The sequence below is a fragment of the Dysidea avara genome, chromosome 1 (assembly GCF_963678975.1).
Source record: "Dysidea avara chromosome 1, odDysAvar1.4, whole genome shotgun sequence".
In the NCBI taxonomy this organism is placed as follows: Eukaryota; Metazoa; Porifera; class Demospongiae; order Dictyoceratida; family Dysideidae; genus Dysidea; species Dysidea avara.
Genome location: NC_089272.1, coordinates 64,221,370 through 64,798,085, shown reverse-complemented (window position 1 = coordinate 64,798,085; position 576,716 = coordinate 64,221,370). Strand labels below are relative to the sequence as shown.

Here is a 576,716-nt window from a genome sequence, read left to right as displayed (position 1 = left end):
TATTTTCCTGTTACTAATACCGTGTATTCAAATTTCAATACCGCCGAGCTCTAGTAAGCAAGTAACATTTCACCAAATTAAACCCTGCCGATTACGTTAATCTTGTGTAGTTTGTGTCAGGCTATTTTCTGCACTTCGTGAAGGTCATATTTAAACAAACCAATCAAACAGGATCCTTAAACTAACCAATCAAAGTAGGTCACATTTAAGCTAAACAATCAAAGAGGGTCACATATAAACTAACCAATCAGGGAGGGTGGTTGTGGTGATCCATCGATGCTCTGTTGTGATGAACTAGCTGTGTGATCATGTGATGTCATATGATCACTATGAAGAGCATGGCTTACATTTAGGAGGTGTTGATGGGGATGAGAAATTGGCAGCTAAACCTGATGAACTGGATGAACTGGGTTTGGGAGGGAAAGTCCCTAACTTTGACATAGGCTGTGATATCATCCCTGAAGAAACAACATCAAATGTCAACTTATCATACATCTACAAATTCCCTAAGTACAGTGGACACCTCGCTATAATGGACATGTTTGGGAATGAGTATTAATTCTCCCACAATAAAGATGAGGTTGTCGACATCTTCTTTTAGAGGTAAAAATGCATGTAGCCTGAGTTGTTGGGACCAAACCATTCGTCCTTATTAGGGAGGTGTTTCTAATGTGCGTCCTTAATTTGGAGTTTGCTAAGATAATTGTAAGTAGTTCCACTATATTTGCTGTAAACACAGTTAAAAGGTTTTATAAAGGTCACAAAGTGAGGTATCACTAATTAGCACAAGTCAACTGCACAAAAACTCCTTAACTATGGCCCAAGCTGAGAGACTACTCTCACCTAGAGGATTTCCAGTAGAGTTTGATCTCCTGTGTCCACCTTTGAACTCCACTGAAGCCTTACTACTATCCATCAGATTTTCCATCATTCTCTCTTGGAATAAATTAATAGATAAATTGTCTGGTTTCTGTGCTGTCGACATTTTGAGAAAACCTAGACGATACACAGCGATGAAATCATATGAGTGACTAAGGGACGCTACTAAACAGTACTACTACCATACTGTTCGACCGGAATCTTAGCTCGGCAATAAAAGAATTGTTAGAATTTGTAATTTTCATGTTTTGGGTCCCCTCCTAAAATAAACATGTAGTGTCTGCCAAAATGCTGTTATTAAATTAAATATCGTCATAGAAATATCACTTTAACAGAATAGTCTTGGTGCATCTAACATCAATTAAAAACATGAAAACACTTACAGAAGATGGGATATCACTTTTTAAATTTAAAAACTCAAAACCTGATTTGTGGGCTGCCCACCTGACCACACTTGCAAGGCTGGAGGTTAAATGAAGCAGCACACAGCCATCACTTCACACCACAATAACAAACTCACTGGTGATTTTTTTTTTTGGTTCTGACGATTACCTACCTTCTGTGCTTTGTCTTTCCTTTCATCCTGACGTGTTCTTCATGCAAAGAATCCATACAGAGGTGTTAATTTTCCGTATTGACACTTTTCTTGGAGGAGCATATTTTGATGTTAGACAACCATGTCCCATAACCTACTGTGTAGCTCACTTGATCATGTCCCATAACCTACTGTGTAGCTCACTTGATCATGTCTCATAACCTACTGAGTAGCTCACTTGATCATGTCCCATAACCTACTGTGTAGCTCACTTGATCATGTCTCATAACCTACTGTATAGCTCACTTGATCATGTCCCATAACCTACTGTGTAGCTCACTTGATCATGTCCCATAACCTACTGTGTAGCTCACTTGACCATGTCTCATAACCTACTGTGTAGCTCACTTGATCATGTCCCATAACCTACTGTGTAGCTCACTTGATCATGTCCCATAACCTACTGTGTAGCTCACTTGACCATGTCCCATAACCTACTGTGTAGCTCACTTGATCATGTCCCATAACCTACTGTGTAGCTCACTTGATCATGTCCCATAACCTACTGTGTAGCTCACTTGATCAAATCCCATAACCTACCGTGTAGCTCACTTGATCAAATCCCATAACCTACCGTGTAGCTCACTTGATCATGTCTCATAACCTACGGTGTAGCTCACTTGATCATGTCCCATAACCTACTGTGTAGCTCACTTGATCATGTCCCATAACCTACTGTGTAGCTCACTTGATCATGTCCCATAACCTACTGTGTAGCTCACTTGATCATATCCCATAACCTACTGTGTAGCTCACTTGACCATGTCCCATAACCTACTGTGTAGCTCACTTGATCATGTCCCATAACCTACTGTGTAGCTCACTTGATCATATCCCATAACCTACTGTGTAGCTCACTTGATCATGTCCCATAACCTACTGTGTAGCTCACTTGATCATGTCCCATAACCTACTGTGTAGCTCACTTGATCATGTCCCATAACCTACTGTGTAGCTCACTTGATCATGTCCCATAACCTACTGTGTAGCTCACTTGATCATGTCCCATAACCTACTGTGTAGCTCACTTGACCATGTCCCATAACCTACTGTGTAGCTCACTTGACCATGTCCCACAACCTACTGTGTAGCTCACTTGACCATGTCCCATAACCTACTGTGTAGCTCACTTGATCATGTCCCATAACCTACTGTGTAGCTCACTTGATCAAATCCCATAACCTACCGTGTAGCTCACTTGATCAAATCCCATAACCTACCGTGTAGCTCACTTGATCATGTCTCATAACCTACGGTGTAGCTCACTTGATCATGTCCCATAACCTACTGTGTAGCTCACTTGATCATGTCCCATAACCTACTGTGTAGCTCACTTGATCATGTCCCATAACCTACTGTGTAGCTCACTTGATCATATCCCATAACCTACTGTGTAGCTCACTTGACCATGTCCCATAACCTACTGTGTAGCTCACTTGATCATGTCCCATAACCTACTGTGTAGCTCACTTGATCATATCCCATAACCTACTGTGTAGCTCACTTGATCATGTCCCATAACCTACTGTGTAGCTCACTTGATCATGTCCCATAACCTACTGTGTAGCTCACTTGATCATGTCCCATAACCTACTGTGTAGCTCACTTGATCATGTCCCATAACCTACTGTGTAGCTCACTTGATCATGTCCCATAACCTACTGTGTAGCTCACTTGACCATGTCCCATAACCTACTGTGTAGCTCACTTGACCATGTCCCACAACCTACTGTGTAGCTCACTTGACCATGTCCCATAACATACTGTGTAGCTCACTTGACCATGTCCCATAACCTACTGAGTAGCTCACTTGACACAAGCACAAGATTAAACTACTCTAATAAAGCAGTCACAACCAAAAAGTCCAACTAAAAACTATTAATTTATAATAGCTAATAGGGATGTTCTCACATACCGTAACTCCTTGGTTAAACGCCACACCTTCAATAATAATCACACTTGAGTGGTGTCACATTTTGAAAATAAGAAACATAGTTTATGATAGTCAAATTCAAATGGTTGCCACATCAATTTTATGAACCAAGGTAATAGACGTCATGGCATTTAACCAACTAAATGTGGTAGTTGTATTGTAATAGCTACCATCATTCATCATATTTTTTATTGCTACTATATATTTACATTAAATAACTCTTAATTGCAGAATAAAACATGTTGGGCATCAAAATAAATCTTGTGTTAACCAGTTGAGCATCGTGTGTTAACCTGTTGGGCATTGTGTGTTAACCTGTTGGGCATCGTGTGTTAACCAGTTGGGCATCGTGTGTTAACCAGTTGGGCATCGTGTGTTAACCAGTTGGGCATCGTGTGTTAACCAGTTGGGCATCGTGTGTTAACCAGTTGGGCATCGTGTGTTAACCAGTTGGGCATCGTGTGTTAACCAGTTGGGCATCGTGTGTTAACCAGTTGGGCATCGTGTGTTAACCAGTCGAGCATCGTGTGTTAACCTGTTGGGCATTGTGTGTTAACCTGTTGGGCATCGTGTATTAACCAGTTGAGCATCGTGTGTTAACCTGTTGGGCATTGTGTGTTAACCTGTTGGGCATCGTGCATTAACCAGTTTGGCATCGTGTGTTAACCTGTCGGGCATCGTGTATTAACCAGTTGGGCATCGTGTATTAACCAGTTGGGCATCGTGTGTTAACCTGTTGGGCATCGTGTGTTAACCTGTTGGACATTGTGTGCTAACCTTACAGTAGATGTAACTGACAGTGTAAACGTTTTTCTGCCTTCCCACCGAACCATTTATTTGAGATCAAAGTACTTTCTTTTATTTACTTATCTATTTATTAATGCTTTACAGCACAAGTGCTGAAGATCTGTAGGACACCTGGTCCTACAGCCTGTTAAAGTTGTTACATAAAGTGTGTTTCTTGTTCTGTATTCACTCAAGAGTGCTAGGTACAAGCATTAGTGTTAAGAGGTATTTTTACAATAATGCAATGTAGGTAGGATGAACTAGAGATGTAGATATTTATACAAGAAAAGTAAGCGTGAAAAAGACACCATTGTTCTGTTACTCTGATTAACAAAGCCATCTACTACCGTATAGTAAAAAACTTTGACGGTAAAAAAACTTTGGCGAATTTGGCGAATAAGGTTCGATTCGCCAAAGTTTTTACCGCCATTTTTTTTTTTTTTCAGTTATCACATGATCACAATTGAGTGGCCACGTTGACGGATTGTGATGAAGTCTATCCTTCAATATTTCAAACCGCTACCAAAAGAGAAGACAGAAGATATTGCTCTACCTGCTCCACATGGACCGTTAAGCAGCAAAGTTCCACCGGGAGCAATCGAAGCGGCCAATGAAAGGGTATCGTCTAAGCTACAACCTCCGCCGTCAACGAAATCCTCCAGTGATGCTGATTCCAGCAGGGGTAACTACATAAAAGTGAGTGATGCCCAAAGATTTGCTATCGCAAAGCGAGCGGCACAGTTTGGAACAACCGCTTCGATGAGATATTTTGCCAGCAAATACCCTGATCAATTTGCGTCTTTGAAAGAACCTACTGTTAGGAGGTGGAAGAATAAATATAAGGCAGACTTGGCAAATAATAAATCTGTTGGCACTGTGAATGACGATTCTGAACAGGAAGAATCACGAGAACTCTGTCTGAAAAAGACTGGACGACCACTCAAGCTGGGTGAAGAACTCGATAAACAGGTCAGGGAGTATGTTGGGGTTCTAAGAGCTAAGGGCCTTGTTATCAACACTGCTGTTGTTATAGCTAGTGCTGAGGGTATACTCATGCACAAAGATGCCAACTTATTACAACAAATCGCTTTGACAGAAGGATGGGCAAAGTATCTGTTACGGCGAATGGGGTTTGTGAGGAGGAAGGCTACAACAAAAGCTAAAATCTCTGTTGAGGACTTTGAAGAAATCAAGAGAGACTACGTTTTAGACATGGAGGTAGTGGTATCAATGGATGAAATTCCTAAGGAGCTTATAATTAATTTTGATCAAACTGGAATACATTATGTTCCAGTTTCAGATTGGACGATGGCTGAAGAAGGGGCAAAACGGGTTGAATTGGTAGGCAAAGACGACAAAAGACAGCTAACTGCTGTTTTTGCAGGTTCCATGAGTGGAGAGTTTTTGCCACCTCAATTAGTTTATCAAGGGAAAACAACACGTTGCCTTCCACATTATGACTTTCCGTCGGATTGGCACATAACATTTTCTGCTAATCATTGGTCAAATGAGGACACGATGAAAGAGTACATTACCTACGTTATTCTACCATACATCCATAAGAAGAGGGAAGAATTAAAGCTTGCTGGTGATTATCCAGCATTGCTTACCTTTGATAATTTCAAAGCCCAGTGTACTCATGCAATCCTCACTCTCCTCCATCAAAATAACATTAATGTTGTATTGGTTCCAGCAAACTGCACCGATAGGTTGCAACCACTAGATTTGAGTGTGAACAAATCAGTGAAATCTCACTTATGAAATGAGTTTCAGACCTGGTATGCCAAGAAAGTATGTACACAGTTGCAAGGAGAGTCGAAACACGAACCTGTTGATTTAAAACTTAGCACAGTCAAGCCATTGGGAGCTGGGTGGATGAAATCTTGCTATGACTACATTAAAAGCAAACCTGACATCATTATAAATGGCTTCAGGAAAGCTGGAATTCTACTTTAACTCAACCAGTATTTGATTTTAATGATAATTTTATTAATGCAATAAATTATTTAATGAATCATAACATACACTTATAGCAAAGCATGAGAAGTAGTGGGGTATATATCCACATTATTTAATTGCATGCCCTGAAAATGGAGTCATTTGTTTTGCAGCAAAACAGCGGACTAGGTGCATTCTCATTGCCGACTGTTTATACTTTTGCTTGCTTGGGTGTAATCCAAAAGCCAAGGCTGTAGCATTAGCAATAGAGAACAGCCCACAATCCATCCCTCCTTTCTGCTTTTGACAACGTCCCATTGTTATGGTGAGCTTTGGAAAATTTGCTGTAGCAAAGAGTTTGTGAATTATTCCAGTTGTTTCTTGATCACAGTGATTGAACAACGTATCAAAAACCTTCACTTCACCTAACTTGCAGTTTATAGTCGAAGCTGTAACCCAGTGATGCCTTGCTTGACAGTGAACAATTTGGATGCAGTTAGTGAGAAAACCATTTGGAAAAAGCTGATTTCTTTCTTGAAAAAGTGTAGACTGAAGTCCACTCACTTTTGGATATTGAGCTTTTAGCAACTCCTGTGAAAGATTGATCTCAAGATCAGAGAGTTCTTGGCCCATTATTATGTCTTCTTCACAAAAGTTTTTTGGCTTCTTTTTTGGTGGTGACTGATCAACCTGATCTTGAGTGCTGCATTGAGCAGTTAAATCCACCATTGATACAGACCCATCTATAGATTCCATAGCAACTGGCGGTGCAGTTGACTCAGCACTGGCATTAGCAAGAAAGTCCAAATTAACTAAATCATCCACACAATCTGCAGTTTTTATGCCCAACTTTACATTGATGGTTTCCTGTGTCTTTGCCCATTCCTTTTGGTCATCTATAATGTAGGTTAAAATACAAGGAATTTCTAATCCTTAACGTCGGTGCCCATTTACCCTACACTGAATCGTGCCACCACGCCTTATAAAGATTGAGCTCACTTTAGAAATCTTCCTAGGAACGTGTCCCACAGTCGAAAGTACTCCAGAAATATATTTCTTGATGGCAACGGCATGTGTATCGTGACTATTTCCAGGTTCTCGTTCGCATAAAAGTTCATCGTATGAGGTTGGATTCGGCCATATACTTTGGTACTCATGATAACCTCTGCTGCTAGAGTCCACTGAAAAACGAAACGACGATCTTGGCATCGCAGGAGACTACAGCAAACTACACGCTTTCACTAGCACGTGGTTCCGGTTTGACCAAACCAGTTTACGAGAGTCCACGTGCCTTGTCGTACGCCATTACGTAATTTCACAAAAGCCACCCAATCGTCAATGTTTTTTCCGTCAATTTTCAAACTGTGGGCATTCGCCAAACTTTTTTACCGTCAAAGTTTTTTACTATACGGTAGTTTGGTTGAGGCCCTTACAAAATGCAATACATTGTCTTATCCTGTTTATACTACTACAAGATCAGTCTGGATGAGTTGTAACCCAGATCGATTATTTAGTAGCATTTATGAAAGCCGGGCCCACTCCAATTAGCAAAAACTTAAACCCACAATTATAATTTTCATTGAAGTAGAGACTGTTGATGGAGTCAAAGGATTTCTGCTTTCTATTGTTGTCAGGCTAGTAGGCATAACAAAGTCTTAAGTGTTGTGATGACAACTTCTCTCAATTCCTTGGAGTTGGTTGACTAATTACTCATACGCTTACCCGTTTGCTCTTGAGCCATAATGTGTTGTTGAGGCCGTCCTTCAGTATCATTATTTACTGTTTCATCATTACAGTCACCGTTTTATCTGTAATTCTACGTATCTTTATTCCACTTACTAAAACCAGATCGAACTGCAGGGTTACTAGGGCTGAGCAATAGTATCGATAGTGTGATATATCGCGATAGTAAATCACTATCGTTATCGTGATAGTAGGGATATCAAATTTTTACTATTGCTCAGCACTAGTCGAAACTGTTAATACTGACAGCTGGAGCGAACTAGATCGAACTAGACTCGTATTCCTAGCAGGTCCATTTCACAGCAGTTTGACACAGTTCAGTTCAATACAGTACGCACTCACACCAAATTGGAAATTGAATTCTGTTTTTTTTTTTTTCTTTTCTGAGGGCCACTTTTTTGGTTGTCAGATGGTCTGACAAAAATAGACAAGCTTGGATAAAAATCTTTTGAGAACAGTAATAAGTACCAACAAATAAATGGATTACATTGTTAAAAGGCATAATTAATCGTAGTAATTTAACATAGTGAACATCCTACATTCTCTTTATGCTGTAATACATATCGATTTGACTTTGAAGTATCAGCTATGTATATGATATTGGTTCATTAGATAACTTGTACCAGAAATAGACAATAAACATCAGATATTGGTATCAGATGTGGCATCAGTACAGTCCTACTTATTTAGTTGCTTTGTTAAGAGGTTGTTTTAAGTTATGCCCACTCAATTGACTACTCTTGCAGTTAACACAACACTATATTAGGACAGAAACATGACCTAGCTGATAGCCACATGACCTACACTTCCCATCCTGATAGTAAGAGTTGGAACTGTTGATAGTAATCAGTCAGGTGCACTAATATGCATGACTTTGCTTCCTGTACTAATACTCTAGGGAAATGAACTTGACTTTGGAAACAGTCAGTACCCTTAATGCATAATACACATGTTATCAACGACAATCATATTAATCAGTTTGCTTTACAGGTCTTAACCGTTCTAACATGTCCTGACCACGTGACTGAGGGTGTATAGTGTACGAGACATGCCCCCATCACAGTGACACACGTGACCGAAACTAGAACCAACACGCAACCCTACAACTACAATAGGTTCTCCTTGTACCATCATGTTGGAATGGTCCGAGCGGCTAGCTGTCTTGTAACATGCGCCAAACATGCGCAGTATATTATAAACAGCGTTAACTCACTTGACTGTAATCTAGATGATGTGGCTACTGTAATGTGATGTATCTCTTATCCACCGCTATACCGCCAGCTGGTCGATTATTGCCTGGGTGACAGTGTAAACATATTTATAAATAAATAGGTGGAATTCTAATTAATACACGCCAAGGCTGTTCGAAATTATTAGCAGCATTCGGGGTGGTATGAACGCCGTTGCGTTGCTAGCTTTGTGCGTATTGTTTGTGTTACTAGTTTGTCTATACTTGGCGCTAGTAAAGCTCAATGCGTGGAGACACTCCGATGGGTCGAGGAGGGCGAAGATTGCGCGATGGTTGTTGCAGCGCGGGAACAACGCCTCACCACCGAGTGTGGAGAGGATCATAGGCCTTGTTAATAGACATCTTCATGGATGTCTGACCAGTAAGCGTTCCGTCTGCGAAGAACTGGTGAGTGCGTATGTGTTGTGTGTTTGTGTCGAGTTGTGCAGGTGTAGTTTATAAGTTGTTCACACACTTGAGGGCCTGATGTACTGTGATAGTTAAGCAAAGTATGTTATGTGGTATGAGGCTAGTAAACATGTGGCTGTTATTAACCTGGTTAATGTGTGCTTATATTTGAACAAGCTAAGCTGATCTTAATGCATTTATGCAGTGTACAGTACCAACTTGTGCAGGGACAGTGCCTCTCTTAACAAACTCTGTAGTAAGGACACAGTGTATAACACCTCCATAATAAGGACAAAATTTTGATCCAGCTCCATACATTTTACCTCTAGAAGAGGACAATCTCTATTGTAGTAGAAATACTTTTGTGTCCCATTATAGAGATGTGTCCACTGTTCATGGTGTATTATTCAGTTGTTAGCTATGAGGTAACCATGGTAACAATCAGGTTGGGTTGACATGTAATCGTATCTACAGTGTGGTGTAGTTTTGAGTGTTTTGTAAGAGTTGTCCATTGTAATATATGTGTAGTTCATGGTAAACTGTATGACTTATCCGTGTCTTATAGCCCATAATTTAAGCCACAAACACTACGACTTGTAATCAAAGGCTTACTGCAGACTGAGTAGTATGGTGGTGTCTCCATTAGATAAAATTTATTCCATTTCAACTTCAATCATATTCATAATAATCACACCTGTGTGTCATTATAACCACATTGATTTCTGCACAGTATGCTAAACGATAATAATAATATTCACAAATCCAGCCCACAGAATATATCAGGCCTATGAGCATGGTAACTTAGTCCCTATCAACAGGGTAATCCCCTTGCACCTAAAATTCTGTTGATGGTCAAGTAATTAAGAAATAAATTACTTTTATGTTGTACTGCCTTACAAACCAGTGCAAACCAGCCAGTACATGTGGTTGATGTTAGAGGCAATATGGAGAAGGGACTGTCACTTGTATTCTTGTAGCATATTATAAGATATCGTATGTCATGTTGAAAATTGTTGACATCATCAAGACTTCCAATGTTCAATGAATGTCGTAGAAGGAACACCATTCTAGGACTAGGCGTGTCTCCTGTGTAGTTTGTTATCTTCTACACTTGTTATCGGTTGTGTTTGAGGGTTTGTCTTAGTGACTTGTAGACATATTTGGTGTGCACATATTTCACTCTTACAATACATAGAAATACATTTTTAAGAGCCAGAATTGATAATGACCTGGACTGTAACTTGATGATGGTGTGGCCAGTTACAAGTAGTTCCATTAGTTGGTGTGGGATCCATCTGCTGGGGGTACATATCCTTTATAAATTCTTGGAACAGTTTACCAGATTACGTAGTTATGGCACAGTCTCTAAATGTATTTAAGAACCAGCTTGATGATTTCTTCTCAGATCAAATTACTCAAATTGATTTTTAATTTTATTGTACTAACTTTAGTCTCAAGTTAACCTTTTTGTAATGATAAGGTATCACAGGCTTTTGCCTTCTTTCCTTTTACACATAATAATAATAGTAATATCCTATAGTTTACTAGTATCAGTAAGATAATGATGATAGTAAATTTCTTGTTATGACAATCTATTACATTTTGTACTCCTATCATCCTATACAATATTGTGTTGTTGTTGAACATTCCTTCTCTTAAAACATGCTGTGAAGTCTTAGCATGTATCATGGTCGCTTGAGTCAAAAACTTCACTGCTCCAGTCGACCCAGTTGTGTTAATGGTGACCTGGTGTTAACTGGGGAAGAAAATACAGGCATGGTTCAGGTTGGTTTATATTCCTACATCTTCACTTGTGAGACCTTGTACAGTTCTCCTGTGGGTTACTATAATATAGTCTTGAGGATTTGCCAGCACTGACTATCACTGACTATCACTGGTCATAAAGTTATTGTATAATGATGAAGTTGTGGTAGGTGTGAAATGACTAGTTTGCAAACTAAACGATGTTTGTTGGTCAAATATGGTTTATTGTTTGAACCCTATCCTTAATGAAAGAAATTGGGAAATTCATTTTATCAGATGAATAATATCAGACATATAAACACTGGTACACCTCATAATATGCTTTTAATAGTCTCAAACATGTATGAAGTTTCTTGAATGACATTTCCATCATGGAGGTGTAGTGTGCAATATCTCTGTGTACAGCTTTCCACTGTTTGTTTGTTTGCTTACAAGCGATGCATCTTGGATGGCTTTGAGAATGCTTCTACCAGAATTATGGACCTGTGATGAAATTGCTCCATAATGAAGTGAGACTGTGACACTCGGCCAGCTAAAATATGTTATCTGCCAAGTAGACAGGTCATAAAATTTCTCTCCTGCTATAACAAGGATGACAGAACTAACCAATCATTTTACTGTTCAGTACTAGTTGATAATCCGGTGTCACATGACTCAGTAAACACCTCAATTAACAGACTGTCCTAACACATTAGAAACACCTCCATGATTGTTTCCAACACATCTGGTTTACTTCTTAAAGAGGACAATCTCTTTATTGTAATAAAATGAGCCATTGTTAGCTTGGTCCCAAGGTATCATGAGTTATTCAGTGTACATCAGTAGTGTAGTAATATAACATTATGGGGAGTCTGTCATGTAGTGAGGTGTCCATCCTCTCCTTCTCATTGTACATGTAGTGCCATTCACATCCTATTCCTAATTGTCCTACCAACACACTGTTGTTGTCCTACTAACACACTGTTGTTGTTGTCCTACCAACACACTGTTGTTGTTGTCCTACTAACACACTGTTGTTGTCCTACTAACACACTGTTGTTGTTGTCCTACCAACACACTGTTGTTGTCCTACAAACACACTGTTGTTGTCCTACAGGCCCTCACTACTATTAGCATTGAAGAAGTGAAGTGTCCACATGAACAACTTTATCATGTGTGTAGTATCAGTGATGAAGGAGAGCAGCTGGTTAGTGTGTTCTGTCTGCCAGTTGTGTTTGTGTGTGTGTGTGTGTGTGTGTGGTAGTAGTGTTGTGTGTATATGTGCATGTAGTAGTTAGTGGCGTGTGTGGTGTGTGTTAATCTAGTCATCCCCTGGAGGATTTCCCTGTGCTGGCTCAGTAGCACATGAGTAGCACACAGGTGTCCCAGTGCTGGTCCACTGGGTAGAGGTGATTATCCAAGTATTTGAAATAACTATTCAATTAATTGTGTGCTCTATTAGAGTAACTGAACAGAATGGCTCTGTGACTGTATGAGCTGTGAGAATCTAGTGTAGTGTTCATTTGGTCAAATTGCTATTCCGTGAGCACTTACTGACCCGCACACAAACCACAGTGTTGATCTTATACCATACAAACACTTCCCTCATAATCAAGATGTTGTAATATCCTGATTTGTATGGTTGCTAGGTAACAGAGATGGATGTGTCGTTATATGATGTAAACACTGAGTGGGGATTCACCTCATCCAAATATGGAGTTGTGTCTTGTAATGTTTTCTTCCACTGTTTTGACTCCCGGGTAAGGATCATGTGATTACTGTACATTAGGGAATTCCCCTGTGTGATGTATATCCTAGGTAACGATGGAGTATAAGTCACAAAGTGATAGAGTATTGTTTGGTGTTCATCAATTAGAACAACCAACTAATGTAGAATTATCTGTTACTGTGACTTCACCAGCAATGAAGGTGATAGGTGCTAATATGATGGTGTATCTTATATGCTGTTATATTAGGACTCTGACATAGTTGGTGATTTAATTGCCATGGTGATAAAGGAATACTTGTCTGGTATACAGTGGGTGGATGAGCCACTTGTTGCCAAGGCAACTCCTAGCCAATGGGAATCCTTCACTCCAGAGCTGGTTTCTAAGGAATCATTTTTTACTGATAATTTTACCGGTAGTCCGACACCTGTTACCATGGATACCAATGAGTGTAAAGAAGATGATGTTCCACATGACACTACTCTGGTTGCTATGGATAGGTTGTCAAGGAGCTCCAGCATTAAAGACAATACTCCATCATCAAGGAGTTCATATGTTAAGGATGACACACCCTCTGTTACTATTGACAACACCACCCCTGTATCTGACCAATCACAAGTAAGTTTGTATCACATAATTATTGTAGCCACACCCCTTCTTGTAGTCTGCAGGACAGTCCCTGCCATCTTTTGTGCTATCATCACCTGATCATTCAGCAAGTTAGTAATACCGTGTTTGTGTGTGTGTGTGTGTGTGTGTGTGTGTGTGTGTGTGTGTGTGTGTGTGTGTGTGTGTGTGTGTGTGTGTGTGTGTGTGTGTGTGTGTGTGTGTTACACCCAAAACAGTATATCTGTGTGTTATAGATATTTGCTAATACAGAATACTTCTTGAGTCCCTGAGCTGAGTACTTTGTTACACGCAGAGAGGGTAAGGGGCAAATAAACTGCCACGACAAGAGTGGAGGGGCAGTGCTACTTGCTTTTCCAACACCCAGTTGTTAAAATACTGCAACTATTATACCTAATTTTAGTCGTCAGCCAACTTACTTTACCTTGAACTAAAGGTTAGATGAATCAGTGCTGGGAGTGTCACCTGTCTACTCTAATAGAACATTCAGATGAAGCATATACAAGTTGGTTCTGCTTTACAATCCCACTCCATTAACTATTGTATCTACATAATCAAGTACACTAGTTTACCGTATGTGTGTAATTTTTTTGAGGTATGTAAACTAAGTGACCACACCTGCGAAAATTACATCCCTCAAAAACTTGTACGTATACAGTATTTGGAATGCCTTCATTAATTACTGATGTATCTACTTGTACAGTATTTTAATGCTAGTTGCTCCATAATATTATAAGAGTGGCATATCCTATTCCAGTACACATGTACCACTGAGATTAATCTCAAAGTATCACATGCTCCTAGTATCGAAGCATGCTTGTGCCTTGCACATTAAGTTATAATAATCTTTATGTTGAACTGATACTTCAAAATGTTTAATACAGCATGTTTTACTTGTTGTCGTACTGCTTTTTTACCATGACTACCACACAGATACAAAAATGTCGGCAGAACCAGACACATCAGCAGTTGATGGTTGCCATGACGATGATAACGACACTAGTAATAATCCAGAACATCCTAAGGATCTGAACTTGAGTGAGGTGTTGCTACCAGAGGATGTTGCCATGGATACTGATAATCACTTGGAACATACAAACTGTCATAGTTTACCAGTCACTCCAATGAAGCCACGTCAGTCATCGAGTGAGAGTAGTGACTACCCTAGGGACCACACCCCTCTGTTGCCTCGACGATCACAGTCATATGAGCACATCGAAGAATTAGGGGTTTCCCCAGTATTGCCTGGCAACCAGTCAATGAACTCTGGTAGCGGTGGGATAAATTATCGTAGCAATCATCTGCCGAGTGTTGGTAGTGCTCATGATGTGTTGGGTGAGTGTGCTTTATTTGGAATAATGTGAGATGTCATGATCTCATAATTCATCCTACACGTATTCAAAGTTGTATATGGGTACTACCTAGTGTTGATATTGGAATCACTTTGTGCCACATAATCAAGTAGTGTGGATAATGCTTCTTAGCCTTGTATTGTGTTGGAGAAGGTGCTGGGACAAATGTTCAACTCAGTGTTCTATTAGAGTAATGGTATGAATTAGGGTTTGAGGTTTGGTCACACTTGAAGCTCATTTCTATGGTCCATGTAGTTTACTAGTAGTGCAAAATGTGCTACAGTCTAATTATACATGTGAAAATTTACCTGCACATATTACTATTGTGATAGTGGGGATTTGAGGTTCTAAAATTACTTGTTAATGTTTTTTTTTTAACAGGAGATACATCAGAGACAGCAAGCTATGTCAGTGGAACATCAAACAGTTCAGGGCTAGGGTCATTGCTTGTCTTTGAGTTTCAAGAAAGTGGCATCACACGTCACATCGCCGTGGATACCACATTGGATAAGCCTCCCAAGTTCCGTAATGCTACTAAACTCCACATCTCCAATGACCATGTGTTTGTGGCTACCAGTATTAAAAAGTGTGTGCGTAGTGTGTGTGCGTAGTGTGTGTGCGTAGTGTGTGTGCGTAGTGTGTGTGCGTAGTGTGTGTGTGTGTGTGTGTGTGTGTGTGTGTGTGTGTGTGTGTGTGTGTGTGTGTGTGTGTGTGTGTGTGTGTGTGTGTGTGTGTGTGTGTGTGTGTGTGTGTGTGTGTGTGTGTGTGTGTGTGTGTGTGTGTGTGTGTGTGTGTGTGTGTGTGTGTGTGTGTGTGTGTGTGCTTGAATTACAATCTATCAGTCACGTGGGCTAGCTGGTTATGTATTGGATGGTCTTGTCTGGTTATCTTTGCCAGTTGTTGGTACTGCCAATCAAAACAGTTAGCACATACATACCACACAGCAAGGCCAACTTATCTTGATCACATGACTCTGATGTATATTATTGGTTGTTTTTATTTTATTGTAGTACTCTAATAGCTAGAGCACACATTTATTTTTCTGAGCAATTCTAATACAACACACACACAACATTTCCATTGATAGAGATCTATGAAATTATATTCTAGTAGAACTTCCCAAGGACAGCAGTGATGAAAGGGTTTGGGAGTATAGGTATGGAGGAGTTCCTTGATTTTGAACCCTGAGCAATTTTTTGACTACCTTGCACACATGACTGTTCCATTAGAGTATTTCAATCACACTACTGTATGTTTCACATAATATTTGGGTTTTGCTTTATATCTCCTTAGGTAATACTTTTAAATCACAAAAGGTCACATGTTACGATGATCAACAAAGTTGCATAACAAGTTTTAACTTGTTTCTGTCAATAGTTTACCCTAGTAACAGGTGTGACCAAATCACACTTGTAATTTTTGAAAATCGCTTGTATGCCATAACTCACACAAGCCTTAGTGGATTCTTTTCAAATTTGGAGAATAAATAGTGTGTTAATCTTACAGATTTTTAAATGTGGCAAAAAGGTATGGTGCAATAAGAAATAATGAAAGATGAAGAAAAGTACATGAACTTTGAAAGTGCGCATATCTCGTACAGATTTACCTCAAATTTGGTATGAAGACATGACACACTATCCTGTTATGTATACAAATTGTTAGGATAATAGTGCCTCGGTGATCAAGGTCACCTCACAGTGTGTATGTGTGTAGATATTGTTGAACTAATTGTACTACATTATTCAAACAGCACGGTGATTTGTGAGGTGTGCTCTAAAAAGATTCATCGTCTACTGGGAAAACGCAATGCATACATGTGTCGAGGTATGTTACTGATCCCCCTGGGGTGGGGAGAATTTGTCATTGAGCTATGCCACCTCAATAGATTGTAAAGTATGCTGTCACAAGAGTTGCCATGGAAACATCAGAGAAGTTTGTACCAGCTCCTCCTACCATCAAATGACAATGTGAGCATTGCTATGGTTACCATGTCATGTTATTAGTATCCTGTTTCCATAGCAACTATGCAGAAACTTTTATGAAGTAGTTTTAGTAATGTTGTATTCTAATGTTTTGTATAATATTTTTATACCGATATCAACTATTAATCATTGTGTAGTCATTGTAAGTGGACAATTTGTTGTATATTGTATTATGTAATAAATATCAGCTGGAGTCCTCATCATCAAGGAAAGATCGTCTACTGCGTTTCTGTTGCTTGGCAACTAAAAAAATAACAGATGGATTATACAATATATGGCTTCACAAATGGTGGACGTTACCTGAAGTAGTGTCCCTGCCATGTCTTTTTCTCCCTGACCGACTGGGTGTGGTCTACAGGTACCATAGCAACCAGTGAACAATATAATTAGACATTTTTAATGGACAAATGTTCTTCACTTCATATAACCCCCAGAATACATCATGAATATCACAAGTTTCCTGGTTATAAGAAGTCATGACAATGTAATAGAATTCATTAGCTGAATGTGTAGAGGAATCTTGTACTGTTACTAGCCTATACAAGTTTCCACAGGATAAGGTCACCAACTAATCTGATCTAATGTTAAGAGATCTCACTTCCTGTACGGCTTTAGTGAATAATGAATATATCAAGACAGAATCTAAGTGATCAAGATGATTATAACACTATCTAAAGTACATGAAGGATATTAACGCATGAGTGAAATAGGGATACTAGTATATTATCAGACCTCTCTTGTTTCACTACTTATCATTTCTCTTTCATCCCAATATCCCTAGTCCTTGTAGAATGGCTAGTCAGTTAGTACAAAGTGATACACTTGGCATCCTCCCCCAGGATAATAGCAAGTGTGGTAACCAATAAGAAACTGCTGTAAGAAACTGATTGTTCTATTAGAGCATGTCAATATTGCAATGTACTATAACTGAGTACGTGGAAGTGTGTTAGGCGCTACTTGTAAATATTACATTAATTGCATAGTTTAGTTTGAAATATCACGTGAACACCAGTAGTAGTAGTAGTAGCATCACATAATCAGTGAATGATGGGGATTGTTAGCTCTTGTGATTACACTGTGTGAGGATTAAGATGAAGTACTTCGTTTTATAAAAGCAGTTAGTTTTCAAAACTGATGAAACACCTTCACATGTCTACTAACAATTCTACAAGTGTGTATATTCTTAACATAACAATGATGTCAAACTTTGTTACATAATCCATACGTTTTAGACTACCACAAACTGTGGGTTTTGCATAATTCATTGTAACAGCACTTCCACCATCCTCTGATAGCATCACTGACACACCACAGCTGGGGTAGTGTCTCTGTGGTGTCTACCCTAGTCATGTTAACCATTACTATGTGATTACTAACACCATAGAAGTTGAGGGAAAATAACTTATTCCACATGTGTCTAGTAAACTGAAGCCATACATGGTCAAAGGTGTTGCCATTATTTCTGTAGTTCTATCATCAACAAGTTACCAGGTGGAGTATGTTTGTTTATAGCGTAGCGTGTAAGGTAACGAAGTGGTCATCAGCCCGAGTAAACTTTATTTGTGTAGCCATGTTTATTAAAGTAGAAATTTTACTATGATCATAGAAGCAAAAAAATAAAATGAAACAAGGTAGCCTCACCAGCCGGCTTGTATCTATCTTCTGTCATTTGGTCGGGAAAAACCAAATGACAAGAGGTTTAAAACAGGCTGGTAGGTGAGACTAGGACAACAAGGGAGGTCCTGGTCAGCTATACCTGTTAATAGTATAGCCATGACTGAGGTAGTAGATTAAATGTCCATCAGTATACAGGTAGCTGCATGACCTTCCATTACTTTTTATTTGAAATTCAAATTTTCCTTATACAGTACTTGTCTGCTGTGTACCATTTTTGTAACATTGATTGGTGAGCCTTTACATACAAAAACATCTACCCCAACTATCAATAACTGAAAGCCAATAATTGGCCATTCAATTTCATTTCAGCTGTGCTCCACCTACTGTAATACAAAGTGTCTCTGCAGTCAATCCAGACTATTTATCACCATGGTGATAATCAACACAAGGAAGTCACTACACCCTAATGGCATTAACACCCATGCAGTTGTGGAGAAAGAAATGGGACACAATGGAGGACAAACTTTCATAATGTATTGTATTTGCTAGAGTAGAGGCATGTCTCAGGACTGTGTGTGTTGTAGTTGCTGGAGTAGAGAGTAGAGGCATGTCTCAGGACTATGTGTTGTAGTTGCTGGAGTAGAGGCATGTCTCAGGACTGCGTGTGTTGTAGTTGCTGGAGTAGAGAGTAGAGGCATGTCTCAGGACTATGTGTTGTAGTTGCTGGAGTAGAGGCATGTCTCAGGACTATGTGTGTTGTAGTTGCTGGAGTAGAGGCATGTCTCAGGACTGTGTGTTGTAGTTGCTGGAGTAGAGGCATGTCTCAGGACTGCGTGTGTTGTAGTTGCTGGAGTAGAGAGTAGAGGCATGTCTCAGGACTATGTGTTGTAGTTGCTGGAGTAGAGGCATGTCTCAGGACTATGTGTGTTGTAGTTGCTGGAGTAGAGGCATGTCTCAGGACTGTGTGTTGTAGTTGCTGGAGTAGAGGCATGTCTCAGGACTGTGTGTGTTGTAGTTGCTGGAGTAGAGGCATGTCTCAGGACTGTGTGTGTTGTAGTTGCTGGAGTAGAGGCATGTCTCAGGACTGTGTGTGTTGTAGTTGCTGGAGTAGAGGCATGTCTCAGGACTATGTGTGTTGTAGTTGCTGGAGTAGAGGCATGTCTCAGGACTGCGTGTGTTGTAGTTGCTGGAGTAGAGAGTAGAGGCATGTCTCAGGACTATGTGTTGTAGTTGCTGGAGTAGAGGCATGTCTCAGGACTATGTGTGTTGTAGTTGCTGGAGTAGAGGCATGTCTCAGGACTGTGTGTGTTGTAGTTGCTGGAGTAGAGGCATGTCTCAGGACTGTGTGTGTTGTAGTTGCTGGAGTAGAGGCATGTCTCAGGACTGTGTGTGTTGTAGTTGCTGGAGTAGAGGCATGTCTCAGGACTATGTGTGTTGTAGTTGCTGGAGTAGAGGCATGTCTCAGGACTGCGTGTGTTGTAGTTGCTGGAGTAGAGAGTAGAGGCATGTCTCAGGACTATGTGTTGTAGTTGCTGGAGTAGAGGCATGTCTCAGGACTGCGTGTGTTGTAGTTGCTGGAGTAGAGAGTAGAGGCATGTCTCAGGACTATGTGTTGTAGTTGCTGGAGTAGAGGCATGTCTCAGGACTATGTGTGTTGTAGTTGCTGGAGTAGAGAGTAGAGGCATGTCTCAGGACTATGTGTTGTAGTTGCTGGAGTAGAGGCATGTCTCAGGACTATGTGTGTTGTAGTTGCTGGAGTAGAGGCATGTCTCAGGACTATGTGTGTTGTAGTTGCTGGAGTAGAGGCATGTCTCAGGACTGTGTGTGTTGTAGTTGCTGGAGTAGAGGCATGTCTCAGGACTATGTGTGTTGTAGTTGCTGGAGTAGAGGCATGTCTCAGGACTGTGTGTGTTGTAGTTGCTGGAGTAGAGGCATGTCTCAGGACTGCGTGTGTTGTAGTTGCTGGAGTAGAGAGTAGAGGCATGTCTCAGGACTATGTGTTGTAGTTGCTGGAGTAGAGGCATGTCTCAGGACTATGTGTGTTGTAGTTGCTGGAGTAGAGGCATGTCTCAGGACTGTGTGTGTTGTAGTTGCTGGAGTAGAGGCATGTCTCAGGACTGTGTGTGTTGTAGTTGCTGGAGTAGAGGCATGTCTCAGGACTGCGTGTGTTGTAGTTGCTGGAGTAGAGAGTAGAGGCATGTCTCAGGACTATGTGTTGTAGTTGCTGGAGTAGAGGCATGTCTCAGGACTATGTGTGTTGTAGTTGCTGGAGTAGAGGCATGTCTCAGGACTGTGTGTGTTGTAGTTGCTGGAGTAGAGGCATGTCTCAGGACTGTGTGTGTTGTAGTTGCTGGAGTAGAGGCATGTCTCAGGACTGTGTGTTGTAGTTGCTGGAGTAGAGGCATGTCTCAGGACTATGTGTGTTGTAGTTGCTGGAGTAGAGGCATGTCTCAGGACTGTGTGTTGTAGTTGCTGGAGTAGAGAGTAGAGGCATGTCTCAGGACTGTGTGTTGTAGTTGCTGGAGTAGAGAGTAGAGGCATGTCTCAGGACTATGTGTGTTGTAGTTGCTGGAGTAGAGGCATGTCTCAGGACTGTGTGTTGTAGTTGCTGGAGTAGAGGCATGTCTCAGGACTGTGTGTGTTGTAGTTGCTGGAGTAGAGAGTAGAGGCATGTCTCAGGACTATGTGTTGTAGTTGCTGGAGTAGAGGCATGTCTCAGGACTATGTGTGTTGTAGTTGCTGGAGTAGAGGCATGTCTCAGGACTATGTGTGTTGTAGTTGCTGGCATGTCTCAGGATTGTGTGTTGTAGTTGCTGGAGTAGAGGCATGTCTCAGGACTGTGTGTGTTGTAGTTGCTGGAGTAGAGGCATGTCTCAGGACTGCGTGTGTTGTAGTTGCTGGAGTAGAGAGTAGAGGCATGTCTCAGGACTATGTGTGTTGTAGTTGCTGGAGTAGAGGCATGTCTCAGGACTGTGTGTGTTGTAGTTGCTGGAGTAGAGGCATGTCTCAGGACTATGTGTGTTGTAGTTGCTGGAGTAGAGGCATGTCTCAGGACTGTGTGTGTTGTAGTTGCTGGAGTAGAGGCATGTCTCAGGACTGTGTGTGTTGTAGTTGCTGGAGTAGAGGCATGTCTCAGGACTGTGTGTTGTAGTTGCTGGAGTAGAGACATGTCTCAGGACTGTGTGTGTTGTAGTTGCTGGAGTAGAGGCATGTCTCAGGACTATGTGTGTTGTAGTTGCTGGAGTAGAGACATGTCTCAGGACTGTGTGTTGAATAGTAAAGAAATTCTTAACCACAGGTATGCATGGCTGAAGGAAACAATTAATAGATAGCAATTTTTAATAGAAATTTGTTGGAAGTATTTGGGGTCAGGTAGATTTAGTAGAATGAAGAGTGAGGCTAGTTGTGGATGATAGTTTTAGGGCAAGAAACCCCAAAAGTACAAGATCTCTTACTGTATGATACATAGCCACTACTGTATAGTAAAATACTTTGGCGGTAAAAAACTTTGGCGAATTTGGCGAATAGCGTTCAATTCGCCAAAGTTTTTTTTCGCCAATTATTTTAGATGATCACACGAGCACATTGAGTAACTAGAACTTGAGATGAAGATCAGCTCGTACCACCATGCAATAAAGATCGAGCTGACTTTGGAGATCTTCGAAATGTGTCCCACAGTTGTAAGCACTCCAGCCACTCCTTGGGATAGCATTTTCAACTGGCTTCCCGTTTGCACATCAGCTAGTTCATTGTCTTGCAATGGATTTGGCCAAATACTTTGATATACGTGATAACCTCTGCTACTGAAGATGTAAATACGGTCATTGCAGGAGATAGCGAAGCATGCCTTTGCTAGCGCATCATTAGCTAGATCAGTATAGCCACAAAAGTACTGCTACAAAAACAATGCTAGCTACCTATACACTTACTACGCTACATAACTGATGAGTTGACACCTTGTCGTTATCCTTATGTACCGTCGAGTAAAAACTTTGGTGAATATTATTTCAATTGCCAAAGTTTTTTCTGCCAATTTTTTCAACAGAGGGGTTTAGTCACACTTTTTTACCGCCAAAGTTTTTTACTATACGGTACTTCAACCATACTATACACATCTCACACAAACCACAGTAGTGCTAATGTTATATTGGGGCAACACAAGGGATCAGTACAATTACTATATTTGGTAAGGGAAGTCCCTAATAGTAGGAGCAGTCATGCACATTGCCTTATATGGTAGAACTAGAAAACAAGACATTTTGATGAGACCACCTCACCACCCTATAATGCAACTTTGGGGAATTCCCCACCCAACCATACAAAGTATTACAAACACAACAAATAGCTCACATGATCCTCCTCATATGGTTCCTCGTTATCACTGACATCATTAGACTGGTGTTGCCCCTGACGACCATAACGAGACTTCATCGCCTGTTTAATACTGGACAGGCTTTCCTCGTCCTCCTGGGGAGATCATGTGATCTCATGTGATGCTACAATAAACTAATGAGTCTTTACTAAAATGATGTCACACATAAACATGGCTACAATGGACATTTCCCTTACCGTAACAAACTCCAACAAATAAGGACAAAGGATCCCAACAAGTCTGGCCCATACATTTAACCTCTTAAAGAGGACATTTTTGGGCTTGGCTGTGTCACCAATGCTGCCAAGTTGGAAATTGAGGCTGGTTTTAAGGCAACATTTTTGGCTGGAAAAGCCCAGTTCTGCATGATCCCTAATATACAGTACTACTGTACTGTGTGATAGGGTGCCATTAAAATTACAAATCACATCCCACACAAAGAACCCAAGAAATAGAACTAATACAAAGCTTCCTAGAAATAGCTTTATAACTTGTCAAAAAAAATTCCAAAATGCCCTCAGGAAATGATTTTGATGTACGTGGCACCGCATCTCTATATTCCACAGAAAATTTGATGCTTTTATCACAAAGTGAACAATTTTTGCAAAATCTGTTGCTTAGCCGCTCTACAAATGTGATTAATTCAGTAACATACAGAAGGTCTCAATTTGCCATATTATTTGCATAATAAGTGACATAATTTTGGTAAGGACATTAATAAAGTAACTATCGATCACCTCTCCTGGTTCCAAGTAAGAAGCAGTAAAGCCAGATGAAGGACGAGTATTCTTCTCTCTCATTCTCTTCTGCATGCTCTCCCTCCGAACTGCAGCCCTTAACCGCTCCTCTTCTTTCTGTGGATGATATCATGATGGTGATGATGTCATTGTAACAACAAACCTTGATCATTTCAACTCGTTGAGACTCAGGGTCCTTGCCGACAGCTGGTAACACTCGTATTTTCTGTAAGAGGATCATGTGAGCACTAGTGAGAGATCATGTGATCATACCTGTGTCTTTGAGAAGCGATCAGCGATGGACAACGTCATCTTACGATGAGTAAGTGTGTCTGTGGAGTGTGGTCTGTGTGAGGTATGAGACAGCGTTTGTTAGTAGAGTAAATAATAATAGGATATAGGGGTGTTTATTTATTTTATGAGTGTGTTTGATAGAACAGGTGTCAGTCAGTCAGTCAGTCAGTCAGTCAGTCAGTCAGTCAGTCAGTCAGTCAGTCAGTCAGTCAGTCAGTCAGTCAGTCAGTCAGTCAGTCAGTCAGTCAGTCAGTCAGTCAGTCAGTCAGTCAGTCAGTCAAATAGGCTTGTGACCGAGCACATAGTAGGGACCACTAGTATACTATGCTATCTAATACACTTCACATACTCCATCACTAACCTAAAGGTCAGTTTAGTTTTAAACACAGCTTGTCCTTGTAGGCCGGTCCCTTGCCTGACAAACAAGTGACTTAGTTCTCCACCCTGACTCTGATGGTAGACATCAAATATCTCGTTGCCTAGATACAGTGACATGCTGCCGTCTGACCATCTAACCAATCGTGTGTTACTCTCTTGTTGAACCTCTTCTTCTTCGTCGTCATGGCAATAACGCCATCTGATGGTGTTTTCTACCTACAGGGGTGTGGCATTGTAATGTGATGTTACTACACCATACTCCACACTGTACTAATACCTACACATGTTTTGTACAGTTGAGTTATGCCAAGTTTGGAAGACAACAAACGAGATGGAGTTTACAAGTATTTCCCATGGGAAATGTAAACCAAATTTGAAGTACACACTTTATGTTAATAAGAGCATTGAAAACACATTTTTAAGAAAGTGAACCAAATTTCAATCTCTTGTGTTAATCCATTCATGAGTTACGGAGGTTTGCAGAATGTCTGCAACAAAATCATAAAGCATCAACCAAAAATGTGAACTTCGAAATGTGTTCAAATTACGTCACCACAACAGGTCACATTTCAGGTGACTTCCTGTATTTCAAAGATTCCACAATTCTCTGTATTAAACTGTCTTCTCAATGCATCACATGAGGTCACATGACACACCTTCAATTTCATTCTAGCATGTCCCTCCTCATCCTGCACATGATCCTCATCTGCCTCATCCTCATAGAGGGCAGGGTCAAAGGGACGTGTCTCAATACTCAGGAAGTTTGGTAACTTAACAAAGTACAGCTCTGACCTGTAGGGAATACCAAATGGTTAGGAATTAGTGAACAACAGAAAATTCTGTAGGTTCAAAAACAGAAAAATATTTGTCCCCTCCAAGTATCTAACCATATATGGTAGTAATAAGACACAAAAACCACATAAGTGTAGGCATGTGTGAAAAATTGCTGATAGTGAACTTGTTCAAGAAGTTTTGGGCCATATTTGCTATGATAAAGAGGTTTTCCTCTTTCAAATATGAAATGTATGAAGCCACACATGTTGGACTAATCCTTACTACAGAGGTTTTGTGTCCATAATTTGGAGTTTGTTAAGAGAGGTGTATTGTTTAATATCTCACTTTGCCAAGTTAGTGGAACATCTTGGGATTTGTACATTAATCTTGGATATCTCCGGGACAACAGGTGGTGGGGCTTCCCCCTCCTCATCACCATGGAGACTGTCATCATCTTGATCTACCGGTGACTGCTGTAGCTATGGCAACACAACTCAATGATGATTGGCTACAAATTTAACTAACTATATTACATACATTGTCATCATCATCATCATCGTCACCCATAGCAACAGCTGGTTCCCTGGCAACCTGATCATCATCACCATGATGACCAGTTCCCTCCTGTTCTCCCCTACAATAATATCACAAGATCTGCAGAACAGCTAGTGGGTGGGGCTTACTCTGATGATGACAATTCAGCATCATCTCCAAACAAGTCCTGCAGGGCCTGTGTGTCTAATAAGGAAGGAACTCTATAACTCTACACTCTAATAGAGCAGTCAATTACTAATCAGTCAAACAGCAAACAAGTCGTGCTTTAAGCCAAGTTTTAGATAAAGTATTTTATTCAATCACTTGAGAATCTCTATGGACCCACAGTGACACCATGAGCACAAGATGATTGTTATTTGGGGAACTAACTGTTTCGATTGATGATCATTCTGTGAAGGAGATATCGAGCAGGTACAGTTAGATAATACATTGAATGAACTATATCGCATGATGAATAATTTTTAAGATAACACATGTTTGCAATGATTTTTGTTACTTACTATATACCCAACTTGTTGGTTAGTGGTTAATATCTTGCTTCACACAACTGAAATATGATCGATCAAAATAACCTCTCTCTATAGGCTGCTATACACTAGTCCCCCGTGACCATGTTGTGCTCATGACGTCATTGTGGATAAAGTCCATAAACATACACCACATGTACAGGCTTGCTATTATATTGTGTTAAACTGTTAGAATACAGCACCTTGTTCTTGGCTCACATGATCCCTCTCCTCTTCCTCATCATCATCCCCAAACAAATCTGATAGGTTCGTTACTATGGTAACAACAAATGGCAACATAGCAACCACACAACTCTCAACTTACTCTTGTTAGTCTCAGCAACTGCAGGTGTTGTCATGGTGACATCATCACCATCATCATTAGCAACAGGCTACACATGAGGGATAGTGCAACACTGACGGTATAATAATGCAATTATTTGTCAGATATAGTCTCGTATTGTCAGACTACAACATGCCAGGTGGTCCTTATCAATATTAACAAGTATGGTGACATTACAACTCATTACTAGTTCTGAAGCACAGCATATGGTGCACAAGCATGGCACACATATTAACGGGTTTTACCTCAGTTTGGTGAACTGTTGCTAAGGGATAGTAACGGTGAATAATAATTAGAGATGTACCGATTCAATTTTTCTGAGCTTTACCGATACTGATCCGATCTAGGAAATTCAATACTAATCTACCGATATAGTACCGATCTGATAGTAGTTATCTAATATGACGATGACTGATCTTGTACAGGTAGCTCTTTAATAGCATTTTATAATTTCAGACTAATTAAGCTAATTGGTCAATTGTTAACTGAATGATTATCACACATTGTTACTGGAGTCAATACCGATGGGGGTGTGGCCATTACACCACCCAAGCAATCAGCAGTGACAGCACCCACAAATATTTAATGCATGCTCCTACCATGACTTGTAGCAGAGATTCTAATAGTTTAGTCTATTTGATATGGTGTAGCACTATTCATTGTTTTCTGCCAAGGACTTCTGGTAAGTTCAAGGGTAAGTTTCAGTATTTAAAACAACTAACTCGTGCATATTTATATGGCTTCTTGTAGTTTCAATGGAGAAATAGCACTATACTTTAGCTTGTTTCATAAATGGATCAGAGAAATGATAGAAGTCTAGTATGTTTGAAGAAATGTTGATTAGAAAGATCGGTATCATGAATCGGTGGCTTCAAAAGAAATTTTGCTCAAATTGTCGAGGTCGGAACCTATCCGATACTAGATCGGTACATCTCTAACAATAACCTATCACTTGTCAAGTGGGTATCTATGGATCTCAGAAAACAGTTACTATCACAACTATACTGAGCACATCCATTAGAACTGTATGGTAACAAGTCATAATGTTATGTGGGGTACAGGTGGTGTAGAGTGTTTCAGACATTGGAATATAACAGTACAGTAACATGTTGAAGGTATGACAGTAGTGTTGTTGTTCTGTAGTGCTAGTCCATTAGCTACCTTTAAGGTATTGGTAAGTTATCCCTCAGCTACCATGACATCATAAAGTGTCACCAAATCAGTTTGTAGTGAATACAGAAGGTAGTTAGTAAGGGGAATCACCAGGGGTATTTACCACATATTAAACAAGGAATAAACTTCACAAACGTCTCTTCATGAAAATTTACTCTGGATACAGTTCCTAGTCCCACCCAACACTTTGTGTGGCTTTCCTAGCTAAGAAAACAAGGTGTATCTGTGTACCCATAGATGTGTAGTGTGTTCTAGTATATCATGTTGACTAACATGTTAACTGGTCAAACAGTAAATTACAAAAGTGATATTATCAGCTATAAAGGACTAATACTGTTCTAAGGTGTTCACAAAGTGATTCATACCAAGGTCAATGTTTTCCATCAATTGGTACATGTATTGTGTACAGAAACACGTGGACACTGAGCCATCATGTCAACGAGGTTGAACTACCCCCAGCTACGTGTCTTAGAAAACCTCCATAATTACAGATGGTTGATAAACACAAAATAATAACTAGTCTTTGAAATGAGACATTTTTCACAATAATCCACAAAGGATCCAGGACCCTGCAGCTGTGGGCATCAGGTAAACTCACTGGATATTCATATCACCAAAGTAGGAGTTTATTAAACCACTACAACATGCAAATGTTATACAAGACTTAACACTGAAATCATGTCAGTGATCAAGAGACATCCTTGTTGATATGTAGTGAGCCATTTATAATCAAACACACGTGCAGAACTAGTGGGCCTCTTGTAAGTTACAATCCCCATACACTTGGGGGTGGGGTTGATACTAGGCATACACCTCAACTCTCATGCATTATGTGTGAGACATACACATCGGATTGTTATCTCAAGCATGGTTTTCCATCTCACACATTGCAATCCATGGAAAATTAAGCTTTCACGTATATTTAATTTCACTTCAGATTTCTCGGCAAAGCACTAAACAGTGCTCTAATGACTAATAATGGAGAAGGTATGACTGACAATAACAAAGAAAAGGAAGAACGGCTGTAGCCGATTGCTCGGAAGTTAAATATATAAATCAGAATGTGGCAATTTTCTAGTAAGAGGAGACTCACTCATAAGGCAAATCTCATTCATTTTAAACCTCATTCATTTTAAACCTCATTCATTTTAAACTCCAAGTGCATGTACTATTACAGGTTGAGTGACGTCTCTGACTAGTTAAGCTAAGTTACACATCCACACTACACTCACGTGTTCAACTTCATCATCACTACTACTAGATGACCCGCCACTACTGCTTGACTCACTGCTGGAATCGTCTGAACTGCTCATGGTCTAAATAACGAGCACTATTGTTCTAATTGTAGCGCACCCACGTGTTATGGCAAGTGGCGGTGGTAAATGGGAGAAGGTTGGTAAAGGCGGTAAGGCGGTGACCAACAAGTCTGGTGGGCACAAGACACACAAAAACGTCACCAAGGAAACTGACAAAGCGATCAATGGATCACACCTCGTGTTACAAGGTATGACAAATCATCTCTACACGTGAGCACGTATGTAATAGATTCTATGTATTATACACATACACAGTTGAGTCATATGTAGTCTTGTCCTCACAAACCCAATGACGATTATTGATTTAGAATAAGAAATAGTCCGGTGAAATGCCTAAATAACTTTTGTCTGAGAAATCATGCACCAACACTGGCTGTAGGACCAGGAGTCCTACAGACCTTCAGCACTTGTGCTGTAAAGTCTTTAAAAAAAACAACAACTATTAAGTGGTAATAAGATTTTTACAGCAAGTAACTAATTAAACAGTAAGTGTCATCATTATCACTGTGCAATACAGCAATGCTCACCTCAAATCACTGCTGGTGTAGTTCAATATCACTTGCCAGAGTTGGCAGTTTCTCAAAAAGAGGTATAGGCACTTTTCCAAACAGTTTCAAAGGGGGTGCTTATAATCTCTTAATTGATAAGCGCCACCCCGGAGAATAGATGGGTCTGCGAGATAGCACTGCTGCGAGGTAGGACAAGACTAGGTCATAAGTGATTTAGGACACAATTTTCAGCCTTTTCAAACCATATGCTAGGGGGGAGGGAGTAAAATTGCATTTATGCTTTGTAAAAATGCCTGGCAATGAAATGAAGCTTTATAAGTTGAAGGAAATACAAAGATGAAGCTCATTGAATCATGTTTCAAACTACAGGTAACTATCAGCATGGTAACACAACAGGCTTTATATAACAGCATTTTCTCTCTCTTTAGTCTAACAATTAACACTGATAAAGGATTACAATTGAATAGTTAGTGTATAGCTACACTGCTTATTGCTTTTGTTTTCTACCTGCAGAAGGTGTTGTTGTGGGTTTAGGAATATTAATACTATTGAGTATGGGAGGCTGGATTATGTGGGTACTAATTTGTTGACACTGTCTATAGAGAAAACCTGTCTCTGCAGAGTACCCACACCTCCTGACTCCAGTTCACCTCAAACTATGGTGAATGCCCAACAAACTAGTAGCTACTGCTGTTGCTATACTACCAGTGGTGGGATGGTTTTGTATGAACTCATTGAAGATAGCCAAGAACAAGTTGTTTCCTTGATCTATATATACACATTAGCAAATGTGCGTCAGGTTAATACTAATGCCCGGTGTGTGTAGGAATGTTTCCTTCAGGGTATCAGTTACAAAAGCATCAAAATGATAAGATGCCTAAAAGACAAAACAAACATGGATTTTACATTTTAAAAAGTATCCGTGTATTTGTTCTGTCAAATAATTATTGTGTATATACATAATCTATTCTGTGTATAACTAGGGGAGCACATTTGCAGTCCCTTTAAGTATACAACCAAGTACTAAGAATAATACGAAATGTGGTTAAAATTATGTCATTAATAATGAATAAATTAAATAATGTTTGAGAAAACTACAAGGCCTATGAACTTGACACTAACTGGGGTTTGACTTGCCAGTGAACAAAGGCACAAACGTATAATAATTACACCTGTTTGTGCTGATGAATTGAACGAACATGTAATTCTATATAATGTCCAGTACCACACCCATGATTCCAAAGGCCAGGAGAAGATTAGCGACCATCCGTGGGTCTACTACTAACTTGTCTGCTAATCATTTGTGCCCAGATCTTCGTTTTGTCAAGGGAATTATCAATGTTTCCCTGTTAAGAATGTACTGAACCTGTTGCACTTTATCCATCCTGATCTCCCATTGCCAAAGGCCATGATGCAACAAATGCTTGATACTGCAGCAAAGAAAAATATTTAACCACTCAGAAATACAGTGAGTGGTTTTCTCCAGATTTAAACTGTGTTTATTGTGTATGTATACATATTTTTATATTTCACACCTTGCCATACCCTCACCGGTGTTTATTTAACACTTCTCTGTGGTTGCATGTGACCAAGGACGCATTCATGCTTTATTGTATGTGTATATGTACATTCTGTCATTGTTTCAATGATGGTGTCAATCACCATTCAGTATCTGCACACCACTGATGTGCCATATCCACGAGTATTCCTTTGAAGGCACTGCCACCTTTCACAGCGATCTGCTACACATCTTATTTCATTTTGCAGTGTATCCAAGACACCATGTAACCATTTTTTGACATATCGGCCCATCTCATACTTAAGAATGTAACTCAGCGGATGAGTCAGATAACGGTTGTGTGTGACACATAGTGGAAATACTCGGCTTCTTTTGTCCCAGATATCACTGTGGTCTGCCCTTGGCAATTCCATCCTATCCATCACCCTGATCCATCCTCATTTAAACAACTGATATCACATGAGGAGGACACAAATTGTGTACAGATACATAAATTAATATTCTAGACTTAATTAAGCATTTGTTGGTCAGTATGAATCTGAGGGCCTGCTATGTATGTATACAATTATATTAGACTGTACGTGACTGTTGTCTTGATTACCCAATAAAGCTTAAACATCTGATTATACTATAATTGCATTTTTGTGTCAATCAGTTCTTCTAACAATGCTTGCAAATGCATCTTTTCCACACACACACACACACACACACACACACACGCACACACACGCACACGCATTGGGTTGAGACGAATAGTTCGAGGCTTCGTTCAGTTTCATAACATTTGGATGATGCTTTACCCCACCAAAGCTTTGTTACCATGGATACTAACAAGATAAACCAGTTTTACAAGTATTGTCACTCCTTGTGGAAGCTGCCATTTACATATTTTAATGTAGTTATAGTTTACACAATGGTTATACTGGAGCTATAGTAGGAGTTTGTACTACAGTGTACACCATAATAACCATCAATTGTGTTCATTAATTGTTGACATGACATTGGTAGCAAGGCTTTGAAGCTTCAGTTACATTTTTGAAAGAAGCTTCGTAGGATGCATTTGTACGTTCGTTCCAACCCTAACACACACACACACACACACACACACACACACACACACACACACACACACACACACACACACACACACACACACACACACACACACACACACACTGTAATGGTCATGCACTGCCTTATTGGTAGGTTGTCCCGTTGGTGATTGTACTTGGTTGTATGTGCTCCGGGCCTAGTAATAATAATAAATGTAATGATAGCACTTGTTATTGAATAAGTAATGATGTACAAGTTATTGTACTTTGCGTGGGAGGATCAAAGTTCCACCCATGCTGTATTTTTCATTTTGTACGAATTAGCTGCATAACTGTACTGTACGAGTCATACAGTACAGTTATGTGGATAATACAGTACAGTTATGTGGATAATTGGGTGAATACAGTACAGTTAGGCAGAACAGTTATGTAAGTATGTTATGAAAGCAGCCCCACTCAGACAGCATGATTGATCACATGCAAGACATAGTAATTCGCTAAAACTAGCCAGACTAATCCTACCAGTTTGTTCTATGACTAGAAATAGATCACATGAGCACTTACTGATAGTCTGACACGGAAAATTGGAGCAACAACCCTACACAGACAACACGATGGATCACGTGTGTGACACTGTCAAATGCTAAAACTAGCCGAACTAATCCTACCAAATCATCCTACGACTAGAAATAGATTATTTGGCAACTTACTGATAATCTGATCACCAAAAACTAAAATGATTTGCTCAAGAAAACCTCTCCAAGCATAACGACTAGAAAGTAGAATAAAATACTTAAAACATTGCCGATATATTGTATGTACGAAAAATACAACACTTGGGGGGCTGGGGGAGGGTGTCGAGGCAAATACTGCACTCAGCTTTGCCTCATGCTGTATTAGCCTCTCGCTCGACACGCCCCCTCGTGGTGTATTTTCCATACACATGTGCAGCAGTGCTTTAACTATAACTGTATTGTGGGACCAGCTGTGTGAGGTGGTCACTTATGAGCCACTAGTGTACACTATATGAGTTCAAACTATTTATGAACTCGTGCCATTAAATAGACCACTACAACTAGATGACAGTTAGCTGAACATACCTGTAATATGCAAGACACGACACTAAATGGTGTGGTGTGGCATACAAGACACTGAGTGGTGTGGTATACAAGACACTGAGTGGTGTGGTATACTAGACACTGAGTGGTGTGGTATACAAGACACTGAGTGGTGTGGTATACAAGACACTGAGTGGTGTGGGATACAAGACACTGAGTGGTGTGGTATACAAGACACTGAGTGGTGTGGTATACAAGACACTGAGTGGTGTGGTATACAAGACACTGAGTGGTGTGGTATACAAGACACTGAGTGGTGTGGTATACAAGACACTGAGTGGTGTGGTATACAAGACACTGAGTGGTGTGGTATACTAGACACTGAGTGGTGTGGGATACAAGACACTGAGTGGTGTGGTATACAAGACACTGAGTGGTGTGGTATACAAGACACTGAGTGGTGTGGTATACAAGACACTGAGTGGTGTGGTATACTAGACACTGAGTGGTGTGGTATACTAGACACTGAGTGGTGTGGTATACAAGACACTGAGTGGTGTGGTATACAAGACACTGAGTGGTGTGGTATACAGATCTAGAGTTATGGTCATGTGATTGATCAATTTTAGTGGTTGAAAAAGGTGTTTGATCTGACTATATTAGAGTCCACTAATTTTTTACCTTACACAGTTACAATGAGTATGTACATATGTGTGTTAGGGTTGGGCCGTATTGCAATAAATCGCCAATATCGCCTAAGCAAGTGCTCGCAATACCATTATCACATGTATTTTGCCTTCACAATATTATCGCAAATTGCACTTTGCTATAATGATCACATTTATCAATTATCTAGTTTGTGTTTCTTCTGGCCTCATATTTGATACAGTTTGTACATATTTTTGCTAACTATGTCAATTAGTTAACTTGTTAGCAAAGAAGTCATGTTTGTAAACTAATTCTCAGTGAAAACAAGCAGTCATGTGGACTATTCAAACTATGTGGTCGTGTTCCAATTTTCACATGCAATATTGCAATAATTGCATTAAATGACTCATGCAATAATCACATGTCACGAATTCAACATCGCTCAACCCTAATGTATGTATGTATGTATGTGTTCAGGAGCTGTGGTGCATCAGCTTAACCCTATCCCAGTACACAATCAATCAATCAGTTCAGTATGGATAGTAGTCCAGTTCAGTGAATGGATACATGTACATCCATCCTTGTTATGATGGTTTAATTGTTTTGTTTAGAGAGGTTTTAAGTCTCAATGGCCCCTGGGATGGTGCTTATTGCAGCACCTGCTGTTTGAGGAGAAGGCCAATAGCTAACTCGTTTGAGATGTCTTATAATTCTGTATTTTAAAACATTCACTTTACCACTTTAACATGCGGTTAGTAAGAAGTGAATGTGGTCCATGGGAACTAGTGATGTTGAAGGTCACATACTCTCATATTCTAACTCCGTATTGTCAACCCCTTCAACAGCTAAAGTCAATATATTGGACACAGACTTGTATATGAACCATTATACAGTAACTGTGTAGCTGTTAACGTTAGAAAGAATTAGCTAACACCATGTTACCATGCTAACAACCATGTTATATAAATTTCATATCCAAGCATTGCTTCATTTGAAGAAAACCTCCAAAGGCTACCTAATCCAAGTTTATGCCACACAATCATTTCTTCACAGAACTACAAAAGTGTTTTCCTTATAATACAAAGTTGCGTGTTCCTTCATGCTGGAAAATTAATTTGGTTATTGAAGGATTAATTGATTAAACTGCGGGAATAGTAACAATGACCTTGCTGCTGTTGCTGTACCTATCCCCTACAAGTTGTACCTGTCCCCTACAAGTTGTGCCTGTCCCCTACAAGTTGTACCTGTCCCCTACAAGCTGTATCTGTCCCCTAAAAGCTGTACCTGTCCCCTACAAGCTGTACCTGTCCCCTAAAAGCTGTACCTGTCCCCTACAAGCTGTACCTGTCCCCTACAAGCTGTACCTGTTCCCTACAAGCTGTACCTGTCCCCTACAAGCTGTACCTGTTCCCTGCAAGTTGTACCTGTCCCCTACAAGCTCTACCTGTCCCCTACAAGCTGTACCTGTCCCCTACAAGCTGTACCTGTTCCCTACAAGCTGTACCTGTCCCCTACAAGCTGTACCTGTTCCCTGCAAGTTGTACCTGTCCCCTACAAGCTGTACCTGTCCCCTATAAGCTGTACCTGTCCCCTATAAGCTGTACCTGTCCCCTAAAAGCTGTACCTGTCCCCTACAAGCTGTACCTGTCCCCTACAAGCTGTACCTGTCCCCTACAAGCTGTACCTGTCCTCTACAAGCTGTACCTGTCCCCTATAAGCTGTACCTGTCCCCTACAAGCTGTACCTGTTCCCTACAAGCTGTACCTGTCCCCTACAAGCTGTACCTGTTCCCTGCAAGTGTACCTGTCCCCTACAAGTTGTACCTGTCCCCTACAAGCTATACCTGTCCCCTACAGATGTAGTGAAGACAAGTCAGACAAAGTTCAGTGGCTTCAATGAAGACTCCTCCACTACAACAGCAGCAAAAGGAGCTCCACCCACTGCTACAGCTGCAAAGGGAGCCACACACCCTGCTAGCAGTGCAGGGAGTGGCCAGGGGAAAAAGCAACAATCAATACATCACAGGAAGAAGCCACAACAATGCAACAGGGATCCAACTATTAGTCTCAGGGATGCCCTGGATCAGGTGAGCAGATCATGTGATGCTGTTGTGAGGCCCCCTAAAGGTATAGATTAGAAACTAAATTTGGTTGATAATACCTTTTAGTTTCTAATAGCCTACATGACATGTTCTGTGTGTCTTCATTTGTATATCATATTTCCCTAATAACTATGTTAGCTGATAATATATCAGCCAGAGAGAAGTGTCATGCAAGATTCTTGCAAGACTTGTAGGACAAGGGATGTTTTAGCAATACTCACAAGAATCTTGCAAGGTGATCTGTAAGCCCAAGCATTTATACAGTGTACACAAACATTCCAAATTTAAGGCATATGACTGTATTATCCCAATAATTCCCACCACAGTTAGATCCAGATGACATCAGAGAACATATTCAGCTTATCAAAGAACAATATGCTGACGAGCCATTGGTTAGTTTTTTGTATGTTGTAAGAGCGATGCCTATTACTTGTAATACAACAGTCCTGGTTCAAGGATTTGATTGGCTATTTCAAACAACACTTGCCAGTACATGACGCTGGTACAAATGAGCCAATCAAATTGTCTCATGATGTGAGGGAGGTTGTTATTAGCTGTTGGCATGGGTTACCAGACAATACACTGGAACTATTCTTCATTCATTGTCTGAATGCCATCTCCACTGAGTCTCGTAAAGGTCTGTCTGTCTGTCCGTCTTATTATATAATATGTTGTCATTGTTGTTTGTGTAGGTGGGAACACGGTTGCTATGGTCCTTCTTGTTGAACTAATCAAATCATCTCACCCATCAGTTGTTGATAATTGTACTGAAGTGGTAGGTCAGGGTATTTGATAAGGCGATATGGCGTTCCATTGGCCCAATGTGAACACAAAATGACCCACACACCTCATGGCTTCTGCTCCAATTTTCTCAGCACTAGTTCAGCTTTGTGACTAATACACATCAAACATAAGCTGATTGGTCCAGTGGTATACTACTGGTGGAGCAGTAGATGTCTGGGTTGGGTCAGTTTGGCTCAGAGTCGATATACTTATCAAAAATCCTGTGGTATATGTTCTGTATAGGACGTTGCTTATGTATTTTAGTATTTTACAGGAGAATCATGCATGAGTGGCAAACAGGTTCACTTGGGCTTGGTATAGATTAGGGCTGGGACGAATATTGAAATTTACCTTCGAATATTCGCTAATAAAATGTTCGAACATTCGAAGCTTCGGTGTTAGCTTTCAAGTTACAGGTTTTTCTTACATTTACGCACATCCTTCTTAAGATATCTTTCTAAACCTATTTAATAAGTTTGTAAGCATTTGGAAAATGCATAGCAGCAGTACTGAATGACGCGATCGGTCGATTGCAAATGGGCGTGTCCGCTACACTGCAACCGTGCATAGGTAAACACCAAGTAATGGCTAAGACCACGTTTTCCATACATTCTCTATCACTTTATAAGGTGTTTTAAGGCTGCAACTATGGTAGCAAGCTGAACTTCGACGGTTTAAAAGTGGGCGTGGCACATGAAGATCGATCGCGAAGAGACGAACAATGATCACGCAAGAGGAATAAACAGCTGCAATAAAAATAACGACATTTATTTGTAATTCTTTCGTAGACTATGAGTGCATTACGAAGCTTCGAAGGATACTTTTATAATTCGAAGTTTACTTAACCTTCGAACCCACGAAGCATTCGAAGCTTCGTCCCAGCCCTAGTATAGATACTGCTTCATGCAATCTTCAAAGCTGATGTAAGCACCTTTGTCCCTATCAAATGCACAAAAATTTGACTGACAATATTGTTGTGGTCAGGCCTAGGGAATTGACCAACGACTGACTGTCATTTCCAACACTGAATGTACCAAACAGAAATATACAAGCAGAGTGTATAACATGTCTTACCTCCTCTGGTAGGCATCTATTGGAAGTGTTATACCTGATCTGTAGTGAATATTGTAGGAACTACTTGTATAAACATGGTAATAATTTTCTGTTTCAAATTACATAGAGCTCTGCTTTATATTAGGAACTTGGGACTATATGTAGTTACCGTGTAGTTACCCTGTAGTTACCCTGTAGTTACCCTGTAGTTACCTTGTAGTTACCTTGTAGTTACCCTGTAGTTACCTTGTAGTTACCTTGTAGTTACCCTGTAGTTACCCTGTAGTTACCTTGTAGTTACCCTGTAGTTACCTTGTAGTTACCCTTGTAGTAACCCTGTAGTCACCCTGTAGTTACCCTGTAGTTACCCTGTAGTTACCCTGTAGTTATAGCTAGTAAATAAAATGATGTTTAATAGTCACATGATAAATGAACAATTATCTGTGGCCCTTATTATCACTATGTATGTTGTCATGACAACAGGCTCAGGTGATGCTGCAGTCATGCATCAGTCGCCCTCGTGAGTCGCTCCCACTCCTTCGAGCAATCCTTTTGGATAATTCTCAGCAACGTGACATGCAGCACGGCATTAAAGGTGACTAATTAGTTTACGGTTTACGTATTTGTGGGTATGTCTGTTGTGCATGTATGGGTATAGTGACCTTGAACAAAAGTTATATAGTACTGTTTAGTATGATCAACATGCACCTATAACAATGCTGCTGTTTAAAACCATTATAAAAATATTATATGCAATGAAAAATATCTGCAAGGAAGAATCTTAACATCAAATCCAGTATTACAAAACTTGCAAAAATCTAAATATTGAATTTAAAATGAAAAAATTGCCAAACCGCAGTCGCAAATGAAGCAGCACATTGCCACCATTTCTTACAAAAAGTGCTTATGGTACTAAGAGATGGACCGATATCACTTTTTACTGATACTTCCAATACGAGTATTTGTAATGAAATATTCCAATACCGATACTATACATTGAAGCCTAGACAAGTTTATTATAGAAATTGTACTGTTGTGATACATAGCTAGCTATTAAAATATCACGGTAATTGTTCAGTTTGATTGATCTCAGTTCAAGTTTCAAAATATTCATTGTCTAAACATGATAAACACCATGGTGGATTACTAATTTCTTGAGTTTTCTTGTAAGTTTATTGATTAGGTAATTAATTGCATGGGCGGCTGATAATCCTACAATGTTTGTTACAGCCTTGCAACCAAACTTTTTCATGAAAAAGAGTCATAAACTTATTCATTGAGAAACAACTGCACTGTCATTTAATTACAAAGGATTCACGTGCTCTAATATATTAGAATAAACACGGAGCAATTTTGTAGCAATACTTAGAAAAGAGTAACAAAGGCTTTGTTTCGCTACTTTGTTAGCTAAACTAAGTTATTTGCTACTGGAAACTTAGCTAGAGATGGTTTAATAAAAGTGGTGAGTGTCTACTGGTGGTATCTGTACCTCGTATTACTGATACCGATCCGATACCACTGGTATTGGCATCGATACCAATACTGGTATCAGTCCACGTTTAATGGTACTGTAAGAAGGGAATAGATATGTGTAGCTTTGGTATAAAACTATCGTATTGTGACCACACCTCTTAAGTGATCAGGACTCACTGCCACACCCTTAATATCAGAGCATGGTGACCACGTCCCTTAATGATCTACAGTGAAAATTCTTCAAATTCATAGTGAGGACAAAGATTTTGCTCCAAACATTTTCACATGAGAAGGAGGAAAACCTCTTGTACTATATTACAGCTAATTACTATAGGCCTGGGTGGCTCCAAAGTAAAACGCACCCCTTAGTCTATTGTGTAGCTCATTCAAGACAAGATTAAGATATTCTAATAAAACAGTCACAGTCATACACAACATGCTGTATGTAACACATGTAAACTGTAATAATTATTGTACTATATACTATACTGTGTGTTTGTTGTTGTAACCTCTATATGTATGCTGTGCTATATTTGGAATAACAATTATTGCACATGCGTCGTTATCGCATACTGTAGTGCAACAAAAAGTAGTTAATTAATTTAAAAATTGAAGTAGGGTTCCAGCAATAAAACATAGTGAAATGTTATACAATTAATGGTAGCTATTGCAAAATGGGTACCGTATTAGTATAGAAGCCTGGACATTTCTTGTAATCCACTCATGAACCAGCTGAAACATCTCCTTGTTCCTTGTAGAAGCTGTTGTTACATCAATGTGATAAGTCGTAGTACCCTTGTTCTAGAAATTAAGACATTTTAATGTCATGCAAATCCTTACATTAAAGTAGTGGCCTTGAAATTTTAGAAGTGACAGTACTACAGTTACTACAGTATTACAGTTCTCAGATGCTCCACTCCAAATGTTTTGTCATTCAGTACCACAACTACATACTCATTCATTTCAATATTTGTAGTTCATGTTACCTCATTCCTACAGCTTGGAGTATCATGTTGTTGCCGTTGCTAAGGAGTCCTGATAATGTCCCACGTCAGCTGATTACATTTGCAGTCAACTACTCTCATGAGATGTTTGCAGAACAGCCACACCCCTTAGCCCTTCCCCTCACCACTGCAGAGTATGTATCTGTGCTGCAGACTGCCCCACCCCCTCAAATTGCTGCAGACAATGTAATGCTGGACAGATTCTCCCAATTAATGCTCAACATCAGTGTAAGTTGCTAAGAAGGCATATTAATACGTTGTTTAGTACATTGCAAACATGACAACATGGCCAACTCCAAAACTATGTTAATGTAGTGATGTATGAATTGGTAGATCTGGTCTTAATGTCTTATGCATATTTGGTTGTGTCCTCTGACTAGTATTAACTATGAAATAGTTAAAAAGAAAGACGTCGTCATGGAGAATGATGCTTGATTAGTAGTGTGGGCGTGGCGTGCACTTTTGACCCCGGAATTGAGGGATTCTTTTGTTCATTACTTTGGCTAGGGTTACATATAGTAATAGGCGCTGCTGATGCCACCTTCAGTTGCCTAATATACCGTATAACAGGAATTTTTTGAAAGGTCAAAATTTCAAAAAAAGGCAGCTTGATTGATTGTAAGTTCGAAAAATATTTTTGAAATGGTCCTCTTTACTGTGCTGCACCTTAGATAATTAACTAGAAGGGTTCATGAACTCTGCATTTGTAGGAAGCTAACAATGATTGCGTAGATAGCGTATGCTGCTTTAATTGTTTAGTCAAGCACTGATAAATGCCCATCTGGCTTTGGTAGAATCACATCTAGTTACCCCTTCCTACTTCCTACATGGAGCTAGCTAACTTGAACCATATTGTTTGGACATTATAATCCAAACAGCCTTGCAGATTGAGCCGCAACTAGTTGGCTTTCTTAGTCCTTCCAGCTGTTTTCACTCAGGCTAGGATTACTATTTTTCTCTTTGCTAGGTAGAAAGAAAGAGTGGTGTCACTCACGATCATGGAGTCGAATCGTGTTTGCCTTCCTGTGGCCATGTAGTGCGCTGACACTTGAGGACACGTACATCATCCATAAGAAGATGGAGGTGGTATTAACTGCTTAGTAATGGTTGGTTATTTACACTTCCGTGTCTCTAGCCACGCCTCCAATAAGGTGTAGTCTATGGGAGCTAATGACAATATCATAGGAGCTGTAGCCAATCAAACAAAAGACGTACCAGTAGCAGAAACCATATAAGTGAACACCCCAGTACGTAGTTCTTGGTCTTAATAACAGGTAGACATCTTGGGTACTAAAAATGTCAGGGCTTTGGGGGACACCTGCAAGTATTTGTTTAAAACATATTGACAGCCATATTAACAGGTAGCGGTTGCTATTGCAGTACTCGGTATAATGTTGTCAATAACTAACACTTAAGCAACTAATAGCTTTAATATGCCTGACTGAATCATGTACAACATAGCAAGACTTTATAAATACAGGATACAGGAAATTAACTAAATGATATCATATGATTACAAATGTGTTATTATATCAGCAGTGTGTGTGTGTGTGTGTGTGTGTGTGTGTGTGTGTGTGTGTGTGTGTGTGTGTGTGTGTGTGTGTGTGTGTGTGTGTGTGTGTGTGTGTGTGTGTGTGTGTGTGTGTGTGTGTGTGTGTGTGTGTGTGTGTGTGTGTGTGTGTGTGTGTGTGTGTGTGTGTGTGTGTGTGTGTGTGTGTGTGTGTGTGTGTGTGTGTGTGTGTGTGTGTGTGTGTGTGTGTGTGTGTGTGTGTGTGTGTGTGTGTGTGTGTGTGTGTGTGTGTGTGTGTGTGTGTGTGTGTGTGTGTGTGTGTGTGTGTGTGTGTGTGTGTGTGTGTGTACAAGTCAGTTCAAATGTTACACATTATTATGCTATGGTAATGTCTTGTTTAGAAATGTGTGCTGAAGCTGAAAGATAGGAAGCCTCAGAAGTGTTTGGAGGTGTTGCTATGGATACTGGAGAAGCACAATGAACCAGACCCACCCCAGGTAGTGCACCTGATGTGTTGTGTGTAGTGTTAGCTGTCTCTATTGTCATAGCAACTACTGCAGTCAGCCATTTTGTGTGTATCATATAGTACACAATGTGTAAAGGTGTGGAGAAATCACCATGGCAACCAAGCAAACAGGTATGTACATATTTCCTGTACCTGTGATAACGGACTGAATTTCAACAACATTTCATCTTTCTAACATGATTTAATCAAACTACAAGTGTTCATATCATGCTATAATAAAACAGATTAATTTCTCTTACAACAACAAACATGATGATTTTGTGGAACCTTCCTTTAATATTGCAATTCCTTGTAAATTTTTAGGATTGTTTCATTATGTTGAGTGTCACAGTTCCAGACATACTAGTTGAAGTAACATACAAAATGAACTTTTACTCTACATGTGTATCTCATGTGTATCTCGTGTGTATCTCATGTGTATCTCGTGTGTATCTCATGGCACAATGTGGTGGCTACAACCATTACAATATACAGTGGAATTTCAGTTATCCGAATCCCTTGGGACCAGGGATGGTCCATAAGTCTGAAAGTTCATGTCGTTGAAACTGTATAAATAACCTTAAAATAGCATAAAGAAAATAATCAACTACCCTAATAGAACAGTCAACACTAATAGAGCAGTTTCAGTTAACTATGAATTGGGGGTCCGGATAACTGAGGTTCCATTGTATTTGTTTATTTGGTCCCTGGCCTAATTCAATGTTTATGGTTACCTTCTGAATACATGTGCATGTGATCCCTAATCATGTGATGATCACATGATCCCCACAGGTTAATGGTGAAGTATATTAGTCTGCACTGGGATGAGACAAAAGATTTGGCCAATCAGAACGAGGTATATTTTGTCAACCAGCCACAATGATATTATCTGTTACATAGTGTCTAGATGAGTTATTAGTGACATTGAGGTCACCTAATATGGTTACTATGGTGAGTGGAGGTGTGGTCTAATGTTATATTATAGTTGTAATTATAGGAGGGAGCCCCTTGGAAGGAGCCAATCAAAACAGCTAATCAAGTTGTTGCATCATCTAGTTACATTGCTACAGCAATATTGATCGTGGGTGTGTTATTGGGTGTTGCAGTGTTGCTTGGTAACCAATACTGTCACCATGGTGACAAGAACAAAATCTTCTGTATTTATTTTAACAGCTTCACAGAGGGAATTAAATGGATCATTGCTCAGATCACAATCTGGTTTACATCACTAAACAAGTGAGTGTGTACACGAGTTTACAACTTTGTTACCATGGTAATGACAGGTGGTTGCTAGGAAGCATTCCATACTGGGGCACAGTCTCCAATTTCAGTCATCAGGTAATTATGGATCATGTGATCCTCTGTGTGTATCATGTGATTCTGACTTGTTAGGTTGTCATGGTGATTATCAATGTCTACACCACATCTTGGAAAATGCTATTGTCACTATGGCAACTGTTACTAAACTGTTGGGATCAGTTATATCCCTCAATAGTAGACATATACAGAAGTTGGATACATTGAGACCAACTATGAGATAACAGTGTGACGATCATGTGATTATCATCAAATAATACATTGATTTGCTGATCTTGCGTCATTATAAGATATAGTAGATAGGTCAGAGTCTGAATAATGTTCTTAACATATTTTCACTTAAAGTCCTGGCCAGAAGATAATTGAACTATTCATAACTGTCACTGAAACTCTTGATCAGTGTAATTTCAGGCCTGAAACAAAAAATACCTTTAGCTTCTCAGTGGGGGACACAGACTCCCTGTTCCAGGTACCCACTGCATACCCTCCAAACCCTGTATCAGCTGTTGCTACTATACCAAGAGAACATGAAGGTCTCATTGTACATACAGTATGGAGATTTTGTGCAGCTGGCTATGTAGTTTCTCTATTACTTGTTGAGTGGTATTATAAATAATTATTCAGTCCTGAGAAACACTCGCTATAATAATAACACTGCATGTATCCACATGTAATGTATTGATTGTACTAGTAGCTTTGTTTGTTGGCTGGTAAGTGTGTATATGTACATAAACTGGCCATTGATTCTGTGGCCTGGACAAAACATCAAGTCGGGCTAGCCTGAATGACTGGCCATTGTAGTGCTAGCAAAGAAAAGATCAGAGGAAGTAATGACCTCTTGCCTGATTGGTTTAATACATGCATGTGGCTATAGTGACCTCAACATCAAGGATTGTTAACTGGCCAGTTATGGACCAATAGTGACCGTCTTCTTGTGACATGTCAGAGTGACTATATAAGTATATGATATTTGATAATATGACTATTATAATGGTAGAACATTTTTTCCTTTCTTTGGTCCTTTTCTGTTTCACCTTATTGTTAGCTAAGTCAAGTAATCATTACAAAAGTCTCCAGTTCTTGTTAGGTTAGGATAATCCAAAGGCTTCAGCACATGTTGCTGTCAGACATTCAGTGCTGGTCACTGTAAAGTGTTAATAAGAGCAGGAGTATGCATGGTTGACACTGCTGGCTTCCGTTAAATAATTATGCTCTAGCTCCTGTGAAGGGCACATCAAACTAATCTTATTTTTACTATAGACAAATACGTAGACGTGATAATGATGTAATGAATTAGACACACATCATTATGGTATTACACACATCATTATGGTATTACGATTATACCACAACTAGCCAGGCTTGAACTTGATGGATCTTACTAATACCTCGTTTGCTACTAACAATATCAGTCATATTGTTGGTTTAAACTCCAGGTTTGTAAACACTAACCAAAGCAACAATGTTTGGGAGACCTGCACACGATGATCTCAGGAGCAGTCCATATCATTTGAACTGTCACTTCATTGGTGGACTTGATCAGTAACTATACGACACAGTTGCAATGAAAAGGTTATTTAGAATGGTTGATATATAGTAAAGATGTACTGTACAAGTGCAACAGGAAATTGTGATGGATGGAAAAGTTACAGATCCACAGCTTTGATAGAACTGAATGTTGACAAAAATTATCTAAGCACATAATATAGTTTAAAGGTGCTTGTATGGACTTTTGACAAATTTGTCTTTGTAATGTGACCAGTATACCCCTATAAGCCTGTACTCACTTATTACCTAATATGGTAAAATAATAAATGTGACCAGATTTGCAAAAGTTACCTTTTCACACACAAAATTTGACCCATTTTTGAACTTTAAAGCTTCTTATCATGGTATATAATTGCCTGAAATTATGAATGTAGCTACAGTATCTGGCTACGTTTTGATACTAAGAGCAAGTTAATCAGTATAAGGAGTCAAGTGTTACATCATTTTGTTTGCTGGTATGTCAAATGTGTGGAAAAGGTACCTTTTCGCAAATCCGGTCACAAATAGAATCAAACCTTGATTATAACTGCCCAACTTTCTTTTATCGAAAATTTCTGATTGTCATATGGTAAGTCATACGATTACAAGTTGTATAGCTACTCTCATGGCACAAATATTATATTATTATTGTTGCTATATCATGGTGCATTGTGGGAGTTTGTGTATAAGGAAGACTAGCTGTACTGATAAGGCTGTCATGACTATGGGATGGTATGCAAAGGACCATGTCATGTCATGCACAATTCATTTGCAGACATTCGAATGTGCCTGTGGGATGGTGCTGCAATCTGCAGATGACACTCAGCAAAGTTTACGTTTTGTGTTGTGTATTAAATTTTGTTTAATTGAACATGTCCCCCTTGGCTCTGCCACTGCATATGAGGAGTATAATTCACACAATGTCTCACATGTGTAGTAAACTCTATTATTATTGGCTGGCTGTGACACTGCTGAAGTGGAGTCTACCATGTCCACTGATGGTTCAAGGTCTATAGCCCCTTGATTACAGAAGACATGACTGGATATCAGCTTCTGCCAGCATGACTCAGCTTGGGCACTTTCCTACTAATCTTAAAGATTGCAAGTTGTCTGGGGTAAGGTTACCACCTGGCTTCAATTATGTATTCAACTTGTAGTTGAAGATTCTGTCACAGTTCCCCTAGTGGCCTCAGTGCCATTTTGGGATCAGTTAGGGTGACCACCAGTCATGATTCAGTAGTACCTATATCTGATCATTTGTATCATAGCTAGTATTATTAATATCAAAACAGTCAACATGGTTTTCTACTAAATATACAGTGACCAGAATAACTACTAGATAGATGAATAATACTCCACTGAGATCAGTATTAATTTACTATACACTCATATGTTTAGTAAAACAAGGAGGGGGGGGGGCAACTTACACATGTACAGTACAGTAGTGTTGAAGTCCCCAACATTTTGGTGTGCCTGACATACTTCAGCAAGTGTTTGGCTACCTCAGGCTGAGATGTTCATGTGACTGAGGTTGATGACTCATCTGTATGTCTTGCAAGATATTAGCAAAGGTCAACTGAAGATTTCTGTTAAGTTTCACAGAGATTTCCAGGGCTTTTTGGATGTATAAAAGACCATAGATACAAAAAAATTACAACACAATAATATTTCTGGGAATATCCAACAGATTCTGGAAAAATCTGGAATCAAAAATTCTAACCTATGAGATTGAACTTGTTACTTACCCCTCATGTTTAATGTTAAGTTCTGTTGCTGATGTGCTTGCTATGAGAAGAAACAAAGCATAGATGTATAGGGCTGCTGTTGAGGAGTGTTGTGCCTCTTTTTCACCATTGTAAATCATAAGATGCCGGCATAATTGATTGAAATATTTTTTCTAAGTGACTAAAGTCCGATAGAGTCGATTTAAGTTAGCTAATTGTCTCACAGTTAGTGATCAGTGCCTTGTTAGATTTGCTTGATTTGTCTGATATGAAATTTCTTTTGTCATAATATAGCTCAACTGAGTTGTTCAGGTCTACCTTTCATGATGCGGTACATGGCTTTGAGAGTGCCAGAGACTCAGGACTTACACCTAACGGACTATGAAGAATGGTAAGTGACCGTCTGCATGCCATCATGCGAAAAGAAAGAAACCGTAATTTGTCCAACCTATATAGGGTTGGAGACAAAAATAATTTTATAAAAGCTAGGACTGGACACGTGCCCCTAGAAAATTAAAATTATGGCATTTTCAAAAAGCAGATTAGACTCTAACTCAAGTGTGTAGCTATAATGACTAGCTATAGAGGTAGGATGAGACCATTAGCTATTGTTGAAGTATTGAGACACAGTAAAGCAACTACCGGTACATAACTCGGTCACATGTATATACGACCGCTAAAACAAAGTTACCATGTATGTGGCAAGGAAGTAGTGTTCAGGTTGAGGATCAGCTAGCTAAGCCTGCACAGTGTAGGAGGCAGGGCCGTAGCCAGACTTTTATCTGGGTAGGTTCTTTTAGAAGAAAAGTGGACCTTTTTTGAGGCCCTTTTTATATGGATTACATTGTGGTGTGCGAAACACACCCAGCATGTGAAGCACACCCAGCATGTGAAGCACACCCAGCATGTGAAGCACACCCAGCATGTGAAACACACCCAGCATGTGAAGCACACCCAGCATGTGAAGCACACCCAGCATGTGAAGCACACCCAGCATGTGAAGCACACCCAGCATGTGAAGCACACCCAGCATGTGAAGCACACCCAGCATGTGAAGCACACCCAGCATGTGAAGCACACCCAGCATGTGAAGCACACCCAGCATGTGAAGCACACCCAGCATGTGAAGCACACCCAGCATGTGAAGCACACCCAGCATGTGAAGCACACCCAGCATGTGAAGCACACCCAGCATGTGAAGCACACCCAGCATGTGAAGCACACCCAGCATGTGAAGCACACCCAGCATGTGAAGCACACCCAGCATGATTCGCATGCTGAAGCTAGGGGGTCAGGGGGCATGCCCCCCAGGAAATTTTTTGAAAATAGACACTAAAAGGTTGAATTTAGTGGCATTTCAGTCAATAAAAATAACAATTTTTAGGTATAAGATGACATCTGGATGACATAAAGATGACAGCTATTTAGATGACAGCTATTTAGATGACATCTGGAAAAATATCTCTACTGCTACTGTAATTATACCATCTGTACATGTGTCTATAATGTCACAGTAAATAAGAATGGGAAAGATTGAGCGCTCTGTTGGATCGTGCATTGAAGCATGGATGCTAGCTATTTATGGGCTCTGCATGGGAGGGGTTTGCCCACCAAAAATTTTATATTCTAGTTTAGACAAAAAATATGGTTTTGTAAATAAATTAAGTAGTTACATACAGATTTTTTTTTTAAATGTAATTGTGACTTCTATTAGAGTGATTGTTCTATTAGGGTGATTGACTGCTCTATTAGAGTATCTTGATCTTGCATTTCATTACAAGCACTGAATGAGCCAGCTACTCGGAGCACTTAATTTAGCTTCTTATTAGTGGTGTTTATTAAACTGGAACTAATGGACTTTTGCTACTGAAAATTTGGACTTGTATACTAAGATTGTGGACCTTTTTGCTAAAATTGTGGACCTTTTTACTGAAATTTTGGACCTTTTTCCCAAGAGGGCGGTTCTTCCGAACCCCCCTGGCTACGGGCCTGGGAAATCGCACCATCAACAGCATTATTGTTTGGCCTGTTGCCTATGCGACCGGCTACAGTTCCCATGCATGCCAACACTATTAATTTTCTGCAGGCGATCATAGCTGAGCCGGCCAACCCTTTCTTTAGCAAGCAAGAGAAAATATTTTAAAGAGATACACAAAACCTATAACCATAGATTATATATAATCTATGCTATAACAAATTAATTTTTTTTTTCCCGGGGTAACCAGCACCCCTTGCCACCACCCCTAGCACTATAACAAATAAAGCTACATAGATGAAGCGACCCTTTCTTTGGAGGGGTCGGGTGCTGCGAGCGGACTATATAGCTATATGCTGGCGGTTCCCGACCGGCCTTTACTGCGAGCGGACTAGTAGCAGGAGTCGCGCAGCTAAATAAAAAGTGTCATGGAGTATGATTAAATGATTCCAGTATAGTATATAATATTATATGATATCCACAGCTAGCTAGGTAAGACACAATGTAAAAAGTTTACAGTATATGACGTCACTAAAATGATAATGAAATAGGTTATTATATCCCTGAATTGTTTGGCCAATTGCTTAATATGCAGTCACAACGTCTCCCCACAATTAGATGTGGGATACAAGTGGCACCGAATAAATTAATCAAATTTGATCACGTGATAATAGTAGAGCTGCTTGCAAGTTGTACGGATGGCGGTAACACTGTTCTTCACACTAGCAGGACTGATACTGCTGAGTAGTGCGCAGGATCTCGAAGGGTAAGTCGTTATAAAGATATATTGTATTCTTAGCTATGTGTCGTGTGTGCACTAATGCAGGCCCGCCATTACTACTGATGATGATGGCAACTTGAAATTCATGACTGATGGGGACTTGGTGTTTGAGACCGGCCCGTCAGCTAATGTGAAGTTCATGAGCGCGGACGGGAGCACTATGAAACCTCCGGAAGGCCTGAAGGGAGAAAAGGTATGTGTTCTGAGTAGCTAGAGTTGCGGTCGATGGTCGGGAGGTAGCTATAACTATTAGTTGGCGTAAATTGCAGTACAAAGCGAGACTGGTTTATAGTGCCAATAAGATTAAACATCCTTTTGTTATAACCGGCTTATGCGACAAAGAATGTGGCCTATAGTTAGTGTTCCTCAGTTATAAGCTATAATACCAGCACTGAGCAGGCTAAACCAATTATTGCATGGTTTCATTAGTAACCACTTAAACACTTTGTGAATTTAATGAGTGTAGTTTGTGGATAGGTGTGTGGCTAGCAGCAGCTCCATGCTAGCTGTGTTACTGTATGCAGTGAAGACAGTGAACTGAAATAATGCAACCACTTTACTATATACAGTCCAGCTATAACTATCAATAATTTATTTTGTTCCAATATCATAGCTATAGAGGTGGTATTTAGATTGCATATATTTCTCCTATCACTTGTCATCAATGAATATTGTTACATGCCTCACCCAACATCTGCTACTTTGATTTCTGCTGATCTTGTTATATTAGTACATCACAGTCATGTGCTGGTACATGATAAATAACATATATCTGAAGTCTAATTCATTATCTATAATGGGAACATAGAATTTATTATAAACTGAACAAGATACTGAAAGCGTTTACTTCAATATCAGCTAACACTGTAACTATATATTGCAGTATAGAGTAGTGTAGTTTATATAGTATTAAATATGTGATCTTGGAAAGCTAACTGGACTTCTATTGTTTCAAAGTATTATTAGAAACAGTTTGAGCGTTAGTTGATTTAATATATTATACACTTCACACAAATAAGTTCAGGAGAGGATAAAGTACTATATAGTCACCTCGATCAGGACATATACTTTTGTTAATGAGGTCATGAAGTGTAGTAGCTCTGATTCTGTGAGACTTGACGTGCATGGCCACTATAGTAAGGTTGGGTCTTATTGATGAGGTGGTTAAGCAAAGTTTCATGAAAATAGTATTCACCATGTAGTAGAGCTAACAGTTTTCTGTTAGCAGCAATAGCCACCTGACAGCCACCTGACATCAACCGAGGGTTGTGATTTTCTGTTCTGGTTACACAGCATATATACCATCTGCTAATATGGTGACTGAGTCACAAGCCACACTTGTACAAGCCACCAAAATGTCAACCACACAGGATGTAATCACCTTTAATGTGTGTAGTGATCATCACTGTACATGTAATATTATTATTATGTAAGTGTCACCATAATGCATCACTAATGCTATGCCTTGATCAATCAGTCTAACTAAATTTTCTTATATTGTAGTGTACAACAATTATACAAATCAGTACATTGTGTGTAGTGTTTAGTGGGTATGATAAGTTCCTTTGTAATTTGTCCGCATAGCTACATCTCATAGGATGTGTTCAACAAATGTACAGGATCAAAGCTTATTATGACTTGTGCTCCAATACACATACACTTATCTACTGATGATATAATGTATTATTTTATTATAGGGAGATACAGGAGATGTAGGACCTGTAGGTAATAATTATTGTGGTGTGGTGTGTGGTTGACCAGTTTAATGTGAATATGATATCAGTGGCTTGTGGGTATAGTGCAGGCCACCTGTTCCTATGTGTGTATATTGTATATTGAGGATGTCTTCTTCTGCTGGTAGTTTGTTATGCCACATCATTATAGCATTTCAGCTGCAACACCACATAAAGTAATTGTGTGATGTAATTCTTTGTTTGTCAGTGACTTGTTCCATTTATTTATTGTAATGTGGTTAGTCACCTCATACCTGTTTCATGTCTAACACTTTGTGTATGTTTCAACACATTGTTACTGTAGAGAATTAATGATCTAATCCAAATGTAAAGGTGACTGTTCTAATAGACCTATTGTCAGCCTGTGCTCTCTTTGACCAACACCAGTAGCTAATGGTTACTATTTGTGGTGTACATGCTAATAATGTGTTGATTAAACACCAAACCACTGCGTGAACTAAAGTACTAATGAATATTGACTGTGGTCTTTGTGTAGACATTCTTGATATACACATACTTTATCAAGTAATTCTAAAACTCCAGTAGCTAGCTAAATACATGTATTGTGTTACAAGTGACACTGCTCTATATTATATCCCCAGTATACACTATAATATTCACTATTACAGGTCCCCCTGGTCCAATGGGAAATTTTGGCCCACCTGGCCCACCTGGAACAAATGGTAGTGATGGCAGCCCAGGAGTTAATGGTGCGCGTGGCCCAGCTGGATCACCTGGGCAACCAGGTGAACGGGGTCAAGGAGGTTCCCGTGGTCCTCCTGGTATTGTGACCTATGAGAATGGGACAGAGATAATAGTCAACGATAACTGGAACCAGTGTTACTGGGATGGCCTGAACTCTGACAAGGACTACGGATTAATTGCTGTAAGTGTATATGATGTAATACTGTAAACATGTGTCTATAGTAATGATCTTGTATTGCCTGAATTTAGAGTGTTGTAGTTTGCCAATGGTTGAAGCTATGTGTATCCCCTTACTTTCCACTGTACAAGTAGTCAACATTTTAAGTATCCTGCTATTTTTTAAACTCGAAATTGACTGTAACAGGCAAGCTCCAATAGAGGGGGTGGAGGGAGGGCAAGAAGTTGTTTACAAAATGAAAGAAGAACATGTAGGGATAATTATGGAGAGTACAGGTTTCAAAATTGGCTAAAATGAAACTATATCCCAGGGCCGTCCAGAGAAATTAAGGGGCCCAGGGCAAAGAGTTAAGTGGGGCCCCAGGGGCAAGGAGGGTTCCACTCTGAATCACAACTTCAGCCAAGCTGTAAGACCAAAAAAAAAAAAGGTCATTACATGCTGACAATGACAATAGTTGCAGCTACCCCTCACCAACTATATCTCCTTATTTATAACTACATACATAGCTTGCTACACTGCTCCTTTGAAGAATACTGTGACTGCTCTATTAGAGTATCTAGATCTTGACTGCTCTATTAGGGTATATCGATATTTTTAGCAGGTATTCAAGGGCCCTTGATGGAGCCCCCTGGGGCCCTGGGTAAAATGCCCCCAATCCCCCCATGGGTAACCCTGGCACATGCTGGCCACAGCTCCTTTAAGGCGCCAGATTGCTCATATGGCTCACCACTGTGCTTTGAAAAAGCAGCCAACCCATGTACTCAAGCCTGGCTGATTTTGGTTGTGAAATTTGTATATTCATGTAGCTGGTGAAAAGTCAAACCTGCTGTTGTGGGCGATAAGACCAATTTTTCCAGTCATGGACTTAAATTGAGACCTGTTCATGATAATTTCGTCTTTCTTTTACTGGTGATGCATTGCAGTTTTGAATCACAAATCAATACAAATACTTTAACGATGTTTCTTTGTGACATATAGTATGACCACTGGCAACCTGTAACAATGAACTGATATAAGTATGTAGAGGTGCACTGGTCTAGTTTTGACTAGACCACTATACATACTGAAGAAGACCAACGATTATCTAAAAGACAATAACGACACTGCACTTAGGGATACCATATTATACCAAAGTAGATGCATATTTTGTCAATTTGTGACAGTAACACTTGGCAGTGAAATAGTCTGTTCAAATATTGTCAATCAGTGTTTACGTGTGCACAATCAATACCATACAGTCATGCTGTGCCTCAGGGTTGCAGGGAATGTAGGGATGATGGCAATCCACCTATATAGTGGTCATGTGAGTGGCAGAAGTACCTACTGATGGTTTGATCATGCAAAAAGATTAGGAGCCCATCTTCATAATTATGTACTCTAATGTTATTAGATGTAAGAAATAACCTGGTGGTGATCCATTCCATCAACGTTGTGTAGTGACCTTTTTGTTGGGTTGCTACTCCTAACAGATTGTTGCAGGTTATCATGTTTATAAAATTTGTAGCTAGTTCTATCCTCTTGCTCTTTGCAGTCAACCCAGTCATGGGTGGTCAAGTCTTCTACACAACACATTTATTTTATTTGTGCACGCAAAAGTATAGAAATTGGTTGTGGGCTACAAATGTATATATTGCAAGAAACTAACTGTCACTGTCTTGCATTCATGCTTAAATTTTGAGGGGACTGTAGCTCCCAGTTCTGCAACTCTTGAGACTTTGTAGAGGCAAAAGACGTCACTGAGGGGTTGGTATGAGGTAAGATTCTACAAACCTCTTACAGCATCTTTAGGATAGTCATGGACATCTGGTAGAGTCATCTTTTGTATTAATCCTTAAGGGAATATACTCTACTCTGCATATCTTCTACCAGTACTTTATACCTATAATATTATGCAATCTGCCACTGTGTGAAGTGAGCTGTTATGCAGTTTGTACTACACTAACACACTCTAATGGTTACCTCACATTTTCACCATATGGTGTACTAGATATCAGTTGACAAGTAAGAATGTATTATAACATCAATGTCTTCTTTATGGCATGTAACTCGACCTAGTAATTCAGCAATGTTTCACAGCCTTTTGTATTATGTATCATACACAGGAGTGCAGCATAACGAAGCAGAGAGATGACACTTGGTTACGACTGACCTGGGATGGTAACATGCGTGTTGCTCGCTGTGCAGTATGTTGTATGAACTGGTACCTCACCGTGGATGGACACCAGTGTAGTAGTCCTGGACCTGTGGATGTGCTTGTATATCAAGCTGGAAACTACCTGATTGTAAGACACTCTCACTTTACTGGAATGTGTGAACAAGCTGGAGGAGAAAACATCACTGCTGGTCAGTATATAGCATCTAGTTGTGTTGTTATGGCAATAAGTGTTATATGCAGTGGTGGAACTAAGGATGTATTAAAAGAAGACTGATAATCTAATTGGGCTCTGGGGGGTGCATACCTCTAAGTTTGGTAGATTGTGTTTAAAGCCATTGGCATTTTTCTTGTCTTATACTGTAGTCTGTTTGCTGTATTAGAGTTCTTGACTGCTGGACTAGTTCAACTACACACATACTGCTGATATCATTTGCTATAGCAAATTGTCAGTACAGCAATAATGTACTAGCTATACCTGTACTGAGCTAACTCAAAAAGTTGTTTTAGCCACAACTACCGTAGATCTGCCAATGATGTGATATCTTTTGCACTGAATATTAAACAAGGATTAACTGCATAGTTCAGATAGTGTTCAAAGTTCTGAACGTGTGCTTTACAGGGGCGGCAGAACCAGGTAGGCAGGGTAGGCAAATGCCTACCCAATTTTTAGTGGTAGCTATTGAGCCATGTTCCAAGTCCATAGAAAGTAGTCTGGTTGCTCTGGTTTTCAGGATCACTTTTGGATGTTGTCACTCGAGATACTCAGTCAGCGATACCCAGTCAACGATACCCAAATAGAGCAGTCAATGACTATTCATTCCATTAGAGTATATTATAATAAGATGTGAACTTGTCTTCAGATTCAATCTCAGAAAACAATTTTTTGAAAATTTTCTAGGGTTAACCTAAGCATGCTGCAAATGCTGGTTGTGCTTGCACAACTATGATGCTGGTGGTGGTCATAGAGGTATGATCTCACAGTTGCCTACCAAACTTGTAGATGCTTCCTCTGCCCCTGCCTTAGCATTCCATGATCTTTAGTAGCACTTTGTTACTATCTTAGCTGATCATATAGTATGTACAAGTTGAGCTGGATCCTGAAAAACAGCTAAAAAAACTTTCTAAACATTTCAGCCAACCAGATGATTAATGGTGACACCGTGACAGCAAAGGAATCAACAACAGACACATACAGTTTGGCTCCATTACAAATTTGGGAAAGGACTGTAATGGACACTGCACTTTTATGGTTTCCCCATGAAAATTTTGATTGTTCATAAATATTATGTCAGACATTTGAACGAAAAGATTTTGAGATATTGTTAGCTGCTCAAGCAGTACTACAAGTGTGCCAAATTTCAAGATTGTGTGTAATTGCATCCATGAGTTATTAATAAATCTCTTTGGCCCCTAACGACACTTATGTGGCTTTGGTTCTTTAAAACGAAAGTTGTTTTACGAAAAATACGTGTTTTGACATACAAACTTGGGCTCCTGTTACTCCATGTAGGAACCACCTATTCCATTGTGGTTTGCATTAAGCGACTCACGAAGGATAGATCTACAACATCATATAACTTTTACTAACCTTCTTTTTTCCGTCTCTCCTTTGTGACAGGTAGTATTGTCGTAACTATCATATTAAAGACAGCCAAAAATTCTTTCAAACACAGATTTGCTTTACATCACGCTCGATCGTGCTACAATGCTCGGATAATATCCATTAACTGCAGAGTAGTGTGGTTCAAACCATTTATTTATAGGATATTTCGTTTACTAGATATTAATAACCCTTTGGCCCCTAAGTTAATAAAAAGTGTTCCGTTAAATGTGAACGCCACTAATTAGCTAACCCTTTGGCCCCTAAGTTAATAAAAAAAAGTGTTCCATTAAATGCGAATGCCACTATAGTGGCTCTTGTTACAAAATGTTTTTGAGGATCCAGCTCAACACGTACATACTATAGTAGGGTTGACTTATGCATATGTCTATCAAGTTTATCACGTGAATGCATTGTGTAGCAATGCATTCAGTAATTTTCATATCTTTATAATATGAAATGACATAGTTGTACCTAGCTAGCTAAAGTCACTGTAGCATTTATGCACCATATAGCTACTAACAAATTCACCAAACTTTTCCAAAATCCTATCGTGGCTAATTTGTTCCACCAAAGTTTCCTACTAAACTGTAGCAGATTTACATACTACAAGTGGAAATAATGTTGTTTTGTAGTACTGCTCATTGTGTTTATCATCACATTGATATTTTGTAGTTCACTATTTGGAACTGTTCCTAGTTGATCTAGTGTAGCTATCTGAACACTGTTGTTAGGCTAAATGGTTCAATGAATTAACTGAAGCCCATTGATATTCTATAGGTTGTGTTCAATACTCTAATAGAACACTCACTGTCACTGAAATACTCTAACTGAGCACTCAGTGTTCAGATAATTGAGGTGTTCAAATAACTGACATTAGGATATCCTTTAAATATATTTAGAATAAGGACATTTTGACAATCAATATGATGTACCCGTTCAACTGTTATATGTTCTGTATGATGCAGGTTTACGTCATATTCAGCTCTACCTCAAGGATTGTCCAGGATTTGATGGTTTTGTTTACGATGCTTACACTGGATGGAACACTCAATCACGAATAATTGTTGAGGAAGTGTCTCCAAGTAAGTGGGTTGGGTTTTTGTACGGTATGTTGCACTTGTCAGAAATTATATATACAATTTTGAAGACCTTACAAAGTTGTTACATGTTGTGTATGATGTTGTCTTGTTGACCCACCTAGAGGACCTGGGAGCTATGTACTGAAACTTTCTTTTTATTGGGCCTCTGTTGCCGAGGTGGTATGATACAGCTCAGTTGTAACTTTACATTTACTCATGTTTTTGCATGTTTGAGTAAAAAGCCTGCGAGTTAGAGTAACAGTTTGCAAGTTAAAGTAGAAAGCTTGCAACTTCGAGCATACAACTCATGAGTTTAGTAAATAGTTAACGAGTTTGAGTGAGCAGTTCACAAGTTTAAGTGAACAGCAGAAGCTTGTGAGTTCCCCCTGTGATCTGCTTACATATAATATCAATGATGTGCATAGCCCTGGATCACTCTCCCATGCTCTGGCAATTGCTCTCCCCTCCACTTGTGTTGATCAGTTTTCCTAATCAGATAAACAGTAGCTATGTGTATACATTATACTAAGTGTAGTCTAGTGACTAGCTATAAACTTACTGGCTGTGAGGTTAGTTACTCGCAAGTAATTTCAGTGTTTGCACTCAATAGTCATTTGCTCATTCTCACACTCGTGAATCTTACTCACACTTGTGAGTTGTCGTTTGCTTGTACTCACAAGTTTATTTCACCCAAGTGTAAGTTGTGTCTGAGCTATATTGTAGATCCTTTAACACTACTTAGTGCTTACAATCCATCCTTGTCAGTGTTATGATTACTATCTAGTTATTGTGTGGTGTGATCTGATAGGAAATGCTGAGGTTCCAGAAACTGCTGTACAACCTCCATCTTATGTATATGAGCCCAACCATTGTCAAGTGGCATATGCCAACTTGAGTAGAAACCGTGAGAGAAACCTTGGAGTACTCACAACCATCTTGTTTAACAAAACTGATGATCACACAGTGTTGAGGATCACATGGGAGGTTAGTGATGTAATGATGATGATGTAATATGGTGTCACACATTACAGGGTAACATGAGGAAACATCGTTGTACTAACTGCTGTGCTCGTTGGTTTGTGACTATTGATGGATCTGAATGCTCACTGCCTGCCAACATTGAGATGACCCTTTATGTCAATGTGGGATTTAATATCTTCTTCCCAACGACAATAACTGGTGTATGTTCTGAGTCAGGGAGAGCCCCCTTAGGTAACCAATAACATCACATTATTCATATAGGCAGTCTAAGCTTTTTTTGCATGGAATTTATTTCATTTTGGTAATCATAAATATACTGAATTTGTGTCAGAGAATACTGTATCCATGTAGGGGCAGGTATGCACTCAATCAGACTAGAAGTTAGTAATTGTGATGGCTCTCGGATTGCTGACCTTGCATCCGGGTTCTTCTCCACTTCACGATTCCTAATTGAGGAGCTACCAATGACTGGAGCAGAACCAAGTGACTCTGATAACTTCACTCCAGTATGGCATCACTGTGTTGTACCTGACCTCAATGATCCTCGTGACAATGGTACCATCAATGATACTGAGTGCTCATTCACCAAGAAGGGCAATGATACAGATATCATGGTGTCCTGGGATGGGAGTGTGAGAGTGCTACACTGCAAGTGAGTCAGAGTTGTAAGTGGGTCAGTACTGTTGACCTGATTAACCCACTTACCTGAATATTAAACTGGATGGGACCCAGATCTGACCCGGGTTTAGTTAGGCATGCATCAAAAGCTACATTTTAAAAAGACCACAAGTCCTAAGCTCCACTAGTTAACCTTAGGGTTAACCTAACCCTAACCCTCCAATAGTATGTATTATACATGTTGGAAGGATCATATGCAAAGAAATGAGTAGCTACTAAGGAACACATTATGGCTTCATGTAACTCCATAGACAGCTACTGCAACTCATAAGTAGGATTACCTGATGCCAGACTAGTTTCCTACAAGTAGCAACACTATCCTATTAACTCGGCGTGATACCATGCATACCCATAGAGAGAGAGAGAGAGTAGCACACAATCTCAAAAAGTGGGAGTGGCTCTGCATCTCACTATAGGCTACATAGTTCTACTACTTTTTTTTTGAGTATGTTCAACTGCATTTCCATCAATACAGTTGAAGTTGTAAATTTATGATCACACATAGATCAGACCTGATAAAGTGCCACTTGACCCAGACCTGATGTATCCAAATGACCAGATGGCCCAACCGAGAATTGTAGTGCAGTTCCTAAGACCCTAGCTCTAACTGACCTTATCATTCACTTTTTGATAAAACACACTTATTTTCTAATGGTGTGTTTTTATTGATTTTAGAAGCAGAGGTAGAAAGTATTTTCCCTAGTTTATTCCTCAAAATTAATTGGGAAAAAGCATTAATTTTTATCCCAAAGGAGCTTCCACTAAAATAGTCCATTTTCATCTAGTTGAAGATGTGTGAAACTAATACATAATTATCTGCTGCATGACAACACCGGCCACACAGTATACTATCTTGTGAATAACTTATTTTATTAGCAATTTATATAACTGTTATTTGATCCAGTCGTGTTGTCATCTTAGTGAATGTTGTGGTCGATGGTTCATCACATTTAATGGAGAAGAGTGTAGTAATCCTGCCCCAATTGATGGAGTTGTACACTCATTTAATGCTAGTATAGTTAACATTCATCGCTACTCTACTATCACTGGAGTGTGTAGAGGCACTCAGTCAGGATCATTTGTTAAGGGAATGAACTACTCTGTAGTGTTGAACCTTGAGAATTGTGGAAATGAAAACCTTAATGCATTCACAGGATTGGAGGGTGTTACTGTAATGTACATTGAAGAGTGGCCACAACGTTAGTAATCTACTATTACCTTATATAGCTGGAACGTTTGGTGGGAGGAAAGCTTTTGCCAAACTAAGATCCACCAAATGGTTTATACAAATCTGTATTAGCTACTAACAAATTCACCACCAAACCTTTTCTCACTAAAATCCTATCCCACCAAACTTTCCAGCTATACATTATTCAGTGTTAGTTGAGTAGTATGTGATTGGGTGTGAAATAACTAACCTGTTTGTGTAACAGTCAGCTATGAGTGACTCTGTAAGGATGTGTTATCAGGTACTATCCAACTTGGAAAATTCTAAGCTTATTGGTGATAAAAGAGATTTGAACCCACACATCTATGAGTGTAGAGACCATGAACACTCTCACTGCCAACAAACTCCAGAATTAACTTATAGGTACAATTTGAAGCATTTCAACTAAAACGCCAACTTTTTAGTCAAAAAGTATTTAAAATGGGTACTTGCAGTCAATAAAAAACTTATTTTGGCAAAGTTTTTACCGGTTGACTAAAGGGTTAGTGAACATACAGCATTTATAAGCAGTACAAAACAACCTTTAGACACATGCGATGGTAAGATAACTATCAAAGAAGGGGGTTGATTTCCACTGTAGCGGACGAAAAAAATTATTTTTGTTTTAGGCTATATTACGAACACGTTAAGTGCTTTGACTGCTTTATTAGGGTATTTTAGTGTTCTATTAAGAGTGACTGCTTTATTAGGGTATTTTAGTGTTCTATTAAGAGTATATCAATCTTTCACAATTTTTAATCCCACTCCAAGAAGGATAATTTTGAAGAGTTATTATTCTGAGGGGGTTTAGCCCCTTTCCACAGCCTATAGTTATTTATAATGCAATCAACAAGGTTTCTTATTTAGTGTATTCTATAACCCAACACTGTACTGCTTTATTTAATGAACTATCCAACAAACTGCCAACAATTTCCCTCTCCTAGCAGATCTAATTATAATCCGGTGAATTATTACTAAAATTGTTAGTATTAATTAATTTTTTAGTGTGGTTGATATGATGTGTAGCGTGTGTGCATGCGTGTGTGTGTGTGTGTGTTTGTTTGTCTCTATTTTGCATGCATGCAAGTGTATGTGCAGTGGGTGTACTTGTGTGGTGTAGCATATATGTGTGTATTGAGTAAGTGGGTGAGTATATCAATCATGTACTTTTGATGCTTGTGTACTTCATACACAGCAAGGAGCCCTCCACTATCCAGTTATTGGCCCAACTGGAAACAATGTGTTGAGAATAACATGAGCTCACTGACTACTGGTAATGCTACTGCTATACAAAGCTGTACCATCAACAAACAGAAGAGTGACACATGGTTGAAGGTGTCTTGGGATGGTAATATTGGATTAATGAATTGCTCCACTTGCTGTATGAGATGGTAACTACTAGATAACTCAATACCACAATTAATTGTATTGTTACAGGTACCTCACCATTGATGGAAATGAGTGTTCTTATCCTCTACCAATTGATGCTGCTATCAATCAAGATCTCACCACTGCATTTATTTCACGACAATTTGACATGAGGAGACCAGGCACTATATCAGGATTGTGTGGTGGTCCATCACCTGGGAGCACATTTTCTACTGGTGATCACATGGTTGAGTTGTATGTGGATCAGTGTGAAGGGTTTGATGATAGTTATCAAGTGATCACTGGTTACCAATCTGTGTCTCGGTTCATCCTAGAAGAGGTGGAGGCTCCAGATAGTTCCTGTACTGATATTTAGTAACTGACTGACTAATATGCACAACTTGTACAGACCACTACATCATGTAACACTGTAGCTAGATCATCTAATTGTGTACAATACTTAAGATGATCACTTGTGGACATTAACAAAACTTCAGTAGACTATCCCAGTAAGGTGAAGCCAAAGAAGTGTGTTTAATTGGCTTTGACGTTATGTAGTGTACACTAGTCCTAGAGTAGCTGTGTCCTCATGGTGCGCTTTGAATCAAATGCTAGAGCAATAATCAATTGTACTAATTCAGAACATGAACTGCAAACTCTTTTGATCATGGTTTGATTATCTGTGTTTATTACATGTTGGCTTTGTGACTGAAGGTAATGCTAAAATGTGTGCAGTTTGTACATTTGAAAGCTTAATGTCACCACAATTACAACTGTTGACAGTTGTATATTACTGGGGAGTAGACCTTGTAAAATTTGACCCATTTTTTAAACTTTTTTAATCTACATAGCTACTTGGCATATAATAATTATTTCATATATTTTAGTTGTCCTATGTAAGTCTGCCCCACAAGCCACTCTGGTGCCCAGTGACCTACGAGGAATCACAACAATTTGTACACAGTGAAATATAAAATCATGTCACAAAATTTTGTGCTGTGTCAACACATCAAACTGAGACCATAGTAGTGTGTGTATGTGTACAAAAAATATATTTATTTTTAGACTGACTACACCAACTACATATTAATCATTATTTACATGTTGTAAATATAGCTAGAGATTTAATTTGGCTCCAGGAAAATCCTACAAGGAGAAGCCTTATACTGAATGATGTTGTAGGTGAGTGTTTCTATTGGTTAAGTTAATCAGTGTAAAGTTTGTACAACAAGATAAAGTCACTTGGTCAGTGTTGGACAATAAGTGGTGTTGTCCCAGTTTAGTGGCAACTAACTTCAGCAGCAGAAAAATTAATAATAATAATCTAACTGCACTTTGCTGTAGAGTACCATCATTATTTTAAATCTGATCATTTATCACAGTACTAGTATATGTGACCCAGTCTGAGAAAACCGGTCTTATTGCCCGTGTCAGCAAATTCGATTTTTCACCCAGGACACACAGCTACATGAATAAACTATAGCTATCTAATTCCACATTCAAAATCAGCTAGACTTGAGTGGTCTGGTTTTGCTGGCTGCTTTTCCCATGCCCAGTAGTGATCCGTACGTGTGGTGTGGGGCCTTAATAAAGCTCTGGTCAGCCTGGGAATGACTGTATGTGGCTGTACAGCTCTGTGGTGTTGAATAAGTACCTCTGCTGTGAATTTCCTTTCATTTTAGCCAATTTTGAGACGGTAATAGCTCAAAACTTGGCCTAATTCATCCCTTGGCCTTCCTTTTCAATTTTTGAACACCACTCTTGCCTGCCTTCCAGGGCCCCCACCTCCCACCCAATTTGCAGCTCGCCTGATACAGTCAACCTTAGTTTAAAAACTATCTAAAATGGCGGAAAACTTAGTCGTTGGCTACTTGCACAGTGGATGCTCTGGAAGGTAAGAAATTGGTGTAAATTTGGTACACATAGCTTCAACCATTGGCGAGCTACAACACACTAAATACTTAAAACTAGCATTTCTCGATACTTTTAAATAGGCGATAAGCCCGGTTTTGTCAGACTGAATCACATATTTGTAGTGACTGCCACTACAATATCTCATCTAATTTCATTTGTTTGTGTAATGTTTTACCAGTACCATCCTTGGAGCAACTTATTCACTTGGTAGTATCCAGGCAAGTTTTTGTGCCTCCATTAGTATCAGTACAACCTGGCACAGTGTTTCTTCAGACATAACACGTCCTATTGGTGAAACACCTTCATGATACCGTTACCAGACGAGTTTTTGTAATGATTATTATATGTATAATTATTGTCTTGTTTGTAATTGTTGAACCTGTAGGCAGTTATTTTGCTGTCATGACAACGATGATACATTGTATTTACTGCTGTTATCTCCTACAGGGAAGAATAGCTACTAGTGTAGCTATACCTTTGCTGTTGACACTTTTGTAATATGTCAGCAATTATTAGTGTATGCACTAATAAGCCTCTGAGTATCTTGTGGGACATCATTTTTACTTGTTGTGTCAATGCGGTAATATGGTAATAACTATATGATCATATGCTAATATGGTAATAATTATACTATTTTTAAGATGGTGAATTATGCTGATCAATAATAGTGGCCTAATTACCATCATCTTGGACCCACAAGAAGGTACATATATAGCAATAGATTTATTACAACTATCCCTAGTCTGAGACCAAGGGGAGGAGTACACCTAGTGTTTGAAGTACGTTTTGTGCTGTATATTTACCATGATTGTCCAAACAGCTAAAGTAAAGAGAAGGTTTGTGTGACAAAATGCCACCAAAAAGGAAAACTGTAGGGATTTCTGACTAATCAGTGGGGTCCAAGGCATACTCCCCTGGGGAAATTTTGAATTCTAAGTGCACCAACATTGAAACCAAAAACAATATTAGAGATATCTGGAAGTAATTAGCAAAGCTGAAGGGACAAAATATATGCAAGCCTTGTTTATTGGATTGTAAGGCAATTTTCAATCAAAGAGTAGACCATGAAATGAAAGTTTTTTGAAAATGGCTATCTCAAGATTGCATCTTGAGGTAATTTTAGCCAAATCCCTGTAGTAAATTGCAAAATAGTTAAGATGTACAACAAGTAAGTTTATAATTGAGTTTATACTCTTTTGTGGTGCAGCTTGCTATTTTTGTCTGACTTTTACAACCAGCCAAAACACAATTTACAACTAGCTTTTTGGCCGCAACTAGCCCCTTTTTTAACCCCTGAATAGCAGGTAGTCAAACCTTGAGTCCGTTCTTGACATTGGATATTAGGCTTGAGCCAATTATGCTTTGAAAACAGCCTATTATGCTTTTGAGCAGTGTTCACCTATTTATGCTCAAAATTATGCTTTCAAAATCTAAGTTATGCTCAAGAGTATCACCATTTCCTGACTGCTCTATTAGAGTATTTCTATCTTATTTCCATTAAGTGTAAGTAATCAGCCAAGAAACAATAAAAATAATAACATTACTGATGTTGTAATATTATATTTTACTGTATTTTTGGTGGGCACATCACACATTTCGTTAAACATCTTGAAAATTGTCCTATTATGCTGGTATAATGCTTGATGCTGTTTTTCCTCACCTGTTATGCTAGAAATTATGCCGGAATGATTGGCGCAAGCCTATTGGATATACTTGCTATGTTGTATTCAAGAGATAAAAGATAAGCCTCAGAGGGTCTCAATGTCACTGATTACTATATGCACACGAATGACTTGCTCTCTGAAATATTTGTATGGTATTAACTTCTAGTGACAGTTAATGCAGTTGGATACGTAATGTAATTAATATGCTCATGGTTTTCTGGGCAAGTATTGCATTATACAGACTATATCCCTTCTTGTCACACCATAATTTACTGTTTTCATTGTAGAATAAGTTTGAATGTAAAAAATTGTACAAAGATTTCTTGCAGGAAAATTTTTGCAAAAGATCAAAGTACATACTGCATTAATAAAGCTGTCATTAACACAATTGTTTTACACAAAAATATTATCATGAAAAATTGGATGTCTCAAGGTACATACCCACCCATGTTGCCAAGTGCACATGTCTTTCAAATGTGTTACTGTAAATGCGTGATCAGCTTCACCTCCCAGGAACCATAGTAAGGGATTTGACTATTATACAATCAGATTCCCTATGGTACCCACATGGCATCATTCGACATTACATCCTCACTTACGTACTTTGGCTACTGTAGGGGCATTGTTTGAATACAGTAGAACACGATAATGATATACTTACTATGACCATAATACATATACTCAGAAGCCATGGCTAGCTACATTCACTTTCTATTATTCTTGTACGGGGAGAGGAGGGGAATAATATTGATAAGTACATTAATATACAGATATTCACTTCCTGTTACAGATAAGTGAATGATTGCATTAAACTTTAGCCCGTGTGAGACGCGTTCATAAAAAATGTCGTTAGGTATGTAACCATAAGCACCGATCTTGTTATAGCTACATAATGATCAAAATATTGATCATGCTTTTTTTTTTCATTTTCAAATAAAACTGCAGAGCAAGGGTGTGTAATATTTCTCAAGATCAGAGCATGTAAGTGAGACTCAGTACATCTTCAATATCAAATGACCAGAATGATTTTATGGCAAAAGATGGCACCATAGGACCTGTGATTTAAATCATGAATCCATGATCAGTCTTTGCATGGAGAGGCGAACTGTGAGCAATATAAATGATGAAGGCATATACTGTAGCATCAACCCTTTAAAGGGAATGCTGCAGTTTTGAAAGTGTTTTCTCAATCCTGATACTGATAATGACACAGTTGTTGCAAAGAAAGCCGCGGGTAATTAGGTTTTGCTACGGGGTTTAAAAACTGATGGCACCAGGGCAGGCTGAGATACGTATACTCTGAAAAACCAAACACCTGTACTATATCTCAGCATGCATTGATCTCAGAGATCCAATTAAGGTTTGTGAAACCACAATTTCTATGATTCAACTAATGCACAGTTCAAGTAATCAGGAGGATGTGAGATTAGGAGCTAACATCAGTAGCATGCTGCAGTGCAGAAGGCATATAATCAAAACTAACTGCTTTTACATAGCTCTTTAAGTAAAACAGAATGCATTGAGCTAGCAGTAGCTTCTTATCATTGAATGGGAGGCGGAGGCATAGACTGTCTAACTTACACATACATAGTATGTTAGCTTGCAGGATTACCTATGTATAATGTGCAGCTTTTCTTTGGTGCTGGTATAGTGAAAGAGAACTGTGCACAATGCTATCATTTTGAAAAACAGCTTTCCAATTGTCACTACACTAAGAAATCTTAGCTAATGCTTTCCATGTAACTTTGCAGAATAAAATCAACCATAAATTACAGTATGTCTTTTAGCATCTTATAGACAGGCACTAGGCCAGTTGTTTCCAAATGAAAAGGTGCAAGAAAGCTTGCAACTGATAGGTGACTACCTATATCTGGTGTAAATGCCAGCAGCAGAGTGTGGCATCCTATTGAGTAAAACTATTAGCTGGCCACACCATGTCCACATCAGTTTGCTAGTTAAAAGATCAGAATTTTCTTTAGCTGCTCTTTCACAGGAGCCAGACGCTTCAGTGTTATCCTTAGCCACCTATCCAGCTGCAGCAGCCACCCCATGGGCAGCACAGGAAGCAGAGGAGGAAATTATATGCAGACTGAGTAGTACTGCAGACAGAGACATCGAAATAGGCAGGATAGCCATGTTGATAATCAGGATCAAATATAACTCCTGCATTCTATAGGTAGCTACTGTAAAATTAGGTTTACACTAACATGTGGGATTCTTGCAGATTTGGTCACGATTTGTCAACACAATTACTACAAACAAGTCTCTGTTATTGAACTCAGTGTTTAGAGTAATAGCTTTTAAGAGGAGGTCATTTCATTCCACTATAGTTGTGGAATCTCTTGGGGTAAGGACACCTCTTGCACCATCAATTCTTAGACCCATTACTGATCGTAGTTCCATCCAAAGTGGCTAGGAGAAACTTACATCAACAACTTTCAGTGTGTTCATGCTGAACAAACAATGCCAGGATTATTTTTATGATATTGGGCTCACAAGGTTTGGATGATGACTTTTCCTTTTCCCCATAATTGTACTCTTGTTGTTATAGTCATATCATAGTTGTTATACATGTAACTATAGTTTATAGTCACAATTTGTAGTTTCATGTGTAATCGTGTAAAATAGCCGCGGCTTCCCCCTGATTTATAAATGCAATGCCATTGGGTGAAATATTTGGAATTTTCTGAGTGCTTCTTTCTCAATGAAGGAAGGTGCTAACGGCAAAACCCTTGATAGCATTGTGATCCCCAAAGCAATAGGAGTTTGTAAATCTTTGTTTCATGTCTGTACCCCCAAGGAGACAAAAAGTACAAGCATTAGTCTGCCTTGTGTTGGACAAGCGGATCACCATAGTTTTGTTCTCACATTGTCAATTTTGCCTGGTGATGGTTGTAGGAAGGGCCTGGAAGATAAAACGTACCCAGTAATGGATTCACCTTTTCATGGAAAATCTGATGATGCAAGTTGCACCTTGGTAGGGGACTGCAATCATAAGTTATGACCATTTAATTAAGTGCCTGTAGTTTATATTCTGTATTGTCACTGTACAAATTGTGTTGTTACCACTTTGTAGCACTGTCACTTCAACAGTGCTTGGCTTCTAGAGCTGAAACTTCAGTTTACCATCCCTTGGCTATCTAAAGAAAATGGAAATACAAAAAAATGAACTAGTACTAATATGTGGGGTTCTTGCAGATCCGGTCACAATTGTTAGCAGCTGCTTGTTCTTTGCACATACTGATTGAAAACACCTGGAAATTTTAAACTGACATAAAACAAATTCCCCAAGGGGATTTTTTGGGACTTTGGATATGTTGTTCTACGAGAAAAGAGTTTTAAAATGATACCAAACTTTCTTTTATACCATTTTTTTGTCCGGGTTACAAGTTTCATCTACCAGACTAATAGGACAGAGACTATCTGCCTATAGCAACATGATTCAACAAACTACAAGAGGTTAACCAAAGCTGCCATTACTCTGTGTGTACTCAAAACTATTACTGTACTGTTACCAGTATTGTAGTCTTAATAATTCAGTTGGTTGGTTGAAGCATTTTAGAGGCATGTAGCTAGTATGGTTGAATTTACCAGTTGGGAGTACTTAGATCTTCACCAGGGGACAATATAGAACAGTTCATACTACCTGGGTCATTAAACAGCCCCTAAGATGGACATCATTGAGGAATTTATTTTTTCCAGCATTTGTAAAGAGCTGAGTGTCTCCAATTACATGTTGTGCACATGATGACTTTGTGTAGTGTAGTATGTTGTGTTGTGTGTATTGAGTGAATGGGTAGGTCATGTTATTCTTAACACATAATTTCCAGTTGCTCTACTTGCTGCATGAGATGGTAACTACTAGATAACTCAATATCACAATTAATTTTATTTCAGGTACCTCACCATTGATGGGAATGAGTGTTCTTATCCCCTACCAATTGATGCTGCCATCAATCAAAAGTGCAAATATAGAGTTGATGATCACTATGATGTGATTCTACTTGGAACCTAATCAGATAGTGATGAGAATGTGCACACATGTTCTCACTCTAATGGCTTTGCTTCCAACTCTTTTGTTCTCATTGTTATAGCTAGAGCAATGAGTATGAAGTGTTCAAAAAAACAACAGTATTAACAACCTGAGACTTTACAACTACCATCCCTGCATATATAGTCGACCATTGCTGCCTGACCTCTACATGATGTGCACACTCACTGTATGATGGATGTAGTCATGTGATACATAAGGAGCTTGCATGACTCAAAATCTGCTGATGTTGATATCAGTCTCTATGAATGAATCAAAGGGAACTACATTCATGGCATTCTACCTATACTGACACTCAAGTGTGCTTAAAAACATATAACTATAGTTCTTTAAGACCTACAGAGAGATATTAGCTAAGGAACTAGTTGTGGTATTTTACCTACGTATATGCATGTTCTCATCAGGTGATCTACCCAACAAGGCAGTCAGTTCTGTGGACTCCATCTCTAGCCAGAAAACTTCACAAAATTTGGTTTACATACTCGGCTTTACCTCAATAAATATAAGCATAGTTCAGTACCAGCACTATATAAATCTGCAATACATCTGTTTACAAGCCACTGTGGTGCCCAGTGACCTACCAGGAGTCACAACAATTTGTACACAGTGAAATATAAAATCATGTCACAAAATTTTGTGCTGTGTCAACACATCAAACTGAGACCATAGTAGTGTGTGTATGTGTACAAAAAATATTTATTTTTAGACTGACTACGCCAACTATTAATTGTATTCATTTATTTACATTACATAATACATAGCTATGAAGACATTAGGCAAGTCTTGCAAACACCCAGGTATAAGCATAGAGTAACACTACATTACACTTATAGGTGTTTGGTTCCAGGTACGTAATTCTGCAACTGGTGAGAAGCCTTATACCTCATGATGCCATAGGTGATTGTTTCATTGTACAACAAGATTAAGTCATTTTGGTCTGTGTTGGACAATAAATGGTGCTGTCCCAGTTTGGTGGCAACTAACTTCAACAGCAGTGAAGGATATGATCATCTACTTCTGTTGTTAGTCATCACTGGATTACCACTCTAGCACCCTCTTAGATGCCAGTTTATAGTAGCAATGATGTAGAAACATGGCAAAGTACATAAGATATACAAAACCACAAGTAGGCACACTCGGGCCATCATAGAACTGGTTTCATAGTAAACAATTAATGCTTGTAGTGCAGTCAGCATAGTCATATAGTCTAACTTTGCACTTTGCTATACAGTAGCTATGTACCAACTATTTATGCCATTATATTAAATCCCTGAGATCATGATCTGTATTTGCAGTGACTGCCACCACAATATCCCATCCAATTTTTGTTCTGTTTGTGTAATGTTTCACCAGTACCATCATGCTAGATGCACGTATCTCCTTGGAGCAACCTATTCACTTTGTCAGTGCCCAAACTCATTATCATACAAGGGTTAAGCCATATTTTGTGCCTCCATATTAGTACAATCTTACTATCTCACAGCATTTCTGTAGACGCAAAACATCTCATTGATGGAACAGTGTACCAGCTTCCCTTCATAAATGGACCATGATACTAGATGCCATTTTAATAGTTTATTTTGTGTATATATTGTCTTGTTTGTAATGTAGTATTTTGCTGTCATGACGATGATGGTAATGTCATATTTACTACTGTCTGTTTTTGTAGTTATGTCGTATGCTTATGTATTGCAATTGTCTCCTACAAGGAAGAACAGCTTTTTTGAAGTAGTCTGTTCTTGACATACTGAGGATACTTAAATAATATTATGTTATATTCAAGAGATAAAGGATAGCTAAAACCTTGGAGTTCAAAATCACCACCATGTACATGAATGCTCTCTGAAACACTTGCATGGTAGCTATTAACTGTTAATGGTCTAATGACAGTTAATACATACAGTAATTATTCAATTAACATGCAATTACATAAAGATTTTTAATCTTTTTTTTGCACAAAAATGAAGCAAATTACAGTAGTTACTATCTATAAGTGGTTAATTACACTATTAGTATAACATTGTCATGACAACAGAATCATGAAGACCACTGATTAGGCAGCACTTCATCCTATGGTGAGTATAGTGTATACACCTGCCATGGATGATGTATTAGTCACTGGTTGACTATACCTATGTGTGCCCAGTATACAGCAACTGTAATTGGCTAATATCTTATCTAGAAACCTGATAGGTAGTGATAGGTAGCTAACTACATCCACATACACCTGAAGTACTGTTAGCTGCTTACGTCACACACCTTACTTGCAACATGATATGGGTGCACACAGACGTAATGGACAACACTTGGTGAAGATAAAGCAACAGTGATTTAATTTTCACTGTTTAATGTGATTTAATTTGTTAATAATATAATACCTTGCCAAGGCGACTCATTTTTCCATACCTAGAATCTACACTAGACTGCAGTTGATTTTTGAGGATACACATAGCTTTAGCTTGCAGTCATCAATATTAAGAAAACATCTATTGCACTACATTTAATAGGACAAAGGCTATCTGTATCTGCCTATAGCAACACGATACAACAAACTACAAGAGGTCAACCAAAGCTGCCATTACTGTGTGTGTGCTCAAAACTATTATTGTACTGTTACCAGTATTGTAGTCTTAATAATTCAGCCGGTTGGTTGAAGCATTTTAGAGGCATGTAGCTAGTATGATTGAATTTACCAGTTGGGGGTACTTAGATCTTCACCGGGGGACAATATAAAACAGTTCATACCACCTGGGTCCTTAAATAGCAGTACGATAACCCCTAAGACATGTAGTTGGTATCATTAATTCAGTAAGGAATATTTTTTTTCATTTGTAATGAGCTGGGTGTCCCCAGTTGCATAGTGTGTGTGTGTGTGTGTGTGTGTGTGTGTGCGTGTGTGCGTACGTGCATGTGTGCGTACGTGCATGTGTGCGTGCGTGCGTGTGTGTGTGTGTGTGTGTGTGTGTGTGTGTGTGTGTGTGTGTGTGTGTGTGTGTGTGTGTGTGTGTGTGTGTGTGTGTGTGTGTGTGTGTGTGTGTGTGTGTGTGTGTGTGTGTGTGTGTGTGTGTGTGTGTGTGTGTGTGTGTGTGTGTGTGTGTGTGTGACTTTGTGTGGTGTAGTACGTGGTTGAGTTGTATGTGGATCAGTGTGAAGGGGTTGATGATAGTTATCAAGTGATCACTGGCTACCAATCTGTGCCTCGGTTCATCCTAGAAGAGGTGGAGGTTCCAGTGTACTGATATTTAGTAACCTGACTGACTATATGTACACATGTTAATGCACAACTTGTCAGCACAGAGCACTGCACTATATGTAGCTGTATAATACTTAAAGATGATCACTTGTAGACATTGCAACCTATCCTATTGTTACCCAGTAGGATGAAGCCAAAGAAGTGTATTTAGTTGGCTTTAACTATAGATGGACCAGAGTGACTGTACACCCTACTTTGAATCAAATACTAGAGCAATTTTGTATTGAATTGAACAATCTGTCAAGGGGATTGCCAGCATGACTTGCAAATCTGCTGATGTTGTCACATTTCCAGGGCCGGAGGAGGGAAAATTGAGTTGGTCAGGCCATTGACTATAATGTTGAAATTGCTACTATATACGTACATGCCAATGAGAGAGGAGCTGTTGCACAGTGTGCAAAGCACACTCTGCGAAGTGCGAAGCACGAGCATTCTAGGGGGGTCTGGGGGCATGCCCCCACAGGAAATTTTTGAAAATTAGACACTCAGATATGCAATTTTAGTGATATTTCACTGCTAGCTAGCTATATAAATATGCTCAAGCCTATCTGTTGTTCTGCAGACTTTCTATACTATCTATAATTGTAGACCTGACATATAGGGGACACAGCATGAAACTTGCTGTATGGTTCATTTAATTATAACTAGCAATTAGAAGTTTAAGGGGGGTCTGGGGGTGCAACCCCCAGGAGCTGCAGAATTTTTGCAATTTAAAGGCTTGAAAATGCCTTAAAATTTAAAATTGATGCTAACCTTTAAAAGTACAACTAGCTAGCAATTTGCAACTTTCCCCCCAAATTTCACAGGGAACCCATGCAGCATGGCCCCCTTTAGCTAGGATATAAGTACTATACAGTGAATTCACACACAGCTACAATAAAAAGCTACACAGCTACAAAAATACATTATACTACTATACTGGTTTGTATGAAATGAACGGATCATCGCGTAAATATTATACTGGTGGACAGTCACGAGACCAATCAGTATTCGAAACTGATGGCGCGATGCGGGTGAGACTGAGAGTTTGCTCAGTATCTCGACAGGAGTAGGTAGTTGAAGAGGAGTGATTTCTACTCAACATCTCATCCAGATGGCCACCATGTAATGTATGGGTGTACAGCTTCTTTCCGCGGAATGAGTCATCTGGTTTGTCACTGCCAGCCCTTCGCCCAGTAAAAGAAGCCAAGAGAGACAAGCCAAGGAATGCTAATGATTACTTTATGAAGATTGAATTGTGATATAAGTGTGCTGGTTTAGAATCAAAGAAAACGCCTGCCTTACACGTGTAAATGCCAACTGTCAACACACGTGATACGTACTGTACGTATAACCCACAATCATTTCTGTACAAAACCATACGAATGCTATGCTCTACTGTAAAGTAATTGGAGGTACTATACATGTAGTTCTGTGCTTTAGTTAGGCTGAGAAACTAGGTAACTACTCGTGACATGCATTTTCAATAACATCTGTAAAATGTACGTAGCTACATGTGAAGTGATCGTCCAAAGATTGCATGAGAGTAATATAGTTCCAGCTAGTTGGTTCAACTCCAGATTATTGGTCCGGCTCAGGCTTGACCAACCGGACCGTCTCCTCCAGCCTTGGATAAATGTTTGGGTAAAATATGTTTTTAATGATCCTAATTTTTGCCTTGATTATTAAATGAATGGTTGCGTCGTGCCGCAATGCGTGTGTGTGGGTGTGCATGTGTGTGTCAGTCTAATCAACCGGTTGTAACAGTCAGTTTTGCTGACTGGTCCCTTGCTACAAAATTATAATTTCTTTACATGGCTTAGCTTCACTTTAAGTAACTACTTTCAGAGACAGTGTATAGTTCTTTGAAGTGCAGTTCTCCCAATTCTGCCCAACATCTACCAACTTCAGTGTTCAAGTTATTGTGGTGCCTACTGATTCACTGGAACTCACCACAACAAACTTGTATACACATCAGTAGTGAAGGAAGTGAGATAAATTTTGTGTTATCTCAACTTAAACCATCAATGAGGCCATAGAAGTGCATGTTTGTGTGTGTACCTCAAAATATATATTTTGGTGATTTTATTTTCAGACCTGCACACCAACTATGTAGCTACAAGTTAATTGTATTCATTTAGCTATTAACATTATGTGTTGTATTATAACTACGTGTGTAGGTATTAAGCATAATATTATTACAAGGTTGTTATCAATGAACTAGTGAAACCGCTTGGTGGGCTGTGAGAACATGTTAGTAGGAACAAAGTAACACAACATACTCAACTGTAGCTACGTAATTCATCTACATCAGCAGCTATCTATAACACTACAGCTATGATGGCCTGTTGGTGACCATGCATAATAGATGCATGATGAACTATTATTGTGTTGTTGTTTTGTAATTGATTTTGCTTTGGTTTCAGCAAATCCTACAAGTACAGCAATTGGTGAGAAGCCCTATAATGTTATATACCTGAGTCACAGCGCATGATGTGGTAGGTGATTGTTTCTATTGGTTAATTTAATCAGTGTAAAGTTTGTACAACAAGATAAAGTCACTTGGTCAGTGTTGGACAATAAATGGTGTTGTCCCAGTTTAGTGGCAACTAACTCAGCAGTGAAGAACATGTTGTTAGCTAACACCAGATTACCACTCTATTAGAAAACAGTTTCAGTGGCGGATCTAGAAATTTTCAGAGGGGGTTTCAGATTCCACTCAACTTCAGCCTAGCTGAAACTGCGGTTGAAGACCAAAAAAGAAAAGAAAAGAAAAGTTCACAACCTGCTACTGAACGCCATAATTGTGATTTCAAAGGCAAAAGCATGGAGTTTCGCCAGTAGAAAGTCCTTCTATAACACACAATGTATGACTCGTGGCAATTTTACCACCCACACGACGACTCGTCAATAAAGTTGGGGCGCGCGCTATTTTCAGAGGGGTTTCAGCTGAAACCACCTGTATCCGCCACTGAGTTTGTAGGGCAATGCTTTAACAAGAGCTGCTTGCATACCAGCCAGACAACTAGTCTCACGTGGCCAGACACTACTTTCCGCACAGCACTTAATATCGATCAGAGATTATAAGTGTCTACTGCAAGAGCTAGCTGCCATACTCTCCACACGGTGCTTATTGATTAGAGATTATAAGTGCCGTGCGGAGAGTAGGGTTTGGCCACCAACGCTACCAGACAACTGCCATCCAGCAGCTCATCACGTTTATACAAAATGAGAAATAAATACGTAAGACATACAAAGCCATAAACAATCACACCACCATGCATTATATATGATCTTTTATGGGTAATAAAGTTATGACAGAATTGATTGTGTAGTAAACAATTTAGTAGTAAAAGCCAGCATAGTCATTGGTGTATGCAAGGTCAAAGTTTAGTAGCTTTGTATCAGTATATTTGCACTTTGCTATAGAATAGCTTTACGCAAACAATTTATGTCATCGTAATTATACACTTTGTTTTTGCCACAGCAGTATAGTACTGATTTTCTTTCAGGTTCTCTAAAGAGCTTATAGCTACTACCATGAAACTGGTCACTGTTTGGGTCTGCTTTAGACAGATGGATATAATATAGCTTTCTCACTAGTGGAATGTGGAATTTGAGAGGTGGTCTTTCTATACAGGTGGACATTAAACAAGTACCACTGTAATTTTTGAAGTTGTTATTCACCAACTGTAGTGACTAATACACCAGGTGTGATGTTACTACAGGATGGGGTGTTGACCAATCAGTGGATATTAGAGGTCTTCACATGGCAACCTGTCTGTTGTCATGACAATGTTATGCAATTAGTGTAATTAGCCACTAATAACAATGAAGGGATATGGTATGTAATTGTGTTAGACTAAACCACTTGATTGGCCAGAAAACCATTAACAGGTTAATTGTAAGCTATAATTTATCAGAGATGCTTATGGCCACATGCACCGAAACTGTCATTAGACCACTAACAGTTGATACCATACAAGTGCAGTGTGCATAGTGACATTGAAACTCTCTGAGGTTATTAAATACAACATGGCAAGTATGTACAACTGTTTCAATGACACTAATGCAGAAGCTTATTAATATCATGACATATATACAGTGAAAAAGACAATACGAAATGTGTATTCATTAGACAGGGTAAACACCAGGTAGTTGTGCTACTGTATAGTAAGCCTCATAATGAGGTAGGCTTCTACACTGCATGTAAACTATTATCTCATCTAGAAACCTGATAGATATTCATAATCATGTTAGATACTATGAACTAGTTACCTGGCCACAAATTAAGGTTACAACTAGCTACAGTAAGTACTGGATACATGGTAAGGGGTGTACATGCACAGATGTAATGGATAACACTTGGTGAAGATATAGCAACAGTGATTTAATTGTCACTGTTTATAACTAATGTGATTTAATTAATGTTGTTAATGGTCATGGTGGTTTTTCTGTGTACACTGCAGAGAACTGGTTGATAGACATGGCTTAGCCTTTATAGCTTTCAGCCAGCCACTATATCGTACATCACATCTATACAGTTGTACTATAGTGTACTGGCTGTTCAACTGCCTATAACAACATGACACATGCATCTGCAAAAAGCCCTATAGCTATATCAAAGCTGCATTGTTCCTGCAGTGTGTGTACAAGTTAGTAAAGGCAGCTACACAGAACAGCTAGCTGTTTGATGGTTTTTATCAGAATACTCTAGAAATATCAGATCAGTGTTACATCATGCTGTCCACTCTTACATTACAACAGCACTGTCAGTCATCAAGGCTATAGCACTATTAATTTTTATAAAATAATCATCTCTCCGTACTATCAAACTGAAGAACTCAATTTCATACATGACACATCATCTGAATCATTTCATCTTCCACAAGCTACCCTTAACACCTATGAACTAACAAAGACTACCATAGAATTTTTAAAACCATCATTAATAAATAATGAGATAATACATATAGCTACATCCTGAAAATCTTGGTCACATGCGACCACAAAGACTAGTTCAGAAATGAGAATGGAAAAGGTGGAAAATACAATATATGTAACAACTTTAAACAGGCTGTAGGACCAGGTGTCCTACAAACCTTCACTTGTCTTAATAAATAAATATTATAATATATATATACACATGCATCTAAAATTAAAACTGCAATAATTACCTAAGTAGGGCACAGCCACTTCCCGTAGTTAGTTTAATAATAATTGTAGCTATGTAGCTATAGCGACTAGCTTAGCGACTAGCTGTCTTTATCCCCATTAAGGTTTTTCACCTCAGCTGAACTGACTTCCCAGTATATACAATTTTACTAGCCCTCAACTGACGTTTCAACTCTACTGTTGGACCTGCGCGCTACAAGTGCAGCAACACACAGCACCGGATACTTTGCATATTTACGGAATTCTGGAAGTACTTTTTATTACGTCATTGTGTTGTGTTGCACACATAGAGCAGCTGCGCCTAACAAACTAGTCGTTATTTTCTGTTCCTCGTAGTTGCAGTGATCAATGGCGGTAACTGTGTTGGTGACATTAGCTGCAGTGGTACTGCTAGCGCACGCGCAGGACCTTGACGGGTGAGCTATGGCAACACCACTGCTAACGTTTATAGCTATAATGTTCATATGTGCAGGCCTGTCATTACTACTGATGATGATGGTAACTTGAAATTCATGAGTGATGGGGACTTGGTGTTTGAGACCGGCCCGTCAGCTAATGTGAAGTTCATGAGCGCGGACGGGAGCACTATGAAACCTCCGGAAGGCCTAAAGGGAGATAAGGTTTGTAGTTAGCTAGCGGCTATATAGTTGCTGCTACCGAGCATGGATATAGAGAAGCACTACAACGCGTGCCGCGTAGCTAAGCTAGCCTATTCGCAGCTTTTGTTACGCACACAAAGACGGCGCACATGAGTGATCCCGGAATGAGTTGCAGCTGCTAGACTAAACAAACCAGCTAGTCAGCCAATGCAATTATCTGCTTGATAGACAGTAAAGAAGTAGCTACAACTATTTGAGTGATCAATTAGCAATGTATGCAAGCAGTAGGTGTTGAATAGAAAGCTGTTTAGTATAGTCTGTAACTATTCAGTCCCTTTATAAATCAATTTTTCCTGAAGTGCCCAGATGAATTGCAATATTTTTGGCAAAACATCTGTTTTTCAGCACTGAGGCCAACCAGAATTTTAACAGAACTCAATGTAGCTTAAGTGCACTGGACATGCATGTGTGCAGTGGTTAACCATTAAAAGCTATGTATGGTAGTTATTAATTGGATGTTAACTGGTAGCAGATGAATTTTCTTAGGTCCATGAATCCATAGAAGTGTTGATGACATCTGGTATACTCCACCTGTATAAGATTAATTACTGCAATTAATATCACGAAAGATGATGGACTAGAGTGTATGACTTGATTTAACCAGCTACGCATGATTAATATCATTTATTCAACCCATTGATGCAAGCAAAGAAAGCTATAATAGCTACTAACCTAGAAAGTTGATAGTGAAAGTTACATGTAGCTCAAATTTAAAACCTCAAAGTTTGTACCACAAACTGTAGTCTATAGGTGTTGGTCCCAAAGTATTTGTTATAACTATGAAGTTTCTGCTGTATGTCAGTCTGTTTGGGCCAAAAGTTCCTAAGCAACCGGGGCAGTTCACTTTGGGTGCAAATAATGAAACTACTTGGCAAAAATTTTAATATAATAACTAGCTTGTACAAGTGACCCAGTTTGTTGGTATTATTGATAAGTGTGAGAATCCCATAATGATCTATATGCTGTTCCAGAGGAGGTTGGTCATGTGTCAAGGGTTATGACGTAAAATTATGCAACCAAGCATTGTTCTTTGTGTTAAGGCTTGTTTACACAGCTAGGAAAACAGCGCATTGTACTGAGAAGGCTTGTAAGAGTACTGGGATGTTCTGGTATGGATATAAAATCTGTCGTTTAGAATATTAAAAGGTGTGAAGGTTGAATTAGTTCAACCCTTGTTTGAGATCACGAGATGAATGATGACGCGTGACCAACTTCCTCTTATGCTGTTCAGTGAAGAAGGAGCTTCAGACATTGTATAACCAGCTGCATGTGGTTTGGTGACTTACTGTCTGTGGTTAGAAGCCATTAACTGTCACCAAATGTAATAGCTATTTGTAATAGTATTATAGGCTAAAGTCATGTACTCTATAATTGTAATTTCAGTCATGACATGTAACCATAACCTTCATATTGTATATGTAGCTACAAGAAACGTTATGCTAGGTTCATAACTAGCTTGCCGGGTTAATTAAATTAATATGATGTGTTCTATTTTACAGGGTGATACAGGAACTGCCGGACCTGCAGGTAATATATTGTGGTGTGGTGTGTGGTTGACCAGCATTATAGTTATTGCAATGGCATTGTAGTCATATTGTGGTTATATTGTGGTCATATTGTGGAGTGCAAACATGCTAATGTCAACTGAGGCAGTGCAGTATAGTGCCTATCAGTTGTTAGCTAGATTGTTCACTTTTGATATGTTTGACTTTTCATTGTGCCTGATTTGTATGGCTATATATGGTATTGGGTAAGGGTTTGTTGTGATATCATGCAGTATATGGTAGTATTATATGGTAGGGTTTGGGCTTTCTTTGCCCTTCATCACTCATAACAGCCTCACCTTTCCTTCAAAACAGCTTGGTGGTATTAGTAAATTTTTTATTCAACTAAATTTTCTACTAATTGACTAACTGATGCCTTCAGCCAAGCATAACTTTACTATGCTTAATGCTACAGGCTTGATTTCTCTGTTTAACGTCACTTCAGCCTTTTAGCCAAATGCTTTGGCTACAGTGCATGCACCATGGAGTATTCCATTTCTTCCTCCACTGTCTCGAAGGTGTTGATTTATGGTTACATGCGATGGCTTTAGTGCAAACCGGCTGTTACAAGAGACAGTTCTCGTATTGTTCTTTGTTTGTAAGGCTGTATAACGGGTAGAACATTCCTGAAAATGAAGCAGAATAGCAATTGCCTCCAGTAATTGATAACCGGAGTGCATGTTTAATTGCAATTTCCGTAGTGACTACATTGATTGCAGAGGCACTTCTTACACTGTTCTTCATTTGTAGTGTTTTATAATTGGTGGAACAAAACTGAAATAGTAATTGATAGTCAGGGCACATGTTATGTCTGGCCAGTGCCATTATTTCCTTTGATGCGGTTTGTGTTGGTTTAAGAGTCACTGTTACAAAAAAGTAAACAACCAAGTATAAGGTAAAATCAAGAAATTTTATATTTGGGTAGGGATCAGAAATAAAAAGTAAGGAAACAAGGGAGGTCATCTACACCTGTAACTATACTAGTGTGCGTACTTTAATTTCTACTAAAGTCATGGCTATACTCTGTAAAAAGGTTTCCATTCAAGTATAGATGACCTCTCTTGTTTTCTTACTTTTATTTCTATGATTCAAACTCAAATATAAAATTTCTAATTTTCTTTATACTAGTACATAGTACTGGAATGTTTTATTCTGTATTATACACTAATTGTACTACTTGTATTATTGTTATGCTGGTTGTGATATATTGTGATATGTAGTATGTGCTATGGGTCACAGGCCATATTAATAGTTGAGTTCACCATGGCACATTACAGGTGAAGCAGGTCCCATGGGACCAGCTGGTCTGCCCGGAACCCCCGGAACACCCGGAACAGATGGTGCACCAGGAAACATGGGTCCAGCAGGATCAATTGGTTTAACTGGTGACACTGGTCCGGCCGGCCCACCTGGCCCACCTGGTGCTCCTGGAATTGTGAGTACAGAAAACGGGACAGAAATAATAGCAAATGATAACTGGAACCAGTGCTTCTATCAGAGCCTGAACTCTGATAAGGATTATGGCCTGATAGCAGTAAGTGATATTGTATACAGTAAACTATATAGAATGTGTCAATTGTAACTAATAGTAATCCTATCATGTTACTGAGAACCTATTCACATTGATGGTGGATACTTGAGTAATGAAACATTTTGTAAGTGTTGTGTATTATACACAGGAGTGCAGGCTAGTGAAGCAGAGAGATGACACTTGGTTACGACTGACCTGGGATGGTAACATGCGTATTGCTCGGTGTACTGTGTGTTGTATGAACTGGTACCTCACTGTGGATGGACACCAGTGTAGTAGTCCTGGACCTGTGGATGTGCTTGTATATCAAGCTGGAAACTACCTGATTGTAAGACACTCTCACTTTACTGGAATGTGTGAACAAGCTGGAGGAATGAACATCAGCGCTGGTCAGTGTGTGTAGTTAGTATCTGTTGAATTTGAATAGGGCATGTGATTAAGTATAGATTACAGGCAGCCAATTCTGAGAAGGATACAGAAGAAGTGTGGCATTATTACACAAAGATATCCTATTATTACACAAAGATATCCTAGGCAAAGTTGGTGCTTTGTACACAAACTTAACCAGACCTTACCTGATAATGATAACTGATCTGAGTGTGATGCAATAGTTCACTTACCATGTTAGACTTTCCTTGATCTATGCTATGTAGCTGTGTTGATGGCCCTAATCTGTCAGGGGAGTGGAATAGTCCCAGGTATTAACAGGACACTGCATGATTAGCTAACTTGATCAAGATCCTTGTATTAACTGGCTTCTCTCACAGGTCCCTGGTAGGATAAAACTTATTATAGCAATACATTGTTTATTTTGGCAGAACCACCTTGAGGGCGGGAGGCTTTTTCACTGGATTCTGATTCTGTAAACTTTGTGTGAACAATGAAGAGCTCAGCAGGTTCCTTTGAATTTTCCCACATTATTACATAAGCAATTATCCTCTCACACCTTCATACATGCTATGACAAAACCTTACAAAGTGGTCATATTATTTGGTATGTCATGTGACACATAATAATGACATCTTGTCATGTTTATTAGAGAGTAAAGGAAATGGCCATTACATGCCTCTTGCACAAGTTTGTTTATACCACCATAGAAACATGATAGTATGTTGTAGACAAGCTAGTGAATTACTGTCTTGTCGTAGGATCACATCTTATTCAGCTCTACCTCAAGGATTGTCCAGGATTTGATGGTTATGTCTATGATGCTTACACTGGATGGAACACTCAATCACGAATTATTGTTGAAGAAGTGTCTCCAAGTTAGTAGACGACATCATCATCTGTATGGTTCTAATTAACTTTTCATTTTTGATTGGAATGGCCTCTTGTGTGAACATCTAACTAACAGACTGAAAGTCGTCAGAAATGAGTAGTTTATGAATGAAATGTCATCATCTTCAAATCACGTAGTTGATACACTAGAAGTTCACTAGTAACTAATGAACACTAGTAACTAATGAACACTAGTAACTAGTGGACAGCAATGTATTTATACCATGTCAGGTCTACTTCACGATGAGTGTATTTAGGTGTTGCCAATAATGTTACTAGCTGAGATCGTGGCAAATATATACTTACTATACATGGTTTATCTTCAAATACTAATTAAAAATAGTGTTCACATAATCTTGGTTTCAACTTGTAGTTAGAAGATAGTTAACATCTGATTTCTTTGACTGATCTATAATGCTTCATAGTTCAGTACACAGCTTGTACCTTCTTAATTTACATACGAGTGAGTTCATTTTCTTTAATGTACTTTGAAGATGACAAAAAGACATACCGAAACAAAAACCTAGATATAGTTTTTAGTGGTGAGTAAACTGAAACTTGTTGTTGCCAAAGAAACATAACTAATCCATATGTATACGTGCATTAGTTGCTGTGTATAAGGAAAGAAGTCTTTTGGATGACATTTCAGCTTGTGCTATATCATAATGTGCTTGATATGTCACTATAGGGAATACTGCAGTTCCCGAATCTCCCACTACTCCTCCATCTTACACATATCAGCCCAACCATTGTCAAGTGGCATATGCTAACTTGAGTAGAAACCGTGAGAGAAATCTTGGAGTATTGACAACCATCAGGTTTAACAAAACTGATGATCATACAGTATTGAAGATCACATGGGAGGTTAGTGATGTAATGATGATGTAATATGATATCACATGTTACAGGGTAACATGAGGAAACATCGTTGTACTAACTGCTGTGCTCGTTGGTTTGTAACTATTGATGGATCTGAATGTACATCTCCTTCTAACATTGAGACTACAATATATGCCAGTTCAGCTTATTCCATCTTCTTCCCAACATCCATAACTGGTGTTTGTTCTGACGCAGCTAGAGCACCAATAGGTAAGAAACACTACACTGACACTCATTAAAATAACTTTAAACTGAGTGTAGTGTCTGTGAACTGATGTGTATATGATACTGCTCAGATACAAGCCAATTTTGACTCACCAACTCACAAGTTTTTGGACTCTTCTTTGAAGTACTTACACACTTGTTGTGTTGAGCTGTTTTACTCATCACAAGTACCCCTATCAACAAACATTTGTTTGGGTTTGCAAGGACAGATCTACATATGTCCAAATTGATGGTTGCAAGTGACCAGGTTCTCCAGTTATCACAAACAAAGCACCATAACAAACAACGTTGTCAGTACATACACCTATAGTGGATAATTTGATGTAATCTACTAGCCAATGAAGCCTCTACACAATTTCATGAATACATTGCTCAATTGGAGGTGAAGTTGTGTACATACTTATAATAAGGCTACCTTACATGGCAACTGTGCCCAATACTTGTAAAGTAATGTGTTCTAAGTGAGCACTTACAGCCTTGCAAACAGTGAGTTCCAACTTGACAATTGTTGTCACTGGTGCATGAGTGTGAACTTATATCTGAGCAATATCACACTTATAATCTAAACAGTTTGTTTAACTTACTATTCTGTACTTGCAAATGCTGTCATACAGGAGCTGGAACTCATTCAATAAGACTGGAAGTCAGTAATTGTCCAGGTTCTCGTATCACTGATTTGGCTTCTGGCTTCTTTTCAACTTCACGTTTTCTTGTTGAGGAACTACCAATGCCAACCACTGCTCCTCGACTGAGTGACTCATCTGGTGGAGGATTTCTACCAATAGTACCAAGTATACAAGTCATACCTGAGCCTGATGAGTACTATCCAGTATGGCATCACTGTACTGTACCTGACCTCAATGATCCCAAGGACAGTGGTAGTATTGATAGAACAGAGTGTCCATTTGTTAAGGTGGGAGAAGATACAGATATCATGGTATCCTGGGATGGTAGCCTCAGAGTTGTGAACTGCAAGTGAGCTATGTTCTAAATTTCTACCAATAAAGTGTACAATAACAACATAATAATTAATAAAATTCCTTCCTAGGTAATTGTTCCAAGTTTGACTGTTAAATGTGGCACTTAGCTCTGTACACATGACTAGTTCCTAACTGGTGCTATGAAGTGTTGTAGCTCCCTTAAGGCCTGTCTTGGAGAAATGATTTATCAATACTTTAATAGAGCAGTCAGAGACTGTTACATTAGAGCATTTACCCAATACTGACTGATAGAGCACTCACCTTCTAAATCATTTTGGCTACATCCTTGCACTACACAATGTATCATAACTGAATAATTTACATCTCATATGTACTACTGGTGTTACCACTGATGTTGTCATCTTAGTGAATGCTGTGGTCGATGGTTCATCACATTTAATGGAGAAGAGTGTAGTAATCCTGCCCCAATTGATGGAGTTGTACACTCACTTAATGCCAGTGCAGTTAACATTCATCGCTCCTCTACTATCACTGGAGTGTGTAGAGGCATTCAGTCAGGATCATTTGTTAAGGGAATGAACTACTCTGTAGTGTTGAACCTTGAGAATTGTGGAAATGAAAACCTTAATGCATTCACAGGATTGGAGGGTGTGACTGTAATGTTCATTGAAGAATGGCCACAACGTTAGTAATACATGTAGTAGATTACCTGGTAGTATTTACTTACACTATTACAACTATTACTGTATGACTAGGAAACACTTACCTGTTTAGTATATAATGACCAAATTGTAATGCTTACTTCCCGCACACAGCAAGGAGCCCTCCACTATCCAATTACTGGCCCAACTGGAAACAATGTGTTGAGAATAACATGAGCTCACTGACTACTGGTAATGCTACTGCTATACAAAGCTGTAACATCAAAAAACAGAAAAGTGACACATGGTTGAAGGTGTCTTGGGATGGTAATATTGGATTAATGAACTGCTCCACTTGCTGTATGAGATGGTAACTATATACTAGATAACTCAATACCACAATTAATTGTATTGTTACAGGTATCTCACCATTGATGGAAATGAGTGTTCTTATCCTCTACCAATTGATGCTGCTATCAATCAAGATCTCACCACTGCATTTATTTCACGACAATTTGACATGAGGAGACCAGGAACTATATCGGGGTTGTGTGGTGGTCCATCACCTGGGAGCACATTTTCTACTGGTGATCACATGGTTGAGTTGTATGTGGATCAGTGTGAAGGGTTTGATGATAGTTATCAAGTGATCACTGGCTACCAATCTGTGTCTCGGTTCATCCTAGAAGAGGTGGAGGCTCCAGATAGCTCCTGTACTACAATTTAGTAGCTAACTGACTCTACATACACATGTTAATAATATTGTGCCATTTTCTAATTGCTCATTCCTGTTGCTGTCTAGTAAATTGATCATGTGATCAATAAGAATTGTTAAAATGAAATGTTATTACAAACAATGGTATGGCTGGCTCTGTGATTAGAGTTTGCTTCTAGCCAGAGAGATGGTATGCCAGGCTAGTATTATGGACCCACCCACCCACCATGTGGCATTAAGGCGGTAGTATAATGCACAAAGGACATGAATTACATAGTTAAAGGAGACTGAGTTAAAAAATTTGGTCTAAGATGGCAAAAGTAACTGCACTTGACTAGGAAAAGAATATGAAATCTATCATTGTGTAATCATTGGGAAAGAAAAACCAAAATGCCACCACTAACACCTGTTTTTAACATTACATGTGTCTAGAGAGAGATGTACATGGGAGGGATGAAGGTGGTAACAAGACCACATTTATGAAACATTCAAAGCATTTTAATTTTTTTACTTCCACATTATAATTAATTTAAAAAAAAACTTAAGTACAATTTTTATACTGTTATAATTATATTCAACTCAACAGTCAACAAGAATGGCTTTCTGCCAAGAACAGCTCAACAGAGGTGGTGGGATGCCCTAAGAAAGCAGATCTGCTCCCACCTTTCACATCTCCACTTGCAGAAATATAACTTCATCCAAATTCCATTCTTGTCAGTTTAATAATAATCTTTATACCACAGCCACTGCTCTTTATGACATTTCCAGTAGCTAACCTTTCCATTTCTTCAACATCTTGGCTGTCACCATAGTCTGCCAACTGTACTATATCAGTGTCTATTTTATGACTCATTTGACAATTTGGCTAGTGCTAGTGGCTGGATTCCTCAGGAGCAGATCTAGGGAAGGGGCTATGGGGCCCCCTTTCACATTGATTTTATTGTTAACACTTTGCAGTGACAGCCTGACAGCAACATGTGCTGCAGACTTAGAACTACCTAATCTAATTTCAAGGACTTAGACTTAACAACTTACTGTATATATAGCTGATAAGGTGTAACAGAAAAGGGACCAAGTAAGGAAAAAATCCCTCCAACCCCAGACTTTATTTGATATAAATAACCATATTTTCAAGGCATTATCACTGGATTTCTAAAGGTTATCCAACAAGGGCCCGGTCACTGGGATCAGTATTGGAGGTGCACAAGATCAAGATACTCTAATAGAGCAGTCACCTAAGTTTGATCTAACTGCTCCAATCGAACATTCAGCAGATACATAGTAGTGGCTTCTGCTATGGAATTTATACATATCTGTCTGCACCTAAAGATGTGTCTACACATACAATGAGAACTGCATTGGTCTATTTTAAAGGCCTTCATTAATAACTGATTCATCTACTTGTACAGCGGAGCCATTACACATGGCAATATTTAATTCAAGTATACACATGCCACTGAAAATGCTCTCAGATTCAATCTCATATCATTCAAGTTCAATATTTTCCAATTTCAGTTACATTATTATTCTAACATGCACCTGTTGTTGTGCAATTATGAGAGGGTGTTGGTTGTCTGAACCTACCCAACCTTTTCATTAATAAACACTGCAGAGCTATACCTAATCTAAGGGGCAGTATATAGAATATTTATAGGCAAATTATAAACATTTGTATGTGGAAATACATACCTCCAAATTGCAGTACAGTGGAACCTCTCTATTATAGACATTTTGGGACCCAGAATTTTTGGCTGCTTTTTGCTGTAATATAGAGGTTTTCCTCTTTCAGAGGTAAAAATGTATAAAACAGACCTGTTGGGACCAAAATTTTGTCCTTATTATTGAGGTTTTTCTATTGTGTCCTTAATTTGGGGAGTTTGTTAAGAGAGGTTCCACTGTATTTTAGCATCTATTTTTCCAAAATTTCCTGCATGGGAGGGAATCCCCCAGACCCCCTAGTATGTTGTATGCTGGGAGGTGTGCTTCACACAAGAGATTAATTAGTACCTTGAGGTCCCCCCCCCTTGTAAATCCTAAATCTGCCCCTGTTCCTCACCAAGATTTTCTTGATTGGCTCAAGAATCATTATTAGTTTACGTCAGTAGCTAGCTATAGGAATCACTATTTGTTCCTTCACTGTAGTATGTGTAGCTACTTGCCCTTAACTACAGATTACACTAGTGACCATTTCTTAGGTAGTCAGTTGCCATGACAATGTGGTTGACATGGCCATAAAGCATTGTAACTATTGGGATGATGCCGTGATGATGAATTTCCATACTGGCTTCCAGTGTGATCATTCTACCTGTTCTAATGCTTCAATTTGCGCATGTAGTGCTACCCAGTCTGCTTTCTTTCATTTCCTTCTCTTGCTAGGGTAGCTGCTGCAGCTAGAAGAGTGCCAAACATTTGTGTCACTGGCAGTCACAGGATTTCCATGAAAGTGTCGATAGCCCATGTACTCTCTGCACTTTGCATATACTGGTCATTGAATATACTGGATGACTGCATGCATGACTGTTATTCTGGTCTTCATTCAAGCAAACCAAACAGAATAGGCACTTGAACAATGCTAGATATACTAGGGATAGTACATTATGAGTTGTGGCTGTGCAAAGTATCATGACTACACCACACACTACTTATAATTAACAAATCATTGCATGAGATAGTTACACCACCTGAAGTTTTTCTTAGATATATCTTGATTCAAATGATGAGATAGAGACCAACATAAAGCAGGCATCTTAATACAGTAGCCAACAGTAGTACCTTAATATGTACATCAGTCACACAGTAGAACAAAAGCCTAGTGCATTTAATTTTAAAAGAAACAGAGAACCTGTATATATACCAGAAAATGTATCAGAGTAGGGATATTGTCATATAGTTAACTATAGCTACCATTTTCTCCTGAATTAACTTTTTAATGATAACCAAAAGGTTCTGTTGCCTCATGTACATTTTGGTTTGGAGCAATAAAGGATGAGGATTTGTGTCCAATTAGCATCTCATGAGGTGACAAGCCTGTAGAGGAGTGTTTGTTGCATAATATGTAGTCGAAAGTTCTCATTACAATCCTCTGCTGCTTGTTGCAAGTTCAATAAAGTTCAGTTCATTCTCTCCAACAAGTCATCTCCAGACATGGGATTATAAGTTGTAGTCTAAGGCCAGGTGGTCCTGAAGGACTTGTAGAAATTGTGCAGGCACTAAAAGTTGCAGCCTTGTTTAAAATGTTTTTAGCTCTCAGGACATAGAGCAGTGAGTACTCTAATAGAGCAGTGAGTACTCTAATAGAGCAGTGAGTACTCTAATAGAGCAGTCAGTACTCTAATAGAGCAGTGAGTACTCTAATAGAGCAGTGAGTACTCTAATAGAGCAGTCAGTACTCTAATAGAGCAGTCAGTACTCTAATAGAGCAGTCAGTACTCTAATAGAGCAGTCAGTGTACAGTCAATCATTTCATCACTCTGTCCCATTATTAGCTAGTATGAGTACATTCATCATCATCAACCATAAATAATTGACTGATGATCTCATTATTTTAACAGCTGGCTAAGCAGGTTGGCTAGTAAGTTTAGCAATATTTGCAGCTCACTCATTAGCAGTGTACATGCAAAACTCTGCTTGTAATTACACTGAAGACTTATGTGATCCAGAATCTCTACTTTACTCTGTGTGTGCATGACACATTTTTACATACATGATTTTCATGAGCATACAGTAGTGGGGTACTGATCAAAATAGCAGAGGCAGGATTGAACTGCTTGCTACATCTTCTAATCTGCATGTTAACTGTACATAATCTGGCTTTCTGTATGAAACTATAATAAATTATTATTTCAATTCAATTTTTTATACACCACTGCCCTGAATGTATGAGCACAAACCACAAACCACAAACCATGCATGTAAAAGATGAGATTAAAATGTGAGGCAAATTGCAAGCTGTTGAAGTATCACTTAATGCTACTGCTAACAAAAATTTGCAGTCACCAAATTAATGGAGTCACCCATGGATGTAATATGAATGCTGCAAATCCTGCAGTACAAACCCTAGACTCACCAAGTCATTGTGTAATTAGCTTAGCTATCTATTAACAAAGAGTTTGTATAAACGGGTTAAAGGCAAGTGGACATAATTATCAGCAAGGAGGCCATCTAGAGATATTGAGTGAAATCACACACATGCAAGCCTAGAATTTAGATAGAATCAAGAAACAGTCTATTAGTAGTTACAAATACTAATTCACAAAACCTCTAATAGAGCAGTCACTATAATTTATGCCACAGTTGCCAAAAAATGATCTGCATAATCCATAATCCAGTTCTTAATTTGACCAAGAAATAATTATTTCATTTCTACCCATTCCTTGCTCATAGTTTTACATACCAATTGTAACTGATCAGATGCCAATGCTTGGGAGGGATCTCTGTCCAATAGTTTAGCAAATAGTTGGAGTTCCTAACTTCGTTAGCAGTACAGGCACACTACGCATTAATTGATGAATTCCAATTCAGTGCTCACCTAGTTGAATTCCAGTGTGGCACATGTACTACTGAGATGCACAGCTGATGCTGACAGGCTCAATCCTCTAAGTACTAAGTAGCTAAGGGATGGAATCCCCAGTCATGGTAAAGAAGATGAATGTAATCCTACAGCCACTGTACAACTGCTGAATTGCATGCTACCAGACTCATATGTAGACTTATTGCAGACCTGCCATGGTCAAGGAGGTATGTATTTATGTACTGTAGGCTAAACCTCGTACTATACAACATGCCAAGTTATCACAAGCCACAACCCCACTACATACAAATATAGCAATTGCTTCCCATTCTTGGGATATCCTAATGGTACCCATTTTTCTGCAGGGTAATAAATAGTTTGTATACATCATCAAGACTATATACCTCTTTAAAATGGAAATCACAAAGATACTAAGGACCATGTTATATGTGGGAAGTAATTGGATGTCTGAAAAGAAGTTATTTTTTATCAATTCATGATGGAAATGTGAATTTTGATGTATAAATCTGCTTATCACTCACCACTATCATTGTATCAGCTGTTATGTGTGCGTGTTTGTGTGTGCGTGCGTGCGTGTGTGTGTGTATGAGAGAGAGAGAGAGAGATAGCTTGTAGTTCATCCATTGTTGTAGTAGCTAGCAAATCATAATATATATACAAGAAACCAATGAAGTAACTTTTCCTCTAATATATCTTGTCAATATATTACAAAAAAATTACTTTGGTTTAATGAATGTTATTAAAACTTAACCGAGTATTTCACACAATTGTGGTATGAGTTGCATAATCTAACTTTGAATGGCACCAACAATTATTTTCATGGTATATATGACAGAGGAAGTTTGTTTGGTATTGCTGTAGCTTTCAGGGGTGTAGCCAGAGTTTTTGATAAGGGGTTCCAACAGCGGTATTGAGTTACCAAAAGCAGGGGTCTGGGGGAACAGCCCCCAGCCACTGAGAGACTTTCAATATTTTAATGAATCAAAACTCAGCAAATTGCTATATTTTATGCAAAAAAGGACATTAATTATAAAGCATATAAGTGCCCCTGGGATGAAGCTAGTACTAGATAAAGCTACCTAGTGGAAACAGACAGCATAACACATAGAGACACATATAATAATCTGTAAGTGGTAGTTATCCCACTGGTATAGGAACCATGAAACCACTGATATAAATGGAATGACTTGCAATTAAAACTACAAATATGCATAGCATGGATTCATTTTGCATGCCCAACGGTGATAAATTACTGGAGTTCTAGACTACATCTTTATACACATGCACACCGAAGCTATAGCAGTATATGGTCTTGGCATCTTGCTCAGTTTTGCTTTTAATGTTAGAATGTCGGTAAAACTCCACTAATGAAGTTCCTTAACATATGGATATTTACAGACATGTTCTATTAGAGTATATATACGTAACTGCTCTATAGAGTATATCGATCTTTTTAACAAGCTTCAAGAGGGCTCATGTTACCTCTGCAAATCCTTATACCTGAGAGATGAATGCAAGCTTTATTAATTGTTGTACTATTCCATAAACTATTACTCACTCATTTGTCCTGCCACACTATATGGTGTGTTAGGGTCCTGCTGTAAACTCAGAAATCTAAATTTTACAGGGGGATTCTTGAACCCCTGGGAACCCCCTTTCCCTATGCCCCTGGCTTTGACGGCTTTACTTGCTTCTCTGCTATGTCCTGCCACTTAATTAGGAATTAGAGATCAAGTTTCATTCAGTGATGGTTGGGCAGCTGCTATTGTCTTACCCCCTTGTAGTGTATGGAATGAATTAAAGTAATAAATTGACAAACTGCTAGCAAATCATCCAAGTTACACCATTAAACATTTGTGCTGTTTGGTGCAACTAATCAGAAACAATTGTAGCAAAAAATTGCAAAAAGGGTCTTCTACACTCATTAAACTACCTATTCTAGTGAATAGGCTATAATTGTTTTGCAATAATTTTGGTCTCAAGTGTGCTATAGTTGCAGTATTAGCAATGTTAATTATAGTACAGTATGTAATTATCAGTAGCTAACTTTTCCTTTGTAGTTTAGCCATTATTTTGTAATCATCAATCCAGTATTCACGGGCAATATGGACAACTTATACATTATACTGCTTATTACAACTTATATTGCTCATACAATAGGGAAGCCATGCACAGCGTTACCATGAATTGACACCTTGCACTGTCAGCAAAAAGAAATGGGACACAAAGGAAGACAAAGGTAACTTCATGATGTGTGCATTTTACTTGCTGCAGTATGCCAAAAGGTACATCTCGGGATGAAACGACGTCAAACAGCAAAAAAAATCAAGCCCGTAGCCTTAGCCATTATTGAATTATGCTTGTCTGAAGACATCAGGCAGGCAGGCATGCACGCATACTGAAGGCACTTTAGGGCTTGGTTATACCTAGGCTGTAGTACCAGGAGTCCTACAGACCTTCAGCACTTGTGCTGTAAAGTCTAAATAATAAATAAACCATTCCTGCCATGGCATCAGTGTGGTCTTGTGAAGCTAATTTTTAGGGTGATCGATTGGCCAGAATCACCGAAATCTCCATGATCTCTATTACAGTACTTCCGTACTGTATGATAATTACCAATCCTAGGCCTATCATTACCATAACTATATAGTTACAGGTGCATATCAGTTTTATGTACAGTTAACACAAGGCTTAGCACAAAACAAAGCCTCTTTTATTGTTTTCTTTGTGTTATTATATTTAGTATCTATTCTTCATCAGCTACAATACTGGGCATTCATTACAATGTATAAGTATTGGTACAATGGAATAATGCTCACATCAATTGTTCTACTGCTTATACATGTATAGCAGATACCAATAATATAAGTTTGTACAAAAAGTACACAAAAAATTTGGAATTTCAACTAGAGTACATAGGGACCATAGCATATTGATAAAAAGTACTGAAACAAGCTGGAGTAGTGCATGATATTAAATCATAGTAAAACAATAAGAAGTGTTATATCCCTACTGTGCTCAAGATATACCATAATGGAAATGCACAGTAGGGATATAACACTTCCTATTATTTTACTGTGATTTAATATCATGCACTACTCCAGCTTGCTTCAGTACGATATGGTCCCCACCCTAGTTGAAAATTCCAATTATAATTATTTTGTGCATATACTTGAACGATTAGATATCGATACTTTAATTACATACAGATATAGGATTTTAATCCCTCGTTTTCCTCCATATTTCTCAGATTCTTTTGCTCTCCATGGAGAAACACTACCAGCAGCTTTATTGCAGGGCTCAGCCCCTTCTTCTGCCAGAGACTGAAAGTAGGCTATTGTTGTATGAGAGCTAGTCTGGTGTAGCTGCTTGTAAGTGAATTAGTCTGGCAGCTACGCTAGACATTGGCGCCATTTGTGCATATCAGTAGTAGGTGTACTTGGAATGTAAGTGGACAGCCCTAGTACTTTTATGAATATAATTATTAGATTCATGATTGCTGCAGATCATGATCCCACTTATGAATATGAGAATTCTAGTTATTTACATATGTAACAGGTAACTATATAATAGCTTTTTAGTATAGTGGTCAAGAAATGACAAAAGTTCACAACCAATGAGGGGAATATTAAACTAGAGTAGGGAGAATATAGACCATTGCAATAAAAGTACTGAAACAAGCTGGATCAGAGTATAGTACAGATACTGAGAAGTGAATAATTATATCACTACATTGCACCTACTCTAGTTTAAAATCGCATTTTCCTTATGCTTTGCATTACTGGCTCTGACTGACCTTTTTAACAACACTAGCTGTGATGTGAATGTACAAAACCTGGGAATAGTTGATGAGATCTTATACCACAACTTAACTTGATGAATATAGAATCAATTTAGTTCCATCAGTATGTCAGCTGTAGCTGGTAATATATATTTATTTTTGTTGGGATCACTATTGTTATTGTAGGTATAAGTATCTCTTCTCATCATTATTATTATATTAATGCTTTTCATAACATTTTCTACCGAACACTGTACAGATAATTATATTCATTAAGAAACAATAAACTGATCAATTAAATCTGATTAATTATGGACTTTTTTTATCAGGTAAAGAGTTCACAGTAGCTCATTTCTGGACTAATCATGATTATGCTAGACTAGCAGCTATTGTGTACATGCATCAGGTACTGTGGGTTAGTGGCCCTTGTCTATTAGTTGTTGAAGTCATGTTTTCATTATGGCCAACCTTTACTGGCTTGTCATTATTCATCATACACCATGTAGGTCATCTCTCAGTACTGGAATAGAATAGCCAGGAGTAATGCACCATTATTGTCACCGTATACTGTATGTTCACTATATATACAGTTGTAAAAAACTACACCATAAAAAAGGCAAAACACAGATATACAGTGATTAAATACCAGCTATAGTATTGTCAAACACCTCACACTGGCTATAGTATTGTTAGTATATTGATCGAGCTTGTCCCAGTTCCACTGTAGTCAGACAGGATGAGTCAGCATTCCTTCCTTCAGTAAATCCTCCAATTACTATAATAGCATTATCGCTGACTGTTGCTATAGCTACATGAGATTTAGCAATAGGTAAGCCATCAATATTTCTCCATGACTTGATCCGGTCATCATACATCTTAATATCTGATACTGTTGATGTACGGCTTTGATCTTCACCACCAACTACCACTGGTGGGGATGAGTTGGGTATTAGTGCTGTGTGCCAATGGGTGGAAGCAGTCATTGTAATCCATTGGGTGGGTGCCCCTCTGGTTTGCTGCTGATCACCTGATTTCGTGATGTCATCAACTGCTATCCTGTAGGCACGTTTGTCACGCTTCATGTCATCATCATTAAATCCCACAACGACTAAGTCATCATCAGCAATAATTGGTGTAAAGCCATACATCGGCACAGGAAGATTAATGGATACCTTCTTCCAGTGAAGGTTCTCTACCCAGTTGAGGACCTCAATGTCATCACGCGTCATGTCATCTGATCCTCCCCCGGCAACAATAGCATACTCTAGGTGAGTAGCCACCCCTGGTTTTCTCCTAACCGAGACAAGATTAGGATAATAAGATGTCCAAGATTCACTGGTTTCTTGAAATGTGGTAACTCTATTAGTTCTCTTCTTATTAGCAGACAGACGTCCTCCAATAATAGCCAATTTGCCACCAATGATGTGAGGAACACCATAATAGTGATCTGAAGGAGGTAAATGACCCCAGTGGTCAGTGTCGACATCATAGACGTATATTTGATGATAAGCACCTTTAATTGGACTATCTCCACCAGCAACATAGACCTTCTTGTCTTTTACAGTGACATACGCACCATACATTGGAACAGGAAGATCAGCCAACTGAGTCCATTTTATGCGGTAGCTGAGTGCTGACATTAATGGAGGTTCCTCCTAAAATAAAGTAATTCATAAACGTGAATAGCTAGTAATGATATTCATATTATCATTGGTGCAATACTGCATCTGTATGATAAACTATTGCCATAGAAATCAAATACTGTAAAGTTTGGTTGTTAGGTGCATCCACTTCCAACTTTTCAAAAATTATCCTAAATTTGTGCCTCATAAAAAAGTTTACCATGGAGTATTTTTTTATGGAATATTTATGGCCACTCCAAATAAATTCTCTGTTTCCCATCCACCGCCCGCATCTAGTTACTGTCAGCTCTAAATATTCCATTATTCCGTATCCTTCCATTATTTTTCTGGCTATTGTTGCATACTGACAGGCTCACTTAAAACCATGTCAGCTCACGTGTCAGCAGTGCTATCAAGTCTGCACAAACTTCACATTTATGCTATTTTTGCTACTTAAAAAGGAAGGAACAAGCTTAAGCATGCTTTTATGTAGCTTTTTATGGTTGTGCCAGACAAATAATGGCTTTAAAAGCTGCTAATCTTATAATGAATAATGGAAATGGACCGCCCGCCCGCATGCAAATATGTTTGAGTCCAGGACGGGAAACAGAGAATTTATTGGAGTGGCCTATTACTGAAGTATGTGCACTATATAGCATATTTGCAGATGTAGGCGACCTCCTTTGTTTCTCTACCTCCTTTGTTTCTCAGATGTAGGCGACCTCCTTTGTTTCTCTACTTATTTTCTATAATTCCTATAATCAAACTTAAATTCCCTTATACTGATTATTAGAGAGGCACATTGCAAAAAATGGACATTTTATGCATGAAACTTTCCACACAGATTATACATAATCCTTATGATATTTATTTTTTGATATAGTGCCACTGCAGATTTGACCTTTACAACCATTTTACATTAATACTTTACTAGTTTTTATACACAAAGGGCAAGGTGAGCTTGTTATGAATGTTGGTTATAGCTACTGAATACGTTTAAGGGATGAAGCCTGATAGATTATATAGTGTTCATTGAAAGGCAGGAAGTGTGATAATTGTGCATTAATTGAAACTGTGTCGTGGTGTCAGACTATTGGCTTAACAAGCCACCATAAAAGGTAGCGACCGCTATATGAAGGAGAAAGTTATGTATACAGTGGTTCATAGGCAAATTGTTGATTGGCCGTTATACATGTTAGACAGGTGACTGCTTAATGCAGACCACAATGCATACATTTGTATGGGAAAATATTTGGAACCTCGTGACCATAGCCGTTATGCAAAGATGACTGTAACACTCAGCTTTTCACTTCAAGTTGTCTTAGGTCAACACCTTTAATTTGAATCCAAATTTTTAACAGTGTACAATAATACAGTGAAACCTGAGTTACGGCGATTTCACAGCAAAGTTATAATCATTTTTAAGCTCACGTATGCGTACTATGTGAATCAGTCACGAATAACAGCAAGTGTGGAAAACTGCAGGAATGCTTTGCGAGTGCATTTATATGGGACCATGTAAATTTCGATTGTGGACATTGTCATACAACAACAAGGCATTGCCATGGCATTGCTGAGAGGCAGAACGTAAAAGTGCAACGTGAGCACGCAGATAGCTTTGATTGTGGGTACACAATTAAATACAAAAAGCTGAAATCCGAGCTGGCAATGATGTTTAAGTGCACTAAAGTACTTACTACACTAGCTGTGAATAAACTACGATAGTGAATATGTGTACAGTGCTAATGGCCTAGTCAATTAAGCATGCCCAGTGCTACACATGTGTAATATCATGCCAGGTGTCAAAACAACAAGTTAAACTGCACTAAAGTACTTACTTTACTAGCCATGAATAATCTATAAGTAGCAAATATAAGGCCAATGTTTGGTAAAGTCATGTTTTTCATCACCGCCCACATGCATTATCACTGCCTCCCTTATTTCACGCATTAAATGATTTTTAGCCATTATTTGACTAAATAATTAATTTATGCCCATGCACAGTTTACTTTTCAAGATAGCTTCCCTTATACAGTACCTCGCAAGTGTCAAGAAATGCTTGGTAAATTGGAAGATTTGTGCTGTAAACCCTCCAACACTAACATTTTTGGAATTCTACAAGGAATAAGTTACAGTAATTATGATACCTAACAGATGGCTGAATGCCGTATTTGTTGGTAAATCAAAGGAACACTGCACATCTGAAGTGGATCAAAATCTCACTGTAGTTGATGCTAGCCGTTTCGGGCAGTATGTTAAGTTAATGTTGAGTTGGGCAACTGTATTCAGTCCACTACAGAGGAGCCAAGTTCAGGTATGTACACATGTACGCCAGGCTTGTTGTAATTGTAATTAATTACTAATCATTAGCAATTTTCAAGTAATTGTAATTGTAATTGCTCACTGAGCATAAAAGTAATGGCAATTGTAATTAGCTGTTCAGTCAATAATCATTGTGTAATTAAATGTAAGTAATCAAAGTTATGCTATATAAAAGTACTACTCCATAACTTGACTAGTGACTATGTACACAATCCCATGTGTATAATGTGTGGCCCATGTAGCTGCAGTAAATTATTGAAATTATAGGCATAATTATATTTGTTGACCACATAGTTTAAATTTTATATACAGTATGGGATACCCATGGGGTACATAATGTTCAATAGCAGAGAAAGAATTTAAAAGTATCTAGATGACACAAAGTTTACAAAGGATGAAAGCCTTTTAAAATTTTGGAATATAAAAGCAGATAAATACCCCATTTTAAGTACAATAGCAAAGAATAGCTGGGAGTTCCAGCAACATTAATTTTGCGCCATTTGAGTATGTATTCAGCCATAGTGGCAAAGTTCTCAGACCAAATAGATGTAGACTATTACCAAAAAAGTTTGAACAGTTAATATACCTTAAGAGTAATGCTGGAGAATTGTAAGTTATTGTTGTACCCCGATGTATAGTAGTAATTGAAAAGTAATTGTAATTTTTAATCATTATTTTACAAACTGAAGTAATTGTAATCATTAGATTGACTTCAAAAAGTAATTGTAATTGTACTGATTACTTCCGGTGGGTAATTACAACAAGCCTGATGTACGCATTGATTGATATAAAAAAGCAAAGTGTTAGCTAGCTATAGCACTAGTGTGTCATACATGTGTAGCTGTTTTTTTTTTTTGTTTTTTGTTTGTATGTTTTGTTTTTTTACTTCAGTTTTTGTATTACTTTCCTATAGGACGTATAGTAAATGCCTTCACAGTTTAGATGAATAGTGCTCACCAATTGGCTAGGTGCACTTTGCCCTCTCAAATTGATGAGCCCAAGACAGGAAAACACAGACTCTGGAATGCTGTACTTAGTTTTCTCACAGAAAAAGGGTGTGTTTGGCGTGGTAGTGAAGTTGAAAGCAGTAGAGAATCTTTATTGAGAGCATATGGGTGGATACTTTTTGGTCTATTGATGACCATCATGATACATTCCGGGCAAGAAGCCATGCTATTCCAGCAATTTTAAAATAGTTTTTCTGGGTATAATGTTCCTGAGAAGTCAAAGCATTGAAAGTGGACCATTGGCAATCTTTCCTCCTCAACATTACTGGATGCCCTTTTTTGGATGTCTGCAAGGGGTTTACTGGACAAGGCAAAACTGGTAGGAATTTAGACCACAAATTGAGACACTTGCAAGATCTATATCTGAATATGCCATTTCTTAATCTAAACAGTGTGCATCACGCAAAATGCTTCATTTACCTACCGAGCCACTCTGCCAAATTGCAGACAATTTAAATTTTCAGTTATTAATGCAGTCATCAAATTGCCATCGCTTTCAAGAGCCTGAGTCAACACACTTATTTGAATATGTGGCCCTTGAAACAGCTTGTCCACAAGACCCTAAAAGAAAGTATGAGTTTATTCAAAATCTTAAATTGCATGGGTTAACCCCAAAGTGTGCTTTGCTTACATAGGCACATGGTAACTACATTGGAAATTTACATTTTATTTGGAAAGTGTGTGATGGTGACGATGCATTGTCACTTAGTCGGCAGACCATAGAAAAAGCCAAGAAAGAAATGGCAGTGTTTCATTCAAAAGAGCAATGAAGTGAGTGTTGTTTCAAAATTTTGGGAGAGTGTGTCCTACTAAGCCTGTAGTTTTGCGAGCATTTATAAATGGCTCAGGGCACAAAGTGCCTGCATGCTATTTACAATTACATGAGGAAGGTGAAGTGAAATATTAACATGTAATTGGCAAGGATATGACAGCCATTTTGAAGAGTCATGAGACTAGTTTATGTGAAAATGCGTAGTGCCTATAAAAGGAGCACGCGGTCTATTTCCATTGGCTCTTTGTAGATATTGTTCTTTTATTTATGCTCTCTGCTATTGCATGATGTACAAAAATTTGATTCATAAAAGTACAAGATCTTGAGTTGTTGTATGGCTACTGCACAGGCATCAATTTCAGCACACGGTGTGTTCTTTCTATCTGAAAGGAAAAGCAAATATTAGTTATACAATTATGCACTAAAGGGAGGGGGTGGGACATGTTGATATTTCACTTCACCTTCCTCATGTAATTATAAATAGCATGCAGGCACTTCATGCCCTGAGCCATTTACACATCAGAAGGCTCAGTTTCATATCAACATGTATTGTTTGAAGATGACTTTGATGACAGGACTGCAGTACCAAAAGTGGTCCAGTCATCTTTCTTAAGCTCTCTGCAGTAAAATCTTTGGAAGGTGCCCTCTGAGGACCAGTCTGTAGCATCTAGAATATCTTTGGTAGTAACTCCCACTCCTGCAGCAGTAGAGCACGTTATTTGTCTTACTGAATGTGCTTTAAATATCGAGATGTCTATACCAGCCTCTGCCATAAAACACTTAAGTCATCTAGTTATAGTACTGCTAGATACTGGGGTATGCTGTCCTATGAAGGACAGGAAAAGCTGAAATTCAGAATCACTTGGTATGTCAGCCCGAAATCTTTCTGTTCTCTCCTCGTATGCCTTTAACGTTGTCACTGGGCATATGACAGGATCTTCAGCAAAACTTGGAAAGAAAAAAATCTGCCATAGGTTTTGAAGACCTACTCTGCTTAGCCAGATGGGTTGGTCGAAAGACCACTCCATTTGATTTAAAGCTTCTCATCTGTAAGTATAGTTTGGATAGATCAGCTGAGCATGATGGTCTAGTCAGTGCCAGCAGCATCACTATCTTCATGGTTAAATGTTTAAGGCTTAAATCCTTATTAGCACCTAAATCTTTAATGTACCGGATTACCACCCCAACATCCCAGAAGGAAGCATATCTTGATTGTGGTGGCCTAGAGTTAAAGACTCCTTGGAGGAGGTGTGTCACTGTAGGATGACTTCCCACAATGACTCCATCTACATGGTCATGGGTAGATGATATTGCTGAACGATAAGCGTGCAGTGACTGATATTGATAGCCTTAAGAATACAAGCTGGCTAAGAAGTTCACAACATCCTCTATAGGTCCTGAAAGGGGATCTCTACCCCTCTGTTGACACCAGCTAGCTTATTTAGAGAATGAGGAACCATAGTTGGAGTTGGTTTTGTCTCTGCATGAGATCTGAACCCTGTGAAGAAATTCCTCATGATGTATAGGACTGCCTGAGATAGGTCAGGCAACCAACTGGGGCACTCCCTGTTGCATCACAAATTCTTGCCCCAGTGGCATTGATACTAGGTCCAGTTGTTGAGGAATCCTCCGAGGGTAATCCTCCATAAGTTCCAGTACTAGTCAGTAGTGGATACCATGGTTGGGTTTACCACAGAGGTGTTAATAGTACTATCTTTGCTGCTTGTTTTTTCCTCACTTTGGTAAGACAGTGATGTATCAGGCACCATGGGTGATTGGCAAACCCTCGACATGTTGCCCAGTTCTGCATGAAGGTGTCCGTCGCCCCTAGCTGCTTCTGGGTCTGGTCTCCAGTTGTAAAAGCGAGGAAGCTGCTTTGTCAGGCGTGATGCAAACAAGTCCACTTCCAGCGGACTCATTGCTGCCATTATTTGTTGGAATACTGATTGCTTTAGTTTCCAGTTGCAGCTATCCCTCACCTTTCTGGACTCCTTGTCGGCCTGTGAGTCCAGTCGGCCAGGAAGGTGCTCTGCTTGGAGAGTAATTTTCCTCTCTGTGCACCAGGTCCAGATCGTTATTGCTAATTTGCACAGAGCTTTGGACACTGTGCCCCTTTTCTGGTTTATGTAGCTCACTGCTGTAATATTGTCCATTCGCAGTAAGACTGTGATATTCTGCCAAGACTTCCTGAAAGCCTTGATTGCCAGGAAGGCAGCTAGTAACTCCAAATAGTTTGTGTGGTGACTTGTTTCCTCGGGAGACCACATCCCCCTGTATGGAACTGACCATTCAACACTGCTCCCCAGCCCCGGTTTGATGCATCTGAATGCACTGTTATTGATGGGTCTGGTGGACTCACTGGTGCTCCCACTGGAGTTGTTGTGAGAGCCCTCCACCACTCCAGATCTTCTCTGCTGGCCAAGTTTAGTGAGATTATTGTATTGTACTTGTCCGAAATTTCCTCCTGAGTATAGTTCAGGGGAAGGACAGAGTTCATTTGCATCTGGAGAGCCTGATAATGCAATGGGGCTAGTGGGATAGCTCTGATCGTAGCAGTTGTCTTTCCCACAAATCGTGCTATTTCCCTCACCGAGACTGATGCCTGGTAAAGCATCCTCCGAGCATCCTGTTGGATTTTTCGGACTTTCTCGGGGGGATTGATAATCTCATTGTTGTGGTGCATACATGAAAGCCCAGAAAATCTATCTCCTGAAAAGGAGTCAGTATGGACTTCTTCTTGTTCACTTGAACAGTTGGCAGGTCAGTTGGGTGATTTGTTCTAACTGAGCCTTGTTCTGATGCATCATCAGTATGTCGATGCATCATCAGTATGTCGTCTAGGTATATGATCAGACGACAACCATTCTGTCTCAGGAAGCCCACTACTGACTTCAGCAGCTTTGTAAACACTCTGGGTGCTGCTGATAGGCCAAAAAGTAGGTACTGAAACTTGTATGTTTTCTCATCCCATGGGAATGAAAGGAGGTGTTGATGATCTGGGTGGATGGGGACTTGAAGGTATGCATCTTTTAAGTCCATCTTTACCATCTAGTCCTGTGCCTGTAGGAGATCTGGGAGCAAGTGAAGACCCTCCATCTTGAAGTGCTCTGTCTTCACAAATTGGTAGAGACCCTTCAGGTTTATCACTGGTCTCTGGCCCCCGTCCTTCTTTTCCACAAGGAATATTTGTGACAGGTAGCTCCTTGGGAAGGCTTGTGTCTCCACCACTACCCTTTGGACAGAAGCTCCAAAACCTCCAAGGTTAACTGGCTCTTGCTCTCTGGTGAGCATTTTATCTGGTGAGGAATTCTGGCCTGAATTGGAGTCTCTGTTAGTTCCAGGTGGTAACCAGCCACGGTTTGCAATACCCACTGGTCTTGGGTTAGCACTTTCCAGTTTGGTAGGAAGTATGCTACTAGCCCAGCCAGCCTTGGGCATGTGATTGACAGGATGATGGTGTTGATCAGAGCCTGTATGTAATGTGTTTGTGTGCTTAACACCTGAATAGACGAAACAATTTTAAATGAATTTTTTTTGCATTTCCATACAATGAATTGCAGTATATATGCTGCCTAGTCATTTCTTTGGCAGCCCTTTCTTGGCTTTGTTGCCCGGGCCTTGCCATCCCCAACTCCCTCCTGTGCCGCTGTACTAGTTGCCACCCCCACAACTTGTCCTCTGGGAGTGGCCTTTGTGAAAACCCTTTTTTGAGTTGTCAGATGTTGCTTTTCTGAGAATCTCTGCAGTATCCAAACGCTACTTTGCCAAGGTTCCAAATTTCTCCCCAAAAAGGTAAGGTGCTACATCCTTGAAATCCCTGTAGTTAAACAGCTGCTTCAATTTTGGGTTAAGTGTGTCATTAGGGCATGCCTTCGATCCATAGAGTGCTGATAGTTAGCATTACCCATCAACCGAAAGAGAGGTCTGGATCCCATTAATAAGCTCAGACGGTAACTCCAGTTCCTCTGCCTTCTCCAGGAGGAATAAGAGAGAGGTTGCTGCATCCAACCAGAAATTCTGGATGTGACTACTTGCTCTGTCCTCCGTCCGTGCCGCTGGTGTAATGTTGGCACCACCACCGAATCTAGCTTGGCACATTGTATCCAGCGCGAATCAGGAGTACCGTTCGCCTTAGCCTTTCGGGATTTGCTATCCAGCTTCGTATTGAATGAAGCCTCCAGAAATTCCGCAGCCACCTCTGAGATTGGGACGAGTGGACCTTGTTGCGTGTCAATATTGCCTATTTTCTCGTCAGAATTGGCTTCATCATCTTCCAGTCTGGATTTCTTATCAGGAGGGGGGACCAGGCCGGCAATATCTGTACTGTTGTATTGCATGCTGGATCCTGACTGCGGGTTTGTGCTACTGTGTGTGGCTTCACGTTTAAGCGTCACGAGTTCGTCCTGTATGGACCTGACGCTCGCCAAAAGAGTCTCCAATGTCTTTGTTATCTCCTTGTTGCTCGCCATTCACAAAGCACTGACTACTGTCACAGCCAAATAAAAAGCCAATGGAAATAGACCGTGTGCTCCTTTTATAGGCACTACGCATTTTTACATAAACTAGTCTCGTGACTCTTCAAAATGGCTGTCATGTCTTTGTAATTATGCCAATTACATGTTGATATGAAACTGAGCCTTCCAAAGTATAATTATACAGGGGTTAACAAATGATTCCTCAGCCCTAATACCCTTAGCTGAAATTGATGAAAGGATGAAGCTAGTATCAGAAATGGAAGATCCAAATATTGTGGTCAAGTTAAGGCATTTAAACACGCAATAAAAGCAAATATGATGTATTTTGAAAAGAATGATGTATATGATCTAAAATCCATTACACTGGAAAATTGAATGTGAATTTTATGATTCAGGCACATCAGTTTAGAAAGGATCACCCACATAGTCACTATGTTGCAGCTTTATGTAGATACCAAATATACCATACTTGTTAAAGAACACTGCAATTTTTGATCCATAGATGACAAACACAAAGGAGAGCCCAGCTTTCCAGTGGCAGCTGCTAAAAGTGGGAAAAGGGTAATCGTTAGTCGTGATGCCACCTTTGAAGTTGGTGATCATAACTTTACACGAATGGGTATTGTACTGTCTGTATGTCTTTGATTGATGTTCCTGAAAAGATTGAAGATTCATTTTACCATGGAAAAGTGTTTTAAGATCAATCATCTTCCCCCAATCGTCACATTGCTGAGATTTGCAAATTGATTGATAATAAACCAATTTTGTTTCTTTATTGTGATGTGGATTGGATCATCACCATACATATCTCTCAGTCCAGTTGTTGCTTATGGCTTTGTTTCTCTTAAACTTGATTTAGCTTATCTATGTGTTTGCCGTACTGCACCATTTCATTCTTGGAAAAATCCTGTCAAAAAGATTATGTCTGTTGTTAATTTAGGATTGCAATCTCTTGGGTTGATACGACAGTAAACAGATGAAGAATTTGAGACTATCATCGGTAAGTGTAATAGTATGAAGCAGTTAAGATGTGCTACTAAGAGCAAACCAGAACTCAAAGTAAAATTATCTGACAACATTGAACCTGTCAAGATTATGCTTTCGGACATCATTACTAGAACAAGCACAACTCAGCTATTGAAATTGAAATAAAAGAGTTGTGGGAAACAGTCATGGAGATCTACTTTAACGTTTGACAAAATGTATAGAAAATAACATACCTTGAAAGAGCATCCAAAGCTATAAGATTTCATCACTCATTGTTGCCAAGCAAAGCATTACTCATTCAGTATAAAGAAGTGTGGTAGCCCAGATTGTCATATGTGCAAGTCACCTAGATTACCTGCCAAGATGTTTAGCAAGCTTGAAAAGTTCTTGATTTAAACCACAAGGCACTTACAATATCATGTGATGACTAGGAGATGTATCATTTTCAACCTAGAGGCTAAAATTCTGACCAAGGGGAGCATATACCATTCGATTTACATTACCCACAAACCAGAGACCCATGGCAGGCAGGTACTTTTACTGATGTAACGTGCAAGCCAAATACTTCAGGGTTTGCTACACCATCTCTCATCTGATTGGGGATGTGACCTCATAAACCCAACTCCAGATGCTGTTTAATGCACAACTTGCTGCAATGGCCCACCAGTATTGTGGCTATAACTACGCGATCGCAAGTGGTCACGAGACAGATTCATGGTCATGTGGTCATGTGATCAACAGAACTAAGAAAACCTTGAAAATGCAGAACCTCACTGTGAGACCTGGAGTATTGACTAAAATCTGTGAGACACACGATAAAACCGTGAGAGTTGGCAGGCCTGACATTGCGCCACATGACTACAAAGCAGCAAACCTGTGGCCTTCTTCATTTAGTAAAACAAATGAACTATCTTCTCCAAGTCCATGAGTTAACTCTGGCCACAGTACCCTATAATAGACACCCTATGCTCTGGCTCACTTTACAGAACTAAAACCCACTATTGATCCTGTGAAGTGTATAAGTCATTATATTAAGGTAGAGGAGATCACACAGTTTCATCAAAGAAACCTGATGATTTCTAAGAATGCTTGAAAAGTGCTAACAAGAAATTAGAATAGGGACAGTGTATAGTGCTGCAATAAAAAGTACTGAAACAAGCTGGATCGGAGTAGTACGTAATGTCCAAATACTGTAAAACAATAAGAAGTGAATATCCCTACTGTGCATATTGTTAATAAATAGGATAACAATCGGATTGCAGGATTAATCGTGATTGTCTCTGAACATCACGATGTTGAGATGCATTGCGAATAATCGTGATGTTGTGACATCACACACAAGTATAAATTCAAATAGTGGCACATACTGTTATGGAAGAACATGATCCAGAAAACAAGTCTACACTTCTGAGACTTCATTGTGTGAATAAATCTTACTATGTAATTAAAAAGCTTACCTGTTAGAAACTGTTGAATATCTAAGGATACTATTATTCATCATGCTGTTTGTATTAAACTGTAACTGCCTATGACCTTAATTGTGTTGAACAGTTGTAGACAATTTCATCGTGTATTACTAAAATAAATAATTGATACACAGGGGTGGATCCAGGAGCTGGCAAGGGGAGGGGCACAAACAGGGTAAGTTGTAGGTGGTTGGGGGAGAGCCAGATTCTCTGCATTTTTGAAGCAGCAAATAATCACCTCATGGTAGTGTCTCACTGTTGATTTTTGCCATTTTGGCCTTTCCAGATGGTTATGAAGTCTTAAAAGCTGTTTAAAAGGTTCTGAATGTCTTAAACAACAGCAACACGATAATTATTTTAGAGGCGCTTAGTACGTACGAAGGTGCTAGGTTATTATTTTACAGCTAGTTTGACTTTCATTCTCTTTGGTTTCAGGTGAATTTGTAATAAATGCTAGTAAAAAGTGCATATTTTCAGGCACGAGTTGATAAACTGATCTTGGCCTGACATAAAGATTAGCAGCTATTTTAATCAGAAGCATAGCTGGCTTCATGAGGGGGGGCATTTGCCCCATCCTGGATCCGCCATTGATACAAAGTTGTGCATATATGATACTAGTGATGCTTGTGAGTTATAACATTGTAATATTTATCATAATTGTGAGTGCAAAGAAACGTTGTACAAACTATCCAACCTGTATATTGCATGATAACCTTTATTAAAGCCCAGACAGGTATGGCAGTATTAAAACAAACAGGCAGTAGTATCACAGGCAGTATCAAAACTGGTATGACTTAAATATCAGAGATTACTAACAATACTGGTATTTACATCCCAGTGCGTGGGAGTATCAAAGCGCCGCGCTGGGTTATAACTACCATACAGTTAGACAGAGCGGAGCTGCTACTGTACGATATATTAGTTATCACCCAGTGATAACTAACTTATCACCCTATTGCGGAGCCACTCAGTCTCTTTCGTGACATCATAATAACCGCGAAGGGCATTGTTTACCAATGGAACAAAGAGCCAAATAAGGAAATATTGATACAAAACACACCAATACAGCACTTAAAACTTACAAGAAAACTGTTAATCCTTTACACAATAACACTACAAGCTACCAATACAATAGTTTAACCATAGATACTAGACTTATAATAGGGATTGGCAACGCACTATAAAATTATTATTTTCGTAAATTAATGCACGTTTTGCTGGTGAAGTAAAAGATGGTGGAGCCTTTGAGTGACAGGCACTCGAGCAGGCGTGCAGTGCACGTATTCTTCGTGCGTTAAAGCTGAAGCTATGGCTAAATAAAGTACATTGGATGGGTAAGTTTCTTATTTGTGTGTTTTAGCGCGCTGTCATTTTGTTGTTTACTGTGGAGTTCAACGCTATTTACCGTTGTGTAGTTTTCTTGAAGTGACACAACATTCCTAAACGGTGTTAACATTTCCCACCCTTTTATTTTGACCTTGGAAGTGTTAATGGATCAAATTGTCTAACAATAGGGGTGTTGTTTGAGGGAGAATGCTTATTTACAGGGCATTTCAGAGCGATATTTGTACAAGTTTGTGTAGTTTTACTGAGCTTCGTGAACTACTTTCTGAAGAGTTTCCAAGGTTCAGTACAAATGTTAACTTTGGAGAATGTCACTCCATATCTAGTTTATGAATCCTTCCTGTTACTTCCGTGTAGGCAGAGTTTAAAATGAACAACAGAAAATTTCACATGTATAGTCTTGGCATCAGAACTTTGATGAAAGGAGAGAAATTACAAGAAATTCAAGGTTGGAAGACCACCTAAGAACCAGAGGGAAGAATATTACAGATGATGATCTAGTGTGTGCTCTTTAGCAATGGTCTCAAACTGGGTTTTTGGAATTACGTTGATGCTATTGCTGAAAGCTTTGCTTTAATGTGTGTGTACCTGGCTGTTATACTATTACCAAAGCTTTGTTTTAGTGTGTGTGTGTGCGTGTGACTTTGTAGTACAAAAGTGTGTTTTTGTGTTTACCTTTTGTGTGTGTGTGCTGCATTACCAACACATAGGTGTGGTAATGAGAAAACAATGGGTAAAATGTTTTTCGAACTTGTTTCAAATAAATTACCCTCTTCATGAATATAATTATGCACATAATAATACGACTTGACTTAATATGACTTTTACCAACTACCTCAGTAAACAATCTGACGAAATTGCATATTGCAAAAAGGTATCTAATCTCCTTTGGTATTAGTCTTACGTGCCAGACATTTTGTTTGGGGACTGCAAGTAAATTACCTGGTCACTGTTCTCCATATTCCATGATCACAGCTGGAGTGTTGACAGGGCTAACTCTACACATTGTATAGTTCACATTCTTATGGTTGAATGTGGATTACAGCCTTTTTTTTTTGCTGAACTTTGAAAGTACTGTGGGCTTAGGTTCTTGACTTCCCCAATACAGTTGAATCTGGTTCACTATGTATATGTAAATTTATCACTTTTAGTGCAAAAAATATGATGATGGAATTTACTGTATTTTGGGAAAATTGTGCGACAGAAACCAGGAGTCTTTCCTGCTGTCCACATAAAATATCTGGCAGGAGAAATTACTCTGGTGTAATGAATTATTTGTGGTGTGTTTATGTAGTAGTCTTAATTTGATTTTTGATTTATTGTAATGCTAGGTAAGCTGTTAACATCTGAGTGAGCAGTTGCAGAACCAACAGACCTGCTGGCAGACTAGATGGAGTCAGAAGTATAGCACAAGACAAGCTGCAATAGGCCCATGCAACAGTAGAGCAAGAATCAACCTCCTAGTCGGATTTGCAATGTTTACGTCATGTAGTTTCATATGACATGTAAATAGCCGGCAAGGTGTTGTTATTTGTAACTTGAGTTGTATGGCACACGAATCAAAGTTGTATAGGGTGTATGAATTGTGCTATGTTTGATCCTGTGTGACAGTACTGCCTCATGGATATGGGATGTCCCTCATTGTTGAGATCAAGGATGATGCTTCACTGACTTCAAATTCAGTTTATGGTCTGGTGTACATAATAGGTCTTACTCCTACTAGAGTTCAGGAGCTGTAAAAGGAGGGGCACACCCAGTCTGCTACACTATCTCATTTGAACTTCAGTGGTCTAAACTGATGGAGTGTAATCATCAATGCTGACTTCAAAGGTTCAGATACACTCTAATAAAGTAGTCGATAACTCTAATAGAACAGTCAGTGCTTGAAGTGTGAATAATTTGTGGTTCTGTACAGGTAAGCCAGAGAGATGTGAGGATGTCCTATAGTTAAATTCATGCTTTAGCAGATTAGCTACAACTTCTTGGCATACAGTTTTGTCCAGATACAATGTGGGTGAGGGAAAATTGTTCCACCATTAGAAAGATGGCAAGAGAAAGTTATTAATCTCAGCTGCTTAACTCTCATCTCTTAGTCTAGTCTTCTCACTGTCGCAATGCGAGAAGTAAAGACGAAGGCACCTTCACTGCACTGCATAAAGACGTAAGGCAGTGCAGTGAAGGTGCCTTGCGTCTAGTGTTGTTATGTAACACATACATACTGTAACTTTTTGTTCACAACTAGTAATTGTAGCATACGTACACTTATTGATTGTAGCATACACTTCACTATTGTTGATTTTACATCCTAGGCACACAAGCTGTGCTATCTGCCTAGTAATTATTAAATAATAAAGAATAAAGGCAGGTTTCACTTCCGTACTGAAATTCCATCACGCATGCTAGCAAGAATCCCTAACGGAGCTACGTACCTTTAAAGACTAAATCTTCGTGGAAACACATGAAACATTCTCAGTAGCATAGCGGCACTATGATAGCGGTTAGCTGGTAGTGACTTGAAAATTCCTAACAGCATTACGGATAAGCGAAACGCGGATTATTTCCGTTTACGCCTCCGTTGCCAATCCCTATTATAAGTCTAGTATCTATGGTTTAACAAATGTCAAGAATAGTCCGTGACGATTTTCGCTCCAGCAATCACTCCCAACGGTCAGTATGGTGAAGAACTAACTTCCTCTAGCTTCATCGTTCTATCTCGGACTATGGTAGCCACTTGTTGGTCTTTATTTTTCTCTTGCACACCACGTGACACCACCATACCAACTTCTGACGAAGGCGAATCGCACCTGGAACCGCTGCTTCATAACACTGCCCTTCGCTACAGTTTGTAGGCAGTACGTAAGGTCTCTCTTGTAGCTACGAAGTAGAGATCTCCACACAATTCGGACGAAATCTTGAGCACAGTGACAGGAACTCAAACCGGAACTTAATTTACTATCCGTAAACTTCTGCGCACTCCGGGATATAAAATAGTTATATCCCGTATACTCGGATGATATCATTGTTATTACACTCGTCCTCGGCTCCGCCTCGGACTCGTGTAATAACACTGATATCACCCTCGTACCGGGATATAACTATAACATATAGCCCAGCTCTAAATAGCAGCTAACTTCAAAGCTAATACTTACCAGCTGTTGTGTCAGGTCATCAACTTCAGATTGCAATTGTTTAATTTCTTTTTTCATTTGTTGGTCATTCTGTAACTCTGTATTGTGTTGCTCCACTTCACTTTTGAGCAGCTCCACTTGTTGGTATAGAGTGATAACGTCTGGTGGGGACTCCTTCACAATATCACCCTTGATCAATTGAATCTTTTCACAGACAGTTGCCATGGTTGGCCTTACAGCAGGATCATTATCCAAACACTTCTCCACTAGTGGCCTGAACACTTCAGCCTCTTGTCTCAGTTTATCCAAGTACTGCTGACGACGCTCTACCTCAGAAAAAGCCACCATTGTTCGGGTCTCAGAGTCAAACTGCACTTGCTCTGTTGGATAAGGCCAACTTTGGTTAAATGTGTGAAGGATTATTCCAGCAAATGAAAAAACATCCATCGGAAGGCCATACTTAGGATTGTTAGTAACACATTCAGGAGGCATGAAATCACCAGTCCCTGGAGCTTTAGTCATTGTCTTTCTGCTATCAGCCTTTATCACCTTGGCTACTCCAAGATCACTGATCTTGGCCACATTATGCACTGTCACTAAGACATTGTTAGGGGAGAGGTCTCGGTGGACAATGGGAGGATCATGATTGTGAAGGTAGCACAGGCCAAAGGAGACATCATGGACAATGGAAAATTTTATATGGACAGGAATCTTATCATGTTTCTTCACCAGTGAGGTCAAGCTATCCGCCATCATCTCCATAACCATTACTGGTAGCCGCATCTTCCCCCTAGCCCTTCCATCTGCCCCCGCAGAGGGATAATAAACACCTAGGAACTGTACGAGGTTTGGATGACGCAATGCACTGCACTGGTCGCATTCTCTCATAAATGATTCCACTGTTAATCGCATTTCCACCTCTCCCACTTCTTCAACCAGAATGGAGTGAATTTCTTTGGCGGCACAGATCGTCCCGCAATAATTGACTGCATAAACTCTCTAGTGTTGGGCGATATATCGATATTATATCGTATCGTTTGATTTTTTGCTGATATCGAAAAGTATCGATATATTTTTCAGAATCCGATATTTCGATACGATACATCACGTGATCTGAATTTAATTTAAAAATGTATTTTAGCTAATTTTAATTGTTAATTGTAGCTTTCCATTATTTTCAGCAATTTTCAAATCACTATTACTCTCGTGTATGTGGGCGGGGAATCTCCATTGTGTATAGCTATAGCTACCTACTATCAAATTATGTAAGAAAACTGGCAATTTACATGAACAAATAATATTGCAATATCGTATCGAAAAGTATCAATATCGGTCAATTTTAGTCAATATCGTATCGATATCGTATCGTTCTGAAAATCCTGATATCGCCCATCACTAAAACTCTCCCATAAGCCCCGCGTCCCAGTTCCTTGCGATCTAATTTAGTAACTCCCTTTAGAAGTAAACCGTCAGCGAAAGCCATTTGTCTTGACCGATGCTAAATTTCTTCTTTTTTGGACGAGGTTTTCACTTAGAATATTTTTAGACATACAGACACAGAAATAAACGGAGTATGCGGAGTTATGCCACGTGATTTCACAGTGGCAGACCAAGGAAACCGCAAGTTATATTACAATAAATTCTCCCATTAAGGAAGTTCCATCTACCAAATATCTAGGGGTCACCATCGACAACAAGCTTACCTTCAATGACCATATCCAAACAATCACCAATAAAGCTAACCAAATCAATGCCTTTATTTACAGAAACCTGCGCCACTGTCCAAGCACTGTGAAATGTAACTGCTACAGAAGTATGGTCAGGCCAGTGCTTGAATATGCATCATCTGTATGGGATCCCCATACCTTAAATAATATTAATAGAACTGAAGCAGTACAGAGAAGAGCGGCCAGATTTTGCCTAAATGAGTTTTCAAGTTACTCTAGTGTTACTATCATGCTAAGCACACTTAACTTACCTCCTTTACAACAAAGAAGAGAGAGAGCTAAACTTATAATGATGTATAAAATTATTAATGATCTTATTGATATCCCCAAAGAGTACTTTACCCCTAATGATTCGCGATTAAGAAAAGGATACTACAGGCAACTGACAACAAACATTGACTCGTATAAAATTTCCTTTTCCCCCTCTGCAATTAAACTTTGGAACCCCCTTCCCCCCTATATAATTAATTCCCCTTCCCTGGATAATTTTTGTAACAACTTAAGTAATTATATCTGTGCATTATAATCATTTGTGATTTCTGCACAGTAAAAACAAATAATAATATAATAACCGGAATCAGGAACGGAACGGAACGATCACTCTGATACTGACGCACACTAGTTTTTTTTTTTTTTACTAACCCGGGCTTGATGGACTGCCCTTGCCTACCATCCGCAGCACAAAGGCACGTGCTGGACACTAGTTGTATGAAGGTAAGTTTTCGAGCGAGCGTCCCGGCGAAGCCGGTGCTATTTTTTTTTTTTTTTTGGACGAGGTTTTGACCGGCTTAGAAAATATTTATTTATTTATTTATTAATACTTTACAGGACTGTACAGATCAATAAACAAAATTAAACAATAGAGTTTAAATTAAACAATAGAGTTTAAATTAAACAATAGAGTTTAAATGATTAAATTACAGACCTGAAAGTCTACCAGTGTTTTGCACTCGGTGACTGGTAGCCATAATGCACCTATCAATATTAAGCCCCACTATACCCCCCTCCCAGGCGTACATGGGGGAATGGTGGGGGATTTGATCCAATTTGACCTTAAAAATCGCCCCACTAGTGGAGCATTTGACTGTTCAAAAATTTAGCACTTGCTTGACTTTATAAGCTATGCACCTCCTGTAAGAATAACCTACTTTCCCAAACTACACTAGCTACGTGGGATTTGACTACTCGTCATGCCCCACGGGTGGGGAATTTGATTTTTGAAAAAGTCAATTCCCCACCTTTAATAATAATAATAATATGTTGTTACTGTGCAGAAATCACAAATGATTATAATGCACAGATATAATTACTTAAGTTGTTACAAAAATTATCCAGGGAAGGGGAATTAATTATATAGGGGGGAAGGGGGTTCCAAAGTTTAATTGCAGAGGGGAAAAAGGAAAATTTATACGAGTCAATGTTTGTCGTCAGTTGCCTGTAGTATAGGTGCATAATTAATTTGACATACAAAACACAGAAATAAACGGTTATAGTATGCGGTATAGAATTTGGTTGTGCCGCGTGACGTGTTAAGATGTTGGCAGAGATTGATTGACACGGGTGGGAGTAGGTCCATGGCCAGTCAGCAGTTGATGATGATGATGATTGCAATTGTTCAAGGTATATATGGCACTGTTAAATGCGAGGCTGAATATTAAACCCGGTTTTCCCATGGCTTTGCCATCACACTCCACCACTACTGAGATTCAACATCGAGCTGCTCGATCGTTTCGTCTTAAATAAGCCTTGGAACAGACACCACCGTGACAGTATCACAGACATGTTAAATGAACTAAATTGGTCATCTTTACAAGAACGCAGAAAGCAAGCACGCCTCATCCTATTGTACAAGATAGTTAATCATTTATTATTGGTCCCAAATCGCTGTCTGCCATCATTAAATCAAACTGCTACCAGAGCCCATCATGATCAGAAATTTAATCATATACAATCTTCAGTAAACACGTATCTCTATTCATTCCTACCCAGAACTATTCCCCATTGGAACGATCTATGTATCCCAAATCTATCTACCATTGATCTTGAAACATTTAAACAATCAACTACTCCTACTTTATAACTGTAACTTAGCACCTATTGTATTTATTGTAACTTTGCACTCACTGTAATGTAGTACTCATTGTAATTCTAGCACTTATTGTAACTTACCACTTACTGTAATTTAGCACTAGTTGTAACCTAGCACCTATTGTAACTTAGCACTTATTGTAACTTAGTACTAATCATTATTGTAACCTAAATTATAGGCACTTATGTTATTGTAACTTAAACTAGGCACTTATGTGTACGTACCTTGTACATTAGCGTAAAAACCCTGTTGGGTGTTTGCTAATCAATAAATAAATAAATAAATAAATAAGACTGGTAAAGTGCTGGGCTCCAATCATATAAAGGGAATCGATAATGGGAGCACAGCGACCCTCAGGTATTGCCAGCAAGGTCAAGTGCTCCAAAAGTCATAATAATGGTCATACGATAGACCTCACTCCATTCAAACTGGTCACAGTGGACCTGAATAAAGAAAACTGGTGGAACTTCTAATCCCGCTACCATAAGACTGACATTGATCATCAACTTGTCATCTGATAACACGTGATGTTGAATCAGCCTACATACTCTGAGGGTTGCCTTGCGTTTGGAATCCTCAAGTGATTTTTTCAGTAGCTGGTAATTTCCAGCTTTGACAGCCAGTGCTGGAGGTGGTGGTAAAGGCTAAATCTAGTCCTACCACAGCCCTGTTCTTTCATGAGCCACACTAGATCATTTGTTACTGTCCGTAGAGCCTCGCCCATTTATCAATGAGTATATTGCAGTCTTATTTACCTGCAAACTTACATGGAGCCATGCCCACTAATCGTATGCAAATTCCTCAACTAGTTTTGTAGCAGGCAGCTTCTGTTGTGAGCCTTGCATTAATACATGTAGCTATGCTAATTTATCAATATCAAGGTATGTTTACCCACAAAACCATACTTGGCTTATCAAAACTGATGCCAACAGCTAATATCAAAGCTTGGACTGCCCTGTCACAAAATGTAAAATAGTGCAATTCTTGTAGCTTCTTTTCAATATTAAGTGTAAAGCTGGCTGTCCTTGTGAAGGAGGTGGATACATACACTGCATGATAACTGTAATATTGGGAAGAGAATTCTACTGTAACAGTCTATCTTGGCCTCTTGTTAACTTTTTAATTGAATTTTTAAATGCCCAGTAACTATGTCAAAAAGTGGGAAACTTCTATTTATAATTATTAAAATGTAATGAAGAAGAGGCAACAAGGCTTGTTTTCATGTTAGTTACGTATACTCTGTAAACTTTGTACACGTGTTTGTGGTAGGGTCTATGCATATATGTATATTAGTAAGTATCGGTAGTCACTGACATCATCTGAACTACTGGTATTGACTTCTGTTATATTTCACTGTCTAGGAAAACTAGTCTTATTGCCTAATTGCAAGTATTGAGAAATGCCAGTTGTACTGTATCTCAAAGCTTTGCTAACCACGTTTTACACCAATTCTTTACCTTCCTTGCAGTGCACCCACTGTAGCCAACACTAGTTGTTTTACATAATTTTGACTAACAGCCAAGCTTCAATAGGGGTGGTGGAGGTGAGAGCAAAAGGTTGTTTACAAAATGAGAGAATAATGTGTAGGGATGAATTAGACGTGGTTATGGACCAATCAGGGCTAAAATGAAAGGAAATTTGCATCACAGATCTTATTAGGATTTGGAAACACTAAGTCAAGCCTGGCTGTCTCTGACAGTAGTGTGTTCATGTAGCTTTTGTGGTGAAAAATCAAACCTACTTTCATGGGCAGCAAGAATAGTTTTCCCAGGTTCAGTTATGCACAATAACTTTAAGTGACTTTTAAACATATTACTATAAATACAGTAATATGTGCATTGATGCTATATGCATATCTCTTATTTTTAGAAGACCTGGAGTATGGTAATAATACCATACGTAGACAATATTATAGGAATTCACAATTCCCATAGGAACCAATAGTTTAATGTATGGGGAATCCTCTATTTTGCTTCTTATGAATTTGCCTTGAAAATATCCTTTTCAATTGGTGTTATGAAATCATGGTGGAACCCAGCCAGTTTGTCTCAAATTTCATCACAACGGTCACCCAGGCCCCAGGCGTGGTACCAATAAGTTTTTGTGGCAAGGACCACGACAAGGCACAAGACAAGTCAAACTCATAATGGAGGATTGTCCATGGTTACGTCACCATTGTGAATTCCTATTAATGAAGCACAGTAATAGCATGCTTTATGGGTTAATTTTAATACAGTTATTAAAGTTAATTATACTTGTACACTACTTAGAGGTGGGTTACCAACATCACAAGACCAGAAAAGTGTACATGTGTAATGTGACCGGACCTGCAAAATACCTAGGGCATCTGAGCGCATAAAATAGGCCTATATCCCCACTTCCATTTACAACTTTTTGTGTCGATTTTCTATGATCTTGACATTTTCAGCAGTTACTAAGCAATTAATTGGTTTTATAATACAAGTTGCAGAATGCAACCATTGTGTTCCAGTAATTAGATACGTCCTGTTGTGTGATGATGTGTACATAGTTTGTGCCCACAGTCGCTATTCTTGTAGGCCTGTTCACATTATGTAATGTACTTGGTAATGAAATACAAGTGTGCATTTCTATGTACAGTCCCTTACCCACATTCTGTAGCCAAGAGGTCTGCAACTTGAAAAAAAGTCATGTCAATACTTTGGCAAGGTTTCAAATGTTACCCAAAGTACTGTATGGCTCCAAATTTTCGTAATTTAATTTTTTTGTGAAAGTGATCAAGTTTGAATCCACCAAAAGTTTTGTAAAATAAATTTGTAACATTGTAACTCTTTGTCACATGTGGAGTGCATTAGGTTTACGGTTTCTGTCATGCATGGATGAGATTCAAAACATATGGAAGCATGATGTACAGTGATGCTAGCTACTGGAAGAGTTTATAAGGCAAATTTTGACTCATGTGTGAGAGGCTTCCAGGTATGCCAAGATGAATGGATGATGCTGGTGAGAGGTAAAATACTCCCTTATACTCAGAAACACTCACAATATTTTGCTTTAAAGGATATGAAAGCTGGTATAGCTGTATATGAAGTACTGATACAAACTCTTCATTTCATCTTGAGCATTGTCTCACACACAATACTGAATTAATCGGTGCACAACCAATTTTTGTAAGGTTGCTATAGTTATGAAAATTTTCAACTACAAAAATTTGGAGCCATACAGTATGTGGAATCACATGATACTTAGTATGTGGAAAATTGTCACGAGATAAGATTTACAAATCTCTGTGAGATTTCAAGAGTTGCAATTGTGGCATGCTACACTGTGAGTCCCCACATTATATATATATATATATATATATATATCTTGTTTGTTGGCTGTGAAATGGCAGACATCTCAGTAAGCTGTCCATTGTTTAGCCAGATCAAACTCTTTGTGTGTCCATTTTGCTTGTGTTTATTTTTAGAATTACAATATTGTTGTAAAATCTCAATGATGTGATCAAGACTTCTATCACTACTAAACAACATGCACTATTATTGAAATATGACAATATGTACACGTGTCAAAATGTAGCGTCAGTGACAAAGTTGACAGCTTGACTAGGTTTGTGTTCTGCTCCATGTATGTAGCTCTGGAAGAAAATGACACACTTTTTGTTATCATCTTTAAAGGAATTGGAACCTCATTAATATGGCCATCTTTGGGACTAAAACCATTTTCAGTGAAGATAATGAATTTAATCAGTAAAGACAAAATAATGAGGCCATGAAGTACACCTTAGCTATGTATAATATTTAACATTTGTTTATTGTATTGTAAGATATGTATTATATTATACATATGTACGCATGCGGGTGATGTAATGCATGTGTGTGCACATGAAGACCCACCCAGTTTTGAATAATAATAGAGGGCTGTTGCTAAGGCCTCAGTGTAGGCTGAAAGAGGAGTGGTAGCTAATGAAGAGTAAAGCCGTGAGGTTTAACATTTGTTACATATGTTTGGGACCTACTGGAAATGGTCACTATAATGAAGTAGTGTTACTAATGAGCCGGGTCATGAAGCACACCTTAACTATGTTTGGAACCAACCTACGATGGTCACTGTAATGAGGTTCTCTTATTAATGAAGTCATGTACAGGTTTGGAACCAACTTAACATGGTCAGTGTACAATGATATTAACTATATGGAACAGGTAACTGAGTAGTGCATGACCATCCCTAATCAATGCATAACTCAAATCACAAACTTATACCTTCATTTCACAAAATATATATGGAGCAGGCCACATGTTTCACCACACATGCAGACATGTACACACACACACACACGCACGCACACACATATATACTGTAGTTAACTAGTTATGTATGGTGGCATGATTGTGTTCCAATTAAACCAGACCCCATTAAAGCATGCTTATCAAGTACACTGCTTACTACAGTGTATCAAACACTTGTCAAGCACAAACCAACACAGCTAGTTTTCTCCACCATAAATAGCATGATGGTCGTGACCATTCTTTACTGATCTCTTGCACATCCTCAGGGTTTCCATTTATATTTGTAGTCTAATAAATTAGTTAAATTGTTTAGAAAATATGTCATTTTCATTGGTGCTGGCACACAGCACCCATGGGAATCACCTCACAGTATATTTACACTGTAAAAGCCACTATTACAGAGGGGACATTTCTTTCATTTTGTCTGGTATTATCACTTAATGCTATAAATAGTAACTAAATTTTCACAAGTCTTCACATACAATTGATTTAGGTTGTGGACTTCACCCAGTTACATAGTCCCACTATATCTAGTACTGTATGGTGGACTTCACCCAGTTACATAGTCCCACTATATCTAGTACTGTATGGTGGACTTCACCCAGTTACATAGTCCCACTATATCTAGTACTGTATGGTGGACTTCACCCAGTTACATAGTCCCACTATATCTAGTACTGTATGGTGGACTTCACCCAGTTACATAGTCCCACTATATCTAGTACTGTATGGTGGACTTCACCCAGTTACATAGTCCCACTATATCTAGTACTGTATGGTGGACTTCACCCAGTTACATAGTCCCACTATATCTAGTACTGTATGGTGGACTTCACCCAGTTACATAGTCCCACTATATCTAGTACTGTATGGTGGACTTCACCCAGTTACATAGTCCCACTATATCTAGTACTGTATGGTGGGCTTCACCCAGTTACATAGTCCCACTATATCTGGTACTGTATGGTGGGCTTTTTTCGAGGGGGAAATATTTTGCAAATCACTGCCATCTGAAATTTCAAAATATTTTGCTTCTACAGGATACATTAGTGCAATGCCACTTTGATCAAGCTACAAATTCGAGGTGGAAAACCTTTGCAGATAGCTGCCAATCTGCAAAAAAATTTTCCCCTTGAAAAAAACCCTGCTATACACATGGTATTTGTGTAGACAATGGGAATAGATTTCATATGGCAGAGAGCAGCAGTGTTTTGCAATCTTGCTGTTTGTAAATGTTACTGGGTCTGGAAAACTAGTCTTATCACCTGGCCATTGAACACAAAGCTTATTGCCCATTTAATACAAAGTTTTATGAATGCATTGTCAGTCACAGTCAACCAGAGTAAAGTGGTCTGCTTTTGGTAGCTGCTTTTTCAAGCACAGTGGCAAGTCATACACACAGTCTGGAATCTTTGCTACTGCTGGTACCACAGAAATCGGATGCTAGTTGCTATATTTTTTGCATCTCCACCTTTATGTCACGTTTGAACATTTCCATGCTAAAGGATTGGTATCAAGAGACTTATTATATTAATTTTTTTTATAAATGTCAGTGGGATAGCAATCTGTAATCTTTTTGTGAGAAGAGAGCTGGGATACCATTTGGACCAGCGTTATGTTACATGTATAAAGCCCATAATACCTCTGAGGGAAAAATATGTTGGAACTGAAAGGTAGAGGAAGAATGAGCAAAACCTGACAAAGAAACTGGAGGCTTATAAGAACAAGCAAATTGATGATCTGTTGATACAGCAACAGTACAAAAAAATTTGATACTGTTAAGGGATAGGTCTGGATCCAATGATGATTTGTGAACCAGTGGTCATCAACCAACCACTGTATTTACCTCTTTCCATAGAGTAGCTGTGAATTAAGGAAAATGACAGGACTTGAAAAGTAGCTGCTTAAGATAATACAATTTAGCTATATATGTGAATCATAGTCTTTTAAGGTACCTGTAGTGGAGGCTATCTATTACCAATTGCAAAGTATGGTATTATCTATCCTTGACAACACATCAATCATTTGGTCACCCAGAAAACATTCAACCCTAGAATCTATGCAAAGGAGGTGTGTATATTCAACATGCTTACTAATCTTGTCTAGAGTGGAATGAACATGAATATTTACTAATGTTATAATATGAGTAAATCACTACCTAGTAGACATTGACATTTTACTGCCACTGTAATCACTGTACATGGGAATCCAAATTCTTACAATTATTTGTAAGAATTTATGCAAATTGTGTCAAAATAAGCATTAAAATACAAATTTATGGGTTTATACACAGTCAGTCCTTGTTCATTTGCTTCAGCAATTTCTTCTGCTTTTCAACAATCTCTCTACCTTTTTAAATTGTTAAATACATTGTACGGTAGTCCATTAGAACTTTATTGAAATCCTTTTGAAACCATGCACTATTAAAGTATTTTAAATAATTTCGATCTTTCTTGCAATTGAACAAAAGTCAGGACAATAAGATATCCTATATAGTTTCATCAAATGTAGAAACTTTATTCATTAAGAAGGTCATGTAGATGGCTTTTAGTGGCTGTATTTTGGCATATACACTCTTCATATTGGTGTTCCTACTATACAGTGCTATCATACTGTGTAATACTACAGAACTATGTAATAATCCTGTTTAGGACATTTCCATATCACACTGTTTATGATCATCCTCAGTGGTGGTTCAAGAGCTGACATATTGCAGTGCAAATTATGAAAGTCAAGATCAAATCTAGATCAACAGGACTCCAAAATCCCAAAAGACTGGTCAATCATTTAACTAGTAGACAGTTAATACTCCAATAGAGCAGTCAGTACTCTAATAGAGCAGTCAGTACACTAATAGAGCAGTGAGTACTCTAATAGAACAGTCAGTACACTAATAGAGCAGTCAGTACTCTAATAGAGTAGTGAGTACTCTAATAGAGTAGTGAGTACTCTAATAGAGCAGTCAGTACACTAATAATTATAGCTATAATGGTTTTTGAGACTATGCTATGTAAATCATCAGCTACATGCAGTTATAGTTAACATAAACCTGTATCTAATCAAAAACAGCCAAGCTGTAAAAAAAGGTGCGGCCCCCAAAAAGGCCATGGTGAAAAAAGATGTGAAATCCAAGGTGGCGGCCAAGAAATGGCTGTGATGGTAGGTTAATGGTAAAAATTTTAATAACAACAATTCAGGTGAATTTGGTGCCAAGACTAAGCGGCACAAAATTCATCTGAATTGTTGTTATTAAAATTTTTACCATTAACCTACCATCACAGCCATTTCTTGGCCGCCACCTTGGATTTCACATCTTTTTTCACCATGGCCTTTTTTGGGGCCGCACCTTTTTTTACAGCTTGGCTGTTTTTGATTAGATATCACTTCTTTTTGTATTTGTATACTGCAAAGCCGGCCAATGGCTGGCTTTGGGGGTTTTTTAACCCATGTGTTTTTTCTTTACCACAGGAAGAAGAAAAGAACTTAAAAAGAAGATTTTTAATACTTCAATTATTTTTGATTTTATTAGTAAATATACAAATTATATACATATATTTATTACATGCCCATTATTCCCCACAGGATATTATTTTTCAGCTGATCTCTCTACTGGGTGACTTGAAATGTAGCTGAACTATCTATAAGGTGACCTCTTCTAGCTGATCTCTCTACAGGGTGATTTGTTTCTAGATGAACTCTCTACAGGTGATTTGTTTGCAGCTAAACTCTCTACATGGTGGTTTCTTTGTAGCTGAACTCTCTACACGATGGTTTCTTTGTAGCTGAACTCTCTACAAGGTGACTTCTTCTAGCTGAACTCTCTACAGGGAGATCTTTTTGTAGCTGAACTCTCTACAGGGTGATTTGTTTGCAGCTGAACTCTCTACATGATGGTTTCTTTGTAACTGAACACTCTACAAGGTGACTTCTTCTAGCTGATCTTTCTACAGGGTGCTTTCTTTGTAGCTGAACTCTCTATATGATGGTTTCTTTGTAGCTGAACTCTCTACAAGGTGACTTCTTCTAGCTGAACTCTCTACAGGGTGATCTTTTTGTAGCTGAACTCTCTACAGGGTGATTTGTTTGCAGCTGAACTCTTTACATGATGGTTTCTTTGTAGCTGAACTCTCTACACTCTCTACAGGGTGATTTCTTTGTAGCTGAACTCTATATGATGGTTTCTTTGTAGCTGAACTCTCTACAAGGTGACTTCTTCTAGCTGATCCCTCTACAGGGGGATTTGTTTGTAGCTGAACTCTCAACAAGTGATTTATTTGCAGCTGACCTCTTTATGTGGTGGTTTCTTTGTAGCTGAACTCACTATAAGATGACCTCTTCTAGCTGATCTCTCTCCAGGGTGATGTGTTTCTAGCTGAACTCTCTACTGGTGATTTGTTGCAGTTAAACTCTCTACATAGTGGTTTCTTTGTAGCTGAACTCTTTACAAGGTGACTTCTTCTAGCTGAACTCTCTACAAGGTGATTTCTTTGTAGCTGAACTCTCTACATGATGGTTTCTTTGTAGCTGAACTCTCTACAAGGTGACCTCTTCTAGCTGATCCTTCTACAGGGCGATTTGTTTGTAGTTGAATTCTCTACATGGTGATTTGTTTGAGGCTGAACTCTCTACATGGCGGTTTCTTTGTAGCTGAACTCTCTACACTCTCTACAGGGTGATTTCTTTGTAGCTGAACTCTATATGATGGTTTCTTTGTAGCTGAACTCTCTACAAGGTGACTTCTTCTAGCTGATCCCTCTACAGGGGGATTTGTTTGTAGCTGAACTCTCAACAAGTGATTTATTTGCAGCTGACCTCTTTATGTGGTGGTTTCTTTGTAGCTGAACTCACTATAAGATGACCTCTTCTAGCTGATCTCTCTCCAGGGTGATGTGTTTCTAGCTGAACTCTCTACTGGTGATTTGTTGCAGTTAAACTCTCTACATAGTGGTTTCTTTGTAGCTGAACTCTTTACAAGGTGACTTCTTCTAGCTGAACTCTCTACAAGGTGATTTCTTTGTAGCTGAACTCTCTACATGATGGTTTCTTTGTAGCTGAACTCTCTACAAGGTGACCTCTTCTAGCTGATCCTTCTACAGGGCGATTTGTTTGTAGTTGAATTCTCTACATGGTGATTTGTTTGAGGCTGAACTCTCTACATGGCGGTTTCTTTGTAGCTGAACTCTCTACAAGGTAACTTCTTCTAGCTGATCCCTCTACAGGGCAATTTGTTTGTAGTTGAATTCTCTACACGGTGATTTGTTTGAGGCTGAACTCTCTACATGGCGGTTTCTTTGTAGCTGAACTCTCTACAAGGTGACCTCTTCTAGCTGATCTCTCTACAGGGTGATTTGTTTCTAGCTGAACTCTCTACAGGTTATTTGTTTGCAGCTAAACTCTCTACATGGTGATTTCGTTGTAGCTGAACTCTCTACACGATGGTTTCTTTGTAGCTGAACTCTCTACAAGGTGACTTCTTCTAGCTGAACTCTCTACAGAGTAATTTGTTTGCAGCTTAACTCTCAGAGTCTACATGATGGTTTCTTTGTAGCTGAACTCTCTACAAGGTGACTTCTTCTAGCTGAACTCTCTACAGGGTGATCTTTTTGTAGCTGAACTCTCTACAGTGTGATTTGTTTGCAGCTGAACTCTCTACATGATGGTTTCTTTGTAGCTGAACTCTCTACAAGGTGACCTCTTCTAGCTGATCTCTCTACAGGGTGATTTGTTTCTAGCTGTGTGAACTCTCTACAGGCGATATGTTTGCAGCTGAACTGTCTACATGGTGGTTTCTTTGTACCTGAACTCTCTACAAGGTGACTTGTTTCTCTACAAGGTGACTTCCTCGAGCTGATCTCTCTACAGGTTGATTTGTTTGTAGCTGAACTCTCTACAGGGTGATTTGTTTGCAGCTGAACTCTCTACAAGGTGATTTGTTTGTAGCTGAGCCCTCTACTGGATGGTTTCTTTTGTTACTGAACTTACTACAAGGCAACTTTTTCTAGCTGATCTCTCTACAAGGTGACTTCCTCTAGCTGATCTCTCTATAGGGTGACTTGTATCTAGCTGAACTATCTACAGGATGATCTGTTCATAGTTGAACTCTCTACAGGTTAATTTGTTTGTAGCTGAAACCTCGTTTCAAACTGATCTCACTGTAGCATAACTTCTTTGTAGCTTAACTCTCTACAGAGTGATTTTTTTTTGTAGCTGAACTGTATATAGGGTGATTTGTTTGTACCTGAACTTTCTACAGGGTGATTTGTTTATAGCTGAATGCTCTGCAGGGTGATTTGTTTGTAGTTGATCTCTCTACAGGGTTTCTTTGCAGCTGAGTTCTCTACAGGGTGACTTCTTCTAGCTGAACTCCCTCTTGTTTCTAGCTGATCTCTCTAAAGAGTAACTTGTTTGTATAGCTGAACTCTTTACAGATTAGTATTTTGGTTGCTGAACTCTCTACACGGTGACTTGTTTGTAGCAAAATTCTTTACAGAGTGACTTGGTGGTAGCTGAATTCTCTACAGAGTGACTTATTTGTAGCTGAATTCTCTACAGAGTGACTTACTTGTATATAGCTGAACACTGTATAAACTATAAAGTGACTTGTCTGTAGCTGAACTCTCTTCAGGGTTACTTGTTTGCAGGTGATCTCTATAGGGTAACTTGTTTGTATAGATGAACTCTTTACAGGATAGTTTCTTTGTAGCTGACCTCTCTCCACAGTGACTTGTTTGTAGCTGAATTCTCTAGAGAGTATAGCCGAACTCTCTACAGGGTGCATGACTTGTTTATAGCTGAACTCTCTTCAGTGTGACTTGCAATGTTATGAATCACTACAGCGATATATTTGTAGCTGAACTCTCTATAGGGTGACTTGCTTCTTGCTGAACTGTCTATAAGATTAACTGTTTGCAGCTGAACTCCCTACAGAATATGGTAATAGAATTCTATAACGGAGTAAATAAATTAGCTGAATGTTCTATTAGGGTGACTGTTCTATTAGAGTATCTCGAACTCGCATTTGCTACACGGAGTTGGCTTTCGAATCATAACTCAGTGGTTTGTAATCCAATTCTTCTATACTACTACAAGGACTTTCAATGAAGATTATTCCAGCTATACACCGATTTTCAGCTCATTGCTCTAAGCGGTTTGCCTAGTAGGCGTGAAAACTAATACTTTTTTATTCCTAAAAATCGATCGCGTAATTGTGACACAGGTTGGGTTTTGTGTCATATCTCCGTGGTCTTTATCTCGATTCCTTTCAAACCACCAAAAGGCACTCCTACGATGGTTACTCCATCTACATAGCAATTTTCAACTCATTCCATGAAGCGGTTTACCCTGTAGGCGTGACAACAAATCGATCTTGTTTTACGCGAATAATCGGTCATAACTCCTGAATCATTCACCGGATTTGCACCAAATTTGATGCTAGGATTCGCCTTTGTACTCCCCTTCTGTGTGCCAAATTTCAAGGCGATCGGAGTACGCATTTGCGTTTTATAGCAATTTTTGCAAGTGTGCGAAAAGACGAAGAAGAAAAAAAAACGAAGAAAAAAAAAACGAAACTTTGGCCACTCGTATCTCGGAAATGGCTTGCGTGATTTCCTTCAAATTTGGAATGTAGACTCCCCTAGCTGGCGGGCAACTCTGCAACAAATTTGGTTCCAATCGGATGAGGTATCACCGAGATACAAATGTGTGAAAATGACGTTTTCTTTCTTCCTGTCAATATACTCACGGTGTGGCGCGCCGGCTTCTTGGGCCGCACGACACACTATCGTGTGTCTTGATCAGATCTGTTAATACAAAGTTAATCTTTATGATTGTAATTGGTCATATTGTAATATGATAGTACAAGTACAAGCCATTAATTGTTGTGTGATAATTGAAACACATAAAGTATTAAGCTACGTAAGTGTTACAGTTATGACTCTTTATTTTATGTTTTCTCTTAACTTTGTAATGTTATTCAAAGATTTACTATGTCCTGTTACTTTAAAACCTTCTTTTAAGTATGATAATAAATGCCGACAGTCAATCACTTTCATCACAAATTCTGATTTTTCTTTGTTCAATATCCAATCAAGTTGAACATCACATTCACACAACAGGTAGTCTTCCCATGTACGACTATCTATAGAGATTGGTAACAAGGCTGGTGAAGGTCTTTGAATAATGATATTGAAGACAGAGAGATTCTCCATGGGTGATATTCTGCGTTCAACATTTAGACAATCAAGGCATGCGGCAGCTTTTCTGGTTTCCTATAGCAAACGTTTTATAATTGTTACTGATATTCACTGGAAGATGTATACATACCACATTATGTACACCGTTAATAGTGTGGAAATACTACCCCTAAAAATTCTTTTGAGCAATGTAGCTATATACGTATACATGATCAAATCTGTCATTTCAAAGACTGTCTGAAAATCCTATGTTAACAGCATGTTGATCATGAGAGATCAAACTACAGTCTGTTCAAGTCAAAGACTTGGATGAACATGGAGTGGTTGGTTTTTTTCATATTTGGTTACAATTACAAAAATAATCTCAATTACAAAATTAACCATATCTCTAAGTAAACATTTATTTCTAGAGAGCAAAACATTAAACAAAGAGCATTAACCCTTGCTTCCTGTATAAGTATATGCAACCAGATTTGCAAAAAGGGACCAGGTATTCCACATACACATCCAATTCTATAAACTTTGAATACCATGAAACCAGGTCCCAGGTTGTGTGGCTCCTCAGCCACTTCTCTAGACTACAAGCTGTCTGGATCAAGTCACCGGCTGGCCTGGAATTTTTTTGCATTCGGTATAGTTTTCAGTTACAGGTTTCTGACTCCCTGCTCACAGGCTTATTGTTAGCCTCCTTACAGGTCCCTAGAAGAATAGTTGTCCAATAACTCCGAGATCAAAAAGCATAAATCCCTGAAATTTTCTCTATATAGCCCTTAAGCTACTGTATAGTGCAGGTGGTCACTATTGGCCAAATTTTAAATCAGTATAGTCTTTCCCAACCTGCAAAATTATTATTGTCAAAATTGGTATCTGGAAGATCCCTTTTCACAAATCCAGTCACAATACTAGTACCAGGGGCGGATCTAGGATTTTTTGAAAGGGGGGCTAAGCTGGACAGGGACATAGGTAACTAACAATCGAACCCAAGCCTTCTCACAAGGTCCTAGTGGTAAGATTCATGTAGTAACCATGGTCATAAAATAATAATTACAAAAGCATGCAAAGCATGCCAGCCTAGGGGGGTCTGGGGGCATGCTCCCCCAGGAAAGTTTTGAAAATTAGGCCCTCTAAAGGAGAATTTGAGAGTGTTTTTAGCAGTTTTTCAGTGGAAAACAATGGAATTTCATTCTGAGTTTATCAAAACACTTTTATTTTTCCATTATATCAAGACTGATTGTAATATCCATTGAGTAGTTATCATGCGTGCATCATATTCTTTTCATTTGTAGTTAACGCTACCAAGCATTTACATATAGCTAGCTATATACCATGCACCAGCTCCTCTTCAACAGCCTCAACTGTCTATCGTACTGATAAACATGATGTCGTCGGATCTCACTGGAAGGTTGGAGTAGATTATTTCACACATCATGAAGTTGGAAGAATAGTGGAAAATGCTTACCCAAACCTCAACAATAGCAAAAACAGATTCAAGGCAGGCTCTCTTTATGGAACACTACACTAGTACTATCATCTTCTAAAGACCATCTGAAATTCAACAACATTGGGTGACTATGACTACAAACTACACAAGTTAGACTGTGATAATTTTGCAGTCTACATGAAGGATGCTGTTTCTAAATACTCTCATGATCAAACTAATAGGGGAAGCCTCTGTGGGATAATGTGTGGAAGAAACAAGTATAGCTAAACAGAGGCTGAAACATGCATGTAAAGCTAAATATTAGTGGTGTTGAACGTCACAGCTATTAGGCTAAGGAACTGCTCCTTAGCCCAGTAAAACTTTGTTAGCCTTAGCACCAATATAGTGTACTAAAAAGCAGAAAGCAGTGAAGGGTACTAGAAGCTATTAGCTAGTCCACTGGAAATTCTTAGTAAATTGCTATTTGCTGTTGCAGTTATGAAGACTGATCTATAGCTAGCTACAAATACCAACACCATAACCCACAGCTAGGGATCATATCAGAAGGTAACTGATACAGATTTTACAAAAGTGCTATAGCTACCTTAAAATACCAAAAGACTACAGTTTGCTAAATGGCTGAGTTGGTAGCTACATATGCTGATAACTTAACCAATTAAACCAACTAACACTTTGAATCCTTATAGCCATAGTGGAAAACACTGCTATTCATCTGAATAAAAGAAATCCACAATTAAAACTTTTGTAACTAAATATGTAACCCACAATCAAAACCTTTTTCTTAAAGAACTCTTGAGGAAAAAGGAAGATTTACTCCCCTGGAACAGAGTTGAACAATAGGTATAGTTACATAGACATTATTTGTGGTGGTAGTGATGCATAATTCATAAAATAAGTCTGCTTTTGATGCACATAGAAGATATAGGGTTTTACTGGCCAAGTACTAACTTAGAAAGGAAAGGGGGGGGGGGGACTACAGCCCCCCTAGCCCCCCCCCCCCATCAAATCCGCCCCTGAGTACATACATGAATTGATGGCATGCACAATTAAAATTATACAATAAACAATACTTGCCATATTCAAAATTGCAATCTGATCTTCTCTAAACCTTTCCCTTCTCATTTCTATATCTCTTGATGTTTTCTAATAGTAACACCACCAACATGGTATAGAATAATTACTGTGAAGTGTAACCTACAGCTGAATACATTATCTTGGATATCTTTTGTAGCACAACAAGAAGACATCTAGTCTTTAGTTTAATAGCAAAACTCATTATAAGATACTCAAAAGTCTCTTTGTTGTAAGCACCCAACAAGAACATGGCGGCTTCCTGAAACAAATAGCAGTACTGTAAATTTTAATGGTACAGTATGCAGCATATAATAAGATTGTATATACAATGGATGAAGGAAAATGTCTATACAGTCAAACATAAAATTACATACACCTCAGGATGGCAGCTATATTACTGCAAGTTCAGAAGCATGAGGGTCATACTTAAGATAGACTTCTGAAGTTTGACCTACACACAATTGCAAGGTGACATCATTAGGCAAATTTCAAGGAAAATGTACAATATGCAGTTGTTAATTGAAGCATAGGTCTTAATTAGTGGCAGGGTAACTTCTTCCTATAGGACGGTGAGGACTAAACAATAGCTGTGTTTGCTAACTAGCACATTAATGCCAACATATATTTATATACCAAATTCTAAACCCAACAGATTCTCTGAAGGAAATGTGCAGATTGTTTACCAACTGTAGTGTGGCTACATCATTTGACACACTGTAATGAGGAGGGTTGGTAGCATTTTCCTGCTGCTAATGTATAATTATGTGAGGAGCTTGCCTTCTTTAAATCATTGTATACATGATTGTACAAAATAAGTAGTATATAGTTACCTGCAAGGTATAGCAAAAGAAGCTGCCTAACATACAGTGCTCCCTCTATTATCTGAACCTCTATTATCTGAACACTTGATTATCATAATGACTGCTCTATTAGAAAATTTTGTCAAAAATATATGTTCTTTGAACAGGGCTCTGTATTAGGCCTGCGCCTAATATGCCGGCATAATTGTGAGAATAATAGGTCAGCAATTTCGTGAGAATAATTCTGGAATAATAGGATGGTTACAGGCATAATTTTAGAATTATCGGACGTCCACCGGAATAATCAGTGGGATTAAGGGACGTGCCTATTCTTGATTAGCTAGAAGAAAGTACTAAACTACTAAGAATGATACATAGCTGGCATTATTATACAAGTGCTGGCCGAAAGGAGCTGAAAAACCTCTAAAAGATCGATATACTCTTATAGAACGTTCAAATCATCACTAAGAAATATATTTGCTTTCTCCTATACATTGTATAATCACTTTCTTGAAAATGTAAATGAAGCTAAATATTTGGGAATTGTCATCGATTCCAAGCTAAATTTTAACAAGCATATTGACTTGGTGTGTAAAAAAGCAAACAGTGCTCTAGCTTTCTTAAAGAGGAACTTGTCTTCATGTAAATGTGAAATGAAATCTGATGCTTATTTGATGTATGTTCGACCAATTTTAGAATATGCTGCTTGTTCCTGGGCCTCCCATATTAAATGTAACATCGATAAACTGGAATCGGTACAGCGACGAGCAGCAAGATTTGTAAATGGCGATTACCGATATACGAGTAGTGTTACTGAGATGATAAATACACTAAGATGGAACAGCCTGCACAGCCGTAGAGATACTCTCAGATTACAAATGATGTATAAGATTACCCACCATATAATAGACTTAAAACTACCTAACTATATCAACTACAATCCAGGAATTACTAGAGGCCATGATTACAAACTTACTGTACCCTTTACACGGATTGATCCATACAAGTTTAGCTTTTTCCCAGCCACCATTGCATTATGGAACAAATTACCAACTGAAATAGTTAACGCTACTTCAACTGACTCTTTTACTTACTTACTTAATATTAATTAATTTTGTACATATATTGCACTTACATACTCGCTTGCGAGGTTTTGCAATTATCATAATAATAATAAAATAATAAAATATTCTAATAGAGCAGTCAGATCGTTTCATGTTAACAATCTGCAGACAGCATCAGGGATTTAACTGCATGATTATTTGCAATTTTGAAACTTGTACATCTTATACCAGTATATGTTCCTTAAGTCTTTCAACAAACATATTGATATTTATCCACTAAACTTAGCATGTAGTTATAGCTACAGCTTTCATACACTGATAATTGAAAACCCTTTGTTATACTCCTGATAGCTATTTTATGTCTGTTGTATGGCTATAACCATTATCATTTATGGCTAACTATTAATTAATTAATTCTGACAAAACTTTTTATATCATCATCTTGGGAATTAAGTGACTATAGCTACAGAAATTAAGTGAGCATTATTATGGAATAATAGGCTAGATCCAAGAATAAAAAGGAGAAAATTTAGGGAAATTCTGGAAAAAACAATAGGTAAAATTTTGAGCATATTAGGCTCAGGCCTACTCTGTATATAAATGAATGGGCTTTGATTATCTAAAATTTTTGATTATGCAAACATGTCTTGGTCCAAGGAGGTTGGATAATGGAGGGAACACTGTATTGAGCAGGATCAGTTCTAGAAAATTTTCTGACTGGTTTCTAGATCTAAAATATGTGTGATGCATGGGGCCATACTGAGGAAATTTAGGTCTATTTAGATAACAATTATGGTTAAAATCATGCTAAAGGTTTGAGAGCTTAAATTTCACACTCCAGAGAAAATGATATATACCTTATCAAGCAGTTGTAGAAGCATGTAACAGCTAAAAATGATATTATTGTAAAGGTGCATGCTCAGCTAACACACTTTAAGGAGCAAGACTAGCAACAATACGACGAGCAATTTTGGATTATTGTGTGGCAGAGAGATGTAATTTGATCACTAAAGGTTATTTAATAAACTATCCTTTTAATATATAATAAATCTGATTTAAGATTTAAACTTTGTTAAGGTTTTAATTACTTTTTCAATTTAATAAGCTGACCAGTTTTCAGAAACCAGTGAGACTCCCTAGAACTACACATGATGCTGAGCCTCAATATACAGAATAGCTTGTACTAAAGTAGATAGAGATATAAGAGTAGGCATGAGGCTATTATGCTCCAAAAATTGAGCATTATGCTTTTGAGCAGTGCTCAAAAAATCACCTATTATGCTTTTGAGAATTGCCCATTATTCCCAAAATTATGCCACCATAATTGGCTAATAATGCCAGTTTATTGCTGTATCAGACCATTTTCATTGATGGTTAAGCTTCAAATAGTCTTGAATTCTTTAGCTGGTTGCTGTATTAGAGAATTTCATTTCAATATGACTGCTTTATTAGAGTAAATAATATTCAATGACTGTTCTATTAGAGTTTCTGACTGCTCTATTAGAGTATCTCGATCTTTTTTAACGGAATTGTGCAATCTGCAGATTTTCCTACTGTTAAAGCTTTATAATCACCTCAAAATGCTAGCATAATCCCTGATTTCCACACATACCTATTATGCCCGAAATTATGCCAGCATAATCGCCGCATCCCTATATAAGAGCAATGAGAGATTCTAATATATAAAGCTATTACAGTACACTTGACTTTAATATGAGGCATGGATAGAGAGAGTACTGGAACTTCTCGGTCCCAAGATGGGCAGCTAATTACCTCACTATCTTTAAGTACAATACCGCACTTCTTCCTTAATAGATTTCTTTTCAGTACAGGATCCTCTTTGATTACAATGAGAGGAATAGTGCAACATTGAGCTAATATGAGCAAAGAAAGAATGTGTTAATTACAAGTATGGATTCAATAAAAAAAAAGCTTTATCAATTTTTAATATGATATAGGCAAAGGAGGATAAAGACAAAGCCACAAGTTAACAGTATTCCTTTTATCCTGAATTCACTGTAGTTTATAACAACAACAGCTGTATGGTGGCTGTAGTAGCTATGCAGTGTATTAAACTGTATCTATACTGTAGGAGCTGATAAAAAAGTACACATACCTATAGTTCATGACTTCCATCGTATATAATTCAACCCTATACTTGCAAGTCTCTATTGGGGTAGTAAATCATAATCAAACCCAGCTGTAGGTTATCAGCGTCCCCTGCATCTTGCAGACTATTTTAGATTGCAGCTACACTTATTGCATGCACCAAATTCACACAATTAAATGAGATAATAACAGAGATATGTTGACTTTTAGTCATAACTAGTCTTTCTGCTTATGGTACGCTCCTCACATCAGACTGCAATAGTAGCATAAGTAACTAACCAGCAAAACAAATCCTATTTTAGCCTCACTTTAAAGGTTGCAATGTTTCTATAAGAAGCTTTTCTTTGCCAAATCAATCTCAAAACTTTTGCAACTCAACAGTGCTGCTAGATGGTACTCCTCTGATTTCAATTTAGTTTGGGGCTTTTTGACAGCATACAGTGTATGGCTATTAAGGTATCACTGCCTTATATTATGAATGAAAATATTTCTGATTGGAATCAATGCAATTCATTGTGACTTTTACCATTGTATATTTGGATCATACTTTAAAATTATGACAATGATATCTAGACTATCAAACTGCTACTTATACTAACCTTGGTGAATGTAGTAAGTTCCTTTTGAGGTTTAGAAGAAAAACAATTCAGAACATCGTTTGCTATAACTTTAATATCATCATCAGTAACAACATAAACCTTGTCATTGAGTAGTTCATTAACCTATTAATTCATCAATAAAACATGTATGATTGCTTCATATCTAGCTATTTACCAAACAACAGTAGCGTTCAAATTGCTCTGTGTCATAATAATCCATATTGTATCGACTATCTGTGTAAAGAAAATAATTTGTTACAATAACAAATCTGCAGCTTTCAGCTTTGTTACGTAGTTGCTTATTTGATCAAGCCAGGCTAGAGGAAGGTGTTGTGTGCATGGTCTTTTTACCTATGGGATGCAGAGCACACGATGGTTTTTCACTACAAATCTGTCAGATCTACACTTAAGCCATGTAGCCACATGCTTCACAACCATGTCTGTGATGTCTTTTTCAGACCAGCCACACTAGCAATGTAATAAGGTTATAAGCTACAATTATGTACAACCTGAAAACTTCTGAATTTATCTGTATGGAGTTTTACATTAGTTATTTAATTAGCTATACACTTGCGGGAGGTGGATAATTTGACATAGGTGGTGGGGACGGGGGGGGGGGGGCAGGGGGGCCATGGCCCCCCACTTTTTTGGGATACGTGTTTGCAAGAAAAGATCGAGATACTCTAATAGAACAGTTAGGATATGGATACTCTAATAGAACAGTCACAGTATTCAGAAAAGCAGTGTAGCAAATTACTTAGCTATGTATGCAGAGGAGGTTGGACGCGATTTAAGCGCCCCTGAAACAAATTATGCGAAATTCGTTTTATTGAAGAGGTTTATACATCGATCTCAGTTTAATTCGGTAAAGTATCATTGTTCTGATTATAGAGTACGTACGTGACAATTCTGGAGAAGTTCTACACACCAAACCGCAACTTATTAATTTCACCCCAATCACCAAGCGCTTTTACAAAACAAAGTACATCACCTTGAAGCTTACGTGAAGCACCATCCGATTATCTAATCAACCCCAGTCAACCCCATCGTTTTTCAAATTTGTACTAGGACTATTGAGGGTCACGTGAAATACCAAATAAAAGAATGCAATTAAGAGCAATATATTTATGTGGTGCTTAGAGCGCGTCCAACCTCCTCTGCTATGTATGTGTAGTTATAAATAAGGAGATGTAATTGGTGGAGAGCAGCTATTGTCAGCTGGCTGTGACCTTTTTTTTTTTTTTTTTTGGTCTTTAACTTGCAGCTGGCCTGGCCCCCTCACTCTTTGGCCTGCTCCACTGCCCCTGTAACTTGACATTGCAAAAATATACAAAAGCCACCAACCATTGGCAAGTTAAGAGACTCTGACTAAACAGCTATCATGCCCCAACGTACAGTTTAATTATCATAAGCCTAATTTCACAGGAGTCACTGTCAATAATATTGTGCAGTCCGACTTTAATCATACACTGTACTCTATAAAATGTTCCTTAATCTATTCTATAGTTAATATATATATTATACTAGTATAAGATTTGTGAACTACCACATGGAGATTGCTGGGTGCACACGTAGATTAAGTACTTGTATTAAAATGTAGAAAGGTAGCTACAACAAAATGGTAGCTAGGTACATAATGATCCTTTGATTCTTTCTGTGTAGAATCAGCATCTTACATAATATATATGAATTTCTAGCTAACTAGATAGCAAGGTACCACGATAACAACTTATAACTACAGTGTATAGCAGGGGCGGATCCAGACATTTTAAAAGGGGGGTGTTCCACTCTGGAATTGCAACTTCAGCCTAGCTATAAGTCGAATACCAAAAAAAGGTCATCACCTGCTGCCTCTCACCATAGATGCCCTCACCAACTATATTTCCTTATAACTACATACGGGTCATTCCATACCAAATCAACCAAAAAAAATCCTGACCCCTTCGGATTTTCATGAAATTTGGCATAGACATGGACTCTACTAAGAAATTTTCTCACACCAAAATTTGGCCAATTCTATTGATCTCCCTTTAAGATATGACCGCTCAAAGTTTATTAGAAAATTTTACAGCAGCTTACATAGGTTTAATAAAATGGCCATAACTCTGTCAGTGATTACCACACAACCTTTCTGTTTAGAGTTTTGAAATGCTTATTAAATTCTCTTTCAGGTGATATATAATTCAAGATAATTACTCAAAGGAAAAGGTCAAACCACAAAAATGTGACTTTTTCCTTTGATCTTAGTTTTTTCAAAAACGGATATTTTAATTGCTTTCATTTTTTGTTGAAATATTCTTCTAATATCCTTCTTTCATGACAGTAAGTTTAAAATTGGGATGGCAAAGGGATCATGAGTTATGGCTACATATGTAATTCTTATTGATGTTTACATGCTACCGGGGTATAACTATGAACTTTTAAATTCAATTATAGTATGGAAGCTCATTAGAGTGTGGTCAAGTACACATACAGTTGGAGGCATAGTACACAGGTATAATCACAAGATTAAACAGAAGTATCAATACTCTTCATTGTCGAAGGCACATCAATATGTGACCCAGTCTGGGAAGACCGGTCTTATCGCCTATTTGAAAGTATTGAGAAACACCAGTTACCTTCCAGAGCATCCACTGTGTAAGTAGCCAACAACTAAGTTTCCTGCCATTTTTAAACTGAGGTTGACTGTATCAGGCGAGCTGCAAAAGCGGTGGGAAGCGGGGGGCCTGGAAGGCGAGCAAGATGGTGTTCAAAAATTGATTGGCTAAAATGAACGGAAATTCACAGCAGAGGTACTTATTCAACACCACAGAGCTGTACAGCCACATACAGTCATCCCCAGGCTGACCAGAGTTCCATTAAGGCCCCACACCGTATGTATGGATCACCACTGGGCTTGGGAAAAACAGCCAGCAAAACCAGACCACTCAAGTCTAGCTGATTTTGAATGTAGGATTAGATAGTTTATTATGTAGCTTTGTATCCTGGGTGAAAAATCGAATCTGCTGACATGGGTGATATCTCAGACTGGGTCACATATACCCATGTTATGTATATCAATGCAGTTATGATAACTGGTGCAAATAACATCAAAAGTCCATAATAGAGATTGTTTGCCATATATTGGAAAGGTTTGGTGATAAATTATCTTATAGTACTGTAAATTTGGTAAGGGAAAAAGTTAGACATAATTGTGAAACTTCATAATAGGCCTCCATTAAAATTGGAGGGTTTTAATTTTCATTACTGCCAAACTGTACTGTTGTTCCGTAGCGTCTCTGACTTGTATCATTTGTTTTGTAATAGCTATCTGTATGCAAAGTTTTTTTTTGACATATGTATGTAACAACTATATTTCATAAAATCACAAGAAAGTACCAGTGCAAAGAAAACTCCAGGGGGGGGGATAGTGCACTGTTCCAAAACCTAGTAATGGTTTTAAAATTTTGTAACTCAGTAATAGAATGTGCTATAATGATCATGAAATTTGGAGCAGTTACATACAATTGCAGGGGTGGCTCCAGGGGGGTTTATGAGGTTTCCGGAAACCAGTCACGTTCAAATCAAGATACTCTAATAGAGCAGTCGATCACTCTAATAAAGCAGTCACAGTATTAGAGCAGCAATGTAGCAAGCTTTATAGCTATAAGTAAGGATCTTTATGCACTACATCAGTAATATTTTAAATAGTTAGTGGAGGGCAGTTATTCTGAGCAGGTGATCACCTTTTTTTTGGTCTTCACCCAAAAATTTAGCAATGCTCTAGATCAGAAACCAGTCACCAAAAATCCTGGATCCGCCTATGACTTGGGCACCGATAATGTAAACCAAACCAAGTTTCATTAATTTTTGAGTTAAGTATGCATGAGTAGTAAATTACTGACCTACAACTCCTGATTTTTCTAAGATATCCTACAGTACATACAGTATACAACATTTAGTGGTAAAGCAAAAAAATTTACAGGGCATTTTTAATTACTGCTTTAGAATAAGTTATGCAAGTAATTATGTGAAAAGCTAAATACGCATTAACTACTACATACTTACATAGGGATCCAAATTCTTTTCGCTATAATATACGTACAAAAGTTACTTAGCATAGCTTGTTTGATTGGGTACACTGCTTAATCTATGCAGACTAAAATTTTATAATTTTATCAATTGTAACAATATGATAATCTATATAAGTTAAGTGGCCTAAATTTCATTCATTAGTTCATGAAAAGCAACACAAAAAGTGTGTGAAATGGTAAGGATTTGTTGAAAATACAGTCATACTATGGATTCCATTCATTGCTGGACATATATAGTACCACTGTCAGGTTGTACAATCAATAAGGATTAATCAGAATACTGAACTGCTACACATATGTCCAGTAATGAATGTAACCCACTGATATACTAAGTTTCAGACAATGAAAATATTCTTTATCTTTTGGTTTTGAAATATGCAATGATGCTTTTGTCTATGCCAATGTCCATATATGAAGCTTTCCAGTGGTGCAGCTTCTAAGTGTTAAACCATAGATAATAGAGTAATAGGGATAGGAAACGCAATAACGTGACGTCACAAAATACGTACATTTCTATTGGAATTCCGTGTAGTACGTCACGAACATACTCGTTACGCTTGATGCACTTGTATCAAAGAGAAACAAAATGTTGTAACGACAGAATTTTGTAACCAACGACTGTGAAACTTCGCTACAGTGAACTCAAGTAAGTAATCGAGGGAAATAGGATGGTACCAACCCTCAAGGAAGTTATACGCAAAATTAAAGGAGATTGAAAGTGAAAAAAACGGCCCAAAAATTACTTTAAACCACTTTACTTTCTTCGTAAATATATTCTATCCTTTTAACTGTGATAAACCTATTCCTTACCATTTAACAGAGGGAACCAGAGGAAATATCGGAGCAAAACAGGAACTGTTGCTTGAAGAAACGACTAAGTATCTTCCATTTTTAACCAAAAGCTTAAACCACCTTGCAGTACAACGCAACGGTAAAAGACTGTGTTGGTGACACGCCTAGCTTACCACAAGATTCGAAAGTGGAACCGGCTATAAAAGAAGCGGTATGGACGAGGCATGAAGTTACGATGAGCGAAAGTGTGACAGCGTGTAACAATCACGGTTAATGCGATACGCTTTGTTATAAAATCTACGGTCTGAATTCTCTCGCCAAAATCTCTCACATAGGTCTAAATACTTACTGTAGTCTGTTGGATTACTATTTACGCTGCTTAGAACACTAATTCTCACAAAACTGTCTTGTCCTTTCAAGTCACGCGTAACGGAAATCAAACCGGAAATCGCTTGCGTTTCCTATCCCTATTACTCTATTATCTATGGTTAAACATTGTGGAAAATTCATGCCAATGTACAGAGTAAATATATAGAGGTTTTGATCTCACAGACAATCTATACTCTACCACCTAAATTGCTATAGTGTCTGTGATGACAAGGAAATGCTAATGTCTGCCCATCTGAAGTTTTCCTTGTGATTTTATGAAGTATAGCTGTTATGTCAAAAAATGTTACATACAGATCCTGCAAAAGAAATTATACATGTCACACAGGGACTGTATAGAATAATAACAGAAAAGTTAGCGGAGAAATTGTTTGGTCAATTTACCAAATTAAAACCCTCCTATTATGAAGTTTCACAATTTTGTCGAACTATTTTCCTCACCAAACTCAAGCACCAAACCTTCCCAATGTATGGTACAAAATCTCTACTATGGACTTTTGACAGCATTTGCACCAGTTATCATAACTGCATTGATATACTTAACATGGGTACATTGGTGTGACTTCAGCAACGGAGAGTATTGATACTTCTGTTTAATCTTGTGATTATACCTGTGTACTATGCCTCCAACTGTATGTGTATTACAACTTGACTATATTCTGATGAGATTCCATACTATAATTGAATTTAAAATTTCGTATTGTTATAGTAGTGTTCATAGTTATACCCTGGTAGCATGTAAACATCAATAAGAATTACATATGTAGCCATAACTCATGATCCCTTCGCCATCCCAACTTCAAACTTGCTGTCATGAAAGAAGGGTATTAGAAGAATATTTCAACAAAAAATGAAAGCAATTAAAATATCCGTTTTTGAAAAAACTAAGATCAAAGGAAAACGTCACATTTTTGTGGTTTGACCTTTTCCTTTGAGTAATTATCTTGAATTATATATCACCTGAAAGAGAATTTAATAAGCATTTCAAAACTCTAAACAGAAAGGTTGTGTGGTAATCACTGACAAAGTTATGGCCATTTTATTAAACCTGTGTAAGCTGCTGTAAAATTATCTAATAAACTTTGAGCGGTCATATCTTAAAGGGAGATCAATAGAATTGGCCAAATTTTGGTGTGAGAAAGTTTCTTAGTAGAGTTCATATCTATGCCAAATTTCATGAAAATCTGAAGGGGTCAAGATTTTTTTTGGTTGATTTGGTATGGAATGACCCATACATAGCTTGCTACACTGCTCCTCTTAAGACTATGTGACTGCTCTATTAGAGTATCTCGATCTTGACTGCTCTATTAGAGTGTCTCGAGTAAGGAGGTTCTTTCAAAAGGGATGGTTCCATGGAACCCTTTGAACCCCCCCTAGATCCGCCCATGATAATTATAGTTAATAGCTAGCTACCTCTAATTATCTTTCCAATAAAAGCGTGTACAGGATAACTCCACCTTGCAGAATCGAATAACATTCCATACTTAACAGGATCGTCAAGTTGATTTGTTGACTGTGCTTCTAAGGGACGCGCCGTTCCCGTCATTTCAACTGTTCGAGCTTTGGCAGTTTGTAGTACTGAGGTGTGATTTCTGAATAATAATGTTAAGCACGTGATAAGTAGATTTCATTGTGAAGTACCAATTAATTTCTTAGGGGTATTGGTAAAACCGGGAGGGGAGCGGGAGATTGCTTGGTAAAACCGGGAACCGGGAGATCACGTGCAAAATACTACAAGCAACTGTTATTACAGGTTTTTGCAATTGAATTCGTCACCTTTGCGATTGAAATCGTCCCGTTTGCAATTGAATTCGTCGGTTTTGCAGTTGAATTAGTCGGTTTTGCAATAGAATTCGTCGCGTTTGCATTACAATTCGTCATAAATAAAACCGCTCCAAGAAACCTATTTATGCCATGGAGAGTTACACTTGAGACATTAGAAGGTAATTGGAGCTGGTAGTACGCGAAGTTGATAACTGTCTGACAAGTTAATTAGCTTGCTCGCGAGTGACCACACCCATCGCGAATGGCGCAGTAGAGTTCGGAATGTTGCTGGATAGGTTGTAGAGGAAGAATTATTGTCTTATAAAATCCTGAACAATTTAGTATCTGTGGGCAAAGACTATTTTTTTACTGTTAATACCAACCCCACCAGATCAAATGGACTCAAACTCTACAAAAATCGCTTTAACACTGCTATTAGAGGTCATAGTTTTTCACAGAGAATCATCAATGATTGGAACACCCTACCCCACGAAATTGTATCTGCACCTAATGTACTGATCTTTAAGACTAAAGTAGATGTATTTTTATATGACCGCCGGTTTGATTTTATTTAGATGTATTGAGATTGGTTTTTATAAGACTTTGTCTTCCTTGTACCAATTAAAAATAATAATAATAAATAATAATAATAATAATATAAAGAGTTGTTTACTACTGTTGTACTTGAACAAGTTTTTGTAGCAGCTGCTACATCATGTTTTCGTGTTTGCTCCAGCTGCCATGCTTGTTACGGACGAACTTTAACTGCAAAAGCGACGAATCCTATTGCAAAAGCGACGAATTCAATTGCAAACGGGACGAATTCAGTTGCAAAACCGACGAATTCAATTGCAAACGGGACGAATTCAATTGCAAAAGCCTTCGTATTAAAGCCTAAGGCCACTCCAAGTCATACCTTAGTTTCTGGTCACTCCCAAGCCTACAAATGGATGCGGGCGGGCGGATGATCAGGACTTCAGGACTATAGACTCTACTGTGACAATATACTGTGTATGGTATTATTATTTGCTCAATTTAGCAAATTCATGTTGATTTTATACTTAACCAACAACATAAGTAGTTGTGCTTCGGTAAAAAATGCACTAGGAAAGTTGTTGATGGATCAGTATATATTTATTTATTTATTTAGAATATACTATAGGAAATGTTTTGCTCATGTAGCTACTTATGCTTTCCAAGTGAAATAAATGTCTCATTAGCTATGTCAGGAAAGTATTACTATGACTTATAGCTAAGTTGTTCAAATGATCATGATACACAATGAAATTTAACTTCTATATTCTTCATTCAAATGTAAAGTCTTAGCCCACTAGCTATGTGTTTCCAGCCTTCTATTCAGTAACCTTGAGAAAAGTAACTGTCAAAGTTTTGAGTCATTGAGTGCTCCAGACTACTGTTTTTTAGTGATCATCTGGGAATGTTTAAACTATAAGGGTTTCTACTTGCCAATCTAATTTTAGTTATGGAAAAGTTTAAGTTTAAGCTCACCGAATGTTGCCGGCTTTCCATACCCCTGTAGTGTTCAGTGATAAGGAATTAGGCTAATCATTAGAGGACTACATTTGAATTATAAAGTTAAAGCTATGGCCCATCTGCATGGACTAGTAGTTAATGCTACTGAAATTACTTTGGTTACAGAAGCATTAGTAACAGTTATAATCTGAACAGCTATATAATCAAGGACAAAACTAGCTATAGTTAGAAACATTTTATTAGTGTGGCATATATACCTAATATATACCTAATATTAGAGTTAAGAGTAGTGTGACTGCTCTATTGGAATCCCTGAATGCTCTATTAGAGTATATCGATCTTTTGCAGTAAAAAATAAGTGTCTTGCTGGGTCACGTGCACTTAAGCGCCTGTAATATTAATAATAGTCCTCATAAACTAGGGTTTCAGGTTTACCATGCGGGCGGGTGACCAGAAACTAAGGTTTGACTTGGTGTGGCCTAATACATACGTATTCATACCTTGAATACGTATGTATTAGGGTTAGGGTTAGGGTTATTGCTAACCCTAACCCTAAGTACATATGTATTTACTTTTTAGAAATAATGATTTTATGATGGAAATTGATGACTACATTTAATGTTGTCATAGTTTGTGTGTGTCCTTTACTGTATTACTAAAGGACCACTTGTGACTGAATTTTGGAAAAGCATTCCAAATTGCACATTAGAAGTTTAGGTTTAAAGAATTCAAGTCAGCATAACTTGCCAAGGATAACTAGCAAGCATATGAAATTTACACAAGAGATGCATCAATCTATTACCCTTCAGACTACTTCCAGTACTTGTAGAGTTTCCCACCAAATATCTGAACATTTGGACGAGCAAAGTAGTATCATGAGTGCTCACAAAGGGAAGGAGGGTGGGGTGGACAAGACTTCAAAATGGAGGTAGACCATGACTGAAGTCCAGACACAAGATTAAAGGACTGTGCTGGCTTCTTAGTAACTGATATACAGCAAAATCAACAGAAAAAACGTTTGGCCAACATCATCAGGCCATCCACCAGTAAACCACTGATTCTTGCCAAGCCAGACCTTTCACAAGGCCTGAAACTGCCATTCGAGATCTCTACACCACCCAGAAAAGACGTCAGTTAAAAACCAGCCTCGAGTAGTTTGAGTAGTACTGAGTGTCAAAACTAGTAGTATGATAGTGTAGCTCACTGGTGGTGTTAGATTGATTTTGCCTGATGTGCGATTTAGATTGGTTTGGTAAAATCTGGTCACATTTACAGCTATATACTCTGAATACTAATACAGCCTAGAAAATTTAAATTAATAGCAATATTACCTATTGTTATTATAATGGCAAACTAATAATTGTGAGGTTTTCAGTCTTTTTCAAGGTGGTAGTCTAATGTTTACTTTTCTCATTATGTGATCATGACTTATTGAGTATTCCAAAGTTCTGTTGCAACTTGTGCAGGTTTGCATGTGCGTGTAATTCAACTATCATACCTTTCAAATACATATACAATTGATCCTATAATATTGACATAATCATTCATTTTTTGATTAAAACACCAAATTTTTATGGGGTTAGTAGCACATGTATTAGAAGAAAAGGCACATAAAAGGTCCTTTTAAACCCTATTTTTTAAACCTTGTCAATAAAACTGTTTGTTTACATAGAAAACAATCAATATTCTGTTAGTTTAATGGCTGGATATAGTATTAAAGCAAACAACCTGCAGCTGCAACATAATGACCTTTATCTAAATCAAGACAGCCAAGCTGTAAAAAAAGGTGCAGCCCCCAGAAAAGGCAGACAAAGGTGCATGGTGTCCATGAAATGGCTGCAACGATGTCAGTGCCTATCATTTTTAATGATCATTGTCCCCTTTGATTTTACATCTTTCACCCTGGCTATCATTAGAAATGATAGGCATTGAAATCATTGCAGCCATTTCTTGGCTGTCATCTTTACTTTTTGGAGGCCATCATTAAATATGATGGGCATACATCATCACACCTTTTATCACTCTGGCTTTTTGGGAGCTGCACCCTTCTTCACAGCTTGGCTGTTTTGGTTTAGATATCTCTTCTCTTTGTAATTGCATACAGTAGAGCTGGCCAGACGAACAGCTTTGAAGCTAATTTGTCTTTTTCTTTACAAGCTACAGGAAGAAGATAAATAATTTGTTATGTACATTTGACTATGTTTGTATTTGGGTGTCTTGATTGAGCACATTTGGTTTACACATAGTTCGTTTTTGCAGTGTAACTTAGTTTATTATCATGAATTCTCCTAGCTATAGGCTGCTGAAAGTTTATTCTACAATGATTAATCCACCTATACACCAACTTCCTTCAAATTTGGCAAGTGGACTCCCCTATCTAGCGGGCATCTCTACTGCAAAATTGGTTCCAGTCGGTTTAGGGATCACTGAGCTACATGTGTGTGAAATTATATTCTTTCTTCCTGTAACAGTGTGGTGCACCGACTTCTAGGTGGCATTAATTTCACAACGCTTGATGCTTTTTGTGATTAACTTTAAATGAAAAGAAAAATAATGTGAAATTTCTGAGCTTGATCCTGAGACTTTTCATAATACATACATCACAGCCCTAACTCCTGTACCACCACTGCCAGCTGCTGGAACCCCTGTACATAAATGCAAGATAATAAATAGTCTTACCCAAGCACCCTATTGGGCCACATCAATACCACCCAGCTATACTTGGGACAGTCACCAGAGGTCCAACTATAACCCACACAATACTTTTAATCCTTTACCCACCACAGGGTTGAACCAGATATACACCAGAGGAATTACTCATAGCCTTTCTGACTATTGTCACAAAGGAGACAATAGATTTACTAAGGCCACCCTGACGAGTGTCAGTTATTGAATGCTCTTCACAACCATTTGAATAGTACTCATTGATAAAAATTTTTAATATCACCAATACTCACACATAAATTAAATAATAAATCACACATTGTCCTGAGAAAGCAGACTGGATAGTACTACATGTGCAAATTGAAGTATTAGATCAAGTGAAATGATCACACTGGAAGCTACGTAGGATGGAAATTCATCATCACAGCATCATCCCACTAGAAGCATAATATGTTCTGTGACAATGCTTTATGACCATGTCAACCAGATCGTCGTGGCAACTGACCACCTAAGAAATGGTCACGAGTGTAATTTCCAGTTAAGGAAAAATAGCTACATGTACTACAGTGAAGGACGAATGGTAATTCATATAGCTAGCTATTGATGTAAACAAATAATGATGCTTGAGCCAATCAAGAGAAGCTTGGTGAGGGACAGGGGCGGATTTACAAAAGGGGGGAACTCAAGGTACTGATTGATCTCTTGTGTGAAGGTGTGTAAAGCACACCTACAAGCATGCAAAGCATGCTGGAACTAGGGGGTGTGGGGGGTGCACTCCAAAAAATAGGTATTAAAATACTGCAATTTGGAGATATTTCCACATATTATTATTGTATTATATCTATGCATAGCTACATGACACTCCTCTTCAGAAAGGCTCCTTCTCTGCCTGTTAAGATATTCCATGGATAGTATATTCTCTGTACCCAGGATATGTAGAATATACTATCTATGGATATTCTAATCATAGAGAGAGACGTCTTATTTTGTTGACAGTGTACAACAGTACAGTGGTCTAGACTCAGGGGTACCATGCACTGATACCCACAGGGTGGACAGTACAGGAGCCAGGGGCAATGAAGCAGGCCAAAGAGTGCATGAGGGGCCGGGCCAGGCCAGCTGTAAGGTCACTGGTGAAGTGAAGACCAATAAAAAGGTGACTACCTGCTGACAATAGCTGCCCTCCACAAACTGTGTCTCTGTCAGGAATTGACTGTAATTAGTTGTAGTGACTGTTAGTAGTTATTATTGTTATGATGTAATGTATCACGTGTGTGCAGTTAGAGTTCAGAGATAAGTTAACATAGCGTCAGAGGGTGATAAAAGTGTTCTGCACATGGCAAGTTTGAGGGTAAGTTTTGATCTATTGCAATTCACAAAAGAAACTTCTAACAATAGCTAGTTGGATAGTTATAATTCAATCTGTGTTGACTCAACACACCACCTGCAATAAAGCATTTAGCCCAGGTAAGTCTACAAACTGGCTGTACAATACATTGATTAATAGTTTTATTTGTAAAATATGTATGCAGCAATACAAATTTTGTACATGTATTACTAATAAACACAATTAATTCTCTGTGCATAAAGTGCAGTGATAAGTAGCTGAAAGTGGTCTCAGATTCAATCTCAGAGTAATCCCTTTTCAAAACTTTCCTGGGGGGCATGCTCCCAGACCCCCCTAGAGGCTTGTGCTTCACACTGCAGGGTGTGCTTCGCACACCAGGATAGTACACCTCCATCTTATGGCCATACAATTTAGATATGGCCAATCAAATTTACTTTTAATTGGCCATTCTGTCTGAGCAATAATTTTCCTTATAGTAGTCAAAAATGGCAACTACTAATGTTGCCACAATAACTTGCCATCTGTGGTATATTTTATTGGTCCTTAAACCTGTCATTTTAGGCTATCAAATGTTGCCACTTTTGGCTAAATCATACATTCTTAAACTACCTTTTTCAGTAACTTGTAGTATCTAAGATTTTTGCATGTTATTATTGTTAATAATTCAGGGGCGTAGGGAGGGGGGATTCAAGAACCCCCTGTAAAATTTAGACTTCTGCAAGCAGGACCCTATCACACCATTTAGTGTAGCAGAACAAAATGAGTAATATAGTGTAATGGCCAGGCACAGCACAACAATTGATAAAGTTTGCATTTATCTCTCAGAGAAGGTTATACAAAGGTAACATGAGCCCTCTTCAAAACTTGTTAAAAAGATCAATATACTCTAATAGAGCAGTCAGGTATATGCTATGCATGTAAATATCCATATCCATATGAAGTTTTCCAGACATTCTAACATTAAATGCAAAACTGAGCATGACCTTATCCTGCTGTTACAGTAGCTTTGGTGTGCAGTATTTAAAGATATAGAACTCCAGTAATTTATCACTTGTGTTGTGCAAAATGAATTCATTCTATGCATATTTGTGTAGTTATAATAATTATTTTGATTGTATGTCATGACATTTGTATCAGTGGATTTATGGTTCCTATACCAGTGAGATAACTATCACTTACAGATTACTATAATGTGTTTCTATGTCATATCATCTGTTATGTTGTCTGTTTCCACTAGGTAGTTTTATCTAGTACTAGCTTCATCTCAGAGACACTTATATGCATTATAATTAATGTACTTTTTGCATAAAATATAGCACTTTGCTGAGTTTTGATTCATTAAAATATTGAAAGTCTCTCAGCAGTTGGGGGCTGCATCCCCAGACCCCTGCTTCTGGTAACTCAATACTATTGTTGGAACCCCCTTCAAAAAACCCTGGCTACGCCCCTGAATATATATGTACTCTGCTAAAAAACCTCTATTATACATATATATTATATAGCTAGCTGAATGAGATATACCAACTAAAGCTTCAAAGTTTCAGTTTGGTACAGATTTCCATGTTCTTCATACGTGAAGTTTGAATAATTCATGTATGTGATTATGAGCTGTCCATTTTTCCGTTGTAGACCAGAATTTGTCTGTTCATTTACTTGTAAATTGATTGCTTTTATATCCATAGAGTAGTATTTATCTATCCAACGTGTCCTCTCCAGTAAAAAATAATCCATGTAAAGATGTGTTTCAAGAATAAAGGCTCTGTTTAAGCAGTATTCTGCATGCATGGTCATATATAAACACCCCAGGAGGCTTTGAAAAGCGAGTTTTGAAGATTTGAAATAGATGATGTGGAAACTCATAATCTGTCAAGATATAAAATCCATTGAACATGATGTGAGGACTATAGACAGTAAAAATTCCTGTGGAGCTTCTTTTATGGCATTTATCTGTTTCAGGTGTAGGTAGTGTTCTTGACTTATCCTTCTTATACGAAGCATTTCCAAAAGTTAATCCAAAGTTAGGATTAGGGTTTGGGTTTAGCTACTAAATCCAGTTAGGGTTAGAATGAGAATATACAATTGAGACCAGGGAATTTGGCCCTAGCACAAGTGTAAGCAGAATATATATACGCCCGCTGGCGTGGGGGATGTGTTGAGACAGCATCATTCGTTGGAAATGAGTTAGTTCCTGGTGCTGCTCCTAGCTAGTTGTTTTGTGGGGATGCACTGTAGCACAGCTATTAGGTTACATGATTCACTGTGCTCAGTTTTATTTTGTTTGGTGTTAGTTTAATTTGTTTAGTTTAATTGGTTATGCAAGGCTATTTTGATCATTCTTGGAGTGCACATTGTTTGCGTGTGTAAATATGTGGTTACATTATTGTGTACTGTTGTGGTGTGTATTAATTGAGTAAAACTGACATGTTAGCTGAACAGTATAATATGGTTGTGTATGTTTGTATTTGTTGAGTATGAAACATTTCTTTTGTTTATCTGAGTGTGAGTACTGAAACTAATGATTATTGTTGGCCATCCATATCTGCTATGCATGGGGCGAGCTTGGTTAATACAAGAAGAGTTGTAAAAGCAGACATTGGATGGACATTTGATCATCTAAATGTACTAACCATAACTAATAGTTTGTCATTGAACGCGATTAAACGCCATAGTTACATGTGTTGCCATAACTTCAGTTAAAAAACAGAATATTACCACCTATTATTATTTTATTTATACCTCCTACCTACTGACCCACTAGTTCAAGAAACAAAAGATTTAGTTGAAGTGGCCTTAGTTGGGCATGAAATGTTCCTGGTTGTTTTGTTAGAGAGTGTATATAAGTTAGAGCTGAGAGGTTTGTTGTTTCAGTGAGTATTCCAGTTAGATAGAGTTGTGAAAATTAATAGACAGGGTAGTAGAATTTAGGGTTAGTTGTAGGTATGGGTTAGATGGTATTTTAGTTGTTGTGTGTAAATTTGTAAAAGGTGAGATGTACCATGTTGTTTATCTGGGTGCTTATTCAAGTTATAGGACCATGCTGTATATTGTTTCAGTGAGTACACCAGTTAGGTAGGGCTGTGGAAGTTAATTAATAGTTGACAGGTAGTAGCATTTAGAGTTAGGTTATAATATATGGGTTAGGGTTATATTAGCTGTGATTGTTAGTATTGATGTGTTGTTTGTTTATTAATATTTATTGTGTTCAAAGGAAGGTGATAATATTTGCAGACTGGGTTTGTGGTATCACTTGGGTTAGATTGGGTGAATGAGACCTTGTGATAATAGTAATATAAGTTGTGTGTGGTGATTGTAGCATTAGAGTATGCTACTGTAGTTGTCTATTGTTTTATTATTAGAGTATATTAGTTGGTTATGGAAAGATGACAGTACTCAGACTGGATCACGTTGTCAACTGGAGTTAGTATCAGATGGGACCTCAGTTGTATGTGTTACTATAATTATATCACTTGAGGATGTGTATATAATTATTGTGTTTGATTACTAGGTGGTGTTTCTGTAGTGGCTAGGTGAAGTAAGGCAATCACAGAGTTGGATTTACCAGTATGCAGTTATGTTCCTTACATCAAATTAATTTACTGTTGACATTTGACAAATAATTTGTATTTCATTTCCTTCTCTTGCTAGGGTAGCTGCTGCAGCTAGAAGAGTGCCAAACATTTGTGTCACTGGCAGTCACAGGATTTCCATGAAAATGTCGATAATCCATGTACTCTCTGCACTTTGCATATCCTGGTCATTGAATATACTGGATGACTGCATGCATGACTGTTATTCTGGTCTTCATTCAAGGAAACCATACAGAAGTTTTATAGGCACTTGAACAATGCTAGATATATGAACAATGCTAGATATACTAGGGATAGTACATTATGAGTTGTGGCTGTGTAAAGTATCATGACTACACCACACACTACTCAACAAATCATGAGGTAACACCACCTGAAGTTTTGCTTAGATATATTATTTTGCTTCAAATGATGAGATAGACACCAACATAAAGTAGGCACCTTAATACAGTAGCCAATAAATTACAATAGTACCCTAATATGTACATCAGTCACATAGTAGAACAAAAGCCTAGTGCATTTAATTTAAAAAGAAACAGGCAACCTGCATATGTACCAGAAAATGTATCAGAGTAGGGATATTGTCATATATAGTTAACTATAGCTACCATTTTCTCCTGATCTAAATTTTTAATGGCAACCAGCAGGTTCTGTTGCCTTGTGTACATTTTGGTTTGGAGCAAGAGAGGATGAGGGTTTGTATCCAATTAGCAACTCATGAGGTGACAAGCCTGTAGAGGAGTGTTTGTTGCATAATATGTAGTTGAAAGTTCTCATTACAATCCCCTGCTGCTTGTGTGTAGGAGTGTTGCAAGTTCAATAAAATTCAGTTCAACAAGTCACCTTCTCATCTTCTGACATCCTGAAAGACTTGCAGAAATTGTACAGGCACTAAAAGTTGCAGCCTTGTTTAAAATGTTTTTAGTTCTCTGGAAGACATAACATGGTCCTTAGTATCTTTGTGATTTCCATTTTAAAGAGGTATATAGTCTTGATGATGTATACAAACTATTTATTAATTTTATTATCCTGTAGAAAAATGGGTACCATTAGGATATCCCAAGAATGGGAAGCAATTGCTATACTTGTATGTAGTAGGGTTGTGGCTTGTGATAACTTGGCATATTGTAATAATAATAGTATGTGGTTTAGCCTACAATATATATATATATATATATATATTACATACATACCTCCTTGACCATGGTATGTCTAGTCTACAATATATATGAGTCTGGCAGCATGCTGTTGTACAGTGACTGTAGTTTGATTACATTGAGTTTTTTTCTTCTCTGCCATGACTGGGAATTCCACCCCTTACTTGGTGGATTGAGCCTGTCAGCATCAGCTGTGCATCTCAGTAGTGCATGTACCACACTGGAATTCAACTAGGTGAGGTGTGTGGGCACTGAATTGGAATTCATCGATTAATGCGAAGCATGCCTGTACTGCTAGCAAAGTTGGGAACTCCAACTGTTTGTTAAACGTACAGAGATCCCTCCCAAGCATTAGCATCTGATCACTTACAATTGGTATATAAAACTAGGAGCAAGGAATGGGTGGAAATGAAATAACTATTTCTTGAGAATTAGATTATAGATTGTGTAGATCACTTTTTGGCAACTGTGGCATAAATTGTAGTGACTGCTCTATTAGAGGTTTTGTGAATTAGTATTTGTAACTACTAATAGACTATTTCTTGATTCTATCTAAATTCTAGGCTTGCATGTGTATGATTTCACTCAATATCTCTAGATGGCTTCCTTGCTGATAATTATGTCCACTTGCCTTTAACCCATTTATACAAACTCTTTGTTAATAGATAGCTAAGCTAATTACACAATGACTTGGTGAGTCTAGGGTTTGTACTGCAGGATTTGCAGCATTCATATTACATCCATGGGTGACTCCATTAATTTGGTGACTGCAAAGTTTTGTTAGCAGTAGTATTAAGTGATACTTCAACAGCTTGCAATTTGCCTCACATTTTGATCTCATCTTTTACATGCATAGTTTGTGGCTTGTGCTCATACATTCAGGGCAGTGGTGTATAAAAGTTGAAATAATAAATTTATTATGGTTTCGTACAGAAAGCCAGATTATGTACAGTTAACATGCAGATTAGAAGATGTAGCAAGCAGTTCAATCCTGCCTCTGCTATTTTGATCAGTACCCCACTACTGTATGCTCATGAAAATCATGTATGTAAAAATGTGTCATGTACACACAGAGTAAAGTAGAGATTCTGGATCACATAAGTCTTCAGTGTAATTACAAGCAGAGTTTTGCATGTACACTGCTAATGAGTGAGCTGCAAATATTGCTAAACTTACTAGCCAACCTGCTTAGCCAGCTGTTAAAATAATGAGATGGTCTGTCAATTATTTATGACTGCTCTATTAGTGTACTGACTGCTCTATTAGAACACTGGCTGCTACTGACTGCTCTATTGGAGTATTAACTTTCTATTAGTCAAATGATTAACCAGCTTTTTGGGATTTTGGAGTCCTCTTGATCTAGATTTGATCTTGACTTTCATAATTTGCACTGCAATATGTCAGCTTTTGAACCACCACTGAGGATGATCATAAACAGTGTGATATGGAAATGTCCTAAACAGGATTATTACATAGTTCTGTAGTATTACACAGTATGATAGCACTGTATAGTAGGAACACCAATATGAAGAGTGTATATGCCAAAATACAGCCACTAAAAGCCATCTACATGACCTTCTTAATGAATAAAGTTTCTATATTATATTTTGATGATACTATATAGGATATCTTATCCTGACTTTCATTCAATTGCGAGCAAGATTGAAATTATTTGAAATACTCTAACCGTGGATTCAAAAGGATTTCAATAAAGTTCTAATGGACTACTGTATAATATATTTAACAATTTAAAAAGGTAGAGAGATTGCTGAAAATCAGAAGAAATTGCTGAAGTGACTGACTGTATAAACCCACAAATTCGTATTTCAACTTGACACATTAGCATAAATTCTTACATATAATTGTAAGAATTTGGATTCCCATGTACAGTGATTACAGTGGCAGTAAAATGTCAATGTCTACTAGGTAGTGATTTACTCATATTATAACATTAGTAAATATCCATGTTCATTCCACTCTAGTAAGCATGTTGAATGTGCACACCTCCTTTGCATAGATTCTAGGGTCTGAATGTTTTCTGGGTGACCAAATGATTGTTGTGTAGTCAAGTGATACGTAGATAATACCATCCTTTGCAATTGGTAATAGATGGCCTCCACTACAGATACCTTAAAAACAGCTTGAAGACTATGATTCACATATATAGCCAAATTGTATTATCTTAAGCAGCTACTTTTCAAGTCCTGTCATTTTCCTTAATTCACAACTACTCTATGGAAAGAGGTAAATACAGCACTTGGTTGATGACCACTGGTTCACAAATCATCATTGGACCCAGATCTATCAAAATTTTTTGTACTGTTGCTGTATCAACAGATCATCAATCCGCTTGTTCTTATAAGCCTCCAGTTTCCTTGTCAGGTTTTGCTCATTCTTCCTCTACCTTTCAGTTCCAACATGTTTTGCCCTCAGAGGCGCGGTATTATGGGCTTTATACATGTAACATCATTATACAAAGAAATTACTGGTCCAAAGGTATCCCAGCTCTCTTCTTATATACAAAAAGATTACAGATCACTATCCCACTGAAATTTACCTAAAAAATTATTATAATAGGTCTTTTAGCATGGAAATGTTCAAATGTGACATAAAGGTGGAAATGCAAGAAAATATAGCAATTAGCATCTGATTTCTGTAGTACCAACTGTAGCAAAGATTCTAGACTCCCCAGTCAGTGATTAGCTGAATTCCTTATTGTACAGCAACAGATTATATTTAAGGTGCCTGCTGACATGGCTGATCATCAGATTATAATATGCAGTTGACATCCTCAAGCCCATGACAATAGAGTCTGTGCTGCTTTCCTTGATCCCAGATTTTCAATTCACTTGGTCATTCAATATCGCTACAACACCTGTCCAACCCAGGAGTTTTGGGGAAAGTGGTTAATGGATTATCTTTAGTCACCAAATACAACATGTTAAGAGTGGAGATTAGTTTTCTGAATGGGAATCAGTTTCATTGTTTCAAGTAGCATTCCCTAGGGAAGTGCTCTTGGACCACTGCTCTTTTATGCATATGTAAATGACTTGTCAGCACAAGTTAATGCTGGTGTTGATCCAGAAATTTACCAAGGGAGGTGCACTGCTTGAAGTTTCTTAGTTTACTAGAGTGGTATATCCCCAGTATATGGAACAGTTAATTGTTTGTTATTTTAGTAGTTTTTCCAGTAAACCTGCATTCACTGATGTTTACTGAGAGTTTAAAACTTAGTAAAACAATTATGTTCCATATACTTAAAGTTACTGACATTTTACTATCAGTACAACAACAGTAAAGCAGCTTAACAAACTAGTAAACTAAGAACCTTTAAGCAGTGGTGGCTGGCCCAGATTTCAAGTTGAGAGTTACCATTGTTGTAGAATTACATTGGGGAAAGAGCTGACAGTGTTATTGTCTAGCTTGTATAGTGTGCAAGTGAGGCACGCACTTAATAATGAGTATAGCATTATCATTAACCTTGTAATCCTAGTACAGGGTGATCATATATGGCTTTTGACACACCAGTGGTTAAACCATGTACATCTGTATTTCTCAGCACAATGAACAAGAATCTAGACCACAGCATACTATGGGTCTTAGAATTAATATAAACCAGTAGTATGGGGTGTGGGGGGGTGCTCCTGAGATTGAATGGAAGTATTTTTGATATAAAATGATCCAGTTGAAAAATGCAGCTCTAGCTGCCTGTAACTTATAATGATGCTGCAAGTCATTTGATATTAGGCCTGAGTCAGTTATGCTGACATATAATAAGTGAGAAAAGCAGCAAATGTAATGCTATATGGCACAATTGGCAATAGTACACCTGTGTGTGGTATCTGTGCACTTGAGTGCATACTACACATTCCTCTGTTATAGGAGATGATAATTTAGATTTGCTCCATTGAATAACCGAATGGCATGCAATTATGGCAATCATGGGCTGGCATTTTTGTCAAAAGTATAATGGGTGTATAAATGCAAAATTGACTCAGTTCTAATGCAGACCCCCTAAGAACTTCTCTGCATACTAGTAATACAGCCCATTATCTTAGATAAATTCATTTATGGTAAAAATGCTTGCATAGTGGTACTAGCTACTATAAAAGGGGATAGACTGGGTCTGATTGGCAATGATCTAATTCACATGTGCAGATAATTTGTGACCATGGCACAGCTAATAACAATTGTAACAAAATATAGATTAATATATTAAATATTGCATGTTTGAGTGGCTGCAAGCCATGCATGGTGGGTGGCTAGCCAAATAAATGTGTCATGTGGTTTTTCACTAGTATAACTATGTCTCTAGTAACAATTAACAGTCACATGTCAGTACACCAAAGTATTTGTCACCACATTGAATTCTCCTCACGTGTGGCAGATGTCCAAAAGAGTATAGCTTATTACAATATTAATTAACATACCATCAACTACCACAGAAAGATTCTGTCAACACAGATATTAAAGGTACTTGTGGCACCACTTATTTCTCTCTGCTCAGCTATGCTTTACCAGTATGAGGACCTGCATTACACCAAGATCCCTACATGGCTCCACAATTAGGCCGTTCAGATTACATGTGCCTCAGCGGTGGAGCAAGTAGTTGATATGAGGGGGGGCTGGGCTGACCCAGACTTATTTCTATAGTTTGGTAAGGTGAGACCAAAAAAAAAAAAAAAAAAAAGGTCACAACCAACTGACAAGAGCTTTCCACCTCACCAGCTACCATTTCTAGCTGATCAACTACTTAAAAATCCTTACATAGCTCGCCACACACTGACTACTTTATTAGAGTGACTGCTCTATTAGAGTATCTCGATCTTTATCACGGTTTTCAGCCCCACTCCAAGAAAGATAATTTCGGTGTGATATCATTCTGAGGGGGAGCTTAGCCCCTCCTCAGCAGACCGAGGGGGGGCTTCAGCCCCCTAGCCCCCCCTTTCCGCCGCCTATGATGTGCCTTGAAAGTACGATCATATCTCTGATCCTCAGTAAGCTATTGGCTGATCCTAATGTGTTAGTAAAGGTATTTCACTAGACTTTCCCACACTGCTATAGTACTAAATAACCACCCTCCCCCGCACGCACGCACGCACGCACGCACGCACGCACGCACGCACGCACGCACGCACGCACGCACGCACGCACGCACGCACGCACGCACGCACGCACGCACGCACGCACGCACGCACGAACTTAGCAAACTTTCATAGTAGATTATCATAACTTACAGTGGGACTCCTTTCCAAATGAATTCTTCCAAAACTGGTCCTCCTTCCATAACATATAATTATGATCATTCATTGTATGGCATGTAATTATGTTGTGCTTTTGTATGTATATAGTTTGCACTGGAATGTGCGTAACTGTGTGTACACTCTGGAATGTGTGTAACTGTGTACACTCTGGAATGTGTGTAACTGTGTACACTCTGGAATGTGTGTAACTGTGTGTACACTCTGGAATGGAAACAACCTTGGCCGAATTTCAAAGTTTAAATGAATACATCAAATCAAATTCTTGTTCTTGATGTTATCAGGACAGGAGTCTTGACTTATAGGTTTTGCTAAAGAAAACCTTTGACATTGTTAGCCTTATGCTTATTCCATTGCTGTTGAAAAATCATTGTGAGCCAGGGCTTGGGAAAACTCCATGCTAAGTTGTTTCAGCAGGCATCTAGGTATATTATCTCATTCAGGTTCACTGTAAACAATAAGTATAGTGGATATTGTGGCAAATAGTGAACATAACTGGAAATTCTTAGTGACAGCCACTAAAATATACAGTGACATTTACAGTATTCACTACATCTTTGTAACCTTTCCAATTGCATGTACTTGGCAATCCATAACTTGACTTGGAAATTTGGAAAAGCTATAAGACCACTTTTAGCAGATCTGGTCACATTTTTCATATTGTTTCCTGATTTGTAGTTCAGGCATAGTTAGACAGCAGTGAGGTCAGCATGACAGTTGAATTGGCAGGAAAACCCCATGCAGTATGAGTTTAAGTTTTAATTAATTATTGGTGAGGTAGTCTATACATCAATTAAGAAGCTTGAAGATTCAAGATTGTAAGAAGCTTGAAGATTCAAGATTGTAAGAAGCTTGCTGGGAGGTTGTCTGGATGAGAAATTTATTTTGATTTGACCTCTTATCATTGTAGTAGAACTTTTATTTTTGAACTGACTAGACTTTTCAATGCTTTTGCTGAAGGCATTACAAGAAATGGAGGTCATTATTGAATGCTCTATTAGAGAGTTTTAAAACTATTTCAGCCTGCATCAGAGCATAGCTAAGTGTCTTTGATCTCTGCTATTACAGTCCTCTTATAGTGTAATGTAAGCTGACATATAGGTAAAATTATTCATTGCAATAATGAATCACATTAACAAAATGCCTTGTGAAGAAATTCAATGTGCCTTCGCAAGGCCTCTTATGAATATATTTGGCACTTATATGGCTTTCATTAGTTAGATAAGCTGCTAGCTGACCACCTGTAAGGGAATTACAAGTATATGGTTTCCTGCTGAATTACTCTTAAGACAACAGGAGAAATATTTTTAAATATCATCAAAACTCTCTAATAAAGCAGTCTCAAATTTCTTGTAATGGATCCTCTATGGAAATGATATCTTTGACAACTGTTTCCAATCCTGATTCTTTAGAAGCCAAATGGCAAACTCACATTCAGTGGACTTATGGGCAGCTGGTGATTTTTTGATCAAAGTCCTGTAGTACTTTTTGTTGATGATGAATCCATTTTTTCAACTGAGGGGGGACCCTATGTGTATGCCAATCTATGCTCTGTGAGTTCTACTTTTAATTTATAAGTTAAACACTCATTCTGTTACCCATGCTGGTATGCAGATGACACTTGTGCCTGTGGCTCTCTTCAAGATCTCCATCAGTGTTTGTTGTCACATGGTCTTGATTATGGATGCTTACATCTATGTGTTTTCTACTCCCGAAGAATAGTTCTGTTACAGTTTCTAGCTACATCAGTGTTTTCAAGGTACTAGAGTTAATGTTTGTAGTGATGGACGATGATACTTGGATTCCGCTATTGGTACTGATGATTTTGTCAAATCTTTTGTGTTAAATCAAGTTCATACTTGGCGTGATGAACTGATGTTACTTACCGACATTGCCAGGTCTCAACCTCATGCCACCTTTTCCTCACAATTATATCTAAGGCTTTGAAAGCAAGCCTTCCATTTCTCATCTTTTTGAAACTTTGGACACACTAATCAATACAAGTTTTCTTCCAACCTTATCTGATCAGGCGCCTACTAATAATTTACTACAGAAATTACTGAGTTCGCCTATTCAGGAAGGAAGCTGGGATTGGTGGAACCACCTAAGGTTGCTGATCAGTTACTATTATTTGAATTCTGCTACAGTTATTATCCCCTTGGTCTCAATTTTGACTCATGAATCTTTAATTTCAGTTTTGAAAGCTCATGATGAAATGGTGGCTGCTAAACAGGATGTTCTCAATCCAATTGTAAAGTTGTGAGGGATAAATTTAGGTTTCTTTGCTATCAGACAAGTTGCACCAGTCTTACAGTTAAACAATTTGTTGGTTTTGTTGCAGTTCAAGTTTTTCATATATAGCTATGATCCTTAATCATGTGCTTGAGGAACGCATGTTTATTTGTCACTGTCATAGCCACTAGGGACCTGCAAAGAAGGCTACTACAAACCTGTGTAGCAGGGAGTTGGAAACATGTTACGAAAACTGTCAAATGCAGAAAATATCCCTGACGTGATCTACAGACAGCTAGTCTAGGCAAATGCCCAAGGAGCCACACAGCCTGGGGGATCCAGGATTTCCTCTGCATTTAACCTGTACTTAAATATCATAACTTCTCGTATTTTCTTTAGGGGTTGATTATTAGTAACTATAGGGACCTGCAAAGAAGGCTACTACGAGCCTGTGTAGCAGGAAGTCAGAAACATGTTCTTTGTCTGACAATGGCTACTGATGATATTTCCCTGGGCTAGAGAGGCCAGGTTTTAGCTATATAGGCCTAAGACTACCTATCTATTTACATAAATAAATATTTCAACAAATGCTTGATCAATGAACGGTTCGTTAAATATTTCAACAAACCACTGAATTAATCAGCCTAATGCTCTTCACTTTGGTTAACTGCTCTTCCACTTCAAGAGTAGGGATTTCATTTGAATTAACAAGAATAAGAGATGCATGCACTGTGTCTGAGGTGTGGCTGGCAATTGGCAAATACTCCAAGTCACTGTGCGTGTGGAACTTCATTTAGTGTTGATTATGCCATGATTTGTTGGCATGGTGGCTTGACGTTTATCCACCATAGTGAACTGTGAGATTTAACAGCAGAATGGTGCGCTATGATGTTACTGTCATTACTGCCACTCAATGAGGAACTAATTACACCATCTTCAGCTAACTGCATGCATATATAGTAATAATGCAAGAGCTGATATCCATGCAAGAAGCTTCTGAGGCAGCTAGGTGACAAGGTGCTTTGTTTGACGCAGTTAGGGTATGCACTAAGCTATCGTCAGACCCAAGTTGTTTCCCTTTTCTGCCGACATGCATGAGCTCGAGAAGAAGCGTGAATATGGAGATTGTATATGTAATGTTGACTGTGAATCTTTCATGCCACAGCTTGTTTTTTTTCTTCAAGAGTTTGGGCAAGAAGGCTACCATTTTCTACAACCATCTGCCAGGCAGTTCTTTTATCACGGAAGCACAATACGGTTTACCTCTTACAACCAGATGCCCTTGTGGATGCACTGTGCTTTATCTTTCTCACCATTACGTTCTGCTGTACTAGCCATTTGTGGGAGCAGAAAGCTGCAGTCAACAGAACACTCTCCTGTCTCCACTGAGCTGCATGCATTTAGTGGAGAGCCATACTCTTATTGATTAGTATGTTTGTTTCAGCATTTTTTAGAAATAATAATATAGCAATAAAGGAAGTGCATGGAGTGAGTCAGATACTTACACAACCTCACTGATTGATTTTTGTTTATTGCGGTCAACTATAAGCTATTCTTCCATGCAGGAACATACATACAAGTACTGTACATACAATTTCATTACAATACACTACACACATCTACACACATACTACACACTACACTACACTGCACACACACAAATAAACACACACACGCGCGCACGCACACACACACACACACACACAAGGATACACAATATATAGCAGGGGCGTAGCCAGGATTTTTTGAAGGGGGGTTCCAGCACCAGCATTGAGTTACTAGAAGCAGGGGTCTGGGGGTGCAGCCCCCAGCTGCTGAGAGACTTTCAATATTTTAATAAATCAAAACTCAGCAAATTGCTATATTTTATGCAAAAAGTACATTAACTATGATGCATTAAGTGCCCCTGGGATGAAGGTAGTACTAGATACAGTCACCTACTGGAAACAGAGAGCATAACACATAGACACATATAGTAATCTGTAAGTGATGGTTACATCTCACTGTGGTATAGGAGCCATGAATCCACTGATACAAATGACAATCAAAACAATATAACTATACAAATATGCATAGCATGAATTTATTTTGCATAACACAAGTGATAAATTACTGGAGCTCTATATCTTTAAACACTGCACACCAAAGTTATAGCAGTATAAGGTCATGCTAAGTTTTGCATTTAATGTTGGAATATCTGAAAAACTTCATATGGACATGGATATTTACATGCATGTTCTATTAGAGTATACCTGACTGCTCTATTAGAGTATATACCTGACTGCTCTATTAGAGTATATACCTGACTGCTCTATTAGAGTATATCGATCTTTTTAAAGAGGGCTCATGTAAGTAGTCATGTTACCTCTTTAAATCCTTCCCTGAGAGATGAATGTAAGTTTTATCAATTGTTGTGCTGTGCCATTACACTATATTGCCCACTCATTTTGTCCTGCCACACTACTAAATGGTGTGTTAGGATCCTGCTTGCAGAAGTCTAAATTTTACAGGGGGGTTCCTGAACCCTCCGGAACCCCCCCTCCCTACACCCCTGTATAGCACAGCAATTAATACAAAAATACACTAACTACACAAAAATAATTAATACATTAAACATCGACATACCAGCCAATATCCATCTTACACTGGCCACTACACCAGAGGATGCAGAGGTCACCAAATGAGTTATCAGCAACCAATAGCTACTGAAATTCCTATTTTTCCTCTTCAATAAAGGAATTCTCTAAGTGTTGATATTATATCATGCACAACACTGGAACAGTTGAAAGAGAAACCATGCAGCAGGGCTAGACATGAGTAACCAATCATTTATTGTAAATCAGTAAAAAATAAATATAATTATGATTATGATAATTGGAAAGGCAGCACAATGCTGATTACATCCAATGAAAAAAAAAAGTGGTAAAAAAAAGATTATAGGGGAAGTAATTACATGTAACTGGTTAAAGTGTGTGCACTGCAAAGTCTTTGTCATAACATGAAGGGGGGAGTTCCTCGTTCCATTCTTTAACAGTTCTGTAAAAATAGATAATTGGAGGTATTTTAAATTTAAGTGGGTGGTGTTGTCTGGTGTTGATGGATTGTGGCAAAAAAATAAATTGTAAAGCAGGTTCCTGGTGGTGCATGGACATGCAATTCTGTGAAGAAGGAATAAGGGAGAGAACTATCATTAGTCAAGTAAAATGATACATTATTTGTCCTTGGTCTCGTGCGACCACAGTCAGATCAAGCAAAATGAGATCTTGTGGGCACGGCAAGGAGTGTGTAGCTACATGTAAACTGAAATAAAAAGACTAACAACAACAACAACAACAATAATAATTACAAGACAAAAATTAAGTTAAGTGCTCGGTTGACCAATCACTACAATTCCTGGCCAAGAAAAATATGTGATGGTTTTTAGTATCTATGGGATAATAAATGATAATTGTGGTCACACGATACTCTAAATCACGTGTTCGGGTGTTTCATCGGCCACACCTAATTGCAATAATTACTGAGATTCGCCGATTTTCTGTACGAAATGGATTCAGGTGATGATTTTCACGGCCTAGTTCTAAAGGGAGTAACAGTACTTGATCGTGATGAATTGGGACGCGGGGCTTACGGAAGAGTTTACGCGGTCAACTATAACGGGACAATTTGTGCCGCCAAAGAGATCCACTCCATTCTGGTAGAAGGAGTTGGGCAAGCGCAAATGCAGCGAACTGTCGATTCGTTTATGAGGGAGTGTCACCAATGCAGTACGTTACGTCATCCAAACGTCATCCAGTTCCTAGGTGTTTACTATCCCTCTGTGGCAGGGATGGGCGATATACAGCTACAGGGAAGGATGCAGCTACCCGTAATGGTTATGGAGATGATGGCGGAAAGCTTGACCTCCCTGGTGGATAAACATGAGAAAATTCCTGGCCATATAAAATTTTCAATTGTCCTTGATGTCTCCCTTGGTCTGTGCTACCTTCACAATCATGATCCTCCCATTGTTCACCGAGACCTCTCCCCTAACAACATCTTATTGACGGCACATCATGTGGCAAAGATCAGTGATCTTGGAGTGGCCAAGGTGATAAAAACTGATAGTAGAAAGACAATGACCAAAGCTCCAGGAACTGTTGATTTTATGCCACCTGAGAGTTTAGCCAACACTCCAGTTTACGGTCCTCCCATGGATGTGTTTTCTTTTGCTGGAATAATCCTCCACACATTTAACCAACAATGGCCTCGTCCATCTGAGCTGGTACAGTATGATCATAAGACTCGGAAGATGATGGCCTTGTCCGAGGTAGAACGTCGCCAGGAATACCTGGACAAGATGAGAGGAGAGGCCGAAACACTGAGGCCACTGGTGGAGGAGTGTCTGGATTTTGATCCTGCTGTGAGGCCAACCATAGCGGCTGTCTGTGAGAAGATTCAAGTGAACAAGGATGCTTATGTGAAGGAGTCCCCACAAGATGTTATCACTCTACACCAACAAGTGGAGCAACAAGAAAAGGTAATAAATGAGAAGGATGAAGTGATCAAAGAATTAAAGAGAGAATATGAGCTGTGGAGAAAGGAAACAGATGGGCAAATTTATCAATTGCAATCTGAAGTTGATCAGTTAAAACAACAGCTGGTAGGTATTATTTGGTTTGTTACAAAAAATGGTATTACCATATATGGTCCTATATAGTCCTCCACAAGGAATGTACAAACACAACAAGTAGCCAGTCAACTTAACAGAGTAACTTTAGGAGGAGAAGGACCAACAATGAAAACATCAAAATTGAGAATAGTGAGTTAGTGATGTTAATTAGTAGTGTACCATATAGTGGATATGGGAGAACACTTTATGACTAGTATTTAACAAAATATGAAGTAGGGATCTATGCAATAAAAAGTAGTGAAACAAGAGATGAATGATGGTATTACAGTATAGCTTGGTGGGAAGTCCCTACTTTGGCATTGAACAAGCTAATATGCCAAAGTAGGGATTTCCCACTGAGCTATACTGTAATATCATCATTCATCTCTTGTTTTACTAATTTTTGTTGCATAGATTCCTTAAATTAAAGATTTTAAAAAATACTAATTTTCTGTTGTAGCACAGCTAGCTACAGTGTAACTTGTGACTGCTCTATTACAATGTCTGTTGTATTACAGTATCTCAAGGGGTGTGCAGCTTGCTAGACCAATAAGGGGTGATGTCCAGCGTTGAAACCGGGTCAGGTCATCCGGGTCAACCGGATCACATTTTGTCCAGGTCAGACTTGCTTTAAAAATTATCTGGGTCTGACCCAGATTGGATCACGTGCAAAGCAAATTGTTTAGTTGGATGGAATGGAAGTGTATAAACGCGTCATTGTCAAGTCCTGATGCAACTCAGCTTCTTTTGTGAGCCACACCCACTTATCGGATGACTGCCTACAACCATACGTGCAGCCATGCCCAATTATCGGTGATATTAAAGTCTACAGGTATGCATGAAACCATGCTCATAGCTGCCTGCTGGCTTATGTGAAGCCACGCCCACTAATTGATTGATATTGTAGCGAGCTATGCCCACTTTATATCGGGAATGTGTCATACTTTAAAAAATTATGGTGTGTTAGGTGCGTGCAAAGCCACACCTACTTGCAGGAAACGTATCTTGCTTTTTGTAAACTTACATGGAATCATGCTCACTGACTACCATTGTTAAGTATAGACACCCTTGTGCTTAACGTGCTAGTTGGAACTCAAATGTAGCAGTTGGCGCATGCCTCACTTTAAATTAATCCAGGTCACATCCGGTCAAATCTGGGTCAGCGGGTCATCTGGGTCAGCGGGTCATCTGGGTCAACAGTAGTGACCCGATTTCAATGCTTGTGAGGTTATTTGTTTACTGTGAAGTAAATAGCTAGATTGTTAAGAGGTGTGGTCTCTGTACTCTATCACTATTAATCCACCTGGATCTTTATTTGATGGGTGTGGTTGCGAACCTATCGCGAATGGGATCCCGATCGCAAAGCTGCAGATATCTAGCTAGTATGCCTCTTATAGTAGCGCCGTGACTGAAGCGCTTCTGAAATTCAGTTCTGAAATGGTGTCTAAGTATGCCACTGAAAGAAGGTTTTAATACGGAAAATTAACGCCTTGATGTGGGAAGACAAGCAGCCTGATTGAAGATGAAAGAACAGACAAGATGCAGAGGGCCAGACACTTGCCAGAACCCCTAAGGCACATCCCACCGGTGAGTTTGTTAATTGTGACGTAAAATGGTGGCCGTGTACCACTTCGTTAGGCCTCTAGCGTTGCGACTATGGTTAGGCAGGCAGTGAGACTAAAATTAGAGTTTTGGTGATTTTTTTTGAACTTCTATACCCAGCCACCTTTGTTCTATTTAATGCTGTATTATATATTATATGGACTAGTACTATTCTGTAAAGGTGAGATATGATCAGTGTGTGTAGTTTACTTGCCATATTGTTGCTGTACAAATCAAATTTATTCCTGTTTCAACTGTCTAACATTATAACTCCATCACAAAGGACTAAAACTCCTAAGATAACAGAAAAGCAATAAAATGGATTTTGAGGAATGTGCAAAATGATCCACATTTTCCACTGAACATTGAATGTTATTAATAAAATCAAGTTATCACAATATTTTTGTTAACAGATGGCTGCACTACCTTGTAGTTCCATTTTCTTTTGTAGATGTTCCCACTATACAATAGCTAACTGTATGGACAATAGTACATGTGAAGTAGATAGATATTGGTAGTTAATTGACTACTTGATTTATTATTACCTCAGGAGGCACCTCCATTAATTCCAGCACTTACCAGTGGTAGGTACCACATGAAATGGACTCAGCTGGCTAATCTTCCTGCTCCAATGTGGTATCCATATGTAACAGTACAAGACAAGAGGGTCTATGTCACTGGTGGGAATAGTCCAGTTGATGATGCTATACATCAAGTATATGCCTATGATGTCAACACTGACCATTGGAGTCAGTTACCTCCTTCAGGTCACTGTTATGGTATTCCTCACATCGTTGGTGGCAAATTAGCTATTATTGGTGGATGTCTGTCTGCTACTAGGAAGAGAACCAATAAAGTTTCAACATTTGATGATACTAATCAAACTTGGACATCTGTATACCCTGATCTTCTCTCAGTTAGGAGCAAACCAGGGGTGGTTACACACCTGGAGCATGTTATTGTTGCCGGAGGAGGATTAGATGATACTATACCAGCACAAGATGACATTGAAGTTCTCAACTGGATAGAGAACTCTCACTGGAGGAAGGTGTCCATTAATCTTCCTGTGCCAATGTTTGGCTTCACTCCCATTATTGCTGATGGTTATTTGGTCATAGTGGGTTACTATGGTGCTGACAAGAAATGTTACAGTGGTGCCTACAAAATCCAAATTGATGATATTGCAAGATCAGGTGACCAACAACAAACACCCACCAAATGGATAACAATGACTTCTGCTACTCGCTGGAGTACAGCTCTAGTCCCCAGTTCATCCCCACCAGTGATAGTTGGTGGACAGGATCTAAGTGGTGCAACAACATCAAGTATTAAGGTGTATGATGACTCTAGCAAATCATGGAGGAGGATTGATGCCTTACCTTCTGCTAGATCATGTGTTACCGTAGCAACAATCAACAACAATGCTATTATAATCATTGGAGGATGTACTATGGGAGGGAGTAATGTTAAATCATTCAGTCTGACTACAGCTGAACTGGGAAAAGCTCAACTAATTTAACCACTAGAGTAGAATTGTAATTGTGTGTCTTGTATTTGCTATAGATATAATATGAAATTCTATTACATTTTAATAGTTTGCACAATCAGAGAGGTCACTACTTGAGATTCTTAGTCAGTATAGGTCTGGCCAGTACCCGCAAACATGATCAGTTATATCCTGTAGTGTACGTCATGGAAATGGCAGCTCCAAACTTTTATCAGTAATATTCCATCAATGGGCGTGGCACTAACTATTATAATCCTTCACATGGGGCATATAGGATTATTCACGTCAACAGCAGCAGACCCAGTGGTACTATCATTCCTTAGAACATAATAGTGGGCTTATAGTCTGGTTCTTTATGGATTTAATTGTGACACGGTGGATTAAAGTACCAAATGTGGTACAGTGATTCCTTAGGATGTATAAAATGATTTCAGAAGGGGTGCCACCATGAACTCACCCTGCACTCCTTTTTTACAGACAGCTAAATTTGACAGTCCGCGAAATTAAAACTCATTACATTCACTGTTTGAATAATTTGTTTTCCAAACCAGATTCCTAAAGGTTAATAGTTTCTGTTGTGAATGAGTAGTCCATGACATCCCATAATAGTTTTATTAAAATATTATGTCTTTGTGTGAAAGATACGTGGCCTAAACGAAACTATTGGTTTAGCGATTTAAACATAGCTATTCATGAAGACTTTTCACAATAATAGCTAGTTACTTAATTTCTGTAAAAAGCACCATCTTTGTTTCCACTACACCGACTGAGTACTGTACACAGAACACCAGTTTCCTGGATACTTGACCTCCTGAGGTTGTAAATAGGTTCAACCTTTTACGCACATAACTACAGCCAGAATTTGCCATTTGCACAGTTCTATTTGCTAATGAAATATGCATACAATGCTGTTCTATTATTGAAATTCTTTAAAAAGATGACAAAAAATCAGGTAGTCTATTTTTTGTCATCTTTTTAAGAGTTTCAATAACAGAACAGCATTGTATGCAAATTTCATTAGCAAATAGAACTGTGCAAATGGCAAATTCTGGCTGTAGTTATGTGCGTAAAAGGTTGAACCTATTTACAACCTCAGGAGGTCAAGTATCCAGGAAACTGGTGTTCTGTGTACAGTACTCAGTCGGTGTAGTGGAAACATAAACATTGCTTTTTGACAAAAAAAATAAGTAACTAGCTATTATTGTGAAAAATCTTCATGAATAGTCATGTTTAAATTTTAGCGATTTTAAATTTCGCTAAACCAGTAGTTTTGTTTAAGCTATGTATCTTTCACACAAAGACATAATATTTTAATAAAACTATTATGGGATGTCATGGACTACCCATTCACAAACAGTAACCATTAACCTTTAGGAATCTGGTTGGGAAAACAAGTCATTCAAAACAGTAAATGTAATGAGTTTTAATTTCACAGACTGTCAAAATTAGCTGTCTGTACAAAGGGGTGCAGGGTGAATTCATGGTGGCACCCCTTCTGAAATCATTTTATACATCCTAAGGAATCACTGTACCAAATTTGGTGCTTTAATCCACCGTGTCCCAATTTTGGCAAAATTTTGTCATAACAGACCCTACTATTATGCATACAGACGTGAATCCACTGAAAAAATGGAATGACTTGTAAACAATCAAAATATTGCAGCTACGTGGTAGCTACTAGCATGTGTCAAGGTGTCTTGTACACTCAAGTGTATGATATAAATACAGGAGGTCTATCTATTCCCATACATGACAAAAACTACAGACTAGTAGTACAAGTTCATATCCAGTTTTGTATCACTGACATTTATAATGCTCAAAGCCAATGTCCTGAAATTTGATACTCTACATCATTTCCAATTTCTCTTAAACTGGATATTAATATGACTGTTTTATTAGAGTATAGTTGACTGCTCCATTACAGTATCTCAATCTTTAAAAACAAAACTTCCAAGATGAATCAGTTCCCTTCTGTAGATCCTTCCCTGCATGGGAGGTGAATTAACTAATTGTACTGATACTCACTTACTTATATGCTGCTAAACATAGTGTGTTAAGTGCTGAAACTTTTGATCTAAACTTCAAATGGGGTTTCCTGAAACCCTTGGCCTCATTCCCAACCAGCACCAGGTCTCCATGACAACACTTCATCATACAAAAAATGGCTTCCGTGGCAATCCTGGAAGCATCCTTGTTATAGCCCCTCAACATTAGGGAGTCCAGAATCTTGAGCCCTGACAATGAGTGAGCAGTGTGTGTACGCAGCTGCTTTGCTTCCCTTGATTAAATGTGACAATTAATAGTGAGAATCTTCACAGCTTATATAGTTTGTGAGTGTGGTCCAACACCATGCATGCACTGTGAATCTTTGTGTAACACATCATTTAACACTTCACACCTTGTTGCTAATTAAATTGGTCATAGTAATATATAATGCTCAAGAATGAGTGCAGTTCTATATGGGTCAAAAAGGATATCTTGTTTATGACATCAACCTTTGCTGATTGCATAATAATTATGTGAACAGTTGTAGTTGATAGTTCTTCTGTCACTTGTGCATAGGAGTGTTGCAAATTTAATAAAGTTTTTGATTCTCTCCACCAAGTCATTTCCTGACATGGGATTATAAGTTGTAGTGTGAGGCCAGGTGGTTCTGAAGGACTTTGCAGAAACTGTGCAGGCACTAGAAGTTGCGGCCTTGTTTAAAATACTTATAACTATATAGCTTCTCTAACATAGTCCTTAGTATCTTTATGATTTCCATTTTAAAGAGGCTGTCTTGATGTACAAACCATAATTTTATTACTCTGCAGAAAAATGGGTACTGTTAGGATATCTATCTTCATTTCTCAAGCATGGGAAACAATTGCTGCTTGTATGTAGTGGAGATGTGGCTTGTAATAACTTGGCATGTTGTATATATATAGTATGTGCCACTATGTGGCCTACAGTATATACATACCTCCTAGAGAGATCAAGTCACTCTGTACAGAGATCAGCTGGAAACAAATCACCCTATAGAGATATCAGCTATAAACAAGTCACTCTGTAGAGTTCAGCTAGAAACAGGTTACCCTGTAGAGTGATCAGCTGGAAACAAATCACCCTGTAGACAGATCAGCTCGATCAAGTCACTCTGTAGAGAGTTCAACTACATTTCACTAATATAGAGCAGTCAAAATTACTCTAATAGAACATTCACAATGGAATATGACATTAAAATGGAATATGACATTAAAATGGAATATGACATTAAAATGGAATAACATAACTGCAAAACTTCTTGAAATTTAGAGTTTTCATTCAATTGAAGAATTTGCAAAATAGGACACCAAGCATTGCTAATAAACTGAAAATAGCTTTTACGTAACTATTCATGAAATGATTAATCTAAAGCATTTTAAATTCTGTCAGGGGCTGAGCCTCCAGCATCTATTATAGTTAATGTGGAAACTGCCTTGGATACACTCCTGAATATATACAAGTCTGGCCTGGGTCTGGTTAATGCCTGGGTGTCCCATATAATCAGGTGTCCTATATTACCAGGTGTCCCATATAATCAGGTGTCCCATATAATCAGGTGTCCCATATTACCAGGTGTTCCATATTACCAGGTGTCCCATATAATCAGGTGTTTCATATTATCAGGTGTTTCATATTATCAGGTGTCCCATATTATCAGGTGTCCCATATCACCAGGTGTTCCATATTATCAGGTGTCTCATATAATCAGGTGTTCCATATTATCAGGTGTCTCATATAATCATTTGTTTCATTGTGTGACTCAGCGTTGAAACCGGGTCACTACTACTGACCCGGATGACCCACTGACCCGGATAGTAATCCGGGTCAGACCCGGATTTGACCCGGATGTGACCCGGATTAAATTAAGCCGAGGCGCGCGATAAGAGCTATGTTTCGGGTATTCTTGAGCGAGCGAGACTACGTTTTAGCGTTCGATTCGTGTTGAGTAAACTAGTAGTTATGTAATAACTACGCCGGTAAGTTTATAATTTAAAATCAGTCAGTGGGTTTGGTTCCACGTAGTTACTGTGAGTTTAAAGACAGCAATTGGGTGTGGCTTCGTACATACTTAGTATTGCATTTTCCCAATATAATAAAATGGGTGTGGCTCACAAAAGTACTTATCCTGCTGCAAGACTAGACCTAGACTATATACAACTCATACAATAATCGATTAGTGGGCGTGGCTCCACGTAAGCTTGTAGACAGCAACGGACACAGCTACATGCTACAGACTGCACTTACTAATAAATGGGCGTGGCTGAGCGTATGTTTGTAACGCGATAAGTGGGCGTGGCTCACGAAAGAGCTACGCGACTAACGTTTATAGGTTCCACGTCGTTAAACGATCAATTTAGTTTCTCACGTGATCCAATCCGGGTCAGACCCGGATAATTTGTAAACCGGGTCAGACCCGGATGACCCCGAGAAAATGTGACCCGGATGACCCGGATGACCCGACCCGGTTTCAACGCTGGTGTGACTGTGTGATTATAGGTATATATTTCACCCTCACATGGAGGATTGAGCCTGTCATGGAGCCATCAGTAGTACATGTAGTTCAGTGGAATCCAAATAGGTGAGGTGCATGGACCCTGAATTGAAATTCACCAATTAATATGTAGTGTGTCTGAAGTTGGCTAAACTCTAATTATTTACTGTGCTCAATTATTCGGCTACTGTGTGGGGCAGGCATTGGAAAATTACTGTAGGTATAAGGAGCAAGGAATGGGTGGAAATGAAATAATTACTTCTTGAGATTATGCAGATCACCTTTTGATATCTGTGGTGGTATAAATTACAGTGGTAGGTTTTTGTGAGCGTAATTATTATTTAGGTCTGCTTGTAACTACTAAAAATAGATTAGAATTGTTTATTTCTCTAATTAGAACTTCATAATACTAAAGTGTTGAGGTATAGCTTCCTTTCTACTACTACTTGTGTTTGTTAAAACATGTCATTTTAAATTACACACAATGATTTCTTTAGAAAACAATTTGAATCAGTGGTGACTCTAGAGTTTATACTGCAGAATTTTCAGCATTCATGATTTATACAGGTGACTCCATTGAATTTTGGTGACTACATAATTTTGTTAGCAGTAACATTAAAATCGTCATGAACTGGCCTCACATTTTAGTCCCAACATGCAGGGTTTGTGGTTTGTGCTCATATATTCAGGGAGTAGTGTGTGAAAAATAGAATGAAATTACCATGGTGTCATACAGAAAACAAGATTGTGTACAATTAACAATTAACATGCAAGATTAGGAGATGAAACAGTTCACCCTACGCCTGCCAATTTGATAACCCTCCATGAAAATCATATACATGCAAAGATATGTCATGTGCTCACAGAGTAAAGTAGACATTCTAATTCTTCAATGGTTACAGGAAGAATTTTGCATGAAAAACTAATTAAAGTTAGATACAACTATAGTTGGTATACATTCACCTGAGCCCCTGCCAAATATAGCCCAATGGTTTTCCGTTGTAGAGCAAACATGTTTTCATGTTGTATTGTCCATACTAAATGTATGGGATGCTTTTAAAGCCTCATAACTCTCTTGTTCTTGCCCGTATCAAAGCGTTTTTTAAAACTCACTTGTTCTTGTCCGTATCAAAGCATTTTTTTAAAACTCACTTGTTCTTGTCCGTATCAAAGCGTTCAAAGTTCTGACATTTGAAGGGCTTCACAGTGTAACTAAATGTTTGGGTAGCTGGCCCATGTAACAAGAGCTATTAACAAGAAATGAGGGCTCAGGCGAACGTGAATATAATGAGTTAGGTGATGAATGTACTCATGACTACTATTTATTGGGAAGATTAATGAAATAATTGTCTATAAATACACTGACTGCTCTATTAGAGTATTGACAAATGATCTCATTGATGTTCTATTAGTCAAAAGATTGACCAGTCTCTTGGAATTGCAGAGTCCTTTTGATCTATAGATCTGATATTGACTGATAACTACTGACCAGTCTCTTGGAATTGTAGACCAGTCCTCTTGGTCTATAGGTCTGATCTTGACTGAAAGCTACTGCAACTTTCATGATTTCACTAGAACAGTGCAATATGGAAATTCCCTAAAAAGGATTAGTACAGTATTGTCATTGAAGAGTGCATGCCAAAATGTTGCCACTAAAAGCCCAATTCTATGTGATGAAAAGTTTTACAGTGTTTATTCTAGGGCTGTTAAATTCCCCCTGTAAAATCTCAGACTCCCCCCCCCCCCTAAAATTGTGAGTGACAACTACACTGCACATATATTGATCTTTAAAAAGTATCAAAAATGTCTCCAGATTCAATCTCAGACTGCCTAATACACAATATTTTCCCTCAGGCTGGTAAATATTTGCAAGTACAACTGAAAGATTTCATAGGGTACACACATAAGACTATCCCTACATAGTGATGGCCATCTACTACATAGTGATGGCCATGTACCACATAGTGGTGGTCATGTACCACATAGTGATGGCCATGTACCACATAGTGGTGGCCATGTACCACATAGTGGTGGACATGTACCACATAGTGATGGCCATGTACCACATAGTGGTGGACATGTACCACATAGTGATGGCCATGTACCACATAGTGGTGGTCATGTACCACATAGTGATGGCCATGTACCACATAGTGGTGGCCATGTACCACATAGTGGTGGACATGTACCACATAGTGATGGCCATGTACCACATAGTGGTGGTCATGTACCACATAGTGATGACCATGTACCACATAGTGGTGGTCATGTACCACGTAGTGATGGCCATGTACCACATAGTGGTGGTCATGTACCACATAGTGATGGCCATGTACCACATAGTGGTGGCCGTGTACCACATAGTGATGGCCATGTACCACATAGTGGTGGCCATGTACCACATAGTGATGGCCAATGTTATTCTTTTGGGCCAAAACTCTCTCTCAAGCTTTGAGAGATTGTCCACTCTTACTATGGAGTATAGGTACAGTAGCTATATTGTATTGGTATATATTGACCTATATAATTTAATGCTGGCATATTGCTTGCTATATATAATAAAATCATTGTGACTTTTTCTGAAAAATATCTTCTTCCTCATACTCATCAGGATTAAAGTATAGTCTAGACATAGCATCTGGATTTTCATTTTGATATGCAATGTACTACTATTTGGTATGTATATGCTGAGCCCACTTATGCATGGGGGCAGTATTAGCAATAATTATAGTAGCTATCAAAAGTAGAAACCAAGGGTTTGCTCCAATTCCATAGAACTATTTGAATTTTGTGCCAAAAAGGTCTTAATATATTAACACAACAAAGTCATCGTGATAATTACTCTAAATTCAGTGACATGTCACTATACTGCTCTTATTAAATGTTTGATCTAATCCATTATAACTATGTCAATTTTCAAGTTCCAGCAAATCATTTGAATGGCATCTCATTATAATAATTAAAATCAAATTTCTTCCAAATCACAAATAACTAAACTTCAGTTTTAGAGATTTTGTGTCATGGAAGTAATACTATGTTTTTAATGTCTTGCACAGGATATGATAATAGCTACTATATACATGATTGAGACTGAATAAGTTGGTACTTTAGTACAAAATTAACTACCAGGAAATATCATGGCTTTGTATAATATAGTTTTTCATGCAGATGTGATATCTAGGCATGTAAAAACTTGTCTGGGGAGCATACCATCTGACCTTGCATGCTACTGCATCTGAGTATCACATGAAAATAGATGATCATGATAATCATAAGCTCTGATTTAACTATCAAAAAGGTGTGCATGATTATAACTATGCTGCATGACCTGCATGTACATAGCTATCTGGGCTTGCACTCAAGACCTCTGGACTCCATCCTTGCTACAGAAATGATCTTCTTACTGTACTCACAGTGATTTATAATCATATCAAGTCAGCAATATTATGCTGAGTGCCATAAAACTTTCATTACAAGAGTTTTAGTTTTGCACAATAAATTGCGTTAGCTATCAGCTACTATATAACTGTAAAATTTACCATCAGTAATCAAGCCATCGATGTTAGTTTATACTTGCTCTGAGCAATCATTTCCATACTCCAGCACACCTAAAAGCGTTAATTTGCACGAGACTGCAGTATTTGTTGGATCGTGGAGGAATTTTTCGCTAAATCGAGCCAGGCTGGTCTCAGCCAGATGGTCAGCAAACTTCAATCCACACCATATTCTGCACACAGGTACTTGACTTGGAGGTGATCACAGCAGTAAATGTTGCAGTATTTCCTGCAAGTCTGCTCAGTGTGCTCCAGATCACGTAACGTCTTTTTCTTAGCCGATCGGCGATGTGCGCGACGCCATGCACCACCAAATATTAATTAATTATTTTACACTACCTATACTCCATAGTAAGGCCACTCCAAATAAATTCTCTGTTTCCCGTCCTGGACTCAAGCATATTTGCATGCGGGCGGGCGGTCCATTTCCATTATTCATTATAAGATTAGCAGCTTTTTAAGCCATTATTTGTCTAGCACAACCATAAAAAGCTACATAAAAGCATGCTTAAGCTTATTCCTTCCTTTTTACGCAGCAAAAATAGCACAAACGTGAAGTTTGCGCCGACCTGATAGCACTGCTGACACGTGAGCTGACATGGTTTCAAGTGAGCCTGTCAGTATGTAACAATAACCGGAAAATAATGAAAGAATACGGAATAATAGAATATTTAGAGCTAACAGTAGCTAACTAGATGCGGGCGGTGGACGGGAAACAGAGAATTTATTTGGAGTGGCCTAAGAGTGGACAACCTCTCAAAGCTTGAGAGAGAGTTTTGGCCCAAAAGAATAACATTGCAAATTACGACGGTGGAAAAATCGATCGAGTTCAAGGTAGCTATTTCGTGTTATTTTCATTAGAAGAGATGGACGAAATTTGCTGCCACTGTATAGTGTTTTCTTGATTAGACCTACCCCTACACTGCATGACTAAGTTATAGTTTGTAATAGTGATGTGCGATATATCGAAAAAAATCGATTTCGCGATAATTTTGTTGATATCGTTATCGTATCGATTTTCCATACTGTTTTAGCAGATTTCGATATTTATCGAAAAGGTAATATTTTTCGATAAATCTACAGCATTTAGTGTGTGATTGCGCAATCACGCTAGAAATGAAGGTTGGTTCTGTACTATCTAGCCACTTTAAAAGCTTGTCTACCAGTTTTATAGGCTTATTATTAGTTTTATGCAATAGTTTTAGTGTGTAAATTGTATTTCAAGCATATGTATAAATATCAGCCGCCCACGCAATTACACCACCCACACAATTCAAAATTATCGAAAATCGAATCGAAATTTCGATATTTACCCCAATATCGTATCGATATCATATCGAAATAAAAACCTTGATATCGCACACCACTAGTTTGTAAGTTGAAACCGGATTTGAAGATATCGATTTTTCGGTTTGCGGACCCTAACATAGTGATGGCCATATATGTATATAGTGATGGTGATGTACCACATTGTGATGGCCATGTACCACACATGCAGTGATGACCATGTACTAAATAGTGATGGCGATTACTATATAGTGATGGTGATGTACCACATTGTGATGGCCATGTACCACACATGCAGTGATGACCATGTACTACATAGTGACGGCGATGTACTACATAGTGACGGCGATGTACCATATAGTGATGGCGATGTACCAATTACTTGAATCCCTGCAAAATAGGGCAGCTTGGTGGATTTGTGGCAGTCGCTGGAGTCCTCCACCAAACTCTTGGACCATTCCATCAAGTGATTGCTGCTCTCAGCTTAGTCTTCCAACCCTCCAAACAAGACGTCAGTTTCTTTCTATATCTTTTCTTCATGATATTTACCATCAATGTACATCCATTAATTTCAATTTTCACTTTAAATTTATACAGTTTTATCTACCAGAAGTCATCATTTATCATTGTGTCCACCTCAGTCAACAATCAATTCTCGTCGTTATTTATTCTTTATCAATACTGTCTTTCTGTGGAATTCCATACCATTATACATTCTCAATGACTCCAACCCCAAATCTTTCCGGCATTCTTTATACTGTTATGTGTGTGTTAATTGATGTTGCTTTTGTTTGTTTCTGTGTATTTTGTATTTAGTGTAGTTTTGTAAATTTCTTTGTTTCGTTGTTGTTTTTGTAATGTTATATTTTGGGCTGACACCTTGTACAGGCTTTGCCTTTTGTGTATGCCTTCCCTCATGGTAAAATTGATAAAAATACATAGTGGTGGCCTTGTACCACATAGTGATGGCCATGTACCACATAGTGATGGCCATGTACCACATAGTGGTGGCCATGTACCACATAGTGGTGGCCATGTACCACATAGTGGTGGCCATGTACCACATAGTGGTGGCCATGTACCACATAGTGGTGGCCATGTACCACATAGTGATGGCCATGTACCACATAGTGGTGGCCATGTACCACATAGTGGTGGCCATGTACCACATAGTGGTGGCCATGTACCACATAGTGGTGGCCATGTACCACATAGTGATGGCCATGTACCACATATATTATAGTGATGGCTATTCAATATCTGAGAGCTTACAGCACACTCAACTTTCAGAAAACATTATTTCAAAATTCTGCATTCAAAATAGCATGCACAACAAGCAGAGATACCTTCAGATAGTTTAATCTCTTTTAAATAGTATTCCTTGTTTTGAGAACAATCCTAAACCCATAAAAATATGCTAATATTCAGCCTTTGAAGTTAACATTTTTCTTGGGAGATATCCACCCTGATCTTTTAGGTTGTTAATGTTTATCGTTCATATGCCATGTATAGTGATAATAGAAAGGTGACAACCATAGGATCTCCACTGAAGCTCACCGAATCACAAAAATCAACACTCCTGCATGACACGTAGCTATGTCCTTGATTAACTTGTCTGGCAACTATTTTAACAGTTTAATAATTACATACTCATTAGATTTGCTGTAACTTTTTCTCTTTTCTCTACTTAGAGGGTCTAATTCAAATGAGCGTTTAGAAATAAACATAAATCAATAATTATTTTAGATGCACTTACTACAAATGAAGAATTTACCTTTATTACTGTGCATATACATTATATGGTGTACTGAATTTGAGAAAACTTGGCAGCAGGTCATCAAGCTATATAATTATGTTAAGGCCCTTCCAAAAAGGGATTGCATGGAACCCTTTGCTGCTGCCTTTAGTAGGTCCCAAACACAGCTAAGATGTACTTCATAACCTCATTAATGTAAAGTGCTAATTATACAACCAAGTACTAAGAATAATACGAAACGCGGTTAAAATTACGTCATAAATAAATAAATAAATAAATAATTAAATAATTAATAATTAATGTTTGAGAAAACTACGAGGCCTAGAGACATGAACTAACCGGGGATATATTCGCCTGTGAATGAAGGCACAAACGTATAATCGTCGCTCCTGTTTGTGCTGATGACTTGACCATACGTGTAATTCTATATAACGCCCAGTACCACACCCTTGCTTAATTACTTACATATTGCGCGAAGAAGATTAGCGAAGAAGATTAGTGATGCCCGTGCAGGAGAGCCAGAAGCCACTTGTGTAAACAAGAAGATTACAAGTAAGTTTTTATGTTTGTTACATCTCAAGTCTCCATGCCAGCTGCCAGTAGATTCATTCACGTAAATAAACAATACAAGAAAACATTAAACTGACATATGCCACGCTCTTTACAATAAGCTTACAGTTAAAATACAAGTAAACAATTTTGTCTTGTGTAGCTGGCATGGCGAACTTTCTTTGTGTTGGTGTCAGGCAATTCAATACGTGCTTAATCTTTTTTGCCTTCACCTGGCGTAGCTACTAGGCTCTAGTGGCTTGGCTGTCTTCCTTTATCTGGTTCATCTGGCTTGCATACGCCTACAGCATTGTGTAGCTATCTCCTGAAAGTTGTGTATGCATAACTATAGTGTGTCACCCATCACTGTGCCATTGCTACATCACTGATGAACCTTCAAGTTACTTAGCTCTAGTTGATGTTGATATGCATTGCTGTATATTGGCTAATAATTTTTATCTGCATGGTCATGTTGCCTATATTGTATTGCTGCATACAATACTGCAATAATGTATAGTTCTCTCCTGTATGTTTTGTATACATATACTTTGTACACATCACTGCGCCATTTATACCACACCAATGATGTACTGGCACTTAGCTACTGGTGGCCTTTAGTTACGATGCCACTATTGTGTTATATCTGTCACTACTGTGACATATTGAGTTGATTTGGGGATAATGCATTCACCACCTAATAGCCTCACTGGGGGGCTGTCACGTTGGTGTATGTACTTGGTTGTATGTGATGCGGTCCTAGTAATAATAATAATAATAATAAATAATAAGGCCACCTCTTTATTCAGGCTATTTTTTGGTCCCAGAGGTGGCCCTATTAATGAGGTTTCACTGTATACTCGTTTCTTGTACTTATAATTATTCATGGTTGATGGCACATGTGGATGAACAAGAAGCACCAACGTGAGGTGCAGCTATACAAGAGAGAAATTGTTAGGGATTGGTCAATGAGGCAAGGCACAAATTTCACATGGTACCAATTATAATAATAAGCTATATATGCTTGCCATGTTTCTGCAGTATGAAACTCATGTTCCACATGAAGGATTTGTACAGAGAATCTGGACTCCAAATGTGGTGAATGGAATCATACCACCCCAAGAAAGTGAATCCATAAATACTACCTGATAAGGCCGGTTTTTTATTAGGCACATGTGCTTACAAATTATTTTGCAAAGTTTAAAGTGGATGCACCTAACAACCAGACTCTACGTATACAATATTATTTTGATTTCTATTTATCATGCAGTATTGCTGCAATGATTATATGAAAATATTGATAATATGATTACTATATAGCTACTTAATTTATTGCTTTATTGTAGGAGGAACCTCCATTAATGTCAGCACTCAGCTACCGTATAAAATGGACTTAGCTGGCTGATCTTCCTGTTCCATTGTATGGTGCATATGTCACAGTACAAGACAAGAAGGTCTATGTTGCTGGTGGTGATAGCCCAATTAATGATGTGTATCATCAAATATATGTCTATGATGTCAACCCTGACTACTGAGGTCAGTTACCTACCTCAGGTCACTATTATGGTGTTCCTCACATCATTGGTGGCAAATTGGCTATTATTGGAGGACGTCTGTCTGCTACTAAGAAAAGAACTAATAAAGTTTCCACATTTGATAAAACTACTCAATCTTGGACATCTTATTATCCCAACCTTCTCTCAGTTAGGAGCAAACCAGGGGTGGTTACTCACCTGGAGCATGTTATTGTTGCTGGGGGAGGATCTGATGACATGATGCATGATGACATTGAGGTCCTCAACTGGGTAGAGAACTCTCACTGGAAGAAGGTATCTATTTATCTTCCTGTGCCGATGTACGGCTTTACACCAATCATTGCTGATGATCACTTAGTCATTGTGGGTTTAATGATGATGACATGAAGTGTGACAAACATGCCTACAAGATACTAGTTGATGATATCACAAAATCATGTGATCAACAACAAACCAGAGAGGTACCCACCAAATGGATTACAATGACTGCATCCACCCATTGGCACACAGCACTAGTACTCAACTCATCCCCACCAATGGTAGTTGGTGGTGAAGATCAAAGCCGTACTTCAACAACATCTGATATTAAGATGTATGATGACCGGATCAAGTCATGGAGAAATATTGATGGCTTACCTTTTGCTAAATCTCATGTAGCTATAGCAACAGTCAGCGATAATGCTATTATAGTAATTGGAGGATTTACTGAAGGAAGGAATGCTGACTCATCCTGTCTGACTACAGTGGAAATGGGACAAGCTCGATTAATACACTAACAATACTATTGCCAGTGTGTGGTTGTATGTTTAACCAGTATATATATCTGTGTTTTGCCTTTTTAGTGGCATGATTGTTTTACAGCCATATAATGTAATGAACATACGGGGTGATAATAATGGTGACAGTAGCTATACTACATGTATATCTTTATAGTGGAATAGTCAGTGGGTAGAGCTAATGTTGTACTCATCCTGTACATCTAATACCATGTAAGTTATGATATGAGTTCAAGTGTATATATCTATATATCATATATATTGACCTTTGAGTTAACAGTTCTTTGCGCTAATGCTTGGGCTGTTTGTGGTTTTTACAGCAATGTAGTTCACGTTTTCCTCTACACCAATGCCTATAACCCTTTATAGAGAAATAATGGAAGCATGCAGCGATCTGTAACAACAAACTTGGAGTTTCCAGATAATGATACTTGTTGAGTTAGCAGTGTCATGAGTAAAGAATGCAGATGGACATATAGTTTTTCAGCTTTATAGGGTTCAATTCCTGCCCAAGACGACTTTTTTCTGCACAGTGCCACCTTTTCATGGCATACTTTTACATATGGCAGCTTCTGATGACATTTTTACACAACAATGGACTAAAGCATTAAGCTATTAAAAGTCAAGCTGGAAATGGGACAATGGGTGTAGAGTGGATACAGGGCAGTCAGGGAGGAGTGGGAACACTGGTAGCCACTAGAGACACAGTTTGATGATTGAATGATATCATTATTTCAACATGCAGGTGTGGAGTAGTTAATGAATGGCTACTACTATACATTGTATGATCACTACAACATTTTGCACTATGCAGTTCCCCTTGAACATTAGCTCTGGTCCTTTGATCCTGCATGAAGACACAGATCTTCATGAATTTGTTGCGGACAGTTCAATGACATATACATGGTTGAATTCTATATCCCAAGCGGTTGTTGTGAAGGGGAAGTGAGGGCTAACTGATTCAGAGTTGCTTGATTAGGCCATTGCTACTGCTGTGGAGCAGACTGTTCAGGCCAAGTAACTATAACCTTATACCAGATACAATTATAGTGGACCTTTTACAATTGACTTATAGTTGTATCCCCAGGAAGGAGATGCTATGTGATGTAAACCATCATGATAGTGAAACATATTTATGTAGATGTGTACATCTATATAGATTTCCCATAGCTGGGTGCTTATGAAATGTGGGCAGTGAAACTGTGACACATCAGTATAGCTAGCTAACTATAGCAACAGCTTATAGCTACCATAAAGGCTTGCAAATGCATTAAAACAAATATCATCAATTATTGTCTTATGTTAGTCTTACGATTAAACTTTTTTAATTTTAGCCTCTAGTAGTCAGTGACTGTTAAATTACATTATACAATTAAGTTTCTGTTTTAGCTTTAGCTACATGGAAGTTGCATCATTAATTTCAAATCTCATGGTCTTAACCCCACAAAAAAGTCAGTGTATAATTTCAATAAAATAGACTAGAATTATATTATATTCAGTGAAGTTAAAATGCAAAACCTATATAGACACAGTGTAAATATAGTGTCTTTGTGGGTTATTATTCTCTGTTTGCATACCACACATATAGTATTATTATGAGACACTAGCTATACACATGCATACTGGTATATACGCATGTAGCTACATGCATGTATCTGAACGTTGTGTACTATAACTACCACATGTCACCCATGCAGTGTAATGAAAGCAGACAATCCAACCAACATACTGGCCCAAACTGCAAAGGTGTACAGTATAATTTCAGTCATTTGGGCATGCAACTTACTTTTTAAGACTCATGCAACTAGCTAAAACTGATTGCAACTGAATTTTCAACTATGTAGCTATGCTGAAATTTCAATAAGTACATGAAATTAATCAAGTAAAATTTTCATATTAAACAAAAAGCTACAGAAACCTACAATAAAACTAAATCCAATAGCTAGTTATAACAGGGGTGGATCTAGGGGGTGCTAACAGAGCATTAGGGCTGAGAAATGTGACAATTGTTTGATGCAATAGGCTGGGTTGTGGAGCACATATCTAGAGAGGTCTGGGGCGCGCCCCACAGGAAACTTTTAGCTTTCAGTGATTAAATTTGGTAATAATTTGACTGAATTTACAGATCTCAGGATCATATCCAAGGTGGTTTTCATATTTGGTAGTAAGTTATAAGTGCAGGGGTCTGGAGACACAGCTCCCAGCTGCTGAGAGATTTTGAACTTTAAAATTTACTAGTGGGTATATACAGTGTAGTACCGGTATAAGATATTTCAATACATGCTTCGTTCCCTATAAGCCACAAATGTCAGTTATGGTTTATGGCTGGTCAGATATTGTAGTAACCCAAATGTTATACAATGTACATATCAATTAAGATTTAGACATTTTTTTAATAATCTCTTAATGAATGTTCTGTTTACAGTGGAACCTCTCTTGTCTGGGCAGTCTGGTACATACTACTGTCCGTATCTCAGAAATATCCGTAACTAAGAATAACATGCTATTATGCTAAAGTGACTAACATAAATACAAGTAATGTTGCTATTGCTATCAGTTAGTGCTATGCAGTTTAGTGGGCAGAGGGGGAAGTCACTACAGAGCATTCATGGTCACTCTCCTGGGCTGTAAAAATGCATTATCACCTAGCAAACAAGTGGTAGTTGTTAGTAGTAGAATAAACAAGCCACCAAACAGGTAAACAGCAACCTTTACGCTCCCTCCTTGTGCTTTCATCTAAACCAAACTTCATTATGGTCAATAAACTACAAGCCACATGACCAATTTGGGCTGTCCAGACAATGGAGGTGCCCGGATAATAGAGGTCCAGATAAGGGAGGTTCCACTGTAAATAGTTAGACTGCTCTACTAGCATACATCTGACTGCTCTATTAGAGTATCTCGATCCAGCTTTTATAAAGTCCCTTGGCCTTGTTCTCCTATAATATTATGTACTTTTGAGGATTCAATGTAAGTTTCCTAATGCACTGTAGCTATACTATACATACTTACCCTGTTCCATTTACTCTGTACATTTGTGCTGCCAAACTAAGGTCCTGCTGCAAACCCACAAGTTAAACTTTCAGAGGGGTTTCTGGAACTCTAGGAAACATGCCCCTGGATCTAGCATAAGCATTGCTAACTTTACTTCAATTAAAGTGATTCTTTAGCAGTGGTAGCTATTGTGCTGTCATATAGTAGCTATAGCTATTGTTCTATCACAACAGGCCAACGAATTTAAATCTTACAAGAGTCTGAGGTGAAGCTTCTATGACTACAGATATAACTGGCATGTTTATGATATAAACACTTCTTTTTAGTCAAAGTTTGTGATTGTACACTTTTACTGGACTGTACTGTGGTAGCTAGTTATTGTCTGGGCAAAAACCATCATAAGTATGCATGGCTTCATTGCATGGGGTATATGCACCTAGTCTATATGTACTTTTAGTGCAATATAAGGAAACAAGAGTTCATAAATAGTAGTGGACTCTTGGTAGACTGAAAGGATATAAGATTTTGTTGTTCTTTAAAATTAACTAAGTGGAGCTTGCTCAAAAAAAGGGCGTACCTCTATACTGCATCTATACCTCTATACTGATACTGCATGTATAGCCCGGCCGGCTTGTATAGCTAAAGCGAGTTGTAAAGTGCTGGACTCGGCTGGACCACTCCCCGGAATTGTGCCACCACCCCCAGTAGTGGTGTCTGCTCGATTAGAATATCTTTTACAGCCATTTACAGGTGCAGAAGCCTTTCTGAAATAGAGTGAAGGAGAATCCACTTAGGAATGTCACGTGAGTCACTATGCATAGTATATGCTAATAAGTTGGGGCATTCAGTCGCTGCACACATAGGAGCGCGCAAATGAGACAGTTCCTGTTCTGTTCCGCAACATCCTTACTACTGTTTACTGTTAGTGTGTATATTGTGTATCGAATAGTAACTCACGATCAGGTGGAAACGAGTCCAGTGGAAAGCACAAAGCAAAAAATGTCGAATTCAGTTTTTTCGTCAAGTTGGGAAATCATTCCAGTGACAACTACAGATTGTATGGGTTACGAGTTTGAAGTGAAAGGGAATTTTATGGATTTGCTAGCAAACGACAGGACATTTAGACTAGAACTGGCGCGCATCTTGTTGCAGTGCGCAGACGAGATAAGCCACACCTCCGGTATATTCTGGGAATGTACTCCGATTTTTGTACGGCGAGCTGCAGCGTCGTGTTGCTCGCTGAGATTCTGTGTAACCCAAGCTCGTATATTAGAGGGAACAGCTCCGGACTTCACCGCATTCTCTGAACACTTTCAAGCAGCAGGTTCATCGGATGTTGCTACATTCCCCAATCTAGGAAGAGACGCCATCTTGATTGCTCCTACTCCTAAGGGTGAACAGAACTATGCCAGTTTAGCTAGCTGGCTACGTGAGACAAGGAACAATGAAGACAGCAGAGATAGAGTGTTAGAAGCAGTTGGCAAGGCATTAATCTCCAGGATTGAACAACAACATAGCACTAAGTCTACTAATGCTATCTGGGTTAGTACCAGTGGGGCTGGAGTGTCATGGTTACATTTTAGAATTGACAATTATCCTAAATACTATACCAACCAACAATATGTTGCTATGAGAAACAAGTGTACAATTGTATAACTTTCAATAGCTCGCAGTTTATATGGCTCTCCAACTGTACAGATCATCATGGATATTGAACAAATACTTTATGTTGGGACAACTGATATCTGATAAGTTTGGTTATGCCATATGGATGTATTGGTATAATTATAGTGGTATCGGTATAATTATAGTGGTATCGGTATAATTATAGTGGTACTGGTGTGTGTTAAGGGTCAACTTTGTAGAGTTTGTTGTGGTAGTATAGTAGTAGTCATATGTCGTGATGTAATCTTGTCTCCATCTTCTACTACATTCTAGTAAGTATTTTATTATATATATAATTATTGAAATCAGAAAACTGACGGTTGTCATGCTAGTCTAGGATGAATGTAGGCAGTCAGGGTAAGGATTATGCATGTGGCTCTTTGGAGTTAGCTATAGGCACTTGCCTCATATAGTGGCTTTTGTGGGGATAATAGATTAGTAACTGTATGTGTGTCAAGCGATCACATGTGTCCTAGCTAGTGTCTCACAAACCTTCACCCTTTAGCTATGGTAGAAGATTACATGCGCTTGTACTTGTGTAATGTTTGTACATTGTGTGTTTCAGATGTAACCATACACCAAGTAACTGCATGCTTTAGAGTTATATCTCCTGTTATCATATCATGAGCATTGGCAATAGCAATAGTACATATGTAGTGTACACCAGAGGAGCTGTAATTCTCTCATGTCGTGGCTGTCTTGTATTAATACCAAGGTTACTAGCTATGATATGCGTGCATGTGCATGAGGTTGGTCATGTATCAATGTAATCATATGACCAATCCATTTTCTTCACTGATTGTCATTATGTGCAGTTAGAATTCTGCCAAGCAATGATGGCTATGAACCTTTAAGAGAAAGTTTATCAAAAGTCATGGAATACTGTATAGCCATACTGAGCCTTTAATTTGAGCTGCAAGCACTTTCAATTGGTTTTGCTACAGAATTTTATTCAGTGGAATTTTATACTATCTGAATAACTGACTGACTAACTGACTGACTGACTGACTATCTTAAACAAGTATAATGGCTATGATATTTGTACTGCTACAAAATTTAGATTACAAATTTTTCTAGAATGTATAGGTACATAGCTCAGATTAATTATGGTAACTTTCAGATCTGTGCAGGTCAGATTAGCTACTGATTAGATGCCGTGCACCTCAGGTTTCATACACATCATGTTGAGATAAGCTGGCTGCTCATTATTTTCAGCAAAAATGTCATTTATAACATACTTGGTTAAATACCGCAGTGGTAGTGCCACCATGAGTTTTGAAACTAAGGGCTTTAACATTGCTTGTGAGCATTGAATGGTGGTCAAATCCAAATAATTAATTAATAAATGCCACAGCGTTTAAGCAAATATACCATAACACATTTATAGTGAGCCATTCAATGTTGTGGTAATTATGCTACCTCCTCAGTACCGTTGAAAAGGTACTGGATTTTACTGTATAGCTACAATGATAGTGGTGTTATCAGTCAGTGTATCATCAAGAAACCCATTACTATATTAGGCATTCCAGTATCTGAGATTTTTTAATAAAAAATTCTCCGTATATTCTCCAATAGAACCCAGGCACAAAATAACAACTCGCTTTTAACTTGGGATTGCTCCATTGTCCGAGATCCAATGAGGATGAAAATCACTATGGGGTTTGTCCACACGCTGATCATCATGAAAATCTTAGTTTTATCATGCGTGTTATATATAAATAAGTTTTGTGTTGTTTTTCAAGCCTTGTAATGTATGTAGAATACTTCAAAACGTTTAAAAATGTACTGCCAGATGGAAGATAGTTACTGGTGCTTACTTTAAAGTGCGTAGTTACTTCGCTTGGGTTAGCGATTTTCAGCTCCAGAGCAATTTTCTGATGGCCGTGTCATCAGCTCAAAAGTATAAACCACTTCAAAGTCGGAATAACAATGCCGTAATTGAAACCACAACTCCACCTTAGGTATTGTTGCATCATTGTGGCACCTCCACTTTAGTTGTTTACCTTTATAAGTTGTTAACTTGATGTCTTTACTTACTTGAGATAGCCACTTGCCTATGGGTATACACCATTGTATTGAGAAGTGTGCAGTAGGTGAAACATATTTGCTCACCACAAAGCATACAAAGACTGCTGAGATCCAATAAGATCTGAAGTTACTCTCATTACATGTATAAACTTGCAGCTAGAAGCAACTGCAGTTTCAAGATAGTCCAGATTGCTAGATGCATATGGCTTCCTGATTCAATTGTGCCATTTTTCCCTTTAAAATGTATGGGGAGCCCTGGAGAAAAAATGTACCTTTTTTTTCAGTTTTTAAACACTGACTGTGCATGCCAAAGTAGCCCAACAAACGATATATTTCTGAGATCGGCAATCAATACTCTATCTTCTGAGCATATAAAAGTCCAAATTTAAAAATCGGGCTGGAATGCCTACATGTATTATAAAGTGTTGGTATAATTAATCACAAATTATCAGTTCTGAGTACAGCAACTTGAAAAATTTGTTCAGTGGTTAGCTAATTAGTGGAATACTCAATTATTATCTCATAAGGGACTTACAATTAAATTGTTTATAGCTAATGGTTGACTCAGCAAATTCATTCCATAATTTAAGTAAGCTGGCCCATAGGAGTAGATATGTGTCAATTCTGAAGAATGTGGCTCATTGTTCATTACAATGTAGCTATTTTGACATTAGTTTTAGTGGAATAGACGTTACAGCTGCATGTGGTATGTGGTTTACATACCATCATTACCACAATTGCCAGTCGCGTGCGCGTTCGTTTTGTGTTGTTACCAGTATCAGAAATTACTAGTATCCGTGTTACATATTAGATTATTGCGGATTCAAATTAGAAAAGCAGAGGGCATGTCTACTAGTGGTTTACTGTGTGTCGCGTTTATCTCCTTCCTAACATCAGGTTAGTGTATCGTTCTGTAGTGAAACAAGTGTTATCAGCGAGTGTGCGCCATGTGTAACTGTCTTGTTATCTGCCATTGTCTCTCCGAGAAGGTTACTCTCAACAATGCCAGTCCCCGCCACATGACAGTACCTTACGTGTCGAGGCTGGAAGTGATCTTTGTATAAATTGTCCTGTACAAAATGCTGACACGTGGACTAAAGATAACGCCATTATCAGTGTGAACATTCTCTCTAACCAATCACTGCTGTTACGGGATGTATCTGAGGATGATGGGGGTATGTATCGGTGTAGGATGGGTAGTGACTTCGCTGGTTCTTTCTTAGTTACAGTCGAAATAATCAGTGAGTAAAAGTGTGCATGTTTTGTTGTTTAGTGAACTAATTTTTTTTGCTACCATTTCAGGAAGCCCTGACCCATTCACTGATAGCCCTACTGTTTACAATGAGAGTGATAGTGCAGTGTTGATGTGTAGAAGTGAAGCTTCTCCACCACCGGCTGGAGTGCTTTGGAGGAGAAATGGCGTGGATGCTTCGAGTGATTTAACACTTACATTGAGCCCCATTAACCGTAGTGATGCCGGAGTGTATGAATGTTGTTATGTGACTGATGTCGATTTTCGCAGATTGTGTATTGATGTCACCATTACAGTTCAGTGTAAGTGATATACTTGTTAGTATGTGTGTTGTGCGAACATGTAAGCTTAGAGCACAGCCAGTTTCTTCTCTTTAAAACACGATGAGTGAAGACATGACACATTGGCCTGTTGTCATGAAGTCACACATGTGAATTTTTGTAGTGGTTGTTTTATGTGCAAAGAGTTTGGCAGAGTTCACTGCTGTGTACTTATTCCAGTGGGCCAATGTGTCAGTACCATGTTACTCTGAGAAAGGACAACAGCTATGAAATTGTATATACCAAAGTAAGTGGTCCCAAAGTCTCTGTTATATAGAGAATGTGTTTGCCCACAACATTCTAATTGTTGTCCATACACTGCTGCCGAGTTGTGTACAGTACAAAACAGGAAACTTTGAAACTTTTACAGAAGAAATTTTTAATAGCTCCACAAGGACCTGTGTGATTTTTTATTCATCAAAGCAGAGGATGAATCCTTAAAAGTTCTAGTTGTATGGTGTATGTAGCACTGGTGCTTCAGTGAAGACATGATACTGCTATAAACACTTTATTGAGAATAGATATTGTAACAAGATGTAACCTTAATGTGTGCATATTGAGGGTACCATTCAAATGGGAACATGTTCTGGTAGTACGTGGGCGCCCTGAATAGACTATCATTGATGTGTGAGACTGAGACATGTACAGAGGTTTTCAGGTTGGTTGTCCGTGCATGTGCAATGAATTCCTGCAGTAATTTGTAAACAAATTTATGGGTATTAGTTGCTGTTTGCTGACAACGGACCTGAAAACGTCTGTACACCACACACTACACACACACACACGTGTGCATAAGCTACACACTTCACCTCACACACACACACACACACACACACACACACACACACACACACACACACACACACACACACACACACACACACACACACACACACACACACACACACACACACACACACACACACACACACACACACACACACACACACACACACAAGCGAAGCCTTAGGCTACTGTGCTAACATGGTCACTCCTACCCAGTAAACTAACACTGGGACACCTGTGTGGTACTCAGGGACTAAGGCAAATTCTCCGGGGGCAGAACTAGTATCCTGCTAGAGGGCTATATACCATGTCACACAGGTAATGGTGTGGGACAGGTAAAGGTGTGGGCACTTAAACTGTGTACCTTCACAGACATGGAGAGTTAGCGTTTGCTTTTCCAGTTAACACCAGGGAAGGAAGGGTGTACATGCACTAACACAGCACATGTACTGATCAAGCCCCCCATAGCTAAGCTCGTTGGAACTAAGTAGTCCCCGGAGTGGGTGGGTAATGTCTGCTAGATGGCATGAAAATTTCCCCAGTTAGTTGGCCAACCCCATGAACCTACAGAGTTCTGAGACATTTTGGGGTGATTTCATTGTAAGGATACCAGCCTCATTCAAACACATACACCACGCACACATTGTCACATCACTACAACATACTACTGCTGGTATCTGTGTACATCCAACAATGTTCTTGATCAATAACACCAGTGTGTACACCATGGCTTCTGTTGGTATATGTAATGTAAAGCAGTTGACAGTTTGCTTCCATGAAGTTGAAGTCCACTAATATTCACCTGGAGGAGTCAGTATCTGTCTGACTGGGCCTGTATAGGAAACCCGAGATGTCTTCACTGCTCATGATTGTCTATTAGCCAGCTAAATGTGTTGTGGTTGAGTATAGAAATGAATACTTCATGTGGTTTTCTATAGCATACATTTTGGGACTAAACTATTAGGCCTGTATGTAGCCAGACTGTGGGACCAAAATGTCAGGAGGATTTCTTTAATCATTAATTAGGAGTGGTTTAACCATGTAGTACATTTGTCATTGATTGTTTTGTGATGTTGTGTAGTTAGCTAATAACAAACAAGTATGTAAAGAAAGACAACATGTGGCCACAGGTTACCAGTAGCTGGTTTAGTTACTAGTAGTTTGTTGTTGCTAGCCTAAAGCATTGTTTGTTCTCCTTCATGCCCTTGAGTGGGTTGACTAGCTCCCTAGAAATCTTTGTAGAAAGTAGCACACCCATGTTATGTCGAGTGGAAGAAAATTGGCCAATGCTCTCCTTATCATGGTGTCCTTTTTTGAACATTCCAAGAGTGAAGTTCCATTCTAAGTTTAATATACATACAATGTAACTTTTCACGCCTCAGATCAGGAGCTGCCTGGGCTATTTTTCGTATGTAGTCCAGCTAGCCGGGCTACATATGAAATGTAGCCTGTGCTACAACTGAGCAGTATTATATGCCGAAATCGATTGTGGGGATTGATTAATACTCATGTGATTAGGATGCACGACTTGGATTTCACCATGAAAATCACTCAGACGGTGAGTGTTTTGTTATCCTTGCCATCCTACGAGTTGAAAATGTTGGGCTAAGATGAGAACTAGTGCTATACCTTATTCACCAATCGTTTCCACACGTTTTCGGATATGGACACACTCCCATCACGAAGCTACCACTCTGCATGGAGTAACCACTCTACAAGCAAGCCTATCCAGGCCTTTAGTGAACTCTGTACTTTTTCCATAAACGATTCAATGGCACTGATTATAACATTAAACTTGCATAACCGAAATTCTTCGTGATATCTCTAGGACATGTCCATTCATCATAAACAAACATAACCAGGACGTACTAGCTGCTGATCCATAATCAAAAATTTTAGGTATGCATAAATAATACATCCAGTGGCTGTAGTCGTATTGGCTTGGGTGATCGATTGCTCTGTACAGGCTATCAGCCTGATAGGTGTTACATATTAGCTTAACACAGGGTATTCAGGCTTTGCCTGATGATATGTATGCCCTCATGTCCATGTTACAACTATTACTTGTATCATCAGTAGTGGCAGCAGCAGCAGCCTGTAATCTTAAAGGTGTGGCAACAATTATTGAGAAAGGCTCAAATTTTTGATCACTCAAATTGTTGATAAGGTGTGATTGTGAAGATGTTGCTACTTCATCAACATCATGGCTCTGTGTGTTGTTTAGGCTAAAGCCTTGTACCAATCATCCATCTCCAGATAACTCACACAAGACACAAAGCCCAGTAAACCAGTCCTTTAACACATTGTGGCTTCTCTTAGGTTTGTGTATTAGCTACTGGAGTGTAGTTGTGTCTTGTTGATAATGTTGTTGTTGTGTTACTAATTGCCTTGGGGACTAACTTGTGACATGTGTCTACACCTTGTTTTGTTGTTACCAGAGTGTGTTGATCTAATCACTTGTTTATGTGTTACTAGACTGTTGGTCTGTGTGTATGTCAGGTATCAATAATGGGTTAGTTCCAGTGACAATTTGTTAGAAAAGAAATGTTTATCAATTCAAACATGTTGTTGATCTTGTGATACATGTGTGAAAGTAGCACAGTGAAGCCTCTTTGGACTTATTATAATGAGAAAGGCCCCAACAGGTGGCTGGCTCTACATTGCAAAAACGAAAATCTTTTTGTTGTATACTAAACTGGGTCAGGTCTTAAATTGTCCACATGCAAGTAGCTTATATTTACAATTAATGCTGGATCTGATGTGTGGCTATTTGACATACAGAAGTATGTGATGTGTTGGATAGGTAAACAAGTGAATGACTAGATGTTTAAGGTGTTACAACAGTTACTGAAATTCCTAAAGAATGGTTCAATAGTTGAGATACTTTATGGGATAAAAAAATGTTGCCAATTTTAATGGTACAAAGTGGCTTGATTGCAAGATTACTATGATAAAAGCCACCTGAGAGAACGTGAAAAATAACTGGCTGCTATGTGGTAACTGGTTTAGTGTGTATCAATGAACCTGATCTCAGGGTAGCATTACCATAATATTATGTAGTGTTGTTGGTTGTAATAGGAGGAAAACAAATTATACTATACTCCAGTGAACATCAACCAGTGAAGCACCAGCAAACACTTTCCCACCATTTTCACATATTAATGTGAACCCACAAACTGACAATCATATCATTGTCATTATAAGGAGTGATCCACTTTATTGTGGGAGTACAATATACTGTATACTGTTATGGTTAGTATACTCTAAACTTGGAGTATATGGGATAGCTAGCTGTAGGACTGGCTGTTGTATGGCTAGTATTGTGTATATTTGGTGTTGAGTGATTAGTAACCATGATACACTTCGGTATAATGGTACAGTGATGTTTTGTTATTAGGTATACCAAAAGTGTGGTCATTGTAATGAGGTGGTCTTATTAATGAGGTCTTTAAATACCCTGCTGTATTTTGTGTAATGGTTCCCTCTATATTACATTGTGGTGTAGTTTGTCCTCTGGATTCCACAGTTACTTTTGTGTAACAATGTCCACTTCTTAAGAGTTCTTGTCTTGTATCATTAGAAAGCCTATTCAACCCCCAACACCTCAGTATCAATACTAAGTATTCTAATGTGTGAATTGGTAGTGTATCCATGTGTGTCCCAGAACCCTCTTTGAGCCACCTCAGCACAATACATGGCAAACCCTACATAGTTGTCACTGTCTGATTCCATTCAGTGAATGATGTAACCATCAACCAACTAGTGATATCTTATCATGCTACCTCTTTAGTAAGGTTTCCTAGTGATGTGTTGTCATGTTTGTCACTTCAAACTAGTGTACCTTTAGGACCTTGCTTTTAAATCAAGTAAAAGCTGTCAATCAGGACACCAGGCAAATGTTATGTATCTGGCCAGTGTACCCAGATCTATTATTAAGGGAAAGGGCTTTGGTGAACACAAACATGCTAGCAGTGTTAATGTGGTACAGGACAGCCAGGTAGACACCGGTTCCTTTTCTAAGTATCTTAGTTCCTGTGTGCATGTCACTAACTACCTTAGTACCTTTACTGTTCCTTTTATTTAGTACCTTTGTGTGTATATACATGGCACCTTAATATATTCTAGTACAGATGCTTGTGGAGAAATCTTTTATTGTTCAGTGCTTGTACTTGAATAATATTTGTACTCGAATGATACCTACATGTTGATAACCATTTTACATTTGTGATGTCATTTTGGACTCTAATAAATATGTATGTGTGTAGTATGTTTCTACTTTGTGTACAGACTCTCCTACCACATCAACAACACCAACTACAATGACAGTATCACAAGGTGTGGATCACATGATCCAGTGTATGTATGGAGGACTACCCGCCCCCACAATAACATGGGCATTAAATGGAGTCATGCTCAATGATGGTGTTGACCGTGTTACCATAGCAACACCTGGTACTGGGACCAGCACACTGACCATTACTATGGTAACATCAGCTAATTCTGGGATGTATACTTGTACAGCAACAAATCTCCTGGGGACTTCTATGGGTTCTTCTGAGCTAAGAGTACGAGGTGTGTACTAGATAATTGGGAGCATGTACTGTATGTTCACATCATAGATAATATCCCCCATGGATATGAAACTAATCACATGAGCACATATGTTACTATAGAGGGCAACAGTTACGTTTCACACCAGAAAATCATGCTCTTATATTTGTAGTTGTGTCAAGTTCAAACCATTGTTAGGTTTTATATAGTTGCTAGATGAATTGTTTCACTGGCAAAAGTTATGGAGACAGGCTAGTTTCTATGTTAATTCCTGGGGAGTCATTTTTATGTTCATGTTTTCAGACAAATGCTTAGAAGAACTTACAATTATTGCTTACTTATCGTGTTCTATTGTTGTGAGAAATGTTTTGGGTTGTATTTTATCACCAATTGTCTTTGCCTCTAATAATCTACTCAAACACTCTGTCACCAAATTAATGTTTTCACAACATACTACAATGATTAACAAGTCCTCACAAAGATTTCTAGGCGATTAAATACTGCCATCATCAAACAAACACATATGTAAAGTTGGCAGCTATTTCATAGGGGGTGTGAACCAAAGTGAAACAGGTAGGTGGCTCTTATTAGTTTCATATCCATTTGGGGCTGCTTATATTAACTATGTTAAAACTCTGTTGATACTGTCCACGTAAACAGCTCTAAAGCACAAGTGCAGTTTTTTACTGCAAATACCCACAACTTCATCTATGACTGTGTGAAGAGCAGCCATTGAAAAGATGACATATGAGAACCTGTACTTTCACACAGGAAATGTGTGGCTTGAATTTGTGGTAGTTTAACATGTTGTTAATATAGTATAATGAGGTCATTCCATTCATGAGATATTGAGGTATCAACATTAGATATGCATAGCTGTTTTGTTTATCTAATGTATACATTTATCACCAGTACCACCTGACCCACCCACTAATGTCATGATAACAAGTGAAGCAAGACGATTGTCATTAACTTGGACTAATCCATTTGATGGGTTTGATACGATCACCATGGTGATGGTGACATATCAATTAAACATGCCAGGATCCTCCCCTACATCAATAAACACCACATCTATTAGATCATATACTATTAATGGATTATCTCCTAATAAGAAATACAATGTGTCACTGCAGTCTTTTAATAGTGTTGGTGGTAGTGGTGTTACCATGGAGATGATTAACACAATACCTTTACGTGAGTTGCTATAGTTACAAGCAACAGTGGATACCTCTCTATAACGGACACTTTGGGATTGTAATTTTTGTTCCATTCGATTACTACAAGAGTACATCATGGGATGACCTCCTTACTCTTATTATTATTACGTACTCTTGTTACAATAAAAAGGTTGTCCTCTTTCAGGTAAAAATGTTTGAAGCCAGACCTGTTGGGACCTAAATCTTTGTCCTTATTACGGAGGTGTGTGTCCTTATTTGGAGAGTTTGTTAAGAGAGGTGTACACTGTATATACTGTAAGTATTAATACTTGCTTGAGGTATGTAACACCAGGGTGATGTTGAGTGTTGTTGTTTAACAAAATGTTCACTGTGGTACAAGGTGATCTTTGATAGATTGGACATTTTGGTGTAATGTGTACAACATCACTTGTACATTTGAAAACAAGAACACCTCCATAATCTAGTCACTTATTTTAACTTTACCAGTTAGGCACTGGAGTAGTTAATAATCCCCAAAGTATGCTAGGTTGGTTGGTCTAAAGTCAGTGTGGAGTGGGTAGAAGCAAAAAATCATATTCACAAGAGGATGCTCACAAGAACGTCACTACTAGTTTGTACATGGCCTTTATTACCGCAGCATCTTACAGTATAGATCATGATGGTTTGTACTTCTCATAAAAAATATCACATCCTCACAGTACCTTCATCACCTTGGTAGCAGGTATACTAGTGGACATTTAATCCCTAATTCAGTTATGGATTCTCTGAAATATCCACTGGTATAGCTGCAGGTATAGATGTCCTCCCTTGTTTCATTTCTATGATCTGTACTTCTCACAAACACATGGTTGTATGGCCTCCCTACTAATATTCCATGGTACCACAGAGACACCAAAACATACTCCCCCTTGTTGCTATGACTACTAATGTATGGCTTCTACATGTCATCATCATGGTTTTATCAAATAGCAGCCTATTAAAGCTGTTATCCTACACTGGTTGTGTCTCCAGCACATGTAGGGGATGCCTGACTGACTAATTGATTGACTTTTGTACTTGTGCCTTTAGACAAATAACAGCTAAGGTTACATACAGGCTTGATTTTCTCACTGTTCAATGTTGCTTCAGCCCGACAGGTCTCTTTTGTCATACCACAGTACATGTGGTGTACAATACACACATCATGGACTTGTTGTTATTGGTTTGATATCTACACAGTTTGACGTCGCTTCGACCCGAGATGTGTTTTTGCCAACCAGAGCAGCTACATCACATCATAGACTCACCTTTGTGTCCCATTTCTTTCTCCTTAGTGTGGCTTCATTGCTGTTGGCTGTTACAAGAATTGTCCGTAGTTTCCAGTGGCTGAATTGATTGTAGGACTCTTCTTGTACTGTTCTGTATTTGTAACACTGTATAGCGGGTAAAATGTACTTGAAAATGAAGCGTAATGACTGTTTGCATCTGAGTAATTGATAGTCAGGATGCATATTTAATCGTGCAATTTCCATGCTGAGCCGGTGGAACAAAGCTGGTAGTGAGGCGAAATAGCAATGTTGCTTTCCAGTAATTGATAGTTTGGGGCACATGTTTTGTCCGGCCAATACCATTCTGTGCTATGCCAGTACACAGCTGTAGTAGTGTGCTATGGATTGTACAAGTTGAGCTGAACCCTGAGAAAACAGCTAAATAGAAAAGTGGATTTTTTCTCATGAAAATTACAAGCAGTATTACAAGTGAGCCAAATTTCAAGAATCCATCCATGAGTTGTTAAATGTTTTTGTAGTTGAGTTATGCTTGGCTGAAGGCATCAGTCAGTGGAGTAGTCATCTAGTAAAAACATACAAATAGCACAGTTTTATTCTGTACTGTACTATAGCCTAAATATTTCAAGGGGGAAAATTTTGCTGATTTCACTGGGGGGTGGGTTATCAGCGAAAATTTCAGCCTTGAAATATTTAGACCTTCATATAATCTAATACATTTTGGGATTGTTTGCAAATCCTGAAAATTTTATTTTTAGCAACATTGCTCAACCTTGAAATATTTACACTATATGGTAGTACCGTTATTGCCTTGAATTACAGCCAATCCTGTATCCTGTACACCTATTCCTGTGTGCCAAGTGAGCAACAATTAAAATTCGTTCAGTTCTGTAATTTTTTAGAAAAATTGCGCTGCAATCAGTCATCAGTGTTGGTACTAAAAGTCATTTGATGTGTTGGTAAGGGAGGTAGTGTAGTGGATGATGAGAAATTGATACTTAAGGATATACACAAGGCACACATGTCTCATATGGTAAATTATGTCTTGATACTTTATCTATAGCTCCTGGTGCTCCAGTTGTTACAGTAACTGCACTGTCGTCGACCAGTCTCAATGTCACTTGGGATGTGAGTGAATATCATAATGTGTTACCATGGTGATGTGATGTTGACTGAGTGTGTATTACTTCATTAATGACATACTACCAAATATGTACAGGGTGGCCACTTTTAAAAGACACACCCCTAAATTTTGGACAACTCCTTTATAAAGGACATCCATCTAGGTCCCAAATATTAGTAGCTTAACTGAGGAACTTCTTGACAAAGGAATTACGCCATGTTGTCTGTCTTCAGAGACGTTCCACTATATTTACTGCACATTCTACACACAAGGGGGATACACTGGGATCTCTCTGTAACGGACCTCCTAAATTTTATTGTTATGAAGAAGTTGTGTGCTATTTCAGAGGTAAAATTGTATTGGTAGAGGTGTATAGGAATGTCCTTTATAGAGAGGTTAAATGTACAGTGTCTTTATAGAGAGGTTAATTGTACAATGTCCTTTATAGAGAGGTTAAATGTACAGTGTCCTTTATAGAGAGGTTAAATGTACAATGTCCTTTATAGAGAGGTTAAATGTACAGTGCCCTTTATAGAGAGGTTAAATGTACAGTGTCCTTTATAGAGAGGTTAAATGTACAGTGTCCTTTATAGAGAGGTTAAATGTACAATGTCCTTTATAGAGAGGTTAAATGTACAATGTCCTTTATAGAGAGGTTAAATGTACAATGTCCTTTATAGAGAGGTTAAATGTACAATGTCCTTTATAGAGAGGTTAAATGTACAGTGCCCTTTATAGAGAGGTTAAATGTACAGTGTCCTTTATAGAGAGGTTAAATGTACAGTGTCCTTTATAGAGAGGTTAAATGTACAGTGTCCTTTATCGAGAGGTTAATGTACAATGTCCTTTATAGAGAGGTTAAATGTACAATGTCCTTTATAGAGAGGTTAAATGTACAGTGTCCTTTATAGAGAGGTTAAATGTACAGTGTCCTTTATCGAGAGGTTAATGTACAATGTCCTTTATAGAGAGGTTAAATGTACAGTGTCCTTTATCGAGAGGTTAAATGTACAGTGTCCTTTATAGAGAGGTTAAATGTACAGTGTCCTTTATAGAGAGGTTAAATGTGCAGTGTCCTTTATAGAGAGGTTAAATGTACAATGTCCTTTATAGAGAGGTTAAATGTACAGTGTCCTTTATAGAGAGGTTAAATGTACAGTGTCCTTTATAGAGAGGTTAAATGTACAGTGTCCTTTATAGAGAGGTTAAATGTGCAGTGTCCTTTATAGAGAGGTTAAATGTACAATGTCCTTTATAGAGAGGTTAAATGTACACTGTCCTTTATAGAGAGGTTAAATGTACAGTGTCCTTTATAGAGAGGTTAAATGTGCAGTGTCCTTTATAGAGAGGTTAAATGTACAATGTCCTTTATAGAGAGGTTAAATGTACAGTGTCCTTTATAGAGAGGTTAAATGTACAATGTCCTTTATAGAGAGGTTAAATGTACAGTGTCCTTTATAGAGAGGTTAAATGTACAGTGTCCTTTATAGAGAGGTTAAATGTACAGTGTCCTTTATAGAGAGGTTAAATGTACAGTGTCCTTTATAGAGAGGTTAAATGTACAGTGTCCTTTATAGAGAGGTTAAATGTATAGTGTCCTTTATAGAGAGGTTAAATGTACAGTGTCCTTTATAGAGAGGTTAAATGTACAATGTCCTTTATAGAGAGGTTAAATGTACAGTGTCCTTTATAGAGAGGTTAAATGTACAGTGTCCTTTATAGAGAGGTTAAATGTACAGTGTCCTTTATAGAGAGGTTAAATGTACAATGTCCTTTATAGAGAGGTTAAATGTACAGTGTCCTTTATAGAGAGGTTAAATGTACAGTGTCCTTTATAGAGAGGTTAAATGTACAATGTCCTTTATAGAGAGGTTAAATGTACAGTGTCCTTTATAGAGAGGTTAAATGTACAGTGTCCTTTATAGAGAGGTTAAATGTACAGTGTCCTTTATAGAGAGGTTAAATGTACAATGTCCTTTATAGAGAGGTTAAATGTACAGTGTCCTTTATAGAGAGGTTAAATGTACAGTGTCCTTTATAAAGAAGACACGAGTAGTATGGTGTTAGTGTTGCTTAGGGCTGGGAGGTAATTTAGATAAGAAGATTATTTAGATACCTAAATCACCTATTGTAAATAAGATAACAAATTAGCTTATTGAAATAATAGTAAATTTTTGTGATCTATTGTAAATCAACACTAAAAAATTAGTGAATTCCAGTACTAATTTCTACCACAATACTCACTATATTTAAGTAATGGCATTCACTACTCTTTTGTAGTGAACGTCACTACATGGTTGTGATAGTCACTATAATATTAGTAGTGAACGTCACTTACTGTAAGAGTTCATAATATTTGTTTTGGGGCCATATTATTATGAACTCTTGACGTCACTACACAAAAATAGTGAGTATTATGGCAGGTAGTGACCTTCACTAGTTTGTTTGTACCACAGTCAAATGGAAAGCTTGTAGAAAGGTGTCCAACTAGTTGGGGAAGTGATAAAATTTCTGATTAACAGCCACTACCTGACTACATGTCAACAAATATGTAAAATTATTTTCACAAAATGGTCTTATATTGTCACATCATTATTGAGATAATAGCAATTATCGAGATAAAATAGTTGTCAGTTATCGAGATATAGGTCTTACCATCATCACACAGCCCTGGTGTTGCTACATACACACTGTAGTCTTTGTGTTACACACACCTTCTAGTTTACTTATTACGTATTATGTAGATTATATCACATGAGCTTGTGGCCTAAGACCATATTATCACCTAGGTTACAATCACTGATGAGATGACTCCAGTAACAAGATGGACACTTCGTTATCGTCTTACTGGTAGTAGTGATGATCTCACCATTAGTCCTTCTAGTCTACACTCTGCTGATAGTAGGGGTGAAGTGTTGACTGGTCTGGAGAAGGGAAAATCATATGATGTCATGGTTGCTGCTAACAACAGTGCTGGCATGGGAGATGTCACCACGGAAATGGAGACTACACTAGTTGATCGTAAGTACTAAGTAGTCAACGCAATACAGTGGACCTATTGTTACTATAATATAAATGAGGTTGTCCTCTTTCAGGGTAAAAATATATGGAGCCTGTTGGGACCAACTTACCGTATATGGCAAAACTTTTGAGGGGGAAAACTTTTGTGGTTGCATAGAAATTTTTCAATTTGCAGGGAAAACATTCGCAGATGGTGGCTAAGCGCCTGGTCAAATGTGATAAGCACTTAAGGACCCCTCCAGATCTGGCAAAGTTGGTTTCTTGAACTTGACATACTTAAGTAGCACCATGTGTTGAGCATTAAAAAACGGAGCATTCCCAAACAAACACTATCTTTTTCTCTAATTTAAGAACGTCAAATGTGTGAGCTTGCAAAACCGCTGCTCTGGCTATGAAGACCCACAAAATACAAAAAGGTATAGTAATTATATATAGCTTTTAGGTTTTTTGCGCACAAAATATTCGAGGGGAAAACATTCACAGTTGGCAACATAATCGCGAAAACCACAAATGGTTTCCTCCTCGAAAGTTTTGCTGTCTACGGTGTTATGGAGGTTTAATACTGTGTTCGTAGTTTGTTCACAGAGGTGCTACTGTATTTTAAACATATTTATACTCACTGCACAGCTGGTCATGTACATGTGACTACAGTGATTTTTTGGGACAAACACAATAACTAAATTTTCATAAACCATCATGGCAACTGATGTATCCATCATGGCTTGTGCACTGGATAATAACAGCGTACGCTGTGAGTTTAGTAATATCTTTGTTGACAAGCTAATTATTTTAGCATCTTCCACAATTTGTTTAATCATCTATAAATTGCTTCTAATAGTTACTAGTAACCATGACCTTCTATTGTACAGTTCCATCAATACCAACCAATCTTAGTGGACGAGCATTGTCCTATGATAGGATTGAGATCACATGGGAACAAGTTGCAGATAATGGCGGTGATGAAGTTGATAATTTTGTACTGAAAATTACTGAGGTTGATACCAACATGATGGTTGTTGATGGTAGACAGTTCCCAGGAAGTCAGAGGAAGCATATAGCAACTAATCTTAGGAATAACACAGAACATCGGTAAGTGTGTTCAGTTGTACTTTAAAAAATCATAGGATTTGGGTGTCATTGTTAGTTTTGGAAGAACAATGAAAGAACCAAATTTCCTCCTATAGCATTATGGAAGAACGGCTATGCCGAATATAGGAGTGTAAAACCAAATTCAATTCAATTCAATTTGGATAAGTTAGATGGACTACCTGTTGTGACATTTCAATCACAAAAGTATTTAGTTAATCAAATTTGTTTATTTAATTGCATGGAACTCCATTCATTTACGCCATACAGCTGGCTAGTTTTGTGGAATTCCCTTAAAAAAAAAAAAAAAAAAATTGCATACACCCTAAATACAATTGTTTCACAAAAATATTTGGAGCAAAGCTAATATATTGTGTGTAACATGGTTTAACACTTAAAGCCACATAGGGCTGATATATCAGCCGTTTTATTTAAGCACGTAAAATGCATAAATAATACAGGTATCACATGCCCTTTAAACAGCCAGCACAGACAAGCTTGTCTAATGTTATTAACTGAAAACCTTATATCAACTGAAGGTTTATTCAATGGGCTACTTAGACAAGTAAAATTAAGTGTTGTAACAACAATTGCTCACTTGTTATGATGCCACGAAAAATGGCGATTGTGTTTCCTGTTACTTCACATGCGTCACATCGGTAGCCATTTTTTATAATGTTTGAATCACGTGAGCTTATATGGTGTGATCTTGTATGGAGAATCGAATGGTCTTTACCAGAACTCCATAGGACACACTCTGAAGAAGTTATCAACTGTTTTCTGAAGCTATGCAATTAGTTGTTTTCGTGTTTTGTGACAGTTTGTATTCATGGCGAGTTTTGTCCTTATGTTTTCACCAAAGGGTAAAACCCTAGGTACTGTTTAATTCCTTATTATATCATGGATAGAATGGTACAATTGCGTAGCCTTGGCACTTACTGTACGGAAGTTACAGTGGTTGATTAATGGACATGCATTATGGCTGATATATCGGCCTATGCATTTTCAGTGCACTTTTATTAATAGTTGCATGCATACGGCTTTAAGGGCTAAGAGGATATGACTGAAATACTTGCATGACCCTCGTATGAGAGTGCATATAGTAGGTGACTTCAAAAAGTTTCCATTTGGTTTTGTAAAGACCATTGCAACGTAACAGTTTTATGATGACCATTGTAATGGTAAAAACCAAACATATCTTAATTACTATCATGTTTACAATATGTTTACATGTTCAAAACAAGTCTAGTTGCCAGTTGCATGCACACAACCACACACAGAGGGGCAAGAACAACTTAAATGTGTAACTACCACCTGACAACAAGCTTTATAACAGCAGGGACAGTGAAATTTGTAACTTTGCAGCTGTCATGTAGCAGCCAATTAACAAAACAATACCTGTACAACATACAACACAGCACAAGCAATCGTAATTATCATTGTAATTATCATTGTAATTACTAAGGCAATCACTTTTGTAATTACTAAGGCAATTGTAAAAACCGATGGTAATTACTAATAGTATTACCGATAGTATTACAATAGTTCTTTTTGAACCATGTGTGAACTTTTAAAAGTCCCCTACTGTATGTCTCAGTCATATTCTGACTAATCGAATGTTATGTGTGTCGATCACATCCTTTACTAGAACAACAATAAAAGAATTAACCGGTGGATCTGGCTCTGCTTCAACCATAGTAGAATCATTCTGAGACACTTATTATTGCCCTGATCACACAAGCATTAATATATCTAGCTATGTTCATCTATGCTTGGTTGTATTGTACTTGTTCATATCAGCAGGGCATTGTGTGTTGTGCATATTGTGTTATGTTGTTGGTGTTCATTATTTAGGATAGAACTAGCTGCTGTCAACTCTGCAGGACAGGGCAACTTTGCTATGATAGTTGAGAGAACTCTAACATTTGGTGAGTATTTAACATGTTAACTGTAATAATGTATTCATTTGAAACAAACATGTTTACCTGTAGTCCAGAGGAGGATAGAAGCATTTTAGGTGCTACTTGATAATACGTTGCTTGCATAGTTTTGTTTAGAATATCACGTGAGCCTCAGTAGTCACAATACATAACCAGTGAATGGTGGGGATTGCTGGGGATCGATAGTTCTTTCGATTGCGCTTTGTGTAAGGTGATGTCTTTCTTTTGCAAAATCACTTCGTTTTCTAGACTAATCTGAAGTACTATTTTATAGTGTTGTGCGATATAGCAAATTGTGTATGTTGCCTATCACAATTATTGCTCTCTCCTTTTATCACGATATGATAAATTATCATGATATACAAATTGCATGAAGTCATGGTAATAAATTGCTAGTATTTGAGTATAAACCATGTAAAGTAGTCCCTAACATGCTCTTTCCTCTGTAAGTAAGTCTGTTATAAAGAAATTAATACTGTCTTGAACATCATTTTCTGTTGAACCATCATATATCATAATATAACAATATTATTATTTTTATCACAATTACAATATAAAACTTAATATATCACGATAATCGATATAATCTATTTATTGCACATCACTACTATTTTATGCCTAGTGATTCTTGTACTAGTCAACTTCTAAACAAAGTAATGATGCCACACTTTGTTAATTAACTCCCACATTTTATTTATCCAGGGTTTTGCATAATTATTTAAGCTGGATCCCTCTGCTTGTAGTCCAAAGTCCTGAAAGGTTACATTAATTAGGCGGGTTACTTTGTACACACAAATGACACATTTGAGGATTATCAAGTTGATAGGTGACCTTATTACACAGGTGGCCACATTAGAAAAGTCACTTAGTACACAAATGACACATTTGCAGTACTTAAAATAATACAAGTTTAAACAACCAACAACAGGTTTGGCCTGCCTGTTCTTAGTCATTCAGGGTAGCAGTGGCAGCTAAGAAACACCTTATGTGTAGTGCTTGGAGACTTCTCCCCCGCCTTCCTATTTCGTTCCACTAACTCGTAACATTATAGCTAACATGGGTCACGCTCAGGGTTCTGCCCAGAAATTCCTGAGTGGTGTGGCCTAAAGTTAAGAGATGCTGTGTGTTATATTAGGGTATATTGCATGTGTATCGGTGATATATGTATAAACTGTACTGGTCAGATTTAAGAGGGTACTGGTCGGTTTTTAGAGGTACTGGTCGCTTTGAACCACTGCCGACCAGTGTGAGCAGAACCCTGCACGCTGTAGCATAATTGTAAATGAGCTTGGAGGGACTGTTAGGGAATCAGGTATGGTTGAGTTGACGTACCACCAAATATACCAGCCAGAACCTTATGATAAATGTTGGGGTACACTTTTACCATGACCCATAGTCACGTGATCTCACATGACAGCTAAGGGTCAGGTTTTAAGGCTACAGTACTCCAGCCCATTCTGTTGATATCTTTCAAGGTACGGTCACTCCTAGTATAGATAAGACATGCATTATTAGGAGTCTTCAGTGGATAAACAACCCGAAGGAATGTTTATCCACTGAAGAATCTAACAATGCATGTCTTAGTAATTTAGACAATGGCCTGTGGTGACTGGAATTTTGTTATGAACCCACAAAGTATGCAATTTGTTTGTTGAAGTTTGTGGCTAGGTGTCAAATATCAAAGCATTCTTGACATGCCATTGTCTAATACAGAATACACACTTGAGAACAAGTTAGTTGTCAGACTTTTGACATTTCCAACTAGCCTTGGTGTTTGAATAGCATGTTCAATTTTGGTAGGTCACATGATATCCAATCACAGTACAGTCACTATTGGTAGGAAATATTCACCTAGTCAAATTGTATATCAGAATTGACAGTGTGTCAAGGTAAAAATAAAATATTCTATGTCCAAACAGCTTCACAAATGTCTATAATAGTTCTTTGTTCAGACACCATGTCCTAGCTTTTGTTAGCTCATTTCAAGTACTGCATTTTTGGGGATTCTATCTTGCCAGTTTTTACACGAGTAACCTTGCTACCCAAAAACGAGCAATTTTTGAAACTGTGATGTAATTGTGGATCATGTGATCTCCATGTAGTCATGCCTGGTCAACCACAAGGTGTTGATGCTGTTGATGTCATGGATACTTCATTACGGCTGACATGGCAACCAGTGGAGGGTGATAATGTGGTTGGCTATACCATCCAATACAGATTACAGGCTAGTGATACTTGGAGGAATGTTGCAGAACGTAACGTCACTTCAGATGTCACCAGTTATGACATCACCGACTTGTTGCCATATATGACATATGAAGTGAGAGTGTTAGCAGTTAGTGATATGGGAGTGACCAGTTTTCCTTCTGACCTACTAACTGTGACTACTCTAGGTGAGACACTTTATTATTAACAAGTTACTGTACACATTACCATACAACAAGAAACACCCATGCTTTAGAAATTAAAAGGTGATACACTGATCTGTCAATCTTTACTTTTGTCAAAGTTTACCATTTTACAGAGACAACACAAACATCAAGTACTATGCTAATATACACTCTGTAACAAGGATGAGTTTTGAAAATATTAACGTATACAACACATGCCTAACAAGATGAATGGTGAACATGCTACTAGTGGTGAGCGATAATATCGATACTTCGATACTTGCGATCAGAAAGTCATTATCGCGATATGATAATTACAGCTTACTATCGCAATATTGCTGTAAGACTACTAGAAACATTGTTACCAAGTTTATTTAACTGTTTTGTAACTCTTTAGGCTTGATTATTTGCGAAATATTGGTTGCAAGGCCATAGCAAGCTGTATATTTATCGTCTGCCCATGCAATTAGTCGATCGCTTTGCAAAGGGTCTAGAATTTTACTAAAAATGTTGCTTGAGAAGCTGGCTTAGCTGTTCTTGGCTTGCTTTATCATGGAAAAATTTGGCTGCGAAGCTGTATCAAAAAATTTGTAGAAATATCAGCCGCCCACTCAATTAATTACCTAATTGATGTACTTACAGAAAACCAATCACATAGTGATCTATGATGGTGTTAATAGTAATCTATGATGGTGTTAATAGTAATCTATGATGGTGTTAATAGTAATCTATGATGGTGTTAATAGTAATCTATGATGGTGTTAATAGTAATCTATGATGGTGTTAATAGTAATCTATGATGGTGTTAATAGTAATCTATGATGGTGTTAATAGTAATCTATGATGGTGTTAATAGTGATCTATGATGGTGTTAATTATGCATAGCATGCATTGAATACTAGAAACTTGACTGAAGATCATTCAAAGTATAATTATCGTGATATTGTCGTATCGTGAATAATACTTCAATATCTATCGTGATAGTGAATTTTCTACTATTGCTCAGTTCTACATGCTACACAATATTTCCTATTTGTAAATTGACTGGCTGACTCTAACCAGGACACTCTAATAGAGCAGTCACTACAACAGTCAGAAAATCTATATATATAAAGCTGAAAAGTCGTCTGTCCGTCTACAATTCCGATGGTGTCCAACGATTTTCTCGCCAGCTGATGCACATATCGAAGCGTTTTTTGTGCCAAACTAAGCACCCATCATCTAAGAATTACCTCGCTTTAAATGAAGCTTCTAACTGCCGTCGTTTGTCATTTACAGTGCAATTAGTACAAGGGTGCAGACTAAAATTCGCTCGAATTCTTTCTGTAAACGGCATGCAAACCGCAAGTAAATACCTATTCCATTCAACATAAGCATGCCTTTATAAACAATTTTTAATCATTTTGTAACCACAAGTGACATTTAGTCCAAGTGGTAGAGCGGTAGGCTGGGAACAGATCAAATCCCAGTTGTATCACTTCTTCTTTTCTTTTTCGAACCTTTTGGTTACAGCTTTTCTTCAACAACTTTTTTTAAAATTTTGTCAGCCGCTTTGGTAACAGGTTTTTCTCACTCTACAGTGAAGGCTGTGTATTAGGGACTGAGCAAAAGTGTCCTGATTATCAAGGTGTCCTGATCATCAAGGTGTCCTGATCATCAAGGTGTCCTGATCATCAAGGTGTCCTGATCATCAAGGTGTCCTGATCATCAAGGTGTCCTGATCATCAAGGTGTCCTGATCATCAAGGTGTCCTGATCATCAAGGTGTCCTGATCATCAAGGTGTCCTGATCATCAAGGTGTCCTGATCATCAAGGTGTCCTGATCATCAAGGTGTCCTGATCATCAAGGTGTCCTGATCATCAAGGTGTCCTGATCATCAAGGTGTCCTGATCATCAAGGTGTCCTGATCATCAAAGTTTCCTGAATTTTCAGTTCAGTTACATGCCAAGGGATACTTTAGGAGCATTACCAAGTGTCCAGATTATGTAGGTGTCCTTATTTTCAAGTGTCCTGATTAACAGGTTCCACTGTATTGGTTGATAATAGTTTGTGGTAGCTAATTTTACTGCACAAAGGTGATGACAGTAGGTGATAATAGTCGGTAGTAACTTACTCATACACTACTGTAAATGTAGGGATCATGGAGGATAGAGGTGATGACAATAGGTTGTAGTGTAGTAAAGGGAACAGGAGGGAATGTTGTAGTGTAGTAAAGGGAACAGGAGGGAATGTTGTAGTATTGTTAACATACAATGCTCAGCCTGCACTGTAGGCATGTACTGCACCCTACCATTATGTAGTTTCTTTTTGTTGTCAGTAAGTTAATTGTCATATGAATGGCCTACATGACAGGTACTATACTAATATCACATAATATGTAGTTTGTGCCTGTGTGGTAGACATAATATTATAGGTATGGACAGGTAGTATTACAGTTGTATTATATAGTTATACAACGGCCACGAGTGCTCTGCCTGATATAAACGCACTAGCCTGAGGGCCGTCAGGCCCGAAGGCAAGTGCGTTTATACAGGCAGAGCACGAGTGCACGTTGTATAACTGTTATGTACCACTCACCTAATAGGTGGGGAGAGCCTCACAAGACAGCTGTAACACTTATAAAGGCCAGGTTTCTAACATCGATTGTGGGTAACCAAGCCTGACGTTGCGATGACGTTCCCCCTGCAGTACTGCAGCCACCTGAGATATTGAAAGCTAGTACGCTATGGGTTATATCACTAACCTGCATTTGCTGTTCGACTCTCATCATGTAGTGCTCAGCATGCCAGCGTGCCATATAGACTAAGCACCAGACTAATCACCATAGTGATTCTCTCGAGCGAAAAAAAGCAGCTAAATAGACGGTTTAAGTAGACAAAACCTAACTACTAAACGATACTAGTCTAATTCTTACTATTTACACTGGCTAAACTCGAATCTGGTGGCATGACAAAACTGGTTCCCACAATCGAACATAAAGGTTAGTATTATTTAGAATATATTTGTTTTATGGAGTCATTGTCGAAGTGGACTACAGTTTAATCTGGGCTAAGATGGCACCAGACTAGTAAGGTGTATAAGTACGTTTATATATGTAGACTAGAGTTGTGGCCACCCGCGTTAGCTTTTTCAATCGCCATTGGCTGCATGCTTGAAAACATTATACGTATTGGTGACGTTATGGCCCACAATCGACCTTTACATGTCAGGTTATAAAAGAATTCGAGTGATCTGTGAAGTGTCTTTCCACCTATTAGGTGAGGTGTCGTAGTGGTCTTTGCCACCGGCACTTGTGCTATGCTGCACAAAACCGCAGCCAGTGCAATATCTGTATATTGCACTGCGGTTGGTGCATTATAACTTATAATGCACTCGTTGTGGTCTACAAAACCGCAACCAGTGCGTTATAAGTTATAATGCACTCGCTGCGGTCTGCAGCAGTGCAATATTCAAATTATGGCACTGGTGGTGCCTTTGAACTGCCCACGCAGAGTGGTACATTTGCTTATGTAGCTACACACAGCTTTCCTGTTTAAAATTATCTGTATGCTCACATCATTCCAGTGTACTTGCAGGATGGCCTAATGGTATTTAATGGTCTTTAAAAGTGACATTCATTATACATGCAACATAGTTACATGAATTTTAATGCATAGTTTCCATTACATGATGTGCATGCCCACAATATAATGCACAATATGGCAACTTCTACATTATAGGGTAGGTACCAATAAATAATGTCTTTTGTGGGGTCAATCTTTTATCAAATGATGCTACATGTAACTATAGCCTGCATAATAGGACAGGTACTACAAACCATCCACATTGTTCACACCTATGTGTTATAAGCATACACATTACTACATTAGTTTAACTACTGCAATTCTGCAGGTTCAAGGGTACCTGTGTGCTTCCCATGATTTTGGCAAGATGTTGGTATTAAAAATGTTACCACCATGCATGCTGCAGGGCATGAATGGCACTGATGTTTAATGCTTGGTTGTTATTATAAAGTGATCCCTGCATGTAGAGCAGGTACCAATGTGTAGTTTGATAAAACAGTCAACTGTTGAGCACAGTTAATATTGTTTTGATCACACATTCCATTGCATTGTGTTTCACTGCCATTTCAATGGTGTTCTGGCAACGGTTTCTCACCATTCACTGCCATTTCAACACCGTTTAGTTTTAAGAAATTTATCAGATTCATCACATAATGAAAACTATCTTAATAACACTTGATGTAGTGTAAATGAATTGACACTATTATTGTATACCTCATTGTATTCCTCTCTGCCTGTACTGTTGTGAATTGTTCGTACAGCTGAAATGGTGATGATTAGTGGCAGAGTTTTTGTCATGGAGGGTCATAGAGTAATGCTAGAGTGTTTACGAGAGTTGGACAGTCAGCCTCCCACCAGTAACCCACGATGGAGTAAAGATGTCACTGGCAGTCTGCCAGACAATGTGAAGCTGGTATGACATCACTAGTCTGCGTGCGTGTAATGTGTGTGGAGTGTGTGTGTGTGTGTGCGCGTGTGTTTGTGTGTGTGTCTGTAGAATGTAACCTTTGTAATAGACCACCTCGTTATAGTGACCATGTCAAGTACCGTAATTCGCATTTTTTTCGTTTTCTTGATAATAATTTTCGTGTAAAAATATTTTCATGTGATTTATGTGAATGACTGCTTTATTAGAGTAGTTCAATCTTGTGTAAAAATTTCGTGTAAGAAATTTTCGTCCAAGTTTTGGCATACAAAATTTATTTACAACAAAAGAAAAAGTTAATTACGGTAGGTCCCAAGCATAGCTAAGGTATACTTCATGACCTCATTAATAAGACCACCTCATTATAGTGACCATGTCAAGTAGGTCCCAAACATAGCTAAGGTGACTTCATGACCTCATTAATAAGACCACCTCATTATAATGACCATGTCAAGTAGGTCCCAAACATAGCTAAGGTGTACTTCATGACCTCATTAATAAGACCACCTTCTTGTTGTTGCCAAGGCCTACTATTCACGTTTCACTGTAATTCATACTGGACAAGCTATATAGCAGTTTCGGTTTGAGCGTGTGTGTGTGTGTGTGTGTGTGTGTGTGTGTGTGTGTGTGTGTGTATGTGTGTGTGTGTGTGTGTACATGTAGTGTTAATCACTAATGACCTCCCCACAGGATGGTAATCGTCAACATATTCTGGTGATAGATCAGGCACAGTTTGCAGACACTGGAGTATACACTTGTAGCAGTGCAGGGGATGAAGCTTCAGTGATGTTGAACATCACAATGAGCAGTATGTTACTTGTGGTGTATTGATTTATTAGTTGTCATCTTGCATGTTGTAAGAATTAGGGAATAGACCAGGTGAAAGCATTTAATTGCTCTGGCACAATACTGGATGTTGTGAAAATGAACATGAACCATTGGGAAACAAAAACAAGACAACCACACACATTAAAACCTGTGTTACACAGAAATTACAGAAGATATCCGGGTTTTCAAATAGCATGGAAACTACATTGATTTCTATACTTGTTGATGTTTGTCTAGTAGCTAGCATGTGAGCAGTTGCCTGTTTTTATATTTATATTGAATAACAACACTTATAAAACAAGCATTAGGATCACCTGGACAGCGTAAACATAGTATTTGCTTGTTGGCCCATCAAGTTAATTATAGCCTTTATCTTTGATGTGGTGCACAGAATATTCTACTACTAAACTTCACCAGAGTGGTTTTTAAGTATGTAAAAACTCATGATTATCAGCCATGGAAAGTGTTGTTCAGCAAAATCTTAAACTTCACAGCTCTATAACTCGCTGATCCTTTACCCTATTCACAGTGAACAACTACAAGACAAATGAGTAATTACAGAGCTCCTTTTGATTGTCCAAATCTCTGTTATCCAAACACTTGAGTAGAAGCAGTGCTCCCAATAACAATTCTTAAGTGCCAGGACAAAATGTCCTGACAAAACCAAACTTGTGGGGACATACTTACACTTTGTATGGACACAGGTGGCTTATTACATTTCCTGTAGTCGGCATTCTCTGATGTAAGATACTTTGGCTGTAGACGGTCCTTTTGTTGTGTTGAGGATAGCGTTTATTTTGTGAGGTTTCTGTACAGCAGAGGGGTTGTCATTGGTACATTAGTGGTCACTCTCTTGGGTGGCTTGAATGTTTAATGTCCCAGCAACCAAGAGACAGCTATTACTGGTAAAGTAAACAGTCAACCAAATATGCACACACTGGGCTTGGGCTCTTTTGATAGGACATTATGTCCTGCCAAATACACTGCAGACATTAAACATTGTCTGTTGTCCAACCGTTATCGGGAGCACTGGTAGAAGTGACTGCTCTATTAGAATATCTTGTCTCAGAGTGTGTTCTATTAGAGTACTCTGTATATAATTGAATTGGCTTTGGTTATCTGAACTTTTGATTATTTTAGTTCCAAGGGGGTCAGATAATCAAGGGAGCACTGTAATGTAGTTTCATTGTATGTATCTACAGAGAATTGGACCATATGGTATATAGTAGTAAATAACTGAGATTTAACCATCATTTATCAACATTACCCCCAATGGCCTCAAAATGTTATTATGGGCATCCACAGCATTCAGATTTTACGTCATACACAATTATCACTAATTGCATTTTAAGGTCATTAACTGAACTGGTCTGTTGTGACTACAAGCCTGGGTGAGGTCGTGTGGCCAAGAAAGGTGTGCCACATATGAGTATATTGACAGGAAGAAAGAAAACAGCTTTTTCACGCGTGCATAGCTCCATGGCCCCTTCTCCAAAGCACATCATTTTTACATTCTAGCTGTCCATCAGGTAGGGTACGTCACACAGCAAATTGAATTAAATTCGCTACAGCCATTTGCAAGATATTGGTATTTAAAGTTTCGTTTTAATTTCTTTGTTTTTTATGCCATACGGGGGCTTTGGTTTCTTTTCACACACTTTGCAAAAACTGTTATAAAATTCAAACATGTAACTTGATTGCCTCGATCTCTGGCTCAAATGAAGAGTGTGTAACGGTGGATTCACGTACCAAGTTTGTTGTAAATCTGAGGAATATCCAAGGAGTTATGAGTGTTTGTACACGTAAAAACGATCACACTTCTGTCATTGCTACAGGGTAAACCGAGTATAGGAATAACTTGGAAGTTGGTGTGTAGATAGGCTGATAATCGTAGCAGTGCCTTTTGATAGTTTGAATAGCAATAGAGTTACAGCGAAAAAGTTATAAAGCAAAAAATCAAACAAATGTAAAATCGTGTGATCAAGATATTCTAATAGAGCAGTCACCACAGTGTTAAAAGGTGTACCAATAATGCCAAAAAGACCTTACCAGTGTTCGAACCAGGGACCTCCATACCTAACACTTGCACCCTTAACCATTGAACCACTGCTACCTTGGCTGATCACCTCACTTAATTTCTGCTTTATAAATGAAATTTCTAGTTGAAATCTACTTATAATCAAAACATTTGTAATTACCCATAGAAGTACTAGATTGTTCTAGAACATTCTATGTATGTTCTATTGGAAGTCCTCAAAAACAATGTGCACTCTATTAGAGTATTACAATAATATTATCAAATGTGACCGAGTCTGACAAAATGGGGCTTATAGCCGGAAAATACATGTGTTTGTTTAATAATGTGTATCTTCATTTCTGTGTAAGCTATAGCACTTCTGTAAGTATTAGTAAAAATCTCCATAAATTTCTACGTAAATGATGAAAATTTTTAACCTTTTGGCCCCTAACGCCACCATAGTGGCTTTGGTTCTTAAAAACGAAAGTTATTTTATGAAAAATATGCGGTTTGACATACAAACTTGGGCTCCTGTTACTCCATGTAGGAACCACCTATTCCATCATGGTTTGCATTAAACTACTCACGAAGGATAGATCTACAACATCATAGAACGTTTACTAACCTTATTTATTCCGTATTCCTTTGTGACAGGTAGTATCGTCATAACTATAGTCATAAAATGGCTGAAAATTCTTTTAAGCGAGGATTCACCTTACGTCATGCTCGATCGTGCTACAATGCTCGGATAAAGCTTAGATAATATCCGTTAACCACAGAGTAGTGTGGTCCATTCATAGAATATTTCGTTTAAGAGATATATGTGTTTGAACACGTGTGTAACAAGGGCCACTATAGTGGCATTCGCGTTTAACTGGACACTTTTTATTAACTTAGGGGCCAAAGGGTAGAATTATATAATTATTAATTAATTAAATAGTTATGATGTTCACAGAAAAAGTTATAAAATTTCAAACTTTGAAGAAATGATTAAAATTTGATGGGCTATAAACCTCATTTTGTCAGACCAGGTCACAAATATTGAATTAAATCATGCAATGAAATACATTTATAAGTTTGTCTTCAATAATCATCATTGTATCTACATAGAAAAGAAGAAATGTGAGTAAAATCAAACCTCAAAGTCAGCCATAGGCTGGTTTTGGGGCATTATAAAGTACAAAAGAAGTAATGTCCACACAAATAACAGCCAAACTGTGAATAATGGTGTAGCCTTAAAAAACCTGGGTGACAAAGGTTGTGAAATCAAAGGTACTTGCTAAGTATTATACTTGCTGAGTATTTTTCCTCCAAACTGTCTGAACCATGATGCAGTGCTGATTCTCACATTAGAAGACTGTCATCAGTCCCTGCTGACTCAATTTCGAATTAAAGTTCCTAATGTGAGGTATATCCTACACTCTTTGGATACCACTAAATCTGTTGGTGATGACAATGCGAGTTCAAGTGTTCTGAAATCATGTGCTTCTGCACTTTGTGGACCTTTAACTGCTCTTTTTTGAAAAATTTGCAATACTGCGATATTTCCTAGTTCTTGGAAGATCAGTAGAATTACCCCAGTATACAAAAAGTGTACACGCTCCGATCTCGGCCCATTGCTGTATTGTCAACCTTATCTCATGTTTTTGAACAATAATAATCACTCAATTACAACGCTACATGTTTCCTTTCATTCCTTCTGAGCAGTTTGGATTTTTGAAAGGATCCTGTACTTCAGATGCTGGTATCTCACTTGCCTCTACGATTGTTTCTGTAATCAATCAATGAGCAGAGGTTAGGCTAGGATATTAAGGGAGCTTTTGATCATGTGCGATGGGATGGTGTTTTGGAACATCTCAGGAGTATAGACTGTCATGGTCGAGTGTTCCATTTATTGCAGTCTTACTTACCTAACCGATACATCAAAGTTGTTACCTCGTTGGACACATCAGATATTTATCCTATTTCTACAGGTGATCTACAAGATGCAATTTGGTCACCATTGTTATTCAACTTATACATTCACTTGCTTCCAAGTGTTGTGAAATACAGTCTGGTGGTTGGGTATGCAGATGACCACACCCTTCTAATAACTATTCCTCATAAGAATGACTGTACTGCCGCAGCTGATCACCTTAATGTTGTTTGACTGCTTTATATAAATATAACCAACCTTGGAACATCATATTTGCCCCAGTAAAGACATCTTCATTAGTAGTTTCCTTGAAGTCCAATGTTTCCAGCCATCCTCCCCTATTTTTTAAATAACACAGAAGTCAATTCGGTCAAAGCCTCAGATTTACTTTTGACTCTTCTTTCACTTGGCAAAGGCATATAGACAATGTTTTGAGCTGTGGACGACAACGTTTAGGTCAGTTATATCGCTGCCGATCATTTTTTTGAATGTCAAGATATTTTAACACTTTATAAATCTTAGATCCGTCCTATGCTAGAGTATGGTTCCATCTTGTATTCAAGTGCAGCTTTGTCTCATGTAAGTCGTTTTGATAGCCTTCTATCCCGTATTGAGAATATGTGCGGCTTTACGTTTCCATATTTGACTGACCGTCACAATGCCTCTATCTTGGGTTTTACATGTCGTCTCTTGGTTGGTGAAGGGCGAGGCAACCTATGATGTTAATGCTAAAAGATTTTAATAATGGCTGTGTTAGTATTAACATCATTGCAGCCATTTCTTGGCTGCCACCTTTGATTTCACAACTTTTTTCATCCAGGTACTTTTTTAAGGCCGGACCTTTTTTCACAATTTGGCTGTTTTTGTGTAGATCACAATTTGTGTGGGCACAACAACTTTATACTACTATGCTACCACATGTGGTGTACAACCATTAAATTAGTATGTACAAGTAATGGATATTCTATTCCAATACTGAGATGAGATGTTGCATCTAGTTAGTGAGGTACATGCATTCCCAATCACTTTTTATGATGATAAAACAAATTTATCATAGTTGACTAAATATGACAAGGTGATTAATATGGATAATCAGCACCTAAATAATATAATTGTGTTTTATTTAACCCTTAAACCCTCATAGGCCAGAAAACTGGCCCAAATATGCGTGCTTTGCACAAAGCGCTGTAACATTCAAAACATCCATCCTATGACTACGCAATTTACATCATTCTACTTGTGATGTAACAAGGATTAAAACGATACCTAGGGTTTTCCCCTACTGCTAAACAGTGAGGCCAAAACTAGCTATGTAAATAATTCTTTGAAACTTGTAAACCCGTTACAAAGTCATCTGTAACTCGATAGTGGTTGCTACTATCAACTTGCAACAAGTTCTGTTCGTTTCACCATAAATTTTCTATCAGGCCATATATGACTTGCGTGAGTAAACCCACAATTGAAATAAAAGGTCTACCTCAAAATATGGAGACACTACATGCTGTTGTCACTGTAGTTACAGCGTTCAATTAGCCTTCTCCAAGTAGCCCAGTGAACAGACTTCTAAAGAATGTGTTGTTTTAGGCTATAAGAATTAATTTACCCCACCTGATGTCGCCATGCATGCCCATATTGTATAAGCATGCATTCCCCAAAAGTTTTATGTGGTTTTTATTTTATTTTCATTATTACTGGACGAACAGAATAACTGATATGTCCAGGGGACTAGCCCAGAGTAAGTAATGAAAATTAATAGTTACAGCAAAAACCACAAGTTAACTTGAAATATTAGTTGCTACAGTAGTGGGCAAAGAAAAGTTCCCGTTGCATTTGCCTAGCATTAAAAAAACAATATAAATGAGAACACAAATGAAGCGTCACTAGCAAAAGGGAATTTATGTTTGTGTGTGTGTGCGTGCGTGCGTGCGGTAGTTTTCAGTCCAGCTCCTCCTCGACACTAGTAACTCAGTACATTTTCCTAGCTGGTAACTGTAGGTACTCTCATAGGAATTCACAAATACAAAAAAGATAGCTACATGATTGCTAACGTAAAACATAGACTGTCATGCTGTTGAATCCTGTGTTACATTGATTTATTAGTTAGTGACCAGCCTTCCTTCCATCCTCCGTAAACTGGTAAGCCTAAAAATTCACAGAAACTGCAACGCAGACACAACACAAACACACCGTTAGAGACACAGCTTAAAACACAGAACAACCCAATACTGTATATGTATGTAGTTATATTTGTTGTTGTCACTTGATGAATAAGCACATCCTATTATTAAGCACCCTTAATAGTTTCATCAGGATCAAGTGATGGTCTGGAGACTACAGAGTGGATACTGATTGGTGTAGGGGCTGCTATCCTACTTGGAATAATAATATTGATCATCTGTATCATTTGTATCTGTTGTGTACGTTACCGTCGAAGACCAACCATATACTCCCCTAGTAAAGGGTAAGTGTTGTGAAGCTAGGAGTCTACATAGGTGGGTGTGGCTAGGGGTATGCATAAGTAGGTGTGGCTAGGAATCCTTACTGAGTGTTGTTGATCACTACTAGGTCTACATGGCCCCAGATAATTAAATCACACCCTTGTTTCTGGGTTATTAGACTTGAAGGGGTAGTGTCTTGATATTGTAGTGACAGGTTGTTAGTGATGTTAAGTAATCTTGTTCAACAGGTCAAACTGGATTGACGGGGAGGGACATACAGGCATAGTGTTCATGGCCTCCAGTTATTCTGCTGGACAGAGTCCAACACAAGTAAGTTAGTAATATAAACAACCTGATGTGCTGCTAATATTTGGTGCATTTTACCCATTTTCAGGAAACAAATTTTGAATACACCAGGCACATATATTAAATTTTATATAATATGCCTTTTAGTGTTAACGCAATCACAGAGAATGATTTTGATTTAAGCACACATAATTATTTCCAACTATACCTTACTAATATTGGCCTAACTTTCTGCATAAATAATGTCTATCATGCACAGCTCATATCTTTAATTAAATATCACCAAACTTGATGTTGACCTGTATAATAGTCTAATAGAAACACTTTCACTCTTACTGTCCCGGTACTTATACACCCTATCTGTTATCATTGCACCGGTGATTTTACCAACAGTTGGTGTATCCATTATCTTTTTGTTCTAAAGCATCAAACTATTGAGCTATATTAATAGTTGGACTATCCACACACTGAATTTGAATTTATTCCTACTATAAGCAGTTTTGCTGTGTAGGCATAACAGCATATCACTAATTTATATAGGAGATTGTGAGTTCTAGTTTTGCTTATGCAATATTTGCGAAACGGAAAAAAATATAAAGGGTTTTAAGGGTATGTATACTTGCAACAAGTTAGACACTGTGGTTGGTATGTGAACTATCCAGCCAGAAACCACACATTTGTTCTCAATCAATGAATAGTATGAATACATGGTTTATATTACACTTGTCCATCATACCCATTCTTGGTCAACATGTTGTTCCTGATTGTTTACATATTATTGTATCATTACTGTACAGAGGGAGAGCTCCACCACTGCTCCTTACCTCGGAGCTGAGGAGGATGATTTCCACAATGCCAGCACATTTAACACACTAGAGAGAAGTGCCATCCACAGGTACAAGGAACAAGAACCTTATCAACAAGATTTCTATAATTCTCCATATAAAAATGATGATAACTTGAATCAGAATAATGACACTACTATGGGTGTACCCCACCGAGCACATTACGCTGAACTAGATCTTGCTCCACCCACTGGACATGTAGCACCACCAAAGAATTCTGTTCAGTATTCAAAAGTTGACAAGAGCAGTTTCAAACAGAGACACACCCCTTCACCTCTTGGTACACAACCACCGTATTCACCACAAAGAGAAATCCAGCCAATGACAGAGCAGTATAATAATGAACCTTATGCTTATTCCCCTCGTTATCACCCGGTTACCCCTGGAGATACTGTTGTGTAATTCTTGTATCATAGCAACCATCACAATTTAGTAATATTGTAATGTAAACAGATTTTTAATAGGTAAAAGTTTTTCTTTCTTTTTGTATGTCCACACACACGTAATAATTATAGTACAATATTTGCTGATAACACATTTTTATTATGTTTGGATCCACTAATGTTACATCACTGATAACAATATTATTGTAATTCTGTATTTGATTTAGTATAATTATGTAGTAACTAGAACATTCCATTAGAATTCTTCAAACAAAAAAATGTGCACTCTTACCAAAAAGCAATAAGACAGTAATTTATATTCTGTCTTGAATAATCTTCATTGTGTGTAAGAAATCTACTAGGGATGTGTAGAGTACAAAAAGGAATTCACACAAACAGCCAAGTTGCAAAAAATGGGTGCATTCTAACCCATGGTGGAGTGATGTCAGTTGCAACATATGGCATAGATCAGATCACAGCAACTACCAATCATGAACTTGCTGTAGAAGTCATAGGAAGGAGCCTGGCCACTATACTTATTGATTACCATATATGTACAAACACTATTAAAGTATAGTTAACTACATCAAACTGACATTGGACCTGTGCTGCAATCCATTAACGTATAACAGGTGTATTATTCAGTGTACATAATAGTTGTGGATTTTATAAACTGCACTGCATAATTATTAACATTATGAAACTGTTTTAATTATCATACAGTACAGTAGTACTGTATATTAGGGATCATGAAGAATTGGCTTTTCCTAGCCAAAAAATTCACCCAAAAACCAGCTTCACAACTCCACCCTGGCACCTTGGCAGTATTGGTTAGGTTTAACCAAGCCCAAAAGTGTCTTCAGTATGATCCTAAAGGGTTGCAATAAATAGTTATAAAAATTTTATTCAATGGAATTTTCTACTGCCTGCAAGGCAGGCAGGCAAGCGTAACTCGATAACGGCTAATTCAAGCCGGCTATGGGCTTAATTTTTTCACTGTTCAACGTCGCTTCGTCCCTAGACATGCCTTCTGGCATACCGCAGTACGTACAATGCATGCATCATGGACTTACCTTTGTCCTCCTTTGTGTCCCATTTCTTTTTGCTAACAGCCTAAAGTGTCGATTCGCGGTAGCACGATGCATGGCTTCCCTACACTCAGGTACGTTTGTAAACGGGAATCGTCCGTTTTTTTCATGGTGAACAGATCATAGATTATAGAGGGGCGCAAAGCGCCCGGGATTGGAAACCACAGCCTTTCACACCTCACCCCGATCACTTTCATGGCTTTCTCACAAGCTCAGAAACTCGCTCCCACAATGCTTTTATCCAGGACAGAGACTAGACGGCATGGCAAGGTGCAGTTCCAAGGACACATTTATGACGTTGCAAGACAGTGCCAGTGGTGATGGAAATGATGAAAAGTAGAGTGAAAAGTAGCTGTGCATGTATAATTTTAGCGTTTTTAATAGTGAACACGCACAATGATTTTGTGTCACTGTTCCATCACATTTCATCTTAGGCCAATGAAACTTGATTAGCTACCAGTTTCTCGCTCAGATTTTTGAAAATTTGATACGGGCGGGCGGTTATTATTCATTATTTTCCAAAAGCACAACACACATCCCAAACATGAAGATTTCTGCCACAAAACAGTGAGATCTACATTGATTACTTTTGTATTAAATAGCTAAAGTATGTTACTAATCTATAACAAGTGATTTTTCCATTAGAGTATAGCTGACTGCTCTATTAGAGTAAAAGTGATTGCTCTATTAGAGTATTTCAATCTGAAATACCAATAATGAAATTCCATGCGGGTGTATCAAAGGCATGCGGGCGATGACGCGAAACTGCTAATCAAATTTCATTAGCCTTAGTAGCTACATTTTGTTGCTCCTCTCGCGTATCGCCCTCCATGCATACTGCATGATAACTTGTATACTTATTATAGTAGCTATAGCTAACTATTATTGTACTTGTGTTTTTTTAGCTGTACTATGATACTACTTGAAGTTTGTGCCAGTGTTTTGGTTGATGAGTTTTTCACCATTCCAACACAAGAAGCTAAAGAGTGTTTGAAGAGTGCACAAGAGATGATGCAACAGTTAAGCCACCCAACACAACTCCATGTAGATTTTTCAAACTGGTTAATTTGTGGCTTAAAAGCACTGGTAGACAGGGCAAACAAACAGCACGGTATCAACAGAGAAAAGCTGTGGTCTAGTTTTCATCAAAAACATCAGATGAATTTACTAAGCGTTGGAAGCAACTTACTTCAGCAATTCGCATAAATATAACTCCTTTGTTATACCAGCATGTAACGGATGAAGTTTTTGACCAACTTATCAAGATTCAAGAAATCATTTGGGATATGAATGAGCATGATGAAAAATCTGGAACATGAAAATGCTGTTCATTATGTTGGAGGATATGCTTTACACAAGTTGAAGGTTGATCCATCCAACCAGGAGCTTCTACCTCTGCTTGATAAACTAATATGTCAAGACAGCTCTAGTCATAGAGGGACATCACATGAATGGACTAAATTTGTAGACTGAGGGGGGCTTACAGACATTACTGACGAGGCTTATCAGTGCTTTTATGAAATTGAAGTTGTTTGCAGGCAGTACCTTAGGTTAGACTGAACCAGAGATATGAATCCAAATTTCATGCAGAAAGTTACTGAGGCTGTGTTGAATGATGATGATGTATTGTTTAGCTGGTGTTTGGCAGCAGGCATTGATTTCAGTGAGGACATCACTAACAAATGCCTGGCATTAATTACCAAGAAGTGGTTATCAATACGAGGAAACTCATTTGCAGCTAACATGCTAGAAACGTACAAGCAATCTTCCAAGAAAGGGACTCACAAATCTAAACCATTGCGCAGTAAACTGTTCACAGAAGACATGTAATTGTAAATATACTTTTATGAGTACAATGTTGTAAATATTATTTCAAGCAGTAAATCAAAATACTAGTACATGCTACAGAGCAATAAAATAGCAATAACACAGTAACAAAATAAAGCAGCGAACAGCTGAATTGTGTCAAGATGACAAGTGTCGTCTTCTCTTCTTCAGTGGTTTCTCTAGATCAACCAACTCCAAATCATACGACTTTCTTTTCGTCCCGCGGCAGTTACCTGTGATGTATTTGACATGTATCGAATCTATAATCCGAAGAGCTTGAGTGTTCTTCAAAAATTCATACACAGTAGGGTTGTCGTTGGTCTTTCCCTTCTGCCGTTGACATGCAAAAAACGGCTTGAGAGCATCTTGGCTCAATTTCTCAGTAAGAAAGCAAGGGATCCCCTCTATTTGGAATAGATATGGAATGAGCTCCATAAATGATTTGGCTGCAATGATATGGCTCACAACAAAAGCCAATAGGTGTGACATACCTGTCATCCTTATTCCATTTAGCATAATGTCACTCAAGATCATTTACTTCCTCTCCACTGCACTGAGTGGATTTTTTCTCTGGCTGACGGATTGTTCCCAAGAGTCAAGGTAGGTGAGCAGTTCACCAAGAAACTGTAAAGACACATCAGTATATAAAGTTGCACAGGTATACTCACAAATATACCGTCAATCTAAAATCGTTTGCACTTCGATATGGCTGTTGGAACACCTTTCTTTTAAACTTTCCTTGAGTAAATGACGAAACATTAAATGTGTCAAAAAATTTATCCATTTTTCTGACAATATAAGCTGTTTCAAAGGCATCTACATTTCCAGAGAAATACAATGCCTTTGACACACTGCTACTCAGTACGTAAAGGAAAGAAATCAATTGTGGCATCCATTATAACACGCACACACACACACACACACACACACACACACACACACACACACACACACACACACACACACACACACACACACACACACACACACACACACACACACACACACACACACACACAGCCAGGTCCACCCTCATCTTTGAAAAGTTTATAAGGTTGACATGTTCATATTTTATCTTGGGAACAAGGCATAATCCAGGTGTTGAAGTGATGGCACCAGCATTGCTTCGATAGAGATCCACGATTAAATTCCAGTCTATTTTCTGCCCAAAACACTAGTACAAGAAAACATGTAACATAAACGGCAAAAGTTGAGTTTGGCAATGAATTTACCATATAGCTAGCAATATAAATTTGAAATAAAATGCATTTTCTTTGTTCGCCAACCTTTGTCGTTTACGTTATGTACTGTATTGAGTATGACAATGTATACACTTAACATTGGTGGCTGAAACATGTACATACCCATAACTTCCCACGAGCAAAGCAATTTCTGATGGTCTTCATCAAATGAGGTGGATCGGATACATAAAACATCTGCTGCATGTCATCTCTATAAACATTTGTGGTCTGGTAGCATAGTGAACTAGATGGATCAAGCATGGCAAACATCTTGCGGTAGTCAGATGCACCATCACAAGTGATAGACACAACACAAAGACCTAGCCGAGTCAGATGTTTTATAGCTTGACGAACCAGAGGGAAAATATCAGCACCTTTAGTACTAGATACTGGATGTATGGAAATTTCAAGCTAGTGAATAATCCTCTAATCATAACACTAGCATACACTTCGTCAGTGGCCTAGGTGTTCTTCCAGAATTCTCAAGATGCTGTTCATAGTCGAGTAGAATGTTATTTGTCTCACCAAGGTCAGCATAACCAACAAGGGCTCCTGTGTGCTTGTCAAAAAACAAACCTTCCTTCACATGCATTTCATCAAGAATTATCAAGACATACTTTGCAAGGTGTTTGGGCTGTTGACTAGATACCACTTCCAAAAAATCCATATCAGTTTCTTTTGAGAAGCCTGACGTAGATGGAGAACTGTGTCTATAATCCCTGAGTGTCCTATCTGAAGGCAAATGTATAACACTGGAGTTTCGTAATGTAGAGTAGCAACCACTAGACGTGTGATGAAGATAAAGGCACCATTGAATTATTGCTGGGTGCCACCTTATTCCCCTTGAAGACTGTGCCTTCACAGCCTTTAGCTGCTGCTTCCAAAATATTGACAAAAAGGTTTCTTCTGAGCCACCTTCAGAACATTGCATTATATTGACTAGATCATTGCTCATTGCATCGTAAACTCTTACCCCATCCATCTGAATAATCTTCTCTAATCGTGATTGCAACTGGTTTATCTTCTTTCTGTCTTTTACTATCTGTGTATGTAAGTTCCGAATTCTTTCATCTTTTTCTGCTGGGTTTAAATAGCGTAGGTTGGCATGACTATCAATCGCACATCGTTTGGCAGAGTCACCTTCAGCCAGCTGTTTTAGCAATCTGCTCAGGCCACTATGCAACACATTGTCACGGTATTTTCTGCAGAATGAACATCTTTTGGTGGAACTAGATATCAGAATTCTTTGTATACACTTACATGACGGATTGTGTGGTATGAGACATCATAATAAGTAGAGGTGTACCGATAATCGGATCGGCTATAATATCGGCCACCAATATGGTAATTTTTACCAATATCGGTATCGGTACAGAACAGCAGGAGGACCGATATCGCTACCGATATTTATACACTAGCAATAGTTTGTACATAAACGGATTGTGCATTGGTTTTCTACATTATTCATGTGGCTCTTTAGTGCCAGTGGCTTATTATTCACTCTGAAACAATCACTACGCTACGAGAAGCCATATAAATACACGTGATTCTACTATCTGTTGCTGGAAAGCTTATCACAGTCTTTATAAATGAAGCAGTTATAGAGTACCTTGTAATAAAAATAAGGGTCACAGGATAACCAAGGAAACTTGCTGTACCAGCTTTCTCACAAACCATTAGAATGCAGAGTAATGCAGAAATATCCGTATAAGGCTTCATGGGAGTATACATAAAAATGTTTGTGGGTGCCTAATTGTCTGGATTGCACAATAGAAACCCAAGCTGTGTACCACCACAGGCAGAGTATAGCAATGAATACATGCACATGTTGTTGTAGGGTAGGTAAATGTACACTTTTAACTATAATGCAAATATCGGATCAATTATCGGTTATCGGCTTCTTTTGGTGACATCAATATCGGATATCGGTACATGCAAAAAAACCACATCGGTACACCTCTAGTAATAAGTAACTACTCTTGTACCTACATAAATGAACAGCATGCAGTAATGTTGCCTATGATTACATACCTGTTGAATCTTTGAAAATTCCATTATGCTTCACAATCAATGGATAAAATTTCTCATCATTGTTCCCCTCACACAAAATATATTGATTTTCCTTGTCATTGGCTGAATCATTTGATATTAGAGAGTTCTGAACTTCTGATGGGGTGGCTGAATCATTTGTTACCAGTAATGTGTGAACTTCTGAATCAGAAGGGATGTCAGTCTACACACCAGTTTCCGTCATTGAAGGCTGCAATAAATCAGCCTGTGTACCAGCATCTGCTGGCTGTACATTCTCATCAGTTTCTGTTTGGGTGCCAACATCAACCATCTCAACAGCTTCTTGGTTGCTTGCAGTTGCCTGTCCATCAGTTTTCTTCATGCTGTAGCATTTCAGGACAACCCTTGTGAACTTTCGAGGCATGGTAAGCAACAACTCTGACAAATGCAACAAAATTAGTAACAAAAGTACTTATAAGGCCACTCCAAATAAATTCTCTGTTTCCCGTCCTGGACTCTGGCATATTTGCATGCGGGCGGGCGGTCCATTTCCATTATTTCATTATAAGATTGGCTAGCTATTCAAGCCATTATTTGCCTGGCACAGCCAAAAAGGCTGCATAAAAGCATGCTTAAGCTTGTTCCTTCCTTTGTAAGTTACAAAAATAACACAAACGTGAAGTTCTGCCGACTTGATAGCACTGCTGACACGTGAGCTGACACTGTTTCAAGATAGCTTTTACTGAGCCTATCAGTATGCAAGAATAACCGGAAAATAATGGAAAGAATACGGAATAATGGAATATTTAGAGCTGGCAGTAACCAGATGCGGGCGGTGGACGGGAAACAAACAGAGAATTTATTTGGAGTGGCCTAACATACCATAAGCTACATTTTAAAGCAAGTACAGATCCTATCAGACATTTTGTTTTGGCATAACAGGTACCAAAACAGAGGCAAATAAAATACAGCATTATGAGATGAACAATTGACTGGAGTGGTGCAGGGTTTTTTTTCCAGCCGAAGTACACATAGCCCACCAGCATGCACCTTATGTTACAATATCTTAACAATAAAACACAACGATGGTGAGTTACAAGGACTAGTTTGGCCTTAAAAGCATTACCAAACAACTCTGTATAAATATGGACATGTGCATTTGTATGCAAAACACCCTAATATAGCGCACACCATTACAGTCTGATTTGTTTGTACTCTGCCATTATCTTTAACTTTGTATATCCAACCTAAGTTACATTCCATAGCATAGCTAAAACTCTGTAGCTAACCACGTTAATTAACCACAGATTATTAACACTATTAAAGCACTATAAGTAGCAACCACTGTGTTGTACAGTGTGTGTGTGTGTGTGTTTGCAACCATCACAACGCAACAAGAGGCATAGACTGATCAGTACAGCAGCGTCTACAACACGCATATAAACAAAGACTGATTACATACGTGTAGCGTCAACCCAAACGTATAGGTCAGTCTGTCCCAAATCTGGACTCTTAACTTATGCACCTATCAATGTATTGCCCCCCCCCCCCCCTCGGGCGTAAGTGGGGCCTTACAGGGGGAATTGACACGAAACTGCTGCCCCACTATGGGGCATTTGACGATCGTTCAGTAAGTGCTCAAATATTTTTTGTTGTAACTTCCTTCGCTATGTCAAATCCCGCGTTGCAACTGGGGCCAATGGTGGGGATTTGACACGATAGGCAGTGTTGGGCAAGTTACTTTGTAAAAGTAATTACATGCAACATAACTATTTAGTTACAGTTACATATTACCCATAAAATAAAGTAACTGTAATAATATTACATATTATATTACTTTGTGTCCACAGCCTTAAGCTGTCACGTGTGAAACTACCACCTTATCACGTGACATGATTGCGTTGTTAGACAATGTGCAAATCTTGGTTATAAGTAAGAAGCTAGTGAATAAGCTTCATTCAGTAGGCCTCATTACTTCGTTGTCGTTAGGCGTTACTCAGAGGATTACTAACGAGATTAGTAACTTCATTACTTTCAGTAATAATATTATGTCATATTAGACTCGTTACAGTAATTATATTACTTAGGTAACGCGTTACGTTTGTAAGTAAAGTATCTTGCGTTGTATTACCTGTTTTCATAGCGTATTTCGTTATAATATTACTTTGTTACCACAAAAGTAATAATATTATGTAACGTGTTACATAAGTAAGGCGTTACTCCCAACACTGACGATAGGTTTGTCCATAGATACTACACCTCCCGGGATTGGAAACTACGCATACTTCCCATACAAAAATTTGCCGTATCCGCACCTCCAGTTAATTGGTGCTAACTCAGAAGAACTTTCTTTAACTTCTGTAATACAACACATATTGAGTTGTGTGAAGTTGAAATTCCTTTCTTTTGGTGAACCATCACTGTCAGCCTTTCTTGAATGCCAGACAGGACGCTAAGGACGATTACTCCTGTGGCCGCTCTCAAACTTTTGCTAGCTGGAAGTCTCAAATGGCGGTTTCTACAAAAGCCAATTTTGTGCTGTGCAGGTAACTTAGTATGACGAATCGAACCAGCGTAATTGTAAAAAGCTTCTTTCATCACAAAGGCGTTTTTCAGTATTTGCGCTCCGCCCAGGTCTTCTTCTTTTGCTAGCTCTAGCGTAACGAATCGATGTCCTGTGTAAGTTATCACTTCATTTCCTGATAGATAAGACATCAGTTAATCGAACCAACACAGTTTGAAACTCAACTATAGCCTTGAAAACAAAATTTTCTATTTTAAAAAGTCACTGCACGTGTCAACTGCATAAAAATATTACTGTTTCAGTTGAACGCGCAGGAATTACGTTGTTCGCAACCACTTTGGTGCTTCTTTGGAAGTTTCTTTTACTGTTACTGCTTCATTATTGTGACTACAGTATCGGCAGTGGGAAGATAACTTGGCAGAGCATAGATTTATTTCATGTAGAAAGGTGTCAACGGAGGTGCGGATAGAGGTGTTATAAACACCAGTTTCCAATCCCTGGTGGGTGTAGTATCTATGGTTTGTCCTACTATGGGGCATTTGACATTCGGCTGTGTCAAATCCCCACTATAGCCCCATATATGCCCGAGGGGGGGTAGTGGGGCAATACATTGATAGGTGCATTAGACGGCATCTCTGTATATGTCACGAGTATAATCGTATTATAGACCCACACAGAGTCACACATACCTCAATACGGCTGCATACTATCCTCTATACGGTTGTATACGCTTCTGCTAGACCCACATCTTGCCCTCAAAACGGCCCGTATCCCTTCCGAAATACCCTTTTAATTAATGACGTCGCTTTCGATATACTGTTGCTATTTCACGTGAGCCAAAACAAAGTACAGTTGTACAATAATGAAACTGAAAAAAAAAAGGTAAAACAACCGCATAGTCAATGAGTTTTCAGTTATAACTGCTCTGCCTGATCATCACTGCATGAGCTGTGTAGCAAGAACCCACAATCCTTGCTTTCTTCATACTGAGAACAATCACATCATTTCTTCATCTGCAAATAGTTAACATTAATGTTCATACTTCGCATGTTGTAAATATACTTACTAATGCCAGTTTCAAGGTGAGTAGGTGCATTGAACTTGTGGAGTCATTGATGGGACTGCTGTAGTGCATCAGATAAAAATTAGCAAAACCATACAGTACAACTCTACTCATATCGGTATCTCTCAAACTAACTCTGTGCTCTTGAAGTGCGCCATGTACCACGCTGTGATATTCAGCCCTTGTGCACCTTGAAGATTCAAGATTGCTAGAATCACAGGGTCAGTGCAGCACAAATAACTTACTGAATCACCCAAGCAGGTACATCATACTGAGTTTACAAAGGAGTAAACGATATCCACTTTCCTTCAATGCTTTATTCAATGTTCCAGCATTTCAAAAACTGTGGTGAGATTTGAGACTACCAGAAGCCCTGGAATGTCTTCAACACATGAAATACCAAATATCTAATGCCTGGCTTTCATCCACAGTGGATCTGTCTTGGTCGCCACTTGTACAGAAGGGAAACAGCTGCCACACAGTCTTGCGAGCGAAACAGCCAGTTGCCACACCCCTTAATTATCAATTTGTAAAATCTTTAGCAAAATTGTGTGTGCGAGCAAGTGCGATGTGGCAGTGCTGTGTATATGGTTGCTGCCTAGCAGTGACACATCACGAGTATTGAAGTCACAATGCATTACTGTATCATCCATCTAAATACAATCTCTGAATGTGTCATTTTGTGTAGAGAGCAATCTTCCACAAGAAGTGACCTGCAGGTTTCAGTGTATATTGTTAACCATTAATATTGTTCACAATATTGTGAACTGTATGTACAGTGAAACCTCACTTAGTGGCCACCTCTTTAATAAGACCACCTTATTATATTGGCCACCTCTAGTAGGTCCCAAATATAGCTAAGCATTACTTATGACCTCATTAATAAGGCCACCTTGTTATTCAGGCCAAATTTTTTGGTCCCACAGCTGGCCATATTAATGAGGTTTCATTGTACTTATGTGAATTTTTATTTTTCGTAACTTTTCTTCAGGTTTACTGATGGGCACTATGAAGCATTGTTGACTGGTACGTGTATAATGTGGTGACTTGAAATGCTAAAACAGTATGTAGCATGTCTTGTATGTACATGTAATGTGTTGTAATGTGTCCACACATCCACACATCTTAGAAATAAATATAATTGTATTCTCTATAAATAGTCAGTTCCATTGTGCCACTGGGTCATAAGTTGGCTGAGTATGGATCATCCAGGACACTTGAGTCACATTTTGTCCTGGCCAAGTGGATCTCATCCACTGACAGAATATACAGGATCAGATCACGTGTATAAATTACAGTGGAACTTGTTTATTGCCACCTTCACTCATTCAGCAGGTAATAGTGTATAAATTCTCAATTGTAATTGGCTTTTCAAGAGTGGTTGTCTTTCTATACTAGTGGCCATTAAGACAGGTTGTACTGATAGAGTGTACATACTAGAGATGCAACAATATCCTCCACTTAGCTAGTGTCGTTTGATAGTGATGCAATGGAGACTATGTATTATTGCTAGAGGTGTACCGATATGGGTTTTTGGCATGTACCGATATCCGATATTGATGCAACCAAAGAAGCCGATAACCGATAGTTGATCCAATATTTGAATTAATATTTTAAGTACACGAAAATGTACAATTACCTACCCTATGTACAACATGTGCATGTATTCATTGCTATACTGTACCTGTGGTGGTATACAGCTTGAGTTTCTGTTGTGCAATCCAGACAATTAGGCACCCACAAATATTTTTATGTATACTCCCATGAAGCCTAAAACGGATATTTCTGCATTACTCCGCATTCCAATGGCTTGTGAGGAAGCTGATACAGTAAGTTTCCTTGGTTATCCTGTGACCCTTCTTTTATTACAAAGGTACTCTATAACTGCTTCATTTGTAAAGACTGAACACTAGAATCGCGTGCATTTATATGGATTCTCGTAGCGTAGCGCTTGTTGCAAAGTGAACAATAAGCCACTGGCACTAATGAGCCACATGAATAACGTAGAAAACCAATGCACAATCCGTTTATGTACAAACCATTGCTACTGTATAAATATCGGTAGCGATATCGGTCCTCCTGCTGTTCTGTACCAATACGGATATTGGTAAAAAATGCCATATCGGTGGCCGATATTGTAGCCGATCCGATTATCGGTACACCTCTAATTATTGCATTTAAATACTATACTATTATATTGCATCTCTAGCACGTATTTATAACAGGAATGTTTGTTAACTGTTTAGACATACTGGAGCCACACCCACTCATCTGGATTCTACAAATGGAGTCATACCAACTTGTTGTCATCATACTTACTCGTTACTCCCATTGTGTTTGGATGAATATACATGCCGTCATGTGAGACTTGCTACCATGGCGGGCCACTGGAAAACATTTGCATAGCAGTTATATTACAGTCATTATTGTACAATTCTTACATTATTGTTGTGAAAAGTGTTTGGTATTCATGTGTCTCCTCTGTATGTTGTAATCACATGTGTAATTTTGTGTGGGGGTGCTATAAAATGCAATAATGCATGGTGACAATTGTATTAGGCGATTTTGCACACTTCCTTTTAAGCTAGCTACATGTGCTAATTACTCACAGCTTGTGTCAACAACTGGTAACCACAGTTGTACTCTTGTGTCATTCTTTAAGCCGCGCCCTTAGACGACAAATTATGTGGGGGCGACTAATTTCAAAACGAAGGATGGTATGCAGCACCATAGATTATATCTATGGACTATAATCTATGGCAGCACACTTCTTGGTGGCTATATGTACTGATTAACTACATGGAACGCCAGTTCATCAATACCAAGTGACCGCAGTTGTGCTCTGCGTCATTCTTTAAATTCCGAGTAAAATTCTTAGAGAGCAAATGACGTGGGGGCGACTAAATTCAAATTTCAAACTAGCCATTCTCGAAAACAAATGTTTCAATCTGAACGAAACTTTTAGAACAGTTTAAAGACACATTGCCCTACATGCCAAGCGAGTATTGCGGAAAACAACAATCTGGGATTTGTATTTGGCCTCTAGGTCGACTGAGGACGACTGAAACTACGTTTGGTGCTGAAATCACGACCGTGTAGGGTAATCATGTATGGTGAAATCGATGATGTGAATCTTGAGGTGATTGAGTGAATACTGAAGCGATAACAGGGCGATCAATGTTCGGAATGCACAAAGGAACGCAAGGCATACACCTGCGGTTGCGTCTAACCGCATGCGATTAAAAAAAAAAAAGAAATTTCCCCTTTGATGTCGGCAACCTCGATCACGAAACAATCGGCATGGATTTGCTTCACTGCTTGTGTGGTAGTTACTAGTGACACGATGAGTTCAGCTCCAGAGTTTCAGAGGGATAGCGTAAGTGACGGGTGGATTACAGGAAGGCCGAATTTGACAACGTTCTTTCTTGTAAAATCCTCACGTAGTGGTCGCGTCATTTATTGTCTGCGGCGCGTTTCTGCTTTACTGGCCGCGCGACTCACTACCGTGAGTCTTGATTAGTGTACGCGAAAGTAAACTGGAAACTTTATACTGGTTTTACACTACTGTGTTATGGTAAGACTTACATAAATCATACATTACACATAAATTCACGAAACTACATAAACATAACATATAAATAGCTATCATATACAAATTGAAAGTGAATTTGTAAGCTTTTATTTGGGCCACAGTATGTAATACAACAGAGTTGTGCTAACCAGACTAGTCCCCTAAACATATCATTGTCTGTCCATCCAATAAATTTTAAAGTAGGTAACAGTTACAGAGCACAAAATAAACTATTGACATGTACACATACAGGTGGTCCATTCATGTACATGATATTTTGTATTCCTCTGGGACTGGCAAAAGAAGATGAATAGAGTTATGGAAATGATGAGATGTAAGCTCCTCTCTGTATACTTTCCTTGTACATATATATACATAGTTGCTGGTTGACACATGAAGATGGCTTCATTTTGACCTTCATTGCTCCTGTTCTGCTTATTGTAATAGTGAGTTGTGTATATATACTAATTCTGCTGTACTATGACGTACCTACAGGTAACAATTTTATATGTGATGTACTTGTTTGTTATGCGGAAAAAATTTGAACAGAATTACAAGATTGATATCAACAGTTTACAGGCCATGTAAGTTCTTGTACATTATAATGTAATTAAATATTATATTGTAAAATGATTATGTAAATTATTTAGCTCTTACTGCTTCAAACGATGGTTACAAGGTGTCATGGTGTTGACTTTTACAATGACTACAACATGGGCGGTAGCACTGATCTACTATTACAAGCAATCTGTACCAATGGCATTTGTGTTTGGAATCACTCTTGTTGTTGAAGTACGTATGATTATTAGGTGTTTCTATGATATTACAACACTACACTTCATTAGGGAATCATAATATTCCTACTCTTAACCATCTATTTCAGGAAGGTTAGCTATAGTTAAAGATCATATATATAATTGTATGTACTTGCAAATTGTGTGTAAGTGCATGTGTGTGTGTGGGGGGGGGGGGGTCAGTCTTTATCAAGACTATTTTTGTTGGTGCCTCCTCGTGGTGACCCCTGGGCGGTGCTTTGTAGTGTTTGCAGATACCGGCTAAAGCCAACAAGCCACAATTGGTGTTCTTGTGGAGTAGTCCAGAATCTAATTGTGGTTCTCTTTCTTTGGGCTTGCAATCCAAGGAAAGCACTTGTTTTGCACTAGAGAGTGACTTACTTTGATTTTTTTCTAGTTAGTAGGTTATATGACTGTGAAACGTCTTAAAAACATCATGATTTAATTGTTTGTTCTTGGAATGTTCGATCATTGGTTGAAAACTCAGGTGATGTCCGTATTTGTCGAAAGCAATGTCTTGGTGATGATTTGTTGTGTGATTCGGTAGATAGGAAGTTGGATTTGCTGGTGGGAGAGTTACAACGTTATAAGGTGTCAGTGGCAGGAATTCAGGAGACCAAATGGTTTGGAGCGGATGTTTGGCCAGCTACCGGTGGATATACAATGTTGCATTCTGGAAGGTCTACTCCTGGTTTGGGTGATGAAGTTACTCGGAGGGAAGGTGTGGGTATTGTATTGGATAGGAGAGCTACTGCTGCATGGAGATCGGCTGGCGAGCTATGGAAGCCAGTTAGCTCTAGGGTAATTATGGTTAGGTTGAAATGGACTCGACAACGTTGGCAGGGATCAGATGAAACTTTTGTGACTATTATCTGTGCCTATGCACCAACTGCCAAGGCTCCTCTTGGTGTTAGATCCCAGTTTTTGGAACAATTGCAGGATACATTGGATGATGTTCCTCAGGATGACACCCTTGTGATGTTAGGAGATTTTAATGCTAGGGTGGGTGTGTTTGATCCTGCCAATGGCTTGTGGCATGGAACTGTTGGTAGACGTGGGATTGCAGAGAGAAACTTTTCTGGTGAAGAATTTCTTCAGTTTTGTGAATCAAATCAGCTCACTGTGATGAACACTTGTTTTGAGAAGAAGCCAGTACATCATGGCACTTGGGTGCACCCGGAAACTAAGTGTTGTCATATGATTGATTTTATAGTGATGAGGACCAGCCAAAGGAGATGCTGTTTAGATGTGCAGGTGATGAGAGGAGCTAACTGCTGGACTGATCATTATTTGGTAAGAGGCAGACTGAGAATGATGCTTCCACAGACAGCTGTTATTAAGAAGCGCCCCTTACCATTTGCTGTGCATAGGTTTGCTATACCCGAGATGCGTGACTCTTATGTGCAGTCATTGGAGGAGAAGTTGTCTGATTGGAGCCTCTGTGAGAGTACGGCAGAAGAGTATTGGAACCATCTGAAATCTTGTATAACAAACTCTGCTAAAGAGTCTATTGGTAGAGGAGTCCGCTCTAATCCAGAGTGGTTTGAGGAGAGTGTCAATGTGCTGAAACCATTGATAGAGGAGAAGAACCAGGCACATTCAAGATACTTGCAAGTTGGTACAAGATCTCGTAAACGAACTTTTAGAAGGCTCCAACGTTTGGTGCAGAAGGCTGTTTCTAATGCAAAAAGAGAGTGGATTTTGAAAGTGGCTGCAGACGGTGAGGAAGCTGTGAAGGATGGTAGAACTAGATGGGACTGTATCCGTAAGTTACAGCAAGTTCATGGTGGCAGGAGGCCAGTGAGGCCCACTGCAGTTCTGAAGGATGATGGTCAGTTAACTAAGAGACCTGAGGAGGTAATTGATTGTTGGTACCAACATTTTAAGAAAGTACTTAATGTCCAGAGTATCTATGATGATGAAGTGGTTGTTGCTATGCCTGCTCTTGAGCCAATGGTACATCTCGATGATCCCCCTACGATGGAGGAGCTGAAGACTGCTTTGTCTCGACTGAAGGTGAGGAAGGCAGGCGGACTATCAGGGATCCTTCCAGAGATGATTTTGTGTGGTGGTCCTGCTTTGCATAGCAGGTTGCTTACTTTGATGGAGGCTGTGTGGAGGGAAGGAGAAGTGTTTAAGGATTGGAAAGACGCTGTGATCGTACCAGTGCCCAAGAAGGGCAACCTCCAATCCTGTGACAACTGGCGTGGGATTAGCTTGTTGGATGTTGTAGGGAAAGTGATGGGTCGGATTATTCAGGAACAGCTTCAGGTGATTGCCGAACAGTTGTTACCAGACTTGCAATGTGGATTTCGGAGGGGAAGAGGTTGTGTGGACATGATTTTTGTGGCTAGACAGTTGATGGAGAAGACAAGGGAACATGAGGACTCACTGTTTATGATGTTTGTGGATCTGAAGAAAGCTTATGATTCTGTACCTAGGAATGCTTTGTGGACTGTTCTGGCTAAGTGTGGTGTGCCTCCTACAATGCTGAGCATTATCAGGTCCTTCCATGAAGGGATGCAGGCTGGAGTTAGGGTGGGGAGTGCTGTTACCAATTGTTTTGAGGTTCGAAATGGCTTGAAGCAAGGTTGCACCATGGCGCCAACTTTATTCAACATCTATTTTAACGCAATGGTGACCAGGTGGCGTAGTCAGAGTGGGGAGGCTGGAGTGCCTATTTTGTACAAACATGGTAGAAAGCTGGTGGGAGATCGAACTGCAAAGTCTAGGCTATTGAAGGTACAGGTGACTGAGTCACAGTTCGCTGATGACCTTGCTTTGTATGCTATAACTCATACAGCCTTTGAGTCAGTTTGTAAGAGATTTGTACAAGTGGCAAGTTTTTATGGTCTGACTGTTAGCTTGCCTAAGACAAAAGGTTTGGTGGTGGGAGCCGCAGTTGGTGAGGGTGATGATTCCCCAGTGGTGGTTGAAGGCGGTGAGATGGAAATGGTGAGAGATTTTACTTATTTAGGCTCCAAGTTGTCAAGTGATGGTGAGATCACTGCAGAGGTTAGCTGTAGAATTGCTAAGGCTTCCAAAGCCTTTGGTTGCTTGAGGGTACCAATCTTCCTCAATCGCACTCTCTCCATTAATACTAGGAGAGCTGTCTATAAGGCTGTGGTGATTTCTATTTTGCTATATGGAGCAGAGACATGGACTCTGAAAGCTCCTGATGTGAGAAGGCTAACCACATTTCACAACCGTTGTGTACGAACAATTTTGGGTGTGTCTAAATTCCAACAATGGCAAAATCATATTACTACCCAACAGTTATCTGTATAGTTTGGCCTGTATTGGTCGATAGCTGATTTTGTTTTGGATCAAAGGTTACAGTGGCTTGGTCACCTGGGCCGTATGAGTAGTGACAGATTGCCAAAGCAACTTTTGTTTGGAGAGCTATTGAAGAAAAGGCTATTTTATGGTGCCAAGAAGCGATGGAGGGATGAAGTGATGTCTGACTTAAGGGCAATTAGTGTTGAGGATTGGTATGTGGTACGTATGTCAAGATCGTGAAAGGTGGTCTAACTTGTGTGCAATAGCTGTTGATGAGGTAGCACGGTGTAGGGAAGGAAATACTTGTGCTGCCAACAGAGCATCCCAGGAACGAAATTTTCCTTGCATTTGTGGAAGACGTTTCAAACGCCAAGGAGATCTGACAAGACATCGTGATTTCTGTAATGTGTACAGTTCGTCACTAGCCCAGGATTCGTCCTGAGGCTCCGCTGATCATGGTACTTGTTGCCGTGGGCGGCTTCCAAGGTTCCAAGGTGTGTGTGTGTGTGTGTGTGTGTGTGTGTGTGTGTGTGTGTGTGTGTGTGTGTGTGTGTGTGTGTGTGTGTGTGTGTGTGTGTGTGTGTGCATGTATATGTGTGTGTGTGTGTGTGTGTGCATGTATATGTGTGTGTGCATAAAAATGATCAGTGCATCAGCCTTGATATTGAAAGGTTCCAGGTTCAATACCCAATTATGCCAACTTGCTGTTGTTGTTTCCTTAAGCAAGGAACTTTATACCCAGTCTACCCAGCTGTACAATTGGACCTGGTGGCTTGGTGTCAACTGAAAAAGCAGTCCACCCAGCTATAGCATCAATGGGTACCTGGTATTAATTGCACCAGGAGGACTTGCCTACACCATAGTCGAGTGCCTGAGTGCTGCACTAGTTTACTGGGTGATAGCAATAGCTGTGGCTTTACTTTGCAGCAACAGCAGCAGCAGAAGCAGCAGCAACAGCAGTTCAGTAAATGAAGAACTGGGGAAGCAAATGCTAACTATTTTTGTCTTTGCACAATTGATCAGGTTCAAGTGGGATTTCAGGTAAACACCTTTATGATACAAGGCTACTATTCCTATGCTGCCTGTACTGATTCTTGCTACCTATAAGTAGTGTATGGGCTTTAATTTGTGTGTGTGCGTGCTTGTGTGTGTGTGTGTGTGTGTGTGTGTGTGAGGCAGCATAGCCAAGTGGCTAGAGCATTATTGGCCTGGTAAATGAAAGGTTCCAGGTTTGATGTCTGGTTATGCCAATTTGGTGTTGTTGCTGTTTCCTTGAGCAAGAAATTTTACTCACATTGTTCCAGTTTATCCAGCTGTATACTGGGGACCTGGTGTCCTGATATTATCTGGGGAAGCAGCCCACCCAGCTAATGCCCAACTATCCTTGTCTCGCTTAGCGGTGTTGGGAACTTTGGGTTCTGCTACTTAAAAAACCTAGACAGTCTTCCTGAGTTACTAGCCCTTTCTGTGGAATACTACTAGCCCTGCCCCAGGAGGATTTTCCTGTACAAAGTTCAAGCACCTGAGTGGTACACAGGAATCCCAGTGCTGGTTCACTCGGCAACAATAGCTGTGTTTTATACAGCTGCCATGAGCTTTGCTTTGTGTCTGGTAATTGAAAAGTTCCAGGTTTGATGCCCAGTTATACCCAGTTGTTGTTTCCTTGAGCAGGAAATGTTTCTCACATTGCACTGTTAATGGAGACCTGGTGACTTATTGTCAACTGGGGAAGCATCCCACACAGCTGTAACATCAATGGGTACCTATATGGTGGTAACCAGGGAAGCGAATGCCTCACTTAGTGGGTGAAGGCTCAGGTGGGACTTAAGCTGCCCAGCCCTTCACTTGTGAGACACATGGTACAGGGTTATAAGTGCCTGTACTGGCTTACAGCACCTGAGTAATGTACAGGTGCATGTCACAGTGTTTTTCACTGGAAAAGGTATGACCATGCTAGCTGTAACCAAAGGTTTTGCTTTTGTTGTGTGTATTGTGTGTGTGTGTACAGGAAGTGACATACTTGAAAGTTCATTATTTTATGTAGTACTCTCCTACATCTGATAAAGATTTTCAGTTTGAAGCATTGGAAAGTTTTCAAGAAAAGTGCTACACTCTTAAAGAAGGATTTGTATACAGCCATTATGAGGTGGATATTGATTTGATCACTAAACCTGCTACTTCTTCCAAACATTAACATTACCACCCCTTTTTATTTAGTCAAAATGCTAACATGAATATGTATATGGTTATTGAACAAGTGTAAACCATCATGCACGCACATACTCTAATTACAACAAGCATCAATTGTTTTATAGAATTGTTTAATTTATATCTCATGAAACATGTGTACTGTTTTGAAGGTTTTCAGTTGTAGCTATCAAATTGAATAAACTTATATACTTATATATAAGAGTGCTTCACCACTGCACACATGCTGCATGCACATAGGTGAATCAAACTTTCACACATAGATGGAAGTTTTAGTGCTTATTCTACTAAGAGGATAAGAATAGAACTCTAGTACACAAGTTATTATATGTATTTGACATAACTTTTGTTTGATATATCTGGATAAATGAAGGATACACACTTTCTAAGACTCTAGATGGACATCTTCTGAGAAACTGTTTAAACTTAAACCTCCTAAGTTCGAATTTGGGAACATTTGAATAGCTATTTAGCTAACAAAGTATATGCTTTGCAAAGCACATAATGATACACACACACACACACACACACACACACACACACACACACACACACACACACACACACACACACACAAATTAATTAGCCTATCTGAGGTAAAACCTGTTTAATGGTAAAGTGCATTAAATCATAATTTGTAAAAATCATCAATTCATGACATTAAAAAATATGACTGTTCTATTAGAGTAGTGACTGCTCTATTAGAGTATCTCGATTTTAACAAAGATTCAAACTTATTTGCCTCACTTTCTTCACAGTGTACAGTTATAGTCTTCCATTTGTCCATTAATTGGCTTTCTGTAAGTTACTTCTGGTAAATACATGATTACTGTTTCTAGTGTCAATATAGTCCTGTGAATCTAAGGGGGCAAGAAAGGGGCTAGGGGGAAAAGTTCCCTTTAGATCTGCCTAAAACTTTCACACTATACATTTTGTCACTGACACATTCACTCAAACATTTACTCACTCTATCTAGCTGGCTGTATGAGTTTGAGGGAGAAAAGTTTTGTGAATTGGCAACCACCCACAAAAAATTTCCCCCTCGAAAAAGAATCCCACTATATAGTATTGCTTTTAGCCGGAACTAACACATGCATTACATGTACTGATCATTGTTTCATGTGCATAATCACACACATTAAATAGTCAATATCAAACTGTCAAACTGCACATAATACCCAGTATAACATGATATGATGCAACATGTGCTATGTATATAATGGCTGCATATCACCTCTCATCTGCAATGCCTATAATACACAGGAGCCAGTATATCTTTACCTGTGTGCTGTATCAACATCATAAATGGCTATATAAGATTTCTTGCATATCCTCAGAAATCACTATGATGTTTCAAACACCAGCATTTCAATATGTATATGCAGTTCTAAGAAAAAGTGTCCATTACACAATTACACAATCACTTCATACTGCAAAGAAATGAGAAGTGTACTCCCTCTTCTTATCCATGCCATAACAGCCTTATTATAGCTATCACATGTTGCACACAGGTAAATAGGTACCTACAATCATGTATGTGCATAGATAAAGCTCAATATAAATATTTCTACCTTTTTACAAGTTGTTGCATAGTTATAAAGAACATACCAATATCAAATTAATAGTAAAACTTTTAAATGTACTATGTACGCGTGGCATAGCTATATAGTAAGGCTAAAGTGCACAATCTAAGGAGCTGATGTGAATTGCAGTTGTCTCTGCATGCTGAAAGTCCTGCATGGCCTGCATGGCATTCACAACAAAGTTGACTATTATCTGCCACTGTGTATGCATACAATTACTAGTAATAGTGTATGTAATTTCATTCAATCAATAGTTTTAAGCAAATATTTCACCATTTAGCAGTATATGCATACATGTATGATCTTAGTGCAGATTCATTCAATAAACGCATGATATCTCTGTTGGACTTAACTACGTACGTATATAGTTACACAATTGCTTTAATTACAATTTTATAGTTCTTTACTGAGAAACTACATAGGAATTGTGTACATGAGAATGTGCCGAATATTTTAAAATAGTTATATGTATATATATATTATATATATTCATGCAAAAGTAATGCTATGCATGTTGATTTATTCTTGCAATAATTTAACATTCTCACTGACATCTGCAATTTTGCTATGTAGTTACATGACTATATAGTGCTACTGTATATGATCACACTTACTGGTTTGTCTGATCTATGACAAGATATGAGAATGTCACGTGTGTAAGGATACACCTACAGACATGCAACAGAGTCACCTACAGGCATGCAACAGAGTGGCTATTTTAATGACAAACATTTTGGTTAACAGTATCAGAAGCATAATTATGAGGTTTCAAATTTGCAGAATGATCAAGCTGCATGTTTATCAATCACCCACATTATCCAGTAGGGGAAGCGAAAAGTATAGTGTCATATATTGTCCTTCACACTTGATTGAGTACACCATGTACAGTAATGCAATCTTCTCCAGTTAATGAACAAATTTTATTAATACTGGTATCACATGTCATGGGGTGTTTCTAGTTTATTAGAGGTAACATAAGCCAGTAAGGCAAAGCTATCACATGTGCAGTATGTTAAAGCAAAAGCTCTATAGTTTTACAAACACACTTGTATTAGAAAATAATTTAGTCAGTGTTAAGGTACTGCATACCAAAGTGGTCATTTTCGGCACTGTCAAAATTGGTTGGACATCATCCTGTAGCTTGTATGTGGAGAGTTACAATATTATCACAACAGGTAATGTATACTAGCTTTACTGAAGTCACCAGTATCATTATACATTGTTTTATTATGATTATTATTGGAGTTTTGCGACAGTTATGACCATTCTGTACTGTCATTCAATCCAGAACCAACTTGCTAAAAACACTTCAACAGGTGGAGCTGTGCACTGTGAAAGCTATTCCAATGCATCATCAGCTCTATTTATTGATAATCATGCGGTTGGGGGAGGAGCGATTGTTTCATATTACCACTACTATGTTTTACTACATGAAACTCTAGTCACAACTAAAAGCAATAGTGCAGTAACTGCATGGTGGGGCTGTGGCCTGCAAAACATTCTCAGGTGTGATAGCTTATGGAATCGCAGTTGTAATAATTGGCCAAAATGAAGCCAGTAAAAGTGGAGGAGCTGCCACATATTGTCTCTTTTCATGGCAGCTCACAAGTGACCTTTTATAACAATACTGCTACAGAAGTATATATCATTCAGTGAAAACACATCAGTGACTCTTAACAGAAATAAATCTTTAAAGGTGTATGGAGTTGTGCTTTGTATATTGATTTTTACTTGTTATTAAATGACACATCAAGCAAGTTTTAGCAACAGGGTGGAGCAATGTGCTCAGTGTCAGGTCTTGAATCACATATAAGGGAAAGTCAAGTGTGAAGATGGGTTACTATACTGAGGGGGAGGGTTTGGGGCATGATTCCCCCAAGAAGATATGGCAGTAGAACAATTATAGTATTGCCATTACAGTGTAGAAAAACTGTTTTGCGGTAGTTCGCTCATGAAGCTTAAGTGCTATTGGTAGGGCATCTGGGTAAAGAGAAAACTGTAAGAGGGGTGTTGCAAAGGTACTACTGTAGAAAGACATTGGTGAGTGTTGTAAAACTGTGTGGTACTTGTCAATACAAGGCCGGAGGAGACGGTCCGGTTGGTCAGGCCTGAGCCGGACCAATAATCTGGAGTTGAACCAACTAGCTGACCAGCTCTAACTACATTACTCTCATGCAATCTTTGGACGATCACATCTACATGTAGCTACGTACATTTTACAGCTGTTATTGAAAATGCATGACACGAGTAGTTACCTAGTTTCTCAGCCTAACTATAAAGCACAGAACTACACGTATAATATCTCAAATTACCTTACAGTACAGCGTAGCATTCGTATCGTTTCGTACAGAAATGATTGTGGGTTCTATACGTACAGTATCACGTGTGCTGACAGTTGGCATTTATCACGTGTAAGGCAGGTGCCTTCTTTGATTCTAAACCAGCACACTTATATCACAATTCAATCTTCATAAAATAATCATTAGCATTCCTTGGCTGGTCTCTCTTGGCTTCTTTTACTGGGCACGGAAGGGCTGGCAGTAACAAACCAGACGACTCATTCCGTGGCAAGAAGCTGTATACCCATACATTACATGGTGGCCATCTGGATGAGATGTTGAGTAGAAATCACTCCTCTTCAACTACCCACTCATCCTGTCGAGATACCGAGCAAACTCTCCTCACCCACATCGCGCCATTTTTGAAAACTGATTAGTCTCGTGACTGTCCACCAGTATATTTACGTGATGATCCGTTCACTTCATACAAACCAGTATAGTAGTATACTGTATTTTTGTAGCTGTGTAGCTTTTTATTGTAGCTGTGTGAATTCACTGTATAGTAATTATATCCTAGCTAAAGGAGGCCATGCTGCATGGGTTCCCTGTGAAATTTGGTGGGAAAGTTGCAAGTTGCTAGCTAGTTTTACTTTAAAATTTAGCATCAATTTTAAATTTTAAGGCATTTCAAACCTTTAAATTGCAAAAATTCTGCAGCTCCTGGGGGTTGCACCCCCAGGCCCCCCTTGAACTTCTAATTGCTAGCTATAACTAAATGAACCATATAGCAAGTTTCATGCTGTGTTCCCTTACCCCTGTATGTCAGGTCTACATATAGTATAGAAAGTCTGAAGAACAACAGATAGGCTTGAGCATATTTATATAGCTAGCTAGCAGTAAAATGTCACTAAAATTGCATATATTAGTGTCTAATTTTCAAAAATTTCCTATGGGGGCATGCCCCCAGACCCCCCTAGAATGCTCGTGCTTCGCACTTCGCAGATCGTGCTTCGCACACTGTGCAACAGCTCCTCTCTCATTGGCATGTATATAGTAGCAATTTCAACATTATAGTCAATGGCCTGACCAACTCAATTTTCCCTCCTCCGGCCCTGTCAATAATAAGGGAAACAAGCTCTGTTAATTACCTTACTAATTGTTGATGTGTCATTTAAACACACTGCAATGGACATAGTGGGCCAACTACTGCACAGTCATGCAATCAGAGAATAAATATATTTTGCAATTATACAACTAGATATCCTGAAGCAGTAATAATTAAGTCTGGACAGATTGTTGCAGAATTAATTAAGTTGTTTGAAAAGGTTGCAATTGGGTGCCAGAGGAAATTTTAAATAATCAAGGGAGTAATTTTACTTCCTCCCTCCTGTGTCACATGTAAACTCCATTCATATAAGCCCCAGACAGATAGTTTGGTGGAACGGTTTAATCGGCAGACATTGAGGTCTATGTTAAGGACGTCTGCAACCCATGAGACAAATAATTGTTGCCTCATTTGCTCTTTGCATACACAGAAGTCCCACAGGGTTTTTCACAAAGTTACATCATGATTGGCCAGTAATAGGGCCACTAGCAAGATACCTGGGAAAGCACTGATGACAGCGTAGTCTCACATGCATTGTTGGCAAGAGAGAAGCTCTTTAGGATGTCTGACTTGGTCCACAAGAACCTAAGCCAAGACAAGACAAACAGAAACGATGACAACGTATGACAGAGTGTGAGTTTAAATCCAGGTGATCAAGTACTGGTATTGTAGGTACTTACAGATACAGACAAATTGCTAGCTCATTATAGTAAAGGTGGCCCCTACAAAATTATGAGATGAATTGGAAGTGTTTACTATCAAGTAGAAATACGTGACCATGTACCACAGGCTACAGTGTATCTTTCATGTGAACATGATGTGCGTGGCCATGATGCATGGTATACTGCCAGCAGCAACAGTTATCTGTCTACACAAGTTGCAAAGGATAATCAAAATCACATTTCTCTATGGTGTTCTATTGATAGCATACATACTAGTTTAAAATCAACCTACATTAGGGGCACAGCTATCCCCCTACAGGAAGAAGCCCTAAAGGAGATGCTCAGAAACTATCCAGAAGTGGTGCAAGACAAGCCATGCAGGTTGTATAGACTGGGCTGTACATCCAATTAAAAGGACCACTGGACTAGTACGTTGATTGCCCAATGCTTACTGAGAATCAGTCAAGAATGAGATTGATGATATGTAGAAGCATATGCATAGAACCATCTTCAAAGGATTGTGTGGAAGAAAGGCTTCCATAGTAAAGTTGATACAGAAAAAGGATAAGTCACTGAGGATATGTGTAAATTACTGCCAACTTAAGTGTTCTTTCTGAGATAGACACATTAGTGTGGGTGAATATGTAACGTAAAGTGGCAAAGACGTTCACTTCTGGTAGAAAGCATAAGGGTTTTAGAACATGCAATCCTAAATTTAACTGGAACCAGTTCATCAGAACAAGGATGCCTGCTTAACTGCTTAAATTTGAACTCAGTATGGGTGTGCAAGGTTTTTCAATTAATTATAAAGGACATTGTTTTTGTTTGTTGTTTTGGCTTGCGCATTTAAAAAAAATACATTCATTAGTGAACTTAATAAAACTTATTGTATTTCTTTCTCGGTGCACTGTCCACTACATGTACAATGGCACAACTGTGTACACTTTAATTAGGCCTTGTGTCATCCAAGACAGTATTTCTTGCAGTTACACTTAACCAGTTCTTTGAAGTATTTTGAAACTCACTTATGAGTGCATTTAGCAAGTATGCATGGTCTATAATTGTCCATTTCCATCTCTGTCCTTCTGCCGACTCCAATCTGCAGGACTTGGAAACAACAGCTTTGCTATCAGCACTTGTCCCCAAATATGGCCTGCTTGAACATATCCCATGCAGAAATAGAGCTGCCCTTGAAGGAGGAAGATTTTCCAGCTTTCTATTCCCATAAGAAAAGAGTTGCTTTCTTGCAACATTTACAGTGACATGTTGTGAAGTATAGCTGTACAAAAATCTATCTATTTCTTCATCAGTAATTGCCTCTGGAGTCTGAGAAATGGTGAATACCTATGCCCCAAAAAGATGAGACTCTATCACAGCCTGAGAAGGTGTGCATGAACAACAAGGCCTTGCACCAAATCACCACCAAGCTCATCTGTAGTTGTAAGAGCTGCAATGTAGTTGAAATTTTTATTGTAACCAAATGCTAACCATACAGATTTTCCATTCTTCTATCACTCTGACAGTAGCCAGTACAAGCAAATGCACTTCAGTTGCATGCACCATAATCTTCTCCAGACCAAGTTGGTGAGCATGAGCACAATGAAGCATAAAACAATGGTCAGCTTCTTATTGCATGCAAGGCTGAAGAACAGACTCATCTAACGGCTGGTCAATACAACACTTTCTCCTTTGTGGTGATGAATACCTTGGTCTCAGGTGTCACAACAGATTCAATGGCTGAAGCAAGAAACTCAGTTTTGTTGGAATAAACATGTAAAAACTCCTACAGTTCTGAAGGATATGTGTTCACTCAGATACTTGCAAATGATTTCCAGTACCAGTGCACGAGTCCCACACTACATCTACAATATCTACTACATTCTTCACATTGCTTGCAAATCTTTTCTGTGTACTTGGAGTTTGTTAATGATGACTGCACTTTGGTTTTCTAGACTGTTTTATGCTGACCTCACTTACTATCTGAGCCAGCAATCATCCAGTGTTGCAAAGTGATTCATTCTCAGTAATTCCTATTACTCCACCATCACTCTTCACAATGTCATTAAACTGCTCATGAATCTATTGTGAGCTACCATGTGTGTGAGGCTTTCTGAGAGATGAAGTGTCCTTTAAGGACATTCACGTTCCAGTTGTATGAGGTCCCTCACATGTACCATAGATAATAAACCTAAATGCATGTATTAAAAGCCATCACACATAATGAAAGTAATTTATCCAAGTACATTGAGATGTTACCATCTCATTGGATCACATGGATTGTAGGAAGAGGACCTCTAACTTTTAGAGTTTGCTCCCGTAAAAGAGTTGTGGGTGACTACTTTCCATGTCTGCACACCACTCATCAAATAGCCTTGCTGTCATGTTATTGTTCTCTCTAAATTATCCTTGTGTATGGTAAATGATGGACTTTGTAGATGGAATAAGGCTGCTGCTGCTACTTGATGAACCCACTGGGTGAGTGAACCACTCTGAACAGCAGTAGTTCTAAGCTCTTCCCTCTGTAACATTAGCAGAAGCCATATTGGGCACTTTCTTCCAACCAATAATCAAGGACATTCAGGAGGGCAATTCTATGTGGAGTCCACCCATAAGCACTACTACATACTCCTCTTCACCAAACGTGTTTGGCCAAGACCATTGTATTTGCTTAGCAATGGTGTATAATGGTTGATCAAGGGTCATTCACACTCTTGGTAACTTTCAAGATGACATTCATTCCAGCTTTACCATGGCCTTAGAGTGTGCATTGAAGAAACAAAGGCATCAAAGCAGAAATTGCATGTGGACGGTGAATGGCAAATTGAAGATGTGCTAAGTAAACTGACCATGTGACATTATCATCTACTCCTTTTGCAACAACTGGTCAACCTCTCTCAGCCAGGAAACTTGCATGAGTCTTGCACTTTCAGGGGTAGCATTTCCTGTAATCATCAGAATTGTAATGTGCACAGAATACAAATTATTTAATCTTTGCCTAAAACTCCATTTTGAACAGGAAGCTCTAATGTGACACAGTGGTTCCACTAAAATTAAAATCAGCATATACATTCTAAAACCCTAGAATACCAGTTTTTATGTTTCCTGCCAGAAGCAAATATGAACAAAAAACATATTTTACTCTGATGACATAGGTCCATAGTTGAAATATAACACGCTTCACCAAGGCTGTCATGATCAATTACGTACTTCATCTATGGATGTGTTCTTCTACACTACACATCCCATACCAATGATAGATGAAGAACGTAATTGATCATGACGGCCTTGGTGAAGCGTGTTATATTTCAACTATGGACCTATGTCATCAGAGTAAAATACCAAGCCACCCTATTTGGCTTATATTCAATGAGATGGTTACCAGCTATACATTCCAAAGGTTAATCGACAAAGTACTTAGAGGAATGGAGCAATTTACAGCAGTCTATCTATATATATATTGATGACCTAATAACTTACAGCAAGTACTGGGAAAACCAGAAAACCACATGCACCTGAAGCACATTTCTGAAGTGCTACAGCATTAAAGAGAAGCTGGTCTAACATGTACGTGAGTGACACCAAGACAAGTCAACTTGGTATGAATGAGTGTGTATACTTAGGTCAATGGGTCGGACAAGCCAAAGTCATGCATGGAAGGTTGCAGAGTTTCCAGTCCCACAAACTAAGAGGTAAGTTTATAGAGTATAGCAGGATATTAGTAGGGCTAAAACGAATATACCGAATATTCGAATTCGTATTCGATTCGACTTCGTTCGAAGGAATTATTGAATTCGAAACATCGAATTACAGTAAAGATGGCGGACACTAGTAATGAGGAATCTTTGTCAGTCTCTACAACATCAGACACTGGACTAGAGATGTACCAATAATCGGATTGGTGATCGCGAGGGTGATCAGATCGCGATCGGTTGCTGATTTGCCTTCCATATTCAGTAATAATGGGCACAAACGCTCTATGAATCTATTAGTTTGCATGGCCAGCTATCAAAAGCCTTTTTGCTCGCTACAAACAGACAGAAAGCCTCTCTACACTATTCTATAAAACGCTAAGTTACGAGAAGCCATACGACTGCGCGTGTGAGTACTGCTATTAGTGTTAAAGTATTCTTACCCAGCTGTTAGCTGCACTTTAAGAATAAAAAACTGCACTACAGGAAAACTAAAGTGATCACCTGTGTACTACAGCCATCTTGGTAACTAATCAAAATACGGAGTAATCCGGACAAGGGAGCATGTATCATAGTAAAATATTTGTGGTGCCTAATTGTCTGGGTTGTGTAATAGAGGCCACACCACCATAAGCAATATAGTAAAGTTACATCACTTCTCTTTACTCAATGCTACATATACATCATGTAGTAGCTACACCTGTAGTTCTATTTGATTTACGAATATACAATAATTTAATCGGTATATAATCAGTATCAGCTCTTTTAGGTACAAATTAATCAGATATCAATACAGCTGAAAAATCTTTATCGGTACACCTCTAGTAGCTACATCATCAGACACTTTTACTTCATTTCAAAAGCTGCCTATATACTGTATCAAATTTTAATGATGTTTTACAAATAATAAGAAATAATACATATACACTGTATAAGAGTATTACACTATATATAGAATATTCTATTATTCGTTCTTGACTAAAAATATTCGTTCTCTTTCATTTAGAATATTCGTTTTAGCCCTAGATATTAGACATTTCATCCCTGCACAACTGTCCCACAGACAGAGTTGGAGTATATAGATTTAACAGTAACTTAGTTACTTTTGCAAATGTAACTAGTCTGGGTAAGCTTGTTTGCTAACTTTTAAACATGTTTATCATATTAACTATTTAACTCAGATATGCCTTACAAAGGGAAGAATAGAACTATGCATATATACACTTCCCTTTCCAAATATTACTATAGTTACCAAGCAAAGTAGCCATTTCAGTTCAGTTTCAACTAAATTAATCATGGAGTACAGCACACAGAATGTGTTTACTTAATTTGGTTGTAGCATGAATATATGGTGCAAAGATTGCAGGATGTTTTAGTGGCTATTAGCAATTACATATTGTAACTTAGTTACTTTTTGGACAGTCATTTCTAGTTACAAGATATGTAACTAGTTAGATTACTAGTTATTTTAAAAGTAATCTATTACATAACTTTGCTACAAAAGTAATTTAGTTGAGTGTGGAAGCTTCAAGGTGTACCTGCTTGGAAAACATTATACAAAACTTATCTCCAAGCTCCTGTATAGTGCAAGTCATCAAGAATGTCCAAATATTTATCGCACAGTAATCGCACTCACCAAGAATCGGTAACTCTATCTTTTTCGCGAGTCGTAGGCGCTACTGTGATGAAGTCACGTATCAATTTTGACGTCAATTGAGCAAATGGTTGCTAATGTATCACCTGTTTTATTTTAGCCAATCAGATCGCAAGCGGCGTCTTTGATATTTGTGGTTGCCATAGCACAACCATGCGCATTGCATCACAACAATAAATATTTCGCACCTTTTGTTGCTTCCTGTCTGTTGTTTGCTCAATCATATATGGCTCAATTCAACCATAGATATACTAAACTTTACAACGGGATTGGAAACGGAAGTAACTCACGTGACGTCTCTGTACAAATTCCCAATGTGACGTAACCAGCTCGAAAAATCATCCATGTTTCGCTTGCGCTAGTTAGTCGCCATAGATACTGTCCGTAGTTACGAGCGCGATATTATTTCTAATGGCTTTATTTGCCAACTATTAGCAATTTGTCGACTTTTAACTTGACGAATTGGTTAACCTAGCCTTGTACACAATAACAGGAATGCGTGTGCAGCCACAAGAGGCTGTTGTTCGTAATAAACAAGCCACCAGTATGTCAAGAGGTAAGCGAATTATGTTATGGCCACACCGTCTCATTTTTGTAGACTTTTCACAGATTCTCTGTGTTGGGAAGCAGCTTAGGTAGCTTTGTTTTGAAATCTATATCAACTGTGTAGTGTAATAGGCAACTTGGAGTTATTGTATCAATTGTCATATTGTATAAAATTACTGCTTACCACTTTACACTTGTGGACTTTTAGTAGGCCCATGACCAATGCTAGATATCAATTTACCATACCATCAACTACTACCACACTTGGGGGGTGTAAAGTGTGTGTTGGATTGCTCTGAAGCCAAAGCTGTATGGCACGGGGATGAAAGACAGAATCTTCTAATAAGACACAAAATTTTGAAGAAATCATCCAAGCCACATGATTAGACATCCATCAAAGAACACCAAATGACAGTGTACTGATGACCAACAAGCAAGAGCTCAAGATGCACTACCAAATTATGTTTAAACTGTATGTGTACTTTCAAAAGAAGTGACATAAACACTTATAGCTAGCTACATTGCACACATAATTCATAATCAACGTACACATATTACACTGTACAGTTAAAATATTCAAAGCGTATGGTTTCTTTGTTAGTTAGTGTGAGGGATTGTCGACTTAACACAGTCTGGCTGTACTGGTGCGGCTACCTTTAGCCAACTTTGTAGCAATGGTGAATGGCTTGTGTAATTAACTGAAGTCATACTGGGACCAATCAATCATGTTTATCCACTTTGTAGTATAATGCCACGTAAGTACTGAAGCTTCCATACAGGCCTCCTGCAAATCTATGAAATCATAGAATGACCTGGGCTGGGAATTGAAGAATGTGGCCTGGTGGACCAAGCGTTCTATTAGCTAGTTGCAGACACACTTGCAGGACAGTATGGTATGGTATGGAATACATCTAAAGTCCGTTCTTTCAAATATACGACTCAGTACAAGGTCACGGGTCGTTGAAATCAGTCACTAAACAAACTGGATAAATCATGCACCAGCGTCCAATGTGTCCGCACTACTGAAAATTCGCCGAAATACGGCTCTTGCAAACTCTTCAAACTTTTGTTATTGTCCTGGGAGACTTAACTGCTTCATCCTGAAGTGAAGTTAGCGACAAACAGATAAACTACGGACACACCTGCTCGCCATCATCGTCCTTAGCAACCGCACTATGACGCAAACCGAAACACGGATGTTATAGTGCGCGAGTTCCGTTTCCAATCCCAATGTGTATGGTATATCTATGATTCAACAAGCTGGAAAATGCATATGTCAAGGTGTCCCTAAGGGAAAGGGCTTCTGAAATGAATAAGCTAAAAGTTGAGAAGCGTTTGAGGTCTGGTGAGGTTTCTTGTGAGGAGGTCAGAGCTGGAACGTTGGAAGAGATGAGTGAAGATACCAGAGAAGGCACTAGTGCTGTCGACACCGTTCGAAGATTTGCCGGTACCTTTAGAAGAAAATAGTAGTGATGAGGAAGCCAATGAAGATGAAGGTTACGAAGGTTCGATTGCTGAAGACGAAATTCACGCTATATTTGAGGACTGGGTTAGTGACATGAAGCGCACAGATAAGCAGAAGGTAACGATGATAGTTTATGACAACTACATCCAGAGGTTTGGGTTAACCAAGACAGGAGCTGCAAAGGAAACTGGAGTGAATGAGAAGACAATAAGAAGGAGGAGAAAAGATTTTCTGACCAACAGTGGAGAATTTACTGAAGATTCCAGAGGAAGACACAATAGGTACCATGTGATGATGGACGAACAATATCAAGATCTTACTTTAGAATGGGTTCGTGGACATGCATCTGTGAAGGGTATACCGAACATGACTGCTCGTAATTTTTGTAATTGGGCAAATGGGACCCTGTTGCCTTTGGTAAGGGAGCACCATCCTAGCATACCAGCCAATGTTAGTTTGAGTACAGCTTGTAGGTGGCTCCACAAGCTAGGGTTTCAGCCCTCCAACACCAAAAAGGGTGTCTACATTGATGGGCATGAGAGGAAAGATGTAGTCGAATACAGAACCCTTTATTTGAGGCATTTAGAAATTTTGTCCAGTACTCATGCACCCCCACCTCTATGTACAGATGAAGTGTCAGAGCCTTTTATCGGGCCCCAACGTAGACACTTAGTTTTGCTTTTTCATGACGAGAGCACATATTATTCAAATGAGGATCAGGGCTGGATGTGGGTTGAGAAGGAAAACCAGTTAATTATACCTTAAGGGCAAGGTTGAGGGATAATGGTAAGCGATTTTGTTGATGAATTCAATGGCTTGTTGAGGTTAACGATGGAAGAGTTCGAAAGAGGCAAATTAGAGTATCCTGATTTAAAGCAGACAGCCCGTGTGCTACTGAAGTATGAGGCTGAGGGTAAAGGTTACTGGAACAGTGACAAATTTATTGCCCAAGTTGAACATGTTATTAAAATTGTTAAAGTTAAGTATCCCAGAGAGTTGTATGATGTGATTTGGCTTTTTGACCATAGTTCTGGTCACACAGCTTTTGCTGATGATGCCCTAAATGTAAACAGAATGAATGTACATTCTGGTGGGGCACAACCAAAGATGCGGGATACTATGTGGAGGGGTAGGGTACAAAAAATGGTACTCCCTGATGGTACGCCTAAAGGGATGAAGAAAGTTTTGATTGAGAGGGGAATTAATGTGACTAAAATGATAGCTGAACAGATGAGAAATGAACTTCAAAAAATGCCAGATTTCAAGTACGAGAAAACCAGGGTTGAAACATTATTGTATTCAAACAATTTTAAGGGTTATTTTATTCCAAAATTCCACTGTGAATTAAACCCCATAGAACGAGTATGGGGACAAAGCAAAAAGTTTTCCAGAGCTCATTGTGATTATTCATTTAAGGGGTTAGAAAATATGCTGGACGAATCATTAGATACCATTCCACTGAACACCATAAGGAGATTTTTTAGGAAAATGAGGGACTACTTAGCAGCCTATAGAGAAGGGTTAACTTTGGGTCCACAAATGGAAGCTGCTGTAAAGCAGTACAAGTCACACCGTAAAGTCCGAGAATAGATAATTGAGCTTTTAAAACTTCTTGTAAATTCATTACACTAACTAATTTTTAATTTTTTTTCAGTGCAATTTTTGTATTTATCATGTTCTAATTATAATTCAAGTTTTGTTATTGTAGAGTACAGATAAATTGTAATTTATATATGTAAAAAAGCTGGCATAACTTCATGCCATCATTAAAAATCAATATTATTTTTCAGTGGAAAGTTTCCTCCTATCCATAGCTTGGTGGCACTCAAATGTTAAGCTGGCATCTAGTACATCTGTTGAGAAAAATTGAAATATGCATATTATTAGATATTCATGGTTATTACATCATGGAGGTGGTTGATGATGTCACAAATGTTCCAACTTCCTGCTGTGTGTAGAGTAGCTGTTATATTACCATATTTCCAAATTTGAAACCTGTAAGTGTTTCAGTGGTGAAGTTATGGTCATTAAACTGTCATAGGCCATAAACCACTAATTTTGGACATTTATAATGACTCGCACCGTATGGCTGAAAGACAATTGCAAGTGCTAGATTGACAAGGTGGAGCCTAGCATTACGGCTGTGCAGTTTTACTGTAGTACATCACAATGGAAAGGACAAGGATGTACTTTCTCGAACAAGTAGGCCTGAGCCTATTATACTTTAAACTTGCCTATTATTCTATCCAGAATTTCTTGAAATTATTGTTTATTATTCTCACATAATTCTTGCTGTTTATGTGTATTTGTTTATATACAGTATGTGATCAACTAAAGAAAAATGATAGGATGCTTCAACTGTCATTGAATAAATGCGTCAATCAAAAATAGCTACATAGTTGTAAACATGGCTACATGCATATGATGAGTTTTAATAGATGTGAATCAAAATCTTTACTTTCATCAGAATTTGTACTCTTTGAGTCCTCAAGGATATCTCCAACCAAATTGGCTGATTATTCTTGTAATATGCCTGACAGCTTCCAATTATTCTAGAACTATTCTAGCAAAAATGTAACCACCCATTATTCTTCAAATTATGCCGGCACAATACATTCAGGCCTATGAACAAGTAAGGAGTGTGACAGGAGAACCATGAGACATTTTAACTATATAGTCTGTAGTTTATTATACATTCATGTGAGAGTAAGTAGCTTGTGGACTGGTTTATTAGAAATAAGTACCCATTAACTGTACAAAATGAATGTTTGTACATTTTTCTATAAGCAGAGCTTGCTCTCACTGTTGTAGGTCCTGAATGTTGAAAGCTGAATAATAAAATCATATATAAAATTGTGTGAACTGTTAAGCGTGGAATTCCATCACACTAACTCAATTTACAAATAGTTTTGGACAAACTTTGGCAATTAACACAGCCAACCACTGCATGTAGTCTCATTGTTGTGTCCTAATTCTGGATTTAATTTAACCCTACACTTCCTTTTGATTCTGATCAGGGTACTGGATTCTACTAGTTTGATACATGGCAAAATACTCTTTCTTAATGGTTAAATACCTACTTTGTAAGATTAGTCAGTTGGCAAAGTTGGGGTGGTACTAGCATATCACCAGTACTGTGTAACTGATTGTCATGCATGTATTGCCTTCTGTAACTGCAGCACAATCACTAATGACAATATAAATACCCAAATAAATAAATGCTACTGGTTTGGTAATGAATGCTGTACAGTGGAACCTCAGTTATCTGAACCCCTTGGGACCAGGGGTGGTCCATACGTCTGAAAAGTCCAATATATCTGAAACTGTGTATAAATAACCTTAAAATAGCATAAAGAAAAAATTTTGAGAGTATCAGTATTTCAACTACCCTAATAGAACAGTCACTACTCTAATAGAGCAGTCATTTCTGTAGTTCAGTTAACCAAGAATCCGGATAAGTGGGGTCTGCATAACTGAGGTTCCACTGCACTAGCTGTCATTAACATTTAGAGATATGGTTTTACTAATTATGTGTATAGGTTAATTATTGCACAAATCCAGGCACCTGAGCTATTTTAGAGACCTAAGAGATGACATAATAATCATTCCAAAGTCTCTAAATATGTATCCATTGGAGTTTAAATACCCAGCTCATTAATGACTAAACCGCAGTATGCATGACATAGTCTAATTTTAGTTCTTCATTTGCGTTTGCTGTTGTGTCCATCACTTCTATTGGAGTCTCCCTACGCCAGTCATTCTCTAACATTCCAAGTGAAGTATCACTACTGGCAAGTGAAGTATGACTAATGCTGTCTAGTGGTGTCTCTTTTCTCATGCTATATTTAGTAGAAGCAATCCTGAAATATGTGTATATGCAAATTAATCAAACATTTAGACCCCTTACTGATTTCTCCTTTTGTAAAACTTAATTCCTATGTAAACCAATAGCAATGCAAGTAGCATAAAAACAACTGTCAGTGCAGAAGAAATAACTCCAACAACGAGCAGTTCTGGAATATCAACATGCACATAATTTATGTAGCATTGTTTAAGTAGTGTAACATACCACTGTTGCCATTGGTTGTACTGGATTCTATAGTGCAAAAAAATTAATTATTACAGAACTAACATATGCCTGTAGTGCATGTCTTCATGTTCTAATAATAGCTAAAAAGTGGTAAAACAAGGAAGGTTGCCTATACCTGCAAATATACTATAGCTAGTAGAGATTAAATCTCTAAACTTTATTCTATACCTGCAGGTATAGGCAACCTTCCCTGTTTCGCCATTTTTTACTCACTACTTACTTTCTTTGATCTCTAAAATTTTTCCTACGTTTACTCTTTTTATAACATAATTATGAAAATGAACCAGTATACATATTGCAGTAAGAATGGTGCCAGGAATGCCATAAAAGTAAACTTTCGTCAGAATGCAAGTCCCAACAGGGAGGTGGCCATTATGCTTTGTTTTCAGCTATGCTCTGCCCATTATACAGTGTTAAAAATGAAGTACAGTACAAGAAGCATGTCTGCAATCAGTCCAGTTGCTATGGAAAACACTGGTGATAAGCATAATCATACAGTACAATAGTGCTCTATAGTAGGGACCACAAAGGAGTAGGCATGGCCCATGAAAAAACATCACCCAAAAACCAGCCTCACTTTTCCCAGACGACGATGAGGCAGTATTGTTTGGGCAAAATAAAGCCCAAACAAGCCTTCAGATCAACCCGAAATGCTTTCAACAAGTTACTACAGAAAAATTATTTAACAGAATTTTCTGACTGACTGACTGACTGACTGACTGAATGCCTGACGCCTTCAGACAATCGTAACTTGATAATGGCTAAGGTTACAGGGTTGATTTTTTCACTGTTAGACGTTGCTTTGGCCCGAGAGGTGCCTTTTAGCATACCGCAGTACGTACAATGCATTCTTCATGGACTTACCAGCGTCCTCCTTTGTGTCCCATTCATCTTTGCTAACAACAAAAAGTATCCATTTGGTGGTAACACGTGATGGCTTCCTTTCGTATTGGAAATCATCTGTATTTTTCATAGTGGCTACTTTGACTGCAAAGGTGCTTTTCGCACAGTAATTGATTCGTACTGCTGTGTAATGGGTTGAACATAGCTGACAACGAAGCATAATGGATACTTCACTTTTCAGATGATAATTGATAGCTGAGGAACACAGCGCCATTTCTGTTTTTTGATGCGGTATGCATGGGTCACCAGTCATAATAATTATTTACAAAAACATTAACAAACAAGTACACAAAAATTGGAATTTTTAACTAGAGTAGGGACCATATAGCACATCGATAAAAAGTACTGAAACAAGCTGGAGTAGTGCATGATATTAAATCACAGTAAAACAATAAGAAGTGTTATATCTAGGGTTCCACTGATGCAAAAAATACCTACTGATTTGATACTGATACCTAGCTGTAAATTTTCACCAATAAAGATACCGATAATTGCTATACAACTTACACACCTCTCAAGTTAGCTATGTGTGACTGCTCTGTTAGAAAATTTTATTGTGTAGTGACTGTTCTATTAGAATTTTTTCATGCAAACATAGTAAGTAGTAGTTGCTCAGTGTTTAACAAAGCAATTCTGCACCTTTTATGCTATCTTCTATCACAATCTTTACACGGAACGTGCCATTATCACCACTATATTCTTCCACCATTAATTTGAAATCAAAACAATCTTCTGTAGAGTATTGGACTGGCCTGGTATGTGAGTAAACAAGTTGTCCTAGATCAATATCCTGCTGGGTGAACTTGGACACAGGCAGGCAGGCAGGCAGGCAGGCAGGCAGGCAGGCAGGCAGGCAGGCAGGCAGGCAGGCAGGCAGGCAGGCAGGCAGGCAGGCAGGCAGGCAGGCAGGCAGGCAGGCAGGCAGGCAGGCAGGCAGGCAGGCAGGCAGGCAGGCAGGCAGGCAGGCAGGCAGGCAGGCAGGCAGGCAGGCAGGCAGGCAGGCAGGCAGGCAGGCAGGCAGGCAGGCAGGCAGGCAGGCAGGCAGGCAGGCAGGCAGGCAGGCAGGCAGGCAGGCAGGCAGGCAGGCAGGCAGGCAGGCAGGCAGGCAGGCAGGCAGGCAGGCAGGCAGGCAGGCAGGCAGGCAGGCAGGCAGGCAGGCAGGCAGGCAGGCAGGCAGGCAGGCAGGCAGGCAGGCAGGCAGGCAGGCAGGCAGGCAGGCAGGCAGGCAGGCAGGCAGGCAGGCAGGCAGGCAGGCAGGCAGGCAGGCAGGCAGGCAGGCAGGCAGGCAGGCAGGCAGGCAGGCAGGCAGGCAGGCAGGCAGGCAGGCAGGCAGGCAGGCAGGCAGGCAGGCAGGCAGGCAGGCAGGCAGGCAGGCAGGCAGGCAGGCAGGCAGGCAGGCAGGCAGGCAGGCAGGCAGGCAGGCAGGCAGGCAGGCAGGCAGGCAGGCAGGCAGGCAGGCAGGCAGGCAGGCAGGCAGGCAGGCAGGCAGGCAGGCAGGCAGGCAGGCAGGCAGGCAGGCAGGCAGGCAGGCAGGCAGGCAGGCAGGCAGGCAGGCAGGCAGGCAGGCAGGCAGGCAGGCAGGCAGGCAGGCAGGCAGGCAGGCAGGCAGGCAGGCAGGCAGGCAGGCAGGCAGGCAGGCAGGCAGGCAGGCAGGCAGGCAGGCAGGCAGGCAAAAATTTGAGTTTCAGTGATTTAAAAAAATTCTATATCCGGCCTCCTGTAAGGTTCTAATGATGTACTATTATTTCGTATAGATGATTTTCATCATGTAAGATGTTTCTAGGATGATTTTAAAAGGCAGCAGTTTAGGCGTACGTGTGGGATCTCTACTTTGTGTCCCAGGGCCTAGTAATAATTATGCAACCAAGTGCTAAGAAACATTAGATCATTGAGTTTATAGATATACATATCAGTGGCAGAAGATTTAATTGTTACAGCCTAGACTTCTATGTGAATTGTAGTCATTTAAGTGGCTCTTTTCTGTATACATTCTAATGTTGTGATATCTTCTGAGGTCTCCATATCTGGGAGAAGTAGATTAGTCAGGATCATACCAGTGTAATATATAGCAGTTTCTTAGCTTCTATACAGTTGATTTTAAAGTTCTCCTAAAGTTTGATAAGCTTCAGCAGTGATAGATTTATAATGTGCTGACCAGCGAAAGTGTTATACGTATATGTTAAAGCATTGGTGCTATATGAAAAATAAAGTACAAGGCACACGGCTGAGATACTAATAAAGTACAAGGCAAAGTCGAGTGTTTTATATTATTAGCATCGAGGCCAAGTGATGAGTGCTTTATTTTTCATATAGCACGAGCAAGGCAATGCTTTAAATGATTTATGGAACTTTCTAGTTGTGTAGCTTCACCATACACCAGGACTCATAATTAACACATGTTGCATGAATTATTAGCAGCCAAAATTAGTTTAACAAAGTAATTACACACGTAGTTCACCATGGTTTGGCATAGTAGATGTTCATCACATATTTTAGCAGGTTTTAGTCAAAACCTACAATCGATTCTATTGTGACACATGGTGAAGTATTTTCATGATAGCTCCAGGACTTGTCCGTTTATACCAACAAATGTAATAGCAACGTTACCTTCTCTCACCCATCATCAAAGCAGTTAGGTATGTCCACAAAAGCAATCCAATGGTAGAACTCATATTGGCTGGGGTGATTGATCACTCAGCGTGGCGAGGCTATCAGCTTTCACCGGCTTGGGTGATTAGTCACACTGTCGTGAGCGCTGCGGGCTATCAGCCTGCACTAACGGACATGGGAAACTGTGCTTAAAGAGTGCTTTATTGCACCTCAAAGAGTGCTTTATTGTACGAATAAAGCACTCTTTGCAGTACAATAAAGCACCCTTTGTGGTCAATAAAGCATTGTTTGCCCTAAAGTGTACTTTATGAAATTTTAAATACACTTTTCCCTTTGATCTCGCCCATACATAGTTCTATAACAAGTCCTTATGTTGTTGTAGGCATTTCAATTGATGGTGTATATTGGATGATCTGTTGCAGTTGTGCCTTTTTGGCCAGAAATAAAGATGAACAAAATTAGGATTCATTAAAGAGTAGGTTTGATGTGATAATCCAATCGGAAGCATTGTTGATGTCAGTTTGAAATTTCTTTGTATCATCAGTGAATCTGATCATATGTACACTTGGAATGGAACTGCAAATGAATGTTTTCAGGTAGATCACTGGCCCCTGATAGAATGTTACATAAATCTGAGAATGAGTCTCCAATTTTCATGCATTGGTAATTTTACTTCACTATGCTTGAAATACTGTTCCAGCTATTCCAATTAAACAATAGAACTTAGTAGATGATCATGAGAAACAGAGTCAAAGGCTTTTCTGTATAATGTCGGAAGTGGGATAAACAACACCCTACGGATAAAGACTCATGGCTACTATGAATATTGATCTCTCCCCCCTGCAAACTGCTTAACTTCAAAGAACCGGATGAATGGCGAAGATGGAAGAAACACTTCCAACAATTTTGTAAAGCAACTGGCCTTTCAAGCAGCAGTGAGTCACGCTAGGTCAGTATGTTACTTTATTGTTTAGACGAAGAGGCAGATGATGTTCTGACTTCTACAAATATAACAGAAGAGGAGCGGAAGAAGTTTGATGATGTTTTAGCAAAGTTTGATGCATTCTTTAAGGTCCAATAAAATGTAATTTTTGAATGGGTGAAATTTTAACAAGAGAGCACAGCTGGATGGCCAAAGTGCCAAACAGTACATCACCACGTTATATCACCTTGTGGAAACATGCAACTACCAGAATTGAAGTCAGAGATGATTTGTGACAGATTAATGGCTGGCATTAGGGATCAACATCTTTCTCAGCAATTTCAAATGGATCATAATGTAACTCTGGAACTGGCCAAAACTAAAAAAGGAAGCTATTGGTCAACAGCAAGAGATTTTGAAGGACAAATCAGAAGTGCTACCCACAAACGACCTAGAGGACATTAGGTACAAACGTAGAAATCTTGCAAAGAAATCAGTGAGCATATCAACACATGCTGGACCCTTTGTTTAAAACTGTACACATTGTAGGAAGGGTACAGACTAATACAAGCACTCAAGAGATAGATGTCCTGCATGAGATGTTGTCTGCTATAAATGACGCAAGCAGGGTCACTATGGTAGTATGTGCTTGTCAAAGAGAACAACTACAGACACAGCGGAACTGCATGAAGACCCAACCCATCCAATAGAAGACATTAAAGAGGAGGAATTTAAATCAGGGCTCAACTCAGAATATTAACCTAGAGGGGCGAAGTAAGTTGCTTTGGATCCTAGGGGTATCTGAGGGCATGCTCCCCTAGGAAAATGTTGAAAATTTAGGTGTAAATATATGCAATTTTGGTGAAATTTTACTGTGATGCCATTGAATATTGACCATTGGATTATACAACCTTGGGATCAATTAAATCTTTCCATTTCTCAAGGCTTTAGGTATAAACCTAGAGGGAGGGGGAATAGCTAACCCAGGGGGGCCTGTGCCCCCTCCTGCCTCCCTAGATTAACCACTGCAGGACGATAATTTTCTCGGTGCGGTCACTACAAGACAGCAGACACAGTAGTTATAGGATGCTAAGACCTTTTTTCGTGCACTTTTGGATAAAAGCATGAAACAGTTTGTATGTATCATAAGGGATATTTTTTGATAGGGAGCCACCTCAGATGTGACCTTTGGTGACCTTTGCACCCAATTTAATGCTTAAAGTGGTCAGTTTTTCATCTGTCTCACCTATAAATGGTTCAAAATTCACAAACTTGGTGTCAATTAATGCTCTTGCTCTGAAGAGTACATTAATGTTTAAAGAAAGTCCATAGCTTTTACTATTGAAAAGTTATAGCCATTTCTAAGAGCAGAAAATAGCCTTATTTTCTCCCGCCCACACATCATGCAGTATGGTGCTTATACATACGTAGTACAGATTTGTATTTCCAACATAGATACGTGATATCATTCACAATTGTAAGGTGGAACCTGTCATATAGTGACCACCTGTGTTAAGAGACCACATTTCTATAAAAGTTAACTTCAAGACATAGAATGTACATTGTACAGTAAAATGCACTGCATACTTGTCTACATAAGATAGAACACTTGGCTAAAATGGTGCTGATGCATATAGAATAGCTAGTAGCTACACTTAAGCATGCATATATGTTTAGTTGTCACCCTGTAACAATGCCCCATTCTATGTGTATCCTTAAGCTGTACATACAGTATATATACCAAGCATTATGTTGGTGTGTTGTGATCGGTAGTACAAGCAGTACTTACTAACCTGGTACAATAAGATAGTAAAGGAATTGGTAGTTTATTTACAATAGCAGTATAAACACCACTAGCCAAACAGCAATATAATATCTGCACATATTGATCACCCCTATTTACATTACACAGTAAACTGTATAAATAAGAATAAAGAAAGCTACTAAGTTACTACATTCCAGACAAATTATTTTAAAATGTACAACATAAATAGTTATACTACTTTAATTTTGGACAGATGTTTTGATTTCAAAATCTGCACCATGACCAGTACCTATATATGGTACAGGGTGTATGTATGAGCAATAAATAAATTTTAGCTGCCTGTGTAGAATTTTCCTATTATATATCAGTTACCATATCACCCATTATTTTGCTCAAAAACCTGTGTGGGGATGTTGGATTATCAAGCAATATCAAACAGACAAAGTCTTATTTCATTGGTGCAGCAAATGGTGTCAGATTACAGAGATATTCTGGATTAGATACAGGTGTTGAATTAGAGAGGTTTCACAGTAATAGCTTTAAAAATATAATAAGAACAATGCTTATAAATTATAGTATGATATGCACTGATATACTGAGTTGCTATTGTATAGGGTGGTTTTAAATATTCTTCAGTGACAGATACTAAACATTAATGATACTATACATTTGTGAGTTCATATAAAATCTAAATAGTCTACAGTAGAAATTTCTGCAAATGCAAACTTTAGTCTACAAAACACAAGCAATTGTCTTCACTATGATGATTTGATAAAAGTAGAATCCAGAAAGCTTAGTCGAAATGTGTGAATTCATATAAAAACATGCAGCTAAATTTTAGTGGATCAAGAATTTGCAAAGTTTAAACAAATTGTATCTTGTACATAAACCTGCCATTCAGAATAATGACCTGCATGAGCATGGTAGTCAATTGATCTACATGTATCCCTGAGTATTATGCCTATTTAATATGTCAAATTGTTGTACAGAATAAGTACACTTATGTGACAACTTTAAACAGCGTGTAGGTCCAGGTGTCCTACAGACCTTCAGCACTTGTGCTGTAAAGCCTTAATTATAAATAAAATAATGTCCATTTGGTTCCACCTGGGGTACTTTGAGATAGTAAGTCACTCTCTAGAGTTCCTATGGATACATGTACATGAAATTGAACATTCTGGCTGCCTGTAAGTGTTTGAGCATTAATCGGATGGCTGCAGGTTTGAGGCTGCCTAGGTCATTCCAGTCATGAATTTTTTCTCCTTTCTCCACCTTTTCAAACACAACAAATTTCAACAGGCCGTAGGACCGGGTGTCCTACAGACCTTCAGCACTTGTGCTGTACAGCCTTAATAAAAAAGTATTGAGAACGTAAACCTCTTTCTGTACATATTTCAAAATTGTGCGTGGGCAGGAGACAATAGTGGCATATTTCACCATAAAAATCATTGTAACTTTAGAACAGAATACGATATAGACTTTCTGTAAAAACCAACTTATTCGTTAGGGCAAATGCTTCAATTTGACACCAAGTTTGTGGATTTTGGATCATACAAACATGAAATAGAGACAAAACTGACAGTTTTGGAACATTAAATTGCCTGTAAAGGTCACCAAAGGTCAAATATGAGGTGGCTCCCTATCAAAAAACGATCTTTGTCATACACACAAACTTTTTGCCAAGTTTCATGCTTTTATCCAAAAGTGCACAAAAAGGCCTTTTTAAAAGGCTACAACTCTGACTACAGTGGCTGACAGAGCTAAGAAGAAATTCTCAGGGCCCAAGTATTTACAAAATTGGATGGGTGGTTCTGGCAAATACCACTCACCAGAAGGTCACATCCATTAACTACATTTATTACTCCCTTTGGGCATTATTACCAGTGCCACAGAATTGTTCCAACACCACATGCAGCGTTGAAACTGGGTCGGGTCATCCGGGTCAACTGGGTCACATTTTCTCTGGGTCATCTGGGTCCAACCCAGTTTACAGATTATCCGGGTCTGACCTGGATTGGATCACATGAGAAATGAAATTGTTAGTTTGATGACGTGGAAACTTATTAATGCTATTAGCACAGCTCTTTTGTGAGCCACACCCACTTATCGCATTAAAAACATATGATCAGCCACTCCCATTTATTAATAAGTGCAGTCTGTAGCACAAAACTGTGTCCATTGCTCTCTGCAAGCTTACATGGAGCCACGCCCACTAATCAATTATTGTACGAGTTGTACATAGTCTTGTCTTGCAGCAGGGTAAGTACTTTTGTGAGCCATACCCACTTTAATATATCGGGGAATTGTAATACTATAGGTATGCACAAAGCCATACCCAATTGTTGTCTGTAGTAGTTACGTGGAACCATAGATTATCTACCTACTATTTATGGTGGAACCAAACCCACTGACTGATTTTAAATTATAAACTTACTGGCTTAGTTATCACATAACTACTCGTTTACTCAACACGAATCAAACACTCAATATGTAGTCTCGCTTGCTTGAGACTACCCAAAACATAGCTCTTATCGCACGCCTCGGCTTTAATTAATCCGGGTCACATCTGGGTCAAATCCGGGTCTGATCCGGATTGCTATCCAGGTCTGATCCGGATTGCTATCCGGGTCAGTGGGTCATCTGGGTCAGCAGTAGTGACCCGGTTTCAATGCTGACCACATGAGCTCAGTGTTACAGGGACTGCCAGGAGTGGTTTGTATGATGGATGATGTCCTGATATCTGGCAAGAAGCATGCAAGGAGAGCATGATGCACATTTAGAGGCTGTATTGAAGTGCTTGGTTTCTGCAGGAGTAACCCTAAACCCAGGGAAAAGCGAGTTTTCTAAGCCAGAATTAAAATCCCTGGGACACATTATAAACTGCAATGGTGTAATAGCTGATCCAGCTAAGACAAATGCAATTCTTCATAAACATGAATGTGTCAGAAATGCAGCATTTTGTCAGTATGACTAACCAGCTATCCAAATTCATTCCTTGCAGTGCTGATCTGATGAAGCGTTTAACTGAGCTACTCAGTTCCAAACACACATACTCTTGGGGACCAAGTCAGAGTGAGGCCTTCACAAAGGTAAAAGAAACATAGATATGTTGTAATAGAAAGGTTTTCACAGAGCAACTTTAATGACTGATTTCAAGCGGACTGACAAATTGTACAACAATATGCTCTTTTATAGACTACAATTCTAGAAGTCTGGAGATAGTTCCAGAATAAGAACAATAAACAACATAATAATTAGCTGTAGTCCAATTACACAATAATTAGTCAATTCAACAGTTAAAAGTCAATTTACTCCACAACAAGATAAACACTCCACTTCTCGTGACCCTACTGCTGATATATGGTGTATGTAGATGCATCTTCTTTTGGTTTGGCTGCAGTTATCAGAAAGCAATCCAGAGTGGTGAGCCGTCAACTTTGCTTTCTGCACCATGACTGAGACAGAAATGTGCTAGTTGTTTCCTGGTGCTTTGCCGACAGGCTGGAATTGTCCATTAAAGATGCTTTGAAAGATACTTACATGTACTTCAAAGAAATTGATCAGCTGTTGTTGCAGTTTTACTATGTCTATGAGAAGTCACCTAAGAAGTGCCATGAATTGAAGGAGATTGTTGACAACCTGACGGAATACTTGACAGAAACAGAGATGCCTATGAAAGGAGGTACTAGGCCACTTAGAGCATGTGGAATAAGGTTTGTTTCTCAAAAAGTGGCTACATTGGCATGGTTAATTGACAGATACGGAGCTTACCTGAATCACCTAACAATGTTGTCGCAAGACAGAAAAATCAAGTCAGCTGATCAAGAGAAATTAAAGGGCCACATTTTACGATCGAGAAAGTCAAAGGTTTTGTTAGCCTGTCCATTGTTTCACAATGTTTTAAAGCCTATCGGAATACTCAGCAAAACATTACAAGAGGAGGAGCTGTGCATTGTAAGGGCTATTGAAGCATTCTTAAGAACAAAGAAGAGTCTAGAGGAACTTAAAGTAAAGTATTTCGAAGATTTTCCAACTGTCAAGAAAGTTTTAGGACGAATTCAACAAAAAGAAGCCTCCAGTGGCAGCAGTACAACTGTCACATACCAGGGTACTGATTTGCACTTGCACCCACAAGCACTTTCATCCTTGAGCAAAGATTGCAAAGTCTGGCTCAATGATATAAGCAAGTGTCTGGTTAGTAGGATGAAAGCTCAAGATGAAAAATTGGTCCTTTACACACATACCATGATGGTTCTTGCTACACAAGGCTGGGAACGAACACCTTCTCCTTCTTTTGGGCATAATTCATTAGAGGTAATATGCCATCGCTTTAGTGTGCCTTTAGAGAAAGCAGACATCAATGTTTCCACTGTTCAAGATGAATGGGATGACATGGTCCTGTACAGCAAGCAATACCTAAAGCTTGTACAAAATGACTACATGGCTGTCTGGTGGAAGCTGTTTAATTCTGTTGATGCAAAACGCTGGTGTAATGTATTAGGCATTGTTGAATAATTGTTTTGCCTTCCTCTCTCAAATGGCCACTGACAAAGCATCTTCTCACAGTTGAAGATAATCATAAATGACAATTTACACAAAACATGCATCAATCTATTTAGACCACTTTCAGTATTTGTAGCTGCTTGCAAAGTTTCCCATCAAATAAGATAGAAAATCTGAGCGGTTGGACGAGTGAAGTAGTATCACGAGTGCTCACAAAAGGGTGGGGGGTGGCGGGAAGGGCAAGAGATAGACTTCAAATGGAGGAAGACCACGATTGGAGTCCAGACACGAGATTACAGGGCTGTGCTGGTTCCTTAGTGGCTGATATGTAGCAAAATCAACAGAAAAAAACACCTGGCCAACATTATAAGGCCATCCACCAGTATACCACTGATTCTTGCCAAGTCAGACCCTTCACAAGGCCAGATACCGCCATTCAAGATCTCTACAACACCCAGAAAAGACATCTGTTAAAACCAGCCTTGAGTAGTACTGAGTGTCAAAACTACTAGTACGATAGTGTGGCTATCCACTGGAGGTGTTAGTTTGATTTTACCTGATGTGCAATTTGGATCGGTTTTGTAAAATCTGGTCACATTTATAGATTTGAGATCCATTTTGTCTTGTTATAGGGAATATTTTGAAATAGTTGTTTCAATACTGACTAAAGACGGGGTTTGTAGAGGTAGTATTGGAGCACTATTTTTGCTGTGTCAGGTTTTGCTGCTGTCTTGACCTGATTGGTTACCTGAAAACAGTGTGCATTATGACTAGGTGTAGTGTGTGATGATGAAGATGTTCAGAGTGCTACAAAAGTGTAGAGACAATCTGGACATTTCATATTAATTTGTTGTATGTATCATATGTCACTGTATATACTGTACTATAAAGGAAATATGAATTACACACAACATACAAGGAAATCACAAAAGTTCTGAAAAGCAACTCTGAAATTTTGTTATGCATTTTTACTCCTGCAGTCAATATCTTGTGGTGAGCTTAATGGAAAGTCTCCAAAATGTTGTGCCTGTTTAGAAATGCTATAGTAAATTCATCCCTATACTGTACCAAAAAAGTTGAAGGAAATCCCCATCTATTCTGCAAAATAAAATTCCACCAATCATATATATGGGACATTTGGAATTTCATCCATATATCCTGGTGCAGTAAATATCATTATTTTCCCAGAGTGCTGTATTGGAGTATCTTGAGTCAGACCTCACTTACTAAGGGGTATGGACATTATTTCATATGTTCACTGTGCTAGCATTATAAATATCGCTAGACCAATAAGGGTGTGCGGTCATCATGTTCGAGTAAATAGATTGCTAAGTGGTGTGGTCTCTGCACTTGACTATTATTAATCAACCAAGATTGTAATGGGTGAACCTATCAGGAAGTTATGGCCTTGTGGGTATCTACTGCATGTTACCTCTTAGAGTAGCATTTATAAGCACTTTAAATAATTTTGTGGAGTCTAAATATACTGCTCAAGGAAACTGTTAGTACAGAAAATTAATGCCTTGATATGATTTCATTGCATGAAGAAGACAACAACCAGCCTGATGCTAATGCACAAAAATTGGGTATATTATGTTGGCATTAACTCAATGCTTTGACCACTTATTATGCCCCATATGCTGGCATAATCGGCATAAGCCTAGTCATAAATAACAAACTGTGCTTCCTCTAAAAACCAGGCACCCAGTAAATACCATCCCTTGAATTAATCAACTCTTTATAAATTAATACTACTTATTGTTGTAGCTTTGTCTTTTGTCTAGTTTTGTAACAATACAGCTGCAATACATGCTGTACATTAAACATATTTTGTAAGTCACCAATTATTTTGCAATTCATCAACTATCTTGCTAAGGAAGCTTAACTTTAGCAAACCACTTTAAATCACAGATTATGCACAGAAGTGTCTTCTTAACATGTTTATAGTTTGTATATCATGTTTTCATATGCAAATTCTCTACACCAAGCCTCATAGCTGCTCTTAATTTTTTTCATGTACAAATGGGACACGCCCTTTATAACTTGAAAAAGATGCAATTCCTGGCAGCTTTCAATGCCGGTTACATTGTTTTTCAGTCGTTATATGTCTGTTACACCATGTAGGCTAGCCCTGCTGAACTGTTTTTGTGTTTCACCTGGTTTCAGTGACCAGCAACACTCCCTTTAAGCAAGAGTGAATAATAGAAGAAGTAAAGACAACAAAACAGAAAGTTAAGTTTTAACACAGTATGTAAACAGCCTTTATGAAGGTTTATTTTCTGTAGCTCAAAGCCTGTTTGCTCACATGGATGTTGGACAGCACAGACACACAGGTTTTTACCAAACTGATTTCTGGAAACCAGGTGCCAACTGTGGGCATGCATGGTTTTAAAAGTAGGGAGTTGCCTGCACCTGCAGATATATACTAGTGGATGTTTAATTTCTACTTCAGTCTATACCCATGACTGAATTAGGGATTAAATGTCTACTAGTATATCTGCAGGTGTAAGTGATCTCCCTTGTTTCCCTACTTTTTCTATGGCTCCCTAATCAAATTTATATATTTTCATTATACTTGTTTGTTGACTTTTTGTAATGTAATTATGACTGGTAAATCCATGCATACCACATCAAAAGAAAGAATGGCACCAGAATTAATGTTTCCATCTGAACGTGCACCCCAACTATCAATTATCTGAAATAGTGAAGTGGCCATTACACTTTGTTTTAAGCTATGTTCAGTGTTTCATTGAGAGTTACAAATGAAGAACAGTAGGAGAAGAGCTTCTGTAATCAATCCAGTCACAATGGAAAATAGGGACAATTCTCATTTACAAATGTAAGGAAGCAATCACACACTATAAGCCCATGATGCATGCATTGTATATACTGCAGTATGCCAAAAGGTACTTAGGTATCATATTTGACTGACTAATAGCTGCGGCTCATATAATAACTGCTCCCGCTAGTAGCCGCTCCACAGCCTCATAAGAGCTGCCCTTGGATAAGAGTCACGACTTGTATCTCAATTATACTGATGAAAGTGTTGATAAGACATGTTTTTGAAGCAGACACCGGACAAAGGGATTGTTTTAAGCCAGTAAATAACATTATTGAGAGAAGTTTAAATGAGTGATAGTACTAAAGGATGATTAATCAAGGTCAGTCACTCATACAGTGTAAATCCATATAAACGTGTCACACAAGCCCATAGTAGCCGCCCTCAGATAGTAGTCACCTTCACATAGCAGCTGCATGGTTTTCCTTGCTGAAAATTATAGTAGTCACAGCCATTAACTGATCAAATACAGTAAGTCCATGATGCATGCATTATATATACTGCAGTATGCCAAAAGGCTTTTGTTGGGCTGAAGCAACAGGCAGGCAGGTGGGTAGGAAAGCAGTTAGTCAGTAGGAAATTCCATTGAATAAATTTTTGAAATTTTTGTAGCAATCAATTGGAAGAACTTAGTGAACGCACTTTTAAGCTCAGTTATATCACCTAACCAATACTGCCAAGGCACCAGGAACATATAGTGAAGTAGCCAAACCTTCACGATCCCTAATATACAGTACTACCACACTGTATGATAATCACTCATTTTGCAATTCATTCCGTGAGTTTTCATAGATTAAAAGGGGAAAATTTGGAATCATTGAAAAGCCAAAGGATTACCGCTGCAGTGATTCCTTTTGCTTTGTGACTTTTCTCACTAGTTGAATATTCTATTAGGGTGGCTATTCTATTAGATAGAGTATCTTGGATCACATTTTACATGTGTATTATAAATACATAGCAATTACTGATTTATTCGCAATCATAAAAGTTATGATGAGTAGTAGCCCAGGTGGTAGAGCACCAGCCTGGTGATCGAGAGGTCCAGGTTTGATTCTCCAGCAGGGACTTTCTAATACTGAGCAAGAAACTGTATCCCCATTGCTCCAGCTACCCAGCTGTTAAACCAGGAACATATTGTATAATTATGTGTAATTCAGGGTACAGCTGAAGAACAGCCTTGGCTGATGCTGTCATCCCTGTAAAAATAAATTGTAAAAAAGTATAGACTATTTAAATCTGCACAAAGTACAATGTGTTCACATAACTGGCCCATAGATGTGAGGTCTATTTTTGATCAATGACTGTTACCCTTGTTTGGTTTTGCATTACAGCTCCTTCAAAACTAAAAGGTTTGAACTATGATGGTCAGCCTGGTAATCAATTTTCAACCTATTTCCACTGATAAGGAAGCTGAGGCTGAATAGCTGAATGGCTAAATATGAGAAACTTCAAATCTTTATATAAAGTACAGTTATGAGTCTTATGACAGTGTGAGTAGTTTATTATAACATTCTTCAGAACAAATGGGTGGTACCAATATACAGAACTTCAGCAGATAAGTTGCAAAAACTAAGTTGCTCTAACCAAAAGGCTTCTTGATCAATACAAACAAGGAAACTGCAGTGTTTGGGCTAGTACTGCTAACTAGTGTAAGTATGAATCAATGCATTTCTCTATATAAAAGTACACAAAAAAGATTGGAATTTTCAACTAGAGTAGGGACCATAGCACATCGATAAAAAGTACTGAAACAAGTTGGAGTAGTCCATGATATTAAATCACAGTAAAACAATAAAAACTGTTATATCCCTACTGTGGATTTCTTGAGCACAGTAGGGATATAATACTTTTTGTTGTTTTACTGTGATTTAATATCATGGACTATTCCAACTTGTTTCAGTACTTTTTATCGATGTGCTATAGTCCCTACTCTAGTTGAAAATTCCAAAATTTTTGTGTACTTGTTTTTTGAATTTTTTGTATTATGACTGGTGAACCCACGCATACCACATCTGAAATGACCCCACATGCCCCAGCTATGTTAATTATTGTCTGCAAAGTGAAGTATCCATTATGCTTCATTGTCAGCTATGTTCAACCCATTACACAGCATTTTGAATCAAAAACTATTCGAAAAGTACCTCTGCAATCCCCGCATACCGAAAGAAATGGTGTTGTGCACCCTGGTTATAACAATTATCGTCTGAAAAGTGAAATATCCATTATGCTTCGTTGCTGTCTATGTTCAACCCATTACACAGCAGTACGAATCAAGAACTGTTCGAAAAGCACCTCTACTATAACGCGAACGTACTATAACAAAATAACTGCTATAAAAAATACGGACGATTTCCATTATGAAGGGAAGCCATCATGTGCTAATGCCAAATCGACACTTTTCATTTGTCAGCAAAGATGAATGGGACACAAAGGAGGACGCTGGTAAGTCCACGAAGAATGCATTGTATGTACTGTGGTATGCCAAAAGGCACTTCTCGGGCTGAAGCGCTTCAAGTTATGCTTGTCTGAAGGCATCAGTCAGTCAGTCAATCAGTCAGTCACTAGAAAATTCCGTTAAATTAAATTATTTTTAAAATTCTGTAGCAACTTGTTGAAAGAGTTTTGGGTCAATCTGAAAGCTTGTTTGGGCTTAGTTTTACCTAACCAATACTGTCTCATCATCGTCAGGGGAAATTGAGGCTGTTTTTTGGGTGATTTTATTTCATGGGCCACACCTACTCCTTTGTGGTCCCTACTATACAGTACTATCGTACTGCATAATCAGACGTCTCCAAACTGAGGATGCTTGGTACAAGTACAGAGCTACAAGAAACCAAATTACAGAAAGTATCTGTGACTTACATGCTAGGTATCACAACCATTTGTTTGCACATGAAGAGCTGAATCAGAAAAAAATTCTTCAGGCTGCTCGTGAAGACCAACGTGGAACGCCTATACTTAACTTGAACGGCAGGGTCATCACTACATCTGCAGATATGGCCATTGTATTAAACAATCGATTTCATGCTGTCTTTACCAATGAAGACCTCACTCATCAGCCTACTTGTAGCAATTCTCCCCACACCTATATGCCCAACATAGCTATCTCCACAGATGGTGCACAAAATTTACTTGAAACACTAGACTCTAAAAAGTTACTGCATGGTCCTGATAACATTCCAACCTACTTTGTGATAAGGAAACAGCACCAGTTTTAACAGTGATCTATACCCAATTGCTAAATTCAGGTCACATTACAAGAGACTGGCTAACAGCTAATATAATTCCCATATTCAAGAAAGGGGATCGCAGTGATCCAAGCAATATAAACCCATTTCCTAAACATTAGTGCATTGCAAGCTACTTAAACACATAACTTTTATTGTATATCCACATATCAAAAACATTTTGAAAAATCACATACAGTAGACCCTCAATTATCCGACCCTCATTTATCTGTATCCTCATTTTTCCAAAATTGGAAATGACTGTTCTATTAGAGTATATTCAGTGTATAGGTGTATGTTCTATTAGAGTATTTCAACAAAGCTCTGAATATAAATGTATGGGCTTCAGTTATCTGAACAATTCACTTATCTGAACACTGTTATCATTGCCTGAGAACAAAGGGGTTCGGATAACCGAAGGTTCACTGTTCTGCATTTAAACACCATGACGTACATTACTTTAGTTCCAAAAATCGACGTGGTGACGATTCAAAATCGGCCACCGCCTGATGCACAGTACTTGGACCTTTGATGCTTTTATTCAACATACGTGAGTGTATATACCTTCACAGGGATTTTTTCTAAGATAAGATTGTTTGCTGATGACTGCATTCTTTATTGATCAATTACCGTATAGCTGGTTATTTTCGAAGAGTTTTTATTTTTGGATGTTTTGAACAGGCCCTTCTCTTTGAAAATAAATTCCCACGTCCGGTTGTTATTCGAAAATAAATTCCCACAAGAGAAAGCAACGATCCAACTTTCAGTGATTCACTTGTGTATTTCTCGAGTTTTAGCTCAGTATTACTGATGATACAAGTGATGGTAATGGGTAAACTGTATTATTACTGTGCCAACAACCAGAAAACAGGTGATCCAGAATGGGAATTGATGCCATTTGCTCTCGAATCTATGGTAGACAGCTAGCTATGATCGAGCATGATCAAGCCAGTGAATTTACTCCACTCAAGACTCCCCCAGTCTTCTCTCCAGTGCACAGGGATGGGGATTGCTCCATCAGTAAGTTAGTTTTTGGCAAACATTCGCGTAGTTTCATAATTTGTGACACGAATTTCCGTCTATTTGAAATCCACCTAGATTTCAAAATATGCACTCTTCGAAATTAAAATCCTTCAAAATTCAGATTTTGTTTTTTTGTGCAAAAATTTCTGGTTCAAAAATAACCTGCTATATGGTACAGTACTTGTAAACTAGTTCAATTACAGATCTTAATCTTACTGCTATATGGACAGAAAGGTTTAAGTATTAGTTAAAGCACTGCTGTGAGTGCTATACAGAAAATATAGCATGAAAATAGTGGGCAAGAGAATGAGACAAAGCCGAGTGCTATATTCCATCTCGAGACCACTCTTTGAGAGCTATATTGTTCATATAGCATGAGTAATGCAATGCTTTAGCTGATTTAAAGAAGTTTCAAGCTGGTTTTCCAAAACTATTTAAGACACACCAAGCAAGACTTCGGTGAAATAATTAACTTTGCTCTGGATACTGATGTACCTTAAAACTCTCTGGAGTGCCTTTCCCTCTGCTTCTGGGATGCTTTCTTCTCCAGTTAATTCTCCTTGTCTTCTGAATGTTAGAGTCGGGTGCCACGTAACTAATTGTCTTCTACCCACATACAGTGCTATAACTACCTCGATATAGCACAGAGGTTGCATATAATTGCATCGTGGTCATGTAAACTGCTCTGTATGGCAAATATAGCACCAGTTTTTGATTTGATCTTCACTTCAAAGTTCTTTAAATGTTAGTAAATGTGTGATTCTTACAGTACATGCAGTAGACTACTATCACCATCCTCTTTTACTTACACTATTGGAAATATCTCCTAGTATTTCTCAGCATCCTTACCTGGGTATCTCTCACTCCTCACATAGAAAATCTTGTTCTAAAGAGCACAAGAATGTTAAACTGGAATCTTCGCAATGGTACATACAATGAATATAAACGTATAGCTTTTACTACCATGTACATACCCTAGAATATGCATCACTAGTATGGGACTGCATGCTCAGAACACTATTAATTCTGTAGAAATGGTACAAAGACTTGGGTAACATCCAACTAAGATTGGAATAGTAGTGTTACATCTATGCTAGTCATTTTGACAAGATAAAATTTCTATAACTCTATAAATGATCTCTCAGCCTTGAAGATACCTCCATGTTTCACCACCACCTTCTATCCTACATTTCATTTAATCACTTTTCCAGTAAGAACTAAGTCATACAAATACAGTTTTTTTCCCTGAACAATAAATGACTGGAATATCCTACCTGTTGAAACAATCGAATCTCCCACTATTGATCAGTTTTTAGTTATGTATTTGATTCACTACTGCTAAAAGTGACTTATTGTGGGCTGGTTTCCTGGACATGTCATTAACCCTGTCTGTCCAGTAATAATAAAATCAATTGGTTATGTATTATTGTAACAGGACAGATGACTACAGTATTCAGGATTAATAGTGTAAGCATTGTAAACAGGAAGGAGTAAATTAGTGCTCGGCTTCACCTCACACCATTTCCTTCTTGTCTACAATGCAAGAACTATTAATCCCGAATACCATAACCATCCATCCTATTACAAATTACCATAGCAACTGTTACTAAGCAACAGAATAGCCACTGCAAAAGACTAATCACACTTAGCAACCATTGCTATAGTCCCAAAGTGACATTTACCTTAGCAATGGTTATCTAGCAACCATTGCTAAGCAATCATATTGTTGCTATGCTGTGTGGCATCTAACACTACAGTAACACTAGTTGTCATTTTTTCCACCACACTATTTTAGCCAGTCAGATTAGTATTACAGATTTTTGTTGAGGGACCTTGACAAACAAGTGTAATACTACTTCTATTGGCTAATTGCTTGATGCACAGTAGGACCTTGATTATCCAATTTCAATTATCCGAACCCTCGATTATCCAAACAGACTGTTCTATTAGAGTATTTCACTATTAGGTGAATGTTCTATTAAAGTAAGTGTATGCTCTATTAGAGTAGTAGAACACAACTCTGTATATAAATGAATGGGCTTCAATTATCCAAACAAATTAAGTTATCTGAACACTTTTATGATTGAAGTGGCACACAGGTGTTTGGATAATAAAGGTCCTACTGTATGTCAAGGTGCTATTGAGAGCATTATATTGCAACATGTTGGATTATTAAGTGTATACAAATACTATCAGTAGTCTTGGATACAGTTTTAAAATTTCAGACTTACCACACACAGAAAATGTGTCTGCAGCGGTAGCAGTTCTTTCCATCCCATCAACAATGTTAGTAGCAGTACAACCATATCTATCAGCATCACCATTAATGACATTGTTTATTATAAGGATGTTACCCATCACTGTGTATTTACTGTCAGTTGTTATAGTTACCCTGTCATTATCACCACCACTCCTAAACCATTGAATAGTTGGTGTGGGTACTCCAGTAACTAAACAAGTCAAGTTGGTATTCTCATTTCTAATGATACAACTATCACCAACACCCTTCACTTCTGTAACTGCAGCTGGTACTGTGGGGATCACATGATACAAGTGATGAGATCATGTGATTTATCTAACCTTCCAAGAGATGAGTGAAGGATGGTTGAATGGTACCAGCTCTGTTAGTAATAACTATGCTATACTGGCCTGAATCACTTGCAGTAAAATTGATCACTCTTAGTTCTAGTAGGTAAGTGACTGGACATACTGCAGTATTGTATTGTCTGTATATGGTGTGCATTAAATGGAATATACACTAAACAATAATGGTATTACCTCATTGTAAGCATCTGTCTATCTAATGAATTAAACCTGACACCATTCAGTAGCCAATCAACTGATGGCATAGGATCAGCACTAACTTCAATAAAGATATCAAGGTCACCATACTCAGGTACAGTACCATCACCAGACATGTTGACTATCAGTGGTGCAGCTATAGGAGGATAAGTGATGTATTGTGCGGCACCAAATGCACATCACCATACTTTGTAAACCACCGATGTTTGCTATTTAAATCTACTGTTATGCATAGCTTGGAAGAATAAACCTATGGGTTTGAAATAGGCTCCAGTCGATTATGATGGCATAATGATAGGTAACCAAGCATAATGCCAGCATAATAGGGATGATTTTCAAAAATTTGTAAAATATGCAATGCATCACCAGAAAGAAAGCAAATAATGAACACAATTCATATTATTACTACTGAAAACACATATTGTGACTAGACGAACCATTTCTTTGTTGATTATTCACAGTTTGCAAAAATAAGATCTAGATACTCTTCTAATAGACAGTCACTTACTCTAATACAGCAGTCAGGAAATGCTGATATACTCTAATAAGGCAGTCAGCTCTCAAGCATGATTGTGATTTTGAAAGCATGATTGTGATTTTGAAAGCATGATTGTGAGCATAATAGGCTTGATTTTGAGCACAGCTCAAAAAAGCATAATAGGTAAAAAATTGAGCTAATAGGCCAGGGCCTAGTTTGAAATTTTCATTGTCAATGCAGCCAGCAACTAGCTTTAGTGTTTAGTTCACTTTAATATGTACCATATAGCTGGTTATTTTCAAGCCAGGAAAGTTCGTGGGAACAATAAAATCTTAATTTATTTTCGAAGAATGCATATTTCAAAGTACAGGTGGATTTCAAGCAAATAGAAATTTGGGTCACAAATTACAAAATATGTGGAGTCTACGTGTGCTTGCCTTACTGATGGAATCGCATGGATTCCCAATAATGGCTATTCTGGATAGTTTGCTGGCTGTTGATGAAGAATACACGAGCAAATACACGCTGTTCAATCATGTCAAAGCACATTACTTTTACTTGTGGGAATATATTTTTGAATAACATCAGTACTTGGAAATATATTTTTAAAGAGAAGGGCCTCTTCGAAACATCTGAAAATAAAAACCCTTTGAAAATAACCAGCTATACGGTAATAGGTTTAGCTGAATGATGCAGTGATTTGGTTGTTTACATATGTATACATGATTAGCTCAGCTAAAACCCGCCATTTTTGCAAAATTCTATTTTGCTATTAAACGTATTGAAATAAAATTAGCTAAAAATATTCTTACTGTATAAAAATTTTATGCATACTTTAATCATTTCAGGATGCAGTGAAACAAAGCTCAAATCAATGAATTCTAAAGACAATCGAATTCACCTGTTCAGTAAAGCACATGAGAGTGCATTATATAACCAATGATAATGGAAAGACTGTTATATTGAAATGACTGAAATTGTCATTTGAATTACTGGAATTACTGACTGAAATAACTGAATGTTCTATTAGAGTACATGTGTATGTTCTATTAGAGTATTTCAACAGAGCCTGTATATAAATGTATAGGCTTCGAATTATTCACTTATCTGAACACTTTTTCCATTGTCTGGGACACATTGGGATTCAGATAACCAAGAGTCTATTGTACCTTGATGGATTTTCCAGTTTATGGTGTGTGATTTATAGCCTGTTTCATTAATGAGTTATGATCAATCATCAAGCACCTGTAATTTATTTATTGTACAAATTGACTTTCTTGCCATTCCAACTGTATTGGCTGTTCCAACTGTATAGTACTACAACTCCAAAATTTTTCAACATAAAAGGTGAAACTTTGGTAGCTTATTCTATAGATAACAGAGAAGCAATGGAATGGAATTCAAGGAATGTGCAAAATGACAGTGTTTTGCTCTGCTGGTCACAAATATAGGAACATGTAACTAATCCATAACTGAGATACACTCACCAGGATCTCTCACAGTTATCGTCCAGGAGGCAGTGACAACACCATGAATGTTCTCAACAAAACACTGGTATGCTCCACTATCAGTAACACTAACATTAGTTAACATTCCATCAGTCACTGACAACATGTTGGTGTTTACACGGTAGGATATTGAAGGAGCAGGTAAGCCAGTAACTACACATGGTATAGCAATGGAGTCACCGGTATACATTGTGATGTCACCAGGAAATGAGGTGATCATTGGAGGAGCTGTAGAGATGAATGAAGTACAATTAACATTTCTAATTAAATACCCAGCAAGTTTAATGACAAACTGGGCTTATCACTTGTCAGTATTCGTAAATATTTGTTAAATAATGAACTTGCAGCAGATTACAATATTCTTATGCTGCAGACAAGTATACAATAATTACAATTTTGTAAGTAAAGTGTTCATAGATATTATATCAAGACAGACAGTAATGTGTCATGTGCACACAACTCTTTATACGCAAGCCTGACTCCTGCAACAATCATATGACTTAATTCAGCCACCAACTTTCATCTCCAGCCACTTAGCTGGTGCCAGATAATTATAAGTTTCCACTTTGAGCCATGCAACAGCCAACAAAAGACTGTGTTGGTACAACTCATTGAAAACATACCCTGGATACCCTCCTGCCTCATGTTCCTCTCATCCTGATCTAAATTTGATCATGTGATGCTGTGCATTAAAGAGAAAGGGTACTGATTACTGGGATCACATGATGTACTTGTTTAACATCAGCTCCTTGCTTTTACATTGAAAATATTGTGCTACCAAGGTATACATTACTTGTTAGCAAGGGGGCACCACTTCCTGAAGCCACGAGGCCACAAGGTCCACCCTTGGCTAGTACCTTATTCACAAGTCAAGTTACATGGGTTGCCAGGTATACACATTGGTAAGACTTTAAGATGCCTTTTCACAGATCCGGTTACCTACTGTACATGTATACATAGTGATGTGTTTTGTCATGAAATTATAGCACGGCACTATACGATTTCATGAACAGTTTGTTTGATTTTTGATCACTGGTTAATTAATTAAATTTCCTCCATACATACGGTACTGCTCAAATCCAACATTGTAGCCTAATTCAAATGGAAGTTATGGCTGTGAATGTAAGCACCTGTAGCTTATTTTCAGTACAGTCACTGTACAAATGGATTATCTTGCTTTTTCTACTGTCTAGCATTATAATTCTAAAACTATTCACCACAAAAGGTTGAAACCTTGGTGATCCATTCCTGTGACACTGTAGATAATACTGAGATAATAAGAAAAACTTGGGCAAACAGGACGGGGGTTGGTCATATATGACATATATGCACTGATCTGAAGTGTGAAAGTAGTACATGTGTCAACATATCACACAACACTATAATGATTCAGCAAAATACTGCATTTGATATGTATATGTACTCACCAAACACTGAAATATTAAATGGAACTAGATGCAATTGCACAGTAGATCCCGTAACAAAATCTCCCACGGAACACACATATTCTCCGGCATTATCTTCTCTCACTCCATCAATAAACAAAGTATGACGACGATCAATATTAGTAATAGGAGTTGAAGTTGGTCCTCTCATGTTGTCATCTAGATCTTGAAATTCAGCTCTATTATAAAAGTAGTCTAACCTAGTGATATCATTAGCAATAGCTAGACAAACAAGTTCTGCATTAGACCCAATCTGTAAAAATGTATTCCCTAGTGTGTTATAGATGGTGAGGTTTTCACTGTAGCGATCTAAACAACAGTCATTAAACAAGTCAATCACAACTACACACACAACTTACCAACTTGTCTTAGTTGATAAGAATAAGGACTATCAATAGTCTCAAAGATCAATCTGTTTACTACATGACATCGATACGTATCACCAATATCATCCATAACAACATTTCCAACAATCAGATCACCAGATGGTAACACCTTGTACTTTTCAGTAGTAGAAATGGCTATTGGTGATGAATCACGTGTCCAAGTAACCATTGGAGTTGGGTTGGCCATTGGAGGGTTACATGGTAACAAAATGTAAGAACCAAGTGTGACATCAACCATGGTGGTGTTCAAGGAAACACCATTCCAGTCATTGCCAAATACTACAAACAATAATAAGCACACACAAGATTATAATATGTTGTAACAATAACTAAAGTAAATTGTAAAGTGATATACTGTACTGTATAGGAAATTAGCTGTAATAAAATTTGATATGCAGTGATTATTTTTATGATGCAACTTTTCGGTGTGAAGATACACCAAAATCTAACTGATTAAGCATTAGAGTTCCATGTAACTGGGTCAGAATGAAATGAATTACAAAGCTAAAAACAATGATACTGTAGTACCATGCATACTCACTTGTACAACTCTATACTGAATACCATGGGAGGATAACAACCTATTCCTTATACCAACATTGCTACCTGCCCTACATGCAGGCATTACATAGCGCTTATCATACAGTACAGTTAGGGATCATGAAGAACTGGGCTTTTCCAGTCAAAAATATCACCCTAAAACCAGCCTCAATTTCCCTTTATGGCAGCATTGGTTAGGCACAACCAAGCCCAAAAATGTCTTCAGACCTACTCCAAACCCTTAACCTTCAATAACATTCTATGGAAATTAGAATTTTTTTATTTAACAGAATTTTACACTGACTGACTAACTAACTAATTAACTAACTGATTCCTCCATCCAAGTATAACTCAACAACGGATAAGGCTACAAGCTTGATTATTTTCACTGTTCAACATCACTTCATCTCTTCATTTGCAACACTGTGTAATGGGCTGAAATAGGAAAGTGAAGCATAATGGCCACCGTTCAATTATGAGTATATTATAGTTGGGACAGTCACAAATCATCTGTATTTAACATGTCCGTATTTTTGGTGGTGACTGGATTAATTGCAGAGGTATTTTTCTTGCAGTTCTTTGTTTGTTGAACATAGCTGAAAGTGAAGCGTAATGGCTACTTCACTTTTGAGTTAGTATTTGATAGCTGGGGTGTGCATCGAGACAAAAACATTAACCCTGGTGCCATCCTTTCTTTGATGCAGTATGCATGGGTTCACCAGTCATATTAATGTTACAAAAAAAGTAAAAAAACAACTATAAGGATTAGGAATTTTAAGTTCGATCAGGGATCATAGAATAAAAAGTAGGGAAATGAGGTAGGTCACCTATACACCTGCAGAAATACTAGTGGACATTTAATCGCTAATTCAGTCATGGATATATATAGACTGAAATAAGGGGTTAAAAATGTCCACTAGTAAATCTGCAGGTGTAGGTGACCTCCCTCATTTCCCTAATGTACAAATGTGACAGTATTCAAAGATATTACAAAACAGTTAAAATGTTATTTTGATGGTGCTCAGATCTTAGCCTGGTAATGTGGTTTTCAACAGTATGATGTCATCATAAACACCTTTGAAACTAGATGTTGAGCAACTGATCATCATGGCACCATTAGTTAATAATGTATAATAGTAGGGATTGTCCCTTATTGATAATTACTAAACACATAGCTGATCATCATAGCATCAATAGTACATAGGGATTAGCTAATAGCTCTTCAGAGCATCAATTTATGGTAGTATAGCAATCTGTAGTTTATAACATAGCCTGTGCAAAGGAAATTAAACATATCACAACAGTAAGATGGTCCATTATGTACATGGAGCAACAATCACAGTAACACTTCACATTCCATACTTGATTACCGTGATACAATTTTTACCACATCCACATGAGCTGACCCACAATACCAACAGCAAGTAGTAGCAGATAAGTAGAGCTACGTCAACAAAAACTTCGCTATACACTACATTGCGCATTTTGTGGTCCGCTCAAACCAAGAGTGTTAGGCACTCTGGGGAGCCTACAGTGTACTCTAGACAGTGCTACATAAAACATTCCATGTGTAAAGCTCTTGTCAGTCATATCTACTCCTATACAGCTTTAAAACTGGTTTTTGTTGATGGTCATTGCAAAGCAAAGAGAAACAGGAAACTGCACACACCTAAGGCAACATAGAGTTGCTTGGAATAAGTGAAATTCAAGGAATGATGATGTCATGACTTGCATGCCTACCATGAGACATTTAGGCTTTTATAGTGTTAGAATAAAGTTTGGTGATCACATACCTAGTACCATTGGTGACTCAGGGGGTCCAAGGAGCATAAAAGTAAATGTGGGGGCAACCCTGACACTTCAAGAATTAAAAACTCTGTTAGAGATCCAGTTGCTTGGGATTCATCAGGCAGAATCCAAACACTTGTACTGGATACACTCACTGGGTACAAGGTTTATGGTGTGGGTAGTTTTGTTCAGTGGAGCCAAAACGCAATACTCTAATATCCACCAGGCTTGTTGTAATTACTTACCAGATTTAATCATTACAATTACAATTAGCCAAAATTTGGTAATGTTTAGTAATTAATTACCTATTTAATTACAATTTCTAACAGTAATTACTTGAAAAAATGGTAGTGATTAGTAATTAAGTACAATTACCATTACAATAAGCCTGATATCCATGTGATGTTTGTAATAGGTTAAGATCAAGTCTGGGTAAATTCTAGATACAGACTTATCAACATTACTCACAAAGGTACCCATAGTCTCAGGTAGCTGGATGACATCTGTGGAGAACTTACCATCTCCTATGGCTAACAACTGGTCAGCAAATTGTCCATCTGGTTGGTCCCCACAAAGGTACACTCTCATATTAGTATGTACATACCACACTGTCCCATAGGTGTTACTTCTTCGGACAGGCATCCACTAAGTTACTTCTGGGACATACAAATTCCTCTCATTGGCTGGCTGTTACCTGTGAAATATCTGAGAGTGTAGTCTAGTGCTTCACAGACATGTCTGCTAGTTATTGGAGCCTCATCAACAACAATAGCTTTAGCTTCCTGGATGATTGATTTTGCAAAATGCAGTTCGTTTTTTTAATGTTACAGACGATAGCATTCAAATCTGGTGGGATTTTGAAGATGCCATGCATGGCACGACCTCCAGTTAAAAGTGTGGCAGCTATTCCACTAGATACAGTGGCCAATGCTATCTTACTTTCAAACCTGATTTTGGCTAGAATAAGGTTATGATAGCTGACAATGATGGCGAGAGAAGCAAAACGGCAACGTGTTAAGCACTGATCGTTAATTAGACTCATAATTATCACAAAACACATATGCACAATAGTATAAACTGTAGCACCCCCCTACATAGCTCCCCACTTACACAATCATAGGCTACAAAAACAAGGGTGTCAGAAACAAGTTACAGTGCCAAAAAAACCTAGTGTTAAAATAACCTAATGTGTCAAATCACAATGTACAAAAACGAAAGAGAGTCACATAGCACTGGATAAGGCATCAGCCACAACATTCTTTTTACCGTTCACATGCTTGATCTCTAGCTGGAACTCTTGGAGCAGTAGACTCCAGCGGAGCAACTTCCAATTCTGATTCCTCATACACTGAAGGTAAACCAATGGGTCGTGGCCTGTGAAAACTAATACTGAAGCAACTCTAGAGCTCAAACTTCAAATGCTGAAGAGAGAGAATCAAAGCTAGGGTCTCTTTCGTAGTTGTGTTGGTGACAGTTAAACTTCCTTGACAAGTAGATGGGATGATCCTAACCGTTCACATCTTCCTGTAGCAATACAGCTCACAACCCAATGTCACTAGCATCCAAATACAGCTTAAATTGTTTGTCAAAATCAGGGGCCATCAAAATAGGCTCAGACCGTAACACAGACTTAATTGCATCAAAAGCCTCTTGACACTTAGTCGTCTAAACAAACTTCTTACTCCCCTTGAGAAGGAGAGCTCAGCAGGTGATGAAAATGATGACAAAATTTATGATAATAACCTGCCATCCCAAGAAATCTTGTCAAATCTTTCTTATCCTCAGGTATTGGGAACTTGGCAATGGCTTCAATTTTCGCAGATACTGGAACAACTTGACCTTGTCCAACCATGTGACCCAGAAAAGTTACTTTGACGTGGCAGGACTCATTCTTCATCAAATTGATGGTTAAATTTGCTCCCTCCAGCCTGTGAATGAAACTACATAGTCCATCCATGTGCTGCTCCTAGATCTGGCTACACACATCATCATAATTATAAATAAGCAATAAGCTGTACACCCTCCAATATGATGTGGTTGATCATCCTCTGGAAAGTTGCCGGAGCATAACGCATGCCTAAAGGCATAACGGTGTACTGATACAACCCATCTGGTGTCGCAAAAGCTTAAATGACCTTGGCTTGCTTACTCAATGGCACCTTCCAGTATCCCTTGAGTTGGAAGAGGAGACTTGGTTAAACTGGCTACTTTCTGAAAATCCATGCAAAATCTCCACATCGCATCAGCCTTCAGCACTAGCACACATGGCAAGCTCCATGGACTTGACTGAGATCAACAATTCCATGCTCCAACATAACCTAATTTTAGAAAACCGTTGATATATGCACATTTATCAAAATTCATTTTATTGGTTCTTTGTTGTCTACAGGGACAGAGGAATACAAGCAAATAAATCAATATGCACAGAAGACATCAAGAAAATAATCTACAGGTGCTTACATAAGTCATCATAACTTACTGATACAATGGCTTACGGAGTTGAATCTTTGCTCATTATATTCACCCTGAATTTATGAATCCACCAAGGTACAGTTTTGCCAAAGGTATTCTTCTGTGATCCGGAAGGAAGGCAAATTCATTGAAGAAAAATCACAGTAAATTCTTTTCTCACTGCAGCGTAAACAAATGTCTGTAACACCCACCTGTGGATGAAGATGAAACAAGGATTTTTGGACTCCCTGTGAATAGGGGAACACGATGATGCCAAGGATTTATCCACTTGAGTGTCAATTCACCAACCAGCAAGGCAATATAAACTTGCGTAAATTTTTTTCTGAAGCTTGCGTTTTTACCTATTGTTTTTAAATGCGTTTATTACAAAAGTACTATTGTGTGTAGAACGACAGTTTTCTAAAATTAGGTCACATATACGTATGCCAGCTCCTTATATCAGAGTTACTCAGCCTCATCACACATCTGCCCTCTTCATTCATGTCTGGCTTTTTTACTTCCGCCTGCTCAACTACCATAGCTAAAGCTTAAGGTTTCTCAGCTAGATCGTCATAGGTAGTGTTGCCACGATATATCAATACGTCAATAGTATCAGGTGGTGATATGATAATAGCCAATCAGTTATATCGATGGTTGCACAATAGTGGTGCCGCTTGGTATAATGATGTGGGGGAGGCCAGACATATGGTATTTGGCATTTAATTAAGTTGATGTGTTGATGGTGTAATGTGGTAAACAAGCCAACTCCAAAGTAAACTGGGAGGTTTTAAGGTATCTGTGTAGTGCCAGCCACTTGTCTCAACTGCAAAGCAGTAGAAAAATGCATTTAAAACCTGATAAACAATTTGCTTGTAGTATACATCTTAAATTTAAACTTACAATGAAGAGTATGTATATGGTTGTCTGGCAACTGTTACAGTTAGTTCTATATCATGATACATGTTCATATCGTGACATAAACCTTGGTGATATATGATATAGAGTTTTTTTATATCGTGGCAGCACTAGTCACAGTGATGATAACACTTCAACATGTTAATGAGACAGAGACGCCTAGACTTCTGCCTTCCTGGAGTACTGATAATGTAGTCAACAACATTGCACTTCTCCTGAACAGTGTAGGGTCCACAGTATCGGGCTTCCAATGGGCTACCATGTGCAGGTAACAATGCTAGCACTTTGTTTCCTGGCTGAATTGATCATCCTCTAACCTTCTTATCATGCCGGGCCTTCATACCACTCTGAGCAGTCTTCAAGTTTTCCGTAGCAAAGTTATTTGCTCTCAATAGCTTATATCGTACATCACAAATACGATTAAGAACACACTCAGGTTGGTCTTCTTCCAACAAAGCCTCCTTCAGTAACTTCAAGAGATCTCTGGGAGTATGTCCAATGACCAATTCAAAAGGACTAAATCCTAAATGTGCCTGTATGGCTTCTCTTACAGGAAAGAACAAAAGAGGAATTCTTTAATCCCAATCTTTCCGTTCTGGAAACAATACACTCAAATCATAGACTTCCTAGTCTGGTGGAATCTTTCCAGAGTTCCCTGCAACTGAGGGAGATTGGCTGATGTCAGTTGATCAAAACCTAACTGGAAGATCACCGCCTGAAAAAGTCCGGACATGAAATTGGAGCCCTTGTCAGACTGCACATGATGGGGGAGACCAAAGAGTGTAAAGAACTTCACCAATGCCTTCACGATCTGTGGAGTCTTAATGTTTTGCATTGGGATGGCTTCTGGAAACCTAGTGGAAGCACACATAATAGTTAAGGGATATTGGTTACCTCCCTTAATCTTCAGAAGAGGTCCCACAGTCGATAATCGCATGAGAAAATGGCTCCTTAGTCACTGGAAAAGGCTTCAGTGGAGCCTTGGGCTTTTGGTTAGCCTTCCCAACCACCTGAACTCCTACAAAATTCCTTGACAACTCTACTTATTTCTGGTCAATTAAGTGATCGAGAACTCGACGGTGGGTCTTATTACCCCTAGATGACCAGCCATTGGCATGTCATGAGCCAAATTCAACACAGTACTACGATACTTTTAGGGAAACACAATCTGGTAGATTACACTCCACTCTTGTGAAGCTGGTACCGTTGGCAGTCTCCATTTCCTCATGAGTACTCCATCCTTCATAAAGTAACCCCTGGGTACAGTATCTATGTTTTGTTCATCGTGTGCAAACTGACAAAGCTGTTGAATTTCTGGGTCACAAGACTGTTCCTGTATGTCAAGAAAATGTGAGATTGGAAACTTCTTCTGTAACAGTTGAAAATTCTCCTTTGGCAACAATCTGATTATCATGAGGACTCTGCACAGTATCACTCACATTGGGTCTTTCATCTGCCACAGCTGCTCCAACAAGGGAACCTTCATCATGTGATTCATCATTTACTTCAGTCATTTGTTTTCTAACCGTCACTCTGGTAACTACTCCCATGGATGTAGAAGAGGATATCCCATTGTCAGTGGCAGTTACTCGCTGGCCAGCTAAGTCATTTCCAAGAATAAACGATACACCATGAACAGAGAGAGAAGGTCTCACTCCAACAATGACAGGGCCAGATACCAGATCACACTCCAAATGAACACTATGTAATGGTACACTCATATGACCCAACTCCACTCCTTGTAGTGTTACTTCCTGTTCCACAGCCGAATCATTAGAGAAGGGCAGGGTGCTCTCCAGGATCAATGACTGAACTGCTCCACTGTGTCTAAGAATTGTGATCAGAGTGTTACTGCCTGAGTCCAATAAGGACATCACTCCAGACCAGATGAATGGGGTATACGCCTTAGGGATAGAAGTACTGAGATCTACTGGTGATGCCACTGTCATTGGTTTCACATATTTCTTTTGCAAGGTTTTATATTCAGATTTTACATTTCCCCAACGTTTACAATAGTAGTAAATTGGCCCTGATAGCAGACCATATGGAGGTACTTGTAGTATGAGGTAGGAGGCAGGTTTCCTGAAGTTGATCTTTGGTCTCCAGTTGGAAGTGTTCAACTGGTGTTGTCCACAGGTGGTGATATTGGTTTCTTAAAAGAGCCTTTGTGGGTCAAAGCATATAATCGTCTACCCAAAAGGCCGCTTGGTGCAAGTCATCAGCCTTCCTCTCATCCAGATGTGTTTTGATATCTAAGGGTAGACAGTTCTTGAACTCTTCTAACAACATGCTTGGCAAACTCTTTGTTAACATCCTTGGAACTACACCAGGGTGATTGCTCCTTACGACACCCACAAAATTGCTGACGATATGCCTCAGGGACCTACTCATCAGAACTCGCCGATGTACAAGTATCACCTGTTTGGGTACCATTAAACCTGCGAGTTTGTGTGGAATTAGTCTTCCACAATATCAGTAGCTTCCTTTAATTCACTGTTATGAATGAACACAAACAGATTAACAAATCACAGTGGTATCGGCTCCCAAACAAGCCTCCAAAATGTTAGGTGACAACAATGGAAAGAGAAGCAAAACGGCAATGTGTTTAACCACTGAATGTTATTTAGACTCGTATTTTCACAAAACACGCAAGCGCAATAGTATACATTGTAACAATTAAGAAAGTCTTACTACCTATCCCACCTAAAATAGTACACCTCCCTTATTTGTATCAACCATAGAACAAAAGTATCATACACATCATGCTGGTCTACTGTAAAAAAAGCAGCATTGTGTTCTACAAGTGTACCTCAAGTTGGAACTTCTGGAAGACAACAACCAGTATCACTCGAATATGGAGGAAGCAATAATCACAACTCACCAGCTGCTGATGCATGTATTCTGGTACTAAGAAATTTCATCTACCTGACCTGAACGTAAAGCAAATGTTGCCTAATCAAAGCCTTTGTGAACATACTTCAGTATATACTTGATGGAACTAATCAACATACACAGCTCCACATTGCAGTGGAAGTTTGGTTTGTAAGGCATTACCCACCCGTTGTCAATTTCTAGAGAATAAGGAGCGCCCCTATTTGATCGCATACACAGTTTAAACAATTTATTGTCAACTGGACACGAAATCAATGACAAGCACAACTAACACAATGATACATCTCAGTCTATTTATATGTCAATGTCCCGGTTATCATCCGTATTCTCTATCTCCCCCCAAGTCTGTATCATAATCACATGGTAGAGACTAATTTAATAAAGGATGATATCTTCTGAGGTTTGCCATTTAGGGGGTTGTCTGATCCGGGTAGAGTGCCGCAACGTGATTGGAGAGGTCTGTGGTGAAGTCTCTGTCTGGGCTGGCTGTGGTGAGGCCATCAACTGAGGTGAAATAATTGGAGTTGTTGAGGGTGGTCTTGGTGACAATGTAGGAGAGTAACTTTGTGGAGGGATCGGGGCTACTGGTTGATCCTGTTCAACAGGAGGGGAGGTCGATATGTGCACCTCAGGTGAATTGCCTGGAGAGGAAACATCAGGATGGATGGGTGCATCATCAGTATGTGTAGTGGAGGTTGGTGGTGACTGATCAGCAGAGCAGCTAGGTGGCAGGTACTTCAAGTCATCCAGTATCGATCTTTTCCTATCAGGTTTATACACAGGAGTGTATTTTCGTAAAAATTTACGATTTCTGATAGTAATTCTGCCTGAACCATCCACTCTAACAACATACTGATGATACTGACGTACTTCAATGACAATTCCAGTTTTATCCCATTTTCTGGGGTGATTACCAACCTGATTCTGAATCCTTACATGATCCCCGACAGACAAAGGTGGAAGGCGTCTGGTATGCTCTTGCCATCTTTCATGATTGGCTATGTGACGCTTCCTCAGTGCTGCCTCTCTAGCCAGTAATGACTCTTTCCACACTGGATGTGGCTGGTATTTGCCAGGTAGGATTGGGATGAGATCTTTGATAGGTCTGCCAAATATGCACATTGCAGGAGATAGTTTGGTGTCCTTGTCTGGAGTGTTGCCGAAGAGATGGTGGAATAACGATTCTATCTTTGTACAGAATTACACCATCTATACTGTACAGATGCTCCTTAAATTGGTGATAGTCTCTAAGCTGAGATGGTAGCTGGCATCTTTGGTCTGGCATACCATCTTCAATAATAGAGAGTAAGGAATGCATATCTGAGTCTGAACTTGTGGCAATGCGGACTTGATTCCAATCAACTATTTGAATGTCCTCAAGTTGAGCAGCCGCAGAATGCCTCAAAGCAGCCTCCATGTCATCTGATGGTAGTTGATCATCACAAAGTACACCTGCAAAAAGTTGAAGAGGAATGTTAAGTCCCGGAGACACGAGAGAATCCGAGGTGATGTAGGAGATGTCATCATCTGATAATTCCATCTTGGATGGGATTGGGTCACCAGAGGGATACCTAGAGATAGCATCGGAAGCTCTGTTCTTAACTCCCGGAATGTGTACCATTTTAAAACTATAGCGGAGAGTTTTTTCCTTAAGGTTACGTAGTCGAGGATTGCTTACTTGATCTAAAGATCTATCTCCAAATATCTTCAATAAAGGTTTGTGGTCAACTGCAACCACAAGATTATCACATCCCAAAACAAAGTGCCTTGCCTTGTCGAGGGCATCCGCCACTGCCAGAGCTTCTCCCTCAATTGGTGCATAACGGGATTCTGCAGGGTGAGTGAATCTACTACCCACTAGGGTGATCTTCCATCCCTGACGACAACAGAAGAGGCCAATTGATGGGCACGAGCAGTGCTTCTGAAAAAGCCAGAAGCCTATGCCATGCCTGGACCAATCTGTAGCAAGGCAAGTTGGTTTGGTTTTGTCAAAGATCTTCACCTCATCAGAAATTTCAGAAACAATCACAGTTTTGGACTCCTCAAATAACTGATTAAGACTACCATCCCAATGAAACGGTGTGGCTGGTTTGAGCAGATTTCTAAATGGGAGCATCCGTTCAGCCATGCTAAAGGCATATGCCACTTGATTGAGTAGGCCGAACCATGATCTAACATCTGTAATGTTTCTAGGTGTAGGAAACTCCACAATAGCTCTAAGGTATTTCTTACAAGGGCGAACCGTATCGCTTGTTATCTCAAATCCAGCAAATTCCACATTGTCTTGGGCGAACACAAACTTCTCTGGGTTGAGTGTGATACCATTTCGTCCACAGATGTCAAGCCATTTGGCTGCTTGAAAGAAACAGTCATGGATAGTGTCTGACCACAAGAGCGTATCGTCCACACATTTAGTCTTCTGGGGGAACAATGCTACAACTTCATCGTAGCGCCTGGAGTAACCATCCCCTGAAGCAATGTATCCTTGAGGTGCAGTACAATATCGGTACCTGCCCCACGGAGTGATAAAGGTGGTATAATGACGATCATCAGGGTGAAGAGGAACACTGTGATAGCCATTCCAAGCATCAAATACGGTTTTCTTCTTTCCGTGGGGAACAGATCTAGCCTGATGAAAAGGAGATTGAGTATGGTGAGTTTCCCGAGTGGCATGACTGTTGAGTGGTTGAAAGTCAATGGTCCTCCTAGGCTTTCCATTCTTTTTGGCACAAATGACCATTCTGTGACACCAAGTTACTGGCTCACCAATGGGGACAGGTTCTAAAACACCCAGCCTGACATCTCTGTCCAATTCTGCCTTAACGTCATCTTGCCAATGAATAGGGACCGGTATTGGTGAATGATAGGCAGTTGGTTTCGCCTTGGGGTCAATCATTAGACGCATAGGTGGTCCCTCCATCGTGGGCAGAGGTTGATGTTCACATGTATTAAAAGTGCTGGAGCCATAATATTCTAATAAGAATTGCTTGAGCTTCTTTATGTTTTCTTCGGTGGCAGCACAGGGGAGGGTGGTGGGGAGAGGCGGCGGTTTGGTTCTCCTTGGACAATCACATTTCAGAGAAGCCACTTCCCGAGAGGAACTGGTATGGTCAATACTAAGTGCCTGGTGATCCACCCGTGGAGGTATCTCACCTACAATTGGAAATTGAGTTGGTATAATACCCAAGTCCATACAAGCTTCCCGACTAAGAAAGAACTTATCTGTATTGTTGGTGATGTAAACCATCTGTCGAGTCACCCTCTCACTACCTGATCGGTCCCTCCCAGATAGCCTAAAAATCGTAGCACCCAGAATCGGGATGTCACGATTGTCGGCAGAATGCATCCGCATGTTAACCGGGATGAGATCCTCACTGGAAAGTCCTGACTTCTCAGCCAGCTTGAGCCCTGCCAAGCAACTCTGGCACCCTGTGTCTGCCATGGCATCAATTAGAATATTGCTTGGTGAGAAGGATAAGTGAAACCCAAAACGTTTGTAGTCATCCTTCTCCACTCTCACTGATTACCTGACAAATGGCTGGGGCTTTGATGGGCGCCGCAACCATTTGTTTGATGGTTGATCATAAACATGATGACCTAGGGAAACAGATGTCAAATTATGCTGTATTGTTAACTCACATAAGGCGTCAAATATCGCACTCTCATTAGTGGTATCCACTCTGACCTTGACTTTTGCTCTGCAGACACTTTCAAAGTGATGGTCCTTGCCACAATGGCCACAAACTGTGCCATATGCTGGGCATTCTCTACGTCTCAGACGTGCGGGTGCACTTTTTCCATGACCTCTCTTCCCACAATATGAGCATGAATCCTGCTCCCTTGGTGGTCTCTCCGCAGCGTCCCTTTTCTTCTGACGCTTATATGTACTGCCAGCAATGGCATCAGTTGCGTGTGGCAAAAGGAGCTGGGTAGCTGACCTCTTACCAGCTTCCTTAGCTTCTATAAATCTAAGCATTTGTTCAAAGGTCATGTCCTGGTTTTTATCACCCAATAGATCGAGCTGAATCTCAGCATCTTCCATACCCCGGCACAACACGTCCCGCAGTATGGCTTCAGTATAACCTACATGAGTGTCACAATTTGTACATTTTTGTATGAACTTACATACACTGGCCTGCCCTCGAAGTCTAGCTCCAAAAGCACGAATTGGTTCACCTCTGTCTTGTTTCATATTGTGGAGCGCCACTCTGGCCACCATAACGTTCTCCTCCCTGACTGCCAGGGTCTTCACAGCCGCAAGTACCTCTTCTTCTGACTTTCCTAAGAGTTCCTCCAGCATTTCGAGTAAGGTCCCTTCGTAGTTGGTCGTCGCAGCATTCAAGTAGTTGGATCACTTTGTCCACACCTGATAGGTTAGTCGCTCTCACATAGTCGCTCCATCTGGACTGAAAATACTGCCATTCTTCCGTCGTTCCAGCAGACGATATACACGGGCGTTTCACCTTTTCAGCTTTCGCCGCAGGAACAACAGGGTGGGGTACAGCATGGACGCTTGCATGTGTTGTGATAAGGGCAGCAGCCACCACAGGGTCCACATCCGGCGTTTGGTACATGCAACCTTCAATTGGGCACCGGATGGCAGGCATCTCTTCACAATAGCGATGCTCTTTAATTGTATCAGCTGACCTTTCGCCAGGTAGATTGCCAAGCTTTTCGTCCCGGTCTTGAGGAAGCCAGACAGCCGTCACCCTGAGCGTTGAGTTGTGCTTGTCATAGAGAATAAGGAGCGCCCCTATTTGATCGCATACACAGTTTAAATAATTTATTGTCAACTGGACACGAAATCAATGACAAGCACAACTAACACAATGATACATCTCAGTCTATTTATATGTCAATGTTCCGGTTATCATCCGTATTCTCTAATTTCCTTAGAGCTTTTTGCATTAATGGTGATGGTACTCATCTGCCCACCATCATCCTCCTGTACGGTGGGTAACTATCAACACTTAGTTGAGTATCAGAAACAAATGGTTTAGGACACTTTTACTGCACTAGCCATTTTCCATGCAAGGTTAATACTACCACAGGGTCTGGTATTTCAGCACGTACAATGTAGTCTACTTTGTCTGGTATGATTTAACATGTTCTTAAGCTTGAGCCTAAAAACTTGAGCAACTAATTCTGGACAATCCTAAAGCTTTTGACCTGGCAATAAATTGTTTTTAATTTCCAAACTAGGATTGCACGTTATTGTAATAAACAAATCAGGCTGGCCATATTTCCTAACATAAGTTGTGGCATCTTGTTGACGTTCATGTATGTAACATGGCCCAGCTGTAAATGTCGATGGAAAGATAATTTTACAACCTACAATCATCTCCATCAACCATGGAGATCCTGATAGCAGTCAGCATGTAATGCTTATAGCTCATGCCTAAGACATTGCAACCTTTCTTTTTCAATTTTCCAGTATGCATTTACCAAAAGTAGCCTTAAGCAACACAGATTTTGTCTTACCATGATGTGGTACGTAGCAGTAATATACCAAGGCTGTCCAATTTTATTGCTAGCTAGTTTAAGATTGATGTATAGGTCTCTATCACAACTCTGATAATAGTTGGGACATCCTGTTGATTACAAAGATTTACACACAGCAGTATATGCAATAGCTGGTTGATACTACTGACAATGTCTGGCCTCAAACCACCAACTATTTAACACCTAGTGGACTGTCACACCTGTGATTCCTGATTGTCAATAAAATAAATTTGACAAAAATTTTGGTGCTGGAACCATACTACCAATAAAATGTCATACCTGATCTTGAATTCTAAAGGACGGGTTGAAGCAAACTCATTACACTAAAAGCTTGCCATTTGAAACGCAGAATTGTATTTTCATATGTGTGCTAGACACTATCAACACTTTCATACAGGTGCTGTAAGAATGGCTGTGAGTAAAGGAATGGTTTCAGTTGGATATTATCTTTCATATGTGACCGGATTTACAAAAAGGGGTCTTCCACACACATCAAATTCTATGAACTTGAAAATCCATATCTTAGTGATAAACAAACATATTAACCTGAAATTTGCTCCATCCACTAAGCTATGGTGGCATTCACTACTAGCCAAATTCCAAGTCAATAGCCTTTTCCAATCCGACGGTGTTAGTCGTCAAATTTGATATATCAGTTGTGTGTGGAAGACCCCTTTTCGCAAATCCGGTCACATATTATAACAAAGGGGTTCTGTTTCTGCAGTAAATTTCAAAGCGCCACAATGTACACATTCTGTACTAAGTGCGCATACATCAGTAGTGCTAAAAATATTATGTGGATGGTAAATGGAGCCCTCTAAAGGTGAGTGTACGCTTGAATGTACCTGTTGTCTTTGTGTGTTCTCTATCTGCTGCTCCCTTGTGGAGTATTGCGAATCAGCCCTAGCCAGCTTATATTATAGTTGATCATGCATGCTGTCATTCCTCCTCCCTTGCAGCTGGATCTTCACATGCCATTTGATGAGCAGCTACATCTCTTTCTTGTTGTAGTTGACACTGTTGACAGTGAGCAGTTGCATCTCTCTGTTATTGCTATCATCCCACTCCAGAATTTTGGTGTGCTTTATGATGAGCAGTCACAATGTATTTGCCTTCTGAGACTTGATAAGACACAAACAAGATCTGGATAACACACAACAGGAGAAAGAGAACAAGACTCTCTTTGACATCAGTGGATGGAGATACCAGCAGTTTGCATAATATGTTGTTTTTGCTTGAGAAGCATGAAACAATGTAGAGAATTGTTTTAGCTTTGTCATTCTCAAAAAGTTGAAAGTGAATATTCTTATTAACTTCTCACATGCATGAAATGTGCTGATGTTAGTCACGTGCACAAAGGTGGGTGCTAAAATCCTTACATGAGCAAAAAAATTGGCTGGAGTTAGCCAGATTACAACCCGGGACCACTGGTATATCAGTCACTCATACTAATGACTGAGCTTTTATGTTGCGGTTTGAAGTGGAATTTAGGTAGACTTTTCCTCTACACCAACACCTTTAACGCTTTGTAGAGAACACACGAATGCACATAACAATTTGTAACAACAAACTTGGGAGTTGCCAGATGATGAGCACTTAATTTCATTAAAGTCCAGTGTTGATAAATGGTTCAGTTGCCAAGTTAGTAGCATTATGAAGCAGACAGACAGATAGTTTTTCAGATATCCATGTTACCATGTACTAATGTTGTTTTCACTCGCACCTCAAAGAACATGAATACAAATACAGTGGAACCTCGACACTCACTGTAACAGACACCTTCTAAGTGTAAGTTAGACACCTAGCACAAAGATCTGAGGACGTGGTCTTTAACCGACTTAGAACTTGTACACTGTGTGGGGATTTTTTACAATGGTTAGTTTAGGCAGGTGACCTCATTATACAAGTTTAACTTCATACTTATAAGGATCTATGAAGCCAGAAGCACAATTTATATAAGTGAAAAAGGCACATTAGTTTAACCATGCAAAATTTATATAGTGCAACATTGCTTTACTTGGAACACCACAAATCTACAGGCAACCTGTTGGTGGTTTCATTCCTTATGCAGTTATCTGCAATGCAGCTGTTCTTCTATTATTGTAAATGGAATTAGTGAGTGAAAGCGTGTGAGACAGTGAGTGCTGGCAGCAAGGGGGCAAGTGTTGCTAACCAACCTGTTAGAGTGCCAAAGGCACTAATAAGCTCCTGATGTAGTCTATGGTATCACAGATGGGACATTTCAAGTTGGCTGGCAGCCCAAAGTGTAAGAACTTTCACCTTCAGTGCTTATAAGCTCCTGATGAAGCAAATGATGAAGTCATTATCCATAGGATATCTGGAAAGATATTTTTCACAATATCTGTTATAGCTCTACAATACCAGTATTTTAAAATTTGAAAATGAAGTAGTGATCTATGCAATAAAAAGTAGTAAAACAAGAATTGAATGATGGTAGTACAGCATAGCTCAGTGGGAAGTCCCTATAATTGCCTTATGTGCAACTTTCCCACCGAACTATGCTGTAATACCATCATTCATCTCTTGTTTCGCTACTTTTTGCTGCATAGATCCCTACTTCATTTTTAAATTAAAACATTACTTTGTTTAGTTTTTTTTGTTGTAGCACAACTAGCTAAACTTGTGATTGTTCTATTAGAATATCATACATGACTGTTGTATTAGAGTGACTGTTGTATTAGACTAGCCAAGGGGTGTGCAGCTTTCTTTTTTTTCCCTTACTTTGGCCCCTTTTCTGCTACACCTTATCAGTCAGTCAGTAAGTCAAGTCACTAGGTCTAAGTCCTTGAAATTAGGTTAGGTAATCCTAAGGCTGCAGCACATGTTGCTGTCAGACCTTCAGTGCTGGTCACTGTAAAGCACTAATAATAATAATAATAATAATAGACCCATCATAAAGGGGTGAGTCATCTTGTTTACTGTTAAGTAGATTGTTAAGAGTTGTGGTCTCCATATTCTACCACTAATAGTCAACCTAGATCTTTATTCGATGGGTGTGGTCGCAAACCTATCATGAATGGGGATCCCAATCGCGAAGTTGCAGATATCTGATAGTAGCAACAGCACTGAAGTGCCTCTGAAATTAGGCTCTGAAATAATTTTGTGATGTTAAACATGCTGCTGAAAGAAACTGCTGATATGGAAAATTAATGCCTCAATATGGTTTCGTTGGGTGAAGAAAAAGACAAGCAGCCTGATTGAAGATATACGAAAGATAAGGCACAGAGGGCCTACACTCGTTGGAACCCTAAAAAGCACATTCCATTGGTGAGTTTGTTATTGTGGCATAAAATGGTGGCCGTGCGCTGCTTCAATTGGCCTTCAGCCTTGTGACTGTGATCAGGTAGTGAGACTAAAATTAGAGTTTCAGCATTTTTTACCTGCAAGTGTTTTGATATATTTAATGCTGTATGTTATAAAGTGCAGCCACATGTGTGTATGGAAAATACAGCACAAGGAGGCATATCAAGAGGCTAATACAGCATGAGGCAAAGCTGAGAGCTGTATTTGCCTCAAGACACCCCCCTCCCCACTCCCCGAGTGCTATATTTTTCGTACACACAAGCATAGGCAGTGCTTTTAAGTGTTATATTGTACTACCTGGTCATCTGGCTTGGAGTGATTTTCTCTAGTACTCAAACTGCTGCGATTTTTGGTGATCAGGATATCAGTAATTGTTTAACTAATCTATTTCTAGTCGTAGAACAAACAAATATAATTAGTTTGGCTAGTTTTAGCTATTTACAATGTCACGCACGTGATCAATCATGCTGTCTTAGTGGAGTGGTGTTTTAAAAGCTTCATGATCAGACGATCAGTAAGTGTTGTACAATCTATTTCTAGCCATAGAACAAACTGGTAGGATTAGTTTGGCTGGTTTTTAGCAATTTACAGTGTTATTTTCATAACATTCCTTAAAAAAAATCTCGGCATACGTAACTACTGTATTTGCTTAAGTGTGCTGTATTTGCCCAATTAGCTGCATAACTGTACTGTATGACTCATACAGTACAGTTATGCAGCTAATTAGTACTATATGGACAATATAGTGTGCGGCATCACTTTGATCCTCTCATGCAAAGTACAATATTACATTATACGGACTAGTACTATTCCATAAAGGTTCCGTCATGGAAGATGTCTCTAGGATGATTTTCAAAGGGAGAATTTTAGGTGTGCATGAAATTTTTGGGGCGATCCCTACTTATTCAGTACTACCATACCATAGCCAAGCATAAGACAAAAAATAACACCATTCACTTTCAGCATTCCAGTGGTTTGTTGTAATGTGTACACATAAATATCACTATATTCTCCTCTATAAATACCAGTTCCATTTTGCTACTGGGTTGTAAGTGCATTGAGTCTGGATCAACCAGGTCATTTGGGTCACATTTTGTCCAGGCCAAGTGGATCTCATTCACTGACAGAATGTACAGGATCAGATCACATGTATACATTACAGTGGAGCCTGTATATTGCCACCTTCACTCAATAAGTAGGTAACAGTGTATAAATTATCACTAGAGATTTGGAATTGGCATTTCTAGAGAGGTTGTCTTTCTATACTGGTGGCCATTAAGACAGCTTTCACTACAACAAGTTTGATTGTATTGATGGAGTGTACATACTAGAGGTACAACAATATCCTCCACTTTGTGTCATGTGATGTTGCTGTATAGTGACGCAATGGAGACAATGTATCGATGTACTTAAATACTATACTGTTATAATAACCACACCCACTTATCAAGAATGTGTGTTAACTGTCTAGACATACTGGAGCCACACCCAATCATCTGGATTCTGCAAATGGAGTCACACAAACTCGTCGTTGTCAGTACACTTATATGCCCCAGCTATTGATCATTGATTGGATGAATACACTGTCATATGAGACCTGCTACCATGGTAGAATCTGCTGAGCTAATGGAGAAGTAGAAATACTATTTTTATAGCAGTTATATCACAGTCATATATATTGTATAATTCTTACATTATTATTGTGTACCTTAAAACTGCTGGGTATTCATATGTCCTGTGTATGTTGTAACTGCATACGTATCCATATACTTTGTGTGGGGGTGCCTTTACAGGCTATAGCTACATGGTGACAATTCTAAATAATTGGTGGTTTTTACACACTTCTTTTATGGCTACATGCACTAATTAAACACACCTACTATTCACAGCCAATTTCAACAATTGGTGACCGCAGCTGTGCTCTTTAAATTCTTTACGCTGCACCCTTATAGAGCAAACTATGTAAGGGCGACTAAATTTCAAACTAGCCATTCTCGAAATCTTATGTAACAATCTCAACAAAACTTTTAGAATAAATTAAAGACACATTGCGTAACCTGCCAAGCGAGTATTGCGGAAAACAACAATAAGGATTTTGCACTTGGCCTCTAGGTTGACTGAGGATGACTGAGACTTTATTTGGTGCTGAAACTACTGTAAGACTGTAGGGTAACAATGTATGGTAAATTAATGATGCAAATCTTAAAGTGATTGAGAAAATATCGAAGCAATGGCAGGGAAATCAATGTTTGGAATGCACAAAGGAACCCAAGGCATGCACCTGCAGTTGCATCTAGCTGCATGCAATACAAAAATTGATTGGCTTCACTGTTTGTGTGGTAGTTACTAGTGACATGATGAGTTAAAGTCTAGAGTTTCAGAGGCATAGCATACATGACGAGAGAGTTACAGGCAGGCCGAATTTGTACAACATTTGTTCCTGTAAAATCCTCACGTGTAGTGGTCGCATCACTATTGTCTGCGGTGCACGTTTCTGTTTCACTTGGCTACACCATAAGTCTTGATGATCATAACTTTGGAATGAAATCACCTATTAACTTCAAATAAAACCAAACTGTTAAGTAAGTAGCTAGATTGTTAAGAGGTATGGTCTCCGTACTGTATCTCTATTAGTCCACCTGTATCTTTATTTGATGGGTGTGGTCATGAACCTATTACGAACGAGATCCCAATCGCGAAGCAGCAGATATCTACCTAGTATACCTCTTATGGTAGTAACGGGACTGAAATACTTCTGAAATCAAGCTCTGAAATAATTCTGTGGTATCTAAATACTGCTGAAAGAAAGTGTTGATACGGAAACTTAATACTATATTACATATTATACTAGCATTGGTACCTGCCCTATGTGCAGGACCATCTCCACATTAAACATTAAGGAAGAGGGACCAAGCATTAAACACCAGCACTGCTAATGTAGCTATGTAGGGACATGCATGGTGATGTCACATTTTTTAAAGATCATGAGGTTTCCTTATGTCATTAATGATGCAAAACACTAAAGTTTATTGTTTGTGGTTTTGACAGGAATGTAGTTTAATTACAATGCGTCTTCCCTACCAGTGACTTCAACATGCTGTATAGAACTAACGAAACGTTTGCTGCTTTACATGACAACTAATGCAACAATAATTAATATATTGGGAACCAAGCATAAATATTAGTGTCCTATATTTGCTGACATTGCTGTGTAGCATACATGTCAATAGTGCTTTAAAGTACATGATCCTTATGTAGTACATAATAATTAATTTTATTGTGAAATAATGAGCATGCAAGGCTAATTAGTTAAACTGCATGTGAGCTAAGGCAATTGTATACAGTATACCCTACATTACATACAGGTTGTGTACACATGGTACAGTTTCAGTTTCTACACTATGATGTTTACCTTGCTGACTGTCACAAAGAGAAACGAACTTGGGCATAATTTAAAGCCAACACAATTTGCAGTTATAGTTACTGCATGGCAAGCAAAGGCTCAGAAGTTGTCCTATGCTATGCACTTTCAGTTCTGATGTTGCAGTGACACATATACCTCTTGCCATACAAAAACCCAGTTTTGAAACACCTGCAGTATAATTGACCATTAAGGTAATGTACGAATCGTTAGAGTGAAAGCATGTAAGCAGGATTATAGTGAAACAGTTGTGCCAGGTCAGATGCAGTTCCTCGGTGTAAACTATGGATCTGCATGATTCCAGTATTATCATTTTTCAGATGCACAGTAGTATTTGTCCAATCATGCAAGCTGCCTATTTACTACAGCAGTAATGAGGTAAGTCTGAACAAACAGTTTTGCATGTCAGTGCACACCTATGTGCTTAAAACAAAGATGTAGAGCGTAAACTCTCAATTATCGTCAGCACTCAATTATCGGCAAAATATTTTCAATTATCGGCACGAGATTACTAGAGATTACGTTGAGTTCTATGATAATTTACAACGTCTATTAAAAGAGTGAGGAAATGAAATCGAAGTAAAACTTCTCTGTGAACCTTTGAAGTTTATTAATACTTGGTTTATTTGTTGATGTAGCCCCGTAGCAGTGTGGGAACAGCGATGAACGATGTTAAGAGATGCCACAAGGTGAAAACGTGACTATACAAGGAGGGGAAAGGAAGACCGCAGTTACGCTTAACGCCGCTCAAGTTTTATCATTCTTTAATGCTCCCAAGAAACGAAGGAGTCGAGGAAAGAGTGGACAGACCTGTCATTGATACCATTAAGGCGAGGCAAAAGATTTTTAGAGTGGTAAACAGTAAAATCAGGTTCCTACTTGACGCTGAAAGATAAATGAGTGATATGCTGGCTGCTCATCGTACTATTAAATCTTGGGCCAAAGCCCTCTATCACACGTGCTGAAGACACTAAGCTGGCAAAGTTGTTGGTGAACACTGTAAAGGCAGAGTGTGGTGAAGGCAGGAAGGAGATTTAAACCCGTTCATCAGAGTTGACAAGCTGAAAGGTGATCACCAATACAAAATATGTAATTTGGTTGTCCAGTCTACTAATATTGGCAGTATGCACATGCTGTAAAAGAAGTGAAAGCAGTGGACAGAACTACCATTGATGTCGTTAAGGTGGGAAAAAGATTTTTAGAGTTGATAAACAGTAAAATCAGGTTCGCTGAAAGATAGAAGGATATGCCAGTTGTTAATTAATGCTACTAATCCTGGGACCAAGCAGTCTTTATCACGTACTGAAGAGACTTATAAGCTGGCAAAGATGTTAGTGAGCACTGCTGTAAAGGCATGGTGTGGTGAAGGTAGAAAGAAAGTTTGTGATAAATAAAACAATTTTTCGAATGTTCATGAGTGTTAACCAGCTGACAGACAGTCACCAACAGGAAGTATTGTCTAGTGCACTAGTACTGGCAGTATGCATATGCTGTACAATGCAAGCAGTGGTCCAGTGTACTAGAAGGTGATGACAGTGAATCGTCTAGTGAAGAATCAGATTCTCCTGTTGAGTTGTTGCATCTTTCCCCTCTTTCAGGTATACAAGATAAGGCATTGTAAGTGATGACACGTTTCTAATTGATCATGATAATGATAACCAGTGTCGTGTACTGTGTGTTTTCAAGGTTATGCAATAGAAGAGACTACTTTCTCCAAGAGCAATGTGTTTGTGGAGGATGCGTATACGAAGACTGCTATCCTGACGTAATTAGTTATGGACAAGCTTGGAAGACGGTTGATTGATCCATACTACATATTGTAGACCCTGTATTACATGTTAATGTGTACTATAGACTCCATTATAACGTGGAATGAGTGTAATGTTAATATTATTGTACATTTTCATCATTTAAATATGCACGTCGTATTGTTTAAAAATTCATATCTTCAATGTTAAATGTTTTTTTGCTATGGTTTTTTCAGTGATTGTTGAGTATGGTTAGTACAGCATGTGGTAATTTTTGGGGATTTTTGTGAAGCTTGCAAGACTAGTAAACAGGCACTTTGTTGCAAAAGTGCCGATAATTGAAGCAGTAATGGTAATGGAGTGCCGATAATAAGGTACGCGTGCCGATAATTGAGAATCCAGTGTCGGTACTTACACGCCTGTAACTGCCTGTCACATTAACGCATGCGCTTGTAATTAGAGTATTTTGTAGAGGCGTTTCAGATGCTTCTAATGATACAAAGTTTTAAGCGATGCGATGTTCCTGCACGAAGCTACACTGTTTGGTAAGTTATGTGCCGATAATTGATACTCTATGCTAGATATTCTGGATACTGGTGAAACTCTAATACAACACACTGGACCAACACACAGATGGACAAATATGTTGGCAATTGCCTGCCCTATCCCAAAAGTGTTATAAGAGTCCCTATGATGTGAGGCAGTTAAGTGTCAGTGCTGAAAAACCAAGCATAAGAGTTTGTAGATGAAGACTTGCATGGAACAGATAGAACAAAAAGGTGCATCAAAAAGGTCCCAAAAGTGAAAAAAAAGTTATGACCTAGGTGGGGATTGAACCCTGGCTGGTTATAATAACTTGGGGTTAAGGGAGGTGCACAAATCGCCACAGTTGTTTATCAGTGGTTTAGACAGGAACGTAGCTCAACGTTTTAGTGATCCTTCCCTACACCAGTGCCTTCATCACCCTATAAAGAGCGAACAAAAGCATGTATTGATTTACTACAACAACACTTGAGTTGCCAAATGATTGGCGTTTAATTTCGCTAAAGTCCCACGTCGATACGTGCTTTGTATGCCAAGATACGATGAGCTAAAAGTCGTTTTTTTAAAAGGTGTGCACAAAAAGGTACCGAGCAAAAAGAGAAAAAAAATGCCGACACATGGATTCGAACCCACGACCTCTTACATGCTAGTCAGGCGTTCTACCACTTGAACAGTATGTGCTGTGGTTTTCAAAGGAATGTTGCTCACATTTTCTCTACACCTTGGCCTTCTACGCACTGTAGAGAGCGAAAGGAAGCACGCGTGAACTTGCAGTTACAAACTTGAAGTAGGCGGATGATGAGTGCTTCGTGTTGGGCACACGATGTGTTGATATGGACAGTCCCAGGCGAGTAATCAGCGTGACAAACGGGCGGGCGGACGGACGGCTTTTCAGCTTTATATATATATAGATGGACTAGCACTATTCTGTAAAGGTGATTTTCGTCACTCTAGGATGATTTTCAATGATGGAATTTTGGGCTGTGCAAAATTTTTGGGGCGATCCCTACTTAAATGGTACTACCGTACCAAAACTCTGGTTAATTCACGGCGAACAACACCAGCTGTCATCATGTGATTACTTCTTTACAGAGTGCACTCTGGCCAGTCACACAGTCTCACAGTTCTCTTCATTTCTGTGTACCATAGACCTTCAAGATTTGGCAAAGGCACCAGGGAGACACTATTAAAACTATGTTGTTTTTTTGCATCACACAAGTCAAAGTAACATAAACAAGGTTATAATACATTTTGCATTTTCATAACTGACAAGCACAAGTAGGCTCGTGTTAACACCTCAGAGTCTGTTGAGGTTTAGTTTTGTGGCACCACAAATGATCAACAAATAACACTGGCGTAGGTTTAAACAGTGGACCCAGGGACCAAGGACCCGCAAAAATCCAACTTTTTTTGGAATTCTATACACTTCATAATATTCTATACTTGTACTAGGTACCTGTGTAAGTAGTCTTGCATGGCCAATCCACTTTTTATACCATAGACTTTATACCAATTAGAAATTAATTATAAGCGCCTCTGAAAAAGTGTCTAAAACTGACAGCATTTATTGGCCACTCGCCTGCTACACAATGAACATACTAGTCTATTATGTCGCCTAGCTACAGTACTAAAGTTTAGAAATATTGTGCAAACAATTATTCCAGGGAAATAGTACTAAGTCTCGTATATAGCCAGCAAGTTTCAACCCGGGAACTCTACAACTGGACCTCATACAACATGGTGCATTTTCACAATGTTTCTAAACTTTCATAGCTAGTTAACATAATAGACTAGCATCCTCATTGTGCAGCAGGAAAGTGGCCTATAAATGCAGTCAGCTTCAGACACCTTTTCAAAGACACTTATAATTCTAATTGGTATAAACATCGTTTGAGACACCGTGATGGGTAAAAGTGGATTGGCCATGCAAGACCACTAGCATAGGTACCTAGTATAAGTATAAAATATTGTGAAGCATATAAAATTCCAAACAAGTTGGATCCTCATGGGTCCCCGGGTCCTTGGCCACCGAGCCCACTGTTTATACCTACCCATAACACTGGACTTGTAAGGCTGCTCTGAGTTATCCAGTCACAGTATTCATGGCTCCAGAGACCCATCCCATATTTGTAACTGGATTTTGGAAAAACGATCCAAATCGCACATTAGAAGTTTCAAGATAAACGGTTTTAAAGAATTGAAGCCAGCATAACTCTCCAAGGATAGCAAGCACGCGTATGAAATTTACACAAAAGATGCATCAATCTGTTACCTTTCTAGCCACTTCCAGTACTTGTAGCTGCTTGTACAGTTTCCCGCCAAATAAGATAGAAAAGCTGAGCAGTTGGACGAGCGAAGTAGTATCACGAGTGCTCACAAAGGGGTGGAGGCTGGGGGGTGGCGGGGAGGGCAAAAGATAGACCTCAAAATGGAGGCAGACCACGATTGGAGTCCAGACAAGAGATTACAGGGCTGTGCTGGCTCCTTAGTGGCTGATATGTAGCAAAATCTACAGAGAACACGTCTGGCCAACATTATAAGGCTGTCCACCAGTAAACCACTGATTCTTGCCAAGCCAGGTCCTTCACAAGGCCTGAAACTGCCATTTGAGCACTCCACACCACCCAGTAAAGACGTCTGTTAAAACCAGCCTCGTGTAGTTTGAGTAGTGCTGAGGGTCAAAACTTGTAGTACGATAGTGTAGCTATCCACTGGTGGTGTTAGTTTGATTTTGCCTGGTGTGCGATTTGGTTCGGTTCTGTAAAATCTGGTCACATTTGATTGTGCAATTACCACATTAAATCACAAACACAGCTACACCCATTATCTACTTCTGTTGTAGACAAACACAGCTACAATTAAAAAATACAGAAAGTTCAAACTTTAAAACTATTTGCTAAGGCGCTTGCCAATTATTTTAAGCTCAACAGGACACCTCCATAATTACAAGTACACCCAAAAAATTGGAATTTTCAACTAGAGCAGGGACCATAGCACATCAATAAACAATACTGAAATAAGCTGGAGTAGTGCATGATATTAAATCACAGTAAAACAATAAGAAGTGTTATATCCCTACTGTGCATTTCCGTTATGGTATCCTGAGCAAAGTAGGGATATAACACTTCTTATTGTTTTACTGTGATGTAATATCATGCACTACTGCAGCTTATTTCAGTACTTTGGGTATGCTAAAAGGCACATGTCCGGCTGAAGAAATAATTAAACAGTGAAAAAATCAAGCCCGTATCCTTAGCCATTATTGAGTTGCACTTGTCTGAAGGCATCAGTCAGTCAGCTACTCAGTCAGTCAGTAGAAAATTCCATTTAAATTTTTTTTTCAAATTCCGTAGCAACTTGTTAATAGCATTTCAGGTTGATCTGAAGGCTTGGGCTTAGTTTTACCTAACCAATACTGCCTCATCATTGTCAGGGAAAAGTGAGGCTGGTTTTTGGGTGATTGTTTTTCATGGGTCATGCCAACAACTTTATGGTCCTATGAAACAAGTATGGTCCCCAAGTGTCTGATATTTAGAGGTTCCACTGTACATTACATGACAATGATGCTCATGCTACTTACAAGCTAGTTGTATCAGCGCTGGTCTACTCCTAATACTACCCACTTCATTAGACAACACACAGTGATATCTCACTCCAGCTATAGTAGCATCAACTCCCATTACAATGGCAGTAATCTCTAGTGTACCGCTATCATGTATAATATGACTGGAGTCTGCTGTTACTACCACATCATTACGATACCATGTCACTCTGATGTTTGAACCATCAAAACTACATGGAAACCTCTCTATGATAATACTGGTCCTTTGAGGTAACACCACTCTATCTTCTGGCTCTATGGTGAATCGTGGAGCTGTACCTGGAAAACAGAAGCAGGCAACATGTTTGCAATCATTAAAGTATTTTAAAACAATTATTTTTATCAAGATACATGATAGTGTGTAGTGCAGCCCAAGAAGACAGCACACCACACCATGGGTATATTGACAAGAAGAAAGAACACACAATTTTCACACATGTGACCCAGTCTGACAAAACCGGGCTTATCGCCTATTTAAAAGTATCGAGAAATGCCGGTTTTAAGTATTTAGTGTGTTGTAACTCGCCAATGGTTGAAGCTATGTGTACCAAATTTTCACATGTTTTACATCAATTCCTTACCTTCCAGAGCATCCACTGTGCAAGTAGCCAACAACTAAGTTTCCTGCCATTTTAGATAGTTTTTAAACCGAAGTTGACTGTATCAGGCGAGCTGCAAATTGGGTGGGAGGCGGGGGCCCTGGAAGGCGGGCAAGATGGTGCTCAAAAATTGAAAGGGAAGGCCAAGGGATGAATTAGGCCAATTTGGGGCCATTTAGGGCTCAAAACTGGCTACAATGAAAGGAAATTCACAGCAGAGGTACTTATTCAACACCACAGAGCTGTACAGCCACATACAGTCATTCCCAGGCTGACCAGAGCTCCATTAAGGCCCCACACCACACATACGGATTGCCACTGGGCTCGGGAAAAGCAGCCAGCAAAACCAGACCACTCAAGTCTAGCTGATTTTAAATGTGGAATTAGATAGTTTACTCATGTAGCTATGTGTCCTGGGTGAAAAATCGAATCTGCTGACATGGGCGATAAGACTGGTTTTCTCAGACTGGGTCATATATACATAGCTTCATGGTCTCTCTTATCCAATTGCAACAAAATTTCCAGTAGGGATACCCATGTGGTAGGGCAGCTCACACACCAAATTTGAAGAAAGTCTTCTAGTGACCAAAGTTTCAGGGTTCGTCTTTTTTCTTCTTTGCCTTTTCACACACTTTGCAAAAATGTTATAAAACACAAATACATTATCCAATCGCAATGAAATTTGACACACCTATTGGGGGTCGGGGTCCAAAAGCAAATTCTAGTGTCAAATTTGGTGTGAATCCAGTGAAAACTTTAGGAGTAGTTCTAACACCTACTAGGCAAACCACTCAAGGGAATTAGCTGAAAAATTGGTATGTAAATGAATTAATCATCACAGAAAGGCGCCTGTCAGTATCTGATAAAAAGTCATAGAATTCAGCTGCAAACAAGTAACCCTATAGACAGTTCAGCTACAAACAAGTCACCCTGTAGAGAGCTCAAATATAAACAAGTCACCCGGTAGAGAATTCAACTACAAATAAATCACTGTGTGGAGAGTCCTGCTACAAACATGTCACCTGTACAAAGCTCAGCTACAAAGAAAAGAATTCTAAGTCACCCTGTAAAGAATTTAGCTACAATCAAATCACCCTGTGCAGAGTTCAGCTACAAACAAATCACCCTATGGAGAGTTCAGCTACAAGCAAGTCACCTGTAGAGAGTTCACTTATAAAAAAATCATCCTATGAAAAGTTCTGTTACAACCAAGTCACCCTGTAGAGAATTCAGCCACACCTGTAGACAGAGATGGGGTTAGTTACTTTTTACAAGTATCTAATTACTCATTACTTGATACAATGTAACTTGTTTTAGTTACCTATTACAATATCAAACACTATGGTAGCACTGTTTAAGTAGGGATCGCATCAAAAGTGACATGCACAGCCAAAAATTCCACTTTTAAAAATCATCCTTGAGATATCTTACGTGACGAAAACCACCTTTATGTATAATACTAATCCATCTAACATGAAAAACAGTATTAAAAACAAGAAAACACTTTCAGGCGGCTGGATATAGAATATTTTTTAAATCACCAAAACTCGAAATTTGGTCTGCCTCACTGACCACTGTCACAAGCCTAGTGACCAAACAAAGCAGCGCACAACCACCATTTTATGCTACAACAACAAACTCACTAGTGGGATGTGCCTTTTGGGATTCCGACAAGTGTGTTCCATCTGCACCTCATCTTTCCTTTTATCTTCAATCAAGTTGGTTGTCTTGGTGTGTCATGCTCTCTAAAGAAAGGAAGAAATGGGAAAGGGATATAACCTATTCACAAATCCGTAAAGCTGATGAATCAACTTTTAAGATAGAATATTTTCGTAATTATTATCATAGTGATCTAAAGCTTGGCCAATAGAAGTCAACAGCAAGTTCCAAATGCTCCTCCATAAGGATGTTGAAGAGAACAGGGAGGCCTCTGCTAAAGGTCTTATGATAGAGATGTTGAAAAGAGCAGGGAGGCCACTGCTGTAATATCTAAAAGGTCTTCTGATAAAGATGTTGAAAAGAGCAGGGAGGCTACAGCTGCAAGATCTAAAGGTCTTATGATAAAGATGTTGAAAAGAGCAGGGAGGCCGCTGCTGTAATATCTAATAGGTCTTATGATAAAGATGTTGAAAAGAGCAGGGAGGCTACAGCTGTAAGATCTAAAGGTCTTACGATAAAGATGTTGAAAAGAGCAGGGAGGCCGCTGCTGTAATATCTAAAAGGTCTTATGATAAAGATGTTGAAAAGAGCAGGGAGGCCACAGCTGTAAGATCTAAAGGTCTTACGATAAAAATGTTGAAAAGAGCAAGGAGGCTGCTGCTGTAAGATCTAATAGGTCTTATGTTGAAAAGAGCTTGGAGGCCACTGCTGTATGATCTAAAAGGTCTTATGATAAAGATGTTGAAAAGAGCAGGAAGGACGCTGCTGTAAGATCTAAAATGTCTTATGATGATGTTGAAAAGAGCAGAGAGGGCGCTACTGTAAGATCTAAAAAGTCTTACGATAAAGATGTTGAAAAGAGCAGAAAGGCCACTGCTGTAAGATCTAAAAGTTCTTATGATAAAGATGTTGAAAAAAGCAAGGAGGACGCTGCTGTAAGATCTAACATAGAGATGTTGAAAAGAGCAGAGGCCACTGCTGTAAAATCTAATAGGTATTATGATAAAGATGTTGAAAAGAGCAGGGAGGCCACTGCTGTAAGATCTAAGAAGGTGTACGATAAGGATGTCAAGACTAGCAGACGATTTAAGAAATACAGGTGTGGAAATAAAATCGTAGTGTTTTTATTAAACATGAAATGTATTTACTTAAAAAACTAATGCAACACTAAATGTTTAATGTGGTAGCAGATGGAACTCTACCAGCCATATGTGGAATGCAGACTCATGTATTAACGAACTTAAATGGTCTCCTCTCCATACTAGGAGATCATTTTCATCTATTTGTCTGACTCATGATATTTGCACAACAAATCTAGAGTTTCTATTCCAATTTCAAGACGTTTTCAATTTTCTTCTACTGACATATCGAACTGCATTTAGGTCTGCTCTTAGTCGCTTTCTTTTACTGTACCTTTTAATTATATTTTGGACTGTTCTGTTTTGTATTTGCAACTGTGTAGTTACTTGTGTTGTGTATATATTTTGTCTTTATGTGTATGGGGAGCACATTTGCTGCTAATCTATCTATCTATCTATCTATCTATCTATCTATATATCAATCTATCTATCTATCTATCTATCTATATGCCTGAGGAACCACACAGCCTGGGATCCAGGATCTTCTCAAAACGGAGGTAACTTCGTGAATATTTCGCATTTGCATTCATAACTTATGATCAACAAATTGATTACAACTAACTTTGGTTACAAGCAGCATACATTATGTAGTCTATGTACTGTATACAAAATTATGAGTGATTCAACCTAGCCACGACGGAAATATGGCACAAAACATCAGGCTGTGTAAAAAAAAACGTGTATAGGATAACTTCGTGAATTTCTGACAGTAAGCCAGCAACACCACCAAGTTTGTTGTATGCAAGAAAATGGTCTTACTTCAGTTGTTAGTAACATGGCTAGAGAAGCAAATAAATCTGTAACTAAGTTGCAACTATCATGTAGCAATGCTTCGGGTGGTTTCAAACTTCAAAGAAATTTCAATGCACGCTACACTACTCAATCAAACTGAGCTGGGGTGAAAACCTTGAGTAGCTAGAACCTACCACTTTGGTACAGGTAATCATCATAGCCTGGTGTATCTCCAACACACATATTACTTTTAGTGATGCACCGATACCACTTTTTCACTACCGATCCGATACCGATACATTTGAGGCCAGAAATGGCCGATACCGATCCGATACTGATACTTTGCTCCACAGGCATTTCTCACAAGAAACAGCTAGTGATTTAGCTTACTAAACTCATTTGCTAATCCCATCAACTGCAGTTTGCTGGTTTTGTGGCTATCAACTATGCGCGAAGATAGGTTTATGGCTTCAATGAATCTTATTTCGTGGCTTACTTCATTTTCCACTGTACTAATAATGCTAGCAGCTGGCTTCTTTTAAGGAATTCATGGCTTATATCAGCTTTTGCTCAACTCCGTTCAATGCTCTATGTATGCTGCCATTTTGGTAAGTAATTAAATGACGTCATTTAAAGTATCGGTTGGTATCGGGCATTTATAGCTTTACCGATACAAGTCCGATACCGCCAAAATAGGGCCGATACCGATACTAGCATTGGTATCGGTGCATCACTAATTATTTTATTTACAGCAATCCACAGAGATTCATCAACCACCTTGTTATCAAATATCAAATGATAAACAATTTTATGTATGCATGTATATGATAATGTTTTTTATTTACTTGTAACTAATTACCTGGGTCATTTATCAGCTATGCTATCTTGACCCACATAATCATAATCATATTTATAGTAGTAGAAATTCACAGAGTTACCCCAGTCACAAAAATTACCTTACATTCAACATGTACTTAAACATATACTTTACAAGTACCAATAAACGACTTGCTGCTTACACTATCTTGCTAGCCAATAAATAAGACTGTGCCTAGAGTCACGGCAGTCATGTGAATAAATAAATAAAAACTTAGACAAAAACCTAAGAAAATGAAAAAAAAATTGACTACAGTGAGGTTCAAACCCAGGACCTCCCATACTCTAGCCAAGTGCTCTAACCACTGTATCATTGTGTTGCCAGCTATATATCCTATACTGTTAGTTTGTACCTTATATATGTCAGTCACAAAGAAGCCTATACAAATAATACCAGTAAAGAAGAAACCAAACCTGAATCCTGACCCTAACCCCATCTCTTAAGTACAAGACTCATCCCCATAAAGTCAAATGCTCAGGGCATATTTCTAGGCGCGCCCTAAAGTCGAATGCTCGGGGCATATTACTAGGCACATACCCTAAAGTTGAATACTCAGGGAATACTAGTGCTATCTTTTAGAATCATTTTAGTGTAAACCCCACTTCAATTGATATCACAAGTGTCATAAATTTGAATATGAAACTCCTAATGACATGAAATGTTTACCACAGAACCACTTATGTAGCAACATGCATGAGCTAGGTAAAACCTCTCAAGAATGACCACTCCTCTGTAGAATGACCAAATGTAATATGTGACCGTCTCAGCAAAAACCCGACTTGTTCGCACAATTAAAAAAAATTTTTTATTCACTCAGCATTATTAGCAGTGTCCAAGGAATGGATCACCAAAGTTTCAGCCTTCTGTGGTGTGTAGTTTTGAAATTATAGCACTAGCCAGTAGGAAGAGCAAGATAATCAATTTGTACAGTGACTATACTGAAAATAAACTACAGGCGCTTACATTCGCAGTCATAACTTCCGTTTGGATTAGTCTACCGCGTTGCAATTTGGCTTAAAATGTTCGCCATGGATCAGTACATCAGCCAAGGTAAAGTGTTAGCCCTGTAGACACTTGCACATATGGATATGAAGGCAGTTTGGTAGAAGAAACAATGACGATCTTTTTTACGTATACTGCATCGTAAACAAACACACGTGACACGCATACCATTGAAGCTACAGAAATGAAACAAAGATTTTCGAACTCTCCATGAGCAGGCGAATAAGATGGTATATAGTTTTAATCGATTTTAGTCTTTCTTCGAATACTGGCCCAATAAAAACTGCCATATTTTTCTTTGTAGCATGCGTAATTTTACAAATTATTTTTAAATTTTGTTTTCTGAATACGCATGCTTGTGCGAACAGGTTGGGTTTTTGCTGAGACGGTCACATATTTGATTTTGCTAAGAATACTGCATATTCTGTGCAGAATTAATAATACACATGTATACCACATACACTCAGAGATAATTAACAAGTGATACTGCATAACAGAGTGAACGTTGGCATCACAGGTCATAGCTAACAACTACTTTATATAACACTAGCACTGGTACCTGCCCTATGGTGCAGGACTGCTTACAACGTCAATGTCATGCACTTCACACTAAGTTTAATCTTGTAGCTGCCTAGTGACGAAAATTCTGACACAGCATTGGAAACCTAAGTATAAAACACAAAACATTACTTGTCTGTACTTTTGTAATTATGCTTCAAGGCACACATTCAGAAAAGAATGTTGCACCAATAATGTTCAGAATCAAACTGTAGTATATTGTGTATACCTATAGTGTTCACATAAACTTATTAGTGCTCATATGGAAGTATTACTCAACCTAGAGAAGCCTACCAACACCCTCTCTAGTTTATTGGCTTTCCATGACACCCTAGAACAACATATGAGATCACTCTCTTCATTAGGCAAGTCCTCAGAAGCATGCAGGTCACTTGTGGAAGATTGCTCTCTACACAAAACGACACATTCAGAGATGGATGATACAGTAACACATTGTGACTTCAATACTCGTGATGTGTCACTGCTAGGCAGCAACCATATACACGGCACTGCCAATGCACAACATCGCACTTGCTTGTACACACAATTTTGCTCAAGATTTTACAAATTGATAATTAAGGGGTGTGGAAACTAGCTGCTCGCTCGAAAGACTGTGTGGCAGCTGTTTCCCTTCTGTACAAGTGGATTATGTGATAACCTGAGAGAGCAGTCAGCAATGCCAGCCCCACAATCTCAAGGGAGACCAGTTCGGCAAGCTGCCCTGCAGGGACGTCAGAAGGTACAGCAGTGGACTCACTCCTTGCCAGTGTTGGGAGTAACGCGCTACTTATGTAACGCGTTACGTAATATTATTACTTTTGTGGTAACAAAGTAATATAACGAAATACGCTATAAAAACAGGTAATATAATGCAAGCTACTTTACTTACAAATGTAACGCGTTACCTAAGTAATATAGTTACTGTAACGAATCTAATATTACGTAATATTATTACTACAAGTAACGAAGTTACTAATCTCGTTAGTTATTCTCTGAGTAATGCTCAGCCACAGCGAAGTAACGAGGCCTACTGAATGAAGCTTATTCACCAGCTTCTTACTTATAACCAAAATTTGCATATTGTCCAACAGCGCAATCATGTCACGTGATAAGGTGATAGTTTCACACGTGACAGCTTAAGGCTGTGGACACAAAGTAATATAATATGTAATATTATTAATTACTTTATTTTATGGGTAATATGTAACTGTAACTAAATAGTTCAGTTGCAAGTAATATGTAACTAGTTACTTTTACAAAGTAACTTGCCCAACACTGCTCCTTGCTCGGCCCCCCGGAGGATGTCAAGTATTGATTGACAGACATTTATATAGTATATAGTATTGTAATTTAGTCTTTCATCACTTATTGTTGTAGATCATATGCGCATGCGTGTTTCTAATACTTTAAGACAGACTATAGTGAGAACACGTGTTGTAGCTTCCTTCAGCGCTCCTGTGTTCTACGAGCAATCTACCGCTATACTTCACATTGATCCTGGTCACAGCACCAATGTGAAGTATAGCGGTAGATTGCTCGTAGAACACAGGAGCGCTGAAGGAAGCTACAACACGTGTTCTCACTATAGTCTGTCTTAAAGTATTAGAAACATGCATGCGCATATGATCTACAACAATAAGTGATGAAAGACTAAATTACAATACTATATACTATATAGATGTCTGTCAATCAATACTTGACAACCATACATGTAGATACAAATGGTGCTAGTACCTGTCCTATTATGCACACTGTAATGTAGCTATATATGTAACATCATTTGTACAAGTTTAACCCCTTCACTTGGGAGACTCCAGTCAGAGTGTTTTAAACTAGCATATCTCACAAACCATACAATATAATCCCATGAAATATATATATACAGCTGTAGCTACCTGGATAATAGGATAGTTGAAACGCGATGCGTCTTTAAATAGTAGCCGCTCTCGTCTTTGATGTATCGCGTTTCTTTGGTTAACACTACCCAATTACCCGGGAAGTGTCAAGACGAGTGTGAGATTCGAACCGGACCAGACCCTTTTTGCTACCCAATGACAAAGAGAAAAAAAAAGCGGTCTGGCCACGCGAGACTAGCTACATCGAGGGCACATTTGTCATCAGTAGTCAAATCAAAAATAATCGAGAGGGTGAAATCGATCGAGTTTAAATAGAAAATCAAGAACACTATGAATGCCATTTTTTCTAACCTGGAGGTACCGCTCCGAGTAGTATCATGGGAGCAGCCATCAGCCATAGAAGAACAGTCAAAGGTCGCTTCATAGTATGCCGGGGCGAGGTGGGGACTATTCTACGGAACGGAACGGAACGGAATGATGGACTAAACCACGGAACGGAACGCTTTCTCAAATTGAAGCTTGCAACTTACCATTGCTGAAACTTCCCTTATAAGTTAGCAGTGGCATCTCCAGTGGGTGGTTAAACATAAATGCTGGAGGGATTTTTTTCCTTACTTTGGCCCCTTTTCTGTTACACCTTTCCAGCTATAAGTCATTAAGTCTAAGTCCTTGAAATTAGGTTAGGTAATCCTAAGGCTGCAGCACATGTTGCTGTAGACCTTCAGTGCTGGTCACTGTAAAGTGTTAATAAAAAAAAATAAGATAAAAAGAATTAACGGATCGATTGTGGGTTTTTGTTGGTTGTCATTAGTAACGAAGTATTATTGTGGGATGAGCTGTATCAGTGATGTTCATCCATACGGAAGGGAACTTTATGTGAGCTGTTTTTCTTATTTAGACTTTAGAAAACAGTCTGGGCCGGTCTTTCAAGTCATAAGTCAGTGTATAAATAAAGCAAGCAGGAAGATACTGGTAACAGGAAAGAGCCAGCTGAATTAAAACTTGAAGAATTTTGTGCAGTGTGTGAGGAGCAAATATTTTGGCAGACCGCAAGGAGGGTATATTCTGCAAATATCACTTAAGTGTATGCATGGAGTTATTTATATATTAACAGCTGGTGCAGTGGACTAATGCCGTATTCAATAGTGAGGTGATTTTATCTGTTGCACAATTCAAGGATGTGTCTGACTGCTAGCCTTGAATCAGGCTAAATGCCAAAACTCCAAGATCAGCCAAATCTCTATTATAAGCTGCATGTGAAACCATGCCCGTAGCCACCAGGCAAACGTGATTTGGACCAGGATGTGTGTGTAATTTCAATGTATCTAGTCAGACCTGAAATGGAACACTCACATTAATTACATACCACCTAAGAATCCTAGGATTTCTTAAGTGTAACATTTCACATGCTTCACTTCAAACAAAACAGGTTAAATTTGTTCGTCTATTTTCAAGTGATTCCCAGTCCAGCTGGTCCATGAAATTACAATGGGATCACATGTATTTGTTACAGTGCGGGCTGTCCTGTGTTGGATCTACTCTAGAGTTGAGATTTCAAGGTAGACTCACTGCCAATGTACTGACACTAGTACTGTTGTAGCATGTTTAAGTTGAGGACAAATGAAATAGTAATGCTAGATTATTTATGTATAAAAATTTTTCATAATGAAATTGATATCCCATTTTGATTTGTACTTCCACTTTGCAACATATTCAAGAGCAAGAAGCTACCACACTTAATCTCCAACCACTGTCATTAATTAACCAAGATCTCACTAGTCTGTAATTCACCTTACTGTAGTGATTTTATTGATTCATCTGTATGTTTTCTTCATTTTCCTTTGAAGTTGTACCAAGAGTTCATAATAAGGTGGAGAGTGTCTAACTTGAATGCATTCACCAAACACCCTGCTTAAAGTAACACCTCGGCCTTATTTCAGAACAAAGGCTTTACCTTCTTCAGCAACACTAATCAACAGTTTTCTATCCCCCAGTAAAAGTGTTGATTTGATGAAAGGTGAACTTTACGCAGGGTGTTTGTACAGGCCATACTGAGAGTTAGACACTCTCCCCCATACAAATCAGTATTACGAACTCTTGGTTGTGCAGTATAGGTAAACAAAGATAAATTTCTCTCCCATCTTATTCTAGGATTTCTATTGACAAGGAAAATTCAATTATTTGTATACAGGCTCAAAATTGAGAAAATATAAAGAAAGTGAATTAATATTATACAGTCAGTTTGCTTTTGGATATTTAATGTCTCCAACCACAACAAAAATTCGATGAATCCATGCATCTCATCACTGGTCGTCTGAACATTCTGAAAGTGATACCTCACTCAATCAACCGTATATTCTGTTTATTAGACTGAATAAAGTCATGATTACCTAAACAATCACTTAATTAATGTTTTATAATTATCCTATTCCATTTTCCTGGAGGTTCCACTGATAAAATGCAATTTCAGCAATGATAGCAGTTAGCCAAGCTGCAAGTTGATTCGGAAAGCATTCCATTCTGTAAAATAGACCCCATCCAGAATTCAACTCAGTACTCAGGCTGAGATATCTGACAATAGTCCACTACTCTGTTAATGAATCATTGATGTTCACACAATATAGCCTCCTTGAGGTATCTGAATGTTTGCTCCTCACACACTGCACAAAATTCCTTTAGATTCTACTTAGACTGAGTTGATTCAGCTTGTCACCATACTTGTTTCCTTTGTAGTGTAGCTATACACATACTGATTTATGCCGATTAGAAAGGCTGGGCCTCAGACTGTACATTCTAAAGTCAAGTAAGTATAAATAACTCACATACTAGTAAAAACAAGTCATGCATTAAGTTCCCTACTTGATATATCCGAAGATGAACACACTGAGCCAGCTATTCCCACAATTAGTACTTCGTTACTAATGACAACCAACAAGAACCCACAATCGATACTTAAATTCGTTTTATCTTTCTTGGGGTACGTTTGATTACCTGCTGGAAGTGCCACTGATAACTTGTACAGCAATGGTAAGCTGCAAGCTTCAATCTGAGAAAGCATTCCGTTCCGCAGTTTAGTCCATCATTCCGTTCCGTAGAATAGACCCCACCCCGGGGCGACACCAACAGAACTGAATCACTTGGAATCCCAATCTGGAATCGTGGTCAAAACTCGGCAATTTCCGAGGGAATTTCTGCCACGATTGTCTAAAGATGGTTGCAATATTAAATAGACCATTATGGTATATGGTCACATTACGTTATTTTGACCAACACGCACTGTTAAAATTCAGGTGTACCAAAAGCACCTTTAGGGGTGTCCAGTTGCATGTTTAAAAACAACTCTCTTCAGGTGTTAGAAAAGGGTGCTGTGGTGACACTTAGAGGGTATGAAAGAAGAGTGCTTAGGTGCTGCAAGAAATATAACACCACAGTGTAAAAGTGCTACAAGGGGTGTAAATCCAGGGTGTGTGGTGGGGTGCACTGTTAATTTCCAACACTTTCGTGGGGGTGGATCTCCTCCTATACCTTCATTTTCATTGATGATATATTTAGGAAACACATGTTATGACCTGTGAAATACAGTAATTCAACATGATTACAAGTACACTTACTTCCTTGTCTTTCTACACTTTATATGTAAGTTGCAATTTGTACTTATAACGTAACTACCAAAGAAACATTTAATTGTGGGATTTCATTCACGGAAACACCCTTGTAGGTACAAAGGGTGCTCCCATTACACCTCATCAATGAAATATAGTTGTATTGATTATCATAATATAGAAGTGCAGCATTTCATGCATAGTAAACAAATTTCCTTTAGCACAATGTAAAAGCATTTATGCAGCTATTGTTTGGAAAACCAATCCACATATGACCGAATTTGACAAAATAAGGCTTACACGCACATCCTTTTTATGACTTTGAAGTACCATAACTCATTCATTATGTAGGAGTATGCCATTAGTTTCGAATTTTGGACTGGTATTTTACTATGCTATGGAAGGACTTTGTGCAAATTTTAGGCCAATAGCTTGCTGAGTAGTCAAGTTACAGCTGGTTAAAGTCAGAAAATTGGATGTGTATAGAAGCCTTGTTTTGTCAAATCTGGTCACATATTTATTTTAGAAGTTTGAGATAAATGGTTTAGATTTAAAATTGCCAAAGCACACATATGAAATTACACCAGAGATGCATCAATTTATTACCTTTCAGATACTTGTAGTATTCCTGCCAAATAAGAAAGAAAATCAGATAACTTTAATGAGTGAGCTAGCTAGCTCACTACAGTAAAATGCATATTTGTGCATACAGTATGTAGATAATGTCTTGATTGGTGTTCAGGGGCTGTTTACAGCACAGTCAACAAGTGCAGTCAGTGATATGCATGAAATGTACTTAGGTGGCCATGGGGTAAGTAATATGTAGGAGATAATAGTTCACATTTGCTGTTTAATGAGGCAAATTTGAACTATCATCTCCTATACATCACATACACCACAGGAGTTCACGCTATGTACAACATGTTTGGAGCATATCGCATACACATGACACTTTTTGTGTAGTGGAGGTAGAATCACAGCTGCTCACAAAGGAGTGGAAGGTGGGCTGTAGAGGAGTGGGAAATAAAGACTGCAATTGAAATCCAGACATGCATGAGGTTACAGAGCTGTGCTGGCTAAGTGCCTGGTATATATGCAGCAAAATCAATTATCAACACAGAATAATATGTTGGGAATCTAAAATAGGCCATCCACCAATTCCTGTCAACCCAAGACAGTCAACCTTACCAAGGCCAGAAATTTCCATTAAACTTTTCACACCACCTGCACCATTAAAGCCAGCATCAAGTAGTTTGAGCTTAAAACCATGAACTAGTATGGTAGTATGGCTATATGCTCTGGTGGTATTTGATTTTGTCTGATGTGCAATTTGTATCAGTTTTGTAAAATCTGATACTATTAATAGCTACTATTATATTTCACTTGAAACTGCAGGTGTTTATCTTGCATGATAATTCAGGGCAGGTGCTTTTGTCATGGGGGCCGATAAATCACTTGGCCCATAAATAAATTGCAGTCAAGTGTTTCTGCCATACTTCTAACAGTGTTAGTAACTGTATGCGATTACATGTACATTATACCCTATCATGAGGTGTTAGATCTCTGTTTAGGGTTTCCAATGAACAATTAAGGGTGTTTACAAAATGGTAACACCCAATAAATGTGACTATAAACCTCTTATGGTGGTTATTATTTTCAGGGGTGTTGCAACAACACCCCCTTGATTTTTAGAAAATCATAGGTGTCATGGTAGCACCTAAGTTTTAACAGTGCGGTCAATGTTACTCACATGGTAGGTTACGAGATTTTACTATACCAGGCTAGTCAGGTTTCTTTCTGCCGAGACGAGCTTCTGTGCTTCGAGAGGTGGCACTCGGCTACTTTGAAGCTGAGCATATTTCTATGACCATGGTGGAAATTACACTGAAGCAGGGGCGGATCTAGGATTTATAAAAGGGGGGGGCTAACTCAAGGTACTAATCTCTTGGGTAGAGATGTGTGAAGCATGCTGGAACTAGGGGGGTCTGGGGACATGCCCCCCCCCAGGAAAATTTTGAAAAATGGATGCTAAAATACTGCAATTTGGAGACATTTCCACATAAAATTCATAATATTTTCTGCCTGTAGATATTTTATATACTGCCTTTAGATTATAGGTATGGCTCTCTGAAACATTTTGCTAATGGAAAAGTTTGGGTAGGCACAGACAACCAAGTACATGATGCACCCCTCTCACAATTGCACAACACTGAATAGGTGCATGTTAGAATAAGAATGTTGAAAGTGGAAAATTTTGAAATTTGAACAATACCAGATTGAATCTGAGAGCATTTTCAGTGGAAATTGTGTACCTAAATTAAGTATTGCCATACATATTAACTACACAAGTAGATTAATGAAGCCCTTTAAACAGACCAATGCACTTCATTGTATGTATAGGTGCAGGCAGATTTGGAAAAATTCCATAACAGAACCAACTACATGTTTCCAGTGAATGTTCTATTAGAGTAGTTAGCTGACTGCTCTATTAGAGTATCTCGATCCTGTACACCTCCAATGCTGATCCGGGTCCTTGTTGCATAAACTTTAGCATAAATCCACTGAGAATACCTTGGAAAGATGTTTATAAGGTGAGTTTATGAGTATTTGTATTATTAGTGATCATATACTTATGCTAAGACAAAATTTCATTATAATACTCAGCATATTGATCAAGTAAAGCCTAAATATGAATGGGGGGCTTCAGCCCCCAAAGCCCCCCCCCCCTGGATCCGCCCCTGTGAAGTTAGTTCTCGGGATGGTTTTCGCGTGTGGCCTTTATCCATAGACATGCAAGTTACTCCTAGTCTGGCGCGGCCGCTCCTTTGCATAAAGAGGAAGGGCTTATAGCTGTAAAAAAAGTTTGAGCATAATATAGGTGCCTGAAAGCATCAAGCATAATGCTAGCATAATAGGCAGAATAAACATGTCACACTGTAAGCAAAATAAAGCAAATATGCATGCCACTGAAAAGGTGGACAGAACAGTTTGATGCCGCAGTGGAGCCGACATAGTTTTTGACATGACTATTATTATAGTTTGCAATGCAGCCAAATTCTTAATGTACAACGAGTGTCAACTTTTACAGTTGTTCATAAGCCAAAGTTTATCATTATCCATTATAGAAAGTAACAAAACATGGGAACTGCAGAAAAATTTGAGCATATAATTATGGCAAAATTTTTGAGCACTACAGCATAGCATAGTAGGAAAAATTAAAAGCATAATAGGCTGGTTCCTACCTCCATGCAAGGCTCCAAGAAAAGATTGAGATTGTACTCTAATAATAATACAGGTTTTTGCAATTGAATTCGTCGCCTTTGCAATTGAATTCGTCCCGTTTGCAATTGAATTCGTCGGTATTGCAATTGAATTCGTCCCGTTTGCAATTGAATTCGTCGGTTTTGCAATTGAATTCGTCGCTTTTGCAGTTGAATTAGTCGGTTTTGCAATAGAATTCGTCGCGTTTGCATTACAATTCGTCATAAACAAAACGGCTCCAAGAAACCAACCCGTTCATTAAGAGATGAACTATTTATGCCTTGGAGAGTTACACTTGAGACACTAGAAGGTAATTGAAGCTGGTAGTACGCGAAGTTGATAGCTGTCTGACAAGTTAATTAGCTTGCTCGCGAGTGACCACACCCATCGCGAATTGCGTAGTAGAGTTTGGAATGTTGTTGGAGAGGCTGTAGAGGAAGAATTATTGCCTTATAAAGAGTTGTTTACTACTGTTGTACTTGAACAAGTTCTTGTAGCAGCTGCTACATCATGTTTTCATGTTTGCTCCAGCTGCCATTCTTGTTATGGACGAATTTAACTGCAAAAGCGACGAATTCAATTGCAAAAGCGACGAATTCAATTGCAAACGGGACGAATTCAATTGCAAAAGCGACGAATTCAATTGCAAACGGGACGAATTCAATTGCAAAGTCGCCGAATTCAATTGCAAAAGCGACGAACTCAATTGCAAACGGGACGAATTCAATTGCAAAGTCGCCGAATTCAATTGCAAAAACCTGTAATATAGAGCAGTCAACTACTCTTACAGAACAGTCACTTTCATGAAATCATAAAGTAGCTATATACCTAATTAATTTGCATAATAGTGAAATATTGTCTAATCAAGACTCACGGTAGTGAGTCGCGCGGCCAAGAAACTACAAAGCGCACGCCCAATTAAAAGACGCGCGGCCACTACTACGTGTAGGGCCGGTTTCGCAATATTAGTCCTAGATTACGCAACATCTCTCAATAGATTTGTATTGCGTTACGTGATAAAAAATCTTTAGGAGTCGTCATCATCATAGTTTTCTTGCGACCTCGCTAAAATAAAAAAGCAACCATCGCAAAATAAAAAATAGGCGTATTTCACTTTATTTCTCTACCTTATGTTACAACTACTGTCACGTTATACCAGTCAACATAGTCGTGTTTGTATAGTCCATCTAGCACTGACATTATCCAATCCTGGTTTGCCTATACGCGTATTTTCTTCAATCAAACCTCTAATCCCTACAATAACTTTTAAAGGCACGACGTGGACACAAACTCTAATGCCTGATAAACAAGTTGTGACAACGTGCTGGACCGTAAGTTCCCTAGGGATGGCGTTTTAAGCAGAAATCTTTTAAATTCCATTTAGTGCCACACCCCATGCGAGCGTTTATAAATCGCCAGTTGTCTTATGGTGTGAAGAACAAAATCACTAGCGAAGGTGCCTTAAGCATACTCTTCAATTCTCTATTTACATGTAATTTTTAATAGATTAACCACAAAGGCCGATAAGGTGAATACAAAAGGTAACAAGCCTTTAGGGGTTACCACCTCTATGTAGTGTTTACCATGTAGTTTGTGTTGTGGCTTTCATTAAGTATTATGCACACACAAATGGTGCAACAAAATTTTGTAATGGATTGCTCGAATGTGGTTGGTGTTGTTGTGGCTCGAATGTGGTTCATGGTTTGCCAGTGACCGGCCATGTATGAGTTGGGGTTGTTCCACACAACTTACACAATATTCAAATTTCATGATGGCAATTTCTTGCCATATGGTAAACATACAACAATGTGTAACAACGTTAATCAACATCACATCAAGACTTGACCAAAAATAGTTCCAACAATAGTGATGATTTCTTGTATGTCAGCATGACGATACTGAGACCTGTAAAAGAATAAGCAGGCACTGAAGTTAACCTTAAATTAAACACTCATGTAACTGACCTGGAACATTGGTCGTAACACAAAAAACACTTGTTTTGATATCTGATGACACAATCCAGCAGGCACTGAATTAAAAGAGAATGTACAAAAAATCAATATGCCGGGCTGTATCAATAATGTAGCATGGATAATCAAAATGAACAAAAATTATATCTCAGGCTAAGTGAATGAATAACATAACTGTTGGGTAAGCATGTCAAACCTGAACATTAGGACATTAGTCAAACAAAAGTACGCTATCACAACTTGGTCATAATACAATGTTTGTACCACTGGACTTCACACTGGTTGCCCAAAAATTGTGCCATTCCAGGACCACAGCATAATTATGAAACAAACAGTTACTACAACACAGAAGGCTTACTGTTGCACTGTCTACACTGATATACCATAATTTAAAAACATAACAGGTAGCTAGGCATTAAATACAATAGACTTAACATCTGGGTACTAGGAAAAAATCACTAACATCACAACATGTAAACTGACCTAGAAATTAACACCCTTGATGCCACTACAGTCTACACTGGATATTTGTTTGAACCCATCAACACTATACCCGATACATCTGAGTAGACTGACCTGCAAATTCACATCACTAGTATACAGTGATAATTGATAACTACAAAAACAACAATTGCAATAATACAATTCTTCTGTACGTCAACTGACCTGAAATTCATGACACTCGATACCGAGACCTGTAAAAGAATAAGCAGGCACTGAAGTCAACCTTAAATTAAACACACATGCAAACTGACCTGGAACATCGGTCACAACACCAAAGACACCTGTTTCGATATCTGACGAAACAATCCAGCAGGCACTGAATTAAAAAGAGAATGTGCAAAAAATCAATATGCCAGGCTGTACCAATAAAGGATGGATAATCAAAATGAACTAAAAATATATATATCCCATATGCAGGTTAAGTGAGTAACATAACTGTTGGGTAAGCATGTAAACCAGAACATTAGGTCATTGGTCAAACAAAAGTACGCTATCACAAACTGGTCACTGATAATTGATAACTACTAAAACAACAATTGCAATAATACAATTCCTCTGAACGTTAACTGACCTGAAATTCATGACACCTGTATCTTTGTTCTTGCATGGTCTCAACTTACATATGTACCATGATCACATTCAACTGCTAGTGGATAAACCAGTATGACCAGATGGCCTGCAAAAACCAACAAGCAGGTGTTAAATACAATACACCTAAAGCCTGGAATATGAAAAATATTATATAAGCATTATTCCACACTGATATAGTAATAGATTATAGGACGTTGTGGAACTTTCCTAAACGTGTAAACTTGAACATGAGGACAACTGCATAATCTGGACACTTGGAATTGTCCAATACCTGATGAACAAGTTAGTACTAATGACATTCACTTCAACATTTTATCCCAGCTGGGTGAATCTCTTGTAACTGAGTAAAAAGGTGTTTATTTTCCACCTGCAACCAAAGTTCTACATTTCAATCTGTGGTTGAGTGTACATAAACTGACCAGGAAAATCAGTATGCCATAGCCGGGGAATGGAAATGGTTCCTTTCCTTCTGTTGTGACATTACTTACAGCTGACTGGTAAATGATCATCGATGTCCCCGTGGACCCCAACAATGAGTATATCAATAACTTCACAAGTTGGAATGAATTTCCTTTCAACATGTGGTGGAATGAATTTCCTTTCAGCATCTGGTGGACAGGTCCATAAACCCTATCGCACAAACACGGTGAATCAGTGTGTGGCGATGTGACACGTTACACAAACTTCACTCCTCGTTTCGTTAGCATTCAAGACCGGCATATATCATAGAGTACCTCGATCAGTATTCTTGCAGTCTTGACTCTTACTTCTTCAAGCGTTGCTCAAGCGATGTAGTTTCTCACGAGGGGCTCGAGTTTCTCATTAAAGTCGAGCCGATTATTAAAAGTACGCCTCAACATCTAGTTACATTCTTAATCCATTCAATTTAAAACCACGTATCACGAGTGTCCGCTTAAGGTAATTAGGGACTTTCCACGAGATTTCCCCTAAATAGATCACGTGTTAGTTGTCAATCCGGTGGATTCTGGTGGTATACATGGTTCAACAATGCGGTAAGTGTACATATGCTGTTAATAATTGTTTGTGCACTGCTAAACTAAGTTATTTTTGTGTGATAAGCATGCTTGAGGAAGGGTCTGGGGGACGACACTAATGTTTTGACAGCAGTTGATAATGGCCAGGCAAAGAACTGCGAGAAGAACTACTGTGATAGTGTGATAGTAGGGAAAAATTCCCACCCCTATAGCTCTGCCTAGGGGCATTATCTACAGCTACTGTATTATGTTGCCGATATGTACATCCGGGCCAAGAATAAAGGTGAAAGTGGTAGTAAGGCTCAATCCTATTATTCTGCTGAACAGGCAAGGGAGTCTGGGACTCTCGGGGCATGTTCCCTCAGGAAAGTATAAGTACTACAACTTTTTTGTTTTAATTGCTTCATCAAGTATAAAAATTTCAGTCAAAAGGTGATGATCGAGGCTCTGGTCTTATGCACTGGTTGGAGTGGTTGTATCGATACTGCACTGTGGCAACCTTGAGGGGTTAGTGCTGGCATTATCCTTGGCAATACTATTCCATCTCCCCGAGTCTTGATGATTGAGTCCTCCATTCCTTTCTCTGCTGCTCCAATCCTGAAGTTGTGACCACAGTCAAAAGGTGACGATTGAGGCTCTGGTCTTGCATCTATACTGTACTGCAACACCCTTGAGGGGTTAGTACCGGCATTGTCCATCGCAATACTGTTCCATCTCCCATATACAAGTCTTGATGGTTGAGTCCTCTATTCCTTTCTCTGCTGCTCTAATCCTGAAGTTGTGACCAAAATAATAAAAAATGATTATAACATGATAAATGATTATGGTGATAACAATTACAAATGTATTTATAGCTGTGTAGCAACTGTAAACTAATTAGTTACTTGCAAGTTTAATTAGGTGTCTGAAGCATTTAACATGCACAGATATGAGATATTTGTCACATGCAGGCAGTAAAGATAGATTTACTCTAATAGAACAGTCATACTACACTGTAAATTCATACTTCCGAATTTATGGTGTTATGAAACAATCATTATTATGTATGGATTTTACTGACTCTCCAAGATAATATTCTGCATTAATGTTAATTGCTCATTTCCAAACAAAATTACCTTTTAAACCAAATGTAGAGTCTATCACTGACAAAAATGAGTGATATCCACCCCAAAAACACCTTCGCTGTAAAAAAGGCGCGCCCAAGAAACTACAAATACCTGGAACCCAATGTAAAAAAACAAAAAGAAAACAGCTCAGCTGAAGTGAAAAGTAACTGGTAACTTAAAGAGCTGATATCTGAAGCGGCCAAGAATACAATTACTAAAGTTTAACCCATGCAAGAACACCTTGGCTATAAAACAGGTGTGTACATGAAAGTAACTGGCAACTGAAATGGCTGATATCTGAAGCGGCCAAGAATGAATGGTCATATACAACTGATTCAAAAATTTAACACTGAACCTTTATAATTCAGCTGTGTTCTATATTCACTCTTGCTGCATCGTAAAGTAATTTCTTTTAACTCTAATTGGCTGGTAATTTGGCCGCCTTTTTTTGCTCTATTATACTGACTATTAAAAAAGGCGGCCAAATTACCAGCCAATTAGAGTTAAAAGAAATTACTTTACGATGCAGCAAGAGTGAATATAGAACACAGCTGAATTATAAAGGTTCAGTGTTAAATTTTTGAATTAGTTGTATATGACCATTCATTCTTGGCCACTTCAGATATCAGCCATTTCAGTTGCCAGTTACTTTCATGTACACACCTGTTTTATAGCCAAGGTGTTCTTGCATGGGTTAAACTTTAGTAATTGTATTCTTGGCCGCTTCAGATATCAGCTCTTTAAGTTACCAGTTACTTTTCATTTCAGCTGAGCTGTTTTCTTTTTGTTTTTTTACATTGGGTTCCAGGTATTTGTAGTTTCTTGGGCGCGCCTTTTTTACAGCGAAGGTGTTTTTGGGGTGGATATATATATACCTGTATATATATATAATATATCAGAGATTCTATAATACCCTCATGGATAACATCAAACTCTGTACTGTAAAAGCATTGTTAAAGCTGGCCACCTCACTCTCATCACCTGTGGTAGCCATAAGACAAGAGTAATTTTGTTACACATTATATAGACAAAATTTACATTATTTATTGTTTAAAGTGCATATTTTGTGCTGTATATATTGTCATGACTATACTCAAGTAGTAAAAGTGAATATCCAGTTGATGGGCAATGATGAGGAAGGCAGCTGGCTGATGGAAGCTCTCACCAACTATGGAGATCTTTGGGGGCATTTACTCTCCTGCTCTGGCTCTTATCTAACTGTTAAGAATGTTAAAGGCTGCATTCAGCCACACATATCAAATACGTATCATTGATGAGGTAGTGACGTGATGGGCATTGATACAAGACTACAATAATAAGCTGCCGGCTTTGGCTATATTTGATGCACTTTGTATATGTAAATATTTTTCCTAGCTATGTTGTTGTCATGTGGGAGACACAATGTTTAAATAACCATCCAGCACATTTAAGCACAAAGCTTTATGTATAATAATTATGTGAGGAATTATTAGTTTAAATGCAAAAATAAAAGTAGCTACTGACTAACACTTGTTACACCGATTTGTATCACATCATAAAGATCTTTCAATTAAATGCCGATGACAAAGTTTATAATTTAGTTTTAATGTTTGAGTTTGTGTTGCTTTGATTATAGCTGCAATGTATCCTTGTGTTTCTGTGTTAAATAGGTGATATACCTTTCACATGTTGGTAAGTTTTGGTGGGTTCAAGACAAACTAGGGTTGACCCACCATTGATGGGATTGATTTGCTCCAACCCTAAATATTGTAATTTTCCTTATTTTTATTTCTGTAGATATTTTCATTGTATTTTTTGGGAATGTGTTTTTGTATTTTGTGAGCATTAGTGTAGCATGAGTGTTTGTTGTAAGTGTTTTGTAGCTACTTTTTTTCTTTAACTCTTGTAAGGAAGAACAGCTACAGCCGATTGCTGAAATCTAAATAAATCAAACCCTATGTATATCTCACCTCAAACTTACTAAAAACTTGTACTTGTTACAGTATATGATTATAAAGCCACTGCAATCAAATGATATAAATATGTATAACAAACACTTGTAAGCTATGATAAATGTTTGGAGGATTATTGTGATCACGAGTATATATTGTATACTCTTGTTGTGATATATTGTGAATTTGCAACATAATTTTGTAACATATAAAGTGGATATTGTACAATTATAATACCTATAGCCACTACTGGTTAGTCTGTTATACCTGGAAAGTTATTCTTAACTGTGAGCATGTATGCTTATATGGGTTATGGAGTGTTAGCAGGGCCGGAGGAGGGAAAATTGAGTTGGTCAGGCCATTGACTATAATGTTGAAATTGCTACTATATACATGCCAATGAGAGAGGAGCTGTTGCACAGTGTGCGAAGCACGATCTGCGAAGTGCGAAGCACGAGCATTCTAGGGGGTCTGGGGGCATGCCCCCATAGGAAATTTTTGAAAATTAGACACTAATATATGCAATTTTAGTGACATTTTACTGCTAGCTAGCTATATAAATATGCTCAAGCCTATCTGTTGTTCTTCAGACTTTCTATACTATATGTAGACCTGACATACAGGGGTAAGGGAACACAGCATGAAACTTGCTATATGGTTCATTTAGTTATAGCTAGCAATTAGAAGTTCAAGGGGGGCCTGGGGGTGCAACCCCCAGGAGCTGCAGAATTTTTGCAATTTAAAGGTTTGAAATGCCTTAAAATTTAAAATTGATGCTAAATTTTAAAGTAAAACTAGCTAGCAACTTGCAACTTTCCCACCAAATTTCACAGGGAACCCATGCAGCATGGCCTCCTTTAGCTAGGATATAATTACTATACAGTGAATTCACACAGCTACAATAAAAAGCTACACAGCTACAAAAATACAGTATACTACTATACTGGTTTGTATGAAGTGAACGGATCATCACGTAAATATACTGGTGGACAGTCACGAGACTAATCAGTTTTCAAAAATGGCGCGATGTGGGTGAGGAGAGTTTGCTCGGTATCTCGACAGGACGAGTGGGTAGTTGAAGAGGAGTGATTTCTACTCAACATCTCATCCAGATGGCCACCATGTAATGTATGGGTATACAGCTTCTTGCCACGGAATGAGTCGTCTGGTTTGTCACTGCCAGCCCTTCCGTGCCCAGTAAAAGAAGCCAAGAGAGACCAGCCAAGGAATGCTAATGATTATTTTATGAAGATTGAATTGTGATATAAGTGTGCTGGTTTAGAATCAAAGAAGGCACCTGCCTTACACGTGATAAATGCCAACTGTCAGCACACGTGATACTGTACGTATAGAACCCACAATCATTTCTGTACGAAACGATACGAATGCTACGCTGTACTGTAAGGTAATTTGAGATATTATACGTGTAGTTCTGTGCTTTATAGTTAGGCTGAGAAACTAGGTAACTACTCGTGTCATGCATTTTCAATAACAGCTGTAAAATGTACGTAGCTACATGTAGATGTGATCGTCCAAAGATTGCATGAGAGTAATGTAGTTAGAGCTGGTCAGCTAGTTGGTTCAACTCCAGATTATTGGTCCGGCTCAGGCCTGACCAACCGGACCGTCTCCTCCGGCCTTGGTTAGTTATCATTTATCACTTTATATACAATACTGTTTATCATTTTCAGTCAGCATTGCCTTCAAAGACAAATATCAAGACACACGGTAGTGTGTCGTGCGGCCCAAGTAGCCGGCGCGCCACACCGTGAGTATATTTACAGGAAGAAAGTAAACGCAATTTTAACACCCTTGTAGCTCCGTGATTCCTTATCCTATTAAACCCAAATTTGCTACAGAAATGCCGGCGAGGTAGGGGAGTCCACATCGTAGTACCAAATTTGAAGAAAATTGCTCCAGCCATTTCCGAGATACGAGCGGCCAAAGTTTGGGTTTTTTTTCTTCGTTTTTTTCTTCTACTTCTTCTTATCGCACACTTTGCAAAATCCGCAATAAAACACGAATGCGTACTTGGATCGGGCTGAAATTTGGCACACTTAAAGGGCTCATTAAGGCGAATCTCAGTACCAAGTTTGGTAGCAATCCGATGAACATTCACGGAGTTATGACCGATTATCTGCGTAAAATAAGGTCGAAGGTCTGTCACGCCCACAGGGTAAACCGCTTGAAGGAATGAGCTGAAAATTGCTATGTAGATGGAGTAACCATCGTAGGAGTGCCTTTTTGTGGTTTGAAAGGAATCCAGTTAAAGGCCATCGAGATATGACACAAAACCCAACCTATGTCACAATTACGCGATCGACTTTTATGAATAAAAAAACTATTAGTTTTCACGCCTACCAGCCAAACCACTTAGAAGAGTGAGCTGAAAATCGGTGTGTAGCTGGAATAATTATCATAGAAAGTCCTTGCAGTAGTACAGAAGAATCGGATTACAAACCACTGAGTTATGATTCCAAAGCCAACTACGTGTAGCATATGCGAGATCGAGATACTCTAATAGAACAGTCACCCTAATAAAGCATTCAGCTACGTTTATAACTTACTCCATTATAGAATTTCTTTGGCATTGCAAGTTATTCTGTAGGGAGTTCAGTTACAAACAGTTAATCTTATAGACAATTCAGCTACAAGCAAGTCATCCTGTAGAGAGTTCAGCTACAAATATGTTGCTGTAGAGATTCAGAACATTATAAGTCACACTGAAGAGAATTCAACTATAAACAAGTCACCTTGTAGAGAGTTCAGCTACAACAAGTCATTCTGTAGAGAATTCAGCTACAAACAAGTCACTGCGTAAAGGGTTCAGCTACAAAAAAGCTACCTAGTAGAGAGTTCATCTAGATCAGCTACAAACAAGTTACTTTATGCAATGATCAGCTACAAGTAAGTCACTCTGTAGAGAGTTCAGCTACAAACAAGTCACTCTGTAGTACAAACAAGTCACCGTGGAGAGAGAGTTCAGCAACCAATCAAAAAACCACCATGTAAAAGAGTTCAGCTATACAAACAAGATATAACTTTATAGAGAGATCAGGTAGAAACTTAACAGATGATACTGTAGAGAGTTCAGCTAGAAACAAGTCATCCAGACTGAGTAGAGAGATCAACTAGAAAACATCACCTTGTAGAGAGTTCATATACCCTGCAGATAGTTCAGCTACAAACAAATCACCCTATAGAGAGATCAGCTAGAAGAAGTCACCTTGTAAAGAGTTTAGCTACAAAGAAACTACCATGTATAGAATTCAGCTATGAACAGATCATCCTGTTGAGAGTTCAGCTAGAAACAAGTCATCCTGTAGAGAGATCAACTAGAAGAAGTTACCTTGTAGAGAGTTCAGCTACAAAGAAACAACCATGTAGGAAGTTCAACTGCAAACAAATCAAACTGTACAGAGTTCAGCTACAAACAAATCACCCTGTAGAGAGATCAGCTAGAAACAAGTCACCCTGTAGAGAAATCAACTAGAAGAAGTTACCTTGTAGAGAGTTCAGCTGCAAACAAACCATCATGTAGAGACTTCAGCTGCAAACAATCACCCTGTAGAGAGTTCAGCTATGAAAGGATCACCCTGTAGAGAGTCCAGCTAGAAACAAGTCATCCTGTAGAGAGATCAACTAGAAGAAGTTACCTTGTAGAGAGTTCAGCTACAAAGAAACAACCATGTAGGAAGTTCAACTGCAAACAAATCAAACTGTACAGAGTTCAGCTACAAACAAATCACCCTGTAGAGAGATCAGCTAGAAACAAGTCACCCTGTAGAGAAATCAACTAGAAGAAGTTACCTTGTAGAGAGTTCAGCTGCAAACAAACCATCATGTAGAAACTTCAGCTGCAAACAATCACCCTGTAGAGAGTTCAGCTATGAAAGGATCACCCTGTAGAGAGTCCAGCTAGAAACAAGTCATCCTGTAGAGAGATCAGCTAGAAGAAGCTACCTTGTAGAGAGTTCAGCTACAAAGAAACCACCATGTAGATAGTTCAGCTGTAAACAAATCATCCTGTAGAGAGTTCAGCTACAAACAGATCACCCGGTAGAGTTCAGCTAGAAACAAGTCACCCTACAGAGAGATCAGCTAGGAACAAGTCATCCTGTAGAGAGACCAGCTAGAACAAGTCACTTTGTATGTAGAAAGTTCAGCTACAAAAAAAATCACCCTGTAGAGAGGTCAGCTACAAACAAATCTCCCTGTATAGAGATCAGCTAGAAGAAGTTACCTTGTAGAGAGTTCAGCTACAAAGAAACCATTATGTAGAGACTTCAGCTGCAAACAAATCACTTGTAGAGAGTTCAGCTACAAACAAATCACCCTCTAGAATGATCAGCTAAAAGAAGTCACCCTGTAGAGAGTTCAGTTACAAAGAAACCACCATCTAGGTAGTTCAGCTACATACTAGTGACCTTGTAGAGACATCAGTTACATTGTAGAGAGTTCAGCTACAAAGAAACCATCATGTAGAGAGTTCAGCTGCAAACAAATCACCTGTATAGAGTTCAGCTACAAACAAATCATCTGTAGAGAGTTCAGCTACAAACAAAACTCCCTGTAGAAAGGTCAGCTAGAAGAAGTCACCTTGTAGAGAGTTCAGCTACAAAGAACCATCATGTAAAGAGTTCAGCTACAAACAAATCTCTCTGTAGAGAGATCAGCTAGAAGAAGTTACCTTGTGGAGAGTTCAACTACAAAGAAACCATCATGTAGAGAGTTAAGGTGCAAACAAATCACCTGTAGAGAGTTCAGCTACAAACAAATCTCCCTGTAGAAAGGTCAGCTAGAAGAAGTCACCTTGTAGAGAGTTCAGCTACAAAGAACCATCATGTAGAGAGTTCAGCTGCAAACAAATCATCTCTATAGAGTTCAGCTACAAACAAATCTCCCTGTAGAGAGATCAGCTAGAAGAAGTTACCTTGTAGAGAGTTTAGCTATAAAGAAACCATCATGTAAAGAGTTCAGCTGCAAACAAATCACCCGTATAGAGTTCAGCTACAAACAAATCTCTCTGTAGAGAGATCAGCTAGAAGAAGTTATCTTGTAGAGAGAGTTCAGCTACAAAGAAACCATCATGTAAAGAGTTCAGCTGCAAACAAATCACCTGTATAGAGTTCAGCTACAAACAAATCTCCCTGTAGAAAGGTCAGCTAGAAGAAGTCACCTTGTAGAGAGTTCAGCTACAAAGAACCATCATGTAAAGAGTTCAGCTACAAACAAATCTCTCTGTAGAGAGATCAGCTAGAAGAAGTTACCTTGTGGAGAGTTCAACTACAAAGAAACCATCATGTAGAGAGTTAAGGTGCAAACAAATCACCTGTAGAGAGTTCAGCTACAAACAAATCTCCCTGTAGAAAGGTCAGCTAGAAGAAGTCACCTTGTAGAGAGTTCAGCTACAAAGAACCATCATGTAGAGAGTTCAGCTGCAAACAAATCATCTCTATAGAGTTCAGCTACAAACAAATCTCCCTGTAGAGAGATCAGCTAGAAGAAGTTACCTTGTAGAGAGTTTAGCTATAAAGAAACCATCATGTAAAGAGTTCAGCTGCAAACAAATCACCCGTATAGAGTTCAGCTACAAACAAATCTCTCTGTAGAGAGATCAGCTAGAAGAAGTTACCTTGTAGAGAGAGTTCAGCTACAAAGAAACCATCATGTAAAGAGTTCAGCTGCAAACAAATCACCTGTATAGAGTTCAGCTACAAACAAATCTCTCTGTAGAGAGATCAGCTAGAAGAAGTTACCTTGTAGAGAGAGTTCAGCTACAAAGAAACCATCATGTAAAGAATTCAGCTGCAAACAAATCACCTGTATAGAGTTCAGCTACAAACAAATCTCCCTGTAGAGAGATCATGCAGCTAGAAGAAGTTACCTTGTGGAGAGTTCAGCTACAAAGAAACCATCATGTAGAGAGTTAAGGTGCAAACAAATCACCTGTAGAGAGTTCAGCTACAAACAAATCTCCCTGTAGAGAGATCAGCTAGAAGAAGTTACCTTGTAGAGAGTTCAGCTACAACAAATCACCCTGTAGAAAGATCAACTAGAAGAAGTTACCTTGTGGAGAGTTCAGCTACAAAGAAATAATCATGTAGAGAGTTCAGCTGCAAACAAATCACCTGTAGAGAGTTCAGCTACAAACAAATCTCCCTGTAGAGAGATCAGCTAGAAGAAATTTCCTTGTAGAGAGTTCAGTTACAAAGAAACCACCATGTAGAGAGTTCAGCTGCAAAGAAATCACACTGTAGAAAATTCAGCCACAAACAAATTGCCCTGTAGAAAGATCAGTTAGAAGAAGTTACCTTGTAGAGAGTTCAGCTACAAAGAAACCATTCTGTAAAGAGCTCAGCTGCAAACAAATCACCTGCACAGAATTCAGCTACAAACAAACCACTCTGTAAAGAGATCAGCTCGAAGAAGTTACTTGTATATCGTTCAGCTACAAACAATTCACCCTATAGAGAGAGCAGCGAGAAGAAGTCACTTTGTAGAGTGTTCAGTTACAAAGAAACCACCATGGAGAGTTCTGTAATAAATATATGTATTATACATATAATTTGTACATTTACTGATAAAATCAGAAATATTTAAAGTACATCTGCTTCATCTTTTCTTCTTCCTGTGGAAAAGAAAAAAAATAGGTTAAAAAAGTCCCAAAGCGGCCGGCTTTGGGGTATACAAATACAAAAAGAAGTGAAATCTAATCCAAAACAGCCAGCTGTAAAAAAAGTGTGCGGCCCTCAAAAAGGCTATGGTGAAAAAAGATGTGAAATCCAAGGTGGCGGCCAAGAAATGGCTGTGATGGTAGGTTAATGGTAAACATTTTAATAACGGCAATTTAGATGAATTTTTTGCCAAGAACAAGCGGCACAAAAATTCACCTGAATTGTTGTTATTAAAATTTTTACCATTAACCTACCATCACAGCCATTTCTTGGCCGCCACCTTGGATTTCACATCTTTTTTCACCATAGCCTTTTTGAGGGCCGCACACTTTTTTTACAGCTGGCTGTTTTGGATTAGATTATTCTTACAAAAGCAAAACATTATAATACAGTTTGCATGTGTTTGAGTATTTGTGCATGCGTATAGAAACAAAATTAATGCAAATCTGCTGAAATAAGATACACACAGCAAATGCAACTATACCTAGATGGTAATTGGTAAGAATGATGCATATAGTAACAGTGTTTTAAAGTACGTACATACGTACATGTAATGAAATGTTTTCACAAACTATTTGACACTCTTAACAAGGTCACACAATAGTTATTACAGCAGTGTGGTGTGACCAAACTGAGAATATGATGGATTTGACTGCATCATGACATGTTGAGATCTTGTTGCATGTACCTGACTCCTACAAATGACACCGAACAATACAATATATACAGTGGGAAAACATCAAATCATAGAGAACAGTCTTCACTGTATATACATTACAATATGATTGTTATATTAGTAGCTACAAGTATAAGGGAAAACTAATTATGAATTTTAAAGGAAAAAAGTAGGGGTCACTTATACACTTGTCAATACTTGACATTCAACCCCTACATCAGTCTATACCCAAGACTTTAAGGATGTTGTGGAGCTGGTTTTTAGGTGATATTTTGGCAAGAAAAGAGAAAGATCCAAACCTCCATGATCCCTAATAAAACAGCTATAGACTACCGTACTGTATGATACTTTAGTATAGTTCTGCAGTGAGTTAGTCATCAGAGACTCAGAGTTTATTATTCCTGTATTACATACTAGCACTGGTACCTGCCCTATGGTGTAGGACTGTGGCAGCTATCTAATGACAAAAATTTCTACACAGCATTGGAAACCCAAATATAAAACATAAAACATCACTTGTCTATACTTTGTCTTAGTTTAATGTAATTATGCTTCAAGGCACTCATTCAGAAAATGTTGCACCAATAATGGTCAGAATCAAACTGTAGTATATTGTGTATACCTATAGTGTTTACCATACAGGTACAAATGGTGCTAGTAGTAGTAGTACCTGTCCTATTATGCACGCTATATGTGTATATACACTGTTAAAATGAAGAGTAACTACAACTCTCAAGGAGTTCCCAGTGTAGGGAGGATTTAACACCCCTGGAGAGTAACCATTACTCCAAAGGAGTAACTGGGGAGTAACACATGCTCTGAAGGTGGTGTCACTTACTCTTCAGAGTAATGGTTATTCTCTTCAGAGTATTGGTTACTCTCCATGGGGTGTTAAATCCTCCCTACACTGGGAACTCTCAGAGTGGTGGTTACTCTTTATTTTTAACAGTGTGGGAACTCTTCAGAGTGGTGGTTACTCTTTATTTTTAGCAGTGTATGTAGCATCATTTGATGACATTTAAAATGCTGACAACAAAAGACAAGAATTTGTGCATACCGTTGTAGTACCTGCTTCACAGTGCAGCACTTGCCATATTGTGTATGTTATGTGCTAAATGTGCAGAGCCATCTCTACATTAACTAAGCAATGGGAACCAAGCATTAAACATCTGTGCCATTTGTAGCATGCATGGTGATGTCACTTTTAAAGAATGTGAGGTGGGTGTAGCTCTAAGCTAAACTTTATTTTATCCCACATGTTGACCAGGAAGGGAACCAGAAACAGTGTTGGGCAAGTTATTTTTTATAAGTAACTAGTTACAGATTACTTACAACTGAACTATTTAGTTATAGTTACATATTACCCATAAAATAAAGTAACTATAATAATATTACATATTATATTTGTGTCCACAGCCTTAAGCTATCACGTGTGAAACTACCACCTTATCACGTGACATGATTGCATTGTTGCACAATGTGAAAATCTTGGTTATAAGTAAGAAGCTGGTGAATAAGCTTCATTCAGTAGGCTTTGTTACTTCGTTGTAGCTAGGCATTACTCAGTGGATTACTAGTAACTTCGTTACTTGTATATAGTAATAATATTACGTAATATTAGATTCGTTACAGTAACAATATTACTTAGGTAACGCGTTACATTTGTAAGTAAAGTAACTTGAGTTATATTACCTGTTTTTATAGCGTATTTCGTTATATTACTTAGTTACTACAAAAGTAATAATATTACGTAACGCATTACATAAGTAACGCGTTACTCCCAACACTGACCAGAAACATATAATAAACTTTTTGTGGCCTAAAGTGAAACAACAAAAATGGGCCAAAGCACTGAAGCAATTAATGTTAGCTTATATAATGTACTAAAACAATACTATCTTGTGATCACCTCAACACCTTCCTTAGTAAAGTATAAGCTGTATTGATTGCAAGGACAAAAACACTTGGAAAAAAACAATGTTGAAACAGGTGTCCAGTGAGAGAATAATGGTATGGTATGGCATATACATATGTGCAGTACATGTAACAGAAAAAAGGTGTAACCAAAAAGGTTGCTAAATCAAAGTTGTAACAAAAAAAAGATTGTTGAAGCAAAAAAAACAACTTGTAATCAAAAAGGTCAAGTAAAAAGAAAAGAAAGAGGCCATGCTATCACTGGGGTTAGATCTAGGGAATGAACACTCACAAATTAAACGCTCAACCGCTTTTACCAAATGTGATCTGTGGTTTATCCATGCCTTAAGTTGTTTATAAAGGCCAGCTTAGGTTGAATGGAAAGCTGTTTACTTGTGGTTTGCATGTGGCTTACAGAAAGAATTCAAGCGAATTTTTGTCTACACCCTTGCACTAATCGCGCTGTAAATGACAAACGATGGCAGTTAGAAGTTTCATTTAAAAACAATGTAATTCTTAGCTATAGATGACGAACACTTTGTTTGACACAGCAACTGCTTTGATACATGCATTGGTTAGCAAGATAATAGTCTAATGTCAAGGGAATGTAGACAGACAGACGGCTTTTCAGCTTTATATATTATACATAGATATAGATAACACACCATATATATATTACATGCCATGCAGTCATATATAATACTACACATGTTCTAGCTGGTGCTTGTTCCTCGATTATTTGAACACCAAATCTGACTATTCATTTGTATTCTATTAGAGAAAATGTACAGTGGAACTCTGTGTATAAACTAGTGGACTTCGATTATCAGAACATCTGTGTACACTTATGGCTGACTCTAGGAACAAATGTGCTTGGATATAACCATATACGCATGCAGGTAATCCAGCTCTATATTATATGTTTTACCTCTATGAATATAATACTATTATTAGACTGTCATGGTTTATACATGTTGTGTGTGATGTGCTCATGTGTTACAATATTACACTATATATTCTAGTTCTGACCTAATAAAGAAGATGGCCACACTAGGTAGGTCACTTTGTACACATTTAGGGATTATATAATGGCCAGTTACACAGGTAACCTTATTATATGGTGACCTGAGTAACAGTACAATGCAAAATTTTGGTGAGATAAAATTTTGATGATTTAACTAGAGATAGAATTTGGCAGGTAATATTTTGGTGAATGCCTTAATTGTCTAGAATTGTAGTTTCTCTATTTAGTTCGCTAAATTGGACATGAATTTATTAGCTATTATTTCAGTTTGCCAAAATTTTCACCTGCCAAAATTTTGTATCATATGGTATATCACAATTGAGGCATACATGAGACTCACGGGTTAAGATATGAAGGATTATCCTGCAGCTTCACATCAGTGTTGAGGACATAGTCATAGTCATGTACAGTGTTTGTTGGACTATAATAAATAACAACATATTATAACCACTTGTGTACATGGTATATGTAATAGATCAAACTTTATATAACAGATATTTTGAGAGCAACAGAATTTGATGAGATTTTACTGATATGAGGTCTGTATATGGATGTTAGAAACCGTCCTTTAAATAGAAGTTAAAAGTACAATATCCATTTTTGTTGGAGGGTTCTTTAGTAGAGGCTGCATTTTTTCAATTGGTGCAGTCCTATTACAAAGACCATATAGCTGTGAAAAGGAGTCTTTCAGAAATAAGCTATGCAATAGAAAAGATGTGACATCAAAAGTGTCAGTAAATGGCTGCAATTTATGTCAATAAATTGGTAACAATAACATCATATAATCACTGCAACCTTTTTGGGACACCATCGACCCTTTGATATCAAGGGTGGATCAGCAGGGGGTCAGGAGGGGGCATGTTCCTTCTTTTAGATTCGCCACTAGATATCACATCATTTTTACGAGACTGCACTCTTTTCACAGCTTGGCTTTCGTGTATACAAGCCCTGTGGCCGCTTTAGTGATTGCCTTTTTATTCAAGATAGATATATTTTTAATTCCACACAATCGGCTAAAGCCATTCTTCCTTGCAGGAGACATTACAATACAACTACAAAAACAAACACTACAGTTAGCTACAGTTATAAACAAGACAACACATACACAAAATAATCATTACAAAAACTATTAAAATGGCGTTTGCTAATGGTATTGTGGAGGGAAGTTGGTACACTGTTCCACCAATGGGATGATTTATATCTAAAGAACTACTGCAAGAAGGTATCAATATGGAGACACAAAAAATGGCTTAATCCTAGTATGATAATGAGTTTGGGTGCTACCAAAGTGCATAAGTGGCTCCAAGGAAATACAACTAGTATGATGGTACTGGTGGAACATTAAACTTTTCATAGGTTATTTTGTATAAATTTTAATCATATATGGTGTGAATTTTAATGACTCCCTATACTGTGACTGGAGTAACCACTGTAGTGTATTATTTACATTTGGTTTTTGTGCTATAGCTCCTTGATCTTAGATCTGGTTTCCTAAAATAGGTTTGTGCCTTACTAGTTTACTGAGGTCTGTAAGACTAAACAGTTAAGGCAGTAGGTGTGTTACACTAATAACTGTTCACTTAGAATGTCTTAGTCACATGACATAGTTTTGGTTCCATGTTCTGATTTCCATTTGGTTTGTACCTTGTAGGTCAAAAAGAAATTCTCCTATTTTATGTAAGTGGTAGGTATGACAGCAAATCATACGTTTTTATTGAAAATGGCTCCAATCCTTGAACTGTAAAAACACTGTATTATGCTCCTACTACAGTACCCGCCAATTAAATATGAAGAGAATCACACATTTTTGAAGAACAGATTTAAAAATATAAGAAAATTTAATTAATTTAAAGGCTCATATCTTGGTGATGGTAGTAATAAATGTGTCTTCGCTTAAGAGAATTTGCATGATTTTTTTTTCCTGACATTACTGAATTATGGATGTCCATGTATATGAAAATTGTGTTTTTGGTTCCTGTATAATGCACACTTACACCTAACTGACTTTCCCTGGCCACACAACACAGTATTGTGTGTGTTTTAATGCATCAAGGCTTGTTTCTAACTGACAGTAAACCTAGCTTGAAATTATATTTTATAATCTTTCAATTTGTATCATTACAATTGATATCGTCAGTTATCAGATGTTTGGTCTGTTACCGTGATTTGGTGTACTCAAGGTTGACTGTTCTGATCAAAAGGTGCCGAACAAGGTTACTGGTAAATAACTTCGTGAATAACACAAAACTCTGTTACAATGTGCAATGAGAGGTGCTTTGGTATTAGATGACCACCATACAATGTTGAATGTATACAGTTGCACGCAGCATACATTTTTTACTATAGCAGCAACAGACTGTACACAACTCACTTTTCAGAGACCTTGAAACTCCTTAATGGAAAACATAAGACAGTAATTACAGTGTATCATGAAAACTATTACATCGTGTATGAAGTGTCATATTGGCTTACACTACAGGTTTTGCCTGCTGTACATGTCAGCCCCCCAGTGGTTAGCTGACCACAAAAGATATGATAAACAACCTAGTAAACCTGGTAACTAAATAAAGACTAGAGCTGAAATATATATCAAATTTAGTATTCAAATAGTTCGAATAATAACAAGCAAATAACTCAAATAGTTTAAATATGTTATTTTGTTTGAATTATGGTGACTTAATTAATTAGATTTGTAACAATTGTCTGTTTTAATTCGATAGTAGTATTTCAAGTACACTACTACAATTACCTTTCGCTACCTAAATAAATTTAGAAATACAGTGTACATTAATTAAAAGTAAAACTGAAAACAGCTTCTAAAGTCCAGTCAAAAATACCAAAATATACTACCATTTTCTAAAAGTTTTAATTACTTTGTATTGAATATGTACTGAAATGATAACATAGTCCAAACAAATCAAATGTTTGTTTCAGCTCTAATAAGGTCACTTATAAACAAGAGTAGTTCCATACAGGTATACACACATGGTCCTGAAAGAGACATTAAAATCTGATCTAAACACTTCAGACATGTGCACCCTCAGGACATATTGGAGTAGGTATCAATTCTGTGTAGGTCCCACTGCAAAGACAATTACTGAGGCATAAAGAGCAGAAAGTTTGGAATGAGGAAACTCTTGCAGGTTAGCTATATACAGCATGATTGTGGCAAAATGATCACAGAATTGTTTTCAGCAATATGTTGAAGGAGTTTATTTTGGTATTAAACTTTCCTTCCATTCAGCTTTGTTAACAAAAAAATACAAGTTATTATGGGGGAATAGCTGAAAATCAGTTTGTACACTTCCATCGTTAAAAGAGTTATTAAATCGATGGTGTGTGGAAGGCATAATTATTATATCAGCTGTAATGATGTTAATGTCACTTAATGGTAGCATTATTAAAAAATAACAACATTTCTTGGTTGTCATCACTGATTTCACTATCCTGTAAACAGTAGAGTAGAAACTAAGCCTAAGGGCAGAGAATTGTTTGCAGTAGTGACTCAGGAGTTTTGACTTTGATTTTAGATGAATAAGTCCTGTTTTAAATCCATAGTAATCAAAGAGTGGGGGATTCTGGCAATACATGCTGCACAGTAGAGTTTAAAACATGAGTAAAACTGGATGTCAATGTCATACCATCTGGGAAGCACATACACCCAAGATTTTTTTAGAAACACTATAAGACTTCTATTGCTGTAAAATGTTAAGATATTACGTGTGACTGATCTATTAGAGTATTAACTGTATTTAGTCTGCATGTGTGTGTGTGTGTGTGTGTATGTGTGTGTGTGTGTGTGTGTGTGTATGTGTGTGTGTGTGTGTGTGTGTGTATGTGTGTGTGTGTGTGTGTGTGTGTGTGTGTGTGTGGTGCAGTCCAGTGTTGAAACCAGGTCGGGTCATCCAGGTCAGCAGTAGTGACCCGGTTTCAACGCTGGTGCAGTCTATGCACTGCATGATACACTATAAATTCTAATAACTGTTGATTACACTATAAATTCTAATAACTGTTGATTAAACAGACTATCATGCTCTTTTTAGCTGTTACATCTGCTTGGTTTTACTTCAACAGGTTTTATATAATTCAGGTAGCAATGTACCATGCCAGAAAATCCAGTGCAAATGGTCTGTCCAGTAGGAATGAATTACTGTATCTGCTATTGTTGTAAATAGCGTAATACAAATTTAACAGAAGAGTAAACTAGTAGTACAAGTCCACCTGGTGTTATAACCACTCTCAACCACCTGACCTACTATATTTGGTGTTCATTTCAATGAGTTTCAAAGGGGGCTGGTCTGTTAAACTGCACATTTGTGACAAAAACAACTACAAAAGTTGTTGTTAGAGTTTTTGATATTCTGCTATAATACTTTAGAGCCATAAGTTAAACCATCTGGGCCAACACAACTGGTAACCTTCACTCTTACTTCTACAATCCCAGCTATTGTCCCAGTGCCTCCATTACCAGAAAGTCTCCATGCATTGGCTATAGCCACTGTTATGGCAGACCTCATCCAGAGTCATGTAACAGCTGGATATCGATGAAACCACTTGACATCAATGCTACTGTCTGCTCCTATATACAGCTACAACAACTCTATACCTGAGATACAAAACGTTGTTTGCAGCTTCATTGTGACTTCAACAGTGTCACTTGTCCAGCTAATGCATGTTCAATGTTATAAATAAATAGTATGTGAAACCAGCAAGTACACTTTATTTATTTTCTTGCTTCAGTTAGGTCCACTGGCAACCTGTGCTAGTGGCCATGGCCTGCGATTTACTGGACTTTATGCTGTATCTCACAAGTAGTATGATCAATGTCACTATGACAGTCAGTATTGTTGCTCCTCCAACTGCCACCATAATGATGGCCCACAATGGAAAATCTTCATTATCATCAGCTCTTTCTGCTATGAAGAAGTAGAACAGTGAATTTGTAAGCCACTGCACAAACATCAAATAAACTTACCACACAATGTTATAGCTTATGGTTGAATAAAACAGTTATAGGAATTTTTTAAAGGGAAATAGGAATCACTAAAAACAAGGAATTTTACTTGGGTAATAATGTACTTCTCTGCTTCTCTGTCAAGGCATAATTGATGTTAATTGTTTCATATCACTGCAATGACTCTTTTGAGTCAAAATAAGGACTTGTGGTTTACAGTACCACCCCAGCAATCCCTTCTTGTTTTTTAGTTTTTTAATTTCCAAATTTCATTACAACACTTATCCCATTTATGTCAAAGTACATAATTGTATACCTTCAACTTCCAAGACAATGGAGCTTTCTCTAGTTCCAGCACTGTTAGAGACTACACACACATAAGTGCCTGAATCAGACATCTCTAACACCTCAAACTCAAGGAAACTGTCCACTGTAGTATGCTCTAACACCACTCGAACACGACCTGGCACCGTTGGATTAGTACGAGTTCCTGTATGATTACAATAAGTAAACAAGTAAACAAAAAAATTTGGAATTTTCAACTACAGTAGGGACCATAACACATTGATAAAAAGTACTGAAACAAGTTGGAGTAGTCCATGATATTAAATCACTGTAATACAATAAGAGGTGTTATATCCCTACTGTGCTCAAGATACCATAACGGAAATGCACAGTAGGGATATAACACTTCTTATTGTATTACAGTGAATTAATATCATGGACTACTCCAACTTGTTTCAGTACTTTTTATCAATGTGCTATGGTCCCTACTGTAGTTGAAAGTTCCAAATTTATTCGTGTACTTGTTTGTTAACTTTTTTTGTACGTAATTTTATTACAGCTGGTGACCCCATGCATACCGCATCTGAAAAGGCACCGCGTGCCCCAGCTATATCAATTATCGTGTGAAAAGTGAAGCTACCATTACGCTTTGTTGTCAGCTATGTTCAACCCGTTACACAGCATTTTAATCAAGAACTTGTTAAAAGCATTTCAGGTTGATCTGAAAGCTTGTTTGGGTTTAGTTTTACCTCACCAATACTGCCTCATCGTTGTAAGGGAAAATTTTGGCTGATATTATTTTGTGGGCCACGCCTATTCCTTTGTGGTCCCTACTATACAGTTACTATCGTGCTGTATGATAAGCCCTACTCTACCTTTTACACTTTCATTAGCTATAACTTTGTTAACAATGATGCTACCAAATAAGCTATGCTTTCTTTGTACCTGTCATAGGTTAGCTATACAGTACACATTGATCATTGTAGTGGGAATATGGTGGAACACAATAAGTAATTGTTGCACATAAGGACGATGCTGCTGGAGCGACTGACAACTGACAAGGAATTGTGACAAAACATAATATGCAGGGTTTCTATGAGATTATGCACTTAATACATTAATATTCATGCATTGAATTAGAAGTTTTGTATATGCATTTTACACTTAATAGTGTAACAGCTTTAGATAGTTATTTGACTATTCCAATCATGTATGTATATGGTTTTGCTGACTGTGTAGACAATAGTAAGCACATGCAAGGATACATAAAGAAGTGCGAGGGGTCACCAACTGCTTCGAAATCTCGTACACCTCCAGTAAAATCCTGCCTGAAATACGAAATCTTATGTTGTTATCGTAATTCTGATTCTATACTCATTCTGGTACCGTAGCTTACACTCAACTGCTCCTGCACAAAAGTAAGAATGAAATCCGATGTTCCGCTCCGCTTCGGATTTGTATAATCAAGTTGTGGAAGCCGCACAAAACCAGAAGCTGTGGGAAAAAAGCCGCACAAACCAGGAAAGAATGAAATCCGATGTTCCGCTCCGTTTCGGATTTATATTATTAAGCGAGTTGTGGAAGCCAAACAAAACCAGGGGTTGTGGGAAAGAAGCCACATAAACCAGGAGAGAATCCATGCAAACTGTCCAAAAGTATATCGATAAAATCCGATGTTCCGCTCCGTTTCGAATTTGTATTAAGCGAGTTGTGGAAGCCAAACAAAACCAGGAGCTGTGAGAAAGAAGCCATACAAAACCAGGAGAGAATCGAATTTAGAATGAAATCCGATGTTCCGCTCCGTTTCGGATTTGTATTAAGCGAGCTGTGGAAGCCAAACAAAACCAGGAGCTGTGGGAAAAGAAGCCATACAAAACAGGAGGGAATCAAATTGAGAATGAAATCCGATGTTCCTCTCCGTTTCAGATTTGCATTAAGCGAGTTGTGGAAGCCAAACAAAACCAGGAGTTGTGGGAAAGAAGTCGATTTATATTAAGCGAGTTGTGGAAGCCAAACAAAACCTGGGGAATTCATGCAAACTGCTCCTGCACAAAAATAAGAATGGATTTACTTAGCAAACTGCAAACTTAGCAACATAAACTTAGCAAAACTTCATAAACTTAGCAACACATCAACTACAAAAGCAACTTAAGCATACGCTGAGATGCTCCTGGTTTTTTGGGGTTTCACACCAGATAGAGCTTTGACAGTTGCTCCTGGTTTTGAGGGGTTTCGCACGGGATTTCCCCTGAATGATTGGCCTTTTCCTGGTTTATAGGGCTTCAGCTGCGAGTTGCTCCTGGTTTTGTAAGGTTTCATTTAATAGTCATGCCAAGGCTTTACTCCTGGTTTTATATGGCTTCACAATTCCTCTCAATTTCGTGAGGCTTTGCTCTTACATGCCTGCTGAACTTCTGTTTCTTTCTCTCACTACTTTTTGGTGATTTATCACTCTACACCAACCTGTAATTTAAAATCAGATTTTGCAGCTCTCGTTCGATTTTGCGAAATCTTTTGAAACCCGTGAAATCTTGAGAAATTTGTTCAAGATTTTGAAATCCGTACCACTTTTTCGTGAGTTGGTGACCCCTCGAAGAAGTGTTAGCATAGATATTATATACTACGTACCCGGGATTGCGTACCGACTTCGTTAACACTTATCAACACTGCCAATCCACGTTGTACTTCAATATACGGTCTTCTGTTAGTAATCGTAAACGTTTCCCGTAAAACTGGCCACCTCCTGGCGATTTTACTAATACGAAAGATTTAACCTCTTCATCATTATGTAAACAGTGAAAGGATACACTCGAACACTTCTCAATAGACTGAATTACCAGGAAAACGCTTGAAATACAGCATAAGCATCGTGCAAGTGATTTTACAAGCCTCAAACTCGCCATCATATTTCATCGAATAACGACTCAAAAAACCAAGCTACAATCGTCATGCCTATCTTAAACAATTTGTCTATGTCCACTCAACCAACAGCATCATAGTAAGTGACATATTTAGCCATTTAACAAGAGCTAAGATCCCCAAACACCTTCCAACAACACGAAGCAGATGGCCACTCAGCTCGTGCCGATTTTCTGGCTTGGACACTTAGCCGATCAGGATCTATTCTCTAGCCATTGGAACTGTAGAGGGTAGCAGATATGATGCTGTTGAGCTCCAGTACTATGCCGCTTATTTTAATTTAATTTAATTTTTATTTGTTTAACCAAAAGGTAAGGTGAATACAAAAGGCAAATATGCCTATAAGAGTACCACCTACAAAAACGATACAATACAAAACCAAAGAACTAAGGATACATTACAAAGACAATTACAGTACAGTGAAATAAAAAGTTTACATTAAAAACATACATGACTTAACCAGAAACAAAATTGTAAAGCATTCGCCTAAAAGTAGTGCGGCGTGTAGTAGACAGAATGTCAAATGGGATGGAGTTCCACCAGAAAACACTGTTCACAAAAAAGGAGTAACGGTAAGAGTTTATGGATGACTGCTTACATAGAATAGACAGTGAGTGTGATCTGGTAGAGGCAGCAGAAGAAAAAGTGAAGTAATCATTAAACTTTAGAGATATATGATGGTGAAGAATATCATAGATAATAGTCAATGACAGATATTTTCGTCGGGTGGAAAGAGATGGCCATGATAGCTCTGCACAGCATTCCTCAGATGATTTAGCCTAGTACAACACTTGCGCGGTACACTACAAAGGAAAAGTGTTAACGAGTACAACGATGATCGTTCCTTTGAAAACCGGCGGTACGCAATCCCGGGTACGTAGTATATACTATCTATGGTGTTAGCTAATACTGTAATAGCGAAGAATGTGTTAGTCACAAAGAAATGCGTTTAGAAATGCAAGCAGTTAAACCTAGCCGCTAAACAACAAACACACTAATACTAAACAAGATGTCTTACGCGTGTATCTTGTCGACGACGTACGATAGGTCCTGTATAAACCAAACGTCAAATCACAAACGTATTCTAAAAGTTTGGTGCGATAACGTGTATTCACAATGATTATGGAAGCCCTACTAATGAGCAATGGCCACGATAAAAAAGAGGAAAATCAGTAAGCAGTAGCGCATACATTGTAGGATATTTAAAATACTAAAAGTTTCATCTCCATGAAATTCGAAGCATTTCCGTCAAGGAAGTAAGGCTGTAGCTGTAGCCAATTTTCCGCTACGCTTGACTGAATGCATCAGGCAGGCAGGCAGTAGAAAATTTGCAAAAATAAAGTTTATTTTTTAAATTTCATAGCACCTAATCGAAAATGCTTCTGGTCGCATGTTTGGGCTTGGTTATACCTGACCAATACTGTCAAGTGGCCGTGAAGGGTTTGCAAAGATGATTTTGGCTTGATTTATCTTCGTAGACCACGCCCACATCTTCGTTGTCCCTACCATACAGTACTATCGTACTGTATGATAACTCTGTAGCGGGGTTATGATAGTATAGATGACGTACCTGTCACAGCACCAAAAATGTGGCGGGTTAAGATGGGGTACGCCAATCACAAGGTTCGACCAAGGATGGACGAGACAGGGAAGGATTCGGATACACTACGCACACTATGAAACTCGTGTCAATACCACAATCGCAACTCTCAACATGTACACGCATGCGTACAATATACTAACTAATAATATTACATCATAATAAATACCTATACAAGTTCTACAGTTCGTCCGTCGTGACATCCTCCGGGGGGGCAGAAAGAAGTTGAACCCACTCTTTCACTCTATCAGTAGCCTTTCTAGCAGAAGCTCTCTGTGGACGATTATCTTTGCCCCTGGGTTGATCTGAATCACTACTAGGTTGCATTGTAAGAGTTCCTTTTGGTTCAACTATGGCGTCATCTGCTTCATTAAGTTCTATGGGATACAGCTTGGTGATGGGTCTGCTTGTGGTTCCATTACTGGTGCGTATGGTAGCTGCTCGCACAAGTCCATCTCTACCAACAATCAAGTCTTCAACTACGGCCATTTTCCAGGTTATTCGTGGGGTGTCATCGTGAACAATGACGAGATTGACGACATCGCCCTTCTTCACACATTGTTTGTTATCCCCTGATGCCTTGTGGTACTCCCGTAGTGAAGTGAGGTACTCATGAGTAATAAATCCTCTGGACCAGACGGATGGCCTATAACTATTATCAAATCTGTAAGTGAATTTATTTCTGTACCATTATCTATCCTGTTTAATAAATCGCTAAATAGTGGCACTTTACCTTCAGATTGGAAGTGTGCCAATGTAACACCTATTCACAAAAAAGGTGCACGGAATCTGGCCTGCAATTATAGACCAGTCAGCCTCACTTCTATTTTCAGCAAGTTAATGGAATCCATTGTCAAAGATCATATACTGAACCACCTATCCACAAACAACTTACTGTCTCCCTATCAATTTGGCTTCATACCAGGAAGATCGTGTTCCACTCAATTGCTTCTGATGCTGGATTATTTAACTCATCATCTTGATGAGGGCTATTCTATTGACGTAATCTACTTAGATTTCCAAAAAGCCTTCGATACTGTTCCACACCGACGTTTATTGCAAAAGTTAACATCGTTTGGTATTCATGGAAATGTGCTAAAATTGATTGAAAGTTTTTTATCTAACAGAGTGCAACAAGTTGTACTTAATGGCCATAAATCTTCCACCATTCCAGTTACTAGTGGTGTCCCCCAGGGTTCTGTGCTGGGTCCCCTACTATTCACGATGTTTGTAAATGAGATACCATCAATTGTATCAAGTCCGGTGCTATTGTTTGCTGATGATACAAAAATCTTTCGAGTCATTAGAAATAGAGAAGACTATACTGCGTTACAGAGTGACTTAGACTTACTTCAAAGATGGTCACAACAGTGGCTTTTGAATTTTAATATTTCCAAGTGCAAACACCTTCACTTCGGCCCAGCCCACCACTATGGTCCTTACTGTCTCAACGGAATATTTATTGACATCAATGCAACGCACAGCGACCTCGGTATTGTTTTTGACGATCAGCTCAAATTCCATCATCACACCACTCAAGTTACTACCAAAGCTAACCGAGTACTTGGTTTGATTAAGAAATCATTTGAATACCTTGACTCTACCATGCTAACTTGTCTGTTCAATACATTAGTTCGACCTATCTTGGAATACAATAATCCTATTTGGGGGCCTCATTACATCCTAGACAACAGAAAGGTAGAGAAGATACAACGAAGGGCTACTCGTCTCATCCCACAACTTCAAGACAAATCTTACTCAGAGAGGTTGACACAACTAGATTTGCCATCTTTTCATTATAGACGTTTGAGAGGTGATCTAATATTTCTTTTCAAAATTCTTAACAATTATTTCACCACCGATTTTACTGATATATATACGTACTCAAGATCTATTACCAGGGGGCATCAATTCAAATTGTTTAAGGAACGCTCAAGACTATTATGTAGATCTAATTACTTTATCAATAGAATCACCAACAATTGGAATAGTTTGCCTAATTATGTTGTAAATATTTCTTCGATTAACACTTTTAAATCATTATTAGATAGTCATTTAATTGATTCAAGATTTATTTTTGTATAAGTTATTTAATTGATTCAAGAGTTATTTTTATATAATTACTGCATTGATCGGGTATGCAGGCTGTGCCTTTACCCGTATATAATCATAATCATAATCATAATCATAATGACACCACCTCTTCCTAAAGTAACTGAGCACAGCTGCCTGTACTCTAGCTCTCTTGCGTAGCTGTACTGCTGCTCCATAATTCGGGTCCGTAAGCTCATCAATGTCAATTTGCTGGTGTGGGAGGCTAGTAATTCTGCGTCCATGTAAAAGATGCGCAGGTGTCAAGGGCTCTGGGTCTCCAAGGTCTGAAGGAACGAACGTCAGTGGGCGGTCATTGAGTATCGCCTCTATTTCAACAATGATGGTTTCTAATGTTGATAGTGGGACGTGGCGTCTTCCAAGCACTTTCTTGATGGCAGTCTTGGTGAGCCCAATTAAACGTTCCCAAAAACCCCCATACCAGGGAGCTCTCTTGGGTATAAATCTCCACGAGACGCCTCTCTTTCCCAGCTCCTCCTTGACTTCTGGCAACTGCATTAAGGAGTGTAACTCTTCTGCCGCTGATGAATAGGTTGAGCCATTATCGGATATCATTATTCTTGGGAGGGATCTCCGTGCTACAAACTTGCGGAATGCCAACAGAAAGGTTTGAGCTGTTAGGTCCTGCACTAGCTCCAGATGAACTGCACGAGTAGTGGCGCAAGTAAAGAGACACAAGTACACTTTCACCTCCTGCCTTCCTTGTTGTACATACAAGGCCCCTGTGAAATCCACTCCTGTGAATGTAAAGGGGTGTACATCCTGTGTTCGCAATTTAGGCAGGGGAGGGGGGTCTGGAGCGGAATAAGGCTTCCCAGATACTTTACGACAGACAGTACAGTGATGTAAAATTGATATTATGTACTGTCGAGCAGCTGGAATCCAGTAGGATTGTCGTAAAGCTGTCAATGTTGCAGTGGTACCTGAGTGACAAAGTCTCACATGTATATCAACAATAACTAACTTTAACAATGAATGTCTTGATGGCAACAGGTATGGAAACTTGGTCGTCTCATTCACTGGAGCATTATGAATGCGTCCACCACAACGTAGCAAGCCGTCTGTGTCTAAGAATAATCGGAGCTGCCTAACGAGTAGTACTCTGGGGGTTCTGGGTTGCTTCGTAATCAGCTGGAGATTGTTGACTTCTTTCCAGTATATTGCTTGCTGTGTATCCTTTACCCACTTGAGGTTAACCATATGAAGTTCTTCAGCAGTGACAGGACCAAATTGTCTTTGCTGTGGCTGCACCTTCAGATTGCCCACAAAATGAATAACATATGCACTGACACACAACAACTTGTTAAGTGAGCTGTATCTGTCAGTAGAAATGACACAGTGCAGACCTAAGTCCGGTGGAGGTTGTTGAGTGGGGATAAATTCTGTTGCCACTGCTGCTGCTAAGACAAGTGGTGGTAAGGGTGGTGGCTGGAATGATGGCCACTGGCTTGGTGTAGTGAGCCACTTAGGTCCATAATTCCACAGTGATGAGGACATCAATGCTTCAGTGCTAGTACCCCTTGATAACAAATCGGCTGGGTTCTCAGAAGTAGGACAATAATTCCAGTTGGCAGACGGCAGCAAGGAGTTCATCTCTGTTGTGCGATGACGTACGAATACCAGAAGGGGTTTATGGCTCTTAATCCAGTGTAGCACGATCTGACTGTCAGACCATATGTAGATCGGTGAGTCATCAAAGGGGATTGCCTTCAGCACGAAATGTGTCAGACGAGTGGCCACCAGTGCTGCCATGAGTTCCAGGCGTGGTATAGTTATTGACTTCAGAGGTGCCACGCGGGCTTTCGCTATGACAAATGACTTGGTTGTTCTGGGTAAAAAACACTACAGCTCCATATGCTTGTTGGCTAGCATCAGCAAAACAGTGGATAGTTGGATGTGGCATGCGTGCATCAAAATAACATCGACTTACGGGAAATTTGGCTGTACTCTTTAAATCAGTAGCAATGTGTCTCCACTGGGTTTGCAGATCATCATCTAATGGCTCATCCCATGTGATCTTTAACTGCCATAGCTTCTGCATCATTATCTTGGCTTGTATGACCACAGGCGCAACAAATCCCAGGGGATCAAATATCTTCGATAAATCCTGCAAAACTTCTCGTTTGGTTACCAAGTGGTCATAAGCTAGAATAGATGGTTTTTCAGCTAGGTGAAGTATATCTGATGTGGGGTTCCAGCGAAGTCCCAATACATTAACGGACAGGGCTCCTTCAGCAGTGTTGTCATTGGTAGCTGCAGCTGTAAGTTCAGCACTATTGGAAGACCAACTACGCAAGTTGAGCCTTGCTTCGCCCATGATGGTTCTGGCTTGTCTGTAATAAGCCACTGCTGCTTGTTCTGTATCACAGCCAGATATGATGTTGTCCACATAGAGGTTAGAGAGCATATCTTTCGACACAGGTGAGTTGTATTGCTTGAGATGGTATTGCAACACGGCATTCAGCATAAATGGTGAGCTAGTAGCACCAAATGGTACAACTTTAAAGCGGTAGACACAAAGTGGGCTGGAAGGATCTGTTGGATCAGAAAGCCAAAAGAAGCGTGTATAGTTCCTATTGTCTGGGTGTAGCCGTACATTTAAGAAAGCCTTCTCAATGTCTGTTGATAAACCAAATATGTGAGACCTGAAGCGGACAAGAAGGGTGCATAAATCATTGTCACATGGTGAACCAATGATCAGACAATCATTGAGGCTGGGGTGTTTCGATGATTGTCGACAACTGCAGTCAAACACAATACGTATGGGTGTTGTCGTAGAATCTTTTTCCACAGCGTGATGAGGAATGTAGTGAACACTGGTGTGTGTTGTAGATTGGTCATCTAGGTGCTCAATGAAACCCTTAGCTTCCTGCTCTGCAATGATTTGGCTGTACACCTTCAGTAGTTCAGGGGTTTGGGACAAACGCTTCACAAGTTGATTGGTTCTCTGCTTGGCTACAGTGAAATTAGTAGGGAGATCAGGGTGGTCTAGCATCCACGGAAATCTAGCAACATAAGCTCCATCATGATCACGTGTGACACAAGAGGTTGAGTAGTTGTCTAGTACCTTGTCTTCTGAAATGTCATCAGGAGGGGTCACACCTACAGATTCTACGTCCCAAAAACGTTCCAAGTTCAACTCATTAGGTAAAAGAGTGAGCATCATGGCACTGTTGGTAGTAGTAATAAATTGTCCAGCTGTGATTGGAGCTGGTCCAGAGAGCAAATAACCTAATTTAGACTCCACTGCTGTGGGTCCATCACCTCTTACAATAACATCTCCGACTACATCCCAATAGTGGTCCGCGCCCACGAGAAGAGAAATGTCAAACTCCTTATCTGCACTGAGTGGGTGGGCTAGGGGGAGATTCTGAAGATGTGGGTGATGAGCTACATTAAGGGTCACTGTGTTCTGCAATGGTGTAGCGATGTGAGGTACCACAAGCACAGTCATTGGTATGGTTTGGCCAGTCAGAGTATCTAGATTGATCACTGCAACATTGACTTTCTGGTTTAGTTTACAGTGTGCCCCAAAGGATGATATTACAATGTCTTCCTTACGATGAGGTTGTAGGGCCAAGGTATTTGCTAAACCTTCAGTGATAAATGACCTCTGGGAGCCTTCGTCGAATAAAACATTAGCCTTTGAATGGTAAATTCCGTTTCTGATGGTTGCTACAGCTGTTTTGAGAAGGCAAACGGTATTCTGTGGTAGTGGAACAGTCATTGACAAGGAAGCGGTGTCCACTGCATTAGTGTTTGTAGCAGTGGCTGGCTGATGTGTATGGTTCTGTGGTGGAGTCGCAGATTGGGTGGACCTGTCTGAGGTGCCACCATGTTGGCCATTTGTGCACAGACTAGTGTGGTGTTTCCTCTGGCAGTTGTGGCAAAGATGTCTGGAATTACACAAGGACACTTTGTGGTGTCCTAGACAGTTGTAGCAGAGCTTATTTGACGCACTATGTCACACCGCTGCTTAGAATCTTTGAACGATTCACACAGAGATGGATTATGAGGGCCTGCACAAAATGGACATCATTGTTGTTTGCTCTTAACTGTTGTAACAGGTTTCCTTGTGTCAGTATGAAATGCTGCTGTTGGGAGAGTTGCAGAAGTATGGGGTTCTGTTTGTGATCCCATCTCAAGTATGAATATTTCATTCAGAATAGCTGTTTGTAATTCTGACAATGTCCATTCCTTCTTGCCATGTGCCCTTACTAGATTCTGCTTGGTCTTGGATGGTAACTTATTCAGAAGTATGGTCACAAGGAGACTGCCATAGGAGTCCTCTGGCTTCCCAAGGGTTGATAGACTACGAATGTGTCCCTCAGTTGCATCATAAAATTCACGCAAGCTAGAAAGAGAGTTGCTTGGACTGTTAAGGTCAATCAGGGCTTGCATGTGGGCATCCACCTGCTTGTATGTCTGCCCGAAGCGTTCTTTCAATAAGGTAACTAAGTGTACGTAATTGTCATTGGTTAACTGGAATCCAGCTATGACATGGGCTGCATCTTCAAGGAGCTGTGCTCGCAGGTAGCTGAGTTTCTGCACTCCAGTCAAGGAGGGATTGTTGTGGACTGCAGCCTCGAAGCAGTCCCAAAATGACTGCCAGTAGAGGGGATTTCCAGTGAACTGTGGTAGATCTAACTTGGGAAGTCAGGTGAAATGTTCATGAGCTGGCACTGACGGTGATGGTGGTAGTGGTTGAACATCAGTTCTCTGTGGAGTCACAGCTAAAGCGGAAGTAGTGGGCGTAAGACGTTGTTTGATCTTAGCCTTTGCTGTTGATATTGAAGAGCTGATTTCTTCGGTTTGCAGTACCTCTGTTTCTATCTCAGTATCATCTGTAGTGCTTTCGAGGATTTTTGCATCTAGGTTTGAGATGAATTCTTGCTTTCTCTCGAGTTGCTCATATAAGTCCTTTAATGTAGCGATCTTATCTTCACTGAGAGGAGGTTGCGCTTCATTTAGAATATCCGTGAGTGTCTGTAGTAACTTTGTGAGGTGCACCCTGTATCCTCGTCGGGATGAAACAAGCTTCTTCAGTTCTGCCATCGTCCGAATTAAATGATCCACAGCACCAAAAATGTAGCGGGGTTATGATAGTATAGATGACGTACCTGTCACAGCACCAAAAATGTAGCGGGGTTATGATAGTATAGATGACGTACCTGTCACAGCACCAAAAATGTGGCGGGTTAAGATGGGGTACGCCAATCGCGAGGTTCGACCAAGGATGGACGAGACAGGGAAGGATTCGGATACACTACGCACACTATGAAACTCGTGTCAATACCACAATCGCAACTCTCAACATGTACACGCATGCGTACAATATACTAACTAATAATATTACATCATAATAAATACCTATACAAGTTCTACAGTTCGTCCGTCGTGACAAACTCAGTGTACTCACTAGGGATGTCACAATAGAAATTTTAAGTTGCACAGCCCAGTGTATATGATTATTAAGTATGGTATAAATAAGTAGGAATCAGTATAAGAAATCGTACGGCTTTGTGAATGTTCGCACTTTAAAAAACAGCCTTGCAATAGTTTTCCAGAAAAACCACCTGGAATGCATATACAGATATACTGATGCTGTACCTTGGTTAAATGTAGTGAAAAGTTGATCATTTCGATGTAGAGTAAATTTTAAATATTTTGAAACTCACCTGCATTTCATCTGCATGCCTGCTGCCTGCCATAAGACCCAGTATACGGCTCCAGAAATTTCAGACAGCCAAGGTAATGATGGCAGATTCATGAATCTGTTGCTCTGATTACATTTTGTCTGCTGCACCTTGCCATTCACTCTCATCATTCATTGTGGGCCTTCTCCTTCTTCCAGAAAGATAATTGATAGTTGTGGCGGGTGTATCTGCACACGTGATATTTGCACACTAACACATCAGCCGTAGTAAAACAAGAGTGTATGGGCGTAGTATTCAAATAGTTGTAGTTTTAACATTCTGTAAATAATCATTTTAGCTATGGTTTTTACCAGATTAGTTTTTCGCGAGGTAGCTTTAATCATGCCTCTGACAGGAAAAAAGAAAAATACATGTATGCCACAACAAAAAGTATTATACTGAAAACAAAGAGAAGATAGTGGACAACAAGAAGAAACAATATCAAGAAAAGTTAGAGAATATCTGTGTAGACAGTGCAGCATGAAGCCTTGAAAACTTACGTACAAAAAGGACCCGGAGAAGAGTCATGCTGATAGTATGAAATGTTGTGATGGTGTAATTTAGCTAGCAAGCTAGACATATAAAAAGTGAACGGAAGTATAGGGATCGATATAATGTACATGCTATAAAAAGTAAGGAAACAACAAAATGGCAAGGAAACACACTCAAAAATATTATAGCTGAACATGAAATGAGAATGATCCACCCAACAAAAGTCAGGGAACTAGTCCAACAAGATTAGATGAATACTTGCTAAAATGAGACATTTTTTAACACGTTTGGCTAATTTCATATAGCTAGTCTCATTCAAGATGTTAGCCAAAAGTAGGCATTAAAATGTGTTTCATTTCCGCAAGTAGCCATCTAATGTCATCCCAAAAAAGTACTTACCATTTCCATACACTTTAAACCACATGAATGATAGCTCAGGATCACCACTACCAGAGCATCTAACTCTCACACTTGTACCAACAACTGTTGTTTGGTCAGGTATAGAAAGTATACTAGCAGTGGGAAAAGCTGTGGTAGTAAAACAACAAATAACTACACAGCACAACAGTTCAGCATACACACATGTATAATAATAGTATATAAGGTTTAGCAATGTGATCCAACATGAGTGTAGTTGTAATGTGTTTTTCACAAAACTCCTAATACAAGACAGTCATGCATTCTTCATCTCTAAACTACTCTTTGAAAAAGCATAGGTTCACTAATGGTATCAAGTGATAAGTGTATTTCTGCCATACAAAATCAAAATGTTTTACTTTGTTCTGTTCATATTCATATTAGTATAGTACTGAATAGTAGGAGTTCCTTGTCAAAAAGAGTATACCTAACATACTGCCATTGACAATCATAGTAGAAATATTTCAAATGACAAATATATTAGGCAATGATTTAAGACTTTTGGTGGGTCTACCATCAAATTCTATTGTTAAAGATACGTAAACCTATACAAAAGCACCTGTCTAATTTTGCAAAACTCGATGTTTGGTCTGTCTATTTGTCTATATATGTCTGCCTGCCTTCCTGTCTGTTTGTCTGCCTGTCTGTCTGTCTGTCTGCCTGCCTGCCCATGTATCTGCCTGCCCTGCCTGCTCAGCCTGCCTGCCTGCTTGCAAAGTATAGGCTAAACAGCCAAGCTGTAAAAAAAAGAGTGCAGCCCTCAGAAAGACTACGGTGAAAAAAGATGTAAAATCCAAGGTGGTGGCCAAGAAATGGCTGTGATGGTAGATTAATAGTAAAAATTTTAATAATGACAATTCAGGTGAATTTTGTGCCAAGACCAAGCGGCACAAAATTCACCTGAATTGTCGTAATTAAAATTTTTACCATTAACCTACCATCACAGCCATTTCTTGGCCCCCACTTTGGATTTCACATCTTTTTTCGCCATAGTCTTTCTGAGGGCCACACTCTTTTTTTTACAGTTTGGCTGTTTTGGATTAAATATTAATAACAAGTTCAAAAGTGGAGGATTCTACAGTACAAGACAATGAGCAGCTGGGGTTTAATGGCCTGTTTCTTCCAGCTGCAAAGTGATATTACTAAGCAATGAATAACATAACAAATGCATCACAGCTTTCTTATTTTTGCTGGCATCTTTCAGCTTGTAACTCACATTTTGACAAAGATAACCTGTGATTATATGGAAATTATTTAGTATAACATCAAATGGATACCCTCTATTATAAGGGTTGGTATAAACAGTGGACCCAGGGACTGGGGATCCATGGACTCAGGGACTCAAGGACCTGTGGAGACTACATTTTGTGGAATTTTATGTACTTCACACAGTCTATCCTTGTGCTACATAGATACCTTTGCAAGTCATAGTAGCTAGTCCTAAATAGCCTAGATTACTCTTTCTCTATCCTATTTTTTACACAATGTTTAGAAATTGCATGTGCCTCATAGGCACGCCATCAGTAACTGTAGTATTATAATCAAGGGCTTGTTTCTAACAGGTTCATTGTGTTTGTGTGCTACATGGCACAAAGTGTGTTTATCAAGCTCCTGGTGTACCTTGCAGTAATCACTTCACTGAAGCCATTTTCATGTATACTGAACTTTATTAAATGGTGATATAATAGGCTAGCGTGCTCTTTTTGCAGCACGAGTAGCCTACTGTATGTGATTTTTAGAGGTGTGTGTTATTTCTGTTTGAATTAAACACAGTGTGAACAATTGCAACAGACAGAAAGTGGATTGTCCATGTGAGATTAGCCACTAGAGGTGTCCACTAAAAGTACAGAATGTATATAAACATTACGAAGTATATTAAATTCCATGAAAAGTTGGGTCCTTGGGTCCCCGGGTCAGTCCCTGGGTACCTACCCCCTTATTGCATTGATAAAGTTATGCCTTAGTATAATTCAAAACATAAAGAACGTGATGATTAGAAATGAAAGCACTTAACTGTAAAGGACAGAGAGTGGTTATTCACTGTAACTCAAAAAGGCAATGCTGTGTGTGAGTTTGTTATTTTTGTAATTGTTAGATGTGTTGTTTACTCTTCTTCTAGCTGATCTCTCTACAGGGTGATTTGCTTGTAGCTGAACTCTCTACAGGGTGATTTGTTTGCAGCTGAACTCTCTACATGATGGTTTCTTTGTAGCTGAACTCTCTACAAGGTGACTTCTTCTAGCTGATCTCTCTACAGGGTGATTTGTTTCTAGATGAACTCTCTACAGGGTGACTTGCCTGTAGCTGAATTGTCTATCAGATTAACTGTTTGTAGCTGAATTCCCCACAGAATAACTTGCAATGTAATACAATTCTATAATGGAGTAAGTTATAAACGTAGCTGAATGCTTTATTAGGGTGACTGTTCTATTACAGTATCTCGATCTCGCATTTGCTACACATAGCTGCGTTTCGAATCATAACTCAGTGGTTTGTGTTCCGATTCTTCTGTACTACTGCAAGGACTTTCTATGATGATTATTCCAACTACATACTGATTTTCAGCTCATTGCTCTAAGCGGTTTGCCTGGTAGACGTGAAAACTACAGTAATAGTTTTTTCATTCATAAAAATCGATTGCATAATTTTGACACAGGTTGGGTTTTGTGTCATATCTCCATGGTCTTTATCTCGGTCCCTTTCAAACCACAAAAATGCACTCCTGCAGTGGTTACTCCATCTACATAGCGATTTTCAACTCATTCCTCCTAGGGGTTTACCCTGTAGGCGTGACAGACCTTCCACCTTATTTTAGTAATTGATGTACAGTCCTCTTTAATAAATACACTAGTGTAAAATTTATTGAAAAGCTCACACTTTTCTTGATCTGAGTCAGCAACAGAGTTATCATCGTGTCTTAATGAATTAATTGTTGGGCGTGATTTGAGACGTGAATTCACATATTTCTAAAACTGCTTAATATCACTGGTTCTATTGGCTGCTCATGTCATAAACAGGTTTTTCCTTAGTCGAGGAGTTTCAAAGGGAACACAGTCATTAACAATATTAGTTAACCTCAAAGCAAATTCATTGTAAGCTGAATGAATGTCAAGAGGAGACAGAAGATCTTCCCACTCAATAATTGTTAGCATTTGACGCATCCGAACAATATCTGCTTGATGCATGAAGATCTTCCAATGAAATGCTGATGACAAAGTTTATAATTAGCTATTGCTTTATAGCTGCAATGTACTGTTGTGCTTTTGTGTCATGTTTGCTCCCTCTATATACATTCACTTTTGTGATATAAATTAAAAGCTAGCTATGGCATGTTACCATTCCCAATGGATTTCTTTTTCTCATTGTGCATATGTTGTAGCATGGTTTGGAAGCAGGGTTAGTAGAACAGTAGCACAAATAGTTAAACCGGAGACATACATGGTCACTTAAACCCAAAGCGGGGAGAATATCAACACTATTGATTATTTCTTCTTCATTAGTCAAAATGAGGTCAAGGACGAGTGGTGTTGAGCTTTGTACATGCTGAGTAGGAGCCTCTACATGCTGGAAAAGTTACTTGTCTTGTACAGTGTCAAGAAACAATTGTGAACAATGATTACTACAAAAATTTGATGACCAGTCAATGTCAGGATAGTTAAAATCACCACATATCAACAAGTGTGTGTGGTTATCAACTTCCGTGAGCAATTTACACGGACCAATAGTACTTCGTAAGATATCAGAAGAAAGACTGCGGTATATACAACCCACCAGGAGTAAGTCATGACCCATCAGTTTAATTGATATAAAAAACATGCTCGTGGTGTGGGTAACCATCAAAGGTGACTTCTGATACTGTTAATTTGTTGGAAATGTATATCCCAACACCACAAATAATCAGTCATAACTCTGTGAATATTCATCGGATTCCTACCAAAGTTGGTACTGAGATCCGCCTTAATAAGCCCTTTAAGTGTGCCAAATTTCAGCCTGATCTGAACATGCATTCGTGTTGTATGGCAGATTTTGCAAAGTGTATGGAATGAAGATGAAGAAGAAAAAAACAAAGAAATTAAAACGAAACTTTGTTCGCTCATATCTCGGAAATGGCAGGAGCGAGTTTCTTCACATTTGGCATGTAGACTCCCCTAACTGACCGGCACTTCTGTAGCACATTTGGTTCCAATCGGATTAGGGATCACCGAGCTACATAGGTGTGAAAATGCATTTCTTTCTTCCTGTTAATATACTCACGGTGTGGCGCGCTGGCTTCTTGGGCCACACAACACACTACCATGCGTCTTGATAAGTAACTCACTCAGTGTAGAGATTTTCCCCAGCCTTTCTTCAATTGTGCACACAATTGCAACTATAGTTTCATTTTTTTTGAGTGAGTACCATTGAGTTTTGCTTCAAAAACATGGCATGTAACAACCGTTACTAACTTAAAATGATGTAAACACATACCCTCTACAAGGACATTTATAAACAAAAATTTATTTATATAAGTGTTTAAGCTGCCATGCATAAAAGGTAGTTATTTAAACACTGACTTTCAATAGACTTGATGCAGTCTTACTCACCACACACAGAAAACGTGTCTGCCGCAGTAGCAGTTCCTTCCATTCCATCAACCATGTTAGTGGCAGTACAACCATATCTATCAGCATCATCATTATTGACATTGTTTATTATTAAGATGTTATCATGTTACCCATCACTGTGTATTTACTGTCAGTTGTTATAGTTACCCTGTCATTATCACCACCACTCCTAAACCATTGAATAGTTGGTGTGGGTACTCCAGTAACTAAACAAGTCAAGTTGGTATTCTCATTTCTAATGATACAACTATCACCAACACCCTTCACTTCTGTAACTGCAGCTGGTACTGTGGGGATCACATGATATAAGTGATGAGATCATGTGATTTATCTAACCTTCCAAGAGATGAGTGAAGGATGGTTGGATGGTACCAGCTCTGTTAGTAATAACTACACTATACTGGCCTGAGTCATTAGCAGTAAAAATGATCACCCTTAATTCTAGTAGATAAGTGACTGGACATGCTGCAGCATTATATTGTCTGTATATGGCAAGTATTAAATGGAATATACACTAAACAATAATGGTATTACCTCATTGCAAACATCTGTCTATCTGATGAATCAAAGCTGACACCATTTAGTTTCCAATCAACTGATGGCATAGGATCAGCACTAACTTCAATAAAGATATCAAGGTCACCATACTCAGGTACAGTACCATTACCAGACATGTTTACTACCACTGGTGCAGCTATAGGAGGATAAGTGATGTATTGTACTTGTACAACATTATATTTGGAGGCCTAACTGAGACACACTCACCAGGATCTCTCACAGTTATCGTCCAGGAGGCAGTGACAACACCATGAATGTTCTCAACAAAACACTGGTATGCTCCACTGTCAGTAACACTAACATTAGCTAACATTCCATCAGTCACTGACAACATGCTGGTGTTTACACGGTAGGATATTGAAGGAGCAGGTAAGCCAGTAACTACACATGGTATAGCAATGGAGTCACCAGTATACATTGTGGTGTCATTAGGAGATGAGGTGATCATTGGAGGAGCTATAGAGAATAACACTAGCTATGTTTAAATCACAGTAAAACAATAAGAAGCGTTATATACTTACTGTGCTGCTCAAGATACCATAATGGAAATGCACAGTAGGGATATAACACTTTGTATTGTTTTACTGTGATTTAATATTGTGCACTACTCAAGCTTGTTTCAGTAATTTTTATTGATGTGCTACTATGGTCTCTACTCTAGTTGAAAATTCCAAAGTTTTTGTGTACTTGTTCTGTAAAATGTCGTTAACTTTTTAAGCACACAGTTAATTTAATGACAAGCTCATCACTTGTCAGTATCAGTCTTAAAGTAATTTAAATAATGTACATACTTGCAGCAGTTTTGAGGCTTGTTTACCTGCAGTATTCTTATTCTGCACAGAACAGCAAGACATGTACTAACACCCTGTTCACACTACTGGATAGAGCATGACACAGCTTGAAATAAATTGTAGTGTGAATCAATCAAGCTGTGCCAAACCAGGTCCAGCATGGCATGACAAGGAGAGGTGTGTGGGCTGGCATAGGATGGCCCAGGATAGGATACAGTGTAAATACATTCTGAGCTGGCCAATTCAGGATGACTTATTTCAGCTGGTTCTATGCTTCATCGCTACAATTTTAGTGCTAAGCTCCTAATTAATCAAAAGCTCATGTGCTTGTTTCTTTAATTATTATCCGGTGAGCTCATGTCAGATGTAGTAGTGTGAACAAGTGCCAACCCGAGTTCAATAACCCGAGTTGAAAACATTCTGGCTAACCTGGGATAGTGTGAATGGGGTGACCTGGGTGTATGTAAAATAATTACAACAATTTTGTAACTAAAATGTTCATAGCTGATATACTATGCAGAGGCGTACCTACAATGTAGGTAGGTGAGGCAGTTTCCTCACCAATATTGATTACTGAACTGACTCAAGCTACATTAGGCCTGAGCCTATTATGCTTTTGAAATTGCCTATTATATTTTTGAACAATGCTCCAAAATTTCCCCTATAATGCTCCATAATCATGTTCTTATTAAAAAATTGTGTCTTGACTGCTCTATTAGAGTATTCAATGCATCCGTGAACATTCAGTTAGGACATTTCAACATGCAGTGACTGTTTTATTAGAGTATATCAATCTTTAACTAATCTTTTCTTCACAACATAGCTGTAAATCTGATTTTTACCATGTTTTCACACTATTACATTCTGTATTATGCAAAATAAGCAGAGTTTCATCCTCTCTGATAACCAATGTACAAAAATTATGCCTATTATTCTAGCAGTATGCTCAATGCTCTTGGTACCTATTATGCCCCAAATTATGCTGGCATAATTGGCACAGGCCTAAGCTACATTGGACCTTTTAAATGCATTGAAAGCTTGAGTTTATATGCTTTTACTTCAACTTACTGTACACAGTAAGAGTCCATCCAGGGGCAGCTCTAGGGGGTTACCCAGGTTTCAGAAACAGGTCAAGTAAGATCGATATAGTCTAATAGAACAGTCACCCTAGTAGAGCACTCATCCTAATACAACAGTCAAGCAAATTTTTAATATAATAGTTTGATAAACTACTTCAATTGCTCTCACAATCAATCTCAGATGGTTTAAATTTCCCAGGGGAACATACCCCGGACCCCCTGGATTAACATGTTTTGCATGTTATATTATATCAGTGTTTATTTATATAGCTATACTTCTCAAGTCAAAGTCTGAACTACATGTATAAAATGACAATATAATCGCATATAAGACTAAAATTACCTCCAGATATAATCTTGTAACTCTTAATTTTCAAAACTTTCCTGGGGGGGCATGCCCATACACCCCTATCTAGAGCATGCTATGCATGCTGGGTGTTCTTACACACTACATCATGCATTCATAAGCATAGCAAGGTCTGCCACACCTATTTAAAATTTCTAGCTACGCCCCTGTTATGTACTACTATAATGTACTTGCTTCTTTATTGTAATCATGACCCTGTCAATCAGTGTAAGTAGTAAATATAATACAAGCTATATAGTAGGAATTAAACGTAAGTTAACTTCATATGTCATACTTCCTGTGTAGGGTTGTGTACCAGGAAGACCATGGCCAAATACTCACACATTCAAATAAGTTCATTATGATAAATATAAAGGTTTTCAGAAGAATCTGAAAACACGTATATTTACTACGGGATGTCATTATGTCTGACCTTACCTCATGTAATAGCTGTGACAATCTACAAGAAATATTGGAAATCGTGTGAAAATAATAAATGTACTTCAGACTTCTGGACATATGAATTTTTGTAACTCGACTTCTGCAATGGTTGTAAGAGACTTTTAAAAGAAACAGTAAAGGATGGATATTTGTCAGTATGGATTATCCACTTCTGAAGAAAAGTTAGCGACTAAGTATGTTATGAAGCCAAGTGCTGTATTAGGTTCGAGACCATGCCCAAGTGCTATTTTTTTCCATATTGCACGAGCATGGCAGTGCTTTATCTGGTTTATTGTACTAAAGTAGTGGCTGCAAAGTGTGGGGGTGATGCCGAGTAGCAGGAGGTGAGTGCCTATCTGTGTAAGTTCGAGATCGTGTGTATTGCAGTGATTAACTATTCGAGACATTTATCGCATTGTTCGTACTCGTTCATACTGCACCAGCGTGATGAAGCTATAGCTGTGTAGCTTTAATTAATTTGAGTTGCCTGTTCATCAGTTTGAGGCCTGGCTTAAATTAATGCCCATGAGTAAGTCTGTGACTATTGTACTTGCTATCATGTTTAGCAGATGAAAGTGCATTTGTGACCACATTTTGGAAAACCATACATTTGGGCACAAGCTAAATTTGTGGAAAAACTCAATTGAAAATTTCAGAGATTTTTTAAAATTATTTTTTTGCACATTCTGATGAAGCAACTATTAAGCCTTCTTGCTGTGAAGTTTCACACCCATAGCTTCTTTTATCTAGGAGATATACTCAATTATATCAGAATATGTAGCAGTTTCACATTGTGTCGGATAACAATTAAATGAAGTTTAAAGCATTTAAAACGAGTTAATGTTGGAAACTAACAAATGTAATACTCACCATGATGCAGGTAAAAAAATACTAGTATCCAATGGCTATCAGAGTACGGCATCAATAAGAGTATCAGTGCTGTAATTAGAATACTGACACATGCGCAGTAACACGTGCAACTAATCAAACGAGTCGGCAATTGCTCTTCGTAATGCCATGCCGAGAAAGAAAGCTACAGCTCCGCAACAAGGCTGATCACTTCCTTGCTCAAAAAACTAACCCCATCGTCTATAACAACGTACTCTGCCGGAAAGAAAAAGTACATCCATTTCTGCAAACATCTAGGACCTCCCGAATGCTATCATCAGAATCAACAGTAATTCTATTTGTCACACATCCTAGCTGAGGTCAACATCTCTTGCATCACTATCAAAGTGTATCTTTCAGTGAGCAGCTCACACCTCGACTTCAGCTAGTTTTACGTGGCATCAAAAAAGTCTCAAGCATTGGACTCCCCACAGAGAGTCAGATTGCCGATCGCTCTCCGAATAATGCTAAGTATCAAGCAGACACTATCCAATCAACCCTACTTGTATAAAAATATCCTCGAGTCCCAAAATTTTTTTTTTAAATCACTATCAAACAATCAAACACTGACCTGTTCGACAGGGTGTACAAATTTACTTGGGAGCAACTGACACCCCTGTATGCCCCATACTAGGGATGCTTCCATTTCTGGGACGAAGAGTAACACAAACTGGCCCTCTATTCCTCACAGAGCATGGCCAAGGACTCACCTGGTGATGGTGTTGACGCAATGTGATTTCTGCTCAGTATATATACTTTTTAATGTTACTACACATACATTCATTGCAATACACAAGTACGTAACACCTTCCTCCACTTCAGTGACATCATCTACACAGCACCCAGCTTATAGAAAGTAACTCAACTTTGCACTGTTCAATTGTAAACATTGTATTATGCATTCATGTATAACAATAAGCATCATTGAGTTCAAGCGCCAGAATCCTTGGGGTGAAAGATTCCCATGTGTACATGGTCTCCTTTCTATGGCTTCTGCAGCAAGAATTTGGACGGTCAATTTTGCTGGCCCTGCTCCAACATTCTTGCCTGCCCAAGTATTTGTCGCCTAATTTGTAATGTTACTCTTGGCCTTTAATCAAAAGTAAAAAGTCTTGACCCAAAGCAGTCGAGGCCTTGCACACCTACCAACTCACCACAATCAACTACAGATAGTGGTTGAGCTAGATGATTTCGGGAGACAAGTGAGGCTACGGATTGTGGCAGAGAATCACAGAATACAGTTGTCCCAGGCAAGGTTAGTGACAACATTAACTTACAAATTGGGTGATTTGTTCATTTATAAAACCAAACATTTTTTTCTCTTTAGATCATAATACATGTGATTTAACTGAAGAAAAGCACTAAGAGCACATGATTAAACTATCTAGCATCCCATTTAGATTGTAGGAATGGAAATCTATGTCAACAAAGTGATTTTTCATCATTTGTTCTACCTGATCACTATACAGTACTATAAACTGATAATGGAAAGTTAGTTTGTTATGTATTAGACAGTAAATTAGCCATATCTTTGGAATGTTTTATTGTATCATCACAAAATTTTCACACAAGGTAGATAACCACTCAGTGCTTCATTTTAGCTATAAAAAGAAAATAGGTCAATGTTCCCAAATGTATGGTTTTCCAAAATACGGTCACCATACCACAAAGGAAACTGGAAGTGAATTAACTTATCGTGTTCCACCTGGCTTTACAACGTGGACAGGAGTCACTTTGTAGTGTTGACTAATGCCATCTGCTCTGTTCTTTCGCTAACCGCATTCACTAAGAATGGCTTTCAGGTTAGTCCACCCACTTGTATTTAGGTCATGGCATTGTTCTATGTGTTTATGATACATCATAATTATAGAATGGCTTCGTAACATTGCAGTGGTTTGCTGAAAGGAATGAGATAATGTGTCTGGCATTGGTCATGCTTTGGTCAACTTGTTTACTACTTCAACAGTGCTGTATTGGGATCAAAGGGAAAATACAGCACACTTGGGCAAATACAGCACAGTTGAAATAAATACAGCACCCTGCCAGCTTTAAAGTGTGCAGCCAGGTGTACAATATGGAAATAAAAGTACACTTTTCACTTTGATCTTTTCACCCAAAATACAATAAGGGTATATAGTGATTAACAACATATTCCTTTAGTGGCTGATTTGCACTGGTGGTTTTCGAGATGCTAATAGAACATCCCATGTTTTATACATCAATAGTGACCTAGGTTCCATACATCATCTTAGCTATTACATGACGTAAGCTCAAACATAATGGCTTTCTGTAAATATACGTGTTTTTGGATTATTCTGAAAATCTACATAATATTTAACAAACAAAAGTCTAGTAGAGATCATTACAATGAAAGAGGGCAGGCTACTATGTTCTATGACTTCCATAAATAAAATTATGCTTTTATATGAAGCTGTGCAACCAACACAGATAAGATACTCTTATGAATAACACATGTTTTAGTTTAGATATTGAGCTTCTGTTTAGTGCAAATCATGTACAAATTATGGAGTGGTTACAAAATACTGTAATTCTTAGACTATAATTGATTCTTCTCCTAGAGCTAATAGTGAACTCCCCGAAAATTCTTGTAGTGGTTTTTAATTGTTAAAAGTATGGAAACAGATTTTTAGGGATCTTCAGAAGACCAAATTTGAGGAGATTACTGTTTTTAATACAGAATTCAATACTTCATTTGTACTTTAAAAAATACTTCCATACTTTTGTTACAAATATATTTAGGTAGCAGGTGAGTAAGTTTAAGAAGCATGGGACCCAAAGTGACACACTAAATCTAAAATTTGTGGAGTTGTGCAAAGTCTCCCTATAATTTGGCCAAAAGACTAAACCGAGTCTGACAGTCAGTACTTCTAACTGGAGATGATTATTTTAAAGCACCACAAACACATCTGGGAGTGGAAAGTAAGCAGAGATTAATAAAAGCCATCATTTTGCATGTAAAGCCATAGGAATTGGTAGCATGAGATCTTTACCTGAAGTGTAAATTTTAGCCATGTTAGTCCATTGCTATTAAATGAACATGTGTTCACCTCTTTTGATAGGAAACTTTGCTCCATGAGCAAACAAAGTAGGACTGTTCAGTATACTTTTAGTAATTTATAACTGCTTTTCAACTGTTTTTAATTATTAATTTAAAATGAAGCAGAGATCCAAACAATAAAAAGTAGTGAAACAAGGGGTGAATGATGATATTGCAGCATAGCTCATTAGGAAAAATCCCTAATTTGGCATTGAACAAAATGATTGCTATAACATGTCAATGTAGGGATTTTCCCACTGAGCAATGCTGTACTACCATTATTCATCTCTTCTTCTTTGACTACTTTTTATCATCTGGATCCCTACTATAAAGTAATATTTTTAATAAACTAGTCTAATAGAGCCATAAAACTGGACAGGTTACTGAGCAGATCATAACTGTCGGTTATCCGGTCAACTGAATTGAATGACATTTCCTGCAATTTTTATGCTGCACCTAGCATGTAAGTTATATGTATCATTAAAATTTCTAGTACAGCTTGTCAGATTGTCAGATTGTCCTTATAGTGGCCAAAGTAATAGTAACCAAGTGATTATACTGATAGTAGAATCCTACTACAAGTGTGATATCAATGTTAAAGCACAAGAATCGTACATTTTTGAGTGAATATCTTAGAGATTGGCTATTCAGTTATGCAAACAAAATAACTGATAAATGGAATATTTAGTTATAAGGTTTCACCGCCATTATCTAATAGGTTTATTAATTCACCGCAAACTAATTGTGACTAGATTTGCCACATATGAAATAGCACAAGTTCAATTAGTAAAAATGCAGGGAGCTACATTATTAAAAGAAAATTAGCAAATTTTGTTTTGTTTTCACATGAAAAAGGCTCCCTCCAAAAACCTGGATACTATCCTATTAATGTAAAACTGTTGTTTTGCTTCAGTAAACTACTAAACGAAATATAAAATACGAATAGGCTTGAGTACATTATGCTTTTTAAATTACCTATTATTCTTTCTGGCAATTCTTTTTTTATTCACCTATTATTCCCACAATTATTCCCAAATATTTCCTGGAATAATTCCTGGAGTTGTAAAAGTTAAATGGATATTCTTCTGCAACTGAAAATATAACTACTTGCAAGCATAAAACCCATACCCAAAGATCAAGATACTCTAATAGAGCAGTCATAACTAACTTGTCTGGCTGTTCTATTAGAGTAAGTGACTGCTCCATTAGAGTATCTCGATCTTTTCGCCCGATTTTGTGCTAGTAATGTTTATGGATGTTCTTTTTTGAATTCTTTTGTGATACTACATGAAAAATGTGTGAATTCTAATTAATTATCCCGGAAGATCACCTTATTATTCTGGAATTATTCCTGATTCTTTTTACCACCGATTATTCCAAAAATTATTCCAGCATAATGTACACATACCTAAATACAAACATTTGTTTGTGACATGTTAATTGAAAAGTTAGCGTGCCATTAAATCTTTCTTCACTACAGACACGACATGCATGTCAACATCACTAATGATTCTGCTACAAGATATGGATTCATGATATATTATATGTACACACTCACCAAACACTGAAATAGTAAATGGCACCATATCCAGTACAGTGGTTAATCCAGTAACAAAATCTCGTATTAAACACAAATAGTCTCCAGCATCATCTTCTCTCACTCCATAAATAAACAAAGTATAACGACAATCAATATTAGTACTAGTAGTTGACATTGGCCCTCTCATGTTGTCATCTAGATCTTGAAATCCAGCTCTATTATAAAAAGACTCTAACCTAGTGATATCATTAGCAATAGCCAGACAAACAAGCTCTGCAATAGACCCAATCTGTAACATTGTATTCTCTAGTGTGTTATAGATGGTGAGGTTTTCACTGTAACGATCTAAACAACAAACAACAGTCATTAAACAAGTCAATCACAATTACACACACAACTTACCAACTTGTCTTAGTTGATAAGAATAAGGACTAGGAATATTTTCAAAGATCAACCTGTTTACCACTTCACATTGATACATACGAGGGTTACCCCCATCACTGATATCATTCATAACAACATTTCCAACAATCAGATCACCAGATGGTAACACCTTGTACTTGTCAGTAGTAGAAATGTCTATTGGTGATGAATCAAGTGTCCACTCTACCATTGGAGCTGGGTTGGCCATTGAAGGATTACATGGTAACAAAATGTAAGAACCAAGTGTGACATCAACCATGGTGGTGTTTGAGGCAACGCCATTCCAGTCATTACCAAATGCTACAAACAATAACAAGCACAGACAAGATTATATGTATTAACTAAAGTATATTATAATTATTATTAAGGGAATTAGCTGTTATAAAATTTGATACACAGTGATCATTTTTATGATGCAACTTTTCTGTGTTGAGATATGTATACCAAAATCAAACTGATTAGTTAGTTAGGTATTAGTGTTTTAAGTATTAACAGTCAGAATGAAATGAATTACAATAATAGCAAAATGTTAAAAACAATGATTCACTCACATAAAGGCTATTACTACCATTGACATATTACACATACACTGATACATACATGCCCAACGTGTACATTATATCCATTTATTGCATCCTGGTACTATTAGCACTGGCCAACAAATTTCTGAAGGTTTGTTACACAAGGCTGATGGATTGTGGTCCTAACCAATAACTAGACAGATGCTAACAGCATCGTGGGGCGAGCCTGAGTGTATATTTTTGAAGTATTGATAGCAGTGAAAACTACTGAAACATTATGGAGGAGAGTGTCTAAGAATCAATACAGCCTGATATGTACACATCTGCAAAGCTTTTATTGATGGTATGATAGGTGTTGATAAGGTCAAGTCTTTGATCTGCTACTTTAACCACTTCTTTTCACGTTATTGCAGTTCTACAACACCGCATATAGCTATTCACAGTTTCTATGCCTTCTCCTTCTGTCTCTTCAGGAGTTTCTGCATCTCTTCTGAGCCTGCACTGCTCCCTCCTACATCTAAGATATTCCTCCATATCCATTCAATAGTTACATGTAGCCAGACATCACTCACATGGCATAACAGTAATCTACACCGATAACTCTTGTGATATTAACCATTACACATACCAAATATGGCTAAGCAGTAATCTACACGTTAAATCCTCCGTGGAACAGACGATTACATGCACTTGTATGGACTACGCACACTGTATAAGGAGAATGGTCTGGAAGCATGTGTAAGGTATCCGCTTTATATCGTAATTTATTGTAAACATGTCCATTACACCGCTGACTCCCTAGTGTGGGGCTCGCTCAGGCTCACCCCAATTATAGGTACAACTAGGCATTCCAGCTCAATTTTTAAATGTTGGAAAAATGGGCTTTTTATATGCTCAAAAGATAGAGTATTGATTGCCAATCTCAGAAATATATAGTTTGGTGGGTTGGAATTAGCTACTTTAGCATGCACAGTGCTTAAAAACTGAAAAACGGTACAATTTTTCTCCGGGGCTCCCCATACATTTTAAAGGGGGAAATGGCACAATTGAATCAGGAAGCCATCTAGCAATCTGGACTATCTTGAAACTGCAGTTGCTTCTAGCTGCAAGTTTGTACATGTAATAAGAGTAATTTCAGATCTTATCGGATCTCAGTGATCTTTGTATGCTTTGTGGTGAGCAAACATGTTTCACCTACTGCACACTTCTCAATACAATGGTGTACACTGATAGCAGTGTTGGGCAAGTTAAAGTAACTAGTTACATATTACATATTACTTGCAACTGAACTATTTAGTTACAGTTACATATTACTCATAAAATAAAGTAACTATAATAATATTACGTATTATATCCACAGCCTTAAGCTGTCACGTGTGAAACTACCACCTTATCACGTGACATGATTGCGTTGTTGGACAATGTGCAAATCTTGGTTATAAGTAAGAAGGTGGTGAATAAGCTTCATTCAGTAGGCTTCGTTACTTCGTTGTGGCTAGGCATTACTCAGAGGATAACTAACGAGATTAGTAACTTCGTTACTTGTAGTAATAATATTACGTAATATTAGACTCGTTACAGTAACTATATTACTTAGGTAACGCGTTACATTTGAAAGTAAAGTAACTTGAGTTATATTACCCATTTTTATAGCATATTTCGTTATATTACTTAGTTACCACAAAAGTAATAATATTATGTAACCCGTTACTTATGTAACGCGTTACTCCCAACACTGACTGATAGGCAAGTGGTTATCTCAAGTAAGTAAAAACATCAAGTTAACAACTTATAAAGGTAAACAACTAAGGTGGAGGTGCCACAATGATGCAACAATACCTAAGGTGGAGTTGTGGTTTCAATTGTGGCATTGTTATGCTGACTTTGAAGTAGTTTATACTTTTGAGCTGATGACACAGCCATCAGAAAATTGCTCTGGAGCTGAAAATCGCTAACCCAAGCGAAGTAACTACGCACTTTAAAGTAAGCGCCAATGACTACCTTCCACCCGGCAGTACGTTTATAAAAGTTTTAAAATATTCTACATACTGTACATTTCAAGGCTTGAAAAGATTACAAAACAACACAAAACGTACTTATATGCAACACGCACGATAAAACTAAGATTTTCATGATGATCAGTGTGTGGACAAACCCTATAACGATTTTGATCCTCATCGGAGCTCGGACGATGGAGCAATCCCAAGTGAAACTCGAGTTGTTATTTTGTGCCAGGGTTCTATTGGGGAATATACGGAGAATTTTTTTATTTAAAAATCTCAGATACTGGAATGCCTAGGTACAACTCTATACAGATTACCATGGGAGGATAACGACCTATTCTAATCAGTTTCACTAATTTTCATTGCCTAAAACTTTTCACCTCAAAGATTAACATAAACACATGCACACTACATGACAATGACAATCATACCACTTACAGGCTAGTTGTATCAGAGCTGGTCTACTCCTAATACTACCCACTTCATTAGACAACACACAGTGATAAATCACTCCATCTGTAGTAGCATCAACTCCATCTACAATGGCAGTAATCTCCAGTGTACCATTATCATGTATAATATGATTGGTATCTCTTGGTACCACATCATTACGATACCATGTCACTGTGATGTTTGGACCATCAAAACTACATGGGAACCTCTCTATGACATTCTCATTGTTCTTTTGAGGTACCACCACTCTATCTTCTGGCTCTGTAGTGAATCGTGGAGCTGTACCTGGAAAACAGAGAGCAGGAAACATGTCTGCAATCATTACAATTTATTTATTTATTTGCCCAGTAACTTGCAAGATATGTTTAACCTGAAACATAGCCACTGCAGCAAGCCAAGTACTGATTTCAACTCCAGGGACAAAGCTCAGCTGCTACCACTCTACACATATTATGCTTATGCAGTAGAGCAGTGATATTATCCCAATAAGGATATCATGCATACTTGAACCATTGATCAGATATTATACACTAAAAAGACATTTTACTACACAATGAGTTGATATATAGCAGTATATACCTTATTAGGCTTCAAGCCTGCAAACTCCAGGCATGTGGGCACCCCATCAGTTATCAGGTCATAATTCAGGGGGTAGAATAGATTATCTGTATTCTGTGCAGTTACGAGTCATGAAAGTAGGCAAATTTTATAAGTGCTCACATGTCCAATTTAACAAGCTCAATGACATAATTGTACTATAGTATGTAGCTACATGTTGAGTTGAGCCCTGAGATAACAGCTAGAAAAGAAGAGTGAATTTTTTCTCAAGAGAAATTGTATTTCAGCTAACTATAGTGGTGACAGTAAATGCGGTTTAGCTCCATTGCAAGTCTGAGTAAAGGTCAAATCAGAGTATGGTATATGTGACCCAGTCTGACAAAACCGGGCTTATCACCTATTTAAAAGTATCGAGAAATGCCAGTTTTAAGTATTTAGTGTGTTGTAGCTCGCCAATGGTTGAAGCTATGTGTACCAAATTTTCACACGTTTTACACCAATTCCTTACCTTCCAGAGCATCCACTGTGCAAGTAGCCAACAACTAAGTTTCCTGCCATTGTAGATAGTTTTTAAACCGAGGGATGAATTAGGCCAAGGGATGAATTAGGCCAAGTTTTGAGCCATTGAGGTCTCAAAACTGGCTAAAATGAAAGGAAATTCACTGCAGAGGTACTTATTCAACACCACAGAGCTGTACAGCCACATACAGTCATTCCCAGGCTGACCAGAGCTCCATTAAGGCCCCACACCGCACGTACGGATTGCCACTGGGCTTGGGAAAGGCAGCCAGCAAAACTAGACCACTCAAGTCTAGCTGATTTTAAATGTGGAATTAGATCAAGACTCACGGTAGTGAGTCGCGCGGCCAGTAAAGCAGAAACGCGCGCCGCAGACAATAAATGACGCGAACACTACGTGAGGATTTTACAGGAACGAACGTTGTCAAATTCGGCCGTCCTGTAACTCACCCGCCACTTACGCTATCCCTCTGAAACTCTAGAGTTGAACTCATCGTGTCACTAGTAACTACCACACAAGCAGTGAAGCAAATCCATACCGATTGTTTCGTGATCGAGATTGCCGACATCAAAGGGGAAGTTTCGTTGTTTTTTTTTTTTTATCGCATGCGGTTAGACGCAACCGCAGGTGTATGCCTTGCGTTCCTTTGTGCATTCCAAACATTGATTGCCCTGCTATCACTTCAGTATTCACTCAATCGCCTCAAGATTCACATCATCGATTTCACCATACATGATTACCCGGCCTACCGTCGTAATTTCAGCACCAAACGAAGTTTCAGTCGTCCTCAGTCGACCTAGAGGCAAAATACAAATCCCAGATTGTTGTTTTCCGCAATACTCGCTTGGCATGTAGGGCAATGTATCTTTAAACTGTTCTAAAAGTTTCGTTCAGATTGAAACATATGTTTTCGAGAATGACTAGTTTGAAATTTGAATTTAGTCGCCCCCACGTAATTTGCTCTCTAAGAATTTTACACGGAATTTAAAGAATGACGCAGAGCACAACTGCGGTCACTGGGTATTGATGAACTGGCGCTCTATGTAGTTAATCAGTGCATATAGCCACAAAGAAGTGTGCTGCCATAGATTATAGTCCACAGATATAATCTATGGTGCTGCATACCATCGTTCGTTTTAAATTTGAATTTAGTCGCCCCCACCGTGACGTAATTTGTCCTCTAAGGGCGCGGCTTAAAGAACGACACAGAGTACAACTGCGGTTACCAGTTGTTGACACAAGCTGCGAGTAATTAGCACATGTAGCTAGCCAATTGTCACCATGCATTATTGCATTTTATAGCACCCCCACACAAAAATTATACATGTAATTACAACATACAGAGGACACATGAATGCCAAAAACTTTTCACAACAATAATGTAAGAATTGCACAATAATGACTGTAATATAACAGCTATGAAATGTTTTTCAGTGGCCTGCCATGGTAGCAAGTCTCACATGACGGCATGTATATATTCATCCAATCCAAGTACAATGGGAGTAACACGTAAGTATGATGACAAGTTGGTATGACTCCATTTGTAGAATCCAGATGAGTGGGTGTGGCTCCAGTATGTCTAAACAGTTAACAAACATTCCTGTTATAAATACGTGCTAGAGTTGCAATATAATAGCATAGTATTTAAATGCAACAATACATAGTCTCCATTGCATCACTATCAAACAACACTAAGTGGAGGATATTGTTGCATCTCTAGTATGTACACTCTATCAGTACAACCTGTCTTAATGGCCACCAGTATAGAAAGACAACCTCTCTTGAAAAGCCAATTCCAATTGAGAATTTATACACTATTACCTGCTTATTGAGTGAAGGTGGCAATAAACAAGTTCCACCGTAATTTATACACGTGATCTGATCCTGTATATTCTGTCAGTGGATGAGATCCACTTGGCCAGGACAAAATGTGACTCAAATGTCCTAGATGATCCATACTCAACCCACTTATGACCCAGTGGCACAATGGAACTGAGTATAGAGAATACAACTATATTTATTTCTAAGATGTGTGGATGTGTGGACACATTACAACACATTACATGTACATACAAGACATGCTACGTACTGTTTTAGCATTTCAAGCCACCACATTATGTACGGACCAGTCACCAATGCTTCATAGTGCCCATCAGTAAACCTGAAGAAAAGTTACGAAAAATAAAAATTCACATAAGTACAATGAAACTTCATTAATATGGCCAGCTGTGGAACCACAAAATTTGGCCTGAATAACAAGGTGGCCTTATTAATGAGGTTATAAAGTACTGCTTAGCTATATTTGGGATCTACTAGAGGTGGCCAATATAATGAGGTGGTCTTATTAAAGAGGTGGCCACTAAGTGAGGTTTCACTGTACATACAGTTCACAATCACAATGGTGAACAATATTAAAGGTTAACAATATACACTGAAACCTGCAGGTCACTTCTTGTGGAAGATTGCTCTCTACACTAAATGACACATTCAGAGATTGTATTTAGATGGATGATACAGTACATTGTGACTTCAATACTCGTGATGTGTCAATGCTAGGCAGCAACCATATACACGGCACTGCCGATGCACAACATCACACTTACTCGCACACACAATTTTGCTCAAGATTTTACAAATTGATAATTAAGAGGTGTGGAAACTAGCTGTTCGGTCGAAAGACTGTGTGGCAGCTGTTTTCCTTCTTTACAAGTGGCCACCAAGACAGGTCCACACAAAGCTAGGCATTAGATATTTGGTATTTCATGTGTTGAAGGTATTCCAGGGCTTCCAGTAGTCTCAAATCTCACCACAGTTTACCTCAGGCAGTGTTGTGGTCACCACTAAACCACCGGAATGCTGTGTTATGTTCATCTCATGCTTGGCTACTGTATTGTAGAACTGAAATGGATACTCTGAAAAATATATCCTATGGATAATGACTTCATCACTTTCTTCATCAGGAGCTTATAAGGACCAATAGTGAAACTTTTACACTTTGGGCTGACAGCCAACTGCCTAAGTCTGAAGTAGTGCCTTTGGTGCTCTAACAGATTGGCTGCCCCCTTGCTACCAGCACTCACTGTCTCATACGCTGTCACACACTAAATCCATCTCTATAGCCAGTTAGAACAGCATGCTTCTTACCTTTTTTAAGGCCGCAAAATGCAGCTACCTCTTTAAAAAGCTAATTTTTGTCCCTACGGCCTGAATAATGACCAGTTTTCACTGTACTATTAGTGATTAGTGATCATGGAGAATTATTTATTAAGATACTAAGATATACAAACGCTACAACCTCTAAATATAGCAGTAAATTTTTTACCCTGGTTCAATGTCTCGTATTAATAATCGTGAGAGACTCTACTGTGACAATACATGTTTATCATGATATGTGCTAATCGCCTTTTTACAATTAAGTTTTACAACACAAGTACATGTATAGTTAAACTCACCAATTGTGACTAAATCCCTTCAACACGAAAAGACAAGTAATGAGACAACCTTGGAGACAACAGCCTCACAAGCCTATTCTGGTGCGCTTATTTAGTAGCTAGTAATATAAATTTATTTACAACAGGACATAATTACGCGCCCTTCTATTGTCTCTGTACATACTTGCCTTTTCTTTACTATTCTCATTTCATTTCACAAGATCTCTTGGAAGGGGCATAACTTCTTCGCTTGAATTAGTCAATGCTTGAAGTAGATCGAGATACTCTAATAGAACAGTCACATTTCTACAAGTGCCATATTTTTATATTGTAAAGTCTGTAAGTAGCTAGTAATTTAAACTATACAATCCGATGCTAAGCAGAAGTTGTAACTATGCTAAATATTGATCGCTGTGTTACAGCTGTTTTGTGACTGTTCTAATAGAGTATCTTGATCGTTTTAATGCAGTACAAGATGAAAGGCAGTGTTATTAAGGGTTTACTAGTTAAAATGGGTGGTAGTTGACTGCAGTTGCATGCCACTAACAGGGCCATCCAGAAAAATTAGAGAGCCCAGGGAAAAGAGTTAAAGAGGGGCCCAGTGGCAAGGAAGGGTCTAGATCCTGACTGCTCTATTAGAGTATATTGATCTTTCTTTAAACAAGGGGCCCCTTTCGGGCTGGGGCAGGGGGAAAAATACACCAGTTACCCCCCTCCCCCCCAATGTGGGCGGCCCTGGCCACTAAAATTACAGTTATATATTAATAATATTCTGTCACTGTAATCTGGGGTTTCTGTCAAAACCATGGAAACTCACCTACTGTTATCAACAGTGCATTGTTTATTCTAACAAAGGTATTGAAATCCCATCCAAAACCAGCTTATAGCTGTAAAAAAAGTGCGCGTCCAAGTAAAGCAGAGTTAACTGCGACAAAAAGTAATGATATCATAATGCGGCCATGTGCAAGGTGTGCAAGTTGTAAAATTAATATTAGCTAATCAGATAATACAATGTTATTGTTAAAGTGTTAATGAGAACTATGTGATGCTGCTATTTTTAAGTATGTGAGCATCTTCATGAATGCCACACAAATTTAATTCTCAATAAAGCAATGAGTATAGATTCTCTGATAGCAATAAATAGTTTGAGTTTGGCCACCTTTCCTTTGTTCGTAGCATTGCCGTATACAGGAAAGACGGCCAAACTCAAACTATTTATTGCTATCAGAGAATCTAATATGGGATAGTTTATTCATGTAGCTGTGTGTCCTGGGTGAAAAATCGAATCTGCTGACATGGGCGATAAGACCGGTTTTCTCAGACTGGGTCACATATACTTTTATGGCTTCTCTACAGGAATGTGTGGTGATAACTCTAGTGATACATTTAAATGAAATTTTAGCAGGACAAGCAGTATAGTATCCAAATTCAAGAACTTGTGTAATTTCATTCAAAAAGTTATTACATGTTTTTGAGGGCTCAGTCCAACATGTACATACTATGGCCTGTATTGGTACCTGCCCTACATGCAGGGTTATCTTCACATTCTAATGTAATGGGTATAGTAGTAATGGGAACCAAACTATTACTTCGGGACCATTCATGAATGCAAGATGCATGGTGATGTCACTTTTTACAGTACATAAAAGTCTTATGCCATCCTGCTAGTACACTGAAATGATGTGAGCATGCAGATAAGTTAAACATCAGAACTACACAATAGCTAAGCTGTAGTATTGTACTCACCTATATAATGTGTTTACCACACAGATGTAAACTATGTGGCGCTAAGTAATATATTACTAAGCATTAAATGTTAACCTTGCATGTGTATGTTGTAGGATCTAGTACTTATTGTGATCTGTGTTTAGTCAAAAAAGAAGTAATATGTTTTTGTTAAAGTTAAGGTAACTGTGCAAGTCCAGTAGAGCACACACAACAAAGATTACAACTGCAATATATAACACTTTTTACCAATGGAGTGTTAGAAAAGCAGATACGTGGTGTGTAATTAGATTATTCATGGTGAGGTTGAGTGTCTTTGATAACTAGTAGTAATATCGTGATACTATCGCTATCATGATATAAAAGTTACTATCAATTGTGAATAGTGATAGTTGTACTATTGCTCAGCTCTAGTACAATGCACACATCATGGACTTACCTTTGTCTTTTTGTTGACAGCCAAAGATGTTGATTCGTGGTAACACGATGGTTTCCCTATGTTTGTAAATGGGAATCAATAGATACAGGAGCCGCAGGAATCGCAGAGCCGCAGGAATCATCTGTGGTGACTGGATTGATTACAGAGGTGCTTCTCCTACTGTTCTTCATTTGTAACACTGTGTCATGGGTTGAACATAGCTCATTTCACTTCGAGTCAGTAAGTGATAGTTGGGCACTTGAATTGTCCTTTTTTTCACAGTGACTGGATTGATTGCAGAGGCGCATCGTACTCTTCAGGGAAACATCACACACACACACACACACACACACACACACACACACACACACACACACACACACACACACACACACACACACAAACACACACACACACTTCACAGAAACATTACACACCCTTCATGGCAATATCAGACACACTTCATGGCAACATCACACACTCCTACTACCCTCTTTGTTTGTAGCACTGTGTAACGGGATGAGCATAGCTGAAAGTGAAGCATAATGGCCACTTCACCTTTGAGTGGCAATTGATAGTTGGGGCACATGTACAGACGAACCATTCTTTCTTTTGATGCGGTATGCATGGGTTTACCATTCATAATGATGTTACAAAAAAACTAAATAAACAAGTATAAGGAAAATGTTAAGGGATCACACAAAAAGTAGGAAAACAAGGGAAACACCTATTCACCTGCAGATATACTAGTGGACATTTAATCCCTAATTCAGTCATGCATGGGTATAGACTGAAATACAGGTAGGTGACCTCCCTTGTTTCCCTACTTTTTATGATCCCTAATCACTATATTATGCTCTCTATACAACAAGTTAAAGAAAAAAATAGGAATTTAAACTAGAGTAGGGATCAACTAGAATAATGCAAGTACTGTATGCTGAAACAAGCTTGAGTTAGTATATTATGGCAGCAAATTGAATATCCATACTGTGCTGTGGAGTTTCCATAATTGAAATGCACAGTAGGGATATTCACTTCTTTTTGTGTTACAGTGATTTGCTGTCATAATATACTAACTCAGGCTTGTTTCAGTATTTTTTATTGGTGCACCATATTCTAGTTGATCCCTACTCTAGTTTAAAAATTCTTACACTTGTTTGTGCGAACTGGTGATCAATCTGCTTAACTAGTGTTTCATAAAGATGAATTGATGAGCTATGGGAAGTCAATCAGAGAAGATGCCATCAATTTTTTCATTGAACATAAACTGTAATTTTGCACATGCATTGGTGCACTGATATTCTACAACAACTGAATTAATTGATTGATATATACATCTTATGGTTTAAGACAAGTGTACAGGAAATAAATAAGGGGCATAGATGCAGGGGTACCAGAGGCTTTAAAGCTGCTGGAGCCCTGGCAAGGCAAATACACACACACACACACACAAAAAGAAACAAAACACGCACATACATAAACTATTAGTTAAATTAATTAGTAGAACAGATCTGTCAGACCCCACAGTTCTGAGTAGTGAGCATTAAAATTCTGTATAAGCAGGATGTTGCAATTCTGGCAGCTTGATCAAACAATGGCTTAATAGCTCTGGATGATAACTTGCATGCATGAGATACATTGGTCAGCGTCGCAGGTGTAAAGTGCCCTAAGCAACCAATCTCAATTGTAACAAGCTGGGCACACAGCTGCAGGCCAGTACATCAGTGTTCATACAATGAAATACCTTACTACAAAGAACTTACACAGCAAAGCAATGCATTAAGAACAAAACCTATTAAACTGTGCCAACTAATCAGCACGTCCCTGTTCTACTTTGCTAAGAATGGGTTCTTATCCACCCGTCATCTGGAACAGTCAGTTAAACTCAAGACTAATCAGCACGTGCCTGTTCTACTTTGCTAAGACTGGGTTCTTATCCACCCGTCACCTGGAACAGTCAGTTGAACTCAAGACTAATCAGCTCGTGCCTGTTCTATACTTTGCTAAGAATGAGTTCTTATCCACCCGTCGTCTGGAACAGTCAGTTGAATTCAAGCACGCAATAAACAAACAATTAAAATAGTGCTCATAGAATGAAATACTTTAGTACAGCAAAGCACTGAGTGCATTAAGAAATGCAAGCAATTAAACCATGCCAAAGTACCTGCTCTTCTTTGCTAAAAATGAGTTCTTATCCTATACCCGTCATCTGGAACAATTAGTTGGACTCAAACACACAAGAAACAAATGTACTGGCCACCACAAAACGTCGAGCAGTACATACTAAATAAATTACTAGCAGGAAGCCACTAATGTACTATCGCGAAAAACTGAACACCTTGCGTTGTCAGCAAAAAGAACTGGGGACAAAGGAAAGTCCATGATGCATGTATTGTATATACTACAGATGGTGAAAAGGCACATCTCAGGATGAAGTGACGTTGAACAGTGAAGAAATCATTAAGGGAAATTGAGACTGGTTTAGGGTGATACTTTCGGCTAGAAAAGCCCAGTTCTGCATGATTCTTTATTCTTCTTATTATTACTTATTACTAGGCAGGCAGCACAGCTGATTTGCATAGGATGTGCAATCACACAATGTTACTGTACATTACTGTGTTCAGGGGCGTACGCAGGAATTTTGAAAAGGGGTTTCCACTACAGCTAAGTGACTGTTATACAGAGTTGGGGTCGTTACTTCAAAAAAGTAATCAGTTACTAGTTACTAGTTACTTTCATCTCATGTAACTCAGTTACATTTACAGTTACTTTTTACCAAGTAACTAGTAGTTACGTTACTAGTTAATTCTTTCTAGCAATATCATTTCAAGACAGTAGACATAAAGTGAATTAAGTGATAATAAATTTGCAATGTAATCATGTGAGACAATAATACAATTAAATTACATATGTACAAGCACTGTCCACATAAAACTAAATATGTAAAAAGTCCTTGTTGTATCTCATGAGAAGTAATTTTTCAAATCTGTCATCAATCAATCGGTTCCGTTTTGGTGATAACACTAATCCACCTAGACTGAATAGTCGTTCAACTGGGGCACTGGAAGGCAATGCCGTATTGTACAAAAGGAAAAGCCTTTTTACTACAGGATATCTGTGGAGACTCTCAATAGTCTTTGCATTATTTAAATAATCATTTGCTTCAATTTCCACATTGCTCTGTGACTCCGATTCCTCATCTGATTTAAAGTCATAGAAATCATCTTTATTCTTTTTAGTTGGCTGATCCTGTGATTTTTGCACAGCCACAACTTCATCTGTAGCATGTGATCGCATTTCTTGGATGAGCATTTGCTTATACAGATCCTTTTTGCTTTGTGATTCCACCCACTTGAGCTTAAACTTTGGCAAAGTTATGGCTGCTATGATGGCATTATCATTTTGGAAAACCTTCTGGAAACGATCTCTGATGGCATCTTCTACTGCACCAGCAAGCCCAATGGTCATTGATGAAAGATCAGGTCGAAGAGCCACCACTTTCTTGATAATAGCTTCTAAGGTTGGCAATACAGTACCAAAAAAACAGTTGTCTTCTCCTTGCAAAATGTCTAAACCTCTTGAAAGAGGCTTTAAAACAACACAGTACTCCTTCAGAAACTTAAACTCTCGTTCACTGAAACAACGCAACTTCAATTTCGTACAGAGCTCATTTAATTCTACTAAAGAATTCTCTGTTACTCTAACTATTGCATCATAATAAGAGTTCCACCTTGTGGCAGTGGGCACAATCAGCTTTCTCTTAGTTACTTCTTGTACAGTATCTGAAGCTACTGTAGATCTACTTGCCTTATTCCATAAGGCAGAACTCTTAGCAAATGAGTTGCGGTACACAGTCTTCGATGTAGTGGAAGATGAAAGGAATTTGTCAACGTCTTTACTGGCAACCAGATTAAGTGTGTGTGCAGCACACCTATAGTGTGGTGGTAAGTCATACTGCACTTGAGTTAAATCATCATCAATGTTAGTTTCTTCTGGGTCCACTGATAGCAGTTCATCAACGTTTTCAAAAGCCACATCCTCTCCTTCTTCCTCGACGTCTTCACGTTCTTCAGTAGTACAATTAGCAGAATCTGAGAACACTGTAAAAGCTTTAACAAAGTTGGATCCATTATCTGTGATCGTAGCACAAACTTTTCCAGCTAAGCTATAGCTTGTATGGATTTGTTCTATTTTGCATGCCAGAACATCATAGGTGTGTCTTCCTGTCATCCTTATACATGCTATGGCTGCTTTATGCCGTTTTAACATCTGTGGATCTATCCAGTGGACAGTCATCTCTAAATAGCTCCTGTGATGAGCTGTCCACACATCAACAGTAGTGCAAACAACATCAAGTTTTTCCAATATCTGCTTAATCTTACTGAGCATCAAGTCGTAAACTTTGTCAAGATGTAGAGTGAAAGATTTTCTGTCTGGAATTTGGGTGGAGCAAATGTTATTGATTAATTTACGAAAACTTGGTGACTCTACAGTTGACAAAGGCTGCATATCCTCTATTATATACTCAGAGAGCAAACTTCGCATTTTCTGTGCAGGGATGGAGTTTCTGGCTAATACATCTGGCAATGTGCACTGCCTCTTTGGTTCACTATCATCAGTATCACTTCTTTGCCGCCTCTTTTCAGTTTCAGGTTTGTCTACTTCTTTTGCAACCAATTTAACATTCTTATGTATAGCAGTCAAGTGTTTCTTGAAATTAGAAGTTGTGTTTCTAGCAGAAGAAAGTGTCTTGCCACCACCACATAAGATACAACGCACCCTTAAATTCTTTGAATCTTCGCTAACAACGTGAAAATAGTGCTTGTACATCCACCCATGAAATGTAGCAACTCTTGGTCCAGCCTTCGCTACTTCAGTGGAACTAGCACTATCAAAATCTCGTACTAACTGTGTAGAATTATCTTCCACCATCATCCCAGGGTTGCTAGAGTCACTATTAGAGTCACTATCATTCTCCATCGCTGAGTCACGCCTGATCAAGTTGAGCTGAATCACGCCTGATCAAGTTGAGCTGAATCACGCCTGATTGAGCTGAGTCAGCAACTGTATGCCACGAGTTGGATCACGAGACAATAAGATGTGCATTAATAAGAATCGGGTTTAAAAGCTGATCGCTCAACAAAATTTGTGTAAGTTACTGAATGGCTATACTGTATTGTAACGCGCTACAGTAATGCATTATTAGTGTAACGCAAATACTGATTAACGCATCGATACCATAACGGAGTAACTCACTAACGAAGTAACGTAGTTACTATTGTAACGTAGTTTCTTTCCAGACATTAGTAATCAGTTACTAGTTACTAGTTACAAAGGATGTAACGCGTTATATTACTTCGCTACTTCAAAAGTAATATATTACGTAACGCGTTACAATTGTAACGCGTTAGCCCCAACTCTGCCTATGGGTATACACCATTGTATTGAGAAGTGTGCAAGGTGAAACATATTTGCTCACCACAAAGCATACAAAGAATGCTGAGATCCGATATTATCTGAAGTTACTCTCATTACATGTACAAACTTGCAGCTAGAAGCAACTGCAGTTTCAAGATAGTGCAGATTGCTAGATGGCTTCCTGATTCAATTGTGCCATTTTTCCCTTTAAAATGTATGGGGAGCCCTGGAGAAAAAATGTACCTTTTTTCAGTTTTTAAGCACTGTGCATGCCAAAGTAGCTAATTCCAACCCCACAAACTATATGTTTCTGAGATCGGCAATCAATATTCTATTTATTGAGCATATAAAAAGCCCATTTTTCCAAAATTTAAAAATCGGGCGGAATGCCTACTATAGTGTGCTTTTATACTCTATTTTGAGGTCTTGCACAGTCAGTGTTGGGAGTAACGCGTTACATAAGTAACGCATTACGTAATATTATTACTTTTGTGGTAACTAAGTAATATAACGAAATACGCTATAAAAACAGGTAATATAACTCAAGTTACTTTACTGATAAATGTAACGCGTTACCTTAGTAATATAGTTACTGTAACGAATCTAATATTACGTAATATTATTACTACAAGTAACGAAGTTACTAATCTCGTTAGTAATCCACTGAGTAATGCCTAGCTAGTGAAGACTACTGAATGAGGCTTATTCACCAGCTTCTTACTTATAATCAAGATTTGCACATTGTCCAACAACGCAATCGTGTCACGTGATAAGGTGGTAGTTTCAAACGTGACAGCTTAAGGCTGTGGGCACAAAGTAATATAATATGTAATATTATTACAGTTACTTTATTTTATTGGTAATATGTAACTGTAACTAAATAGTTCAGCTGCAAGTAATATGTAATATGTAACTAGTTACTTTTAAAAAGTAACTTTCCCATCACTGTGCACAGTAATATAATATAGTATATAGTATATCTCAGTATGGACTAGAAATAGTCTAACTGGTGAGCCTTACAACCCATTTACACTACACTTCGATCGAGGGGTCCTTCACTTCCAGAAATGTCGTCGATGACCATAGAAATTTGGCTATTTTTATTAGAAATGTAGAAATTTTTGTTGGGAATTCAGAAATATTAACTGAAATTTTAAATACATAAATCCATACGATTAAAATTTTTATAATGTTTGGAATTGAAATTTAATTATTTCATTAGTGTAAGTTATATTGCATGGGTATATACACGAGGCCAGATGCAAGGAAGAGGGGTCACTATCAATAGAAGACGTATAGCGCCATCTAGATTATACGCACTAACATTTGTCCGTAATCTGCTTCGTAAATTTGTTGTATACTTTCGAGCTGATTCGATTCCCACGGTGCAAAGGCCACAGTGCAAGTCGTTTTGGTGTGTCCGTGGATTACTGGTGAGTATTTTATTCAAATTCCTACCTCACCCCAACCTAGTCTGGCGGCGCCCGCCCCCAGACTAACCCCAACCATGATAGAGTCATGACGGCTTACCAGACCACTAGTGAACCGTTCGGCTCAGCTTGAACCCATACTGAAACCATAATACAGTATCCTAAGGCACGGAATATACAACTCAAGCTACAACTTCATAGCACCCAAGAATTTCCAAGACAGAAATTCGGAAATTTGGTAGAAATTTGGAAATTTGGTAGAAATTTATCCAGAAATAGAAATTTGGTTGGCAAATTTCCATAGTTCGAAATTTCGTAGATGGATATTGTATGTGAAGGACCCCCCGAGTTCGATTCATGTGAGATCGATCCAGCTCGATCCGGGATCGGTTGTTGAGCTGCGCAACCACTACTTTAGTAATCTCTCGTACCCATATTCCATTTATAACAGGTGCCGGGAGTGCGAAGCCAGTAAGTGGATCGAACCAGACCCAGATCCCTAGCAGGTCCATCTCAGATTGGTTCGGTCGAGGGGTCCGCAACGCAGCGAAATCACGTACGAGATTCAGAATCTTTACGGATTCACCGAAGATTCAGGGATTCCGAGTGTCAAGACTGAGGGTGATTGTCTAAATTATATTGCAAGCAGGACTTGAACACTTGTAATGTGTGTTATTATTATGATGTCATCATTATGTGCACGTGATATAATGTATAAAAGTGTACACTCTGTTTAAATTATTACCAGTCTTATGTGAGCCAAAACGAAGCATGTTATCCCTCCAAAACGATTGAGCCTTGGCGTCCTTCTGTCTTCGTTACAGTTGGTGCTGTGACCAGGATTCTGGGCGATGTCCGGACCAATAAGGAAGATAATAGGACCCGCTAAGGCCCGTCTACAGCAATACATTGAGTCAGCGAACGGTTTGTTGGAGAATAAACCCAAGGAACAGGAACTGGACGAATACGAGAGTGAAGTAAAAGATTTTCTGAACAGGCTCACGACTAACGTTTCGTTGCTAGAAAAATGCAACAAAGACTGGTCGAACGTTCTTAAGGAAGCGAAAGGTGACGCGAAGGCTACTGAAGAGAAAGAGTATTCTCGAGCGACAGATAGCGAAACTGGATTTATTGAACTTATGTTTGCCGCCAATAAAGTGATATCCAGATTGAAAGCAAGAGTAACATTAATCTCAAGGAAGAGAAAACAAGCCAACTACCAGAAAATGCTCACCTCAACACAAACTAACCGTCAACCTATAATTGACCATGCAACTGTACAAGCTACACGGGAAGTACAAGCTGCGACCTTGACCTCTTCTTCATCAGGTGATACCTTTACAGTAAACAATCCACAGTTATCAGTACATCTTCCGAAGTTGCATTTACCGATATTTGATGGAAATTTGTTAAAGTGGCCAGAATTTTGGGATATTTTTCATTTGTCCGTTCATAAGCAGAAGATACCAAATGTGTCAAAGTTCAGTTATTTCAAAGGAACTCTCCGAGGTGTTGCCTCTGTTGCAATTTCAGGCATCTCTGTAACTGAGGAGAACTATGACGTAGCACTCAAACTTTTAAAGGAGAGATTTGGAAGAAAGGAATCAATAGTTGAAGTGCTTTATGCCAAATTACAGAATCTTCCTACCTCTTTGTGCAAGTTCAGTGACATTCAGTACACTCACAATAATATTGAGAGAATATTGAGACAGTTGGAGTCACAAGGTGAGACAGTTGACAATCAGAGGATGCTGCTTTACCAGATTTTGAGCAAGTTCCCTTTGGAAGTCATTTTAAAGTTGGAAAGCACAAAACAATGTGATGAAGAATGGACAATGGAATTATTGAGAAAGTTATTGAGTTGATATGTGATTGTTCAAGAGAATGCTTATCGAAGAGTGGCTAATGCCAAAGGAAGGAATTATGATTATCGACCTGTAAGACATGAAGGAGGACAAAAGGAGAGTCAATCCTTGTCCGGAGGTGGTAAGCAGTTATTGAATCAGGCATCTGTTGACACTTTTACTACTAATGTACAGAGAAGAGGTAGAAGTCCTAGTTGTGTGTTCTGCAGAGGTGACCATTTTAATGATGAATGTGACAGAGTTAAAACACTTGCTGAACGTAAGCGGAAACTGATAACTCAGGGTCGTTGTTTTCTTTGTTTTAAGGTTGGACACACATTTACTGATTGTTCATCACCTCAGAGACATGGTTGTTATTATTGTGGGAAAAAACAACACCATAATTGAGCTATATGCCCACAAAGATTTGGTGATGGTGAAGTGAGAAAGAATGTTGTTCCTGACCATGATGTTGGTAATGTAGTAACAGAGGGGAGTCAAGATAAACCTACTGAAACTCTTAATGCAAGTGTAGGCACTGATCAAGCTTTAATTGCTTCTGGAGAAAAGATCTTGTTACAGACAGCAGTTGTTCCTATTCAGACAGCAGATGGATCAGCAACCATTATGGCAAAAGTTTTGTTAGATAGTGCAAGTCATCGTACCTTCATAACTGACCAGCTGGCTAAGAAGTTGAAGTTAACTTGTGATCGTGAGGAGTTACTGTCTGTATCGACCTTTGCTGCAAGGACACCCAGGGCCGCCCACAGGGGGGGGCAACTGGGGCATTTTTCCCCGGGCCCCAGCCTAAAAGGGGCCCCAGGAGGCCCCATGAAGGGCCCCCTGAATACCTGTTTAAAAGATCGATATACTCTAATAGAGCAGTCAGATCTAAATACTGTAATAAAGCAGTCACAGTATTCTTCAGAGGAGCAGTGTAGCAAGCTTATAGATAAGGAGATATGGTTGATGGGTAGTTATTGTCATTGCCAGCAGGTTGCGACCTTTTTTTTTTTTTTTTTGGTCTTCACCTTACAACTTGGGTGAAGGGCCCCACTTTAACTCTTTGCCCTGGGCCCCTTAATTTCTCTGGGCGGCCCTGAGGACACCTCAGCAGGTAAACACCTTTGTTGTCCACTTTAATGTGATAACTAAAAACAATTCTTGTTTACCACTTCATGCTAATGTGATAAATAAGATTACAGGCCCAATACAAAGAGGCCCAATACAACCATCAGATCTAGAGTTTTTGCTATCAATTTCTCCAGAGAAAATGGCTGACACTGTTCCCAAGGATGTAGAGCCGGTGAATGTTGACCTCTTAATAGGATCTGATTATTTTTGGACCATCTTGGGTACTGAGAAGTTGACACTTCCATCAGGATTGTTTTTGATATCCTCAAAGATAGGATACATTCTTACAGGAAAGTACAGTATCAGAAGTTGTCAACAACATGTTTCAAGTTGTCTTGTAATGACAGAGATTAATAAGATGTTACCTGAAATGAGTATGGTTTCATGTTCTGATGATTCAGTTACTTGTATTGAAGACTTTTGGAGATTGGAAACAATTGAAATCAGTGATCCATTGGACATAACTGATGATGATAAAGCTCTTGAAAGATTTAATTCCTCGATTTGTTTTGAGGATGGTAGGTATCAGATACAGTGGCCATGGAAATATGAGAACTTGGATATTCCTGAAAACTTGGATATTGCAGTTGGTAGACTTAGATCTTTGGCAAGACGTTTTCAGAAGGATAGACATCTACTTGAGAAATATGATGAAGTTATTTCTAGTCAAGTTAAGCAAGGAATAGTGGAGAAGGTCACTACTGATACAAGGACAAGTCAACAATGCCATTATCTTCCTCATCATCCAGTGATGACACCAGCTAAGAGTACAACCAAACTGCGTATTGTGTATGATGCTTCAGCCAAAGCAAAGAGGGGAGAGAAGAGTTTAAATGAGTGTCTTCACAGAGGCCCTGTGTTATTACCAGACTTGTGTGGTATCCTGCTTCGTTTTAGGATCCAGCCAATTGTCATGCTTGCTGACATCGAGAAAGCCTTTTTGCAGGTTGGTATCCAGGAGATGGACAGAGATGTAACAAGGTTCCTCTGGTTTAAGAACTTACAAAGCTTAGAAGTGGTTGAAGAAAATCTGGATGTTTACCGATTTTGTCGAGTTCCATTTGGAATTATTTGTAGTCCCTTTTTGTTGGGAGGAACAATCAAGTATCATTTGAAAAAGATTGGCACACCTGTTGCTTCACAGATTAGTGAGAACATCTATGTTGATAATGTCCTACTTGGAGCTGGTACTGTGAAAGAAGCTCACAAGATTTATTTCGAGTCAAAGAACATTTTTGGAAAGGCATCTATGAATCTAAGGGAGTGGATCTCCAATTCATCTGAATTCCTTGGTTTGTTACCGGAGACTGAAGTTGTCAAAGGAAGTGTTGTTAAGACCTTTGGCATGCCATGGAATTACAAAGAAGATAACCTACAAGTTGGAGGAGTTAATTTTAGTAATTCGGATGTCATCCCTACAAAAAGGGAGGTATTGAAAGTAGTGGCTAAGGTTTTTGATCCACTAGGTCTTGTTACTCCGGTGACATTTTATGGGAAGGTGTTTCTTCAAGTACTGTGGATGGAGAGTGTGTCATGGGATGAGCCTTTGTCAGAAGAGTTATGTAAGAGATGGAATGAAATATTGACTGAATTGAGACTGTTGTCTACTCTTAAGATAAAGAGATGTGTTGCCAATGTGGACACTACTGAACGGTATAAGCTGCTTGTGTTTTGTGATGCATCAATGAAATCTTATGCAGCTGCAGTGTATCTTCATGTAGAGAAACAGGGTTCTGTCAAGGTAAACCTTGTCTTTTCAAAGATGAGATTGGTTTCAAAGGGTACCCATAAGATGAAAGGAAATATTACACTTCCTAGACTGGAGTTACTTGCTGTTAACATTGGAATACGAGCAGCAAATTTTGTTGCTAGGGAGTTGAAATTACCATCATTGAGACGGATTTTGTGGACAGATTCAACATGTGTTTTACATTGGTTAAAAACCAACAAGCCGTTGCCCACCTTTGTTGAGAATAGAGTGAAAGAAGTGTTAAAGGAATCTGATGTTATTTTTCGATATGTACCATCTGACCAGAACCCTGCTGATTTTCCTACTAGAGGATTGCTAGTGTCTGAAGTTAAGGAAGCCAAATTATGGTGGAATGGGCCTACGTGGCTTACAGATGCAGAGAACATCTGGCCAGAATGGTGTATACCTCAATTGACACCCGAGATTTTATGAGGATTGGAATGTGGGGTTCCAAGAGCTTTGTATGAAACGACTTCAGTCATTAGTCATGATGTTGACAATGTAAACTCAATTTGTGGAATTGATGAAAAGAAGTTTTCCTCCTTGAGAAGACTTTTGAGAGTTACTGTTTATTGTTTAAAGTTTATTAGGAGAAGAATCTGGCTTACTTTAACACAGTCGATTAGGGAATCAATTGAAAGGAAGTGTAAGTTACTGTACTTTGTGTTGAGTTCATTGTCTGATGGACAGTCAGTTTGTGCAAGTGATTTACAGGTAGCAACATTGTTGTGGGTGTCTGTTGTTCAGAAACGAAGGTTTGCTGATGTACTGACTGCTATTGAGAAAGATAGAAAACGCTGTTTGATACACCAGCTTGGTTTGAAGTTAGATGTCTATGGAGTGTTACGATGTTATGGACGATTTCTAAATGCTGAAACTACTGACAGTTCCGAATGTCCAAAGTTGCTACCATGGCATGAAATACTTACACGGTTACTGATTAAAGAAGTGCATGAACGCTTGATTCATGCTGGAGTTGCACATACGCTTTCACAAATCCGTGAGGAGTATTGGATACCTCAGGGTCGAGTAGCAGTAAGAAGTGTTTTATCATGTTGTATGATCTGTCGTAGACACGAAGGTGCCCCTTTCCCATTGCCACTGATGCCCCCTTGGCCCCGTGAGAGAGTGGCTAGATCTGATCCTTTTCAATTTACTGGACTTGATTACTTGGGGCCAGTGTATGTTAAGGAGGGAAGTCAGTTACATAAGGTTTGGGTGTGTTTATTCACATGCCTAACTGTTAGAGCTGTACATATGGAGTGGGTATTGGGTTTGACGGCTGAGCAGTTTCTAAATTGTTTGAGAAGATTCATTTCACGACGAGGAAAGCCTGATTCCATTATTTCAGATAATGCTCCTCAATTCAAGCTTACAAATACGGTGATAAATCAACAGTGGAGGAGAGTTTTTACAGACAAGGATTTGTTAAGTTATGTTTCTAGTGAGGGTATCAGATGGAGCTTTAATACAGCTTTGGCCTCTTGGCAGGATGGCCTTTATGAACGGTTAGTTGGGATGGTTAAGCGATGTTTATGGAAAGCTTTAGGAAGAAAACATTTTACTTTGGATCAACTAGCTACCTTGCTGACAGAGATCGAGGCAGTACTTAATTCGAGGCCACTAACATATGTGTATGAAGACTTTCAGTCGGGCTTTACGTTGACACCGTCACATTTTTTGGTTACAAACAGGAAACTGGGTCTTCCATCCACAGAAGATAGTTATCATACAGATGAGGATTATCAACCTAAGAGAGATACTGCAACACAATTGTTGGAAGAAAGGCCAGAAGTATCTGGATTTGTTTTGGAAGGTTTGGAGGGAGGAGTATTTACTGAGTCTCCGAGAAAATTTACCTATCTATCACAAAAATTCAAGACACTCAACATTAAGAGTTCCTAAAATAAATGACATAGTATTGGTGAAAGATGATAACATCCCTAGATGTAGTTGGAAACTAGGTAAAATTCAGAAGTTGATAACTGGACGTGATGGTCAAATTAGATCAGCAGAGGTTCTTTTACCAAGTGGTGGTGTGATTGCTAGAGCTATATGTCACCTTTATCCACTGGAATTGCCTAGTAAAACAGATGAACAGATAACTATGATGGACAATAGAAGATCTGAGGATGATGTTACTGAAAATGATGATATCAATAACCAGGAACAATACTCTACTAAACATGATAAGAAAAGGAAGGCTCATTTGATCGCCCGACAACGAATACATAAATGTTTGAGGGATAACCCAACTTCTATTTTATTTGCTCTTCCGGGAGGATGTCGAGACTGAGAGTGATTGTCTAAATTATATTGCAAGCAGGACTTGAACACTTGTAATGTGTGTTATTATTATGATGTCATCATTATGTGCACGTGATATAATGTATAAAAGTGTACACTCTGTTTAAATTATTACCAGTCTTATGTGAGCCAAAACGAAATGAGTTATCCCTCCGAAACGATTGAGCCTTGGCGTCCTTCTGTCTTCGTTACACCGCAAGGCCGGAGGAGACGGTCCGGTTGGTCAGGCCTGAGCCGGACCAATAATCTGGAGTTGAACCAACTAGCTGACCAGCTCGAATTACATTACTCTCATGCAACCACATCTACATGTAGCTACGTACATTTTACAGATGTTATTGAAATGCATGACACGAGTAGTTACCTAGTTTCTCAGCCTAACTAAAGCACAGAACTACACGTATAGTACTTCTAATTACCTTACAGTACAGCATAGCATTCGTATCGTCCTGTACAGAAATGATTGTGGGTTCTACGTACAGTATCACGTGTGCTGACAGTTGGCATTTATCACGTGTAAGGCAGGTGGAAAGACTTCATTCACGGTTTTCATCATATGACTCTGCCAGATCTTCTGCATTTAATCTTACTTTAGTTGAACGTCGCAGATTTCATACTCCCATACAAGTATACAAGATCTTAAAAAGGCTATCACCCTCCTACTTACTTTCCACATTCAGGTCTGCTTTATCCGTCACAGGTCACGCAGGGTGCAATGTCCATCGTTTGTATGTACCAGCTGTGCGATTAAACTATGGCAAACGAAGTCTATATTATCGTGGCACAACTATATGGAACAGCCTGCCTACCTCAATCACCGAGATGAACTCATTAAATAGCTTTAAGCTAGCTTATTTAAGTCATATTTAGTTAATTGTGTGTATATATGTACCTATATTGTTTTGTATGCTTGTTCAGGGCACAGCTGAAAAACAGCTTTTGCTGATGCTGTCTCCCTGTTTAAATAACATTAAAAAAAAGGTGCCTTCTTTGATTCTAAACCAGCACACTTATATCACAATTCAATCTTCATAAAATAATCATTAGCATTCCTTGGCTTGTCTCTCTTGGCTTCTTTTACTGGGCGAAGAGCTGGCAGTGACAAACTAGATGACTCATTCCGTGGCAAGAAGCTGTACACCCATACATTACATGGTGGCCATCTGGATGAGATGTTGAGTAGAAATCACTCCTCTTCAACTACCCACTCGTCCTGTCGAGATACTGAGCAAACTCTCAGTCTCACCCACATCGCACCATTTTCGAATACTGATTGGTCTCGTGACTGTCCACCAGTATATTTACGTGATGATCCGTTCACTTCATACAAACCAGTATAGTAGTATACTGTATTTGTAGCTGTGTAGCTTTTTATTGCAGCTGTGTGAATTCACTGTATAGTAATTATATCCCAGCTAAAGGGGGCCATGCTGCATGGGTTCCCTGTGAAATTTGGGGGGAAAGTTGCAAGTTGCTAGCTAGTTTTACTTTAAAATTTAGCATCAATTTTAAATTTTAAGGCATTTTCAAGCCTTTAAATTGCAAAAATTCTGCAGCTCCTGGGGGTTGCACCCCCAGACCCCCCTTGAACTTCTAATTTCTAGCTATAACTAAATGAACCATACAGCAAGTTTCTAGTCTGGCGGCACCCACCCCTTCGCATAGAGTAAGGGTCTGGTATGCTTAGTATAGTGGAGTTGTACCGGATTACCAAAAAGTGGTGCAACCAATCAGAACGCTCCACGTTTAATCAGCGCATTTTTGTTTATGTTACGTCAAAAGAATGAATCAAATGCTTAACAGTACTGAAAGAAACAGAAGGAGTTAGTTAATAAAGAACAACGAGAAGAAAGTGTTATTTCAGGAAGGGCTTTTCGCCTTGTTTGATACGCGAAAAACCCGGGTTACGCTCTGATTTCCTAGGTAGGGAGACATGTGTATTCTATAAAAGTAGACCAATCCACTTTCGCCTGTGTAAAGGCAAAGAAAGTTCAATATCACTGCCACAGTTTTGGGTGAGGCACTTCCGTTATGACCATTTTCGTTAGCTACGTCATTACATTCAAATTGAATTCCTCCAGAACAACTCGGTGATACTAAGTGTACCAGACCCTTACTCTATGCGAAGGGGCGGGTGCCGCCAGACTAGCAAGTTTCATGCTGTGTCCCCTGTATGTCAGGTCTACAATTATACATAGTATAGAAAGTCTGAAGAACAACAGATAGGCTTGAGCATATTTATATAGCTAGCTAGCAGTGAAATATCACTAAAATTGTATATCTGAGTGTCTACGTTTCTAAAATTTCCTGTGGGGGCATGCCCCCAGACCCCCCTAGAATGCTCGTGCTTTGCACTTCGCACACTGTGCAACAGCTCCTCTCTCATTGACATGTAGTAGCAATTTCAACATTATAGTCAATGGCCAAACCAACTCAATTTTCCCTCCTCCGGCCCTGCACCGAGGGATTCAGTCGAGATTCATGCAGATTCGCTGAGATTCGGTGGGATTCACTCGAGATTCAGTGGGATTCACCCGAGATTCAGTTTATATTCAGTGAGATTCACCCTAGATTCAGTTTATATTCAGTGAGGTTCACCTTCAAGCTGCGCTTGGATAATTTTTGGAAGCAATCTAGATATGGGCACCTTCAAAGGCCTGCGGCCTAGCCTGGCAAGTTAGCTTGCCTTTGCATCTACAAGCCCATTAAATAATAATAATAATAATAACCTGAGATGCGAGGATTCAATCAAATTTAGCCCAGCCAAAGCTCGGCATTCTAGCGACTAAATATTTCAGCTATATAGTGAATATTACATCCCAGTAAATCCGATCCGTTTTTGACACCCATATCCACTGTACATAGTACCAGAGGTCATAATATGAGATTTATGCAACCAATGATACGGATTGATTCTTATATGTACTCCTTTTTCCCTTCGGCAATCAAAATCTGGAATGATCTACCCCAAAATGTGATTGACTCCAATGATATTGATCAGTTCAAACAAAAACTAGCAATTATTTAATTTGTATACTTGTATGTATGTTGTGACCTGTGCACTATACTCTAATAGAGGTCTGCACAGTATTACCAATAATAATAATAATATCATAAGTTTGGCACTGTAGCTACGTAACTTGGACAACACTGATCAAGCAGCATGGATTCAGTAGCTAGCTAGCTCTTCATACCGGCTCAGTGTGATGATTCCTTGTACCAAAATTTAACTACTGAATGTCCAGCTTATATATATAGGCTGCCATTAGGCAATTTGCAGTTGTAGCTGCTCGTATTATACATATATGTACAAGTGTAATATTTCTTGTAGCAGATGTATCATGTATATAAATATACCTCACCGTTTTTAGTACATGCCATGGAGATGACTAAGTTGGACTGAGACTTGGAATAAAACTATGCACTATATGCATCTATACACCGACATCAAGATCGTGCATGACAAGTAATCATGCCGTGTGTACACTAACATAACATATTAACTGTAAGGATTTCACTTTTCATTTACAGTTTTTACAAAACCAATTTTGTCCTGGTACAATATTGTTATCAGTGCCTATGCACTCAAAGTGAAACCATTCTTTACACATCATTTGGCCACATCACACCATTTCCTTTTTCTTGTCATTTGGTGACCTACAGTAACAGTACACTTCTATTTTCACAATCTTTGATTGAAGCACTCTTCTCTCCCTGATAGTCGGAAATAGGGCCATTCTTTTAGTCTCAAGGCAAGTAAGTAAGTGTTCTCTCATCAAACCTTGATTGTACACAATTGATGATGGATCTTGTCCATGGGCAATACTGGTAATATAAGCGGCTGCAAACAGTCCACAATCACTGTCTCCAGATTGTTTGTTAACATTAGCAATTCCAACGGTAAAATACTTGTTCTTGGTAAACACAAGTTGCGACAGCAGTAATTTTGTGTGCTCATGGAGCAAAGAGTACTTAGAATCATATAGAATAACATCAGCACTATCAGCATTTCCACTAGCTGATGCTACTACCCAATGATTACGGTTAACCAAAAGTATCTGCAATGATGTCAATCCTGTGGGCATTGGTGTCATTTTCTGTAAATCTTGTTTCAGGGTATCTTGCAAAGAATGAATATGAGGAAATTGGCACTTCAACCTTGACTGTTAGTTTGACTGTTAGCTAGGTATTATTGAAAAGGCACAACATGGCATGCAATTCAGTCTTCAATTTAGTCTCAGCACTATTAAGACTGTTGGTTTTATTCAAGGATTAGGCTTTTCACCTAGCTTGACAAAACCTCTTGATGAAACATGGATTTCAAACATGATTTAACAGCAAAGTTTTGTCCTCCATACGCGTCCATACGCGAAGTGGTTTGTTTTCTATGTACCTATCATCATTTAGTCTGCCTTCCACACCTCGCTCCGAGCTGCCCTTGCATCTGTCCAAGTCCTGAGCCAAATCCACTGCAACTTCAGACATCGAGCTCGCACTGATCGAATAGCCAAAAAAAAAAAAAAACTATTGTACAACACCTGAGCTATTGCCAGCTATTACAACGTACCAGTGTTAGCAACAGACAAAGGTGAGCTCTTGCGCTAACCAAGTCAGTGCAACGACACCTCGAACGACACGAGGTAACACCTCCAGCTGATCGCGAATTTTTCGTAGATCACGTAATCAATATCCAGGAAATTCCGGAAATCTCCGGAAAATCTCGTGATAAGATTCAAAGATTCAGGCACAAGGTGTACGAGATTCAGGTTGCGTTGCGGACCCCTCGGGTTCGGTACGGTTCGGTTCGATTCGATTCATTACGCGTTTACATTAAGCTAGAAATCGCTCAGATTCGAAACAGTTCGAAACAGAGGGCTAGTGTAAACGGGCTGTTAGTCACATGTCAAGGGCGGATTTGGGGATTGTGCATGGGGTGCTTACGCACTCCCCCCCTGCAAATTTAAATGGGAGAAGCTACGGTATACGTAGACTACAGGTGCAGTTGCATTTGAAGCATGTATGGGCAATGAAAACATGAGAAGAGAAAAGCTAATCTCTTCTAGGAATCAACAAGATTAGGGGATCAAAGAGCTAAAAAGCTGCTAAATATCAAAATACTCTAATAGAACAGTCAAATACTCTAATAGAACACCCATCTTTAAATTAATTGAACCTCAACTTTGAAAACAAACCACACTGCAACATTTATTCTGTGCCCTTTATTATGAAAGCTCTCTGCTAGAAAACCTCAACCAAGTGAAATGATGATAAATGTCTTATTGATTATTAAGACAATATTATAGTATACAAACAGGGGCCTAGACTCAGACACTGATGACCAAAGAGTGATCAGTGCAGGAGCCCTGGCAAGACTTACATTACTTAACTTACAGTACAAAATTAACTACACAGTAACAAAGTTCAGGTCAAGAGGTCCATCCGGGGAAGCTCTAGAATTGAAAGTGACCGAAGTGACCGTACAGTTTTCTTTGACACACAACAAGCAGTAGCCACTTGAGCAAGTGTTTCTAGCATAAAGTAACCCAGACTGGCCAGACATCCTATCTCAAATAGACAATAGAAATGAGATCAACAACTAACTCAGTACATTGAAGATCATACAATAAAGAGCCATATCTATCTCCTTAGCAGACCTGGCTTGGTCTTGGTTTCTAAGGATTCCATCTACCTGTTTGAGCTGACCATCCCACTAATACTCAGCAACACTTATTGGCTGCAAGAGCTCGGAAGGAAGATAGATATGGTATGATCTTCAATGTACTGGGTTAGTTGTTGATCTCATTTCTATTGAGATAGGATGTCTGGGTCACTTTATGCCAGAAACACTTGCTCAAGTAGCTACTGCTTGCTGTGTGTCGAAGAAAACTGTCTGGTCACTGTTTGAGCAGGCTGCATCTCCTGCTCTTACAGAATTTTCAATTCTAGAGCTTCCCCAGAGTGGTATCTATTGGACCTCTTGACCTGAACTTTGTTACTGTGTAGTTAATTTTGTACTGTAAGTTAAGTAATGTAAGTCTTGCCAGGGATCCTGCACTGATCACTCTTTGGCTATCAGTGTATGGTATCCCTGAGTCTAGGCCCCTGTTTGTATACTACATATATTGTCTTAAGACATTTATCATCATTTCACTTGGTTAAAGTGGCTAACAACATTTATTCAATAAGGTTCAGTTAATATTCGATCTCAGAAAGCTACACTTCCTGTGAGGGCATGCCTCCTGATGCCCTAGATAAAGTATGCCCCTCATGTGACTGCACTACTAGTTGTATCAACCAACTGCCACATTTTTTTACCCCCACTATAGATGCTCCTAGCTTAGCATCCCCCTTGGGAAATCCTAGATCCGTCACTGCATGTGACCTCAAAAAAAAGCAGGGTTAAAAGTAATTAGCTATGCCAACACTGCAAAAAGTGTCAATACAAAAACATAAACTGAGGCTTCCACACGCATTCATGCAGTTTTACAAGTTTGAAGAATGATAGCTCAAGGAATATGCCATCAGTTTGAACTGTCGTTTTGTAGCATTATTATAGAGGATTATGTGAAATATCTAGGGTACTGAATACTGTGCAGCAAAGTCAAGTCATAGATGATTAAAGTCAAAGAATCGGATGTGTGCGGAAGCCTGAATGATTTTGTTCACACATTAAATAAATCAGAGATAACCACTCACTGAAATGCCTCACTATAATGATATCCTCTGATACACAATTTTTTGTGTAGTATAGAACATGTGCTGTACAGATGTATGCCTTTATGGGTGATAAAGTGCAGCATGTTTAAATTTTTGACAAAAGAATTCTGATAGTTATGACCAAGCAGGCAAACACATTTAGCTGACTCATAAATTTTAGTTTAATGGTGTACCTTACATATTAATTTACATATTGATGGTATACATAAATAACACTATGCTAACTCTATAGTTGGTATAGTGTTATAATGACAACACTATACCAACGTTCACCTGATTGTCAAAAACTCTTATTACATGGGCCAGCTGCCCAAACATTTAGTAGCATTGTGACATTCTTTATGTACCAGAACTGTCTATCAAAAAGGCACTTATTATGGGCAAGAACAAGTGAGTTATGAGGCTTTAAAATATCTCACACATTTAGCATAGGCAATTCAGGCACATGTAGTACAAAACCATGCATTGGGAGTGAACACATGTTCAACTCTTTGATATGCATGCCTACAATTATTTGGCAGGGCTTAGGCAATATCAGGCAAATGCCAACTGATAATAGTGGTGTAGCAATTATGATATACAGCTAGTTCCTGTGTAATGATGTTGAGACATAAAAACAAACAAAAAAAGAATGTATTGGAGTACTACAAGTCAGTCTAGTGATGAGAGCCAACAATGATGTTAAAGTTTGTACTCGGAATAATGCTTTGCCAACAAAAGGAGCTCAGGAATGGATCCTGGAGAAGGGAGGTGTGCTAGAAGATTAAAGTTGGGAATCAGTATGCTATCCAGAAGTGAAGATTAGCTAGTTTCATTAATAATACAGTAGGATTATAGTGTTCATAAACTACATAAACAGCAGTGTAGGTTTCTGCTAGATAGCTGCACACAATGGTACTGCCTAAGGGCAGATTTTGTGTATGCATAATTTTTGTAACTGGCTGTAGGGGAATACCCTGGGAATTCCCAGATATTCCACTACCAAATTTGAACCCCCTTCCAAAATTTCCTGGGTATGCCCCTGAACTTGCATATAAATACACTGATTAAACCAACTTCATCAATTATTTTTCATCCCTGCCCACATCACTTTTACTGCACTGCCTCAATGATATCAATAATTAATTACATTTCATTGTACAACATACATTTATTGCTGCTCGCATAAACTTAGAAGGCCTAAGCTAACCTCTATATGTATAGTAACAGACAGCCTGACTGTTGCAATGATTTCAGTGGAAAATAATGATAATGAGGAATAGAAATAATATCCCATTTTGTCAAATTTGTTTGCTCCAATTATACTATTAACAAATTCAAATATAATGAATGATTAATTGAATATAAAATTGTGTGTCTGATGTTTGTACTGTGACACAAGCAACAACAATTTCTATGTTCTAAGCTTGATCACTTTGATTGCAGTAACAATGATCATTCCTATATACAAAGATATTAGAAAGAATGATGTTAGCACTAATTAGCTAATTAACCCTTACATGTAATAATTATAGCACACCCATGAGGTTTCGTAAACACAACTCCCTAGGGCAGAGCATTTAAAAATTATAATAGATGAATGTGTTATGACCTGCTTTGTAAGTATGGGAAGTCCTTGAATCAAAGATATATTCTATTTGTAACACCGAAAGAGAAAGTAAGCTAAAACTAACAACTAACATTAGCTACTGTTAAGAACTGTGCAGGAACAATTGTACTGTTTTTGGTGGTCGATAGCTATAGACAGGACACATACTGTGTTGATACTAATTCAGCTTGGCCATATCCATTCAGATTGTAAGTGTTGTAGATATTCATTGTAATAATTATAGTCTTCATTAGCATAAAATCACCTTAATATGATTACTTAGACTACATGCAGTTTAACCTGTCTTAGTGATCACCTGTATAGAAAGACTATCTTTCTACTTAATATTCACCAAGTGAGAAGAGTATATGCTGTACTGATTTACCTATCTAAAACAGCAAATTTTGCAATCAGTTTAAACAGGTTCCAGTGTAATTAGTGGCCCACTGCAATATATGGCCTAAAGGTGGTGCCTAGCTGTGTTATATACTGGGTTACAACCAGTTGTGTACATGGGTTACAACCAACCCATCTAGCTATCTGTTCTTCAGAACTGGTTAGCTTTTCTCAGATCTTGTGAAAGCCCCCAGTAGAGGCTTAATTGGTACATGTAATGTCTATGGTAAGGTATTGTTGGAATGGTATTAGTGAGCTGGGAAAGCCACAGAAGCTGGATAGTCTTTTTCTTCTTCAGTTGGGAGTGATTTGAGTGCAAGGAGTGTCCATGGAAACTAAAATTGGACCTAAATATGCCTTTCACTTGTTCTCTTGCTCATTTTATAAGAAGCCAACCAACCACCCTATTGTTACCATCTGCACAAAAGTTTCCCATAACAGGAGTTACAGGTTATATTATGGGCTTAGTCAAATATACACCCATACCATAAACGATGAAAGCTTGGCGTGGCTAAAGTTTGGAAATTTGTAAACATTCACCAATTAACTAGTCAATATTTTTCAATATTGGTTGTGTGGTAAAGTCACTTTTATTCAACAACCTGCCTCACATGCTGATTTTCCAAACTTAAGTCATGTAAAACTTTCGTTGTTTAAATTTTTATGGAATAAACTGATAAACACTTGGTATGAAGTGTGTAACTTTACTAGGAAGTTGATTACCTAAGGTTGCCATATCTGCTATCAAAACTTTGTGTGTCAAAGCAGAGTTTTCAGTCACATCATTATATGAAAACAAATGGTCATGCACATTGTATTTCAATCACATACCTTGCAATTGATGTTATGCTAATAAAACTTTAGTGTGTTCAGGTAGATTAACAGAATTTGACTCTGTATTAGTTTTAAACCAGAAGCAGCTCCATCATGTAACATGTTCTTGTTGTGGTAATGATGCACATCTATGGGATCTATCTCTTGTCTAGAATACTCAGAGGTTGTTGCTTCATAATTCTTGTACTGTACTGATGCTGTGTGCTGATGAGAATGCGCAGGATCAACCTCTGGCCTGGCAAATCCAGTGGTTTCTCCGTCACTCTTGTGCTGTGTGTGTTGATGAGAGTATGCAGGATCAATCTCTTGTCTAGCATATTCGGAAGATATTTTACCACTCATTTGCTGTAATGGTGTTGTATGTTGATGAGAATATGCAGGATCAACCTCAAGTCCAGCATACTCAAAAGATACTTCATTACTCAAGAAAAGATTACAAATGTGGGTTGCATCTTTAGTTACAAAAGTTTTAATTGTGGGTTTTGTTTCATTCAGATAATTAGTAGTGTTTTCCACTATGGGTATAAGAGGTGATTAATGTGGTTTTTATATTTTAAAAATAAAGTGTTAGTTGGTTTAATTAGTTAGAGTATGCAGCTTCAGTATAATATGTAGTTACCAACTCAGCCATTTAGCAGTTGAAATTAAAATCACTGTTGTCTATAAAGACAATCAAAGTAAAGTGGAATGCTCGGGGAAACTACTAGACATGAAAATAAAAACCTTTCGGTTCAGCGACCACTTCCAAAATAAAAATGCAGATAGCACAAATCATGTAACAAAAGTCTGTTGCATGCAGTGGTAGCTTGCTAATGTGCATTTCAGACTATATAACTGGACTTTATAAATATAGTTTGAAATTATACGTATAGATAGGTAGCTATGTAAGTGCGTAACTAACACAAGATCAGTTGTGACAGTGTATAGCTGCTAATAAGAAAGAAGCAGAAGTTAGTATTAAAATTAGAGAAGGAAAGACTGCAGTCATGATCAGGTACCACCAACCACCTAACATTACAAAACTCCAGCTAATAGCTAATAGTAAGTTTTATTTTATTAGCGCTTTACAGTGACCAGCACTGAAGTGTATCATATGAAGTGGTATATCATTATACAGCAAGAGGCTACTAATACAAGGAGTGAAAAGCTTATATGTGACTGAATTTGACAAAACCCGGCTTCGACGCACAAAACTTCGTTAGGAGATATGGCGATTTTAAGTAATCATTGTGTAATAACTTCCCAGTGCCTACAGCTGTGCAAACAAAATTTGCACCAAGTATGCATCTATTTACTAGCTATCACTGAGTGGGTGTATACATTTCTGATACCCAAAATTAGCCCTGTTTTGGGCAGCTTTTCTCGAGTGGGTAATAACATCACAGGTGATAGTAATAGGGTGGGAGGGTGGGGGTGGATGGTGGTCTTAATATACGGGTATAAAATGGAGTAAGAAGACGATTGGAATCCAGAGGCCAAGTTTGGGCTCTCCATGGCCCTCAAATCACTCCAAATTGACCGAGAACACTATTGGTGAGCTCTCTGTGAAGTCCCAGCTCACTACACACCATTATCACAAAGCCATGGCCATTCAATGGCGCCAATCTCCCACTCGTGGCTTTGACAGGGTCGGAAGAAAGCTGCCACAGAAACCAGACTTGCCAGTCCTGAAGGAAGTACAGTGTGGAATGTGATAGTGTATTAGGCCAGCAATCCATTTCTGGTAAAAACGTAAGTTTGATTTTGTGTGCGTGGAAGCCTTGTTATGTGAAATCCGGTCACATTTAATATTAAGAGAGGCATCACGTGAGATCACGTGATCTAACAATACTACAGTTAGCTTGTTTGGCTGCCTCTTGCTACTCCTTGTGTTCCATGGGTTGGTAATAAAGTGTGGGCCTGTTTTCAAGCGTCAATTGGTAAGTTACACTTTATATGGGCTATAATGTATTCATGACATATTAAGAGAGGCATCACGTGAGATCACGTGATCTAACAATACTACAGTTAGCTTGTTTGGCTGCCTCTTGCTACTCCTCGTGTTCCATGGGTTGGTAATAAAGTGTGGGCCTGTTTTCAAGCGTCAATTGGTAAGTTACACTTTATATGGGCTAAAATGTATTCATGTGTGACTGAATTTGACAAAACCCGGCTTCGACGCACAAAACTTCGTTAGGAGATATGGCGATTTTAAGTAATCATTGTGTAATAACTTCCCAGTGCCTACAGCTGTGCAAACAAAATTTGCACCAAGTATGCATCTATTTACTAGCTATCACTGAGTGGGTGTATACATTTCTGATACCCAAAATTAGCCCTGTTTTGGGCAGCTTTTCTCGAGTGGGTAATAACATCACAGGTGATAGTAATAGGGTGGGAGGGTGGGGGTGGATGGTGGTCTTAATATACGGGTATAAAATGGAGTAAGAAGACGATTGGAATCCAGAGGCCAAGTTTGGGCTCTCCATGGCCCTCAAATCACTCCAAATTGACCGAGAACACTATTGGTGAGCTCTCTGTGAAGTCCCAGCTCACTACACACCATTATCACAAAGCCATGGCCATTCAATGGCGCCAATCTCCCACTCGTGGCTTTGACAGGGTCGGAAGAAAGCTGCCACAGAAACCAGACTTGCCAGTCCTGAAGGAAGTACAGTGTGGAATGTGATAGTGTATTAGGCCAGCAATCCATTTCTGGTAAAAACGTAAGTTTGATTTTGTGTGCGTGGAAGCCTTGTTATGTGAAATCCGGTCACATTTAATATTAAGAGAGGCATCACGTGAGATCACGTGATCTAACAATACTACAGTTAGCTTGTTTGGCTGCCTCTTGCTACTCCTTGTGTTCCATGGGTTGGTAATAAAGTGTGGGCCTGTTTTCAAGCGTCAATTGGTAAGTTACACTTTATATGGGCTATAATGTATTCATGACATATTAAGAGAGGCATCACGTGAGATCACGTGATCTAACAATACTACAGTTAGCTTGTTTGGCTGCCTCTTGCTACTCCTCGTGTTCCATGGGTTGGTAATAAAGTGTGGGCCTGTTTTCAAGCGTCAATTGGTAAGTTACACTTTATATGGGCTAAAATGTATTCATGTGTGACTGAATTTGACAAAACCCGGCTTCGACGCACAAAACTTCGTTAGGAGATATGGCGATTTTAAGTAATCATTGTGTAATAACTTCCCAGTGCCTACAGCTGTGCAAACAAAATTTGCACCAAGTATGCATCTATTTACTAGCTATCACTGAGTGGGTGTATACATTTCTGATACCCAAAATTAGCCCTGTTTTGGGCAGCTTTTCTCGAGTGGGTAATAACATCACAGGTGATAGTAATAGGGTGGGAGGGTGGGGGTGGATGGTGGTCTTAATATACGGGTATAAAATGGAGTAAGAAGACGATTGGAATCCAGAGGCCAAGTTTGGGCTCTCCATGGCCCTCAAATCACTCCAAATTGACCGAGAACACTATTGGTGAGCTCTCTGTGAAGTCCCAGCTCACTACACACCATTATCACAAAGCCATGGCCATTCAATGGCGCCAATCTCCCACTCGTGGCTTTGACAGGGTCGGAAGAAAGCTGCCACAGAAACCAGACTTGCCAGTCCTGAAGGAAGTACAGTGTGGAATGTGATAGTGTATTAGGCCAGCAATCCATTTCTGGTAAAAACGTAAGTTTGATTTTGTGTGCGTGGAAGCCTTGTTATGTGAAATCCGGTCACATTTAATATTAAGAGAGGCATCACGTGAGATCACGTGATCTAACAATACTACAGTTAGCTTGTTTGGCTGCCTCTTGCTACTCCTTGTGTTCCATGGGTTGGTAATAAAGTGTGGGCCTGTTTTCAAGCGTCAATTGGTAAGTTACACTTTATATGGGCTATAATGTATTCATGACATATTAAGAGAGGCATCACGTGAGATCACGTGATCTAACAATACTACAGTTAGCTTGTTTGGCTGCCTCTTGCTACTCCTCGTGTTCCATGGGTTGGTAATAAAGTGTGGGCCTGTTTTCAAGCGTCAATTGGTAAGTTACACTTTATATGGGCTAAAATGTATTCATGTGTGACTGAATTTGACAAAACCCGGCTTCGACGCACAAAACTTCGTTAGGAGATATGGCGATTTTAAGTAATCATTGTGTAATAACTTCCCAGTGCCTACAGCTGTGCAAACAAAATTTGCACCAAGTATGCATCTATTTACTAGCTATCACTGAGTGGGTGTATACATTTCTGATACCCAAAATTAGCCCTGTTTTGGGCAGCTTTTCTCGAGTGGGTAATAACATCACAGGTGATAGTAATAGGGTGGGAGGGTGGGGGTGGATGGTGGTCTTAATATACGGGTATAAAATGGAGTAAGAAGACGATTGGAATCCAGAGGCCAAGTTTGGGCTCTCCATGGCCCTCAAATCACTCCAAATTGACCGAGAACACTATTGGTGAGCTCTCTGTGAAGTCCCAGCTCACTACACACCATTATCACAAAGCCATGGCCATTCAATGGCGCCAATCTCCCACTCGTGGCTTTGACAGGGTCGGAAGAAAGCTGCCACAGAAACCAGACTTGCCAGTCCTGAAGGAAGTACAGTGTGGAATGTGATAGTGTATTAGGCCAGCAATCCATTTCTGGTAAAAACGTAAGTTTGATTTTGTGTGCGTGGAAGCCTTGTTATGTGAAATCCGGTCACATTTAATATTAAGAGAGGCATCACGTGAGATCACGTGATCTAACAATACTACAGTTAGCTTGTTTGGCTGCCTCTTGCTACTCCTTGTGTTCCATGGGTTGGTAATAAAGTGTGGGCCTGTTTTCAAGCGTCAATTGGTAAGTTACACTTTATATGGGCTATAATGTATTCATGACATATTAAGAGAGGCATCACGTGAGATCACGTGATCTAACAATACTACAGTTAGCTTGTTTGGCTGCCTCTTGCTACTCCTCGTGTTCCATGGGTTGGTAATAAAGTGTGGGCCTGTTTTCAAGCGTCAATTGGTAAGTTACACTTTATATGGGCTAAAATGTATTCATGTGTGACTGAATTTGACAAAACCCGGCTTCGACGCACAAAACTTCGTTAGGAGATATGGCGATTTTAAGTAATCATTGTGTAATAACTTCCCAGTGCCTACAGCTGTGCAAACAAAATTTGCACCAAGTATGCATCTATTTACTAGCTATCACTGAGTGGGTGTATACATTTCTGATACCCAAAATTAGCCCTGTTTTGGGCAGCTTTTCTCGAGTGGGTAATAACATCACAGGTGATAGTAATAGGGTGGGAGGGTGGGGGTGGATGGTGGTCTTAATATACGGGTATAAAATGGAGTAAGAAGACGATTGGAATCCAGAGGCCAAGTTTGGGCTCTCCATGGCCCTCAAATCACTCCAAATTGACCGAGAACACTATTGGTGAGCTCTCTGTGAAGTCCCAGCTCACTACACACCATTATCACAAAGCCATGGCCATTCAATGGCGCCAATCTCCCACTCGTGGCTTTGACAGGGTCGGAAGAAAGCTGCCACAGAAACCAGACTTGCCAGTCCTGAAGGAAGTACAGTGTGGAATGTGATAGTGTATTAGGCCAGCAATCCATTTCTGGTAAAAACGTAAGTTTGATTTTGTGTGCGTGGAAGCCTTGTTATGTGAAATCCGGTCACATTTAATATTAAGAGAGGCATCACGTGAGATCACGTGATCTAACAATACTACAGTTAGCTTGTTTGGCTGCCTCTTGCTACTCCTTGTGTTCCATGGGTTGGTAATAAAGTGTGGGCCTGTTTTCAAGCGTCAATTGGTAAGTTACACTTTATATGGGCTATAATGTATTCATGACATATTAAGAGAGGCATCACGTGAGATCACGTGATCTAACAATACTACAGTTAGCTTGTTTGGCTGCCTCTTGCTACTCCTCGTGTTCCATGGGTTGGTAATAAAGTGTGGGCCTGTTTTCAAGCGTCAATTGGTAAGTTACACTTTATATGGGCTAAAATGTATTCATGTGTGACTGAATTTGACAAAACCCGGCTTCGACGCACAAAACTTCGTTAGGAGATATGGCGATTTTAAGTAATCATTGTGTAATAACTTCCCAGTGCCTACAGCTGTGCAAACAAAATTTGCACCAAGTATGCATCTATTTACTAGCTATCACTGAGTGGGTGTATACATTTCTGATACCCAAAATTAGCCCTGTTTTGGGCAGCTTTTCTCGAGTGGGTAATAACATCACAGGTGATAGTAATAGGGTGGGAGGGTGGGGGTGGATGGTGGTCTTAATATACGGGTATAAAATGGAGTAAGAAGACGATTGGAATCCAGAGGCCAAGTTTGGGCTCTCCATGGCCCTCAAATCACTCCAAATTGACCGAGAACACTATTGGTGAGCTCTCTGTGAAGTCCCAGCTCACTACACACCATTATCACAAAGCCATGGCCATTCAATGGCGCCAATCTCCCACTCGTGGCTTTGACAGGGTCGGAAGAAAGCTGCCACAGAAACCAGACTTGCCAGTCCTGAAGGAAGTACAGTGTGGAATGTGATAGTGTATTAGGCCAGCAATCCATTTCTGGTAAAAACGTAAGTTTGATTTTGTGTGCGTGGAAGCCTTGTTATGTGAAATCCGGTCACATTTAATATTAAGAGAGGCATCACGTGAGATCACGTGATCTAACAATACTACAGTTAGCTTGTTTGGCTGCCTCTTGCTACTCCTTGTGTTCCATGGGTTGGTAATAAAGTGTGGGCCTGTTTTCAAGCGTCAATTGGTAAGTTACACTTTATATGGGCTATAATGTATTCATGACATATTAAGAGAGGCATCACGTGAGATCACGTGATCTAACAATACTACAGTTAGCTTGTTTGGCTGCCTCTTGCTACTCCTCGTGTTCCATGGGTTGGTAATAAAGTGTGGGCCTGTTTTCAAGCGTCAATTGGTAAGTTACACTTTATATGGGCTAAAATGTATTCATGTGTGACTGAATTTGACAAAACCCGGCTTCGACGCACAAAACTTCGTTAGGAGATATGGCGATTTTAAGTAATCATTGTGTAATAACTTCCCAGTGCCTACAGCTGTGCAAACAAAATTTGCACCAAGTATGCATCTATTTACTAGCTATCACTGAGTGGGTGTATACATTTCTGATACCCAAAATTAGCCCTGTTTTGGGCAGCTTTTCTCGAGTGGGTAATAACATCACAGGTGATAGTAATAGGGTGGGAGGGTGGGGGTGGATGGTGGTCTTAATATACGGGTATAAAATGGAGTAAGAAGACGATTGGAATCCAGAGGCCAAGTTTGGGCTCTCCATGGCCCTCAAATCACTCCAAATTGACCGAGAACACTATTGGTGAGCTCTCTGTGAAGTCCCAGCTCACTACACACCATTATCACAAAGCCATGGCCATTCAATGGCGCCAATCTCCCACTCGTGGCTTTGACAGGGTCGGAAGAAAGCTGCCACAGAAACCAGACTTGCCAGTCCTGAAGGAAGTACAGTGTGGAATGTGATAGTGTATTAGGCCAGCAATCCATTTCTGGTAAAAACGTAAGTTTGATTTTGTGTGCGTGGAAGCCTTGTTATGTGAAATCCGGTCACATTTAATATTAAGAGAGGCATCACGTGAGATCACGTGATCTAACAATACTACAGTTAGCTTGTTTGGCTGCCTCTTGCTACTCCTTGTGTTCCATGGGTTGGTAATAAAGTGTGGGCCTGTTTTCAAGCGTCAATTGGTAAGTTACACTTTATATGGGCTATAATGTATTCATGACATATTAAGAGAGGCATCACGTGAGATCACGTGATCTAACAATACTACAGTTAGCTTGTTTGGCTGCCTCTTGCTACTCCTCGTGTTCCATGGGTTGGTAATAAAGTGTGGGCCTGTTTTCAAGCGTCAATTGGTAAGTTACACTTTATATGGGCTAAAATGTATTCATGTGTGACTGAATTTGACAAAACCCGGCTTCGACGCACAAAACTTCGTTAGGAGATATGGCGATTTTAAGTAATCATTGTGTAATAACTTCCCAGTGCCTACAGCTGTGCAAACAAAATTTGCACCAAGTATGCATCTATTTACTAGCTATCACTGAGTGGGTGTATACATTTCTGATACCCAAAATTAGCCCTGTTTTGGGCAGCTTTTCTCGAGTGGGTAATAACATCACAGGTGATAGTAATAGGGTGGGAGGGTGGGGGTGGATGGTGGTCTTAATATACGGGTATAAAATGGAGTAAGAAGACGATTGGAATCCAGAGGCCAAGTTTGGGCTCTCCATGGCCCTCAAATCACTCCAAATTGACCGAGAACACTATTGGTGAGCTCTCTGTGAAGTCCCAGCTCACTACACACCATTATCACAAAGCCATGGCCATTCAATGGCGCCAATCTCCCACTCGTGGCTTTGACAGGGTCGGAAGAAAGCTGCCACAGAAACCAGACTTGCCAGTCCTGAAGGAAGTACAGTGTGGAATGTGATAGTGTATTAGGCCAGCAATCCATTTCTGGTAAAAACGTAAGTTTGATTTTGTGTGCGTGGAAGCCTTGTTATGTGAAATCCGGTCACATTTAATATTAAGAGAGGCATCACGTGAGATCACGTGATCTAACAATACTACAGTTAGCTTGTTTGGCTGCCTCTTGCTACTCCTTGTGTTCCATGGGTTGGTAATAAAGTGTGGGCCTGTTTTCAAGCGTCAATTGGTAAGTTACACTTTATATGGGCTATAATGTATTCATGACATATTAAGAGAGGCATCACGTGAGATCACGTGATCTAACAATACTACAGTTAGCTTGTTTGGCTGCCTCTTGCTACTCCTCGTGTTCCATGGGTTGGTAATAAAGTGTGGGCCTGTTTTCAAGCGTCAATTGGTAAGTTACACTTTATATGGGCTAAAATGTATTCATGTGTGACTGAATTTGACAAAACCCGGCTTCGACGCACAAAACTTCGTTAGGAGATATGGCGATTTTAAGTAATCATTGTGTAATAACTTCCCAGTGCCTACAGCTGTGCAAACAAAATTTGCACCAAGTATGCATCTATTTACTAGCTATCACTGAGTGGGTGTATACATTTCTGATACCCAAAATTAGCCCTGTTTTGGGCAGCTTTTCTCGAGTGGGTAATAACATCACAGGTGATAGTAATAGGGTGGGAGGGTGGGGGTGGATGGTGGTCTTAATATACGGGTATAAAATGGAGTAAGAAGACGATTGGAATCCAGAGGCCAAGTTTGGGCTCTCCATGGCCCTCAAATCACTCCAAATTGACCGAGAACACTATTGGTGAGCTCTCTGTGAAGTCCCAGCTCACTACACACCATTATCACAAAGCCATGGCCATTCAATGGCGCCAATCTCCCACTCGTGGCTTTGACAGGGTCGGAAGAAAGCTGCCACAGAAACCAGACTTGCCAGTCCTGAAGGAAGTACAGTGTGGAATGTGATAGTGTATTAGGCCAGCAATCCATTTCTGGTAAAAACGTAAGTTTGATTTTGTGTGCGTGGAAGCCTTGTTATGTGAAATCCGGTCACATTTAATATTAAGAGAGGCATCACGTGAGATCACGTGATCTAACAATACTACAGTTAGCTTGTTTGGCTGCCTCTTGCTACTCCTTGTGTTCCATGGGTTGGTAATAAAGTGTGGGCCTGTTTTCAAGCGTCAATTGGTAAGTTACACTTTATATGGGCTATAATGTATTCATGACATATTAAGAGAGGCATCACGTGAGATCACGTGATCTAACAATACTACAGTTAGCTTGTTTGGCTGCCTCTTGCTACTCCTCGTGTTCCATGGGTTGGTAATAAAGTGTGGGCCTGTTTTCAAGCGTCAATTGGTAAGTTACACTTTATATGGGCTAAAATGTATTCATGTGTGACTGAATTTGACAAAACCCGGCTTCGACGCACAAAACTTCGTTAGGAGATATGGCGATTTTAAGTAATCATTGTGTAATAACTTCCCAGTGCCTACAGCTGTGCAAACAAAATTTGCACCAAGTATGCATCTATTTACTAGCTATCACTGAGTGGGTGTATACATTTCTGATACCCAAAATTAGCCCTGTTTTGGGCAGCTTTTCTCGAGTGGGTAATAACATCACAGGTGATAGTAATAGGGTGGGAGGGTGGGGGTGGATGGTGGTCTTAATATACGGGTATAAAATGGAGTAAGAAGACGATTGGAATCCAGAGGCCAAGTTTGGGCTCTCCATGGCCCTCAAATCACTCCAAATTGACCGAGAACACTATTGGTGAGCTCTCTGTGAAGTCCCAGCTCACTACACACCATTATCACAAAGCCATGGCCATTCAATGGCGCCAATCTCCCACTCGTGGCTTTGACAGGGTCGGAAGAAAGCTGCCACAGAAACCAGACTTGCCAGTCCTGAAGGAAGTACAGTGTGGAATGTGATAGTGTATTAGGCCAGCAATCCATTTCTGGTAAAAACGTAAGTTTGATTTTGTGTGCGTGGAAGCCTTGTTATGTGAAATCCGGTCACATTTAATATTAAGAGAGGCATCACGTGAGATCACGTGATCTAACAATACTACAGTTAGCTTGTTTGGCTGCCTCTTGCTACTCCTTGTGTTCCATGGGTTGGTAATAAAGTGTGGGCCTGTTTTCAAGCGTCAATTGGTAAGTTACACTTTATATGGGCTATAATGTATTCATGACATATTAAGAGAGGCATCACGTGAGATCACGTGATCTAACAATACTACAGTTAGCTTGTTTGGCTGCCTCTTGCTACTCCTCGTGTTCCATGGGTTGGTAATAAAGTGTGGGCCTGTTTTCAAGCGTCAATTGGTAAGTTACACTTTATATGGGCTAAAATGTATTCATGTGTGACTGAATTTGACAAAACCCGGCTTCGACGCACAAAACTTCGTTAGGAGATATGGCGATTTTAAGTAATCATTGTGTAATAACTTCCCAGTGCCTACAGCTGTGCAAACAAAATTTGCACCAAGTATGCATCTATTTACTAGCTATCACTGAGTGGGTGTATACATTTCTGATACCCAAAATTAGCCCTGTTTTGGGCAGCTTTTCTCGAGTGGGTAATAACATCACAGGTGATAGTAATAGGGTGGGAGGGTGGGGGTGGATGGTGGTCTTAATATACGGGTATAAAATGGAGTAAGAAGACGATTGGAATCCAGAGGCCAAGTTTGGGCTCTCCATGGCCCTCAAATCACTCCAAATTGACCGAGAACACTATTGGTGAGCTCTCTGTGAAGTCCCAGCTCACTACACACCATTATCACAAAGCCATGGCCATTCAATGGCGCCAATCTCCCACTCGTGGCTTTGACAGGGTCGGAAGAAAGCTGCCACAGAAACCAGACTTGCCAGTCCTGAAGGAAGTACAGTGTGGAATGTGATAGTGTATTAGGCCAGCAATCCATTTCTGGTAAAAACGTAAGTTTGATTTTGTGTGCGTGGAAGCCTTGTTATGTGAAATCCGGTCACATTTAATATTAAGAGAGGCATCACGTGAGATCACGTGATCTAACAATACTACAGTTAGCTTGTTTGGCTGCCTCTTGCTACTCCTTGTGTTCCATGGGTTGGTAATAAAGTGTGGGCCTGTTTTCAAGCGTCAATTGGTAAGTTACACTTTATATGGGCTATAATGTATTCATGACATATTAAGAGAGGCATCACGTGAGATCACGTGATCTAACAATACTACAGTTAGCTTGTTTGGCTGCCTCTTGCTACTCCTCGTGTTCCATGGGTTGGTAATAAAGTGTGGGCCTGTTTTCAAGCGTCAATTGGTAAGTTACACTTTATATGGGCTAAAATGTATTCATGTGTGACTGAATTTGACAAAACCCGGCTTCGACGCACAAAACTTCGTTAGGAGATATGGCGATTTTAAGTAATCATTGTGTAATAACTTCCCAGTGCCTACAGCTGTGCAAACAAAATTTGCACCAAGTATGCATCTATTTACTAGCTATCACTGAGTGGGTGTATACATTTCTGATACCCAAAATTAGCCCTGTTTTGGGCAGCTTTTCTCGAGTGGGTAATAACATCACAGGTGATAGTAATAGGGTGGGAGGGTGGGGGTGGATGGTGGTCTTAATATACGGGTATAAAATGGAGTAAGAAGACGATTGGAATCCAGAGGCCAAGTTTGGGCTCTCCATGGCCCTCAAATCACTCCAAATTGACCGAGAACACTATTGGTGAGCTCTCTGTGAAGTCCCAGCTCACTACACACCATTATCACAAAGCCATGGCCATTCAATGGCGCCAATCTCCCACTCGTGGCTTTGACAGGGTCGGAAGAAAGCTGCCACAGAAACCAGACTTGCCAGTCCTGAAGGAAGTACAGTGTGGAATGTGATAGTGTATTAGGCCAGCAATCCATTTCTGGTAAAAACGTAAGTTTGATTTTGTGTGCGTGGAAGCCTTGTTATGTGAAATCCGGTCACATATTTACATTAAGTTTTGTACTAGGTAATATAACAATGCTCCCAAATTATGTCCAGTCTAATTATATTTCATAACAGTATACTTCTATTGTTGACTGCTCTATTATAGTACATTGCTTAGTGCTGAATTATCAATATTCAATAATATTGGTGTGTAGCTCAATGTATAGAAGATCCAGCACCACAACCACACACATTACAACCTACAAGCTCAAACATTGTTGCCTCTGATGATACAGTATCCAACACTGATTACTAAAATGGTAAGCATATATGTGACCAGTTGCAGATTTACAAAAAGAGCCTTCCATATAGCTACACAACCCTTTTCCCAAATCCAACAATCTACAGAATAGGTGAAAGTTAATAATCATCACTCAAAATTTACCACCAAAGTGTGTGCAAAGAAGACCCTTTTTGCAAAGTTAGTCACATATAGTACGTGAAACCATTATATTATATTATACGTTATTAACTACTCCAGATCATCCCCAATTGATGACACTATAGTACCTTCAGGAGATGTGACAACACCACTAATCATGTTCACAAAATGACTATGTGTCTCTACAAGAGCAATGTAATATGATATACAGGAGAACTTTAAGCAATGGCCGCACACATAACTAGTTACTAACATCGTGACCACAACTAGCAGACAGTGCACACACGTTCATAACCACATCACACATCACTGTATGCAGCTACACTTAACACTGCATTCAATAACACACTTTGCTAGATAAACTACCTCACTCAGCATGTACAAGGGTATACCATAATATGTTCAGATACAATCATACATGTCACAGTATTAACTGTACAAAGTGTATGTATTCCTGCTAAATTATCATATTGTGTGTTGTGTATAATGTATTGGCACGTATGTGTGGTGTGTGTGTATATGGCAAATGTCTTATAATAGAAGTACAAAATACTTTCCTATAATAATAAATTTCCAATGGTAGCTAAAATATTATAGTCAATATAATAAAAGTTGCAAACTGCCACACTGTTGTGTATATCATTGATTTGATTGTGAAAATGTGTTGGTGAGCACCAATAAGGAGAATGTATGGTTACACTATACAAATTGTCCATCACTAGACAAAAAGTCGTCATATCTCGGTTGTTGCATTCCATCAATCATGTCCTATATAAAACAACACATTATTATAATTCTACTGTCCTGTTATAAGGACAGTGAGGCACTCAACCTAATTATGTGATCCTAAAACATGTTTACCATCATTCTAATTAATACACACTACCAATCACATTTGTAGACACTACAACAATTATACCACCTTCTAGACAGATGCTAACAGCATTGTGGAGTGAGCCCAAGAAGTGTCAATTGGCTATGTCAGTTGACAGTGTTTAAACTAGTTATGGTAGACAAGCTAAAGCTGAATGCTGTATTTCATCTTGAGACCACTCTTAAAGTGCTACATTTCTTGTACAACACAAGCAAGATGATTGTATAGAGGGCTGTCTTCTACAATCTCAGGTAAAGAATATGTGTGAACCAATTCAAACTTCATGGAATAGTGTTGAAATCTATGATCTTCAATAAATCCACAATAAGTACCCGTATACATTTTTTTCTAGTGTTTAGTTTCCTTTTTCCTGCACTGTTTAATATAGCCCAGGGTTTGAGTAAAACAAACAAAAACAATAAATTTCTTTTGAGTAACTTGCCAACAGACCCTTGCGACTACACAGCTGAGTGCTTAGCTTTTGGTACAGCACAAAATACGTCAATGTAACTAACTTTAATTAATCCCCGCTTGTTTATTTGTACTTGGACAAGGTACCATTTCCACACAGGCATTTTTGTCTTAGTTTTTGTTGCATACATTAATTTGTCAGTTTTGCAAATAAAATTGTAATAGCTACTTAGGAATTACCTTTAAAACCTTTGCCATCTAGACCTACTTTAAGAAATAGAGATTTCAGATAGACAAGTGCCATTGGAAACATGTGGTTACATGTGTAATTTGCCAGTGATGGAGTAAAATATTTTGTTGCAGAACTTTTTCTTACAGAGCCCTGTTCAAATACTCTAATAGAACATACATATTAGACAAAATACTCTAATAGAGCAGTCATTTCTACTGTTTGGATATCCTAGTGTTAGAATAATAAAGGCTGATATAATTGAGGGAGTACTGTAATTTGTTACTCCTAAGTACAATGATGCATCAAATCTGTACCGTACATATACACACACACAAAAGCAAAAAAGCGAAGCAACTAGCACGATCAGCCTACCCAGTGAGCCAGCACTGCAACACCTGTGTGCTACTTGGGTGCTAGGGGAAACACACACACACACACACACACACACACACACACACACACACACACACACACACACACACACACACACACACACACTCAAAAGTAAAGCCTTCAGCTGCGGTTACGTCTACTCAGTGCACCAGCACTGGGACACCAGTGTGCTGCTCAGGTGCTAGAAGTTAGCGCAGGAAAATCTTCCTGGAGCAAGACTAGTAACCCACAGGAGGCTGTACCATGTCCCACAGGTGAAAGTGTAAGCACCTGAAGTCCCACTTGGAACTTCACCCAATGTGTGAGCCATGGACAGTTGGAATTTGCTTCCCGAGTTAATACCAGGTACCAATTGATGTTACAGCTGGGTGGGCTGTTTCCCCATTTGTGACCAAGTCCCCATTTAAACAGCTGGGTAGACTGGAGCAATGTGAGTAAAGATTCTTGCTCAAGGAAACAACAACACCAATTTGGCATAACCAAGCATTGAACTGGGAACCTTTCAATTACTGGGCTGATGCTCTAGCTATAAAACTGCTCAAATGCAACATCGTCTCACGAGAGTGCAAGCAATTAAAAAAACTCACTAATTAAAATGTATGGCACTCATTTTACTCATGAGCATTCATACCATTTCGTTCAGGATGAATACTCGTGAGCGAAACAGGTGCCACGCCTGTTAATTAGCAAGTTTTTTTAAAAGCACTTCACAAAGACTTTGACATTGAGCAGTACTGTACTTGGCTATGCTGCCTCACACAGATGCACACACAGAGACACACACTACACTACACTACACTACACTACACTACACTACACTACACTACACTACACTACACTACACTACACTACACTACACAGACTACATCCAATTACACACTTGGCTAGTAAGGGCACTTGCAGGATTATAGTTATACATGTGAGCTTTAGAAAAGTCAGTGTTCAAAACCTTTTGCATCTCCATCATACTGCCACCATATGGTACAGGAGTACGTGCAGTTACAGAAGATGGGTACCCTGGTGTGGGCTTGTATTCTGGTGGCCTCATGGGCGTTGGGGCAGGTAAACTTTCATACTGTGGATTATAGGTTTGATCATCATCATCTTCATCCCTCCCACGAGGACCACCACTGTAGGGAACACTGAGAAGAAAAGATATACATAACTGCATGTAAGTATGTGTGTGCGTGTGTGTGTAGTGTGTGTGTGTGTGTGTGTGTGTGTGTGTGTGTGTGTGTGTGTGTGTGTGTGTGTGTGTGTGTGTGTGTGTGTGTGCTAGAGCTGGGAGATAATTTAGACAAAAGGATTATCAGGATACCTGAATTACCTATCATAATTAAGATAACGATTATACTTGTTGAGATAATAATAAATCTCCGTAATCTATTGTATATCAACCACACAACTTGTGGAGAGGTGTTAAATTAGTTGCAGTAGTGATAAAATGTTGAGATAATTGAGAACTACATGATGGCAAGCCAACAAATACGTATGTACACTGCATACTAAGCATCAGTGTAATGACATTACTCCATTATCAATATAATATAGATCATTGAGATAAAATGATTGTCACTTATTGAGATATCTGTTTTACTATTATTGCACAGCCCTAATGTATGCATATACAGTAGTCCCTCGATTATCTGGCCATTGATTAACCGAACTTTCGGTTATCCGAACTGTAGCGATGACTGCTCTATTAGAGTATTTTATATAATAAGGTGTGCGTTCTATTAGAGTAATTGAGCAAGGTTCTGTATATACGTAAATGAATGGGCTTTGATTATCCAAACTTTTCGATTATCCGAACACACCCAGGGCCTAACGAGTTCGGATAATTGAGGGACCACTGTATGTACATACATACGTTGTATATAAAATAATGAAGCAATCAAATTGTAAGTATTTATTGCATATGTATCAGGAAAAATAGCACTGTAGTTATAACAGGAGACAGTCACATTAAGATGTGTACGTGATCATGAGTTGCAAGTGCATTACTGGTACAAATGTGCTTATTGCATAAGATGATTTGGCTTAAAATTGTGATTGGTATTTTAGTAGATAATTTTTGAGCACCCAACATTCCATTCAAGCCATTTCTACACATTTTGTAGAAAACAAGGAATTAATGCAGTGTGTAAATACTTAAAATTTTCAATTGTGGGTTTTAGTTCAATTGCTTTTATTTGAACAGTTAAGTAGAGTTCTAGAATATTATTTTGTATCAAACAGAAATACTAAAGATATGTGCATAGGAACAAAAGAAGGATGTAAACTTTGAGCAATTTAATTGTGTGTACTATAAAGAAATAGGTACAGTTAATCCTTAACTGTTACAAACAGATTTAACCGGTTTGACACTATACAAGGTGCTCCCAGTACAAATTCTGATGCATTTCCACTTCTAGTATGTGTTCTATAGTATGATGCGCTTACCCTCAAATGGGCATGCCCAGAGGCTCCATTTCTGGGATAACCGGATCCTTCACACACTATTGCGGGCTTGTAATGCAATACCGTAAAGTTTTAAAAGATGAGTTCAATGAATCCTTGAGTTGATAGTCATGTTTTGAAGTTTACTGGATACGCTACAACAGCCAAGGTTGACTGTCAGCCTTTTTCAGAAGTGTGCCGTGATTCACTTGTGTGCATATGCATACATGATACAAGATTCGAAGAAACCAGCCAAAGAAATGATTGCTCAGTAAGGATACTGTTTAGAATAGTTGTATGGATTGTAATACTTACTTGTAGCAACTCTCTTTATAACTGACAACTTATTTTAGCTGCTTTTGCTGTATTTTTCAGTTTTGTTACTTGTAATCACTTTGTGGTTTTATTTACGTATACAAAAACAAACTAATCCAGGTCCATAGTCTATAGTGATTAGAGGTATGGTAACTACCGTATAGCTGGTAATTTTCGAAAGGTTTTTATTTTCAGGTATTTCAAAGAGGCCCTTCTCTTCGAAAATAAATTCCCACGTCCGGTTGTTCTTTGAAAATAAATGCCCACAAGTGAAAGCAACAATCCAACTTTTGGTGATTTGCTTGTGTGTTCCTCGAGTTTTGAGCTCAGTATTACTGATGATAATGGGTAAACTGTATCATTACTGTGCCAATAACCAGAAACAGTGATCCAGAATGGGAATTGATGCAGTCTGCTCTAGAATCTATGTGAGCCAGTGAATTCACTCCACTCCAAACTCCTGGCTCAGTCTTCTCTCCAGTGCACAGGGATGGGGGTTATTCCATCAGTAAGTCAGTTTTTGGCAAACATTCACACATCTTCAGTTCATTTGAAATCCATCCAGACTTCGAAATAGACACTCTTTGAAATTAAACTCCTTCGAAATTCAGATTTTGCTTCTTGTGCAAAATTTTCTGTTTCGAAAATAACCTGCTATACGGTAAGTAGTATGGTATACAGTTAAGCTTGTATTTTGTATAGCACGTTTTGCTGCAGACTGTATGGTCCCCTAGAGGTGAAAGGGATTTATTAATTAATTAAGTATATAATTTTCAGAATACAAAATTCACATAGCAGGCTGTGAGTGTGCTTGGTTTAAATGTGGAAACCAAGAAAAGGTGAATTATCTCATATTATTTTACTAACAAATTGCCATTATTATCATTAAATGTTACTGGTATTGACATCATTGTAGTCATACCTTTGATTTACAGTTTCTTTAAACCCAAAGACCCATTTTTATAGCTTCCTGTATCGCATACATTATCATGATAATCTTCACAGTTACCATAATAAAGTGTTACAATCAGTACAAGTAGTGATATGCAACAATTACAACTTTGACTAAAATGTGACCGTATCCCACTTGTTTTGATTTTTTTGGAAGTGGCAGATTGAAATGTGCATACTTGTAGTATTACAGCATATTTTGTATGATGACACAACACGACTTACTTTTGCGAGACTCCATATTTCTCTGTAGGTAAACAAATAAACAAGCCAATTATTATATTAATAATATACTACTACACATTGTGTACACACATTGTGTATTTTGTACAGCAAAACAACACAAAGGATTGCTTTCTCACATTGACTAAGTATGTAGGAAAGTGCCTCTATCTGTTGTTTGCAAGTACGTATCAAGTATCTGTATTGCTGTGACCATCTCATCAAAATTTTGCATAGTTTACACAATTTCTGTTTTTTACTTTTTATCCTAATTGCTTTGGTACTATCTACAGTGTCAAAATACAGAATAGTACTTAGAATAAGCCGATGTCAGTTTCTACACTATTTAGAGCCCCTCAGACAATGTGGGTGTAACTACTCACAATTAATTTCTTGGCCTCAGTAGTTACGTTTGTGGGTAGCCTAGCCCACATTGTCCTTGGGTCTCTAGAAACCCTGTCAGCTCTTTCTAACTAATACTTTGAAATTTCCCTTAGACGAAGCAAGCAAAGAGCAAAAATACGTATGCATGGAAACTGTTATTGTTAGCATCAAGCTTCACCTGGCTGTTCATGGTGTCCACACCATGACATTGGTGTATCAAGTAGCTACTACGCTTAGATACATGCTAAACTGGTTGTCCATAAAGTAACCTAACAAATGGCAAACTGTGAATAGTGTTACCATTTGAGTTTATTGTGTCAGCACAAGTAAGTATTATTGATCTGTTCGTATTATTGATCTGTTCACTGTACTGCAATACTCTAAGTGATTATAAAACATTACTTCTAGTCTATTCTAGCAAGTTAACTTTTTGTGATTATGTAACACTCACAAAGTAGTTTAAATAGGACTAGTAAACACAGGAAGAGGAGCCTCTATGGGTATGACCATTTCACTATAGGCAAACTACCTTTAGAAATGCACAGAAACATCGATGGCAAGTCTAGTATACATTCTACGTGTAAGTTATATTTCCTGGTGTCACATGGAGCCTGTGAATGGATTAATCCTTAAACCTGTAGCCATTTTAAAAACAAAAGCATGATAATCCAGAAAACTGGATTATACACATGCCTTTTAAACGAACTCCTAAAGTACAAGAACTGTTAAAGCTATCTAAAAACTACAAACACCATGTTAGTCACTGTTAAATTTTGGTGTAAAATAGTGCCATCGTTAGTCGCATCCTTCCATCCCAGAACTTCACTCTGTGCCTTTAAAGTACAAAATAAACTATCTCTTCGTCTTCTTCCTTTGCATATTGATACAAAAAAGCTATAACTCTGCCATCTTTGTCAAATAAACTTTCTCTAGACATCATTTTGCTCCTCGCATGATGGTGATTCAGTTGATATACAGATATCATGTGTTTGATAAAATAACCCACTAACAATATGGACATGAAAGGAAACAAAATGATTCAATGCTTCATAGCGGGTGAGTTCATTGTTGTTTGTTGAAGTTAATAATTATACTGTTACAAAAGGTAGGCCTTCCCAAGTAAGAAAATCTCTATTTCTAAGAGATTTGAGAAATGCGCATCATGAGATATGCTTGTATGTAAAATGATAACCATGTATGTAAAATGGCAAAAGTATTGTGTGTTTTTAATTTTTGTTTTATCAAATCCAGTTTTCTGGATTATGCGGGTTCAAGGGTTAATCTGTTTACACATTTCATCACTTTACTGCAGTGTATTTAAACTGTATTTACATACATGTTACACACCTTAGCAGTACTATCAGTTAAATTAAAATTATAAAGGAATTTGTTTCATCTTTGTAAGAGTATGCAGAAATAAGTTCACTTACTGGATGTGATCCTGTATCTCACAAGAAATATGATCAATATCACTATAACAAACAATATTGTTGCTCCTCCAACTGCCGCCACAATTATGGCCCACAATGGAAAATCTTCATCATCATTACCTTCACTTGGTTCTGTTATGGACGGTATAGAAACGTAGAGCAAAACACATAATACTACCATAGTGCAATTAGGTCATTACTTGACTACTATAGCATCAGACAACTGAACTGAACACTTTTCTTAAGAAATTTACATGTTACATCGCTATGTTCATTTGGGTAAGATCATTAAAAAGTCAAATATACTTGGGTACTGGAATGTAAGTTTTCTAAGTAAGAATAAAACTATGTAGATCCAAACTTTGTGAAATTGACCTTTGACTTGAAACATTAAAAACGTATAAGTATCATTTGGTGAGATATTGCTTATAATCATGTCTACTCAAGCAGCATAACAATTAGTCAGGTTCACTATGTCAAAAAATACACCTTCATTCAAAGTTTATGGGGATTAGCAAACCTATACATTTTTGGAAAGCTTAGAGCATGAGGAATCTGAAAATCAATGTTTACATTTGCTCAGATTCCTGCAAGGTCAGCACTTTTTTAATTTCAAAGTGACAGCTAAAATAACAAATTCTAATACATCAAGTTTAATTTTGACATAAATGCTTGAAAAATGGACTCAATAAATTCTCTGGTGACATTTTTACACCTTTATTCATTAGAGGTGACCATTATCAATCAATGGCTTAATAGCTCTAGATGGTAACTTGAATGCACGATGTGTGTGTTTGCCTTGCCAGGGCTCCAGCTGCCTTAAAGCTTCTTTGTACCCCTGCATGCACCTAGGCCCCTTATTTGTTCCTGTACAGATGTCTTAAACCATAAGACGTATAAATCAATCAATTAATCTATGTGCAGTTTATGTTCAACGAAAAAATTGTTGGTGTCTTCTTTGATTGACTTCCCATAGCTACTTCAATTAATCTTTATGAAAACAAACTAGTTATGTATATTGATCACCAATTCTATAAGAAGAATATAAGAAAAATTGGGAATTTTAGACCAGAGTAGGGATCAACTAGAATATAGTGCACCAATAAAAAGTAATGCAACAAGCTTAAATTTGAGTTGGTATATTATGACAGCAAATTACTGTAACAAAAGAAGTGAATATTCCTTCTGTGCATTTCAATTATGGAAACTCAACAGTATATTTACTTCTTTTGTTACAGTAATTTGCTATCATAAATTACCAACTCAAGTTTATTTCAATACTTTTTATTGGCACACCATATTTTAGTTGATCCCTACTCTAGTTTAAAATTCTAACTTTTTTTCTTATACTATAGAAGAAATTTTAAGCAGACTAAAGACTATACCTATGCATATCTTAGGTTTAAGATAATTAGTACAATTGTGACCAGATCTGCAAGAACCCCACATGTTAGCACATTTTACGAATTTTATTGTATTACATTTTCCCTATCTAGCATAAGTGACCTATTATTGAACATTAAAATCATGTAATGACTTTGGAAGTTCACAATATTATTCCGCATACTCATAAGTTGTTTATATGGAGAATTCCAGTAGTGTAGCCTATTCTTAATGAGCTTTCCATCCTCTAGAGTTTATGTGTGGATATCACAGCAGTCTTGATACTTGTCACTACTGACGATGAAATGAAGAAATACAACACAGGAATCTCCGTGAAAGAAGTACAACTCGATGGTGACTTTGGCAGCAGAATAGGCCAACTGTTAATCATTTTCCTGAGAGAAAGATGTATCCACAAAGACTGTACAGAAGGGGCTGTTGTAAACAAGGATGATAAGACTGTGTTATTGTTCGTAATGTGCTGACTTTTTACTGTACGCATTTAATACTAAACGATTCACCATTGTAACTCACAAGTGCATGCTTGTATCAAAACTATACTTCAGTTACAGTATCATGGTACTTCAGTTAACACGTTGATATAATAATTAAGATCGTATAAGAGTGTATAGATTGCACTGAGGTCACCAGAGTAGAAAAGGTGCGATAATTGATCAACGGAAGTTAACAGGTGTTCGATAATTTGTATTTTATGGAGTGCAGAAATCTGCTCATAACACGGATACTAATCGGATACTATTGCTCAAGCTTACGTGAGGTATTCTATGAGAAAGGCGCTACCTCCTGGTGAAAATTCGAGGTTGATACTGCTTTCCTGGAGATATTTATGTATAAACCTTGTTTGATAATTGGTCACTTACACTAGATAGCCAAAGGAATAGTCATGAAACCAAGAACTTTCAAAGTTACAGTTGCAAAAACAGAAATATCAATTTGTACTATGGCAATACAGAAAAGAAACTACAGGCGCTTATTCAAACGGTCATAACTTTTTAATGCAGTCCTCTCTACACCAATGGGTTCTCTATGAACAGGCGGATTCATTGCCGGGTAAGTTTTTGTCTTCCAGGCCCCTCCCATGACCAGGGTGAAGGCAAAAATGTAAGGAAAATGTTAACAAACCATTTGTCCAACACAACGCAGACTAATGCCCATATCATTTGTCTTCTTGGGAGTACTGACATGAAACAAAAGATTTTAAAACTCCACTTGCTTTTGAAATCATAATGCTATCAAGGTTTTTGCCATAATCGCCTTCCCTCATCATGAAACAAGAGCTCAAAAATATTACTGCTTTTTTTCAATTTTGCAAATATTTTACTCATTGAATTTGTTGCTAAAATTAGGCTTGCACTAAATGTGGGATTCTTGCTGATCCAGTCACAATTATCTTAAGGAGCACCTTGAAAAGTTAAGCGTGTGGTTTGATAATTGTTAGAATGTGTTGAGGCCATTGAAATAATTGATCAGTTCTTTTACATTTCAAAATTTGCAATATGCACTAATTCCTCTGTACATAAACAATCTACACTGATTTCTCCATTTAGTCAGATTCACTATGTAATTTTGTTCAAATTTTATGGGGATTAGCAAACTATATATTTTCAGAAAGCTTAGAGCATGGAGAATCTGAAAATCATAGTTTACATTTGCACAGATTCCTGCAAGGCCAGCATTTTTAAATTTCAAAATGGCAGCCAATAAAGTAAGAAATTCCTGATATACCAATTTTAATTTGACATATAACTTCATTAATGAACTCAACAAATTCTCTGGTGACATTTTTACATCTCTGTTCACTAGAGGTGACATAGTTAATCATGAAAAATTAAAAGTTTTAACAAATGGAATAGAAGAGCGTCCATTATGCTGCAATAACTCAGGAATAAATTTTAGCAAAAAGAATTGTGGAATATTCCAGATTAATTGGATGAGGTATATGTATAAATGGTGCAAAGTATTAGTTTGGCTTCCACAGAAACAGTTCAAGCCTAAAAACAGCAGAAAAGATTGAGTTCTCTAATAGAGCAGTCACTTACTTTGATAAAAGTCAACTTTGAGTCCATATTTCTAATGTAGCAGTCACTTTTGTGAAAGTCCTAGCTAGTGTACTTATGTTGGGCATAAATTTCAAGAGATTAGCTAATTTTTTTTCTAGGTTTGAAAAAATGATTGGAATTTACATAAAATATTCTCCCCTGAAAGGTAATTTTGTTAATTAACAATTGGCAACTATGATTTCACCCTGACTGGTTCCAAGAGCACTTTTGTCAGTTGGTGGTATGCATTGACATAGTCAGGTTAACTATATATGTCAAAGATAACTTTGTTCAAAATTTATGGGCCTACATAAAGCTCGGAGCATAAAGCTTGGAGAATGTACGGAGATCAGTGAAAATCAATGCTTACATTTACTGTATACAGATGCCTGCATGGTAGGCAATGAGCAGTTTGAAAATAGCAGTCTATATTGTATGGTGCAAATGTCTTCATAATATATCAGCCTCTCATTGACAGTGAATATAGCAACAAACACCATTTCTATGTTCTCACACCCATATAGAATCCATTACTTAATGGCCTCTAAAGTGCTAAGAAACCTAAAAGCAATTTATTTAGCAGATAGTTATTGTATGAAACAAAGTGAATAAGTGAATTATTAACGTTGAGAAGTAGGGTATAGCTACATATGAAGACATCATGGCTATGCACGTATGTACGTACATATATACATAACAATCATCAGCAATGTCACTGTTGTCATTTTCAATGCATCATACAGTATTATACTGTATATTAGGGATCATGCAGAATTCAGCTTTTCCAGTTCAAAATATCACCCTAAAACCAGTCTCAATTTCCCTTCGTGACAGCTTGGCAGCATTGGTTAGACACAGCCAAGCCCCAAAATGTCAACTCCAAATTCTTCCAACAAGTTTCTACAGCATTTAAACTTTTCTATTCAATAAGGTTTTATGCTGACTGACTTACTGACTGATGCTCCCTGCCAAGCATAACTTGACATACAGGTTTGATTTGGGCAACATACGATATATACATGCATCATGGACTTGCCTTTGTCCTCCTTTGTGTTCCAGTTCTCTTCACTGACAATGCAAGGTGTCAATTCATGCTATATTATGTCGTGATACGGCTTCCCCATGGCTGTATTTTCCATAAGCAATATGGTTACTTGTTGAGATGCTTCTCATGCTGTTCTTTGTTTGCAATGTTGAGTAATGGGCAAAGCATACTGTAGATGAAAATGAAGTGTCATGGCTACCTCCCTTTAGCTACATAACTGATAGTTGGGTCATGTGTCCAGACATATGGCTTGTCAGGTGCCTGTCCTCCTTTTGATGTAACATATGTGTGGGTCCACCAGTCATAATTATGTTATAAAAACAGTAAACAAATAAGTAGAAAGTTGGATTAAGGATCAAAAAAGTAAAGAAACAAGAGAATAGCTAAACAGTAAGAGAGGTTGCCTATATACTGCAGATTAAATGCCCACTAGTACATCTACAGTATATAGGCAATCTCTTGTGTCACTACTGTTTAGCTATTCAATTGTTTCTTTACCTTTTTGATCCTTAATCCAACTTTATACTTAAAGCAGTTACTTGTAGGCCAGTCATTAAAAATGTCTTGGCTAGATGTGCCAAATGTCCTTTGCTTTTTTTTGGATAAGAATCAGTTCATCGACAATGGCAATCTTTGGATTATTTGAATATTATTATTATTAAAGCTTTACAGTGGCCAGCACTGAATATGTCTGATATACAATCATTCTGTCACTGGAAAGCAAATTTTCATTGGATTTACAGTGGATACTAATTTTCAAGATTGTGTATATATCAATTTTAACTTGTTGGTGCAAGTTTATCTGGTGCAAAAAAATTGCACTTAGTGATCAGCATGAGTTCACTCTTGCCAATTGTTATTTTAAAATGAAAACTTCCCTTTTAGGGGAGAATATCTATTAAGCAAATTCCAACTACTGTCTTTGAAAATGAAAATTCTTTCAAAAGTATCTGGTAATAATTATGCTAAACATGCATAAGCACATTAGCAAAAAAATAGGCTCAAAATTGACTGCTTTACTAGATTACGTGACTGCTCTATTAGAGTATCTAAATTTCAGGCTTGAACTGTTTTATTAGAAGTCAAATTAAACATTGCACCAGTTACACTTTGCACCAGTTACACTTTGCACCAGTTATACTCCAGATATTCATTAACTTTTTCACTGTAAACTATTCCTGTATTCAGTATTGCAGCATACAATGGGCGTTCTTCTATTCCCTTTGCAAAAACTTTCAATTATTCATGGTTCAAGCTGCCAGAATTGCAATATCGGCCTGCTCATACAGAAGTTTCAATGCTCGCTCCTCAGAACTGTGGGATCTGTTAAACTAAATTAATTCTAATGATTGATGTATGTGTGTAAGCAACCAATCTCAATTGTACAAAGCTGGGCATACAGTACAATAATTACTTTAGGATTAAGGAAGAAAATCCATCCCTCCTGGAGGAGACTGAGTGTGGCCCCGACTAGACATTGGGTGACCTGCAGTTCGATTCCTGGGGTTGGAGGGATTTTTTTCCTTACTTTAGCCCCTTTTCTGTTACACCTTTTCAGCTCTATAAGTCACTAAGTCTAAGTCCTTGAAATTAGGTTAGGTAATCCTAAGGCTGCAGCACATGTTGCAGCAGACCTTCAGTGCTGGTCACTGTAAAGCATTAATACAATAATACAATACAATACAGTCCAGTACATCAGTGTTCATAGAATGAAATACCTTAGTATACAAAGAACTTACACAGCAAAGCGGTACATTAAGAAACGAAAGCGATTAAACCGTGCCAACTATAATCAGTACGTCCCTGTTCTACTTTGCTAAGACACTAATTATCTATGCTATTCTCATCAAAGTTTCTCAGAACTGGCATGGAATTCTCCGGGGATGGCAAATGATGAAAATAATTAGAATATTAAGATGTTGAGGTAACAAGAATTTGTTGCTGGCACCTGATCTAGTATTAGTAGCATTGAAAATGATGTAGTTATTGATGTTGAACTGATTAGTTTGTAACTTGATGGATTTGATAGCAAACAGTGTGTCCTGTAATTCAAATATGTACATTAAAGAAAGGAGCCTCAGATTTATCAAACGGTCTTTATAACAACTGGCAGGGGCGTAGGAGGGGGGTTCCAAGGGGTTCAGGAACCCCGCCTGTAAAATTTAGACTTCTGCAAGCAGGACCCTAACACACCATTTAGCGTGGCAGGACAAAAAGAGTGAGTAATGGCACAGCACAATTGATAAAGCTTGCATTTATCTCTCAGAGAAGGATTCACAGAGGTAGCATGAGCCCTCTTCAAAACTTGTTAAAAAGATAGATATACCCTAATACAGCAGCCAGGTATATACTCTCATAGAACAGTCAGGTATACTCTATGCATGTAAATATCCATATCCATATGAAGTTTTCCAGGCATTCTAACATTAAATGCAAAACTGAGCGGGACCTTATCCTGCTGTTACAGTAGTTTTGGTGTGCAGTATTTAAAGATATAGAACTCCAGTAATTTATCACTTGTAATTTATCACTTGTAATTTATCACTTGTGTTGTGCAAAATGAATTCATGCTATGCATATTTGCATAGTTAAAATGTTTTGATTGTATGCCATGACATTTGTATCAGTGGATTTATGGTTCCTATACCAGTGAGATAACTATCACTTACAGATTACTATAATGTGTTTCTATGTCATATCATCTGTTATGTTGTCTGTTTCCACTAGGTAGTTTTATCTAGTACTAGCTTCATCCCAGGGGCACTTATATGCATTATAATTAATGTACTTTTTGCTTAAATATAGCAATTTGCTGAGTTTTAATTCAGTAATTAAAATGTTGAAAGTCTCTCAGCAGCTGGGGGCTGTGCCCCCAGACCCCTGCTTCTGGTAACTCAATACTGTTGCTGGAACCCCCAAAAATTCTGGCTACTAGCCCCTGACTGGTGTAATCATTCAAGATGTGTTGGGTGGCACAACGTTGAATTCCTTCAAAGTTTACAATGTCTTTCATTAGGACATACTGTTTAGTTAAGATTTTTATATAAACAATATGAAAATAATTATTGGATTTGTTCTATAACTCTTAAACCTGCAAAGAACTTTAGGGGAATGCGTGTTTACACATGCAACATCAGCACTCATGGTGATGATAGGTGGAATAACTTAATTCTTATAGTCTAAAACAACACATTGTTCAAAAGTCAATGTTAAATGAACACTGTAACTACAGCAGCTTACTTGTTATGAAGCGCTGAACAACAGAGAGTCACATCTCCGTGTTTTGAAATTCTTGCCACATCTTTAATTTCGATTGTGAGTTTACTGACGTGAGTCATATATGGCTTGATAGAAACCTTTATGGCGAAATGAACGGAACTTGATAGGAACAACCACCGTATGAATCATTTTATAAAGGTATGTAAAGGGTCTGTGTGTGTCCTTGCCAAAAAGTTATTTATAGACAATTAGGCACCACAAATATTTTAGTACATGCTCCCTTGTCTGGATTACTTTGATTAGTTATCAAGATGGCTACTATTATCAGTTTAGCTTTCCTGTGGTGTAGTTCTATATTGTTAAAGTGTAATAGCTACCATTTTCAGAAGAGATATCTGGGTAAACACAAATAACAGTATTTACATGAGCAGTTGTATGGCTTCTCGTAACTTAGCGCTTTAATGGAACAGTTTAGAGAGGCTTTCTATTTGTTGTAGTGAGCAAAATGGCTTTTCATTGCTGCAAGTAATGATACTCATATTTGCCATGTAAACTATCAGCAGCAATATTGGTTCTCTGAGCATTTGTGCCAACTACCGATATGGTATAAATTGTCATATCGGCAACCAATCCGAGCTAATATTTTTTGGGACTTTAACTTAAAAACAGAAAAAAAACGTTTGGATAATTCTGAGCTTGAACCCACCACCTTTTCTCAATACACCAGCAGAGACAATTATAATTTTTTCAAATCTCAGTGAAAATGTCAGGCAACCTAAATCATTACCTGACATTGATATGTTACTCAATTCGTTGGAAATCCTTACGATACATTGATAGAATAGAGTGACTCAACCTATAATAATACAATCATTGTTGTCTAATTGATTGACAATGCTTCACTATAAAATCCTCTAACTTCCTTCTATTTTGGTCTGACATTTTGTCAGGCAGGTTCCACTATGGTTGGCCATGCATGATATTTGCCTGACAAATGGCCTATGTCAGGCAGTAATAATTGACTCTGTCACCAGATTCCTAACCACTGTGCTACCGCTGCTAGCTGCCAGTTCCCTAAATTTTTGACTACTTTAAAACAAGACAATAATTAATAGTGATCTAGCCTATAACAAGAAAGATAGCTAAAACCAAACCCTAATCCTAACTTTGGACTACTAGAATCATGAGAATTGGTTCTGGGTAGTAGAGGGTGCATTAGCGCCCTCTCCTATCCATGGAACCTCTTCTCTTTAATTTTATAAAAATAATAAAAGTGGGCCCAAAAAAAATTGGCCTGATCTGATCACCGATCCGATTATTGGTGCATCTCTAACTTTCAAAAGCATCCATCCTATGGCTACGTAATTTGTGTCATGTAACAAGGATTAAAATGATATCATGGGTTTTTCCCTAACGCTAAACAGTGAGGCCAAAACTAGCCAACAACCAATAAACCAAGCCAGTGTAGGCTGATAGCCTGACTGCACTGGCTGACCAGTCAACCCAACCAGTAAGAGCAAAACCACTGGATTTGATTTATAGACAACCTTGAAGATTTCGATGATGATTGCTTATGGTCAGCAACGGCAAACATTCTTACTACGTTTTGTTCAAATAAACGGATGAGTCCTAGGAATATCATGGAAATATGCTTATTAAAGTACCACAATCAAAAACTTTTAGTATTGAGAAGACAGACTAGACTCACAAAACGACTAATGAAGACACAGCACAGTGCAACACAGGCGAAACACAGGCGCAATGCCTATTCTACCGATGATTACACTACTCTGTGAGTTTCTAATTGTTTTGTGTGTCTTGTGTGTACCTCCAGTTGACAGTTCTCTATACCAGATAAGCACTGCCTTTTGCTCATGCTATACAGGAAATATAGCACTCGAAGAGTGGTCTCAAGACGAAATATAGTACTCAGCTTCGTCTCATGCTATATTTGTCTCTCGCCCACTCTTTTTGTGCTATGTTTCCTGTATAGCACTCGCAGCAGTGCTTTATCTGGTATATATATGCTGATCAGATCGGTATAATTGGTATCAGTTTGTTTAGGTATAGATTGATCGGATATCAGTACAACTGAAAAATCCTTATTGGTACACCTCTATTGAAAGTTACAGCGCTTTGTGCAAGGCACGTGTATTTAAGGCAGTTTTCTGGCCTATGCAGGCGTAAGGGTTAAGGCATGCATAACTTTGTTATGCAAATGAAATTTCAGCAGCAAATAGAGCCGTCTGGTTATTCAAAATTGGTCCCACATTTTAATTATTTGCATATTCTCCGTATTTCACCAGACAAAGACCTTGAGGATACTTACTTTCATCACCCTAGTAAGCATAATTATCATTGCATGCACAATCCGGTTTAGAGAGTGAATGGTTCTCGTATGCGCCTGGTCAAAAAATTCCTCCCAAGTCTGTGAACTAAGTTTGGCTTTATGTGTTCGTAAATCAATCAAAAGAGACCCTAAACTAAATGTCAGCCAGAAGATTCGACCCAGTTTTCACCCTTGAATTCTACACAGTACACATACCTTCAACTTCCAAGACAATGGAGGTTTCTCTAGTTCCAGCACTGTTAAAGACTACACACACATAAGTACCTGAATCATTCCTCATTAACATAGAAAACTCAAGGAAACTATCCGTATTAGTATTAGTACGAAATTCTCCCATTTGAATATGGCCTTGCTCCATTGGATTAGTACGAACTCCTGTATGATAGCAATAAGTACAGGAACAACATAACACGGTGTATTTACTAGGGATTTCACAATAGTCATGACATATACGTACAATAATTTTTTCAATGTGACAAATTCACATAATCAAACAAATTTTATGCAATCTACTTTAACATGCTATAAAACTGAGCACTAAGAAGAAAAGTTGTATGTATAAATAAAGACACAGTTACAAAATCCACATTATTTTTTTTCTCTAGAAGCTTTTGTTGAAGTGCACTAGACATAATTCTGTTTAACTTAGTAGATTTTAAGTAGTTATGTTATACATTGTAGTATGGTGTGTGGGCAGATCAAAGGCTGTCATTATCAAATGGTACGGTCATACCATTTAAGTAGGGATCCTGGTGAAATTTTCGTGCGCTGCCCAAAATTCTGCCTTTAAAATCATCTTAGAGATATCTTATGAGACGAAGATCACCTTTACGGAATAGTACTAGTCCATATAATACATAAACCAGCATTAAATACAACAAAACACTTACAGGTGGTTGGCTGCCTGACAACAGTCACAAGCCTAGAGGCCAAACGAAGCAGTGCACGGCCACCATTTTACGCCACAATAATAAATACACCAGTGTGATGTGCCTTTTGGGGTTCCGACGAGTGTGTGCCCTCTGCACCTTGTCTTTTTTTTATCTTCAATCAGGCTGCTTGTCTTCTTCTTCGTCCAACCATATTATCTATGACAATACAGTGGTAGTTAGTTGCACATGAATATGCAAGCACATGATGTGCATTCACACTAAATACCGGTATGTGTATCATTGTTTATTCAGTCCACATATTGGACTGGTTCCCATTCAAACATGTAAATGACATGTGGTGGTTATTCATTGCTGAGTACTACAGTGATGTAATAGTCTTTGTTACACAAGTGCACATGGTGACCTGTAACATTTTTATGATGTTATGGTATCCCTCGTACTTACCATTCTTATCCTCTTTAAACCACATATATGAAGGCGGAGGATCACCTCTACCAGAACATGTAATTCTCACACTTGTACCAACATTTATTAGTTGGTCTAATGTTGTTTGATCTATACTGGCCACTGGAAAAGCTGTGGTGGTAAAATGACAACAATGACCACAATGACCACACTGCACGAAGTTTCAATGTATGTCATGTATGCAGCACAAAATTGTCAAAATGTACATTATTATTATCATGGACTATAATACCGTGCTTTATTTTTGTGCAAAAATTTTTCATGATAAAATTTGTGTAAAATTATTTTCGCATGATTTATGTGAAAGACTGTTCTATTATGTGTCTTCGTGGCAGCCGTTCTACTGCTGGTCAGCCCCAGAGAGAACTGACAGACTTCTCTCTGGCGGTGTGTGAGGGAAAGCTCCCTTTGTCTGATTGAACTGTTTATGTGTACATTTTAATAACAAAAAAATAAAAATTTAAAAATTGTTTTCAATGCATTTTTTTTTTAAAATGACTGTTCTATTACAGTAGTTCGATCTTGTATAAAATTTTCGTGCAAGAAATTTTCGTACAAACTTTGCATACAAAAATTATTTACAAGCAAATTATGGTAGTGGTTCATTCACTTCACTGCCTTTGTTTCCTGATCAAATTTAAAACAAAAACAAAAAAACTTTACAGAAGTACGTACCACTATTATAAATTGCAAAACTAAATTTTTGGTCTGCTTGTCTTCTTGCAAAGACTACAGGTTAAACAATGCAACATACAAATACTGCTTTAGGCAATAATTAATGTTCACACATGACAAGTGCTTTTTTGGTTCCAACAATTAACCACTGACTCTTTGCAATTCACCTTTCATACAAAATAGTCCCACAAACATTAATAGCTAAAAGTGTCATCTTAGTCAGGACCTGCAAACAAACTAAGTGACATTTCTGATTCGTTGAACATTTGTGACCAGCTAAGTGAAAACTTGTCATATACATACCAAAATACACTGGGTAAAAGTATACATGCTATATAATGAATTAAGCAACTCTTAATCACTTTGGTACACAGTGAATACAAGCCTCAAATCAATACAACTTATGTATGCACCATCAGATTTGTCTAAAGTAAGAATATGTTATCTACAATATGACCATGGAAATACTATTAGATACGTACGTACAGTGAAACCAGTGTATTATAGAGTAGAGACTAAACAAAAATGTCCCTGATCAACTGATATGCTAGTGGGACCATTATGAAGTGCACAGGTGTCCTCATATTTTTAAGTGTGTACAGCCAACCCTGATGACAAAATACCACAAATCTTTGTATAATTGTTTACAAGTAGCTAAAAACTTTGTAACACATAAGGTATTAGTTTTCAATACTTCCTTGCCATATCAAAAGGTCAGACTTACCACACACAGAAAACGTGTCTGCAGTGGTAGCAGTTCTTTCCATTCCATTAACCATGTTAGAAGCAGTACAACCGTATCTATCAGCATCATCATTATTGACATTGTTTATTATTAGGATGTTATCCATCACTGTGTATTTACTGTCAGTTGTTATAGTTACCCTGTCATCATTACCACCACTCCTAAACCATTGAATAGTTGGTGTGGGTACTCCAGTAACTAAACAAGTCAAGTCGGTATTCTCATTTCTAATGATACAACTTTCACCAACACCCTTCACTTCTGTAACTGCAACTGGTACTGTGGGGATCACATGATACAAGTAATGACATCATGTGATCTATCTAACCTTCCAAGAGATAAGTGAAAGATGGTTGTGTGGTACCAGCTCTGGTGGTAATAACTACACTATACTGGCCTGAATCACTTGCAGTAAAATTGATCACACTTAGTTCTAGTAGGTAAGTGACTGGACATGCTGTAGTGTTGTATTGTCTGTATGTGTGGTGAGCATTAAATGTAATATGCACTAAACAGTAATGATGTTACCTCATTGTAAACATCTGTCTATCTGATGAATTAATATTGACACCATTTAGTAGCCAATCAACTGATGGCATAGGATCAGCACTAACTTCAATAAAGATGTCAAGGTCACCATACTCAGGTACAGTACCATCACCAGACATGTTTACTATCACTGGTGCAGCTATAGGGTGATAAATAACATATTATACTTGTATAACATCTTCATTTACAGGCCTAACTGAGACACACTCACCAGGATCTCTCACAGTTACTGTCCAGGACGCAGTGAAAACACCATGAATGTTCTCAACAAAACACTGGTACGCTCCACTATCAGTAACACTAACATTAGTTAACATTCCACCAGTCACTGACAACATGCTGGTGTTTACACGGTAGGATATTGAAGGAGCAGGTAAGCCAGTAACTACACATGGTATAGGAATGGAGTCTCCACTATACATTGTGATGTCATCAGGAGATGAGATGATCATTGGAGGAGCTGTAGAGAATAACAGTTTTACTGTGTAAGAGGATATGTAACTGCAAACTGACAGACCAGTTTTGAAGCTTTTTGCCACTTGCTAACTGTTATTAATTATTTATTCATATACACATACTAACTCAATGCTGTCTCTGAGAAACCCACTTCTCAGTTTAGAAATTGATACGTACAAAACCTTGAAAATTACCTTTTCAGCAGGTGTTGCCTTTGTCATACTATTGTTGACATTAATTTTCACTGTACAATGTTCACTGATTTACAAAAATAACTTTTGTATCACTGTTTGGTAAGTCAATGTTTTTAATAGTGAAGTTGAATAACGTTGTCTAATTGATTCACTGAAAGCTCTTTGTGACTATCTCTGCAAAGCTCTTAACGCTACAATACAAAGAATTCATTACAATGTGTAAATACGTGCGTATTATAACAAAAATTCTTCAAATGTTATTTTTTACATGAAGAAAGGCTACCTGCACACACCCTATTAATTATAAGTCATTGCTTTGTTGCAGCAGACTACTAAACGAAATGTGATACGTGAACACTAGTTAATGTAATGTTAGAAACTTAGTGTGCCATTGATCTTCACTAGACACCACTAGAAAATCATTATTTTAAAGCACTTGCGTGGGTAAAGATCAAAAGAAAAAGAATGCTATTATTTCCATACAGCATTGATAGAAAATTACAGCACTGTGTACAGAAAATACAGCACTGTTGATCATGTGTGTAACATTTTAAATCACCAGAAGTATGATGTCATCTAATTGTTTTAAGACCAAACTTGTACTATATGGACACTGATCGTCTGATGGCTACTGTAAATCAGCAAAATTTCATTGTCAAAAAATTTTTGTCGCTGGCTGTATTGATGAAAATTAAAATGACAAAATATTTTTAACTATTATATGGATAGTTCGCGCATACAAATATGTATAGCTAGTTATTCCATGAAAAACTTTTTGTCAATTATGCAAGTGACGAAAATATGTAGCGTCAAAATTAAAATAGACGAAAATTTTCTGTCAAAATTTTCCTGATTTACGGTATATAAAAACCAACAGAATCTACAAATGTGTGCTCATTGTAAAGTTTCTTACATGATCTGTCAAAATGACAGACCAAAATGAAACATGATTGGCCATCGGTCCATAATAGTAACCAGTTTACACACACAATGCTTTTAAATGCTTATTTTTGATAGGCAAGAATGTCAGACCATTTTTAATTTGGTCGGTCATTGTGGCTTTAGTGTCAGAAAATGACAGGTGACAGGCTGTCAATTTGAGCTCTGCAAAGACAACCAGAAAGCGCTTTAAACCAGTTAAAGCACCACCATGCTTGTGCAATATGAAAAAATAGCACTCTGATGTGGTCTTGAGCTTAATACAGCACTTGGCTTCGCCTCGTGATGTAATAGTCTCTTGCCCACACCCTCATGTTATTTTTTCCACATTGCGCTTGCGGTGGTACTTTAACTAGTAATACAATGCTTCAAATATGCATCAACATGCATGTTCCACATCACTAATGAAGTCTGCTCTTTGCTACAAGATATGATTTCAAAGTGTATTTGATATACTCACCAAACACTGAAATATTAAATGGAACTACATGCAATTGCACAGTAGATCCCGTAACAAAATCTCCCACGGAACACACATATTCTCCGGCATTATCTCCTCTTACTCCATCAATAAACAAAGTATGACGACAATCAATATTAGTATTTGTAGTTGACATTGGTCCTCTCATGTTGCTATCTAAATCTAGAAATCCAGTTTTACGAACAAAATAGTCTAACCTAGTGATATCATTAGCAATAGCCAGACAAACAAGTTCTGCATTAGACCCAATCTGTAACATCGCATTCTCTAGTGTGTTATAGATGGTGAGGTTTTCACTGTAACGATCTAAACAAACAACACCCATTAAACAAGTCAATCACAACTACATACGCAACTTACCAACTTGTCTTAGTTGATAAGAATAAGGACTAGGAATATTTTCAAAGATCAACCTGTTTACCACTTCACATCGATACATATGAGGGTTACCCCCATCACTGATATCATTCATAGCAACATTTCCAACAATCAGATCACCAGATGGTAACACTTTGTACTTGTCAGTAGTAGAAATGTCTATTGGTGATGAATTGATTGTCCAACTAACCATTGGAGCTGGGTTGGCCATTGGAGGGTTACATGGTAACAAAATGTAAGAACCAAGTGTGACATCAACCATGGTGGTGTTTGAGGCAACACTATTCCAGTCATTGCCAAATGCTACAAACAAAATCCAAACTAACAATGAATGTAGTTAACATACACAATTGCAGAGTGTACCACATGCACACCAAATTATAAAGATGTGACCTGCTGAACAAAAACTAGCCGTTTTCACAAAATTATATTTTGCAGATAAAATGTACCGAATAAAAGTACATAATTTTTTACGAACGTTTTACTCACTTTGGCATGAATTGAAACAAAGCTCAAACTAATAAAACCTATATACCTTCAGATTTACCTTTTCATGGAAAGTAAGAAAATTTTTGTTTTGTGTTTGTACAGCATAAGGCACATGAGTTATAAGCACTTATTATAGTTTGCCGACATCATTCATTGTTGAAATGTGGCCTTCTTCTTTGTCCACACAAAGGCATACAAGGAAACACTATACCTTGATCCATTTGCTAGTTCATAATGAACAGACTGAGCCAAACCCCATCTTCACAGCATGTCTTAGTTGTGAGTTGTGATTAATTAAATAAGCACCTATAATTTATTTGCTGTATTGTTGCTGTACAGGCAATTAAATTTTTTCCTGCTTCAACTGTCTATTGCTACAACTCCAAGACTTTTCATCGCAAAAAGCTGAAACTTTGGCTGTCCACTCCTTTGCTACTATAGATAAAAGAGAAGCAATAAAATGGAATTTTAGGAATGTGCAAAAATGACCGGTTTTTGCCAGAGGAGGGCATAAGCGTTTAGGTGTTACTTGAAAATATTACGTTAATTGTATAGTTTTGTTTGAAATATCACATGAACACCAATAGTCGTAACACATAATCAGCTAATGGTGGGATCACTGGGGATCATTAGCTCTTATACACTACAACATACAGCACCTGGAACAATTGTGTAATCTTATGCCATAAGGTTATGTATGATATGTGATCAACCTCCTCTAAAATAGTTCTAAAATAATTTTCACATAATAACAAGTAGAAGAAAAAATCAGGAATTTTAAGTTGGATTAGGGATCAAAAAAAGAAAACAACGGAATGGTTAAAAAGTAGTGAAACAAGGAAGGTTACCTATACCTGCAGATATACTAGTGGACATTAAATCCCTAAACTTCAGTCTATAACCATAATGAATTAGGAATAAAATGTCCACTAGTATATCTGCAGGTATACTTTTGTTTCACTACTTCTTAGCTATTCCTAGGACTATAGCTGTAGTATTGCCAAAAACCTTTTTTGGTATATTATAAAATAATACTCGGTATTACTAAATAATAGGTATTGCCTTGAATGGATACTGTATAACAAATGTGATCGGATCAGCAACATAATGGCACATTTTTCAAATTCTTTGTTTTGAATATTTGTAATCTACTTAGCTAAGTGTATGCTCTGGCCAAGTTTCAGCCTTGTATGCCAACAATTTTTGGAGTTACAGCCCTACAAAGTAGCCACAACAGAAAGATCAATTTGTACAGCAAGTATTAGGAAATAAATTACAGGTGCTTACAAAAATGGCTGTAATTTACAAACGCAATGCAGTACAGAGTTGCAACATGCACCATTGTGTTCGCCATGAATAGGGGAGTCCATTACTGGGTAAGCGTTTCCTTCTATCACCTTTCTTCAGTACATACAGACAGTGTTGGGCAAGTTACTTTTTAAAAGTAACTAGTTACATATTACATATTACTTGCAGCTGAACTATTTAGTTACAGTTACATATTACCCATAAAATAAAGTAACTGTAATAATATTACATATTATATTACTTTGTGTCCATAGCCTTAAGCTGTCACGTGTGAAACTACCACCTTATCACTTGACACGATTGCATTGTTGGACAATGTGCAAGTCTTGATATAAGTAAGTAGCTGGTGAATACGCCTCACTTAGTAGGCTTCATTACTTCGTTGTGGCTAGGCGTTACTCAGCGGGTTACTAACGAGATTACTAACTTTGTTACTTTTAGTAACAATATTACGTAATATTAGATTCGTTACAGTAACTATATTACTTAGGTAACGCGTTACATTTGCAAGTAAAGTAACTTGAGTTATATTACCTGTTTTTATAGCGTATTTCGTTATATTACTTTGTTACTACAAAAGTAATAATATTACGTAACGCGTTACATAAGTAGCGCGTTACTCCCAACACTGCATACAGAGATGAAATCAGTGAAGAAAGATCAATCATATACAATCATTCTGATGTGAATTACATAAATTCCCATAATGCATGTGTTATTTAGTCTACTGCTAAGAAACAAAGATTTTTGAACTCTTCTTGAGTAGCAAATAAGACGACATCCACCCTTTCTTCACAAAGAACAAAGCGTTTAAAAATTTTATTTTTTTTCATCTATGCAAATATTTTACCTATTACAATCAATAGCCTATACTAAAAATTTAGGTTTGCGCCACTATGTCTAGTTTTCACAAATCCAGTCATAAATGTTGAATAGGAATGGTATTTAGTAAGTGGCAAGGCAAAAAAAACATTTGTACTCAGCTACCCATTCTGTAACCACACAGTTTATTTTGATGCCACAACATCTACGTAGTTCTTTGTATTTTACTATTAACCACCACAATATTTTTGATATTTCGGTATCATGGTTTGGTATAGAGCCTCGGTATATAGTACAGGGGATATTGTGGCTTTGTTAATACCTGAATATAGGTATATTGCAGAGCCCTAGCTATTCCCTTGTTTCACTATTTTCACATACCCTAATCCAACTTAAAATTCCTAATTTTTCCTCCTACTTGTTTTAATAACATACAGCACATATCACATTAAAGCAACAGGAATGCTATAAAAGTAACTTTGTTGAAACATGCATCCCAACAATCAATTACATTACCAAAAGGGAGGTGGCTATTATGCTTTGCCTTCAGCTATGCTCCACCCATTACACAGCATCACAAATGAAGAGCAGTACGAGAAGCGTCTCTGCAATCAATCCAGTCAGTACGGAAAATACTGGCCAACAATAAGGAAAATAGCCAGTAGAGCCACACTGTGCTATCACAAATCAACACCTTGCATTGTCAGCGAAAAGAACAGAAGACAAAGACAAGTCCATGATGCATGTATTTGTAGTGTTGACGAAAAGGCACATCTTGGGACAAAGCAATGTTGAACAGTGAAGAAATCAAGCCTGTAGCTTAGTCCATTGTTGAAGTATGCTTGGTTGGAGACATCAGTTAGTTAGTTAGTCAGTCAGTATAAAAGTCCATTAAATAGAAAATTTTAAAACTTTTTGAAAGGGTTTGGAGTTGGTCTGAAGACGTTTTTGGGTTTTGCTGTGCCTAACCAATGCTGCCAAGCTGTCATGAGGGGAAATTGAGGCTGGTTTTAGGATCACATTATTGGTAGGAAAAACTCAGTTCTTTATGATCCTGAATATACAGTACAGTACTGTATGATTATGCATTGTATCTTGTGTATTAAAGTCACCATAAATTTAGTTTGTGTGGGACAAAGATGTATGTAGCAAAGAAAGACATACAACTGCATAACTTACAGGCTAGTTGTATCAGAGCTGGTCTACTCCTAATACTACCCACTTCATTTGATAACACACAGTGATATCTCACTCCAGCTATAGTAGCATCAACTCCCACTACAATGGCAGTAATCTCCAGTGTACCATTATCATGTATAATATGACTAGAATCAGCTGGTACTACCACATCATTACGATACCATGTCACTGTTATGTTTGGACCATCATAATTACATGGGAAACTCTCTATGGCATTCTCATTGTTCCTTTGAGCAACCACCACCCTATCTTCTGGCTCTGAGGTGAATTGTGGAGCTGAACCTAAACAGAGAACAGATAGCATGTTTGCAATCATTACAGATTGTTTTTATCCAGTAACTTGCAACCTGAAATATAACCACTGCAATGATTTCAACTCCAGGAATGCAGCTCAGCTGCTACCACCGTACACATATATGTAAGGTTTCAACTTACTTTACAGCTATATGAATAGATGTAATATGTAATATTTTACTAGTTACAGCCCTCAAAGTAACAAGTAATATGCAACTCGTTACTTTTTTCTGTGAGTGTAACTGTAGCACGTTACATGGAATAGAAGTAACGAGTAATAAATGAGTTACATTTTTATAGTAACAACTCCAACTCTGCCAAAATGTATCTGTCTGGTTGCAGCAATGTAAGTTATGCTGGTCTGAAGGCAAAAAATGTACTGTTGAAGTTAGTATTTGTATAGCAAGCTATTGGGAGTGTCACTGAAGGCACTTTTGGGTTTGTAACCAAGGTGCCATGAAGGTATTTTGTGTATAGGGCATAGCTGAAAAACAATTTTGACTGGTGCTGCCTCCTTGCAAACCTCCATGATTCCTAATACAGTACCACCATACTGTATAATACGTAATACATAACCATCATTAGGATGTTCAAAACACACACACACACACACACACACACACACACACACACACACACACACACACACACACACACACACACACACACACACACACACACACACACACACACACACACACACACACACACACACACACACACACACACACACACACACACACACACACACACACACACACACACACACACACACACACACACACACACACACACACACACCAACGTTGAAACCGGGTCACTACTGCTGACCCGGATGACCAACTGACCCGGATAGCAATCCGGATTTGACCCGGATGTGACCCGGATTAATTAAAGCCGAGGCGTGCGATAAGAGCTATGTTTCGGCTAGTCTCGAGCGAGCGAGCGAGACTACGTTTTGAGCGTTCGATTCGTGTTGAGTAAATATTGCAACTTCAGCCTAGCTGTAGGTTGAAAACCAAACAAAAAAAAAAAGACAATAGTTACCCCTCACCATAGATACCCTCAGTTTCGTGCTACATATTGCACTTACTAATAAACGGGCATAGCTGAGCGTATGTTGGTAATGCGATAAGTGAGCGTGGCTCACAAAAGAGCTACGCAATAGCGTTTATAAGTTTCCACGTCGTCAAACGAACAATTTCGTTTCTCACGTGATCCAATCCTAGTCAGACCCGGATAATTTGTAAACCGGGTCGGACCCGGATGACCCGGAGAAAATGTGACCCGGTTGACCTGGATGACCCGACCCGGTTTCAACGCTGACACACACACACACGCACACAATTACCTCAGACACACTGATGTGATATGTGACTATGCATGTAAATTGCACAGTACAAACATGGCAAGGAAATTACAAAAATAAATCAGAACATGACACACCGAACCAACACATAGTTGGGGCATAACCAATTGCCAATTACAACACAGCTAGCTAACTTAATCAAGATAAGCATAGCTAACCCCTACAATTATGACAATAGCTACACTGCAGCTGAGAATAAAATTGCTAGTGGATGCCGGGGAACTCCCCACCTATCACTTAGTATTAATTCATGGATATGCAGTACAAGAAACAATAAGATGTGTAGTGTTAGGCTAAAAGCTTGTATTCTTATCCATATCCTGTTTCTAATTTGGCTTTGAACAGTCCAACAGTGTTTGACGAAATTATCTCTTCTGGTAAGCTGTTCCTATTGATAACTCATTGCGTAAAGAAATTAGAGCAAACATTTAATCTAGCATATGGTTTAAACGGCTTCATATGGTGGCCTCTAGGGTTTGTAGTAGCAGCTGGTATAAAAGGTGTAGCTATAGGATTGATATCATGGTAGCCATTTAAAATCTTAAAAACCTCTATAAGATCACCACATTTACGGCGACGAAATAAAGTAAACAAACCCAAAGTCTAATCATAGGACAGTTTACCAAAACCTTTAATTAACTCTGTAGCCCACTTCTGTACTTTCTCTGATAATTCTATGTCCATAGTTAAATATGGACTCCAGATAGATGAGCAGTAGTCTAAATGTGGTCTTACATATGTTTTGTACAGAAAGGTGAACAGTTCTTTCGAGATGTTAACAAATACCCTTCTGATTATCCTCATAGCTGATGCAGCCCAGTGGCGGATATATAGACTGAGGGGGGTTGCCAGCAATGGTTTCAGCTGAAATTCCCTCTGAAATAGCGCGCACCCCAAATTTATTACAATTTGTGTGGGTGACAATTCACGATCGTGTGGGTGTTAAGTTATACATAATGCATTATTATATGAGCCATAGAAAATAGAAGGGACAGCATGCTACTGCACTATTAATGTTTCGCTTTTATAAGTTACTATCACACCACTCAGCATAAGTCGCCAATTATCGTTAGGGTGACTTCCAAAAAATTCTAATTATTCAGTAATTAAATACTATGAAGGGTGTTCTATCTAATCAGTTGCTGTTTTGTTATTTATGTAATAATAATAATAATAATAATATAATAATAATAATTAACTTTACAGTGTACATATACCTACATACATACAAGTTGCAGATTTTGGTATGATAGAATTGGGACATATGGCAGCACACTGATGGTCCACTGACATCCTGTGTCAGTGGCCGGAAGCTAAATTGTAGTAGTGATTAGCTACAAAGTTTACTTACTAGACTAAGTCTAAGATTACTTAAAAGGGGGGGAAATTAACAGTTAAAGGGAGTTGAAGTTAGGTTGGTGAGGGATCTTTGAACACTTTGAGCATGGACATAGAAATGAAAAAGAGCAGGTGTTGTTGGAGGTGAAATTGGCAGTGAAATGATTCCACAGATAATCTAAAAGTTTGGCCTTTATCTTGAGTGGGTTGTCCTGGTAGTTGATAACGGGAAGGGCATTCCAGATGCGAGGAAGCCGGTTAAAATAAAAGTTACTAGTGGAATTGTCAGGTTATCTTGTTTGGAGTAGCTTGTTTCCAGAAGCTAGACGTGTGTGACCAGTTGCAAATTTAATGAAATTATTGATGTCAAATCCATTGTGGGGGTTGTGGAGATTTTTAAGAAAGAACATCACATCATTTACATCAAGAATGTACATCAGGGGTAGCATATGGAGATTAATAAGATGAGACTTGTAGTCAGTAGAGTAATCATTTAGAATGTATTTAGTTGCACGCCTCTGAACACGTTCGAGTTGCTGAATGTGCTTAATTAGGTGGGGTTTCCAGATGACCGAGCAGTAGAAAAACTGGGATCTAACAAGAGAGGTATATAGTCGAGATTTGGCTTGGACATAATTTTGTAGGGAGAAAGATCTTCTTAGAAGTCCAAGTACCTGATAGGATTTGGAGATAATGTGGTTATAGTGAGCATCCCATGACAGGTCGCTTGATAACATAATTCCTAGATCTTTGTATGTATCAACACAAGAAATCTGGGAGGTGCCGATATTGTAAGATGTAGGAGATTTCCTTTTAAAAGATAGCAGAAAGATTTTTGATAGACCGAATAGAAGATTCCAGTGGGTACTCCAAAAGTTTAAATTATTTAAGTCTTCTTGAAGTTTAAGTGAATCTAGTGGTGAGGAGATAGTTTTGATGCATTTGGTGTCGTCTGCAAATAGAGACAATAGACAAAATTTAATGATGTCCGGAATATCATTAACATATATGAGAAATAGAAGTGGGCCAAGTATACTTCCCTGTGGTATGATTCAAACCATGACCAAAGCTTGCCAGAAATTCCAAGTGATCGAAGTTTGAATAACAGTTCCTTGTGGGGGACACTGTCAAAAGCCTTTTTGAAGTCAAGATAGACTACATCAGTTTGGTCATTAGTACTATGTATGGTGTTCAACATGAGAAGCAACTGTTGCACTGTGGATCGATTTTTTAAGAAGCCAAACTGCTGAGGTGAGAGAAAACTTGAAATGTAAGAAATGGTTTTGTTGTAAACTAGTTGTTCTAATACCTTAGATGTTATACAGAGTAGAGAAATTGGACGATAGTTAGTAACTTGAGTCTTGTCGCCAGATTTATGTACAGGAACAATCGTGTGTATGCGCCATTCATAAGGTATGGAGCAACTATTTAAACTGATTGTAAACAAATGGTGCAATGGCTTAGCAAGAATGTTAGCATATTGTTTGAGAATCCTTGGGCCAATACCATCAATACCAGTGGCCTTGTCAGTATGGAGTGAGACGAGTGCTTCATATACTTCCTGTTCAGATATTTGGATTGATACTAAATGACATCTGACAGATGGGTCAATTTTGTCAGGGTAGGGTGGGAGTACGAAGTCTGAGGAGGTAAACACAGAGAAGAAATATTCATTAAAAAGAGAGGCTTTATCAGCACTGTCAGTGGCAGGAGCACCGTTGTAAAGGACAGAGGATGGTATAGAGCTGGATTTTTTGACACTTCTTATATATTTGTAGACCATGGAGTTATTATTTGGTGCAAAGTTAATTATTAACTTTCTTTCAAACTCTGACCTGGCTTTATGGATTTCATCAGACAGTGACTGTTCAGCAGTGTGTAAACGATTCCTGATACTGGAGGAGGGAGATCTGCGAAGTCTTCGTTTAAGAGACCTGATACAGTTAATCTGATGTCTGATTGCTGGAGTGAAATATTTGGGCTGATGAGTAGAATTGAGCTTGATCTTTGGAATACATTTTGCCATGGCATTGCATAAGGAGGATTTTATATATAACCAGATAAATTCAACATTGTTAGACTGGAAACAACTAGAAAAATCAATATTGCACAGAAAGTTAGTCAGGCCATCGTAGTCTCCCTTATTGTAGTCAAAAATGTAGATTGGTTCAGAGGTGATACTGTGCTGGGTAGTTGATAGCTGGAATTTGAAGCTGATTAAGTAATGGTCAGACTTTGTTACCGGATTTAGATCATTAGATATAACAATGTCTGTGACTGAGTCGGGTGAATTAGTGAAGATTAAGTCAAGGGTATTGCCATGAATATGGGTTGGACTGTCAATAACTTGAGAGAAATCATATTGGAATGAAAGATCACATAAGCTTGAAGAAAAATTGCAGTTACTAGACAGAGTGGCCCAATCAATGTCTGGGGAGTTGAAGTCACCAAGTATATAGGTCTTTACTAGGGATTACATTGCAGTCTCTAAATAGGACAAGAGATCCTGATTGTATACTTCAGAGCAGTTAGGTGGGTTATAAATAAGACACAGGTTAATAGGTTCATACAACATTAGCTGGACAGTAAGGGCTTCAACTTCATCAGGGATGCTAATAATTCTACTGGGGATCGTCTGTTTACTTGCTATCAGTATACCTCCACCTCTGGTTTTACGATCGTGACGGTAGATTGAGAAGGAAGAGGGTAAAATTTCATTGTCGTAGATAACATTTGACAACCAGGTTTCGGTGATTGCAATAATTTGAAAATCATGCGAGAGGACAAAGCTTGACAGATTAGTTAACTTGTTTACTAGACTACATGCGTTCCACAAACAGGCACTGAAGTCTAGTCAATTTGACTCTTCCATAGGGGATGGAGTGGAGACTGAGGAGTTGGTGGAAGCATTTGGGGCATTGGATGTGGCAGTGTTTGAAACATTGGTCACAGATTGGAGGCTTGCAGATAGTAAGCAGAGTTGAGAGTTTTGCACTGCCGCATAGAGCTTATGATTGATGTACAGACCATTCCCACGAATTTTGATGTGCTTGCTCTCGGTGCCACTATCAATGAGGCTTCGTCTCTCTTTTAGTAGGATACTTTCGATTTTACGCTCCTCAGCTGACATATCAGGTTTGATTGCTATACCAGATGACAGAGAACTTTTACATGATAGAACAAGGGTAGCTTCAAAGGCTCTCAGGAATTTGACAAGAATGGGGCGGGGGCGAGTATTGCTTTGATCATATTTTCCGAGTCTGTGGAAGTCCTTCATTGATTCAGGTGTAATAGATAGCTTGAGGTCAGAGAAAATTTTCATCAAACAGTCAAGGTCATGCTTCGTCCGGTCGTGCTTACTAGTGTTTGCTGGTGATTCCTTTAGGCCATAAACAACAACATTGAATTTCTTGTCAAGTGATGAAGCTGGTTTAGGGATAGATAGTTGATTATTATTTTTAAAGGTTGCAGCAGGGTTGGCGGCAGCATTTTTGGTTGGTGCAATTGGTTGGCTTGGCTTGAGGACTTGGTTGGACCGTTCGGTACCAGAAGTCACCTTAGCTTCAACATATCATTTTCTAGCCTCTTCACAAATGATGTTTGTTTACAAAGGTCGTCTTCAATCTTGGCAATTTTAGCTTCCAAAGCATTTTGTTTGTCTTGCATTTCGTTAAAACATTTTAGAGCTCCAGTGACTTTCGGTCGACAAGTGGTACAGAAGAACATGATATTGGGCGACGAGTCGCTGAGGATGTCATACGCTTCGTCAGAGATGCCAGCACATCGACTGTGTTCCCAATGGTAGCAAAATTCACATAGCAAACCGTTATCTTCAATCGATTGGTCACAAGAAATACACGACTCAGTTTCCGCCTGAGTGACCCCTTCTTTAGTTTTCTTGGTTGGTGGAGTGGAAATACCAGTCGATCTGTCACGTTTCTTCGGCATTATGGCCGAGTTTGACACGAAGGTCGAGAGGATAGATGAAGGGAATCGAGAGAATTATGTGTTTTGTAAAGGTTATGAACAGCACTTTTTAAGTTGGATATAAATTTAAACAGTGTGCAATAATTAGAATGGCACAATTATTTAAAATATGTAATAGTATTTTTTTTTAAATTGATGTATTAGTAATATACAGAAAACAATTTTCGAATACAATGGATAGAACATGAGTAATGATGTTGTTCAGATAATTAGGGATATTGCAAATTCCCACTTCTCACCCTAATATATCGTCCCTTTCTATTTTCCATGGCTCACATTAGGGATTTTTCGACTGGCCACCAAACTTCATGTTTTTGCCTTTGAAATCAGCATTATGTCGTTCAACAGCAGGTAATTACCTTTTTTTTGGTCTTCGACTTAAAGCTAGGCTGAAGTTGCAATTCCAGAGTGGAACTCTGGAAGTCCAGCTCAGTTATTGAAATCTTCCTCAACCTGAAACCCCCTCTGAAAATTTCTAGATCCGCCACTGCAGCAGTGCAAGGATGGTTTCAAGTCACTACAGCGGATCTGGACTCGTCCAAAGATCTTTCTCGTAGTCAACTTCCATCAACTGGATTACATTCTCCAGAACCGTTATCATACAGCATGTATCCATTATCAGTGGGAGAATTACCAACATGCGGATAATTTGTTAATCATTTAAGGTCAGGCAAAGTTGGTTGCTAGCTAGTTTCCCATTTCAAGATTTTTAAAATATCATTATTATTTATTATTATTATTGATTGTTGTGCAGACCTCAAAAGAGTATGGTGCACAAAAAAGGGTACAATTGCTACTGTCAATTACAAAAGAAAAACAAACTTTTATAATTATACAATATTTACTATACACAAGACCATATATATACACATTGATAAATTATTAAATAATTGCTAGTCCAGCTAGGCTGTGCTTGAATTGGTCAATCTCTGTTAAATCAATCACGTGTTGGGGTAAGGAATTCCAAATATTGATTGCAGAGGGGGAAAAAGAAAATTTATAACAGTCAATTCTAGTCATTGGGGTTAAAAATCTCTTATCATGGCCTCTGGTGTGATGTAGGTTAGGATTAGGAAAAAGGAAATCATCAGCATTAATATCGATTTGGTGAGATATAATTTTAAATAACATTATAGCCTTCTGTTCATTCCTGCATCTGGCTAAGGTGGGCCAATTAAGGTTAGATAACATTTCAGTGACGCTGGAATATCTAGAATAGTTGTTAAATGCAAACCGTGCTGCTCGTCTTTGGACATTTTCTATGGCATCAATGTCTCTTCGCGTGTGGGGTGACCAGACTGTGGCTACATATTCTAAGATAGGTTTAATCAGGGCTTTGTAGCAGTTACTTTTGACTTGGAGAGGACACTTGCTCAAGTTACGTTGCAAGAAGCATTTGGTGTTATTGGCCTTTTTAGCAATTTGTTTAATGTGCTCTGACCAGGATAAGTTTTTGTCGATAGTTACACCTAGATACTTAGCATGTGTTACCTCTTTTATATGCGGGCGGAAGGTCACTCATTATTCATTATGACTAAAACCTTGAAGAAAACACTAAAATAAACTCACTATTACAATAATGAAATTATTTTGTATAATAACTTCATTATTACGATAATTAAATTAGCTATTTGAAAAATCCATGCGGTGGAAAATTTTGTGGCACTTCTATTAAGGCATGCAGGCGGAAACGGGAAACTAGCAATCAACTTGGCCTGGCCTAATCTAGCTACCATTACTTCGCTCCGTATAAAAGCAATGACCATCTCGCTAGCCAATTAGTCTCGCCCTCGATGTACTGATGAAGCACATCGAGGGGACGAAAAAACACATCTATTGAGTTGAGTTTGAATAGAAAATCAAGAACAGTGAATGCCATTAGCTATGCTTTTCCTAACCTGGAGGTACTGCTCCTAGTATCATGGGAGTAGCCATCACGATCAGCCAGAGTAAAACAGTCAAAGGTCGCTTCATAGCTGCCGAGACTACAAAACCACCTATCCTGTTTGATTGGGGTGACACACCCCAAATCTTTTGTCTGTTACTGTAGGCATTCCAGTATCCGAGATTTTTAATTCAAAAATTCTCCGTATATCCCCAACAGAACCCTAGCACAAAATAACAACTCGCGTATAACTTGTGATTGCTCCGTCATCCGAGCTCCGAACATCGCTATGGGGTTTGTCCACATGCTGATCATCATGAAAATCTTAGTTTTATCGTGCGCGTTACATATAAGTAAGTTTTGTGTTGTTTCCGGCGTACTATTTTTGGCCTTAAAAATTGAATGTAGCTATAGCTAATACTTTAAAACTTTTAAAAAAACTGTCGAGTGGACGATAGTCACTGGTGCTTACTTTTCATCGCGTAGTTACTTCGCTCGGGTTAGCAATGTTCAGCTCCACAGCAATTTTCTGATGCCGGCTGTGTCATCAGCTCAAAAGTATAAACCACTTCAAAGTCGGCACTATGCCGTAATTGAAACCACAACTCCACCTTATAGGTATTGTTGCATCATTGTGACACCCCCACTTTAGTTGTTTACGTTTATAAGTTGTTACCTTCATGTTTTTACTTACTTGAGAGCCACCGGCTCAGTTCCCTGTGGGTATGCACCGTTGTATTGAGAAGTGTGCAGTAGGTGAAAAAGATCGCTGAGATCTGATTGGACCTGAGGTTTTTTATACATGTACAAAAACTTGCAGCTAGAAGCAACTGCAGTTTCAAGACATTCCAGATTGCTAGATGGCTTAATACCTAATTCAATTGTGCCCTTTTTCCCTTTAAAATGTATGGTAATTAAGCCAGGGGCGGATCCAGAGTCTGGAAAGAGGGGGGGCACCTTGCTGAATAAAGTTGAAGACCAAAAAAAAAAAAAAAAAAAAAAAAAGGTCACAACAATAATAGCTAGTTATCCTTTACCAAATATATTATATCACGTATGTTATGTAAAATAAAATCCTATTTATAGCTTCATAAGTAAGCTGCACTGCCTCATGAACATTGTGACTGCTTTATTAGAGTAATTGACTGCTCTATTAGAGTATCTCGATCTTGTATGCAATTTCTTGAAGGGGGGGGGGGGGGGGGCATTTGCCCCAAATGCCCCATCCTGGATCCACCATTGTAAGCTATGGAAAATGTACCTGTTTCATTTTTTAAGCACTGTGCATGCCAAAGTAGCTAATTTCAATCCAACAAACTATATATTATATTCTGAGATCGGCAATCAATACTCTATCTATTGAGCATATAAAAAGTCCATTTCTCCAAAATTTAAAAATCTGGAATGCCTACTATTAGCTAGCTCCCAAGGGCAGTCAGAGCATAGTGGCTGTGACAGCCTAAGCCAGCTAGATGAAGGCAGTACCCGTGATGTTTTGTGGTTTACTTTTTGTACAGATGCTGGAGGTAAATAATCCAGTGACTACCCATAGATGTATTAGCCCCACATCACGGATTAATATATCTTTGGACTAACAATATGAAAGATGAAAAGACTCTAACTGAGTCACATGTCCAAGGGTGGATATAGGGGGTACGTGGAGGCTAAAACAAACCACCCCCACGAGTTTTTACTATGTGCTAGTTATAAGCTAAGGTACAGGTGCAGTTGCATCTGCATACATGGGTGATGAAAACATATGGAAAGAATAGAAGAGAAAAGCTAATCTCTTCTAGGAATCAACAAAAGGGGATAAGCTAAAAGGGCTGCTCAACATCAAAATACTCAGGCAACTACTCTAATGAGCATGCATCATTAAAAATCTTAAGGAACAAATTGAACTTCAACTTTGAACTCAAACTGTACTGCAGAATTTATGCTATGCCCTTTATGTGAAAGCTAGCATAGGTGGTGGAAAGGGGGGAGCTAGGGGGATGAAGCCCCCCTCAGAATGATATTACACTAAAATTATCCTTCTTCGAGTGGGGTTGAATACCGTGATAAAGATCAATATACTCTAATAGAATGCTCAAATACCCAAATGGAGTAGTCAATGCCTCCATAAAAACGTGTTTCTAAAAGTAGTTCAAAATAAAATAAACAAAAAGTTGTCTACATCAGGAATCAAATCAGGTACCTCCTACTTTAAGAGTTGGTGTCTTACCACTGTATTAGGTGTTTCGATGCAGGTGGCTATAGGCTGTTTTGTACTGCTTATAGCAGAGCAGGGCTCAGGCGAACATAAACTGACTATATAGTATAGTGGTGTAGCAATTATGATATGCAGTTAGCTCCTGTGTGAAGTTGAGACATCATTTGTGTCTCATTTTGTGTTTCAGATTTTATAAAAATAATGCTACTACCTACGCCATATGCATGACATAGCTAGGAGTTCCTCAGGAAAGAACTGTCAACTTGCATAATATAAAAACATTGCTGCAAGCAAATTTCATCAATTTTTTTCTCATTCCTGCCCACATCACTATTACTGCACTGCCTCAAATGATAGCAATAATAGTAATATGGTACATGGTATTGCTACTCACTGTACTCAAGTATAAACTTTAACCTTTTATAACAGACAGCCTGGCTGTTGCAATGATCATAATGACCAATCACCATCTGTTTACATACCTGTTAAAAGCTACCACACAAGCTCCACGTCCTTAAAGAGTACTTGGGCAATTGTACGTTGTGTGGTGCATGGCACTAAATGGAGTCTTGAAAATCATGTTTAAAATACATTCTCTAGGGACTGGATGTTGTTCATGCTTTCAAACCTTGTCTATAAGGCCTTTGGCGATTGTAAATGTTTGCATGGTGTGTGGCACTAAATAGAGTTTTAAAAGATTTATACTTTAGCTAAATGCCTTTCCAAGAGAACTTACATTCTTCACATTTCACATCTTGTTTATTATACATTAGTGTTTGTCTCTAAGTTATTGTCTGGATTAGAGGTTCGAACTGAGAAAATCTGTATAGAGATGATCCAGTACTAGATGATGTTAGTGCCAGATGGACTGTAGAAACACGAGTGTACTGAGTGGTATAACATGACAATAGCTGAAACACACAGCGAGAAATTGAATGAATTATATCTAAATAAGAAGTTGCCATTCCAGGTTATCCTTTACTTTGACTGAATGTCTACATTACCACACAGCCATTCAAGTTTTCAAATCTGTAAATAATCATTCCTCCTCATATTAATTTTGCTAAATGTTTTTCGTTATTCTAAAGATGTGACAGGTTATTGTGGACATAATTATTAATCGCCTATTTGTTCCCAGAGTTAATTATGATTAACTTTGGTAAAAGAATTCTTTTATTGTGGAACGATTTTATGGAACAGTTTGGCATTAGCTAACAGGTGTGGAGGCTACCACTTTGTCATCATTTATTTTATTTAAGTGTCTTTATTTCTGGTGTTTATATTTGTGTTGTTGTGTATTTTTGTATGCTGTTTACAGAGCTCCACTGAAAATCAGCTTAAGTTGAGTGGACTCCCTGTTTAAATATTACAATATAGCTACAATTACAACTAAATATGCTTGTTTAGAGGTTGCAACAAGAAAACTATGACCATACCAATTTTTTCAAATCATGAAATGCAGTACATACCTATTTGAGAGAGATTGCATAATTCAGGGCTAATTGTAAAACTTAGACAAAAAGGGTCACCAAACAAAAAACAACAAAAAAACACAAAACTCAGCCGGAGCTCGAACCCTGGACTACTGGTGCTTTAGGCAAGCATGCTACCACTGTCCTACCACTGCTACCTACCCACTACCCCTACTTTTCTATCTTATAAATGCCTAGTAGTCTCAGTATCACAGGAATAGGCCTGAGCCTATTATGCTTTTGAAAATGCCTATTATGCTTTTGAGCATTGCTCCAAAATTTCCCCTATTATGCTCCAATTATGCCCAGTTGTGTACCATTATGCTCCAAATATGCTCATATAAAATTGTGTCTTGACTGCTCTATTAGAGTACCTAATGCATCTGTGAACGTTCTATTAGGATATTTCATTATGCGGTGACTGTTCTATTAGAGTATATCGATCTTCAACTAATCTTTTCTTCACAACGTAGCTGTAAATCTGATTTTTACCATGTTTGCACACTATCCCATTCTGCATCATGCAAAATAGGCAGAGTTTCAGCTTCTCACATAACCAATGCACAAAATTTTTCCTAATATGCTGGCATTATGCTGATGTTTTTGGCTTCCTATTATGTCCCAAATTATGCTGGCATAATCGGCGCAGGCCTACACAGGAAAAGCTACTGATAAATAATATGCAAGATTCCAGACTATCCACATACTCTATGAAATTGTTGGCCAATTGAATACACTATAGCAAGTAGTATCACCTAAGGAATCTTTGTGATACTTATTGTAAAATTGTTCATAGAATTTGTAATGCATTTTTCTGTGTATCTTATCTTAACTGACAAATTTATTGTATCTCATTTGTTAAATTCTCTATAAAATCGTTGAAGAATTCCCCATTGCATTTTTACTTCTAAATTCTGCTATCAATTTTTCTGACAAAAAAAACTTTTACAAAAATACAATCAAAATAAAGCATACAGTAGTGCAACATGTCTGCAGTATCGTAGCTATAGTCCTGTCATCAACAAATGTTCGATCTGTTTAGTGATCAACAAATGTTCTGTCTGTTTAGTGACCAACAAACGTTCCATCTGTTTAGAGATCAACATGTTCATTCAGTCTGTTCACTAACCAACAAATGTCAACTCCATCTGTTTAGTGATCAACAAAATTAATGTTCCGTCTGTTTATTATTAATCAACAAACGTCAACTCCATCTATTTAGTGATCAAAAAATGTTCTGTATGTTTAGTGGTCGATAAGTGTTCCCTCTATTTATTATTCAACAAACGTCAACTCCATCTGTTAGTGATCAACAAATGTTCCATCTGATCAAAAAATGTTCCATCTGTTTATTACTCAACAAACATCAACTCCGTCTATTTAGTGATCAACAAATGTTCCATCTGTTTAGTGATCAACAAATGTACCATCTGGATCATCAAAAAAAATCTCCACATACAAATCACAATTGTTACAAATGTAAAAAATCTTCAGCAAATGGCTCACAGTATCAGAAATATAGCAGATTCTCACCGAGGCTTTTCCCTGCATATAATAATATATTATCAGCTGTGTATACTTATACAATTTAATAACAACTGACAAAGTTTAGACAACCAATATCCGCTGAAATCATTTCCATTGTTCTAGCTAGATTTTTTATTCAGACCCACTTGTTTGGGTATAAAATTGACAGAGACTCCCTTTGATAGAACATCTGCACACTCTAATAGCTTCAAATACACTCCAGATCAAAGCATTCTCATTTTAGTACACCCACACCGAAAAGGTTATTTGACTCACTACAATGATATACTATGCATACACAATAATGAACTGACATGCTAGCTCACCAGATGAAGAGGATCTTTACGTGGGTTAGCCAACTCTACAGCCTGAAATGTTTATAGCCATACAAGTCAGGCATTTAATATCACTTCTGTTGTGTTACTTCAATGGCAGCCATTCGATAAGTTGTGTAAACTCATCACAGTACTTAGCACTGTCAATTCCATTAGCCAGTGCCTATAGGGTTACAGTAACAATAAATTTTCAGTTAACTATACCATAGATAGTATAGTCACACTAGGGGTGTGGCTATACCATACAAATGAAATAGTACATGTGTGCAAACAAAAATGATTGTAAATGGCATCGTTCAATCAACACATACCACAATTGCAACTTAGCTCTTATAAAGTGCCGCCAGTTTTATCTCAGCTCTTCTCAGCTGGCATCACCGAAGAACTATGACATCTCATTCAGTATACCTTCGAAACACCCAAACTTAAGGAACACACCTCATGAAGTCCAAACAACCGAATACACTCAAATCTTCTCTCAAACATCCGGCAAATCTTTATCAGTTGAACTGAGTTCCCACCATTTCTATCACATGGTTACTGTCATGGTGACGATCACGTGAATTGCTTGACGCTCAGGATTTTTGTTGTTCTGGAAACCTTTATTCATTTGGTATGAAAACAGCAAGATGTTTTCAGTTCGTGCAGAGACATTTCAGAGTGCTTGAAAATCAGGAAGTTTAACAAGAATGCGTGTATACATGCTCTGTGCGCATGCGTATAGAGGATCTATGGTTTGATTACAGTGTACTGTATTTAATGTAGATGATGAGGCAAGTGGCCATGGTGTGTGTCCAGATACAAAAGGATCATATCACTACAGTACTGAGACAGAAAACTAACAGAAGATACTTTCACATGACTCTCTTTATCACCATTCTAAGACTGATGATTTGGAGAAGTTCCAAGCAATAAACCATGTAACATTATCAGTCATATACCATACTTAATGGCAATGTCTGAAGTTGACTATGGTGTGGATGAAAGCCAACAAGTAACTGATGGTGATAATTACTCTATAATTCTCACGGAGCTAACTGTTACTTTAGATGATACTTTTGGAATATTCACGTTGGGATTTGAACGGAAAGTTGAATATTTACCATCATAATGAAGTTTCAGAACAAGGAAGTCCAGTTTTATTGATGCTCTGTACATGTCCGAGGTTCTGTCCATGTGCAGTAACATGCTCATCGTTTAGTGATCATTTAAGAATTTTTTTCATTCATGAAACTCAATCTAGAGAGGAGGACCAAGTTCTAGCATTCATGAAGGAGGACTTGCCAGAGTACCTTCAGAACATATTGCTTGCATGTGGCTATGACAAAATTTCAGCAATAACAGAAATTAATGTTTGCACGGATCTTGACAAAATGCTGGATTACATCACTGAAAATTTAACAGATCATTCAATGTGAGTCAAAACTTTATCCTTGTACTGCATGATATCAGGAGCTTATAAGCGCCGAAGGCACGAAGGAGCGTAACACTCAGGATATAGCTGTGTTCTATCTTTTGTTAATGAAACATGTCCTTATAAAGAGAGCAGTAATTTCCTGGGCTGTGCTTGGTTATGTTAACAGGTGCTAGCAGTTAATATGCAGCCATAGAGTGTCAGTAATACTGGTAGGGTAATTAAAAGAATTATTTCAACACAGCTCTGTTTCTGGTCCTCAGTACAGCACAGAGAGCTTACAAAACATATGGCTACTTAGTTCATTGTTAAGAGTTGTTCAGTCTCTTTTAGTTTACAAATAGCACACAAGTACTTAGACTCATCATGGCTTCCTTTGAAAATTAACAGCTTAAAAGTGATGATGCAATAAACCACTGAGTAGCAGTGAATATAGGATGAATGCCCTACATGGACTGAGGTTTAAGTAATTAGTCAAATGTTGGAACCACTAGTATCACGTTCCTTCGCACCAAGCTCCTGATGATATGTATCCATTAACTGCATGTGGCTACATTAACCAGACTCCTATAAAAATTTGACCTTTGGTCAGTGAACTACATAATTGTTATAAGAGCTATTATATTCATTGGAGCATTATGGCTTCATGGCCTTACAGCAGTAACTTTTGGCTTCTTAGGATTGCATAGTATTGAAACCATGGGTACATGACAAATAGTATTTATGCATGCTATAAATGCAGAATCTTTCAAACAATGTTTAGGATTGTTACAGTTACAAAAATCATCAGTCAGCTAAAGTAAATGGACATGATTTACTAATTAGTGTATGAAAATCATAAGTTAATTCAATAACTAATTCCCATATAAGCTAAGGTATAGTCTGCACCCTTGCATGCCTCTTCAGAAACCTTATAGCTAAACCCATTAGAAGACATTCATTGGACAGAAACCAAGTATTTGCATTGGTATAATTATACTGATTCACCTCTACATGTAAGACACAGAGTGATATTGAGTCAATTTGTAGACAAGTTGAAACAACTGATACCAAAGAGTACAAATAAGCGGAAATAGGAAGTAAAGGGAATGGAAGCAAGACATACCTATACCAAAAGAGTGAAACAAGAATGCCATTCTGACAACAAAGCTGGTGAGGCAGATGCACAACTGCCCTGTGCCAACTTGCATGAAATAGCTACAAAAATATGCCAACAAATTGCCAAATAGCAAAACCATCCCAATCAAACAGAACATGTAAGGCAGCTTAAAGAGCATGAAGACTTTGAATTAAAAATCCGAGCTCCTGTTCCACCCAATCACTTTGCAAATGTAAGTATTTATTGCAACATGTGCAATACTGCACGTATATTGGGTATGCATCAGAAACCAAATTCATTTGCAATCTCAAATTGGTCCCGCCATGCAGCAGAATGTCGTAGAAAAAATAAAAATCAACCATCAATTACAAACTTTTTAAAAGAATCACTGCACAATGACAAAGTAGATACAGTGCAAAGTGATGCTGCATGTGTAGACAATTGTCCTGTGGAAGTTGCTGAAGAAATCACCCCTGAACTATCTACTTCTAACACTGAAAGTAAGCAGGTTTTTTGGGAAGCCCCTCCTATTGCTCAAAAATAGGAGGGGCCCCAAAAGATGCATCTACACTAGAAAGGCTGCAGTTGATTGGTCCCGTGAATCTCGGAAACAGCTCAACTTGTTGAAAGCAGCCATGGACCCAAATCAGACTAAACTGACAGACTACTACCAGCTTCTAGAAAAGATTGAAGAACTCATATCCAGTAATTCAGAATGTAGTGAGATTATTAATAAGGCTTCTAATTTGCACAAAGAGAGACTAGCAATCAGCCATCCTGAATTAGAGGTTAGCTGTCTGCTGAAACAATTGCTGGAGAACATAAAAAACAATGCTTGTAAAATTCCTCAAGTAAAGCGTCATGACCATATTATCAAAAAGTTTTCAACTTCACTGCTCATATATGCAGGTCCAAGAGCTTACAACTTTCTCCATGAAAACGTACCAAATGGCATACCATGCCTTCGTACAGTTCAGAGAATTATACGATCAGAATACAAGCCCATGAATGAAGGTGAATTTTTATTTGATGACCTCCTTATTCACCTTAACAATTACAAGGCCATTAAAACTATAGCTATAGTAGAGGATGCTACAAGAGTCATTGCTAGAGCACAGTATGATAACGAAACAGACAGAATAGTTGGATTTGTACTGCCATGTGATAGTAATGGTCTTCCAGTAGTAGACTCGTTTATTGCCACTTCATTCTGTGCTATTTAAACAATGTTCAAAGAAAATGAAGTAGCTAAGCTTGCATATGTTTATATGGCCCAAGCTCTGTCATTGCGTGTACCTGCCTTTTGCCTTGTTTGTCTTGGAACAGACAATAGGTATACTGCAGAAGATGTCCTTAAACGATGGAAGTATATATTTAGAGTGCAAACATTGTGGCATTACAGTTGTGAGTTTTGGTGCAGATGGTGACAGCAGAGCGTTGATAGCAATGAAAAGCTCATGCCAGTTACTACAGTCATTTGATAAAGCACTGCTAATAAAAGTTATCTCCATCATCATTACTAGTAGCAAAAGACTATTCCAAGAGATGGAAGTCTTGGTTTAAAGTACAACATCCAACCATTCTAGCGTATATTCAAGATCCCATCCACGTAGCTGAGAAATTAAAAACAAAAGTTACAAAACCATCTTGCATTTTGCCAATTGGTCATTACTTGGTTGGTATTCATAGTTTGAGAATGGTAATCAAAAATTTTTCTAAAGATCAACATGGAATGCGAATCTCTGACATTGACCACAAAGACAAACAAAACTTTGAAGCAGTAATGAGAATCACTAGCAGTTCAGTATTAACGCTACTTAAACAGATCCCTGATGCAAAAGGGACTCATATATACCTCACTGTTTTACGTTGCATTGTTGATAGTTACTTAGATGAGACGATTGCCCCTTTGTTACAAGTTTATAAAGCATGGTATGGTGCCTTCTTTCTTAGATTCTGGCACCAATGGTTGCTTTAAAAAGATGAATTCACTATTGACAGTAACTTCATCTCACTGAATAGTTATTACTGTGTGGAACTAAATGCTCACTCAATTATTACATTATTACAAGCTGCACGTGACAAAGATCACCAATTTTTGCCATGGCTTCATGGCTCCCAATCTTGTGAAAAACTATTTAGGACGATGCGCAGTATGAGTAGTACATTTTCAACAATTATAAACTTGGACTCCTTGGTTTGTTAAGAAGATTGCATCGCCTAAAAATTCAGTTTTCACTAGAAACAGAAAGCGAAACAAATTACATTTCTTATCCTACGTAATGTGCAAGCTCATAAAGCTAAAGTAGACAAAACTGAGAAAAAAATACCGATCATACAATTTAAAAGACATCAGTGATGACAACATTGTGAAAGAAGTGCTTAGTGCCAGGCAAGATGCTTTAAAATCCGTGGAAGACCTGGGTGTAACAGTAAAGTTAGATGAGAAAGTTAGTACAGATCCTTTAAAGCCAAAAGATTTAGAAATGCTAAATGAGGATGCTGACAAAGCAGAACTATTAATTAGTGAAAATGAATCAGCAATGGTCAATCTCCAAGATGAAATCTATACTCAAGAAGAATGTAGCAAAATTTTAAATGAAATTAATGAACTGAAAAATGCCAAGATAATAGAAGATAAACTTCATGCAAAATTGCATCACAGTATTTCCTTTAGTAGAGTAAAATCAGAAACCATACCAATGTATATACAAAATGAGATCACAAAAGACAGTAGCAGTAATTCTAGCCAGGCAAAATCAAAATATTTTTCTTTACTTGAAGTTATCTACAATGGAAAGAAAATGTTTATTCACAAATCAACTGCTGTATGGATATTTCAAGAAGGTGAACGAGTGTCATCAGATCGTTTAATCAGGGTAAGAGAAAAACAGCCTTTGAGTACATCAAAAACAATGCCAACTGCTGTTACCACTACAACTCCTGACAAGTACGATGTGATTAGTGTTGGGGATATTTGTGCGTTCGTGCATAGAGGAGGGGACAGTGATGACAGTGATTGGAGGATAGATAAAGTTTTACAATTTGCATATTATTTAGAAAAGACTAAGAAAGTGCGACAGTATACTGGATCCCTTGAGAAATGTAATGAAGAAAATATAAATAAAATTGGAATTGTGTGTTCATGGTTTTGTAGCAGCTCAAATAAACAATCCTATAGCATTCAGACAGACCTAAAGGCTACGTCTATAACTTCATTCCTCTGCATCTGTACATCTGCACATTACCAATTGAATGTTTTGAAACTCTAGAAACTGCTGCAACTGATTCCGGTGGTGGTATAGTTTCTGTGCCACATGCTAATAAATTGATTTCTTTGAGATCATTTGAACTGTCCAACGAAACTGCTTTAAGGATCAACTTATTGTACAAAATGTTAACACCACATGCTAAAGCTTCAACCAACAACGAATCACCTGTGTCTGCTGATATCAGTAAACAAAGCGACATCAATTGGGTACAATATGGATGTTATAAACTTACCAGACACCACCGAAGCCTATTGTGCGGAAATGACTTACTAGATGACTATATTATAGGGACTTCACAGTTTTTAATTAAAAAACAATTCCCGGAAATTGGAGGATTGAATAATACATTGATATTTAAAAAACTAGGTTTAATACAACAATTTAAAGATTCTGCTAATTTACAAATTGTACATGTTGCTGGAGCTGTTGGCCACTGGATTGTTTTATCGACCATCGGATGTGACAAAGGAACAATAAATGTGACCTAGTCTGCGAAAAGGGCTCTTATCGCCTTTTCAATTATGTAAACATGGTAACCAATAACTTAGCTTGTGAATAAGATACAAGCCTACAATTTGGTCACTGTTAACTCCTAACATAGCACTAGCTGAGGGTGTAATTACAAGATGATAGATTTAGCTGATCAGGAGTTATGATTTGCCAAACTTGGACAATTGGAAAGGCTATAAGAGCCCTTTTCGCAGACCGGGTCACAAATGTATTTGACTCATTGTATCCAACTGTAAATGATGAAACAGAACCATTATAGCTCGGTTAGTGTTTTCTACATCAGCAAATATAATATTACAATTAATATGATGAATATTGCAAAACAACGAGAGACAACCAATTGTGGATTATATGCAGTTGCAATTTTGACTTGCTTGGCATTTGGAGACGATCCCACAGAAAAAAATTTTGACCACACAGCATTACGGCTACATTTACGACAATGCCTAGAAAAAGGTTTTTTAGACTGTTTCCCTGTTAAACAAAACAGACGATGAACAAATAAAGTAAAGCAGCAATTGAACTGCTATATTTACTGCAGTTGCAGACTACCGGAACACTATGACACAATGTGAATATTGTCAGGAGTGATATCATCACAAGTGCATAGATGTTTCCACAATACCAGCTGATGCTACTGAGAAATGGAAGTGTTCAAATTGTAATAAACAAAATCAATAACATAATTGATTATTTAGCTATAATATGTTTCCTTTTCGTAATATAGCTATAATAGTGTATTGTTTATCAACTAGACATTTTATGTGTGCTACTGCTGATTCTGTATATATCCTGCCTTTAGACAAATGCAATGATGTTCTTTGCATGTACAATACATTTTGAAGATGCAGGGATGCTGTAAGAATTAATTGTTAGCTATTATAGTTACTTAACTTTGTTTTAAATTTTAAAATAGTAATTGCTAGCTAGTGTATGAATTTAGTCATGCATTACATCTGTCTAATATTCATATAGAGATGTACAGATAAACATATGTATTGTCTGAAACTTAATCAACCTGAAACAACAATAAAACAAACAACCACAGCTAATTATATAGTCTTAAGTACAATGTATAAGCACCTATATAACTAGAGTATTTGCAAGAACGTTAACAGCTTTGTGCCAGCTTGCTAAATTTTATAGCTAAGCTACGGATATTATCAAACTGTAGCTAACTATTTGGCAGGTGACTTAGCTATAACAACAGGTCATGCATCTTTAACTAACGATCTTAGCTATATTTTGTTTCTACATTAAATTTTACAACTGAATTCACTACTGCATGGGCATATTTATACTAGCTTTAACCCTTGGCGTATAAGCCAGCTAGCTAGCATGTGTAGTTATTTATTTTTTTATTTATTATTATTAATTAGCAAAGCCCACCAGGGGCAACACACTAATGTGCATTACAAATCACAAATTGTTTAGCTTATCTATAATGTTCTTAAAAGTGTCAAGGTTAATTGTGTCAATGTTGTCAATTTTCAAGTTATTCCAATCAATAATTGTTCTTGGCAGAAAAGAATACTTGTATAAATCAATTCTGGATTGCAGCTGTGCAAATTTGAGGGGATTATTGGCACGAGTATATGATACAGGGGTTGGCTGGGGTAAACAATGATTTGGTAGCACCAGTAAGTTTCTTACAATCTTGTATTGTATTGTATTAATGCTTTACAGTGACCAGCACTGAAGGCTTGAATGATAATATAAGTCTAGCATTCCTTCTCCTACTTTTTAAACTTGGCCATTGAAGGTAATTAAGCATATCTGTAATACTGTGTTGTTGACTGGATCTGTGCCATGGTTTATTAAGAACAAATCTTGCAGCTCGGTGTTGGATCATTTCTAATTTGCTAACTGTTGTTTGGTGATAAGGATCCCAGATGGCTGAGCAGTATTCAATAGAAGGTAACAATAATTGTTTGTATAAGTGTTCTTTGATTTGTATTGGGGCATTATATAAATTCCTTTTCAGAAATCCAAGAAGACGGTTTGCCTTTCCACAAATATAGTTAACATAAGGTTCCCATGTAAGTGTATGATGGAGGCGGATACCAAGATAGGTGTGCTCTGATACAATATTCAATGGAATATTAGACATTTTATATGTAAAAGTGCTTTTACTGTGGTGGGTTGTAAATTGTAAAATATTGCATTTGGGAATGTTAAATTCCATCAGCCAGTTGCTAGCCCATTGTGTTAAGGAATCTAAGTCATTTTGCAGTATTCTGTGATCGTTGGGCGTAGCTATAGTTTTAAAGAGTAGAATGTCGTCAGCAAATAATCTAATTTCACTCTTGATGTTTGTTACAATATCGTTAATGTAAATTAGGAACAACACAGGACCAAGTACGGAACCTTGTGGAACACCAGATGTAACTTGACATGTAGAAGATCTAGAGCCTTCTACTACAACCTGTTGGGTACGACCATGAAGGAAGGACTCTAGCCACTGTAAGATAGTTCCTCTTATACCATAGTAATTTAATTTGTAGAGAAGTCTAGAATGAGCTACTCTGTCGAACGCTTTAGAAAAGTCTAATATAGCAGCATCAACTTGCAGGTTCCTGTCAATATCTTTTGCAATGTCATTAACAGTAATGAGTAGTTGAGTCTCACAGAAATGTTTTGATCTAAATCCAAACTGGTTGTCTGAAAGAATATTGTGGTCCTCCAAATGCTTCATAATTTGACTCACGATGATATGCTCCATTGTTTTGCAAACTACTGAGGTGAGTGAGATAGGACGGTAGTTGCCCGGGTGAGCTTTGGAACCTTTTTTAAATATTGGGGTGACATAGGCATGCTTCCATTGTAATGGGACTTCACCAGATTCTAGTGATTGTTTGAAAATATGAGTTAGAATGGGAGATAATTCGGCAGCTGTGGCCTTCAGTACATACGGATGCAAGGAGTCAGGTCCTGGGGATTTGGATGTGTCACAGGTACTTAACAAGTTGTAGACTCCTTGTTCGGTAATCTCAAATGTAGGTAAAGATGGAAATAAGGATGGACCTTTGTCAGGAATGTTACTACTATTATCTTCGGATGTAAGACAGACTGAAAGTGTTGATTGACGGTGTCTGCTTTTTCCACAGGATTGGTTATGATATGACCATTTGTAGGATTTATTAATGTACTAATACCATTGTTTTCTTGTTTTCGTGACTTGATGTAGTGCCATAAAGACTTTTTGTTACTGTCTGGTGATGAAGTTAGGTTTGTCAGGTAGGATTTGTGTTGGTACTTTAGTTTATGATCTATCTCTTTTTGTAATGATTTATATTCATTCCAGTCACTATCTCGACAATAACGCTTTGCTCTTCTATAAACTCTTTGCTTTTTACGTATGAGTCGTTTTAAAGCAGAAGACAGCCAGGGAAGGTGAATTCTTGTACTTAATTTCTTGGTAGGAGTATGAGTGTTTATTATTTCTTGTAAATTTTGTAAGAAGAAGGACCAATTTTCATCTAAGCTTTGGGGTGATGCTTGATTTATTTCAAAGTAATCATGTGACAAGTCTGATAATTCCTCTCTTATTTTTTCCCAGTCAGCTAGCTTGTAAAGGTAAACAGTTCTGGGATGTTGTTTAATTACACGTTTAGGAACCTTGATGGATACTAAAACAGCGTCGTGGTCACTCAAGCCTGGAAGTGGTTCACATGATATCACAGAATTAGGATTAGTAGTAAAGCATAAGTCTAAAACATTTTGAGCTCTTGTAGGGAAGGTGACTAACTGAGACAGTTGGTAGTTGTGTGATAAGTCAATAAGTTTTTCACGAAAATGACATGATATATACATAGGAATTTATTAGTGTACTGTTTTCCCAGTCAATACCTGGACAATTAAAGTCACCTCCAAGAATGATTTGAGTGTGGGGATACTTTTGCTTAATCGTGTCTATGGAAGACTGCAAGTTGTCAAGTATTGTATCACTTGAGTGAGGAGGACAGTAAAAGGAGCCAACGATAAAGTCATTGTTCTTGTCAAGATGAACGTGAGCCCACACTATTTCAATAGTTGAATTGTCATTAATTTGTGTACATGGTATAGAGCTCTTTATGGAAATAAACACACCACCACCAGAAGTGTTTCTGTCTTTTCTGTATGTTTGATAATTATTTGGGAAAACCTCAGAGTTTAGAATAGATTCATTCAAATGTGATTCTGTCCCTATAATGATGTCAGTTGCATAGGTAACCAGAAAAACTTCAAGTTGGGTTCGTTTGTTAGTAACACTACAGAAATTTACAATAGACAGTTTCAAATCACTTAATACATTATTTGAGTTTGGGTTATTAGAGTTGTCTGATTTGCTACAGCAGCACTGGCAAGCTGATCAATTTCGTGGATATGGGTTAACCCCTATACTAAAGCAGGTAATACTAAATGCTCAGAAAAATGCCCGTGCATATCCCACACAAAGGAGGCACACTGAAGTCATCACAAAATTTGCCATTACTCTTTTTATATTCAGTGGGCCATTTGGCTATGAGTTAATTCAAAGAAATATGCAACAAGGATTACCCACACCTAGGAGTGTACAACGTGCCATTCATGCACAATACAAAACTCTAGATGAAGGTGTCTTCAGGTTTACCAATTTAGCAACTCACATAAGGAATCACAGTGCTCCAAGCATTGTAAGCATTGCAGAAGATGCCACTAGAGTGGTTGGAAGAGTAGAATACGATCCTGAAACAGATAGATGTGTTTGGTTTGTTTTACCTATTGACCAAGATGGTCTACCAATTGTAGATTCTTTTTTGGCCACGTCATTTGCTGCAATAAACAGTATGTTTGGGAATGGCTCTATCTCTAAATATGCTTATGTTTACATGGCCCAGCCACTAGGGTGCAACATACCACCATTTATTTTGGCTTGCTTAGGCACTGATAACAAATTCACTACCAAGCACGTCCTGCAAAGATGAAGTTATATATATTGTATACACTGAATGCAGCAAACGGGGAATTTCAGTGATAGGCTTTGGTGGTGATGGTGACTCTAGGCTGATGAAAGCCATGAGGGTGTCAGTATTGCTACTAACACCTGCACAAGATCCATTGCATGGAAACCAGCCAAATTATTCACCCTGTGCTGTGCTTCCTAAATCATGGAATAAGTGGTTTTGCATTGTGCAGAAGCCAGTATTGTTTGTGCAGGATACTGTACATTTAGCAGTAAAGCTGAAATCACGGCTGCTGAATCCTAATGTAACACTAAAGATGGGACCAAATTGCGAAGCAGGGGCATATCACCTTGTAACCTTACATACAAAATTTGGCAAGGAAGAGCACTTTTTACGAGAAAGATATATAAACCACAAAGATCGACAAAATTTTGACGCAGTCATGCACATAATCAATGCAGCCCATCTATTAGACAGAATTACTGGTGCAGCTGCTACTAAATGCAGTGGCGGATCCAGGATGGGGCATTTGGGGCAAATGCCCCCCCCCCCCCCCCCTTCAAGAAATTGCATACAAGATCGAGATACTCTAATAGAGCAGTCAATTACTCTAATAAAGCAGTCACAATGTTCATGAGGCAGTGTAGCTTACCTATGAAGCTATAAATAGGATTTTATTTTACATAACAGACGTGATATAGTTGGTAAGGATAACTAGCTATTATTGTCGTGACCTTTTTTTTTTTTTTTTTGGTCTTCAACTGGTTTTCAGCAAGTTTTTTGGTCTTCAACTGTTTTTCAGAAAGGTGCCCCCCCCTCTTTCCAAACTCTGGATCCGCCCCTGAAATGCTACATTGAATTAATTCAAAACATTACCGATAGCTATCTTGATAAATCCTTGGATCCTATTGCTAGGGTGGAAAATATTTGGTATGCTAATTTTTTTATTTGCTGCTGGAGGCAGTGGATACTGCTGCATCCACAGTTTACCCTAAGGTCAAATTTTACTACACACAATTGCTACATGTGTGTTGAGTTAAATGCTCATGTTATTATAGTATACATCATGTTGATCAGGGATCATTTCCATAGCAATTGGAATTATTTTGTACCATGGGTACTTGGATCTCAAACATGTGAGAAAACTTTTCGCACCGTGAGAAGTATGAGTACAGTATTTTCTTCTGTCATTAATTTCAGCATACTTGGGCTGCTGTGTAGATTGCACAGAATAAACATCCAACTAACGTTGCAAGCAACTTTGAAGGAAGTTGTATTTCCTAGCCTTGATCAGCATTGTGCAAAAGAAAGGAAGAATCTTGCATCAAATAAGCCACTATCTGCTATTAGGGATGCTGACATAGCCAATGCTATAGATCATGCTAAAACCAAGGCCAGAAATACACTAGAAATTCTGGGTATGGAGAAATTGTTGAAAGTAGGATCACTATCGGAAAAAGATTATATATTGCCTGATATGAGTGGTTATGATAACGGGGACAATGATGATGATGATGATGATGATGATGATAATGATAATGATGATGTCGAAGACAGCAATGATGATCATGACATCCCTGATGATGAGTCCTTGAAACACTTTACTATACAGGAATCATATTTAGGTTCATCAGCGGAAGTTGAAGATGATGTTACCAATGCTTTCAGCAATGGTGTAATAACAGAAGAAGGCAAGAAAGTACTGACAAAGTTACACAAGGCATTACAAGTCAACAAATTACCATCTAACACAATATCTATCTATAAGCAAAAGATTGGGGACCCAGAAATTAATCCCAAGCTGTTGAGTGACCAACACAATTATGTATATACACTATTTATTAAAGTCAATGTTAAGGGACAGGACGTCTTAATCAGGAAGACCACAGCAATTTGATTATTTCAAGAAACTGAAAGAATTTCAGCTGACTGATTGTTTAGGGTCAGACTAAAGCAACCATTTGCATCAGTTACCAATGATAGTGTATTAGCTACACAAGCATTCAAGAAGGAAGGTAGCATCAAAGATATTGTAGTAATAGGTGAAGAAGTTGAATATCCAGAAATTTGCTCCAAGACAAAATATTGGACACATATTGGGAAATACAAGTTAACCTTAGCTGAAAGAAAAATACTCATCAATGGACAATGGTTGAATGATTTGCATGTGAATGCTGTTCAGCATTTGGTAAAGAATAAATTTTCTCAACTTGGAGGATTGCAGAATACTGTGTTGTTCCAGTCAACCACATTCAGGCCACTGCCTAAAGGATCACTGCAAATTTTGCATATCAATAATAACCACTGGATCGTAGTTTCGACTTTGAAGAATGATGTTGATATCACTGTATATGATTCATTGAATGCAATCATTAGTACAGCCACTCAAATTATTTTGGCTAAATTACTTTATACCAACCAGGATTTATTGACCGTAGAAGTTTCCAAGGTAAATACACAATCTGGGACATTTGATTGTGAACTGTTTGCCTGTGCATATATTTCTAGCTTGGCACATGGACACTGAAGATCCATCTACTGTTCATCAAAAATGAGAGACCACCTTATAGCATACATTGAGCATAAAGAAAAATCTTTCCAGTGGCAAGAACAAAGAGGAAAAATTCAAAGCTTATAGTAATTGATGTCTATTGTACTTGCAGATGTCCTTATACAGAAAAAATGGTTCAGTGCAACAGGTGCAGAAAGTGGTATCATGTAGCATGCCTCCAAAATATGCAAGTATTGGATGACATGAAAGAGCAATGGTTCTGTGAAGGATGCAGCAATGACTCGAGACCCATGTAAAGTAGCTTTTGTACTATGTTTAGCACTGGTTGATTGTGCATATTATAAACTAATCAGTTGTAATAGCTTTAAGACCATTATAGGATGTAATTGTGCTAATAAAAGATAAAATTGTACAGGTAGTTATTAATCAGCATGTAAACTTAAAGATTTTATGTGAATTGTGTGGTATTTCAAAAGATTTGAAGTACATCAAATCCTTCCAAATCCTGTTCAAAATCCCAATCTTAGCTTGAATCTAGCTAATATTGAATCTAAGGTCTTTGTGTCGGACCCCTCGACTATTGCATGGTAGTGACTACCCCTTGACAAGTGGCCATGGTAACGTGAAGTCGGCTGCACTTCCTTTATTGTATTAAAGGTCGGAATGGTTAGTGTCTGTCTAGAAACAGGTATAAATTAGTCATATCTATACGTATATGTATGTAGATACATAGCTGTGATGTCTTTATACGTAGCTATACCCTACATCTCAATGTTAATAATTCACTGTTTCATACAATAACTATCTGCCAAATTAAGTTGCTTAGCACTTTAGAGGATCATCATGTATTAATGTATTCTATATGGGTGTGAGAACATAGAAATAGTGTTTGTTGCAAATAAGAGGCTGACATATGGAGAAATTTACACCATAATATTATGGACTGCTATTTTCAAACTACCAATTGACTAACATGTAGGCATCTGTCTAAATGTAAGCATTGATTTTCACTGATCTCCATGCTCTCAGCTTTCTAATAATAATTATGTAGGCCCATATATTTTGAGCAAAGTTATCTTTGACATAATTAACTGTGTCAATGCATGCCACCAACTAGTACAAAAGTGCTCTTGGATCTAGTCAGGGTGAAATCATAGTTCCCATTAATATTCTTCAACTCTTTTTGCTAAAAAAATATTCCTGAGTTATTGCAGCATAATGGATGCTCTTCTATTTTGTTTGTAAAAATTTATAATTAAATATCACCTCTAATGAATAGGGATGTGAAAACGGCACCAGAGAATCCATTGAGTTCATTAATGAATTTTTGTTATATCAAAATTGATATATCAGGAATTTCTTACTTTATTAGCTAAATTTAAAAATGCTGTCCTTGCAGAAATCTGTGCAAATGTAAACAATGATTTTTAGATTCCTCATGCTCTCAGCTTTCCAAAAATGTATAGGTTAGCTAATCCCCATAAACTTTGAACACAAGTACATAGTGAACCTGACTAAATCCAACAATCTACAGAATAGGTGAAGGTTAATAGTCATCACTCAAAATTTACAAAAGTAGCTATGTGCAAAGAAGACCCCTTTTTGCAAAGTTGGTCACATATAGTACATGAAACCATTATATTGTACATTATTAACTACTCCAGATCATCCCCAATTGATGATAGTTGATGACACTATAGTACCTTCAGGAGATGTGACAACACCAGTAATCATGTTCACAAAATGACTATGTGTCTCAATGTATTATGATATACAAGGGTATACATAATATGTTCAGTTACAATCATACATGTCACAGTATTAACTGTACAAAGTGTATGTATTCCTACTAAATTATCATATTGAGTGTTATGTATAATGTATTGGCACATGTGTGTGGTGTGTGTATATGGCAAATATTTTATAATAAAAGTACGAAGTATTTTCCTATAATAATAAACTGCCAATGGTAGCTAAAATATTATAGTCAATAATAAAAGTTGCAAACTGCCACACTGTTGTGTATATCATTGATTTGATTGTGAAAATGTGTTGGTGAGCACTAATAAGGAGAATGTATGGTTATGCTATACAAATTGTCCATCACTAGACAAAAAGTCATCATATCTCGGTTGTTGTATTCCATCAATCATGTCCTATATAAACAACACATTATTATAATTCTACTGTTCTGTTATATGGGAAGTGAGGCACTCAACCTATTGTAATTGTGTGATCCTAAAACATGTTTACCACTATTCTATTCTATTTAATACACACTACCAATCACGACACTACAACAATTATACCACCTTCTATACAGATGCTAACAGCATTGTGGAGTGAGCCCAAGAAGTGACTATGTCAAATGACAGTGTTTAAACTAGATATGGCAGACGAGCTAAAGCTGAGTACTGTATTTCATCTTGAGACCACTCTTTAAGTGCTACATTTCTTGTACAACACAAGCAAGATGATGGTATAGAGGGCCGGGCTGTCTACAACCTCAGGTAAAGAATATGTGTGGACCAATTCAAACTTCATGGAATAGTGTTGAGATCTATGATCTTCAATAAATCCACAATTGTACCAGTATACATTTTTTTCTAGCTATTTAGTATTTAGTTGCCTTCCTCACTGTTTAATATAGCCCAGGTTTTGAGTAAAACAAACAAAAACAATAAACTTCTTTTGAGTAACTTGCCAACAGACCCTTGTGACTACACAAGTGCTTAGCTTTTGGTAAAACACAAAATACGTCAATGTAACTAACTTTAATTAATCCCTGCTTGTCATTTATTTGTACTTGGACAAGGTACCGTTTCCACACAAGCATTTTTGTCTTAGTTTTTGGTGCATACATTAATTTGTCAGTTTTGCACATAAAATTGTAATAGCTACTTAGGAATTACCTTTAAGACCTTTGGTTGCCATCTAGACCTACTTTAAGAAATAGAGATTTCAGATAGACAAGTGTCATTGGAAACATGTGGCTACATGTGTAATTTGCCAGTGATGGAGTAAAATGTTTTGTTGCAGAACCTTTTCTTACAGAGCCCTGTTCAAATGCTCTAATAGAACATACATCTTAGACAAAATACTCTAATAGAGCAGTCATCTCTACTGTTCAGATAACCAAGTGTTCGAATAATATAATTGAGGGAGCACTGTAATTTGTTACTCCTAAGTACAATGATGCATCAAATCTGTACCGTACGCATACAAACACAAAAGCAAAAAAGCGAAGCAACTAGCACGATCAGCCTACCCAGTGAGCTAGCATTGCAACACCCGTGTGCTACTCGGGTGCTAGGGGAAACACACACACACACATACACACACTCAAAAGCAAAGCCTTCAGCTGCGGTCACGTCTACCCAGTGAACCAGCACTGGGACACCTGTGTGCTGCTCAGGTGCTAGAAGTTAGCACAGAAAAATCCTCCTGGAGCAAGACTAGTAACCCACAGGAGGCTGTACCATGTCCCACAGGTGAAAGTGTGAGCACCTGAAGTCCCACCTGGAACTTCACCTGATGTGTGAGCCATGGACAGTTGGAATTTGCTTCCTGAGTTAATACCAGGTACCAATTGATGTTATAGATGGGTGGGCTGTTTCCCCACTTGTGACCAAGTCAACATTTAAACAGCTGGGTAGACTGGAGCAATGTGAGTAAAGATTCTTGCTCAAGGAAACAACAACAACACCAATTTGGCATAACCAAGCATTAAATTGGGAACCTTTCAATTACCAGGCTGATGCTCTAGCTATAAAACTGCTCAAATGCAACATCATCTTGCGAGAATGTAAGCAATTAAAAAAAACTCACTAATTTAAAGTATGGCACTCATTTTACTCATGAGCATTCATACTATTTTGTTCAGGATGAATACTCGTGAGTGAAACAGGTGCCACGCCCTTTAATTAGCAAGTTGTTTAAAAGCACTTTTCAAAGACTTTGACATTGAGTAGTACTGTACTTGGCTATGCTGCCTCACACAGACACACACACTACACTACATTACACACAAACTACATCCAATTAGACACTTGGCTAGTAAGGGCACTTGCAGGATTATAGTTATACATGTGAGCTTTAGAAAGGTCAGTGTTCGAAACCTTTTGCATCTCCATCATACTGCCACCATATGGTACAGGAGTACGTGCAGCCACAGAAGATGGGTACTCAGGCGTGGGCTTGTATTCTGGTGGCCTCATAGGTCTTGGGGCAGGTAAACTTTCATATTGTGGATCATAGGTTTGATCATCATCATCTTCATCCCTCCCACGAGGACCACTACCGCAGGGAGCACTGAGAAGAAATAATATACATAACTGCATGTAAGTGTGTGTTTGTGTGTGTGTGTGTGTGTGTGTGTGTGTGTGTGTGTGTGTGTGTGTGTGTGTGTGTGTGTGTGTGTGTGTGTGTGTGTGTGTGTGTGTGTGTGTGTGTGAGTTTGTGTGTGTGTGTAGTGTGTGTGTGTGTGTATGCTAGAGCTGGGAGATAATTTAGACAAAAAGATTATCAGGATACCTGAATTACCTATCATAATTAAGATAACGATTTTACTTATTGAGATAATAATAGATCTCCGTAATCTATTGTGTATCAACCACACAACTTGTGGAGAGGTGTTAAATTAGTTGCAGTAGTGATAAAATGTTGAGATAATTGAAAACTACATGATGGCAAGTCAACAAATACATATGTAAACTGCATACTAATTAGTGCAATGACATTACTCCATTATCAGTATAATATAGATCATTGAGATAAAATGATTGTCACTTATTGAGATATCGGTTTTACTATTATTGCACAGCCCTAATGTATGCATGTATGTACATACATATGTTGTATATAAAATAATGAAGCAATCAAATTGTAAGTATTTATTGCATCAGGAAAAATAGCACTGTAGTTATAACAGGAGACAGTCACATTAAGATGTGTACATGATCATGAGTTGCAAGTGCATTACTGATACAAAGGTGCAGTGCTTATTGCATGAGATGATTTGGTGATTGGTACTTTAGTAGATAATTTTTGAGCACCCAACATTCCATTCAAGCCATTTCTACACATTTTGTAGAAAACAAAGTTACACACTTAGTTTGTTCACTAGTAAGAAAATGATGAGGAAGTTAATGCAATGTGTAAATACTTAAAATTTTCAATTGTGGATTTAGCTCAATTGCTTTTATTTAAACAGTTAAGTATAGTTCTAGCAAATTATTTTGTATCAAACAGAAATACTGAAGATATGTGCATAGGAACAAAAGAAGGATGTAAACTTTGAGTGATTTAACGGTGTGTACTATAAAGAAATGGGTGCAGTTAATCCTTTAACTGTTATAGACGGATTTATCTGGTTTGACGCTATACAAGGTGCTCCCAGTACAAATTCTAATGTGTTTCCACTTCTATTATGCATTCTATAGTACGATGCGCTTACCCGCAAATGGGCATGCCCACAGAGGCTCCATTTCTGGGATTACCGGATCCTTCACACACTATTGTGGGCTTGTAACGCAATACCGTAAAGTTTTTAAAGATGAGTTCAATAAATCCTTGAGTTGATAGTCAAGTTTTGAAGTTTACTGGATACGCTACAACAGCCAAGGTTGACTGTCAGCCTTTTTCAGAAGTGTGCCGTGATTCACTTGTGTGCATATGCATATATGATATGAGATTTGAAGAAACCAGCCAAAGAAATGATCTCTCAGTAAGGGTATGTGTAGAATAGTTGTATGGATTGTAATACTTACTTGTAGCAACTCTCTTTATGACTGTCAACTTATATTAGCTGCTTTTGCTGTATTTTTCAGTTTTGTTACTTGTAATCACTTTGTGGTTTTATTTATGTAAACAAAAACAAACTAATCCAAATCCTTAGTAGAGGTATGGTAACCGGGTTGTATAGTATACAGTTAAGCTTGTATAGCACGTTTTGCTGCAGACTGTATGGTCCCCTAGAGGAAAAAGGGATTTATTAATTAATTAAGTATATAATTTTCAGAATACAAAATTCACATAGCAAGCTGTGAGTGTGCTTGGTTTAAATATGGAAACCAAGAAAAGGTGAATTATCTCGTATTATTTTACTAACAAATTGCCATAATGATCATTAAATTTTACTGGTATTGACATCATTGTAGTTATACCTTTGACTTACAGTTTCTTTAAACCCAAGACCCATTTTTCATAGCTTCTCATATCATATATATTATCATGATAATCTTCTTTCAAGTGTCACATTCAGTACAACTAGTGACATGCAACAATTACAACCTTGACTAAAATGTGATCGTATCCCACCTGCTTTGATTTTTTGGAAGTGGCAAATTGAAATGTGCATACTTGTAGTATTACAGCATAATATTTTGTATGATGACACAACATGACTTACTTTTGCGAGACTCCATATTTCTCTGTAGGTAAACAAATAAACAAGCCAATTATTACATTAATAAGATACTACTACACATTGCGTGCACACATTGTGTATTTCATACAGCAGAACAACACAAAGGGTTGCTTTCTAACATTGACTAAGGATGTAGGAAAGTGTCCCTATCTGTTGTTTGCAAGTACGTATCAAGTATCTGTATTGCTGTGACCATCTCATCAAAATTTTGTATAGTTTACACAATTTCTGTTTTTTACCTTTTGTCTTTCAGTGTCAAAATACAGAATAGTACTTAGAATAAGCCGATGTCAGTGAGCCCCTCAGACAATGTGGATGTAGCTACCCACAATTAATTTCTTGGCCTCAGTAATTATGTTTGTGGGTATAGCCTAGCCCACATTGTCCTTGGGTCTCTAGAAACCCTGTCAGCTCTTTCTAACTAATACTTTGAAATTTCCCTTAGATGAAGCAAGCAAAGAGCAAAAATACATATGCATGGCAAACTGTTACTGTTAGCATCAAGCTTCATCTGGCTGTTCACGTTGCATGGTGTCCACACCATGACATTGGTGTATCAAGTAGCTACTATGCCTAGATACATGCCAAACTGGTTGTCCATAAAGTAACCTAACAAATGGCAAACTGTGAATAGTGTTACCATTTGAGTTTATTGTGTCAGCACAAGTAAGTATTATTGATCTGTTCGTATTATTGATCTGTTCACTGTACTGCAATATCTAAGTGATTATAAAAACATTACTTCTAACCTATTCTAGCAAGTTAACTTTTTTGTGATTATGTAACACTCACAAAGTAGTTTAAATAGGACTAGTAAACACAGGAAGAGGAGCTTCTATGGGTATGACCATTTCACTATAGACAAACTACCTTTAGAAATGCACAGAAACATTGATGGCAAGTCTAGTATACATTCTACGTGTATATTATATTTCCTGGTGTCACATGGAGCCTGCGAATGGATTAATCCTTAAACCTGTAGCCATTTTAAAAACACAAGCATGATAATCCAGAAAACTGGATTATACGCATGCCTTTAAAACGAACTCCTAAAGTACAAGAACTATTAAAGCTATCTAAAAACTACAAACACCATGTTAGTCACTGTTAAATTTTGGTGTAAAATAGTGCTCTCGTTAGTCGCATCCTTCCAACCCAGAACTTCACTCTGTGCCTTTAAAGTACAAAAAAACTATCTCTTCGTCTTCTTCCTTTGCATATCGATACAAAAAGCTATACTCCGCCATCTTTGTCAAATAAACTTTCTCTAGATGTCATTTTGCTCCTCACATGATGGTGATTCAGTTGATATACAGATATCATGTGATTGATAAAATGACCCACAAGAACACTAACAATATGGACATGAAAGGAAACAAAATGATTCAATGCTTCATAGTGGGTGAGTTCATTGTTGTTTGTTGAAGTTAATATACTGTTACAAAAGGTAGGCCTTCCCAAGTAAGAAAATCTCTATTTCTAAGAGATTTGAGAAATGCGCATCGTGAGATATGCTTGTTTAAAACCATGTATGTAAAATGGCAAAAGTATTGTGCGTTTTTAATTTTTGTTGTATCAAATCCAGTTTTCTGGATTATGCGGGTTCAAGGGTTATATTTAATCTGTTTACACATTTCATCACTTCACTGCAGTGTATTTAAACTGTATTTACATACATATTACACACCTTAGCAGCACTATCAGTTAAATTAAAATTATAAAGGAATTTGTTTCATCTTTGTAAGAGTATGCAGAAATAAGTTCACTTACTGGATGTGATCCTGTATCTCACAAGAAATATGATCAAAATCACTATAACAAACAATATTGTTGCTCCTCCAACTGCCGCCACAATTATGGCCCACAATGGAAAATCTTCATCATCATTACCTTCACCTGGTTCTGTTATGGACGGTATAGAAACATAGAGCAAAACACATAATACTACCATAGTGCAATTAGGTCATTACGTGACTACTATAGCATCAGACAACTGAACTGAACACTTTCTTAAGAAATTTGCATGTTACATCCCTATGTTCATTTGGGTAAGATCATTAAAAAGTTAATTCCATACTTTTGGCATGCAAATATACTTGGGTACTGGAATGTAAGTTTTCTAAGTAAGAATAAAACTACGTAGATCCAAACTTTGTGAAATTGACCTTTTGACTTGAAACATTAAAAACGTATAAGTATCATTTGGTGAGATATTGCTTATAATCATGTCTACTCAAGCAGCATAACAATTAGTCAGGTTCACTGTGTCAAAAAATACACTTTTATTCAAAGTTTATGGGGATTAGCAAACCTATACATTTTTGGAAAGCTTAGAGCATGAGGAATCTGAAAATCAATGTTTACATTTGCTCAGATTCCTGCAAGGTCAGCACTTTTTTAATTTCAAAGTGACAACTAAAATAACAAATTCTAATACATCAAGTTTAATTTTGACATAAAAATGGACTCAATAAATTCTCTGGTGACATTTTTACACCTTTATTCATTAGAGGTGACCGTTATCAATCAATGGCTCAATAGCTCTGGATGGTAACTTGTATGCACGATGTGTGTGTTTGCCTTGCCAGGGCTCCAGCTGCCTTAAAGTTTCTTGGTACCCCTACATGCACCTAGGCCCCTTATTTATTCCTGTACAGATGTCTTAAACCATAAGACGTATAAATCAATCAATTAATCTATGTGCAGTTTATGTTCAACGAAAAAATTGCTTTGATTGACTTCCCATAGTTACTTCAATTAATCTTTATGAAAACAAACTAGTTACGTATATTGATCACCAATTCTATAAAAAGAATAGAAACAAGTATAAGAAAAATTGGGAATTTTAGACCAGAGTAGGGATCAACTAGAATATAGTGCACCAATAAAAAGTAATGCAACAAGCTTAAATTTGAGTTGGTATATTATGACAGCAAATTACTGTAACAAAAGAAGTGAATATTCCTACTGTGCATTTCAATTACGGAAACTCACAGTATATTTACTTCTTTTGTTACAGTAATTTGCTATCATAAATTACCAACTCAAGTTTGTTTCAATACTTTTATTGGCACACCATATTTTAGTTGATCCCTACTCTAGTTTAAAATTCTAACTTTTTTTCTTATACTATAGAAGAAATTTTAAGCAGACTAAAGACTATACCTATGCATATCTTAGGTTTAAGATAATTAGTACAATTGTGACCAGATCTGCAAGAACCCCACATGTTAGCACATTTTACGAATTTTATTGTATTACATTTTCCCTATCTAGTATAAGTGACCTATTATTGAACATTAAAATCACATAATGAATTTGGAAGTTTACAATATTATTCCGCATACTCATAAGTTGTTTATATGGAGAATTCCAGTAGTGTAGCCTATTCTTAATGAGCTTTCCATCCTCTAGAGTTTATGTGTGGATATCACAGCAGTCTTGATACTTGTCACTACTGACGATGAAATGAAGAAATGCAACACAGGAATCTCCGTGAAAGAAGTACAACTCGATGGTGACTTTGGCAGCAGAATAGGCCAACTGTTAATCATTTTCCTGAGAGAAAGATGTATCCACAAAGACTGTATAGAAGGGGCTGTTGTAAACAAGGATGATAAGACTGTGTTATTGTTCGTAATGTGCTGACTTTTTACTGTACGCATTTAATACTAAACGATTCACCATTGTAACTCACAAGTGCATGCTTGTATCAAAACTATACTTCAGTTACAGTATCATGGTACTTCAGTTAACACGTTGATATAATAATTAAGATCGTATAAGAGTGTATAGATTGCACTGAGGTCACCAGAGTAGAAAAGGTGCGATAATTGATCAACGGAAGTTAACAGGTGTTCGATAATTTGTATTTTATGGAGTGCAGAAATCTGCTCATAACACGGATACTAATCGGATACTATTGCTCAAGCTTACGTGAGGTATTCTATGAGAAAGGCGCTACCTCCTGGTGAAAATTTGAGGTTGATACTGCTTTCCTGGAGATATTTATGTATAAACCTCGTTTGATAATCGGTCACTTACACTAGATAGCCAAAAGAATAGTCATGAAACCAAGAACTTTCAAAGTTACAGTTGCAACAACAGAAATATCAATTTGTACTATGGCAATACAGAAAAGAAACTACAGGCGCTTATTCAAACGGTCATAACTTACTAATGCAGTCCTCTCTACACCAATGGGTTCTCTATGAACAGGCGAATTCATTGCTGGGTAAGTTTTTGTCTTCCAGGCCCCTCCCATGACCAAGGTGAAGGCAAAAATGTAAGGAAAATGTTAACAAACCATTCGTCCAACACGACGCAGACTAATGCCCATATCATTTGTCTTCTTGGGAGTACTGACATGAAACAAAAGATTTTAAAACTCCACTTGCTTTTGAAATCATAATGCTATCAAGGTTTTTGCCATTATCGCCTTCCCTCATCATGAAACAAGAGCTCAAAAATATTACTGCATTTTTTCAATTTTGCAAATATTTTACTCATTGAATTTGTTGCTAAAATTAGGCTTGCACTAAATGTGGGATTCTTGCTGATCCAGTCACAATTATCTTAAGGAGCGCCTTGAAAAGTTAAGCGTGTGGTTTGATAATTGTTAGAATGTGTTGAGGCCATTGAAATAATTGATCAGTTCTTTTACATTTCAAAATTTGCAATATGCACTAATTCCTCTGTACATAAACAATCTACACTGATTTCTCCATTTAGTCAGATTCACTATGTAATTTTGTTCAAATTTTATGGGGATTAGGAAACTATATATTTTCAGAAAGCTTAGAGCATGGAGAATCTGAAAATCATAGTTTACATTTGCACAGATTCCTGCAAGGCCAGCATTTTTAAATTTCAAAATGGCAGCCAATAAAGTAAGAAATTCCTGATATACCAATTTTAATCTGACATAAAACTTCATTAATGAACTCAACAAATTCTCTGGTGACATTTTTACATCTCTATTCACTAGAGGTGACATAGTTAATCATGAAAAATTAAAAGTTTTAACAAATGGAATAGAAGAGCGTCCATTATGCTGCAATAACTCAGGAATAAATTTTAGCAAAAAGAATTGTGGAATATTCCAGATTAATTGGATGAGGTATATGTATAACTGGTGCAAAGTATTAGTTTGGCTTCCACAGAAACAGTTCAAGCCTAAAAACAGCAGAAAAGATTGAGTTCTCTAATAGAGCAGTCACTTACTTTGATAAAAGTCAACTTTTGAGTCCATATTTCTAATGTAGCAGTCACTTTTGTGAGTCCTAGCTAGGTGTACTTATGTTGGGCATAAATTTCAGGAGATTAGTTAATTCTAGGCTTGAAAGAATGATTGGAATTTACATAAAATATTCTCCCCTGAAAGGTAATTTTGTTAATTAACAATTGGCAACTATGATTTCACCCTGACTGGTTCCAAGAGCACTTTTGTCAGTTGGTGGTATGCATTGACATAGTCAGGTTAACTATATATGTCAAAGATAACTTTGTTCAAATTTATGGGCCTACATAAAGCTCGGAGCATAAAGCTTGGAGAATGCACGGAGATCAGTGAAAATCAATGCTTACATTTACTGTATACAGATGCCTGCATGGTAGGCAATGAGCAGTTTGAAAATAGCAGTCTATATTGTATGGTGCAAATGTCTTCATAATATATCAGCCTCTCATTGACAGTGAATATAGCAACAAACACCATATCTGTGTTCTCACACCCATATAGAATCCATTACTTAATGACCTCTAAAGTGCTAAGAAACCTAAAAGCAATTTATTTAGCAAATAGTTATTGTATGAAACAAAGTGAATAAGTGAATTATTAACATTGAGAAGTAGGGTATAGCTGCATATGAAGACATCATGGCTATGCACGTATGTACATATATACATAACAATCATCAGCAATGTCACTGTTGTCATTTTCAATGCATCATACAGTATTATACTGTATATTAGGGATCATGCAGAATTCAGCTTTTCCAGTTCAAAATATCACCCTAAAACCAGTCTCAATTTCCCTTCGTGACAGCTTGGCAGCATTGGTTAGACACAGCCAAGCCCCAAAATGTCAACTCCAAATTCTTCCAACAAGTTTCTACAGCATTTAAACTTTTCTATTCAATAAGGTTTTATGCTGACTGACTTACTGACTGATGCTCCCTGCCAAGCATAACTTGACATACAGGTTTGATTTGGGCAACATACGATATATACATGCATCATGGACTTGCCTTTGTCCTCCTTTGTGTTCCAGTTCTCTTCACTGACAATGCAAGGTGTCAATTCATGCTATATTATGTCGTGATACGGTTTCCCCATGGCTGTATTTTCCATAAGCAATATGGTTACTTGTTGAGATGCTTCTCATGCTGATCTTTGTTTGCAATGTTGAGTAATGGGCAAAGCATACTGTAGATGAAAATGAAGTGTCATGGCTACCTCCCTGTAGCTACATAACTGATAGTTGGGGCATGTGTCCAGACATATGGCTTGTCAGGTGCCTGTCCTCCTTTTGATGTAACATATGTGTGGGTCCACCAGTCATAATTATGTTATAAAAACAGTAAACAAATAAGTAGAAAGTTGGATTAAGGATCAAATAAGTAAAGAAACAAGAGAATAGCTAAACAGTAAGAGAGGTTGCCTATATACTGCAGATTAATTGCCCACTAGTACATCTACAGTATATAGGCAATCTCTTGTGTCACTACTGTTTAGCTATTCAATTGTTTCTTTACCTTTTTGATCCTTAATCCAACTTTATACTTAAAGCAGTTACTTGTAGGCCAGTCATTAAAAATGTCTTGGCTAGATGTGCCAAATGTCCTTTGCTTTTTTTTGGATAAGAATCAGTTCATCGACAATGGCAATCTTTGGATTATTTGAATATTATTATTAATAAAGCTTTACAGTGGCCAGCACTGAATATGTCTGATATACAATCATTCTGTCACTGGAAAGCAAATTTTCATTGGATTTACAGTGGATACTAATTTTCAAGATTGTGTATATATCAATTTTAACTTGTTGGTGCAAGTTTATCTGGTGCAAAAAAATTGCACTTAGTGATCAGCATGAGTTCACTCTTGCCAATTGTTATTTTAAAATGAAAACTTCCCTTTTAGGGGAGAATATCTATTAAGCAAATTCCAACTACTGTCTTTGAAAATGAAAATTCTTTCAAAAGTATCTGGTAATAATTATGCTAAACATGCATAAGCACATTAGCAAAAAAATAGGCTCAAAATTGACTGCTTTACTAGATTACGTGACTGCTCTATTAGAGTATCTAAATTTCAGGCTTGAACTGTTTTATTAGAAGTCAAATTAAACATTGCACCAGTTACACTTTGCACCAGTTACACTTTGCACCAGTTATACTACAGATATTCATTAACTTTTTCACTGTAAATTATTCCTGTATTCAGTATTGCAGCATACAATGGGCGTTCTTCTATTCCCTTTGCAAAAACTTTCAATTATTCATGGTTCAAGCTGCCAGAATTGCAATATCGGCCTGCTCATACAGAAGTTTCAATGCTCGCTCCTCAGAACTGTGGGATCTGTTAAACTAAATTAATTCTAATGATTGATGTATGTGTGTAAGCAACCAATCTCAATTGTAACAAGCTGGACATACAGTCCAGTACATCAGTGTTCATAGAATGAAATACTTTAGTATACAAAGAACTTACACAGCAAAGCAGTACATTAAGAAACGAAAGCGATTAAACCATGCCAACTATAATCAGTACGTCCCTGTTCTACTTTGCTAAGACACTAATTATCTATGCTATTCTCATCAAAGTTTCTCAGAACTGGCATGAAATTCTCCGGGGATGGCAAATGATGAAAATAATTAGAATATTAAGATGTTGAGGTAACAAGAATTTGTTGCTGGCACCTGATCTAGTATTAGTAGCGTTGAAAATGATGTAGTTATTGATGTTGAACTGATTAGTTTGTAACTTGATGGATTTGATAGCAAACAGTGTGTCCTGTAATTCAAATACGTACATTAAAGAAAGGAGCCTCAGATTTATCAAACAGTCTTTATAACAACTGGCAGGGGCGTAGGAGGGGGTTCCAAGGGGTTCAGGAACCCCGCCTGTAAAATTTAGACTTCTGCAAGCAGGACCCTAACACACCATTTAGTGTGGCAGGACAAAAAGAGTGAGTAATGGCACAGCACAATTGATAAAGCTTGCATTTATCTCTCAGAGAAGGATTCACAGAGGTAGCATGAGCCCTCTTCAAAACTTGGTAAAAAGATAGATATACCCTAATACAGCAGCCAGGTATATACTCTAATAGAGCAGTCAGGTATACTCTATGCATGTAAATATCCATATCCATATGAAGTTTTTCAGGCATTCTAACATTAAAAGCAAAACTGAGCGTGACCTTATCCTGCTGTTACAGTAGTTTTGGTGTGCACTATTTAAAGATATAGAACTCCAGTAATTTATCACTTGTAATTTATCACTTGTGTTGTGCAAAATAAATTCATGCTATGCATATTTGCATAGTTATAATGTTTTGATTGTATGTCATGACATTTGTATCAGTGGATTTATGGTTCCCATACTAGTGAGATAACTATCACTTACAGATTACTATAATGTGTTTCTATGTCATATCATCTGTTATGTTGTCTGTTTCCACTAAGTAGTTTTATCTAGTCTAGCTTCATCCCAGGGGCACTTATATGCATTATAATTAATGTACTTTTTGCTTAAATATAGCAATTTGCTGAGTTTTAATTCAGTAATTAAAATGTTGAAAGTCTCTCAGCAGCTGGGGGCTGTGCCCCCAGACCCCTGCTTCTGGTAACTCAATACTGTTGTTGGAACCCCCATTCAAAAAATCCTGGCTACTAGCCCCTGACTGGTGTAATCATTCAAGATGTGTTGGGTGGCACAACGTTGAATTCCTTCAAAGTTTACAATGTCTTTCATTAGGGCATACTGTTTAGTTAAGATTTTTATATAAACAATATGAAAATAATTATTGGATTTGTTCTATAACTCTTAAACCTGCAAAGAACTTTAGGGGAATGCGTGTTTACACATGCAACATCAGCACTCATGGTGATGATAGGTGGAATAACTTAATTCTTATAGTCTAAAACAACACATTGTTCAAAAGTCAATGTTAAATGAACACTGTAACTACAGCAGCTTACTTGTTATGAAGCGCTGAACGACAGAGAGTCACATCTCCGTGTTTTGAAATTCTTGCCACATCTTTAATTTCGATTGTGAGTTTACTGACGTGAGTCATATATGGCCTGATAGAAACCTTTATGGCGAAATGAACGGACCTTGATAGGAACAACCACCGTATGAATCATTTTATAAAGGTATGTAAAGGGTCTGTGTGTGTCCTTGCCAAAAAGTTATTTATAGACAATTAGGCACCACAAATATTTTAGTACATGCTCCCTTGTCTGGATTAGTTTGATTAGTTATCAAGATGGCTACTATTATCAGTTTAGCTTTCCTGTGGGATAGTTCTTTATTGTTAAAGTGTAATAGCTACCGTTTTCAGAAGAGATATCTGGGTAAACACAAATAACAGTATTTACACGAGCAGTTGTATGGCTTCTAGTAACTTAGCGCTTTTATGGAATTGTATAGAGAGGCTTTCTATTTGTTTGTAGTGAGCAAAAAGGCTTTTCATTGCTGCAAGTAATGATACTCATATTTGCCATGTAAACTATCAGCAGCAATATTGGTTCTCTGAGCATTTGTGCCAATTACCGATATGGTATAAATTGTCATATCGGCAACCAATCCAAGCTAATATTTTTTGGGGCCCACTTTTGACTTTAACTTAAAAACAGAAAAAAATGTTTGGATAATTCTGAGCTTGAACCCACTACCTTTTCTCAATACACCACTACTGAAACACCAGATTCCTAACCACTGTGCTACTGCTGCTAGCTGCCAGTCCCCTAAATTTTTGACTACTTTAAAACAAGACAATAATTAATAGTGATCTAGCCTATAACAAGGAAGATAGCTAAAACCAAACCCTAACCCAACTGGGATAAAGGTATTGCTGAACCCAAACACTGACCTAACTTTGGACTACTAGAATCATGAGAATTGGTTCTGGGTAGTAGAGGGTGCATTAGCGCCCTCTACTATCCATGGAACCTCTTCTCTTTAATTTTATAAAAATAATAAAAGTGGGCCCAAAAAATTGGCCTGATCTGATCACCGATCCGATTATCAGTGCATCTCTAACTTTCAAAAGCATCCATCCTATGGCTACGCAATTTATGTCATGTAATAAGGATCAAAATGATATCATGAGTTTTTCCCTAATGCTAAACAGTGAGGCCAAAACTAGCCAACAACCAATCAACCAAACCAGTGTAGGCTGATAGCCTGACTGCACTGGCTGACCAGTCAACCCAACCAGTAAGAGCAAAACCACTGGATTTAATTTATAGACAACCTTGAAGATTTCGATGATGATTGCTTATGGTCAGCAGCGGCAAACATTCTTACTACGTTTTGTTCAAATAAACGGATGAGTCCTAGGAATATCACGGAAATATGCTTATTAAAGTACCACAATCAAAAACTTTTAGTATTGAGAAGACAGACTAGACTCACAAAACAACTAATGAAGGCGTAGTGCAGTGCAACGCAGGCGAAACACAGGGGCAATGCCTATTCTATCGATGATAACACTACTCTGTGAGTTTCTAATTGTTTGGTGTGTCTTGTGTGTACCTCAAGTTGACAGTTCTCTATACCAGATAAGCACTGCCTTTTGCTCATGCTATACAGGAAATATAGCACTCAAAGAGTGGTCTCAAGATGAAATATAGCACTCGGCTTCACCTCATACTATATTTGTCTCTCGCCCACTCTTTTCGTGCTATGTTTCCTGTATAGCACTCACGGCAGTGCTTTATCTAGTACATATATATATATATATACACTGATTGGATCAATATAATCGGTATCAGCTTTTTAAGGTATAGATTGATCAGATATCAGTACAAGTGAAAAATCTTTATTGGTACACCTCTATTGAAAGTTACAGCGCTTTGTGCAAGGCACATGTATTTAAGGCAGTTTTCTGGCCTATGCAGGTTTAAGGGTTAAGGCATGCATAACTTTGTTATGCAATTGAAATTTCAGCAGCAAATAGAGCTGTCTGGTTATTCAAAATTGGTCCCACATTTTAATTATTTGCATATTCTCCGTGTTTCACCAGGCAAATACCTTGAGGATACTTACTTTCATCACCCTAGTAAGCATAATTATCATTGCATGCACAATCCGGTTTAGAGAGTGAATGGTTCTCGTATGCGCCTGGTCAAAAAATTCCTCTCAAGTCTGTAACTCAGTTTGGCTTTATGTGTTTGTTAATCAATCAAAAGAGACCCTAAACTAAATGTCAGCCAGAAGATTCGACCCAGTTTTTACCCTTGAACTCTACACAGTACACATACCTTCAACTTCCAAGACAATGGAGGTTTCTCTAGTTCCAGCACTGTTAGAGACTACACACACATAAGTGCCTGAATCATTCCTCATTAACATAGAAAATTCAAGGAAACTATCCGTATTACTATTAGTACGAAATTCTCCCATTTGAATATGGCCTTGCTCCATAGGATTAGTACGAACTCCTGTATGATAGCAATAAGTACAGGAACAACATAGCATGGTGTATTTACTAGGGAATTCACAATAGTCATGACATCTACATACAATAATTATTACAATGTGACAAATTCACATAATCAAACAAATTTTATGCAATCTATATTAACATGCTATAAAACTGAGCACTAAGAAGAAAAGTTGTATGTATAAATAAAGACACAGTTACAAAATCCACATTATTTTTTTCTTTAAAAGCTTTTGTTGAAGTGCACAAGACATAATTCTGTTTAACTTAGTAGATTTTAAGTAGTTACGTTATACATTGTAGTATGGTGTGTGGGCAGATCAAAGGCTGTCATTATCAAATGGTACGGTCATACCATTTAAGTAGGAATCCTGGTGAAATTTTCGTGTGCCACCCAAAATTCTGCCTTTAAAATCACCTTAGAGATATCTTACAAGACGAAAAGCACCTTTACGGAATGGTACTAGTCCATATAATACATAAAACAGCATTAAATACAACAAAACACTTACAGGTGGTTGGATATAGAATTTTTTTTAAATGCCAAAACTTGAATTTTAGACTGACTGACTGCCTGGCTGCCTGACAACAGTCACGAGGCCAAACGAAGCAGTGCACGGCCACCATTTTACGCCACAATAATAAATACACCAGTGTGATGTGCCTTTTGGGGTTCCAACTAGTGTGTGCCCTCTGCACCTTGTCTTTTCTTTTATCTTCAATCAGGCTGCTTGTCTTCTTCTTCATCCAACCATATTATCTCTGACAATACAGTGGTAGTTAGTTGCACATGAATATGCAAGCACATGATGTGCATTCACACGAAATACCGGTATGTGTATCATTGTTTATTCAGTCCACATATTGGACTGGTTCCCATTCAAACATGTAAACGACATGTGGTGATTATTCATTGCTGAGTACTACAGTGATGTAATAGTCTTTGTTACACAAGTGCAAGTGGTGACCTGTAACATTTTTATGATGTTATGGTATCCCTCGTACTTACCATTCTTATCCTCTTTAAACCACATATATGAAGGCGGAGGATCACCTCTACCAGAACATGTAATTCTCACACTTGTACCAACATTTATTGGTTGGTCTAATGTTGTTTGATCTATACTGGCCATTGGAAAAGCTGTGGTGGTAAAATGACAACAATGACCACAATGACAACAATGACAACAATGACCACAATGACCACACTGCACGAAGTTTCAATGTATGTCATGTACGTATGCAGCACAAAATTGTCAAAATGTAATTTGCTTTATTTTTGTGCAAAAATTTTTCATGATAAAAATTTGTGTATAAAATTATTTCGTATGATTTACGTTAAAGACTGTTCTATTATGTGTCTTCGTGGCAGCCGTTCTACTGCTGGTCAGCCCCAGAGAGAACTGACAGACTTCTCTCTGGCGGTGTGTGAGGGAAAGCTCCCTTTGTCTGATTGAACTGTTTATGTGTACATTTTAATAACAAAAAATTAAAAAATTGTTTTCAATGCTTTAAAAAAAAAAAAAACGACTGTTCTATTACAGTAGTTCGATCTTGTATAAAATTTTCGTGCAAGAAATTTTCGTACAAACTTTGCATACAAAAAATTTTTTACAAGCAAATTATGGTAGTGGTTCATTCACTTCACTGCCTTTGTTTCCTGGTCAAATTTAAAACAAAAACAAAAAAAACTTTACAGAAGTACGTACCACTATTATAAATTGCAAAACTAAATTTTTGGTCTGCTTGTCTTCTTGCAAAGACTACAGGCTAAACAATGCAACATACAAATACTGCTTTAGGCAATAATTAATGTTCACACATGGCAAGTGCTTTTTTGGTTCCGACAATTAACCACTGACTCTTTGCAATTCACCTTTCATATAAAATAGTCCCACAAACATTATCGCTAAAAGTGTCATCTTATCCAGGATCTGCAAACAAACTAAGTGACATTTCTGATTCGTTGAACATTTGTGACCAGCTAAGTGAAAACTTGTCATATACATATCAAAATATACTGGGTAAAAGTATACATGCTATATAATGAATTAAGCAACTCTTAATCACTTTGGTACACAGTGAATACAAGCCTCAAATCAATACAACTTATGTATGCACCATCAAATTTGTCTACAGTAAGAATATGTTATCTACAATATGACCATGAAAATACTATTAGATACGTACATACAGTGAAACCAGTGTATTATAGAGTAGAGACTAAACCAGTGTATTATAGAGTAGAGACTAAACCAGTGTATTATAGAGTAGAGACTAAACCAGTGTATTATAGAGTAGAGACTAAACAAAAATGTCCCTGATCAACTGATATGCTAGTGGGACCATTATGAAGTGCACAGGTGCCCTCATATTTTTAAGTGTGTACAGCCAACCTGACGACAAAATACCACAAATCCTTGTATAATTGTTTACAAGTAGCTAAAACTTTGCAACACATAAGGTATTAGTTTTCAATACTTCCTTGCCATATCAAAATGTCAGACTTACCACACACAGAAAACGTGTCTGCAGTGGTAGCAGTTCTTTCCATTCCATCAACCATGTTAGAAGCAGTACAACCATATCTATCAGCATCACCATTATTGACATTGTTTATTATTAGGATGTTATCCATCACTGTGTATTTACTGTCAGTTGTTATAGTTTCCCTGTTATCATCACCACCACTCCTAAACCATTGAATAGTCGGTGTGGGTACTCCAGTAACTAAGCAAGTCAATTTGGTATTCTCATTTCTAATGATACAGCTTTCACCAACACCCTTCACTTCTGTAACTGCAACTGGTACTGTGGGGATCACATGATACAAGTAATGACATCATGTGATCTATCTAACCTTCCAAGAGATGAGTGAAGGATGGTTGTGTGGTACCAGCTCTGTTGGTAATAACTACACTATACTGGCCTGAATCACTTACAGTAAAATTGATCACACTTAGTTCTAGTAGGTAAGTGACTGGACATGCTGTAGTGTTGAATTGTCTGTATGTGTGGTGAGCATTAAATGTAATATGCACTAAACAGTAATGATGTTACCTCATTGTAAACATCTGTCTATCTGATGAATTAATGTTGACACCATTTAGTAGCCAATTAACTGATGGCATAGGATCAGCACTAACTTCAATAAAGATGTCAAGGTCACCATACTCAGGTACAGTACCATCACCAGACATGTTGATTACCACTGGTGCAGCTATAGGGTGATAAATAACATATTATACTTGTACAACATCTTCATTTACAGGACTAACTGAGACACACTCACTAGGATCTCTCACAGTTATCGTCCAGGAGGCAGTGACAACACCATGGATGTTCTCAACAAAACACTGGTATGCTCCACTATCAGTAACACTAACATTAGTTAACATTCCACCAGTCACTGACAACATGCTGATGTTTACACGGTAGGATATTGAAGGAGCAGGTAAGCCAGTAACTACACATGGTATAGGAATGGAGTCCCCAGTATACATTGTGATGTCATCAGGAGATGAGGTGATCATTGGAGGAGCTATAGAGAATAACAGTTTTACTGTGTAAGAGGATATGTAACTGCAAACTGACAGACCAGTTTTGAAGCTTTTTGCCACTTGCTAACTGTTATTAATTATTTATTCATATACACATGCTAAGTCAATGCTGTCTCTGAGAAACCCACTTCTCAGTTTAGAAATTGATATGTACAAAACCTTGAAAATTACCTTTTCAGCAGGTGTTGCATTTGTCATACTATTGTTGACATTAATTTTCATGGTGCAATGTTTCACTGATTTACAAAAATAACTTTTGTATCACTTTTTGGTAAGTCAATGTTTTTAATAGTGAAGTTGAATAACGTTGTCTAATTGATTCACTGAAAGCTCTTTGTGACTATCTCTGCAAAGCTCTTAACGCTACAATACAAAGAATTCATTACAATGTGTAAATACGTGCGTATTATAACAAAAATTCTTCAAATGTTATTTTTTACATGAAGAAAGGCTACCTGCACACACCCTATTAATTATAAGTCATTGCTTTGTTGCAGCAGACTACTAAACGAAATGTGATACGTGAACACTGGTTAATGTCATGTTAGAAACTTAGTGTGCCATTGATCTTCACTAGACACCACTAGAAAATGATTATTTTAAAGCACTTGCGTGGGCAAAAGATCAAAAGAAAAAGAATGCTATTATTTCCATACTGCACTGATAGAAAATTACAGCACTGTGTACAGAAAATACAGCACTGTTGATCATGTGTGTAACATTTTAAATCACCAGAAGTAGGATGTCATCTAATTGTTTTAAGACCAAACTTGTACTATATATGGACACTTACTGATCGTCTGATGGCTATCGTAAATCAGCAAAATTTCATTGTCAAAAAATTTTCGTCGCTGGCTGTATTGATGAAAATTAAAATGACAAATTATTTTTAACTATTATATGGATAGTTCGCGCATACAAATATGTATAGCTAGTTATTCCATGAAAAACTTTTGTCGATTATGCAAGCGACGAAAATATGTAGCGTCGAAATTAAAATAGATGAAAATTTTCTGTCAAAATTTTCCTGATTTACGGTATATAAAAACTAACAGAATCTACAGCTCCAAACAAAGAAGTGCCCCTCAATGTAAAGTTTCTTACATGATCTGTCAAAACGACAGACCAAAATGTAACATGATTGGCCATCGGTCCATAATAGTAACCAGTTTACATACACAATGCTTTTAAATGCTTATTTTTGATAGGCAAGAATGTCAGACCATTATTAATTTGGTCGGTCATTGTGGCTTTAGTGTCAGAAAATGACAGGCTGTCAATTCGAGCTCTGCAAAGACAACCAGAAAGCACTTTAAACCAGTTAAAGCACCACCATGTTTGTGCAATATGAAAAAATAGCACTCTGGTGTGGTCTTGAGCTTAATACAGCATTTGGCTTCACCTCGTGCTGTAATAGTCTCTTGCCCACCCCCTCATGTTATTTTTTCCACATCGCACTTGCGGTGGTACTTTAACTAGTAATACAATGCTTCAAATATGCATCAACATGCATGTTCCACATCACTAATGAAGTCTGCTCTTTGCTACAAAATATGATTTCAAACTGTATTTGATATACTCACCAAACACTGAAATATTAAATGGAACTACATGCAATTGCATAGTAGATCCCGTAACAAAATCTCTCACTGAACACACATATTCTCCGGCATTATCTCCTCTTACTCCATCAATAAACAAAGTATGACGACGATCAATATTAGTATTTGTAGTTGACATTGGTCCTCTCATGTTGCTATCTAAATCTAGAAATCCAGCTTTACGAACAAAATAGTCTAACCTAGTGATATCATTAGCAATAGCCAGACAAACAAGTTCTGCATTAGACCCAATCTGTAACATTGTATTCTCTAGTGTGTTATAGATGGTGAGGTTTTCACTGTAACGATCTAAACAAACAACACCCATTAAACAAGTCAATCACAACTACACACATAACTTACCAACTTGTCTTAGTTGATAAGAATAAGGACTATCAATAGTCTCAAAGATCAATCTGTTAACCACTTGACATCGATACATATCACCAATATCATTCATAACAACATTTCCAACAATCAGATCACCAGATGGTAACACCTTGTACTTGTCAGTAGTAGAAATGTCTATTGGTGATGAATTGATTGTCCAACTAACCATTGGAGCTGGGTTGGCCATTGGAGGGTTACATGGTAACAAAATGTAAGAACCAAGTGTGACATCAACCATGGTGGTGTTTGAGGCAACACTATTCCAGTCATTGCCAAATGCTACAAACAAAATCCAAACTAACAATGAATGTAGTTAACACACACAATTGCAGAGTGTACCACATGCACACCAAATTATAAAGATGTGACCTGCTGAACAAAAACTAGCCGTTTTCACAAAAGTATATTTTGCAGATAAAATGTACCGAATAAAAGTACATAAATTTTTACGAACATTTTACTCGCTTTGGCATGAATTGAAACAAAGCTCAAACTAATAAAACCTATATACCTTCAGATTTACCTTTTCATGGAAAGTAAGAAAATTTTTGTTTTCTGTTTGTACAGCATAAGGCACATGAGTTATAAGCACTTATTATAGTTTGCCGACATCATTCATTGTTGAAATGTGGCCTTCTTCTTTGTCCACACAAAGGCATACGAGGAAACACTATACCTTAATCCATTTGCTAGTTCATAATGAACAGACTGAGCCAAACCCCATCTTCACAGCATGTCTTAGTTGTGAGTTGTGATTAATTAAATAAGCACCTATAATTTATTTGCTGTATTGTTGCTGTACAGGCAATTAAATTTTTTCCTGCTTCAACTGTCTATTGCTACAACTCCAAGACTATTCATCACAAAAAGCTGAAACTTTGGCTGTCCACTCCCTTGCTACTATAGATAAAAGAGAAGCAATAAAATGGAATTTTAGGAATGTGCAAAAATGATCGGTTTTTGCCAGAGGAGGGCATAAGCGTTTAGGTGCTACTTGAAAATATTACGTTAATTGCATAGTTTTGTTTGGAATATCACGTGAACACCAATAGTCGTAACACATAATCAGCTAATGGTGGGATCACTGGGGATCATTAGCTCTTATACACTACAACATATAGCACCTGGAACAATTGTGTAATCTTATGCCATAAGATTATGATATGTGATCAACCTCCTCTAAAATAGTTCTAAAATAATTTTCACATACTAACAAGTAGAAGAAAAAATCAGGAATTTTAAGTTGGATTAGGGATCAAAAAAAGGAAACAACGGAATGGTTAAAAAGTAGTGAAACAAAGAAGGTTGCCTATACTTGCAGATATACTAGTGGACATTAAATCCCTAAACTTCAGTCTATAACCAATGGCGGATCCAGCATGGGGCATTTGGGGCAAATGCCCCCCCCCCCCCCCACCTTGTGGAGGAGCCATGCGTCTGATTAAAATAGCTACTAGTCAGACCAAGATCAGTTTATTAACTCATGAAAATGTGCACATTTTACTAACATAAATTACAAATTCACCTGAAACCAAAGCAAACCAGTCAAACTAGCTGTAAAATGTCCACCCAGCACCTTCGTGCGTACTAAGCGCCTCTAGAATTAAATTATCGTATTGCTATTAAAAAGATATTCAGAGCCTTTTAAAAAGCTAAGAGTTCACAACCATCCTAAAAGGCCAGAATGGCAAAAATCAACTGTGAGACACTACTAAGAGGTGATTATTTGCTGCTTAAAATGCAGCAACTAACAAGAGAATCTGGCTCTCCCCAACCACCTACAACTTAGACTGTTTGTGCCCCTCCCCTTGCCAGCTCCTGGATCCGCCCCTGATAACCATAATGAACTAGGAATAAAATGTCCACTAGTATATCTGCAGGTATACTTTTGTTTCACTACTTCTTAGCTATTCCTAGGACTCTAGCTGTAGTATTGCCAAAAACCTTTTTTGGTATATTATAAAATAATACTCGGTATTACTAAATAATAGGTATTGCCTTTTCTGTGACCACACAGTTTATTTTGATGCCACAACATCTACGTAGTTCTTTGTATTTTACTATTAACCACCACAATATTTTTGATATTTCGGTATCATGGTTTGGTATAGAGCCTCGGTATATAGTATAGGGGATATTGTGGCTTTGTTAATACCTGAATATAGGTATATTGCAGAGCCCTAGCTATTCCCTTGTTTCACTATTTTCACATTTTTGATCCCTAATCCAACTTAAAATTCCTAATTTTTCCTCCTACTTGTTTTAATAACATACAGCACATATCACATTAAAGCAACAGGAATGCTATAAAAGTAACTTTGTTGAAACATGCGTCCCAACAATCAATTACATTACTGAAAGGGAGGTGACCATTATGTTTTGCCTTCAGCTATGCTCCACCCATTACACAGCATTACAAATGAAGAGCAGTACGAGAAGCGTCTCTGCAATCAATCCAGTCAGTATGGAAAATACGGGCCAACAATAAGGAAAATAGCCAGTAGAGCCCCACTGCGCTATCACAAATCAACACCTTGCATTGTCAGCGAAAAGAACGGAGGACAAAGACAAGTCCATGATGCATGTATTTGTATGTACTGTGGTTGATGAAAAGGCACATCTTGGGACAAAGCAATGTTGAACAGTGAAGAAATCAAGCCTGTAGCTTAATCCATTGTTGAGTTATGCTTGGCTGGAGGCATCAGTTAGTTAGTTAGTCAGTCAGTATAAAAGTCCATTAAATAGAAAATTTAAAACTTTTTGAAAGGGTTTGGAGTTGGTCTGAAGACGTTTTTGGGTTTGGCTGTGCCTAACCAATGCTACCAAGCTGTCATGAGGGGAAATTGAGGCTGGTTTTAGGATCACATTATTGTAGGAAAAACTCAGTTCTTTATGATCCTGAATATACAGTACAGTACTGTATGATTATGCATTGTATCTTGTGTATTAAAGTCACCGTAAATTTAGTTTGTGTGGGACAAAGATGTATGTAGCAAAGAAAGACATACAACTGCATAACTTACAGGCTAGTTGTATCAGAGCTGGTCTACTCCTAATACTACCCACTTCATTTGATAACACACAGTGATATCTCACTCCATCTGTAGTAGTATCAACTCCCACTACAATGGCAGTAATCTCCAGTGTACCATTATCATGTATAATATGACTAGAATCGGCTGGTACTACCACATCATTACGATACCATGTCACTGTTATGTTTGGACCATCATAATTACATGGGAAACTCTCTATGGCATTCTCATTGTTCCTTTGAGCAACCACCACCCTATCTTCTGGCTCTGTGGTGAATTGTGGAGCTGAACCTAAACAGAGAACAGATAGCATGTTTGCAATCATTACAGATTGTTTTTATCCAGTAACTTGCAACCTGAAACATAGCCACTGCAACGATTTCAACTCTAGGAATGCTGCTACCACCCTACACATATATGTAAGGTTGAACTTACTTTACAACTATATGAATAGATGTAATATGTAACTAGTTACAGCCCTCAAAGTAACAAGTAATATGTAACTCGTTACTTTTTTCTGTGAGTGTAACTGCAGCACGTTACATGGAATAGAAGTAACAAGTAATAATGAGTTACATTTTTATAGTAACAACTCCAACTCTACCAAAATGTATCTGTCTGGCTGCAGTGATGTAAGTTATGCTGGTCTGAAGGCAAAAAATGTACTGTTGAAGTTAATATTTGTATAGCAAGCTATTGGGAGTGTCACTGAAGGCACTTTTGGGCTTGTAACCAAGGTGCCATGAAGGTATTTTGTGTATAGGGCATAGCTGAAAAACAATTTTGATTGGTGCTCCCTCCTTGCAAACCTCCATGATCCCTAATACAGTACCACCATACTGTATAATACATAATACATAACCATCATTAGGATGTTCAAAACACACACACACACACACACTACACACACACACACACACACACACACACACACACACACACACACACACTACACACACACACACACAGGGCCGCCCAGAGAAATTAAGGGGCCCAGGGCAAAGAGTTAAAGTGGGGCCCTTGACCCAAGTTGTAAGGTGAAGACCAAAAAAAAAAAAAAAAAGTCACAACCTGCTGGCAATGACAATAACTACCCATCACCAACCATATCTCCTTATCTATAAGCTTGCTACACTGCTCCTCTGAAGAATACTGTGATTGCTCTATTAGAGTATTTAGATCTGACTGCTCTATTAGAGTATATCGATCTTTTAAACAGGTATTCAGGGGGCCCTTCACGGGGCCTCCTGGGGCCCCTTTCAGGCTGGGGCCCAGGGCAAAATGCCCCAGTTGCCCCCCCCCCCCCCCCCCCCTGTGGGCGGCCCTGCACACACACACACACACACACACACACACTACACACACACACATACTACACACACACACAAACACACACAAACACACACACACACAAACACACACACACAAACACACACACACACACACACACTACACACACACACACACACACACACACACACACAAATTACCTCAGACACACTGATGTGATATGTGACTATGCATGCAAATTGCACAGTATAAACATGGCAAGGAAATTACAAAAATAAATCAGAACATGACACACCAAACCAACACATAGTTGGGACATAACCAAATTACAACACAGCTAGCTAACTTAACCAAGATAAGCATAGCTAACCCCTACAATTATGACAATAGCTACACTGCAGCTGAGAATAAAATTGCTAGTGGAACTCCCCACCTACCACTTAGTATTAATTCATGGATATGCAGTACAAGAAACAATAAGATGTAGTGTTAGGCTAAAAGCCTGTATTCTTATCCATATCATGTTTCTAATTTGGCTTTGAACAGTCCAACAGTGTTTGACGAAACTATCTCTTCTGGTAAGCTGTTCCTATTGATAACTCATTGCATAAAGAAATTAGAGCAAACATTTAATCTAGCATATGGTTTAAACGGATTCATATGGTGGCCTCTAGGGTTTGTAGTAGCAGCTGGTATAAAAGGTGTAGCTATAGGATTGATATCATGGTAGCCATTTAAAATCTTTAAAAAACCTCTATAAGATCACCACATTTATGGTAACGAAATAAAGTAAACAAACCCAAAGTCTAATCATAGGACAGTTTACCAAAACCTTTAATTAACTCTGTAGCCCGCTTCTGTACTTTCTCTAATAATTCTATGTCCTTAGTTAAATATGGACTCCAGATAGATGAGCAGTAGTCTAAATGTGGTCTTACATATGTTTTGTACAGAAAGGTGAACAGTTCTTTCGAGATGTTAACAAATACCCTTCTGATCATCTTCATAGCTGATGCAGCCCAGTGGCGGATAAACTGAGGGGGGTTGCAATGGTTTCAGCTGAAATTCCCTCTGAAAATAGCGTGCACCCCAAATTTATTACAATTTGTGTGGGTGACAATTCACGATCGTGTGGGTGTTAGCTAAGTTATACATAATGCATTATTATATGAGCCATGGAAAATAGAAGGGACAGCATGCTACTGCATTATTAATGTTTCGCTTTTATAAGTTACTGTCATACCACCCAGCATAAGTCACCAATTATCGTTAGGGTGACTTCCAAAAAATTCCAATTATTCAGTAATTAAATACTATGATGGGTGTTCTATCTAATCAGTTGCTGTTTTGTTATTTATGTGATGTGTAAAGGCTATGAACAGCACTTTTTAAGTTGGATATAAATTTAAACAGTGTACAATAATTAGAAATGGCACAATTATTAAAATATGTAATAATCCACCCCTGTATTAATTGATGTATTAGTAATATACAGAAAACAATTTTCGAATACAATGGATAGAACATGAGTAATGATGTTGTTCAGATAATTAGGGATATTGCAAATTCCCACTTTTCACCCTAATATATGGTCCCTTTCTATTTTCCATGGCTCACATTAGGGATTTTTCGACTGGCCGCCAAACTTCATGCTTTTGCCTTTGAAATCAGCATTATGTCGTTCAACAGCAGGTAATTACCTACTTTTTGGTCTTTGACTTAAAGCTAGGCTGAAGTTGCAATTCCAGAGTGGAACTCTGGAAGTCCAGATCAGTTATTGAAATCTTCCTCAACCTGAAACCCCCCTGAAAATTTCTAGATCCGCCACTGCAGCAGTGCAAGGATGGTTTCAAGCCACTACAGCGGATCTGGACTCGTCCAAAGATCTTTCTCGTAGTCAACTTCCATCAACTGGATTACATTCTCCAGAACCGTTATCATACAGCATGTATCCATTATCAGTGGGAGAATTACCAACATGCGGATAATTTGTTAATCATTTAAGGTCAGGCAAAGTTGATTGCTAGCTAGTTTCCCATTTCAAGATTTTCAAAATATCATGTGGGCGGAAGGTCACTCATTATTCATTATGACTAAAACCTTTAAGAAAACACTAAAATAAACTCAAATTACAATAATGAAATTATTTTGTATAAATAATTTCATTATTACAATAATGAAATTATTCGAAAAATCCATGCGGTGGAAATAGCCATATAATGAAAATTTTGTGGCACTTCTATTAAGGCATGCAGGCGGAAACGGGAAACTAGCAATCAACTTGGCCTGGCCTAATCTACTGTAGCTACCATTATTTCGCTCCGTATAAAAGCAATGACCATCTCGCTAGCCAATTAGTCTCGCCCTCGATGTTCTGATGAAGCACATCGAGGGGGTGAAAAAACACATCTATTGAGTTGAGTTTGAATAGAAAATCAAGAACAATGATAGGGTCCGCAATCCGAAAAATCAACTTCTACAAATCAATCCCCCTACCATTGTGGGATGTTCATTGTAGTATCCCATTGCTTGATCCACCATGAAACCAGAGGCACGATTGTTGTCTTCACAGAAATATCATTTTCAGTATCTCACAAGATGTAAGATTTATTTTTAAAATTTCGTGCTCCACACAAAGGACCGGATGAAACTTGCTACTTAGCCAAATCGTATCCAGAGTTGTTGTAGTTGAAAACTACGCACAGAAATAAGTAAATGGTTTGCTGGGTGCCCGGCACAGGGTTGCTTTCTTTGAAAAAAACAGACAAAGAAATACGAAGTTTCGAATTCAAACTGCCCTACCACCCAGGGCAAGAGAAGCCAACTCTTCCTCATAGTGTTTCGATACGGTTGGGTGCATAGTCTGTCTATGCTGTTAGTTTGGAAAAGATCTGAGACTTCTCACCATCTGCAGGTGACGAGCGTCAAAATTTTTTGCAGCATCAAAGAATTGTATTGCGAATTCTACCCATTTCCAGCGCTTCTGCAGCCACAACAATCATCAATTATAGACTAAAACTATGGCAAAAGATGTCCCTGAACGTTTGATAATAGCGGTTGTCAATTATTATTTCATCCACAGCTTCCACGCCTCGCTCTAAGCTATATGCATCAAGGGAGGCAGCAAAATCGTCCAAATTTGACTTCACCTCTAACGTTCCACAGCAGCTTCAAATCTTCACTAGATCACCCTACATCACCATTATGCTGCAAAACATCCCAAAACAAACTGAAAAATGCACAAAATCTTTCATTTTTTATTCGAGCTGGGTGGAGCTCCTGGTGAGCTGCTGGTATATTCCATCATATGAAATCACAGAAACACCAACTACTACTACTACTACCAAACGTTTTGAACCATCATTTATCATCATTCTAAACAAAATTAAGTGACCAGTGTGGCATCAGAAGTACTGGAAAGCACTTTGGTACCATTGAGAGAATCCCTTGATAGGGTCCGCAATCCGAAAAATGAACTTTCACAAATCAATCCCCCTACCATTGTGGGATGTTCATTGTAGTATCCCATTGCTAGATCCACCATGAAACCAGAGGCACGATTGTTGTCTTCACAGAACTATCGATTTTAGTATTTCGTGAGATGCAAAAATTATTTTTAAAATTTCGTGCTCCACACAAACAACAGGATAGAACCTGCTGCTTAGCTAGGTATTATCTAGAGTTAATGTAGTTAAAAAGTACGCACAGTAATACGCAAATGATTTACTGGGTTACCGGCACAGGGTTGCTTTCTCTCAAAAAGCAGAAAACAAAATACGAATTTTCAAATTCAAACTGCCCTACCAGCCAAGATAAGAAAAGCCAACTCTTCCTCATAGTGATGTGATAAGGTTGGATGCATAGTCTGTCTATGCTGTTAGTCTGGAAAGGATCTGAGACTTCTCACCATCTGGGTGAAGAACGTCAAAATTTTCGTGCATCATTTCAAGGGATTCTCTCAATGGTACCAAAGTGCTTTCCAGTACTTCTGATGCCACACTGGTCACTTAATTTTGATTAGAATGATGATAAAAGATGGTTCAAAACGTTTGGTAGTAGTAGTAGTTGGTATTTCTGTGATTTCATATGATGCAGTATACTAGCAGCTCACCAGGAGCTCCACCAAGCTCGAATCAAAAATGAAAGATTTTGTGCATTTTTCGGTTTGTTTTGGGATGTTTTGCAGCATAATGGTGATGTAGGGTGATCTAGTGAAGATTTGAAGCTGCTGTGGAGCGTGAGAGGTGAAGTCAATTTTGGACGATTTTGCTGCCTCCCTTGATGCATAGCTTAGAGCGAGACGTGGAAGCTGTGGATGAAGCAATAATTGACAACCGCTATTATCAGACGTTCAGGGACATCTTTTGCCATAGTTTTAGTCTATAATTGATGATTGTTGAGGCTGCAGAAGCGCTGGAAATGGCTAGAAAGCGCGACACAATTCTTTGATGCTGCAGAAAATTTTGACGCTCGTCACCCAGATGGTGAGAAGTCTCAGATCTTTTCCAAACTAACAGCATAGACGGACTATGCACCCAACCGTATCGAAACACTATGAGGAATAGTTGGCTTCTCTTGCCCTGGGTGGTAGGGCAGTTTGAATTCGAAACTTCGTATTTCTTTGTCTGTTTTTTCAAAGAAAGCAACCCTGTGCCGGACACCCAGCAAATCATTTACTTATTTCTGTGCGTAGTTTTCAACTACAACAACTCTGGATACAATGTGGCTAAGTAGCAAGTTTCATCCGGTCCTTTGTGTGGAGCACGAAATTTTAAAAATAAATCTTGCATCTTGTGAGATACTGAAAATGATATTTCTGTGAAGACAACAATCGTGCCTCCGGTTTCATGGTGGATCAAGCAATGGGATACTACAATGAACATCCCACAATGGTAGGGGGATTGATTTGTAGAAGTTGATTTTTCGGATTGCGGACCCTACCCTTGAAATGATGCACGAAAATTTTGACGTTCTTCACCCAGATGGTGAGAAGTCTCAGATCCTTTCCAAACTAACAGCATAGACAGACTATGCATCCAACCTTATCACATCACTATGAGGAAGAGTTGGCTTTTCTTGTCTTGGCTGGTAGGGCAGTTTGAATTCGAAAATTCGTGTTTCGTTTTCTGCTTTTTGAGAGAAAGCAACCCTGTGCCGGGAACCCAGTGAATCATTTGTTTATTACTGTACGTACTTTTTAACTACATTAACTCTAGATAATATCTAGCTAAGCAGCAAGTTCTATCCTGTTCTTTGTGTGGAGCCAGAAATTTTAAAAGTAATTTTTACATCTCACGAAATACTAAAATCGATAGTTCTGTGAAGACAACGACCGTGCCTCCGGTTTCATGGTGGATCTAGCAATGGGATACTACAATGAACATCCCACAATGGTAGGGGGATCGATTTGTGAAAGTTGATTTTTCGGATTGCGGACCCTAACAATGAATGCCATTAGCTATGCCGCTTTTCCTAACCTGGAGGTACTGCTCCTAGTATCATGGGAGTAGCCATCACGATCAGCCAGAGTAAAACAGTCAAAGGTCGCTTCATAGCCGGTATGTCGAGACTACAAAACCACACAAACAACCTATCCTGTTTGATTGGGGTGACACACCCCAAATCTTTTGTCTGTTACTGTAGGCATTACAGTATCCGAGATTTTTTATTCAAAAATTCTCCGTATATCCCCCAGCACAAAATAACAACTCGCGTATAATGCACTTGTCAATTTCATGCCCCACCCCCGGGGCGTCCCCACACCCCAGGTGGGGATTTGACATTGCTTCTTGTCCCCACCCCTGGAATAATTGATAGTTGTCCAATTCACAGACCGATACTGAGCGAGATACTGAGTTTTCGGTAATTACATATCTAAACCTTCGTAAAAAAATTGTCGAGTGGACGATAGTCACTGGTGCTTACTTTTCATCGCGTAGTTACTTCGCTCGGGTTAGCGATATTCAGCTCCACAGCAATTTTCTGATGGCTGTGTCATCAGCTCAAAAGTATAAACCACTTCAAAGTCGGCACTAGCTATGCCGTAATTGAAGCCACAACTCCACCTTATAGGTATTGTTGTATCATTGTGACACTCCCACTTTAGTTGTTTATGTTTATAAGTTGTTACCTTCATGTTTTTACTTACTTGAGAGCCACCGGCTCAGTTCCCTGTGGGGGTGCACCATTGTATTGAGAAGTGTGCAGTAGGTGAAAGATCGCTGAGATCTGATAGGACCTGAGGTTTTTTATACATGCCAGTACAAAAACTTGCAGCTAGAAGCAACTGCAGTTTCAAGACATTCCAGATTGCTAGATGGCTTAATACCTAATTCAATTGTGCCATTTTTCCCTTTAAAATGTATGGGAATTAAGCTATGGAAAAATGTACCTGTTTCATTTTTTAAGCATGTGCATGCCAAAGTAGCTAATTTCAATCCAACAAACTATATATTATATTCTGAGATCGGCAATCAATACTCTATCTATTGAGCATATAAAAAGTCCATTTCTCCAAAATTTAAAAATCTGGAATGCCTGCTATTAGCTAGCTCCCGAGGGCAGTCAGAGCATAGTGGCTGTGACAGCCTAAGCTAGCTAGATGACGGCAGTACTCGTGATGTTTCGTGGTTTACTTCTTGTACAGATGCTGGAGGTAAATAATCCAGTGACTACTCATAGATGTATTAGCCCCACATCACGGATTTATATATCTTTGGACTAACAATATGAAAGATGAAAAGACTGTAACTGAGTCACATGTCCAAGGGTGGATATAGGGGGTACATGGAGGCGAAAGCAAACCACCCCCACGAGTTTTTATTATGTGCTAGTTATAAGCTAAGGTACAGGTACAGTTGCATCTGCATACGTGGGTAATGAAAACATATGGAAAGAATAGAAGAGAAAAGCTAATCTCTTCTAGGAATCAACAAAAGGGGATAAGCTAAAAGGGCTGCTCAACATCAAAATACTCAGTCGACTACTCTAATGAGCATGCATCATTAAAATCTTTAAACTATAAGGAACAAATTGAACTTCAATTTTGAACTCAAACTGTACTGCAGAATTTATGCTGTGCCCTTTATGTGAAAGCTAGCATAGGTGGCGGAAAGGGGGGGGGGAGCTAGGGGGATGAAGCCTCCCTCAGAATGATATTACACCAAAAATTATCCTTCTTGGAGTGGGGTTGAAAACCGCGATAAAGATCAATATACTCCGCTCAAATACCCAAATGGAGCAGTCAATGCCTTCATAAAAACATGTTTCTAAAAGTAGTTCAAAATAAAATAAACAAAAAGTTGTCTACATCAGGAATCAAACCAGGTACCTCCTACTTTAAGAGTTGGTGTTTTACCACTGTATTAAGTGTTTCCAGGTGGCTATAGGCTGTTTTGTACTGCTTATAGCAGAGCAGGGCTCAGGCGAGCATAAATTGACTATATATAGTGGTGTAGCAATTATGATATGCAGCTAGCTCCTGTGTGAAGTTGAGACACCATTTGTGTCTCATTTTGTGTTTCAGATTTTATAAAAATAATGCTACTACCTACGCCATATGCATGACATAGCTAGGAGTTCCTCAGGAAAGAACTGTCAACTTGCATAATATAAAAACATTGCTGCAAGCAAACTTCATCAATTTTTTTCTCATTCCTGCCCACATCACTATTACTGCACTGACTCAAATGATAGCAATAATAGTAATATGGTACATGGTATTGCTACTCACTGTACTCAAGTATAAACTTTAACCTTTTATAACAGACAGCCTGGCTGTTGCAATGACCATAGTGACCAATCACCATCTGTTTACATACCTGTTAAAAGCTACCACACAAGCTCCACCTCCTTAAAGAGTACTTGGGCAATTGTACGTTGTGTAGTGCATGGCACTAAATGGAGTCTTGAAAATCATGTTTAAAATACATTCTCTAGGGACTGGATGTTGCTCATGCTTTCAAACCTTGTCTATAAGGCCTTTCAAATCTGTAAATAATCATTCCCCCTCATATTAATTTTGCTAAATGTTTTTCGTTATTCTAAAGATGTGACAGGTTATTGTGGACATAATTATATTAATCGCCTATTTGTTCCCAGAGTTAATTGTGATTAACTTTGATAAAAGAATTCTTTTATTGTGGAACGATTTTATGGAACAGTTTGGCATTAGCTAACAGGTGTGGTGGCTACCACTTTGTCATCATTTATTTTATTTAAGTGTCTTTATTTCTGGTGTTTATATTTGTGTTGTTGTGTATTTTTGTATGCTGTTTACAGAGCTCCACTGAAAATCAGCTTAAGTTGAGTGGACTCCCTGTTTAAATATTACAATATAGCTACAATTACAACTAAATATGCTTGTTTAGAGGTTGCAACAAGAAAACTATGACCATACCAATTTTTTTAAATTATGAAATGCAGTACATACCTATTTGAGAGAGATTGCATAATTCAGGGCTAATTATTGTGAAACCATCTCTGCATGTAAATAACTCACAGTAGATAGTGGCTGCACGTGTTTCAATTGTGGCATGTACTTTGTAGTTCTTGCCCACATGACTCAGTACCGTGAGTCTTGACGACAATGTTTTATTTATGGCAGTGCCGCAGTGGATACTGAACAGAAAGTCAGTTCAATAGGCTGGGATCACTATTGAACCAACAGTAAAACTTAGACAAAAAGGGTCACCAAACAAAAAAAAACAAAAAAAAACACAAAACTCAGCTGGAGCTCAAACCCTGGACTACTGGTGCTTTAGGCAGGCATGCTACCACTGTTCTACCACTGCTACCTACCCACTACCCCTACTTTCTATCTTATAAATGCCTAGTAGTCTCAGTATCACAGGAATAGGCCTGAGCCTATTATGCTTTTGAAATTGCCTATTATGCTTTTGAGCATTGCTCCAAAATTTCCCCTATTATGCTCCAATTATGCCCAGTTGTGTACCATTATGCTCCAAATATGCTCATATAAAATTGTGTCTTGACTGCTCTATTAGAGTACCTAATGCATCTGTGAACGTTCTATTAGGATATTTCATTATGCGGTGACTGTTCTATTAGAGTATATCGATCTTCAACTAATCTTTTCTTCACAACGTAGCCATAAATCTGATTTTTACCATGTTTGCACACTATCCCATTCTGCATCATGCACAATAGGCAGAGTTTCAGCTTCTCACATAACCAATGCACAAAATTTTTCCTAATATGCTGGCATTATGCTGATGCTTTTGGCTTCCTATTATGCCCCAAATTATGCTGGCATAATCGGCGCAGGCCTACACAGGAAAAGCTACTGATAAATAATATGCAAGATTCCACAGCAAATATGACTATCCACATACTCTATGAAATTGTTGGCCAATTGAATACACTATAGCAAGTAGTATTGTAGTATCTTAAGAATGTAATGATTAATCTGGCTCACGTGTAGTATTGTGTTTTATTATTGAGTTTTGTACACTTAGGCCAGTTGTAAATTTGCTAGGCTTATAGTTGTAGTTTGTATGATTTGCTGTTGTACATGATTGGTAATCATTGATAATCATTCTTAATCGAACCCTACTATATTGGCGACGAGAATGGCGGAGTCGGGTCAGATGGAAAAGTTTGATTCCAAGCGTGATGAATGGGACTCTTGGAGCCGTCGTTTTGATCAGTGGTTGTCAATCAGTTCTTACGCTACAGGTGACAATGCCGCAGACAAGAAGCGAGCTGTGTTTTGCACGTTAATTGGATCTGACACTTTCAAACTGTTGTGTACGCTTTGTACACCCAAGCGTCCAGAGGAAGAGACGTATGACGATTTGAGAACTAAGCTCAACAAACAGTTTGGAGTAAAGAAACTTGTCTTGGCAGAACGTTACCGTTTCTATTCGTACAAACAGCAGGACAAACAGTCGTTGGCCGCTTACCTCTCAGAACTCCGTCGTTTGGCTTCTACATGCCAGTGGGCAGAAGCAGCATTGGGCGAAAATCTTCGTGACAAGTTTGTGATGGGACTACGCAATGAACGCCTTCTTCAACAATTGTTGACCCAGGACCACAGCAAATCTCTGGATGATTTATTTCAGTTAGCAACTACATTTGAAGCTGCAGAGACTCAGTGAAGCCCTGAAACGTTCTGAAGGCGAAAGTCAGACAAGTGTGACACCCATCAACAGTGGAAAGCATCCAAGGTCCAAATCCAGAACAGAACCGCCCAGGAAGCGAACACAGCAGCCTAGCACAGGACAGTTTTCTAAAGAACAGACTCGTACCAATTGTGCCAGTTGTGGGGGAAATCATGCTCGTAAATCATGTCGATTTTACTGTGCCAAGTGTCATAAGTGTGGAAAAATTGGCCACATTGCCAAAGTCTGTGGATCTGCAGCTGTGATTGTAACACCCCAAGAGTCATATGAGTCAGCAGTTGTTCCCATATCTCAGTCAGATAAACAACCCCATGCTGACATTCCTCCAATGTTTCAAATTTTACACCTCACAGAGATGCAGAAACGCCTACGTTTGATGCTTGACTCAGCTTCACCCTTAACATTTATCAATGTGAAGACCTGGCAAGACTTGGAGAAACCCAAGTTAACCAAGACTGAACGAGTTCTTGGAGCTTTTGAAGGCCAACCCATCAAACCCTTGGGTTACTTTACAACCACAGTGATATGTGAAGATGATTCAAGTCAGTCAGCCAATTTGCCAATTTATGTTTCACACAAGGGAGTCAACATCCTAAGCAGGGATGGGCTAGCAATGCTCAACATCACAATTACTCCCAGACAGCTCAGCATCACTGCTGCCTTACAAGTTGAGTTGAACAGTCTCAAACAGATATTGGAAGTCCATGCAGACATTTTTCAACCAGGCTTAGGTACTTGCACAACTGCTCAAGCAAGACTGACACTTCGTGATGAAGTAGTGCCTAAGTACTGTAAACCTCGCCGACTTCCATTTGCTATCAAACCTGTTGTTGGAGCCGAATTAGACCAGCTAGAAAAGAATGGAGTGATTGAGAAAGTTACACAGTCAGACTGGGCCACACCAATAGTGGTAGTCAGAAAGCCTGGAGGTAGAGTGCGTATTTGTGGCGACTTCAAGGTCACATTGAATCCAGTATTGAGGAATGATGTTTACCCTCTACCACTACCACAAGAACTTTTTCATAAATTGAATGGTGGTGTCCACTTTTCCAAGTTAGACTTGGCTGATGCATATTTACAAATTGAACTGGACAATGCTTCCAAGCAGCTGGTTGTGATCAACACACATCAAGGGTTGTATCGCTATAAGCGAATGCCATTTGGGTTAAGTTGTGCTCCAGCTATTTTCCAGAAAGTTATGGAGCAAACTCTTAGTGGTATTCCTGGTGTTGCATGTTATTTAGATGACCTTATTGTTACAGGTAACACTGCGAAGGAGCACCTGACAAACTTGCAGAAGACACTGCAACGTCTCAAGGACAGTGGTTTTCGGCTTCGTGAATCAAAGTGTTCATTTCTGCAGACAAGTGTCAGCTACCTGGGGCATGTTATTGATAAGGATGGAATTCGTCCAATGACAGACAAGATTGAAGCCATTCAGAACATGCCATTGCCCCAAGATCAGAAGCAGCTCAGGTCATTCCTAGGAATGGTAAACTATTATGACAGATTTTTACCTGGCCTAGCTACCAAGTGTGCTCCCCTTCATGAATTGTTACACAAGGATAAGAAGTGGTACTGGAGCCATTACACACCAATGCAGTTGATCAGATCAAAGAGGCTCTGACATCAGCAGATTCCTTGACTCACTATGATCCCAAATTGCCTTTAACTTTAGCTTGTGATGCTAGCCCTGTTGGAGTGGGTGCAGTCCTCTCACACACCTTTCCTGATGGTACAGAGAAACCAATAGCGTATGCTTCTCGTAAGTTGACCAAGGCCGAGCAAAATTATGCTCAAATCCAGAAAGAAGCACTGGGTATAGTGTATGGTGTCCGGAAGTTTAGGCAGTATCTGTTGGGTAGGAAGTTTAAGTTATACACTGACCACAAACCATTGTTAACTATTTTTCATCCACAGAAAGGAATTCCTGAAATTGCTGCCAGCAGATTGCAACGATGGGCTGTAACTCTTTCTGCTTATGATTACGAAGTACATTTCCAACCTTCCACCAGCCATGGCAATGCCGATGCTCTGTCCAGATTACCATTGGACCAAGACCAAGACTGGGTTGACGACGCTGAAGAAATTGTTTGTGCTGTGGAAACACAACAGTTAGATGAATTACCAGTGACTGACAAAGAAATTAGGAAGGCCACAGCTCAAGACCCAGTTTTGTCTCAGGTATTTAATTATACATTACATGGTTGGCCAGTTTATTCTAGTGCAGTGGACAGTAAAGTACGCCCTTTCTTTCACAAGAGAACACAATTGACGATTCACAATGGATGTTTACTTTGGGGGCTGAGGGTAGTGATTCCACAGAAATACCGTCACAAAGTGATGCAACTGCTCCATTCAGGACATCCCGGCATGACACGAATGAAGTCATTGGCAAGGCTTCATGTTTGGTGGCCAGACATTGACAGTGCTATTGAGACTCATGCCAAGAGTTGTACAGGTTGTGCCATAGCTGGGAGAGATCCTGTCCGTGTACCCTTGCACCAGTGGGAATTGCCGCTACGTCCCTGGCAACGAGTTCACATCGACTACGCTGGACCATTCAAAGGCAAGATGTGGTTGCTTCTGATAGACTCATTCAATAAATGGCCAGAAGTGTTAGAAATGACTGATACAAGTGCCACAGCCACAATTAGCAAGCTTAAGCAAATCTTTGCTGCACAAGGGTTACCGGAGCAGATCGTTTCAGATAATGGACCTCAGTTCACAGCCAGTGAGTTTAACGATTACTGTAGTTCACATGGAATTCTACACACAACCACTGCCCCTTACCACCCTAGATCAAATGGGGAAGTAGAGAGACTTGTTGAAACCTTTAAGAACAGTGTCGAGAAAGCTAATCCTGTTTCAAGAAAAGAAGTTCAAGATTGTGTTACGAATTTCCTTGCAAGATATAGAGTTACACCTCATTCAATGACGGGTCAGACACCTTCAGAACTGTTGAATGGACGACGATTACGGACACTTCTAGATCTCCTCCACCCTAGTCAAACTCAGTTACAACAAGCTAAACTGAGACAAGAAGGACATTACAATTTACAGACCAGACCGAAAAGTTTCAAGATAGGTGACCTAGTGTGGGTACGAAACTTCAGGGAAGGAAAGAGATGGGTTCCAGGTATAATCAAAGAGAAATCTGGAAATGTGATGTACCAAGTTTTAATTGAAGGACAAAACCTTACTTGGCGCCGTCATGCAAACCAGTTGAAAACCAGACTGGCTGTTTCACATCTTGTGGATCCTCCACAAGTTTCTTCTCAACCAAGTGACTCTCAACCAGCAAGTAGTTCTCAAGTGGCAGACAGTCAACCAGCTCAAACTGAACAGTCAATAGTTGAACAGCCACCTCTGAGAAGATCTGCACGAGTGCCGAAGCCAAGGAGACCCTGGTCACCTAGTAACAATTAAACTAAGAGGGAGGAGATGTAGTATCTTAAGAATGTAATGATTAATCTGGCTCACGTGTAGTATTGTGTTTTATTATTGAGTTTTGTACACGTAGGCCAGTTGTAAATTTGCTAGGCTTATAGTTGTAGTTTGTATGATTTGCTGTTGTACATGATTGGTAATCATTGATAATCATTCTTAATCGAACCCTACTATAGTATCACCTAAGGAATCTTTGTGATACTTATTGTAAAATTGTTCATAGAATTTGTAATGCATTTTTCTGTGTATCTTATCTTAACTGACAAATTTATTGTATCTCATTTGTTAAATTCTCTATAAAATCGTTGAAGAATTCCCCATTGCATCTTTACTTCCAAATTCTGTTATCAATTTTTCTGACAAAAAAAACTTTTACAAAAATACAATCAAAATAAAGCATACAGTAGTGCAACATGTCTGCAGTATCGTAGCTATAGTCCTGTCATCAACAAATGTTCGATCTGTTTAGTGATCAACAAATGCTCTGTCTGTTTAGTGATCAACAAATGTTCCATCTGTTTATAGTGATCTACAAATGTCTGTTTAGTAATCAACAAATGTCAACTCTATCTGTTTAGTAATCAACAAAATAATGTTCTGTCTGTTTAGTGACCAACAAACGTTCCATCTGTTTAGAGATCAACATGTTCATTCAGTCTGTTCACTAACCAACAAATGTCAATTCCATTTGTTTAGTGATCAACAAAATTAATGTTCCATCTGTTTATTAATCAACTCCATCTATTTAGTGATCAAAAAATGTTCCGTATGTTTAGTGATCGATAAGTGTTCCCTCTATTTATTAATCAACAAATGTCAACTCCATCTGTTAGTGATCAACAAATGTTCCATCTGATCAAAAAATGTTCCATCTGTTTATTAATCAACAAACATCAACTCCGTCTATTTAGTGATCAACAAATGTTCCATCTGTTTAGTGATCAACAAATGTACCATCTGGATCATCAAAAAAAATCTCCACATACAAATCACAATTGTTACAAATGTAAAAAATCTTTAGCAAATGGCCCACAGTATCAGAAATATAGCAGATTCTCACCGAGGCTTTTCCCTGCATATAATAATATATTATCAGCTGTGTATACTTATACAATTTAATAACAACTGACAAAGTTTAGACAACCAATATCCGCTGAAATCATTTCCATTGTTCTAGCTAGATTTATTATTCAGACCCACTTGTTTGGGTATAAAATTGACAGAGACTCCCTTTGATAGAACATCTGCACACTCTAATAGCTTCAAATACACTCCAGATCAAAGCATTCTCATTTTAGTACACCCACACCGAAAAGGTTATTTGACTCACTACAATGATATACTGTGCATACACAATAATGAACTGACATGCTAGCTCACCAGATGAAGAGGATCCTTACGTGGGTTAGCCAACTCTACAGCCAGAAATTTTTATAGCCATACAAGTCAGGCATTTAATATCACTTCTGTTGTGTTACTTCAATGGCAGCCATTTGATAAGTTGTGTAAACTCATCACAGTACTTAGCACTGTCAATTCCATTAGCCAGTGCCTATAGGGTTACAGTAACAATAAATTTTCAGTTAACTATACCATAGATAGTATAGTCACACTAGAGGTGTGGCTATATCATACAAATGAAATAGTACATGTGTGCAAACAAAAATGATTGTAAATGGTATCGTTCAATCAACACATACCACAATTGTAACTTAGCTCTTATAAAGTGCAGCCAGTTTTATCTCAGCTCGTCTCGGCTGGCATCACTGAAGAACTATGACATCTCATTCAGTATACCTTCGAAACATCCAAACTTAAGGAACACACCTCATGAAGTCCAAACAACCGAATACACTCAAATCTTCTCTCAAACATCCGACACATCTTTATCAGTTGAACTGAGTTCCTGCCATTTCTATCACATGGTTATTGTCATGGTGACGATCACGTGAATTGCTTGACGCTCAGGATTTTTGTTGTTCTGGAAACCTTTATTCATTTGGTGATGGTTTATGCAAACAGCAAGATGTTTTCAGTTCGTGCAGAGACATTTCAGAGTGCTTGAAAATCAGGAAGTTTAACAAGAATGCGTGTATACATGCTCTGTGCGCATGCGTATAGAGGATCTATGGTTTGATTACAGTGTACTGTATTTAATGTAGATGATGAGGCAAGTGGCCATGGTGTGTGTCCAGATACAAAAGGATCATATCACTACAGTACTGAGACAGAAAACTAACAGAAGATATTTTCACATGACTCTCTTTATCACCATTCTAAGACTGATGATTTGGAGAAGTTCCAAGCAATAAACCATGTAACATTATCAGTCATATACCATACTTAATGGCAATGTCTGAAGTTGACTATGGTGTGGATGAAAGCCAACAAGTAACTGATGGTGATAATTACTCTATAATTCTCACGGAGCTAACTGTTACTTTAGATGATACTTTTGGAATATTCATGTTGGGATTTGAACGGAAAGTTGAATATTTACCATCATAATGAAGTTTCAGAACAAGGAAGTCCAGTTTTATTGATGCTCTGTACATGTCCGAGGTTCTGTCCATGTGCAGTAACATGCTCATCGTTTAGTGATCACTAATTGGATTGTGGCAGCATAGTGTGCTTTGCTGTTATTGGTTCATCACAGCCCAATATACCCAGTCCTTAATCAGTGGGGAAATCATAAACAAGTCCACAATGATTCGCATACAGCCACAGTCCATGCAAGCTATAGTTGGTTGTTGAACTGCTAGCATACTTATGTGATGGTATAGCTGTGTATAGCATGTTGATGCTGTAAAGCTAAGTAAAATTCAAAGCCTCATCAGTGATCAAATGGACACATACATATAGCTACATGCAGTGATAAAATTCTACAAAGCATTTTACAATGTACTAAAATTCTCTGTAAAATAAAGCACACTGTTTATAGTCATTGTATCACTATTTGTAAAGTGAGAATACATTGTGAAATTCCTCGCAATATTTGTTTGTCATAATTCCACAATGAAATACCATGTAGTATTTTATACTCTGTTCCTCAGTACTGTTTAATGTCCGGTGAAATTGTTTGCATAGGCGGCGGAAAGGGGGGCTAGGGGGCTGAAGCCCCCCCTCAGAATGCTATCACGCCCGAAATTATCCTTCTTGGAGTGGGGCTGAAAACCGCGATAAGATCGAGATACTCTAATAGAGCAGTCACTCTAATAAAGCAGTCACAGTCTTAGAGCAGTGTGTAGCGAGCTATGTAAAGATTCTATGTAGTTTATCAGCTATAAATCCGTAGCTGGTGAGGTGGGCAGCTATTGTCAGCTGGTTGCGACCTTTTTTTTTTTTTTTGGTCTCACCTTACCAAACCAGAGACAAAGTAGATCATTTCCATAAGTCTGGGTCAGCTCAGCCCCCCCCTGGCCTCATATCAATTACTTCCTCCGCCCCTGATTGTTTGTACTATACAAGTACACAGAAAAATTTACGAATTTTCAACTAGAGTAGGGACCATAGCACATCGATAAAAAGTACTGAAACAAGCTGGAGTAGTACATGATATTAAATCACAGTAAAACAATAAGAAATTATATCCCTATACTGTGTATTTCCATTATGGTATCTTGAGCACATTAGGGATATAACACTTCTTATTGTTTCACTGTGATTTAATATCGTGCACTAATCCAGTTTGTTTCAGTACTTTTTATCGATGTGTTATGGTCCCTACTCTAGTTGAAATTCCTAATTTTTCTGTGTCCTTGTTTGTTAACTTTTTTTTGTAAATAATTATTATGACTGGTGAGCCCACGCACACCACATCTGAAATGGCACCATGCGCGTCTTTGTAATGTTTATCCCAACTTCAGATAATATTAATCCAAGGTCCTTATGAGAATTGACATGAGATATAATTGATTTGGACTAGAATAAGCGGTGTCAAGTTTTACGTTTGAATGATAACTGAACAACTATTTTTAAACTGAAATCCAGATCAACATCCCTTGACCATGCAAGTTAAAAGAGCAGTGATGTTGTCTTGAAGAGCCTTATGATCAGAGAGTGTTCTAATATGGATAAAGCACTTGGAATCATCAGCTAATTTGAGTAGTTGGCTTTCATGGATATATGAAGACATGTTATTGATGTAAACTAAAACCAGCAAGGCACCAAGAATACTGCCCTATGGGACATCAGAAACTACTGGGAGTAAATCAGAATAGCAGTTGTTGATAGAAACCCTCTGATAACAATCAGACAAATAGTTATTGAACCAAGACCATAGAATACCAGTTATGCCCACTGACCACAGCTTGACCAGTAAAATACTATGTGACACTGAATCAAAAGCCTTGCTGATGTCAAGGTAAATAACATCTGTTTGTAAGGGACTATTGATGATTTGGTCAGCGAAAATTAGCATCCGTTGTAGAGTAAAACAATTTTTGGTAAAACCAAACTGGGATGGACTGATAGACTTGATAGATAATCTTGTTAAAGATTAATCTTTTGATACAATAGGTAATAACAAAATAGGACGGTAGTTCTTAACACAATTAGAATCACCTACCTTAATTTTGTGGATTTTCCAACAGGTTGGTAAAGTGGAGTAGTGTAATGATTGTGTAAATAGGTGATGAAGTGGCTTCACTTCTACTCTTGAAAGACATTTATTTAGCTACCTGTTTCTGTGCTTTAGCACTGGTGCATTTGTGGCAAAAGCATAAACTATACTGGTGAGCATGGCTAAATTAAAAATACAATGTATCCGAATACAGTGTATATCACTATAAATTGTGACCCGCTGAGCAAAAACCGGCCGTTTTTGCAAGTTCTGTTTTGCCATAAAACCATTGGTTTCAAGATAAGAATGATTTAATAATCTTGTGGCATACAAAATAACAGCATTCAGTTACCAACAATAAACAGTTCAGTCTCTCTTCTTCTTCCTATAGTCCTCAGCAAAAACTTCTTGTAGAATTCAGCAGCAACCTTTACAGAGTATTTTAGCAGAGAGAAAAAGTGTTATAGTACTGCTCTATTTATACTATGACAAAGAGTAACCTTCAAAAAAGGGCAGCACTGGAAAATAAATCTGAATAACAAACATTGACTTCTGAAATAATAAACAGTAACTTTAAGAAACGATAAACAGTAACTTATCATTTATAACAGTAGACTGAACCTTTCCCACAACTGTATTGAAGGTTTTTCACTGTGAAAAAAGCTCAGAATAATGAGGTCTATAACAGTCTTATTATGTTAGTATTAGAATGAAATAGTACAGCATATATTATTAGATTAGAACTTTTATATTAACAAATATTTACTGTGCATATGTGCAATTAATAAATGTTTTCCCAATGCAATAGTACTATACTTCCTAAACATGAATCATGTAACCCATTCCTCGTGAATGCATGTAATGGTTTATCTGCATTAGAAGGAGGATTAACAATGCTCTTGCAAACACCTCTCATGCATTATTGAGGATAAATGACTGAGAGATATTCATTCATTTACCCTAATGTAATTCAACTTTTCCATCAAAAGCATCCCGATCTCTTAAGCTTGATAAATATCAGGGAATGAGTGTAGTGAGACACCAATGCTAGCAGGAATGACAGGGAGCCTAAAAGCATATCCTGATGGTCCATAAGTATCCCTTAGGACAGCTGGTGTAGGGTATAATCAGCCTTCATCAGTCACAGGGAAGTGAGGGCATGTCTGGAAGCAATTGGTTTTGCTTTTCATCATTTGACTTGCTGGACACTTTGTGGGAACAGTCACATAATAGGTGCCATAACCAGCAACAGATTTTTAATGAGAAAAATATTCACTGATAAACATCTCTAACACGTAACACCACTTACATTATTATTATTACTGAGCAGTCGGCCCTGCTGGTGTGCTCAGGTTGTACCCAATCATGTAATATACAATAAAAATGATTGTAATTTAGTTCTAAAAGTGTCAGCATCTTCAACTTCAATGAGGTCTGTCAGCAGCAAATTCCAATCATTTATTGTTTTTTGAAAAGTAACTATTTAAGTAATATGGGTAGGACGTAATGTAGTGGATGGTATAGTCTTGTTGATAGTGTTGTTGGTAAGTAGTATGGTGGAATTGTAAGTAATAATTGGTGGTAGAATACCTTGTGCAATGTTTGCAATCTAGATAGTTTGCAACGGGTTTGGAGAGTTGGCCATGATAGCTGATCTAACATTGAAGTAACTGAACTGAATCTGCCATAATCATTCAGGACCCACCGAGCAGCTCTTTGTTGTACTTTCTCTAGATCCATAATTTCTCCAGCATGGTGAGGGTCCCAGACATCAGATGCATATTCTAGTTGTGGTCTGACCATTGTTAAATTCTTTGACTTGTTTTGAGCATTTGCTTAAGTTACGTTTCAGAAAATTAAGCGTTCTAGATGCTTTGGTGACTGTATTAGAATATGTTGTGACCAAGACAGTGATTTATGGAGTATGACTCCCAAGTAAGTATGTTGATCTGATATATTCAGGGTGTGATCGTTAAGTATGTAGTCATGGGTAAGTGGTGATGATCTTGTGCAACATATAAAAGTACATTTACTAACATTGAACTTGAGTTGCCAGGTATCTGCCCATTCAGACAGCCTATTCAAGTCTTCTTGAAGCCTGTCAGTGTCCTCTACACTATTAATAACTCTGTAAAGCAGACAGTCATCAGCAAATAAACAAAGCGGTGAGTTGATGCCTGTGGCAATGTCATTTATATATAAAAGAAATATTAGTGGTCCAAGTACTGTACCTTGTGGTACTCCAGACAGAACTGGTACTGGACTTGAGGATTCACTATCTAGCACAGCAGACTGGGAGCGATGGGTAAGCCAGGTTTGGATCCAATTGTAAGTAACTAAGTATTGCCATTAATTCCATGATATCTTAATTTGGTTAGTAGCTATTGGTGTGGCACAGTATCAAAAGCTTTGGAGAAATCTAGTAGGATGATGTCTATTTGTTTTTGATGATCTAAAGCAAAGGATATGTCTTCAGTCAGAGTGATAAGTTGGGTTACACATGAATGGTTAGTTCTAAAGCCATGTTGGTTTTCAATTAATGTTATTCTGATTTTAGGTGGTTCATAATGGAATGATAGATAATGTGTTCCATGACCTTAGCACAAATGATATGGGATGATAGTTAGTAACATCACTGCGTCTACCCTTTTCATATACAGGACATGTATTCACTTTTAGCCAGTCATTTGGTAGCAAACTTGTTGTCAAAGATCAATTGAAAATTACATGCAATATAGGTGTTATTTCATCCACAGTGTTTTAATATATAGGGTGACATTCTGTCAGGTCCACTAGCCTTGTGTTCATCAAGCGTTGTAAGTAATGGTGTATTCCAGATTGGATATCAGGCATGTTAGGTACATCAGTGTGGCTATCTATAGTTGGTATTGTTGACAGGTTTTCTTCCGTGAAGACTGATTTAAAGTGACTATTCAAAGCATTAGCTTTGCCTTTTGCACTATGAATTGGTTGATCATCTATAAATAATGTAGGAATATCATGTGTGTCTTGAAGTTTAGCTCTAATGTATTTCCATACACTGTAGTAACATATTCTACATGCAGGTAAGAGTTGCAATCAAGTGACAGATTTCTAAACAGGAAAAAATATTCACTGGCAACCATCTCTAACAAGTAACATCACTTACATACACCATCAGTATTCATGTCAGAACTGGAGGCGTTTGGCTTCACTTTTTATCGTTTGACTTGTGCTTCTTCATATGATGAATACTTTCTGCCATTAGGTCCTTTTTAGTCACGTAACAGGTGTACTGAAATCTAAATATTCACACTGGTAACAAGTAACACTACTTACATATAGTAACATTCCTGTACAGTACACCAACTAGTTATTTAGACACCCAAGTAACTCGTATTATAAGAAACTCCTAATCTGAGCACCATTTTCTACTTAATTCACGAGCTGGATTGGTAGCACACAGAGCTAGTAAAATGGGCATTAATTAGACGCATCCTTCTCTACTAGTGATAGTAGACTCGAGTCGTCTATTTACCTCAGGAAATGCAGAACAGTGCATTTTCAACAGTCCTTTCCGAGGTTCTTTCCTCCCCTGTTTCCTTGACGATCCTCGTGGTGATCGAGGGGTGATTCACGTGATTTCCTTGTGCCTGTGCGATTATAGATACAGTATGGTAATGCAGTGTGCGTAATAATTTTTCAGACATGTCCTGTCGTACTGTCAGGGCATTGCAAAACTTGAGTGGACATTAAGCAATTTGACTGGACATTTTAACTTCTATTGTTTCTCCTTTCCTATGTTTCTACCACTTGTATGTTTGTATCAAACACTGGGGCCACCAATGTACTGTACAGCTGATTACTTGTCAACCACTCACTGATACTGATAGTACAGCATTTTAAAGGTAGCTACTGGCCACATGAAAGGGCTTCTATGCAATAAATTGGGCCTTTGTAGGAAAGGAACCATAAGGACTTCAGTCAGGGCTTGCCTTGGAATGATATAGCTATGTGGTCAAACTTTGCTTATGCTGGCAGCTGCCATGGCTTAGAATATATAATGGCTCTATCCCTAATATAAATAGATGCACTGATGTCTGGTTCATTCTAGCTTAAAAACTGGTTGTATAGGTGATCATGGATACCACAAGTAAAAGCTACTAACTGTAATCAGGTTATAAATACATTTTACTACTGCAGTACAGGTGACTGAGACAAGTAGGCTGGCACAACATAGTAAACTGTTAACCTCAGAGTACATCTTGGGCATACCCTTGTGGTCAGTACAAACCAAAAGCAAATAACTTAATTACATGTCAATACCATCATGTCTGGCCTCCCTCCTAGCCCAATGCTAACACTATAAACTTTGAAAGGACATTATTTCCGGACAAATTCAATGATGACCTGACACCTAGTGTAATTGACCGGAAATTGTCCGGTGTCCGGACGTTATTTCGCACACTGTAATGTATACCGGTACTAGTACAAGACAGTGGATAGTTATAAAAACCGGAATCGAAACGGGAAACGAAACGAAACGAAACGAAACGAAATCAGCCTACAGTCTAGTGGAGGACAATCACTATATTATGCACAGTTACACTATAATATATGCACGCACTACCTGTTTATGTATCAAGCAAGACTCCAGGTGGAAGATTTCTCTGCACGGAGCTTATCGATTAGAGATATTAAACGCCTGCTCCTATCCGAGGGTCTGGGGACTCTACAATAGAAAAGTTCTGTGCTTGGGTAGGTGTGCGTTGATTGTTCCTTGACCACTTTCATAAGAGGAGTGAATAGCAATAACTACTTGATCATTACAAACCGTTTACGGTAATTATTGGCTGCATGAAGCCATGCCTTCAAGAGAGGGATGAAGCCATCTGTGGCTATTATGGCACACCTCTTATGTAAGTGACAATCAACGCTCACCTACCCAAGCACAGAATTTTTATATTGTTGAGTCCCCAGACCCTCGGATAGGAGCAGGCGTTTAATATCTCTAATCGATAAGCGCCGTGCAGAGAAACCTTCCACCTGGAGTCTTGCTTGATACATAAACAGGTAGTGCGTGCATATATTATAGTGTAACTGTGCATAATATAGTGATTGTCGGATAGTTATAAAAACCGGAATCGAAACGGGAAACGAAACGAAACGAAACGAAACGAAATCAGCCTACAGTCTAGTGGAGGACAATCACTATATTATGCACAGTTACACTATAATATATGCACGCACTACCTGTTTATGTATCAAGCAAGACTCCAGGTGGAAGATTTCTCTGCACGGAGCTTATCGATTAGAGATATTAAACGCCTGCTCCTATCCGAGGGTCTGGGGACTCTACAATAGAAAAGTTCTGTGCTTGGGTAGGTGTGCGTTGATTGTTCCTTGACCACTTTCATAAGAGGAGTGAATAGCAATAACTACTTGATCATTACAAACCGTTTACGGTAATTATTGGCTGCATGAAGCCATGCCTTCAAGAGAGGGATGAAGCCATCTGTGGCTATTATGGCACACCTCTTATGTAAGTGACAATCAACGCTCACCTACCCAAGCACAGAATTTTTATATTGTTGAGTCCCCAGACCCTCGGATAGGAGCAGGCGTTTAATATCTCTAATCGATAAGCGCCGTGCAGAGAAACCTTCCACCTGGAGTCTTGCTTGATACATAAACAGGTAGTGCGTGCATATATTATAGTGTAACTGTGCATAATATAGTGATTGTCCTCCATTAGACTGTAGGCTGATTTCGTTTCGTTTCGTTTCGTTTCGTTTCCCGTTTCGATTCCGGTTTTTATAACTATCCCAAGACAGTTGTCAGTTACGATTCCTTTCGCTGGTGATATCACGTGAAAAACAGCCAGTCAGATACTTCGTAAAAATCTGGCTGCCATATCTTTTCACGTGAGAATTTTTGTACGACTGACAACCGACATGCAAAACACTGTATCCCTGATCCCTGGCACACAAAATAACAACGTCCAGCGCTTATAGTTATGGATTAGAGATAATCGATAAGCGCCGTGCGGAGAGAAGTCTCGTGCCCAGCCGGGCTGTAGGGTCGCGCGAGTCCAGTCTAGTCTGGCGCCGCCCACCCCTTCGCAAACAATCATGGCATCCAAAGTAAAGTAACCATGTTGTCTAATTGAATTTCTTTTCGGTCTGCCAGACACAGCCTACAAACGTATGATATCCATACATAGCCTCCAAGTAACTGTACCAGATAATGCCTACTGAAAGAAAATAAACCAACCTACTCCTAAAACCTGACTTTACCTTCAGTAATCATATACATTTACAGTTGATTAAAAACATGGTTCAAAAAGCACACGATGACATTATATACATTATACAAAATTAGATGTAATTCATAAATACACAACACACAAATTTGTCAAGAATGTAGGTCCAGGTCCTCCTTAGAGTAGGTGAAGCCTTCAAACACATTGTCCGAGATACTGACAACAATCTTACCGCTACCCTGTGCAACGGTGGGTGGAGTATTCTGAACTGTCTCCTTAACAAATTCAGGGTCAAAGTTCTTTAGGTCTAGGTCACCACTAACATTCGGGTTGAAGGGTGGCTCCAGTTTTCTCTGCTCAAGGAGTTCCCACTGTATCAAACGGAAAAACTCATGACGCTTCACTGCCTTACTTCCCTCCAAGCCTGCACCAAGTCGACGATGCTTGTCCTTCTGTAGAAGTCCTTCTAAAAAGTTCCTGCCAGCAACACTAATTGTGGGCTTCATTTTGAGTGGTTTGTGTAGAATGTTATCATACATCTCATGAACGTCACGACTATAAAAAGGTGGAAGGCCATACATCAGTTCAAATAACACAATACCAAGGCACCACCAGTCTACAGCTTGACCATACTCTTGTTTACGGAGCACCTCGGGAGCTAGATACTCAGGTGTACCACAAAAAGTGGTTGTTGTTTCGTTAGGTTTAACATTTTCTTTGCACAGGCCAAAATCAGTTAATACAACATGGCCTTGGGCATCTAATAGAATATTCTCTGGCTTCAGGTCTCGGTATATGATGTTGAGTGAGTGTAGATAGCAGAGTGCTGACGTGATCTCAGCAGCATAAAATCTTGATCTCACCTCATCAAAGACACGTTCACGCTGCAAGTGAAAGAACAGTTCTCCACCATTGACATAGTCTAACACAAAGTACAACTTGGTGCCACTCTGAAATGAGTAATGAAGTCCCACAAGAAAGGGGTGAGTCACATTCTTCAGTAACACATTACGCTCTGCCATGATGTGTTTGACTTCATTACGTTTTAAAATGGCTGATTTCTGCAGTACCTTCACAGCATAATGTTTACCAGACTGTCTGTAACGAGCCAAGTACACTTTACCAAAGCTCCCCTTACCAATAACCTTCAACAAGTCAAAATCCTCTATCGTAGCAGTAGCTTTCTCAGTGTCTCCTAGGTCAAATCGTTCACCAGTAACTGGAGTGTGGCCATGTTCATCAATTGTCTCCTGGTCGTAGAGGGGAAGGGCGCGATGAGGGTCACTAAGTGCGAAGAATTCTTTCGCGGGATGGAATTCCAAGATGTTCGGTAGGGTGAGTGTGTTTCTAATAAATTCGTCCAGTGCTTCTTTCCGAGCTTTGATAAAATCTGGGTCGAAATTGTTTTTAAGTAGTCTCTTACCAGGAAGCTTTGGTATTTTCTCGTCATAATGTTTCTTTAGCGACTCATAGAATTGCACAAAGTCATTGTATCGATGAAACACAAACCAAGATTTCTGCTGCGTTCGAATCACCACCTTGTAAACGGTGTATCTTTTAGACTCCATCCATGTCTCGCTGTCAGATACAGAAACTGTCGGGCTTTTTGTTTCCTTGATGTCGCCATTTTTGTCAGAGTCTGCGGCAGCCATTTTCAAACTGAACTACTGCGCATGCGTGGGTCACAGTAACGGATTGAGATACTCTAATAGAACAGTCAAGTGTAACAGAATCACGCATTAATGAATTGGCTAGCATGCACGTATCTTATCTTCTGTTGATGTTATCATTCAGCCTCGGGTAGCTTATCCCATGCATGATCTCAGTTGTTGATAAGTGGACTTACTTTTTACAAACAATACCCAGCACTGATTTCTGACTTTCTTCAACCCCTTGAATTAGAAAGTGCTGTTACTGGAAGATATGTCAGTGACATATATAGAGATATGTTTGCCCTTCCCGCATGGATGGGTGGGCTCAAGTTGTGAAATCCCAGTTAAAGTTTTGATTTTGACTTAGTGTCCTCTTCAAGTTACCTCATCCCAGTCTAGTCCAGGAGATCAGATCATTGAACACTACTGAGAAGACTCGCTTTAGTGGTTAGTGCCCAGCGTCAAGCTAAGGCTAATGTTATGTGTTTAAGACTTCAGCAGCTTCTAACCAATCAGAACTTAGTAATGCCAGCCAATTTGCATACACCGTATTGCTTTGTCTAGTGAGAAAGGTGGTTATCTGTACTTCCAATTGAAGAACATGGTTTTGCACTCCATAAAGGTGCTTTTAGGGATGAATTGTGTTTGCAATAGGGATGGTTTCCCAGGGCTCACCTGCCAAGTGTGTGTGTTGTGTGTGTGTGTGTGTGTGTGTGTGTTGTGTGTGTGTGTGTGTGTGTGTGTGTGTGTGTGTGTGTGTGTATGTGTGTAGTGTGTGTGTGAGTGTGTGTGTAGTGTGTGTGTGTGTGTGTGTGTGTGTGTGTGTGGTCATGGCTTCACTGTAGGTCATGTAATAAATTGTGCATTCCCTAACAGTTACACTACATTCATAATAAACTGGACTTAACCCTGAAGTTTATCATATGATGTGGCGATTGAGCCAGTGTTGCAACCAGTCTTTTCATTATGCCATAGCCAATGTGGAGGATGAGGCACATCTGGATGGTAGTGTGCAAGGATTCTGGGGAACTAACTGTCATCATAGGGCTTTCTATATTGATATAAGAATCTTCAATCTGACTGCTCCAATAGCAGTTACTTCTCTGTATAGAAGGTTTGAGTGTGACAAACAGCAAATGCAGGGCTGTAGCCAGACTTTTATCCGGGTAGGTTCTTTTTGAAGAATAGTGGACCTTTTTATATGGCATGATTCAGATTATATTATTTGTATGCGCATCCAGCTGAAACTAGGGGGTCTGGGGGCATGCCCCCCAGGAATTTTTTTGAAAAAAGGTTGAATTTAGTGGCATTTCAGTCAATAAAAATAGCAACTTTTTTAGGTAAGCTCAAGACCAGCTGTATGGATGACATCTGGAAAAATATCTCTACTGCTACTGTAATTATACCATCTGCAGCTGCACATGCATGTGTCTAAATATAATATGTCACAGTGAATAAGAATGAGAAAGATTGAGCACTCTGTCATGATCAACAGGGGCAGTGGAGCAGAACAAAGAGTGTCTTAAACAATGAAATTTTCACAATGCATGGAGTTGAAGCATGGATGCTATTCGTGGTCTCTGCATGGAGGGGCTTGTCCACCAAAATTTTCATTATTTTAATGAAAGCTTATGTTTAGACAATCCCAATGTTTTTGTAAATAAATTAAGTAGTTACATACAGCTTTTAAAAAATAAGTGACTGTTCTATTAGAGTGGTTGACTGCTCTATAGTAGAGTATCTCGATCTTGCATTGCATTTAATACAAGCACTGAATGAGCTACTCAGAGCACTTGTGGTATTTAGTAAATTGTAGCTAATGGACTTTTGCTACTGAAATTTTGGACTTGTGTACTAAAATTGTGAACCTTGTTGGTAAAATTGTGGACCTTTTTCCAAGAGGGTGGTTCTTCAGAATCCCCCGAACCCCCCTTGGCTGTGGGCCTGAAATGTATGAAACAGTGTACAAGAGATGTTGAGATGGGCTCCTTTATCTCATTGGTATTCTCTATACTTATGGGGGAATGGGTGGTCAGTGTGGCCACAACTGCTTACAAGCGGTTGGCATCTCTGCTTGCTGCACAGCTGGAAAGACCAGAGTTACAGTAGGGTGTTGTCTTGGGTTACCAATTTTTCTTTACTCAGGTCAGCTGTGGCCCATTTCGATGGAGCAATGTCTCATCGTGGCAACCCAGCAACTATTGGTGCACTTGACCTTGCAATTTCTGAGGGTCAAGTGCTTCCATTCCGTTGATCCCTTTATGATTTCATTGCATGTTATTTTGTCCAGCACTTTACCATCTAGTGCTGGGGGTGCTGGCATCCCAGGAAAAAAATTGTTTTACAGATGATTAGCTATATTATTGATGTTTTAACACACCATGCATAGCTACCTGTAAACCAGAAATTTGCATTGGGTCTTTTGTTCTCATAGTATGTTCAGGTTTTAGACAGCACATATGCATTCATCAATAAGAGTATAAGAGTGCCCTTATTCAGAAAGTAAACCCTCCCTGATTGCTACCATTGTTGTGTGTCATAGTGTACATATGACAACTATACTGCAAAGGTTTGCTGTTTACTAACTACACACAAATCTCTTATTGTAAATAATCATTTTTGCCTTTATATATATATATATCATGCATGCATAGTTGAAGCATATAACTGCATGTGTGTTAATAATTCCCATACAGAAACATGTACAGCTGTACTGTACAAAAGTGTACATCCACAAAAGTACATAACTGCACCTGCAGTTTCAGCCTTTCAATATACTGCACACAATATAGTGCACTACAGAAATTGCATGACATTGCTTCTGAAATATCAGGGGTGCAGTGAAATCTGTGCTGGAATATTATGGAATATTATGGAAACTTTGAATAATTATAGTATCCTGATTGTCAAAGGTGTCCTGATTGTCAAAGGTGTCAATTATACTGACATTGTATAGTAGCTAGCAAAACCATCAATCTTTATTATGTCAGCGGAAAGGAGCAGCTTTCCAAGACTTTTAATTATTTTAATATTTCATCAATGAAGATGAACATTCTACACACTACAGCTGCATACATGCATCTCATATTATTACATTAGGATGGTTATCCACACATGTACTTCATAGAAGTGAGATCAAAATACTCTAATACAGCAGTCAAGAAATACTGCCATACTCTAATAAAAACAGTCAACATTTTGAAAGCATAATTTTGTGGGCATACATATAGGGCTATACATGCAAACTTAATTTTTGAGCATTTCTCAAAAGCATACAGTATGCTATTATCACAGCATAATTGGCTGAAGCCTATAATATACATCAGTATGAACTAAAGGATATTTTAGGACCTTAATTAAGTGTCTAAATTATGTAGCTTTCCTCAAGTGTCCACATTAACAGGTTCCAGCATAATATTGACACCTTGGGACCAACCAATAGTGTAAAGATGTCCTGATTATCTAGGTCAGCTTATGTACCACTAAGGGATAATTGGGTCCATACAGTGTAGTATGGACACTTTGCTAAAGTGCCTCCCAGTGTATACATAGTACATGGATCACACGATGCATACATTGTTGGGTGTGTACTCCATATGTACATGTACAGTGAATTAGATCTCAGATATCTAGAATACTGTTCAACCAAAATTAATTTGATGTCAAAATCCATTACTGACATATGGTTGAAACTTCAACAGCAATTGACGATGAAGATGGTGATAAGTACTCTATAGCTACTAAGTATATCTATCTATCTACCTCAGTACATATGTTTTGTGAACATCAAATAAATAGTATATACACATTATACAGGGTTCTTCTTGGGTTTAAAAAGCAAATAGCAGGCTTCTTAGTGCATGATAGTGAAAACTTACCTCATTATATTTTTTGAAGGATCAATGCATTTTATGTGTGCTATTTTTGAAATGCTAAAAAAACATGCATGGACTTGGTTTAATAGTTTGTCTCTGTAACAGTGAAGACAAAAGTATAGTTGTTTAATAGTGTTGTAAGAACAAACCTGTTCTATAATGTGCAAGGGTTTTAATCCTGAGTTGAGAAAGTTTTTCATACTACAAACCCATTTGTGTAAATGCGCCACCTCAGAAATAGAATGTGCCTTGTCTTTTGAGAAATGGCCATCAGTCTGCTAGGATGCCACATACTGGGCCAGTTGTGCATAGTGTACGATATAGGTACATATCATGTAGCTATATGTCAATAATAGTGATGCAATGTACATACTGTATTATATAGCTATTAATAATGTGTTAGCAGTTAGGTAGCTATAATGTAGTTAGGTAGTAGTTAGGTAGCTAGTTAGCAGACATTACAGAAATGATGATATCATCACTGGTAAGTTTTATGTTTGTCTGAGTGTGTTGGTGAGTTTGTCCCTTACACTATGTACACGGACTACACATTATTAAGATGAAACGATCTTACCATAGCCACCTAAACTAGGGGAAGGGTGCTTAGTGTCCATTAGATACATGCAGCATCATTCAATAAGATACCAGTGGACCATCAGTGTTGCTCCTGCAGCACCGTAAAGCTTTAATAAATAAATTAATCAATAACCTCAATAGTTATATTGTGCTGATTCTTAGAATTCTCCAGCTATTTGACTAGCTGCCTGGCTGGATGTGAAACTCCTTCATGTCAGTATATGGATGCAGAGACATGCTAGACTCTCCTCCTGGTTAAATAGTTAACTGCTTGTTTTGTTTGTTTTCATTTTTTCAAGTGCTGCTTGAATTCAACTATGCATGTATGGAGTAGCTATAATAGCTATATAAGTATTTATGGTTAGGAGTACCATAGGCGGCGGAAAGGGGGGGGCTAGGGGGCTAAAGCCCCCCCTAGGTCTGCTGAGGGGGGGCTTAGCCCCCCCTCAGAATGATATCACACCGAAATTATCTTTCTTGGAGTGGGGCTGAAAACCGTGATAAAGATCGAGATACTCTAATAGAGCAGTCACTCTAATAAAGTAGTCAGTGTGTAGCGAGCTATGTAAGGATTTTTATGTAGTTTATCAGCTAGAAATGGTAGCTGGTGAGGTGGAAAGCTCTTGTGAGTTGGCTGTGACTTTTTTTTTTTTTTTTTTTTTTTGGTCTCACTTTACCAAACTATAGAAATAAGTCTGGGTCAGCTCAACGGAGCCCCCCCTCATATCAACTACTTCCTCCGCCGCTGAGGAGTACTCTAATAAAACATACAGTGATTTCCCTATGTAAAGCGCACTACCTTTGGAATGCAAAGACAATACAATGTCCCTGGTTACTATGTTGACTCTTCCAGCAGAAGTATTAGTTTACATATTATCATTTTTGACAGCACGTGACAAGGTGAAGTTTCGATGGGGTTACGAAGTGTAAGCGAAACACTGTCACTGTGGAGGGAATTTGTGTGGCCTTATTACCATACTGGTGATGAAGGCTGTGTACATAACGTGTTGAAGATGTGTGGACAGCATGTGAAACGACTAAGCTTTCCCCATCACGTGACATAATAAATACGTACATGGTACGTACCATGCGCGTATGTCTATACCGTACGCGTATGGTACGGAAAAAAAATTTTTTTTTTCGTACCGTACGCGTACGGTACAAAATACGCATATGGTCACTATAGAACAAAAACATCAAGATCACAGCCTTACTGGTTAATTAGCAAGTAACACTTGTGATGTGGGAAGACTGTAATACCTAGAACTGCCCTATAGTATATGGTTGCATAAAGGAAGTGTGAATGCAATTGGCTGTATAAATAGCATTTTATAGATGTGCATAGCTACAGTCAGCAACATGTGAAAAGTCTCCCTTCTGATAACCTCTTGCTCTACCAATTTTCCCACAAATTCCCTTATCGTAAGTAAGGTCTGAAAGTTTCTGATGTACATTATATCAAATTATTATAAACAATAATGAAATAATTGATACACCTAACATCTAACAAAGGTTACAAGTGTGGATGTGTGTGGTTACAAGATGACTAGAATCACTCCAGTAAGTATAAAAATAAAGTTAGTAATTCAACAACTGTTAGTTTTACTGAATGTAGAGCTCCAGTTGATCAATCAAAGGAGATCCATGAACAAAGTATTGCCGTGAACATAACCTTGTTTCTATATCATTTGTAGTTGTTCCTGACAATTCACGATAAAACCATGGTTGGGTAGGGGTATCACAACAATTACTAGTGATGCAACCAGATCTGTCCCACAGTGGGTCATTGAAGTAATAGGCAGAGGAATTGTGAACATCAGCAGCTCCTGATTCACAGTAATAGTTAGTACCCACAAAAGGAGGAGGGGACAATCCTCCACTAGCACATGGACAGTTATAAGGATAAGTATAATTATCATATCTTCCAATGGTATAACTCCAAATGTGTTGACGAGGACTACCATAGGTGATCAGTAGACCATCACCATAGTAGCCATCAATTGTTGTTTGACCATCATTGTGATAAGAATAGAAACCAAGTGGTACTCCCTTCTGATATCCTCTTGCTCTACCACACACCCTCTGGTAACTTGTTCCATTAGTGGAGAAGTTGGCAGAAGAACAAGTACGATCGTCATCACTGACCACACGACAGAAACTAACACCGGAGTAAGTGTCTTCATGCTATCCATTAGGACAGTTACCTCCTGCACTAATATTGATATGGGCAATTCTTCTCCATCCTCCTCCCACACCAGCACATGTGGGGATCAAGTCTCCAGTAGTGGTTGTAATTTCTGTCATGTTACAATATGTCCATTGATTGTCATTAATACGGTAGTAACCTGACTTGTCACCAGTTTCAGGATTATTGTTGTAGATGTCCTCACAAGATGATCCAGTATAAGTCATCGCACAATATACCTTGGTGGGACCATCAGTGATCCAGAAATATCCTGGTATATCACGGCTTTCAGGGTTCTTATTGTAAATGTCCTCACAAGACTGTCCAGGGTAGAAAGGTGATTTAAAACGATACTTGTTGCACTGGTCAGTAGCCATCACCAGTTCCTTAGTGAGGATCACAATAACAAAGTAGCATACAACCAACATTTTCAATAGTATAGCAAACTAACTGAACTAGTGAGCATTACTCTTTTATACAGTACAATTTATAATAGTGTAAATGATAAACATTGCTCTTGTGTGAGAGGTGCTTGGTGAGGTATGTAGAAGATGCAGTCATAACATGTAGGAGTTGATAATTGCTATATACTGATAAGGAAATTTAGAGCATCTACTGGATGTTTCATTTTGTCCCTCACCCTCCACCCTCCTGTCCACTCACTGAATTGACTTTGCCCCTTTTGAAAACACTGTCTCATCTCCTCTTATGGTAATAATATAAAACTTGTTACTATTAAATGTTAGAAGGTACAGATATCATAATATAACACAACCTTATATGGATGAATTCTAAACAATATTCATAAGGTAACTCCTGGGTATACAGAAGTCTTACATATTGCAGGTAAATATAATCACACTTCATGGTATCTTAGTTGGCTACAGTGATGAGAGTCCAGTTACCAATGATGAAGAACTAGTACTGTAAGATTATTAATTTTTGTTGCATGTAATGTGTGGCTATGTGAATTAGATTCTCCACTATAAAAGCCTTCTCTTACCATTGCTATCTGAAATGTATTTTTTTCAAAGCTTTAATTCATTCCATATAATGACTGTTAGTATACATGTAAGCTTGCATTGTATCTTGTATGAAGTTACCATTGGGTTGTTAATTTATTTGGTGTTCATATCAAACAATACAGTAACACTGTTTAGTAGAGTCCTCCCCAAACTGAATGATACCTGCCAAAGTGCCATGATTAAATACCATCATAGAAATTTAATTTGCAATGAAAATTACCTTTATGGAATATTTGTATTACATCTAACATTAAAAAGCATTTGCAGACAACTAGAAATAGAATTTAATTTTAAAAAGAATGTCTAACTAATTGACCAACCTGACCAAAATTGACAGCAGTCACAAGACTAGAGGCTAAACAAAGCCATTTCATGCCACAATAATAAACTCACAGGTGGAAAGTGTTGTACATATATAGGAGTTTGCAATCAAACAAAACAGAATCTGAGGATCTGTCAACATGACAAAAATGTTGCTGGTACACAATTATTACATTATATTCCTGATTTAGAAGATCCCCCTACTGGTTTTCTTCCTGGTTTTAAAAGGCTTCCCTACCATATTTCTGGTTTGAAAAGTAGTAGGACTCACAAGGCAACATCACCACATGAACAAGAATGTGTCTGGTAGCTTTTCTCCTGGTTTTAGAAGCTTTCCCTATCCAACTACTTGTACATGTACAGTAATTCTTTTGGGAAAGTATACATTAATAAAGTAGGACCCACAGGGCAAAATTACTCATATGAGAAAGAACTCACTCATGTGACTGGTGGACTAGCTCATACTGCATCAAAGAAAAAATGGTGCCGGACAGGCGTAACAACACCCTTACTAGAAAGTATTGTTGCTATTTCACTTCGTTTTCAGCTTAGTCCCACCTGTTACATGTAATAATAGTTGTAACACGGGCATGAGGGCTTTGCCTGATATGTATACCCGACTGCCCGAGGGCAGAGGGCATACATATCAGGCAAAGCTTGATTAATGCCCCGTGTTACAGCTAATATGTAACACTTATTAGGCTGATAGCCAGTGTTGGGAGTAACGCGTTACTTATGTAACGCGTTACGTAATACTATTACTTTTGTGGTAACAAAGTAATATATCGAAATACGCTATGAAAACAGGTAATATAACGCAAGATACTTTACTTACAAACGTAACGCGTTACCTAAGTAATATAATTACTGTAACGAGTCTAATATGATGTAATATTATTACTAAAAGTAACGAAGTTACTAATCTCGTTAGTAATCCTCTGAGTAACGCCTAACCACAACGAAGTAACGAGGCCTACTGAATGAAGCTTATTCACTAGCTTCTAACTTATAACCAAGATTTGCACATTGTCCAACAACGCAATCATGTCACGTGATAAGGTGGTAGTTTCACACGTGACAGCTTAAGGCTGTGGACGCAAAGTAATATAATATGTAATATTATTACAGTTACTTTATTTTATGGGTAATATGTAACTGTAACTAAATAGTTCTGTTGCAAGTAATATGTAATAAGTAACTAGTTACTTTTACAAAGTAACTTGCCCAACACTGTAGAAGGAGAATTTCCATTACGCGAGTTTAATGTTTTAATCAGTGCTATGAATTGTTTATGGAAAAACTATACAGCTCACTAAAGGCCTAGGTAGGTAAGCTTGCTTGTAGAGTGGTTACTCCATGCAGAGTGGTAGCTTCATGATGGGGGCATGTCCGTATTCGAAAACATGCAGAAACGATGTATGAATAAGTTATAGCACTAGTTTTCACCTTAGCCCAACATTTTTCAACTTGTAGGATGACAAGGATAGCAAAACACTCTCCATCTGAGTGGTTTTCATAGCGAAATCCAAGTCGTGCATCCTAATCACGTGAGTGCTGATTGATCCCCATGCACAATCGATTTCAGCATCAACGTCTATATAATCACTGCCCAGTTGTAGACCAGCTACATTTTGTATGTAGCCCGGGCGGCTCCTTTGATCTGAGGTGTGAAAGTGTTACATATATAAATGAAGAAGTGTCTCTGCAATCAATCTAGTTACTATGGAAATTATGATTAAATGTGTGCCCTGAATATCAATTACTGGGAAGCAAACTGCTATTCCACTTCATTTAAACACCAGCTGGGTTTGTACCACAGAGTTAACCTTATTCCCTTCACTCTATTATTGTAAGTAGCTCACTCAGCAAAGCAACTTTCCCCAGTCTTTCTTTAGTTGTGCACAATCACAACACATTTATTCAATGGTAGCAATTGGTTTTTGCCTCAAAAACACTATTAATGAACAATCAATGCATAGCTTGATTGCAGACAACTGGTAAGTTCTGATAGAATTTTCCATTTTGCATTGTTCTCTAACTCGGCGAGACAACATGCAGATGACAGTTGCAAGAAACTTCACTCACATTTCTCCAGTCTACCCAGCTGTACATTGGGATCCTGTGGGCCTGGAGTCAACTGGGAAGCAGCCCACCCAGCTGTAACAGTATTGGATACCTGGGGAAGCAAATGCATTATCTTGTTTGTAGGTCATTGTGGAATTTCAGGTTCCACGACCTCCCACCATGATACCTGGATAGTTATCCTGTGGGATATCCCAGGAGGATTTGCACACATAAGGCTCAAGTGCCTGAGTGGTGCACAGGAATCTCATTGCTGATATACTAGGTTGCAATAGCTGGTTTTTGCATATTTGCTGTAGGCTTTGTTTTTGCTTTGTGATGGTATCAGTGTGTGTAAATTTTGTATGTGTGGTTCCTTTTTGGTAATCATGGTAACACCATCAATGTAAACCATAAATTGAATCACATATTTTTCTCACACAGGAATGGAACTGACAGCTATCATCAAAACTATTGACAGTGTTAGTTTATTGTAGCAATGTGGTAGAACTTAGTCTACCAACAACCAAGTTTGACCCTGAGCAACTAAGAAATACTTTACAACACACGGGAAACTTGATATTGAGTGGAATGCCGACATCAAACAATTACTTACCATGCTTGACCAGGTAAATTTGAAGGAGCTCACAATTAGAATACACAAAAAGCAATCGTATTTAGCAACCCGTAGGTTAACTGAGTCATGGCTGAAGTTTTGGACGCTTCAAAAATTTGTTCCACAGAAAATAAACATTATTACTAGCACGCTTTACTATTCCACTCATATGTCTTCTATATGGAATTATTGGATTTCTTCAAACTCTGAATCACCACCTGGTTACACTGGCCATGATGAAATTTATGTTTATGTTAAACTTCCATTAAATTTATATCCTGCCCTACCAGAGATAGACTTTGGACAATCAGCTTCCTCCCCATACATCAAGGCTAGCAGTGTTGGATTAGATCAGACTATTGATAGGTGGAGGATCTATGATCAGACTAGGTCATTGTTGTTAACTGACTGTACTGATCATGGAGATGTGATGTGCAGGGCAATAATGAGACAGACAGTTTCGAGGAAAGTTTATGAATATTATATGGAAGATCGATTCACTGATCAGTTCAAGTTTGTGACTGAATTTGTGATCACTTTTGATGGGCTTTGTTCTAAGGACTTAGAACAATTATCTGTTACATGGCCTAACCTTCAACAACTTAACATACATAATAACAAATCTTGTTTGAACAATTTACAAGGTTTACGTGCCATTGTCAATTCCTGTCACAACCTACAAGGACTAAACCTGTTGGGTATACCAGTTAGAAAGGTAGAGGATCAGATGCAATTGTGGAAATATTGAGCAATATCAAGTTGACTCATCTAGCAATACAATTATGTTCCTTACTACCATCTAAGGAAAACAGCCAGAAGTTGACTGCTTTATTTCAGGCATTTAAAAGTCTACGTGCACTGGAGATTGATGGTACTTGTGATTGTGTTATGTGTACTTTAAGGTTTTCCAAAGTGTGCATATCAGTGTTATCCCACTTTCCTTCATTTATCCACTGTACAATTAGATTTGGAATAGGCCACACTACTCTACAAGACATACTGACCAGTTGTAAGGAGCTGAAGTGTTTGATGTATGGTAAAGATAGACAGACATTCAAGTCACTGTCGTCAATATGCTGCCCTAAACTGCAACAATTATTCATTAATTCTCCTTCCACAATCCTTTCTAATGACTTTATGACTACAATATCAGTTCACGGTGGACTGGTGTATGTAGTGCTGTGTGTGAGATCAGTGACCAGCGAAGGTGTTACTGTACTTGTAATGAACTCTCCTAATCTATTGATGCTCCATGTTGCTGTGAGTGGGATATGCGATTGCAATAGCGACAAAGTACAGTCAGAAACATTAGAGAGTAGACTAAAACAAGTATTCACTCACAGACAGTTATTTGTGATAGGTAGCTACTTAGTTACAATGGGATATACAGATTATGAATTAAAGACATACCCAGAATGGGAGAGATGGTATAACACAGATCTGGGTTCATTGTGGGACTATTATGTAAAATAAACTGCTCACTCTAGTAGTGTGATTTTAGCAGGAAACATTTTGCAAATATTGTAAAGACTGCATGCAATTCTCATAATATCATTGTATAGATAATTGTCAATAGGGACCCGCCGATTATGCTGGCATAATTATGAGCATAATAGGTGTCTGAAAGCATTGAACATAATGCTAGCATAATAGGTAGAATATTTGTGTAATAGTATGAATTCTTACTTATCAAATTAAAATAGCTATCACAGAAAGATCGATATACTCTAATAGAACAGTCAGTAAAATTATATAACTGACTGTTCTATTAGAGTATATCGATCTTTTCTGTGATATGCACTTTGACAACTAAGTTTGTGCTGCAGCCACTTATTATTTATCCATAAATTGGAAATTATTAGCAGAGCATGAGAACTGAGGCATAAATAATTGGGCATAATTTGAGCATAATAGGTAAGTATTGAGCATAAATTTAAGCATAATAGGTAAATTTTTGAGCAGTGCAGCATAGCATAATAGGTAAAATTATGAGCATAATCGGCGGGTCCCTAATTGTCAATTATTTTGAGAGTTTTGCATTCTGCATAGATAACAGACATAGCAACATTTTCAAGTCAGGTGGGGAGCGCATGGGCACTGGCCAATTGCAAGATGGCTATTTTTTGTACAGTGTGAGTGGTACATGTATATACACTCAGCATACCAAAATTTAATATGCACTCTAAATGCCCTATGAGACCGTTTTGTGTGCAAAACACACTTCATTTTTTTACAGTGTGCCTATTCTATAGGGATGTTTCACAGAAAAGGTTTGAGAGGTTTGCTTTCTGAGATCAATTCTGAGCAGCTGCCATAATTCTCCACACTGTTCTGTCTCATGTTCAAAGTTGAGGCATGGAGCATCAATTTCAACATGTAGCTATGCTGGTGTTCACTATTACACTGCATACAGAGGCACATGCAGCTCCATGCATGAAGGGTGGACCTGTATATGGCATGCACAAACAGCAAGTGTACCTTCCTTCACTCTCCCCAGAATCTATCCACATCGTAGCTTAAATATGTGATGTTGAACCAGCTGAGAAGAGGCATATGCTGGGATCATTTGTCCAATTAAATTTCGTACCAACATCATAAAATTTTGGAGGTAGTACTGACCCCTAAATCTGTCCATGACCTATAAAGTTTATAAACTGTTAGCTACAGCTGCTAGGGAGGGACTATGTCCTCACACACATGTTACTACACTTCTGTACACCCCATCTTTGAGGCAGCTTAGCATAGTTTATTAGATTTATAGAAGGTATATATCTACTATATAGAACATTGCTGGAGCTGCATGCACTCTGATAATCATTTTCAGAACTAGGCATGAGGCTATTATGCTCCAAAAATTGAGCATTATGCTTTTGAGCAGTGCTCAAAAAATCACCTATTATGCTTTTGAGAATTGCCCATTATTCCCGAAATTATGCCACCACAATTGGCTAATAATGCCAGTTTATTGCTGTATCAGACTATTTTCATTGATGTTTAAGCTTCAAATAGTCTTGAATTCTTTAGATGGTTGCTGAATTAGAGTATTTGACTTTAATATGACTGCTTTATTAGAGTAAACAATATTCAGTGACTGTTCTATTAGAGATACTGACTGCTCTATTAGAGTATCTCGATCTTTTTTAACGGAATTGTGCATTCTGCAGATTTTCTTACTGTTAAAGCTTTATAATCACCTCAAAATGCTAGCATAATTCCTGATTCCCACACATACCTATTATGCCCGAAATTATGCTGGCATAATCGCCGCATCCCTATTCAGAACACATGTATGCCGCCCTAAAACTTTGGGTCATGCAGGACAGTTGGTCTGTATGGGCATATAGTAGCATACCAATAATAGTTACGATAGGTATTATGTTGCTACATAGGCATGTTCGTTGCACTTTAAGAATGTGGAAATGAGTTATAAAAATGAAAACAGCTCGTTATGCTTTTAATATACTTTGATTGATTGGTTGATATTTTTTAAACTCCACGCAATCAGCCATATCCATTTTTCCTTGCAGAAGGAAACATTGCATCACATAAACATCCAATATAGGCTATGCACAAGTGACTAGGGGTGGGCGGTATCTCGGTTATATCGTAAAACCGCGATATTCTGATGTAACGATACCAGTATCGTAAAAAATTCTTGGAAACGATATTATACCGCGATATCGTGATTATCGCGGTGTTCTTCAATAATATTCGTATTAGCTAACTACTGTAAACGTAGTGCTGCTGTTTAGCTCCAGGAAAGATCGAGATACTCTAATAGAGCAGTCACCTATATACTCTAATAGAGCAGTCAAGTAACTTTATAGAGCATTCATGCGAATATGAAAGTAGCTACTTAAGGGATTTATTATTTTGCATTTTTATTGAGGAAAGAATATTTCTGCACATTGTGGCATTATAGCTAATAAAACGTGCATGGGGAATGAGCTTTTGTTGCTGTAGTTAGTAGTCATTTAGTCATGCATGGGAATCTGTAGAGCTCCTGAATTTATGTCATGCACTTGGGTGTGTAAGACACATCCTCTCCATGCTTAATTGTAGGTGTAGCTAATGTTTATATCTCCATGTATAGTTCAATAAATGGTTAATGCCATGTACATGTATTTTTGCACATCCATCATGTTGCTGCAGGTTATATCACTTGTGTAGCTAGGTGTAGTTTCATAGTAGAGCATCTGTCAAAATATGAAAAAAATATCGTGATAATTAGTAATATCGTGATATTTTCCCCATGATATATCGTGATAGTAAAATTTCAATACCGCCCAGCCCTATGCACAACAACACAAACTGCAACTACCTATACAGGTACAAACACAATGGCTACAAACAAATAAAACAAAAAAATATATCATAACACCTTGTAGTGGTATCGTGGAGGGAAGTTGGTACTATACTGTTCCACTAATACAATGCTTTATAATTATGTTTGAAATAACACTGTGAAAAGGTAAGATTGTACCAATAATTTTGGAGTCATGCACAAAAAATGATGCTGAGATTATTACACTCTAAGTACTGCATGACTGTTTTACTAAAGCTTAATTTGCAATTATCTTTGTTTTTTGCAAGCGCAAATTGGTAAAAACATCCTTATACATGCTGTAATAATGAATTTGCTAGCCTATATAATATATTCAACATTATACCTGCATAATTAGTACACGTCTACTATAGACCACAAGTGTGTAGCTATAACAATATGTAGCTGTATAAGCATGCTACTGACCCTAATTCAGCCATGGCTAAGCTAGTCATGCACCATACAAAACAATGGGAAATTGTATATGGGGCTGGAAGAAAGTGTTACGGTTCAACAGTAGTAGGAACCTGCGAAAGCGGCTCCAGCAATTTTGGTGACAGGTTTCCAAATTTTCTGTTGCATGCACACTTAAATTTAGGGGGTCTGGGTATGCTCCCCCAGGAATTTTTGAAATTATATGTATTCTGTATTCATTCTGATCTGCAGGCTGATTTCGTGATTGTATTTTTATTCAGCATGCAGCAAGTACTTCAGTGTCATATATAACTACATGCTAGATATCCCATGCAATATATGGCGGAACGTAGTGATACAAGGCACCATTGATTATGATGATTGTGTGATGTGACTGTAATGACTGACTGTGCAACAGTGATAGAGTTTGCCAACCGTTCCTTGTCCTCTTCTGAAAAGAACTAAGCTACAATTGAAAAGGAGTGCTTAGCCAGTGTTTTGGCTGTACACAGATTATTTTATCAGTGCTCATTTTATTATATAAACTGACCATAAGCCATTAGAGTGACCGGAATCCTCCAAATCCAGCAAGGCTCACTCTCAAAGCCTCGAATGCTGGTCACTGTAGCTTAGGGAATTTGACTATAATAATATTGTGGCACACTGTCCAGGCTCCCTCAATGACAACACCAATGCTCTTTCTAGAAGACCAGTCAACCTTCCCCACCAGTGAATGTGAACATCATATTATTAAAGAGGCTCAGCACAAGGACAAGGTACAATCTTTTACCAATCAAACTTTTGTTGTAAGATACTATCTCCTTCTCTGAATAAAGCCAAGTACTTTACTAATTGTCCCACAAGCTCTTCAAAAACAGTTTCTCGTATTATGTCATGATAATTCTGGAAATCAAGGGATTGACTGCACACTGTCTCGTTTGTCAGACATTGCCTACTGGGTGGGCATCAACAGGAGTGTGGTATGTTATTGCAAATTCTGTGTGATATGTCAAAAATCCAAAAGTCAACCAGTCCCCCTCCAACCAGTCATCGCCACCAGGCCTTGGCAGGCCTGCCAACTCTCACGGGTTTACCGTGAGTCTCACGGGTTTACCGTGAGTCTCACGGTTTCACTACCCTGCTCAAGGGCAGCAGATCGAATCTCACGGTTTTTGAGAAAAGTCGAGACCTTTTTTTTTTTTTTTTTTTGGTCTCAGCATAGCATCTACCAGTTTTTTTTTACTACACACTGCAATACTACAATAAAGGTACAGAAATCTCAAGATTTTTTTACTTTCCAGGTTGGCAGGCCTGCCTTGGGAATTTGTTGCTGTTGATGTGCTAAAAGTTCCCCTCTCCGCACAGGGAAACCAATATCATTTGGTCATCCAAAACTACTTTTCAAAGTGGGTGTTTGCTTATCCTATGTCAGACCAGAAATCACAGAAACCATTGTGCACATATTAAAAGATCATGTCTTCACAATCCCAGAAGGTTCAAGGCCGTAATTTCGAAAGCCACATACTGCATGAGTTGTGCGAAGCTTTTGGTGCTGTGAAGTCTTGAACCACCCCCTACCATTCCGATGGGGGAGGGTCTGGTGGAACGCATGAGCCATTCATCTCCGCACCTATGTGGAGGAACAGAGTCTGTGGGAGGAACATTTGCGACTACTGCTTTTATATACAGAACTACTAAGTACTCCTAAACAGAGTACTCTCCTCAGAAGCTAATTTTTGGCTCCAAACCACCTGCAGGACCGGCCGGGCCACTTTTCAGCTACTTGGATTTGTAAAAAGATCGAGATACTCTAATAGAGCAGTCATCAAATATACTCTAATAGAACAGTCATCGTGACACTCTAATAGAGCATTCAGTATAGAATATATATATAGCCACTGTTCTAATTACACTGCTGTGTAAGCTATCACATCTTTGGTATGATTGTCTTTAAATTACTTAAAGTTCCAGTGAGTCATCTGCACATGGCATTGTATTGGGCTAATTGATCATACATGTCATACATTAGCAGTTACAATCGTATCTCACAGAGCTAAAGATGTTAACAAAAGACTTTGCATGTAAAACATAGCCTCCAGATGCCATTTCAGAGCATCTATTTTCAAAAATTTCCCTGAGGGAGCATGCCCCCAGACCCCTCTAGCTTGGCATGCTGTGTGTGCTTAGCACATGCAGTTGAGTAGTTATCACATGAAAGCAGATAATCTCTAATTTAAAGATCATATAATAATAAAAACTGAATAGTGTGCATGACTATGACCTCCATTGTAACTAGTCCATGTATGGCCGGACCACTCAAAATCTCAGGGCTCTGGCCCTGCTCCCTTGTACTCTACATGCAGAACCATTCACATGTAACACCTGCTAGTTATTTTGACAATTTACAAAGCAACTAGCACAATCGAAGGAATTGGTTGAGAGTAATATTGTGAGGTCTGCGGAAAGTCAACAGATTTTTACAAAGCTAGCCAATCATGCTGACAGTTCACCCAGGAGGCTTAGTTCTGTTGAATAATCCACGTACTGGCAAGCTTGACTCCCATTGGACAGGACCTTGGACTATTACAGGGATGAAAGGGAACTCTACTGTTCTATTATCACTGGGTCACTGGCATGTCACATAAGCAAATCATGTGTGGCCCTATATATACTGACAACTCTGAAACTGATGACAATTTCAGTAATGCTTGGCAGATGGCTGGTCTCTCCCCCTTGATGAATCACCTGACCAATTATCCCCATCACCTGAACCTCCAGAAGCTCCTGATGTTTCTGAAGCATCCCCCTCTCGACCACTGTCACTGTTGATTCACCATGCCTTTTTTTTATCCCAATCTAGATTGACTGCCCTTGCCACCACTCCCAGCACTAGGTCTTGAAGTGCTGGACAGCTGGAAATACCAGCAATCAAACAAGGCCACCAGACTCCAAGCAACCCTCGGAGTAGACCAGATCAATATTTGATGTTGATGGACTGCGATTTGAAGAGCAATGACCACTCAAGCACATCACATGATCACTGAAGATCTTGAAGCGAAAAGCAATGCTTACATTGCAGCCAGAATAAGCATTTGCTGTAATTAATTCACCATGCCCAGTCTTGTAGTCTGGGGGACCTTTTCCAGTGATTACTACAAGTAGTGTAAGAGTTGTGAAGTCAGTTCAGCGTGAGGTTCAGATAGTCTCGCATAGCCAGACCGCTTTTTTTCCTTTTGTGTTTGGGTGGGGAAACCACAAAAGGAAAAAAAGCGGTCTGGCTACGCGAGACTAAGGTTCAGGGGTATGGGGCAGATATATAAGGGAGGGAGGAGTGTAAAGACTGACTATATACCTAACCTACTACTGTGTCATGTGATCTTGTAATTAGTAATTAGCCTTATGCTGTCTGCAGTGAGCCGTTATGCTTATTGTCTTTTAATACATCCGGCAACCAAATCAATCTCTGATGTCTCACGTGATATTACTTTAGGAGCAAGGCATGCCTTTGATACAGTACATGGTGTAAGGTGAAATCTTTGCTCCATCGAAGCCTATCAGTATGAGTGGAGTATCACGAATAGAATTAGGGAAACACACTATGGACGCCTTTCACGTCGGACGGCTAGATCGCTTAATTGCTGAAAGGTCATATAAGGTCCATCACAAATTCCTCGACAAATTCACTGCCGCTGAAAGCCATGCAAGGGCCGGATTCCAACTGGATTCTTTACATGGTCAACGGCGCTTGAGATGGTGTCTTTTTAATCCCCGTGATACCCGGTTGTCCACGAATGATGTGTCCAGCACTCGTGGTGGTGTTCTCGCTTTCGCTTGTTCAATTGCAAGGTGAGCTCAGTACTGATACATCACGTATACGTGATATAGTGGCATTTAGAGTATCGGGTGCTAATGGCCACGTGCTGATTTTATAAGGCACACAGTTAGCTGGCCAGAGCTTTGTCTTTGGGCTGGAGGGAAGGGTGGGACCATTGAATCAATGTGACGGATTGATTGTTAATTATACTCACAGCAATGACTAGCTATTAGTCTTGTGCCCAGACATACGAAAAAGGAAAGAAAAAAATCAATCTGGCCACAAGAATAGTTAACTATATAGTCATGCTTAGTGCTATATAGTTGTGCTCCATGTGTATGCAACATACCCTGTGTACACAAGTACACACAACAACACAATCACTAATCCTAACATTACCAACCTGATTTCATGACTACTATTCCCTACATAAATCTAGTGTGATCCATTTTGATTGTTGGTCCAAATTGTCTGATTTCTTGTCACAGAATATAAGCAGTGTCATGTAACTTGACCATGCATTGTAACTAAGGTGATAATTTATTTGTGGCAGTTTTATCACTCACAAGTCAAAATCCTAATGTCTGAAGTCACATCCACAGTTATCAAACACTGTCTATACAGTGGTAACACCTGAAGTCACGGTGGTTATGTAATCACTTCTGCAGGGCAGAAAATGCACACATGCTGTTGAAGTACAAGTTTACACATTGCCTCAGGTTTGTTGAAATTTCCTTTAGAAAACTATATCAGGAGGTAGTATGAGAGATATTAAAGTGGTACAAGTCGAGTTGATCCATGCTAGGTGAATGTGGGTGAGTCTGACATTAGCTATCACTTTACAGAAGAGTCTCACAACCTTTTTGTAGGCTAATTAATGCACAGCAGTTCATTACACTTTGTTCTTCCTTACTGGATTTTGTTGTTTATTATTTATTGAGTTGACCCAAAATGGCCATTTATCCAACTTATTGTCCAAAGAGCATTTGTCATGGTGTTTCATAACTATGACTAACTACCTTGAGGAAGATTAGTGGGGAGCTAGTCACCACAGAGACATGCCATTGAATCCAGCACACTTTTCCGCTGTGGAAGTTTCCTTTACGCGTTTTCACATAATATTATGATGTAAAAAGTTATTGTTCCAGTAGAGGATGAGGGAGGATTTGTGCATCTGTGGTGACTGGTAATGGTATCGTGGTATTGTGTGACCGTAACTCTGCTCCACACAAAGGCTAACATGTTGGATGGTACTGCTACAAATTTTGCATTCTGATCCTCCTTGCTTATTTGGTGTTGTGAGGGGGCGAAGGGTTATAATAAGCATGTGCCTGGAATTAACAGTGTAGCAAGGTGAGGCTTGGTGACTCAGAAATCTGATAATGAATTAATATATTTGGGGCAAATTTTGAAAAACTGTGAATGTACACACATGATCAGATAGGGTATGTGATAGTTAGGCTATGATCAGTAGCTTGATCAGCTTGACGTTTCCATCATAGCCAAATATAGCTTAACTCACTTTAGTCCATAGTCAACCAGCCATCTATATTTCTATAATGTACCGTAGGGGAGGTGGAAAGATGTATGTAAAGACATGTTGTGTATCTCTACAAGGAGGTCCATGACTCACCACTCCTGATTATCACCACAGTGTTGGGCAAGTTACATGGTCAATGCAATATTTAATGTTACTCTTTACTGCTGAGCAATGTAATAAGTTACAGTTATTCAATACTCCATATGAGAAGTAACGTATCAACTTACGTTTGTTATAGCCAATTAGCCAGGTCTCCCTGTATGTAGTGTGACAATATTGGTACTTCCAACTGGGCTACTTTCTTTCTCTTCAGCTCATGCAGTTATAAATGGGTAGACTGGACTCACTCCTAGCTATGATTATAGTCGTTAGCTGTAACACTTTATTGACTAATAGAGTGTTATGCAACGGACTATAACTTCCCTTTCTAGTAACATATTAATCCCAACACTGGTTGCCAGTAGCACACACATCTACAAACTGACTCATGGAAACAAACCAAACAACTGAGTGGTGTGGCTATGGTATAAATGTGTAATGTATTAGTGTGGTATGGTTGTCTGTTCCCAGTGAAAAGTTAGTTTGTACTAGTGTCTTCTTGGAATGTGTATACATTCACACTTATGACAAACAATGTTGTTTGACATTTGCAGGTTTGATATGCTCAGCCAACACCATACACCACAAACCATTTGGGAACAGTATAACATTACCTTGTCATGATTGTACTGATATCTGTAAAGTTAATGGCATACATGTTGATGGACTTGTTCAAGATGGAAATGTCATCATACCAGCTAATGACTGGAGCATTTATGGTACTATATGTTGTAGTGGAGGCCAGGAAACTTGTTATCAAATATGTCCACCATTGAAAGGTAGGTGTTTTCCCTCCTCCACACATTATTAGTATCCAGGAATATGAAAACCACTGGCATGTGGGCACTATCTAGACTTGATCACTTAACTTATAAAGTGCCTTAATTAATAGATTACTGGTATGTGTACCCATAAAGAAGTGCTAAAACGTTCATTGTGTATTGAGAGGTATGAGTCATGAAAGTTCTTAAAGTTATTGTCCCATGAATACACTTGGCCACAGGTGTTACTTATATCCAACTGGGTGACTCACTATGTTGATGCCATCCTATATGTCTAGCACTGATTTGAGTGTGCCTCTTGACCCTATCATTACAGAAGCTTTTGGTGGAACTAAATTTGGCTCAAATACTACAGTACTTTGCATGCTAATCAGTACTCCAAACTTTCATTGCTTGCAATGTTTATCAAAGAATGACAGTGAAGCTTAATAGCTGCCTCTTTCAATAAGAACACCTCATCATAGTGGTGGCTAATTCTAACAGGTCCCAAATATACATCCTCAGTCCTAGTGGTAAGATTCCACTATATACGTCTTCTCTGTATATCTTTACTCCAGACAGATGTGATAGTTTCCTCACAATTTCCACCAATGAGATGACAGTAATGGAGGGAGATGTTGTGTCTTTTAGGACTGCCATACTGCAGCGTCCTCACAGCGGGATCAGTTTGATGGTGAACGGAAGTGATGCTCTAACCAGTTCTAATTTTGATTGTACCTCACCAAGCAATGTACTAAGTAATGAGGTAGTCTATAGCTGTACCCCTAGAAGTGTAGGGATGACAAGTGTACAAGGTCATACTATATTCTGTGATGTCGAATGTTACTCTCAACAACTGCTAGTAGAGATTAAAAGTGAGAAAATTATTATTTACTATATAGAGGGAAACTTTACAAGTTTTACCCATCAAGTAACTTGTAGCATCTGTGATTATCATTTTCATAGTTGAAGATTTAACTGAGTTTTATTTCACCAAATACAATTTAACTTGCTCCAGAGTTTCCTGCTAGTTACAAATATTATAAGTGATCTGCGACGTGTTGTGTTTACACATAATTGGGTAGGGGTGCAGTTGGGGGAGGGGGTGTAGGCACTCCTTCCTATGTAGTTTAGTTCTTGCTGGCCATGATCCAGGTAAACTCCTGAACAATAACATAACAGTGAAATGGCAATTATTGACATAATTTTTCAGAGAAGCGTATCCCCTGACACCACCAAAATCCTCTGCATTTACAGTGACTTTGAACAATATCCTCACTAGATTATAATATGTGACACACACACACGCACACACACACACACACACAAACACAACACACACACACACACACAAGGCTCCCATACAAGTGTCCTCATCCCTTAGCTTAATATGGTTATGTGTAGTAACCCATACAAAAGAGATTTTCAACTTGATTGTGCACTTAATTCCAACAATATTTGTAAGTGTGGGGCTTGATTGATAGATATTGTTATGCTTTTTTTGCAATAAGTATTAGACTGTTATATCCTATTGTTGAAATCTCTATGTATGTATCATACAGTACAATAGTACTGTATAGTAGGGACCACAAAGGAGTAGGCATGGCCCACAAAATAACATCACCCAAAAACCAGCCTCAATTTTCCCAGACGATGAGGCAGTATTGGTTAGGTAAAACTAAGCCCAAACAAGCTTTCAAATTGACCCGAAATACTTTCAACAAGTTGCTATGGAATTTTAAAAAAATTATTGAACAGAATTTTCTAATGACTGAGTAACTGACTGACTGCTACCTTCAGACAAGAGGCTACAGACTTGATTTTTTCACTGTTGGACGTCGCTTTGGCCCGAGAGGTGCCTTTTGGCATACTGCAGTACGTACAATGCATTCTTCATGGACTTACCAGTGCCCTCCTTCGTGTCCCATTCATCTTTGCTGATAGCGAAAAGTGTCAATTTGGCATTAGCACGTGATGGCTTCCCTTCGTAACGGAAATCGTCCGTATTTTTCATAATGGCTATTTTGATTACAGCATACTTTTCAAGCAGTTCTTGATTCGTACTGCTGTGTAACGGGTTGAACATAGCCGACAACGAAGCGTAATGGATACTTCACTTTTCAGACAATAATTGATATAACTGGGGCACGCTGCACCTTTTCCTTCTTTCGGTATGCATGGATTGCAAAGGTGCTTTTCGAACAGTTCTTGATTCGAAATGTTGTGTAACTAGTTGAACATAGCTTACAATGGAGCATAATGGATACTTCACTTTTCAGACGATAATTGATATAGCTGGGGCACACGACGCCATTTCAGATGTGGTATGTGTGAGTTCACCAGTCATAATGATTATTTACAAAATAAAAGTTAACCAAAAAGTACACAAAAACTAGAGTAGGGACCATAACAAATCGATAAAAAGTACTGAAACAAGCTTGAGTAGTGATTGATATTAAACCACAGTAAAACAATAAGAAGTGTTATATCCCTACTGTGCATTTTCATTTTGGTATCTTGAGCACAGTAGGGATATAACCTTTCTTATTGTTTTACTGTGATTTAATATCATGCACTACTTTAGCTTGTTTTTTTTTTTTTGTTTTTTTTTTCTTTTATCGATGTGCAATGGTCCCTACTCTAGTTGAAAGTTCCAAATTTTTTGTGTAACAGGCAAGACATTGTGCAGCCAGACAACAGTATATGGCAGTTTTAACTAAAACAACATCTTTGTACCAACAGGACCACCTCCTGCCATCTACCCAACTAATACAACTGCTGTACAGGCTAGGCTGATCAGTAACACTGTCTCTAGTAACATCACATCATCCAAGCACATGAACCTGACAACAACTGTCATCCTGTCAATTACAAGTTCACCTGAAACTGATAATAACAAGAATAGTGGCAGTGGTAAGAATGTATAATACACACATATGACTAACATACTGTACCGTGTTGTTACAGGTGATACTGTTCTGATTGTACTATCCATCATGATTCCTCTTCTTATAGTACCAGCTGTAGCTGTGATGTTGTTTGTGTTATGTGAGTGTGCTGTGTATAAGGCTACTAATTAGTTAACTAATATACATGTAATAGTTGTAACACAGGCATGAGGGCTTTGCCTGATATGTATGCCCTCGGGCCGCAGGGCAGAGGGCACACATATCAGGCAAAGCCTGAATGTCCCGTGTTACAGCTAATATGTAACACTTATTAGGCTGATAGCCTGTACAGGGTGATCAATCACCCAAGCTAATACTAGTGCAGCCACAGGATGTATTATATATGCACACCTAAAATTTTCGATAATGGGTCAGCAGCTAGTACGTTCTGGTTACATTCAGCTATGATGAACGGACATATCCTGGATATATCACGGAGAATTTCGGTTATACAAGTTTAATGTTTTTATCAGTGCTATTGAATTGTTTATGGAAAAAGCACAGAGTTCACTAAAGGCCTAGACAGGTAAGCTTGCTAGTAGAGTATTTATTAGAGTGGTTACTCCGTGCTTCATGATGGGGGCATGTCCATATTTGAAAATATGCAGAAACAATTGATGAATAAGCTATAGCGCTAGTTCTCACCTTTGCCCAACATTTTTTAACTCGTAGGATGGCGAGGATAACAAAACACTCAGTGGTTTTCATGGCGAAATCCAAGGTCGTGCATCCTAATCACGTGAGTATTAACTGATCCCCACAATCGATTTCGGCCTCAATGTCTATATATAATCACTGCCCAGTTGTAGCCTAGCTTCATTTCATATTTAGCCTGGTTAGCTGGGCTACATACGAAATGTAGTCTGGGTGGCTCCTTTGATGTGAGGTGTGAAAGTGTTATATGTACATCCACACGGTCACATACACTTGTTCACATGTACAAGGACATGCACACACCAACTCACAGCCTGGTATTCCTATCTTGTTTTTGAATGGTATAAAATCTTTGCAACATTAGACTTACACTACAAAATCTTTACTTGTTATTACCAGTGGCATAGTCACCGTTAAGGAAATTAACTCAGCAGGCTCAGTAAAGGCTATTAAAGCCATCACACAGCCCTTATTTTTTTAAGTTTTAAGTTTGATTAGGGATCATACAAAAATGTAAGTAAACGAGGGAGGTCACCTACACCTGCAAATATACTAGTGAACATTTCATCTATACTTCAGTTTATAACCATGACTGAATTACGGATTAAATGTCCACTAAGGAAACATTAGTAATTTTAAGGATCATAGAAAAAAAAGTAAGGAAACAAGGGAGGTTGCCTTACACCTGCAGATATACATAGCATCAAAAGAAAGGATGGCACCAGAGTTAATGTTTTTCATCTGAATGCGTGATTAATTACTGACTTGAAGTGAAGTAGCCATTATATGCTTCTTTTTCACCTATGTTTAGTCCATTACATAGCATTACAAATGAAGGACAGTAGGAGAAGTGCCTCTGCAATCACTACGGAAAATACAGACAATTCCTGTCTTATGTAGGGAAGCAATCGCACTACTGTGAACCAACACCTTGGGCTATCAACGGGAGGACAAAAGTAAGTCTACTGTATGACATGTGCACTGTACGTACTGTGGTGTGCCAAAAGGCACTTGTTGGGCTGAAGCGACATCAAACAGTGAGCCCGTAGCCTTCGCTTTTACCGAGTTGTGCTTGTCTGAAGGCTGTTTCTTGAACAATTAACAGGGAAGCCTTGTTCTAATTGTTTTAATTGTTGCTATACAATTATGAAATTTCATGTAATGGGAAATGGTACCAAAACACCTTAGTTCAATGTACATTAATTGTTTGTTTAATAAAGCAAATATGTATATTTGTGACCAGATCTGCAAGAACCCCACATGTTAGCATTGACTTCCATTATTACATTTTCTTTATCTAGAAAGCCAAAGGAATGATCAACCAAAGTTTCAGCTGTAGAAACCTTAAACTTCAAAGATACAGTACTACACAGTGGCAACAACAGAAAAATTGATTTGTCTGTACAGTGACAATACAGAAAATAAACTACAAGCGTTTAATTAAACATACGAATACAGTCCTCTACCAAGATGCAACTTACACTGGGTAAGGTTTTGTCTTCCAGGCCCTTCCTACAACCAGGGTGAAGGAAAAACATGAGAAAAAATACAATAGTAAACTGCTCATCCAATGCGAGGCAGATTAACACACATATCTTCCGTCTCCTTGGAAGTATTGACACAAAACAAAGAATTCCGAATTCCTCTTGCTTTCGGGATCACAATGCTACCAAGATTTTTACCGTTACCACCTGTCACTGTGAAACAAGTGTTTTTTTTTAAAATTACGTATTTTTTTCATAAATAATTCACTTATTGCATTTATTGCATTCTACTGTAAAATTAGGCGCTTTGCGTGAGATTCTGGCAGACCCAATCACATTTAGATCAATTCTTTTACTCAGAATCATTTGTAGATTGTTTCAATGTACCAATGATGTGTTCAGTTTAGGTATAATGGCAATTTATTATGTTGAATACCTCATTGTTGTAATAGATTGCAAAATCAAGAAACGGTTAGATCGGAAACATGTTACACCGACAACTCACCCATCAGGTCAGTCAATGTACACACTATAAACACTCATGTACTGTTGTCATACTGTATGCCGTGATCAAGCGAACGTACGACAATCCTTTATGCTAAGCACAACAGACACAAGTTGAACAAAATTTTCAGCCAAAGATTTTGAAGTTATGGCACTAGACAGATGGAGCGACAAGAAATTTGATTTGTACTAGTGCTGAAGCGATTATTCAGATATTCAACTGTTTGGTCAGTATAACATTATTTGATTCGTTAACAGACTATTCGAATATTCGTTAGCACTATAGTAAGCTGCATGTGATCAGAAAACCTAGAAACTGAACAAAGTGGCATAAATTCTATAAGAGATAGAGATAGAAATAGCTCTCAGTGCTAATTCAATAATGTGGTCCTCATGTGCACACAATTTTTGTGAGGGTAAAAGTGTATGTGCTCTATGCTTAATAGGGATGGGTAAACTAGGATTTTTGAATCTGATATTCAGTACTTTCTTGCAAAGTATCAGTACAATACAATACCAATGTGGCTCAATCCAACAGTCAAAGAAAATTTCACAAAAGTGTTTGTTGAACCAACCACAAATATAACTCATATTGATTTCACCACACATTTCACAAAAATGAATGAAATTCTCCTCCAATAGCATGGCTGTAAACAAAGGCGCATCCAAGAATGTAAACGTGACTGGAAATTAAAAGAGCTGATACCTGGTGTGCTAATTTGCTATAGTAATTCGGCTGCCTTGTTTTCCCTTAACACTGGCTATTGGCCAAATTACTAGCCAATTAAGTTCAAAGTAATCCACTAGGAGTGCAGCAAAACAGTGATAAGGACCTATGTTAATGTTCTTTGTAAATTGTTGTTAGTTGTACTGACCACAAGTGTACATAAGAACGTTTACACAAACACAATTGAAAGATCATACTTTGTTGTACTATTGTCTACAGACGATGACAACATTGATGCTGTTGACCCTGTTCCAGCCAGTGATCATCTACCGCCTATTCAGCAAGCTCTCAGTAATCCTCCAGATCAAGAGGAGCATATTCTAAGTCAACCTCATGGAGATAATTGTTTGGTAATATATTATGGATGTGCTAACAATTTAGAATATTATTCCTTTTTAAAGCCTTCAACAAGTGTTTTATTGGGCCGGACTTCATAGCTATCGATAGATCTCTAGATGTGACTGGTCAATGTTTGGATCAAACTACATAATATATTGAGTTTTGTTATAAAAGAATTAACTAATGATTTATAACTCATAACATTCAAGAGCATTAATTTTCAGCTACAGTAGGAACAAACAATACTGTATGTATACTGTGACATACAGCAACAATATTATCAGAGAATTACAAGTATAATCATTACAATTAGCAGTGAGCTGAATCTTATCTTTTACTTTTAAGCAGTTAATAAATAGTAAACTGTTTAGTTGCTGGTGTATCCGTCACAAGCAGCACTTGACAAGCAGTATACTTGGTACAGTCCATCTAGTCTATAGGAAAAGAGTATGCATCACACTTCCATTCTTATCCTCAGCTGTTCTGATTTAGTTTACAAGACCATGCAGCTAGTAGCTATCTGGTCATGGAGAATGGATTATAGGTATATGTTGAATGAAATAGCTGGTACTGCTAAGTATAGTTCTACTATACAGTTGATGAATGAAGTATAATTTGACAGCCGTTTGTCATGCACAAATATAGCAATTTTCAACTCACTTAGGCTCTTGTTAATATCTGTCTAGTATTTTGTTTAGGGCGAGCTACAATAGCTGTGAATGCTTGCTTGCAGACTTGCTTGACTGCTAGAATGTACCACAAACTGTCATCATGTAGACAACATGTAGAATAAACAACCAATAACATGTGCATGCATCACAACCACTAAGCCATCTAAGTGCTATCCATACCAATGCAGTTTTATGGTAGTAGCTAATACGTATGCACTGTAAATGACTGTCACAGTATTATAAATTCAGTCTGTGCTCAGAATATAGATCTTTTTTGGCTTGCAAACTACGTAGCTATTTAAAATTGATAATAGCTATAATGGCTATAAACTGTCGTGCAGTATTGACACTATCATATCCTTGCAAGCAAACATGCAACTAGATAGACAAGGCAGCCGTGTACACGTATAATATGACTGCTGACCCGGATGACCCACTGACCCGGATTGACCCGGATTAATTAAAGCCGAGACGTGTTTCGGCTAGTCTCGGGCGAGCGAACGAGTCTACATTTTGAGCGTTTGATTCGTGTTGAGTAAATATTGCGACTTCAGCCTAGCTGTAGGTTGAAGACCAAAAAAAAAAAAAAAAAAGGTCTTCACCTACTGACAATAGCTACCCCTCACCATAGATACCCTCAGTTTCGTGCTACATACTGCACTTACTAACAAATAGGCGTGGCTGAGCATATGTTGGTAATGCGATAAGTGGGCGTGGCTCACGAAAGAGCTACGCGATAGCGTTTATAAGTTCCACCATAGATTTATAAATATCTATGGTTCCACGTCGTCAAACGAACAATTTCGTTTCTCACGTGATCCAATCCGGGTCAGACTCGGATAAATTGTAAACCGGGTCAGACCCGGATGACCCGGATGACCCGGATGACCCGACCCGGTTTCAACGCTGTAATATGATGTCATCAGCCTGCACTGGTTGGAATGTGACATCATATCCTGTCACATTTTGTATCTACAGACATAACGTTTCCAAAATATTATAGAGTGGATCGTCAAGGTTAAGACTTGTGTTGCTGGCGAGATATTAGTACAAGCCGATCGCACTATAGCTACGAATAGGTAAGAAACTACAACATTGTATTGACGCTTGACGTCGACTTCGCCGGTGTTGTGTATGATACGAAGGCGGGCCTAGCACCTCGTGAGAATAGAAATTCACGAGTCTTTGTGAATGTCATTATCTGGCTAATCATGCAAATCACTGATCTAGTGCCTTTTTTACAAGATTGTGCGTGTTCAGTCACTATACTGGAGTTGGTGTATGAATGTTATGTTTCTGTATGTGGTACCTTCAGGCTATCACAGTGGGCTGGGGTCTATACGGCTGTGTTGTAATATCCTTGGCCATAAACCCTGCATGATGAAATAGTGACGAGAAAACATGTAAAGTAGCTAATTTTAACTCACTGCGTTAACTTCCTCAGGCGAAACGTTTCGCCTGGGCCAATTTCAATATGCAAACATCCAGTCGCGGCCGGGTTGGGCCTCGATCAAGGCTAGATTTATGCAAGCGGTTTTAAACTAATAGCTACGTAGCTAGAAACTTCCACTTTGGCACAGACAATCACCATACCCTGGTGCATCTTCAACACAAATCTGAATATAGTTAGTGATTTAGGAGTTACAGCCCAATTATTTATAACTGAATAGCATATAGCATACCCAGTCTTTGACTATGAAGTGTTAGTATCAATGTATTGCCCCTCGGGCATATACTGGATCATGATGAGACTGAATGTCTAATGCCTCATAGTAGGAAAAACCTATAACAGGCGGCAACAGTTTTGTGTCCATTCCCCCTATAAAGCCCCACCTATTCCTGAAGAGGGAAGAAGGGTGATGGGGCAATACATTAATAGCTGTTTGTATTACATACTCATCTGTTTATTATTAAAGCTTTACAGTGGCCAGTGCTGAAGGTTTGACAGCAACATGTGCTGGTATTACCTAATAAACGGACAATTGTAACTACTAATATAAGGTCTTTGTTTTGTTATAGGAGATGATGACAGCTTCAAAGGAGACATCTCTAATTGCAGGTATGTGTGCCATAGTGTCCTTGTTTATGATGAGACCAGATATAGTGTGTGATTGTGGTCATGATACATTTCCTATTGTGTTTGAGGAATGTAAATTCCTCAAACACAATAGGAAATTCCCCTAACCCTAACACAACATTTCCTATTGTGTTTGAGGAATGTAAATTTTGCAGTTTCAGTATGAATTATGTATTATTATTGTGTATAAGTCACACCATGCATAAATATTTTTATCTTGTAGCAATCCTACTCTGCTGTACTTTTGTGGTGGTGATTGAGGGATCCCGACAATTCACCAAGGCATACAGCCGGTCGCTTACCATTAATAGTGAATGCTTGGATGGTCATTGGTTCATCAACGGAAAGCCACCACCTCCTGAATGGGTCCAAAGTAATGGTGACCTATTATTGCCTGCCAATAATTGGATGACGATTGGCATTGTTAGTCTTCAGTGTGACTCAGTCACCAACATATATGAGATTATGAGTCCCGGTATGGTGTACTATGGAAATATTGTATAATATTATTGGATTTATTTGTGTATGTAATGAATGTGTGTCTCACATGCATGCAAATTTGTGTGCCCATTAATGCATGAAGGATGTGAAATGCAGCGGGTGTATCCATTCACTGGACTGGACTACTGGACTGGACTACTGGACTGGACTACTGGACTGGACTACTGGACTGGACTACTGGACTGGACTACTGGACTGGACTACTGGACTGTACTACTGGACTCAAGTTTTTTGTTATTTTCTTGCCTTTTATCACCACAAAAGGTGTTTTAGAACTTGATACCATTCACCGACATAAAACATGTACCAAAACTTGTACTTTTATCACAAAAACTGCACTAAAACCTAAGTGCAGTTTGTTATCGAAAATAATTTGTTTACTGCTAACAATGTTTCAAGCACTGTGTACTATTAACGCTACTAATGCATCTGTCTGTCTTCTCTATAGCCTTCTTGTAAAATAGCACACAATAATAATTTTACACAATGGAATTATGTTATATAACATAGAAATCACCTATAGCCTTTTAGCAGTCTGCACATTCACTCTAGCTTTGCCGGCTCTTTGGTTTATAATGTTTGTAAATAGCAACGAGTGGGTAGTGTAAAGAATTGCTTCTCATTGCGCACACTTTCAAACAGGAAGTAAGGTTACACATATTTGCAATAAATATGGTAACTGTAACAAGAGTTCAAACCAAAGTTATATAAACCACCAAAACTAGCACCTTTTCAAACACACATCTTTAAATAGGCTGTAGGACCTGGTGTCCTACAGACCTTCAGCACTTGTACTTAAATAAATAGACTACAGTTAGCTGTATGTATGTGCCCCTAATATTCAAGACAATGCATGGAGAGGGCAAGAGCCCTCTCCAGTGTGGTATACTACTCTATGTAATCATTGTGAAAAAGATGTTTTTGGTCAAAAAAATGTGTTTGAGCAAATTTTATTTGAGTCCAGTAGTCCAGTCCAGTGAATGGATACACCCAACATGCAGCTACATAAAAACAATAATAATAAGTTTGCATTTTGTTTAAATACATAGGGGAGACATGTGAAGATTGTCTGCTAATATATACCAGTTTTGATGGTGATATTTGTGTGGGAAACACATCTAATGTCACAGTCACCACTGGCCAATCCCAGCCCCACGAAGGTGCTTTTACACTACTAGTCAATGATAGTGTGTGTCACAGTGGTGGTGGAGGTAGTGGCGTGGTGACATGTAGAGAGCAGAGTGGTGATGTATTTCAACAAACCACCTTCTCCTACACTGTCACTGCTATTGATACTGGTATGGTCACCATTAAAGCACATACAACATACTATGAAGCTGAGTGGTACTCAACCAGTATAGCAGTGACAATCAGAGAGTGTGATATGCCTGATGGTAAGTGTATTACAGTAGGTATTGTGAAGTGATTTGTTATGATGAATGCTGTTCAGGTGATGTCACTGATGACACCAATATCTCTATTGTGGTCCTCACTAATATGAGTAATCCACGGCCATCACCCACTATCTCTAATGATCCCAGAAATGAAAAGAATACCACAACAATACCTCTAAGGACCAACACACCACCAACTTTACCATGTAAGTTATTAACTATTACAATTATGTAGTAACTACATGAAATTTCATGGTTAAAAAACTTAAAGAATGGTTTATGGCAAGGTGACAGCAAACTTGCAAAATCAGGAATGCATGTTTGTGGGTGACCAGGCCTGTGGGTGACTGCATATGTGTTTCTTGTAATTGGTCATCGCATCTGAATATTGATACCTATATTGACTACCTAACCACATTGGTAAATAAAACTATTAACCTACAACACTGCATGCGATTGAACATGTTGGTGTTGTTCTACTTCTAAAAACCAGCAGCAAACAAACCTAACTGGAATTAATTAACAGTATACCTAAACCAATAGTTATTTTGGTTTATTGCTACATACAAAATTGAATCACCACTGTAATTTAGTAATTTGTATTTCATAATTGATTAAATATTTTGCAATTCTGTAATTACATTGCTAAGCACTGCTAAAGGAGGCGTACTTCGAACAAACCACTTTAACCCTCTAATAATGCACAGGAGTGTCTTCTTAACTGTTTTATAGTTTATTTATAGCATTCAATGCAAATTCTCTAAGCAAAGCCTCAAAGCTGCTCTTCATCTTCATTCGCGTATGTACAGGCATGCCCCTTTTCAACTCGAAGGAATTTGTTATACCCAGTAGCCTAGCTAGGTCAGCAGTGTTGTTTTTTGGCTATTTGACGTCCGTAGAGCCTATTGGGAAAGGCCTTCACCGCGTCCTTACAAACTCGCTTTGCCTGTATTTCAAACCGGTACATCTTTAACAAATATATAGCCTGCCCAGAAGTTTAATATAGGCTGCATATGGCCTTTATTTCTTACGTAAAGACTGCTTTTAGCAAACAAAGTTTTGCTCACATGGGTGCAGAAAGACAAACAAATATACATACATACATACATACATACATACATACATACATACATACATACATACATACATACATACATACTAGTGTTGTTTTAGTATGGAGTTTTAGTTTTAGTTTTAGTTATAGTAATCTTTCTTAATTCTTTTTAGTTATTGATTTAGTTATGGTTATTCACTCTTTGATGTTTTAGTTTTAGTTTTAGTTTTAGTTTTAGTTATAGTTACAGTTAAAAACATGAAAACCTTTTAGTTTTAGTTACAGTTTTAGTTATGTACATCGAAATCTTTTAGTTCTAGTTCTAGTTATAGTTAGAAACATGAAAACCTTTTAGTTTTAGTTATAGTTATAGTTAAAAACATGAAAACCTTTTAGTTTTAGTTACAGTTTTAGTTATGTACATGAAAATGTTTTAGTTCTAGTTCTAGTTCTAGTTAAAAACTTGAAAACCTTTTAGTTTTAGACACAGTTTTAGTTATGTATCTGAAAACCTTTTAGTTATAGTTTTAGTTGTGCATAAGAAAACCTTGTTTAGCTTTAATAGTAAGCTATATTTTATGTGAATGAAACTCTTGTTATAATTTCAGTACCATTTTTCCAGCTTAGTAATACAAAATCTTTGTATTACAAGACCTGTCAATTTTTTTATAATATAGATTAATACAACACTTAATACAGTGCATTTGACGCAATCTCTGTCACAGGTATTCCTCATTCTTTCTTAGCAGAACTTCCCTTTCCAAGTTACTATTAGTAAGTCTGTTGCGTTTGCCAGATGTCGATTCCCCACTTGTAGACAAATACTCTTTCAGTAGGGGCTGTTGAAGCATGCAGGTATGCATAAATGTAGCCATTAGCTAAAAGCATTAAATTACAGTGACCATTAACAAAAATGGTTAGCATACTATAGGCCATCACTACTACCTAGTACCTACATTACTGAGTTCGTGAATTTTGGTCAAACAGTTTTTATTAGTTATAGATTTAATAGTATGTACGTAACTATATGATATAGATATTTTAGTTGCATATAGTTTTAGAAGTAGTATCAAATACATTTAACAAGCAGTTACAGTTTCAGTAATAAGATCAACTTGCTATATTGTAAGCAGTTTTAGTTTTAGTAATAATATAGATTTGATTTTAGTTATAGTTGTAGTTTTAGTGATTATATACGTTTGTTTTAGTTATAGTTTTAGTTTTAGTAATAATATAGATTTGATTTTAGTTATAGTTATAGTTTCAGTGATTATATACGTTTGTTTTAGTTTTAGTTATAGTTTTAGTAATAATATAGATTTGATTTTAGTTATAGTTATAGTTTCAGTGATTATATACGTTTGTTTTAGTTTTAGTTATAGTTTTAGTAATAATATAGATTTGATTTTAGTTATAGTTATAGTTTCAGTGATTATATACGTTTGTTTTAGTTTTAGTTATAGTTTTAGTAATAATATAGATTTGATTTTAGTTATAGTTTTAGTAATAATATAGATTTGTTTTTAGTTATAGTTTTAGTTTTAGTTAACTTAAACATATTCACCTTACTAAAAGTACTTTTAGTTTTAGTTACAGTTAACTGAAACAACACTAATACATACATACATACATACATACATACATACATACATACATACATACATACATACATACATACATACATACATACACAGTGTTGGGAGTAACGCGCTACTTATGTAACGCGTTACGTAATATTATTACTTTTGTGGTAACAAAGTAATATAACGAAATACGCTATAAAAACAGGTAATATAACGCAAGCTACTTTACTTACAAATGTAACGCGTTACCTAAGTAATATAGTTACTGTAACGAGTCTAATATTACGTAATATTATTACTACAAGTAACGAAGTTACTAATCTCGTTAGTTATCCTCTGAGTAATGCCTAGCCGCAGCGAAGTAACGAGGCCTACTGAATGAAGCTTATTCACCAGCTTCTTACTTATAATTTGCATATTGTCCAACAGTGCAATCATGTCACGTGATAAGGTGGTAGTTTCACACGTGACAGCTTAAGGCTGTGGACACAAAGTAATATAATATGTAATATTATTACAGTTACTTTATTTTATGAGTAATATGTAACTGTAACTAAACAGTTCAGTTGCAAGTAATATGTAATATGTAACTAGTTACTTTTACAAAGTAACTTGCCCAACACTGTACATACATACATACATACATACATACATACATACATACATACATACATACATACATACATACATACATACATACATACATACATACATACATACATACATACATACATACATGCATACATACATACATACATACATACATACATGCATGCAAACAAACACTCATACTTCGGAAAGCAATTTCAGTAAGCCAGGTATGCGCCTGGTTTATAAAGGAATAAGGATATAAAATATATTTCAAATCCAAGGTATATTTTACATGCTATTATATATGACCGTATCTGCGAAAACCTGACACAATCGCACAAGCCTAAATTTACAGTATAAAGCATTGAATACTTTGGGTGAAATATTTGTGTATTATTGAAAAAAATTTGTAAACGTTTGAACGCATCGCCTCTTAGTGAAGGAAGGATAATAATAAAACCCTGGATATCATCTTATTCGCCTGCTCAAGAGGAGCTGGTAAATCTTTGTTTTGTTGCAGTAGACCCAAGGACACGGGAGGTATGAGCATTTGTTTACATCATGTCGAAGCGATTGTACGTGATAGATTTTTCGTTACGAATTTCGCCTTTGTATGCAGTGAAGAAGGGCGAGTAAAGGAAACCCTTACCCAGTAATCGATTCCCCTGTTCATGGCAAACACGATGGTGAAATGTTTAGCTCTGTACCTCAATCCATTGGTAAGTTACAACCGTTTTTGTAAGCGCCTGTAATTTATTTCCCTATACTTGCTGTACAAATCGATTTTTCTGTTGTTGCTACTTTGTAGGACTGTAACTCCTAAGGTTATTGGCAAATGAGGCTGAAACTTTGCCACAGGGTACACTTGGCTAAGTAGATTATAAATATTTAATAAACAGGAATTTGAAAAATGTGCGATTGTGTCAGGTTTTCGCAGATCCGGATGATCATTGACACATGTTTATGTGGCTAAATTGAAAAAAAGGGTAGTTACCTATTAGTATATAAAGCAAAAGTATTAAATTTTTTACCACAAATATTTCCTGACCAATTGAATAATGGTAATTTAATAATTAATGGTTTTCTTATGGTATTTTAGCAGAAGTAGATACAAAAGATGGAACTGAAGGTGGGGTGATTGCTGCAATAATCATATCGTCTGTTGCACTATTAATAGTATCACTTCTGCTACTGTTAGGTAATATATCCTAAAACGTTGGAACATTAATTACTATTAATCTGTATATGTATATCATTTCCTATAGTTTGGCTATGGAGGAGAAAGTATAAAAAGAAGAAGCAAGTTACACCTAAAGATCAACCAGAAATGCCATTCCAACATGGTGAAATTCCATTCCGAAATGGTGAAATGTCATTCCAACATGGTGAGAATTTTATCATACTATTTGAGATATGAAGGGGAAACTGACGTATTCAGAACCACATCCACCTGAGCCAGTTGAACTGGATGATGATGATGATGATGATGGTGATGGTGAAATGTCATTACCTCAACCGGAGTACTCCACGGTACGAGTTGGTGGACCAGTAGATGTATATCCTCTTCCAGTTCCTATGCATGTGCTACCAACAGCAATGGTGAGTCACTGATCTAGACTAACTTAATTTACAATAAATAATTTCTTAGGGTGACTCGTCATCCAGTACAGCATCTCAAGAATCATGATTTGGTGTACAATATTACACTACATGATGCTGCATTTAGTTTATTAAGCTCTTGGGTTGAATATGAGTATCATTAGCACATTATATATCCATTGTTAGTGCATGGAAACAAATTCCACCAGCTACAGCAATTCATCAACAGAATAACTCTAGTATTGCTTGTGCACTGTGACTGATCGCTGAACAACTAAACAAAGGACACTGGAATCATGATTGTGCCATATAATAGTCTGCATGGTTGAATCTGGTGTGGGCTACATTAATACTATTACACTACATAATGTGTCCTATAGGTTTGCTTAATTAGTGATCACATTGTTGAAAGATGCCACACAAGAGACTGGTGACTTAATGGCTTTGAGGTTGACATGATTTCCTTTTATTCTAATGTAAACTTGTAATGGTACAATCCCAGGGACTTTCCAAATGCATGACCTCAGTATATGACCATTTTATCATAATTGCAACACCACAAGCTCATACCAATAATGGTCTTCCTTACCTTGTACCTCTAGATATAGGACAACTCATATAGATTGTCTTGTGATTAAATGCAGGACCTTGGGACTGAGGACCTGGAACCAGAGGATGTGGTGCTTTCACCTCATCATCATTAACTATATGATTGTGACATGTAGAGTAGAATAAAAGTGTATAAAGTAATAACAAGAGTAAATCTTCTCCATTATTAATTTTACTCTTGGTAATAATAATTATAGAGAAAAACATTGGCCACTTGACTCTTCACATCACATGGGTGGTGAATATCAAATCTTTGACCACAATCACTAAACTTGTCAAAAGTAATGGTTTCATGCTTCATGTCAAGCACAGCTGGAGCTAGTACACTGATTCAGAAGCAGCTACCCCAACATCCCTAAAATGAGTTAAATCAAAGTTTCTGTAATGAGCAACTTGACGACGTGCTGGATTAACACTTAGTAAATGTTGACAATAATGAAGAATTCATAGATCATCTAGGGCTTATGAGAATAGTCGGACAATGGACAAATGACTCTGGGGTGCAAGAAAATTTTGGGCTATATGCTATAGTTAGGTCACTTATTGTTTCAGATCAGGATAGTTAGCCTAACCAATGCAGGCGAGCGGCATTGCAATCTTACATGCACCTGACTGTTTTAGTAGAGTTAGCTGAATGCTTATTAGAGCATTTTGCCAGCTAGCTCATCACAATAAAGCACACCCATTTTCAGTCCTTTATTTGAGTAGTTATACATTCGATTTTTTAAATCTCCGTAATTATATTCGCCAATAGAACCCTGGCACAACATGTTGGGATTGCTCCGTTATCCGAGCTTGAAAATCAATATGGGGTTTGTCCACAGGCTGATCATTATGGAAATCTTAGTTTTATCATGCGCTAGTAAGTTTGTGTTGTTTTGTAATCTTTTAAATCCTTGTAATGTATGCAGAATACCTTGAAATATAGCTACTGTCGGATGGAAAGTATTCACTGGGGCTTACTTTAAAGTGTGTAATTACTTTGTGCTGGCTAGCACTTTTCAGCTACACACTCTGATGGTTGTATCACCAACACAAAAGTATAAACCACTTCAAAGTCAGCATAACAATGCCATAAACCATGACTCAACCTTAGGTATTGGTATTGTTGCATCATTGCGATGCCTCCACTTTAGTTGCCTACCTTTATAAGTTGTTAACTTGATGTTTTTACTATAGCCACTTTCCTATGGGTATACATCATTGTATTGACAAGTGTACAGTAGGTGAAATGTATACATTTGCTCATACAAAGATTGCCGAGACCTGAAGTTATTCTCATTACATGTGCAAACTTGCAGCATAGATAAGGTATAGTTGCAGCTAGAAGCACCTGCAGTCTCTATATAGTTCAGGTTGTTACATGGCTTCTTGATTTAATTGTGTTATTTTTTTAAATGTACGGGAAGCTCTGGAGAAAATGTATCATTTTCAGTTTTAAGTAGCTAATTCCAACCCAACGAACTATAGATTGGCAATCAATACTCTATTTATTATATAAGTCCTTTTTTCCAAACTTTAAACTTTGAAATTGGGCTGGAATTCCTACCGTTATGCTATCAATATTATCCTCCACCTCCTCCCTGCTGGGTAACACTAGTGGGGGAAAAGTGGGGATCCGACTTTTTCAAAATTCAAATTCCCGCCCGTGGGAACAATGAGTGTCTCAAATCCCCACCCATTGTCTCTCCCAGCGTACCTTAGGAAACAGGTTATTCTTGCAGGAGGTGCATAGCCTGTCAAGTTGAGCAAGCACTTAAAATTTTTGGATGATCAAATTCCCTACTAGTGTGCCCAGGTACGCCAGGAGAGGAGTGCTGGGGCTTTACATGACAGGTGCATTACAAATTGACTTCACATAGCCATGCAGTCTGGCATCTTGGTCTGGTTGTGCCCTACCCTTGAATCGGCCCCCTGCTTAAAGTATACTGAGCTACACCAATTTAGATACCAGTGCAGTAGTGTTCTTCTGTCATCTTGCTGACCATCTTAGTGTCTAGCGATAGTTCTACTGACTATAGCTACAACCAAACTCTAGGTTAGATTCATTGCACATTGCCTCTCCAGAGATGGGCCAGTATAGGGACCTCTAATGCACCTATCAATGTCAAGTCCCACCCCCCACTTCTGGGAGTCCCCATACACCTACTGGGGATTTGACATCTACCACCCCTGGGGATTTTGACGGCAGCAATTTGCTGAACTAAAAATTATTTTAATAGGTAAATGAAATCCGGCTTGACTGAACAACTGCAACTATTGTCATTAATGTATTTATATGAGCTCTATGACCTCTTAAACTGCCATCATATCATTTTAACATCTATCACTACATCAAATTTGCCTCAAGCTCCACAAGATCTGGAAATTCTTACAAGCTAGCACACTCTAAATTATCTTCAACATTTCTTTTCCAACCGAGAATTGTCAGACTGTGGAATCACCCGATGGCCTGTTATAGACCGTATATCTCTCTCAACTCATTAGCTCAAGCAACAGCTCACTAATTATCTCTGGGAACATTTCTACTTTTTTTTCAACTCCGATTTACCTTGTAGCTACCTATATCACATTTTTCTTGTTTAATACCGGTGTTCAGTTATCCCTGTTACAGTCAATTTCCACATAGACACGCCGGTACGTGTTGCCCGGCACAAATTATATTATTAGGCTCACTGCTTGGCCGACTAGCTATATCAGTTTTTTAAAGAAAGCAGCCGTAATAGCGCCGCCTACCTTAAGTTGAGGTTGTCCACATACAGATGAGGGAAGCACTGCACAACAATAGCAAGGTCACCAGGCCTGCTTTACATCGTTACACGCGTCACCACAGTAGCCCGCTATATCGTCATCTATAGCTACGTAGACTTTCAGATAACTAAATTTCCGCGTCCGGCTACGAGCATAAAAGAACGAACAACCTTGTTTGTAGCTACGCCCATTTGCGGTTGTTAAAACACCGCAAATGGGTCGGGTCTGTCCTTCCCGGTCTGTGGTAAATTGATAATTATACAACCAAGTACTAAGAATAATACGAAACGCGGTTAAAATTACGTCATAAATAAATAATTAATTAATTAATAATTAATGTTTGAGAAAACGTTTAATACCGGTGTTCAGTTATCCCTGTTACAGTCAATTTCCACATAGACACGCCGGTACGTGTTGCCCGGCACAAATTATATTATTAGGCTCACTGCTTGGCCGACTAGCTATATCAGTTTTTTAAAGAAAGCAGCCGTGATAGCGCCGCCTACCTTAAGTTGAGGTTGTCCACATACAGATGAGGGAAGCACTGCACAACAATAGCAAGGTCACCAGGCCTGCTTTACATCGTTACACGCGTCACCACAGTAGCCCGCTATATCGTCATCTATAGCTACGTAGACTTTCAGATAACTAAATTTCCGCGTCCGGCTACGAGCATAAAAGAACGAACAACCTTGTTTGTAGCTACGCTTAAAACACCGCAAATGGGTCGGGTCTGTCCTTCCCGGTCTGTGGTAAATTGATAATTATACAACCAAGTACTAAGAATAATACGAAACGCGGTTAAAATTACGTCATAAATAAATAAATAATTAATGTTTGAGAAAACTACGAGGCCTAGAGACATGAATCAACCGGGGATAGATTCGCCTGTGAATGAAGGCACAAACGTATAATCGTCGCTCCTGTTCGTGCTGATGACCTGACCATACGTGTAATTCTATATAACGCCCAGTACCACACCCTTGCTTAATTATTTACAGATTGCGCGAAGAAGATTAGTGATGCCTGTGCAGGAGAGCCAGAAGCCACTTGTGCAAACAAGAAGATTACAAGTAAGTTTTTATGTTTGTAACATCTCAAGTCTCCATGCCAGCTGCCAGTGGATTTATTCACGTAAATAAACAATACTACAAGAAAACATTAAAACATATGCCACGCTCTTTACAATACAGTTACATATAAAATACAAGTAAACAATTTTGTCTTGTGTAGCTGGCATGGCGAACTTCCTTTGTGTTGGTGTCAGGCAATTCAATAGAGCAATTTCAAAACCATGGTAACCAAAAATTACGCAATGAACCACACCCAAGTTGCCATGTTTTTGTACCAGAATGCTTGATGTTGCAAGTTGAATTCCTCGCTAAATTCATGTCAAGACTTATTAATACGTAAGTAAAATAGATGCCAATGATAGAATAAAGTATGTAGGTGAGTTATTAGGCATTAAAAGATACGTACTGCCTCCCAACAGGGAAGTTTCGTAGGAAAGAGAAATGCGTAAAAATGGATTTGGCCAAATTGCGACCTATTCACCGCCCCAAATTGGTTAAAACTAGGGGAAACTTGAAGTATAGGTCTTTATCCAGCACCACAGCATCGTACAGCCACATCCAGCCATCCCCGAGTTAGCCAGAATCGTTCATGTGCTGGGATTCTCACTTCGTGTGAAAAAGCAGACACCAAAATAAGACAGCTAAACTTTAACTGATGGTTGACTTCGACAATAAAACTTAACTCTAGCAAAATTCACCACTAAGAGTCTTCTTTTGCTGGCGTTTTATCACAGTTTGGCAGTACGCCATCACCGGTCTCGTGCCTTTCAGGAGATCTGGCTAACCCTGGGATAGCTGGATGTGGCTGTACGCTGCTGTGGTGCTGGATAAAGACCCCTATACTTCAAGTTTCCCCTAGTTTTAACCAACTTGGGGCGGTGAATAGGTCGCAATTTGGCCAAATCCATTTTTACGCATTTCTCTTTCCTACGAAACTTCCCTGTTGGGAGGCAGTACGTATCTTTTAATGCCTAATAACTCACCTACATACTTTATTCTATCACTGGCATCTATTTTACTTACGTATTAATAAGTCTTGACATGAATTTAGCGAGGAATCCAACTTGCAACATCAAGCAGTCTGGTACAAAAACATGGTGACTTGGGTGTGGTCCATTGCGTAATTTTTGGTTACCATGGTTTTGAAACTGCTCTATACGTGCTTAATCTTTTTTGCCTTCACCTGGCGTAGCTACTAGGCTCTGGCTGGCTTGGCTGTCTTCCTTTATCTGGTTCATCTGGCTTGCATACTCCTACAGCATTGTGTAGCTATCTCCTGCAAGTTGTGTATGCATAACTATAGTGTGTCACCCATCACTGTGCCATTGCTATATCACTGATGAACCTTACTTAGCTCTAGTTGATGTTGATATACAGTGCTGTATATTGCCTAATAATTTTTATCTGGTGATGTTGCCTATAATGTATTGCTGCATACAATACTGCAATAATGTATAGTTCTCTCCTGTATGTTTTGTATACATATACTTTGTACACATCACTGTGCCATTACCACACCAATGATGTACTGGAACTTAGCTACTGGTGGCCTTTAGTTACAACGCCACTATTGTGTTATATCTGTCACTACTGTGACATATTGAGTTGATTTGGGGATCATGCCTTCACCACTTAATAGCCTCACCGGGGGGCTGTCACGTTGGTGTATGTACTGGTTGTATGTGACGCGGTCCTAGTAATAATAATAATAACACGCCCTCGACATGCATCATCAGCATAATTAAGGAAAGGAGCGTGAAAATTACAGGTACGAAGTCAGAACAGTGGACTAGTCAAAATGCATGGGAAGACGATTAGTTCCGGAGTGCCTTACTATGGTGAGATTATAACAATGTCCGGTAGCTGTGGCCGGCACAAATAGCTAGCTGTATTTTTATCTTTATCATTGTTAGGGTCCGCAAGCCGAAAAATTGATATCTTCAAATCGACGTACAAACTATAGTCATGTGTAGGGGTAGCTAGCTAGGTCTAATCAAGAAAAACACTAGAGTGGCAGCAAATTTTGTCCATCCGGCTCTTCTAGTGAAAATAACGTGAAATACCTTGAATTCGATCGATTTTCGCCGTCGTGATTTACTATGTAATTCTTTTGGGCCAAAACTGTCTCTCAAGCTTTGAGAGGTTATGCACTCTTACTATGGAGTACAAGTAGTTTAATATAATTAATATTTGGTAGTGGTGTCGCGCGCATCGCCGATTGGCAAAAAAAAAGACGTTTCGTGATCTGGAGTATAGCAGACTTGCAGAAAATACTGCAACATTTACTGCAGTAATCACCTCCAAGTCAAGTACCTGTGTGCAGAATATGGCGTGGATTGAAGTTTGTTGACCATCTGGCTGAGACCAGCCTCGCCAAATTTAGCAAAAATTCCTCCGCGATCCAACAAATAGACCAATGGCGGATCCAGGATGGGACATTTGGGGCAAATGCCCCCCCCCCCTCCCACCTTTTGGAGGAACCATACTACTGATTAAAGTACTAAACTTTATGTCAGGGCTAGATCCATAAACTCATGAAAACGATATGCACATTTTAGTAGCATTTATTACAGATTCAACTAAAATAAAGTAAACCAAAGTCAAATTAGCTGTGAAATTTTCCCCCCGGAACCTTCGTGCGTACTAAGCGCCTCTAAAAATAATTATCGTAATACTGTTGTTTAAGAGATTCATAGCCTTTTACACAGCATTTGAGACTCCACAACCTTCTGCAAAAGCCAAAATGTCAAAAATCTACAGTGAGACACTACTAAGTGGGGATTATTTGCTGCTTCAAAAATGCAGCAACTCTAGAGAATCTGGCTTTCCCCCAACCACCTACAACTTAGCCTGTTTGTGCCCCTCCCCTTGCCAGCTCCTGGATCCGCCCCTGTAGACTACTGCAGTCTCGTGCACATAAGCACCCGGCTTTAAGTGTGTTGAATTATGGAAATGGTTACTTAGCACAAGTACAAACTTCCAGCGAAGGCTAGATTACGAAGGTTGTATACAATCACTGGACTGGACTGGACTACTGGACTCAGGTATTTTCCCTTTTTAAAACAAATATTTGGGTAACTGGTTGTAAGTCTCATGTAGTTAGACCACTCCCCCACACATAAAGAAACCCACACACAAACAAAAGAAAGCTGTGATCATGCCAGACTTGTCAACATTGCCCAGTTTCAGCTATGTACAGAGGTTCTAATAGTTATTACACGTCAACAAATCTAACACAGAAGTCACATGCAGTAATTATAGTTTAAAGTTCAAAATGAATCAATTGAAATCTTGTGCACATGATTTCGCTTGTTATTGCTGTCGTGCAAAAACTATAGAACCTTTTTTAATTTAGCTGACTCCATGGCTATAACTTGTAGGATACATGATTACTACAACACTACATACACATGTACTGTATGGTTTGTACTTAATGATAAGACAAATGGTAATTGTACAATAGAGATTATGCCAAGAGAGAGAATTGCACACAATCCTAAGATAACAGACAGTACCAAGTAGACAGGTTCACCTGCATATTTTATATTCAATGTAGCAATAGCTACAACCAGTTGTCCAAATATGCGCCAAAATGAAGGAAAAAAAACTGAGTCCAGTAGTCCAGTCCACTAGTCCAGTCCAGTGATTGTATACAACCAATTACGAACACCTTAATCAATTACGGCATGCGAAACGTGATTTATAGCACAAAACCAAGCTAATATATAATTTTGCAAAAAAATGTTGTGGAATATACTTGACAACTACTCTGAGTGCAGTTAAATAATCATTTTTGTGATTGTTGATCAATTTCAGAGGCATTATGTATGAAAAATCAATCTCTGACTGTTCTATTGGAGAGTTTCCTTCAAGTTATACATATTTTAGCTATGTTGCATTGGTGTAAATTTACCTATATAATTTAATGTTGCATGCTATAGTAAAATCATAGTGCCTTTTCTGAAAAATATCTTCTTCCTCATACTCAACAGAGTTAAAAGGTATAATCTAGACATAGCATCTGCAGTTTCACTTTGATATGCAATGTACTATTTGGTATGTTTATGTGGCCTACTTTATTCCATGGACTGGACTGAACTCGTGGACTGAGCTGGAAACAGCTTTTAAACAATAATTCAGGAATTATCCATCTCTTGCAACACTGGAGACACCACCATCGAGCTATAACTGTGCTGCTGCTGGCTCTTCCTTACAAGTCATGACACTAGCGCATGCACTAATTAATTAGAATACGCTTACGATACATGTGTACTAGCAGTGATACAGCGTGATAGAGGCTATTGTTGTAGCGTAGATGTTTTCCTTTGTTGCTTTAGGACTAGTGTTACAGCTGTAGAGATGAGCCAGTAATTATTCTTAGCAGGTAGCTAGGTGGCACCACCAGGCAAGGCGATGGGGCTATACAAATTATCTGGCTCATCACTACAACCCTAACGCTAGTGTTAAGTACTGAAGCAACAAACGAAATCATGTACACTACAACAATAGCCTCTGTCACGCTTTATCACTGCGAGTACACGTGTATCGTAAGTGTATTCTAATTGATTACTGCATGCGCTAGTGTCATCTGACTTGTAAGGAAGAGCAGTACCAGCAGTTATAGCTCGATAGTGGTGTCTCCAGTGTTGTAAGAGATGGATAATGCCTGGATTATTGTTTAAAGCTGTTTCCAGCTCAGTCCACGAGTCCAGTCCATGCCCAGTCCGTGTAGTATGCGCTAGTGCCAGTGACTTGTAAAGAAGAGCCAGCAGCAGCACAGTTGTAGTTCAATAGTGGTGTCTCCAGCGTAGCAAGGGATGGATAATTCCTGGATTATTGTTTAAAAGCTGTTTCCAGCTCAGTCCGCGAGTCCAGTCCAGTCCGTGGAATAAAGTATAGGCCTGTTTATGCTGAGCCCACTTATGCATGGGGGCAGTATTAGCAATAATTATAGTAGCTATCAAAAGCAGAAACCAAGGATTTGCTCCAATTCCATACTTGATGGTAGGGAAGAGTCAACTACTGTGATGATAAGTAAAATAAAATCAAAAGTTGAGATATATGCCTGAAAGCAATCTTCAAGCCAACAGTTTAATGTACATACATTTTGTATATCTTATCTGTGTGGGCCACTCTTATTCATTCCATGTAATTTTCATGTAACTTTTTTTGTGGACCATTGTAACTAAGGTGATAATTTAATTGTGGCAGTTTTATCACTCACAAGTCAAAATCCGTAATGTCTGAAGTCATATCCACTGTTATCAAACACCTGTTAGTAACACCCAAAGTCACAGTGGTTATATAATCACTTATGCAGGGCAGAAAATGTACACATGTTGTTTGAGTATAAGTTTATACATTGCCTCAGGTTTGTTGAAATTTCCTTTCGAAAACTTTATCAGGAACAAGGAAAAGGGTAGTATATGAGAGATTAAAGTAGGTTGATCCATGCTAGGTGAATGTGGGTGAGTCAAACATTAGCTATGTCACTTTACAAAAGAGTCCCACGACCTTTATGTAGGCTAATTAATGCACAGCAGTTCATTATACTTTGTTCTTCCTTACTGGATTTTGTTGTTTATTATTTATTGAGTTGACCCAAAATGGCCATTTATCCAACTTATTTCCCAAAGAGCATTTGTCATGGTGTTTCATAACTATGACTAACTACCTTGAGGAAGATTAGTGGGGAGCTAGTCACCAGAGACATGCTATTGAACCCAGCACACTTTTTCCCCTGTGGAAGTTTCCTTTACGCGTTTTCACATAATAGTAAAAAGTTATTGCTCCAGTAGAGAATAAGGGAGGATTTGTACATCTGTGGTGACTGGTAATGGTATCGTGGTATTGTGTAACCGTAACTCTACTCCACACAAAGGCTAACATGTTGGATGGTACTGCTACAAATTTTGCATTCTGATCCTCCTTGCTTATTTGGTGTTGTGAGGGGGCGAAGGGTTATAATAAGCATGTGCCTGGAATTAACAGTGTAGCAAGGTGAGGCTTGGTGACTCAGGAATCTGATAATGAATTAATGTATTAGGAGCAAATTCTGAAAAACTGTGAATCTACACGTGTTATGTGATAGTTACCTGGTTTAGTATTCCAGGTTATGATCAGTAGCTTCATTAGCTTTCCATCGTAGCCAAATATAGCTTAACTCACTTAAGTCTGCAGTCAACTAGCCATCTGCATTTCTATAATGTACTATAGGGGGAGGTAGAGAGATGTATGTAAAAGACATGTTGTGTATCTCTCTACAAGGAGGTCCATGACTCACCACTCCTGATAATTACCACAGTGTTAGGCAAGTTACGTGGTCAATGCAATATTTAATGTCACTCTTTAACTTACAGTTATTCAATACTCCATATGAGAAGTAACTTATCAAGTTACGTTTGTTATAGCCAATTAGCCAGGTCTCCCTGTATGTAGTGTGACAATATTGGTACTTCCAACTGGGCTACTTTCTTTCTCTTCAGCTCATGCAGTTATAAATGGGTAGACTGGACTCACTCCTAGCTATGATTATAGTCGTTAGCTGTAACACTTTATTGACTAATAGAGTGTTATGCAACGGACTATAACTTCCCTTTCTAGTAACACATTATTCCCAACACTGGTTGCCAGTAGCACACGCATCTACAAACTGACTCATGGAA

The 576,716-nt window shown here is 38.3% G+C and overlaps 19 protein-coding genes and 6 long non-coding RNA genes across 46 annotated transcripts in view; 13 read left to right on the top strand and 12 right to left on the bottom strand.

Annotated features, from left to right (window-relative positions):
• LOC136241181 (dual specificity mitogen-activated protein kinase kinase 7-like) overlaps nucleotides 1-9,240 on the bottom strand; it is a 21,617-nt gene extending 12,377 nt beyond the window's left edge. The window contains exons 1-4 of one of the 2 annotated variants that reach the window (XM_066032362.1): nucleotides 9,088-9,240; nucleotides 844-996; nucleotides 348-458; nucleotides 245-298 (exon numbers count right to left, since the gene is read on the bottom strand). In XM_066032362.1, coding sequence (XP_065888434.1) covers nucleotides 245-298; nucleotides 348-458; nucleotides 844-985 — 307 coding nt within the window. In that variant the 5' untranslated portion in view covers nucleotides 986-996; nucleotides 9,088-9,240. Of the gene's footprint in view, nucleotides 1-244; nucleotides 299-347; nucleotides 459-843; nucleotides 997-1,435; nucleotides 1,657-9,087 lie in introns of those variants that run through there. The other variant, XM_066032368.1, reaches the window with a different exon arrangement.
• Nucleotides 9,212-17,134, top strand: LOC136241172 (uncharacterized). Its single transcript, XM_066032351.1, has 11 exons — nucleotides 9,212-9,510; nucleotides 12,371-12,460; nucleotides 12,903-13,013; nucleotides 13,072-13,182; nucleotides 13,230-13,598; nucleotides 13,645-13,699; nucleotides 14,541-14,942; nucleotides 15,341-15,545; nucleotides 16,710-16,783; nucleotides 16,845-16,926; nucleotides 16,979-17,134. The coding sequence occupies exons 1-11, from the start codon at nucleotides 9,268-9,270 to the stop codon at nucleotides 17,004-17,006; spliced, it is 1,770 nt and encodes a 589-aa protein (XP_065888423.1). The 5' UTR covers nucleotides 9,212-9,267; the 3' UTR covers nucleotides 17,007-17,134.
• On the bottom strand, nucleotides 16,998-29,083 carry LOC136241199 (RNA polymerase-associated protein LEO1-like). Of its 2 annotated transcripts, none has more exons than XM_066032380.1 (14): nucleotides 28,923-29,083; nucleotides 26,500-26,566; nucleotides 26,378-26,449; nucleotides 25,797-25,851; nucleotides 25,651-25,747; nucleotides 25,459-25,592; nucleotides 24,996-25,131; nucleotides 24,323-24,555; nucleotides 23,941-24,013; nucleotides 23,831-23,893; nucleotides 23,668-23,784; nucleotides 22,909-23,025; nucleotides 17,242-17,293; nucleotides 16,998-17,184 (listed from the first exon to the last, which is right to left on the bottom strand). In XM_066032380.1, the coding sequence occupies exons 1-14, from the start codon at nucleotides 29,001-29,003 to the stop codon at nucleotides 17,126-17,128; spliced, it is 1,356 nt and encodes a 451-aa protein (XP_065888452.1). In that variant the 5' UTR covers nucleotides 29,004-29,083; the 3' UTR covers nucleotides 16,998-17,125. The 2 variants fall into 2 exon arrangements, with proteins under 2 accessions (XP_065888452.1, XP_065888462.1); XM_066032390.1 differs by having other exon boundaries at nucleotides 25,459-25,586.
• LOC136241166 (uncharacterized) lies at nucleotides 29,010-43,811 on the top strand. The gene is made up of 14 exons (XM_066032343.1): nucleotides 29,010-29,194; nucleotides 35,649-35,878; nucleotides 36,220-36,285; nucleotides 36,338-36,530; nucleotides 36,586-36,668; nucleotides 38,213-38,324; nucleotides 40,202-40,434; nucleotides 42,118-42,213; nucleotides 42,265-42,353; nucleotides 43,014-43,077; nucleotides 43,122-43,172; nucleotides 43,219-43,457; nucleotides 43,505-43,559; nucleotides 43,614-43,811. The coding sequence occupies exons 1-14, from the start codon at nucleotides 29,053-29,055 to the stop codon at nucleotides 43,743-43,745; spliced, it is 1,785 nt and encodes a 594-aa protein (XP_065888415.1). The 5' UTR covers nucleotides 29,010-29,052; the 3' UTR covers nucleotides 43,746-43,811.
• A 5,560-nt stretch (nucleotides 43,812-49,371) lies between these two features.
• On the top strand, nucleotides 49,372-61,723 carry LOC136241152 (uncharacterized). 2 transcript variants are annotated; one of them, XM_066032335.1, is made up of 12 exons: nucleotides 49,372-49,530; nucleotides 49,591-49,738; nucleotides 51,243-51,270; nucleotides 51,908-52,164; nucleotides 54,264-54,504; nucleotides 56,885-57,001; nucleotides 57,807-57,982; nucleotides 58,030-58,210; nucleotides 58,331-58,631; nucleotides 59,579-59,856; nucleotides 61,060-61,259; nucleotides 61,306-61,545. In XM_066032335.1, exons 1-11 carry the CDS (start codon nucleotides 49,463-49,465, stop codon nucleotides 61,257-61,259), a joined length of 1,995 nt encoding a protein of 664 aa, XP_065888407.1. In that variant the 5' UTR covers nucleotides 49,372-49,462; the 3' UTR covers nucleotides 61,306-61,545. The 2 variants fall into 2 exon arrangements, with proteins under 2 accessions (XP_065888407.1, XP_065888404.1); XM_066032332.1 differs by having other exon boundaries at nucleotides 49,373-49,530; nucleotides 61,060-61,255; nucleotides 61,302-61,723.
• Nucleotides 61,724-77,550: 15,827 nt separating this feature from the next.
• Nucleotides 77,551-85,808, top strand: LOC136241145 (uncharacterized). Its single transcript, XM_066032319.1, has 12 exons — nucleotides 77,551-77,684; nucleotides 77,741-77,888; nucleotides 79,427-79,454; nucleotides 80,749-81,005; nucleotides 81,151-81,391; nucleotides 82,151-82,267; nucleotides 82,969-83,144; nucleotides 83,189-83,369; nucleotides 83,999-84,359; nucleotides 84,732-85,009; nucleotides 85,141-85,336; nucleotides 85,387-85,808. Exons 1-12 carry the CDS (start codon nucleotides 77,617-77,619, stop codon nucleotides 85,691-85,693), a joined length of 2,358 nt encoding a protein of 785 aa, XP_065888391.1. The 5' UTR covers nucleotides 77,551-77,616; the 3' UTR covers nucleotides 85,694-85,808.
• An 8,721-nt stretch (nucleotides 85,809-94,529) lies between these two features.
• On the bottom strand, nucleotides 94,530-112,110 carry LOC136241127 (uncharacterized). Its single transcript, XM_066032300.1, has 2 exons — nucleotides 111,138-112,110; nucleotides 94,530-95,648 (listed from the first exon to the last, which is right to left on the bottom strand). Exons 1-2 carry the CDS (start codon nucleotides 112,026-112,028, stop codon nucleotides 94,683-94,685), a joined length of 1,857 nt encoding a protein of 618 aa, XP_065888372.1. The 5' UTR covers nucleotides 112,029-112,110; the 3' UTR covers nucleotides 94,530-94,682.
• On the top strand, nucleotides 107,277-109,571 carry LOC136241137 (uncharacterized). 2 transcript variants are annotated; one of them, XR_010694188.1, is made up of 3 exons: nucleotides 107,301-107,978; nucleotides 108,346-109,268; nucleotides 109,320-109,571. It is a non-coding gene; the product is annotated as an uncharacterized lncRNA (long non-coding RNA). The 2 variants fall into 2 exon arrangements; XR_010694186.1 differs by having other exon boundaries at nucleotides 107,277-107,978; nucleotides 108,346-109,571.
• A 50,615-nt stretch (nucleotides 112,111-162,725) lies between the features above and the next one.
• LOC136241118 (uncharacterized) lies at nucleotides 162,726-167,084 on the top strand. The gene is made up of 3 exons (XM_066032293.1): nucleotides 162,726-163,877; nucleotides 163,935-164,036; nucleotides 166,039-167,084. Exons 1-3 carry the CDS (start codon nucleotides 162,783-162,785, stop codon nucleotides 167,005-167,007), a joined length of 2,166 nt encoding a protein of 721 aa, XP_065888365.1. The 5' UTR covers nucleotides 162,726-162,782; the 3' UTR covers nucleotides 167,008-167,084.
• Nucleotides 167,085-188,396: 21,312 nt separating this feature from the next.
• Nucleotides 188,397-220,037, top strand: LOC136241095 (cell adhesion molecule DSCAM-like). Of its 3 annotated transcripts, none has more exons than XM_066032270.1 (15): nucleotides 188,397-188,549; nucleotides 188,642-188,893; nucleotides 188,955-189,206; nucleotides 194,298-194,582; nucleotides 195,474-195,758; nucleotides 198,071-198,135; nucleotides 200,920-201,151; nucleotides 202,021-202,240; nucleotides 204,092-204,165; nucleotides 206,280-206,570; nucleotides 210,893-211,044; nucleotides 211,747-211,864; nucleotides 218,106-218,277; nucleotides 218,500-218,584; nucleotides 219,358-220,037. In XM_066032270.1, the coding sequence occupies exons 1-15, from the start codon at nucleotides 188,498-188,500 to the stop codon at nucleotides 219,805-219,807; spliced, it is 2,985 nt and encodes a 994-aa protein (XP_065888342.1). In that variant the 5' UTR covers nucleotides 188,397-188,497; the 3' UTR covers nucleotides 219,808-220,037. The 3 variants fall into 3 exon arrangements, with proteins under 3 accessions (XP_065888342.1, XP_065888348.1, XP_065888354.1); XM_066032276.1 differs by having other exon boundaries at nucleotides 188,401-188,549; nucleotides 218,503-218,584; XM_066032282.1 differs by having other exon boundaries at nucleotides 188,402-188,549; nucleotides 218,118-218,277.
• Nucleotides 220,038-222,703: 2,666 nt separating this feature from the next.
• LOC136241085 (uncharacterized) lies at nucleotides 222,704-229,845 on the bottom strand. Of its 2 annotated transcripts, XR_010694155.1 has the most exons (8): nucleotides 229,545-229,845; nucleotides 229,168-229,491; nucleotides 225,976-226,392; nucleotides 224,918-225,173; nucleotides 224,068-224,859; nucleotides 223,380-223,877; nucleotides 223,195-223,327; nucleotides 222,704-223,149 (listed from the first exon to the last, which is right to left on the bottom strand). It is a non-coding gene; the product is annotated as an uncharacterized lncRNA (long non-coding RNA). The 2 variants fall into 2 exon arrangements; XR_010694151.1 differs by having other exon boundaries at nucleotides 224,068-225,173.
• Nucleotides 229,846-232,223: 2,378 nt separating this feature from the next.
• On the top strand, nucleotides 232,224-239,529 carry LOC136241071 (uncharacterized). 2 transcript variants are annotated; one of them, XM_066032254.1, is made up of 7 exons: nucleotides 232,224-232,917; nucleotides 232,986-233,446; nucleotides 233,492-233,558; nucleotides 233,608-233,696; nucleotides 233,763-233,904; nucleotides 233,958-233,999; nucleotides 239,230-239,529. In XM_066032254.1, the coding sequence occupies exons 4-7, from the start codon at nucleotides 233,626-233,628 to the stop codon at nucleotides 239,377-239,379; spliced, it is 405 nt and encodes a 134-aa protein (XP_065888326.1). In that variant the 5' UTR covers nucleotides 232,224-232,917; nucleotides 232,986-233,446; nucleotides 233,492-233,558; nucleotides 233,608-233,625; the 3' UTR covers nucleotides 239,380-239,529. The 2 variants fall into 2 exon arrangements, with proteins under 2 accessions (XP_065888326.1, XP_065888320.1); XM_066032248.1 differs by having other exon boundaries at nucleotides 232,224-233,115; nucleotides 233,365-233,446.
• A 16,484-nt stretch (nucleotides 239,530-256,013) lies between these two features.
• Nucleotides 256,014-319,251, bottom strand: LOC136251668 (peroxidasin-like). 4 transcript variants are annotated; one of them, XM_066044120.1, is made up of 12 exons: nucleotides 319,142-319,251; nucleotides 316,376-316,463; nucleotides 307,582-307,881; nucleotides 280,851-281,156; nucleotides 280,474-280,800; nucleotides 279,026-279,274; nucleotides 277,037-277,196; nucleotides 276,839-276,984; nucleotides 276,490-276,789; nucleotides 256,446-256,472; nucleotides 256,284-256,389; nucleotides 256,014-256,236 (listed from the first exon to the last, which is right to left on the bottom strand). In XM_066044120.1, exons 2-12 carry the CDS (start codon nucleotides 316,446-316,448, stop codon nucleotides 256,038-256,040), a joined length of 2,193 nt encoding a protein of 730 aa, XP_065900192.1. In that variant the 5' UTR covers nucleotides 316,449-316,463; nucleotides 319,142-319,251; the 3' UTR covers nucleotides 256,014-256,037. The 4 variants fall into 4 exon arrangements, with proteins under 4 accessions (XP_065900192.1, XP_065900195.1, XP_065900200.1 ...); XM_066044123.1 differs by lacking the exon at nucleotides 319,142-319,251 and having other exon boundaries at nucleotides 316,376-316,791; XM_066044128.1 differs by lacking the exons at nucleotides 307,582-307,881; nucleotides 319,142-319,251 and having other exon boundaries at nucleotides 316,376-316,476.
• A 5,384-nt stretch (nucleotides 319,252-324,635) lies between these two features.
• Nucleotides 324,636-326,976, bottom strand: LOC136241056 (uncharacterized). Of its 4 annotated transcripts, none has more exons than XR_010694139.1 (7): nucleotides 326,637-326,976; nucleotides 326,372-326,582; nucleotides 325,933-326,319; nucleotides 325,613-325,677; nucleotides 325,341-325,552; nucleotides 324,852-324,916; nucleotides 324,636-324,792 (listed from the first exon to the last, which is right to left on the bottom strand). It is a non-coding gene; the product is annotated as an uncharacterized lncRNA (long non-coding RNA). The 4 variants fall into 4 exon arrangements; XR_010694141.1 differs by having other exon boundaries at nucleotides 325,933-326,037; nucleotides 326,224-326,319; nucleotides 326,372-326,713; XR_010694129.1 differs by having other exon boundaries at nucleotides 325,613-325,882; nucleotides 326,372-326,713.
• Nucleotides 326,977-337,047: 10,071 nt separating this feature from the next.
• On the bottom strand, nucleotides 337,048-455,191 carry LOC136241025 (contactin-6-like). 3 transcript variants are annotated; one of them, XM_066032210.1, is made up of 15 exons: nucleotides 454,595-454,710; nucleotides 445,688-445,990; nucleotides 441,872-442,192; nucleotides 441,709-441,817; nucleotides 441,491-441,663; nucleotides 439,653-439,901; nucleotides 439,421-439,580; nucleotides 439,221-439,366; nucleotides 438,872-439,171; nucleotides 437,452-437,583; nucleotides 436,310-436,489; nucleotides 426,058-426,189; nucleotides 424,247-424,268; nucleotides 421,266-421,458; nucleotides 418,786-419,174 (listed from the first exon to the last, which is right to left on the bottom strand). In XM_066032210.1, exons 1-15 carry the CDS (start codon nucleotides 454,668-454,670, stop codon nucleotides 419,106-419,108), a joined length of 2,565 nt encoding a protein of 854 aa, XP_065888282.1. In that variant the 5' UTR covers nucleotides 454,671-454,710; the 3' UTR covers nucleotides 418,786-419,105. The 3 variants fall into 3 exon arrangements, with proteins under 3 accessions (XP_065888289.1, XP_065888282.1, XP_065888287.1); XM_066032217.1 differs by lacking the exons at nucleotides 418,786-419,174; nucleotides 421,266-421,458 and adding exons at nucleotides 337,048-337,356; nucleotides 340,616-340,696 and having other exon boundaries at nucleotides 441,491-441,817; XM_066032215.1 differs by lacking the exon at nucleotides 454,595-454,710 and adding an exon at nucleotides 455,054-455,191 and having other exon boundaries at nucleotides 441,491-441,817.
• Nucleotides 344,943-364,368, bottom strand: LOC136241044 (neuronal-glial cell adhesion molecule-like). 2 transcript variants are annotated; one of them, XM_066032228.1, is made up of 7 exons: nucleotides 364,120-364,368; nucleotides 363,889-364,048; nucleotides 363,691-363,836; nucleotides 363,334-363,641; nucleotides 358,733-358,861; nucleotides 345,546-345,719; nucleotides 344,943-345,191 (listed from the first exon to the last, which is right to left on the bottom strand). In XM_066032228.1, exons 1-4 carry the CDS (start codon nucleotides 364,358-364,360, stop codon nucleotides 363,445-363,447), a joined length of 744 nt encoding a protein of 247 aa, XP_065888300.1. In that variant the 5' UTR covers nucleotides 364,361-364,368; the 3' UTR covers nucleotides 344,943-345,191; nucleotides 345,546-345,719; nucleotides 358,733-358,861; nucleotides 363,334-363,444. The 2 variants fall into 2 exon arrangements, with proteins under 2 accessions (XP_065888300.1, XP_065888306.1); XM_066032234.1 differs by having other exon boundaries at nucleotides 344,943-345,188.
• Nucleotides 371,964-375,777, bottom strand: LOC136242140 (contactin-5-like). The gene is made up of 4 exons (XM_066033550.1): nucleotides 375,441-375,777; nucleotides 372,458-372,778; nucleotides 372,074-372,400; nucleotides 371,964-371,989 (listed from the first exon to the last, which is right to left on the bottom strand). The coding sequence occupies exons 1-4, from the start codon at nucleotides 375,775-375,777 to the stop codon at nucleotides 371,964-371,966; spliced, it is 1,011 nt and encodes a 336-aa protein (XP_065889622.1).
• On the bottom strand, nucleotides 377,846-380,073 carry LOC136251661 (uncharacterized). The gene is made up of 3 exons (XR_010699139.1): nucleotides 379,986-380,073; nucleotides 378,623-378,694; nucleotides 377,846-378,112 (listed from the first exon to the last, which is right to left on the bottom strand). It is a non-coding gene; the product is annotated as an uncharacterized lncRNA (long non-coding RNA).
• A 20,372-nt stretch (nucleotides 455,192-475,563) lies between the features above and the next one.
• LOC136241016 (cell adhesion molecule Dscam2-like) lies at nucleotides 475,564-507,889 on the bottom strand. Of its 3 annotated transcripts, none has more exons than XM_066032186.1 (14): nucleotides 507,761-507,889; nucleotides 500,534-500,836; nucleotides 497,484-497,789; nucleotides 497,103-497,429; nucleotides 495,252-495,500; nucleotides 495,020-495,179; nucleotides 494,820-494,965; nucleotides 494,471-494,770; nucleotides 492,969-493,100; nucleotides 491,778-491,957; nucleotides 482,057-482,188; nucleotides 480,269-480,290; nucleotides 477,909-478,170; nucleotides 475,564-476,015 (listed from the first exon to the last, which is right to left on the bottom strand). In XM_066032186.1, exons 1-14 carry the CDS (start codon nucleotides 507,765-507,767, stop codon nucleotides 475,947-475,949), a joined length of 2,595 nt encoding a protein of 864 aa, XP_065888258.1. In that variant the 5' UTR covers nucleotides 507,768-507,889; the 3' UTR covers nucleotides 475,564-475,946. The 3 variants fall into 3 exon arrangements, with proteins under 3 accessions (XP_065888258.1, XP_065888238.1, XP_065888248.1); XM_066032166.1 differs by lacking the exon at nucleotides 507,761-507,889 and adding an exon at nucleotides 507,313-507,545; XM_066032176.1 differs by lacking the exon at nucleotides 507,761-507,889 and adding an exon at nucleotides 507,313-507,545 and having other exon boundaries at nucleotides 477,978-478,170.
• LOC136241023 (uncharacterized) lies at nucleotides 494,275-495,600 on the top strand. The gene is made up of 3 exons (XR_010694089.1): nucleotides 494,275-495,137; nucleotides 495,231-495,318; nucleotides 495,366-495,600. It is a non-coding gene; the product is annotated as an uncharacterized lncRNA (long non-coding RNA).
• A 13,914-nt stretch (nucleotides 507,890-521,803) lies between the features above and the next one.
• Nucleotides 521,804-522,818, top strand: LOC136241015 (uncharacterized). 2 transcript variants are annotated; one of them, XR_010694088.1, is made up of 4 exons: nucleotides 521,804-522,153; nucleotides 522,203-522,293; nucleotides 522,370-522,495; nucleotides 522,546-522,810. It is a non-coding gene; the product is annotated as an uncharacterized lncRNA (long non-coding RNA). The 2 variants fall into 2 exon arrangements; XR_010694087.1 differs by having other exon boundaries at nucleotides 522,203-522,495; nucleotides 522,546-522,818.
• Nucleotides 522,819-526,281: 3,463 nt separating this feature from the next.
• On the bottom strand, nucleotides 526,282-527,901 carry LOC136241014 (serine/threonine-protein kinase Sgk2-like). The gene has a single exon (XM_066032135.1). It carries the CDS (start codon nucleotides 527,879-527,881, stop codon nucleotides 526,382-526,384), a length of 1,500 nt encoding a protein of 499 aa, XP_065888207.1. The 5' UTR covers nucleotides 527,882-527,901; the 3' UTR covers nucleotides 526,282-526,381.
• An 18,851-nt stretch (nucleotides 527,902-546,752) lies between these two features.
• LOC136241010 (uncharacterized) lies at nucleotides 546,753-556,448 on the top strand. Its single transcript, XM_066032121.1, has 8 exons — nucleotides 546,753-547,124; nucleotides 549,286-549,510; nucleotides 550,071-550,367; nucleotides 552,235-552,405; nucleotides 552,460-552,540; nucleotides 555,031-555,090; nucleotides 556,029-556,159; nucleotides 556,211-556,448. Exons 1-8 carry the CDS (start codon nucleotides 547,070-547,072, stop codon nucleotides 556,244-556,246), a joined length of 1,056 nt encoding a protein of 351 aa, XP_065888193.1. The 5' UTR covers nucleotides 546,753-547,069; the 3' UTR covers nucleotides 556,247-556,448.
• A 1,300-nt stretch (nucleotides 556,449-557,748) lies between these two features.
• On the top strand, nucleotides 557,749-565,789 carry LOC136241001 (uncharacterized). Of its 2 annotated transcripts, none has more exons than XM_066032107.1 (9): nucleotides 557,749-557,898; nucleotides 558,839-558,878; nucleotides 559,120-559,371; nucleotides 560,447-560,791; nucleotides 560,848-560,997; nucleotides 565,119-565,217; nucleotides 565,285-565,362; nucleotides 565,458-565,618; nucleotides 565,668-565,789. In XM_066032107.1, the coding sequence occupies exons 2-9, from the start codon at nucleotides 558,842-558,844 to the stop codon at nucleotides 565,704-565,706; spliced, it is 1,161 nt and encodes a 386-aa protein (XP_065888179.1). In that variant the 5' UTR covers nucleotides 557,749-557,898; nucleotides 558,839-558,841; the 3' UTR covers nucleotides 565,707-565,789. The 2 variants fall into 2 exon arrangements, with proteins under 2 accessions (XP_065888179.1, XP_065888173.1); XM_066032101.1 differs by having other exon boundaries at nucleotides 557,751-557,898; nucleotides 565,285-565,404.
• Nucleotides 565,790-576,710: 10,921 nt separating this feature from the next.
• The window catches only part of LOC136248375 (uncharacterized), an 11,582-nt gene continuing 11,576 nt past the window's right edge, over nucleotides 576,711-576,716 (top strand). The window contains exon 1 of the mRNA XM_066040161.1: nucleotides 576,711-576,716. This exon is cut by the window's right edge and continues 31 nt beyond it. Within this exon, the coding sequence (XP_065896233.1) occupies nucleotides 576,711-576,716 (6 nt within the window).

Excerpts from the sequence above, each read along its gene's own strand:
- LOC136241025 (XM_066032210.1), bottom strand. The coding sequence starts at position 454,670 with ATGAAGCGACCTTTGACTGTTTTACTCTGGCTGATCGTGATGGCTACT. Across the intron at positions 439,581-439,652 it reads AGTAACTGTGAGAGATCCTG|CTGCACCAGTGATAGTAAAC; the intron begins GTGAGTGTGTCT and ends ATCACCCTATAG. Across the intron at positions 426,190-436,309 it reads CATTGTCTTGGAAGTTGAAG|AACCAAGTGAAGGTAATGAT; the intron begins GTATGTGTACTG and ends CGTCCATAACAG.
- LOC136241166 (XM_066032343.1), top strand. The coding sequence starts at position 29,053 with ATGGCAAGTGGCGGTGGTAAATGGGAGAAGGTTGGTAAAGGCGGTAAG. Across the intron at positions 38,325-40,201 it reads CATGCAGCACGGCATTAAAG|CTTGGAGTATCATGTTGTTG; the intron begins GTGACTAATTAG and ends TCATTCCTACAG. Across the intron at positions 40,435-42,117 it reads AATTAATGCTCAACATCAGT|AAATGTGTGCTGAAGCTGAA; the intron begins GTAAGTTGCTAA and ends TGTCTTGTTTAG.
- LOC136241044 (XM_066032228.1), bottom strand. The coding sequence starts at position 364,360 with ATGATCACCTCATCTCCTAATGACACCACAATGTATACTGGTGACTCC. Across the intron at positions 364,049-364,119 it reads GATAACTGTGAGAGATCCTG|CTGCACCAGTGGTAGTAAAC; the intron begins GTGAGTGTGTCT and ends ATCCTCCTATAG. Across the intron at positions 363,642-363,690 it reads CTTCACTCATCTCTTGGAAG|TACCAGCTGCAGTTACAGAA; the intron begins GTTAGATAAATC and ends TGATCCCCACAG.
- LOC136242140 (XM_066033550.1), bottom strand. The coding sequence starts at position 375,777 with ATGATTGCAGACATGTTTCCTGCTCTCTGTTTTCCAGGTACAGCTCCA. Across the intron at positions 372,401-372,457 it reads TTATCAACTAAGACAAGTTG|ATCGTTACAGTGAAAACCTC; the intron begins GTAAGTTGTGTG and ends TTTGTTGTTTAG. Across the intron at positions 371,990-372,073 it reads ATTTACTATTTCAGTGTTTG|TGAAGAAAGATTTAATGGCA; the intron begins GTGAGTGTGTAC and ends TCGTGTCTGTAG.
- LOC136241071 (XM_066032254.1), top strand. The coding sequence starts at position 233,626 with ATGTACTTGTTTGTTATGCGGAAAAAATTTGAACAGAATTACAAGATT. Across the intron at positions 233,697-233,762 it reads ATCAACAGTTTACAGGCCAT|CTCTTACTGCTTCAAACGAT; the intron begins GTAAGTTCTTGT and ends TAAATTATTTAG. Across the intron at positions 234,000-239,229 it reads TAACCATCTATTTCAGGAAG|TACTCTCCTACATCTGATAA; the intron begins GTTAGCTATAGT and ends TATTTTATGTAG.
- LOC136241014 (XM_066032135.1), bottom strand. The coding sequence starts at position 527,881 with ATGGCTGCCGCAGACTCTGACAAAAATGGCGACATCAAGGAAACAAAA.
- LOC136241118 (XM_066032293.1), top strand. The coding sequence starts at position 162,783 with ATGGATTCAGGTGATGATTTTCACGGCCTAGTTCTAAAGGGAGTAACA. Across the intron at positions 163,878-163,934 it reads ATCAGTTAAAACAACAGCTG|TCCTCCACAAGGAATGTACA; the intron begins GTAGGTATTATT and ends GGTCCTATATAG. Across the intron at positions 164,037-166,038 it reads AAACATCAAAATTGAGAATA|GAGGCACCTCCATTAATTCC; the intron begins GTGAGTTAGTGA and ends TTATTACCTCAG.
- LOC136241016 (XM_066032166.1), bottom strand. The coding sequence starts at position 507,388 with ATGAAGCGACCTTTGACTGTTTTACTCTGGCTGATCGTGATGGCTACT. Across the intron at positions 494,966-495,019 it reads AGACAGATGTTTACAATGAG|ACAATTCAACACTACAGCAT; the intron begins GTAACATCATTA and ends CCACACATACAG. Across the intron at positions 478,171-480,268 it reads AAATATGGAGTCTCGCAAAA|TGCTCCCTGCGGTAGTGGTC; the intron begins GTAAGTCATGTT and ends ATTTCTTCTCAG.
- LOC136241127 (XM_066032300.1), bottom strand. The coding sequence starts at position 112,028 with ATGCGATTAACAGTGGAATCATTTATGAGAGAATGCGACCAGTGCAGT. Across the intron at positions 95,649-111,137 it reads ATGACCTGACACAACAGCTG|GAGGAACCTCCATTAATGTC; the intron begins GTAAGTATTAGC and ends ACTTTATTTTAG.
- LOC136241152 (XM_066032332.1), top strand. The coding sequence starts at position 49,463 with ATGGCGGTAACACTGTTCTTCACACTAGCAGGACTGATACTGCTGAGT. Across the intron at positions 51,271-51,907 it reads AGGAGATGTAGGACCTGTAG|GTCCCCCTGGTCCAATGGGA; the intron begins GTAATAATTATT and ends TCACTATTACAG. Across the intron at positions 54,505-56,884 it reads AGGAGAAAACATCACTGCTG|GTTTACGTCATATTCAGCTC; the intron begins GTCAGTATATAG and ends TGTATGATGCAG.
- LOC136251668 (XM_066044120.1), bottom strand. The coding sequence starts at position 316,448 with ATGAAGCGACCTTTGACTGTTCTTCTATGGCTGATGGCTGCTCCCATG. Across the intron at positions 256,473-276,489 it reads AGACACATTTTCTGTGTGTG|AATCCAGTACAACCAATGGC; the intron begins GTAAGTCTGAAA and ends TTTGCACTATAG. Across the intron at positions 256,237-256,283 it reads TTTTACAAAAGGAGAAATCA|GATTGCTTCTACTAAATATA; the intron begins GTAAGGGGTCTA and ends CACATATTTCAG.
- LOC136241001 (XM_066032101.1), top strand. The coding sequence starts at position 558,842 with ATGATGACAGCTTCAAAGGAGACATCTCTAATTGCAG. Across the intron at positions 559,372-560,446 it reads ATATGAGATTATGAGTCCCG|GGGAGACATGTGAAGATTGT; the intron begins GTATGGTGTACT and ends TTAAATACATAG. Across the intron at positions 565,405-565,457 it reads TGAAATGTCATTCCAACATG|AACCACATCCACCTGAGCCA; the intron begins GTGAGAATTTTA and ends TGACGTATTCAG.
- LOC136241145 (XM_066032319.1), top strand. The coding sequence starts at position 77,617 with ATGGCGGTAACTGTGTTGGTGACATTAGCTGCAGTGGTACTGCTAGCG. Across the intron at positions 82,268-82,968 it reads TGTTGAAGAAGTGTCTCCAA|GGAATACTGCAGTTCCCGAA; the intron begins GTTAGTAGACGA and ends ATGTCACTATAG. Across the intron at positions 83,145-83,188 it reads TATTGAAGATCACATGGGAG|GGTAACATGAGGAAACATCG; the intron begins GTTAGTGATGTA and ends CACATGTTACAG.
- LOC136241199 (XM_066032380.1), bottom strand. The coding sequence starts at position 29,003 with ATGAGCAGTTCAGACGATTCCAGCAGTGAGTCAAGCAGTAGTGGCGGG. Across the intron at positions 25,852-26,377 it reads TCATGTGAGCCAAGAACAAG|ACACACAGGCCCTGCAGGAC; the intron begins GTGCTGTATTCT and ends CTTCCTTATTAG. Across the intron at positions 25,593-25,650 it reads ATGATGATGATGATGACAAT|CTACAGCAGTCACCGGTAGA; the intron begins GTATGTAATATA and ends GTGTTGCCATAG.
- LOC136241095 (XM_066032270.1), top strand. The coding sequence starts at position 188,498 with ATGTCTACTAGTGGTTTACTGTGTGTCGCGTTTATCTCCTTCCTAACA. Across the intron at positions 195,759-198,070 it reads GATTAACACAATACCTTTAC|CTCCTGGTGCTCCAGTTGTT; the intron begins GTGAGTTGCTAT and ends CTTTATCTATAG. Across the intron at positions 211,865-218,105 it reads GTTGAACATCACAATGAGCA|CACCCTTAATAGTTTCATCA; the intron begins GTATGTTACTTG and ends CCTATTATTAAG.
- LOC136241172 (XM_066032351.1), top strand. The coding sequence starts at position 9,268 with ATGAACGCCGTTGCGTTGCTAGCTTTGTGCGTATTGTTTGTGTTACTA. Across the intron at positions 12,461-12,902 it reads GTGATGAAGGAGAGCAGCTG|GTAACAGAGATGGATGTGTC; the intron begins GTTAGTGTGTTC and ends TATGGTTGCTAG. Across the intron at positions 13,700-14,540 it reads ATCACCTGATCATTCAGCAA|ATACAAAAATGTCGGCAGAA; the intron begins GTTAGTAATACC and ends ACTACCACACAG.
- LOC136241010 (XM_066032121.1), top strand. The coding sequence starts at position 547,070 with ATGATGTGTCCAGCACTCGTGGTGGTGTTCTCGCTTTCGCTTGTTCAA. Across the intron at positions 550,368-552,234 it reads ACTGCTAGTAGAGATTAAAA|GACCACCTCCTGCCATCTAC; the intron begins GTGAGAAAATTA and ends TTGTACCAACAG. Across the intron at positions 556,160-556,210 it reads CTCATGGAGATAATTGTTTG|CCTTCAACAAGTGTTTTATT; the intron begins GTAATATATTAT and ends TCCTTTTTAAAG.